This window comes from Bombus vancouverensis, chromosome 17, assembly GCF_051014615.1.
Source record: "Bombus vancouverensis nearcticus chromosome 17, iyBomVanc1_principal, whole genome shotgun sequence".
Taxonomy (NCBI): domain Eukaryota; kingdom Metazoa; phylum Arthropoda; class Insecta; order Hymenoptera; family Apidae; genus Bombus; species Bombus vancouverensis.
The window spans coordinates 1,862,484-2,439,199 of NC_134927.1; the positions used below are offsets into that span (position 1 = coordinate 1,862,484).

At 35.6% G+C, this 576,716-nt stretch overlaps 5 protein-coding genes, 3 long non-coding RNA genes and 1 pseudogene across 14 annotated transcripts; 5 read left to right on the plus strand and 4 right to left on the minus strand.

The window, feature by feature from the left end:
- Positions 1-43,300: 43,300 nt before the first annotated feature.
- Positions 43,301-62,757, minus strand: LOC117161812 (annexin B9). 7 transcript variants are annotated; one of them, XR_004465090.2, is made up of 9 exons: positions 62,558-62,757; positions 61,197-61,342; positions 60,099-60,140; positions 56,767-57,148; positions 53,679-53,758; positions 49,601-49,847; positions 45,007-45,188; positions 44,410-44,603; positions 43,301-43,826 (listed from the first exon to the last, which is right to left on the minus strand). XR_004465090.2 is itself a non-coding variant. In XM_033343549.2 (8 exons), the coding sequence occupies exons 3-8, from the start codon at positions 60,126-60,128 to the stop codon at positions 43,776-43,778; spliced, it is 972 nt and encodes a 323-aa protein (XP_033199440.1). In that variant the 5' UTR covers positions 60,129-60,140; positions 61,197-61,342; positions 62,558-62,757; the 3' UTR covers positions 43,301-43,775. The 7 variants fall into 7 exon arrangements, 5 of the variants coding, with proteins under 5 accessions (XP_033199440.1, XP_033199439.1, XP_076482337.1 ...); XR_004465091.2 differs by lacking the exon at positions 43,301-43,826 and adding an exon at positions 43,884-44,075; XM_033343549.2 differs by lacking the exon at positions 44,410-44,603.
- A 3,858-nt stretch (positions 62,758-66,615) lies between these two features.
- Dbp73D (putative ATP-dependent RNA helicase Dbp73D) lies at positions 66,616-69,506 on the plus strand. The gene is made up of 6 exons (XM_033343546.2): positions 66,616-66,791; positions 66,964-67,697; positions 67,937-68,149; positions 68,235-68,445; positions 68,572-69,006; positions 69,087-69,506. Exons 1-6 carry the CDS (start codon positions 66,769-66,771, stop codon positions 69,451-69,453), a joined length of 1,983 nt encoding a protein of 660 aa, XP_033199437.2. The 5' UTR covers positions 66,616-66,768; the 3' UTR covers positions 69,454-69,506.
- Positions 69,507-91,097: 21,591 nt separating this feature from the next.
- DIP-lambda (Dpr-interacting protein lambda) lies at positions 91,098-476,363 on the minus strand. The gene is made up of 10 exons (XM_033343551.2): positions 476,303-476,363; positions 353,783-353,829; positions 200,567-200,669; positions 153,909-154,024; positions 146,284-146,469; positions 131,722-131,908; positions 130,312-130,443; positions 120,703-120,822; positions 109,115-109,285; positions 91,098-91,597 (listed from the first exon to the last, which is right to left on the minus strand). The coding sequence occupies exons 3-10, from the start codon at positions 200,619-200,621 to the stop codon at positions 91,248-91,250; spliced, it is 1,317 nt and encodes a 438-aa protein (XP_033199442.2). The 5' UTR covers positions 200,622-200,669; positions 353,783-353,829; positions 476,303-476,363; the 3' UTR covers positions 91,098-91,247.
- LOC143303914 (uncharacterized) lies at positions 136,911-137,800 on the plus strand. Its single transcript, XR_013060595.1, has 2 exons — positions 136,911-137,480; positions 137,556-137,800. It is a non-coding gene; the product is annotated as an uncharacterized LOC143303914 (long non-coding RNA).
- LOC143303871 (uncharacterized) lies at positions 179,364-183,462 on the minus strand. The gene is made up of 2 exons (XM_076625966.1): positions 183,361-183,462; positions 179,364-180,179 (listed from the first exon to the last, which is right to left on the minus strand). The coding sequence occupies exons 1-2, from the start codon at positions 183,460-183,462 to the stop codon at positions 179,364-179,366; spliced, it is 918 nt and encodes a 305-aa protein (XP_076482081.1).
- Positions 336,294-348,141, plus strand: LOC143303971 (uncharacterized). The gene is made up of 4 exons (XR_013060638.1): positions 336,294-336,401; positions 343,292-343,421; positions 343,488-343,581; positions 348,009-348,141. It is a non-coding gene; the product is annotated as an uncharacterized LOC143303971 (long non-coding RNA).
- Positions 379,330-379,833, plus strand: LOC117161823 (uncharacterized). Its single transcript, XM_033343560.2, has one exon. The coding sequence runs from the start codon at positions 379,330-379,332 to the stop codon at positions 379,831-379,833; it is 504 nt and encodes a 167-aa protein (XP_033199451.2).
- Positions 476,364-509,265: 32,902 nt separating the features above from the next.
- LOC117161828 (5S ribosomal RNA) lies at positions 509,266-509,385 on the minus strand (annotated as a pseudogene).
- Positions 509,386-529,674: 20,289 nt separating this feature from the next.
- LOC143303911 (uncharacterized) lies at positions 529,675-533,566 on the plus strand. The gene is made up of 3 exons (XR_013060592.1): positions 529,675-529,947; positions 530,029-530,495; positions 533,333-533,566. It is a non-coding gene; the product is annotated as an uncharacterized LOC143303911 (long non-coding RNA).
- Positions 533,567-576,716: the final 43,150 nt, after the last annotated feature.

Consider the following 576,716-nt stretch of genomic DNA (forward strand, 5'->3'; position numbering starts at 1 on the left):
CTGGGTCCAAGTTTCTGAAACTTTATATTTGATGACCTGCTGGTCGAGCTAACGACAAGCGCGATGGAATGCGAACCTATCGCGGATGACATAGTGATCCTAGTCGCTGGAAACGCGAGGATCCAATTACAGAAGAAAGGACAAGATGTAGTTACACGCGTTTCCACGTGGTGCACCAGAAAGAAACGCGTCGCTATCGGCGGAAAAAACGAAAATGCTGCTAGTCAAGGGCAAATTGGACGCGGAGAGACCACCGATCATCAAGATCAATAACAAAAGCCTCAGAATGGGACAAGTGATCAAATACTTGGGAGTGCGCCTTAAAAGAGGCCTAAGAATTAATCGGCATGTATATGAAACAACACAAAAGTACCAGAGACTGTTCGAACCGATAAACACACACGCCGCGGCTGGAGCTACCCGTTTAATGGGATAACGAGGAACATGCTGAGGAGGTTACAGAGGATGGCACTTCTCGAAGTGACGAAGGCCTACAGAACAACGTCAACGGAGGCACTATAGATCATCGCCGGGGTCATTCCCATCAACCTGATAATCGAAGCCAGGGCGCAGGCCTACAAGAAGAAAAGAGGACTGGACGAAGCAACCAACCAAAGAGCCATCGTCAGAGAAGCTATTGAAAAATGGCAAGAACGCTGGCAGACCACACTGAAGGGCAGAACAACGTTCGAATACTTCGACAGCGGCAAGGATAGGCTTTAGAACCGCTGGGTAAGACCCGACCACTACATGACACAGTTCATCAGTGGTCACGGGGATTTCAACAGCAAATTCAGGACATTCCGTCTGAGCGAGGTAGACACGCGCGACTGCGGAGAAATAGAAACCCCTCATCACAACTTAGAGGATTGTCCAATCTTCAACGAAGATAGGCAGAGACTGCGGAACGCAATACAAGAACTAGACTTGCACTGGCCGGAGGAAAAGTGGGAATTCGTATCAACGGACGTATACCCCCACTTCCGCCAGTTCACAAGGAGTGTTCTGCAGACAAAGGAGCAGAAGAGAAGGAGAATTCTACGAGAGATGGGAGGGGAGTACATCGCAACAGGGACGGCCTTCAGAGAGAAGATCGACACAACCGGGTGAGCAGACAAGCCAGCCTTCAAGACGAAGCCCAAGGCTGGCTCGACGGGCATCCGAGCAGAACAGAGAAGAAGAAGATCTACAACACCGAACAACAGAGAGAACAAGAACAGCAACAATAACGACGAAGACGACAACAACTAAGAGAAAAAACACTAAGAAGAAAACTCGGAACAACAGACAACATAGGACTCAAGATAGGACCCTAATTTTGTACTCTTTTCGATTACGTTTCTGTGATGGTATGGGGGTGTATGACAGATAATTATGTGAGAAACCTTATGTTCATCGATGGGATCTTAGATAAAATGAAATATTTAAAAGTATTGCAAAATAATTTGAAAGACAGTGTAGCAAAATTAAATCTAGCAACTAAGTTTTGATTCTGTTGAAGTAATTAAGTACAGTTTAATAAAGGAAAAAAAAGGGAGAAGGTCCATATTATCTTGGCCCTGAATATAAATCTTGTTTGGATTATAAGGTCTAGAAATAAAGAGCTACTGAGTAAATTTTTCTCTTGTAAATTTCAGCTAAAATTACATACCAAGGTGAATCTTTTTTGCTAATGTCCTTTGTTGAGGTTGTTATACCTGTACTTATTCTTATACTTAGTGTCAACGCTGTTTCGATTCACTAGACTTAAAAGTAAACGAACTCCAGATAAAAACATTATCGCTTAGAGTTTAAAATTATGATGAAGCAAGGAGTGACACGACCATCCAGGAGTTCATGACCATCGCCCCTGCATGTCGTACCAAAGAGAGACGACTTTGCGGCAACTACCGTGCGTTGAACGCCCGCACTATAGCCGACAGGTATTCACTGCCGCACATCGAAGACTTTGCGCAACACTTGCACGATAACCGCATTTTTTCTAACACTAACGTTGCCCGAGCTTACCACCAAATTGCGATCGCGCCGGAAGACATCGAGGGAGCCATAATCACAATACCCTTAGGATTTTTCGAAGCAATTAATACAATGTTTGGGCTTCGAAACGCTGCGCATACGTGCCAGCGATTCGTGGACGAAATCACGGGAGGTCTCGATTTCGCCTACACATATATCGGCAATTTCCTAATAGCTTCAAAAAGCAACAAATAACATTGTGAGCATCTGCGAACATTATTCAACCGCTTAAGCACGTGTTGACACGTTCTCGAAGTATGTATACAAATCTGGTATACAATTATGACTACCTTGGCAATGGAAATAGAAACGAGAAAGGAGAAATGAATTTATGTCGAACTTGGCTATATCCCGGACTACTCTATTTTGTTAATTAACGCTAACGAGAAAGGAAAAAATTACGGTTCAGGGGTTTTCGGAGTCCCAAAGCCCCGTCGGTGTTGCGGGTGGTGCCTCCCCAGGCTCGTCCCGACGGTCATCACACGACTGGGGGAAGAACGACTAGAGGAAGGTCGGTCCCAGGGCCGCCTCTCGATCGGTAAAAGCGGCCGGGGACCAGAAGCAAGGAGAGAAAGGTCCGGTAAGAAGAGAGGTAGCCGGACAAGATAGCGAAATGGACGCAGACTTCCAAGCGGAGTAAACGGACCAGAGTAACTATCTGACTCCAGATAAGGAGTCCCTAAGGGGGGAGGGGAAGATAGTTGTAGCGGCACGCGAGCAAGACATTTCAAATCCTGTTGTTGTTTTGTTTCGGAGTATCATGATCGTTAGGTCACAGGTATTGTAAGGAGTAATGAACTCCGAGCAAAACAATGCCGCCGCTACTTTCAACCGTCAAACGCAGTCGAGTTCAAATTTTCCGACTGTCCCCCGACCAGTATAAATAAACAGACGAAATGACGAGCAAGTAGTTCATCGATCGCAGCAGAAGCATTCGGACGCATAAGAAGTATCTACGGAGTTTCTCGAAGATAACGCGTATTTATTTCGTGAGAGTATATCGTACCTGCACTTGTGATTTGTGTTGAATTAATTTCCATATTCGAAATATATGTAACAAATTGCATGCGAAAACAGTTTGTCCATTTTATTTCGCGATATTCGAAAAGACCTATCCTCCACATAGTATTGAAAAGGAGAGGAATCGGTGGAAGAACCAGTAGCGACGGAGTGATGGATGAAGTGTCCTACACGGATGAAAGAGGAGGATGGACGTCTGGAGTAATGGATATCGCGGAACTTATGAAGAACCTGGAGTTCCTCCTACTCAATATGAAAAGGATGATGCAAAGGATTAGCGGCACGAGTAAGGGGGACCAAACGTTATAAATTGAAAGCGGACAATGCAAGAGAAGTTAGAAACGTTAGACGTTGGATCGACTGTAACGTCGAAACGAACAGAAGACGTTACGACAAGAAAACCATGGCCACCAAAATGACCTCTAAGGAGCGGGGGGTTGTACGCGATAGTGGTGCCTCGGTAGCCATCCAGACGGAGGTGTGGCAGTCCGCCAAAAAGAAAGGGATATCTCCGCTCGAGGAGAGGAGAGGAGCTTATCGAAAAGAGCCGAGACAGAATGAGCTGTCGTGCGCGGATGTATGCGACCTGAAAATGAGGAATGTTGATAGCAAGACTGAATAGACCGTCGTGAACAGGCGATGGAAAGGAAGGAAAGGAGGTAGGGAAGAGAGGGAAGAATGACAAACTGGGGAAAGAAATGAAGCGATCCTGGTTAAAGTTGACCAGAACGCAAACTGGATCGAAGTCTACAGAGAAATAGCAGGCAGCCGAAGATGCCTTGAAGGAAACAGGGCACATTCTGATAAAAATTAATAACAAGGTGTCGGCGGACGAGGTCGCGGAAAAATTAAAAGCCGCGATGAGGAAGGAGTTGAAGATCCTACCTCTAGTGAATAGAGAGACACTAGGGTTAAGAAATATTGATCCCATCGCTACTAGGGAAGAACTGATTGAGGACATAGCCACATGTTAAATAGATAGTACATTTATATTGTACGTTTTTGAGTGAGGGAGCGAAGAGCTAGCAGACACATGTATGCATCCCCTCCCTAGAGTGTATGTGAGTGTTGAAGGAAGCAATTTAAAGCAATTAGAAGCGATTAGACGGAAACAAGCAAGCAAACGAGTATGTTGTCGAGTCCTTCAGAGAGTAACTTACATGTAGGGCTAAACTTAGACAATTTGTAAATAAATTTTAAACTTTGTGTTCTCTCCAAATTCTCTCTATACTTTAACATGGTAGCAGAGCGTGGTTAGTAGTTTTGCGAGTTGGCTCGCGTGAGTCTCAGTAAGGAAAGAAACGTAAGAATATTCGGCGAAAATTAACTATTGGTAGTTGAGGTTACAGGCGGTTATGTCGATGATGTGTACAATATAATTTAAAACGATGGAGAAGTTGAGCTTTCCGTGGCTGCGGGAGTGATTGGAATAATATAGAATGCGTGTGAATTTACAATTTTTACATGAGGGATGTGTGTTTTTTGCTAAATTACCGCGGATTTATAATTAACACCCTTCGGGGAATCGTAGGTGTTTAGTGTTTAAATTGAGTGATGGAGGATATTTTTTTGCGTAGGTGGACAGACAGCGGAGTTGTTTGCATAGGGTGTAAGCCTGTAGGGCGGAGTAGTGCGATAAAATGCTCACCATGGTGCTCACCGGTGCTCACGACGCGAGATACATATGCAGCATGTCCTGGCCACCGCGCAGGATAAGAATCCCGAAGCGATAACCCGGATTGCCGACAGCATGCATGAGATTCACCCGGAGGAAGGACGGTTAGCCGCCGTCAGCGAGCAATGAATCACCAGGGACAGCAAACTCAGAATGGTTAGGGTAAGTGAACGACAAAATCACGGCTGGAACGCGATGGAGGGCCGACTAAATTGCGTCGCGGACGTACTGGACGCGCAGCTGAATCAGATTCACTGACGATCACGACCACGATCACCCTCGCGCACGCGATACATAAACGTTATGTACAGAAGATGTCATGCCCAGCCCGAAACCCTAGGGCACATTTTAGAGCTGTGTCAACAAACAAAGGGACTAAGAATCAAGAGGCATGACGAGGTAAAAACTCTCCTCACAATAAAGTTACAGGTCCAAAATGAAATGTTTGTCGAACCTACAATCAAAGTTGGAGATAATCAATACAAACCGGACCTCGTGGTGAAAAACGAGGAACGGATTCTCGTAGTCGACGTGAGTATCCGCTATGAGAACAGAGATTATCTCCAAAAAGCTGCAAAAGAAAAAATCGACAAATACTTCCCATGCCTGAATATGTTAAAGAACAAGTATGGCGTCGATGAGGAAGCCATTTTACCGGCGGTACTAGGAAGCAAAGGGGCCATAACTCCTGAGACCAACGAAAATTTTAAGAAACTCGGTGTTCCAAAAGCGAAACAAAAACAAATATAATGAATGTGTTGCGTAGCTTTATAGACATGTGCAACTTATTTTTAGACGGTTGAGCAATAATATATTTATTTATTTATTTATTTACTGATAATTACTTATATATTTATATATTTATTTTTTAAAAAGGAAAAGGAGTAATTCTCACTTCAAAGCTGGATAGAGACCCTATACTTACATCGGTTTTCCTACCGATCAGCGTGCTTCCAGCACTTGGTAAGGTCTGGAAGCACACGTTCAAAAATCTGATTGAGGAAAGGTTGGGACTAGACCCCTTCCACAAGGATCAGTACGGGTTTCGCAGGGACAAGAGTACGGTCGACGTACTATGCAGGGTTGTGCAATTAGCGGAGAATTGTAAAAGAAGAAACCGGATATGTGTACTGGCAGCGGTGGATATCAAGAACGCGTTCAACACTCTCGGATGAAGTAAGATACTGATGGAGGCCGAAGCGAGAGGGATACCCCGGAAACGATTAACTCTTCTTGGCAACTACCTTGAAGACAGGAAGATAGTAGTCCGGAACATTGGTGAAACGGTAAAGAGGAATGTTTTCGCGGGTGTCCCACAGGGATCCATTTTGGGGCCGTTGGAATCTGGTCTACGACGGACTCCTGAAAAAGTTCCAGGATATTCCACGTATGAGTGCGGTCGCCTTTGCCGACGACTGAGCGTTTGTACGTGATGTAGCCAGTCAAGAGGAGATTGGGGATAGGTTAGGCAGAGCAATGAGTATGGTTAAGCGGTAGTGCGCCGACAACGGGCTGACAATCTCGCACGACAAGGCGGAGGTGATTCTGCTCACAGAAAAACATATCCCCAAGGATATGGAAATTTACATAGTAGGATATCTATTGAGGACGAAGCAGGAAGTAAGATACTTTGTGGTGCAGTTGGACAACTGTGCTTTATGCGTCTCCGGCATGAGTTAAAGCGCTGTTGCGAAAAAAACTACGAACATTTTGAAGAGGGCACAATGAGCAGCACTGGTTAGATCATCGACGGCGTATAGAACTGTGTCCCATGCAGCGCTGTGTGTATTGACAGGCACTGTCCCGATCTACTATAAAGCGGAGCTCCTAGTCGAAAAGCATGAACTTAAAAGGACTTATCAGTAGGAACAGTATGAGACCCGTCCCAGAGCAAGAGATGCCTCAATTTTCGCGAAGAGAATAAGGGTCGTGGAAGAACGCATTGACGACAAGTGGAGAGAGGAATGGAGATTTTATAGAAGTGACAATTGGACGAGGAAATTAATTTCTGGCGCTTGTACTTTTAAAAAATACAAAAAAAAAAAAAAAATACAAAAGGTACATCGATCATTAGACCATGCAAATTTTTACCGGATACGGGATTTTTAATGTGTATCGAAAGACGAGTAGCGGGGAGCATCACTCGAGATGTTGGGATTGCGACGATGCGGAGCATGCGTCGTTCCACTGCTGTAGTTGGATTGACGTGAGGAATGAATTTGGAAGCTACGTTGGCATGTTACTTACGGCGGAAAATTTGATGGAGGCAGTAACCAAGAAAGAGCACAATTGTATTAGGTTCCAAACGTTTTCCAGGAAAATCATGCAAGAAAGACGAGTGCAAGAGATGATTGTTGAGAGGAGGAAAGGACAAGCTAGTAGACTTAATTGCGAAGACTGTGAACTAATGAGCGATACACACTAAGGCCAACCGTGAAGTAATGCCGAAAGGTGGTTCCGAAGTTGGTTCTTGTACCATAAGAGGAGCGGATAAAGGGGGGGGGGTTTAGTGAGTTTAGTGGGCGACTCCATCCGCCGAGTCCCATATAGTCCAGTCTGGCTTGCGTAACAGCATTTTCCCCTCCTCCCGGAAAAAAAGGTTAGACTTTGTTTAAAAATTTATTTACGTACAGTTTAAGCCCTTTCAGAATGCATACAAGAAATAAAAACAAGTATTATTAAAGTTTCTATTGTATAATTTTGTATGCTAGACTAGGTTTGCCGCGTAATAGTGATACACGTATGTAAATCAGTTCTGCCCGAGCAGTCGAGCTATACGGACGTGAGAACTAGTGTCTCAGTAAGTGCGACAAGAGGGAAAGAAAAGTGACGTGCAACAGAACCAATCGCTAAATGATCGAAAACATTCAAAAAGTACCGCCAATAAAAATCCTAAGCAAAGGAGAAACGTATGCCATAAACAGGGCGGTAGTCCAACAGAGCCCAAATAAACAAACAAGCGAAGTACAGGATTACTCAACTACAAACGAAATAGTGATGGAAATTATACAAAAAGACGACGAGAAGAATAATATCAACAACAATCTACTACGCCAGGATGAAAGCTGGAAGACTGTAACTTCCAGCAAAAAAAGAAAAATAACATCAAATACAAATGTTAGGAGGACTATAGAAACAGAAAGGCAACAATGGCTACAAGAAATTCCTACCCAAAACTCCTTCAACGCACTGTCAGAAGAGAAGGAATCAGGCCCAGCTGAAAAACCAATAACACACGTCTCCAAACCACCACCAATCTACATAGATGCTGAAATAATAGACCCCCTCATTGAACTGCTAAACAGCACGGCAGGAAAAGAAAATTACGGCATTAAACAACGAAATTGGATCAGGTAAAAGTACAAACTAATACCCCAGAAATCTATAAGAAATCGACAAAAGCGCTAAAGGAAAAAAACGCTGTGTATCATACTTACCAACCCAAATCTGATAAAAGCTACAAAGCAGTAATCAGAGGTTTACATCCTAAAACAAATACAAACAACATATGCGAGGAATTAGCCAAAATCGGACACCAGGTAAGAACAATCAACAATATAACCAGATATAATACTAAACAACCATTACCGCTATTTTTAATAGAGCTTGAACCTAAAAACAACAACAAAGAAATTTTCGAAATTAAAAAAATCTTAAACACAATAATTACAGTCGAGCCACCCAGACATAAAAAAGACATACCACAATGCATGCGGTGTCAACAATATGGACACACAAAAAACTACTGCAACAGAAACCCGGCGTGTGTCAAATGCGCAGGAAAGCACCTAACAGTAAGCTGCCCACACACGGGAAAGATAAATGACGTAAAATGTCACAATTGAAAATCACCCAGCTAGCTACAAAGGCTGCGTAGTCAGAAAACAACTACAAAACAAACTTTTCCCGCCGACTCGAAACAGGACACACAGCATGTAATGAATAATAACCATAGTAACACCAACACCGTTAGTAGCCGAAGCTACGCGCAAGTAGTCAACCGGTCGTCACCCTTAGCCAATCAAGAACAGAACAATCACAGCAACGACACTACAGAAATCAAAGAGTTAATAAAACACTCCGAAAATAAAAAACACCGAAATACTTACAAAAATGATAAGCGAACAAAACGAACTCCTCAGACAGCAAACACAACAAATAACAGTCATGCTACAACTACTTACAAACATGCTAAGCAAAAGATAAAAATGAGCACGCTTAAAATAGCAGCCTGGAACTCTAATGGCATACAACAGAACTAGAAACTAAAACATTCCTATATAGAAATAATATCGATATCCTACTCGTTTCAGAAACACACTTCATTATAAAAAGTTATATAAAAATACCGTACTACACCATATATGACACCAAGCATCCTTCAGGAAAAGCACACGGAGGGACGGCAGTAGTAACAAAAAACGACATTAAACATCACGTACACAGCCAGGTTAGTAAGGATCATATACAAGCAACCACCGTTACAGTACAAACTAGCAGCAACCAACTACAGTTGTCAGCAGTATATGTACCGCCGCGACACAAAATTACATCGCAAATGTGGGTACTTTCGACACTTAGGTGACAAGTATATTGCAGCTGGAGACTATAACTCAAAGCACACACTATGGGGATCAAGAATCACCACACCTCGAGGCAAAACCTTGGAAAAATACATTAGAAATAATAACCTCAATATATTATCCACAGGAAGACCGACATACTGGCCGACAGACCTGAGCAAAATATCCGACCTACTAGATTTTGCAGTTACAACGGGACTAAACGCAAATAAACTAAACATAGCACACAGCCTCGAGCTTACCTCCGACCATACGCCCATAATAATTACATACAGAAACACACCAATACTTTACAGCAACTCAGAGATGCTATGCAATACAACCACCAAAGGGCAAACATTTAAAGAAATAATTGAGAGCAAAATCAGCTGCAACATCCCACTGAAAACACCTGAACACATCGATCAAGCAGTAACAACATTTACAGAAACTATTCAAGAAGCAGCAAGGGCAACCACTATACCTGAAACAACCAACAGACAAACAAAAATAATTCCATTAGACATCCTCGAAAAAATTAGAGAAAAAAGAAAAGCGAAAGCAAAATGGCAAAAACACAGAACAAAAGAAAACAAAAAACATCTAAACAAACTCGCAAAAGAAATAAAAAACAAAATAAAAGAGCACAACAACAACGAATTTACAAAGTTCATCGAGTCACTATCTACACACGAGAACTACAACTACTCCCTATGGAAAGCCACAAAAAAAAATAAAGAAGACAATAAACATGGTCCCAGCAATCAAAAGAGCAGATAACACATGGGCAAGAAGCAACGAAGAGCAAGCTGAAGAATTTTCCAACCACCTATGCAACACATTTACACCACATAATATCAACAACAGCAACCACAATAGTCATACGGACGAGGAAGCGCTAACCACTAGTACATCAACTGACAAACACTACACCATATCCAAAACAACAGCACAAGAAATCAGAAACATAATTGAGAACACAAAAAATAATAAAGCACCAGGAATCGACCTAATTAACGGCAAAATCTTGAAAAACCTTCACCCAAAACCGATAAGACAAATCACAATAATAGTTAACGCAATACTAAGAATACAATACTTTCCAAAAACTTGGAAACTGGCACAAATCATAATGATACCCAAACCAGGAAAGGACCCACACGAAACCAAATCCTACCGACCAATCTCACTACTTCCAGTGTTCTCTAAGATACTAGAGAAAATAATTTACGACCGTATAAAGCCCACAATAGAGAAGAATCAACAAATACCGGATCACCAATTCGGATTCAGAAACAAACACTCCACAATAGAACAAACGCACAGACTCGCCAATGAAATCTTACAGGCGCTGGAAACAAAACAATACTGCACGGCACTCTTCATGGATATCGAAAAAGCATTCGATAAAATAAACCACACTAGCCTACTTCAATCAATCGGGAAACAGTTCCCGGGGCAGATATACCAATTAATCAAATCATACTTAAGCAGCAGAACCTTCATAGTAAAAATCAAAGACACATACTCTGAAGTTAAAGAAATCAAGGCAGGAGTTCCGCAAGGAAGCGTCCTAGGACCAATTCTATACACATTATACACGGCCAACATACCAACAACTAACAATAGCAAAATGCTGACATTCGCGGATGACACAGCTGTACTAGTCAGGCACACTAACCCTGCAACAGCGGTTACAAGAACATGTCACAAAAATAGAAAAGTGGCTTCAAGCAAAACAAATTAAAGCAAACCCCGATAAATGCAAACACATTACATTCACACTGCGAAAACAGAAACCACCAAACATTGTACTAAACGGCACACACATAATACAAACAAGGCAAGTCAAATACCTAGGACTCCACTTAGATACACGATTCACATGGAAACAGCATATTAAAGCAATAATAGACAAAATACAGATAGCAAGGAGACAAATGTACTGGCTAACAAGTCGAAAATCCAAACTAAGTATAGAAAACAAACTAAAAATATATAAAATGGTCATAAAACCAATCTGGACATACGGAATAGCACTATGGGGAACAGCGGCAATGAGCCATATAACCAAAATAGAAGCAATGCAATCTAAAATACTTAGAACAATAGTAAACGCGCCATGGTACGTTAGAAACGAGGACATTCGGAAAGACCTGGGAATACCAACGGTCAAGGAGGAGATTAACAGATGTGCAAGAAGTTACAGAGAAAGGATAGCAACGCACCCAAACCGGCTGGCAGGGGAAACGATCGGCGCATCAAACATAAAAAGAAGATTAAAAAGGAAACACAAAGGACAGGATCTCACAAAGGACATAACCTAACATACAAACACTCACCACACTAAAGGAATAAATCAATCAAATTCGAAGATGGTATCCCACTGCGGGTAGCCATTCACATGTTATATTATTATACCACTAAGCTATAATATTTTACCAAATGTCCTACTGGACAAATTGTAAAATGTAAATAAATAAACAAAAAAAAGATGTGGTAACGAAACCAGAGCAAGGGAACGCTGGAAAGAGGAGAGAGAAAGAGGATGCAGATTATGCAAAAAAGGAGAGGAGGACTTGAAACACATATTAGAGGAATGTGAGATAACAGGAGAGGCAAGGAACATGGTAGAAACACTATATGAGACTGGAGAAGAACTGGCAGAATTGAAAGCGATAATAGAGAAGAGAAGAGTAGCAGAAGAGAGGGAGGAACGACAGGAGGAGAGCACAGCAAGGAAATAAAAGCCAAAGACGGAAAGAGCACTTAGTTATAAGGTAGTACATAGAGATAGATCAAGTAAGGTGCAATAGTTAAGTATAAGCAGTTGTATATAGTTATAGAAGAGCTAGTGTAACAGATATATAAGTGATGTAATGGAATTATATAAGAGATGTAAACCGAAAGTCGTCCAAAGCCGAAAGGTATGGACTAAGTATAAATAAATAAATAAATAATAATATATTAAAACCTCCTCCACCCTGAGCGTTAATTCATTCAAGGTACGCGATATCGACCGATCGGTTTGACTTGACCGGTTGCTCTTTAGTCAATAATTCGCAACAATCGTTATCTTTCGTTACTACGGGTGATACATTTTTCACGTGAACTTGGGCGCACTGATGGTCGTCTAAGTAAGATAAGAGACATAGCTAATATGCTGCGAAAATCGTCCAGTGACTACCCTTTTCAAGAACCTCGCATTGATGAAAGATTGTTATTATATAAAAGTCGCTTGTCTTTCAAGGAATAGATTCCAACGAAAAGGAACCGCTTCGGCATAAAATCGTATATGCTTTGTGATTGTCAAACAATGTTATGTACAAGACCTTATAGTTTATGCTGGAATGTCAACGATTACAGAAAGTGAAAACGCGAGAATTGGAAAGTGGGGGGAAATAGTTTTGTCACTTTTGAAACCGTAAAGAAACGCTCGGCATACACTCTATGCCGATAATTTTTATTCAAGTCCTGCGTTATTTACCTTTTTACACAACAATTATACCAATGTATGCGAGATCGTGAAAAACGACGAAAAAGGAATGCCAAAGATTCAAGAGAAATTCAGAAAAGGAGGGGCAGGTTTGAAGTTCGGCTCGATACGTTGAAGTGTGCGGACGTGTTGTGGTTCGCTATAATGGTTTGGAATAAAAATTTACAAATTGTGCGAGGCAAGTACCGGTTTCTGTCATGAATTTAAAATATATACCGGCCAAGACAGAATTAATCAAAACGATAGTGCGTCAGAAAACGTTGTGATAGAGTTGTCAAAGTCAATAATAAACAAAGGATATACTTTATTCCTGGATAACTGGTACTCTTCTAAGGGTATGGGTGTAGTTGGTCATCAAGATCAGATGTTAGCCTGTTGTCCCAATAATGAGAAAAGTCATGAAAGGATACCGAAAGCTTTTCTTTTATATATCAGATATGGCTCTGTTCAATACCTACGTTATGCAGAAAACAATTTACAGTCGAAAACAGAAGACTTATGTTGATTACTGTGTAAATATAGCGGAGGCAATTTTACAAATTGTTAAATTACCGGACTACAAAATGCGTGGGAAATCATCAGTTGAAACACCTCTTCGACTCCAAGCTCAATATTGGGCTCATTTCCCCCAAAATATAGATTCGACACCTCGAAATAAGCATCAAACAAGGACGTGCAAAGCCTGCTATAAACATAAAGTTAAAGAAGTTTTATAAACATAAAGAAGTGGGAATATGCGAAATGTAAAATGGCTTTACATCTGCCAGAATGTTTTAAGAGGTATCATACCATGAAGGATTTGTAGAGTTTTACGTATTTTCTTTTTAGATATTCATTCGGCTTTATGATTAAATTTTATATAATTATATAATTTGATATAATTTTAAATAATTTTATAAAAAAATATAATAAATTTATAATATCTATAAAAGTAGAAGCATAAGAGTTTTCTTTCTTAACAGCATTATCGCTAAAATTATCGTAAAATTGACTATACCACAGATATACGCGGGCATCTACATTTCATTTCGTATTGCGACTGTTTACAAGCATCAGTCTGGTCAGTTTAGCGCACGTCGATGTTGTCACGTAAAATAACACAAAAGAACAACAAAAAAATAGAAAAAAAGAAACTTTATTTTTCTTCTAACACAATTCACAATTTTTATTTCCGAGCTCTAGGCGTGACTTTTTAAGACTGACTCTTACAACTCGACTTTTGATCGGATTCGGTTATTTGTCTTTCGTCACCCCTCAATATCCCCACTATCCTTGAGTTTGTTAGGCATCCGTGATCGCCGCTACGCACGCCTTCTCCTCGAATATTCGGCAGAAGGACCGTTGAGATATTGATGGCTCATTAGCACTTCGGCGATATACATTGTCGCCGAGTGCCGCCACATCTTTATCTCCGATTTTAAAGTGAGCCGGTCGTGACAGCGACCTGGTCTCTGATGTGGATTGACGTTACAATGTCTACCGCTTGAGCCCGAGTTTCGTCGAACTAAATAGCACGGGAAGGAACATCGTATTATAACAACAAATATCATGACGTTACGATAGCTTGAGGAGTTATCGAGAGTGAAAATTCACGATAGAACGTTGATTGGACTGTTTATTTGGCTGTAAGGAGATAAAGACTCAACCTTATGATGTGGATGATGTTAATAGACTCTTATAATCACTAATAATTTGTGGAAATGTGAAAGTTCGAATTTGAGGTTATAGTTGGTTATAATACCAAGTGTATATAAGTAAATTATTTGATCAATGACCTTTTTGTGGCTATAAGAACAGATGATGAATAAATAGGCGTGTTAAATTATGTTAAATTATATATGTCGGAGAGGGAAGGACAGCGGGATTTTCCGTCGGGAATGCTGGGAAAACCCCCAATACCATAGTCAAGACTTTTATGATAGCTACGTTTAAGCAATAAAAATAAGAAATAACTTTTAATGTTCCAACCTGGCTTTATGACGATGGGTTCGGGTTTAAGGTGATATAGCGGATCACTAGACGTAGCCACGGTCACGGGAGGGACGTGTACCTGACAGAGGTACGGAATGATTATATGACTCTCCTTAACAACAAGGATTGACCCGAGAAGTGGGGACAGGAATATATAAGGACAGTTTCATTTGGATTGAGGGTTAGAGAGTTTGTTAGTTAGTCGTTGAATGAATTGCTGATTGAGTTATTGAGAAGCTACCCGACTCGAGTATTACGCTGATATTTGTCATCCCGTGGACTGTGGATTCGTCAACAAATCTGAAGTCATCGTCACTAGCGTCACGAGTGTCTAATCGTCATGATCAACTGTCAAGGTTGTAACAACCCCTTTGTTGTAATAAACTACATCTGTGCTGTACCGCCGCAATGGCTAATTCCCGTGAAGACACATCCGACGCCCCCAACCTTACTCCTACTGCGGATCCGACATATATGTAAGCCCATGGCTGAGTTATAATAGTATTATAATTGATTAATTATAGTCTGGAAGTGCTGAGTCAGTAATATCATAAGATTGGTGTATATTTGCAATGGAGTTTTATTACATTTAACTAATTAAGCTGAGACTCTTAATTAGGAGTGTTGGATGTAGTATCTAGTGGTAACGTTGACATTCTTGGACCGTTGTAACTTAGGTGATAGTAACTACTGTATATTTTACATTGTCATTAGATAGGGAATGTTAATTTTACAAACATGGTATGCAGTATTTGCTGATACTAAATTTTGGCTAAAGTTATTATATTTAGTAGGTGTAAATTAGTTATAAGAATATTTGTAATAAGCGTTTAAGCATTGATAATGACTGAGTTTTAGACATAATAATTGACTGAGTGGTAACTGTGAAGGATTTTAGGACGAAGAATGAAGAGAAAATATTAATTCAGATGTAGAGTTATGACTTAATTGGATAGTTAAGTGCATTATGTTACAAGTGCTTTTATTACTTGTATAAAGATCCGTTTAGAATATGGAGTGTCATAATTATAAATATGAAAATAAAAATATTAAATATAAATATGGATGTTAATAGTGTTAAATTATTAATTTAGTATGTAAACCTTCGTGGCTAAGATGAAGTGATAGATAATTATTATTTAATTATAATGTAATCATAAGAGGTATGGATGGATGGTATAGGTTATGTTCCCAGTTAAAGTTTAAATGTATTTTATATGCTATATATTTAGTATTTCTTATAATAATTATGAATTTTTGCCATGTTATGGATGTTATTGCCTGTTGGATTCATCTAGTAGGTGATTCTTCAGGTATTATGTATTTGTTCTTTCTGCAAGTTTTAATTGAAGAACTTAATATTAGACATTATTGGAAATTACAGAAGTTATTGAGTTATGTATGTTATATTATATTTTTAAATATACGACGAGGGACGCTGACATGGATAAATTCATTTTGACGTTTCACAGAAATTATGACAAATTATTTACAGATATTATGGACAACGAGGAGGCGCATGGTGATCGCTTACAGACTATTCTGGAAACGATATGTGTCTCTGAATTAAAGAAGATTTATCCACCGATAGGGAAGAGGAACGCGAATTATTGGTGGAACGACGAAATTGCTGACTCAAGGAAAGAAACGACGAGGAGTAAACCGGACAGAGATCCCACGTTGATGTGACATCAATCCATATCAGAGACCAGGCCACACATCGCGAGCAAGATGTCTACACATCCTTACTGGATACCCTCAATAGTCTGTCAAATAGTTAAAACCCACCATAAATCTGGGCGTTTTCATAGTTAAGGTCCTTCAAACCAAACAAGGATCTTTTATTTCAAGTGTCTTTTACATTTATTGTTTGCCACCTCCTTATTACCTAATCAAAAGCAATGTCTATCGCCTTCACTGTCCTAGCCAAAATTGTCATTAACAAATCAACTCATCTCGTGTCCTTAGACACACCCATCACTAGCTTTCATCAACCACACATTGCCACTAAACTTACTTATTCTCTATCTTTACAGTAGTCAACATCAGTTTACCGAGTTTCTATCCTTAGACCAGTAGCGTACTTAATTAATACATATGCATCAGTGTAAGTCGGTTGCATACAAAGTGGGGAGTGAACTGTGATTTATACTTGTAATTTCAGTGTATATTCAATTGTGAATACTGAATTCATAATAAAGTTTGATAAAAAGAAAGTTAATAATTATGTTACAGCTCAACCTTCTTGTTTTTATCATCTAAGCCTTAAGTTTACGTGACATTGACATTGTCTTTCCGACCGATCAGCATACTTTCAGCACTTAATAAAGTCTGGGAGCACACGTTTAAGAACCTGATCGAAGAAAGCTTGGGACTGGACCCAGGATGACCAGTATGGATCCTGCTAACTGGTCCAAGAGAAAAAATAGGATTTTTGTGTTGACGGCGGTTGACGTGAAGAACGCGTTCAACACTCTCAGCTGGAATAAGATCTTGGAAGAAGCAGAATCTAGAGGGATGCCCAGGAAATTGGTGACTCTCCGCGAGAATTACTTCGAGGAAAGAAAGATTATAGTAAGGACGACAAGAGGAACGTTAAGGTGAAATGTGTATGCGGGTCTCACTCAGGGATCGATACTTGTACCGCTGCTCCGGAATCTGGTGTGCAACGGTCTACTAAAGGAGTTGAAGGCGATTCCGAAAATCGGTCATCTTTCGCATAGAATCCGATACCGAAGTGAATAAAACAGATATAATAAAAAATAGAGACGCCATAGAAAACATAGTAGAATCATATGAACCTTCAAAAACTCAAAAATGTAAAATCTGTAGCGGCACATGAGTCATAGGACGATTCGAATCGAGAGTGACTAATGTTGTTGTTTTGCCTCGGAGTATTAACACCGTTACGAAGTACGAAATGTAATAAACAAACTCCGGACAAACCAATGTCGCCACAAGAGTTTTTCCACTGTCGGTGAATATTGAGCACGATAAACCCCGTGTGATGATGATAGAACAGTATAAGCAAAGAGAAATATGGCGATATAAAATAATTAGAAAATTACTCACAAACGATAGGTTATGTAGCCTCGTGCAGATATGGCGACACATGGTAATATTTCCGTGATTTTCTCACTGCCGATGATAAAACGAGGCGAAACCATTCACACAATAAACGACACCGGAGGGCGCGCTATATAAATGATTACAGTTAAATATCGCTGAAGATTATCGGATATAAAACCATGTGCAGGGTTGGAGACGCGGATAAAATATCCATTGCAACTAACTGGCAGTAACTAAAGACACGCGGCGAAATATCACACATGACGAATACTCGGAAGACGCTATTAACGAGGTATTTTATTTAATAGACTAACGATTCACCTATTTATCACAGTATTTTTGTAAAATAACCTGGAGCACGTGACGACACAAGTAAAACGCAACCATACTGCATTTATTATTTAATGCGGTTTGTTTTATTTACTTATTCATTATTATTGACTGTATGGTATTTATTATTTATTTATTTGTTATTATTATTATTTATTTATTTATTTTTACCTTTATTATTATATATGTAGCGATTACGTACGCATCATCAGGTCTTAAATAGAACGATGGGCGCTTAGACTATATGTAATTATTTATTTATTTATTCATGTGTTTATTAAGATTTATTTTTGGATGGCTTTCGTTGACGACTTGGCGAATTTTATGGTTATGATTGGATACATTTGAACGGTTTTCTGATTTTGGACGATGACGACATTGGTGATGTCCACGGACTTATCTTTTTCTATTATAATCTATGGATATCGAATAAGGGATATAAACTTACGGCGCAGGAGGTTTTGGAGCCCCCGAACCCGTCGGGAAAACGAGTGGCTGTCCAGGCTCGACCCGACAGTCATCTGGCTACTGGCAGAACGGCGGGGGGAGGTAGGCACCCCCAGGCACCCCCTCGTACGGTAAGAGCTACTGGGGAGAAGGAGAAAGAGAAGGAGAAAATCAAGGCAAAAAAGGTGATAGTGGGAGAAGAGAAACCGAGGATGGTTTCTGATATTAAGCTAAGTGATGACGTGACAATCTCGGCTATTCCGAGGAGAGATGGGGGGGGAGGAGGAGATTTCTGCCCCTTCAAACCGAGTAGGAGGCGCGATGGACGCATCTCGCCGCGCCGTTACCAACGGGGGCCACGAGGAGGCGGAGCTACCAGCACGTAGCTCGGTCGCAGCAGGTTGTCTTTTCAGTCGATTATTCCCTGCACCGTCTCGGCATTCATTTGCATGAGTACCGCCTGCACCGACGGTCGCAGGGTTAATCCGACGGTACATCGTCGCTCTCCTATTCAACGGTCATCTTCAGTCGCTTGGATCCTCCAAAGCATTGGCGATGAAATGACTTGCATCCCTCAACCGCCGATTCCAACGCGACAAACACTTTGAAGCCGAATATGGAGCAGTATTACAAGAATACCTGGAACTGGGACACATGACGAAAATCATCACAGGCCCCGCCGACAACAGCAGGTACTATCTACCGTATCACGGCTTGATCAAGACATCGAGCCAAACAACCAAACTCCGTGTCGTATTCGACGGTTCGGCAACGAACACCACCGGACTCTCCTTAAATGATGCACTTTATACAGGGCCCAAGCTGCAGAAAGATTTGTTTTGCACGCTCATTAGATTCCGCTCTTATTAATACGTACTCACTAGCGATATTTAAAAGATGTACCGGCAATTCCTCATATGACCAGAGGACCGAAAATATCAAAGGATATTATGGCACAGCGCGAGTGGAGAAACCGAAACACATCAACTCAACACAGTAACGTTTGGTTTATCCGCAGCCCCGTATCTAGCCATTCGGTGCTTCAAGCAACTGGCAGAAGACGAGGGACATCGATTTCCGCGTGCAGCGCAAGTACTGCAGCGAGATTTCTACGTCGACAATGCTATCACCGGAGCTGAGACGAAGAGCGAAGCTCTTACACTTCGATCTGCGGCGGCACATGAGTCAGAAGACATTTCAAATCATGTCGTTGTTTTGCCTCGAAGTATCGAGACCATTAGATTACAAGTAATGTAAGGAGAAATAAATTCCGGGCAAAACAATGTCATCGCTACATGCAACCGTCGAATGAAGACGAATTTGAATTTTCCGACTCTCCCTCGAACAGTATAAAGAAACAGACGCGATAGCGTGCGACACAGTATCGAACAGTTCATATCGAGTATCAACGAGTATTAACGAGCATTTCCGAGTATCTAAGCGACGAACAATAACGAGTATCAATTCCGAGTTTTGTATTGTATCAACGACTCACTGTAGGCATATTTATTTATTTCGAATATACTTGACGTACTGCGACAGCACTATTTCGCCCTCATTACTTCGCGATAACGATTCACTACTAATCCATCACATTCGTGACCTCGATGTAAAAGAAAACACTAACATGGCGACTACGAAAGACGATGTTAAGGCTACGGGTAGTGTTGCGGTTACAATGCCTCCGCTGCAACCCTCCAACATTACTGTCTGGTTTGCGTTATTGGAAACGCAACTAGACGCGGTGGACGTTACGTCCGATAAGGTAAGGTTCACCACCCTTGCAAAGAGCCTCGACGGTCAGCTCCTCCAGCAGGTAGAGAGCGTCATGACGGACCCGCCAGCCACCACCGAGACAAAATAAGAAATTAAAGAACGAACTTATTCACATCTTACCGACTCGGATAGCGATCGCGTAAAAAGTTGGTGGAGAATGAAGAAATGGGCGATAGGAAACCGTCCCAGTTGTACCACCATCTGAGAAAGCTCGCCAGCTACCCCACACCAGATGAGTTTGTCCGATCGTTGTGGAGAAATCGGCTCCCCACCTGCATCAGGCGCATACTAGCTGCCGTCGACGATTCCGACCTAGACAAACTGATGCCATCAGCGGACCTCATCGCGGAGGAGTTCAAATGAGATACGGGACATACTTCGCAGGTAGGTATGATAACGGACCACCCGGCGCACTCGGAACCATCTGAAGCTCCCTGGCTCACGCTTTTTAATACATTTAACGACCGGATGAACCAATTAAGGGTCGAGGTGAGTGCGATGAATATTAATCATCCTCCGCGTCGGCACTGGCGATCAAGAAGTCGGAGCCGTTCCAGGTCGCGACAAAGGACGCAAGATTCCGGCCTCTGTTATTATCATGAAGTATTCCGCGAATGTGCGAGAAGATGTCGATTCCCGTGTTAGTGGAAACAGAGAAACGCGACCAGCTCTCCGTAAACGCGGCGAACGCTGACGGCTTAAAGACACGCCGCATTTTCGTTAAAGATATACGAACGAAAATCTCGTATTTAGTGCACACCGGTGCTGACACTTGTGTTTATCCGCGCAGCAAGATCCGCGGACACACGAACAAAACCGACGAAATGCGGTATCGTTACAGTTTCCCTCAATTTATCGTTACGCCGCGAAATCAAAAGTCAGCTCTGTTCAAATCCCAAACCATTCCTCGGTTCAAGTTGAGCGGAGCACTCCTCCTCACGTCCCTGATATCGACAGTACAGCAGACCCTATTGCACAACATTACTTGAACTATCCAAAAGATAAACCAATTCCACCATCGTACTCCACTGGATGAACACATCGCATGGAAAGATTCAAAACATTTGTCGCCAACATAGTTTCCGAAATCCAAAAAAAAACCAGTATCCGTGATTGGTGTCATGTTCCCACCAACGACAATCCCGCGGATCTAAGAATGCCCGAAGAGTTTCTACGCCCGACCATTTGGAAGCACGGTCCTGAGTAGCTCCACTGGTCTGAAGACTGCTGCTAGATATACACATCAACACCACAAATCGAATTACCGGAACAGAAGAGGGTCATTTGTCCGTCCGCAACTCCCGCCCATTATAGCTTGTTACAAAGATACTCACCGTGGCCCAAGTTGATACGAATCATCGCTCGTTGCCTCCGTTGGAAACAAAAACAGAACCGAGCGACGCCCTTAACTGTAACCGAATTGAACCTAACACACGATAAGCTAATAAAATTATTACAGAACATCCATTCTTCCGGAAAAATGCGTACACTCTGAAAGGATCGAAACACGGCAGTAAAAGGGAAACTCACGCGACTCAACCCCTTCATAGACAAGGAAGGAATATTGCGATTTGGTGGCCGACTTAGTCAGTGATCTTTACCCAAAAACATCCTATAATATTACCTAAATCATCAGTCACAAAACGCATTATCGAACACGAACACAAGGCCCACGTGCACTCCGACACGCAGGCCACGTTATATGTAGTAGGACAACAATACTGGCCCGTCGACGGCCGAAGTCAAGTCTGGTGTACCATAAGAGGCTGCGTCCGTTGCTGTCACGCTCAACCACCATGGGTGGATTACATAATGGGGGATTTGCCGGAGTAACGGAATCTCGCCCATCCACAAACCTCGGCGTCGATTATTGTGGGCCATTCCACATCAAGGAGAAACGAAATCGTAACCGCCGTCAGATCAAGGTATACGTGGCCATCTTCGTATGCCTAGCAGTTAAGGCGGAGCACATTGAGCTCGTTGGAGATCTCACGAGCGAAACCTTCATCGCTCGGCGAAGGTTTTGCTCGACCATCCACTCCGATAACGGCACAAACCTTATCGGCGCAAACAATGAATTTCCTAATGATTCACTAATGAGTTTGTCTGAGCGAGATTTCAAGAACACTCCATCCAACCGTCTTTCTCGATGGCAACAGAGAGGACAACGTGCTCTCAATGCAGTGGCCTCTGGGTCGAGTTATCAAGATCCAGCCAGGTGCCGATGGTATCATCCGGACAGCTATAGTTTAGACGGCAAAGAGCATTTTGGATCGGAGCGTCAAAAGGCTTGTTCCACTGCCGAATCAACCCGATCTCGAGAAATCCGAATAACAAACGACCGGGACGAAATAGGATGAGAATTCAAATAACACCACACCTCGCTAACTTTGATCGGTACCCTCTCCTCGGGGGAGGATGTTACGTCTAGTGATTCTCTGCATTGACCAGGCCACACACAGCAGGCAAGACGGCAGCCAGATGTCTATACATCCTTACTGCGTACCCTCCCTAAATCTCAGGAATTTTCTAAACAACAATATCCTTTGATAAACAAATATCCTTTTACTTTACAGGAAAGTTGACTTTTCTCGCGTATGATGCTTCCCACTACCAACTTTCTCTCGGGCGCCTTAGTACTCTTCCTCACCCACCAACTTGTCAAATGACCAATTAACAGCAAAATCTATTCCCTCGCTCTAGCAACGAAAACTTGTCCTTAACAAATCAGCTCTTTTCGTGTCCTTAGACCCACCCAAGTTTAGTCCGCAGCATCATCTTCACAGAAAGTCAGTTTTAATACATATCTCGAACCGTTCTCATCTAAGCTTACGTCGCGTACTCCACACTTTGTCTATCAATTGAAATTTAATTATATCTTATCAATTTATATCTCTCTAGTCAAGAAGTTGTTGGTATAAACATTAATTTATACCTGTCAAATCAGTGTAAACTCAATTGAAGCACTCCATATTAACCTAACAGAAATAAGGGGATCGATCAGTTCGTGGCGTCGATTATTTAATCCTAACGGGAATTTACGACTCTCGTTGACGTGCTTTCTCGCAATCGCGTCTCTCCGCGAACGGTCGAAACAGTATTACTTAAGTAAAAATAGCAGTATTACTATTTGATACAGTATTATTTGAAATAGAAATTGATGGAAATATTATTATTTGAAATACTTTTATCTTATATTTCAATGAAACACTCATTTCATAATAATTTGTATGAGTTAATATTGAAATATGTATTTGAAATACCATTTATATACATAATTATTATTTCAAAAAAAAGTTTATTTACCAAATCTTGTGTCTACCAACAGATAAAAGAAAGAAAGAAAAACTAAGTAAAGCTGAATAACTTCTTTTACCACTTATGTATTTGGTACATATTAAACTTCAAAGTTCTATGCACGCGCTTTTCGGTCCTAGAATTGAATTTGTTTGTCGTATATATTAATCTCTTATCAACAAAAAATTTCTCTCAACAGAAAATAGAAACCATCTTATTTAACTTCGGTGTCGATCTGAAATACATAAATAATTTGCTTATAATATACATATGTGCTGTTAGCAAATATTTACCTATTGTTATTTGTTTTATAATATACTTCAATTTCATAAAAAATTTCTTGGTAAACTTAATAATATTGTACGTACGATGTGTGATATTCAAGATTTTATATTTAGTTTAAAGAATCAAAACTGATATTTCCTTTCAAATGCTTCTAAGTAACTTCCTTTCTTGCTTCTACGTACACCTTTCATATTTCTATCAACAGCAGCATGCAATGATTTATCGATGCACTTTTTAAAGCTTTCTACTTCTATTTCACAAGTTAACGTATTTCCCTTATTTGCTTTTAAACAATCTGACACCTTTAATTAGTATATAATATACATGAATATATGATATTTCTTATTATATAAAAGGTCGACGAGAAAAACAAGGTATGTCAATTTCAACAAATTTTGAATTTAACATCTTTTCATATATTTCTGTGTGTGCTCTTTATCACTAGCTATGTCGCGTTAATTCGAATTAAATTATCGTGTACAACGTATTTTTCATTTATTACTGTTTCCTGTATTATATATTACCTAAAATTACAAGTAAAACTGGAAAACGATGCAGAATGAAATGAAGAACGAAATGTCTTATTTTGATAGAATATTTATGAGAAAATATAAAATTGTGACATTACATATTGAAAAATAAATTTTCGTTGTCTGAAAAGTGCTACAACATGACATTGTCCCTTTTTATCCTGGGCCTGTCATACAATTTCATTTAAATTATAATATCAAGTGTTACTTATAAGGGAATATCAACAAGCTATTAGCAAAATCGTTTCCTTTCATGGAAGATCGTAAAATTGAGAAAAACTAGGATTCGAGTCACCTGTTCCTCACTACCGCACCGGTGCTCTAAGTCTATTTAAGCTTGTATGCAGCCGAATCGAAACAGACGCAGCTATTAAAGAAATTCTCCTACTCAGGAGAAGTTATTATCGGACAAAGTTAGCAAATAGCTAAATGACATAGATAATGTACTATACGTTTATATCTACCAATGTGTTCAATTTTGAATTATTGAAAACTTCCATTTATAGATACTACTTCTTGAGGAAAACAGGATTTCCTCAGTAGATGTGTGTGTTTGAGCCCAGTCACATTACACTACAAAATAGCCTTAGCGGGCTAATACGACAGTGAGGAACGGGTAATTCAAATCTCAGCTTTTTCGCAATTTTAGGACCTTCTGTGAAAGCAAACGACTTCATTACCAGCTCGTTGATCTCGTATCGATATGCACTATAGTGTTATCTATACAAAAATACAATATTCCGTTAAAAAAATTAAATTGACTTTGAAATCTCTGCCACCATATTAGACATGAAAAAAATATCTTCACAACATAACATCCTCCTCTATACCAAACAACTTTTGTTACAGCACCTTTTCGTATCATCATTTTCTTAAAAGATATTTCACTTTACTGAGATGAAACAGAAATCCTGTATATATATGTATAACTGATTTTATTTGTATTATGTATATTTACTTCTTGCAGTCAGAGTTTACATAGCGTGCTATTAATGAAGCTGTTAGAAATTATCTTATACTGAGAAATATAATAACACTTTGTACAGAGTGTTCCGCTACAGATGCCAGGAAATTTAAGGGATGATTCTTGTACCCGAAGTAAGACGAAAATTAAGAATAAAAAAATTGTATTTCTTAGTTTTTGACAATGGAAAATCGGAAAAAATACCCTTACACGAACGAAAGGAGGTCAGCATAAGCAACAGGGTGCACAGTGATCCTCAATCCGAATGACACATGGGCAGCAACTTATTTTTTACAGGTCGTACAAAAAATACCATGGTGTTCAGAGACGTAAACTGCTATTGTTCCGTTCACGAGTGTCCACAGAGCGATCACGCACGCATCGCGATTGTCTCGGGCGAATACGGTGCAGTATTCTATCTCCCAGATGTGGGTCGTTCGCTAGATTCAGCAGGTTTTAACGTATCAGTATCCCGCAATCTTTTATCTATTTTGCAAAATATCTTTACTTTACTTTAAATATCATAGTCCTATTGTGATATCTTTCGCCGTATGAACGTAATAGCGCTTTTGTGCTATTGCCGCCGTCGCATCGTAGCAAAAATGTATACATTTTGTAAACAATGGCTGCGATATAAATATTACTACACTGCATACAACGCGCACTGCACACCCAAGTAACAATACGTCCAAGTAACACTTTACTTTAATTTTTTCAGCTCTCTGAAAGTTTCTCGTCGACTGTCGGAATAATTCTGTTCTTTCAACTGCTCTAGCCTCTTGCTTCGAAATATCTAAAATGTGGCAATGTAGCGATAGAGAGTTAGTAACTTCTTCACAATCACCTGACTTAAATTCTATGGAACACGTATGGGCGGCGTAAGTGCCGACAGGCCCAATGGGACATCGATATCCCTACCGGTCCTTCCGCCAAATACTCGGAAGAAGGCATACGTAACCACGTTCGCAGACGTCTAACGAACACATGCGTAGTGGGGATATCGAGAGATGACAAAAGGAAAGAAAGCGGATTGAGAGATGAGTCGTAAGCGAGTGTCACACGCTCAAGAAGACCACCAGCTCAGAAACAGTAATAGGATAAGCTACAGACATCGAAACAATAACCAAATAGTAACGAAATAGGCGCCTCTGAGATACGCCAGACGACAACCTCTCCAGAAGGACTAAAACCACAATATAAAAGCCGTCCAAATTAAACGTTCGAATCAACCTGTTAAAACATTTTGACCCAGTCTTTTGTAACACTTTGAACCGTCACTCGGTTGGACTTGCCTATTGAAAATCCTATTATCATATACAAAGTTCAATTTCTTCATCTTATTCGTGAAACGTTCGAACTGCGACGCGAGGAGATTGTAACGTCGACAAATATCTCCAACCGACTCAGGAAACCTGAACCGCCTTGCACACGACACCGACTCCCAAGATAAAGCAATATAAATTCGACACGTAGGCATAAGATAAACGAACATCTAGAAGGTCTGGATCTTGATCGAAGCTTCAATCTTTCGGTAACAGTCTAATCGCACATTTGTAATCCTATTATAGAATAAAGGTATCTCGAACTCTGGTTCAAGAACCCAACATTTTTTATTATTATTTTCCCATTATTTTTACGTGAAAAGATCACCGGCGATCTATCGATCTCGTGATTTGTTGTGTCTCCGACGTGACACGAGAGTCGTAAGTGAATAGTGGCGATTGCGACAGTTGTCAACAAGAGTTGTGAATAAATAGTCAGAATTAACAAACGCATTGTTAAATATAACGCTGAGTATTTCTTTGCCACCCTACACGTCCATCCGTCGCCTAAGCTTGCGTTGTACATAAGCGTGGAAACTGTGTTTCTGAGCTTATTACTGTACCGATATTATTATATTGTCGTGCAAGTCGCCCTGGCGCAACAACACCTTTTCTTACTATCGAACTTTCTAAACAGAATTAATTGCGATAATCGAGGCTCTACTGTGTTATGATTTCCGCTGTTGTAAGTCTAGTATCGAGTTGAAAAGAGTGTTACGTTCTGAACAATTTTTCTGTTATTCTGCCATTGATCTAAATGCTTTTGGACTACATCTTCGGTGTATTGGGAACTCCATAATCGAAAACAGTCCATGATGTTTATTAGATAATTCACCGTATTAACGGCGCGGATCAGTTGTTTGAAAGGAACATTTTTCGCTGGAAAACAGATTGAACTACTCTCCTCTCCTCTACTACTACAAGGCCTTTTGTATAATTCGATAATACTAAAGCATTCTGGAATATTCCTCATCGGATTCTCACGGAGAGAATTTGGAATCGCATTTAATACTAGACTGAATTTCGTAATAGCGATGTTTCGCGTTCTATCGTCATCACTGCACGTCAGCCAGTCTTTTGTGCTTTTTATAAAAAATTATATAACATAAATTTTATATTACAATAAAATAATAAATTTGTAGCGGTAAATGAGTCATAGGACGAGGCGGATCGAGAGCGTCTCATGTTATTGTTGTGCTTCGGAACACGGATACAACCTTGACGCTTGAATCATATCGATAGACAAAAACAAAGTCACCGTTATGGGCAATCGTCGATCTTAGACAAGTTCAAACTTTCCGATTCCCCCCGACCAGTATAAATATACAGACGCATATACCGAGTGACACACATTAGTCCATCATTACCTACGATTCGGGTTTTCCGCGAGCGAATATATACTATCGTTACGAATACAGTAAATGAGCGTCTTACGACAGTTTGTACTTTATTTATTTAATTATTTAACTTATTCGAAATATATTTGACGGGTTGCGACAGTACACTCGTTACGCATTATATATCCTCGACCAATTCTCCACAAATTATAACAGAATTTATGTTACATAATATAATTTGTAGAAATTTGTATGTATGTAATTGACTTGAAATTGTACATAAGGAAATTCATTAAAATAAAAAGTTCTTTTAGAAAATACCATGGTAACGCATGATGTTGTCATATTGATGTACATGTCAAGTATGAACATTAACGACAATATCAGATATGCCTTTTCCCTGCGTGAATGAAACATTTGATTTCGAATGAGGAATGTTTAATCCAAACTCGTATCAGCATCTACATTCTGCGATACGCGAGAGTCACGTAACGAGAAAATTATAAACTTTTCAGCTATGAAAATTTTACCTTCTGATATACACAGTTACATATATGATCGATTGTTATCGATTGTTAAATAGAACTGTTACATTATTATAACCGTTTAACAAATATAAATAAAATTGAATAATTATCATAGAGGAAATTTTACTGTTAATGCGAGAAATATAGGTTTGTGTGGAAAATTTGTTTGTCATTATGCATACACCAATTTATTAATAATGGCGTTGTAAATTATGAAGTTAATAGATAAATTGTGAGGGTGAATCAATATGTTTGAAGGAAAGGGAAGAAAGGAAAAGACAAGAACACTGCTATAACTTCCCAACCTAACGAATCACGATCCTTCATGCATCGAAGTCGCAGCCTATTTCATTAGGCGCGACAAAAATGTATGTCTCGGAAGCTAAATCCGAACGACGATAACGCTATTGAAAGTTGTTCAGAATTTTGACCTTGACAACATACTTCGTTGAAATCGGTGAGATGGACCGCTTTGTGAGTAATTATTTAGTGATTTTCCCAACGAAGAGACAGCCATTTTTTAAAACATGCTTGAAGAATCAATATTTTTTTACTAAACGTAAAGTATCTTTTACATTGTGCTACGTAGAAAGTAAACCTTTTCTTAGTATAATTGATTCGAATTATACGTAAAGAAGGTTACTCAGAATAGCCCTATTTATTGTATGTAAGAAAATTTTGTAGAAGTAAAAAGTAATCCATTTTTTTACATCGGAGTTATACATTATTATTTTATTATTAATGCTTAATAATATTATTTAATGGATTACTGCATTTTTTTATAAGTTTTAAAACCTTTGTTTCAGCTGTATGAAAGACTTACTTTAACAGAATCAACGGGACAACCGCGTCGAGGTTTTGTGCGTGTATATGTATCAATGTCGTTTAAAAGTCTTTCAATTTCATTTATATGTAAACCAGCTTCTCTGGTATGATCCTTATCAACAGCAACTAATTTATCGAGCCAGCATTTTTCATCAGTTGTACAGATTTCTTCATTGACAATACCTTGAAATTTATTTGTTTTATTGAACATATTCATTTGTTAAATACACTACTGTCTCATTAATTGATCCCTCTCAGTGACGAATTATCGTATTACGGTTCACCATCTCGCTGAACGTAGGGAAAGAAACCGCGAGTGAAGAAACAAAAATTAGAAAGTCGGCTTAATCCAAAATATATCTCGGTAACACAATGCCAAAATAACAATGAAGCCTTTATATTTTTAATTTTCTTTTTCTTTTTTAGTGAGACTTTTACCAATGTAATGAGATTTTTATGATTAAAACAAGACCAAACCACGATACAATCTGCGACATATTCGCTGATTTAATTACATCCGCCTATTTTCTTTCGCCTATTAAATGTGTATTTGAATGTGATCTAAAATATATTCTAATTAAACCACATATTCTAATTTTAACCCAAAAAATTCCATAAATTCGTTAGTAAAAGTTTAATTGAAAAAAGGTTAAAAATAAAAAGTTTCATCATATTATTACTGTCACTCATTGAAATTCAAGTTCAGATTAGGATATTCATACTACTGAGCCAAGCTTCCCAGTGTGTCGTACTAATCTTTGGGGAAGTGGTGAGAGTGACGACCGATCAATTGAATGATATAAGATGACGTTCGATTGATAAGACAATACTGTAATTAATTAGTTAGAGCAATTTCTTCAAAATTTCATTCTAGCTATTTTATGATTATAATCGTTTTCCTTTCATATATTTCAAATTACGCATACAATATACTTGAATTATTTATACATAACATATACAAATATTGTATAAAAAAATAAAATGTAATACACACGTGATGTGATTTATTTCTTTATTCGTACGCGAATAGAAGAAAACAAAGAAAAATAATATATTGATATATTAACTATATTATAATTTATAGTTTGCACTATACATTTTTAAATAATACTAATATAATTATACTATATCTAACATATTATAATGTATAATTAAACTAACAAATAGTTTGTTTCCTTAAATGTGTATATAGCAAACAGCTTGCTATAAATGTACACATTTGATCTCTAATAACAACAATTTTACTAGAAAACAATTATAATAGAACAATTATACTAGAAAAGAATAAAAAGTAACCTTACTCTAAAAATAATATGATAATAATATGATGTTATTATGACATATAAAAAGAGTTCACACGCGCGTACATCTCTCTTCCACATACACACAAACTGAAGTATGAAATGAAATTCTTAAAAATTAAATGAATTATTTATACGTATAATATCAACCATCTACCTGACGTTAATCTCTGAAAAACAGAATTGCTAATTTTAATTGAACTTTCTTTCTCCGATATTTCCCTCTCAATGGCAGAATATTTTTCGGTCATCTTTGAAATTTTCTATTATGTGGAAAGTATAACCTTGTTAGACTATTTTCTCCCAATGTAATATAAATTTTTTTGTGTACTACTTGAACATTATCGCATCCGACGATGAACTTCTCATACTGTCTTTTTTTATACATACATAGTGTAAAATATTCGATTGGTACGTATACATCGATAATTCATTGGAGTGTCGTGTACGCCACGTTTATTCAAATTTCGAAAAGTCAAATTGTAAAATAGAGTAGCCGAAGCAATGAACACAGAGAATTTGTTCAAGTAAATATTTCATGTCTGCCAGATTATTTATCAGTGATAACTATCGTTACTCTTTAATTTGCGTATTTATTTGTAATTGCTGTTTGTAAGAGAATAATTTAGATATTATATTGTCTATTTTACTAAAGATAAACCATTTATTGTAGATTGAAAATATATAAACAATTCCATTCTAACAATAACATTTAATCGTATAACACATTTTAAACAAAAAGTTGTCACATTTTCACGTCACATTAATGTTTGTACACTATGGTATGTTCTGCATTTTAGTAGTTCTTAAAAACCATTCCAAGTCCAAAATAGATTTGTTTACATACAAACCGCTACAATATAATTCTATCTCAGTACAAAGCTATATTGAGAAGTATTAGTGTCTGAATTGTAACATGCCACATAAAGGACAGAATAGTAGTTTCGATAAAAGACATCTTGTTATTTATCATAAAGAAAAAGGTAAAAATTATCGTGAAATCGCACAATTGTTAATAATGGAGAAGAGCACAGTTACGAATATTATTAAAAAATATAAAGAAGAAGACTGTATCAAATTTAAGAAAAAACCACCTCGAATTATTAATGAAAAGGACGAAAGAATAATAATATGGAGAGTTGAAGAAGAGGTTGGCCGTGAAACTAGGAAACAAGTCAGTGTAGAAACAGTACAAGATTTAATGGTCGAATAGAAAGAAGAAAGCCGTATATAAACGAAATAAACAGAGGAAAAAGGATTGACTTTCGCTAAAGAATTCATGAAGAAACTTCAAAATTGGTGGAATGACGTATTCTCCGACGAGAGTAAATAATGCATTTTTGATTCAGATAGAAAAAGAGTATAGTATGGCGAATAGTGAATGTAAGTAGTAAGTTTTGAAGTCCAAAGATTTAAAACCTACCTTAAAACACGGAGGCGGAGGTTCTGTGATTGTATGGGGATGCATTTCGAGTGTCGGTGTGAGTAAACTGGTGCTTATCGAAGATATATAGATAAGAATAAATATTTGGATCAATCGCATACGCTTTGGATAAATTGCAAGATGACAAAACTTATATGGGTGATATTTTTCCATAGATTTTAGATAGACAGAACATAGTTTTCAAAATATCGATGGCGTAGACAATTATACATGTTGAAGTGGTCACCATTTCTAAGAAAACTCTACATCTGGTGTTACGACCGTTCGCGGAGAGACGCGGTCGCGAGGAAAACGCGTCAGCGAGAGGCGTAAATTCTCGCTACGATTCGGTGAATCGACGCCGCGAAGTAGTCGTTCCCCTGTTTCGGTTAAGATAACAGAGGTGGTTAAATGAATATGACACAGTAGTAAGTTATATTTCACCGTTTATTCCAACAACTTATAATGAAGGCAGTTACGCTGGTGCGTATGTACGAGATGAGTGAGTGACTGATCTGCGGGTGTGTATACCCGGTGGAAGGATGTTGACCGTTCGAAGGATGTAAAATCAGTACTTTCTTGGGAGACGATGCTGTGTCGGAGGAAAGCTAAGGATGGGTGTGTCGAGCGCACGGGACCATCGGATTTGTTCGTGACGATTTGAGTTAGGAGAGTGAGGGAGTAGGCTTCGTCGTTAATTGGTTAGACGAAGGGTCTTAACCGCGCTCGAGAGAAAGTGGTTAGTGGGAGGAAAGTTGCAGCGTACGTGAGAAAAACTAACTTCCCTTTTTCGCCGTGGTAGACAATAGTCTCTAGAAATTCCTCGGAAACAGATGTTTGTTTCGTTTGAAGGACCTTTTCTAGGAAATCTATGAGATTTATGGAAGGTACTTAAAACTATGGAGGATACGCTGCGAGTATCCGAAGACATCTGGTTGCCATATTGCCCGCGGTGTGTGGCCTGGGCTAGGTAGAGGGTTACGCGACGTAACATCTGGTCTTTTTAGCTTTCTCAAGCACTGAAGCTATCCAGAGCGTATAGACAATAGACTGGGACGAAGACACACCATAAACAGTAGACAGGCTCAAATTATATTCCTACTTATACTTACACTTCTGTATTAAAATATATTTTCTACCATACAATTTATCTACGCGTTTTATTTTTCTCATTTTTACGAGTTTTTGGAAACCGAAGACTTAGAGAACATCTGATTACACAATTGCGATTGTTAGTCATCCAAGATGGAAATTACGGTGGATTGTAACCAAGATGGAAGATAGACGTAATTATATCAAAGAAATAGTGCTGAAAACTTTAAAAGGTGTATGAAATCAATCCTCTTCACTCTCGCAATGCAAAGTGTAAGATATAGTTGAATTAGACGATTTCTTTTCATTCATGGGAAAACCGAGTGAGTTTTGACAATGATAGTAACACTGTACAATTAGAATCGTTGAAAAACTGAGACTATAACGTCGCATGAATTCAAAATATCACAAAGTGCAAATATACGAAACAATTTCGTCGTCTATCGCAGTTGAAAGATCGCTTAGCTTCGCTGGATTGATTCTGTGCCAGCGAAGGAGTAGCCTAAGTGACGAAAACTTTGAACGATTCACTCTGTTACATGCAAATAGCCACTAAAAGAGGAAACTAAATTTATTTTCAATATTATGGTTTCTTGCATTTTAATATCATTTCTTTCCCCAATCTATTTTTGTCATCAAGAAATATTTGAAATAATATTTAATGCAAAGTTAAAATATTTTATTCTATGTTTTAGATTATTAAAATAACGTAAACGTATGAATAAAGATATTAGTGACGGGTGATGAGATTGCAATAAAGGACCAGGACATTCAACAGTCCTAAGTGAGGTGCGGAAAAGTGACATCGAAAAATCGGGTAGGAGAAACTCTTACACCCCAAAATATTGTTGATAAGAAAATTGCAAAAGCCAGACAAACCCAGAAAATAAAACAGGAAATAATGAGACAATGAGGAAGAGTAAACATACCGTCTTAAAATAATAAAAATAATAATATAATTAAAATAATAAAAACTCACAGGTGATGACTGATAATGTAGGGACGTGTAGAAACGACGACGTTCAGGATGTATCTGATGTGATGTGATGACGAATACGTGCTAACACGAGCAATAAGCGGCTATCTTGGAGAGATTGATCACGAGCATGCGCACGGTGCGATAGAGATGCCGCCGCCATAACGGTGCGCGCTAATTGGCCTGCGGAAATTGATGGAAGGTGACTGATTGATTCGCGGAATAAGTGCGCTGATTGGCCGATCAAGTAGAAAAGGTAGATAGCCAGCAGGAAGATCAACTTGAGGAAAATTTGAACGCATTTTTAAGAATAAAAAGCAGGAAGTAATTACAAAACGAAGAAGAATAGACATACTGACTTAAAATAATCAAAATTCACAGATGAAGACTGGACATATATGACACGAGTAGAGGCGATTGGCTGGTTTAAATAGATAAGTAAGATGGCCGACGAGTAGATCTACTAGAGGGAAATTTGACAACATTCTAAGAAAGGATGATAGTAAAAAGGGAGAAATACTGTTTTTCTCACGCGTTGATTACTAAAGTACGAACAAATAAGGAGACCAATCCTTAAGTAATACCCATGGTGGTTCCGGGGTTGGTCGTCATGTACCTTGTGAAGGCTAGGAAAGGAAGAAAGGTTTTTATTGAGTATGGCGCATACCATCTAACCCAATCTCACTTAACTCAACAGTACAGGCTGTTGGATATGCGTAATGCATTTACCCTCCTCGTGGAATAAAAGCATTATCAAAATTAAAATCCTTTATTTGGCAGAATTTTACTATCTATTTAAGATAGTTTTTATTTAAATTGTAGAACAACGAATATTTAAAACAGTATTTGCAATATTTTTTCTCGAAATTTTTCTAGGTTCTGGCTATCATACAGCCAAAAGCCAGGTAACACAGAATATGCCAGCTTTTAATAGAGAACCGAACCCAGAAGAAAAAGATGATATGATAATGCAGGCACGCTAGCCAAACCTAAAAAGGATCAATATGATAAAGTAACTGGATAAACTTAAATATGTCGATGACAGAATATCACATGCAAAGACAGACAACGGAGATATAACAATTGAAAATAGGTATGAAATAATTAGCAGGAGATAGAAAGCAGGGATACGATACAATACAATACATGTGAATAGGTAAAGAACCTACGCCGAACTCGGGACATTTAGACATCATGAATGTAGACATATAGAGCATCACTAACAAATGGGGAGACAAAAAAAGGTACAGTCATAGAGAAGAAAAAGTCAAAAGAAACATAATGGGAAGAAACAGATCAAAAAATTGTAAGACGCTAGCAAACCTGCAAGGAAAAACAAACCATGAACTATTTGAAGAACTGATCCACCATAATAAAGGAAGGAACCTGGAGAAAAAACTGGGGTGGATTTCAAATTACTCTTAGTCTTCTATTTTGAAACGACATATTTGAAGTTAAAGATTCTAAAAAATTATAAGAATACAAATCGACATCTTAAAATGAGCATCTAATAATGGTATATTTATCTTAATGAAAAGCAACAATCGATACCTGATACTGGCGTATCAAAAACAAAGACTATATATTCTGTTTGAATATTGTTAATTCTGTTATAAAACGTTGTCAGGGCAACAAAAGCGTGAAGCAAGACAAATGAAAAAATTTGTTTATTTTAAACGGTGAGCGAATGAGCTGGTAGAGTGAGCAACTATAGTGGCGCGTCGTAATTGTTGAGATTGACTGATTGAAGAACGAGTAGGTGAACTTGTAATAGAAAAATATATTTATATAAATAAAGGTATAGGTATAAGTATAACGTATAACTTCATACTGATCCAGACCCCCACTCTCCTACTGTTACAATACAATAGAATCGATAAGGAGCACGTTCATGTATTATTTGTAACAAAAGGACATTACCAAAAAAATTAACCTTATAGCTCTAGCTAAAGGCTACAAGAAACATAAATAGAACTCTATTTACTAGTTCCTTTGTTCCTAGATCTTGTAACCCAAAACATAATTTATATTCAAGAGCACAATAATATGGACCTCTCCTTATTTAGAATATTTTTGTTTCGCTAAATTCTATTTTCTACGTAATAGCGGTCTCCACGGATATACATGAATAAAGATGTAGAGTTTTTATTGAAGTAATTACTTCAACAGTAATATAAGATGACATTGACGAAAGCCACTATGGTGGCGCATCGTACCTAAGAGATTAATAGTTGTTGGGAATTTAGCAAATTCAAATTATTCGATGTAACATTAAAAAAAAAAAAAAAATTCAGTTCTGCCCGAGCAGCCGAGCTATACGGACGTGTGAATCAGTGCTTCCGTAAGTGCGACAAGTGGGAAAACAAAATGACTTACAATAGAACCAATCGCTAAATGATGGAAAACATGCAAAAAGTACCACCAATAAAAATATTAAACAAAGGTGAAACATATTCTATAAACAGAGCTGTAGATAAAACAAACCCAAATAAATCAACAAACGAAGATCAGGATTGCTCAGTTATAAATGAAATAGAAATGGAAATTACACAAAATAATGACGAGAAGAATAATATCAACAACGATCTACTACACCAGAATGAAAGCTGGAAGACTGTAACTCTCAGCATAAAACGAAAAATAACATCAAATACAAATGTTAGGAGGGCTATAGAAACAGAAAGGCAACAATGGCTACAAGAAATTCCTCTCCAAAACTCCTTCAGCGCACTTCCAGAAGAGAAGGAATCAGGCCCAGCTGAAAAACCAATAACACACGTTGCCAAACCACCACCAATCTACATAGATGCTAAAATAATAGACCCCCTCATTGAACTGTTAAACAGCACGGCAGGAAAAGAAAATTACGGCATTAAACAACTAAAATTGGATCAGGTAAAAGTACAAACTAATATCCCAGAAATTTTTAGAAAAGTGACAAAAGCACTAAAAGAGAAAAACGCTGGGTATCATACTTACCAGCTCAAAACTGATAAAAGTTACAAAACAGTAATCAAAGGATTACACCCAAAGACAAATACAAGTAACATATGCGAGGAATTAGCCAAAATGGGACACCAGGTAAGAACAATAAATAACATAACCAGATATGATACTGAACAACCATTACCGCTATTTCTAATAGAACTTGAACCTAAAAATAATAACAAGGAAATTTTCGAAATTAAAAAAGTTCTAAACACAATAATTACAGTTGAGCCACCCAGACATAAAAAAGACATACCGCAATGTATGCGGTGTCAACAATACGGACATACAAAAAATTACTGCAACAAAAACTCGGCGTATGTCAAATGCGCAGGAAAGCACATAACAATGAACTGCCCACACACGGGAAAAATAAATGATGTAAAATGCTACAATTGCAGTGGAAACCACCCAGCTAGCTACAAAGATTGTTTAGTCAGAAAACAATTTCAATGTAAACTGTTTCCGCCGCTTCGTAACAGAACATACAATAACTATCACACACAACAGGGCAGCGCAGTAACTGAGACATCAACAAATGTACAGCATGTAATGAACATCAACCACAATAATACCAACACCTTTGGTAGCCGAAGCTACGCGCAAGTAGCCAAACAATCAACACCCTTAGATAACCAAAACCGGAACAATAACATCGACGACGCTACAGAAATAAAAAAACTACTAAAACAATCCATCAAAAACACGGAAATGCTAACAAAAATGATAAGCGAACAAAACGCAATCCTCAGACAGCAAACGTAACAAATCACAGTCATGCTACAACTACTTACAAACATGCTAAGCAAAAAATAAAAATGAGCACGCTTAAAATAGCAGCCTGGAACTCTAACGGCCTACAACAAAGGACCCTAGAAACTAAAACATTCCTGTATAACAATAATATCGATATACTACTTGTTTCAGGAACACAGTTCACCATAAAAACTTATATAAAAATACCGTACTACACCATATATGTTACCAAGCATCCCTCAGGAAAAGCATACGGAGGGACAGCAGTAATAATAAGAAACGGCATTAAACATCATTTACACAACCAAGTTAGTAAGGAATATATCCAAGCAACCACCGTTACAGTACAAACTAGCAGCAACCATTTACAGTTGTAGCAGTATATGTACCACCGCGACACAAAATTACATCGCAAATGTGGGAAGAGTACTTCCAACATTTAGGTGACAAGTATATCGCAGCGGGAGACTACAATTCTAAGCACACACTATGGGGATCAAGAATCACTACACCTCGAGGTAGAACCTTGGAAAAATACATTAGAAACAATAACCTCAATATATTATCCACAGGAAGACCGACATACTGGCCAACAGACCTGAGCAAAATACCTGACCTACTTGATTTTGCAGTTACAAAGGGACTAAACGCAAATAAACTAAATATAGCACCCAGCCTCGAGCTTAGCTCCGATCATACACCCATAATAATTGCATACAGGAACAAACCGATATTTTATAACAATTCACAGACTCTATGTGACTTTAATGGAAAATCTAAGGCATGAGGTGGCACCAAGACCGACAGAAGGGGAAGGATGCTGTCGGAGGTTCTGGATAGGAACCATCCTGCTCCTATTAAGGTCGGTAATCGTGTGCGGCGTTTCGTAAGAAAAATCGTAGATTAAACGTTAAACCTGCCTACTCGTTAAAATCCATCACAGCATATCAAAAACCGCTTCATGGAATTTTGCGAATAGAGAGGATTAATGTTTTCTCCATGTCTTTGCCTCCACAAATAATTAATAAATAATAGTGCACATAAACAATGTTTATACAAATTTCACCATAGTCCCATCCGCGGGTGTACAGAGAAGAATCACACACGCGAGTGTCCAAACTGTTCACAGAAAAATCCCACCCAAAATAGCAATCGTTTTATATTACAGTAAATCTTCGATATAGTCTCTGTTTTCTTGCAAACGAAATACACAATGAATACGACAGATACAAAACGCCCTGTACATGTTACACGCCCAAATTACTTGCGTTGAAATCAAATAAGAAAGATTTAAAAAATAACAAAGAATACAAAGAATTCGCCGATTTACGGGTATACGTATACATCTTGAAGGAACTGTTGAAAACCTGACTTTAAGTTTTCCGGTAAATATTCACTTTTCATCACAAAATGTCAAATTAATATTTTATGTTATTCTACGAATATAGTCACAACGGTTAATTCAAAATAAATAATAAATGCGATAGTTGTGCTCTTTTTTCCGCTCTTAAAACAAGTTACAATCATAAAAACTAAAGTCAATATTCTAATATTTTTATTGCTTTATTGGCTATTATTTAAGACTTGAAGGAACGATATATCTCCGAAACTCATCTGGTAAATAGAAAATGCCCCTTTCCAAGAATCATCTGGTAAATAGGAAATATGAATCAATCTCTAACTATGTAGAGTTTGAAGATTATACAAAATAGGTTTGCGCTTTTTTTAAACACATTTGGTTGCTTATCTATTCGCTTCCTCGATACCATACCTTTACTTTCAAAAGAAACTTTCCAATATTATGACTGTTGGATAATTCCGAGTTATACAAAGAAGGTGAAAGCATTGGCGATGAGTATCGTAAATTTCTCTTTCAAAATGAACTCTCCATCGCTACATTGCCATGTTTTAACTATTTTAAAGGAAGACACTAGAACAGAATCATTCCGATAGTCGAAGAAGAACTTTCCGAGAACCGAAAATACTAAGTTAACACATTGACTGCCACGCGTGTTTTCAAAGAAATCTCCGTCAGGCCACGCGTACAGCAGTACCAAGCGTTCTCTGCTAGGTGCTCCCATCGATATTTTAGTAATGCGAGTCGCTCAAGTGGTGGTTTCAAGAATGATCGTTTCGTTTGTTCGCAACATTAAAGCCACTAGCTGTTGTCGAATATAACGAAGGAAAGTGTGGTATAGATTATTCCGACCAAATGGTTTCTTATGCCACCACAATTAGAAAAGGAATGAGGTGGTACAGAAAACTTGACATTCAATTCCTTCTGGGAATTTCTGTTGTAAACACTTTGATGGTTTACAAAATTGCAACAAGGAAAAATATAAACATTAGAATATTTAGACAATTATTAGTTGCAAAATTATTAGGGTTGTCTGAAAATACAAAAAATCCTTGTCTTCGACGGAGTCAGCATAATATCGCCGTTTGGAAAAATGATTCCGGAAGAAGCGTTAGACGCGCATGCAAACTATGTTATGCAAATAAAAGACGTCGAATGGACCAAACAAAGGCACAAAAGAATTTGAAGAAAACAACAACTTCTTGTCTAAATTGTCCCGACCAACCTCAGCTATGTATAGAATGCTTTAAAGTTTTACATTCTAAATAATTTTTTTAATAAACCATTTTCGTATTTTTATTTTATAACAATTCAACAGTTTTATTATTATGGAATATCTTTTCAAATACCTACGATGATCCTTAGCAAGTAGTCAAATAAGCGACACTGGAATATGGGTTACGTGGCCCGATCAGAAACTTTGCTGACACCCGAATACGAGTATCGTGGCAGTCAACGTGTTAAAGTGTTGCTTGGGTTCATTTTGTATGTGTAATGCGCATTTCTACTAGACACATTTATTACAAAATATATACATTTGAAGGTAAAAGTTAGATTTAGTAATCAATAGTGACACATGTAGAATGCACTGTAGTAGTGCCACTGTAGTGTCTTTTTGCGAATCTCTCGGAAATCAAGATTAGCCACCGGTTATATGTATAGCAAAAAATTGTTTAAAATGTTGAGCTTTCGACATGTTCAAAAATGTACTCAAAAATGTTTAAAAAAAAAACTGTATCTCAGACATTTTCATATCTATTCAATTCCGGCAGAGATATTTACAGTGAGCGTAGAAATTCGTGAAACAATCAATTTGAAACAATACTTCGTGAAATTGTCGTGTATCAACTAATTTTTTATAAACTACGAGTGAGTAAATATTGTAGAAAATATGTAGAATAGATACAATACAAAGAAGAATTAGTTGCTTGTATAACTTGCGAAATTTACGAGAAAAAACAAACAGTGGCAAAAATATGTACGCAATATTTATTCGTACAATTCTTAAATTTTTAACTATTCGTAAAGAAACGCGATTTAAGTGAATTTAATAATGAAAAATCAGTGTAAACAGACAATTAATATTTCCTAGGATATCCTTCCGACTTTATAATTACTGCAATTATTTTAGATATTAAATTAGCAAAATTTGATGTTATGTGTGGCTGGATCTCGTTCCACTTCTTCAAAAGAGCATCCTTTAGCTTTCTTGTGAGGAAATTTCCATTTTTTATGGAGTTTATAATTGGAGATTTTAAATATGCCGGTTATCATACATGAAAACGAAATTACCTTTCATATCCATTTTTTTCTCACTAGAAAAAGATTGCATTTTAAAATGTCAACATAAACCGTAAATTGTAACGAATTAACATCAGTTGCACTCATGCAACCTAAAACAATTACGGAACTTCCACCATGTTTCACTACAGACCGTAAGTTTCTGGTTTTAGTTTTTCATTTTTTTCACCCAAATATTACAGCGTCCATCGGTCGCGAAAATATTAAATTTATTTTTGTCCGTGAAAATTACTTCGTTGCGGTACTTCATTGGCGTACGGATATTATTATTTGCGAATTGTAATCATTTCTTTCCGTTGTTTCTCTTACAAAATATTTTATGCGGGCCACGCGATCGTGAAATCCTCGATTTTGTACAAAACTACGGACAGTACTAACAAATATATCGATATCGAAATTATTTTTAAGGTGCCTAACTATTTCTATCGCACTTACTTTTCGATTTTATCTTATCATTCTAATAATAATTCGGCCAGTATACTGATTAGTTTTTCCACTTCCTCAGTTATTTTCCAGTTTTTTTCCTAGTCCATACCTATCAATTATGCTTTGTATAGTAGATCGAGGTCTGCTTACTATCCGTGAAATTTCTGCTAAACTTTTACGCTGTACGTTATTATGCACATTGATAATAATTTGTCTTTCACCTATCGTAGTTTCTGCACATTTACGTCCCATTTTCCAACGATAATTCTGAATACATCGAAATTGTTAATGCTACTGATGCCGATAACGTCCCCAACATCAATCATGATTACGAAGCAATAATGTCATGTGTTTACTTTATGCATTCTCCGGTGAGCAGTTTGAAATAAGAACTGTAGGAATACTTATTGCTTGTATATTTCTGTTGATATTTTGCTTTTTCTTGCTCATTCCACAAGTTGTACAAGTAACTAATATTTTCTGGATTGTATCTATTCTAGAGGTTTCTCAAAATATGTACATATTCATTGTTCCTAAAAAATGTAGAAAAATTTAGTAAACAACAATTTCACGCAGTCACGTTTGAAATTCATTGGTACACGAATACTTTCTATACCCTGTAGATTATCTTTCTCGTATCTAGTTCTGTGTATTAGATAATTAATCAACTTTTTATATGAATATTATTCTGTCAAACTTTAAACATTTTTAATATAGAGAGTACTATGTAAATAAATTATACTTAATTCCAACTGTTGTAATATATTATAGGGATGTTGTTCATCTTTGTATTATACGCACTATATGTTTGGGAACAATTGCTAGAAAAACGAAGGAATATGTTTCCAAGTCAAAAAATAAAAATGAAGGACAAAACCCATTAGCTACAATTCCGTATAACTAGCATTTGATTACAGGTCTCCGATCCTAATTCAAAATTTATTGATAGGGAAACAAACTGTGGAAGAAGAAATATGGTACTAAACATGGTACTAAAATGGAAACTATCGTTCAGAATGTTGCTCTTGACAACATATTTCAATGTCATTGAAATCGATGGTCGTTTGCTGTGTAAATAATTTCTGCATAATCTTCTTCTTTAAGCGAATTTGTAAGAGTTGAGCAATTGATTTGTCGTTCCTGATCAGTCGTTTGAAATCCTTTACATTCATTCATACCGGGTAATGAGTATTTTAATTGATTTTAAATATTGATAAGTAATGAACGGAAATTGAAACGCAATTCTATTATTCTTTATTTTCGTTTTATTTTTTATACTCCTCAAATCCGACAATTGTCATCGAATACTCTGTTGTAGAGTATTGAGAAATAAATATTGGTTCTATACAATAGGAAAAACATTTAATAAATAAGATACATTGAACGTTATAAAAATTATTTTGTATCACTCACATTTCAGCTGCTCGATTACCATTTTTCCGTTTTTCTTATTATTTCATTATTACCAATCTAACATAATTACTGAATGTTATTCAATAATTCTATTTTACAATCTGTGCGCTATAACATTAATATCCGTTGAAAATTTCGGCTGCATTAAATTCCTTAACTTTTTAATATCATTGGTAATTTATTCCTTAAACTCCAAATTACTTCTCAATCTTATACAATTAATATGTAGTTTGTTGTTTTGTATCGTAATATACGGGTATTGTTTCAACGACTTTTATCGAATAAATCTATTTTTAATTCAACATCGCAATCAGAAGTCTTTTCCACTCAGCAGTACAATCACTCTGGAAAAAAAAGATACTGGTGTTTTCGTTTTACAGTTCACGATAAATAAAAAGTCGTTTGCGAACGTGCAAATTTATTGCAAACGAAACATATATTACAGTTATGTGAGATGCATATTATTAACATTTATGTTAGAGATGCCTATACTTTTCTTTCTTAAATAAAATTAATAAACACATTCCTCTCCATGATTTTCTCTAATTTAAAAGTGCGATCAGAAGCCGCTTAAACTCTTCGCTGCAGTCACTCTGTAAATGCAAACAGAATGTAGGAAGGATTAAAGCAATGTAATAAGTGCAAAATAATATTATATTTATATACAGATTCAATGTACACGTACGCATGCACATTATGAAAGCAGTTTGAAATTAGTAAAATTAGTTAACTGGCATATGAATTACTTTATTAATTAAGGAATTTCGGTATGTAATTTTTAACAATTATAACAGACAATATTTATTTATATTCACTCGATAGGTCTCACAGAGATTAGTATAGTGTATTTCGATGCGAACGAACTAATTTTACGAGCAAACTCATATACGACATCATAAAGTCAAACAAAAACCAGCCATGTAGTACCGTAATCACTGCTAATTATTGATGTAATTTACTACAAATTAAAGTTAAGACATCTATACAGCTTCGCGGAATGTTGCGAAGATATATTCCTGGCGTTAAAGTAAGATTTAAAAATAAAAAGAATTGTTGAACATGAAATGCTTTCATCCAAGTAGAGCAAGCAAGAGTCTCTTGTAGTCTCCTGAACAGTCATCCTGAAATTTATGGAAAATTATGGGCAGCCAAGGTACAGGCAAGGTACTTGTTAAAGAATGAAGTGATTTATGAAAAATTAAGACACGCGTGTGTATAAAATTAAGACGTGTATTTTGTGCATTATTACTTTGATGAGAGTGAGTCCAAGTATAAATGTTTCTGCAAAGAAATCCTTAATTTTCATAATTCTATCAATACGATTCTTTTAGTTGCTATAGCTTAAAATATCTATTTTTATGGGATACTTGATATACGTGCCATTAAATGACATTGTATATATTTCGTAATATGTATTTTAAACAAGTTTTATTGTTAAAAAAAAAAGAAAAGGTAAATATTACAGAAACATTTTTACAAAAACACCAAGTATTTAGATAAAAATATGAAGTATCTCTGACTTACATCGATATCACCTGCAAGCGATTGCCCATACATTTTTTGATAAGTATCCTTAATATCTCCTAAATCAATTTCCGATCGAGCTACGATTATGCGTATCAATGTCGAGTCATCTGTACCTAATCCACGCATTGCTTTGTATAATCTCTCCGCAAAATATGCAGTTTTATCTCGTGCACACCTGACTAAAAGAAACAAATTCAAAATTAATTTGTTAGTCTGTATTTTGCATTGCATTTTCGTAATAAGCACAAAATGAATTTTCACGAAAGGCAATGAAAAACTTATTACAAAGAATTGTACTTGGAATTATGTGATCGCAACGAAACTACAAAACTTTGGTACAATGAATATGCTGTGAAGATTAGTTCAGATTTGAAGAAGATTGTCGGAATCTATGGGACATATTTAGGAGGTTTTAAAAGTAAATATCCGCATTGGATGTCGCGTATTATAGCGTATAACAAAGGACAATCGGAACAGTCTCTTTAAAGCTGGGTTTACACTGATTCGATGTCATGCGAATGTAGTTATTCGGCCTAACACTGCATTGTAACTGGAACCTAACCCCAACCTAACCCTAATCTAGACAGTGTTGTCATCGCGACAAGTAATCCACTGAAACGACTGAGTCGTAGATCTACTTTTTCAATCTAGCATTTCAATGTTCGGTGCTTAGATAACAGTGCTGGCTGAAGTGTACATATATTGTTTTGAGCAAATTCATTATCACTACAGTCTACCACTTTCATCGTCGAAAAAAGACTGGAATAATGTAGATTATCGGCCGATTTCCGATCAAGTCACTAGAATATAATCGCATGATCCAGCGCGACTCGATTAACGTAATCTCAGCTCAAGAGCTTCTTCACATAGCGATATGCGTCTAACAATAAGATACTCGATGCTAATGCGATACAGTATCTGACTAATGTCGTAAATAGATATCATTTATTTGTTTTTCGGTTGGTAACAACTTCTAGTCTGCAAAACAACACACATCTGTTAGCAAAGGCTGTCGCGAGCAAATGCTGAAGTAAAAGATTACCCACTTGGTTTATACAGAAAAGAGCTAGTAAAAAAATGAAAGCAAGTAGGAAATATTGGATTCATCCAACAAGATGAATAGAACAAAGGACTTGTTCAATTAATACGAATTTAGAAGGAAAGAAGAAGAATTTCTCATTCGCTATTTTAACAACTTTGTAGCGACTCTAGTGACACGCCTAAAGCAGAGACTAGGTGTTACTGCCAATTTATTCCGAGAATTCTCTTAATGTGATTTTAGTTTGAACTCCTTTCAAAAATCCTATCTGTCTAGATACTTCGTTTCTTTCTAACGACTCCTCTCTTCACTACTTCTGTCATTCATTTATTATTATATATCATTATTATATAGTATGATACTAATAATGAATCCAAACATTCACATGTATATACACTCATTCATTGATTTATTCTCTTCCAGGTCTCTTCTCTTTGAAGCAATAATTAATACTATTTCTGTTAAACAAACCAAACCATTCAAAATTAAATTTCACCAGTATGTTCTACATACTTTTTACATTCTAATAGAATGCAGAAAAAATAATAAGAGAAAAAACATTATACATACTAACAAAGATTCACAAACGCTTTATAAAAAGAGCTATAAGAAAAATATGGAACCTAAAGAGAATAGGCGAACGTTATCATAAAAGATTGATTAGTCGGGGAGAACACATTGTTTGACCCGCAAGATCACCTGGTCCTGCATCATTAGACTCTTATCTATGGGCAACAACGAAAGAGATTGTGTGGAGAGTCGTGCGAGAGACAATTTACGACAAGAATTAGTAGAAAGGATTAATGGTCATTCACTGAACTAAAACAAGATAAACGTAATAATCGGAGAGTGATAAACTCAAACTTCGTATGATGTTAAGCTTGTACTCGAAACGGGAGACTGCACTTTGAAATAAAAACATAAAGCAATGTTTTTTTCAATGTAATAAAGCATGATTATAAAGCGTTTGCGGGCCTACGTTTATATAACATCTTTTTCTTATTTCTGTTCATAAAACATACTGATCAAGTTTAACTGTTTGAACTTCGAACACCTTATATAACCTAATTCTGATATTCAATCGGACAATTTTAATTTCAGCATTCACACACAAACAAATCACACAAGAATTAATCTTTGGTAAAGGATCCTATATTGGATTATACGCAATTATTATGGGAGGCTGACTTTATTTCTCCTACCACGTTCGATATGGCCGAAGTTTTTAAAATAATCTATATAGTATGGATTTAGCATAAAAGCGATGTTTACAAGAAGAATTTTTGACAACTCGAAAGTTAAGAGCCAAGAATTGCCTTACGGCGGTCGGTTTAACTCCAACTTACCAGGCCCGGTTTCAAAATTTAATTTAAAATTGTACATTCATCGTTATTTCTTTCGTTCATCTAACTTTATGTAAATTCTTATACTATCTGATTAATTAATTTCTCAATTTTTATTAACCTTTTGTACTCGGGTGTCCCACCTGAACTTATTCCACCGCAACTTTTTGAGAAATGCATGTTTCCCCAAAGTTTTCTATTAAAGTGGAACAAGAAAGCACATCAAAATATGGAACAATTACCAAGATATAGAAAAAATATCAGTAGATTTTACATCAGAAGAGAAAGTGAGAACGTGAAAGTGAGAAAGTGAGTTCACAACGATCCCAGCACTTCTCTGCTCCACTTGAAAATAGCGATAAGGACGACTTGTAGAAAAAGATTGGTATAAAAGTATATCTCGCACTGTATGGTGAAATTTGAGGATGTAAATAAACAAGCCTAAAATTAGAGAGAAAGATTTTCAAAGTTGATCTCAGTTGGTCTTGAAGCGTCGAGCGTTACAGATAGGTTCTTGCACCAATAAGTCAGAAAATCAGAAAAATAATATTCTTGTGGCAAATATCATTTTGTAATTTCGTAATTTACCTCAGAAGGAAGAAAAAATAAAGAACCAATGACACGTTACAAGTTTGTCAAAAGTCATATAAATCGGTTGAGAGATGACTTTCGGAAATCTAGAACACGTCCATCCACATCTTCGTCGGACAATAGACTAGACAACAAACTAACATATTCCCAATGTGGAAGAAAGAAAACGGGACTGTATCGTTTGTTCTGATAGGAAAACAGCAGGCGAAAGGCGTAAAACAACTTAAACGTGTATAAACTAGCCTGCAATGCATATTGGGAATTGCTTCAAAATTTATCATACTGCAGAAAATTATAAGAAATAAAATTTTGACTTTTTGGCAAAAAATATGATCCTCAATGTCTACGAATTCACATAAATCAAAAATTACAATACATTTCTTGGCTCCAAAGCTATACTATTTACATTATTTTGACGATTCCTGGGTCCACGTTTTCGCAACAAAGTGGCGCCGAGTTGCTGGTAAGTAACATTCGAGACAGTTCCGGGTGCAAAGGGTCAATATAAGAATTTACATAAAGTTAGACACACAGAAGAAATAACAATGAATGTACAATTTTAAAGTAAATTTTGAAACCGGCTCCGGCAAGGTCGGTGTTGTATCGTAAAAATCAACATTTTGAACAACTTTTTCCTATACATATAATCACCAATCGGCCTTAGTTTTCGAGATATTCCCGAAAGACTGTCGATACCACTACAGTGAATTTTGCCTACAATTTTATTTTATGCGTCAGTATATCACTGTGTGAGGCGGCTGGTACCAATACACTGTCATAGACGAACAGTTATAGACAGAATTCGCTGTAGTGGTACCGGCAAATTTTTGCGAATATCTTGAAAATGAAGGCTGAGTAGCGGTTATATGTACAGGAAAAAGTTGTTCTATTGATATTAACACATATTAAAAAATCATCGAAATCGGTGAGGTGAATGAAACATCCATAATTATCCAGATCTTTAGTGATGTAAAAGTAGAAGTCCTGCTTATTTATTCTGTGTATAAGTATATATGTGCATTTGCATAAATGAGGTACCGGAGTATTGATACTTATTTAGAAAACAACAAGATATGTTTCCCTTGATTTTTCCCAGACTCTACATGATAAACTCTTCACAATCTAATTACATATATGTGCATATGTAATTATATATATAATTATATTATATGGTATATATTAGATAATACGGTATATATTAGATTAGATATATATGTATAGTTATCTAAAGCTTGTCCAATGAGGCGAAGAGGTCGGCATAAACAGAACGTAATTACTGTGGTTACAGCTAATGACTGCCAATCGTGTATCACTTATCGGCGGCCAATGGGTGTAGCTGTAGCTGCAGCAATCACGTTTTCTTTCTGTCTACCTCTGCCTCGTTTTGTTGGACAGACTACAATTAGATGACAAGCTACATGTTTTAGAGTATTCCTGAAAATATAAAAAATGTAAGCATAAATAATATGCATAACATTTGCACCAGTAGTGGATAAAGTACATAAAACTAATTGCATGCTACTTACTGATAAAAAAAGTTAATGACATTTTCTTGTATTATACCAAATAAAAATTGTGCGATTTTACTTCTTTATGAAAGGTAATATATATTTCTTACCAACTGCAAGATAGCCGTCTTCGACTGATCCGGAAAATTCTGTCTTAATAGCTTCTTCTAAGCTGTGACCAGCAAGGCGTTCATATTCCTCAAAAATTTTTCGTAGTTGAGGGAAACTTTTCGTAATGAGAATAGCATTAAAAGTACTTTCGTCTGTTCCCCATTGTTCCTCACCAGCTGCAAGTAATCTTTCGGCATCCTGCATTGCAGCTTGTTCGTCAACTTCAGGATTTTCATCTCTATTGGCCTATAAAATAATTTATACATATTTTACTAAATATATTTTTATTCTCAATAAGAATAATAATAAGAATAGTACTTCTATATTTGTGCGTTTGTTAATTTTGTAGATTGTGATATCAACTGTGCACTGTACATAAAATATCTTATGCGAATAATTAGTTCACAAATTATCGCGTTTAAATATTAAAATACTGTGCGAGATAATGTACGTGTATCGCCTCTTCTTGGAATTTTCGAAACGTTCTGAGAGAACGTAACAACGGTTTAAAATAGTAGCAAAAATAAATTATGAAAAGACAGTGCCGCTTTTATGTGATCATTAGACCACTGAATACGTCTCGATCATGTACACGACATTAAATGTGTGTATTAATGAGTAACTAGAATACAAAATAAGGATGCAATATTGAAAGTGACTTGCTGTGTGCCTCGTTTTAATCGAGTTGCACCACGAAGTATAATAAAGTTAAAAGTTGTTTTTAATCTCTCGTTAGTCATCTCGTACGTGTGACTAAAGTGAATATTTAGTAAACAAAAATGTTTGAATTTATTTGAATGTTCCTTTGAAACACCGTTTCTAGAGCTGTTACATCTTGAACTTCCGAGTCCAACGAGAGAACATATACATTAATTCGCAGAACTTTTATATTTAAAACATACATAAGAAATCCGAAGGTCTCACTAAAAAATCTGATCTATTGTACTTTTTTTATTGATTGTTACGTTACTTACTCCTATAAAACGCATCAACTACGTTTTTTCTTATGCGACTCAAATCAATTACTTCTCGTTCCGTAGATCACACGTTATGTCTACACTATGCTAATCGAACTCGACATTTATCACCAATTTTTTATGAAGATATCCGATAAATTATTATCCAAACATATCCATTAGACACATGACTGACTCATCGTTTTCAAATGACTTTGACATTGAATCTCAAAATTAAATGCTTTATATTGAATCGTATAGTATTCGTCACAGGAACAAAAGTCTCGAAGGAACTATGGGCCGTAAATGAACTGTTCTTTTAAAGAATGACGTTAAAGTTCCATTGGTGTTACTTATAATACGTTTAAATTTTGCAGTCAGATAAGAATTAAACACTGTTATATTAACGAGGAAACTAAAAATTATTCCTTAGTACATGAGATAATCCACTCTCGATAAAACAAAGACCTAACTCTATGACTTCAAACTATTGCAGAATTACTTACGGTACGATAAAATATTTCAAACGAGAATCGAATGGTATTGCAGAGAATGATACGGTTTGATATTATTTTCTTGCAGGTGTACAGGCAGAGACCAGGTGAAAATCAACTACGTTTTCCTTTGGATGGTATCAAAATTCTTATTGTGTTAATCGAACAATTCATTGTTCCATCTGAATACTTAATAATAGTCCATACTAAAAACTGTTAGTTCAGCAGATATTTTAATAGAGATATAACACAAATAACTTGGAAGAGAGAAGTATTATGTTGAAGGGATATTTCAGTAAAAAGTACTTTTGCAATAAAACAAAAATAATAAATCTCCTTCGTATCTGCTTTACGTATTGATTTGCAAAGAAATCAATGACATCGAGTCTTGAGACTTTGAAAATAGATGCTTCGTTCTATAATATTTGGAACAGGAACATTTATCTTATGTGCTAAGGAATAATTCCTCATCTTTCTGTTTCCTCATTAATATGACACTATTTACTTTCTATCTGACTGCGAAATGTAAACAGCGTCTGTTTGTAATTAACGTCAAAGTAAGAGATAATGGAACTCTAATGCTATTTTCCGAAAATACAGCTCATCTGTGACTCGTGATTTCTTCGAGATTTTTCTGTCTCGTAACAAGTACGGTGAAATTTAAGGTTGTCAATTTTGCGGCATCTCTTTTTAAGAGATCTACATCGATCCGCAAGTGTAGAATGAGAATCATTTGTCAAAACCATAACGTATAATTTTTTAACACTATGTAAGTAAGAATCTAATGAGAATAGAATGGCTCTTAGTCATTTACTTTCAATCCTTTTAAAATACGTTGACAATAGCGTGTGAGCTATCAACTTCTATCTTCATCACGCGTTAAATATAGAAAGATAGATTGATATTTGTTTGACGTTGTGCTATTACTCTGAAGCCACAAGTTTTCGTTTTTTCGATAGAGCGCTTTCCGTCTTTGCACTTGTATGAACTTAAATCGTGAACTTAAAACATGAATTTGTCAATATACAATACAAATGGATAAAAGTGGAAGGTACAAATTATGACAACAAAATTTAACAAGTAACTCGAGTAAATTAGTAAATTTTCACTTCATTTTCATTATAATTCCATTACTTTGAACACGTGTTCCAAACATCAGTTTCACCGTTTTCAAATTTCATTCAGTATTGAAACACCTATCCTTGTGCACCGATTTGCAATGTTTACATTTTATTTTTCCCCTATCCGGTCAACGTAGCAGCATCTATATATTTCACGTCATAACCCAAACACGATAGAATTCAGAATTCAGATTGTAATAGTGAAATATACACCACAAAAGTACAGTAAAATGAAAACCCTCTTATGTCATTAACACGGTCGTCACCAGCGTCATATAAGAAGCGAGGCGATAACTGTGATCAATATTTTCGTCCTTTTTAGAGATATGGTGAAACTTTGTTTACAAGTCGTACAATACGGGAGGAACCATGATATAGCAGTAATAATTTTTGCGTAGACGGAGGTTTTTCGGAGATGTCAAGATCACCCGCATTTTTTTAAATTGCTTGCCGTACTTCTTTATTCGGGCAGAATAGAGAGTGTTTAGCTGATTTCAGCAACCCCTAATAGAAGGTCATCAGACAATAAATAAAAAACGTTCAAAGTAGCGCCCGTTTGCATTAGTATAACTTTGAAATCATCGAACTGCCAAAACCCGTGCACTAGTTATCACTTCCGGATTCATAGTAGCACATGCCACACAAAGTCCTTATTTCATATCTTGTAATACTTTTCCTATATTAGTTGTTGGACATAGTTGTACGTAGTAAGAAGTAGAAAAGTACTCGGCGCATGCATGTAAAGTTGTTCAAGTTAAAGTTAAAAAGATCTTCCGGAATCGATGAGAATCAGTTTCCTGACTACCTCGTTCTCCACATTCAACTTCTTTTATTTATTGTTCGATGACTTTCTATGAATGAAATCATCTAAACACCCCCTATATCGCTAGAATAGAAAAGTAGGACAAGCAATCAAAGAAAATCGAGATAATCCTGAAATCTCAGAAAAACCTTCATATTAGGGCATTTTCTGTATCTGGTACGATAGATATCTGGTTGTAATCCATTATGCTGATCAACGTGTTAAGTTGTTACGAAACCGTTCAATGTAAAAAACGTAAAAGTTGTCGCGTTAAAAATCCAATAATTATCATTTATCACGAGTTAAGATCCATTCAATGTATTTGTTATCAAGTGAAAAAAGAAGTTTACTTTTTTCGAGAACGGAGATTCGGAAGAAAAATTTCGTTTCATGTTTCTTATTTATCATTCTGTTATCAGTTTGAGTATGTTATCAATTATTGTATAAGACATCATATGCATCAATTACCCTAGAAACATAAATATGACTGACTAATGCTGTGCTTTTGGAAATGTTTTGTGGTATTACAAAATGTTTAAATATATCGTTTCCTTTTAAAATAACAGTCCCAAATGTTGATCTTCGATAATATCATAATTCAGATAAATTTACAATTTAAACGAATATAAAGATAATAAAAGAGTAGCCTTGGTAAGTTTTAAAAATCATATAAATGTAATTATTATATTACAAAATTTACTTACGCATGAAAGTGAAACTAACAGCCTCTTAAAATAGCCAGAAGTATCGCTTTTCAAATCTTCCTCTAAATCCGTTCCATACACTGCAAATATATATAAAATTTATATCACGATGTAGCATTAAGATATGTTACATTTTTTACAAAGACGTTTCTGAAAAAGAAAACATTACGTTAAAGAATACATATTATAATTAAGAATTAAATGAATTTACAAAGGCTTTAATAAGAAAGAAATTATATCAGTGTACTACTACTATCAAAAATTGTAACATGCCAATTTTAAACAAGTAATTGTTTTCAAATAAAAAACATGCAACGCAAAATGTTTTAGAATCTTATACCTTCATACAAAACATGTGATTTCGTGACAGTTAAAAGATGCAGTGGTTTATGAAAGTATTCTTACACTTATCGACATCTTTTGTGAACATATTACGAAACTGTAACGAGACCCATCTGAAATGATTTTATTAGTAGAATTTTAAACGATTTTGAAAATGTACGTAGAAGCAATCAATCGGTTCATTTTTAACACTTATCATGTGCTTAAAGTCATTATTCAACTATATATTTTTTAATACGTACAGGTTTGTATTAAATATTTTCTACATATATTTTCAAATTAGAAAGAAATTTTGTCAATATAATTATAACAGTCGCCTCTCATTATAACGTTAATGAAATTCCAAAATGTTTTATATAATATGTACAATATATACATAAAAGATTTTTATGGTAAATGCACAAATACTTTCATGAACCACTGCATGAATATATGTAACAAAGTTAAGTATATTATAACTGTAAGTATATTATAACTCGTTAAAAATTAAAAAGAGATTGCCGATTTATTGAAGCAGATCCAGAAATACATACTGAAATAGAAGCTCATCGTATACCTAACTGTTACATAAATGCGTTAAATCTTTTGAAAATCCTTTATTCGATAGAAAAATAATATAGAGGGAAGTACGGCAACGGCTGATTCTGAACATTAAAGTAAGAAGGAAAGTTCCTATAGACGTACATCCGATATGACGTTATTTTCGAGTAACAGCTTACTTTGTGCTGTAACAGTTGCTTACCTGCCTTCACAATATAGATTGTTCAAACAGCTTACAAGGATTTGTGACAGAGTTTCAACGTCGTCAACTGATGCTTTATAAATTAGAGATTTTAAATGCTCCCAATTCAAGTCTGGAGAGTAGGCTAACCAACAAACAAGGACAGGATGATTTATCTATTTGCCAGGAACTCGTCGATCTATCTAATGTTTAGCATCATAAAATAAGCTGCAATTCGAAAGTAAGGTCATATCGGGTATATGTTTATATGAACTGCCGTATAATAATGCCGTACTTCCCACATGTTTTGATTCAGCCTGTATATTTAAAAAATACGATATATTGTGACCGTAAGATAAAATTATAATTTGATTTTCCTGATAGAGAAACACGTAGTACAGTAATGAAGTCCTGAGGTTGACTTTTTATCAAATTTACACATTGTCAATTAAGTCAAGTCAAGTTGACGTAATCAAGTATGAGAATGTTCACACTCTTATTAAAATGAACAATGCTTGCAGTAACTCAAACATTTTTAAGCACATAGAAGATTGTAGAATAATAAAGACATTCTGTTTTAAAAACGTTTCAAATGAAAAATGTACCCAATCGTATTTTCTTTTAATGACTTTAAATCATCCGGACAAATTGCTAATACTATTCATTTCAATTAATATTTAAAACATGCATTGTGTTAAAATATATCTTATGTAAAAGATATACTTAATAGCATGAGAAACATATCAAGGAAGAAGAAACTGGAGGATGTTAGAAAGTGGCCATTTTTTGGCATCGTCTGGAGTTGAAAGATTTATGTAGAATATTTAAGAGTGTCTGCCAGGGAACAAAAAGCATCCTTATCATTTTTCTGAAAAAAAATAATGTGGAAAATGAATCCAAACATGGGAATACGCTAATGATCGAACTCATCTAAGAGTTATATTTCATCTCCTTCTTCGGATACTGAACCGTCTTCACAGTAGTTAGTAAGGAAATTAGCAGGTAAATCAATTGGACAACCAACAACGCGAACGCCAACTTTTCATTCACATGTGAGTACAAGAATAGCTTCCAATCCAACTTTACTTTTGTCTATCAATATGTATACAAAATATTTTAAACTAATGAAATATCAAGAATATAATTTTTCAGCAAAATGCCATTATTTAATTCCATATAAATTTCATACTTTTTATAACCAATGCAACAGAACGTATTTCTTGTTGTGAATTCAATTCTAACTGTAACATGAGATGCTTGGCATAAACATTTCTCTGACTGTAAGAAGATATATTGACCTTATAATGACAGAGTTCACAGCTGCGACTTAAAAGAATTGTAACTGTTCTGATTACTGAAACTATAACAATAATATCTCTTTACTCTGATTTTTTCCGCTACTTATATTCCGATAATTACTTGGAATATCATTAAGTTATTGATTGGTACACATGTTCGTCTCTGAATGCAAAACGGGAAAGAGCGAACGCGTTATTGGTTGTTGTATTCATGTAGCAATGATTTTCTGGTACTTTGGTTTTGCTGGATTCCAAATTTTAACTAATTTCCGACTTGTCAGCTGATTTTTTCATTAATTATTTTGGAAATGGTTTAACATCCGAGAAAAAAGAAGACTAAATATAAGGAATAGGTGAGTTCGATCGCTATCAAATGTTTAGATTCATTTCTAATAACTTCCCCATTGCTTTTTCAGAAAAATGATAAGGATACTTTTTGTTCCTCGGGAGAAACTCTTAAAAGTCCTACATGAATTTTTCAATTCCAGGTGATGTTAAAAATGGCCACTTTCTAACATTTTTCTTTCTTTGTTTAGGTCAAATATGTTATAGTGTGAGCATGAATTTTTTTTTTTTTTTTTAAGAGAATGAATGATGGATCTTCCTTAAAAAGAAGATTATAGTATTTCATTTTAGTAGCTATTGAATTATTTGCAACAATGTTGTCCATATTTCTACTAAATATTTGTATTTATTTAAAAAAGCATTCGAACAAAAACAGGCTTACCTTCTTTATAAACAGCAGATATGGTTTTGATGCCATAGTTGCTAAGAGATGCCAGCACCTCGATTAGAGCACCTTCGTCCGTGCCAATTCCAGACATCGCATTATGAAGTTCTTTAGCGAAATATTCCGGTAACGGTGTCATCAATGCTATAATTGCCTTTTCAAAATTACCACCAAGTTCTGATTTCAACTCAGAAATCAGATCCTTTCCATACATGGTTTTAAATTTGTCAGCTATTTCAAGTCGTTGTACAATTCCACGATGAGCAAGAACATCGATTATGGCCTGTTCATCAGTGCCGAAACCCTTCATGGCAGTTCGTAGAAGAGCTGCATCTTCTTCTGGGTCGAAGGGATCAGCAGAATAGACAGTTGGTGTGCACTAAACGAATAAAATAAAATGCGAAATACATATTACATAGATATATAAAACTTTTCACTATTTATTTCAAAGCAATATGTAATAATAAATATCTAAAAAATGTTTAACGAGTATTTTGCATATGAATATTACAAATAAACAGAAAGCACGACAAATAAACATTTTTTAGCCCCTTTGTTTTACAGGAGAAATACGACTTTATTTTATAATATAATAGTTTTAACATGATATGTACCGCATGCACTATTAGTAAGATTTTGTCATCATGTCTTTTGCAATCCGAATTGATTAACCTTCAAATAATAAAACAAGTATTTTTATTACGTTTTGTCATTGTGTCGTCGATTAACCAGCTTCGTTGAGAGCAAGGCAACGCGGACAAATCAAGACCTACTAACTAATCGGGACCTAACCTAGAATAAGTCACGGAACGTTGACCGAAATTCATAATTCGTCGCTATTTCGCATTCATTCTGCGTCTTCTATTCGTCGCAGAATCAAAACCAATAATTGGGTTCATCTATACTTAATGAGACGATATTATTCTGTGTATATAGATATTACATATAATTTATGTATAATTTATGTGATATTAAATATAATTTATCCATTTATGTAGAAACGTACATATTAAAGTTTAAAGTACAAAAGTTTATTCCGAAGACAACGAGTCTTCACAATTAAAAGCGAGGATCATTTTGGCATTCGAAAAATTAGAAACGGAGATTACGTTAAAAAACGTGCACGAAAATTTGATTTGGATAGCACACTGGTATACAGCACGGTCGCTAAAATTTTCAACGATTTTTGCATTAATGAAGTAAATCTTAAGAATTACATGCTTTATTATTACTCATAAACCTACGGCATATGATTTGTATTATGATCCATTTAACCATGGCATACTCAAGTGCATGCGTCTTATTTTTCATGTGCAATCACTTCCTCTAGGTTGTACCATCAATACTGGATCACCCTGGATAGGGTCCGATTAATTACAACCAGTTCAAACGATGCGGTCTTTTGACCGATTCGATAATTTTGCGGAATCGGTAATAGCCGAAAACAGTGTTCACTTGTTTCTGTATTTCCGCCGCACGTTCAGCTTCCAAACTTACGAATTAATATATTCAGTGCATGCAGTGTGTAATAGCTATTATTATAATAGCTTATCCTTCATTTGCCGAATCAATTACTTGTCAGTTGTAGTAAAACATACTTACGTAGGATTCACATACGTGTGAAATTACCGATTCGGTCGCTTTCGACATTCAGCTTCATAGATATGTATGAAATGGCCCGGTAGTAAAACTGAATCAGTCGGAAAGTATAGAAAACAGATGAAGAATAGAGGAAGAAAGAAATAAGGAATACAAAGCTCTTGAAGCTACTACGATCACAGCAAGCATTTCTAACATGTGAAGAAGGAGAAGACCAAATTTTGAATTGAAATGAATCAGATGCCAAAATGATAAAATTGATAGATCACGAGATAAATTTGCATGACATTGCGAAGAACAAAATCGTAAGAGTTGGATTTTCGGTGTAGATATGAAACAGTATGAACGCCGCTTTCGAATTGGTCAAGAAATCACGTCGTCTGAACTAACCTTTAAAAGTTCATTTATAACCGTGCTGTATCCGTTTCGTGTCTCAGTCGCAGTCTTGCGCCGGACCCCAATTGGTTACCATACTTTTAAATATGTATCCGTATCGTGTTAGTCATCATCCGCAGCGTGGACGTGTTGCATTCACATTTGGTAATCTCCTATATTTCTCCTATTTGCCGATCTGACCGGAGAGGCCAGCCCATCGCATGGGCTTGTATAAACGTATCTGAACATGTCTCGTCCATGTATCACGCTATAAATATGATTTTATCTTAATAAATCTTTTTATCCGTTTGCCATAACGGATGTACAATGAATCGCCTTTTCTTTCTTTGTTGCTTTGTTTCTTCTTCCTCTTCTTCATACAAACGTATCGCTGCTATAGCTAAGTCTTTGGTTGGAAACGGCAGTTTGTTATATACTTGCGAAGTAGAGAAGTTTGACTTCTATGTCTGACTAGCATGTTTGTCTCGGGTATATCCCGGCTGGTAGTATACAAATATTAATGAATAAACGTCCGGTCACTGTTTGGACACGGAACGGATTCGGCACGATTATTTATAAATGGATCACAAGTTATGTATGATATGATATAAATATGATATGTATAATCGTATTCAGGTTAAACAATGCTCTACTGTAATTCTACCGTGTCTGAGAACCTGAATTGTACTATGTTTTAGTTGTGCCCATAAATGTTCAATTTAGCATGTAATTTAGATCCTAATTATCATACAAAATACACACTTTTAAAATGGTGAAATTAATTGTAATTAATGATTTCTAACTATTTTAACTTGTTTGAACGTAATAGAAAGTATTATGTAATGGTGATATATACAAAATAACAAACTTGAACAATAGAAACATGGTAAACAAAATCTTATGGTTTGAGAGATCTCCCCTATTCAAAGAATTGCTGATTTAATGTAATTTAATGTAAAAATTTATCAAAGTATTTTATTTTATTTAATTATTATTTTAGATAAAACACACTTGAGACAGTGGTTAAATAATTGCTTTAAAAAATGTGGATAACTGTTCTAAAGTACCCATCTCTGCACTTAAATTCAATTGAGAATTTGAAGGAAGATAAGATCGCACAAACAAGTTTAAACATTCAAACAAAATTTAACTATGCCTATAATGGAACTTCAAAACTTTATTTTGAAATTAACTGATATGATATGTCATTATTGTTATCGTTTCAAAAGGCGAAGCTACGAAATATTAATATTAATTTACGACATTAAAAGATTTCTCCTCTAAAACGAAATAGGTTTGGGCTTTCATATTGTGCGTGTACCGTATACATAAAGTAGAAAGTAGTTAGTAATTACCTGCACATGATAGTACTGAGTGGCCGACATTATTCGAATCAGCTAAAAAATACAAATTCATATTAAAATCATATTAAATAATAGTATATGTATAATATTCATGCTATAGATATATTTTAGAATTCTTATTTCACGGAAAATTTGCACAATTAAGATCAACCTATCATTAAAATAAATTACTACCTGAAAACAAAATTTATTATATAACATTTCATAAACACTTCATCGAAAGCATTAATTAATCAAACTCATACTCCTATCCTAATGATTAACATTACACATTTGTTTCATTAATAATTGTTCAATGTTCAACATATAAGATGCGATTAAAAATAAAATACAGTTGCAGACGCAATTAATATTAAAATATCGTATAGAATTTGAGGGTGTAATGTCATGAGAAATAAATGAATCTACTAATGACGAGATATTGACAACAAAATGGTAAACTTTAGGTATACCATAATAATAATACGTTTTAATTATCATACATATTTCCTTTCAATGCCTTAAAAATAGGAATTTGCTTAAACGTAATATACAAAACATAGTTGCGTTTAAAAATATCGCTTTAAAAACATAAAATCATTCTATATTAATAACATTTTCATTATAATTCTAACAACATCATCAAAGCCTTGTAATGTAAATGTAGCAACGTTAGTGTTTAAAAACAGGTAACAATTTTAAAGTTTATTGTAATATAATCTTAGTTAATAACAATCTTGATAAATTTGAAATGAAGTCGAAATGCTTAATATTGTATCACAATAAGTTAGTTTTCTATCTTGACAGTCCTATTTTTCCATTCGCGTATCTTATTTGTCTTCCCACCTAACTGTACATAATTTTAAAATGTGAGAAAACATATTATCAGGAAGTGTGTGTTGATGAAAAGTATATACATAAGTATACGGCATTGCGAAATTGAGGTGAATAATGACTTGAGTGGCTGATATAAATATCTTTGAAGACCTGCAGTTAACCTTGTTTGATATATACGCGAAGAAGAATACCAAGAAACTATCGTAGTGAAATTCCAAAGATTGTATTGATCGGTGTCTATGTATAAACAAGTATTTGGGGTGTGGCTCCTACCTTCTTTTGAAGCGGTTACGGGTTCTATTCGCTCTTCTGGTACCGGTTCCGTTCAGTTCTCGTAACCAACTGAAACGAACCTTCGCTCGTCACGGATATTCTTTGCAGGAATGGTGGGAGCAACAAACGGAGAACGTATGCGTCTACTATAGGAAATGAGATTTAACGATGACTTAATGCGCAATTCATACGAAAATTGTGCTATATACAATATAATGTTAAGCGTTGAAAAACTATGTGTAAATGTTGTAAGAATCAAGAAATCCTTGTAATGTAGCCTCTGTTGTTCTACAATTAATGAAAGATATATTAATCTAAAAAATATACATCATGAATATTGAAATCACAATTGTTATCTAGATATACAATTGCTTGAGAATGAGATTCAGGTATCTAGTTTATGCAAAAATATAATGTATTTATATATAGATACACAGAATAAAGTAATTGGAATCGTTAAGAATGTATCAATTTTAATAGTCTATATTTTATTTACATATATATATATATAATAAAGCTTATGTCTATTAAAAATTCTTCGTTTTGTACTGTATATATTGGTAAAACACAGCAATTTTAATATACATAGAAATATATTATACGGAAATACTACTAGCAAAATATAACGTTAAACTATTTAATCAAAGATTGAGTATTTAAAGCTAGGCATCACAAATAAATATATAGAAGACATAGAGACTATATATATATATATATATTTCCGTATAATATATTTCTATGTATATTAAAATTGCTGTGTTTTACCAATATATACAGTACAAAACGAAGAATTTTTAATAGACACAAGCTTTATTATGTAAGTTAAACAAATGTGCATTGTCTAAATTTAATTTTCTTATATCATATTTAATATAGAAATAACATTATTTTCATATTGTTTGAATGAAACTTTGAGAAAGAGAAAGACAAAGAGAGACAGGAAAATTAATGTATTGTAAATAACTAATTGACTATGAAATAAAGTGTTAACTGTTCCTATTTAATTTGTTTCACGCGTATTTGTATATTACACATACAGAATTACTAATTAACTGCACCCGTTGAATTTGTTAAGTACAACAATTTAAAACAAAATAAAAAAAGTAAAACAAATGCAGCAGAAAAATGCAATATATTTCACTTAACAAACAGAGTATTTTAATATTACTATTCTACTATTGGTATATTAGTTGTATACGGATTATATGTATATGATATAATTGACAAGTATTTTTTCTAATTCAAAGATGTACCGTTCCTGTATTATTAATGAAAGAAAATACGTTAAAAATCAATATCAATATTACAAAGTTTCCTGCTTCACTTTGACATTTCATTATCTAATTGAATTATTTACTCACCTTTAGACAATGTTAATTTTAGATTATAACAATTAAAAAGGCTATATAACAGTGCGTTACTTCTCTAGAACACTAAACACAATTTTCGTATCACTATCACCGGTTTTACAAATCGATTAAACGTATGTAATACTTATCGACAAATAAGAAGCGTCTTGATGTAGTTACATGCAGTCGCGCACACTAAATGGTTACAGTATCTGAAAGAAACAATTTCACATTATAATGTAACAAGAGGATCAGTAGAAGAGAGAATTGGTGGGGGAGCGACGTAAAGTCGATGACGTGTCATATAAAGTATGCTGCAGAGTAACGAAGAGAGAGACTATCGTCATAACCGCGACTAGGTCTCCCGTTCACCAAAAGATTCTCAAGAAACAAGGTCAGGTGATTCATCGCATTGTATGTGTATTACGAATATCATATATACGTATCCATTAAGTTCTTTGAACGGTGACGAAACGAGATTCCTTGACTTGTTAGATAAAAGCCTGTAATGATTACAAAACTAAGAAACATAATGACGTTATTTACCCGTTTAGAAATTATCTTTCTTTCTATTTATCTTACTTTACTGATGTAACTTATATATGCATATATATACATACATACATATATATATATATATATATATATATATATATATATATATATATGTGTGAAGTTGTCTACTTAACTTCCATACTTTGAATAAATTTTAAATTATATGTCGCATTTTGTATTGCGTTTTATACTTTTAAAAATGTCAAAGTCTAGTTTTATTAGCAAAAACCTAATAATTACCAAATAGTTACCTATCCATAGTTTTCGGTGAAATCGATATTATGAACAGCAAATTATTGAAAAATAAAGCAAGATATCTTAACAACTATTAGGTTTATCTCCAATAAAACTTAACAGATTTTTGTTAAGAATTAATTGCTTATGAAATCGCACTGCTAACTTTTTAATAATGTTGTTTTACTCATTAATGTCAGAAATAATTTTTCTTAACTTGCATTTTTATATAATATTTGTAAAATAATAAATTTCTCATATATAAACGACTATTATATAAATAATAAATATATTATAAATATTCCATATTTATTTATGTAGAAAAACAAAATTCAATGCAATGAAATTAAAAGAAGTACAACTTTTAATTATATCTTATGACAATGTACACTTTAATTAAATATCCAAACACATTAGTCATATGATATACACGATACACCATTTATATCTGTCGCATGAATCAACATACCTATGACCGAATGTTAATATAAGTGCACATATACATATAAAGTTTATAACAAATCGAAATCGTATTATGTTGGTCACGCGTAATGATACTATCAATCGTAATGTTATAAATCTTACAAATCAATTTTGTAATTACTATTGCGAAAATATAAAATATTGTCGTTACTTTGATATCTAAAACTATGTGCGTGTAGTAAACCAACGCATTCTTTACGCTAGCTTTAAATAAAACGCACTGTTTAAATTGAAGTGAAATATGAAAAATATAGAATATTATTTAATTTCAGATTTTTGAATATTAATAATTTAATTTTTTTAATTTTTTAAGTAAGTATAATTTATGGATAACTATAAATCCTTTCAATACTATTGCAATCTATATACTTATATTATAGATACTTTTGTAATTATTTCAATAATGTTATAGCACACCAGTCACACACTATGTACTATTCTCATATATATGTATATTTAGAATAACTATTAAGTTACAGTAAATATAAAAAATGTAGGAATGTTTTTTATGTAAAATATAATAATATGAAGGAAACATATTTCATTCAGAAGTTTTAAAGCTATTCCAGATTACTTTCATGTCTCTTTGTATTTTTTAGAAAGAATATTATATTTTTGTTTTAATATAATACATAATCCAAGAAAAAGAAGAGTAATTCAAAATATTATTTTGAAATTAATTAGTAGTCCTCCTTAATGCCCAATAGTAGTATATCTTATCACTTACCTTGCGATATTACAAAAGGGTTTACAAATTTTTGCATATTTCTAGTTACACAATTATTACATGCCACCTTATTAATTTGCTCAACTCAACTTACTATAGTTTCATTATTTTAAACATCATACTAATATATATGTTACATAATATATTAGTATAGTATATTAGTATAATATGTAGAATATTGGTATATACTGCACATATTATATAATATGTAGTACATTGTAACTTTGTATGAAATTTTGTGAAAATCAATCCTGTTTTGTCATAAATTACTAGATTTCAAGTACTTTCTTCCTTCATGTAATTGTTGTACTTCAGTTCTATCTCTGATAACATTTATTCATTGCAGTGTATCGATTCATTCAAATTTATCGTTCATTTTTATATAATATTCTATTATTCTTAGACAACAAACCCAAGTCACTTTATCATACAGTTAACTAGATATATAGCTTATATATATATATATATATATTATATAGCTCAGATTTTGTTATTATTATCTTATAGAAAATAACTACAGAAATATAATATAATGAACTGGAAGATCCAACAGATCATTTTTTTTATTCTTATGTTCTACAAGATAAGTTTATATATATGTATGCACTTTTTTTCTTTACCATTTTTATCAATAATAAAGTTAGTAATAGCATTTTTGTTAATCTTTGCCTTTAGTTATATAAATATATATATATATATATATATGTATAGTAGCATTCTGTTTTGGATTGTGATCTTGCATTCGATCTAAATTAAGAAATGATTTAAAGATAGCTCTTTTAGAAGAATGGGAAAATATTTCAAGTAGAATATTTATCAATTTTATAAATTCAGTGCAATTCATATATATATATATATATATATATATATATATATATATATATATATATGAATTTATAAAATTGATAAATATTCTACTTGAAATATTTTCCCATTCTTCTAAAAGAGCTATCTTTAAATCATTTCTTAATTTAGATTGAATGCAAGATCACGATCCAAAACAGAATGCTACTAATGTGCAAACATGGAATTTGTATATGTCCAGAAATGCTTAAAAACACAGAAAATATATGAGATCACTTGAAACGTGAAATATGTAGTTACCAAGAAATGATTTAAAGAGATTACTTTTACAAAAATATTTCAAGCAGGTTATTTATTAATTTGATAAATTCAATGACACAAAGGTTTCAAGCCATGATAAAATCAAAAGGGAATCCCAATAAGCATTAAAATAATTAAAGTTAGTGATTTCTTCTTCTAGATATATGTAAGTCTTATTAGCTTTTTTCATTAAACTATAACTGTACAAATACTTATTATGCATTAATATTTTGACAGAGGATGGAGATATCCTACCTTCTTTATATGACAATTATTCTGCAAACTTGTGAGAATATGCACATATTTTCTATTTGTTAAAATTTTGTTAATAAACGATGTTTTACAATATTTTTGTTGAAATTAATTACTGTACGAATGTCTTTTGTATGTCTTTTTATTAGTTACAAAAGATTATTGAGATGTTTAACAAAATTGATTAATAATTTTTTGTAGACAATAACACGGTTAAAAATTTAACTTATAAAAACGATATCTATTTGAAATTTGTTAAATATAGTCGTTTATCATATTACTATTACCTGCTACTATATACATGTGTAATTTTTGTTGGTTATGTTACCTATGTAAGCAACGTATGTAAGCATGTAACAAATTTAAAATTACAAATTACTTTCGATTACGTTCTTGAGAAGTAGTTTGGCTAATTTAAGCAGACGATTTTAATATTAGTAATATGTAATTTTAATATATATTTCAATCATATTTTTGAAATTAATTGTTTCTAAACATTATATAAATGTACACATGTAATAATGATGAAATATTATTAAGTTTATTCTTACACATAGTAAATACACATAGTTAAAGTTTAATGAAATCAAGTTTAAAATAATCTTTTTTTTAAATTTGCCTTTTTGAAAATGTATATGTATTTATTTATATACGTATGTGCATAAGTAAATAAATATCTATTTAAATAATACCACAAGATGATCGTGATCATGACAGCGTCCACATTCACAGCCGGTTAGTCTAAAGTCGCGTTAGTACACATAGGTTAATATAGGTCACGGACATGTATACAACCGTGGAATAGGTAGTACACGTTAGAATATAACCTATAAAAGGTGTATAACACGTGAGTAAAATCGAAAACTAAATGAGTTTATTTGTGATAAACAGGTATGTCAAAATATCAAAAAATATAATACATATGTATTAATAAACTTAATCACTGAATAATAAATTTAGTCAATTAAACTATATAAATAAATATTCTACTATATTAATCGTATTCGAGTTTTTAGTTCTTCCCGTAGAATATTATTAATATACATATACTATTTGTTGATAGATATGAGGGTGAAAAAGAAGAAACGAAAAATGAAAGGAATCATTTGTCTGAATTATTAAAAAGAATAGAAGAACGTAAAGTAGAAAGAGCTATTAAAACTAATCATCAAATACAAGAAAGTAATTCTCAAAATGCACAAGAATCGAATTATAAAAAGAAAAAGAAAAAAGCAGAAGATCTTAATAAATGTCCAATAGAAAATAGTAATTTGAATGAAAATAGTATATCAAGTGACATTAAAAGAAAGGCAGAAGTACATGTTTCAGAGCATAGAAAGAATAAAAAGAAAAGGAAATATAGCGAAGAAAGTTCTAATGAAACAATTAAAACTGCAGATAAAACATTGCAAAGTGAAAATACAGATAATCAGGATAATGAAATACCTAATAAATCATCAGATCCAAATGAAACACAAGAAAAAATATCAGGACAGAATAGTGATTTCATAATTCTGGGTGTAAAAAATAAGCGACGGAAGCGTGAAGTTAAGAGAATTCTACCAGAATGGTTGGCTAATCCAGAAGTCATATCTATTGATTTAAATAGTGGTCCAACCTTAGAAAATATGAATTCAATTTTAGATTCTAAGCTTATTGAAGCTTTAAGAGCTAATGGCATTAATAAATTATTTCCTGTTCAAGCTAGTATGGTATCTTGGCTATTGAAGTGTAATAAAGATAGGCAACAAAAATGGTGGTTGAGGGATACATGTGTATCTGCTCCTACAGGCAGTGGTACGAATGTACAAGTCATTTATAGCAAACTGAAATATTTACATTCTAGTTTTGATACTTTATTGTTTATAAATAATGTTAAATTCTAATTATAATTAATGTTATTAGTGAATATTATTTCAAATCAGTTGTCTTTATTTAATTAAACATTGCATACAATGAATAGATTAAAGCTCTGTATTTAAAAAATTATTTTCTGTTCTGAAAAGAAATAATTTAAGAAATTATTTTCTCTTTAGGTAAAACTCTAGCGTATGTTCTACCAATTGTCCAAATATTACAGTTTCGATTAGTTCCAAAGGTGCGTTGTTTAGTTGTTGCACCCGTACAAGAATTAGCTATGCAAATTTACAAAGTGATGGTTACATATACTTCGCATACAAATTTAAGAGTTGGTTTACTTTCTGGCGCATCAGCATTTCATGAAGAACAAAGAAATATTCGAAAAGAGAGTATGTGTTTATAAATTTTAAGAAGAAGGTTTTATTTATATTATTTATAAAATACAAAATATTTTTTATAATTTTTATATTTCAGATGATAGAGGAGAATATATCTCTCTAGTGGATATAGTGGTTGCTACACCTGGACGGTTAATAGACCATATATTAAAAACATCAGGATTTTCATTGGATGATATCAGATTTCTTGTAATTGATGAAGCAGATACAGCTGCTGATTGGTTGGAGTATCTTCCCAAGCCTCATTATCAAACACCACGATTAACACTTTCCAACTTACGTTCTAGGTTAGTTTTTAATTACAATTTAGTTACAATTTTTTATATAATAATCATTTACCAAGATCATGTGTATTAATATAAAGTTATATTATCTGATATTAAATTTATAGTAATATATTCATTTTTAAATAGTAAAATTCCAGCTCAAAAATTATTATTCAGTGCAACATTATCACAAGATCCTGAAAAACTTAATCGGCTTGGACTCTTTCACCCAATATTGTTTACGTCTGTTTTGGTGACAGGCAAGGACGATGATGTAAATTTAGATAAAGAAGCGGTTAATTTTATAGGGCGCTATACAAGCCCAGAAGAATTAAAAGAAGAAGCAATAGAATGTGAAGCAGAATATAAACCAGTAGCTTTATATCAGTTATTAATCAGGGATGGTATCACTTCTAAGGCATTAATATTTACAAATTCTGGAGGAACTGCTCATAGATTAACTATTTTACTCCAATCACTCTTATCTAAAAAGAATATAGTAGTTGGAGAACTTTCTGCACAACTTGTATCAAAAGAACGTGAGGATATACTTACGAAATTTACAAGTGGAAACATTCAAATGTACGTTTTGTTTATAATTTCGTTGAAAATTAAGATCAATATTTTCTAAAAATTGTGATATAATTTTATTATACTTCCAGACTTGTATGTTCAGATGCATTAGCAAGAGGTGTAGATATTCCAAATGTACAATTAGTCATATCTTATGATCTTCCTAAACATATTAACGGTTATATTCACAGAGCAGGAAGAACAGGACGTGCAGGTAAATCCGGTACTGCTATATCAATTCTGACACCCAAACAAGTTAAAATATTTAAGCATATGTTGAATAATGCGCATAAAGTAATACCACATGTTGAAAAAATCGAACTAAGTGCTATTATAAATGAAATCGATTATTTGAGTCATATTGATAAATTAAAACATGCTCTTGAAATAGAGAAACAGAATAACTTATTACGTGTAAAAGCTGCTAAACGAAGTTATCCAGTAACTGCAAAATAAAAGTCATTAGTTTTTGTACAAATATTGCTAAATAAAATATAATTTAACTGAAATTTTTTACCTATAACTGAAAAAATTCGTTGTCTAATAAATCAAAACCTTTTTCAAACCTATAGAATCCACTGAGTGATCCTTGTAAAGTATCCTAATTCCAAACACGAGTCCGGATACAGAATTGCTCTAATATCTCTAGTTTTAAATAGTTTAAAGTTTGGTTGATGGCCAATATTTAAAAGTGCTCAAAACGTTAGCAGATTGATTTAGTTTTAAATAGAGATAATTTTTCTAGTATCGATATAAAAAATAGTTAAATGTTATAGTTCCAAGTGATAGTAAATTGTCATCAAAGCTTAAAAAGAGTCCATGTGCGCAATTTCTATGCATTATTTTTGTGAAAAGTTCTTTATCTAAGACAAATTTTTTATACTGTATTCAATTCTATAGACATTTCTGGAGAAGGAACCGCTCAGAAAAGATGTTAGAACTGTTTTTAATTCGTACAGATCGAAAAAAATATGCTGAGAGAATATGTATGATATTTCGTCGCCATGCTACTATTGCTCGTCTGTCTCGTATCATCGCGTTTGGAGCTACTTTCTTCGGAAAAATCTCACTCGTTTATTTCCTGCTCGAAAACGTAGTGATAACTTTTCTTATGCTAGGTTATTGCAAATTCTTGATCCCAAGCACAGATACGAGGAACATTATACTATACATATATAGATTATTAAAAATCACTTACATATAACTACGGCACTGAGAAATTGAAGTTGGCGAGTGATTGGTGTGGTGGCAAAACATTATATACAAGTATGCTTACTCGTATGTACATATATACGTACATGCCCGGCGGATATTTTTCTGATTTGTCTAAATTAAAAATTTTCTTTCTTTTGTAGAAATGTTTACAGAATCTGAAAATATGTAACAAATTTATGCCAAATGAAGAAGTTTTCATACAACCGCAAACATAATTTAAAACGTAATAATTTCTTATATCGACTATTTCTATATACCAATCTATCCAGGCAAATTGGTTCTATCATTCAAGACTGAATTGAATCTTTGAGCGTTATTACTTTTCATCTAACACGCTTATTTTGGTCGAAACAATATGATTTTACGAGAAGTCGTATTCGATAATTGAAGATAATAGTGCAATATTGCGTTCGGATTGTTACGTGGCAAGTCAAGATTTATGCCAAAGAATATTATTAATTAAATACTGAATAATGAGTATACGTAAATAGGGTACAAGACAACTCATAAAGTAACATCGATAATAACATTTTATTGTCTGAAGTTAATATTATCGTACACTCGTATGCTCGTACGCTCGTAATGCTCGTCCTCTATCGCAATTTGTCCTATTGATAGTTGTCACGTTATTCAATTGTATATTAATTACCATTTTTAATTATTATTATTATTGTTGCATTGATAAAGGCAAGTTATTCATATTTTTAATTTATAAAAGATAAATGACCATTTATTGATTAACGACACAAACATATAGTACACTGCTGGAAAGAAATCTCGCGGAACGGCACAAGGGCAAGGGAAGTTGCTCTCTATCGCTCACCTTCGCGCGTTGTTATAATGTTTTGTTTGCATATGCGACTCAGCCAACACGCATGCTTATTTCTAAGATTGTGTCGAACCTGTCAGAAATAACCCGAATAATCCGACCTGCGTTCCTGCCGCGAGACTTCTTTCTATTTAGCAGCGCATATATTATTATTATTGCTGTGCATAACTTTATAACCTCAGACCGTCGGTTACATTTTATATACAATGGAAACGAACAGATTAGTAACTGAAATCTATAAAAGATGCACAAAAAGTGAGAGAGAGGGAGCAAAAATGTTTTTTGCAAATTGTGTACAATTGCTTTCAAATGTATGTAGTTTAGCGATTTCGTGAAATTGTCTAACTTGTTCGCTTTGCGTATGTATGTACGTATCTGTCATCTGTTATACGGAGATAGTCACAGCGTACAATAATATTTTTAATAATACATGTTTATAGATTAGATATAATTTTTACATGTAGTTGTATTTATAGAATATTTAAGGCTATTGGAACATATCTTACAATTTTTAACAAAACATATAGTAATTTATGTCGCAGTATCTGCAAAATATTTATGCAATTAATTATTGTACTATTATACGTTAATAAAACGTGTTATTTCAATATGTCTGATATAAATTAAAATTTGAATTAAAGTATTTAAATAAATGTTTGTTTCTTTTTACGCAGTAATACACAACATAAAGATGTAAAATACATATATTTTGTACATAAGGCAAATAATCTTTTTTCGCTAATTTGTTAGAGATTTGTATGACTTACAAAATAATTAGGCAATTTTTGGTCAGTAATTACAATTGATCGTCAAGATTATTGAGTATACTTTAATTTAATTGGGACATCTTAAAGTGAATTTAAAGAAAAAAACATGTACAGATTACTTTTACATTCAGCTCTTCCGAATTTACAATATTTGAAACAGTTTATAGCGATGGGTATAATTCAGCGAAGGCGTTTAATTGACCAAAAATTATCAAAAGTCCTAAAATTTACAGAATTATTTAACTAGATAACTAATTTAATAAAGAAAGTCAGAAGATTCGTATCAGGTCTGTGGAAGCTTTAAGCACTTAAGAGAAATTATTGATGTTTGAATTTTCGTTGTGAGAGATGCAATGAACAAGTACACATTAACTTACTTGTAATACTACATGTGATAAATATCTAACAAGTGTCTAAACATCCTTTTTTAATCTTAATATGTTACATTCTCTATAAGACCATTTATTAATATTTTATATAAAACGAGGTCTCATTTAATATTATTATTGTATAATTTATTATATTCATACTCTAATCATCTTTTCAAATTTCGTCAACAATGTCATATTTGCTTTCATGTTATGTACATTACATGTTACATATTGTTATATGTGCTTTTATAACTATATGTACATACACAAAACATGGTCCTATATGATTCATATGTGTCGTTGCCGTGTACATGTATGTATATTATACTTAACGTCGATAAATTCACCACACTTATATGATACCATTATGATAAGAGGATATTTGACGCACACTTCCTTGCATATATACGTATCTATATAGGGAATGCACCAAGCAATTTACCTTGTCCTTAAAAACCCACAGGGAAAATCATTTTTTAAATTTATCAATACTCTGTGATATAATATTGGAATGTTCCATGAATATGTCGCCTCATTTAAACGGTTCAAGATGGAAAAAACATCACGAGACAAAATTAAATGTTGTATAGAGCAATATCGTTCTCAGATGGGACACCTGATATCTTTATATATCGTATTGTTGTAGAAAAGAAAGAATTGAATAACAGGTCAACAGATTTAGTGAGATCTCTTTTTATAAACGGGAATGAGGAATATCTAGTTTACTTGTAATTGTGGCTTGAATACTACTTAGTGTTTATGATGTAAATTAGGTAAAGCATTAACTGTTCAGATGTCATATCTGAATATTTAAACCAAACAAGCAGGTAACGGACCTCTGATAACCTCTGTAAGTTGAAGGGTAGGCAACTTTAAGCATCTCAATTTACTATACAAAGTTTGTAGATGCTATATGAATTTTTTTTAATTTTTTCGGAGACCTTTTATCCACCGAAAGACGTGTCAGACATAGATGACCTCTGTTCATGGTGATCGCAAAAACGTTTACACGGTAAGAGTTAATTTATATACGGAATATTCAAGAAAATCCATTTAAGTTTAACATATCATTAAGTATAACAAGTTTAAGTTAAACAAATGTTTTTGATTATAAGAAAAAGTGCTACCGCTTTTCCGATGTTTTGTTGCAACACAAAAGAGAGTATCACAAACATACAGTCAGTCACAAAAGTCTGTTTACAACTCTTAAATATGAAAGTTATTATTATTATTGTTATTATTATTATAGTAAAGGCATTAACTTTACGAATTATGTTAAAATGTAACACAATCCATTCACTCTAAATAAAAATATAAAATACTGTGTTACAAAAATTACATATTCCTGTTATATTTATATGAAATCATAGAAACTGTAAACTTAATATTATTAATATTGTATTATTAATATTAATAGCTTTCAGACACTCCTGTGTAAGCATGTTGGTATCCCTTTGGTGAAAAAGTTTTGAAAAAATGGAAGATTTCGTAATTTTTCCCCAAATTTTTTGTGAATTAAATATTTCAATTATTTTAATTTTTTTAGAAATATATCAATAATAATCGTACATATTAATATGTAGACATAAATAATTTTATGACAAAATGCGTTTTTGGTTCCAGCCAATTTGTCGACGAGTGATGGCCTTTATAGATTTTGACTCTTTTAATTACTTTGTTGTGACGTGTATATCTGTAACGAGATAATAAAAACAGGCGGTTAGACCGCAATAACCTTGACAAAAATAAAACACCGTCACAGTCTACAGTGTGATTTAATCTGCCTTACCCAGTAGAGATCTGTAAAGCGTTGATATTTGTTAACACTACAAACCTTATCGCTATAGTATTGGTTAGGATATATGTATATATGTATACTTTCACGGCTGCCCTTAATCTTCTTCCAAGATTATGTTTGCCAAACTTATCCATATGTTGATAATAATTTTCGAGCAAATAGATCCCAAGGTCGAAATCATTGTATTTTGCCTTTGTTTATCGAGCGCTATCAGAAAATTCCAAAAGAGTTTTAAAGGGATGGTATCCAGGAACGAAGATTAACTTAGGTTAAGGTACATAGCTAAGAAAGGTTTCCTCAATGTCTCTGAGATGTCACACATAGACAGTTTCTTTGTTAAGTCAGATATGCAAAATTTTGTAGGTGTATGTGGACTTTTGTGACTGATTGTAGATATTATTAAATCGTTTCGTTCTTTTTAGTGTAATTAACAAGCCACGTAAGATATAAAGTCGATTGCATCATTTTACATATCTCAGGAATTTTATACGTACAATCATTTTTATGCACTTTTATGCATATAACCAATGCTACATAATGCATATAAATATACATATGTAAATACACTATATGTATACATATATGCTTATTTTTCTATTTTACGTGTTGCATTTTAATTTTGAATATTTCTGAAGTTGTGGCGATCGACTTTGCGGTGACTTTAAAAAATTCACCGAAATTTAACTTCAAATTTTTAAATAAGAATCTACATTTTTCATTACGTACTAGTGTCGCTAATATCGAAATGTTTTCACAATTACTCGCATTCTATGCATCAACCATTTTTGGGATGTGAATTTTCGAAATCACGTCGCTAGCAATCAGCGCTAGCTAATTAATAAAGCAACCCAAAGTATACCTATATGTACATGTATACACCATGTATATGTGTGCGTATGCGTGTCACAGTATTATTTCACTGTTCCAAATCTTACACCAATAAATATTTAAATATTAAAAAATATCGAGGCCGCTTATCTCAAACCGTTTTGTATAACATACTTTAACAATTCTACGTGTTCAGCACGAGGCTGGTTGCACCAAACTAACTGTTGTTAGTAACGTTTTTGCGGTGCACAAATTAATTTGAAGATAAAGATACAATCTAATTGCTCGTTTAATTTTTGCCAATTTATTAAAAGTGTTTCCTTTGCCTCCTTATCACGCTGAGTACAGCAGGTATAACAATATTTCCCCATCTACTGATATTCAACTTTCGAGGAATTTAGATAGAATGCAAGAACAAAAAACGGGTTACGCTAAAGAAGCAAGAAGAAGGATTAACGGCCAAAGAATATGTTGAAGAAATGTGTGAAATATGTACAGAGAAATCGCTAACAATTTGTTTGACAAATTGAAAATAATAACCCTACGAACTGATAAGATCCAAGTAATATCACTTATATCTAGAGCAAAAAGAGTAATACTGTGAAACGTGTGCCTTATTATTCTGTATGACACCGTCGAAAAAATTTTGGAGAAAACTATTGAGAGGAACTCAGGATTAAACTGATGTCTTTTAATGAACTATGATGTTCACGCTTCTTAAGCTTCCGGAGACAAGTCAATTCATCTAGACGATAAATTGAATTACAAATTGAGTATGAAAACACTAGCTACCATGTATTTGTTTCATATGTAAGCAAAAAGAGCAATACTCTTTCGACGAAAACCTGTTAATACGATCCAAGAAGTTGGAACTAACAGAAAGAATAAAGATCAGTTTTCCTATTTTATATATTTCAAACAAAATATCACATATTTCTTATCGTCTTCCTATTATCATCTGAGACCAAAAAGTGCTGCTGACTAGAAATAAGAGACTAATCTTGTCCATTAAAGAATCAATCTTCTTGTCAGATATAGTAGCAGATGAAATATCTGAGTTGGACAAAAGCACTGATTCATAATCCTCACTAGAAAACAACGAAGAATAACAAAAGTGAAGAACGAAGTGATAAAGTTAAAGTCAATCCAAGAGATAGGTTCTTTAAAGAACAAATTCAATAATCTCATTCGATAGTCAGCGAATATTCTACTAATCTATTAAAATAAAAAATGAATAAAGAATATGTTGTCTAATCCCAGTGACAGAAAAGATATTGGAGAAACGTAGTAAAGTTCAGGAGTTTGCTAGATAAAGTTTCCATCATAAATCTCTAGTGCTAAATCATCGAAGAAATTCTAAATAATCCGGAAATGTACCTAGGAAACGCGCGTTTTAATCAAGCGTCAGCAGAAGAGAGTGTAATTGACCTTACAATTGCACCTGTGTCAGTAGTAGGAAACTTTGAATGGGAAGTAGCAGATGAGCTCTATGACAGTGGCCTCTATCTTATCACAGTTTATATTATGTGATAATTCTCTCTAGTGTCCAAACGACACTGCGATCAACAGATTCTGATCGTTGGAACTTTGAAAAAGCGGATTGCATTAAATATTAAGAAAAGATAGAAAACAATATAACAAATATAGAGAAAACTAGCTAAAAAATTCGACCAAGTTCTAAACAACTTTGTTCAACTGATCCAACAATCTCCCAATAATTCTATATCCATAATTAAAATAAAAGCCAAAAGAAAGTTCCATAGTGGAATGTAGATGCGAAGAAGCATTAAAAATCGGGAAACGCGGCGTTTACAGGGAATCCATTTGATGCGACCCACACCGAAGAATTTTTAAGATATAAAAACCAACAATTTGCAGCCCTGGTAAACATTTGGCTCTCAAAAAATGACGATGAATCAGAATATAGAAACATAAATAGGGAAGTCACGTAAATCATTAAAGAACTAGAAGTAACTTTAATTGCAAGCAACGTAAGGATTCAAGTCCAGATCCCGATAGAATTCCTAAAAATAGAATTTCTCTCTTCAAGAAATTTAAAAGGAGTTTAAAAAACTTAGAATTTTCGTGCAAACCTTTAAACGTGATTTGGTTAGGCAAAGTTTATTTCCAACAGTGGTTAGAATAATAATTATTCCAATTCCCAGGCTTTTGCGAAAAGCTACGTCCAAAAGTTTTAACTTGTAATGCATGTAAACTAATGGAGAAAACTAATAACAAAATATTCAAGGCTCGCTCAGAAATACATAAAATATTACCACTTGATCAAAGTGGTTTCGGATAAGATAGTTCGACAGTAGATCACCTTATTACGTTTGAAATATATGTAAATTAATACTAAAGAAAAATGTTCAAATTTATATGCAATTTCCTAAAATATAGGGTTCATTCAAGTTAACATCAGTGGTATCTTTCCGCTTTCTATTGAAATTTCAGACGCCGCAGGGTACCGTTCTACGCGTTAGTTTGTTTCTATTAGCAACAAATAACATTGTCAGATTCAGTGGAATTTGTGTATGAACTCTATTTACATGAAGGAAATTTACTGGTTATCTGAACTTTAGCCGAGTTCCCGTTGTCTGAACTACCGCGTAACGTCAATCCATTTATATCAACGTCCAACTATAAGATGTAAACTAAATAAAATGTAAAAAAAGTGAGGGCATGCGTTATGTGACACACTCTCGTGCTTCACAGTTAGAATTGCCGTTTAAGAAGCCAATAATCTAGGATAGAGAGCATTAAAACAGACTTTTCCGAAGGACACTTGTGATTATTTATTAGGTTAACCACGAAATGTAAGATAGAAACTATATGTTATATATTGTAACCTTATTATACTTCTATAAATTATAGATAGCACTGTGTTTTTACTTAAACTGCTTTTAACGCGTCTGATGCAAACACGAAATTTGAAGATCACCCCTAGAAAAACAAACGCATTGTTTTACGGTATGTACATTAGTATAGGTGCGTCTGACTCCTGCCAGATCATCGCACACATGGCACAGTACATGGATGATCGGTGAAGACTGGCGGTTTGGGCAGCAAGCATCGGCAAACCTGGGTCGCTGTAGAAAATTAGAAAACACCACGACGGATGGCAACTCTAATTGCCGTCGATACCAGTTTGCAGCATTATTACGTATTTAAGAGCAAATGTTTAGTGGAATCCCCCTATATGAACACGAATTCCTCTTAACTGAACGAAAACTCGTAAATGCTGGGAAGAAGTACGCGAGACTCGTTTTATACGAACGACTAGGTTATGTGAATCGACTTATCCGCCGACAGGTTCACATAAACGAAGTTCTATCGCTTATAGGAGAGTTAGTCAAACGTGTACTGTAGACGATTTCTATTTATTTTATGGCGGGAAAAATATTCGAGTTATCCAGGAAACACTTGAAACTTCTGGTGACAAAGTTTACGAATGGAGTCGAGTAACAAATTCAAATTCATAATGTTAAGTGAAAATCGCAAAATTATCAAGAAGATCAACTTCTATACCAACGAGCGCCTCATTAATAAATAAATAAAGTGAGATAAATAAAGAAATGAAAAGTAAATAAATGAAAACGTCTGCGTAGAAGAATCTAATTTTTTAAAGATACTCGCTGTCAATAATTGGAGAACTGGTAGTGTAACATTATTAAACTATAAATCCACCATCGAATCTAACGTTAAGCGAGTGCAGTATCTAAATTACTAAATTCTATCCACTAAATTGTATACGGGCTCCTGCACAGCAATGGGAATATTTTCAACCAATCTCTTAGCAAGTCTTCAAGCAAAAGGTAAATTATTAGCCCCAGAAATTCGAAGAATGAAACTAGAATTCTACTATGTCTGTAAATTGATAGCATCCTTCGTCAGTGCATTACGACAACTTATTCGAAATAACAAACTGCAGGATAATTACGACAAAACGAAGAAACAATATTCTCCAATTGTAGATACGATAGGAGACTTTCTTAAGGAACTGAAACTAAATTTCTCAAGTATAAAAGAAAGTTCGCTCAACCCATTCTTTTAAATACCAGTCGCTTGGTTGAGGATTACTTGATTTCTACATACACATATGCACATTTCTATCAAAGTAGAGAGAGGTAATGCAATTGAAGGTACGGTAATAATAGATAACACAAGGAAAGTAAACTTTCCTAGTTTAATATCAATGAAAACGTACAATGTATACATTATTTTAATTGCATTAGAAGATATAGAAATCGACCACAGAATCGTTATATAGCGTAATTGATATAAGTGATCCAAGTATACTTGACGAAATCTGCAACCCTTGTAATCCTTGATAAACAACCTACGATTTGAACTGTATAAACAAAGTAGTCCAATATAGTATCATACGAGGGGAATTCAGAGTGTAATTTACTTTTAAAACTTAATGTACAATAATAGAATTGGCATCTGGTAATCCTTAGCAAGTAATGGGAAAGTAATAGTTGATCTTACAAATCTGGAAACCCCAATCAACAAGGCACGGAAGATTCTTAAAACAAAGATGTTAGATAAGTAAAGCCAAAGTTGGATGACCAATAATTGTACTAAGCACCATCAAATAGGAGATAATATCTATCTACTCGACTAATCTGGTTCTTTCAGTGGCGAGAAAAGTTCAAATCATCCTAATGAGATTAAGATAAACTATACCAAACTCACCTACCAGTACCTGATTACAAAAACGGAAGAACCCATCTGCAGTAGTTGCAATGCAAAACTGACTATTAGAATGTTCCGTAACTAGAAACTCGAGAGAAGAGATTAATTTACCGTTAATTATTAAAGATTGTCTGAATGACAATAAAATCCATTTTTAAAAGAAATAAAAGTAGTATATGATATAGTATAATAAAAATGGGGAAATAAACCATGACAAGAAAATTACAATGTAAATACTATTATTTGACAAACTTTGTACAATCAGTCTGCTCAGTTCTTTATCTGTAACGCAATTTTCAAGTTAAATTATACCATAAGTAAAATTTCACCAATGTAAATAATAGCGGTCGCTAGTGGCTGTAAGTTTGTGCAACAATAAATAAATGAAAAAAAATCTGTTTTTTAGATGTAGCTAATAATCTTTAACGCTATATCAATCTGAAAGTTTATACATATTTTGAAAATGGTTTGTGTAAATATAGTTACTCACAAAAAAACACGTCCACAAAGAACACGTAGAGAATATACAGGTATCTGTTACGCAATTTTTTTCCCTCCCAAATTTGCTCTAAGCGGGAGGCATTGACCCCGGAAAATCCGGTTGTTTTCCAATTTTGCATTACAACTCGCTATAACATTAATATATTTTTTACCAAATGATAGCCCTAATTTAACGGAGTAATTTTTCTCTGACAACTTCTTTTCTATCTCACATAGTTCGCGAGTTATAACGCAAAATCGGAGATAGTCGTATTTTCAGGGGTCAATCTCAAATTTTGGGTAGCAAAAAAAAGTTGCATAACGTATAATACTGATATATCTCCAAAATTTCATAATTTTCTGAATTTGCGGGTTCGGAATGTTGTCTTGTCAGTATTATCATTAATATCCGAATACAGCACTTGTATTTGTTGCTTTTTATAAGAGGAGATAATCTAAATATCGTGTTGCTTGTTCGTAACAATTTCTTCCTAGCAATAATATTTAATTATACGATAAATTCTAAACAAAAAATTGTCTCTTTTCATGTCGCATTGACACTAAAATTACCATTCTGCAATGTGCATATGTAACACATGTGCTTATAAATGTTCCATTTCGTTATTTAATAAAAAAATACAAAAATAATCTGATGTATAACCACTTACTGTATAAATCAGTATAATTCAACAACGAATGAGCGAATAAGATAAATAGATCGACATAATTATGTCTCTATCTAAATGAAAATCAACAATAATTTTGGTAAAAATACCTGTATGTTTTCAGTAACTATGCAAAAAAAGATTTGAAAACCATCATTTTGACAAATTCGATAGTTTTAGCGTTAATATTCGGTCGCTTGTTTGCGATTTGTATTGTTACAATTCTTATAAACTGTTCGAATTGCACATTTTTTATATAAACTGCTTGAATACAATTCTATCTCAGTATGAAGTAATATTTCCAAGCATTACGTATCATGATTTTGATTTACGTATTTTGATAAAAGACAAAGTGTATCAAAACATATAAAGAAATTGCACAGTTTTTGTAATGAGGAGAAGTATTGTACCCTGGTACGATAATAATATCCGATTATTACCTCTTTTTGGTAGGAAGAAATTGTTTATGTATTTTCAAACTGCAAGAAGCAACACGATATTTACATCACCGCCTCCTATACAAAGCAACAAATACAGACATAGTGCTGTGTACGAATATTAATATTAATTTAAGTAAAAGTATATAAGTAAGTAGTGTTTTGAAAATGTTTTGATACCAGCTATAATATCAGCTAATGACATATAATGAGAAAGCTGGCATTTAAAAATCTCAAATCAATCTTCACTAAGGATTTCAGTTATTCCGAAGTGGAAGTTAAATAGATCCTAACATCTATCCTTTCAGTATATTCATCATATATGTACGAGTATGTTACTGCACATATTACAATTCTCGTCTGAAACGTGTTTCTGCCTTAGGCAAATATCTCGAAAAACATGAAAGATAGAAAAAAATGTTTCAAAATGTATGTAATACGCATTATTTGTGTTATTAAAAAGTATACTCGTGGTTGTGAAATCTTAAGAGATATGACCTTGAGAAATATATTTTGCTGTTAAACGAAGTAGTACTATTCTCTGAATCTTTTCGACAATCAAAGATATTATTTACATAAATTAATTGGTATAGCTTGTATGTCACTTGACATCGTTTAATTTTGCCTTCGAATATGTATTTTCCAACTTTAACTATATTAAACATGCGCAGAATTTGTTTCAGTTGCAAATAACAACTTGTGTATTACTTTCAGAATTTACTGATTACTCTTTTATAATTATCAAGCATTATACGGTAAAGATGCATTACAATTCAGTATCAGAAATAATATTTTTTATTTTCAGCGACAAAGTAAATGAAAGAGGAACAAATTTGACGTACATATATATTTTTAATATATGTAGAAAATAATAGAGAAAAATAGATTTATTTTTATTTCGTAAAACATATTAAAATATTTAGTGTTGAAGTTGTTCAACATCCTTAATGTGTAAAATGTTAAACTGTATTTATACTAATTTTGGTAATTATATAGAAAAGGGTACGCTTCACCGATTTCAATGAACTCGAAATATGATGCCAAGGTCAATATTCTGAACACTTTCTCTTATATTGTACATGTAATCGTCGCTCGGCCTTTGTTTCCAAGATACAGGCAAAAATATTTTCGACGCTGAATATCGTATTTCTAAAGTTGTGTTAGTATTGGATCAAGTTTAGGCTATGCATACATGCTCTCGACCGCATCAGGGACGGTCATCGTCGAGGTTTTAGTTCGTTGGAGTCCGACACTACCACTCCGCTCTCCGCTTTTCACAGAAGCGGCCTGGTGTCCGTGCGGATTTCCTCCACGTAAAAAAAAAGAGGCTATGCATACATGGCCTTAGTTTGCGAGATTTTCGAAAATTCCGATTCCTACATGCTCGTCTGGTCGGAATTAAATTTACCTATTTTATATTCTTATTTATATTAAAAATGATTATCAACAATGAATTAGCTTTAGATTGAACTACATATAAAAATACGACCATCGTGAAGTTAAATTTAAGCAAACCTTTTCATAAACATCTTGGAAATTAAAATAATATAATAATAATAAAATATCTTGGAAACAAAAGCTGAGCGGCGGTTACGTGAATAAAAAAAGGTTATTCAGAATGGCAACCTTGACAACGTATTTCATGCTCATTGAAATCGGTGCGGTATACTCTTTCCTACGGGTATAATTAACCTACTTTTACACTTTTCAGTGGGTCCGAAAAGATTGATACAGAAAAAGCAAATGATATCGTACAGAACTGAAAAAGTGGAAGATTATTATACTAATAACAGATAATAAATGATCAAACAATAAAAGATTATTGTTTTCTATGTAACGTTTATATTATATCCCAGAAGGTTTTTAAGTTTTAGTTTCAATCATATGAAACTTCACTATACTATACTTATTGTCGTGCATTTCATTTCGCAAACTGCTACGTATTATAATTTCCTTCAACTAATGAACTTTTTTACTAAACGACTGAAATAAATTTATAATTAAGTCTATGTATGTATATCTACAAATAAGTTTTTAAGAATAAAACACCTAATCCTCTTCAGTAAATTTTCAAATAAAGGGGCAAGTTAAAAATAATAGTGATCGACCCTTATCTAATCAAAGTTTTAATAACTGTTTAAAGTTCCTTCTTTAAAGTTCAATGTTACCAGCAGCATTAAAAAATATCGTCTTTTAACGTATCATTAAATCTTCGAAATAGGCGAGTAGCATGTAACGTTCAATGATGCTTTTGCTATATAAATATAAGCATAAGATGCATAATGTATGACTAATGTCGGATGGACCAAAAGTGAAAATTTAAAAAGTAAATTAATACATATAATATTTATATTCGTATCTATACGTGTAACTACAATATACTGGAAAGGATTATTTGTTTTAAAATGAAGAACATTTTACAAGATGACATCGTAGATAAGTATAACATAGATCTGAGATATTTTCATTCAAAGAGTTATTTTATACGCAATTTGGTACATATATTATACATTATGCAACTAAGTTTGAAACTGTCATGCTTATTTTCAGTAATATAGTTTTATATGTAAATTTCGTTTAATTAATCTATTAAGGTTTATGAAAAAATAGGTGCAGTAAAAAAGAAATTAGAGGAAATGAATATTATATTTGATTCCTTTGTTAAAAAAGAAAGACAAAAATGAACAATATAAGCTTTGATCTTTTCGGGATAGTATTTCTAGTGAAAAATATTTTCTACATTTAAACTTGTTATGTTCATATATAAATTACACATATTGCTTTTAATGTATATAAATAATTTTCATAATAGGTGCGTATTATTTATGGTTTGAAGATAATCTTATATAACTTTTAAAATAGTTGCATAGTGTATGTTTACAATATTTTCTAAGAACTTAAAAACGTTTGTTATTTTAAGAATATCGGAGAACATTATTGATAAGATGAAATTATACGTATAAGTAAAATCGCAGTACCAATTCCTTTAATTATTATTACCGTACAAGATACAGTAATAATCAACTCGATGATTATACTTAATATCGTTATTTTTATTACTATTATTATTTACTAGGATCTATTTAAACTTGTATTTGCATTTTAGTAACAATATGCATAACTCGCAAAATGTATGTAAACCAAAATGCAGACAGAAGTGTAAGAGATGCAAAAGTAAATCAGTGGTTTCAATTTCAATCTATGCCACTTGAAACATGGCTATTGAAAATTTACTCAAATGCTTCATTCAAGCGTAAGACGTGTTAATTAAATTATACCAGAATGACACGTTTGTGTAATACGAATTTTACATGTCTTTTACTTACCAATTACAGATTTAGAAGTGCGTTGTACGATGTCATTCTCGTTGTTATCAATATAATAGTTTTCTTATGTAAGATTTATATAGCAGAACTATACAGTATTACAATTATTTAAATTGTTCCATGAGTTATAATCACAAAGTAATTCAATTACATTGTATTCGATTACATTGTAATTCGTAATTCAGATCTCTAATTTAATTAAATTACAACGCAATTCGTAGTTGTAATTGAAATATAATTACACAAAATAATTGAATAATCTAACTGAAAAATATAAACATAAGATTGAGTCACGTACGAACGAAAAACGGAAGATAAGTCGCATACATAGATTATGTAAATATTTATCTCGTTTCTTCAGACTTTTCAGCTGTAATTCAGTTACATTGTAATTCAATTACACTTATGATTACAGTAATTAGCAACTGAATTAATTGAAAAGTTTGCATTATGTAACATAATTAAATTACAGTGTGGTTTATGTAGCACAATTGTCATGTATAGATAGTAATTTGGATATCACATAGCCATGTATCCTTAAAAATATAATTTTTATAGAAATTATTTTGTAACTGTAAGGTATCTTCAATGAATATAATTTTTATTTAGGGTTTTTGTGTCTAATTAATGTTAAATGTTATGCTTTGTCATATTTATTTTGTTTCGAAATCAAATATAATAAGAGCAGTATGACAAGGTTTCCTCTTAATAAAAATTAATTAATTAATTAATTAAAAATAATAAATTAATAAATAATTAAAAATAAATTATAGTATTTTCATATAGAAATAGATATATTGTACAGATAAAACTAGATGTTTTATGCGGCTGTTAAAAAGTATATGCACTCTACTTACAGGATTAACCTTAGATATCAAAACAGTGAAGAAATTTCATCTGCAAAAATATCGATTGAGGCTTCTTTTTCGATATATAAAAAATTTAAGTTTATGTTATGTAGTAGAAATGCTTGTACTCGTTCAATCCATGCATCCATACAATCATTATACATTCGGACAAACGGGAAACAATGTTGATGCGACGTATCCCGATGTTAACTGGCAAGCAGGTCAAACGAAAAGTTTCAGATACACACAATACTTACCACCTACGCACGCGACATCTCGTTTCATTTTACGCAGATACGGTCGACTATACCGAAAATATAATACAGTGCGTCACACAAAAAGATATGTATATCGTTACAAAAAGAAAGATATGTATACTGTTATAAAAAAGAGACTTACGGAATTGCAAATTATAACACATGTGCGATATATATAGCAGCAATGTGAAATCAAAGTGTTTTCTCTTTTGGTAATTACGCAGAAGAAGGGGTCCCAATTCCAATTTTATTGAATTTTGGACAGGTTGTAAGTCCTGAGTAACACGCACTTTGTCCGCGGCGTGGGACGATCATCGTTCAAACGTTATGACGAAAAGAAAGTGAAACTTATTAGATTCCATTTACTTCAATAGAAATGGTTAGAGATGAAATTGCATATACGTTTGTATAGGATTGCGATTCTAATAGCGATAAAGTATGGGTCATAGCAATAGTGGTTAGATTAGGTTAGATTAGATTTCATGTATAGCTGGGGAGCCAAGGCCCGCAGACCCGAAAGACCTAACCTAACTTTTGAACCACGATCCTGTCACGCCTCGGACAAAGTGCATATCATCCAGAAGCTTTCCCTCTACAAAACATCTCATGGTCAAGATCAATGGAGTTGAGGCTACCTCTCTTTTTGAATTATATTAATATTTGGATATATGCTAGGCGTGAAATATAGCTATGCTATGACATGATCATACAAATTTATCATTAATTAAGACGTGGATATTAAGACGTGGAAATAATCGAAGGATTATTGCATCGATGCAGCAATCAGAATCCTTAGTTGATGAGCGAGGTCCGATCGGAATGCTAGTTGCAATATGTACAGGGTGACACCGATACCAAATTTAATTTGTAGTAGATTCTCATCATTGTATTTTGTTCCTCAATCTTTGGGCCAATAGTTCATTTAATAGATCTTATTATCCAACAGATGTCGAAGAGTAGAAATATAAGTACGCAAATAATCTCTATAATCACTCGCTGCATTCGTTTTTAACGTCTTTAATAACGTGGAATTGGAAAATCTGTTTCTCTCAGTTAACCATCTTCTCGCCCATTTCTTTTTAGTCATTTTGTTGTAAATCGCAGCTTGGAATCGTACAATGACAATTGTACGTGTCCTGCCTTATATTCCCTTTCAGTCTGGGTTGTGTCGTTGCAGTTATGTAAGTCAGTCTTTTAGTTTTTCACTTTTTATTTTCTATAATCAACCTACTTTGTATTATTGATAATGATACTGGAATTGGAAAATAATCAGACATTTTAAAACACGTGTTCCAATGTTGGCATCGCAGCACAAACTGAGAGGAATCGGTACTGTGTAAGTAAACTGAAACTGATGTAGAGGTCTCAACATGTCTCAACGCGTATAGTGGCCTTAAGCGACACAACCGTTGCGATTCAATAGCGAACGGGATAAATATTTGAGATATAAGAATTCTTACGAAAAATTTTACTTAACGTTGCAATCTCTTCTCGATTGCGATCTTTATTCTTGAACATTTATTTGCATTAGAGAGAATCAGGTATCTTCGATGAATACGTACGTGTGATCGATGTGTGGATATTGAATTTCAGTTGTTTGGTAAGCTTCAGAATGAGAAGTATTGGTATGAGTGAAATACACAAGAAGATTCGTTAGTTGATTCACTGTACAGCATAACTATTCTTATAGTGGTTGGTTCGAATGTAGCCATTTCGAATTATTTTCATGCGAAATACTTCTTGTCTCGTTGATAATCATAATATGCTAATCACAGTGTGTGCAGTTCGTACATGCATTTTTTCATGTGCATAAGGATTATTTACTCATTTACGAAAATTATTAGGCAGATTTATATGCAAAAAAGAAAGAATACATTTACCCTTCCTATTCAAATGTCCTTTGAGGTGGTGTTTGATTAGTCGCTGTGGGTTTCAGTGAATGGGCAGATTATCCGATACTTTACAACGCTAAATGTCATAGAGTTGTCGCACCTTGTATGTACATGATGAGATTTGGAATGATACACGCGCGTCGTATGGATTTTGAATATTCTTCGTTACGAGCCCTGCTTACCGAGTAATATCGTGATATGGCACTGAACGTTCCTTGCTGGCCACTCGAATCTGTACACCAGCGTAAGGTAAGATTGCACGTGAACTGGCATTTTTGACATAGCATTAAAAATAAAATAAGCTTCATTTGACATTTACGCATATGAAAATTTTTCATTGTTTTGATATTTAGTGATTCCATAAGTACACACACCTACACACATTGCACTCCTCATCGTTGAACTTGTGTTAAAATATCTTTGGTACGTAATAGATTGATATTCCTATATTTTCTTTGCAATTAGTGCTCGTGGTTCATAACTCAACACGAATTTTTATATGATTTTAATAATTAATTTACAGCAATTGAGAACTTTTAACTTAATTATATAAAGCGATGAAAATAATGCAAAATACTTTTGGGAGTTATATTAATTGAATTTTTAAATTAAGAATTTGTAATTTGGAAGGAATTATGTATTGAAATAAATTGGATAATTCCCATGGAGTTGTTTACTTTTGCATCTCTTTGTTTCGACACGAAGCTCGAGATATTAGTCACGTTGCAAAACCATTATAACTTTTTACATTTAGGCAGATACTTTAAAAATTATAGTTATACATACATCTTTGAATATATGATACGCGTTCCGTATTGCATTGGATCATAATAGAATTTATACGTTGTACAAACTACGATAAAGACCACGTATCTTATGTTCAAATAATAAAAATATAAAAATTTGTTATGCAGTAAGAATATTTTTCAAAAGTCTTCATACAAAGTCGAGATGTTATGTGCAATTTTTTTGATCAACTTCTATACACAATAGTAGTAGAGCAAACTGTAATGAAATTTTTCATCCTGTATAATAAATAACAACCGAAGATTCAAAACAAACCAGGTTCATGGTACATGTACACGTAGTTTCTTTCTTATGAGCGCGAATGTACTTTTTAATTTAGCGTAAAGTAATTATTAGTATGATATAGAAAAATAATGTATTTAAAAGATTTTTTAAACGCAAATATAAAGCGTAGACACATCGAGTACGCTAAAGCTGGTTGTTTCATGTTTTGAACGTTCTTAGTTTGTATATCAATAATGTTTATTTTGATATGAAGACTTTGTTAACGATTATGTGAAGTTCGTGTATAGTATAATATAATTTGTTGATCTACACGCAGTTGAAGTCTAGCAGATGTGTAAATTGAAATTCATGAACACTACTCATATATTTACAGTACATTGTTCAGAGAAACGCTTTCATGTTGGTCGCGCCACAATAACTATATCTCGTTAGATCTAAATATACATATATGTATATATTCGTCTTTGTTACGTCGAACGCAAGGAAGACCTATATTTTTTTCGTCTCCATAAGAATTTAATTTCCATTGACTGTCCTCTTCTAAAGATCAATTTCATTGTAAACGTTGATGAGTAATCAGTTTTACAAAGCAATTGTCAGTACCATTTAATTAACTTTTCCTGAAACGATCGGGAACATCTGCAAGCTTGTTAAATTAACATATCAAAATACGTCTTGCTTCTTGCATTGGTACATTCTCAAACTAACAAAGTTTCAATACGTTAATACGATTTAAATAATATTGTTTATAAATTTGTTATCTTATGTTAATCATTTATTTTTGTTCAAATACTTGTAGTTGTCCCAACATAATATGTCATAGTAATGTGAGATTTATTAAATATCTGTAATTATTCGCGCTATCTGTAATATTAATTATATTATAATGTTATTTATTTGTGATATTCACTGTAGTTATCTGTAAAAACCAGTAATAAACATGGAACTATGTTAAAATTGATTTACAATTAACCCACTTTAGACTAATTAAATTTAGTTTACCTTGTTCAACTCGATTCATATGATCTTAACATAGTTCCAGTTTTAAAGCTTCACCAGCATATTTCAGAAGTAAAATTAAGAAGAAAATGTTGTGTAAGCATAGGGCTCTTAAATGGTTTAAGAAAGCTATAACAAAACTACGAAATTGCCAAAGGCTGCTTTTTTGTTCGACCACGTTATTAAGAATCATCTTAATGCATCTGCGGAAAATACAATCTATTACGGTACCGATTATTTCTTCATTTTCTTTAATTGCAACAAATACGTCACGGATCTTTTGCATTAACTCCTGACGCGTATTAACTTGTACTTAATGAACTTTTTTGTTCACAGTGAGCACATGTAAAAATCCATTGGCGTGATTTATGGTGATGTGGGAGTTATTCCTTAAGGTAATTGTTATTTAACTGGTTGAGCAAATTAAGTTGACCTTAGCAAGTGAATTAGACTTTGTGCAATCGTGTTAAATAGATATCGACAATCTGTTCTTATGCTGTATCGATAAAACACCAGTCCATTATCGTTTCGTATTTTTGTTATAACCTTTTGAGAAAGAATTTAAGCGACCGCTTACATAACATTTTCGTCTTAATTTTGCTTATACAATATGCTGGTAAAATATTTCGGAACAAAACTAGAATGATATAACTAATACATAATACTAAACATATTTACTCTTGTAAAATGATTCCAGTAAAATAAGAGTAATAACAAAAAGACCTTATGGTATATTATGAAGTACTTATTATTACATATTAAAGGGTAGGGATAATTATTTAGATGTCTATATGAAAGACATCAAAGTTGCTCAATAAGGATTCAATTTATTGTTAAAGAAAATTGATAGAAAAAATTTGACTAGTATTGTTGTAAATATCGTTTGCATTAGCAACAAATTATTGTCTGCGAGACAATATATAGCAAATATTAAGATTATATCTCAATATTATGGTTCTTCTTTTTTGGGTGTGATTTCAAGAAATACGAAAAGCAACAAATAATAAAAAAATAACCATATTAAATAGATTCATTGTAAAAATACTATTTATTAAACAGAATGTGCAAATGGTTAAAGGCTGGAAAAGGATTGTTATAGCAGAAAAGGAGTATATTTATATAACATCCTTGTAATTATTGCACACGTACTTTGTAACTTGTCCCATTATACGTTTACGTAGTATATATATATATATATATATATATATATATATCCATTATTTATTACATAACGTTTTGTATGTTTTATGCGTTAGAAATGTTTATTAGTATTCCAGATTAAGATACAGCACGAATAATTTACAGTTTTCTTTTAATTAATGATTGTTATTTTTTGGATCGTTAAGAAGAAAATTTTTAAAATTTCAATACAGAATTCTAGGTAATTGTTTCAATTTTTGTACCTTTCAGTATAAAATTGTCATATTAAAAATATTAGTTTTCCTAAGAATCAATAATAAAATTTGTCATAGAACTTACTCATTCAGTTCTTATGTTTCTTTTGCTATAATGCTCGGATAAACATAAATTGTACTATCGTTCGAAGTCGGATTATTGTTGTCACGTAACATGAATAAAATTTTATACTTATTATACTTATTATATAAATTGTTTTCTCTCCGTCGCATGTACCAATCGTAAAAAGCAATACCACATTTTTTATTTTAATACAAGCACGTTTTCATAGTCTCGTGCTACGAAGAACGAATCAAATATATTTATTATTCTCTATAGTATTTCCGAATCGTTTCCAATCTTATCTGCATGAATTTCGTTGTCAAACTTTTTTTTTCGTAAGAATGTATATTTTAAGGAACAAATATCATAGTTAAGATGAATAACGGAAAGAATAGCGTGATCGATACTAAATGATGCCTACAATTGGCTGTGTTTATATTCACCCAAGGTGGGGGTAGCGATGGTGATATCAATGGCTTTTCTGTTCTGTGGCCTTCCTGAAGTGTGCTACCGCCCATGATTTGTGTAGTACTGAAATCGTCGTCGTTTCCAGAGGAATCGAAACTGCCCATATGAATTCTTCTGCCGTTGCTGTTGCTGTTCTTCTTTCTCCCTTTTAGTATAGGTTTCTTTCTCGATGGTTTCTGATCGGTGATTTTCACAAAAGGACTGGGAGTTGTTTTCGCAACAAGATGTAGTTCTAGACCAAAAGAACAATTAATTACATATATGACGGTTAGATCTGTTGTATAAATGTGTGTGTCTACAGCATTTACATATTACATATATATTCGTTAACTGCATTTAACGCGTTCACGCCGGCGTGTACCACCGATGGCTCATATTTGAATGTTCCATCGGACGGTGCATACCAACAAAAATGTAGTTCGTTTAGTAATTAGAAAAAATTGCCATATAGTTGAAAATTTAAATAATGGAAATTTAACGTATATTAATTGAAAGAAAGTAGGATTTATTTTATTTCATCTTAATATTACCCACTTCCCATGACGAGAAATACAAATAGCAGTGCCGGCGTGAACGTGTTAACTTAATATGGTTTCAAAGGTATAATTTTACTTTATGGCATACTTCCATAAATAGGTATCTATAGTGTTTGATTTCCGCAGTCGAAATTTACGACCTAATCTTTTTGCGCGTAAAAATAAAAAAAAAACTCGCGGGTCAGAAATCACTTTAGGCTGGATGAGTTGCTACACGCTTCTGGGCGCTTGAATAGTAATAGTCCGGGACATAGTGACTTTGTAGCGTGTAAAAGAACTAGCTGCTTGAAAATTATTTAACTTTGTGATAACAGTCAAAAAATATATAAATTTTTGGTAATTTCAGTGGAGCTTCGTCATCCGATGTAGGTACGGGTCGGATGCCATACTTTCGTTTACTTCATTTTCATCATCAATGCAACAAAGTTAGACGGTTCCCAAGCGGTGAGTTATTATAGTACACGAAGAAGAGCTGTTTTCTCTTGGATTACAAGTCATAGTTCGATAGGTCAGTGAATCGGAGATCAGTGGACACGGAATTTTCTGCTCGGCCTCAGCCGCTCACTCGTTTTGCTGACTTTCGGGGCAGCTTAGTGGCCGAGTGTTGGTGCATTGAGCAAATGTTTTGTCAAATAAAACGTACAGGGTTTCTCATATTTGTCAACAACAGAAGTGGCTGCAGTGGTAGAGTAGTTTTCCATAGTTATCACGAACGATCTGATGAAATAATTTGTTTATTGATAAAAAGACGACTTATATGCATTATATCCGTTATACATCAAACGAATGGATTTTATCTCTTTTACAATTAAAATTTTTTGAAATATTAAGGTGATCTGAAATACCACCCCACATTCTCTTTCCATTCCTATTACCTACAATTTAGTAATAATCGAATCGATAAGACGTGTTGGTTACCATAAGGCTACCTCTCAACGACCTTGAATCTTAAAACGACACCATTATGCGTATAAAATACAATAAGTATTAAAATATAATAAGATTGTCTTAAATGAACGTCAAATCGATTAAAAATGCTTGTTATCGAATCATTCCAACACAAGTCAGTTTTTTTTTCAACGACTGTCAGTATATCAATCATTTTTTAAAATAAGCGCGAGGGTGGAAAGGGGAATGGGTCCCAGATATAAAATTTTAGTTTCGGGTATTTATTAGTTTCTGAGATATCAATAAAAAGCTTTCGGTATTGTACATTGAATTTTGTCTACACAGACGAGTATACGGGGTGGTTGGTAACTGGTGGTACAAGCGGAAAGGGGGTGATCCTACGCGAAAAAAGAAGTCGAAAATGTAGAATAAAAATTCTCTTTAATTTTTTTTTTTAATTTTTCCATCGAGACAACGATCTACAGTGAGATCCGTTATAACGAGACGTGGTAAAGTGCACGCGTACCGAGCGAAAATTCAAAGTCAATTTTCTCGAAAACAAAGCCTGAAACGAAATATTGTTATTCTATATTTTCGACTTCTTTTTTCGCGTAGAATCATCCCCTTTCCGCTTGTACCACCAGTTACCAACCACTCTGTATATCCGTTATAACCTGACTTCCGCCACATAGATCTGTCCCATTAATTTCCTTTATTCTCTATTTTATTGGAATAGTTTCATAAATAATGGTAAGATTAGTACTTTTTAGGAATCGTTTTATTAATGCAACAAATGTTCTCAAAACAGAAAATTCTCAACGTCTGCATGCGGAGAAATTGAGTTTGAAAATTTATCAAGTGTACTCGAATTTAGCTAATTATTAACTAGGTACGAACAAACAATCAGTAAGAGATTAGTGTAAATGCGACAACACGTGAAAAATATGGAATAAAATTGCTTCGCTTTATGTTCAAAAAAGTAGAGTACGAACATGTTTAGCAAAAAATTGGCCTTGTACACGCCTATGACAAAGTTTTCTCAGAAACGAAGCGTCTTGTGAACAAAATTTATTCTACGTTTTTTACTTAATTTCACACGTAGAACAACCTGCTATTGATTATTTACGTTTATCCAGTGCGGAAATAATCGTATTCAAGCATACTTGAATTTCAAATTCGATTTTGTCGAAAATGTATCATTTGTACGGACATATATCGCTCTATATTTTCGATTTATTTTTTCATTTAGATTCTCCTCTTCTCGGCTTGTACCACCAGTTTAGCTACACTCTGTATAACGGCGTATCTGGGGTATCTACGTGTGACGATAAATACTATTTTCCCTGCATTTGACTGTATCCACGTTACAAATAAAATGAGTTGGAAAACTAATGAAATTTTAACACGTTTTTCCAAGAGAATGGTTGAGTTTCGACGCATGCTTCCTTTGAGACTTTTTATCTGCACGGTCAGTGGAGAAATTTCGCCTGGAATTTCGAGGCCAAAGCCAATTTTGCGGTGACCTTTTTTTCATAGATCTCTACTGCTCCAGAGACGTAGAATAACACTATGGTAATCGTGACAAATCATTTTTTAACATAGTGTATAATTTTGACTATATATTATAAATACAAATGGTTAATAATCTTGTATATATTCGATGACACTAATATTTGATGATTACGGCACGGATGATTACGTTTGAAAGGTATTGTAATTCATATTACCATAAATGTAATTCATATTACCATATTGCATAATCAAACATTATGTAAGATCCGCATTTTTGCATAATAAGGGCCAGGCGTGAGATTAATATCTCGTATGATCACGTTTTCTTTGTACTAGAGTGAAGATGTATTTTCTCAAATATTAATATACATATGACCGTCTATCATCGTAGATAGTCTATCATCAATGAAATACAGAATCATTCACGTAACTCGAAACTCGAACGCGCGAGAACTTGGAAAGTGACAACTTTAGTTACATATACGTTTGCTACCACAATCATACATCTACATTCTTCATCTATGAGCTGTTGATAGGACCAGAGTTTGTACAGATTATAAACGAGAACACGGACAGAAAAGTAATTTGTAGAATGTTAATTTCCGTTTTCTTCTTTTTTTTGCAACTTTGTTAGGTATTTTTCATTCTTAACGATTTGAATATCTTCTTTTGTGTTACAATTTAAAATTTGTTAACGATCACCTTTTACAGATTATTGGATGCAGGAATGAGAAACAAGGAAGTAAGTGAGATACAGCAAGAAGCCGTATGAAATTCATATGTAGACAACTTTGTTGTTGAATTTGCAATCCAGGAAGCTGATACGAAAGCACACACCGATTACAACGGGGCCAGGTAAACGAGCAAAAGGGATAACGAGCTCTCCGCGGCAGCTGATCGTTACTTGGTCGCAGCTAATATTCAAAAAACGCTACAAGGAGCTTCGACGATTGCATCAACTACTAGTCCATTAACCTACTCCTGCCCCTAACAGGCAAGTCCCCTGCCTATATTAAACACACATAGAGAAAGTCCGCAACATTAGCACCCAACCTAACGATATTCTGGTCAGTTTCGACAGACAGTCTCTCTTTGTTCGGGATTTTGGGTGATCCTCAGTTTACGACACAAACAATACTTCTGCTCTTTTGGAAAGTTGGAAATTCTCACCTCGCAAGGTGTAAGATTTACAATGCGGACCCCGTCAAGAGGTTAAATGACACCCTAAGTGCTCCTCAATCCTTAATATTATAAACCTCAACACCCAATGAGAACGCGACACTAGACCAGGACGTTGCGTTACGCGCCCTCCAGCATGTACGCACAAGATGCACCACATGAGAGACACCCACGACAGTTCGACAGTTACAGGATTGGATAGAATAAATTCTCACTTCACAGGAAACATTGACAAAAACACACCCCGTGACAGATAGACGGACAGTTAGAATGTAAGCTGGACAGTCATCGCGCGCACTCGCCTAAGTTTAACTCCATTACGTACAGTTCATACTCTTCTGTGTATACTAAATAGTTCAACTAAACTACTAAACACAACCTTAATAGACATCTTTAATCTACTTTCAGCTTCGGCGTTAATAGCGTTCAAGGCTCGCGACGTCAATCGACCAGTTGCAGCCTGACTGATTGCTACCTAGTTGATAATTCACAACGCTGTTCCTCGACTTGCCATTCTCCAATACCATCGTCATCACCAAGGACCATATTTCGAACAACCTGCTCTCCCCCTCATACAGCACTGTCCCGCTTCTACCTATTTTCTCTCCCGAGGAGAATATCTCGAGGAATGAATTTTCAAGGAAGATCCCCTCGAATCATCCAACCGGTCCAGATATGTAGATGATAACTTTGTGACTTGGCCCCATGAAAGTCTGGTGAATTTTCACGACTTCCTTAACTTGCACCATCCAAATGTCAAGTTTATTATGGGAATAGAAGTTAAGCTCCACCTACGATCTTTCCTGGATGTACTTTTGGCCAAGGAACCAGGCAATCCTCTCGGTCACCGAGTTTGCAGGAAACTCACCGATACTGACAAGTACCTTTCATGCATCATCCCGCTACCAACCAACCCAGAAGGACTCGGTTATTTTCTTATTTGTCAACCGCATGATTAATATTTGCAAACAGGGTCTTTTGGAATCAGAACTAGACCATATGAGAACCGCGATAACCTCTAATGACTTCAACCTTACTAGAAATAACTATTTCAGCAATATCATCAATAGTCCAACAATACCAATTGTAGCGGTACAGATTGTAAAACAACCTTATAACAGTAAAGTAAGAAATATAGAAACCTCATTTTTCCTACTTTGATATCTCATCGATAGTTGCGTTATCGTTGATCCAGATCATAGGTTACACTGGAAGCTATTTCGAGCGAAGATATCTCGTATCCACTTAAAAGGACAAATTTGCGCTTACTAGCGTGTGACCAGCGTTGCCATTTCCCAAGATCTCGTGCACGCGCAGGTGCCGAGTTAAGTGGATGATTCTGTATAATTCGTCCATGATTTGCAATAATGCAATTACAATGGAATATCGAAGTATTACTGTCTTCTTACTGTACTCTGTAAATTCTGAGATTCTATTTCCTTCTTCGTAAACTCGCCGTGAGTTCTAAGATCTTCCATTTTTTTTTAATGATCCAAGATCGTGTCTAAATATGTTCAATTTACTTTTGCCTGCAAAAGTTTCACTGTATTTATAAATATTTATAAATATGTCGGATTTGTCGGGTTGGCGCTAGTTTTAGGGGCGCGTTGCGTATCTTCAGTAGGACAAGCCATCGTAGTTATTCATTGAGGTTTATATTTACAATTATGTGTATAAGTGTTGATTTAACAGGGTTTAACAATTTAACGTGTTTATTAGACACTCTTAAAGTAAAGACAATGTTTTTAAATTCAAACGAATCCACGGTCAACGGGATAACTCTTTGTACAATTGAATATGTTTTGAAACTCAAAGTGACGTTAGCTGTGACGCACGGTATCTTTCAAACTGACTGACCTGACGTTACGAGTAAACTCTCCAATGAGATCATAAGAATAAAAGACTGACATGATTACATTTGTCAATTGCGTATTGACCGGGGTTATCGACAAAATTTCAGGCGCCGTTACTAGGCAGACCCGCGTAGAGCGGTGATCAGTTGTGTCACCTCTACCCCAAGCCCACTGTCACAAATCTTGGGTAAATATAATCAGATCGTATCACAACACGACTTCTAAATTCTACCATTTAAGCACAACTACAATAAATAAACCAGATCAAAGTATTGGGATCATTCCAAAATTCCAAAAGAAAGGCACGATGTGCCTACATCTCCGACAAATATAATATTTCGGAAATCCTTCAATCTCCTCTTAATATTTTCTCTGAGCTGTTTGATCGTCATATTTTTGACTTCGCAAAGAATTACATACAATACTTGCGAATGTAATATTTTTCAAATGGTTTGTAGTGTTTTCGAATTGTTCTTAATTAAACAAAACTACAATTATGTTCGTTGATTTTGTATCGTTGTTCATTTCACGCTTTATTTTACAACGTCTTTTATGACATGTCTCTATTAATGCTTCTTTATATTTCTGCCTTTCTATAATATGCGATATTTTAGACGAATCTTGATCTTTTGCTATTAAATGTGTAAATATATCGAAGAAACTATATTTTCTACACTTGTTACAAATACTTACACTTATTGACTACTTTGAGTAGCACTGGAAGTGTTAATTTATGCGATATATATTATTGGCCAACAATACTCGTTACGACGAATTGAATATTAAAGATGCTATTCAGTTAATGAATGGTATAGAGTCATTGTTGATCCCATCAAGACGATAATACGTAACGATCCTGCAATACGTTGTGCGTCAAGCCAACGACCAGCGGCTGATTATTTGGATGGAACAGAGCTGCTAGAAAGCGAAGATGGCAGTGAGTTGATCGAATTTGAAGATAATTACGGGTTGATGACATGCGGGCCGTACACGATAAGAGTTCCTCCGAGGCATGTCTCAGGCATGAACCTCATGACATGAATGAGGCAGAACCTCAGTATCCGTTCTACTTCGAAGTGAAATGACGTTATGAGACGAGGTCTCGTGCGAATCCTATTTATAACGAGTAGTACGGACAGCTTCGAAGCAACGAAATGTCATCGCTGTGCGAAAGAAGTTGCAATTGTTTAGATACAGCGATAGGTATGTGTATTAAAAAGCAAAAACATCACGTAAAACAGGGAAACGGTCTAAAGAATCGGCTGATTGTCAAAAATATAGATTTAGAATTTGGTCTTTATGTCTTCAAATATAGGAAATTTCTAATATACCGAAATGTCGCTGAAAAGCAAGTTTCTTTCGCAACTCATTCCTATTTGCACGCGTTTTTATCGTGGTACGAATTCCATATGTTTACGTGACTATGTAGGTGTGATATATTTTATCTGGCCTTTTTTAATCTCCCATCTTTGACAGGATATGGTGACAGTGCTTGGTTTATATCATCAGTCTTCATCGTCATACCCGGAGCAAATATTATCCCTGTCCCCGTGATTTGATCCCGGCCAGTTGAGCGAGTCGCACATTTGAATAATAATAAAACAAAACGAAGTGAAAAGGTTTCAACAACTAATAAACAAGTCGGAGAGATGGAAGGTAGGGTAACGATATAGTGAGGGTTTTGCGGCGTAATGATGCACAATAAAGAGTACAACTCAACCATTTTTATGATCTTGAAGCACATTATTATGGACAAGATCCTGAACAATTTTCCCTATTCTATGTTTAGTATTGTGTGTATTATATAACAATTCGTTTTAAACAGGCCTTCGTTTTTCAATGAAAGCAGCTATATATATGTCGGAGATGAAAGGAAAACCGGAGCCTTCCCTTTGCAATTTTGAGGAAGCCTTCTAATGCTTTAGCCTAGATTTTATCATAACTGTAATTAAGCAATTGTCATTTGTAATTGTTTGATATTTGTTAAAGCGAAAGTGGGTTCGAGGTGACAACTGGTCGCCGAACGTAGCCACGGTCACGGGATAAACGTTTTACCTGACCAAGGTGTGGATCGGCTGTATTGTTCTCCCTAGAAATCACATAGAATTGTACTTTAGAGATGTCGATATAATGGGACACACGTTGTATTAGGAATCAATCTCCAGACAGAAACTGCCTAGTAACGGCGTTTGGATCTTTCTCGATGCTTCCAAAGAGTATAGAACAAACTTTTGACAGAAATTGCCTAGGAACAACGATTGGAACCTTCTCGATGTCTCCAGCGAGCATATAACAAACAAATGCAGTCGTATAGCGAAAAAGATTTTCATCAGATATTCATTCGTGTAATCGCCTTGGAAAATGATACATCGAGCAATTTACCGAGTGTCTCGGCAATCGCATTTTTGTGTTTAAAATTATTCTACGCATAGTAAAAAATTATCCCGTTGACCGTGGATTCGTTTGAACCCCGGAAACATTGTTAATAGCGTTAATTAAATTCATTATTCGTAAAACCTATCAATCGTTAATCTCATTATTCGTTAAATTTATTATTCGTAAGACATATTATTCATTCCTCTTATTGTTCGTTAAACTTATTATTCTTTAATCTAATTATTAGTTAAACTTATCGTTTGTTAGTCTTATCATTTATTAAACTCATTATTCATAATATTTTGTAAAATCTTGTTTATTCGCGTAAATATATTCTCTGTTTCGTGGAACAATGGCTAATTCAAACGAAGAATCATTACGCGCCTTAAATCCTAATGATAACCCGACATATATTACATTTTTACCAGGTGAAGATCAGCACAAAGTCCAACATTTCAAATATCAGTTGATTCGTTAAAAATTATTTACTATTGCTACTTATTTGTGTACATGTACTATATATCATACGACATGATATGATATGATGTGATGTATGTGATATGTTGTATTCTGTCCATTTTCTGAGTCAGCATACCGTATGTTCTGCCATGTCAAGCCACCGCGTAGCCAGAGTCACATTTACAATCGTTGTTCAAAGACGAACAACCTCGAACCGAAAATACCTGCTGCAACCTCTGGACAAGACGGAGCCCAAACCAGCCCCTCAATCTCTCCTAGTTTTTCCTACCCCAAGGAGTTGCACAAAAACTCCTTCACACATTCATTAAGCATCTCTCTACGTGACAAGTCAACTTTCTTTTTTCAAAGACTCTCCGTCAGCCATACTGATATACGCTAATATATATACAATAAATAATATGTATGTCGGAGATGAAAGGACATCGGGGCTTCCCTTTTGGAATGTTGGGAAAAACCCCAATACCCTAGTCCAGACTTTTACTATAGCTACGCTTAAGTAATAAAACTAAGAAATAGTTTTAATGTTCTAATCCGATTTTATGACGATGGGCTTAGGCTCGAAGTGACATAACGGGTCACTGAACGTAGCCACGGTCACGAGAGGGAGGTGTACCTGACAGAGGTATGGAATAATTATATAGCTCTCCCTAAAAACAAAGGTTGACCCGAGAGGTGGGGGGAAGAATATATAAGGACAGTTCCACTTGAACTGCAGGTCAATTCATTCAGATAAGCTTTACTTGTACGTTGAGTGATAGGTGTATCACATCGCATTCGTCATACCGTTGCCCGTGGATTCGTTATCGAACCTGAATTCGTTGTCATCAACATCTCGACCATCCGATTGCTGCTATTACTTGTAGCCTCCTGTAATAACCGCATTTGTACCAATAAATATCAGCTATAACCGCGATGGTAAATTCGAGTGAAGGTTCATCAAACGCCCAAAATTCCAACCTTAACCCGACATGTATATTTATATATAATATATATGTCGAGTTATCATTGGGGTTAGGGACGTTTAACGAATCTTCATTTGGATTAGCCATTGTTCTTATACAAAATAGATGATATTTAATGGTACAAATATGATTATTACAGAATTTGACAAGTAACCGTGGCGATTAGCTACTCGAGATGCTAATGACAATAATCTTAGATTCAATAACGAATACCCGGTCAACGGGATAGCAAATGCGCTTTCTTCCAAAGTCTAAGTCGAACTGAACTTACTTGTCCATAGTCCAAGTGGAACTGAACATACTTGTCCACAGTCCAAGTGGAACTGCTTCTACTTGTCTACAGTCCAAGTGGGATTCCTCTCATGTACTTCTCTATGCACCTCTCTGTACCCCTTGGGTCAACTCTATTTTTAAGGAGAGCTATACAACTCCGCCATACCTCTGTTAGGTACAAACGTCCATTCCCTGATCGTGGCTACGTTTAGCGACTGGATGTGTCACTTCGAGCCCAAGCCTACTGTTATAAATCTCCGGCAAACTTAATCGGATTAAATCATAAATAACTACTTCTAAGTTTTATTATTTAAGTCTAGCTATAATAAAAAGTCTAGACTAAAGTATTGGGGATTTTCCCAAAAATTCCAAAGGAAAGGCCCTGATGTTCTTTCATCTGCGACATATATATTAGTACTAAAGCTATCGAATATGCAGATAAAGCAACTGATATGCACCAATCTAACCCAACATGTAATTTCTATAATTTTTCTACTTGATATTAAAAATGATTATTGACAATGAGACAAGTTTAGATTTGGTTATATACAGCAAGGAGCAGAATAGAATCAATGTAGAGCATTTGTTGAAAATGATAACTTATTTATACGATACTATATGAGCAGTAGATGATTGGAAACGTTCTAATACGTAGTCAGACAGATCTACAGTTAATAGAATTTTGTTGAGATAAACGTCAGCGATTTTGTATCAGCAAACATAGATCTTTACAGAAGCGACGTGTAAAAGAAACTAAAATTTGGTGGCGGATCCGTTATGCTGCAGCCCACAGCCCTCGAGATGTTCCACAGAATATAGCGTAGGATCATTGAGACGTATTAGTGACAGAATAAGTCAATACACGTATAAAGGAAATTTTAAATATGAAATGACAAGAAAGGGCACAGAATATAAAAATTGACAAAAGGAATATCGCTTTCTATCTCATCCGCTGACGATGCTTGGGGAGGCACAAAGTCTGCCCCTGGCAACCTCATCGGCCCATCAGACCAACAGTTGGCAATAAACCAGTATCGCCACGAATCCAACACCAAACCACCAAGATGGGGGACTTTACTTTCGGGGCTGATCACGGCCACCGTGGTATCAAAGAAAATCATTGGCAAGACTGTCGTAACAGACAGATGATACTGTCACCGTCACTATCAGTCGGTACAACTTGGATAAGTCACCACTCTAGGATCAAACACCATAAATCACGAGAATTAGAAAGGAAAGAGGCGAAAAATAAAGGTATCCAATCTCTCAAGAAGTAAGCACAAATTTGGTTGACAGAATACCAAGACAAATTACAGCCGTTTTAAGTGCAAGGTCATGTACAAAATATTGTAATCGTTTAAAACTTTTATTTCTATTTCTTTTTCGTACGCTCCAAAATGCAATCAAAAGTGTATCTATATACCTAGTTAACTAAATGGAACATAATAAAATTTTTATATGTTTATTAACGAAAAGCAGATGTAAATTAATATACGTGTTCTTTTCATTCCTTATCGTGATTTATAAATAAATTATCATTTTCTACAAAGAGCACTGTATCGGTTGAATTTTGCTCTTTGCTGAAAATATACAGCTGCCTACGCTAGAATGTACTGTAATTCTAACTTTGATTCAACTAAAGTTGTTTGCGAATATCTCGAAAGTTAACGAGTGATGGTTATATGTATGTACAGAAAAAAGATACTCACAATGTTGACTTCCACAATACATTTGAATCCATTTGCCATCGAAATCGGTGACATGTATCGTACTCGGTATAGTTATCAATAGCCGCTTTGTGCGACGATTAACAATTGTTGCTTAGTAATTTTAAAAACGAGAAGGATTTTAATTTTTCGAGGCGAAAGGTAAAGATTTCCTAATTAGAAAAAGTTCTAGATATGGAAACAAAAGAAAATTTTAAATAACGGAAAGTAAATTTCAAGATTAAACAAATTCTTCATTTCATGGACAGAATAACAAATCCGTAAATAATTAAGTAAAAAAAGAGTAAAGTTAAGTGAAAACTTTGATGATGTTGTAAATACTGTCAAGATGACCTTCACATAATGTTTTTATCATCGTTAGATATACACTTTGAAACCATTAAAAACCTTCTTAGTCACTCTTTCTTGCCTTAATCGTAGCGAAAATTAAAAAAAAAAAATGAAACTAATTTGGATGGCCGATTTAAAATTAACATCCTGTACGTACATGTAGATATATGTACTTAGAAAAGAGTTTTTAACATTCGATAGAAACAAAAGATCTTGTGTCATCCATAGGGTTGACCCATAATAACAAATACACAAATCGCTTAAAAAACATAAACTGTATTCTCTTTTTATACGAAACTGTACAGCTACACTTTTTTTACACGAAACTTGTGTCCTTTTCTTTGATAGACCGATTCTTCGAAACATTCTGTCCAACAAAGCATAAAGTGCAATGTGCGATTGTCTACTTCATATAGAAATCTGAGACATCTCACTTTTAAATTTAAAATATCTGTCGAACTGTAGATTTTCTCGATATTGTACCTTAATACATACTTTTTGAAAACAAACTTGACCTTCATATGTCTTCTATGAACCTTTCTACAAAGAAACAAATCGCGTCAAATTATGTCCCTCTCGAAACCATCTAGCTTTTATTTGAAACATTTTTCGTTAAAATCGTTACTTTAAGACTTTAAGACTTAAAAACTTTATCATTGAATGAATCAGTGAAATTTGTTGTAGATTCTGTCGAAAATATCTTGTACGACAAAATATGTTAGAATTTAATCTTGGGATTAAGATTAATAATCTGTGGAAAACACAATGTTTGTGTTTGAAATAATATAATGTGATATTTATTAAACAATTGTTACACGAATTATAAATGTGCGTTCTGGAATGTAGACAGTCGGCTAGTTATTCACATACTAACTGGCTTAGTGACCCATGGCCCTTAAAAAGGTTTAGAGCCCCACTCTCTATGCAGTAATGAGTGTGACCTGTGTGGGTGCCTGTGTGGCATCACATGTGGCACAGAACCTTCTAGTAGCTTCTCGACGTGCCCATCTAGAATGTTCCATCCATATCCTCACGTTTCTTCCGGCGTTTTTTGAAAAAGCATGCACGTGCTAACTGCCGTGGTGCATCTCACGAACGCACGCTAGTGGGGATGGCGCTGGGCAACGAACGGAAGAATCCGTACGATCAATCACCTTATCTGCATGCGATTGATATCGTTGTATTCCAACAAAATATAAACATGTTCTCCAGATAAATGTGGCATTCAACATATTGTACTAATTTAATAACAATAAATACAAATTTAATAACATCTTCAGTGGTTCACTTGTTGAAAATCGAAACGAAATAGAAGCACAATATCGGTAAGAGCTCAGATACGTTAAGAGAACATTCACGGCTTATAAATTAATTTTGTCCGATAAGAAGTACCAACTGATTAGTTAAAACTATGAAAGCAGTTATTGTTACATATCGTAATGTAAATTACCCTAAATAATAAATAACAACTATGGAATTCTCATAAAGGGTATAACCTAACAAACACGAAGATGGTACCTCGCTGGGGGTAGCCACCCACATGATAATCAAACAGCTAAAAAAATTCTACCAAATGTCCAAATTGGACAAATTGTGAATGTGAAATATAAAAAAAAAAAACTATGGAATGATTCCTACGCATCATATATTATGTTTATGATAATGTTTTCTATTATATATTCAACTGTATTTTTTCAGATTACATCCAATCATTTTTCATTGCATTGGATATTTTCATATCAAACTTATAAAGTTCTTCCAGAATATGTGGTTTAGTTAAATCTAATCTAAATCTAATCTAAAATATAAAATGTTGTACAATGTTTTATCATATTAGTATTTTTAATAAATTTTGCATATATTTTACCCAGCTTTTGTATATATTTTGCATGAACTTTGCACATTTTAACATAAATTTTACAAACATCCACCTTCTAGTTACGAAACTCTACTATTATAATTGTGTCGAGCGTTTGAAAGAAATCTGAAAATATAAAAAGGAATTACAAGTGCAATATGTTTCGTAGAAACCACAAAAGTATTTAAACGATCAATTATCCTTTATATTAACAAACCCCTACATTTAATGGCATATAACTACATTTAACACTTATATGCTTAAGATGCTTATTCGCTCTGTATACTAATTGTTTACTAAATATATGTTTGCAATAAATGTTTTATACTCTCTATGTACATATGAATAGTTTGAAATTTTACTAATATAATTACGACAGTTATGTCTCATTACAGAGCTAATGAAATGTTTTAATATTTTATATTGTAATATCGTAGAATAGCTTTGATTGGAGATCGGCTGAAATTAGAAAACACCGTGTACGCCGTCTTTTTGTGGTTTGTTTACATCCAAGAGCGCCTAGTAACAGTGACGCGAGAAAGGATAAGCAGCGTCAAAACAGAGGTACGGTTTCATATTTCAAGGAGTGGCAATCGAGAGGCCAGAGTATGTGAGCCGAAAAGTGTGTGTGTGTGTGTGTGTGTGTGTGTGTGTGTGTGTGTGTGTGTGTGTGTGTGTGTGTGTGTGTGTGTGTGTGTGTGTGTGTGTGTGTGTGTGTGTGTGTGTGTGTGTGTGTGTGTGTGTGTGTGTGTGTGTGTGTGTGTGTGCAGGACCGAGCAGGAATACATTGGCGAGGGTCAGAGTTGATCGAGACGTCGAAGCATAGAGTCGTTAGAATTGAGTTGCGAGTGTTGTCGAGTGTTAGAGTTGCTAGTGAGAGAGAGAGAGAGAGAGAGAGAGAGAGTTACCAAATAGTTGTCAAGTTATTTAATGTAAATACGAGCGTTGCATTTAGTTTTCCTGTTAATCAAACATCGTTTCTCTGTCTAACTAATATCTGTATTTTCAATCCATTATTAATAAATTATAATTAATCGGACAAAATTACACCTTTAATATATTCCGATATTACAATATGATACTTACAATATGGACACGAAAGTTTGTGTATGGTATTATAGAAAAATCACCTACAACTAATATTCATATTGTTATTCTGAATGGAAGTAAGATGTAATTTGTAGGGAGATCTTTGTGGAAAAATTCGTATACGCTGTCTGTAAACTAATGTGCACAAACAGTCACGGGAACGTAATGCAAATGTACGATAGTGTTGCATAACGCCTACACAGTTCGATGAAGCAAAACGTGATAATTTTTCTAGATAATTTTATGATAGATTTTCGTATACACGAGACAGTTTCTGAACCAGGGCAATAAATTAAAAGTTGATGGCTTTTTTAGTTGGCATATGGTTAACAATGATATTTGCTATTTGAATAATATTTTTCAGATTTTCTGTATTCATTGCTACTGAAGATAAGTATTCATTGTTCCTCATAAATCCGAGAAGTTTATTAATAATAAGTAAATGGGCGTTCGGACGATTAATGTTATTGTCAATATTATTGTCAATATATAAGCTTCTCGACATTGTATTGTATTGACAATATACAATATGTGTACATTTATTGATTCATCGTCTAGAGACGCCTTGTGAACCTTAACACGTTGACTGCCACGCGTGTTTTCAAAGAAATCTCTGTCAGGCCACGCGTACAGCAGTACCAAGCGTTCTCTGCTAGGTGCTCCCATCGATATTTTAGTAATGCGAATCGCTCAAGTGGTGGTCTCAAGAATGATTTTTTGTTTCGCTTGTTCGCTACATTAAAACCACTAGCTGTTGTCGAATATAACGAAGGAAAGTGTGGTATAGATTATTCCGACCAAATGGTTTCTTATTCCACCACAATTAGAAAAGGAATCAAATGGTACAGAAAACTTGGCATTCAATTCTTTCTGGGAATTTCTGTTGTACACGCTTTGACGGTTTACAAAATTGCAACAAGAAAAAATATAAATATTAGAATATTTAGACAATTATTAGTTGCCAAATTATTAGGGTTGTCTGAAAATACAAAAAATCCTTATATTTGACGGAGTCAGCACAATATCTCCGTTCGGAAAAATGATTCCGGAAGAAGCGTTAGACGCATATGCAAACTATGTTATGCAAATAAAAGACGTCGAATGGACCGAACAAAGGCACAAAAGAATTTGAAGAAAACAACAACTTATTGTCCAAATTGTCCCGACCAACCTCAGCTATGTATAGAATGCTTTAAAGTTTTACATTCTAAATAACTTTTTTAATAAACCGTTTTCGTATTTTTATTTTATAACAATTCAACTATTATTACAATTAATTATTAATTAACAATTTACTATTGTGGAATATCTTTTCAAATACCTACGACGATCTTTCGCAAGTAGTCAAATAAGCGACACCCGAATATGGGTTACGTGGCGTGACCAGAAACTTTGCTGACACCCGAATACGGGTGTCGTGGCAGTCAACGTGTTAAATATTAACTTAATTAATTAATAAGTATTGAACGGCTGAACGCTCTTTAACGGTTTAGGGACAGACAGAGTAAATTTCGTGACGTTTCGAAGTCTCGTTTGTATAGTTGTATGTATAATTATTCAAATTTTTTCCCCAAAATATGCTAGTTAATTAAATCTCTAAAGAGGCAAGAATCAATATTCACAATCAATTGACCATCGAATCATGGAATTGTCACAATCGATCTAACGATATGGAATTTTTAAGTCCAGATGTTCCTTAATTCTAATGCTGATACTATGTTAATTACTTGAAACTTCTGCTTATGTGAGTCTCGTTCGAATTCGAAGTCCCATTTGAAGGAAAATAAGACAACAAATTTTGCTAGAATTGTATTCTATGTGTTAAAGCACGGTAACTTTAAATTAATTTTTTGTCAGAGATGTAACACATCGACGCTTATGTCACAGGCTCAGAAACAGTAATAGAATAGACAAAACATTCTGCGTGCCACAGCCATCGAAACAGTAACCAAATAGAAACAGGATAGCCACGTCTGATAAACACCCGCCGATAACCCCTCCAGAGGGACAGAACTTTAGTATAAAAACCCTCCCAAATCAGCACTCGACTCTCTTTTGTCATAACACTGTGAATCGCTACTCTATTGAATTCGTACGATAAATTTTACTATCATATCTAAGGTCGGAATTGTTTACCTTGCTTGCGAAACGTTCGAACTACGACGCGAGGAGACCACCGGTGATCTGTTAATTTCGTGATTTCCTGTGTCTTCTACGTGACACTTACGGTATCTGACTCTTATTGTATTTTAAGAATTTACTAAAAACGGTATTTAACTTGGTATTTTATAGAAATATGTAGATACATTATTTATCGCCTATATCTAAATTATGGTAATATTTAACACGTATAATCTTTTGGGATAAAGAGCTGAACTTGAAGAAAATATCTTGATTTCGAATTCTTCTTTATTTTCTACAATCTTATCGTATAATATTTTTAATCCTATAGATTTTTTCAATCGACCGATTGAAACTTATACTAATCCTGTAGATTCAACATCACTTTCAGTATAGTCTTTTCCACTTTTCTTATCAAATATTTACAAGTTTTTCCATAGATAAATTAATACATTTTACTAATAGATTAAAATACTTTACGGCTGTTGTCCTTTAAATCACAGAAACCATCAACTTTTAACTTGTTTCGCTATATTTATGTATGTCATATTCTGTGAAAATTTACCTTGTAAATGAACGATACCATCAGCTTTTCCAAGAGCGTTTACGGACGAGCAAACGTATTCTCCAAAGTCCCTTTTTTCCAGAGAATTGACAGTAAGATTCATCTGCCAAGAGTAATCGTTCAACGCGTATTCTGACATTTTATATTTTTCACTGGGCAGCAGCTTTTCACCTGCGTAAGAAACGACAATATTACACTGTTTTTCATACATGCTTATTTATACAAACAGAACATACGCTTTTTATAAAATTACACAGAACGATAGAGATATGTGCAATATTGCTTACGTGTAATGAGTTTAGCAAAATAGTAAATGGAATAGTAACACATAATCTTCGAGTGTTTCGCGAAAATAAATTTGCGTATTCAATAAACGGTGTGCTGAAATCATTAGCAGTGTCACGGAGCCATAAATTAGCAATAGAAAAACCAGGGGGGGCCTAACGAACATCGTGCAGGGCATCGAAACAGCAACGTAGACCGTGTCCCAGGATCAGAAGACAGTAACAGCATGGCTACCTCTGACCTGCAGCCCGGCGACACCATCGTGACACCCCCTCCATAAGAGCCAAACCCATAGTATATAAACCTTCCCAAAATCAATTCTCCACACTCTGTTCTAACATTCTTAACCGTCACTCTGTTGATTTCACATAATAAACTCTGCCACCATATCTAAAGTCTGAATGTGTCTTACCTTGCTCGTGAAACATTTAAACCTGGACGAAATCATTCGAACGACGCGAAGAAACGATTTCTTAATTTCATCTGTCCCTGTGTCTTCAACGTGACAGCAGCATAAAGACGAGAGATTCAGTTGATTTGCGATTTTCGTACGCTTGCACGTGTTTTTAACCCAGCTTTACTACATATATATGTAATCTAGCTGATCCAAAGTTTGTGTGACTCGTACAGGATCCGGCTGAACAGCACACAGCAATGGGCATGACGCGATTTCTCGTGGAAAAATAAGAAACAGACGTAAAATAACGTTTTTTCATTTTTTGGCTTGGTTTCCGAGAAAATCGAGTTTGAACATTTATCAACTATACTTGAACATGGCTTATTCCAGACTGGGCAGCACTAAATAATCGACAGGAGATCATTCTACGTGTGAAAATGTAGAATAGCAAAGTAATCAAAACATTTTTTCACAAAACGCTTTGTACGTAGAATGATCTCCTGTCGATCATTTAGTGCTGTCCAGTCTGGAATTAACCATGTTCAAGTATACTTGATAAATTGTCAAACTCAATTTTCTCGAAAACTAAGCCGAAAATGCAAAAATGTTATTCCGTATATTTTTCTTATCTTTCTACAGACCGTGTATAGATTTACAAATTTTAAGGTACGAGGCTATACTTTTATCCAAAAAATGACGCCTGTATACTGCTTCCAATTTCTCAATAACGCACGTACAATTTTATAATTGTAACAAGCTATTGAATTTTGTCAAGATCTAGAACTCAAAACATGTGAAGAGAAGAAGAACAGTGCGTTTTAGGAGCGAAATTTATTATTTCGGCTGATTTCAATCAGTTGAAACATAAAGCTGTGACGTAATAATCGGACTGCGAATAGGAAAAAGGGAAAAAGGAATGGCAATGGGAATGAGAAAATAGCTAAACAGATCGAAAATGGAGCAGAATTAAAAAAGTAGAATCGAATTAGCGAGAGAAAACAGCAAAAGAGAGTTTAGAAAAAATAGTGAAACGAAAATGTATCACTTCAAAACACGTGAAAGAAGAAAACAAGTATCGCCAAGTTCCATGTGTGTAACATATTCTGAAATCTTATCGAACGAAGCTAGAAGCTACGACAAACGTTGCAAACTCACTCGTCAACATGTTAGGCATAGCGAGCTTATTGAAAACCACAGCATTCTTTTGAAAAATTACACAACCAGATGAAAAGTCAAAAAATTCAAACGAAGAAGATGACTAGTTGCTCTTCAAATCTCGAAAGTGAAGAAACAGTTTACTATTGCAAATTGATAGAGTTTTGCATTCTAGATATCGGTGCAGAAATTTTGGGTCCTCGAATTGCACAAAAACTTGACGCTATAGCAATTTCGGATAACATCATCCAGAGAATTATTGATATGGCCAAGTATATCGAAAAGCAAATTGCTAAAGGAATAAAAAGATCGACATATTTTGTGATTCAACTTGATAAATCAAGCGACGTACGTGAACGTGCTACTTTACTTTGTTTCATGAGATATTCTGAAGATGAACACTTTAGGGAAGAACCTCTTTATTGCCTTGATTTATCTGGACAGATCACTAGTTCGGAAATATCCAGTGTTCTTAATGAATATCTTTAAAGCCAGGATTCAGAGCGAGGCAAATATCGTATGAGACTCGTGGTAAGAAAATTGGGTCAAACGTAAACAACACTGGTCCGACTCGTTGTTTTAATTTTGCCGATGTCTTTTTGTCTCAGTTACGCGTTATTCTTGACCACATTTGCGCGTTCAAATAAATTTTCTAAACATAGCAAAAAAATATCTCTGAAAAATGTCTTCAAAAAGGAACTTTGGCGTTGACGAGGACAACGAGAATTGTGCTGACATTGCAAATAATGATTTTTTGGATATTTTTAGGAGTGACAGCGACAGCAGCGATATTTTATTTTTTTCCACTAATCACTGCACGAAAAGAAAACGTTGTAAGCGATTGGTTATTGAAGACGATACCGACGATCAAGACCGCATTAATTATCAACTATCGGAGTAATGGATTTGGAAGGAAGAAAATAATTTTATATCAGTTCGGTGCAAACAAAACAGAATTGGATATTTTTAATATAATATTTGATAATATGGTCTGGGAAAATATCGTAACAGAGACGAATCGACGAAACTTGGTTTCCTGTAGATTTTAATGAAATAAAAATCTATTATAATGGCTCAGGTAAAAAAATCACAATCCAAATGAATTGGTCCAAGAGTTATAGAAACTAAAGTTATAGAAACGCCAATATTTAGAGAAACGATGTGATTTAAAAAATTTAAAGAAGCGTATATAATGGAGGAAGACATTGCTATCACCGAATCGCTAATGAAATATGAGAGACGCTTATAAGCAACTTAATCCATCGAAAAGGGCGAAATTCAGCATTCACTTTTCTAAATTACGTGAGTCAGAATCGGGTTATTGTTCTGACTTTAAAATATACACAGGTAGTGATAAAATAAATTCTAATGACAGTGCATCTAATGACAGTCGTCAATGAGGTATCACAGTCAGTGTTACACAAAGGACATACGTTATACTTACATAATTGGTACTCTTCGTCAAAACTACTTCTAACTTTACGTAACGGTAAAACTAATGCCATTGTGACAATACGCCAGAACAGAAAGAATATGCCAAACGATTTTGTTAAAGCAAAATTAAAAAAACAGGGAAAGTAGAATGAGGAACTGTAATGGAACACTGGCATTAAAATGGAAATATAAACGAGACATTTATATTATTTCTGCAAAACACGAAACAGCAAAAATGACTGAACAAGTAAAGATCAATTCAATCCTTCCTTAAAACCAAAACGTGTCATCGAATACAACAAAGGAATTATTGGAATTGATCGGCAAGACCAAATGCTAGTGTGCTTCCCTGTTATCAGAAAATATGCGGAAGGATGCCGAAAACCTTTCTTTTACGCGTTTGGTATTGCACTTCTTAACTCCTACATTTTGTTCAATAAAATGAATAGTAGAAAAAAATATAGTTACGCTAAATATAGAATTGGTATAGTCGAATCATTACGAAAAAATGTACCGTTGCAAGAATATAAAGGACGAGGACGATTATCGAACGGAGATTTGCCACAGAGACTACACGCGCAACATTGCGGTCATCTTTCCAAACACATTGACCCAGCACCATCGAAATCAAAGTCATCAAGAGCGCGTAAAGTTTGTACGAGACGCGAGAAACATAGCGAAACAACGTGGCAGTGCAAAAGATGTAATGTTGCATTGCACGTATCAATATGCTTCAAAAGATATCGTACGACCGAAGATTATCAATTTTCCGTAAATTTTTTCGAAACGTTAGTAATTCAAAATAAAATAAAATGTTGTTAATTTATTATTTACCTCAAGATAATAAACCCGTCTTGTTCACCGATAAATCGCTTGTAATTATTTGTCAAACATCTTACAAAATTAAACCAGTTGCACCTTACACGTGTTTTTACATGCCATAAGACGTGTGCGATTGTCATAACTTCGAACGCTTAGCCGAACCGTGAAATGGCTCGACGTGTGACCGACCTCGTTTATAGCCCGCGCCATCGGAACTTAAATCGCAGAGCAAAGGATTAAGGTTGTTGCGACACTATGTGACACCGTGGATTCGCGACACCAATGTCTCCTTCTGCACGCGGAAGGGCGCTGAGGTGGCTATCGAAAGTGGAGGCTCCTTCGCGCTTCTCTCAACTGAGGAAGCAAGTAGAATAATTTCAAAGAGAGCGATAATCTGTTTTAATAGAACCTTTGCTGGATGGTGAGCTGCGCTTGTATATGTGTCGAACGTATCTAATCCTTTCAGTGAACTTAATATCCTTCTTCAATGTTTTTGCGCAAAAGTATTTTTATAGTAAGAAATCAGACGGACGCGCTTAGAAAGAGGCTGACTCTTTAGATGGTCGCATACAAGAAGGAGATACAGGGAATGTTATCACTATTTCAAGATTTTGACTACTGTAGATGTCAACACGAAATTCATATTTAATATAATAAGTTAACATTTAAGGGCATAAGTTAAAAGCTTTTGCCATTATTAGCCTCAAAATGAGGATCCTCATAAAGGTAACCTCTGGATTAATAAGCCTTTCATGAAAGATATCTCTCATGTGCACTTAATTTTCTTCATGTGCACGTAATTATTGCGCACTTAAAAAAATTTGTTCGAGCTGTCTTCTGACGTTACTTTAATGCCCATACATAGAATGCAACATTGTCAGAATTTTCAGGTATCGCCGGAAGAAAAATATCTGCCTCATAGAATTGTTGAATTGTTAGTTTTATTTTCTAGCTATTTATGTGAGAAATAGTCTCTCAGTCCTATCGTTAGTAAGAACGAAACAAGGAAGCAGAATGAATGTCAATGTACCACCTCGTTTTTCAGAAACAACACTCTAACCACGGTTATCAAATATTCTTGTAAAAAAGTAACATTAGCTTTCGCACTAGTTCTATTCCAATTAAACATCCTCTAAAAATTTCAATTTTATTATATTCTGTTTCAATTTTCAATTCCTTTATTAGCACTTTTTCAATTGCTTGGTTTCTGGTTATTTTAAGAAGTTCTCATTGCATAACATTATATTTAAAAGTAAATAATTAAAATACTATTATACAAATAAAGGTTTTCATCTCTACACTGTGGTTTCTGAAATGATCCTTCTGTTTTCGCTAGTCCTCGGGTATAAGAAACTTAAAAACCACTGTTATAGACTAACTACAATTAAAAGAAATATGATGATACTTTTCAGATTTTTAAGTATACAATTGTTAGTCAAAGAGCTGCAGAATAAAAATTTATTTTTCATCGTATATAGCCGCATTAAATATTTAAAGCGGTCAAAGAGAAATTTGGAATTATTCTCATTGGAGCAGCCGATCTCATCTGCAATACACACTTTTAAAAAGATTCTGTGAAATGTTCAAAATTTTTATAATTTCCGGTTGCATATGATTGACTGGATTGTGAGTAACTAATCGGTGCTTTGATCTTTCACCGATGGATCCTATGAAACTCGAATATCGCTTGTTTACTGTGAAATAAGTACCTATTTGGAGAATACACTTACTACATATGCACATATTTTCTCCATTCTCTTTAACAGAGAAAGTTATTTCATGTGTAATTATCTTGCTCTAAATAAATATCTTCTTAAAAAAGATATCATTATATTCATTGAGATTTAGTTGCGGGTACGTTGTTACTGTGCAATTGTTATTGTACTGTGCAATTGTTATGTTCGAACGCCTAATATTGCGCGCTCGCGATCATAGCGACAGCTTGCGTCGCTCTTGCTAAATTATTAAAACGATTGCGAAGACAGACAGGTGAGTTCCGCGGATTAGGAAAGATGACTTTATTTTTATCCTGTGTGAGATGCGCATGTACCAGATTCGTGTTAATATAGTGTGATAAAAAGTCGGTGTTATTGTTCCTCTTACCCACACATAACACGTACATACAATTCATTAGGCAATTAACGTCAAATTCGAGATTGTAAACAGCCCAGTTATCTTAGCCAAATGCGCGCGCCACAGCGAACTATACGTTTCTCACCGCGCTCGGACAAGCCAACACTACTAAATTGTTGTATTTTATTATATACTGTACTTTGTAAAAGGAGAGAACGTCCGCAATTAATTGAGAACAATTCCAAGTAAACAATAACTGACAATAATAATAATAAAAAAAGAAAACGCGTTACTAAGGTCAGAATAGGAGATCTTCCCGATCGGTTATGTAGTGATTTACTTTAAAGTGGGAACATTTCCTCGATCGGTCATGCAGCGATTTACTTTAAAGTGGGCAGGTCTGCCTATTCGGTTGGCTAAGTGTGAATCAGGGCAAGAATATTCGTCGATGGCCTGGTTAGTTCAATTGGGAAAGCAGCCGTCCAATGAAAGATCCGAGTTCAAGCCCAAGGGGACAGCAAACTCATTTAGCTGAATATTTTCTTCCTTAAGGAACATTTCCTCTTAAGGAACATTTCAGATAAGTGAAGAAAAAAGAAGGATGCGATACTTAAAGGGCTTATAGCGCTTATCGAGTGGATAATCGTGTAACGAACATTGATTTTAAAAGTAACTCTGTCGATATGAAATCAATTTTTATTATGTGCTAGTGTTTCGTATCACGACTCTTTACAGCACATTGAATTTACACGTGTCATAGACACATTTGTAATACAAATCTTCATATCGGCAATCATATATTGACATACATTTTCAGATATCGCTTCCGTTCTACTGTCCAACACGCATTTCTTACTCGTTGTCGTAAGTTCAACGCATTATTTATCAGCGATGACCAGACCAAAGTTTTTAAGCGACCAGAAGAAAATTCAGAGAATTCAAATCAAACGATCCTGCTGGACCTTCTCGTCTTATCCGCCTCTCTCCGAAGGTTTGATTTACATGCTGCCTCGCGTTAGTCAGTTAACTGCGTTCGACACGTATACACGTCAACCTGAAACTTTATTTCGGTGCGGTTGACGCGTATACTCGTCGTGTGAAATAAAAAGTACCATTTAGTGTAAAAAAACAAAATTTTAGTAAGAAGTAATATAAATGGCATTTAGTGGTATGCTTCCTCTATACTTCCAATAAACCTATTGTCTATTTTATAAAAAAAAAGAAAATAGTTTTTAAAAAAAGATTGACTATTTGATTACTCTTTCTGGTATGTCGGTTATGCTCCGTATAACGTATTGGTCTTTGTAAGTTGGGTTGGATATTTTCCCCAATGCATCGGCTATTCCCCGAATTGTTCTGTGTACTTGTTTATTCTATTTTGTTTATTTTTGTTTACTTTATTTCCTTTTGACAACTGTTAGGTTTTTAATAAGAACACCTTTTTTCAACAATGAATTGTTAATTTGTTATCGAATAAAAATATATTTCTTCCTCGTTTGCTTTGTTTTTCCGTAAAATTCATAGTACAAGCATTTACTCTGCGGTCGACATGTATACTCGTCATTGCTTGATTTTACCTGCGCACCCCGTAAGAGATTTTTGAAAGGAAACTCCGTTAATTGATTAGCGTGATTGAGCGTGAAATTACACGCAGAATCACTTTTGATGCGGCACATTATTTAAGATTCCAACCAAGTCATTCGTTAAAAGGTTCCAATAACTTTTGTTCGACATTCTGTTCGGAAGACAGACTGATCCTAAAATTCCGATCCGTACATTCAAAACGAATTTCTCTTCACGACTTGATTCATGATTATTATGAAAATGTGTAAACTCATTTGTCAGCAAAGAGTACGACGAGAAGTAAATTCGGATTTACAGTATATTTTGTCAATAACCATTGACAAAATGTCAATCGTTTCAGGCAGTCGAGACAAAACTTCAAAACTTGTATACATTGAAGGCGGTACGGGTAAAGTAACTGTTTATAAATAGTTTAACGATACCACAATCATTGATAGCCTTTGAGTGCTCGTTTCTGGATTCTCTTCTACCATCTCCAAAACATTCTCTCGTATAAGCGGCAGAAACAGATCGCGGTCACATAAACTTTGAAACGTCGGAAAAGCTTCTTAAACAGTTCGGGAGAAGGAAATTGAGATATATTTAGCGTACGAGCAACGTAATATTACCATTATAACGCAGTGCTCGTCATATCCGCGTGACAATAATCAGTGGAACTAATAAATAATAATGGAATTATTAACATCACGAAAATAACGTTTATCTTACTGGATGAATACTAAAGATTCGTGCTACGTTTGCGTGTGTGAAGTAATGTTTGCTGATATCAGTAATAATCTTGTGTTTACAACCTTGAAATAATACTTCTGATTCCTGCATGTTCGAAATATGATCAAAATACGGAACGCTAATGGACAATACAAGTCGATTTTACACGGAAAGGATTGCTTTTAATACTTATCTACTTATCTATTTATTGTAGTACATATCTGTTCCTCGTGATAAGTGCTATAAGCCTTTCAAGTATCGGACACCTTCTTTTATCAGCTTGTACAAACTGAGGTGCGAGATATTTAATACGTTTCTAAATAAATTGTACTCAGAAGGAATTATATGAAGGAGATCTACACACAGGTCGGCATATACGAAAAAGCTTGCATCGTAGGAGCGTGCGAGATCCTCCCGAATAATGTACAATATGTAGGGACAATCTAACATCGCATCACTTCGGCAAAAATCGGTCGGAATCAGCCCAAGAATGCGATAAGAAGCGTATGGCTGGTAATGCCGACACGCTGTAAAACGTTATTTGATATCGATATCTTCGTTTGTTTCAAGTTTTAGAGGTCCGCTCTAACGGCAGGCGGGCCGATCAACAGCATGGAACTATCGACTAATAAGGATGGACGTGACAATAAATGGAACTTTGTGTCCCGGATCCTTTGTGTCTCGACCTGGAAAAAGATGAGAGTGTTTCTTATGCCCTTTGCGACTTGCTACATCGAACATGGGGCTTATATTACGAATAACTTGTCTGTGATTACATTCAACATCCAACTCAATCGTCAAAATGGTAAAGTCAGCATCATAGAGATGTAAAGATAGAGCACGTGAGCGAGCTGAAAAAACGATATAGGAATAGAACGAGACCTGCATAGAGGCAGGTGTCCTTGTCTAATAACGCAAGCACATTCGGTGCGCATGTCTAACCAGACAGGAACAGAATATTCTGCTATACAGCGTCTTCTTTGTATTCCCATATTCCCATATCGCATCTATTTATGCAGCAACATATGACTCGTGTATTCTATCTTTGTATCTTTATGGTGCGAAATAAATTCGCTGTAACAGCGAAAACATCTCCACTTGTTAAGCTCTCGAGCTGTAACTGACGGTTGACAGCAGTGATAAGCTACGTGCATAAGACGAATCCCCAGCTTGCAATAATTTGTTTTTCTACAACATGTTTGATTTTAACGTACACGCTATTATTTCTTCTTTAAACGATCTTTGTTCTTTAACTACAAAAAATGCAAAAGATTTTCCATATGAATATCGTTTGACTGATTTAAAATTAAATCTCTTTGACTTTGTAAAAAATAGAAACGTTTTGTTAGAAACACATTCTGGTTTTAATAGTAAATTACTCATTATGATATACATATGTATGTGTGTTGTTTCATCGAAATGTTGATTTCGAAGAGAAAAGTATATAGCAGATTGTACGGACTCTTCTTGGCTTCGATGAAAACAGCGAATACATTAGACTCATTTTTCACAATTATTGTTTAATGACTCATTTTTAAATGAATTACGTTCAAAAAGAGTTATACGAAGTAGGTCGCTTTCTTCTCGCTTCTGTCCGTTTCCGATCAGTTTTTGGTCCCTTTTTGCCTGGTTTTCGTCCAGTAAATTTGAAGATCATTTTAAGAAGTGAAGTATCCATGTTGACAAAAAATTTGAATATAATCTGTTTCTCGGAGCGTTGTTCAACTTGACTGGGTGAGAAGCGATCTACTTTTTATAACTCCTTTAGAGCGTAATTTATTTGGAAATAAGTTGTTTAATGCCGCTCACGCCTGCAAAGTTGACGAAATAGTTCAAATAAAATCTCGTTCACTTATCAGAATCATTTCTGAAATTTGACTATCTTCAATGTGTCGTTAATTGGCAAATGTGTCGCATGCAAAATTGTTATATATCCGCAACTAAATCTCAAACAATATCATTTGTAGATTTCTGAAAATGTTTTATTTAGATAACAGTGACAAGATATATGTATATGAATAACTTTTTCTGTTAAAAAAAGGAGAATACAAAGAAATACGCGCATATGTAGTGTCCTCCAGATAAGCAGAGATTTCAAAATAAACAAGTGTATTCGCAATCCAGTTAATCGCTTTGCGGTCGCAAATTATAATTTTTAAACTTTTTGCAGAATCTTTTTACATGTATGTATTGAGGCGCAAGTTTTAATAAAGATGGCCCTGACTTTGTTTCTTTTAGATATTTACAAGAACTGTAGGTGATGAATAATATATTTCTATTTTGCAACGCTTTGACTGTTATACATATTATATTAAGTCACAATGCACAACATTTTCCGTTTTATATTATTTTATCGAATTACATATGATCCATTTTGTTCTATCAAAATAAAGATCACAACATTCGACAGATTAGGTTTCATGTTTGTATATATAAAGATGCGTCGTTGTAAAAGACGTGTCTGTAAAAGAAAGACACTTTTCGGACAACCTAATACTTATAATTTTGAAAAAGTATTGTAAAAGTATTCTTTTAATTCTTTTTAATTTAATTTAATTTAACCTTTATTTTTACTTTTTATCGTACTACTTATATATTAAATTTTTATGAGTTTTGTTTAGAAATTGCTATCGCGTCGTAACTGATTTACTTAAAAAACCGAAATGATCATGGTGATGCGGTCGATAGATGTATTATTCATAAAATTGATTAAAAAGTTGATAGCGTAAGATTTAGTACATTCGTAGGTAGTTGATTCCAGTATCAAATTTCAAGTAAATCGTCATAAATTGATAAGTCACAAAATTAATTTCAAATACCTTTTTTCAATGTCCAAAAACATTTTCGTTAGAAAATTGGGTATAAGATAATCTTTTAGATTTCTCTTTAGTCTCTGATATTACATTACAAGAAAAGAATCGATTTAGTTTGAAATAAATCGTTCTCCAAGTACTTTCAATATTGAAACGAGGTACATATTATACGTATACAAGCACGCATTACACAATAGTTATCGAAATGGATAAGTAAGATCAATATGTCTTTTTGCAAATAATAATTTGTCGGCGATCATTAATATCAAAAGCTGTTTATATATTTGAAATATTTAATTGTGATAAATGTTCATTACCAGTATTTTGGTGCCAAGTATTTAACGCTTGTGGCGAAGCTTCTACCTGGCATTGAAGAACAACGTCACTCTCGACCGGTGCTGCTACTAGTTGATTTGTTACTTTTATAACAGGTGGAACTGAAACAAAAATAGTTTTGTAATTATACCCACATATATAGGACGGGAATACGAAGAAGAAATATCACTTGGATATATTTTATTATCTAAATGCAATTGTACGTAGTGTAACCTAAATTGCAAATTCTTATTTTTACAAATACGTCCAAACAAATGCAACCTCAATAGAGGCTTGTTTCACTCGCTAGTCACTAGATATTATCATTTTGGATATTTTATATATTTATTATGTTATTAATTTACAGATTATGTGAATTCTATACACTTTTGCATCTTTCAATTTTTAATAAACGCATAAACATCTGAAATTTGGCGATAACAAATTTCCTAAAATGATTCAACCAAGACAATGCAATATTATATATATTATTAAAGTTTATTATAGTATTTTATTAGGACCGCCTTCTTATTAGTTTATACGGAGTGTTTATTTGAAAATTTTCACAGTTTCGGAGGGGGGATACAACTATCCTACTTATTTGCTATTTGTCAGGTGTCTTCAAGATTTTCGTTTTCTAAATGGAAATCATATTTTTTCTTTACAGATTCTTATTCCACGGGAAAGAAGAAAAGACTTTTATGTGGAATATTTTTTTATCAGACTTCGTTTTAAAAATGTTTTTCAGTTTTATCGCTCTCAAAATAGAGGATAAAAAATTAAGTAATATGAAAAACAAAACTCCTTTAATGTTTCATTATTAGACGATAAGGTAAAATCAATAACAATTACACTTTTTGCACTTCTATTTTATTACGCAAAGAATTACAATACTTTTGTACAATCTTCATAGGATGTTTTCAAAATTTTGCACTAGGCAATAATACGATCTGTTTCCAAATTCGATTCTTACTTTTCTCAAGGTTTCTTTTATAATATGTTGGCAATCCAAATATTCCACCGACGTCTGTGCGTAAATGCATAGATTGTACCGTGCTATCTTGTTATCTTGATTTAGCATGTCCCTCGACTTTTCTTCGATTGATTTGATTTGATGGTGTGAACTTGCTCGCCGCCTATCTCTCGACTATAGCTGCATAATAATCTACACATATAGCCTGGTATAATATAGTGCAGTGTCTATGTATTCTTCGCTTTCGCTTCTTCCTTTTTCTTTCTTTTTGTTCATACCTTTCGTACTGCCTAACTAACCGCATAAGCTCATCGTTGCGTGTATCGATGTAAAGCTTATCTTCCAATTCTAACATAATGCTTCTCTAATCATTTAATATTCTTTGTTTTAGGTTCTTTATATGTTTTGGTCTTCGTTGAATGACTGTCGACATCTCCTGATTCGCCGATTTCCTTTTACGAGTGCATTTAAAGTCTGTAGTATTCAAGGAATAGCAAAACTGAAATATATTTTTATTTTATGAAATATCTTTTTAAGACAGAGTCTGGATAAAAAATGCTCCATATTAAAGCCTCTTCATTTTTCTGTGTCTACAGCAAAAAGCTACTAAAAAAAGGCTACTACAAAAAAAAGACGCAAATGTATGTTTGAATAATATCTGTATTATGTATGAGTAAGTATCCGTTGATGACATAATATTACATGGTCCAACTTCTTCGATTCAATGACTTTAGGTACAAATAAGAGTACAAACTAAACTTGTATGTATCTTGATCACTACAATTGCAATCGTGACCACTATGCGGTGCTGCACGGTGTCAGGGCGCCATGCTCGTCTGCTCGTGCACAGGTGTTAGCTGCCAAGCTGCAAGCCGCGATGCTGCAGAGCGAGAGGCCGTGAAATACAATGGTCTCTTTCTGCGAGCAAGTAATGCTCTTTTTTAGGAAAAGGAGGCCCCGGAGCGAGATCGGGATCCGGTCCCGATCGCAGGTGACCGCAGGTGTTCGCCGACCATAGCTGACTACTCCTGAGAGTAATCTGCTCCCTCCGATGGCTACGGCCTGCTATGATCTAGGACATAGTTCGGGTAAGGACCCGGACTGCCGGAGACAAGCCACCCCTAAGGAGGGTCCGAAAGAGGCGGCGCATAAGAAGCGTAGAGCAAGTTATGTCCTTAACACGTTGACCGCCAGGACACCCGTATTCGGGTGTCAGCAAAGTTTCTGGTCAGGCCACGTAACCCATATTCGGGTGTCGCTTATTTGACTATTTTGAAATTTGAAAAATATTCCATAATAATAAAACTGTTGAATTGTTATAAAATAAAAATATGAAAATGGTTTATTGTAAAAATTATTTAGTATGTAAAACTTTAAAGCATTCTATACATAGCTGAGGTTGGTCGGGACAATTTGGACAATAAGTTGTTTTCTTCAAATCCTTTCGTGCCTTTGTTCGGTCCATTCGACGTCTTTTATTTGCATAACATAGTTTGCATGCGCGTCTAATGCTTCTTCCGGAATCATTTTTCCGAACGGCGATATTATGCTGACTCCGTCGAAGACAAGGATTTTTTGCATTTTCAGACAACCCTAACAATTTGGCAACTAATAATTGTCTAAATATTCTAATATTTATATTTTTTCTTGTTGCAATTTTGTAAACCGTTAAAGCATTTACAACAGAAATTCCCAGAAAGAATTAAATGCCAAGTTTTCTGTACCATTTGATTCCTTTTCTAATTGTTGGAATTAGCATCAACCGTTAACGAGGCTGGATCGCTCTAGTTTTGGCACGAAGAAGTTAGTCAGAATCGCTCGAGTTTCCGAGACGCTCACGTTTCTTATCATTTGAAGGGAATCCACAATCGTTTCAACCCTCGTACAGAAAAGATCAAAGCCGTTTGATGCTTGGACACTTGTGTTAGATTTATGAATCGTTTTTTTCGTGCTTCTGTAGTTTCGTTCCAACGGTCCAGTCCTTTTGGAAGCTTCACGACATCGTTTTAGCTGTATATTTCGTACGCCTTTTGCGGTTAGTTAATCGATTCGAGACTAGTCCACTTTCTCAATCACTATTAATCTAGCGATTAACAAGTGTAGTGTATCGGTGAATGGATACGGACGCGCGCAACAGAACACAGTTTTTGTATAAAAATGTTGCCCCTAAATAATCACATATATATATTGCAGTATCGTGCAAAGATCGTCTAAGAAATATCGGGTGAACTATAAACAATGTTGCGAGAAAACCAAAGTGCCGACAGGCCGAAAGGATCGGGACATTTCAATGGGTCAAGCAGCCCATGAACGTGTCGTCGGTCCTTTAGTCAAATAATTACGCGGCAGAAGACGTACGTGGTGAGGGTATGAGAAGACGGCAATGGGATGCTTAAGGGAGAAAGACGGATTTATGGGAAGTCGTTAATTGAGAGTCTAGTTGCGTGTCGAGAGTTGAGTTGAGAGAGTTGAGTCGAGAGAAAGTTGTCATAGTTATATCACATTACTATATTATGTTTACGTTAAATAACCATCGTTTCATGTTTAATCTACTGTAAATAAATCCATCTATCAATAAATTTGTCATACAGGAAAGAAATCACTGCAAATTCTAATTTCCGTATTTCTGAATAATGATCCTATAATATATTTTCTTATACCTCTACTAACTCAGAGACGTCAATTTTATCATTTTAATTTTCTGCACATGCCCTCGAGCTTTGTTTATAAAAACCTCAAATATCCTATATAATATGATATAAATCAAAGAAATGTACATTAGTGAAGACAGTTACCAGTAGTGATGGCAAGGAGACAAGCAGAGACTCTGGAGTGTCAACGTTGAGTGCGAAATTCTTCGTCATATTATGATAATTGTATTTGAATAAATTTTTGTTTCTAAATTTTCATTACATGGAACGGAACGATATACGTTCGTTTGTCAAATGTGATATCAGCGTGACCGCTGTTTCGAAAATTCTTTACACGCAGCAACAGAATTTCTAACCATAAATACTCAAACCAGTGGATTGAATGTAACGAATCAATACCCTGGTTAGTTAATAAAAACTGAGACGATGTTTAGCGCACAAAATCAATCATTTCAAAGAACATGAAAGAAAAAATAATCAGATATTATGTAGCTTATTGTATCAACAAAATAGTTCGAAGCTTTATAGAATGCTAAATGCCTACGTTATTGCCACTACTTTGAATGTTTACTCTAATTCAAATAAATTTCACATACTGATGCTTCCATTGGTAGAATCAGCATTTTTTAGTCTAAGGTCATTTCAAGGTTATAATATACAAAGCGGACGAATTCGTCTTGACGTTAGATACAAAGCAATGAGATAAAAAATATTGTTTAAATAAACACTGACAACCTTGAAATTCCGTATAAAACTAACCTTCAGAAATATCTTTTTTCATTATTACATGAGCAGCTTACTTATCAAATCGAACAACTACGCAGAGGAAAAGGTAGAAAAAGTTAATGAAATTATATACATCGTATTTTAAAATCCCTCTTATACTGTAAATCGAAATAAAAATTGTAGAACGTATTATTACAAATGTAGTTTTCACCTAACGACATATAAAATGAACAAATTAGTATATCTTTGGAATAATCGTTATTATCATCACAATGTTCGCATAACTAAAGAAGACAGACGATCTAACCAATGAAAGTAAACAGAAAGTAATTGTGCTTAAATTTTTATGATAATTAATGTTTAATTAGTATGCTAGACGAGTAACAGAGATATTTGTTAATATATTCAGTGACTCATTTTATGTCCAAGTTTCTTTTAAGTACAGTTTGCCTATTAGTATCGTACAGTTTGTTTCTTAGAGATCTCAAAACAGATTTTAAAGGAGAAAAATTCGGAGAACCTAAAAGAAAAAATTGCAACTATATATGCATTAATCATTTAATTTATTTTATTAAACTGATTAAATATCCACTTTGACACGGAGAATATTGTATATAAAGTCGTTGACGCATATAAAGCAGTAACAAAAAAGTGCAGAATAAACAAGTAACAATAAGGAGAAAGAAAAAAGCACAATAATGAAAGGAAATGAACGAAAGCTAAGCTTTAATGAAACAGACAAATTTAACGCAGAGCAGCCACACATCGTTTTCAAGTAGTGCATTATAGAGCGACGTTTTCTGCATACTTACATCTTCCGCGAAAGAATTAATTTTGTCGTTATAGGAGTTAGCAAGAGTACATATTCACATGGAAAAGGGCTCCACAGCATTGAAGAGAAACGAGTAGGACGATAGCCTAAAGACCATTTGGTGTTCTAGAGGGACGTGTTGTTGCATTAAAATTGACAAGTTAAAAAAAGGATGGGACTGATGATTTGTTCGTGAATAACCTTGCGAAAGAAAACAGAGGTTTGCAGGAGTTTTTCGGACTTCAAGTGAGGTAATGCCCAAGGTCCGCATCAGGGTCCAGGCTCGACTTACAGGCCCATATCCTGTATGCGATAAAACGGAACTGAATTCTCTGCAGTTTATGCTGTATTTTCTTTAACTGTAGTCTGTGTTTGATAGTACGAGCCCAAATGATAGATACGTGTTTGAGTACAGGCCGAATGAGGAAGTAATATAAGTAGAGAAAAGCATAAGGATTTCTGATTAGTTGCAACATATGAAAAGGAAATCGATGATATATCGAGTTGTCCCAAAAGTTTCTTTCGTTTTATAAGGAAATAACAGATGCACAACATTTTTTATTTCATATTATTATTGTTGTTCTATTACTACAAAATTGATCATACATAATTCAATAATACAATATAAAAGAAAAAATGTTGTGCATCTATTATTTCTGTAGCGGCGCAGGTGTCAAAGGACGACGCGATCGCGAGCGACACAGAGTATCTCCGAGTACATACCGAATATCTAACAGTATCTACAGTATCTCCGAGTATCTTCGAGTATCTACCGAGTTACGCGACGAGCATTAACGAATATTTATCCGCGATTTTATTTTGCGATTTATAGTTTGTTCTAACGACTCACGTATACAGGCTGTACATTAATTTATTATCTTAAATATATTTGACGGTTTCAACAACGAGCAATCTCGTCCTTTAACCCTTTCGCTTCGGGTGTCGCTTATAGGCGGCGCCGGCTAGATGACCTGTGGGTACGGATGCCGCTTATAGGCGACGACCACGCGACGATCGGTACCCCATGTATCAGGCATACATCAGTGCCATCTGTAGTCAATAATATATTTTTTCGTTACCGGCAGAAGCCTTTTCATATTAAAGATGTAAATTATACTTATCATATTGGAGCAAAGATTGTTTTATTACTGTTTTATTCAGCACAATTGTTATTTAAGACTTAGGAAAACATTTATACAGCAATCACGCCACTGTGCGCATTTGTGGCGCGCGCCTCCGTACAGAGAGAGCACTTAGGCGGACTGGACTGCCGAAGCGAAGGGGTTAAACCTCACGTACTAACTATCCTATACATTTCCTTATAAAACGAAAGAAATTTTTGGGATAACCTGTGTTCTGCCTAACTAGTGTGTAGGAGAAATTGGAAGAGTTTCTGTTTCTAGAGAAGCATACGATATGACACTTGTCAATGATAAATTCCATATACCAATCATCTAATTTGTTAAAGTCCGATTGTACATTTAGAATATCGGGTTTAAATGTTACGATTTTGTAAACCTTGAAGTCGTCCACAAACAGTAAAAATTCGGTATAATGTTGAAACAGAAAGCACGTATGAAACATTACTGAGCGATTTCAATAACACAGTGAGACAAACAGCAATCTTTTTGAGCAACTAACATTAGGAATCGTCACATAAGTGCAAAAGCATGTATTTTCTGTTATCGCTTAGCATTCAAACGCAGATATTAAATAATTGAAAGGGTATGTTGTTAAAATTGTTGAATTTTTTTGTGCGCTGTAGAAAAATATAGAAAGGAAATGTCGCTATTGTTATCTCGTTTGATATAGGTAAGTCGGCAGTGTAGATGGAGTACAGCAGCGGTCCGAGGACACTACCTTGGGGTATGCCGGATTCTATTGAATTGAGGGAATGTTGCGGAAGTGGCGTCTAGGCATTTAACCATGAATTGTCTATTGGTTAGGTAGGATTTTAGGATGGAGTAGTAGAGGTAAGGTAGGATCTTTTTAAGCTTGTATAGTAGTCCTTCGTGCCATACTTTGTCGAATGCCTGTTGGATGTCTAGGAAAACCGCTGAGCAATATTTTTTCTTTTCGAGTGTTTGGCTGATCGTATGAGTTATGCGGTGGATTTGCTCTACTGTTGAATGTTGTTTTCGGAAGCCGAATTGGTGATCTGGGAGTGTTTTCAAGTTCTCTAGGAGTGGAAGGAGTCGGTTCGTGAGCATCTTCTCGAATAGTTTGGACAGGGTAGGTAAAAGACTGATTGGGCGATAGGAGCTGGTTTCGTATATCGGTTTACCGGGTTTAGGGATGAGGGTAATCAATGAGATTTTCCAGGCCTTAGGATAGTGTTCCAGGCGAAGGATAGCATTAAAAATCGATGTGATGAGTGCTATCCCTTTTATGGGAAGTTCCTTGATTGCTTTATTGCCTATTAGGTCGTGTCCTGCTGCTTTCTTGGTCTCTTTCTATAGTCTCTTTCTATATATTTCATTTTCGACGGTTGGGCGACACGTGTTGTTTTCGGACTACACTGGGCACTAGAGACACGTCTGCACGCTTCGGCACTCCACAGCGATCTGGTCTCTGATGTGAATTGACGCTACACGCTCGTCGATACATTCTATACGTTCCGTCGGGCAGATAAGACGATCTTGCTGCGACACTGTAGGACCGCGAGCGACGGTTAGAAAATACAGCCTGTGGTAAGCCTCGTGGCGTAACAACAAATAATACCATCTAATAGGTCACTTTGTATGTATGTAGCGTCTTACACACAAGCGTACTATTAATGTGTATGTTAGAAATTTTTGTGGACAGCTGCAATATACTGTTCGCAATCACTTAGGCATGCGCTCCTTCTCGAAATTCTGACATAAGCCTCATACTACTTTTCATATATACTTCTTGTTATCAGAAGATATCCTTGTTTTCTCCATTTCGCGGCCAACTCTTTTAGGGACAATGTTTCCATATCTTAAGGCAATGCAATCATGAATCACTTGCTAGCCTTACTTTAAACAATTACATGTAACTTCTTGTCATTAGGTCTTGATATCTATCACATATTATTCTAAAATTGAGTAGCACAAGCCAGTTGGCACCTATGTCCTTAAAACTACGATGTCCCTATTTTGTACTTAGCTACTATACTACAACTATAGGCGAAAATTTTCAGAGGTGCAATGTGTTCGTCATGATTAATTAAAAGGATATTATATGAACTTTTCAATGAAATAAATATGGAAAATCCAAGAATTGCTAACTATGCTTGGAAGTTGTGTGTGCAATATGATAGAGTTCGAGACATGTGGAAAGTACGGCTTCCAGGCAAGCAGGAGCTGATTCGGCGCATTAAAATAAGAAGGAAAGTTCGTATAAACGTTTTCGAGTAGACACTTGCTTTGTGTTACAGTGCTTTCTTACCTATCTTTAGAGAAATTGCTCGAATCGACCAGTTCCAGTTTCTATGGAAACTATAGATCGTCAACCTTGTTCGAACAGCTTACACGGATTTGTCGAAAACTTTGATCGTCATGTCAATTAACGTTTTATAAGTAAAAGATTTTAAACGTCCCACGGAACTTTCCAATGGCTCTGGATGCAAAGCGCGACGCCGTCAAAGCGCAACACCGACGTGCCCAATGTACCATCGATATCTTCACGCTCATTCCGCTGAATTCTCGAAAGAGCATACACGTGCTAGCCGCGGCGGCACATCTAATGAATGCACGCTAGTGGGGGATATCGATGGACAACGAAGGGAAAAATCCGTTCGATCCGGAACAAAAGGGCAGTCAGTCTGCCTTACGCCGTTAAATGTATAACTCCTCAGTACCATTGCATAGCAACGCGTCGGGTGAGCTCTTGGTGTCTATTGTTACTTGTTAATCGTACCAGTTATTTGTTAATCGTATCTGTTAATTGTTATTTGTTGACTCTGACTGTTAATTCGTTCTTAATAAACAATTGTTCGTTAAAACATCTGAGTATTCCTTACGCACCTATCACGACACACCACCTCAAATCGAACGGATTCAGATCCGAAGAGCGTATTGGTCCGAAAATAAGGCCAGCACGATTTATCTATTTTCCAGGAAATCGTTCATCTGTGTAATGTTTAGCATCGCAAAATAAGTTATAAGCGGAACGTAAGGTCATATTAGGCATATTATATTATATGCACTTTTCTTCTTATTTCAGTATCTAGAATCAACCTCTGCCATATTTTCCACGTGTTCTGATTCATCTTGCATAATATATAATAATGATAAAAATATATATTTGCAAAATAATATATTTATATAAATAAATGCAAATATATTTATATAATAACTCTAATAATGCAAATATATTTATATAATAACTCTAATTTATATAAATAATGCAAATATATCTATATAATAACTATATTTGCAAATATATTTATATAATAACTCTATGATAAGCGCTTAATAATACATACAGTGAACTTGTACAGAGTAACGTTTGCTGACTGTCGGAGGCACATTGTTGCTGGCTATGCAAAGATAAGTGCCCATTTCTTGTCGAAGAACTCCAGTCAATTCTAGCGTTTCACCCACATAAGTTTTTAACGCTGAAACATGAAAATATATAGTCGTTATTTTTTAGCTTTGCCTCTATTTAATCTTCATCTTATCTGCTTACGCACTTAATAATAGAATTAGGTTTGGTTTACGTAAAAAGTAACTTCTTTTTATTAAGACACATATTTATTAAGATTTAGTAAGATATAATTTATTAAGATATATATAGCGAAAGGCAGCAAGTAGTAACATTTTACGTGAATTTGTATGGATTGAATATGCTGATGTGCTTATGAATAAGAGAGTATTGATCGATAATTATTAAGGCCAATTGTTTGTAACATGGGAATAAGCAAAAGTCATTTTTAAGTTTAAAGATCTTTAGTTTAGTATTGAAATATGTTTAATGTATTTTAGCAAAAGTAGATAAAATAGGAATATTAAAAGCATTAAAAACTTAATATCTAGTTCTCGTGTTGTCCAAAGTTGCGTTTTGAAGATTTGAAGAAAATTTGACAAAAATGATGCATATACAAATGCTATCTGTAGTCAATAATATATTTTTTCGTTATCGGCAGAACATTTTCTCTTGATTTTATTGATATATTGGATTAATCACTTCTTAAAGTTACTCACTGTTGAAGCAACATCAAAATCGTATACTGTTTTATGCTAAAAAATACATCAAAAGACAAATACTATAAAAAGATTTGACGCGCTCTTTGAATACCGCTACTGTCAAGATGTATAAACATAATTAGCCTAGATCGTGTCGAAGTAGTACGTATGTACTTTTGACGAATTTTTAAAGTCAAAATTCTTTTGAAATCACGTTTAAAATACAGTTATTCTTAGAATATGATTTAAAATATAATCTTCTTTTTACTTTTTACGTAATTTATTACGTAAATCATTACTAAAGAAAGTTACTTTCCAGTTGTGTTACAAAGTAATCCACTTTGTACACAGGTATGTAATAAATTACCAGAAATTTTGATGAGAACGAACTTTTTATTTAAAAAAGTGACATCTTTCATATATGATTTCCTCTTCAATTTGCTTGGTAGTAGTATATCAAATATTTTTGAAGTAAAAGTAAGAGAATATAATTCGAATGTCGACACTCGCGTCACATGTATAGCATGTTTTCTGGAACTTTGGTAGTTGGTATAATACATTTTTTAAAAGTGTCTTGAGAACTTAATCTTTTTTATTAATATGTCAAGTACTAACCAAATTATTACATTACTTTCAAGTATTTTATAAACGTACGCCTTTAATTTATAATTTCGAATACTAAAATGATTAATTTATCCAAAATATCTTACAGTGTTTCTGTCCATCTTCGCGAAGAATAATGTTCCGGCCATCTTCTCGTTTCCACGTGACAGTAGGCTGCGGTGAGCCAGTTGCAACACATTTCAATCTTATTTCACCACCTTCGTGAGTTACCATACCCTCGGCAGACTTATCGTCCATTATATCCGGTGGTATTACCACTTCCATGTAACCGTTCTAAAAATAGAACAATTAAAATTTTCATTAAAATTGTAACAGTCGTTATACCAACGTTATCATACAAAATCGTATTTAAGGTAACATTTAAATATTATTATTGGCCACTGCATTATGTCAACATTTTATAATTAGATTAATTACAAGTGAAGCTGTCAGTGCCATGGTTCTTATAATTGAGATTCATTCGTTTTACTTTTGGGACAATAAAGAACTTTTACATTTAGAAGAAATTCGTCAGTCAAGATTTTGAAGGCAACTCTTTCTTCCAAATCTTTAACTTGCTTTCGATCTAAAAAGAATGTTGCAGCGGAATAATATAATCATAAATCCGTCGGGTATGCTAAATTCCATTTCAGGTTGGCAACGGATGCCTTCTGTAGCTGAGGTTCAAATGACTAACGAGTTGTAGAGAACATATTCTGAGAATAAGTATGTCTTGAAGACCCACGTGCTTCGTGACTCTATTATTTGTAAGTAATCGCACGAACCAATCTCGGTCAATCGTTATCTCTGGATGACGGCAGACAGAGGCGGTTAGCTTTCACCTTCAGCAAAATTTCCCTAATCAATTAACATCTTCTTCCGCCACCTACTACTGTGAATCTAATGATCGAAGAATTTGCAAATGCTCCAATCTGCGTATCATTCCCAGCAGCACGTCCATCCTCGAATTTTCGCGAGTCTTGGAAAAAGCAAACTTTACGGAGACATGTCAATCAATCATCTATCGTCAAGCAATCTGTCATCCATAGTTTGTCGTCTAGTACAAAAAGGCCAAATATCAAGTCTATTCAACGAAAATAGATAACGTTTTCACCGCAGCTAACTCTCTTTGTCTCGTGCGCGAATCCAAAGTTTACAATCCAACTAGCCGATAAGTCGGAGTGCGGCGCCCAAACAATGACACTACACAATGATTTGTTGTTTACATTTGCTATGAAATATGTAGTGTTCGGATATATGTATGGCCAACGACCGAGCACACGAAGAAGCTATGTACCCGGAGAGATAACTTTCTAAAATTTGAGTCAAGTTATACGACTCGTGCTCACCCTGCTATACTCTACTGTGCGTGTACCGAAGGTAAGAGAGAAAAGCAGGCAGTGCGAGTGAGACAGAATAGGTAAAGTTTAATAAGAAATCGCGGAGCCAAGTTACTTTTGTCTCTCTTAATCCCGGTCACACATTACCTATCTCTTTAACCCCTTAACCTACAACTACGGGCATAGCCCGTAGTACGATGATCGGACCAAATATAATATATAATATATTATATAATAGCTTGTTTACGTTTTCGGTCCCAAATTCTCGAACGTAAATCGTAGGTTAAGGGGTTAATTTCATTAAAAATTGTTGGTCAAATATAGTCACGTTTGGTATCATTTTGACCAGACGAATCTCAATAGTTCGACTAGGGACATCTCGTAATAATGTGGTAAAAAAGAAAAGAACATTTTTTATTCTGATAATTCGGTACCGTGTAGAATTACATAGATGCGGATCATAGATTACACCGGAGCCTGTCCTGAGCGAGCAGTTTTACGAATTGATGGGGAACTCCCGACCATACTAGCTATATATAGCTATGATTCGTATATCTGAACACTATGGATATACATAATATGCTTTGGCAGAACTTGTATAATGAAATTTATGCTACTAATTATATTAATTACATTGCTTTGTTATATAAATATTCGGTAGGTTTATATGAGGAATGCATAAATAATTGTTATGAGTATTGAAAATGTTACATTTTTCTGTCTAAATCGTTTCGGTTCAATTTGGAAAATCTTATTCTGCGTGTGGAATTAATACCAGCAGCATATCAACTCTAAAGTTTCATATCTCGAAAAGAGTTTATGCAAAAGACAAATAAGAGTTAAGTTTGACATCGAGTAAACAAAACCCAATTTGAAATTGATCTAACAGTGTTTTTCTAAATTATTTCTAGGTATTGTTCAGTTTATTCTTATCTTAATATTGTTGGATTTAATTAACGCAGCGTTATATTTACGCTAATATCTGCATGTTAAGTATAATTTTAATATATAATAACATGATCTATAACTCTTTACAATTTATATTTTATCATGGCATATGTCTTAGAATATTCTCCAGCTTCTTGTAATTTTTATTCATACTTATTCCACGCGTATCATGTTCTCTTTATTAACTTGAAACGTTTTACATGCACAGGTGTACGCGAGTACTATCAATTACACGTACATACAGATCTTACTCAAGCTAATATTATCAACTTTAGAGCTATTAATAAATGTTCTTAAAGGGGATATTTCTTCACAACATGTAGTTAATAGTTTATTAACACGTTGACTGCCACGCGTGTTTTCAAAAAAATCTCCGTCAGGCCACGCGTACAGCAGTACCAAGCGTTCTCTGCTAGGTGCTCCCATCGATATTTTAGTAATGCGAGTCGCTCAAGCGGTGGTCTCAAGAATGATCTTTCGTTTCGTCTGTTCGCAACATTAAAACCACTAGCTGTTGTCGAATATAACGAAGGAAAGTGTGGTATAGATTATTCCGACCAAGTGGTTTCTTATGCCACCACAATTAGAAAAGGAATCAAATGGTAAAGAAAACTTGACATTCAATTCCTTCTGGGAATTTCTGTTGTAAACGCTTTGACGGTTCACAAAATTGCAACAAGGAAAAATATAAATATTAGAACATTTAGACAATTACTAGTTGCAAAATTATTAGAGTTGTCTCAAAATACAAAGAATCCTTGTCTTCGACGGAGTTAGCACAATATCGCCGTTTGGAAAAATGATTCCGGAAGAAGCGTTAGACACGTATGCAAACTATGTTATGCAAATAAAAGACGTCGAATGGACCAAACAAAGGCATAAAAGAATTTGAAGAAAACAACAACTTCTTGTCCAAATTGTCCCGACCAACCTCAGCTATGTATAGAATGCTTTAAAGTTTTACATTCTAAATAATTTTTTTAATAAACCATTTTCGTATTTTTATTTTATAACAATTCAACAGTTTTATTATTATGGAATATCTTTTCAAATACCTACGATGTTTCTTAGCAAGTAGTCAAATAAGCGACACCCGAATATAGGTTACGCGGCCTGACCAGAAACTTTGCTGACACCCGAATGCGGGTGTCGTGGTAGTCAACGTGTTAATAAATGTTCTTCAGTAAATTATTAATTTGAATTAAAATACTGGTAAAACTAATATACCCAATTTTGTTTTCATCATGTATTGTTTATGTTGATAGCTTCCTGAAAAAATTGTGCAGGAACGAATCGCGTAACAAAGCACAGTGCATTCGAGACGTAACATTTCAGTGCAAATAATAAATTATTTTCAAACAAATAATCAAAATTTTTATTTAAATCTTCTCGAGATTTTTATGTATTAGAAGACACTTGTTATTTTATAAACTCAGAAAGATAGTTATATCCACTGTACATATTACGTACATATATGTATAAAATATATGATTTTTTAGGAATATCTCTCTACTTTAAACTGTTACTAGCAAAGATACTTTGCAAGTAGCATTCTTATATGTTGGATTACAAGCTATTTCAATTAGCCTTGTAGTAAATATACTGTACAATATTTGTAATTTTAGTGAATGTCGTGATATTGTTTTGTGAGAGTACCAAAACTTAGTTATCTTTTATTAGCAAATAAAATTCTATTTTTGATGAAATTTGGTAAAAAATATTAAAGTATCCGAGGAACAATTTCTTTTGCCTGCAAGAGTCACTTTGAGCAGGTGAAATCGAATCCTCAAGATTTTGGCGCTTCCGTTTTTTGAGTCTAACTTGTGATGATCCGAGATACAGTAAAACTTTGCATCGCTCCATTGAAAAATATTTGTGCGCTGGGAATAAATCTCGAGTAAATAATGAGTTTGTTATTTTAAAGATAAAACGTGTAACAGGCATTACATGTAAGAAATACAGTGCGGGCAAAATGACAGCCCAATTAACATTTCTGTTAATTTTTAAATACATAGGATTTTTCACCAGATATTAGCGCTTTTATTGGAACAAACAAATGAAAATGAACAATTCCGTGTAACATATTTCGGAGCCATATTGATCTGATATGTCAAACATATACATTGATATTCCGAAAATTAAAAATTATTTTCTAGACCTGACATGTTGTTTTTCAGGTAAGTAAATTTTTAATGTATACTATATCTAATTTATTAAGTGTAATTACCAGTTATTTGCCCCAGTTTTATAATTTTCTTTGTATATTATGTTACGCCGGGCGACTCTCTACCTGGCCCAGGTCACACACCGCGGGCCAGACGGACACCAGATGTCCGCTCTTCCTTACGGCGTACCCTCAATAGCCTTAAGCACCCGTCATAAAACCGAGTAACTTGCCTGCTAAGGTCCTTCAAACCCAACAAATGTCTTTTTCTAAATCAGTTTCTAAAGACTATTGTTTACTACGGCTTGACACGGGAAAGTTAGTTTTTCTCACGTACGATGCTTCCCACTAGCAACTTTCTATCGAGGGCGGTTAAGACCCTTCCTAGTCCACCAACATTCGCTTATCCAATCCGAAGCAATGTATACTGCCCTCACTTCCTGACCTAAAACGGCATGAACAAATCCGATGGTCCCGTGCGCTAGACACACCCATCACTAGCTTTCCTCCGACACAGCATCGTCACTCAACTTCACTTCTTCTACATCGTTGTAAAAGTCAACTACTAAGTCTAATGCTAACGCCTATCGTGGCAGTCTAAGCATAACGCGAGAGTCGGTTCTCGGTATTGTCGAGCATACATCTCCTCTACTAAATATATTATAGTGCTACGTCCACTAATACATTAAATCCAATTATAAGAGCCCTGCTCTAACGTACATATCTATCTTATCTTCGCGCGATAAGTGATTATCTATTTATCTGTGCTCAACAGTGTAATCTAAGTGTTGGAAATATATAATTTATAATTCTGTGAATCACAGTGTTATACAAACTGCCACGATAGGCGTTAGCTTTAGACTTAGTAGTTGACTTTTCCAACGATGTAGAAGAAGTGAAGTTGAGTGACGATGCTGTGTCGGAGGAAAGCTAGTGATGGGTGTGTCTAGCGCACGGGACCATCGGATTTGTTCATGCTGTTTTAGGTCAGGAAGTGAGGGCAGTATACATTGCTTCGGATTGGATAAACGAAGGTTGGTGGACTAGGAAGGGTCTTAACCGCCCTCGATAGAAAGTTGCTAGTGGGAAGCATCGTACGTGAGAAAAACTAACTTTCCCGTGTCAAGCCGTAGTAAACAATAGTCTTTAGAAACTGATTTAGAAATAGACATTTGTTGGGTCTGAAGGACCTTAGCAAGCAAGTTACTCGGGTTTATGACGGGTGCTTAAGGCTACTGAGGGTACTCCGTAAGGAAGAGCGGACATCTGGTGTCCGTCTGGCCCGCGGTGTGTGACCTGGGCCAGGTAGAGAGTCGCGTGGCGTAACATATTATATACATTATAATCTAAAACATTTCAACGTATTTGTAGTCCAATACCGATGATTTAGTCATAGACCGAATTTCTTTTACCTGTAAGTTCAATATTTTGACAACTGAGATTAAATTAGAAGGTGTTCGTTTAATTTTTCTTCTACCTTTTCCCATAGAAAAATGTCTGAAAGTCCAAAACAGAAAAGAGAGAAATGATCAGAGGAGAACATGAATGGGGCATTGAAGCTACTCCTCCAAAAAAATAGCCCAAAGACAGGTCACTGAAGCTTTCAATGTTTCAAAAACGACGAATGTGAAGTCTGGGCATACGTCGAATGCGCAGATCAAGAAAATATTAAGTATTTTCCATACGATATACGTAAAAATCGAATTTGAATAAGAATGTGTATACTGACATCTAGAGGACTTTTTTTTAAACATTATTAACCATTTAGAGCAAAAGATCATATAATTAAATAATTGATCGGTACTGGACGACCGTCGTCCAGTTTTTCGTTTCCTACAAATTCCGACATTACTATTCTTGCAGATTATCAATTCGTATTATTGAATCTCATAAAATTAATTTTCCTACTTTTATCAAGTTCCATTTGTGCTATAAAGTCACTTTGTAAATTTTCATTTTTAGCAACTCTAGCACAAGGTACTGTACGACTCTCCCCTGCATTTTATTTTGTATGTGATTCGAAATCCAAATTATTTGATATTTTTCATATCAAACTAAGATAAAGATTCTTAACAACTTCTGCAAAATTACCTATACTAGCATTTATGACGTTCCTGTCTCACAAGATCAATAACCATGACTTTTCCTCGACTCTTTTTCTCTGATGAAATATTAAATAGTTTCCTTCCTTCTTTCTGTCCGGATGAATTTTATCTTTTTCGCAGGTCATTGAGATCTGGTCGCCTTTTTAAATTACTTTTTCCGTAGTTTTCACGTCACAATAAAGAGATTAAAAAATGCTGGATCAAAATTCTTAATGCTTTTCTCATCCACTCCGTACTGTTATCTTTTTGTTTATGTTCAAAATAGCGAATAGAGGTACATATAGAGGCGAATACTTCTGTGTTTAGTCTATTGACACCCCCTCCCTCTCGCCCCTTGATGAGGTTGACTCGTGTTAGATCACAATGTCAGTTTGCCTAACAATCAAAACTATATGGAATTTTGGGGATATACAGGCTGAGTCTTCAACAGTAAACCACCTGAATAATTCTTTCAATTTTTTGAGATGCAGGGAAATGTTTGAAACAGAAGTTGTTTGGTTTCGAGAAGGCTATTACCCGATGGAAAAAGTTTTTCTCAGATGGACGCGTTTACGAGTTTCAAAGAACACTTTAATAGGCTTCGTTTTTTAAAGTGGAGCCGTGTAGTTTTGAATACCTATTTGTCCCATTGTTGCCCTTTTGAAGACGGATTTAAATATCGCGGTCATTTAAGGTCACTCAAGGTTATAAAACGTAGTAAAATGGTCCAATCGAACGTAATGTTTCAATATTCCGAAACAAAGGAAAATGGATTTATCATTTTCAAGATAAGCGGCCCGTTTATAAAACACCATTAAACTAGGAGACGCAATCAATTGGAGAAAAGATAAATTTTGTGTGACTACTTATCGTACTCGAATTCGACTCTACATCTTCGTTACTTTGTCGAAATTGCTATGTACAATAATTATTAATTATGAATAACGAAAGAAATCCTTAACCGAAAAATACTTCGTTATTCAGTATTCGTTGGTTAATATAATTATAAAACACCAATCAATAATAACACAGGTACTTCACAGTGAGATATTTGAATTATTCATCTAATATAAAGAATAAGAATTTTGGAACAAAAAATTAAACGGTTAGTACAAACATTCGATAATTGCACGAAAAAGTCCTCTACGTAATTGCACAGCCGTCGTGTCCACTTTGAGAAGGGCAGATTTCCCTGCGGTATCGCGGAAGTTTGGCGGTCCATTGCGATCGAGCAGTGTAACATGATCCAATATTATCAGTTATCGCTGAGACAATGTATCCAAGTAATCATTCAAAAGTGAAAATTGTGTAATATCGGAAAATAAGGATAGAAATTTTTTTCCGATTACTTACAATTTATTAATATTAAATTGAATATACAAATATAAATTGGACAGAGAACGATATTTATTTAACGGAAACTAAATGCAATACTCGTATCTATATCAAATAACTTTACAGTTATTTGATCACTCTCGTCACAACGAATCTAACACACACACACTCTCTCTCTAACAACTCTATCAATTCTCACGACTCTACTCTTCGACGACTCGAAACCTCTAACGACTCTACTCTTCGACGACTCGAAACCTCTAACGACTCTACTCTTCGACGACTCGAAACCTCTAACGACTCTACTCTTCGACGACTCAATTAGCTCTGATCTTCGCCAATACACTCCTGCTCGGTCGTGCTCGCTCTTGCTCTCGTCCTCTCACACACACACACACTTTTCGGCTCACATACTCTGGCCTCTCGATTGCCACTCCTTGAAATATGAAACCGTACCTCTGTTTTGACGCTGCTTATCCTTTCTCGCGTCACTGTTACTAGGCGCTCTTGGATGTAAACAAACCACGAAAGACGACGTACACGGTGCTTTCTAATTTCAGCCGATCTCCAATCAAAGCTATTCTACGATATTACAATTGCTTTATTTTAGACTTTTTAAAATTAAATTTCTACTAACGCATTTGCAGGATTTTCCCGGCTAAAGTAAGATCAAACATGTTATATTATGAATAATATTTAATTATCAATTATTAAGTAAGCAAATATGTTCCAAATTTTATCGTGTTTGGTGTCATTTTAACCAGTAAAACGTAAGAAACAAATTGGCAAAAGTTTCATTGAACAAAAATCGCAAATAAGAAAGTCTGATTTTTTAATTAAATCTTTCAACTTATCGCCAGCCTTTAACGAGGCTTTCTTTCTCTTTCACTCGCGTTGTCAATTTTGAGGAATAGAGTCGTTTCTACATCTCCATAATTGTAACGTTTGAGTCCAATTTTTGTGCAATTATCGAATGTAATTATTAAAATTGTATACACGACATATTACAAACATTGAATCGAATCTTTTTCTGCAAAACGTTATCGAACACGAAAGAACGAACACGAATAATCGAATCGAAAATGACCAAACGATCGACTGTTGGATAAGTGTTTACTAAGAATTTGACTAAGTACACTCTCTTAAATGCAAATGACTCATTGAATTTTTTTTGATATTAACTTTTTAATGAACGGCAATCCTCGAATAAAACTTACTCAAATTGCTAACATTAACAAGATATTTAAAAAATGTCAAAATCGGCGGTATCTCCTTTTTTTTGTAAATATTTACCGGCTATTGAATCCAGATTCTCGATTGCCTTATCTGTTTGCTTATGTATATCTTTTATATATACATAGATGGATACACAAATAAGTTTCGTCTATGGCGAGATCAATTTAGCCACCTAAGTAACCAGTTATCTCTTGAATCGACAGATACAATACCGATACAATGATACGACATGCGATGTACATACTCGAAACGTTACAGATTGAATCAATGAATTAATGAATTAATGAAGAGTAGCTAATCATTGGTAGGATACACGCTTGTTAAAGATCGAAGATGTCCGTGAATTAATTAGCTTGGAAATTAAAAGGTTGATATAACTATCACGTTAACACGCAGATTAGGTATGTGGGAGACTTTGCGTTTGTGGAAAATTATTCGAAGATAGCAATATGGTCCTGTTGATGGTACGGGAGTGTAGGGGTAATAGGGTGAATGCAACAAGCAATGTATAATAAACGATTCATAATTGGTAATAATGTATAAATAATTCGTAACGATTAAGAATAGAAGCAGATAATAGTATTTAATTAGAACCCATGTTTTTTATTTCAACTTCCAATTTATATTCCTTTGATAGCAAAAACTAAAATAGAATTGATTATAATAAATTTTGAATATAGGAGATTGAAAATCGAAATGGTTTATCAATTGGTCTGATTTCAAACCAATCTCGTAAAAAAGTTGTAAGGAGGGGAAATATAGCTTTAGGAAATACGCAATTAGTCGAGTGTTTACGGTACGTGCCAATAACAAGACAAGCTTTTGATTTTTGGAGAAGTCGACTGTAACAAAAATTTGCGGTGACCATTGTATACGAAACGAAAGCTTATAGCTATAATTTTAGCGGATACTGTTTATCTATTTCGTTTTGCGTGTATTAACGTTCTCATGGTGTATCGTATAGTAATTAATGCATTAGATTATATATTGGTATTTGTAGGTAACACGTTATACAGAGTGGAGAAGCAACAGCAACTTGTCACGATTGCAAAATAAAATGAGTGAACGGCTGATGAACGAGTAAAATACTCGTACAATAACAAGTGAATGTAAAGGGAGCTCTAAATTCCAAGAAATTCCATTTTATGAGCCGAACAAAATGTATAATCTTATAATGTTTTGAGGATAGTAAGTTAGACAGGCGAAAAAAACAGGTGTTAACGATCAAGTATAACAGATACAGTAGTAAATATTCAACAATTTTTCAACCGTAATGTATTTATACACGAATCTGCGTACTTCGTATCAAAGTTTCTGTTGAAAATGACAACGTGAGTTCGTGCTCGCCATCCATATGCAGATGCGTTAGTTATAAGAAATAGTAACTAGAGGATGATCCTAGTTACAATCGATAGGTTTAAGATGCCTTTTTGTTTTTATCCCTAGTTTTTGTAAGCGCGTGCAATAAAGGATTTTTTGGCTCAGAACGGTGTGATAGATTTATCCATTCAATAAAATAATAACTATTCTGATCTTACCTCTGAGTATAGAAATAACAACAGTTTCGATACACATATTTTTATGTACAGCATGTATAAAAAGTGTTAGAACGTATGTGTCCACTAGCCTGATTCCGGAGGATCGGAGCCTCCGGATCGATTGATTCATGCAAAATTTTGTAAAAATTGACGTTTGCTGGCACAAAATTAACGTGCTACTTAGCACGAGGATCAAATGGAACTTTACTAAGAAAGTATACTTGGGCACCATGATGTGCAAGATATTATTCCTGTATATGTAGGATTTGTACACATTTTGTTCGATCACTCGCGGAGAGACGCGATCGCGGAGAAGCGTATCAACAGAAGTCGTAAATTCCCGTTACGATTGTTCAATCGACGCCACGAGATGATCGATCCCCTATTACGATTAGGCTAATAGAGGTGGTTAATTGAAGAGTACACTGATGTAACAAGTTTCCAGTTGTGTTTTATTATGACACTGTGTATACACGATGAGCTGAGTTAAATAAAACAGTTGTGATGCTTGACTTGGCCAGAATGTACAACGTAAAGTCAGAGGATGAGAGGGCGAGAGCGTAGGAACGAATGGAATGAAACTGACTACGAATGAGTGCGACCTGAGACTTCGCGGTGTTGTGACGACTGACTGTATTCGACTGACTTGAGAGTCCCCGGTCAAGACTATCTTGAGCTCGTATATTTTTTCCGAAGGAAAGCTTGATGCCGATTCGTCTTGACCCAGCTAATAAAGCAGGATATGAGGAAGTCTCCCACCAGCGTGCGTCGGAGGTGACTTCATTCCTGGGGTAAACCAGTCGTTTTCGGTGGACATATGTTGGGTTTTCCCATTCGGTGATTACCTGCTTCTTCCGAGCTTTTTAAGAGCCTAATAAAATCAAGGATGTTTCCTTATCCGGACATAAACCGAAATGCTTCTAGACAACTAGATTGATTGGTAAATATATGGAAACAATTTAGCTAGAAGGTGACGTTTTATGGTGGGTCCTTGAGTTTATTGAGGGTCGGGAAGCAGGTAGGTGGGCCGCTGGCTGCCAGGTAGCGTTGGCTGGGGTGCGGATGCTCCATGCGACGTAACACATTTTAATCAATTTAATCCTCATTTTATCAATAAATCCAATTATTTTGCCATCTATCTCTATTACCGACTATCTCGAATTGTTTGTTGTTCCAAAAATGTGTTGCGCGCAATACTGGGCACTATTAAATAAATTTTCATTTAAATAATTATTTAAATGTTAAAAGACAGAAATAAATTATTTGCAATATCAACAAGTTTAAATATATTATTTAAAATAATGAGATTAATTGTTATTTACAAATTTTACTTTCTATTTATTCTAAAAGAAAGCTAATAACATCAGATCGCGTCTTCTTCGACGTCATCCAATCTTTGTTTGAAATTCTTTTTTCACGCAGTAGATAATTCTGTAATAATGTGAAATCACGCTGATTACTCCATTCTGTTTATCGTGGGCTATCCCATCTGCTAACGAAAACTTGTTGTTTTCTCGTTAATGTCACGTTATTTACTTTCTACGTGACTGCGAAATGTAAACTTATTGCGAATAATCTCGATGTAAGACCCAATGGAATTTCAACGTCATTTCTCCAGGAAACGGTTCAGTTGCGACTCATAGCTTATTTTGAAAAGTTGGCAAGTTGGTCCTCGAGATGAGTAGACGTTTGTAAAATTGTGTCATCCAGTGTTGTAGAATCATGGTGGTCCGGTCAAATAAGTGTATTTTTTACATACCCTGTACATATACAGGCTTTCCAGAATAATTCCATAATGCCAGACAGGATAAGATGTCAAACAAAAAAAACATTTTTCTTTTCTCCAGCTTATTTTTACGCGTAAATTTTTTTTATTTAAAGCTAAAGTTTGAAATAGTTGTCGATACTCTGTCACACTGAACGTATTTCATTGTAAGCTAGCTCAAGCAGAAACAAAGCCATATACAAGAAAACTTCATCCTCTTCCTTTGACTTACTTTTGCATACAGAAAAATCTGCTGCCTAAGTGTGCTATCCTGAGATTCCTTGATTATACATATCTTTTCTAAATTTTTTGTTTCTGTTAACAAAACTTCCATAAATGATAAAGTGCAGGTATTCCTAAAGGAAAAAGTGTAAAGAAACTAAAATTAACGTCCAAACACCCAAAATTCCAACATTAACCCGACATATACATGTTGTTAAATATACTTAAGTGTTTTTTTCCTATCACTATCACGATCTATACCTCACGTATTTCCTAACTATGTCAACATTATACCTTGTTTTACCAAATGTCCGGCTGGACAAATTGTAAATTACAAATTGAATAATAAAAAAAAAAAATTATACCTTGTAAATCCTGTAAGGTATTCTCGCGCTATTGTAGCACATTTATCTTGCTGGAAATATACATGTACACGCTCTTTTCAAATATCATGAGGTAGTCATCTGATCTTTTAAAAATTGTTTGCAAAGAAAATTATATATCTATCTGTTGTTAAGCTTTGTTCATAAAAATATGATTCGATTAAATTGTTATATTCAAAATGTTGCACCAAACATTAACGTTTTTCTTTCCTCGTTGTAAGCAAAACGTAGCCAAATTGTGGTACTTTTAGACTTTGCAATCCATTGGTAACGCGCGAATGCTGAATTGATGTTATTCCAAATGGTTCACATTTATAACTTTTTCGTGATTGTATTATGTTGAAGTGGTCACCACTTATAAGAAAACTCTACATCTGGTCTTTTTAGTTTTCTCAAGCAATGAAGCTGTCACGTAATTTTTGGGGTTGGTTGATGAAAATAAAATAGCTGAGTCGTAACACAACTATTAACTTTGTTTTAATTAAACTTTATTATGAATTCAGCAATCACAATGTAACACACACTGAATTAACATAAATCACAATTCACTCCAACCACGTTATGTAAGACTTAGTTACAACGATACGTTAAGTACGCGACTTATAAGGGTAGAGACCGGTGTAGATATGTTGACTATTCTAAGGATATAGAATAAGTGAAGTTTTACTGACGATACTGTGTCGGAGAAAAGCTAGGGGTGGGTGTGTCTAAGGACAAGGGACTATCGGATTTGTTGATGACAATTTTTGTTAAGGAAGTGAAGGCAGTAGACACCGTCTCCGATTGGATAATAAGACGGTTGGTGGACCAGGAAGGGTTTTAGCCGCCTCGCGAGAAAATTGCTAACGGAACATACCAGATGTGAAGAAAACCAACTTTCTAAGCTAACACGTGGTAGACAATAAACGTAAAGGGAAATCTAAGACAGGAAATACTCGCTTGGTCCGAAGGACCTTAACTATGAAAATGCCAAGGCCCCTGGTGGGTACTTAAGACTATTGAGGGTGCGCACCAAGGATATGCAGACATCTGGGTGCCATCCTGTCCGCGGTGTGTGGCTTGGTTTCTGACGTGAATTGACGTTACAAAGCCATCGACAGCGCGTAGACAAAAGACTGCGACGAAGTCAGACCATAAACAGTAGACGGGCGACGTTGGCTTCGGGGTTTTTAGTTATTGGGTAACACAGCTAGCGTGCGAATCTGGACCAGCTCAAATTGTATATAATTACACTTCTATTTAAATATATTTTCTGCCTTACAATTTATCCACGTGTTTTCTCTGTTTACACATCGAATAACCTTAACATATTAATATTTACAACATATTGAAACGCTCGTAAAATCCTGTATTATTATCAGATCAAAATTTGAAACCTGTGCATGTACATGCTGCTGGAAATGGCTGGAAATAACTAGATTGTAATGTAAAAGATGTCAAAATTATATTATTATTTTGTATTGTATTCGTATTACTACCTTGTACTCTACTGCCAAATACTCGACTGTATAAATTACAAATATACTCTAAACAGTTTATCATATTTATATCATCATATTACGTCAAATAATTATTTAATTTATACCAAATATAATAAAGATTAAAATACATCGTATGGACTGGAATTATTTCAAGTGCTTAAATTTTGACTCACCTGACTTTGCATAGGTTCGGTGTTTATTTGGCACATATAAGCACCGGAATCATTTTTTTGAACATTTGACACATGTAACTTCCACGTATTGTGCCCATTATGTGTAACTGAGAGCCGTGGATTATGCGCTATTAAATGTGTGTGTATCGCCAAGATTGCTCGAGAATCGGATTTCATCCAAGCTACCTGTGGAAAATATTTAAATTGTTGTCGTGAAAAAGTAAAACTACATTTTACATTATATAATGCACTACATGTAATGGTGGCGCTGACGCCACATTTAGTTTTTGATGCATTTATACATACAGAATGTGTGAAGGATTTGACAGTTATCAATAAATTTCAAAGAAATTTCTCAGGAAATGGAATGATTTTAAAATATTAGTTTTTAATTAAGTAAAGTTAAGAAAAACCATTAGGTGACGACTAAAATTTGTTTGGCTACCAGCGATTATTATCAATGACAAAAATTTAATTTTTATTATCAGTAACAAATATGAATGTTTGGAATTTTTTGTTACCGATAACCATTATCGATGATGGAAATTTAATTTTGGTTACTAGTAACCAATATAAATGACCGGAATTTTATTTTGGTTACCGATAACGATTATCGATGGGAAAAATTTTTTTGGCTCCCGCTAATCGATATCGGCGACAAAAATTTTTTCTGCTTGTTCGAATATCGTCGATTGTTATTAACATTACTGACGATTAGTATTTATTGACAACATACAGAAAGCTTAATTATAATACCTACATATCTTATTAAGCGAAAAGGCGGTATGAAAATACCTAAAACAGAGAATAAAATAAAGATATTATAGTACACTTTAATAACACTTATATTAACATTGTACAACATCTTCTATTCTATTCTTTGTTTCATGTATACTGTTCATACTGTTCTTTTGCTTAATAAAATATATGTTTTGTAATTGAATTTTTTTACGTTGTCGATGAATATGTAGTAATTACCATGAATGTTAGTAACAGTTGATAAAACGGATGTAACGAGAACAAATCTTTGCCATCGCTAAGCAAAAAAAGATTCCGGTCATTTATATTAGTTACAGGTAACCAAACTTAAATTTTTGTCAGCAATAATGGTTATTCGTAACGAAATTTTTTAAATGAAACTTCTTTATCTTAAACTCACCTTGTTTATCAGTAGTTGTAATAAATATAGGTAATGCCATCGACATTCAATGTTTAAATTTAAAAAAATCGAACGTAATAATAGGTGCAATCATATTAATCGGAATATTTGCTTCTATTTAAGGATTTGTAAGTTGAATGCATTACTTCTCAAACTTGTGTACAAAACTTATTTATTCTCAATTTCTTCTTATATGTTCGTTTACTACATGTACCTAATTATTACATACAATGACACGTTTTAAAAGAATTAATGATAATGAATGAATTATTAATTAATTATTTAAAAGAGGTAGTTTAGATAACGTGTTGTGGCGATAGAGTGCTGTATGAAATATTAGGTGTAAGTAAGTTAGCTGAAAGGAGTTTTCTTTTGAACTTTCTAGAGACAGTTTTTAACAAGTTTGCTCGTGTGGATTTTTATCCCGTAATGGTTTGCTTCAGAGTGTTTTACCATTTCTCCCCCCACGGTTGAAATTTTCACTATTTTTCGAATATCATCGTTTCTGAAGTTCGACCGTGCATTTAATGTCGTCCTTAGAACAATAAATTGCGAACTTTCTATTTTCTTGACGTTAGATTTGGCTGCTGTGCGCCAGATTTTAATTTCGTATGTTCAGCTGGATTTGATGACAGTTTTATAGATTTGTAGCTTGCATTCAATTTTAAAGTTCCTGCTATAGACCAGTTTATAGATTTTCTGATAGTTTTTGTTTGTTTGACTTTCTATTGGACATGTTTCTTTCAATCTATCTTATTGTCCAGGCGAAAACCGAGATATTTGACAAAATTTGTTTGCAGGATTTCTGAACTTTCAAAGTGGATTTTATGTATTTTATTAAGTGCGAACATTTAGCTCAGTTGATTTTGATTCTGCTTGAAGTTTTAGTGTACTCGTAGCATTTAATCCAGCACGTTGTGTTGCATTTCTATTTGCTGTGCGAAGTTTTATCTCGATATCTAGTGTTATATAAAATTGAGATTTTATGTATTTCCTTATTATTGTTGACTCGTCCTTCTATTAAGGACATTGGTATTGACGTACTCTTTCTTGAGAGATTGATAATGTTGCTTAATTTGTGTCCTTCTATTGTATATCTGTTTTCATATGTTCCTTGTTCGATTATATTTGGATTATACGTCTGATTGACATGTTGGTTGTAATCCTGCTACACCTACTTTAAATTTCCTTTCCCGTTTTGGTCGAAAAGTGTAATCCGCCTATTTACTTTTTGACTACTAATCGGTAAGCAGCTAGATTTTGTGCTGCATTCTATCTTGCTTTCCGTGCAATTGCTTTCAAAGACATCTTCGGAGTCCTACTAATTAATTTTAAGTTTCTATTAATCGTTAGTTGACGTTAGGGGCTCCACAACATGTCAGTTTAGGTATTGGAATATCTGTTTTGTTCTCCTCTTCTAAACTTGAATTTTGCAGGATGCGTACCTGTTTGTCAACTTCGGGTCTTCGAACTATTTTGTCTTTGGTTACTAATTAATTATGTTTATCTCCACTCCTTACTTTTACAAGTTAATTGTTCCTTTTTGTTTCCATCGGTGACTCTTATGTTACTGTAGCAATATCTTCTGGCTGAGTGTCCATGTACTGAGTATCTATCACATATCTTTCATCTTTGGTTGTGCTTTGATTTTTTGTTCCTTGCACTTTGATTTGCATCTACTTGAATGGCGTGCGCCAGCTGTTAGACGGGTTTCAGTTGAAGATGTTGAAATCGTTATACTTATATAGATTTATTTTATTTAACATCCATAATTTGCGATTTATCATTCAGCGAGACAGCAGAACAAATGCATCCCCGATCACTACGATGGCTCGAATGATTAGTAATATCGATTATCAGTGAGAAACAAATATTTGTCAGCATTTCACAGTGTCACTAAGCTATACAGCTAATCCCTGCGGATATTTGCGAGTAGGAAGATCAATCGTAATACAATGATTTACCTACGGTTTTGAATAGTCGTCATATAGCTCTGAATATCATGGAACATAGGATATCACGCAACATGTACGATGCAAATTTCAATGAAACAACGAATTGCATGGATGGATCTTCCGTTTTATAAGGATTTGTGCTATTGGAACTGTTAGTAAATAGATGTGTGTACATGTGTTGTACGCGCGAGGAATGATAAAGAGGAAGACAAAAGGAAATGTGCAATAAAAAAAAATTCACTCCTGTTTGAGATGTATAAGAGAATACTTCAAGTTATTCTGTTACACATAAATTATATATTTAATAAAACATTATATTATCATTTTAACAGGAACAAAATGGATCATAATTCATAAAATAATTTAAAACAAAAAATGTTGCCCGTCTGTTATTTCCTTATAAAACGAAAGAAATTTTTCGGACAACCTAATATCATACCAATACGCATTTCTCTATATACTGCGTTACACATGCATTTCGACATAATCAATGATGCATCTAAAATGATACGAGTACGTAACCTTGAAAACTTTTCCGTCGAGAGGCTTTGTTAGTTAAGTGACACTGTGACGCGGAATTGATTTTTAACGTAAATTAAATTGTTTATAACTTGAAAGATACGTCCTAGCCGATATTTTTGCATAGTAACTTTCGTATTTGTTTATTATTTGCTCGATTCTCCAAAGATGTTCCACTTTATTAACAACATGTACAGCTGTGGGGAAAGATTTTTCTAAAATATGTTCGTATAGGATATTGCGTATTTTTAATTCCGTTACGTCACAACTAATCATCAAAACGAATTCATCCATCCAGAATACCAGTGCATAATTTTTTTAGTGAATTCGGACTTGGAACGCAGGTTTTATCAACAGAAATATGAATGTGTAGAATTTTACTTTGTACGTTACATTTTTGCGAAATACATCGTCGGATATTTTGAATGTGATATCGACACGATGGCTGCTCCATAGCGCTTCCCGCAGAGTAACACAATTACTACGCGATAAATGTGCAAACTCGTGTTCGTTGATCCTACTATATTCGATTTCCTTTTATGGCAAAAGCTAAACGAACAATGTTCGCCACGAGAAACCAATTAAAGTGGCCTTGCATATTTCTTTCGTTAGGAATGATTGACACTTGCATCATTGCTTGGAACATTTAATTTAATTCAGAGCGTTAAGGCGTTAGGAATAGACAGTTTCAAGTTAGGTTGATGACGCGGAGATAACTTCTCTGTTATCTTTTAGTTTTATACTTTCACATGCACTTTTACCATTTAGTTTCGTTTAGTCTTGTTCATAGCCAAGAGAACTAACTATGCAGCATTAACTGAGAATTCGGAGTTTCTTCACTTCAATTGCAATTGACGCATCATAGACGCGCTTAGTCGCAATTTGTATGCGAGTGTCACGTTGGAGATACAATAAATCACGAAACCGATAGATCGCCGGTGATCTCCTCGCGTCGTTGTTCGAACTTTTCACGAATAAGGTGAAGAAATTGAACTTTATATATGATGATAGAATTTATTATGCAAACCCAACAGAGTGACGGTTCAAAGTGTTACAAGAGACTGGGTCAAAATGTTTTTAACGGACTGACTCGAGCGCTTATTTTGGAGGGTTTTTATACTGTGGTTTTAGTCTCTCTGGAAGGGTTGTCGTCTGGCGTATCTCAGAGACGCCTATTCCGTTACTATTTGGTTATTGTTTCGATGGCTGTGGTATGCAGGATGTCTAGCCTATCTTATTACTGTTTCTGAGTGGGTGATCTTCTTGAGCGCGTGACACAAGCAACGGTAGCATCCTCTTCCTAACTTGAGTGACACGTGTATCGAGTGATATGTACAGTGACGAACAAAAGTTTTTTTTTTTATTTAATTCTTTACATTCACAATTTGTCCACTTTGGACATTTGATAGAATTTTTTAGCTGTTTGATTATCATATGGGTGGCTACCATCAGTGGGATACCATCTTCGTGTTTGTTAGGTTGTGTCCTTTGTGAGGTCTGCTGGGTGTTTCCTTTTCAGTCTTCTATCCATGTTTGAGGCGTTGATCGTTTCCACAGCTAGCCGGCTTGGCTGTGTTCCTATTCTTTCTTTATATTTTCCTGCGTGTCTGCTAATTTCCTCTTTGACCGTTGGTTTTCCCAGGTCCTTCCGTATATCCTCGTTTTTAACGTACCATGGGGCGTTTACTATTGTTCTATGAATTTTAGCTTGTACTGTCTCTATTTCGTTTATATGGCTCATTGCTGCTGTCCCCCATAGTGGTATTCCGTACGTCCAGATTGGTTTTATGATCGTTTTGTATATTTTTAATTTATTTTCCATGCTTAATTTGGATTTTCGACTTGTTAGCCAATGCATTTGTCTCCTTGTTGTCTGTATTTTGTCTATTATTGATTTAGTATGCTGTTTCCATGTGAGTTGTGTTTCTAGGTGGAGTCCTAGGTATTTGACTTGCCTGACGAGCAAAAGTGTAAACACACTCCGCTGATTTTATGTAAAAGGCGATAATACGACTAATTTTTCAAGTGATCGGTAAAGATTAGGTAACAGTAACTACAAGCTACGTCTGATTAACGAAATGTAATAGTTCATTTTCATTAACATTAATAATGTACAGAACATCTCAAACCATGTTTACAGTTTTGTACTTTAATTATACTCGTCGAATTAAGATTTCAACCTAGTATTTCGTCCACTTTCCTTTGCTTTTTTTAAATGCTTTTAATCTACGAGGCATACTGTCAATTAAATTTTTAATTATTTGTGGTTCAATATTGTACCATTCCTGTTGTGTTCTTTCCCATAATTCATGAACATCTGAAGGTGCATTATTATATTTTGCCAGCCTTCTTTTCAAAATGGACCACAAAGTTCGATCGGATTCATATCCGGACTTTGGCTGGCCACTTCATCACAGAAAAATTTTGATTTTCTAGCCAGGTTTTAACTATTTTTGCAGTATGCTTAGGATCCCCGTCTTGTTGAAATACTACTTCACGTTTATCATATCCAATAGAATTAACTACGGAAGGTAAATTACTTTGTAGAATGGTCAAATAATGCTCTTTTCGCATTATACCTTCGATTCGAACTAAGGGACCAACACCTCTGTGAATAAAGCAACCCCAACACATAATTGAGCCACTTCCAAACTTCATAGTTCGTTTTATACCACCTGATGATCATTATTCTCGGATGAAGTCCAATACCAGGACCTTCTGTCGGATTCGAATCCGTTAATTTTTGTTTCGTCACTCCATATAACTCTTTTCCAATCTTCGGTCGTCCATTCTTTGTAGGTGTCAACAAATTGTTTTCGTAATTTAATATTTTTGTTTGAAAGAGCTGGTTTACTTTCTTTTTCCTTCGCTCGTAAACCAATTCTCTTTAAAGAGCGAGGAATGGTCCAATCGCTAGCACTTATTTCGATTTCCTGAACAGCAATTTTTGGTGTTTTGTAACTATCCGACGGAATACAGTGTGCAATTTTACGTGCTGCTCTATCCGAAATAAGTCGTGGTCTACCGTTTTGTGAAGAAATTGGTGCACTAACATACTTTTTTCTTATTCTTGCAACTATCGTATGACTGATACCACGTTTCTCTGCAATTTGCCGCAACGACAAACCTTTATCACACAAGCAAATAATGCCGTTCTTTTTATCTTCACTTAGTGGCTTCATCTTGGATTAAGCATATCAAACAGAAAAGTAATCTAACAATGTTGTGGAACAGTGGACAATCAGTGCTTATTGACAGTTTCGTTTCCCTGACATTTACATGCTATCATAAACGTTTCTGACGAAACGTGCAAAACTGTAAACATTGTTTCAAAACGCAATTATTATGAAATATTCTGTACATTATTAATGTTAATGAAAATGAACTATTGCATTTCGTTAATCAGACGCAGCTTGTAGTCACTGTTACTTAATCTTTACCGATCACTTGAAAAATTAGTCGTAGTATCGCCTTTTACATAAAATCAGCGGAGTGTGTTTACACTTTTGCTCGTCACTGTATTAAGAAGTTAACTGATTCTTCTTGCTGAGGGCTCAACCACCTAGCAGAAATAGGATTTAATGCACCTTATTCTTGTGTTATTTAAGCTTTCAAGTTATTAAGTCATTTAAGTGTGTCAAGTTATTTAAACTTTGGAGCAAAACACCTCGCAAATAATTAGCCAACTCGTACTCCCGAAATCGACTCATATTACAGTCTGTTTAAAGTCGCGAACCTTCGAAGATTCTCGACTCGACACAAAGAATCTAATTTCTTGTGTCGACGTTTTCCTCGAGCAAGTCTAAATTTCTAAGTCTAGGGTCACTTCAGGGTCATATTATATTACACTTATGAATCTTATTAAGTTTTGGTACTAGCTTTAACATGAAAAATTAATAAGTAAGATTCCTAAATGTCCTATATATGTATGTTGAATTATTTAATTATAGTATTTAGCAAACAAAACATCAAGAAATTATCAAACAGTATACCTTGTATGAATGTAAATTATTGACGACGCAAGTGAAGAAGACGTCACGGCCCTGGATCACTGTGTGATTCTCCAAAGGAGCTAAAAATTCTGGCAACGGCTCTGGAGTTATCTGACCTGAAAAAGAAATTTATTAGCCTTAAATAATAACTTTATACATGTAGCCAAATTAATGTAATCATTTAATAATGTGAGGCGGATAGGTCGTAATAGGTACTGAAGGAACACTCGAATGTGTTCAACAACCAAGATATTTATTCACACTTATGAGGTGATCGTCCGTAAAGGTGCCCACAAGAAAATACCCTTGCTTTTCAACAATAACGTTTATTAGACTCTTAACGATTAACAACAAATAACGTTTAACCACGATTAACGACTAACAACGGTTAACGTTTAACAACGGTTAACGTTTAACAACGGTTAACGTTTAACAACGATTAAAACTGAACTCTCAAGAGTAGACGACTCGTTTCTCTAATTGTGTTTGTTTCTCTTAACCTTCCGCACTTGGCACTCGGGGCAGAATGAATCTTCTTGATTCAAAAGGAAATTTCCGTGGTCGAGTGCCGCCACAAATGTAAGTTATTAATAGCTTTTATTTTAGCATCAGAATCGTTTGCAATTTTATATTATAATATACAGGATACGTATAACCCTACTTGTAATAATAATTAGTCACCTTTCCTTTTCTCTAGTAGTAGTGGACATAATTTTGATGTTCTACGAGCGAGATACTGTCGATCCGTTCGTAGATTACAATATGAACCGTTTATTTTGAAAGTGGTGCAAGTCCATTTTGGTAAAAAAAATGAAATATCACATAATTTGTGAATAATTTGGTGTAAACTTTTTATTTATAACTAGTTAATATTTAATATCTAAAAAAATGTCAATGTTTTGTTCAATGTAAAAATGACCAAAAGAAATTGCGTGGCGATTGATTATGAAAGTGGTGTAAGTCTAATTTCCATAGATATAGGTTTTGTTCATTTGAAAAATGCTGAATTAGCAGACAAAGCATTACAAGAAGATAAAATTTGAGCATCAAAAAATCCCGATAAATACTTTGCCTTTTTTTTATTTACAAAAAGTCTTAGCCTATTCAAAATGATCTGTTTCAATCGCTTATTATAAGCGAAATATGTATTGTAATAATTATTTAAACGAGGGATTTCATAATTTCCACGACAATAAAATTAATATGTATGTGTGGGACGAAACCACTGCTTCCAGGGAATCACAGGAAATAGCTACTTGCTGTTTGAGACATTTACAAAATGTAATGACTCAAAGTCATGTTATTATGTTCACGATGATGTTCTTCAGTCTTTGGAAAATAACATTGATGTAATTGATCGTAAATTTTTACTCCCCGGGCATTCGTATCTTCCAAACGATGCAGATTTGGGTATTACAGAAATGGCATTATGAAAAAACAATTTCTTGTACACAGCACAGGATTATTATGATGTTATAAAACAATGTAGACAAAATAAAAAAATTATTTTACACGAAATGAAACGAGAAATATAAGGATATGGAGCACTTACTACCTTACATACTTCCTGTGTACCATGAATATTTCAAAACGTTGCCACACAAAGAGCATAAATAAATGATATCAATATCTTATGTTAAGTTTAACAATATATAAATATAATTAATGTTCAAAATAAAAAATACTACTCATATTTTATTTCTCATTATTATTTATAAACGAAATAGGATTAATGCAAAATATATTTTGAGTGATATTTCATTTTTCATTATTGAAATTACTTTTACAATTGAATAATTATGAAAATCGTGCGAGTCCATTTACAGCCCGTAAATATATATTATTTTAGTTAAATTCGCCTAAAAGAAATTTATATAATCAAATTACATATTGATAAATTGGTAGAAACATTGCCAGGCTTGGCATAATTAATTTATGTTTTTGAATTGATCAAGATGCTAACCTTTAATTTTCTCGAAACAACAAAAAAATGGATTTGCACCAAAATAAACTGTCCATACGTTGTATTATAGTTCGGAACAGGTGTTGTCTATTTAATAATTTATTATTAAATATGCATATTGAATTAATCTATTAGTTAAACATTTTATGTACAGAATATTCACAAATTATGTATGATGACCTTGGCAGATGATTCGGTATCTTTTGATGTTACCTTTGACTGCCCAGATTAATCTTTTTCAACGAAACCATAGGTCACAAATGAACCGTTTTCATGGATACGATGTTAAAGTTCCATTGGTGCTTACATTCATATTATTTACGATATGTTTACATTTCATGGTCAGACGGGAAGTAAATAGTGTGATATTAACGAGAAAACAGGAAATTATTTCTTAGTACCTGAGATAGCCTATTCTAGATGGAATAAAACGCTGAACTTGATGATTCCAAACTGTTGCAAAATTTTTTGTGACGTATAATGTAACCGTAAAAGATTCCAAACGAAAATTGAATGGCGTCGAAGGGTACGGTTCGTTTGTTGCTAGTTTTGTAGGTGGAAATGTTATATTTACAAGTTAGGCTCTCGTGATGAGTAGAATACGACGCATGTAAAGAGTATTTCACCTTGAAATTCAAGGTTTTAGCAAATTTTAACCGTATGTAGTCGTCTCATAATATCGCATTTTCAATCAAAATAATTTCTACGCGATTTTATCCATTCTTTTCAGTAATTAATTAATTTCATTATTTCAAGTTTATAAAAATCACCGAACCTAAAGTATAAAAATTCCTCGAACAATTCTTTTACAGAAATAATCTAAATGTTTGAAGAAGAAGAAACAAACATTCAGAAATAAACGGTCGACCTAATAGAGAGGACAGGTAAAGTTTCATATTATAAACTTTGAAGGTTTTTTGCGATTATTTTCAAAGTTTTATGTCACCGTACAATAGGATTTGTTTCCATTTACTTACCAACACAAGTGTCTTTTTTTTTTATTACTTCCACATGAATTTCATTTACCTTTTTGCAATATATTTCTCGCAAATGATCATCAAAGTTTTCACTATCTTCTTCGGTACTTTTTTCATGTGTTTCACATATCTCCTTGTATCATTCTCTTAAATATTTTTAATCTTATAAAATCTACGTATCGTTAAAAATTGCGAGTTATCTGAGAAATAATGAAACAACCATTTAAGCTATCGTATTATACATTCTGCAACTTATGCGAAATCCATTTCTGATTTTCTGGTTTGAATCGAGTGTCGAATAGTGGCTGTAAATTCGACCAATCGCGGGGAGACGTAGTCGCGAGGAGAGACGTCAACGGGAGTCGTAAATTCCCGTTACGATTGTAACAATCGACACCACGAATTGATCGATCCCCTGATTTCCGTTGAGATAATAGGGGTGATTAAGTTTGTATAACACTGTGATTCACAGAATTATAAATTATATATTTCCAACACTTAGATTACACTGTTGAGCACAGATAAATAGATAATCACTTATCGCGCGAAGATAAGATAGATATGTACGTTAGAGCAGGGCTCTTATAATTGGATTTAATGTATTAGTGGACGTAGCACTATAATATATTTAGTAGAGGAGATGTATGCTCGACAATACCGAGAACCGACTCTCGCGTTATGCTTAGACTGCCACGATAGGCGTTAGCATTAGACTTAGTAGTTGACTTTTCCAACGATGTAGAAGAAGTGAAGTTGAGTGACGATGCTGTGTCGGAGGAAAGCTAGTGATGGGTGTGTCTAGCGCACGGGACCATCGGATTTGTTCATGCCGTTTTAGGTCAGGAAGTGAGGGCAGTATACATTGCTTCGGATTGGATAAACGAATGTTGGTGGACTAGGAAGGGTCTTAACCGCCCTCGATAGAAAGTTGCTAGTGGGAAGCATCGTACGTGAGAAAAACTAACTTTCCCGTGTCAAGCCGTAGTAAACAATAGTCTTTAGAAACTGATTTAGAAAAAGACATTTGTTGGGTTTGAAGGACCTTAACAGGCAAGTTACTCGGGTTTATGACGGGGGTGCTTAAGGTTATTGAGGGTACGCCGTACGGAAGAGCGGACATCTGCTGTCCGTCTGGACCGCGGTGTGTGACCTGGGCCAGGCAGAGAGTCGCCCGGCGTAACAGTGGCAGAGTGTTCACTAGCGCAAATCGATTAAAAAATTATGGCTCATCCCATTTCCGCTTATTTTTTAATGCGTTTATTTTTTAATAGAAGATTAGTTTCAACAATTGCATAACACAAGCTAAAACGTTTATTAACATCTTTGCAGTACTTTTCTTAGAGTTTATAGACCTTTTCTTTTTTTATACGTGGGGAAATCTTCATGGACACTCCGTCGCTTTTCCGGGAAGCGGCGGGATAGTGTCGGACTTACCGAGTAAAACCCCACAGTGTTCTACCTGACGCTCAACAGGGGTGCCCCGGGGTCTCTTTCGAATTGCTGCCGGAGCACTCCTGCGTCCGCTCCCATTCTGAGGGAGCCATTCCTCGAGTCCAGTTTGGACATTGAGAGGGGCCATCCCTCTCAACGCTATCCCCTGGGCCGCCGTGCAAGTCCGAGGAGATCCTAGAACCTCCTCGGTGTGACGACCCCTATGAGCACCTAGAGCGGCGCAAGGCCGCCCTTCGGCGCGAAAACTTATAAGGGTGAGATGTTCTCACCCTCTCCCGCTTTGTCCGCTCCTTTGCGAGCATTACTTCTTCGCAGTAGGAGCGGACTGCGAGAAACTCCTGTTGCCCCCTCAGCATCGCTTCCACAACTGACGAGGGGCCCAAACTCTCGTTAATCGCTAGTCGCAGGATACAAAACTCCAGCGTATGCTGAACCGTGTCCTCGCCCTCTCCGCAGTGATGACAGGTGTTTGTTACCTCTCTTCCAATTTTCTGGAGGTATTCTTAGAATACTCCATTCCCGGCAAAAGTTTATTGATCTACACGAATATTAATTGTACAAGGTTGAGCAGGTCATCTGAAGTAAGCCTGAATGATTAAGTTGCTTTTGATGATGGAAATAAACGTGTTCGACCGTTCGCAGGGAGACGCTATCGCGAGGAAGCGTGTCAACGGGAGTCGTAAATTCCCGTTACGATTATACGATAATTGAATGATCGAAAATCGCCACGAAATGATCAATCCCCTATTTCGTTTAGGGTAATAGAGGTAATTGAATGGATTATAACACTGAGTTAACAGGTTACAATTTACACTTTATTCCAAGAACTTGTACACATAGACAGTTACGTTCGGTGCGTATAGATAGAAGTTAAACAAATATAAAGTAGATATAGACAGTGAAGATCGCCATCACATATAATTTGCTTGGTTTCAAGGAAAACAATCAGATATCTTTGCCCTTTTAATGCCTTTTTAATAATTAATAGAAAAGAAAATAGTATGACATACATTTTGTAGGAAAAGTGAATATTTGCCAAAAAATTTAAAGTCGGTTTTTTTAACAGTTCCTACAAAATATCAAATTAATATTTTATATTGTTCCATGAATATAGTCACAATGGTTGCTTCAAAATAAATAATAGATACGATAGTTGTGCTTCTTTTCTAGCTTTTTTTAGAGTTTTGTTAGAGCGTTCATCTTTTTCTTTCCGCGCTTAGAACACGTTACGGTCGTAAAAAACCGAGGACAATATCCCAATATTTGAATTCTTTTGTTGGCTATTATTTAAGGCTTGAAGGAATGAGATATTTCCGAAACCGACTTGACAAACAGAGAGTTCACTTTTCCAATGACCATCTGGTAAATATTAAATATGAATAAATCTGCAGCTACGTAAAATTTGAAGATTGTACAAAATGGGTTTGTGCTCTTTTTAAATACGTTGGTGCACAACCTGTTCGCTTCCCCAATACCATCCCTTCCTTTCAAAAGCACCTTCTCAAATATTATGATTATGTTCCTGGATAATTTCGAGTTATACAAAGAAGGTGAAGGCATTGGCAGATAAATTAAATAAATTTATCGTAAATTTTTCTTTTGAAATGAACTCTCCATCGCTACATTACCGTGTTTTAGCCATTTCGAAGCAAAAGGCTAGAACAATTTTGGAAGAATGGAATGATTCCGACAGTCGACGAGGAACTTTCAGAGAACTGAAAATATTACGTTAGAGTGTTACTTGGGCGTACTGTGCGTGCAGTGCGCGTAGTGAACGTTGTATATAGCGTAACAGTACTGTACGTCGTTTATTACTTATATCGCCATATTTGTTACAAAATGTCGTATACATTTGGCGAACTTTTGGACATGAACTTTGTTACGGTGCGGCGAGCGACAATAGCGCAAAAGCGCAACGTTTATAGAGCGAAAAATATCCTAATAGGAATGTATCCAGTGCAAAGATATTTTGCAAAATAGACCAACGATCGCGGGATACAGGTACGTTAAAATTTGCGGAATCTAGCGGTCGAATTCAGCACGGCGGTCCGGATCTGGGAGATGGAATACTGCACCGCATTTAAGAAAGTTCTAGAAGAAAGAATGTTTGCCAATGGACGAGTCGGAAATTCCAACGCAATTTCAATTTCCCCGCGAGGATATCATCTAATGACGAGGTGCCATTTCATAAATTTAATGCGGAATAACCTCGTTTTTCCTTTGAGCGCGTTTCGTTTCCTCTGCTTTTCCAAAGAATTATTCACTGTGTAGAATGACCAATCGTAATATTTCGTTTTGCATTAACAATATCTTCTTTAAGCAATTAGGCTCCCGTCGAAGACCCAATATTAGCATTTACATTTTTATTTGTCTTCCAATTTGACTTGCAACCACTTGCAGCCATTTCACGCATCTTCTGTCCGAAATGGTAAAATTAACTCTTTACGATTGAGGCGACAACCCCCGTTTATGCTAGATTACAACATCTGCAATTGATTAGAGCGCGGTATTGCAAGATGAGAATTTTCATTTGGGCCATTTGATAGCTTCATTAATATATTTTCAACAGCAAATAGAGGCTATTATAGAAATATTAATTATACATTTCACCCTAGTCCGGCTTATCATCCATCGAATCTTTCTTCCAAACCTTTCACCTTTCAAAGCCACCGTATTTACGTATCAAACGCTCATTTGACTCGTTCAACAAATACAAACTTCAACAAAGGTAAAATGAACAAATCTTTGAAGATTATAATCAACATTTGCCTTAAATGTTTCTTTCAGAATATATGCATGTATATACAGCCTCTATTTGCTAGAAAGGGGATATAAAGAGATATATTAAAGGTATTATCAGATTATAACGCGAAAGATTTCATTTTGCAATTTTTCGTATAATAAAATATACTTACCTGAATATGGTCTTTCAATACTTTCACAATGGCATCACAAACTTCTGGCACAATTTTGCATATTAATCGTTTAGAAGTTTTAGAAAGATACTGAATGTATGAGCTGCCGGTAGCCAAAAAGGTAACGTTATCGCCGATCTAACTTTTTTGTTACCAAATTAACTGTAATAAAAATTCGAAATCACTAGAATGCATTCTTGTAAAGTGTTTGTATAACCTATACATATGTTGAAGCGACGAATCAGCGTCTAAGCTAAATCCATTGTATAGTTCTCTATTTCTATATGTTTGTGACATCCACCAAAGAGATGATTTCCTTTCTTTGGTCTTTGGAATATGATGCATCAAAATACAGGAGGCCGCTACCAACGCAAGAGGTGAACTCATCGTAGTCGCGGGATGAATTGAGACCCTGTTCTTCGCGACTGGTCGTATCCTCAGTTTCTATACGGAACGTAGATACGCATGCAAATGGCGTTGCAGTACGAGAGATCACACGAACTTTTACCCTACCGCCTCAAAGTGTAACTTGCTGCAATCGAGTCTTCTTAATCGTTTGAGTCCCAGAAGTCATTGAAGAAACAGGATCGAAAAATCCCGTACAGCATGGTGGCGCTTCTCTTAGCGATTGTGAAGAGAACCAAGTGACGCAATAGCGCTCGTCGTATTTGTTACTTTATGAAATACATCTATATTATTATACGTTGGAGATGTAGGGATGTTACGCCACGAGGCTTACTACAGGCTGTATTTTCTAACCGTCGCTTGCGGTCCTACAGTGTCGCAGGCAGACCGTCTTATCTGCCCGCCGGATCATATACAATGTATCGACGAGAGCATAGTTGTCGTCAAGCAGCGAGCTCTAGAAACGTCGATTTTTGACCGTTACGCTTTTCACACAAGAAGAGGCATACGTGATCATAGGCGCGAGCGGTGGCGTGATCCGAGCATAGTGGGGGTCATCTTCCAAATGAGACAAAGGAATAATCGAAGGGCGATCAGTTTCTTCTGACGAGTCAAACGTGACACTTCGACAAATCTGACGAACAAACGAATTTATCTAGAGATATCGTAAAGTCGAGTCAAATTTCTGTAACATATTCATCATATTATTGTAAAATATATCATTCTATGTTAACCTGTTAATACAGTGTTACATTCATTAAACCACCTCTGCTATCTTAACCGAAACAGGGGAACGACTATTTCGCGGCGTCGATTAACATAATCGTAGCGAGAATTTACGCCTCTCGCTGACGCGTTTTCCTAGCGACCGCGTCTCTCCGCGAACGGTCGTAACAAAGGACATCGGGCCATTCTTTTGGAATTTTGGGAAGATCCCCAATACTTTGGTCTAAACTATTTATTATAGCTGTACTTAAATAATAGAACTTAGAAGTAGTAGTTGTGATACTATCTGATTATGTTTGCCCGAGATTTGTGACAGTGGGCTTGGGTTCGAGATGACACAACTGGTCGCCGAACGTAGCCACGGTCACGGGATGAACGCTTTTACTTAACAGAAGAAGTACCAATATTGAGAGGTACACGCTGTATTAACAAACAAGCCCTGAGCAGGAGCAATGACGGCTCTACGCGGGTCTGCCTAGTAACGGCGCCTGGAATATTGTTGATACCTCGGTCAATATGCAGTTGACAAATGTTATCGTATCAGTCTTTTATTCTTGTGATCACCTTACAGAGTTTACACACATCGTCTTGTCAATCAGTCAGAAAGATACCGTGCGTCACAGCCAACGTCACTTTGTGTTTCAAAACATATTCAATTGTACAAAGAGTTATACCGTTGACCGCGGATTCATTTGAACCTAACAACATTGTCTTTACTTTAAGAGTGTCTAATAAACACGTTAAATTGTTAAACCCTGTTAAATCAACACTTGTACACATAATTGTAAATATAATCTGCATCGTACAACAACGATGGCTTGTCCTAACGAAGATACGCAACGCGCCCCCAAAACTAGCGACATATATATGCGTACTATTAGTTTATAAATATTTCAAGTTTCGTTCAATAAAAATTATCGAGAAGATAACACTGAAATACAAAATACCGTCAGTCATCTGTAGCGTTCAAATGTACTGGGACCTTTCGACACAAAATCTAAACAGCATGATCGCGGTGCTTGGGATTCAAACGGTTGAAGCGTAAGGACAGTTCGAGAAAGCCAGGATAGGCGTATAGATTTGTAGAAGAAATGCGTGTATACTCGTTCAAGATTTATTACAGACTAATGGTAGAAAAAATAATTAAAGTTAGGATAAGCAATATTTCGAAGAAGGAGAAAATTAAACATCTACAAGATAGTGTCCGATTAACGGTTCGCCGGAAATAACATAATACAGCGGACTGAATTTAAGGAAAGGAAGAAAGTATGTTAATATAAAGTATCCAAAAGATTCTGCGTCGTTGGATTTATCATGGTTATAAATGATCGTTGTTCCTTAACCTTTTTCTAAAAACCCGACGACTTTATAATCGTATTGCTGCGTTGCGACAGGCGGATACACATCTAAAGGGCGTGCCATCAGAGCCGTTTAAATCGATCGATAATGAGAATCGTTTGTCTTCGAGCGAAGAAGGCCAAGGATCGATCGTTCCGTGCCGAAAAGATCAGAGTCAAATTTGAATCATTAGAGCACTTGTACAATTGAAAATTGCCTCACAATCTGCTAGAAGCAATCGTTTCCTGCTTCTACGGTTTGCTTCATCGGTTGAGCCACGAGTTTCGAATTGCATCAACGTTTCATCTCACGATCCGAAGGCGAAATGTGAAATCAGGTCACGGAAATAGGGATGATATAATGACAGTGAAGACTGATGACACAAACAAAACAAACTCACAGTATTCCTTGGAGACGGATGACATATGAACAAAAGGCACTGTTATGGTTTAAATACAGCAACCTTCGACTAGTTTTTCTGGCTTTAATCTTATGCAGCGGAAGAAATTTAATCATATCCTATTCTTGAGTTCAATTGGTAGTAACAAAATACCTTGATAGTTTATAAGCCCCACTTTACGAATGAAAACATCTTGTCTGACTTTTACCTGCCACAAACACTCGGAAAACTAGTTCTTCAATACGTACGAAACTATATATTTTTTTATTAATGTTATGTACAAGTACCTCTTTTAAATAAATAATAGAATTTATATACAAGATATCTGTACATTTTCTAAAGTATGCCATGACTAAAAAAAGTTTGGACACTACTGCTAGAAATTAAGTCTTCTCAGTTTGTCGGAAAACCCCAGAATACATGTATAAAAACTGTTCTTGTCTCGATAATTCAAAGACGTTCGAATGGCATTGAGAACGGGGTATGAAAATTAAAAAATTTTAGTTGACTAAACTGATCGCTGCCGACAATACGAAATCAAGAAACAAGACGTTATGCTGAAAAATTATTTGTCGCAATAGCTATGCCAATATGGCATAAGAAAATTTCAAGTTTTCATAACTTTGTCCGATAGCCAAATAGCTGAGTGCAGTTATCAAGCGTTCTTCGGCAAATATATCTTCTCGCATTACAGTGCCTTTTTTCTGAACGTACGGTTGAATTAAAATGAAAGTAATATTAAATTTTTCTTCATCCATCCGTACATAATTTAAAAATTCTTTTGGTTCGTTTTGCTACAATTCCTTTAATAATGCTACGTGTGAAAATATATCTTCTGCGATCAGCCAATTCCTGACCATTTTTTCTATTTACACGGAATCTCTTCCTCTGCAATGCACATAGCTACCGCAACAGCAATTTTCCTTTCGAAGACAAATTTTTGTAAGGCCATTTCATTTCGATGTCAGAACGGACACCGAATATGAGTAGCAATCACGAGGCTCATAGTCGGTCTCGTGAGATCTAACTTGCATTGTATTAGGCCTCGTCTCGAGATATATTTGCAGGAAAATCTCACCGTAGAAGGCTCGCTGCGAAATCATCCTATCGACGAGACCACTTGACACGAACAACGCAATTGGTTTTCATTACCACTTGAATTTGCGCAGTGTGCATTTCAGGTGAGTGTTTTGCGCCGTAAACATGATCTGCTGTTTAATTACCACTTTAGTGTGATGCACATACTTCACATTTTGTGTGACGTAGTACATTTCTGATTTTTTTTTACGTTTTTTTGTGGCCTGTTTGTTTTAAACTTCCGTTCCGATATTTTTTCCTCTCGGTTTCTATTTATTCCCATATTATTTTCGATTTTTCCCGCTATCGTCATCCCACCCCTTACATTCTCCGCCTCTCTTGTTCACCATTTCTAACCTCCCTCCATGTCCAGCATCTCATCACCTACCTTTCGCTAGTCTCTCTTCTCTTCACCCCATCTTTCCCACATCTACTCCCATGTTTCTTTTTCTCCTCCATACACTCTATTTCCTTTCCTCTTTATCCCCCAGTACTTTCTTGCTTTCACCTCGTTCCTTAACTTGAGGCTTGACACTCTCTTTCAGCTGCTTTCATCCATCACTTTCCCAAGTATTCCGAAATTCCTTCGCCTTTTACCTGTTTATAATATAAACTTGTGCAAAAATCGATTAGTATTTATAACAAAAATTAAGAACGATTTATAATTTTCAATATGGAATTTTTCAAGATATGTTTACACAGTCATGTTCGCTGTTTAAGAACAGAAAACTTGCCCATTGACGCAATTCCATTATCTTTAACGGTAAGGACTGTTTTCATCCTATAAATGTGGACCAATGCCCGGTAAATATAACAAGGATCGGATATTTTTGGCTGCTACATGAACCCGTGAAGATTCATTAAAGTCACAATGCCACGGTCACGCAATTCAATTCAACAGCAACTCAGTCAGCTCAATTCAGCTGTTTGGATTTATCAACGGATGTATGGCATTATGTTTGCGAATTTCTAAATCTTACTGTTTAATCTCTTCTCTCGTCGAAGTAAGAAAGAAGCTGAGAATCATGTTTTAATCGTTGAATCTTGCCTGTATACATATACATACGTTATACGTTAACATATTAAGGATTAATAAGCACCAAATCCCCACTTCAGCCTGATCCGCAACTTCGTTTTGTTGACATGCGAGCCATATTGTTGATAGCAGTATGTTTGTGGGCTGTGTAAAATGTTTCAGGGAGTAAACTGCCCAACGTCCGCAGTAAACTCTTTTAATAAAAACGTAAACACTTATACAGATTGGGGATTTCTAAATAGAAGTTCTTTGTATCGCTCGTTATGGTGCAGATCTTTAAAATAAGATATTTCTTGCATTTCCTTTCAACGTGGTTGTTGCGTGGTTGGTTCCTGTTTTTCTGTTATCCTCGAGTCGTCGACCGTAGCTGGAGCAATTTTAATACTCTCGTCGATGGTACTCCGCGTACTTCTGCAACGGCAGACAGCAATTGTTGTCTATTGCGTGATCGCCTTTGGACTTCAAGATCAAGTTTCGTCGCCGAGACAATGGGTATATGCGCTTCGCACCGTTTCAAGTAAAATAGTTTCAAACCTTCATCTTTTGAATCCTCAATTTTGTATGCGCTCGTAAAGATTTTACTTGGCGCCCAAAGGCGTTTAGTAAATTTGCACTTGTGATACTGTGGGCGCCTTTGTCATTTTTGCGTATCATTAAAAATAACGGTGATATCTTTTTGTAACAGAGTTAGTGAGACACCCTGTATATTTCATTAAGAGTGCTGTCTTAAAGTTTAATATCATATATACACATATATCACACATATACATATATGTCTCTTTTAATATAGCATCTTGGCAGTAATAGCATCTATCTCTATATGTTGTTGTTGCAAAGATTAAGAACGGTTTTCCAGTTACGCATAGTATTTTCTAAAAGATTGTAAGGTGTATTTTACAGTGTTAAAATATAAAATGTGGTATCGAATCGTATGCTTTCTTGCAATCGATATACAAGACATTTCTTTTTCTTTGTTTTTGATAATTGCTCGGTTGAGGCTACCGCAGCGGTAGCTTTTGGTTGTGTGTGTGTCCGCAGATGAGTTTGCTGATACACAAAATTATGTTTTTACAAATCATATTTTGGCTGCATTCTGTACATCTGCTTGGTCACTGGATGACATGTATGTGATTTCTTCTATAATGTAGTATGATAGTGTATCTGGTGCATGTATGAACCTGTTAACGTAGGCTAGTAAAAGTGCATAAGTGCTGATTAACATATTATAACAGTAGTCGTGCATATTATCAGTTGCGTGATTTTGCAGTTGCCATATTCGTATAGCATAATCTCTGTTGATGGCTTCAAGCTCTTGATTTTGCTGTCACTGTGTTCTATCAGATTAGACCATATATTAAGCCAATGCATGTAAGCTTTCTGGTGTTAGTGTCGTAGAATAACTTTCCATTGTTGTTAAATTGCTTGTTTTGAGTCGTTCCAAGGATCGTTTTTACCTGATCACGAGTGTGTTAAGCTTTTGCCTCAATGTACCCAAAACGTGGCAATGATTTTTTCTCTAAAGCTGATGTTGCGAGTGTATTTTGTATTGCTGTTTTATTAAATCTACAAGTTTCTACAGAACCAAACTGCGATTACCATTTATGTATTCTGTTGTTCCATCTATTTCCACTCTAAAGTCTTCTATTCTGTTTCATAACCGTTTTTGTCACACGGGTATATTCAGTCTGTGATTCGTCGTTTGATTTATGTGTGATTTACGCTCCGACCTGCATGACTGCTGTGTACGCAGAGCAGCAAATTATTGTTTGGATATAGCGATAGTATGTAGCTATGGATTATTTTTGTTTGGCTATAAATAATTTAATTGTGTGAAAAAATACCTCTTCTTTGGTTAATATCTGGCTAATAATCTATTCAATTATCGTTAATAATCGTATCTGCTACAATTAGCTCTTGATTACCTAACTGCGTTATCGCGTCTGTATTACTTGTTTGTGTAAACTGTTCGCATGATGTTCGTGATCGTTTGGTGTGTGAGTCTAAGGGGTCAGACACACGTAGTAGCGAACGTATATTAGTGTGTAGTGCACGAATATGTTTGTTGCTGGCTGTGTTAGCTCGTGATATTATTAATTTATATCTCATCCCTATCTTCAATGTTTGTTGTTATCCTAAGTTCATTAATTACTTCATGTTTGACTTTTCCCTATTTCATCTTTGCTAATGAATTTTCTCGTTATGATTGTTCGTCTTTGATTTGTTATTCTCTGCTCATTAATATGAGAAAGGCGTGGAGATGTGCTATTATGTAATATGATCAAATTATTGTTTCGTCGTTCTCGTTTGTCCATTTCATTCTTTGATTAATTTGGAGTTGAGAGGTAAAAGCATTGCCAGGATGTGTTTGGTTTGGGTTGTCGTGTGTTGATTGATTTGATAAATGTGGGTTGTAGTTCGTGATGTATTCCTTTGTATATCCTATCTATTGATCCTCGTGATAAAAGATGGTCTTTTCGTATGACTCTCCGCTGATCTCTTAAACGTTGTCCGATGGTTGTCTTGAGGTGTTAGGTGGTCTAAACTTCAGATGCTTTCATATGTCGCACGTAGCGTAGGTACAAGATTTACAGTGCTCACATCCAGTGCAACGTTTACGAAACTATCGATCACCGACGATGACGACGATGACATCGGTGACGGTCGGTAAGGTGAACTCATCTAACGCTCTTTTCACTGGCAGCTGCCAGCTCAAATATATATATACGTATACATAATACATAAATACAATGTATTGTTCGACGGTATCTCGCCTACTGAACTCTACGTCGCCGATGAAGCGCATGCTGGAAGCCTAGCACCGGCTCCAGATGTGTCCCGGCTATCGTCGTACAACCACCGAATATCATACACTTTTATTATCATTGCTTTGTCATAAACTGCTATAAACTTTAATCGATGCAGATAACTATACTCTATTCAACGAGAAAGGTCAGTAGAGGTAAACAGGACGATCACGTGTTAGACGTCTAACAGATGCAAGGAACATGAGTTATTGACTGGCGGATGTTGAGTCGAGGGGCTGATTTACCTGACTCATTGCTAAAGCTTCTTTAGATCTCTCGGGCTTATGACACGGACTATAACACTGTCAAATGTATCACGAAACACGGAAATAAATCTGCGTTGTTTCCATCATCTGAAAAAGGACTGACTTTAAACAAGGTATATTCGCTCATTTATGAAATACAATATCAAACACAATATCATTTATTGTATTACTTGTTTTACGTACGTATATAACTAGTTAACGCAACAATTTTATTCAATCCTATTCATTTCAGAGAATCAAGAATTTCAAGAATTCTATTCGGAAAATAGTAAAATATTTAAAAGTCTGCGGACTCTTCTCGTTGAACAGAGTTGCATAGCATTGACCTTTGAGCGAAGCTCTATTAATGAATAACATTTTACTTACAGTAGCGCAATCCATAACCCGAGCTATCGATCAAGGTATACACGCGTATTCGATTGATTTTCAAATGCATTTTTCTTGTAAACGAAGCTTTTAACGTAATTCTGCTATTGATTTTCATCTCATTTTCAGCTATAATATATCTTTCATCTTGCTACTACCACGGATTACAATCCACCCTATATATATACAGGATTAAGTTCCCAAATGGTGCCACCTTTATTTTGATCAGTAATACGACCTTTTTATTTCAACACTCCGAGGACATTTGCGCAGGCGCGTACGCGTTTTGCCAACTTTCAAGACGAGAAGAAAACTCCCCACTCATTATGCTCCTGTCTTCTTCTTCTTCTTTCCGGCACGCAATGTGAGGGTGGCGTTAGTCACACACAGGCTGAGATACGTGAAGCAGGCCACTTGAATATCTCGATCGTTATTGGTGACAGAAAAAAATGTGTCACGATAAATTTGCATGGTGTCGGGTAGCACGTAATTTCATGTAAACATTTTTTTAGGTAAACATGTATAGGTCATGTGAAAATCCACTTAATGATATGATAATGATACGAAATGATATGTACCATTTTATGTACCATTTAGTGGAGAATAATTTACTTTACGTGAGCGATCGAATACTTTATTTTATGCAATGGCGATTTGTTAATGTACCAGTACACTGCTGCTTTAAATATCCGAAATGGTAAGCTTGAGCGTCGATGCATGATCTAAAGCGTTATGAGAGGAATATCACGGCATGTCGAATTCGGTTCGGATTAATAGGGGGTTTTTATTTATGGAGAAAATTAAAGCAGCAAGTGTACGATGAGATACCGATAACCAGAGAAGAGATGAAAGAGCGTATAACGAGAGCTTGCCTCGCCCTTAATCGGAACAAAATTCGATATGCCGTGATATCACTCTCGCAACGCTTTAGATTCTTTCTCTTTTTTATCATCAATGACATTCGAGATATTCAGGTGTCCTGTTTTGGGTGTCTCACCCTCTATATAAGGAGTCGGACGAAACAGAGACAACGTGTAGCTCTGAGGTAGGAGAGGATAAAAAAAGTTTCAATGAACGAAATTAAATCGTTCAGAATGATAAATAAGCTAATGTATGTTTTAAGTGTAATTACAAATTTTTTTATGTATATCAGCCTTTTTGTTTCCTACGAAAAAGTATTACGGCACTTGGGTTGAAAATTAATTAATCTAGAAAATATTTTAATTTTGTATAACTTACCGCATAAGAAACAAGGGAACATGTGACGCAGTACTTTTGTTTATGTTGTCCTTGTTTTCCATACAATAAGCTACATAATATTGAAGTCGAAATGTTTTTTAAAAATCATTTTCAGACACAAGTAACGTAATATAATTATTTTAGAGAATTAAAGATAGAGGTGACATTCAGTTTCGCCTAGCAAAGTTTTGTTTTATCTTCTCCTGTGTCGGAGATATACTTGACGTAGAATATCCTGTATATTGTATAGTCGAGAATCCAGATTCAAACGTTGTCAATCGGAATTTTTTAGATGTTCATATTCAAATTCCTCGTAATTACTAATTTTTCCGCATATTGAAAGGCATTCTTAGAAGATCCTTCTCCAATTGTAGATTATGGTTTGTTGTTTCGTCTTCAAAGTAAATAGTTTCCGAAGACAAACAAAATGCAAATGGCTTAATTATATAATTGAATAGCATTTGTCTGTTGTAAGTTAATATTTAGCATCTATCCGTTATATTTCTGTATTATATATTGAAAGAAAGAGATAAAACACTATGGGGGAAAAAATAAGAAATCTTGATTTCAGAGGTAACAAAAATTCCTCTAGGAGAGTTCAGTCTTTCATTTACCGTCTCACGTACAGTGACGTGGATTGACGGGATTTAGGGAGAAAAAAACTGGCATTACGAGACCAGTTCGCGTCTTGGATCTAACTTCTATCTCCTAGTTGGATTTCCCACTTAAGCTAAAATCAATAGCGTGCGTCGATCTGATAAGAACACCAACAAAGATGCTTTCTCCTTCGTTAGCAGTAGAGCTTTTTACGTGTACAATAATACATCTATTTCAATTAGCAATTTAACTAAAGTTTTATTTTAATTCAACGAAAAAATTAATTATGTAACCTAACTCGAATACTTTGAATACCTCACTTGTCGCGAAGGACCAAATATTATGATAAGCAGACAATTTTTCTTAAAATTAGATGTTTCAAAATTCCAAAGTCATCGATTTTCGACGGCACCAAACATTTTTATCATCATAGTATGACAATTAGAGTGAAACTGAATCTGGCACACTATAATACTCGTGACTTTTACGTGACATCGAGTATGAAATATTCGGAAATGCTTGGAATATGCGAACGATAAAATAAGTACTTTAGGGAGATTTACGAAGAGAAATTAATTTTAAAAAGCGTTCAAAAAATTTACTTTAATACATTTTTTGAACGATTCCTTGGCCTTCCTTATAAATTGCTGATTAATATTAATACATACAGTTTTTTTCCTATTTCCCGCTACCATGGAAATATCTGCATGAATCGTTACTTTAATTAAATCCCACACAGAAGAGATTAGAGGCGCAGAATTATCGAACGTACAGAGATACCGAGTATCTGCATCACGATCGATTCAACGTTACGAAAACTTTTGATCCATTACGTGACAGACTATTGATGCATTGTGCATCGGACATTCGTCATTCGAATCCACATTCGCTATTTTTGAAGTTGGACAACTTCTTTTAGCAGCTCTGGAAATTGATCGGTTTCTGCATATTTTCGAACGTACAAGAACTTGTAACGTTTAAACATCCGATAATGTTGTCACCACCATCATCTGTACTTTATGATTGACTGGTTTAAACGATTTCGGGTTTCCAGTAAAATAACGCACGTTGCGTATTTAGTTGTCCATAGTTGTCAAAAGTAAATTCATCGGTAAATAGAGTGTCTAATAAATGAAAATACTTTCATAGAAAATAAATCTCTCTCTTGATAAAAAGTAACAGGATTCTAAAAGTCATTGCTTAATTGATGTTTCACGAACCCTCTCATGTAACTCATCCCATAAATTTTCTATGAAATTCAATTCAGGAAAAATTGATAAAACGTGAATATAAAATTTCTAGACACCCGATTGTTTACATTATTTGAATCTTAAATTCGGTATCGTTATCTTAGTATAACGTAGATATATTTTATATTCGCATTTTACGCGCACTTTTTAGAAAGTTTTCGCCAACTCGAATACTCAAAATGTTCCCGTGCAGAATTACAGAGCTCCGTATTTCAAAATAAGTTGTGATCGTTTAACTTTTAATATTTGGTTTGTTCTCTACCACACTTACTTATACTTCTTTTGTGCGAATTACAAATGCAATATTTATTGTCATTAGAAAAGATTGCTGCCAGTCAACCTCTTTTTTCTGTTTATCTTCACAGTTCTTTATAGCCCTTCTTCGACTTTTTTTTTTAGTCATCATTATTTCTACACGTTTCTCAGCATTTCATTTGTTAATTTTCATTCTACCATACTATACAAAATTCGTTCCGATTTTTTTTTATCAGATAGTAGCACTTTTGTTTAAATAAACAAATTAATATGTCGGAGATAAAAGAACACCGGAGCCTTTGGAATTTTGGATAATTCCGCAACATTGTAATCTAGAGTCTACTATAGCTGTAATTAAACAATTGTAGTTATTCCATCCGATTGTAATTGTTCGCGAGTTGTGATAACGAGCTTGGGCTCGAGGCGACAGCCAGTCGCCGAACGTAGCCGCGGTCACGGGATGAACGCTTTGTCTAACAAAGGTATGGAGTAATACTATAGCTCTCCTTAAAAGAAATATTCGTGGCGGCACGCGACAGTAAACATTCCAACGGTTTCTGTCCCGTGGCTCGCCACACGCAGACCCTATTCTTCGAGCAAATGATTGCCAGATGTCGATGCGTCTCCGCAGTACATGTTCAGCTAGCTTGAGGGCCCGTCATAAATCTTAGGATTTAGTTGACTAAAGTCCTTCAAACAAACAGTCTTTGTCCCAGCTACGGGAAGATAGGAGAGACCTATTTTTCAACGAACGGCGTCTCTCACTAGCAACTTTCCCTCGGGGACGGCTAGCATTTTTTTCTAACCACCGATATGGAGATTGACCAATTAGCAACAACGCCAAATTCCCTCACCTTCTGAACGAACCCCCTTCTATCCTCGACGAATCCGATGATCTCGTGTCCTCAGACACACCCCATCATAGTTTTCCTCTGCAGCATCATCGCGACGGAGAGTCATTCTCTCGTGAGGTCGTATTAGCGAGTTACTTAGTGTCTGTACGCTCGGTGGATATTCCACGTTTTCGCAAAGAGTCCGACTTAGATTTTTGTGAGCACGTACATCTATCATCCCGTTGACCGCGGATTCGTTATTGAACCTAAGACCAACATCACTAGTATCGCGAGTGTCCAACCGCCGCGGTTGATTGTCGAGTCGATAGTATCCATACTCGTATTAACAGACCGTACCTTCGTTATAACACGACGATGGCCAATTCCAATGAAGATTTATCAAACGCCCACAACCCAGTTCCTGACTCTTCTCCGACAAATATAATAACTTCGTGTAACATAGTTCGAAACCATATCGTTCATTCCGCTGTTTTCGCTGTTTTGGCACGTTAAGCGTATACATTGATATTCCGGGTGTTGAACATTATTTTCTAGAGCTGATATTTTGTTTTCCAGGTAAGGAGATGATTTTTTTTCTATTATGTATACTATATCTAGTCTACTAAGTGTAATTAGCAGCCTCAGTTTTGCAATTTTCTTTGTATATTATATACATTGCAATCCAGAAAACATTTCGACATGTTCGTCGTTAAGTAGCGATCAATCAGCTGTCGATCAGTGCAGACAGTAAATTTCTTTTATCTGCAAGTTCAATCTCTTGACAAATCAAATTAGAAGATGTTTTTCTACCTTCTCCCTCGGCAAAATGTCTGAAATTCCAACGCAGAGAAAAATACGGCTTTGAAGCTACTTCTCGAAAATAAAATGACCCAAAGACAAGCCGCTAAGGCTTTCAATATTTCAAAAACGACGAATGCGAAGACAGGTACTCGTCGAATGCACAGATCAAGAAAATATTAATTATTTTACCTGTGATATATGTAAAAATCAAATTTGGATAAGACTGTGTATTCTAACATCTTTTTTTTAACATTGTTAGTCATTTAGAGTAAAAATCTACTAGTTACATAATTGATCGGTACTGGACGGCAATTTTTCGTTTCCTGCGAGTTACAATATTTTTGTATTCTTACAAACGATTAATTCTCATTGTTGAATTTGACGAAATTAATCTCCCTCCTCTTATTACGCTTTATTTGCACTACCAACTCATTTTGTTAATTTTAATTTCTACCGACTCTATCCTAAGATAAAGCGAACAATTTGGAGCGATCGATACTGTTTTTCTCCTGATTACATTATTTACAACCATCGTCATAATCGTTATTATTCACAACCAAGGAAAAACTGCCACACGACCAGCTCGCGTAAATGCAAACTCCAAACCGTCGACTTTGCTTGTATTAGCATTATGTGTTAAATGAAAGATAAAGACTGAGATAATTTATCCAAATCTCAAAAATCTTTTCACTTTCATGAAAAATGAACAAAATTAATTTCAAAGCATTAAAATGTGGCTTGTTTTTCTGGAGAATTCAAAATTCGTAGCTGCTCTCTTTGGTTTTTATATCTACAGGGTCATCCACCTAAAGGTGGATTTATTCGTTCAAACTGACAACAGTTGTGTCATGATTCCGTCTAGACAGACATGGAACGTGCATGTAGCTCGGAACCCACACGCGCCAGACTAAACGAGAATAGCAACAGTGCAACATACACGCAGGGTACTACAATCACGTGCGGACGGCAGTGCAGTTATATACTATGGAGTGAGAAAGTTTCAGAACTTTCCTTTAAGTTACCACAAATAAAGAAATAAAGAACATTTAGATACGTAAAAGATTCTTTCGTGTACAATTCTGTTGATTATTGTTAAGATAAAAATGTCAAATATATCACAGGGTATATAGTTCCCTTTATGGGTAGCAAGTTTTTGTGAAATTTTTTTGCTAGACGCTCGAACGCTCGGCAAACGTTCGGCTTTCGCGTTGAGAACTTGCTATGCTTCCATTCACTTGCCCTTAGAATTGTTGAGACTAGTCGTGTCGAGTGTTTTTCTATCAAATGAAACGTGATAATCGTAAAGTATTAAATGTATCTCATCGTAAATTCCTCCGTATTCCTCAACAATTTCAAGAAAAACATCAAATAATCGTTCGTTAACAAAATGTGAAAGAGTTTTCGGAAACGGTTGACACCATACTAGCTCACAATCAATTCTGTTTTGCTTTCGATGTAGGCTAATTCTCTACTAAAGAGTAGGAGTATAAAGCAAATCATTCTTATTTCTATTCTAAATAGGAAGTTATATTATATACGAATATTAATCGTCGTAGCTTTGTTTATTTTCACAATGGGCGAGTACAGCAAAAAAAATTACAGAAAGAGGGGAGAATGTCAAACTCTATCGCTCTTGCTCTGTTTATACTTTCGCACGTTGCTCTACGACCCTCAGGGCAGACTTCCTCGTCCGCACTCCGCTCCTCGCTTCTGCTGTTCATTCGTCCCGCTCTCATTCCGCGGCCGCCAGACCTTGTTTTCTTTAACCTACTATGTATATGCTAGCACCATCTCGTTCGGTGGTATGAAAGCAGCATCTCGCTCGAGATTCAAATGTCACATAATATTCGTCCTTTGGCAATTCCTCGTCGAAGAAAAGCCAACGCACTACGATCTATCACAGATATGTTATCTTTGAAATATCTACAGTTCATGATATATATATGTACCGTATATATTATACTTATCGTAACACAAAACCAAGTTGCAAAAAGTTTCCGTCGCCAACGTATGTGGATGGTAGGCGAGAACACGGAGCGATTGTAGTTGTCGCCAGGGAAGCTTAAACATAACGCCACTCATAAGAACTAGAAAAATTTACCGAATGTCCAGCTAGACAAATTGTAAAGTACGAATTAAATAGTAATGAAAGAAAAAAAACTCACAAGAGGCACAAGTCGCTGTTCTCCATACAATGAAGAAAAGCGTCTTGACCTAACTCAATTTTATCTTCCTGCAACCTCACGGAGCTACGGTGAAAAATAAGCGCAGCCGCTTCTGTGCACTTTTTCCTGTAAGCTACATTTCGCTACAATGCAATTACAATGCAATTATTTGCATTTTTACAAACGTTACGATCCTTCCTCTATCTCGTTTGGGATTATTTGTTCTTAACGTATTCGACATTTTCTTTTACATCTAACTTAAAAGTTATCAACGATGATTTTCTGCAAATTCACCGGTATTACTCGACTTTGAATCGCTTTGCTGCGTATGTCTCGAGTACGAGGATGAGAAACAGAGAGACATAGCGATACATTTAACAAAATTCATACTTAGACAAACTAATTTTAGAAAATAGAAATCAATTTAAATACAGCCATGTTTGGTATCATTATCATTGTAACAGTAAACTAAAAAATTTAGAAACTTTATTTTTTTGTTGAGACGATTACTGCGCTGAATTAAGTTTTCCTTCGCTTCCAATATGTATAATATCCTAATTGTATACAGGGTGGTCCACTCAACTTGCACACTCCGAATAACTTTTAAAGTATGCGTAGTAGAATAAATGTTTTTATACAAAAGTTGCATAGTTTTGAGCGGCACTTCATAAGGAATATGCACTTTTCTTATACGCGAAGGTGTTTTGGTGACTTCAAGGTCAACTTTATTTTTTTAAGCGGGGTCATATTTTTTAATGCATTAATCGAAGCATCCCAGGATTCTCTATAAAAATAAGAGCATTAACTTATTTATGAAAGACAACGTAAACACAAGAATATCGCTTCTTTCAGACGTCAAATTTGACAAATTAATGTTGAAATATCTGCTAAACTAATAGTCTTTCGACACAAATAGGTCAATCCGTTTTTGTACAAAATGTGCAGCCGGATCGACTTTGTCCAAAACGCGTTCACGTGCGGAAACACTAATCGTGCCAAATTATGTCCCTTTCAAAACCATTCAACCTGTACCTGAAATATCGTTTAATGCTATCGAACGCAAGCGAGATATTTTAGGTGATAACGTTATATAGGACACCCTGTCCTATGTACAACATATGTACAATGTATAAGATGTAAAAAATATGTTTTAATACAAATATACTTTTCTACGCCTTGGAATTAGCGGAGGTTTATAAAAACAGCTTGGTGCAAAAGTGACCTAAACTTTAATATTCAAGATCAGCTTTGTTTATTGCAACGTATTCTATTCGTCAGAAGGGGAAAAAGTCGGTGCGTATAATTTTGTAATAATTTGAAATTATGATGTTAGATGCTTTATTCTGTTCAGGTCGCACTACTTTACGCATTGTTTCCTCGTTAATATCTCATTATTTACATTCTATATGACTTTAAAATGTAAACGTGTAAATAACGTGGTGGTAAGAGCTAGTGGAACTTTAATAGCTTTTTTCAAGAGAACCATCGGGTCGCAACCCACGGCTCCATTGGCAAGTTTGATTCTCGTGACGAGTAAAATATGGCGCAAACAAAAAATTTACCTTCAAATTTTAAGAGCAACCGAGTATGTGGAATCTCGCTGCGATAATCGTGACACCTACTTTCCCAACACCCTGTACATACATGCAACCACGGTTTGGCTTTGGTTTCAGGGATGAATTTGGCCTCGAAATAAGCAAACTCGCCATCCCCTCCTCGTTATTTGAAATCGCTGGCAGAGTGGGAGATTCGAGAACGAGTGGAGTCCATGAAAGCGATGAGACATAAATCTTTATGGTCGAACGAGCAGCGACGACGTTTAGTAGAAGAAGAATAGAATATGTATAATGTTTTCTCACTCCAGCGATGTTACTATATATATGATATTACTATATATATTTATACAGGACTTATATATATTTGAGGACTTCACGATCAGTTACATATCTCGAAAAGTACGTTATATGTCACTCGTTTCTTATTTTTCAGCTGTTTTCCAAGTCATTTGAAGATCAGCTTTGCTGGTTTTAAATGGAAAGTCTACCTTTTCTTCAGAGATTCTTATTCTACTGGAAGAAAGAAGAAACTTTTATAGGAAACATTTTTTTAGTAAACCTTACCTTGAAAAGATATTTATTCGATTAAAAGTTTATTTCAGTTTTTGTTATTTCCAAAGTAACGGAAGGAAAATTATGCAACAGAAAGTAAGTTCCTTTAATTTTTCTGGTCATTATTAGCGATAAGGTAAAATCAATGACAATGTGCTTTTTTACGACATTGCTTTATTTTAAAAACAGTTGAATTTGTAAATGGATCATACTACTGTTTAGAACAAGATGGAAAACATTTGGAAAACATTTTACGATATTTCGATTTTGAGTAACTATCACCCAAGTTAACCGACTTTGATCCGAATCATAATGAAGCATACAGTAATATCCAAATAAGGATTGTCGATTGAAGCTAGATAAACGAAGATTGAGTCTTTAAATTAATGTTTGAGTAAATTTACTTTCCATCTTCCTCTACTTTTGTTTGACAGAAAATAGTCTTTTTAAGTTACGATTACTGAAGGAAGGCTTTCCTTCGTCTATGTCATGTCACTGTATAAAATGTTTATTATTGCTTCTCCCATTATTAACACCGCTTGATTATTATATGCGTATTTCCTTATAATTTTTCTAAGCAAGTTTAAATCTGCCTTCTTTCTTGTTATCAAACTTAATTCCGATTTGTCCGCTTCTGCTGCTTCGTTTTCGTCTTCTTCTCCTTCGTTTATTTCTTCGCTTATCTCTTCTTCTTGCTCATTTTCTGGAATACCTTCATCATCGTCAAACCTTCCTACAGGATCTTCATCATAAATGCCATATTCATCAACTTCCTCCTCATTGTAACTTTCGTTGGAAACATCTCTGATTCTTTCTTCAATTTCCTCTCTTGAAGCTGTTTCTGCTCTACGAACTCGCACTGCGCCGAGTTTATATCGGCTCTTAAATTCGGCTAACCATCTCTTGTCTCCAATAAGCGAACTTCCTTCCTGTTCACCACACAGTTCGATTGCTTTCTCTTGTATTAATGGATCAGTTAATTCTGCCCCTATTGCTTGTTGATCCAGGATCCACGTATACAAACGATCTTCCACTTCTTCGTTCGAAGATCTTCTTCGATTTTTATGTTTTGATGAATGGCCTCTTCGCTTTCTAAGACGTATCAAGTGTTCGTTATCGCGACAAATACTACGTATGACATCTCGCGAAACTCCATACTGACGAGCTAAATATTTCACTGACACCCCTGTCTTCAATTCTTCAACAATCGCGTTCTTGTGTTGCACCGAGAGGAAAGTTCTTCTCTTCCTTCGGTTTTCTGACATGATTAAAGAAAACACGATACTTCGTAACTTGAACTTTCCGCGCCGTTTTAACTGTCTCGTACTGCTCGATCAGTACTTGTCGAGAGACTGCGACCAACCTCAGAATTGTAGGAATTTTGTGCTCCGATTCAGGTAAAAACATTTGTTTTTCCGAAAAAATATTCATGTGACCTCGTCAAAGAACATATCGCTATTTTTACGACAAACACAAACGGCACCTATTCATCATCTAATTATTTGATGTAAATGTATACTACCCGACTGCGATAAACATGGAATTTTTCTTTAAATTTGATAGTCTTAATTATCCGTATCTTTTATTGTTTTATATTTGTATTCACATCGGCAGTTTAGGGAACGTTTTAAACATTTTTGACTAAATATTCCGTGTATTATTTATAACTTGATAACAATATACTAGCAATAATGATAGGCTGCGACAATGACATAACTCAGAATTTGAAGTTTTTCAGTTATTGATATAGAAAAAGTGGATCTTTTTTGTACTTCTTGCTGGTAAAGCCTGATAAGTGAGTTTCCAAAAATAAGTATATGAGGGCAATTGTACCGTTGTCTTTTGTTTACGTTTGATACAATACAAAATATTCAAACTCGGTTTCCCTAAAATCGTGATTCTTCAGTCATGTCATTCTTGTGGCAAATACTCATACTACACTCATACTACAGTAATTATAAAAAAATAAGAGCGTTTCATCCATCGCTTAGATACCAGGACAACAGGTCCTGTGTCTTGTTCTATCCTTTTTCGAACAATAACGCTGGTCGTCCGACCACTTTATGATTCGCCGTTATCTCCAGCTTCTCGTTCTTTCTGCATATTCTCTCTTGTCCCGTTCGAGAACAAAGCCAAGCCAAACAGCATACCTGTATCGACTGTACCTGATTCGTAGTCCGCGATACACCGGTCTCGAGCGCACTGCTTATTTCGAAGTGAAAACTGTACATATATAGTGGCTCATGAAAGCATTCGACTGCCTTTCACAGCAGACTAATTTTTCTAAAGCCGCGCCAAGCGACTTGAGTTTTTTTGGCAAGTTGGAAGGATTAATTGTCCAGACGAAGGGAACAATGCAATCGATTGCAATTGGAAAGAAAAAAATTAGGATCACTCTTTACGATTCTTTTGCCTGAGCTTGTGATGAGAATTTCAACAACACATTTTTAGCAGTTATGTCAGCTATGTGCTGACAATTTCATCGTGGCTAGAAGCAAAACCCGTTGAAAAACAGTCAGGAATGACGAAAATCGCGGTTTTCTGCGATATTTGTCCTGTGATTGCAATAAATCTACACTTTTATCCGTCTTTCGATGCCTGTTGCTTGCTTCCACATCAATCTATTTCGACTCTTTAAAATGTGTTGTTTAAACTTTTATTACAGGGCCGGATAAAAACGTTGTAAAAAGTAACCTCTTCCTTCTTGCTCATCATCTAGTCAACTAGTCCTTTTAGCCCATCAAGAAAGTTCGAGTCGTTTGGTCCAGCTATAAAAAAGTTCTTCCGTTTTGAGGAGTGTTCGGATACCGTCGTGAGCCGCTGTATGTACGTAAACGTATTTTCAATAATATGTGTCATATTGTTTTTTCAGGATCTTTCATACCACAAAATTATAGTCTTCGGGAATCTGCTTCGGTAAATATAATCTAATCATTGATTTTATTTATTTCGTATTATAAACCAACAATAAAAACTAACATATAAAGCTTGCGCTGGAGTAACATGTACATGCGGGCATGAGAAAATTTTCTTATGGAAAAATATGAACAAGAACGTTGCCAATTCCGAACTGATCAAAAGTAAATAAAATAATCGGCGGAAGATTACTCTACGCGTGAAAATTAATCGGAAACGTAGTTTGCTTCCGAGAAAAATAAATTTGGCTAATAAATTAGGCCAATTCTTAGCTAAACACGTGGAAACATTATTTTCTTATTTTTTCGAGTCAACTCTGTATATAATCGATATTTTAATCAAAGTAAAAATAAATCGCGATAATACAAAGATAAATGATAAACTGAATTATTAGATATAACTCTAACCTATGGTTTAATGTAATCTCCATCCTAACACATAGCCTAAACTGATCTATCGTAATTTAATTCAAATCTGGATGGAAGCAAAGTTCTGTAAGAATAATAGAATATAATCTAGCGTGTGAATTATTAGATAGGAATATGCGTGGCAAATAGAATGAAAAGCGCGCATAGATTATGAATAGTTGCAAGGATGAGAAAAGTATGTGAATCGCAGTTGCGACAAATTATATAAGATATCCGCGTAAAAAGCACAAAATTGTAGTAAAATAACACATTGCGTAAACCTTTTTATTGTAGATTCTTAAATTAGCCTAGTTGGTATCAAGTTATATTTAATGTGTATTTAGCAATTATCAGTTCTTTGTTTTCGCAACCACATGTGTTCGCTTTAATTTCACACGATAAAGAGTATCTTCTTATAAACAGTGCACTCACCACAGCTTTTCTAGTATTACTTTGATCAAGAATTATTCAAATTTTCAACATTATCTGACCAATCACAAATATCGCGAAATTGATGTTTATAAGAACAAAGTGTTGGAACAAAATGTCTGTTGGAAAGGTTGTACCGAGGTTGTATATATAGACAAGTCCCTTCGTTCAGGAACGTAGCCTCTGGAAAAAATGTATGTTTACAGAAAGCATTTTATTGGCGATGGGTGAGTTTGCCGCTCGTGATACAATTTCCTTTGCCCGTACTTTGTCTTTTCTCAGTGTAGAACCAAACTTTGCTTTCTAGCATTGGAATTTACGGAATTTTGCCAGTTGTCACAAAGTTTCCGTGATCTGAAAATCGTGATAAGTATAATTTCTTCTCATACAAGCAAAAGTATCTTTTTTTTGCAAACTTTAGACAGTTCTGGTGGCGGAATCTTATAAGAAACTTGTCAAATCTCTCCCCTGGCTCTTGTTTCATTAATTTTCACAGGTATCTCTCGTATATTTGACTTTGCTTAGGAGAATAGTACTAGTCTTCCACTGCAATTTTGTACATGTCGACATCTGTATCTGCATCTGTATCTGTGTATCAGTGTTAAGAGTGTCATGGTAAATTTTCTGGAACAAGTCTGTATGTTGGAAAGTTGTTCTTACTCGTTCTGGCTTATCTATATTCGCCGCGAGAAGATAATTTCTAAATGCTCTTTTCCATTTTTCCTACCGCAAAGAAAAGTTGAACCGCCTTCACACTCAATGGTAACCAGTTGGTCGATCCGAGAAATCTCGGCGATCTGCAAGGATATTGCTTCGGCTTAGGTACCATTTTGCATTAACCAAATTATCTACATATAGTGAGTTATGTTTCTACTCATAGGTACCGTAAGCTTATCATTTCACCTGTACGAGATTCTATGTCGTTTATTTAATACTAACATTTGTAAATTTATCTCTTCCATATTGGTCAATGGGGTTTGTTTGGTGTAATTTCTGTTTTGACGTATCTGGGTATAATTTAAATTTAATAAAATATTACATAAATATATATATTATATAAAAATATAAATAAATTATCTAAATTAGCAAATGAGTGAATGTACTTGATATAGGTGTAAGATATCAAATAAGTACTTGGAGAGTGATTTTGTCACAAATGTCACAACGTCACATTTTCTCACAATTGTCGTAATGATAACTATTTGTGTATAATATTTTATGAGTACATATATATAATTCCTAGATTAATCTAACTACGACTGTTATTTTTGGGTAATTATGTAAATAAACAAGCACTTACTGTTTATTGTTATTATGTCGAGCCTTTTAACTCTAGAAAACAAATTTTCACTCACTTATATGCGTACAACGATAATATACGAAACTACAACGTCCAAATTTTTCTTCCTTTACCGCCATTTATTTTTTTTTTTTTTTCTGTGATAGCAAATCACAATTATGGCAACAGTGGCAAAGCATTGTCTCTTTCTCTGAATCAGTAAACTGCGTATACACGTCAATGCAAAACTTTATTTCGGTGCGGTTGGCGTGCATATTCGTCGTGTAAAACAAAAAAATACTATTTAATATAAAAATGAAAAATTTCTAGTAAGAAGTAATATAAGTGACATTTAGTGGTATGTTCCCTTTATACATCCAGTAAATACATACATTATTTGTCTTTTATAAAAACAAGAGTTTGAGAAAAAGAAGGAAGTTTGATTATTTGGACTATTTTCTTTGCTATATCGGCTATGCTCCGTACAACGTGTATTACTTTTTATAAATTGAATTGATTATTTTCCCAAATGCATCGGCTATTTCTCTAATTATCTTTTGGTAATTTTGAAGTTTTCAATAACGATAGCTTTTTCCAACAACGAATTGTCGATATTTTATCGAATAAAAATGTAATCCTTGCCCGTTTTGCTTTACTCTCTTCGTAAAATTTATAATAGGAGCATTTACCCTGCGGTCGACGTGTTACTCGTCGTTGCTTCGCTTTACCGGCGCACCCCGTAAAGGATTTTTGAAACTGAACTCCGCAGTTAACAGGTTAATTATTATTAGTGGCGTGCACGTACTTTGATCCACATTGGCGCTTGCTGCGTCTCGAGTTACTGCCGTCATCGTCCTTGCAAAAGTTACATTATGCGCTGTCTCCATACCTGACAGCTAATAGAGTGAGTGTACGAACAGAAACGCACACTGCCCCTTTACTTCTCAACCTCGTACATCGAGTCACAAAGTTCTATATATGAACGACACTCTATCATTACTACACTAGGTATACTTAATTACAAAACTGGTAATTTGACGTGCTCAAAAGTTTCTAGTCACTTTGTGTTACGAAAGAATTTCATGCTTTATCTCGTAATATATGTATATGGAAATTGTATAGAATTCAAACTACCCGTCAAGCGACATTTTTACTTTTGTTTTGTTTTACCGGCAGTCATTTGCTGAATAGAATAGATCACGAGAGAAGAACACTAATTTAAGATCGATTCTCAATTTTCCAGGTAAAATTTGTAAAATTTGTAGTAGATTTGTTATTAACTGTTATTGTATTTAATTTCATTATTCTCAAAATAAACTCGATTTTCCAGAATCGATCGTCCGATTTAGCCTAAGCATTCACGTTATTACATATATACGCTAAAATTGAATTTTGTTAATACTTTGCGCCTCTAAAGTTCTGGGGTAAGCGTCGCGCGGTCTCTCACAATCCACTTAACGAAAGCTAACAATCACCGCCTTGCCCTTTCCATGGCCAGATCCTTTAAACAAAGTCTCGATTCTCTATTTTTTATTCTTTGACATTGCAACGTTCAGTATATGTCTCTATGAATTTATCCTTCGTCAAACTGTTTCACGCATCCTCCAAACAGCTCGGCTATCGGCTTTGCAAAAATTCGCTCAAGCAGCCTGCCTTCGGCCCAGTCATACATTATTGCAAGCCCAAATAGCGGCTAACTATCTGCCATTATATCGACACGAAGTTGTCGCTAACATAACAGTGTTATTTTTCATATTTTGTAATAAAATTTTCGTATTAGGAGTACGAAGGCCAGGTATGCAGTTGATTAGATTTGTCTCTTTTATCGTACCTCGTTTGTATCTTCAAATTTATTTACACGCTGTGTTGCCTCTATTGATAGGTGTTCAATGGTTCAATAGGTGTTCAATATTTCGAGTCATTATCGCGTTAAAACACCCAATTTCTCGATATTTCTGTTGCTATTTATTCCAATAAATGTACATGTATCAAAAATATTACATTGTTCATCATTCCATTGGTTTCCATAAGACTGAAAGACTCATCGTGTAAGTGTGTTATTACAATACAGTGACTAGTATGAGTTACTGGCATAATATGTCAACATTTTCACGATAGACTTTCAATTTATAATGCGATCAACTTTACCAATTATTCTTTGCTGTATTCCACTTTGGATCCGGTTTCCAAACTGCACTGTGCCTTGCTATATCGTTAATCGTAAATTGCCCAATTTGTAATAGTAGGTAAATCTCACGAGAAGATTTATTAGTTTGTGACGAATTAATTACTCCCGAATTTCAGCAGAAGCTTTTCGACACACGTTTTATCGCTTTAACCATTTACTAGTAAGTATACATACAATACATTCCATAAATTGTCAAATTTTATTACATTTCATGTATGTTGCGCGTTTTCCATCCCAATTTCCAGATCTACCTTCTATAGGCAATTCATGGGATAAACTTGATTCTAGAATTTATAAAACCTCCAAATAAATACATCGTTAATGAACTGAAGAATAGATTGACAGATAAATGGCATTCCACTAATGTAGAATATTCGAAAAAAATAATTTTAAATAATAAACTAAAAAATAAATAAAACATGTAAAAAAAATAATAATTTTCGATAAATCACCGTGTACTTCTGCCACGAAAAATTGGGGATGATTTCAATTAATTTATACTACAATATAAAAATGTATTGAGCTAATGATATGCACATTAAATAAGTTTCATTTTTAAAAAAGTCAACCTAGGCCTTACGTAATTAATCCAGACATGTTACAATATATACAGGATGTTGCGTAGTGACCGGTGCGAGTCGTGTAAATGTGTGGATGATAGTGTGGCAAGTGTGAAACACGATGATGCATCTGAAAAAACAGAGAATGCATCTGGCCACGCGGCGAAACAAAAATGGTATCCCGAAAGAGAATAAAACTGAATATTTAAAATATCTTCAAAGTTAACACACGAGGTGTGTCTAAAATCGTGGTACAACGGATAATGATTCTGCATGTAAAAATAGACCGAAGGAAAGCACAACATTTTTTGTTTAAAGCTTCGTTTTCAAAGGAAACGAGTTTGAAAAAAAAAAAAATAGATATGAGTTACTCCAATGCTTCATAAAACTGATAGCACGAAACACCATTGCTTGTAGTCTGTTTCGGTAATCGCACAATGATTGGGGTTAGGGTCAATAGAAATAAGAAAAATAATGCATTTGTATTTCTGGCATTACACCGGAAAACATGCGACAAAAGGTTCTACATGGATGTATATCAACTAATATAGAAGTATTTGAAAATGTAGGGTCCAAAAGTGTACTGAAGTTAATGGTGCACATTTTGAATATCTTCTGAAATAAATATTTTCCATTGAAACGTACAAATCTTACTTTTGCCTTTTCTCTATACAAACATGATTTTCTCGTTGCAGGTTACGAGAAGGTCAACGTGTGATCATGCACATGGTTGAATTTGTTTTTATATGAGCTACAAGAGTGTTGTAATAAAAATATACAGCGCCATTTAAAAATGACCTTGAAATCTTTTGAAAAATGTTTTCTCAAGGTCACATTTTTGCCCTTCGTTTGTCCCTTCCACACTAAGATCCATTATAAATGCACCTTGGTATGTCACCAACGAACTAATACATCGCAACCTTAAGATACCCACAGTCAAAGAGGAAATAGCAAAATATAGTGATAGATATAGCAAAAGAGTCAACAAACATCGAAACCCCCTAATTACTGGATTACTCGATACGTCGGACCAGATCCGCAGGCTGAAGAGACACTACCCGTTAGACCTAAACACTAGACTTAATTAGATACTTATATTAAGTAATATTTTTACTTATAACAGTTACTTATAAATTATACCTATCTATAATAAGTATTAACTTATTATAAATAATTAGCCATGTCATTACGCCACGCCAGAAAAAATTATTGAAAATTCTCAATGCGAAAATCGATTGTAAATTTTAATAAATAAATAAAAAAAATTTGTCCCTTCCAAACGAGTATTCTCTTCCTCTGATATTTTTTTCTATCATAAGAAATAACAGAGATGTTTAAGATGGTCAACTTAGGTGAAATGCCCTGTATGACACCATATACCTTCAGAGTATTTTATAGATACATTAAACATGAAATCATTTAGCAGATAGATTATTGAAATCATCATATTCTATTCTACGAGAAACAAGAAATATTTGACATTTACAAGGGGAGCACTCCAACTGACTAACTTTGATTTTAACGAGCTTTTGCGAGTTGTGTCATTTAAAAACGTCAAGACGATCGTGACATCTTATCGAAAAATAACTCTCCGGAAACCTTCTAAGCAGCAGTTTGTAGCCTGCCAAACACTGATCCACTTTTATTTGAAACATTTTTCTTTTGTCGCACCATCAGAAATAGCCAACAAAATCGTGGCGACAGTTATCACTACATCGAATATTTTACGCATAGCATTGAAGACAAATATATTAACAACTCGTAGAATTAAAATCTGCCCAACAAAATCGAAATCGCCCAATTGTGGTCCTTCTCTTGTCAGAACAATACAGCGTGATGTTGTAAGGAAGCAAGGAAGGGAGGAAAAGGGCAGAAAGATATAGAGAGAGCATTTCACCCGAGCCTGCTAGTGGACTCATTGATAAGGCGACTTTGCATGACTGTATCTTAGACGCTGAAATAGTGAAGGTCAGATCAGAGGATCTACATTTAGGAAAGGATAGTAAGACGAGTATTCGGAGGCTGTCTTGAATGAAAATCTTTGCGGTGATAAGTGTAGAGAGGTCGCCGCAAGAGATAACCTTGAAATTTTCAGAACCTCTTCTTCTATAGAAAATTCTGACCACCGTATTAATGGTTCTCCGTATTATACAACTCCTATGAACCTTCATAGTATATCAAAAGATGGTGGAATTAGTTAAAGCGATTATAGTATTATAAAATATTATTGCTAACACTTAGCCAACCGAATAGGGAGATCTCCCCTCTGTGAAGGACATCGCTGCGTGACCGAATTTAGCAGCGCGTTTTTTTCTTTTTTTTTGTTATTATCAGTTATTGTTTCCCAATTAATTGCGTTACATTTTCTGTTTTTATAAAGTACAGTATATAACAAAATACACTAATTTAGTGATGTTAAAATTAATTAACAAATTACAATATCAGTTATGACTAAATAAAGTCATAATAGTATAAGGCGTAAAAAATAAATATTAACAAATAAAGTATAAGGTGCTACATCCTGTGACCTAAGCATATTATAATTCATCCTTCGGCCAAGGTGGTCAGCTATGTAAACATACTTTACTCGGACCAGCAATAAACTTATTAGCTCTCTTGAAATCGAGACGCTCCTTAGGATTATTGCTCATTACGACAAAACATGGGGTAAGCGGGGTTTCTCATGTTCTAAACACACACATCACAAGCTTTCCTCTTCCACGTAACTGTCACCGAGCCTCACTTGCTATCGACTCTTCGGCCAAAACACTTCTACATCTCTACAGTTCTTGAAAATAAATAGTGTTTTATTTTATAAAAAAATACCCTTAAAAATGTCCAGAAGCAACGGTGAAAATGTAAGTGAATTGTTCATGGGCGAACTACCAGACTGTTCTGAAGATAACGACATGCAGGTACGTGATTATGAGTTTAGCGAAGATAATAGTATTCTTATTCCCACACATCAAGAATGCTTTTGAGCGATTCGGAGGATGATATAGTTAGTTTCGGCAATATCGTCGATAGTCGATGATTGGTCAGAAAATGATAATGGAACCTGAGTTAGAAGCATATGATCCAACTCTAATCGTGAACACGATAGTTCATGATCGAGGAAACATATTGGAAATAACTCGGTTGTTCCTTAGCAATGATTTATTTGAGCAACAGAAACAAGTAGATATCGCTCTTAGGTTTTAAACAAATATAAAGGATATAAATCAGTGAGATGGATTGATGTCACAGTGAGAGAAATGACAAAGTCTCTGAGTTTAATTATATTGATGTACAGACATATATGTCAGAGATGAAAGGACACCGGAGCCTTCCCTTTTGGAATTTCGGGAAAATCCGTAAAATTGTAATCTGAAGTCTACCATAGCCATAATTAAACAATTGTCGTCATTCTATTTAATTTTATTTGTTTGGAATTTGTGATAATGAGTTTGGGCTCGAAGCGACAATCAGTCGCCGAACGAGGTCGCGGTCAAGGGATGAACGTTTCTAACGGTCTAACAAAGTTATGGAGTGACAGTATAGCTCCCCTTAAAAAGGAAATAGTTGTAACACTCGACAGACACACCCCACATAGTTTTTCCTCTGTGGCATCATCGGGACGGAAAGTCATTCTCTCTTGCGATCTCATCGACGAAAAGATTTTGTGAGCACGTACATCTATCATCCCTTCGACCGCGAATTCGCTATCGAACTTAAGACCATTGTCACTAGTGTCGCGAGTGCCTAATCGCCGTGGTTGATTGTCAAGTCTGTGGTATCCATACTTGCGTTAATAAACCGCACCTTTGTTATACAATAACGATGGCTAATTCCAATGAGGATTCACCAAACACCCACAACCCTATCCACAACGCCACCCCGACATATATACACAGGTACGTACAGATAATATACATAATTACTGGTCAACTTTTTCATATATAGAAACGCCAAACTTTTCAAAAACAATGAGTCGCATCTAGTTTCAAGAGGAGTCGAATTATTTAGTTTCAGTAAAGATAAAGTTGAAATCGTCGTCATGTATCATAACGCACTCCATTACTGAAAAGAAAGAAGATGACAATTTCCTACACATAAGGAATTATCGGGTAGAACTCGATGCATAGCTGAAGTTTCGAGGAGTTTCATGTCATAAATGCATATTGCATTTTGTTAAACGAATATTATAAACCCTTAAGTGGTATTGAAGAATATCAATCTGAAGACAAAGTAAGGATGAAAGAGTAGTATACGTAAGCGGACATGGATGGATTCCTTGTAAAACAATAAGTCAAAGATATAGAATAACAATTTTTTGTTTGAGGCTTAGTTTTGGAGAAAATTCAGTTCGAAAACTCTTCGCGAGCGCGAGATACTTGTGACACTTAGAGTGCCTCGTTCCTGTCTTTGTGACCATAAACATTAAAAATGTCACGATTGATCTTGGTAATATGATGATTCAACCTGCAAGACTGCAACCGCAGCTCGTTCCGCTGGATCTTTTTCATGGGGTAACATTATTCGTGTACTTCTTGTATTGTAAAGAACGTATATTCGTAACAGTTAGGAAAAAAAACTATACAGATACCTGAACACATATGGACTCAAAATTCATCGACATTAGTTCTCGCTTCAGTGATTCGGCGAGTAACGTTCTGTTTACGACAAGATAAACGATAATTTCTGTAATTTCCGCATTAACACATTCGCGGCCGCTTTGGGAACTGTAGCGTCCAGGCCTTTCCAATCAAATGCCCCTCTGTGAGCCATTGTGCAGGGAATTCATACATCTTCCATTACCACAAGCGAATTTATCTACATCAATGACATGTAAAGGAAGAGTTGGTACTAGTTGCCAGTGGTTTCAAATATTTTAGGAGCAGGTATTGTTATTATTTTCAAGTATTTTTCTTTTAAAACACGGCCAGGAATTTATTTTTACCTATTTTGCCAATATCACAATATGTTATTATAATATCTATATAAGTAAATGAAATAGTTATAATTCCGGGAATAAAATTTGCAAATAAACATGATAAATAAATATATGTAAAGTATAATAATAATAACAACGTTGAAAATAAGGAATTTTTTGGGAACTTCCTATTATTAAATATCAATTGGAATATTTATAATGATATGTCGATACTAAAAGCATAAAATGAGAAAAAATAGTTTCTGCAGTTCAACGCCCGTCAATGACAGCATTAATTAATCAGTATATTTCATAATACTGTCAAAGTTAATTTTTTCGAAAACGAAGCTACGAGAAAAAATCGTTTTTGTATATTTTTGGTTTATCTTTTCATAAGGAATCTACCCATGCCCGTTCGTACTACTTGTACTACCCTGTATATGAAATATACATATATGTAATATTACATATTATACGTATACGAAATTAATATTAGCATATAAACACGTGATGCATATGTGAGAGTTTTGATTTACACACACACACACACCGTGCATTTATTTACAGATTACACCTGGAGCATAAAACATCACGTTTATGATGGCAGTTAATTTTTTACAGTTATTTTGTACATTTTTGGTTTTGGACAGTCTCCGCTTGAGTGATTGTTTAAGAATATATCACAGTAAAATAAGAGTTTTTTAACGTTCAAACCTTTTTAAGCGATTGCTTTCTGTTTAGAAACCATTAGTAAATATTATTTTCTCGAGTGTCTAAATGATGCAGAAACTATTTATTGTTTTCTCTGTTGAAATTGTACAACATTGTACAATTGTTATGGTATAGAGCGGCACACGGATACTTTTTCAAGTGCGTGTATGCGTTTACAATTTGTAAGTGTTTTTTTTTACAGCTCTATGTAGGATAGGAGAATACAAGAAAAATGTTTAAAATGTATCGTTGGCCGCCAACGAGCAGTGGAGTATTTTCTCGAACACGGTAAAAAACATTTTCCGAATAAAATCATGTATTTATTGGCTATTTTTTCATTTTATTCAGTTTGGACGTATATTTGTAGTTTCGCTGATGCGGAATAATCAATAAGACTTATTTTTTAATTGTATTTATAAGTTATTGGGGGATATAATGCAAAATCGGATGTTTATTTGAAATCATACGAATTTTAATACGGTTATAAAATCTTTATTTACATTATTTCAAAACTAATCGACAAACCTATTTTTATTCGTTTTAACAAATATTATCTTATTTCAACTTATTCTTCTAACTTATCTGAACCATTTAAAAGTTGACATTTTTGCTTTTTTTTCAGTCTTATTTCACGAATTAATAACAATTTTACAACTTGTACTAATTCATGTTTATTTTTATTCATTTTTTTTCTTTGTTTAAAAAGTAAAGTCACAAGAGAAAAGCTAATTTCCTTTTTATCGAAGGTAAGACATCGTCCTTTGCAATGCAACAAGAAAGTACTACATTAAGCTGCATAAATTGCTACATAAACAATAAAAATGGGAAATGTTCAGCAAATATTATATAAACATATATACATATATAAATTTAAAAAATATCAAAAGTACTAAAATGCAATACTAGCAATTCAAGTTCGCTTCTGGTAGACTTAGTTACATTAAACAAACAATAATTATAGTTTTCGGGAATTTCGTGGCTGACCTCTTCACAGCTGTGTAGCTAAATCAAAAGCTAACGAATGTCAAGAAATATCATACTACGTTATGCCCCAAACGATCGACTAACCACCAGCAAGGAAATTTTTTATTTCGGACATACTTTTGTAAGAGGAGTTTCTACTGCGTATAAGGGCAAGTGCGTGGCGACCAGGAGGTTCAGAAACTGCAACATGTGGGTGACCAACGAAGTGCATTGAATCAAATAGTTGTATTCACATTGTTTACACAACGAGCAACTTTCTTGCAGACGGAACAGAATTTTGCATATAGTTGGGTATCTTTACGATGCGTACGTAGCTGTTTTGTGCTATTTTTCATATTCTTTTTCAGTGGGCCTGTTGCATTTCCTTCTTAGTTATTTCCAAGCTATTAGCTATTTCTTCGCCAAGAAAACTGCAAACCCTATCTCATATTCGCAGCCATCTTCCTTATCGATAGTTTTATTACGCTCAACATCTCATCGAACGATTTAATCGACATTCTCGTAAAGCTATAAAATTTATTTTCATGTTTGTTAATGTCGTTAAGAAGCATGGCAAACATCTTTTTGTACGGTTTCCCTTTAATAAGAAATGCACTCGGTATTTTCTTCCCTTTTCTTTGAAAGCAACTTTGTGAGTACAACACTTTCCTCGACATTCATTCTGTTCGACAATATTTACGATATTGGCAACTTCGAGTCGCCGAGCTCCGTCGTCGAGTTTGAACTTGGCTTTTGGTCACCGGCGACTGGTCGACATCGAAACAAAACAAAAAACATAAAAAGCGAGTTCCGTATCTATTATGTAACAATATCTTTACGCACTGTTACTTTGTGAATTACTGCAAATTGCATCGATTTTGTAGCAAGTTTGATGCAAAAGTGTTTTTACCTTTTCTCAGAACGAAATTATCAAGTATCAATCTTAACGTGATTAGTGTTGAATAGCTTTTTCTGCTTATTTCAAACAGAGCTAGCGCATCGGTAATTACATTTCGTTGAAAGTCCACTGGATAAATCCTTAAATGTGATTTCTCATAATATAGAGAAATACGTTTACGAGAAGGGCGACGTGGCCGTCATAAATACCGCAACAACAAACTCTATTTATCCATGTGGTACCATAGCTAAGTGGCAGTGGCTCCGTGTGGCGAATAGCCTTTTAACCGTTCCTATCGGTCTAAAAAGCCTGAGGTTCTGTTACTTACTCAAAAGGCTATGTCGTTATTCAGCTCAGAGGTCGTGTGCCCAACTAAATCATGCTGGATTTAAGTGGATTTTACAAACTCCTCTACGCCCAACTATGACGATGCATTGCTGTTGCAGGGTCGTTACGACGCCATTCTACCGCAATATAAAGATTATTTCCATCAAATGCTGCAAGTACATCGACGATGAAATAAGACCATTTGATTTCACAAATTTCATCATATGATATCGTAAATCTGCAATCGCATTACCACGACGACCGCGATACAAATTTAATTTCTGCTCACGGCCCCTTTTTCATGAATTTTTAAACGTTGACAATTATTTCGTATTGACAAGTTTTAGTTATTTAATTGACGCACATGCTGAGGCATCTAAGAGTTGAAGCTGAAACACTTTTGTTGTTATTAAATTTGATGGGAAAATGTTTCAGACAAAAGTTGGATAGCTTCAAGGTTGGGCATATTTTGACGTGACCAATTTTTCTGTAGCCGGGAGCATAAAGGCCGTGTGAAAGTCAACCTTGTTTTTATACAAAATAGAATCATATACTTTTTAATACATTATTCAATGCAGCTCACGATTCTTTATAAAAAGTTATTAACGTACCAATTGCGAAAAACTACCAGTTTAGTAGACATATTATTTTGTATTTTGTTGAACTTACCGTACGACACTACTTTTGCGTTTGTTCTCTTGTTTCGTATTGCGTTGAAGTAATTTTTGGCATATCACTCAGACTGGAATTTTATTGCAGTAATTTTTTGTATGGCCAAATTTTTACCATCTGATACATTGAACGATTTCTTTGTTCGTTCATAGTAGTTGGAATGAGATAATAATGTTTTTTCGATGCCGCAGTTCCTTTTTTGTTTTCTGAAGATCGATAAAAAACAGTGGGGGCTGTTTCTCCGTATCATTTTTAATTATGTTTTTTATCAAACGTATCTTACGATTAAGTTGCGCAAGATGCTTCGTTACAATGAAATAGTAATTTTAAATTAATATGTGCGAAGAATTAGCATTTGGCTACTTGTCTATAATACTATGAGGCGTGAACTTTAGTTTGATTATTACGTAATTGTTTAATGGTATACTCGTTGTTTGCATTGCAAAGTGTCGGAAAAAGTTTACTTCGTAAAACAAATTTATTTATAATAGATATATAATTGACCAAATTATTACATATGAAGACTAGAACAATCATGCAATGTATCTTCTTGGCTTAAATTTCTGGCGCTCTAGAACCCCGTTACCATTTTCGTGTCACAACGTTACCAACAGAGTACGAAAACATTGTTACGCTTACTGTGCTAAGAACAATAAATTCCATTGCGTGTCACTTTAAAATGACAAAAATCTGTGAAATAACTGAAAATCTAAGAATATTTGTCGGGACAGTAGCGAGATACAGGCAAACAGATAAGCAAGTTAAGTGTCGTAAAGTAATTATGAAACTAACTTCCTCGCAGTTCTATCTTCGCAATTAGTTTCATTAAAATCAATCAGTTAATTTGTTTATAATTAATTTGCGAATTCTTTCCCCTTTTCTCGTTTTACTTTACAGCAGTTAGTTAATTTACTCTAGTTTTAGATGTAATGGGTCATCAGAAAGATAAAAAGAAATACACGTGTTATAACAATCACTGAAAAATTTTTTCTAGATAAATGAGTCCAACGTAATACGTGAGATAAACTGCAAATTATGAGCATGTGACCAGTAAATTTTATTTTTTAAAATATGTACATCTATGATGTATTTTTGTGAAAGAATCTTTTAAGGATGTTTTATAACTTTGAAATTATTTTGTTTAATAATAAAAATGTTTGATACTACTCAATTTAATATGTAATCAATTTTTGTTCGTTGAGAGCATGCAACGCCATCGCCATTTTTCTCGATCGCCTATTTCTTTATATACAGGGCGTTTGGTAATTGGCGGTACAAGCGGAGAGGGGGCGATTTTACGCGAAAAGAGAAGTCGAAAATATAGAATAAAAATTTTTTTTTAAATTCTTTTTTTTTAATTTTTCCATCGAGACAACGATCTACAGTGAGATCCGTTATAACGTACCGAGCGAAAGTTCAAAGTCGACTTTCTCGAAAAAAAAGACTCAAACGAAAAATTTTTATTGTATATTTTCGACTTCATTTTTCGCGTAGAATCGCCCCCTTTCCGCTTGTATCACCAGTTACCAACCACCCTTATATATGTTCCTGTAATTCAATATACACATATACATATTACTAAAGTACCCAAGAAATATTCGTGCGACACAAATCGTCACTGCATCGAGTCTGCAATTGCCTTAATCGTACGAATCAAACGTCTCTACTCTCTATAGGTACACGTGCATTTACACATGAATGCTGTTTGGCCCTTGCTAATACTTCTTTAACAAGTACTTTATCAAGTGACTGTCGTTTACGAGTAGAGGACGCTAAAATCAATATCGAATTTCTACGTCGGTATGGTAGTCACGTTGAGCTGCAGAGGCCCATAAGGTAATTTGTCTATACGTATAGCTCGTCTGTGCTATGTGTTGCACAACCGGTACTAAATACCTGCAATACCGATGATTTTATCATTAACGAAATAAAATGCTCTGCCTTAGATTTCGAATTATACGTAGAAGTACGTTTGCTATCATATACAGCCGGTGGTCAAAGACAAATGGTGGATAATGAAAATATATATCAATGAAGTTTCGTTATATATAGCTAGTTTACAAAAAATTGTGAATATTAATTTCAATAGTTTACCAAATAGTCTATGTAGTATAGAAGCACATAATACATAAAACTAAAGAATATAACACTAGTATTAATTCGATTAAACTTTATTCATATCGACTTCCACTGCCTGTCCACTTACTTTTGTCTCCGACTGTATGTCGCGTGAATCTGTCGATGTGTTACCTCCTCATGAATTTTAACGCAACTTTCTTCAATATATATATAGTGGTGTATAAACAATGGAAAAAATAATAAAAATTTCTGCCACTGAATTCCAAATGAAAGAGATAGGCAAGATTAGGATATTTCAAAGGTGGCGGTATAAACGGACGATTTAAAACAAAGATTGCATGTATAAAATATACAAAGAAAGTATATGTACCAATGTAGTTTTATGTTTAAACCAAAAACCAAGTCCGGACACCCGTTATACATGTAGGAAGAAGTGTTCGGAATGGAACTATTCGACAAGTTCATTTTATCTCTAATGTAAGCGTACTAATGTAAGCGTTGACAAATACGTTTGTACAGAGGTAGCGTTATATACGTAAAAAATATGTTTGGTAAATGTATGTCAGTCATGTACGCGCTGAAAATTTCATCAAAATCGGTTAACGTTGCTACGAGCTAGAAACGGTTAAAAATGATGAAAATCGCAGTTTGCCACGATTTTTGGCCTATAACTGTAATAAATCTAAAGACTTTTACGCCTTTCGACGCATGCCGCTTGTTTCTGCATCAACCGATTTCGATAAAATTTTCAACATGTATATAACTCACATAAATCTACAGTACGTATAGTTTAAATTTTCATTACAGGCTTTGATAAAAAAGTTGTACAAATTCTAGTACTTTTTCATTTAGTAAACTAATCCTTTTAATTTGTGAAAAAAGCTCAAGTTTTCTAGTCCTATCGAGTCTCACACACGCCGGATAACGTTATTTTGAACTTTTGTTATTATTTTTTACCAAAGCATTCTTGAGCCTACGTTTGTATGATACTTTTTTCTCATTTTCATGCGTAGAATACCCTGGCAAGGTATTATTATACATTCCTCCCAAATTATTTATTATTTACGATAAAAATTTTTTTTAATTGCGATGTTTGGTGATTGAATGCGCGTGCAAGCTAGTTTTCAGCTGGTTGAATAATAATTGAAAAACAAACAAAAATGTTTTTGAAATGTTGAAAAACATAAATAAGATCGTTAAATGTTGCATTTCTGTCAAATATTAATAACCAAATGCGTCTACCTTTTCAACGTTGTAATATTAAGCGTTTAATGTTAATCCTGTATTTACTGTTTTTTTTTCTCTTTTCTGTTATTCGTCATACGAATAAATTTTGGTTGCAATCGTAATAAGTTTACGAACTGACAACGACAAGCAGAAATTAAAAACAGTAATGTGACGATCGATACGAAGAGTAGGGATACATAACAAAAGGCAACCCTCCTGACAAAGAAACAACTTCTAGGTAGAGATAAAACGATACAACCAATTTAAATGTCCATTCGGCAAGCTTCAGTAACGATCGGTAACTTGCGTGAAAATTCGCTACGAATCTCCACTCATATTAACTTCCCTATGGTGAGATCTGGTAATCGGCAATGCCGAGCCAATAGTTGCAAAATTGTTTAGACTTGAGAATATATCAAATATCTCCGTAAGTTACTTGTAACATATCTATTTGTAATAAATGCTTGTGTAACTTATTTATGAAATATACCTGTGTGATATATTTGGAATATGTCACTTACGAAGCCATAATTACATTATATTTCTTATCTCCTAACTTTTTAATCCTATAAGTTTGATTTAAATAATTTGGAAACCATTATTGGTAATATATAGATAGAGAGTAATTAACAAAGGCATTGTCAATTACTAGAGAGTAAAGCGAAGTAAAGAGACACGTCGAGTTTAGTCATTTCAAATATCCCGCTTGTCTGTAGTCATTGTAACAACCAATTAGGGATAACAGTGTCGCCTCTTGTCGAATCCCCACTCTTTGCTAGGAGAGGGGAGAGAACAGCCCCTGATGGAGCCTTTCGAAAAATTGCTCACGAGGCAATCCTGTGCTAATCTCAGCTAAATGAGTGTTGAACCTGACTTTGATGGAAATGGTTGCATATATTTGTACAGAATGGATTTTTCAAACGGAGAAACAGTTCCGTATAAATAGAATAAATGGAAGCAGATGCTTCCGGGTTGGTCTAACTTGCCGATGAATTGGCTTTAAGTATTCGCAAAGGTCTCGATTGGCGTCAAGCGCTGATGTCAAATACTGGCATCAATTGCTGAGACTTGGAGAGGATCACTTCACCTCCATTGCAGAAGAACGGATTCCTGGGAGAGAGCCGGGAACTCTCGCGGAGATGCTGAGCTAATTAGCAATTTTGAAGATTTTAGATCAGGAGGATGACTCCTGGGTGGGGCGAATGTGACCAGCGTAACAATTTTGATTCTTCGAGTCGGAGTCAGAAGCCAAAAAGCCACCAGTCAGATTAAAAGTAAAAGGACCAAACTTCAGTCGGTTTGGTAAATTTCACCACGTTGTAAAGTTCAGCCAATCTCATCTTGGAGACACAATTAGTATAACGTTCCCAATACGTCGTAATTAGGTGGTCCTTCGGGCATAGACGGCACGGATCGTCTATTATTCAAGGTCAGAATAAATTGCTTAACGACTGTTGGGCGGAGCTCTCTTCTGACGCCATTAGTATACATTAAAACTTAAGCTGATTTCAATAAAAATGCATAAAATGTTCAACTAACGGTACCTATCCTTATACAAATTTTCTATTGCAATATTTACAAATAGTATTTATTATTCAACTTTTGAGGCTACCTCTCCCGTAATTATTCTACTGTCCAATAGTGGCACTAAACGTATTGACTGCTTTAAAAGTCTAATTATGTGCTGTAGTGGTAAAAATATATTTATTTTGATCATTGTTAATAACAACGATGAAATTGAATTCTAATCACTATTCTTTTTAATTATTGTAATTTCTTTCTAGATGTCATTCGAGTAATAAAATTAAACTTGGACTTCTTTTATAAGATATGCATATACATTTCCATACACTACCCGGTACATCTGTCGTTTTCTCCTGAAAATTAATCCGACAGTAATCGATGCAATTGTGTAACGCGAAATTTTAATTTATTCCATACAGCTATTCTCGTTTCTTTCGTACGTTTGCGTGGAGTTTATTTTCAAACGATCAGTGCTTTCTGTTAAATTGCAAATGCGATTTGAGATTTACAGGTACGAACTGGCAATGTGTGATTTTGAATATACTGTAGAAAAATCAGCAATCAGTTATTCGAAGAAAATAAAACTCACTCACATAAGCAAAGATGCAGAACTGCGGTGAAGAGGGCTGCGAGTTTCCGTGCTGCCATGAGAATTAACCACTTTTGCGATGACAGTTTGGCACACTACTTGATGATCTGAAAGTAGACAAAACTCGATTTGTTTTTGTTTTATTTATTTTGTCGTATAGAAAAATTTATATATTTTATATGTCGCATACTTGAACAGCAGAACAACGAAATGGAACTTTGTTATAGATACAAGATTATTATAGACCTTTTCTTATAATATGAGTAAATAAGAATTAAACGCGATACCCGTAAAAGAGTATCAATAAAACAAAGGTAAGCTACCAGTATTACTTTTGACTAAAAATGCTTAACATCTTAAAAATCGCATGCAATTTGTTTCTTATAAGAAGAAAATATTTAGCAATTGTGAAAAACATTTTAGTTAAATATATTAATGAAAGATTTATCAAATATGTTTGTATATAGATGTACCTATTGTGGTCTGTTATACAGACTGGAAAGATAGAGAAGGAGCACATGGCTAAAATAAAATCCTTCTTCCCTTATGGCTCAACGAATCAATCAATCTTAACGTGTGACGTCTCGTTTAATAGATATTTTTAATGCCTACAATTCTCATTCTAAAATTTTTACGACCCGATTACTAGGATCGTTGTCATATGCAAAAAAAATCTGTTTTCCACAAATTTGGAGATTATTTGCACAGACCGGGCAAGAAATTTCGAGTGGTAAACATATAGGATTTGTGATTTTTATAAGTACGCGCAAGAAAATTTCAAGTATCATCTCTTTTTTTTTACTCTCAATTTGCGCTTTACAATCTGTCCAGCTGGATATTTGGTAAACTTTTCCAGTTTTACTACTAAATAATGTCCAGTTTGTCTATTTTATTTCTTCAGCGAGATCGGTGGCATGTTTTCTTCTTTGTTCGTTTCAGCAGCCTTCTTTCTTTGCATTTTTTTGCGGATCCACCGATTTCTTCCTTGACTATTGATATTTTTAAGTCATTGCGTAAATCCTCGTTTCTGACATACCATGGGGTGTTAACTATCGTTCTGAATATCTTTTTACTTTCATTTATGTGGCTTATTGCTGCTGCCCTCCACACTGGTATTCTGCACGTGCAAATTGGTTTTATTATCGTTTTGTAAATTTTTAATTTATTTTCTACGCTGAGTTTAGAATTCCGACTAGTTAGCCAGTACATCTTCTTTTTTTCCGTATTTCATCTATAATTGTTTTAATATGTTGCTTCCACGTACGTTGTGGGTCTAAGCGGAGCCCTAGGTAGTTAATTTGCTTTGTTTGTGCGTGCCATTCAATAGGATATTTGGTGATTTCCGTTTTCGTAGTGTAAATATAGTATGGTTGCATTTACTGGGGGTTGCTTTCATTTGTTTATCTTGCAACCATTTTTCCATTTTTCCGATATGCTCTTGTAGTAATGTGACTGTTGTTTCTGGATCAGTGTGCCTGACTAGCATAGTCAGTATTTTGCTGTAGGTATCATCTTTTGCAGAATTTGGTCCCTTTTGGAGATGCAAACTCTGTCCCTGTGCGTTCTTTATCGCGCGCGATAAAACGAAGGCATTTGGCTGAAAACAAGAAATCGTCGTTCTATAGATTCTCCACTGGATCACCGCAGCAATCCCCTTGCTGCATCTAGCAACCTGCGACGTATCAGCAGGGTCTCAATTCAAACAGCTACTGTATTTCTTTATTTGTGATGTAGCTTAACAGCAAAGCGATTGCAGAAGTTGAGATTTCACAGAGCGTATGCTATGGCTGTTGCCACGATTTTTCGGGGATTTCCGGTAAAAAAATAAAAAAAGAAAAAAAGAGGATTCAAACAAAGATGGATCAGCTTCTAGCCGGCTATAAATTGCAATATAAAAAGTTTCATGTAATTCTAACCATCTTTAAACACATCTGGTGAGCAGCCTGTTCGTTTTCTCAATAGGTAAACCCAACCGTGTTTCTAAAAGAAACACCTCAGTTATCGTAACTGCTTCTGGTTAATTTCATTTTGCAAAGAGAACAAAAGCGTTGGCGAAGAACATCGTAAATGTTTCTTTCCGACTGAACTCTCCACTACCACCCTGTTGCGTAACATGTTTTAGCGATTTTAGAAATTTGGCAAAAGGCTAGAACAATCCTGGAGGGATAGAATCTTTTCGACAATTAAAGGGAAACGTTAGGAGAACTGTATAAACATAAAGTTGGAGTTAGTTGCAGATTTAGTATAAGTTTAACTTATTCCGCTGTAGATTTCTTTGGGCCTTTTCATTTTTAGCTTTGCACTTTTTTATTTCCCCTATTTTTCTATTCCTCGTTATTTTTTAGATCTTTTTTATCTAGTTCCAACGCGAGTGATTTGGGTGTGTAGTGTGTAGTGTGTAATGTGTAGTGTATACACTGCGTATTGTTGTATCGTGCTTATTGTATACTTTGTTTGCAAGAAAACAGAGGCCATGTTCAGCATGTATTGTAATATAAAACGATTGATTTTCCTGTGAACAGTATGGACACTCGCGGTGATTGTGCTACGGACGAGACAATCGCGATGCGTGTGTGAAATTTGTATAAACATTGTTCGTATGTGCTACTATTTAGTAATTATTTATGGAGGCAAAGAATCAGAGGAAACTTTAATCCTCTCTACTCGAAAATTCCATGACGTTGAGTTATGGAGTTTAATGACTAGGCAGGTATAATGTTTAATCTACGATTTCTCTTAAAAGACGCATAGGATGGTTTACGTCTTTAAACGTCATAATCTTCTTTTCTATGATTTGTACAAGTTATTTTCATCTTACTTTGGTTTCAAGAATCATCCCTTAAATCTTTTTACAATTGTTGTCGATCACCCTGTATAACGAAGTGGTATATGTAAATGATATTGTCAGGAGCTATGAGAATAAAACAAATCGATTCAGCGTTTCATCGAAAAATACGTAAAAAAATACATTATACATAATTTGAAGGATATCGTGGGACAAATATGCGATATAATTCTTTACCAAGATTGCTTTTTAGATTTAAACATTAGATTCAGCCAGAATGAAACATGCGATAATCACTTATTATACACGTTATAGTACCACGCCAGAATAATTTACTTATAATTCTCAATGAGAATTGATTGTAAAATTCTCCCACATAAAAGAAAAAAGATTGCTTTTGCACAGTTTAGCAGGTTATCAACGTTTCTCTGCACGCAACGGATTACATTCTTTTCATCTTTTCTATTGGCATCGTGTAGCTGATTATAAAATACGTCCAGATATGTATAATAACGTCACTTTGAGATGATCTTCAGCTTCAAAGACTATAGCTAAATGTGTCTATGTCTGTCGAGATTGGCTGCGGCAAAGACCCAGTGAATGTAAATGAACATGTTTGCACTACAGATGACCACTGCTAATCCATCAGTGTATCGATGTACCGTTCCCAATAAATTACACAAAATGAGAAAGAATTTGGAAGCCTACAAAATTAGGGCAAATCTAATTTTTCCTTCCGCCTACACGCATTTGGTATAGCATGAAACTTTTTAACTGTGTGGCTATATTTTTATTACACAAAATTACAAAATGGCCAAGTGGTACAACATTATCAGACTCCATACCCAGTGGAAACTTGCTCGTTTGCACTCAGCGCCAAATGTAACTAGAACGTAAAAAGTAAGAGATTTTCGTGCGGACTTAAATAAAAATAGATTAGACAAGACGAAAGAGATAAGAGAATGATGGAACAAAAGTATACAAGCATAATACAAGTAGTAGATAGACGCCCATTCAAGTAACAAGCTAAACGATTACTATAGAACAGAATCAAGAAGGCTAAAAAGAAATCGGACGTACTTGTCACAATGGCAAATCAAGGAAGACTTGATAGCTCCAATATCTGTGGCGTATAATTGCACCATAAACCGTTCCAATGAAAGCCTATCAATATACAGTGACTAAATTAACCTCTCAGGTTAAACCTCAGGTTGAATTTTATGCGGAACTGTTTCTCTGTACGGCCGAGTTTGACGCGAATTACGCGTAAACGATACAGCACTGTAACGTGTAACGGATAATGCTGTTCCCTACACAAGCATATTGCAACGAAGTTTTTGATAATTAAATTATAATTTTTCTTAAAGATATGATACATATACTTTAACTTTAATAATTCACTTTAACAATTAATAATACAATTGAGTGTGGTATATTTTAAAACACGGTACGACACATAAACCCACGTCACAATTGTTTTTCAAATTACTCTTCGTTTTCTATTTTAAAGCGACATTTTGATGTTGGAGATTCTAAAAAATTGTAAGGATACGGGTTCGCATGTTAAAAAGAGCATCGAATAATGGTATATTTATTTTAACGAAAAGCAACAATTCGTACCTGATACTGGCGTATCAAAAACAAAGGCTATATATTCTATCTGTATATTGTTAATACTGTTATAAAACGTTGTGAGGGCAAAAGAAGCGTGAAGCAAGACAAATTAAAAAGATCATTTAGTTCAAACGGTGAGTTAATATGTCATTACAGTGAGCCACTATAGTGGTGCGTCGTAATATAAAATGACATCCGCACCTTAGTGGTGCATCGTACCTTATGACGTAACATGTCCCAGATATTATATTTCCGTATATATTTGTTTATAATATTGCGAAAGAATTGATTGTGTTTTTAAATGTGTTAAATCGAATATTATAGTTGATAAGAAACATTTACTTTGTTCATTTTATACACATACTTTTTTAAATAACAAGCGGTAAATTAAATTGTCATTGTAAAAAAGCTGCAATGAGGGTAGTTAAATGGATTTGCCATATGAGTGAGTGAGTTATCGTATGTTATGATTTATTGTACGTGTACATATATCTGAACGAATTTTATCGTATTTTTTCGGCGCGATAGAAAATGTTATGTAAATGTATGTAAAAAAGCAGCCATAGCTTTGTAAACTTATAAAAATTGTGACTCTGGGAACAAAATTGTCTTGCATGATCCTACGATAAAAATTACCAACAAATTACGAATAAAATATTATATTCTTTGCTTCTTCATAAATTCAAGAGATATCTAAATGACATTACTCAAAAGAGCACCCTATATAGAAAGTCATCAAATATTTATTTATACATATTGTAGTATCGTGGACGAGGGGCCTAGGGGGGGAGGGTGTCGTGCGAATTGTAAACGAGCGGTTGCCGAGCGTGTGCATGATGGGACTTAAACAAAAGATATCGGACAAAAGACAAAGGGTTGCTAAGAGACATAAACGAATTAACGGCAGTATGAGTTGAGAAGCCAGAGTGCGAATTGCGTTGTCGAGATAGTGTCGTTAGCGTTGTTGAAGGAGAGTTGAATCTGAGTTGACGAGAGTTGTTAATTAATTATAATACGTTGTTACGATTACTTCATGTTAAATAACCATTGTTTTCTGTTCAATCCATTTATTATTAATAAACTAATTGTTATTACTATATTTACGATACTACAATACTATACAGTAGATATCGTTTCGTCTTTCCTACATTTGTTACTGGAGGAATTTTTTCAAGGACAAATCTTGCAAAAATACTATTGTCCATCCTGCAATTTTATATTCTGATTTTGCCTTTACCATTCAGTACAATTGTTCACGATGACAAGTTAAATGAGTCGTTCACACCGGTACGTTGTGGCGAACATTTCATGGACACTATTCTCAGATGCTTTTGCTGTTCGCAAGCCGAAGTAAATCCAAACGTTCGTCATCCGTTTGCTTGCAGAGTGATCTTTTGGCAAACACTTCGATAACTATAAAATAGAGAGGCACGCCGGATATCATAGTGATCGAGATATTATCACACATGTATATGTTTGTAATAATGTTTATAATAGTAAAAGAATTCATTGCGTTTCTTAGTGTGCTAAAGTGCGTTTTTGTAGGTGACTTTTTGCAGTCCTGTCTACTCGATTCATTTAATGCACATATTTTTTATCTGTTATTTAAAAGAGTATGTGTATAAATATCGAACTACAATGTTCGATTTAACACATTAACAAATACAATCAATTCTTTTGCGCTATTATAAATAAACATATACAGAAATACAATATCTCGGACACGTTATATTGTAAGGTGTCGAATATTAATATAGTCACTGTATATTGAATAGGCCTTTATTGGAACGGTTTATGGTGCGATTATACGCCACAGGTATTTTTGAGTAGTACCTTTTCCGTTAATTTCATATCGTTGATTAATTTGTACAGTTAGAATTTTCAGATTTTCGCGCGTAGTTCTCAAACCCTTAACGGTGGATCATAAACTCGAAATCCAAAAAGTCAGTTTTTAACGTGATTCGACGATTGTTTGTGAGAGAGTCGTTTGGGACGCTGTCTCGAGCGGACGTGCGAGGGAAGAGCGACGTGAAACTTGGACGAAGAACGCGGAAAAAAGAATTCTCCCGTATCTAGTGATATGATTAGTGATAAGTCTAAATTAAGGTTTTAGATTTAGATAATGTAGGAAAAAATAGCGATCATGAGTAGCTAGAAAACAGATAGTGCAGATAAGAAAGCGAGACGGGAGGAGCACGCGTTCGTTACATAGAAATGTTTGAAAGTTTAAAAGTGAAAAATGTCGTTGCAGGAAGAAGGAAAGAGTCGAATGAAAAGATAATAGACGAAATAAAGGCGTTAATAAGAAATAAATATGACGTCTTGATCGAAAACCTGCTGAAAGAGCTAAAGGAAGATAGATCTCCTGTGAAAAATGCTGCTGGAGAAGAGAGAATCCGAAAAGACCTCAAGTAGAGGAAAATACAAATTATTGAAGAGACTAAAGAAAACAAAGGAGAAAAAGATAGAAAACAGAAGAAACGAAGTAGGAAGGCGTCAAGAGACAAGTGGAAGTTGGAATAGCGAAAGTACACGACGCGAAAACGGCCGATTAGCAAAGAAATAATGAGAGGATAAGGCAATTGGAGGAGGAAAAGATATCCGGACGAGACACTAAGGAGAAACAAGGAAAAACGAAGCGACGCCATGAAGAATCGAAGAAGCTCCATCGGCTGAGTCACGGAAAATACGCAATAATCGATAGTAAAAAAAAGCTAACCGATAAAGGCAGAGGTAAAGATGATTAGAGAAAGTAATTAAAAAATGTAGGAGATACAGGCAGGGTTAAAGAAAAAGTATTAGACAAAGAAATGAATAAAGAAGACAAAGCAGATCATATCGAGGATATGCCTAAGATGTACGAAACGAACGTTACTCGGAGAAGAATATATAATTACAATAATCTCGAAAAGCGATTACGTTAGTGTAGTACAGTATCGGGGAAAACCCTGGATAATTCAGAAGGTCTACTTGATCATGGGTCATCCACGTCTGTGGAACATGGGCGTGCCGAGTATACCGGAGCCATAGTATAAGAGGTAGCTGTTAGGCAGTTGAGGGGTAAGTGTTGTCAGCGTTGTCAAGGACGGTCAGGGTGAAAAGGAGCGTTGGAACCGTTGTGACGAGAGTAGCGAGTGACGAATAGTGACTGCGTGGATATAGACTGTCGGAGCATCATACGTGAGCGATATTGAAACAGATCATACCATTACCAAACCTACTAGCACTATACTTTCCCACAGTAGTATCGTGGAAAAATCATAAGAAAAAACTCGCTAGGAGTACTATTGTACAATGCAGTTAGTTGCGAGTTGTCGATTGTTGTGAGTCGTGAATTGTCACTCAGAAATTGAGTAGTTGTACAAATTTAGTTGTTTTACTTGTATTACATTGCTACATTAAGAAATAGCTCTGATTAAATAGCCATAGTTTCTTGTTTCAATCACATAAATCTATCTACTAAAGAAATAAAGTCACTATACTAGTAAAATTATAATAAACATAGGTTCCACCCCGAAAGGAGTGAACATGATTGGTTTTCCCAAGACGGAAATTAGATACAAACGAGGAGAGGAAAACAACGGGGCAATGACAGCAGGAAGGGAAGGAAATAGGAACTTTATAACAGATATCTCTAATAGGAAAAGATTTCCTATTAGAGTGATTCGTGAATTGGATCGATCAGCGAGTTAGAGGAACAGCAATCGTTCAACCAGGAAAATTTATAACGAAATGACTTAAGAAAAAAAGAGTGAAAGATGAGAAAGCGGTCTTGGAAGATTCGAGGGCCATCCTGGTTCGGTTTCAGAGACACTCACATCCAAATCGATTACTGATTAGACACGGAAACATATGACTCAAGGTGGAACCGTTTATAGAGACAGCGAAATGATACTACAACTGCTTGGGGTTTGATCGAATATAAGCGAATAAATTATTTATTTTTATTAATTATTAATTGTTCAGAAACTAATTAGCTTATTTTATCAAATAAATACATCAACGGCAAGGAGGTGTTTTATCTGTGCAAATAAGTTCCATGGAAATTTTTAGTGAAACTGCCGTTTTTTTACTTGGTAAGATATATAACATGTATTATGAAGTATTTTTATATTAACCCCTTAACCTACAACTACGGGTATAGCCCGTAGTACGATGATCGGGCCAAACGTAAAAGTTACGGGCATAGCCCGTTGTACGATGATCTTGTTTACGTTTTCGACCCAAAATTCTCGAACGTAAATCATAGGTTAAGGGGTTAAGTGTAATTAAGAGTATTAGTTATCACTAATATCAGTAACAACCGATGATAGTCGAGCATAACCAGAAAAAATTGTCGCCATCGATAACCGAATAACCAATTTCATTGTCGGTAATCAAAATAAAATTCTAGTCATGGGTAATGATTACTGGTAGGCAAAAGATATTTTATTCAGTCATTCATATTGGTTATTTATAATAAGGTCGCTTAAAAATTAATATCTTTTAAACACTTTATTTTTTGAAAAATTTCTTTGACGAAATTTATTGATAACTCGTTGCTATTTAAATAAAAATTAATTTTTATTCATGACCTTTTCCTAAATAATGCATAAAAGAACTATTATTTTGAATAAAATAATTTTTTAATTTTTCACTGTAATTTTATATATATTAATTTTTTAATAACTTTATTTTATATTATATTCTTATAAGAAGGCATTCTTTTGCTGCAAAAGTAGTAAATCAAGAAAATATTGTAACAAATTATTTTATATTAATACCCTCTATAAGTAGATAACATAAAAACTATCTTTTCGAGATACCACACGAACATAACTCACCATATTACCTTACATGAAATAGTACAACTCAAAGTAATATAAATTTCAGAAAATTATACTACTCGATCAATTTAAATTAAATTCGTTATCAGTTTTAGTACAAATAATTCTAAAATCCAATGTCTGGTTAAACTGAACAAATCGATAAGTTTTACCACATCAGCTTGATTTTAAAAAGCTTTCCAATTTTAAATGTATTAAAAATCGGCGAGAAATAATAATTTGTATGTATTACGTTCATTTTAAAAAACGGATATTGCCAGAATTCTGCACATAAATTTTTAATATGTAATACCAACATACATACAATGCATATTTCCTACATGGTAGAAAATAAAAATCATGTACTGCTAGGCTTAAAATGCGAAATCAAAATTAAATTAGTAATCACCGATTAAAGGAACAGCAGCGTTTCGTACTATCGACGTTACTGAAAAGTACAGTAAAATTTGGAGCTGCAACGAGCACTCGTGTATGAGCAATCAAGCGTAAAATGCAATTAAGAGATAACGATGCATATAGACCTTTATAACGAGACTTTTTTCAAAAGATTCAAAAGATTGACAAGCGAATAAATGAATAGTTGAAGTAATGGGTTGTTGACTGATGTTACCTTCCAAAGTTTCAAGAGCTACTCCATTATTCAATGCCAAATCTTAATCAGTCCACGCTACCCTCAATTTTCAATGATTAATTCGAATCAGTCCATTATATTCTTAATTCGTTCCTGTGAAAGAAGTTATCGTCAATCAGAATCAATGGTGGTTTTGACAGTTTTTTTTTCTTTCTTAATGGTTGCAGTAATAAAGGAGGGTGGTAGGGAATGATCAATTTTTGTGTAACTCAGGCACCAAAAATATTTATAGGACATCATGCTACAGGTTCCAACAAATTGTTAAAGCACAATCTTTTATCGGTAATATGATGGGGAAGTTGTAAAAAAGACAGTTGAAGTATGAAGTGATCAAAGCAAAAATTTGATAATCCTTAAATTCAAACGATCGTAACTTTGTAACAAATGGGATGAAACTTAAAAATTCAAATGCCATTTTATAGATAAAAGTAGATGTTTATATTGTACGACAAAAATAATTGACACAAATATTTTTGAACATTTCTAGAAAGCAGTAAACTATGATAACAAATAGCGGTGCATCTATTCGAAGAAATATGTTTGTAATTGTAGTGTGACCTACCTAGTAAAGCAAAATATAATATTTTACACATAACGAAGAGTTGTTACATTGTGTTTTTTCCTTTACATGACAGTGTACTACTATTTCCTACCATCCTCCTTTGATTGACCCAGATCGTTCGTTTCTCGAAACAAATATTTATGTAAACTATGTATATCTATGATGAAAACTTTTTACAACTTTTTTACAAATTTAATGGAAATTTGTGGGATTGCAGAATGACGAGAGGAAACACAGTACATACAGTATCCTAGTTTATAAAACAAACGTATGCTTTAAAATGAGTAAAAATAATATTTCCATATTTGAAGTAAGTTTAACATACGTATAGGTACGTATTAGACATTCTTCATCTATGTACATAAAGACTGTTTGGTGGACTTGGATATTACCATTATTTTTAATTATGATAGTAAACAATAATAAAAGTTATATATAATTATAAAAAAAATAATAGATCCTTTATAGTAAAGGCGTAGGCGAAAATATTTGTTAATAAAATTGTAAATTTTTGAGTCAATAAGAGTGATCACCTAAAGTAACTCGTTAGATTCGAATGTATTTGAGAAACTTGATCATCAGACGACTAAAAGTTGGTTTTTTAATTCCTTATATTTTTTGAGATATTAAGGTGACATTAGGTTTTTTAAATGGTATCGTATATGTATTTTCAACAGTAGTTGATCCAGTTGGACATTCTTTACAAAAAGGTATTAATATATTTATACCGAAAAACCATTAGTTTACCAGATATTTCAATGTCTCAAATTTAACACATACGAGACAGATGACATAGCATATGTATATACAATATCTGGCCGCAATGACCGACGACAACACATGTATGTCATCACTATTTTCAGTCAATTCCCAAACAACAGTTTCAAGAATATTATAATATTAATATGAAATATTCAAGATTTATGTCACTTTAAACAATTCTTTTTTAACTGTATGTATAAATACCCGATTTCTTACTTCGATTACGATGGAAGTATATTTAGATAAAATCTAACACAGGATTTCGAAGTTTAAACATAGTTATACATTTCATAAAAAACACCTTCAAAAACTGAATATGCGGATGAATGTTAAGTGTACACGGAACGGTGTGGTTCTGCTGTGCGCCTTGTGTGGAGAGCTGAGTGCAAAAGACGAAGAGATGAAAACTTGAGATTGGCGTGTCTAGAACATGGGGCAAGCGGATTTGTCAAGTATTCTCATCTTTGGTTACGGGTGCTTTCCTGAGCGTAAATTTAGCGCTATACCGTACCCGGGCACCCCTAGGGCTATAGGGGTTAGGGTTACGCCCAACTAGCGCACAAGGTACCCAGTACCTTGCTACCTGGATTAGCTAAGCCTGGCAGGGGCTGTCGCTCGTCTCAGGTCGAACGGGGCGCTTTGTAAGCCCTTCCGTCTCTCCAGGACGGTTCCGGAGCAGGTGGGACGCTGCTCACCCGCCGAAGGCCATTCGGAGGAGCCAATACCCCTTAAATCGGCCCACTTGCCAGCATCTTGGCCATCAACCACTGCCACCACGAGTCCAAACCCATAATTGGTCGAGCAGAGGGGTCGCTACTCCCTCCGGGCTTACACTCGACCCCCGTGGTATCATCCTAAGTCATTGGTGGGACTATCGTATGGATGTACGGCCACGTCACTACCGGCCGGCGACCTGCTAACCTGGACTCACGTAAGCGGGGGTCTCAAGGTACAAAGTACCCAGAAACTTATCCCAACAGTCCCATCCTTGGCATCAGGATCGTGGGTGCGCTACTACGCAAGGCCACGTAGAGAGAGTGTAACCGTACTTAAACGCCTTACACTCTCGGCGACCTTCCCTGCGGTGTACATAGAGGACTCACGTAAGCGGGATGCTTGTCCCGACTGGTAACAAAAACTGGTAAACAAAATGAGAACTGATCGTCGCCAAATTGTAGGTCACTCGCAGGTACGGAATGTACCCTCAAAATAAGGGAAAAATAAGGGACTCGATGGCAAATACTAAACCTCATGGCAGATAAATGGAATCAGTGGAAATAACGGCTAGTTTTCGACACGTAGTAACGGCTGCCTGGAGATTATTGCTGGTCTTAATATTTGGCTTAAATTAATATCTATTTTATGCCCTTACCGAAATTATTCGGCAAATCTAAACATTTACCACGGACAACGACCCGCGGTAAATATTACAAGTTTCATGTAGAGACGTAACTATCGCGTTTTCATTTGTTCTGACGTTGACTGACAAGTCGATGAACGAGGTTTTTATTTGAGCAACAAGTTTGCACACGTATGCACGTATTACAAGTCCTTTTGTTTCAACTTACACGTTATCGCTGCTCTTTTCTACTAATATTGAAATAAAATGAGTATAAAGGAAAGATTTTATGAATTACTGTTCGAGACAGTGCAGATTGAAAAGTAACCACGATAACAGGTCTTGACACATATACACCGAAGCATAGAGAAAACCGTTCGAAAATTGAGTCGTCGAAAATCAACATGAAGGACGAAAAGCTTCTTGTTCTGCGCGTGTGTGACGTGCTATGAATGTCTCAGGCAGAGACAACGAGACTTTATTCATCTCTGTCTGTGTCGCAGAACGACAACCCTCTCATCTTTCATGTTGCCCTTTCACTATTTAGCATTCGGACAATTATCCCTAGCCAGTACTAAAATCTGAAATTATACGATCGTAGTCCAAAACAATACATTGTTTTTTAAATTTGCTCACGCGTGAAATTGGCTTCGAGTAGATTCTTTCGAGCGGGCAAGCAACACGTACGTAAGTATACATATGTCGCGTTAATATTGCGCACATATGGATAAAAATAATATTTGTGTAATGTAACGTGGTATAATAAAATTGTCTAATATGAGATTTTTAAAAAATCTCGAATTTTTAAAACCTCTCGAATGAGAGCACCTTTATTAAAAATCACTACACGTTTTAAAAGTAAAATATGTCTTTTCTTGAAACTTACCGAAAAATACAGTTGGAAAATATTCAGTTTCTTCATAACGAAATAAAAATGGTAAAGATGATAAAAAAGCACAAATTAAAAAAGTGGCTTCCTAATATGAAATCCGTATGTCTGTTCGTTTTTTTTCTTTCTTCTTCACACATTGGGCATACAAAATCTACTTTGCAATTTTGGTGGGCTTTATTACGTGCATCTGAAGAGTAGAAACCTGTGCAAATAAAGCATTCTGCATTATAATATTCTTCATAATCACTTTAATCATAATCAGAAAAGAATTTTCCTTCACATTCATCAGTCGTGTTCTTTCTACGCGTCCTCTTTTAGTGAACTTTTTGAAATAATCTTTTGTTTTGGACCATCTCTTTCCCGCTTGTTCCTTCTGTGATTGACGAAGGCTATTACAAATAAACAATTCAAGGAGCATTTGTTGTATATCCGATCTCAGCAAACCAAAATATCTACTATTCATATCAAGACAGCTAGTGTTGATGAGCTTACATAACGTTCGGGAATTTATGGGCATAACAAAATCTATAACCCACAGCATGTTCTCTAACCGCTTAAAACCGCTAACACAACACGCTCACGCCGGCGTGCACCACCGGTGGCTCACATTTGAGTATTCCATCGGACGATGCGTACCACCAAAAGCTTAGTTGGTTTAGTAACTAGAAAAAATTGCTATATAGTTGAAAATTTAAATCATGGAAATTTAACGTATATTAATTGAAAAAAAGTAGGATTTATTTAAAAAATAATTCAATAATATAAACTTATTATAAACATGAATACGAGCGCCGCGTCACGGCGAGAAACACAAATAGCAGCGCCGGTGTGAACGTGTTCAAACAAAATTGGATATAATATTACATCATAATGTTATAATTGTCACATAATGGAAACTTTCGAGTGTCCTATATTCGAAAACAATAACATGATGGCTATTAAATAGCTTCAAGCTTAAGACTTCATTATTTAATAATTAAAAAAGCAGTAAATCTTGAACTTGCATGCACTATACGGCAGTATTTATGAAAATGATCATTCACTTAGCATCTTGAAACTATTTGTAACTTTATTGAATCTTCTGAAGAAGATTTTCTACAACGCATTGCACAATGTACTCTACCAAGACACTTAATTGATTTAAACGACTATGTACGGAGCAAACAACTGGTAAATGGATTATTACGCGACAAAACAGCTTCGCTACAGGACATTCGAGAGTTCTGTACCAAAGATAGCTAGGATCTCATATTAGAGAACCGTATTAGAAAACCTTTACACTCGTTTTATTGCAATAATACATGCGATTTCGTGTCTCTACATAAAACTTCTGATATTGGCTGCAGCTTAGCAGAAAACGTTAAGATTTGCCAATTCATTTCATTAAAAGTACGAAAGAGATATTGATTTCATAGCATTTTGGATTTATATCGACACTGGTTGGTAAATCATAAGATTTACCGGGTAAACCTGACGTGAAAAAACGCGTTTTTCGTGTTATCACTATGAAAATGTTGCAGACACACTCCTCGACAAATTATAGAAATATTATTTATTTGTCTTCACAATTTGGCCGAAAGGGGCTAATTACGTCACTTTTTCTCGTTTATGTGGCACTGTACTGTATCATGCAAATATGCCCTATGACTAGTTATGTGCTGACTAGAAGAGTGATTTTCCAGGGTCAAGAAATAAAGACGTGAGAACTTGAGCCTGTTTTATGAGCATTATTCATCTTGTTCATATATTTCATTTAATTACGTTCAAAAGCCGCTTTTCGCTTCTTGCGCAAAACATACTTCTTCGAATTGCGTTACTTTCCACGCAGTCGTGCGACGTAAAATAAAATAGCGAGTTCTAAACATGAAGGTATTTCTCTTCTACTCCATTTATTTAAAACTCGCGGTTACTGTGATATTCGAATTCCTTGTTATGTTATATTTGATACTTTTAAAGTGGTAAAAAATTAGATAGCAAATAGAACGCTTTGTGAATCTGCATTATTAAATTTTCACTGTGGTTTTATGGTCATAAGACCTTCATTCAGTGATTTTAACATTATCGTTATCAAATCTTGGGTCGAAAAGCAAGTAAGCAACAACATATACTGCGATGGTGATTCAGCTTTGATCGGGATTCAGCTTTGTACGGATTATACATATAAATATACATACGTATATTATTGTTAATACTTTTATATCCAGAATTCGTGGTTCCATCGGATTCGACTATAAAAAGTAAAAGTTTTATTAGAAGAAAGAAGAAAGAAGATTACTTTTTAAGATTTGATTTATATTTCTATAATTATTACGATTTAACTACTAATTTTATTACAATTAGACTTGTAATGATGATTTTTCATATACAGAGTGAAGCATGTAACCACTTTGGTTACTGTGTAATGATTTTAGTGAAAATGTTTTAGGTGAAAGTTAAATAGGTTGCAAACGGTGGCGGGGCAGCCCGTTAAGGCTCCAAACGGAAGATGATGCGCCGCGAGTTCGAATCCTCGCTCTGGATATATTTGCAAAGGATGGAAAACCAAAATCTCCCTTAAAAGTAATATACAACAAGCAAGCAGGTTCCTTTGCATGTTGCGGTTGTACTTTCTGCGAGTGCTTGGTAAGCATATCAAGGCCGACGATATTACTCGCACTGGCCTACCGTCTCGCCCATGGAGGTTTTAGCCGGTAAGAATCCGGCACTACCTTGGCCGCCCTGTTCCCTGCTTGCAGGGCGTGAGTTCAGGTGCCTATAAAGATTTCCTCCACATAAAAAAAAGACTTTTTTGCTAAGAAGGCTACGTGGGATGACCGCCATCAGAATCATAAGGGAATACCGGACGATATCGTATGCGTCGGCGTCCTGGCGGTGTCTCCTCCGTTCGAGCTCCAGGTCTTGGCGCTTCGACGGGTGTATGAAAACCGGGGGGGGGGGGGTCCTAGGCGGAGACTCGCCCGAGACGTTCGGGGGGAAAGCTAGACAAGAGGTGTGGGAGCGGTGGCGCTCCGACCTACTCGCCGAAGATCAGATCCGTGGCCACCGAGCCGTTAGATCGGCCCTCCCAAATTAGGTGGCTTGGCGGGACCGCGGAGGGTTCCAGCTATCCTTCCGGATGACGCAGGTGCTCGTAGGACACGGAGTATTTGGGAAATATCTGCAGAAAATCGGAAGAGAGGCGACGAATACCTGTCACCATTGCGGAGACTGCGAGGACACGGCCCAGCACACGCTGGAGTTTTGTCCGGCGTGTGAGGCCCTCCGTCGTATTCTGCGACTAGCGATTAGCGAGAGTTCAGACCCCTCGTCAGTTGTGAAAGCAATGCTGAGGGGGCAACAAAAGTTGCTCGCAGTCCGCTCCCACTGCGAGGGAGTAATGCTCGTAAAGGATCGGAGAGAGCGGGAGACGGTGAGAACATCCCACCCTTGTAGGATTCCGCTCCGAAGGGCGGCCCTACGCCGCCCTAGGTGGTCATAGGGACTGACACAGCGAGGAGGATCTGGGAACTCCTCAGACTTGCACGACGGCCCAGGGGATAGCGTTGAGAGAGGCGGTCCCTCCCAATGCCCAAACTAACCTAGGAACGACTCCCCCAGAATGAGAGAAGACGGAGGAGTGCTCCGGCAGTAATTCGGAAGAGGTCCCAGGGCATCCCTGTTGAGCATCAGGCGGACTACTGTGGGGTTTAATCGGTAAAGTCCGACACTAAAGTCCGACTTCCCAGTAGCGGCGGGTGTCCATGAGGATTTCCCCACGTATAAAAAAGAAAGGTTTCCAAGGGGAAGATAATTTGACATTTTACATATAGCAATTCTTCTGAACATTCTACGTCAAAAAGTATCAAGGCACAATATTAAAAAACGGTCAAAGATTCCCGAAATATTTCAACTTAAAGAATGAGATACAAAGTTCTAAAATATCTCATAAATTATTGATTTTGCCGGTCGAGAGTGCCACGGAAATTTGATTATACTTCCTAGAGAGACTATTTTAGTTTGTAACATGTTTAAACTTTGCCTATGTAAATTTTTATAAAGTTAAAGAATTAAAGAATTCCGATAAATTAAAATACAACGCGTGGGTATATAAATTAATTAGAAGTATACATACAAACTAGCGTAGAGTGTTTATCAACTATCTAATGAGAAACGAATTAACTTGTTAAGTACAAATACAGCAAGTATTTATCCGGGTTCTATGATCCGAACATAATGTTTCCCAGTAATGGATGTCTTTTTCCATTTCAAATAAGTACATATTTTATTCCTGCAATTTTGGCGTAATAGTGTACATACAATGTATTGTTTCCTTTATTCGATCGAGTGAACTCCAATTATAAGAATTTTGTATGAAACTAATAGCGTTCTAGCTATGGAAACAAAATACGACGTAATTAGAAAACTGGAAAGTGATGCAAGTACAACAGAATTAGCAAAAGTACATGATGCTGGTAAAGCCAGAGTTATACACATCAAAAAGCAGAAACATGTTATTACAAATTATCTAAAGCACGTAGATTGCACAGATGCTGGCAACAGTAGAGAAACCTTAAATACACCTTAATATATATGTCGGAGATGAAAGAACACCGGAGTCTTTGGAATTTTGGTTAATCCCGCAACATTGTAACCTAGAGTCTACTATAGCTGTAATTAAACAATTGTAGTTATTCAATCCGATTGTAATTGTTCGCGAGTTGTGATAATGAGCTTGGGCTCGAGGCGACAGCCAGTCGCCGAACGTAGCCGCGGTCACGGGATGAACGCTTTGTCTAACAAAGGCATGGAATAATTCTATAGCTCTCCTTGAAAAGGAAATAGTTGTAACACTCGACAGTAAACATTCCAACGGTCTCTGTCTCGTAGCTCGCCACACGCAGACCCTATTCTTCGAGTAAGATGATTGCCAGATGTCGATGCGTCTCCGCAGTACATGTTCAGCTAGCCCGAGGGCCTGTTATAAATCTTAAGATTTAGTCAACTAAAGTCCTTCAAACAGACAAACAGTCTTTGTCCCAACTACGGGAAAATAGGGGAGACCTATTTTTCAACGAGCGGCGTCTCCCACTAGCAACTTTCCCTCGAGGGCGGCTAGCATCTCTTTCTAACCACCGGTATGGAGATTGACCAATTAGCAGCAACGCCAATTTCCCTTACTTTCTGAACGAAGGCTTTTCTCGACGAATCCGATGATCTCGTGTCCTTAGACACACCCCATTATAGTTTTCCTCTGTGGCATCATCGGGACGGGAAAGGCATTCCCGCTCGCGATCTCATCGATGAAAAAGAGTAACCCCTTACGACCAGGGAACATTACGCATCCGACTTAGATTTTGTGAGTACGTTCATCTATCATCCCGTCGACCGCGGATTCGTTATTGAACCTAGGATCATTGTCATTAGTTTCTCGAGTACCTAACTACCACGGTTACTTGTCCGGTTCTATAATAATCGTATTTGCACTAGTCAATGTCTTCTCTATTGCATAACGACAATGTGTAACCCAAACGAAGATTCGTTTCACGCCCCTAACCCTAATTCTAATGTAAACCCGACATATATAATAAGAACGATTTCACAAAACTGGAGACAGCAAACGAAAGTGGCAATGTAGAGGTGCCTTGTCATACAAAAAGAATGTAACTGTATGTTTTAGTTACTTATGTTGAAAAAATTATGTGACTCGACAGCCGAAAGGATACGAGATCCATAAATATTTAAGAAATCTGTCGAATAATCTCAATCCGTATTTGAATAAATGAAATGTCATATCGGAAAAGTGATTATTCTATATTAATACCTTGTTAAATTCCATTATCCGAACAGATTTGTCTCTCTATTAGTTCGGGTAAAGAAGGCTCTTTTAAATCATACGTAATTAGGATACGAATGGAATCGCTAGGCATATTTTGAAATTCACGATTTTGTATTCTAGCAGACATTAGCTCTTAGAAAAATAGAAAAATCGCAAGAGAAATAGATGCAAAGAATGGGAGAGGGCGAAAGACGGGGAGTGAGGAATCGGAAAGACGCGATTGATTTATGGTAACAAGAGGCCGCGAAGCGTGGTAAGTGGGCTATTTTTCAATGAACTCAAGGGAGAGAATGAATTCTCTCGGGGAAATGGAATTTTGAGCGGTTCGTGCTCGTTTCAACGGCATATCAAAAGCCACGGCTGGCCGTCATACGTGCCTCAGTCACCCTTCGGTGATTTCGCGGGTATTTCGATACTTCGCAGGCGAAAAAGAGAGGATAGAGGAGAGAACGACACGAACGATGGAGCACCGTAAGTTATGACTTTCGCCTCGGTCCTCCTGCCACAGCACTTTCCACTACCTCTATGAATGTATGCATGAGATACGAACTTTACGCTTTATGCATTGAACGCACTGGTGATAAGGAGTCAGCGATGCTGCCACCACGCCACAGAAACTATATCGCTTAACGCTTGAAGCTGCTGTCATAGATAGATACGTTTTATCATCTAATCGGATACATATTCATACTCTCGACGCTAATATCCGTGTATGCTTTTAACTATTTGAGTTTATTACAATTTTCTAACCTAAATTTCTAAGAATAAACTTCATACACTTAAAATAAAATATCTTACATTATGATTCTGTTTCTATACTGAGCGTACAGCGTTGTATCGTATTTCCTGCAATTTCCGGACACGTAACAAAAAGTCTTTTCAACCGTAATTTAATGCTGTCGAGTGTACTACAAATGACGATAATACTCATAAACGAATACTCTGTTTTAATTAACCCAATACTAGGAGTACAGTACACTTTATTTCAACATCGTTCAAATTGCATATCGCCTTCCTCGAAGAGTGTAATGTTATAACATTACACTCTTTTGCAGAGGTTTGAATGTTATTAAAGTGACTAAATACGGCTCTTGCCTGTGTCTTCAATCAGTCTCAATCACTTCTTTCAGTCTTGATAGTAAGAAAAGCAAAAAGATGCGGAAGAAGTTGGAAAAGGAACATTTGTAGCGTTTATGGTGATGCTGCTATTAGTGAACGTGGCATTTGAAAGTGGAGTGCCCTTAGAGTGCTGAATACTCGCGGCCTATGCGGTCCGTACGGACGGCGCGCGGCCAGCGCTGACGATCGCCGTGGACGGAGTACTTTTTCGCTAGACTGAACTCTGTTGATTGACTATTCAAAGCGCAAATCGTAATAAGTAATCGTATTAATTATTTATTATAAATATTGAAATTTACAATAAACTAGAATTTGGGTAATAAACTAGAAAACAATAAACTAGAAAATTAAATTTAGTAAATATAACACAAGTTAATAATTCAGTTGTGTGTGAAAAATTTCAAAACAATTATCGATACATAATCCGACATCGCATTTTCTGCATTCGTATCGTGTGTCGCTCCTTCTCTTATTTTTCACACAAACAACACATTTTCTTTTTGATAATTGTGTTGTGCCGGCACGATTACGGCATTTTGATGGAAAATGCCTATCAATTAAACGAAATGGTAAATCTTCAGACTTTCTCTTTCCTCCTCCTAACATGCTTCTACGTTGGAAATATTTTCGTAAAATGTCTTATCAACGCTAAATGAAATTCACTAAATTTTTGCTTCGAAGCAGTAGATTTTTGATATAAAATATATTGATATATATAAGGAATGCGTTTATATTTATCTCGCACAAACGTAATAGTATTATTTCTGCGTAGGTGTTCGGAAAAATTGACAAATAGCCAATTCTCGCATATAGGCGTCCTTAGTCCATGCCGAACACTTACAGAAAACGCATATATGTGTCCTTAGTCCACACCGATAGCTTTCGTCAGACGCATATATGCGTCCATAGCACTCTAAGGGTTAAATGGTTTTAAAACAGAGATTTTCGCGTAATCTGAATTCTTTTAACACAAAATGGAAATTCACAAAGCAAAGAAATATATTAAGTTGTCCCAAAAGGTTCTTTCGTTTTATAAGAAAGTAATAGATGCACAACGTTTATTGTTTTATATTATTTCGTTGAATTATGTATTTTGTTCTATTATATAGATTATAGTTATATAGAACAAAAATGTGCATCTATTATTTCCTTATAAAACGAAACTTTTGAAACAACCCAATATAAGTTAGCAAAAAGACGGCAAAAGCTCATTGATCAAATATACTTCGTAAAAGAAATTGGCAGAAAAAGCGGACTTATTACACAACACAATATTCTAACGAAAATCAATTGTGCATATATACAGATTGTCCCGCGTAACCTGATACTATTTGCTTGCCATTACGCGGCATGTAACAATAAATTTTCCGAACCGAGCTTTAATGGTGTACGAATAATGATAACAAAATTCTGCGGAAGCAAGCTCACCTTGGGCAACATAAATAGATCTATCTTCCTTGTGAGATTGTCGAGGACTTTACGGTAAATTCAATAAGCATATTACACGATATTTTTACAAACTCTGTGCCAAGGTTACAGTAAACTTCATTTTGATGTTTGTTCAAATTGCAACCATCATCCGTAATAGCATTCCGCTCTTTTACAGAAGTTCTAGTAATTCTCTTAAAAATTCTTAGTAATTCTCTTTTTCTGAAACGTAAGTACAGTAGTAGTTCATTTATTCGAGCCTTGTTTATACGCACCAATTTTTATTTACCGTCAGTTATACAGAGTGTCCCAGTATTGATGGTTGAACCGTGGAAAGGGTGATTGCACACGAGAAAATAAGTAGAAAATATGGAATAAATCTCTTTCATTGGGGACTGTTTTCGAGAAAATTGACTTTGAATGTCCTCCGATTGCGCATGCACTTGACTTTACTTTATCCATTTATGTAGAAACATGTTAACACGATATTATGTACACTTGTTATTGTGCAAGTTATAGCCTGTTGTCATCGAGTCTGCTTTGTTATTATCTTTTGGTTTCGACTGTTAGTTTCTATTAGTCCGTTATAACGATCAGATACAGTAATCGAGAAACACGTGGATATGCTCTTGCGTTAGATGGTAACGCGTCTGCCGTCGCTTGTTTGCACTGTGAAAAATATCCGACTCGACGTTATCAAGATAGAGGCGTGATTCAAAGAATAGAGCACAGTCTTCTGGAATTTTCTCGTTTCAGTACGATCACGAATTACGTCGGAAACGTATTCGCAGAAGAAACTGCTGAGGTGTAAAGTGTTGTCCCTGATGATTGTAGCTGCTAGCTGAAGATGTCGCTGCTGGGGTACTGCTATTTTTCTTTTAATTTAAATGCGTGGAAGGAAAATAGGACTACGGGCGCCGGGATTCGAACCCGGGTCCCGAACGTTCGTAACCTAAGGCCCTAACCACTGCGCTACCGTCTTCCGGTAGAAGTTAGTGTCGAGTGGCGGTATTTGTTGTCGAGTGCCGCCACAAAACGATTATGAAAAGTGTAGTGCATAATCCTCGGATCAGCACAAGAAACCTGTCTGCACAACATGGTATTAGTAAATCGACAGTCTGTCGCATTTTAAAAGATAGTAAGATGCATCCTTATAATACACCGAGAGCGCAAGAACTAATGTCTCGTGATTTTGACCTAACGGAAACTTTTTGTCATTCAATGCTTGAGCAAAATTATACTGATTCACATTTCTTGTCGCGTGTTTTATGGACAGATGAAGCAAAATTTTCAACGTGCACAATACACGTTGGCGGTCGACTACAAAACCGCACATCATCGCGGAAACACATTTTCAAGAAACATGGAGCGTAAACATCTGGGCAGGGATAATCGAGAATAAAATTGTAGAACCTCGTTTATTCCCAAGTACTTTAAACGGAGCAGAGTATTTAAACTTCTTGCGCGAAGATCTACGTGTTTTGTTAGAAGGCATATGTGTGGCATAAATTTCGTTTTCCAACGCGATGGAGCTCCGCCGCATTTTTCACAAGTCAAAATCCGTTAAATGAATGATACGAATGTCGCATTGGCGGTGATGGTACGGTAACTTGGGCTACGCGATCATTTTAGGATTTGTCACCCTTTGAGTTTTATCTATGGGATCATATTAAAGGAGAAATTTATTCCGAAGGCAACGCAAGTCTTTCGCAATTAAAAGCGAGGATCATTTTAGCGTTCGAAGAACTAAAAACAGAGTGTATGCAGTACGCAGCATTTTCAACAATTTTTGTATTAATAAAGTAAATCATGCTTTATTATTACCCATAGAAAACGAAGCTCCAAATGAAAAAGATGTTAATAATAAAAAATTCAATATTTCCGACGTATTTTCTCGTGTACAATCACCTCCTCCACGGTTGCACCATCAATACTAGGACACCCTGTATAAACTCGTAATTGAGTCTATATTATCCGAACTACGCTGGAACGTACTTTCAGTTATACGAACGCCCTGTGTTTTGTCTAAGCTGACATACAATTTAACACAATTTGCGTCGAAATTGTTGTTCAACCTCAATTATCCGAACGTCAACCTATATTATCGAAACTCATAGCAGCGGATGGTGGGGGTAGCAAGTGAGCCTCTATTTTCCGAAGTCGGTTATTCGAATTATTTTATTGCTCGACTGGTTTGGATAAACGAACTTTTACTGTAATTCTAAAATGTATCAACGAGTGACATATTATTACTTACACTACCATAAACCTAGTATTGACGTACTAGTTCTACCATGTAATATTTTTTGAGTGTTAGTGCATACAGTGCTGTATCGTTGTATGTATCGTGCTGATTGTGTACTTTGTTTACAAGAAAGCAGAGGTTATATCGGACATTTACCATAATATAAAACGACTGCTGTTTTCGTTACAATTTTTCTGTGAACAGACTGGACACTCGCAATGCGTGTGTGATTTTTCTGTAATCACCCGCGAAAGGGATGATCCCAATGCGTGTGTGAAATTTGTTGTCTATGTATGATATTATTTATTAATTATTTATGGAGACAAAGAATTTAAGGGAACATTAACCCTTCCTACTCAAAGTTATATTAAATTATTATATATATACTGACAATGAGGCCAATATCGCTATTGTATGACCATCGACGATGAGTACTGCATCGCACATGGATGTATTAGTAACATATGTATAGGTAGAATTGAATGTAGAGCACTGAGCATTTTTTATTAATTAAAATTTTACTATTTTGCATCCATCCCCTCCCTTCTCTCCACCAACTCTTTCAAATTTCGTGTCAATCGGCCACCCAGACCTTTCGGAACTGTATTCCGATACCATACAACTTTTATACTTTAAGTGTCTTTTATATATCTAAAGCAATCTAGATAATTCAGGTGAAGAACATTTTTGGTTCATATCCTACGTTTAAATATCAGTGACATGTGAGAGAGTCATGTATCGTATATGAAATGAGGTTATTTATACGTACAGAGTGCAGTGGAATTACAGAAAGTTTACAGTACAAGGCATTCCAGGATATTCGTTTCACTAAATCGTTCTCAATAAATGTCTCTTATCAATTAACAAACCTGTTAAATTTACGAATATTGCTCATTGAAACTTTGGTATAAAATGGTTTAGAAGAGATGAAATTTAGTGTAGTGGGTACAATTGCATCGTTTCATACTGCGTAAAACAGAGATAAAAATGTGCTTCATTTGCAGTATTTCTTTTTATCAATTCATTCCGTTTTCCAAACAATGACTATTTCCTAGACAAGGAAATTATAAAATATATATTATTAAAAGCATTGAATTTGCTATATTTGCAAATAGAAAATTATATATTTAAAATAAATTGTGGGTTTCGTAACCTGAGAAATCTTTGAAATTTCCACGGAAGCCTTTAGTGTTTTGGATTTGCAAATAACTTTGTTTTAAATTAAACGATATATAGTATAAAGTTTGATGTAAAATCATTTCGGTTATTTTCAGCGATAGTATCAGGTATTATTTACGAAAACTTTATGGTTATAATGGGAGGAGTATAATAAAAGAACCTTTGCCAGTGCAGTAAAAAAGATTGAAGATGATTAAACTTATTGGTTTCTCGTACACATACATGTGTGTATCTAATTTAATAACGTTTATAAAAAATTTCAGGAAATATAATTATTAGCTAATTCATTCTTGGTTACAAAACTAAGAATATTATTTCGAATGGCACCAGTGATAGATCGGGATTGAATGTGGTGGGCATCATTGAACAAGATAATAGAAATCTTATCTGAAATGTAAAATCTTAGCTTCGAAAAATCATTCGTTCCAAAAATGTAGGTCCCTACTTATTTTTTATTGCCCCGCACGCTAGAACCTAGAAAATGGTAACATTGATCGCATGTACTTACTATTACGTCGATGTCCACCACCTGAACTAGGGTTGTAGAAGCTGTTTCATTCTAATCGACCAACGCACGTATCTTCCAAACTATGCATTATTCGAAAAAATGTTTCAAAAAAGCTTACTTTGTTTCCATGGAAATATTTTTTAATGGTCACATCTTTGCTTTTTTAAACGGAACTATACATTTTTTATATGCCATTCTATGCATTTTTTAATTTTTTAATTCTCTAAAAAAAAGTACTGAGGCAATTAGGTCAAAAAATGATTAATTTAAAAACTATTTTAACATTCATTTTATAAAACTTATTGTATTGTAGGATCTTTACTACAATAAATTAAATATATTAAATATTTTAACATTCATTTTATAAAACTTATTGTATTGTAGGATCTTTACTACAATTAACTTATTTACAATAAACGGATTAAACAGGTGTTGATTAAACAAGAGACGATGGTTATTTAACGCGAACTGTATGCAGTAACGTACTATAATTTAGACAACAAAATAGTTAATTTGCAACTCTCGTCACCACGGATCTGTCATGTGAACTTGAGACTTAGATGATAAAAACAAGAAGGTTGAGCCGTAACACAACTATTAACTTTATTTTTATCAAACTTTATTATAAATTCAATAATCACAATTGAATATATACTGAATTGACACGTATAAATCACAGTTCACACCAAAGACGAAGTTGACATTAAAATATTTTTTGAATTATGCGCTTAAATCAGACACTAGTACCTCGACATCTTTTCTGTAAAGAGTTAAAACTTGTACAGAAATCTCGAAAGGGCCTCCATCTAGACAAATCTGCCGGTCACGATAAAACGTCTCTCCGAAATGCAACAAATTCCACTTGAAACATTCTTTCGAATAATGCGCAGTTTCGCAGATACTTGCATGGATCGATTAAAACGAGATACACTGTATAGGTAATAAGCGAGACCAGGGCGATTTTGTAACGCAAGATGTTTACCCGAAAAGTAATTCTGTGTAATGTTATTATTCGCATTCTTACAAATATCGTAGTTCTTCCTCTACTTGCTTCGATATTTTTCGTTTCCAACATATTTTACTGTATGTTGTCATTTTACTACGAATACGTCAAGTGCAAGAATGAGAAACAAGGAAACAAATAAAATATAGCCGATGTCTCATGAAATTCACGTTTAGAGAATTTTGTGGAGAATCATTTTAATAATTTTTTGAAATACTACAAAATTAACAAGGTTCAAGCAGACCGTACGATACCGTACGATAATTATATGAACATCAGTTCATCGACCTGATTCTGTTTAATTTAACACAAAACTACTAAATTAATTCTGTATGTACTGGGAGGCGCTTTCAACAGTTGTTCAACGACAAGCAGATCAAGGTATACAACATGTTTAAAATAAAATGTATAAATTTCAAAAATTAGGAAAGAATTTTACTTTTTAAATTTAGAAATGTATTAAGAAGAAGAAAATAATCGTCAGAATCGGGTATCATTAATTAATTGAACGTAATAATAATAATGTACCGAAAAATCTGTACATGTTGAGCATACGCGATGATCATACGTCTAATAGAATACCATTCAATCGTGGAACTCATATTAGTAAAAATAAAATCGTGGCGTGCTCATATTAGTGTCAGAATTTCAACACTTTCAAAGACTCTCTATTTGATTAGATAAATATCGGATTCATGACTGAATCAAATGTTCTTCCATTTTTACCTCGTAATCGTTAGAGAATTGCCTACCTTGTCTTCATCAGGAATTTCTTCATCCAAAAAGTTTATCCATTCATTCGTTCGCCGTTGGCCGAATGTAAAATGCGTCGCAACGTTGATGCGATGAGTCCGCCAGGATTTTATTTTTAATAATACAAGTCCAACAATGCGTGATATCCTATTATGCGATCACCGCGTATGCTCAACATATACAGGCTTCCTTGTATATTATTATTGCACTCAATTACTTAATATCTGGCGGAGAAGATTATTTTTCTCCCTTTAGTGCATTTTTCAATAGAAACCATATTTGTTAATTTTTGAAACTTATATATTTTACTTTTAACGTATTTTTAACTGTCATCCGACAACATACATCAAACCTTATTGTGAGATAAAATGATTTTTTCAGATTCCACCTCAGCTAACTAGACAGTTACATATTTCCAATAAGACAAAATGGTAAATTTCTTAAAATTAGATTATATTATCGTAGAAAATGCGCATGTGCTTCAAATTTCAGTTTCTTAGCTGATTGGGGTGTGAGTGAAATTTTACTTACAATAGTTCAACCAGACAGGTAAACAAACAAAAAGTAAGTTACACAAGTATTATATATATATAAAAGTTATTAAAGTAGATAATCGCAGAAGAGCCTCATTTATCGAATGCTGGTGCAGTGAGATGGTCTGGTCGCGATAAAGACGGTAATAATAACGATTTTACAAAAATGGAAAAGATAAATAAAGTACTAGCTGAGCAGGTACCTTTTCAAGCCGAAGCATTCGTAAAGCACTTGAATGGTTCAAAGTACAAAAAGAATGTAACTCTGTGCAATTATCCATATTAAAATTATAATTGGCATAATTATAAAAATTATGCCAATTAGCATCCAAAAAAATGTTGGATCTGTAAACATCTAAAGAATCTGTAAAGAATCTCTCTAAGAATTTCATATGAGAAAAGTGATTGTTTTATTATCCGAAAATTTCATTATCCCAATAGTGTCGTCTGCCTATTAGTTCAGACAAGAAAGGCTCTACTGTAATTTAAATATAGTCATGTTCGATGCCATTTTGATCGTAAGAATCTGGACAGTCCAGTTAAAACAATCTCATAACAATAAAATGAAACATATAGAAACTTTATGTTTGTTGTTACGGCGATTCGTCAATAATTGCACCTGGCTTTTTCCTTTAGCGAATCGGCCCAAAGCTGTCGACATACCCGCAAAGAAGACTAAAAATAAAATAAAAACAAACTGGAAGATGGTATCCCGCTGGGGGTAGCCATCCACATGTTATTTAGCAATAAAGTTAGAAAAATTTATCAAATGTCCTGCTGGGCAAATTGTAAAGCACAAATTAAAATTAAAAGAAAAAAAGGATAGCTCGAAAAGCGTAGCTATTTGAAAACCTATGATCTGTTCCGACAATGACTGAATTATTGAACATTGCGTTTAGTAGCAATAAAGGTCTATTATGCAAGGGACCACGCAATTGTTTCAAGTTATAACTCCATTACCAGAGTAGTTACCGAAAATGTCAGTGGAGAAAAATGAATGCATCAAACAGTATTACATTTGTAGGACCATGTTTTACTTTAGAAGTGCAATGATGCATGTGCAATCAACAATTGTATTACTTTTTTGTGGAAATACATGTTCTTTCGTCATTTTACGTACAAAAAGTACTGGTAAAAGATTTACGAGTTATCGAAATATTAAAAAAAAATATTTATTGAAGATGTGAAGGAGAAGTTATTCAAACGTTTCATGGCAATTTTCTACTTGTCGATATCGATATACGTGGTCGTAACAAAAGCAGATATGTATTCGTTATTTAAAAGATAGGATTTATTCAAACCCTATAAATTCTGTAAAGAATGTAAAGGAACGGTTAATACTACGATGTACAACAATAACCAGAGATTACCTTAACTCAGTTATGAAAACAGTTGAGAAACGTTGTCTGGAAAGTTTACAGTGTAGGGAGATTTACAGTGTTTCAGTATCTTCAATAAAAACATTCCTTTTTAATATCTCTAAATTTTTTACCATTGTAGGTAATATATACCAATATATTTTTACACAAAATGACGAGGAGAATCTATCTATGTAAAAAGAAATGTAAATTTCCATATAAAAAAAAATAATGCAATTGTTGATTCTATATGCGCCATTACAAACAATTCTGAAAAGAACATGGTACTGCGAATATTGCACTCTATCCATAACCATTCATCTTTCTCCCTTGATACTTTTCCCTAACTGCTCTGGTAACGGTGTTATGCCTTGAAATAATTGGACCACCCCGTATATGGGGATCTGCATTTTTCGAGTTTACTATTTCACTCCATAATACCCAACAAGATTCGTCTCGATCAGCCAGTAGTATCTTTCAGAAGTACAACGAAAATTAAGGGGGTATTCTGGTCTAGAAATTTGAAAAAATCGAAAATTTTTTTTTCATATTTCCAAAGTTTAGACATTCAAGAATATGTTCTTAAAAGGATTTTTCAAAATTTCAATTATTTTATGAGTTACATCCATTTTTGTGACGCAGCATCTGCTTCGGTCCGACCCCGAAACAAATGAACAGTAGACGGTAGACGTTGTCCGACTAAACTTGTCTCAAAACTTTAAACGCGTTTTTCCCGAAACTACTTTTTTCGAGTTGGCGTGCACGATATCTCAAGTTCTAATGAACCGATTTATTTTAAATTTGGTCTGAATATTCCTTATATACTCCTCTATCGTCCGGACCACGCTCAGCTCAAAATCTTTAATATTACTATTTTATAAACGTTCGGAATTGTCAAAAAAAAAAAAAAAAAAACGTGCGAAATAAGAATTTTTTTTCAAACGGCCGTCATTTTGTGAAAAAATGTTGTATTGATTTTTCCAAGATTCAGAGCGGCGTCCATAGTAATTAAGAATCTGTTCGCTTTTTTTGTTTCAAATGACCAAAAGGGTTGATATCATACACGCTACGACACCCCATTTTTTTGGCAGCACCCATTTTGCCAGCTCATAATTTTTTAAATATTCAGTTTTTTCAGTGAATTTTTTACGTAATCTCGAAATATCAATAAACAAATGCTAAAAAGGAGGATAGCAAAAATATTTTTTGTTTCGCTTGTACAGAGCTTCAAAAATCGCCCGAAATTCATGCCTCTAGATCAGAATACCCCCTTAATAACACCTTTAACTAATGTACCTTAAACTTGAAACTGTTCAAAATACAGTAGAAACTCGATTATCCGAATCTTTGTTATCCGAATGTTACATTATCCAAATATATTTCACATGAATAAATGATACAAATTCGTAAGAAATTAAATTTAAAGGATTGCTGTTAATTGTGGCATATGCTTGATATTTTTTGATACTTATTTATCTATGTTTTAATAAGCTTTTGAATCAGAACTTCCAAACAATAAATACACAGGTTTGAAGTTCGAAATCATATAAATACAAATAGCTAATAAATATTAAATAGCTATTATAATAAGGAAAAAATTGCCTACCATAAAGTACTACACATATGTTTATGTTTTTCAACCGTACCGAAAAATTTGTTTCCTTGATAGTAGTCGTTTTCCATCATATATACATAGGTTAATAACTTTTTACAAGGAATGCGTTAAAAAGTGTATAGTTCTGCCAAGAAAAATGAAATTGACCTTTGTTTGATTTCCAAAAAATTCTTTACGACGTAAAATTTCCATGTATTTTCACATTTTCTACTTTCGCCTTTCTTCCCTTCAATAGCAATTCCAATGGAAAGTAAAATACTCGTCCGCGGACATGCATTTTTCGAGGCTTTTCCCCAGACGACGCATGTTTGCCGACAATTGTCTGTCAGTGTAGACGTGATTTTTATGTTTGTCAGCGTGAATTTAGTTTCAGAAGTGTGTTGGAAGTCGAAGTGAGAAACAATAACTGCGAGTAAAATAAAGGGGAAAGGCTCGCCGGTCTCACTGACCCAACAAGTAACTTTTATAAATTATAAATAAAATATAAACAAGTAACAGGACGCGTAGCGATTTAGCCAAGCGCGGACTCTGTTAGGCAAGTGAAATTGTAATACGGTTCTGAACGTTTTTGTGACTCGTTTACTTACACAAATTTCTATCAGAGAATTTAATTGCTTCGAAATTGAAAACTAATTGTAATTCTCAACCAACATTTTCACGTATTAAATTTAGCATTTATTCCGGTGTTTAGAATTGGCTGCATATATTGCTTAACACCTTGTATCGAAAGCTGTGATTTCTATCCGTGTGAAGGGGTTCAATATCCGCAAGGTAAATAAATAAATAAGTAATCAGCAGCGTTCTAGAATATATTTTATACCAACTTTTTGCAATGCAATTTCCCGATATAATTAATGTGTCAATAACTATGTACGTTAATGGTGTCGTGTTATTAATTTCATTCAAAAATGAAACAACATAACTTCTGCAAAAGTCAATAAGAAAAATACAAATATTACATAGAAAATGAAATATTAAAAAAAATGTTACGTTGATTTCGTGATACATTACGCGACGGGTTCAGAAATTAGATTAAAGCAGAAAATATCAAGCATAGAAAATTATTATTATTAAGGTTATTAAGGTTGCAATATAATTTACATGAAATCCAATATATAACGTGTCTGAATTTTTTGGGAAAGACAGTAGAGTTTCTACATCTCTGGATTGGTGGAGATTTGCAAAGAAAGTCCGTACAAAATTGCCTTCAACATTGAAAATCGAAGGAGAAATTTGTTAAAATTTCTGACAAACTTGCCAAAAGAACTATGAATTACGTTCTTTTGAAAAATGATGTTGAGGTCCCATTAGCTCTTACATTGATATTATGTAAGATATGTAGTTTACATTCCACAGTAAAAAAAAAAAGTAAATAGTGTGATATTAATGAGGAAGCACGCGAAATAGAGATACGAATTATTATATTATTATTTATATATTATTATCACATATTGTCACTATAGAGATAGGATTTAGTGTTATTAACTTTTTTACAAATGGAGATATGAAGATCATTCGCAGAGGGCATACGAAGGTCAATTATGTCTATTTAAATAGAATCACAATTCTTAATGTATTGGTTGTTGCATCTCATTATTCCATATAGAAAGACATAAAATTGCTTATGCCACAGAATATTTTGATATAAATATTGTAGTATCGTAAATATAAATAATTAGTTTATTAATAATATATGGATTAAACAGAAAACAATGGTTATTTAACATGAACTAATCGTAACAACGTATTATAATTAATTAACAACTCTCGTCAACACAGATTCAACTCTCTCTCAACAACGCTAACAACACTATCTCGACAACGCAATCCGCACTCTCTAGCTTCTCAACTCATACTGCTGTTAATTTGTTTATGTGCCTTAGCAACCCTTTGTCTTTTTTCTTAGCCTCATATCTTTTGTTTAAGCCGCATCATGCACATGCTCAGCAACCGCTCGTTTATAATTCGCACGACCCCCCCCCCCCTCCAGGTCCCTCGTCCACGATACTACAATATTATTAAAATAATTATGATTTAATTAAATCAGAAAATATTAACCATAGAAGATCATTATTATTAAGGTTATGTATTAACCATGAAATATTATATTGGAAGGTATGAAATATTTTTTCCTTTTGGACGTTGTTGTTGAACGATGTAACTATGTGATAGACTTGTTCTATAAAATGATATGAAGCACAGGGTTTTAACCATAGCGTTCCACGTATGTTTTATTACATGCGAAACAATGCAACAGAAGTAATAAATGTCTCTTGGGCCGGATTTTGGCATGAGTGACTTAATACTGTTCGGGCCCTGATTTTTATTTTTTTAAGACTGCAGTTTTTCAAGATAATACAATTTACTTCCATAATTGTTCTCCGCGTTTATTTCGACTATCATAGTAATTAAACGTTCATAGTTTTTCATAATTTAGGAAAAAATAATCTACTAAGGTAACGGATATTTAATAAGGAATACGTAAAGTGTTCCTCTGGCCAAATAAATTGCTTCCGATATCTGCATAGGATGCAGAAATAGGAAGGCGTGACGTCTCTTCCGACACTTTAGGATAGATGATTCATTTTTAATCGGGATAGACGCGACACTGTCTCCGCGGAAGTTAGCTTAACCGAAATGATATTTATAATTTTTAATCAATCTTTATTTATAATCAAATAATTATAATATCTTAAAAACTATTTATTTTCTTACTGAAAGTCTGATAATTTAAACATATTTATGAAGCTTTTGCATCTTTTCACGTTTGTTTTTATTTCATCTCTAAAATGTCGACTGGATACAAATATAAGGGCTGAAATAAAAGACGAGCGTAGTGAAAAAAAGCTATACTTATATTCTGAAAAACAGAAATAACTACATATGCTATTAATATTTAATAATAGTTAGTTAAGTTAATAATACTTTATTGTGAGAGAAGATATCACACATCATTGCAAGATTATTAGCAATAATAGATAAAAAATGTATTTAGGCAAGGTTTATAGGTAATAAATATATATCAAAAGAAGCATCAGATATATAATTACATATAAAAGTAAGCTATTTAATAACTATGAGATATATTTCAGGCTGTGTAATTCTTCCATAAAACAAGAAACGACAGTGACAACCGAAGTCGTATCTGTCAGATACATGAGACAGATCCTTCGGGATAGGCGGGAGTGATCCTTCGAACCGTGAACAGCAGGATATAAGTTCCGTCGCCAGTCATCTATAAGCAATGTATCGACTACGGTCGGACGAATGCAGGTCGTTTGATAAATTTTATGGAACTAAAGAAAAACACAAATATTTTCGCTCAACTACTCCATAGGTACTCTTACTGGGTTTCTATCGTTTGACGTCGATACCTGCTTCTGACAGCTAGCTCGCAGTTATTCAGTCAAGCGGCACAAGAACAAGTTACTCGAACGTGTACATTCTGCCTTCCCCTGGATGTAGCATGTGTATAACGCAAGTTTATGTAACTTAGCTACAGTTAAAAGGGTTTAAGCTTCAAGCGGAGGCAACATAAGCTCGCTATTTTCTTTATTTGTTTCTTGATGATTCTTGGCAAACGACAGATTTTCATTTTTCGCGACGAAGGTTTATGCGTATGCATACGTCTGACTGATTCAATTAGAAATATTTCTCGTTTGATTTGTCATTACATTTATCTATTTGACAGTTCTATATTCCGCACTATGCAATTTATGTAGGAACATAATGAGCGAAATTTTCGAAAACCTGTCACGCCCGATTTGATTAAAATTTTGCAAATAGCTTCATTTTATATAAAAACGATGTTTGCAAGAAGGATTTTTGGTGACTTGAAAATTAAGATCTTATCGCCACGCTTTCTTCGTTAATTACAAAAGTGTAGCTCCGTCGCGTTTATTGTTGGGAAATATTTCCAAGCGATACTCATCTCCTGCACGCTTTATCGTATCTCTCGAACAATAAAAATTAACCCTAAGTACAATTGAAATATATAAAATAAATTTCAAAATAAAAAGAAGTCAACCATCCGAAATAGGACCGATCCCACTGATAAAAGTTGCTTTAACAAGATCTAAACCATATTCAATCTATAAACTACGATATATATATATATATATTATCAAGGATCTATGATTCTACTGGAAATATCTAGGTCTTTAATTTTCGAATCACCAAAATTTCTTCTCACGAAAGTTGTTTCTACCGAAAAGAAACCTGTCTTTAGAATTTCAATCAAATCAAAGCATAGAAGTTTTCAAAATTACAGGCAGTGACGCTGAAATGGTAAACGTCGTTTGCAAAATTTTGGATCTTCACATTTGAGTCGACAAAAATCCTTCTCGCAAACATTGTTTTTATTTAAGATGAAGCTGTTTGCAAAATTTTAGTCGAGCCAGGTGTGATAGTTTTCGGAAATACAACCGAAACATGCACAGAAGTTGAATTTTTTCCTAGTTCCGCCACTAACGTTTCGCTTATTTTGTTGATGCCTCAATCAAAATTTTATAAAATTAAAACCAAACAATATATGTGTGTGTGCTTCAGTTTTATATAAAGCAATTATTCATTAGTTGCAAACACGCGTATTGAACTACGAAGTAAAGTTATTAATTGCTCTATGAATTTCGTGTACGATAATTCTATACGTGCGTTCATGAATAACACGCATTGATAGAATTGTTCAGGTTCATTGAGATCCGGAATAAAAAGGACCGAATTTAATGGTATTATATGATTTCAGTTTGTGGGTTCAATTCCTTATTATTAGCGTTCTCAATACGTTTTGCTGTGCAGATGGGTGTATATGTTAATTAGTTTAAATGGTCTGCTGTGAGTAATTAGAATATTATTAGTTTGAAAGATATCTATATCTCTGTAGAACACAGTGTATGAGATATTTATGCCATACTGGTCTCCTAAACCATACTCTGCCAATTTCTTTAAATAAAATAATAATTTTGATAATACAATTTTGTTACAAATTTTCATATTTTTATCAAAGTATAATTATTGTAAAACATTCTGTATATAGCAAAATACTAAACAGTTAGGTTTATTAAACAATATTTTTTAAAAAGGTGTGTTATACATATTCTTCGAAGTTTTACGAGAACGAAGTTGTTTTATTTAACAAAATAAAAGGTGTAATAAGTATTCGTACCGGTCTTGAGTCAAATGTACTATTAATTTAAGCATCAGTTATTAAAATATCAAAAATGTTTAAAAGTAGTATTTGTGATTAATCTTGGCAATTATAAATCAGTGTTTTGATTCCCCGATTACGATACAATCGAACGATTACGAATTTGATTGTACAATTACAGATAGTCTTCTAAACATAGTCCCAAACAGATAGAAGATCGTATGTATTTTTCTTTCTCCACACTATAAAGCATCCATTAGAGTCAAACATATTAAATTTATTCTCATCTGTAGAAATTGCCCTGTTTCAATTACTTTTGCAAATTCCAATCTCTCCTTCTTATTCGTTTCATTTACGCAACATTCTGCTTTCATTAGTGTAGTATAATACTCTTAACACTGCAAGAAATTGCACATAGTAGTGGTGGATACATTAATGCTAAAATTATTATTAAACTCTTCAACCATCTTTGTTTTTAATTAATCGAATAATATGAAGACCACACAGTAATTTCTCGTACCCGTGCTTGGGTATAATGATCCACTGTTACTCATTGCGTTTCCGTAATTCGAATCTATTAACGATTCCGTGCATCGTAGATCTTGATCTTTTCATAACACGTGATATTTCGAATAAACTTTGGCTAACTCGATTGGGCAAATTGATAATTATCTTTCGCTCTTCTACACTAACTACTTTTCTTTTCCGAGCTGTAATCTTTAATGTCACAACCGAAGACAAAGTTTCGACAAATTATTCACAGCCAATTATGTTACATTTACACAACAAAATTTAAATGGTAGATATCACGCACTATAACGTGTAATATTTATTTATTCCTTTGATATTTCTTTCTGGAAAGGAATTGATATAAAATTGGGCGATGTGGTAGTATCCACATACTATACCGATTTACTATAAAACTTTATGACATTGTGTTTAATCTCATTTTAACCAGGAAAATGTCATCGGTGTGTTAATGACATTTTTATTAACAAAAGATTTAGAATAAAAAAGTTTCGTCGTTGCATTAGTATCGTCTTATCAATACGAAGGTGAAGGCGATCCTACTGTGTGGCCACGCTATGCGATCCTTTCAAGTGCCCGCGATCAGATTGATGTTTATTTTCGCATGAAACGGTCGCTCCTGATTAGGCCTATGAACCTTTCTTTTTCTACGTTGATCTTTTCTACGTTGCATTATCGTGCGACTGACGCACTAGCCTTCTCCAGCTTAGCCGTTACTTTCACTTCGATCCTATTTTATGTCGCTGTGTGACGTGCAACTGACATATATTGACAGTATATATGGGGTGTTACGGTCCCCACGTAGGGACGTGTTGCTATCAATCCCAGTGTGGTGTGCACGAGTCGTATGTATAGTTACGTATGTATAGTATACATATGTAGGTATAGTTACGTTTACTAGAGTACCGTAGAGACAACTAAGGACATATAATGACGTTACAAATCCCTATGCGTAGGGATCATGATCATATAAACAAGTCTCGACACTCATATACCGAAGCACAAGCCAAACTGTCCGCAAATTGAATCCTGACTAGTTGTGAAAAATCAATCAAAGTTACTAGACGATTCCCTATTTATACCCCCACTACTACTCTGTCCTAAGTCGTTTGTGTCACGTGACATGAATTTCGCCTTTCGTCTCTCCTCGTCGCATCGCTACCAGCAAAGTTAGTTGTCCCCCGACCACCATTTGTCCACAGCGACGTGTAGACGCGACGAAGAGAGTAGAATGGCAATGGGGGTAATGTGACGCGAATTGCCTGCATCTGGTAACGCTATGGACACTATCGTATTGTGGTACCACTACGACCGACTGTTCGTCAATTGCAGGCGGCATCGTCCGTCTACGACAATTGCAAGTGACATCGCGGCGGTATCGTGGTGCGACTCTGTAGACGGCTGATGCGATGGCGCTGTGATTTGCCACGTTAATGAACGTAGCTATTTACATATTTCAAAATGACTAAATTGTAATATTATTATCATAAATAGTATCTCTGCGTCATATTATTTGGAATAATAGATTCAAATTATGTGATCTTTTGAATAATATAGCTGACGATTTTGTGGATTTTTATTGGTTCGGTAAACGTTCTGTAGTCCGCGAAACAATACCGATTATTATCACACATCCAAGTCGTGAAGCTTTAGATGCTTCACGCCAAGAAAAGAAAGTTTATACTTTCGACTTTTGCTTTCTTTTGTCATAGGCTAATGTCTCACACATCTAAAATTTACTCGAGAAACATCCTTTAAATTGGTGAAAATCGCAGAAAAGTCCAGCGACTCTCGAGACTAGTTCGATTATACAGATGCTTACTTTATTTTATACTATGTATAGATAAGAATAACGATTTAGATATTCAAAGAGATCAACTTTTTCCTGGAATGAAATCTCCAAACATATCGTTGTTGTGTATTAGCGATAAGCGGACGTTGACTCATAGCTGTTTCGGTTTCGATTTGTATAGTTTCGGTTGATCCAGTGGCGCACTTGACTTATTAACAAATTAGGCTTTTAACACAACGAGCTATACGTTTCTCACCGCGCACGTTTCCAAATATCGAGGACTAATATTCACTACTTGAAAAACAAAGAAGTTTAAAAATTATTTAAGTGGTCAATTATATCTTGCGGTAATGATTTTATTTAACGATTTCATATATTATTTATACAAAACATCAAGTTAAAAGTATATATTAAAAGTATAAAGAAATATAGGTAAAATTAAAAACATTCAAGATGAATAAAGATAAATAACACGATTTGAACGTGAAATTAAAAATTCATAATGTATTTTAACACTAGAACTACCGATAATTAACACGAAGCTATTTCTACCAAAACCAGTGAAAATGACTGGTCTCTAAAAAATACGTAATAATAGAATATTTTAGATAAATAATAGAATAGAATATTTCTTACAGAAGGAATTCCATGTTATGTAGTACATTTGTGGTATTATTAATCCATCTGGGACCATGATCCCTAAACGAGGGTTGACACGTTTATAAAATTGTAGAACCAGTCATTTTGACTGATGTGGTATTTCTAGTGTTAGCATCTAGCGGTCGAACGATCGATCCGGAACTTTCCTGATAACTGATATCATCATATCGAATGATACGCCGTAAAAATTTTAAAAACGTGTGGGAAGTTGTACAAAACGAGGAAACTGGTTAATTGGGGTTCGATAAATAGATTGCAAGACCCTTTTACACTTTGACAAGTAGCAGTCATTTTGACTGGTACTGGTATAAACAACCTTGATACAAAATTATTTTGATTTTGAATGTATAAAAAACAAAGTAAAATTCATTATATTATTCTTTTAGTTATCGTTGTGAAAGTCATTACATCATTGCGGAAAAAATATAACATGAAGTAAGAATTTTAAAATAAAATTGTAAAACCAGTCAACTTGACTGGTATAGTAGTTCTATTGTTAATATTTTTTTACAATGTGGTATCGTTCGATTATATCTTAATCATAATTGATAGTGTAGCTTTTTAATTAATTTTCACACTAAATTGATGTATTTTGTTATATACTGTACTTTATAAAAGCAAAAAATGTAGCGCAATTAATTGGAAATAGTTTCAAGTAAACAATAACTGATAATAATGAGAAAAGAACAAAAAGAAAAAGAAGAAGGAAACGCGTGCAAAGGTCGAAAGGAGTCTCCCTATTCGGTTGGCCAAGTGTTAACAATAAGTTAAATCACGAATAAAACTGACTGAACTAAAACAGATATTAATACTGGCTGATAACGAAAGGAAACGTGCAGGTGCGTCCGGATAAACTGTCTGAGCGGCAGTAAGATAAGGGGTGGCACGCGCTGGCACGTCGCTGCTTTTTTACGTTTTCGCGTGGAGGAGAATGAACAAGGAGCGAAAGAGAAAGAGTAGAAATCTAACACTTGTTCATAATTGGGTCCGCTGAGTCTCGTCACCAAATGTGCAAAGTTGACGATAATCAGATGCGAGCGAATTTAGGCAAAGGAATCGGAGAAAGTATAGATTTAGTCGTGTCAATGTTGGGCATTATCGAATACATTTTCATTTAAATAATTATTTGAATACAGTCATTCGTTATTTGAGAGTTCTAATAAAAAGTAGAAACGAATTGCTTGGTATTTGGGCAGGTCTAAAAATATTATTTAAAATAATGAAATTAATTCTTATTTCGAAATGAAATTTTATTTTTTATTTATTATTTTCATCTGAGCAAAATAAACAAATTTATTTTCGCATACGTGTAACATTTCAGTCCGAGAGATTATTGTAAATTAGTAATAGCAAATAGCAATTTTTAATAATATTTGTTTGTATGAAGAATACGCCAAAATCAAGTAGACCTTCTGAAAGTTTGTTCGAAAAACGAGTACAGTAGAAAGTCGATTATTTGAAACAATAGGAGGACAGACTGAACATAAACAATTTTTTAGTATATTATTGTATATATTTATATATTATATTTATCATATGCAAAAGCAAATGATAAATGTAATCTTGCAATAATCTTACATTAAAGAAAAGATTAAATCTTCTATGGTAAATATTTCAATTCCGCGTAAGAAAATGCAAAGTCCGAACGCCCGGGGCAAATGCCTGTCCGTCGCCTTCAGCTATGGGAAAAAGAAAGCATCGATACTTAAGGACGCCATAAATTAAGCTCTCATCCGCATGCTATGTAGGCCAGCGGTGCCGACGTTTCGCGATTGCGATTGCCTGAGTCCTGTCATCACTGTCATTACTGTCATCATTCGAATGTGTCGAAAGCTGTGCCGTCTTCCTCGCTAGCGAACAGAATAGCGGCTTTTGACCTTCTTCGTGGCTCCGACGCTGAGGGTACTCGAGCATTTTTTGCGCAATTGTCACAGTGGGCGAATGTCAAAGTAAGACCACACGAGTTCGTCATTTTTCGAGTTTACAAAACGTGCTGTAAACGAGACTATCGTGAATTCGCTTTCAGTGCTTCTTACATGCATCTATTTCCTTCTGCATTTCTCCCCACCTTAATACAATATCTAATGCAACTTTAGCTTTGCAATGCAGTGGTACAGCACAGGGTCTTGTTAAGTCAAACAATTTCACGATGACTCGTAATTTGTTATTCGGGATTGTTCTTATTTACATTACATACTATGTATATGTGTAGTATCGGAGGAAAAGCCTGAGTAATTAAGAAGGTCTATTTGACCATGGAACATGTGCATACCAGGAATATAGTGTAATATTGGAAAAACCCCTGGGTAATTAAGAGGGATCTACTTGACCATGGGACGTGTGCAGGCCAGGTATACCGGAGCCAGGGTATAAAAGGTAGCCGTTAGTGAGTTGAGGAGCTTTGGTGTTGCCAGCGAGGGCTTTAGTGTGGCCAGAGTTCTTCAGTGTTGCCAGCGGGCTTGAGTGTTTCCAGAGAGTTCTTTAGTGTTGGCGGCGTTGTCGGGCCCAAGAGTGGGAATTGAGAAGTCAGAGTGTCGTCAGCGTTGTCGAGGAACGTGGTCCGCGTGAAAGAGTGTGTTGGAACCGTGGTGACGAGAGTTGTAAATGAACTATTTATTTGTTTTAGTTATAGCACATTATTGTATTGTTAAATAACCATCGTTTCCTGTTTAATCCATTTTAAATAAATAAAAAAGTCCTTCATATGTAATATCGTAAATCCTTGGGGTAAATCAGACGATCGATTCTGGAAAATCGAGTTTATTTTGGGAATAATGAAATTAAATACAATAACAGTTAATAACAAATCTACTACAAATTTTACCAATTTTACCTGGAAAATCGAGAATCGATTTTCTAAGTTCTAAATTACCGCCCTTCTCTCGTGATCTATTCTATTCAGCAAATGACTGCCGGTGAAACAAAAGAAACATAAAAATGTCGGTTGGCGGGTAGTTTGAATTTTATAGAATTTACATATATGTATACAGTGTATCAAATATCATTCTGATCATAATTTTCAAATCCAAATATATTGCGTGCCAAATTTGCCATGTATTTTATGCCATATGGAGTTACATTGTCATTTATATCGTTATATAACTTATTCTAAGCTCGCCGGAGAGTAGTTGATGGTATATTTTCCCGTGCTTCGCCGAACATGTAGACACAATCTTTCAAACTGATTTATGTATAAAATTGTAAGACTCTCGTGTCATTGGCTGAATAAAAAATGTTACATTAGGTGGTAGGAAAAGAATTTCTACATTTTCTCCCTCAACTTTCAAAAGTTCAATCACGGAAGGATGTGCCGGTGCATTATGTAAGACTAAAAGCATTGATCTTGATCTTTTTGCATTTGCATATTTGCACATCATACCAGTGATGCAACGTTTACTAATTTTATGTCCTGATACTGTACGTTCAAATTTTGATGTAGGCGTTCTACGTTGTAACGTTTTCCAAAAAATACCGGTTTCACCACAATTAAAAATGTGATCCAAATCACGACTTTTCTCCACCATTAGCAAACACTTTAACAAATTGCTTAGCTGCAGAATTATCAACGGATAATTTTTCCTCAACAATTTCCAATTCAGGTATCCCACATTTAGACTTGAAACGTATCAGCCAACCAGTACAGGTTTTAAATTTTGTATTGCCATCTAATTTTGTGTTTAATTCGTTTCTGTGAAATCCACTTATACATGCTTTTAGCGTTAGTTGCAAATTGCAAACTCTTTCGGGAACGATTATTGTCTTTACTTCGAAAATCTAAAAATCGTGATTCTCGATTTTGGATTCCGGAAATCGCGGATATTCCAGTATTATGTTCCTTCGTTAAACTTCTCGCACCTTCATCTTTTTTCAAACGATCGATAATATTTCATTTCTCTTCTAACTTCGACATAACTCTTTTTCTTGCCATATTCGTGATGTACATTCGTAAATAATACGTAAATACTGCTAAAATGCAAACAATATACTAATTGTGTGAATTTGAAGTAAGCAGGATAACGCGTTTTAAGATATAAACTTTGGTACAGATGATACGTGTCTCGTTGTGTAGACACGCCATCAGATTTCGATAATTAATCGATTCTTCGGGTAATCGGTATTCGGATAATTAACTTCTATTGTAACTTTAACGATCTGTCTATTGAAAAATAGCCATATTAATTTCACGATCTTTTCATTGTACAAAATAAAACAGATAAGATAAAACAGAAAACTATTCATTTATATATTATCATTTGTTTTCCAATTACATAAAAATAAAAAATAAAATTTCATTCGCAAGTAAGAGATAATAAATACTTTACTTTTGGCATCGTTTAAACGACATTTATTTTTAATTCTTATTCACAGCTAAAGTATCATTTTTATTTGTTATTTATTATTTAATAGGGAAACAAAATTTTGCCCAATACCGAGGAACGTACGGAAAGAGAAAGTTTGGCAAAAAACGGTTATCTACTTTCTGGTAAGGTTGTAGCGTAAATGCAGCATATAAAGGTCGTATTTTCACTTATCGCTTAATTCGAAGCAGTCGTTCCGTAGAATGTGTATTTGGCGTTCCATCGAATAAATGTAGTTTTCCATAAACCATTAAACGTAAAATTATTTTTCATTGTAGACGTAAAATGCTATTGCACTCTTCGTAATTTTGTTCGTGCGGTACGTCGTAATACAGTATATCGCGATAGTATCTCATATTTTGCGATGCTCACGAATTTCTTCAATAAATAATTCGATATCGAAAGAATCGGGTATATTCACAATTTGTGTATGCCAAGCAATGTTTCCTTATCGACGTGTATCAGCTTTTTGCAAATCGGTAAGTGACGCACACGAACATTGTGACAATCTCTTGTCAGTTACATCGTAGCGGGATCGCACGCTCCTGTGCATTGGACAATTGAAAATAAAAACTTGCCGAATCACACACTGTTACGAGGTCGCAGTGAGATTCCGTCACTCGTGTGTAGCCGGCCTTGCAGTTAATGATTAAACAGTAATTAAACAAGAAATACCAAAAATTACTAAAATTAAGGTATAAGCAATTGCTAAACCTGAGCACTGAAACTGAAACCTGAAACTTTTTAATAATGTAAAGTTATTATAGTATAAGAAAAATTGATAATTTCTCTAGATTATGTTTCAATATGTATATTTTTCGTCAAATTAGAAAACACTTCTATGTGCATTTCTCTCTACTGCGTTGTATATTCAGTATATATAATAAATGATAATAAAAAATTAGGATACACAATGTATATTTTAGATTTTAAACTTCCACCATGATTAGACAATATATTTCTGACACTGCGAATTTCAATCATGCTATGATTCTTACATATATTTTTAAAGTACTAATATAGTTTTGTTCCAGCGCGACGACTTTTCTTAGATACCGGTTTACTGCTAAAAATTTTCAAGCGTGTGATTTTTCAAGCGATTTGCAAAGGGATGCCAGCATATTCATTTTGATAAGTGACATATAATTCCCGAGATAAAATTGGACATGTCGAAAATTTGTTAAAATGATATGTTGCGAAATATATGTACCTTTACCTTAAACTTCAAGATCAAATTTTTAATTGAGCATACCTAGAAGCACTTGTGACAATTAAAACAATTTTATGTATGGAGGAACTTACATAAAAATAGCCTTTCACGCATGACACTAGTTCTTAATTAAAGTTAGTATTTGAATTTTATATAAATTTACTTTATATATATGTATGCGTATAATAATTGGAACAGTAAATTTTATTTAGTTTTGTTTTAGCTATAGGAGTAAAATTGAAATAATTAAAGAATTAGTATATAATATTTAGTTAATGTAATATTAAGTTAATATCAAGTTAATTAAAGATAGAAATCACATTACAACATTTTCCTTTCTTATTCTTTTTTATAGCTTTTGGTAATTTCAGAAAGCTTGTAAGAAGCTTTTTCCCTGTTTTCAAAGCTATCGGGTTCCCTAGTTCATTAGGAAATTCTGAAACAACTGGCTTCCATTATTTCTACTGCTACTGACAGATGTTTCGTGTGGCAAAAACACACATACAGTAAAGCAAACTAATAAAAAAATTTTCTTTTCATTTAACCGCTTCCTACTCCCGTCTGTCGATTCTATTCGCGTTCATTCCACGAAGGAACTTACGCTATAAAGAATTTTTAAATTGTATCGAATACTGCGATTTTTCTGCTGTAATTTTCATACATTGTTAATTCGCCTTTTTTCATAGATTATGAACAGCTCTTTTTAAACTTTTATTAATTAAGATTTCTAATTTCTAAGATATTGTCTTATGTTGTCTGTTACTGAGTTCACATGATTTATGTAACATGTACAATGATAATAAGTAGACTGAGAACATATATGCAAATTCATATCTTTATCGGCATAATTAAACAAGCAGTTTTAGTGGAATATCGTTTTATTTATTAAGTAGTCTGATAAATATTATACTTTGGATATTTTGTGTCTGTGGCTAGGTGTCAGAAGTATCAAATATTTGCACTCAAAGATATGTTAAAGAATTCATATTCAATTTTTGGTACATAAATTTCTGTTGTTTCAAATTTCTTTTCGAGTGCAAAAAAGAGAGAATTAAAACTTATGCTATTTGTGTTTTCTATGTTGACTTTGGTATTTTTTTAGACAAAGTTTATTTTATGAAAATTTTGACATTGATATGTACAAATTGCCACTATAGTCATCTCTACATAGAATTAAAAGTTTCCATTTTGGATATAGGATATAAAATTGTTTACAAATTCAATACCGGGTTTAACTTATTTTTGAAAATAAATAAAATATTGATGCCTCTTGTACCCAGCCACAGAAATATTTATGCATATTCTGTGCATTTTTACATTTTTCCATTTCTCACAAATGCATAGAAATCCACGGTCTGGTAATAAGTATACTTCGTACGTTTTCTTCCGCATTATGCAAAATGTGGCAGTAATTTAATATCGTAAAATATTTCCCTTGCTTTTAGTCATGTTGAAACATATAAGCTGAATATTTTCAGAAGAAGAATGACGTAGAAGACACGTTTTTCCAAGACCATTCTATCTAATAAGTTTCAGAGATCATCATTATTTTTAGCTGGGAAAGTATCTACCTTTCCTTAACGCATTTCGTAACAGATGTTGTTTTTCTGATTATTTCTCACATCATAGTAGCACAAACTTTCTGCTTCTCCATCATTTCTAGAATAGTCGATTACTATCCGGACGCTAAATGTATCATCTTCTGGTTAGATTTTTTTCTCTGAAAAAAGCTGAAAGAAAAAGTGTCTTTTTGGAAGTTGAAGTTTCGTGAGTGTTCTGTGAAACTCTTACTAAGCCGTGACAAATGGTTCTTGATTTTTTGAGTCATTCGACTTTCACGCTTGCATTAGTGCTCGATACCTATACACTTTGAAACTAAAAGAAATGACGTACTATTCAAAATCTGCCAACATCTACCAGCAGTCCTTCAAATCGACAGAGCTTTTTTGGTAATACAGTATGGCATACATATTGCTGTGTTAATTCGGATAAGCGTATCTGGACAAAAGATGGTTTTGAGAAAAATGACTTTTAGTATTTGAGTGATTCTACAGAAGCGGTAATTATTCGGCAGAGATTTTGCCCACATACCTTTTTATTCAATCTATGAATTATAACAAACTTCAGGTATGGCAGAGGACATGCTGTTTTTGCTACAAAATATGCCATAGCCATATATATGCGATAGCCATGTGATTTTGTCGGTATTTTTTAAAAAACTACGAATGGTCGCGAACGGTCTGATTTTGATAAAACTTTACAGGCGCGAGGAACAGTCCATAAACTTACACGCGTGTCTGTCTTTAGCTGCGGCAACTCGAATTTAAGTAGTGAAACCACCTGCTAAAGTAGCCTAAAAGGTTATCTCCGAAACGGTTAGAAATAGGAAAAAATTTCGTGAACAAAAATTGCATGACTTTTGGCGTATTGGGAATAAATGCTGAAGTTCATAAAAAATTTGCAGAATTATTTGAAAAAATTACGTCGTTTATGTTTATTTGAAAAATATGGCAACATTGAATACGACAAAATAAATTGCATTTTTTATTACAAATACAACGATGTATATTTAATATGGTTTCCCCATCGAGTAATGCAAATATTCTATTTTTATTTCGACATTTTATTTTACTTTTTTTTACCCCGGTTGACATTAGCGTCGCTAACGATCAACGATACCAACAGACGATGTCAATAGGTGATTCGACAATAGCAGTGGCCGTCGACTCTACCGTTCCAGAGTGTTTATTAGAACTAATTATCGAGGATTTTATAAATTCATATTTTTACTAATTTGACGACAAGCCATACCATTTTATGTATTTTTGTATATTACACGCATTTTTATTTGTTTGTTCATCTAAATTTTCCATAAATTACATAGGTGTTTGTATAAATAGGGGTGTATATGCATTCGCAATCTCGCAATTATTCTATATAACGTCTACTTTATTAAAAGACATAGCTGAAAGAAATTTACTTTTCCAATGCCAGTACTGACACAGTTTCGTTTCTGGATTCTTGGAGTGGTGATTGCAAAAAGGCGATAAACGAAGCTGTGGTCCACGATAAAAGCGTTGAATACTTTGGCATTTAGAACGGCGCATCATGGAGATTGGAATTTCTATGCTACGAATAATACAATAAAATTACAATCTCTTATCGTAATTTGTGCTCAGCGTTAAGTTTTCGGAATTTCATTAAACATTCGTGGAACAGAAGTGGTTACATAAACAAAAAACTGGCAGCGTTCGGAAATCCTACTGGATACTGTTATTCCTTTGAAACAGAACTAGGCACAGTGACTGTGGCGATGTAGCAATAATTAACTGTGGATGGTGCAAGAAGTCTTTGTGTTTTGAAAATTTCGTCAATGAGTACCACTGTTGTAGAAATTTGTACAGAGTAACTGCAAGATTGCGAATGCATATACGCCTATATATATATATTGGGTAGCTCAGGAAGTTCCTTCCGATTTTTAAGGAATTTGGTCGGCAAAAAGGTCATATTGGAAAGTTCTTCGCCGAAATACCTGAGAGGTTTCGGAAGTATGGAATATTCAAGTTGCGCGAAAGATGGAGTGTGGACGTGGAACAAAATGGTACCTATATAATTCAATAAATGTATATCAAATCGAAATGTAAATCGGAAAGAACTTCCCAAGCGACCTAATACAAATACGTTTGTAATTTGGAAAAATGAAATGAACGATAAAATTAAAAATACTTGTAGTGTACGAAAATACATGTAATGGCTTGTAGTCAAATTAGTAAAAATATGAATATATAAATTAGTTTTCTCAACATTCTCGAACGACAGCATCGATGACCAGTAGTACGGTCAAATTACCTATGAAAATCAGCTACTCGTACCGTTGATTGCTGGCGACACTAAAGTCAGGCGGCATAATTAAAAAAAAAATAAAATGTCGGAATTTAAATAGAATAATTGCATTGACCGATGAGGAAACCATATTACGTACATATCGTTGTATTCGTGATAAAAAATGCAATCTTTTTTATCGTATTCATTGTTGCAGTATTTTTTCAAATAAACATGTCCGACGTAATTTTTTCAAGCAATTGAAAACTTTTCTTTTTATTAATTTTAGCGTTTTCTTTCGTTTCTGTGCTAAATATTATTCAATTTTTATTAACGAAATATTTTTTTACCTCCAATTGTTTCCGAGATGGCCTTTCAGTGGTCCATTATCACATTGCCAATTGTCAGTTAAACTTAAAAACAAAAATCATTGCATTCTTGGAACGAATATTTTTTCTTTATATAAACAAACTAGTGGTCTATCTTGCGTTCTTTATTGCAAACTAAAATAAATAGATTGTACACTTTAATTCCTATTGCTCAGAACTAAATTATAACTTTACCTAAACAATGCGAGACATTCTTTCAAGTATCTATGTAACATAAATACAATCGACACACACATTTGTCGGGCCCTTGGATACTTTTCTCAATCCCCTGTCATATTGTCTGACAGGTAACTGAGACCTGGGGACTGAGAATTTTGATGTTAAATGTTAAAAATTATCAAGCGACTTATTATCGAATTCTGCTATTAGCAAGACAAATGAATGCCAACGTTATATTTACGTTACATTAAACAAAACTCAGTAAAAATAATAAACTTGGAATATGATACGAACCAGGGACCCGAGAAGTTGATTGGGTGCAACAGGTGATTATCAACAAATCTACAATTAAAGTACGCTAACTTCGCTTGATTCCTTTCGACTTACATCGTGTGATTTCTTCCTTAATATTCTAGATATATGTATATATACATGTATATATGTAGATTTTTTCATTATACGGGATACAAATGTAAAAATATTTACTTCCTGAGGGCAAAATAAGATGAAAATCAAGAATAAAAACATAGCGCTTTCGGCTTTAACTTTTAGTTGTTGACAATTAAATATTAGACAAAAATTGACAAATTAGACAAAAATCAAAAATTGTGTTTCCGGTTTTTTTCTTTAGCTACGGACAGTTAAAAATTAGCCGAAATATCCCTGTGCGCGAGCAAACTTCGTTACACGAACAAAAGTAGGTCAACCTAAGCAGCGAGGTGCGTAGGGATCTTCAAATCGAACATGGACAGCAGCTTACCTCGTACAAATCGTAGAGAAGAAGGTCACGATATTCAGAGACGTAAACGATCCCGCGCAACGTTTTACAAGAAAAATGGTGGATTGAACATTAAACCTACTTACTCATGACAATCCATAAGAACATATCGAAAGCCGCCCTATGAAATTTCAGAGTAGAGAGGATTAATGTTTCCTCTGATCCTTTGCCTCCATAATTCATAAATGAAAAATCATATTGTCAATGTTCATAGAAAGTTTACACACACACCGCGATTGTCCACAGAACATACAATAAATTACAGTAGGTGTTCGATATGTCCTCCGTTTTGTCGTAAACAGAGTTTGATCCTGATTTGATTTTGCCGTATTATGCGAAAATTTCACATCGTAGTCTATGCTATTTCTGCTGCAGAGAAAAGAGAGTGTTGCACTTCTACTGCCGTAAACATCGGTGACGCGTACACTAACTTCTTCTCGCGCCCTCAAAGGTAAAGGATAAGGGGATTTAAATTTTGGGATCGAGCAGGTCAAAGAGCAAAATGATACTATCCTTGCAAGACAGTTTTAATCGCTTCAAATCGATAGTTAAACCCGTTTAAAATAGGATTTTAACTGGTTGAAACTTTACGAAGTTAGTGGTCGAAGGCTTTGTTCAGGAAGAAAAATTTCCAACTTTCGTTACCAATGCCTTTGCTTTGTATTTCTGCCTAAAAGCCGAACGGCGCACGATACCGAGGCATTGACATTGAAAAAGTGCATTTTCTGTTTACCAGATGGGTTTCGGAAATATCTTTATCTTTTTCCTACATTCTCCAAGCCTTACACAATAGCCTCTGTTTGTTCACGTCCTAATTTGTTACTAGCAGCGTGTCCACCATATCTTTTCTTTTGTACACGTTTTGTTATAATCGTTTTGCAGCGCTAGGCAGTGTCTATCCAAATTACTCGCTAATTTACAGCTTACTACATTAGATAATTATTTTGACGTTGAAAACTGGAAAAATGATACATCCTGACAATTGCACATAACATATACGCAACATCGTTGTAATCGCGCTGCTCTGCTCGCTGTTGCAACAAATAAAGGGAATCTAAGCGGGGTCTTCAGTTTTCATTGTACCAGCGAAAGGGAGAGGGAGGAAAAGGAACAGACAGAGAGAGAAATTATGTGATAAATTGAAATGTGAGTAAATCTCTAGCTATGTAAAGCTTGAAGATCGTACAAAATAGGTATGGACTTTCATTAAACACATCTGGTTCACAGCCTTTTCGCTTCCTCAACACCATATCTTTGCTTTCAAAAGGAATTTTTCAAATATTCCGATTGTTTCTGGTTAATTGCGAGTCGTACTAAGAAGGTGAAGGCATTGGCAAGAGTATCGCGAATTTTTCTTTCTGAATGAACTCTCCATCGCCAGATTGCCATGTCTTAGCCATTTTGAGGCAAGTGGCTAGAACAGTTTTGGAAGAACAGATTCATCCCGACAGTCCGCGAGAAACATTCAGAGTACTGGAAATATTGAGTTACAGTTATACGTAACTTCAATGTAGATTTAGGATATTAGGATACTTGGCTGTATTGTGTGTGCAATGCACATAGTGCGCGTGCTGTGCGCGTACTGAGCGTTGTACGCAGTGTAGCAGTACCATATACGTCGTTTACTATTTATATTACCATATTTATTACAAAATGTATATACATTTGGAGAACTTTCGGACATGCACTCTTGTTATGGCGCGGCAGAAGGTAACGCTACAAAAGCGCAACGTTTGTACAACGTAAAATATCCTAATAGGATTATACCCAGCACAAGGGTATTTTGTAGAATAGACCAACGATTGCGGAATACAGGTACATTGAAACCTTCGAAATCTGGCGGACGAATTGAGAGAAGCGATCCAGATCTGAAAGATAGGATACTGCACTGTATTCAAGAAAATCCCAGGCTAAGTACGAGGATTACTGGTGCGCAAGAAGGTGTCAGTAACAGCACCGTTAGATTTGTATCGAAGCAAGAAAACCTGCATCAGGGTAGCTTTCAGAAAGTTCAAGAGTTAAGAATACAAGATTTTCAAGAAAGAAAAAATTTCAAAAATTGGATGTCTCGGAAAATTCAACACAACTCCAATTTTCCCGCGAAGATATTTACTGACGAGGCATCGTTTAACAAATATGAACATTTCTGGGCAAGTGAAAATCAACACGCTTTAAGAGAAGCAAATCCGCAAATTCAATTCTGGGTAAATGTCTGAGCCGGAATTTTAAATAACAGAACCATTGGCCCATTCATCTTGCCATCCTGGATAAATAGATCAACATACTTGGAATTTTTAAACACGCACATAGGTGGTTTAATGTGTGGTTTATACAGGATAGTGCACCACCACATTCTACCAACGCAGTGCAAGAACACTCGGCTAGCTGTTTTGGAAGTAGGTGGCCGAAGAGGACCTGTGCCTTGCTCCTGCTCGATCTCCAAATTTAAATCTCCTCGCTCTTTACTTTTGCGGCCGCGAGAAGAAGTTAGTGTACGCGTCACCGATGTTTATGACAATAGAAGTGCAACATCGTCTTTTCTCTGCAGCGGAAGTTGCACAAACTGCGATGGGAAACTTTCGCATAATACGGCGAAATCAAATCAGAATCAAACTCTGTTTACGAGAAAACGGAGGACATATCGAACACCTACTGTAATTTATTGTATGTTCTGTGGACAATCGCGGTGCGTGTGTAAACTTTCTATGAACATTGACAATATGATTTTTCATTTATGAATTATGGAGGCAAGGGATTAGAGGAAACATTAATCCTCTCTACTCGGAAATTTCATAGGGCGGTTTTCGATATGCTCTTATGGATTTCCACGAGTAAGTGGGTTTTACGTTCAATCTACCATTTTTCTTGCAAAACGTCGTGCGGGATCGCTTACGTCTCTGAATATCATAGCCTTCTTCTCTACGACTTGTGCGAGATAAGCTGCTGCCCGCGTTCGATTTGAGGATCTCTATGCACTTCGCTGCTTGAGTTGACCTACTTTCCTTCGTATAAGGAGGATTGCTCGCGTACGAGGATATTTCGGCTAATTTTTAATTGTCTGTAACTAAAAAACAAAACCGGAAACACAATTTTTGACTTTTGATTTTCGTTTTATTTCGGCTTCAAGAATCGCCCCCTAAATTGTTCTACACCTGCAGGTGAACTGTATAGGCAGGGGAAATTAGTAAATAACCAATTTTATTCGCTAATCGTGCGTTGTAAAGTAAATTTTGTAGTTGTGATGTAGCAGGGGACTGAGAATTCCACGCGAAAAAGGTAATTTTTGGTTATAAATAAATTAAATTGATAGTTCTTCATAATTTGCCTATAAATTGCCTCATTCATTGTAGTTATTGCCTATCTTAAAAAGTGAGATGCACAAAAAATTCCCACTTCTGGAAAGTCACCCATTTAACAATCAGATGTCAATTGTCCATAGTTCGAAATGTAAATTGTTATATATTTAGTTTGAATACAGGTGCAGCTTAATATACGTAAAGGTAATCTATTTTTGTGTTACCTGACAGCAACGACTTGATGTAAGCGGAAATTGTACGTATGCCCTTTCTATTTAACACGGCAGCATAGCAGCGCAACGTTAATAGCGAGTGTTAATAATGTGAAAAAGTAACTTTAAAAAAGAACATCAGAAATCTACCTACTCGGATAAATCTATAATGCCATTCTATTAAAACCTATTCTATAGGATTTTCGAGTGTAGAGAATTAATGACTTTCCGAATACAAGAGACGCCCTACCTAAATAAAGTACAGAATATCATGTGTAGTGGCGAATGTATAAATAGATATACAAGTTTCTTACCACGTGTTCGTTGAATATTCATTACAATTTTAGGAATATTTTATTTTACAATATAATAATATCAATTTAAACATACAGTCCATTATAATATCTTCGTAACTTCTGCAAATACAAAGAAAAAAGTATATACGAGAAAAAAGTTCTTTGGTTTCGAACAGCGAACTCCGCGATTCATGTTTTCTTCCCTTCAAGGTCATTTTTTCGAGTTTTCAACGTAATCGACAATTTTTCAATAATGGTAGCATATTTGTATCTTCATGCTATTGTAGCTGATAGAAAAATGGATTTTAAACATGTAACTATGTTGAGCTTGAGATGACCTTGAGCAGAAATTTCTTGATGATTTGGATGGAAGTCAGGAATTGAACATTTTACGATTGTTGCCCAAAATTTGTATTATTTTACAAGAAATGTTCAATGTCACTTCCATTACATTCCAGATTCCAATAAATTGTGTTCTCAAGTGCCAATTTCGTTTGATGACACACTAGGTGTTACCCTATCGAATTACGCAATCATAATCGAGTCATGATGTTAATTCAAGCAACCGAAGATTCTACTGCGTTATTTATTTCATTAATTTCAACATGTACAATCACGAAGAAAAGATTGGAATGGTGCTAATCTATGGAGAAATCAGTAGGAATTACTACCATTGCTCCATGATCGAACGTGCAAGGTTACCATGCATATGTCGTATACGAAAGTGTCTTGCTGAATCAGCAACGACGATACGATGATAAATATATTCCATTGTTATTGGAAAGTCGTCGACAACCTTGAAAATTCGAGAAAAAAAATGGCTTTCAAAAGTAACAAAGATATTAAAGTAGACAAGAGAGCACCCAGTATATAGTTTTGCAGACGTTCACAAAAGAATAGAAATTTGTATATGTTAGACATTTTTATTGTTGGAATACAACGATATTAATCGTATACAGATGAGGGTGATTGATCGAACGGATTCTTCCCTTCGTTGCCCAGCGATATCCCCACTAGCGTGCGTTCGTGAGATATACCGCGGCTGCTGGCGCGTACATGCTCTTCCGAGAATTCGGCGGAAGAAGCGTAAGGATATGGGTGGAACATTGGGCACGTCGGTGTCACGCCTTGACGGCGTAGCGCTTTGTATCGCGAAGCTGCTAGAAGGTTCCGTGGCACGTGACGCCACACAGGCATCTACTCAGGTCACACTCTTTAATGCATAGAGAGTGGGGGTTCAAAATCTTTTCAAGGGCCATGGGTCACTGAGTCAGTCAGTCTGAGAACAACTAGCCAAATGTCAACATTCCACAACACTCACTTATATTTCCTGTAATTTTTGTTTAATAAATATCACATAATATTATTTCAACACAAACATTATGTTTTCCACAGATTATTAATTTTGAGATTAAATTCTAACATTTATAGATGGATATAAAAGTCTGATCGGCTGAATCAGTCAGGCATGCGATTTTTTACGAAATTCTGGGATAAATGCTGTACTACTCCTCACAGTCCTCTTAGCAGAAGCTACCCTTGCCTTTCTCTCTTCGTGTCCAACTTTTCTAGGAACAATGTTTCCATTGTTTGAATGCAATGACTCCCTTCCATCGTTAAATTCTCTCATTCCAAACAATCATCCTCGATACCCGAAGGTTACGTGACATTGTTAGGCACGTGCTCGCTCTCTGCTCACTGGCCATACGTAGTTCGAATATCGGGTTGTTCGAAAAGTTTCTTTCGTTTTATGAGGAAATGATAGATGCACAGCACTTTTCCTTTTATATTGTTTTATTGAACTGTATATGACCCACTTTGTTCTGTTACTACAAAATAGATCATACATAATTCAATAAAATAATATAAAACAAAACATGTGCACCTACTAATTCCGTATAAAAATAAAGAAACTTTCGGGACAACCTGATATAATGAATTATTTAAAAGTTGAATAGCACCAATAGAAATACATCGTCGCTAATATATAATGTCAATTTTACCAATATTTTATAATACCAAAAATACCAAAAAGTCTATACATGTGTATATGCATTATGGTACTATCATGTGATAGTGTGTTGTCCCTTAACGATTGTTGCCTTAACATTAGCTAGCTGATGGGCAATTGGCGTATCTGTTTTTTCTTCCTCTATCCCGATATACTTTTGGCGGTATTTGTTAAGAACGCTTCAGATATTTCAATTAATGGTAAACGTTTACATTTACAAAGAGGGAGGCATTCGATTCGAGATAATGTTCCAACGCGTTGTCAAAATTATTAAACCGAGTAGTGTTGTGAAGGTTGGCGGTCGCCGTTTATTAAAAAGTTATTATCAAGAAACAAACTACCTCTGATTGTGATAATCTTTGAATACGTTGCCAAAATCACCACTCTGAATTGTTTTTGATGATTTTAATGACGCAGGGTAAGTACGTTACTCCTACCCATTAAAAACCCTAACTTCACGCCTCATTTCTATAGAAATTAAAATTAGACGTAGATCAGCTTAAATCTTTAGGGTATGAGAGGTGGAGACCATCCCACGCTCACGCTTTCACTTCACGACACATAAACACATACATAATTCTATGACAACGTCATGAGTCGTGCTTTCTGTCGTAGAAAACCAGTTCTGTAGGAGTCATAAAAAAATATCAATAGCCACATCGATGAAAGGAATAAATATGAGCATTCGATTTACGCTCTGTTAAATATAAATGAAGCCAGGAAAACCATATACTTTTGAGTGAACTTTTCTTGGAGGCGCGGATCGATGAAGATGTGAAAAGATACTGGAAAAAGAAGGGAATGCGAGCTCTGTGAGCGCAAATACGGAAATCTAGAGCACGTGACAAGAGAGTGTGGAGCATTAGAAAGAGGGATTACTATAGACGAGATAGACAACGAGGAAGGAAAAGATGGGACTCTAGATTAGCTGAGAAAGTTGGAGAAGAAGGAGTATCTATCCAGGGTTTCCAGCTAAGTAGGTAAAGATTTATGCAATAGGTGTTGTACATATAATAGTAAGCAGTAGATAAGTGTAGTATCTTAAATGGTCTAGAGTAAGGACAAGAAAGGATGTTCTATTTGAAGTGAAGTTTTGTTCTATTTTAACAATCAATACCCAATGCAATAGCTGACTACAATATCTTCGTACGTCTTATTCTCACACTCGGCTCGCAACTTCTGGCTTCCCAGGTCAAAAAATGCTGACCCTCAACTCTTGCACCCTTCTCCCACTCTTTTACTCATTTAGCTTTGATGTCACCAAGGCATACACTCTTTCTTACACACTCTCTCTCTTTCCCTCTTCCCCAGAACTCTTACGATTCTTAGTTTATACCTTAAATTTACAACTTATACTATCCAGTACTTATACTATCAAGTGTATACCCCCCTTTTCTTTTGATATTACATAAGCAATAGAAAAATATGGGTAGATTATAGTTGTGAAGAATAATGATGTGATGGATAGTTCCTTTTATGACAGCGAGACTAAGATAAGCTTCATGTATCATCACTAATTACTTTTGAGTAAAATTTTTGCTAATAACTTTTCAATTATAGGGAACCACCGATTAAAACCTTCACACCGCTATTCCTGACCTTGATGACCCTGACAACATGTTAAAAAATTATCGAAATCGGCTTGTAAATATTAGTCCAATCAATTTATAGCCGTATATATTAATCAGTTTGAACTTACTGTTAAATTGATAACATTATTGACTACATTAAGTGAAGTTCATATCTGTATACGCGTATAGGCAGAATTGTTTCTATACATATTCAGCTATGACTGGGCACTTATGAGATTCGTGTCTGTATTTGTGAATTAATTACGCGGGTACATCAATGTATTGGAGGAAATATTCATTTCTTCCATTCGCAAATTCTATGAGGATTTATTCTAGAGAGTTTAAATCTCTTCAAACAATCTGCTAAAGTCACAAAGAATAAACTATTGCATTCTCATATTTGCCCGATACAAATATCAGAATTTGTGTTCATAGTATCCATGAAACCAGCTGTACAGCGGTCTGGTTATTAGGACTTTTCGAATGTTAAAGATATTTCCATCAATGGATCTTTCAAATAATTATAAATATTTATAGTTAAAACAGTAAGCCATCTTTGTTGTGTCTACTATTTTGTTTTGGTTGTACAAGAAAAAGATGTCAGCATAATTTACGACAAAGTCAATCACATTTACTTAGAAACAAAGAAACGCAAATTTATTGAAAATAAGAGAACAAGTAGCTCGACAAGCTAAAACTACATCAAAAATATTCGTGTAAACATGACAAATATGAGATAGGATTTATAAGGAAAGTGCATCGAACGACGAAACAAATAAATCACTGGTAGTTCCAAAATTATTCAAGCCCGAGGAATCGAGAATAGCATACTGAACGCGTGACAAAAACGGAAGAATGCATGCATAATGCTGTTTAATGCAAAAGGTTTCTTTGCTTCATTTCGAGAAATTTCTCAGACGTTCGAGCGACCGATGGTATTTGACTGGCAAAACGTGTCTTTGTTCTGCTGGGGTACACTGACTGATACGGGACGCGCGAAAAGGCACATACTACTGTGCGCTTTTGTATTCACAGCATACTTCCGCAACACGTTTCCTCTATCAAGACACCTCCATCATTCTGGCAGGTGACCTCAATGAAATGGACCGTTGGCATGAGAATATTTCATACGAAGTAACATATGGGTCGGTACGCAAGGGTAGTAAAGGTAGCAGCGTTTTAAAGCCACTTTAATCGCCGATAGTCGCGATTCATGTGCCACAAGTAGGTATTAAGAGTAGACGTGAAATCGAAATGTGGCCAACTGTGTCTCAAATACTACGCTTTCGAGAACGCCTGAAATTCTCCAACAAGTTTCTTTCTTTCGTACTTTCACATTTTTCAATTATTATATTAAAAAATTATATTCTTCGAATGAAACTTTAAGTATAAGAAAAACGTAACTCTATAAATTATTTTTAATATTGCTTACAGAGTCTTTTAGTTAAGTTTGTTAAATGAGTTCAAGAAATGGGAGGATTCTTTTCGGTCCCACGATTTTCGAAGCGAATTTTGTGCCGGCCGATGCTTTGTGATAAGGCATTAGTCACCGTCAATTACCAAGTTGAGCTGACAATTAGTTTTCGAGATACGGGAGGTCAAAGAAGCGAAAATCTTCCGATGTACTTTTATGTGAGTTTGATTTAAAAAATTGTTTCCAGAGGTTTTGCCGACTGCGAATAATAAATTTCAGCTTAGATTGATAAACTTTGCAACGACTGATTCAACATGCTGGAAGATATATTTAGGAAACATCTACAATGTTTATTTTTCATGACTTTAATCTTTGGAAATGATGATGGTACATTACATACAACAGGATTGAGTATATTAATCTCACGACATTGATAATATCGAAGGAATCATGCAACTGTTATAACGTGATTGCAACAGCCAACAGTTCGAGCAGCACTTTCGCATATGCAGTAATATTCTGCGATTGATTTTCGTTCGGTTTTAACGTTATCGACAAGTATGAAAATGTGCTGATGCTTTCCACTATAATAAAATAGAAATTATTAAATAAAAGGAATTATTATTAGAACCATAATAAATAATTATTACCAAAATTATTATTTTGATCGTTATTAAAACTATGGATAATCATCATAATTAAAAAATTATTGCTAAAAAAAAATTAAAATCCTACTTTATGTTGCGTTTTCTTTCCGCAACGATGTAATGAAATTTGAAGCGATAACCAAAGGAATAATATAACGAATTTTATTTTATTTTATTTTTTTTTTTTTTTTTTATGTATTCAGAATCAAAATAATTTTGTCTCATGACTACTTGTATCAACATCAGTCAAAATATTGGTAATTGTCAAAGTGTAAAAGGGTCTTATAATCTGTTTATCGAAACCGAATTAATCAGTTTCCTCGTTTTGTACAACTTTGCACACGTTTTTAGAATTTTTACAGCGTATCATTCAATGCGATGGTGCCAATTATCTGAAAAATTCCGGATCGATCACTAAATCGCTAAACTGGTATTTCCATAGATAAATATCGTTGACCGGTAACGAGTCAACTCGTGTTTGCATATATGCGTTTGCATCTCCTTATTCAATTTCTAAATCGATCTAAATCGACCATACTCTATCATGTTATTTAGCCTATGATTCGATAGTAAACCGATACACTTTGCGATACGCTCTCTTATTCCGACCGTAGCTCCTCCTCTGGCTTCTTATTTCGCGTTCATACCTACTGTTTTATTTATTAGTATCGCCAAATCAGTATCTACAGTGCTTCTGTCTTGTCTATTTCTTTTTCTTCTTACAAAATTGGAAAAATTTCAAAAATAATTATTAGCTGGAAAATGTAAATTGTCGGAAGATCTGTATGGGATATTGCACCAACATCAAGGAAAGGATTACGTAAATGTTTCTACTGTAGCTGTCGAACTTGGTGATTTACTACAAATTTAATTAAATGTTCTCACTTTAATATTCCACGAGGAAATAGTGGGCGACACGACATAGTATTAAATAATATTTATGGTACTTTTAAACATAAATTTAAAAGCTAAAATTTAACTTTTTACGTTACGAATACTGCATCAAAATTCTATGGGAATTAGAACATTTTTTGACATATATTGAATCCGCCATTGTGCATGTTGAGAATTCAAGTATAAGTTCGTTGTGAATTGCTAGCAGCCAGAAAAATTCCTGCCAACAATTTCCCAAACGTAAAAATCCGTACGTCGAGGCGTATCAGCTGTCGCGTTAATGGATTTTCAGATTTTTGACATCTCAAAAATTAATTATTGGCTCAACTTGAAAATTTGTAATGTTTGATTTCTCATGATAAGATGTCATTTGGCAGAAAAGTCACATTGATGTACTCTTTAATCGAAACCTAAACTTCCAAGTTGAAGATTATTTTAAGGTCACGATATACTAGGTCAATGAATTTGTCTTGACAGCAGTTATAATGTAACACAGTTAAAAATAGATAGTGCGGTTTGAAATAAGCCGGTGACCTTGGAATCCTACAGAAATGACCTCGAGAAGAAGGTTCTTCTTATATATTGTGCGATTCTTTAAGTAGCGTAATTTCTTCTTTAAAAGATTTTAATGTAATGACACGCGACGAACACATTCAGGAGCCTTGTGTTTCACGACTCACCCTACATATCTGACAAAAGTTGCAATATTACCAACGAGAGAGCACATTGGCGTGTATTTCTAAAATTATAATGAAATATGTATATTCGTGTGACGTATGCGGCATAGTTTTCATAATGTTTTATGCGGTTGAAAAAGTGTGCATATAACACTACACCTACCAGTGCCGGTCAAATTGACCGTTTTCAAACTTCTACACAAATTTAACCATATTTAAACGTTATCATATCGCTTCATAATTCCTGATTTTTCCTAAAACACGCATACAATATTTTGTCGGTATTTACTTTTAATTTGCTTTTTTCTCTTCTAAGAAAAAATTGAATTCTGACTTGCCTACCACTGGTCAAGTTGACCGACCGACAAAATATTTTCGTTATTCTTAAAATAAATGAAATCAGTACAAAGAAAAAGCTATTTCAACGTCAGATGACAAACAAAACCAGTAATAATAAATAATAACAACTGTTACGTCCGTAATCTTATCATAAATCATAATCCATCCCTTGATAGGATGGCCACCAGCTGTCAAGACATATCAACTCAAGTCCATAATAGTCCTATGGAACCGCCATAAAATTTAGCATTTTTTACGGTCCATTGTTACAGACATTTTAAACGTCGAGAACTTTCTTACGGTTATTGCTCATTGCGATAAAACATAATTACATTAAGCATAATTGCGATAAAATTCGGACAGAAAGCATCTCAGAGTGTTTTGTGTGAAGTTGTTATAAAAGAAAAAGTAAAGCATATCAAATTTGACAATAATTTTGTATTTCGTATATAGTGTTATTCTGTGATAAATATTTACCGTAAAAACGTCAAGACTTTCCAAAAAACAATTATTAAAAAAAATAACGGGCACAGAAGAAGACTATTCAGTGTGCGATAAAAAAGAAACTTCAGGAACTGAAAACACCATGGAAACACATGAAAAACTATTTACAACCGAATCAGAGTTAGACAGCAATAGAGAAGAGGAGAATATTATAAATAAGCGTTCGCGTCCAGGGCAAAAGAGAAAAAAATTATCGTTTACAGCAAAGAGTGAGTTTGATGTAGAGAACCCACGTATCAAAATTGGGGCCGATGGAACAGTTCAGAAAGAAATAGATGCAAGTCCTAAACCTGGCAGGACATCAGCTCAGAATATTTTTAGGGATATATCAGGTCCGACAGGATATGCTAAGCGGCATATAATGAAAGAACAAGTAAAAACGGCATTTTATCTTATCATTGATCACCGTATAAAGGATCATATAATAAAATATATGGAAGAAGGAGCATTTAGAGCATTGGGGACTAAGAGGGAGCTAGATGCAACAGAACTACATCAATTTATTGCTGTGATATATCCATGGTGCATATCAGGCAAAGAATTTAGGTATGTCATATTTGTGGAATAAAATTTGGGGACATTTTTTTCAAGAACAATTAACAGGAATGACTTTGCTGAAATTATGAGGTTTATACGCTTTGATAAGAAGAGCGAAAAAAGCCAACATTTACGAACCAATAAATTTGCAATGGTATCTACAGTATGGGGCCGATTTATAGAGAATTCACAAAATTGTTATAAACCTGGTGCATACATTACTGTTGATGAGCAGTTGTTTCCGTCGAAGACTAGGTGTAGATTTACCCAGTATATGCCAAACAAACCAGACAAATTCGGCATAAAATTCTGGTTGGCATGTGACGTCAATAGTAAGTGTATAATAAATGGATTTCCCTATTTGGGAAAGGATGAGAAAAGAGAAAATTCAATTCCACTTGGGAAATTCGTTGTTCTGAAGCTGATGGAACCATTCACAGGATGTGGAAGGAACGTAACGACGGATAATTTTTTTACGAGTGCCACAAAGCTACTTGCAAAAAAAACTACAGTTGTTGGAACAAACAGTGAAAATAAACGGGAATTGCCAAAGATAGAAAAAAATCGAACAGACAAAATGACTCTGTTTTTAAGCAAACTTTATATTTCAAATCAAATTTCCTTTACAGTATACAAATACAAACCAACAAAAAAGTTTTTGTGCCAAGTTCCATGCATAAAGTAATAGAAATTAAAACAAGCAACAAACGTATACTGGAATCGATTAGATTTTATAATGATACAAAATTTGGTGTGGACATAGTGGGCCAGATGTCAAGGAAATACAGCGTGAAATCAAAATCTCGTAGGTGGCCCCTTCAGGTATTTTTCAACATTTTGGATCTAACTGGAATAAATGCCTGGATTTTGTATAAAGAAACAACAGGTGAACATATTTCAAGAGAGAAATTTTTATTCCAATTAGTTACAGAGCTCGTCGCTGAGTATAAAGAATTGCGGGGAAAAGACCATGCAACAAAACTATCAAGTTCAGATTCATTACTACGAAAAACTTGTCAAGTTAAATATTGTAAAGGTTACAAAACTACGAAAATCTGTTCGAGATGCGAGAAAGAATATATTTGATGACAAGATAATTTGTGAAAAGTGCAGCAAACATGAATAAGATATATCTCTGTATAAATAAACGTGTAATTTTATTTAAGTTTATAATTGAAACTAAACAGAAGTAAATTTGGACGAAATTTTCTGAAAGTTCATCATTTTATATACATTCAGTTATAAATTAACCATTATCTACGTTAAATCATAAAAACTATTACTTTTTTAATCACCGATCACTTTGACCGCACACGGTAGAAACAGGTACACACGAAGTGTCCGTAGGTTTAGTGATAATAACGTAAATCCCGGGGGTAAATCAGACGATTGATTCTGGAAAATCGAGTTTATTTTGGGAATAATGAAATTAAATACAATAACAGTTAATAACAAATCTACGACAAATTTGACCAATTTTACCTGGAAAATCGATTCTCGATCTTAAATTACTGTTCTTCTCTCGTGATCTATTCTATTCAGCAAATGACTGCCAGTGAAAGAAAACAAATGGAAAAATGTCGGTTGGCGGGTAGTTTGAATTCTATAACATTTACAAACAATAAGAAACAATAGTTATGAAGGTTCAGAAAAACAGATTTTAATTATTCGTTTTCTCGGTGCTGACTTCTGGTATAATTAAACATTTCTTCCTCAAAGTTAATCGAAAACTTAAAATCAAATAATAAATGTAATGACATTTCCTACTTCACCATCACAGATCGATTTCGGCAAATAGAATTTTTCATCCTTCTCCTATTTTAGTGTCTGCTGCTGGGTTTACACCAGCCACTGCATCAAGAAATTATATTTCAGTGGGTCGACTGGCAATCGATCGATATCTACGTTATTCCAGTTTTATTAAGTAGTTGACAGTGGTAAACTATAGTTGCAATGGATTCACGCAAAAAAAAGAAAAATTACGTTTCAGGCATTGAATCAAGCATTGAACGTTGAGTCGTCTAGACATCTAGACGACCCCAATAAAGCTGCAATGTTGTGTCCTCGATACTAAAGACTGGATTGAAAAAGTCATCTTTCGATCCAGTCATTTTACCGCTTTGCTTCCAGGAATGACGACACTAGAATAAAAACGTTGTATACGTTATACGAGTTACAACCCAGTGTCGGACTGGGTTGCTATTGGACCAATGTGAAATGGTCCCAGCTTAAGCTACGGGTCTGCTAAATATTCTCACTGACGAATCATCTAGCAGACCTCGGACGAAACATACTGTCCCATCCTGTCGCCACCCTCTTCAGTCCAGTCAAATTAGGCCTGGAACGCGACATCTCATAACACAGCTATTTTATCATAGCTCGAAAACTTTTATCGACCATAATTCTAATGCCAATTCAGCAATAACATATTCCGTTAGTCATATATTATTTAAATGTTTATTTTACAATAATTTTTCTTTATATCCTTAAAATGAAAAATTGGTACAGTAAAAAGGTCAGAACAGTACACGCAAACATGAAACAACAAATGATTCATGTTCTGTTTCTGTGGAAACAAGTGATTTCGAGTAAATGAGAATGCGAATGAACAAATAATATTGGTTTGATGCAATAGAACTCAATCTTATAATTATTATGTTTCAATGTACTTTCTCAGAAATGAACGCCTAACAAAAAGATTCTTTCTCCAGTAGCCAAAGGGTTAGTGACGAGGACGTGTTGAATGTAACAAATTATTTTCAATAATGAACAATTGGTGGCAACGTAATCGTAAAATTTGGCCTATTTCTTCGTTTGTCGATATGTATCTTGGAGCAGATCGGACATAGGGGAAAATGTTTAGTTTGAAAGTTATAGATAATTAAATAACTTTTAAAGTAGGATGTGTTTCGTTCATGTTGAACTGAAAATTTGACTTAAAATTAAAATTTTGATTTTTAAGACAAGGGTATCGCTATTATTCGGAAACAAATAGCCCAAAGTTTTGCCTCGCCCGTTAAAAACTTTTTGCATCAATCCGGCGATCACGGTTGGTTCGTTCTTTATATTTAAATTAGTAATTATGAAGTTCATATATATTATAGATATATCTACTATATTTTCTATTAGCTTTCATACATCTACACAATCTTTTAGGAAACAAATTCGACTTCATGAGTTACAGAAATAGAAAATAGAAAATAGAAAACGTAAACTGTAAAGTCGCTGATTTTTGATACTTTGACAAAGTTTTTTGAGAAATTTCGTTTGAAAAATATGAACCGTCTCGATGAAATACCGCGAATTTTAAAAAAAAGTCAATTTTGATTGGGAACTTACTTCCAGAGACAGCAGCCGCTTTCGATTTTATACTCCTTTCTCACTTTTTTCTGGAAGCGCGCGAGGTGGAGAGACGAGCCGCTTTCAGTTTCTGTTTCTACGAGACAATCCACTTAAGATATTTGTAGTGTGACAATATCCGTCAAAGGTAAAACACGCCGAGACTCGAAATTCATATTCCTCGCGCACGTCTGAGATTTACCCTCTAGGAAGATTGGTTGTCTGTACTACGCACGCACACTATCAAACGATTCAGAAACAGACAGAATCACCAACTTCACATTATAATACACGGCATTTTGCACGCCGAAATTACCAATATTGCATACTTCGCGTTACTTTTATTCCAAAATAGCGAGGCATATTTATTTTTTAACAACTTTGTAAAAACCTTCTTTCTGAAATTAATCGAAAAGTCATTTTCGCAGCGGCTCACTGCAGAGATTACGCGTTAAAAATTTCAACCTTGAAGATGAATATGTCCATTTCGGTAAAACTAGGTTCTCCAAAAATTGAATCGTGTGTAGTGAATCGATGCTACAAGTATCTTAATTCATTTCGAACTAAATGTATCATAAACTTTGAACCTTTTGCGGCAATACCTGCAAATTTCGGCTCTCAGTATGGAAACATGAAATAAAAATAAAAGACACGTATCTCAGACTCGCATCAAAGTAAATGCCATTTCCGTCAAATAATCATTTTCAAAGTTACTGCATTTATTTATTTATGAGGTAATAATTTTTCCTAGCGCAATTTTTATTAAATGTTTTTCAATTGTTTATTAATATTCGAGCCATGGAGAAAACGTTAGAACCGGGAGTAACGATGTACCTCCCCTCAGCCTACAGAAAGCATCCAATATTTCACTTAATATCTCGTTAACCTCGTAAAAATTCTTTCAGAGATCGCGGTGTATTTGAGATACACATAAAAAATACCAAGAGTTACTTCAAATCTATGTCCGTAGCTTTTCTTTGTTTTGTATAGGTATTAGTTTGTTTTATATTCCTTTATTGGATTATATGTGATCCATTTTATAGTAATAGAACAAATATAAATATAAATGTTGTGCATCTATTATTTGCTTATAAAACGAAAGCAACTTTTGGACATTAAGCGATTTAAACACACAGAGGTGTGGAGAAATCAAGTACAACAACCTGTCAGGATATCTCACTCAATGGAAACGCAAACATTTCGATATCTCGAAAGAAAGCAAAAGGGACTTGCACCGCTTTCAAAATAAACAGTTCATACAAAAAGAATATGCTATTTAGCCTTAGGTTCTCCTACTTGTGTAAGTCATCTTGGTGGGAATAGCGTATGTTTGTAACGTACGACAGAGGTTTGAAAAGAAACAGAAAAGCAAAGAGAGACGACGGTGCAGTCACGTGTAAAGATGCTTTGAAGAAGGCGAACAGCTTTACTAAAGCAATTGATGCTAATTATTTTCTGGGCCACGCTCGGCTCTAACATAAAAGACGGAGAAACTTTCTCACTATTCTGTTCATTGTTCATCGTAGTGGAAAGCCACGTGCCACAACACGAAGACAAAACTTAATTCTTGTCACCGTCGAGAACGATGTTCCTGTTGCTGACATCTTTGGGTAGCGCGGAGAATGTTGTCCGGGTATTCTTTAACAGGCTTTGAATCTTTCTCGGCAACTTTTCAGTTACCTCTGTCGGAAGGAATCTCGCAAAGTTCGTCAAGCTGCAACCAGGGCATTACCGGTGATAATTCGAGTTAGTAGCAGTGAAATCTTGTTACTTTGCTTTTCCACTACTGTAAATTCTGAAGAAAGTACGACACGGTACGTTCCAACTATCCAACTTTGCTCTGCCCACCTTTGAATGCAATTAGAATCCCAAAACTATTCTTGCAAAAGAAATCGTTATTCGAGATTTATTTCGTTTTAAATAATACGTTTCTTCTTCCATAGCACTTTATTGTAAATAATTCGAAATAAGAATTTTTAATTTTGTGCGCGTATATCCTTACACACCTTTCAACTGAAGAAATAACGCAGAAGAAACGTTTGAAATTTTCCGGCATTTGACAGAAAAATATTGTTACATCGGCCGTTTATTTTAAAATTGATGCAAGTCCATTCTCCTTTGCCTTCAAACGTTGAAGTGTTTACATTTCCATCGACTGAAAGATCCTGAAACGTCTCTATGGCATGTAGCGAACTGTTCAATTCATTAAATGTTGATCAGTTAAAATTTGTACTTTATGCTTTAATCCACTTTCGCGTATAAATATCTACGCGGCGTTTGAAAACAAATGGAATAAAACTAAATAAATTAAAATTGCTGAAATTATTATGTTAGATTGCAGTACACATATCTGTATCACCATCAAATTCTAATGATAATCCGAGTTATTCATAAGGAAAGAAAGCAATCACGACTTTGCCTTAGTTTTCGAGATATTCGCAAAAAACTGTCGTTTCCACTATACTAAAGTCCGTCTGTAATTGTGCGTCCGTGGTAGCGTGTCCGTTGGTATTGGTTGTCGGCCGCCTCCCAAACCTAACTTTTCCTTTGTTCACAGTTTATAAAGGTTTGGGTTTGGCGTCATTTGCAGTCTTTTGCAGATATCTCTCGCAAACTAAGGCCAAGCCGCGATTATATATTGTACATGAACGAAAATTTGTTCAGGATCATTCCCCCAACATGTTCCAAAATTATCGAAATCGGTGAGGTCAATAAGATATCGATAATTACCCACTTGAATTTAGTACTGGCAATTTAAAATTTAATAGACGTAACGATAATTTACCGAATCGCATTTGTACAATTTGTTCACATCCGTACATGCAATGTTATGTCGGATACAGAGATTAAGATTATTTTTGCTATAAATTGTTTTTGATCGTTATTGGTGCCTCGACTGTTTGGTCGGGGTACAGATTACAGGAAATGGACTTGAACCACTTTCAAAATAAATGACTATGCAATTCTATTTATTAATGAAATTTCAATTGATTAAAACAAACAAATATTTTGAGATATGAATCACAAACTGTTTATAAACGTCGATTTTTCGTTGTTTGAATGTTTCAAAAAAATGAGCTTGCTCCACTTTTAAAACAAACTTATATATACTTTATCTGGGAACAATGTACATATTTTCTACACAGTTTGGCTAATATCCTGTAAGACTTTAACCTTTTACAAACTTTGTTAAATTCTAACAAAAACATCGTTCCCTTTTTAAATGAGCAAATTTTCATAGCAGTTTAATAACATTTCACAAACTGTAACAGTTTTATCATAGTTTATTGCTAGAAATTGTAAACAGCGTATTATGTCTTTCAATCTTAGATCGAGTATAACGTTAAAGCAAATTGGATAGTTACCAAGGAGATTATGGTTTTGTGAAATCAAATAAAAGTGATTGAGACAATATTTATGAAAATTTGGAATTTTCGTCGGATATTAAGATCGTGATAATGTGTTTGTTGACGGAGTGAGATCTTTGGCTAGTCGCAGAAATTGATTCTACTTCAACTAGCATATAAAGCAAAAATCTGTGAACCACGTCGCTGGTTAGAAGCTAATATTCTAGTCAGGAACAGATAAGAAAGTTTCTCGTAGAATCGGTACAGTAATAATTATGCAAGGAGTGTCATGGTAGTGATGTCTGGCGCATAACAAGTGGTCTAGTTTTTCTCTGCCGGGGAATGAGCCACCCTCGCTGTAACCTTTTCTTCGAAATGATTCATCCGGGCAAGGAAGTTGCTTCCCTTCTCTCGTTTTTCCTCCAACTACTTCGATGCTCGAGGTCAGACTTGGAAATGGACTTGTGGAAGTAGCTGCTTGCGAACATCGCCGCGAGACATTGACCTGATTGTGAGTTGTAATGGGATGGCCAACTCACTTCAAGTGAAATATCTCTTTTAAAGTGATTCGATTTCTTTTTCGGGATATTAAGAGGTGGACAAGATCGAGTTAGTTGAGTAGGAAGTTAAGAGACTATAGACTTCGATGCCAACGTCTCCCAGTCTCTTTAAAGTTTCCTCGACCGTTTTATTAAACGTAAATGTTACTCACCTAATTAAATTATGTCAGAAACAAATAATCATTCAGATTTTCTCCGAATATTTTTCCATGATTAAAGAATACAATTCTGTAACCTGCGAATAATTAATACAGTTATTCGTGTAGGGGAAAGCATAACTAAAAGAATTTTTGATTTCTGTTTTATTTTTATTCTTCTCGACAAATTTCATTCTATGAGAATCCAAGTGCAAGATGAAGATCGTAGCTCGCAAAATTTGCATATTTCGTTGGTATTTAATTTCTAGCACCTGAGATTTTACAGGATAAACGTATACTATGAGTATATTATTTAAATAGAATGAAATAAAAGTATACCAAAATTATTAAAAGAAATTAATCGTATTAGAAAGTCAGAATTGATGGATTTAGTCGTAAACTCCTAACTAAAAGTTATTATATCGCTGATGAGAAATTAATTTTACAACATTAATTGATACCTTTCACGCGCAATTTAATAAACATTCTATTTGATGTGTACGAATGTGTAACACGTACACATATGTATATGAGTGAATATTCTTGTGACGGTGAAATAAATGGGAGAAAAGAGAGTAGCACAAGGATAGAAAACGAAAGCTATTGAACTTGTTAGACACCACGCCGATAATAGATCACAAGTAGTTTCGGGAATTGCATTTTTGGTATATATTCCTGTATTTGTCAGTGTAAAAGAGTAACTACACTCTGTTAACGAGTAAAGGTGATCAATATTAGACCTAAAGATAGGCTTTCCAAACCATCCATTCGGTATACATAAACCCACATTTCACGTCACGCGTACAGCTAAATAAAGAGGTTTTACTTTAAACGTTACTTTAAAACCTAAAATCTAAATCTAGTCTCAATTTAACACAAATCGCATTAAATTTCGTCAGTTTTATCTTCCGATTCGTCCTCTTATCACCCAACCCCGATCTAATTCTAATTCAAATATTTTTCGTCATACTCTGAAGTCAAAGACATCAAGGCAGGGGTTCCGCAAGGAAGCGTCTTAGGACCAATATTATACACACTACACGCGGCCAACATACCAACAACTACCAATAGCAAAATACTGACATTCGCGGACGACACAGTTGTACTAGTCAGGCACACTAACGCAGAAACAGCAGTCAAATTACTACAAGAACATATCACAAAAATAGAAAAGTGGCTGCAAGATAAACAAATAAAAGCAAACGTCGATAAATGCAACCATATTACATTCACACTGCGAAAACAGACACCACCAAACATCCTACTGAACGGCACGCACATACCGCAAACAAGACAAGTCAAATACCTAGGACTCCACCTAGAATCACAACTCACATGGAAACAGCATACTAAATCAATAATAGATAAATTACAGACAACAAGGAAACAAATGCATTGGCTAACAAGTCGAAAATCCAAATTAAGCGTAGAAAATAAATTAAAAATATACAAAACGATCATAAAACCAATCTGGATGTACGGAATACCACTATGGGGGACAGCAGCAATGAGCCGTATAAACAAAATAGAGACGGTACAAGCTAAAATTCTTAGAACAATAGTAAACACCCCATAGTACCTTAGAAACGAGGATATATGGAAGGACCTGGGAAAACCAACGGTCAAGGAGGAAATTAGCAGACACGCAGGAAAATATAAAGAAAGAATAGGAACACAGCTAAACCGACTAGCTGTGGAAACGATCAACACCTCAAACATGGATAGAGGACTGAGAAGGAAACACCCAACAGACCTCACAAAAGACACAACCTAACAAACACGAAGATGGTATCCCACTGGGGGTAGCCACCCGCAGAATAATCTAACAGCTAAAAAATTCTACCAAATGCCCAAACTGGACAAATTGTGAATGTAATTAATTAAATTAAATAAAAAAATATATTTTTCGTTATTTGTCAATTTGATGAATGAATATTAGATTAAACTTTCTTTTTTCATTTGTTTACCGCTTACCCTCTTTTTTCACTCAATAGCATTCATATAGTAAGGTTGAGCTTTTTAGGCTTAGTTTTAAGATACAGTTAAAAGTACTTGTAATTGTTTGCGACGTTTTTCTGAGATATTTTGATACCAATCAAATTGCTCACTATCACCGTCGTTATTTATTTAAACGTAATTGTTGTATGTTCGTCACACAAATGTGTATTGATTAAATTAACACTCTATAGGTAATTGTTTCGTCGAGAATCTTGTTATTACAAGCTCGAGAAATACTCTTATCTCTCTGTTCGCCCTCACCTCGACGTAACGAGTCGGGAGAACTATTCACGCCTTATCACAATCCGAGTGACCAAACGATGTAGCGCACTAATTACCATTAGAAGTGGGGTACCCGACATACCGATGTTGCATTGTTCTGCCGTTATTTTTCTTTCAAGAAACAAAATTTTCCTCCCTATCAGGGGAATAATCAATTTAATCTTATCCGAAGAGAAACGAAACTACTTAGTAGTTGTCACGACAGAGCCTTTTCTTTTCCGGAACACCTAAACCTATATATAATATACAATTTATTTATTTATTATCATAGCATTGCTTCTTAAAATTATTTGAAAGTAATAGTGCGCAAGTATCGTATGAAGCATTTTGTACGAAAATTGATGTATCTGAAATTGATGTATTTCGTATTTATTAATATCTTTAAATATTTATATTTTAACTGTTTCTTAAAATAACTATTACGCACTTATTACGTCTGTTACTGTTGCCATGTTTTTTAGTAGATCTGGGTAAAAAATAACGGGTGAAAGTATTTACCCGTTAAAAATAACGAGTGAAATATTTTAAAATGTATTACAGTTATGAACGTAAATAGTAGCTATATGATGGAAACATCACCATTAAAATACATACATTCACATTTTGGCAAATTAGATGTGCGATCGATACATACAGCGAACAAAATAACACTTTGATGCCATAAATTTTCTTCTGAAAAGGCAACGTAATTGTTTGTCTAATTTCTGGCTCGACAAGAATAGATAATGAACAGGAGATTATTCTACATGCGGAAGTAAGTCGAACATATGGACTAAACTTTCATTATGTAACAATTACTTTAACACGTAATGTATGCTGGTAATACGGAATGTGCCTTTGATCTTCCACATCAATTTTCAACTTGGAAATAGACTACTTTTCAATTTATCATTATTTAATACGGCAACATCTAAATCAAAGTTTCGGTGAGAGGTGGACAGGACGAGAAAGTGCAGTAGAATGGCCTCCTTGATCACCTGACTGGAATCCTCTGGATCTTTTTTTTTGTGAAGATACTTTGAAAACTTTGATCTACACATCGTCCATAAATAATGTGCCAGATATACGACAACGAACAGAAAATGCACCTTGTATAATACGTGGCACGAAGGACATATTTGAAAACGTATGTCGATCTATGATCCTCAGACGTGAGATGTGTGTAGTAATGGAAGGAGGACATATCGAACATTAATTACAAAGATTTGTAGGACAATATAGTTATGTCTAGTATAGACGTAACTATTTAGTATGGAATGTGTAAATTCAATGTGTTGCGAAAAGACTCACAATCATTTCATACTTTCAGCACTTATGTTTATTAGATACTTTTTATTCTTCTCGCTGGGCACTATAAACCCTTTGAATATCGGACTTTTTTCCTTTATCAGCCTGTATAGTTTCTACTACTATATGATTATTGATCGAATCAAATATACCTTTAAATTGTAAAATAACGTAGTTGTAGTGTACATGGCGTATAAAGTATTTTGCAATTTTACTTTGCGCACATATGTACATCGATAGTTCTTTCAAAACTTCATGCTACAGGGCGTACCGAAAGAATATGTCGTCACTGTTCTAGAAGGACTCTACATTTCTGGTTTGAAGTTTAACACGTATCGATAAATAAGCCGCATTTCATTTCGTTAATTTTTACCATAGAATTGGGTCTAGAGAACGTGCGTTATTTTTGCGCAAGATGAGCTATTTTCCACTAAACATGGTCGTTTTCTGCAAGAATCTTTTCATTTGTTGGCCGATAACATTTACGTAGCATGTAATCATGGGAGATAGTCTGCCAGCAATATTTCTTTAGCGTCTCATACAACCGATGTCATTACTTCCCCAACAGATTTTACAGACATTGCTTTCTTTGATGGAGAGGATCGCGATTTCTCTATTGTTTGGATTGTTCTTTCGTTTCTGGTTCATAACGATGAAGTTAAGCTTTGCTCTTAGTTATAAAACGGAGCGTAAAATCTGATTTCTTTTCTCGAAATATTTCAAACATTCTTGAGAAATTTTCACTTGAATTCGCCTTTGATCAATTATTAAAGGAGACAGCGTCGAGGTACCAACAGCTTTAGTTATTCCACAAACTTTGAATCAGCGATTCTTCAAGACCTTACCACAGAATTCATTCGACAATTTTTTATTTTGTTGCTCATTTTTATTACGTGGACTCTGACTAAGCTCTAAAATTCATTCCATCATACTCGAAAACGAAGAGACCTTTTAAAGCATTTTTACGTAGTTAAATAGATACTTTCTGTCGTCGCTCTTCTCGGGAAAATATTTCATTACTGCACAATACTCAATTTCGCTCGATTTTTAATACGGTAGGGAGACATCTTTGTTCAAAAAATTTGACTATAGAAATTATCCGACGTATAATATACGCAGGTCTTGTTCGATTTCTTATTCTCCAAGGAGGATGCGGAGTACTGCTGGATGTTTAGCGGCTGAAACTTTCACGGTGGTCCACATTGGCGCGTAGGGGAAGTTCAGAAACCATAGATAGGAACTCGCAAGCCTCCCTTCAACGCGAGATATGTTTCTTTACCCACTGCAATGGCCCCATTGGGTTGCGATTTCCCGATTGCGGCTGATTGTGAGTCCTACTAATTTTGATCCTACATTACAGGTTGATAATAGTACACAATTTATAAAGGGCAATTTAGGAAAATCCCATAAACTAAGATTCCACGACACGTTTAAATCCATGAGTGAGATGTACAATTATGATAGAAAGATTGAAAAGCATAACAAACCATGAGCCAGGTATTGATAGCCATTTTTCATTTATTATTTTAGATTATTTGAATTTATTATCAGTAGACGTTAAATTACATTTCTTTCCTAACTGTCGTCTATTTATTTCTTTTCACTTAACTAGTATCGGTACAGTTAGTTTTAAGATTTAAGTTTAACTCTAAAGCCAGATTAACCCCTTCCCGTACTTTAGCGAGTCAGACTCGCGATGAAGATTTTGGCCCAATATCGTGAGTCTGATTCGCGACCAGATTTTTTGGCCAAACGTAAACATAACAAGCCGAGCTCGCGGGCTGTTTTTTGCCCGTTACGATCGTGACTGAATGTTAGTTTCTGTTTACGAGCATCAGTCTGGTCTGTTTCGTCGAACTAAATGGCACGGGAAGGGGTTAAAAGTACTTAGAACTGTTACCTTTTTAAATAGCTCTCTTCGATATATTACAGCTTCAAAGAAATCTAATTGTATACCATTATCGAAGGTGCCGCACAAGTCGGTTACTAACCATAGAGCGCTGCAATCATTAGGCTAGTGCAAACAATACGTGTATTTTCATCGAGTAACTTTTACTTCGACACTTTGGAAACCTGACTCATAGGACTCCTACAGCTTAGCGAACAAATTAAGAAACATTTGCCGCTCTCTGAGAGCTTTGCCCCCACCACGAAAGTTGTCAGAGCTGTGTATACAACCGTGATTGCGAACGCACCCAGCTGTTTGATGCCGAACTCCAAAAACCAATTCCTTCTGAGCCGTACGACTAGGCGGGACCGTGCGACGCGTCGCGTTGTGCCGTTTGTTCGGATATGTTTTTGTGCTACAAAGCGTGAATGCGTCTTTGTGTATCTCGGCGTTGCACCGTGGCACATTCAGAAAAACGACTTTCAGTTTCTAAATATTTGACGTATTTTGTCATACTATTTAATGAACTTGATTCAGAAAGATATATCGCATACCTCTGATCCTCCGTACTAAGCTACTACCAATTTTAAAGTTTGCAGGCCATTATTGTTAAGGAATACTGATATAAAAAAGTCAGTTGATACGTTTAAAGGAAGATGTATATCTCCTATTAGGAGACGAAATTATTAATAAATTGCACCAACTTGTCAGAACGTTACAAAAGATCTTCTTATTAATCTCGTAGGTACGACGCGCCACTATAGTGGCTCACTGTATCGACTCATTAGCTCACCGTTTCAACTAAATGATCTTTTTCATTTGTCTTGTTTCACGCTTTTTTTTTGCCCTCGCAACGTTTTTTAACAGTATTAACAATATACAGACAATATACAGCCTTTGTTTTTGATACGTCAGTGTCGGGTATCAATTGCTGGTTTTCGTTAAAATAAATATACCACTATTAGATGCCCTTTTTAACATGCGTATCCTTATAATTTTTTAAAATCTTCAATCTCAAAATGTCGCTTCAAAATGGAAAACGAAGAGCAATTTGAAAGACACTATCGCGCTATGAGTATAAAATTGTGACGTGGGTCCATATGTCGTTCCCTGCTTGTCACACTCAAATGTATTATTAATTATTAAAGTAAATTATTAAAGTTACAGTTCATGCATCATATTCTTAAGAAAAATTATAATTTAATTATCAAAAATTTCATTGTAATGTGCTTGCGCGGAGAGCAGCATTATCCGCCACACATTGCTGTGCCGTATCGTTTACGCGTAATTCGTGTCGAACTCTGCCATACAGAAAAACAGCTCCGTACAGAATTCAACCAAAATAAGAGATTAAAATACGAGGGTCATCCAGAAAGTACTATCTTACTTATAGAAAATGCTATATATCAGAATATTTAATATTGTTGTTGCATCACGCGCATTGCATTGAAATGAAGATGCGAATTGAAAATCCCGAGGATGACGGTTTTACGCTTTTCGAACGCTGAAAACATTCTTCTAAAAGGAATTCACCACCGGATTACAGCAGTTCACGGTAACAAAGTTATGAAAGAATTCGATTCTGAATCGAAGGAGCTAAAGAACGTGTCTCCGATTTTACTGCAAATAATAGAAGCCAGGTTACCGTCCCTTTTGCAAAACTTGGAGTTCCTTGTGCCAAGAAACGATAAATTTATTATCCATCGTATTTATTGCTTCACAAGAAACGATAAATTAAAGGAATGCGAGAGACGATGGATGTGTAAACTGGCGGAAGTGTATCACAAAGGTATACAAAAACTCGTATAACATTACGATTGGTGTTCAAATCGGGTTGGTGGTTGTATTGAAAAATAACTTTGGATATACACTAAAGTTACAAATAGAGAAAACTTTCTAAAATACATTTCTATTGTTGTTATTGCAAAACAGTTATTACTTTCTGCATGACCCTAGTACTGTCTCTAAAGAAAGATCATGGTACGAAACCAAATAATATTTGAATGTATGTTCGTCGGATTATCCGAGTAACATATTCTAAATTCTTCCATTTCATATGGAATGTGGGTGAGTTTTATGCCAAAGTCTTACCAGAATCAAATTTCAAAGACGACCAAGCTATAAAAACTGAAAGATTCACTTTGCTCCTCAAACGAGGCACCCACTATCGACTAGAAAATATGCGATGAATTCGCACGATAGCGATCACTTGCCTATTTGCATTACGTACAACACTAACTCGTACATATTGCAACAAAGTGGAAGCACAAATTAAAGTAAGTACAGTGCAGTCTTCCCGAGGCAAACTTAATATGCGATATTAGTACAAAATACTATGAATAATGATCGTGAAAGGACAGGCTAAGTACGCTTTCAACAGACAGACAGGAAAGGATCGTTCCCTGGACGATTTAATTTCCTTCGAAAAATGCAGAAACATTTCCACGCGGAGATAGAATCTCATATCCATAGTACTATGGGCGACAGCCATTGTGAACCTGAAGAGTTTGCAAGAAATACTCGCCGACAGTCTGGCTTAATTGGCAAGGCACTCGTCCGACAAGCAAAAGATGCCAGTTTGCTCGAATATTTTCTGCCTGCGCAATATTTTTATTCCCCATTATCGCCTCGAATAGCTGTATCACGTGCCGTTTCTATATTTTGATGGCCGACTGACTCGTGGCGGAAACCTCCGATCTCACATGGGATGGTCGTAATCAGGACCATACCTCCGCCACTCTGAAGGCATTGCAAGGCAGCGTTGCGATTTCATCTCCTATAGACTGAAATAAGCACATTTTTGCATGTGTGCCTCGAATGGCTTAATACATGAGCGTAATGGGGTACACCGAACGCACCGTCGTCCATTCTGTCCTCGCCGCGTCGGTTACGACTGTGGAAATTCGGCGACTTGGTGGTTGCTGCTACACCGTGGACGAAGCTCGACGAGACTTGCAATTTTGGAGAAAGCCAAGGCTAAGCCAGCCAGTGAGGGATGCGAATTCAGATTCGCAAGTAAGACCGTGCAACTCCTCCCGCTTCGAGTTGCTCGCGTTTCGGATAAGTCTCGCACACCTCTGACAGATTTCCGTAGTAAGGCAATAGCCCGGAATCTGCGGTCTTGCGACGAGCTTCCACAAACCTCGACTATGGATTTCGGGTAGTGTGAATGTGAGCGTTCGCAAATTGAATTCGCGAATAGATATTGTAAATCTCTGTCGCGCGATAATATAGCGAGTATATGAGATCGCGTGTGTGAGTGGCATAACGCCAAGCGAGCAGCAACCATTGTTTTTTAACCATTTTGGTTTTAATTATCTCTCTCTCATATCGCCTTTCTCTTTTTCTTCTTAGCGTCGTACGAAATGCACGAGCAGCTACACCTGTCCGTGTCTGTTTGTGGACAAAAAGACACGGACAAGAGTTGTTTGTTATTGTACGTCGTGTGTTTAATAATGCATAGGATAAATTTAATAATTTGATAATTCTGAAAATCTAGTGTCAGTTGTTGCTTGCTTAATAATTCAAACGAACCAGACTTGTTAGACATTCCTGACGTTCGTTGTAGTAACTACAACATAATTATATGTAAACTGTCAGTAACCTCAAATCCACTTTCCATTCCTCAGCAATATACTGGTTATGTTACAATTATAATTGCTTAATTAATTTATCAAAACATAACTTTCATGTCATAGTGGGTAATGTACATTCTTTCAATTCGTTGCAGAAGGTACCTTTTCCCGGAGCAGATTCAAGAGAAGACAATTTGTATCTCGGCATAAGAATAAACTCATTAACTATAACGTGGAATTTCTCGGAGATTTGGATCTTGATCCACAGATCATTACAAAACTACAGGAACTTGTTTCTCAAAATTTTGCAATATATATTAACAATTACTCTTAAGAAAAATGTGTGCTTGTTTATCTAAGTTTCAGTTGATGTTATAAAGTACACAAAGTCCAACTTGTCGTTTGCATAGAAACGATTATCTAAAGTACTTAATCACGTGTTGCTATAAATTTGATTGGAAAGTTTTTAAATATAAAATAACACCGATTTCAATTACACATTGACACATCTATGCAAGTCAAATTTGTTAAATAATTCGTTGACTCGAATATCTTTTGGTCTCGTACTCGTAACATCTATCTTTATGTAAATAGCAATTTCAAACGAGATAAGAGAGATACGAAACTTTTTACACTACATTGTTTAAGTGAATGCGAACATGATCTCCTGAAAGCCTTTTGGAAATAGAGGAAATACTGATTTACTGCAGCGCGTGCTTCACATGAAAGCAACAAGCGCTATAGTAGAACAAAATCGCTAAAAATTAAGCTCAAAAAGCATAAAAATACGTGCTGAGGTTAGGAAGTGCTTAATGCCCATAACTGCAGAGCGTAGTCACGCATACACAAGTAAAAGTGTATAGATATTTACAGCTTACAAATACATTCTTCGGTACAGTATTCAAACTTTAACATAAATTTTATATTTTTCCATTTACGAAGATACATCCAGTGATATTCAAAACTATATTTACACAACAAAATAAGATAGTATTTGCACTTACTATTAATGATAACTGGTTAAATATTTATTTAAAAATTCTTCCTCCCGGCCTGGAAAAATTCTCTAAATCGACATTATTCGTAGAATCAAAAACTTGCTGCATAAAATAGCATAAATTTTGATAATAAAATCGAATTAGACGAGACTGTACTTTTAGATGTGAGAAACAATATCTGCCATCTCAGAAATAAAAAAATAAAACTTTCTACACTAAGTGAATGCATTCGGTTTTGATACTGAATAATTCTTGACGCGCAATACAATTTATTAGTATAAAAAGCTGAACAACAAAGTCTTATTATTTAACTATATAACAAAATACTCGAAAATTGGTGCCGCAAGAAGATAGCACACTTCCTAAACTTCCTTCTTTCGGTTGAATTCAACCATCAAAATGTTTAAATTAACCATTATTAGACGTCTTGTACTTGCTATTGCATTTATCGCGTCGTATTTTTTTAACATTCCAATATAAAACGTGGAAAACCCTCGACATACGAACAATTTTAACACAAAAGAAGAAAACTCAGTGTTGGCGATTTCATGCATCTTGCATCAGAATCGAAAAATTATTCAAAATCTACTACAAAACTCAGAGATAGAGTAAAAAGGGGATAGATGACCAAGAGCAACAAGTTGCTATTATAAACGTATAATTTTAGGATTTTTTCAATAACTTCAATTCTTTGTCAGATATTCTGCTAAGGATCATTTTATGAATGCAGAGACTGTATCTCTGTAGGTCGTGTCAGCTGCTAGTGCTTTGCCCTTGTAAGTACATATACTCGATAGTCATAGCGACAGACGTATCATAAATCCTTAAAACATGATACACAGGCAATCTGTCGGGCAGAGGAGGATCTCCGGTGTACTACATATCCACTTTGTTAACAATCAGGTCCATAAGGTAAGCGAAGTTTCGTGTTCCTCTAACAAGGGAACATATCATCAAACTCACATGCGTTTTCCTCTATGGAAACATTTAATATGTGTTTACCTCTACATATCTATGTCAGTTTATCGGTAATCGTCCAGATTGAAGAGCTAAAGCTCGCGCAATTTCAAGATAAAAACGTGTTTTTGTCATATTTTAGAAAAATCTTCTTTTCTCAAATCGCGTGTCATTGAAGTGAACCACTCAATTCGAAACATTTACTTTCTATCAAAAATTTAAAATCCTATGATAACACTTTTCGCTAAATGTTAGTCAATTTGCGTTTATTTCTATATTATTTGTATTTGTTTCCTGTCACGTATTCATCGATTTTGGAATGCATAATTTGCTCCTAGTATGTGCAAAATGTAGTATTCCGACATATTGTTGTAAAAAATATCATAAACGTGTTCAATGTACTCTACGGTAATTGTCATTTCAACAATCAGAACGAAACCTGCAAGCGGGGCAGAGAGAAATATAGAAATCTGGCGTGGTGCTAATTAATGTCATAAAAAGCACAAAAGACTTTTATGGACCACGTTGCATTCGACTGATTTACAATGGTAAAAGTTTGAGCAAGAATAAGGTAGTCAAGTAAGGAGAGTCCGGATAATTGAACTTGAAGTTTTATCATATCGTAAAGTGTATGATAACTGTAGAAAGAATTGTCTGGGAGGAAATAAATTATTTTAGAGAATGTTAGTTAATTATTGTATTGCTGTAAAGCGGCTAGCGTAAAATATATTATTCCGCTTTGTTTATAAGCGAATTCTATTCTATACGCTATTTATCTCTCAGTATTATGATTGAAGTTCTCTGTTCTACGATGTGCATTCGATACTTTACCGATCCAACTGATTTCGAGATAATTAATTAATCCTCGTTGGATTAATCGAAACGGTCACGTTGCTTGTTCCACACGTTCATCAGACTTGAACACATTAAATATTTTCCCGCGGGAAACATCGAAAGATATTGTCTATCAGTATGCGTCTGTTGTTCCAAAAAAGTGCAATAACACGTTAAAACAGTTTGTGGCCAAAATTACGCGATTCATTCCAGCAGCGTGTTTTTGAAAAAATGTATATTGAAAGGAACATTGAAAATAAATAACGCAGTCACAATCCAGAAACATTCGTTTCATTTTCAAAGATGACTAAAGGTCATTTAATTATGCTTCGTTCTATTCGTCTTCCTAGCGACTATAACCAAGGAAAATTAATTTCTATTTTTCAAACCTGTTTCGTACTAGTTTTCGCGAGCTGTTCGTCGTTGGAGAAGCGTCGACGATACCTCGCACATCAAATTAACCTTGTGCGAATAGGCTCAGTTAAATTAAGCAGGATTAGGTTCATGGACCGACGGTTGATACAGTCTCCCGAGATTTTTTATAGTGTTTTTGGAGATTTGCTTCGATCGAGTAACGATCAGCTACCGTAAGGAATAATACGTTGCTGCCCATTTCGCTCGTTTACCTCGTACCGTTGCGATCGCTATTTATGGCCGCGCTACGATACCGAGGTCTAGGCACATAAAACGCTATCACCTGAGCTAACTGAACGATCCTCGACAAAACTGTATAAACGTTAATTCTACGAGGCGTCTTGTGTCTTATTTGCTGCCTTGTTTCTCATCCCCGCACTTGACATATTCGTCAATTTGTAAAAAGTGAGCGTTAGCAAATTTCAAGTTACAATGTAATTTACGGAAAGTGCTGTATAAAGTACAAAAAGAGCCACGGTGTTTGTAAGAATGAGAATAACAACGTTGTGCATAATTATTTTTGAGATAAGCAGCAGCTTGCGCCACAGAGAGCGGCTACCAAGATCGCTCTGTGCTCTTTTACAACTTGTACAACTTTGATTCTAGCAACAGCTCATAATTGGCGTACATATAATTGTAGTAGTAGGTGTATATGTGACCAAATGTTGCCATTTTCCAAGTTCTCGTGCACACTTTTAAATTAAATGGATGACTTTGTATACACATATACAGGATAACCCATTTCAAGTCATAAATATAAAAAAATACAATTTAGAAAAACAAAAAATTATGTATAAGACTTGAAGCGTTTTTGATATGGTTTTATTCAAATAGGCCCTTTAGTTGCAATAGCGCGTCCCATAACCAACAACGAACGTCGAGCCATTTTACGGTTTGACTGAGCATTCAAAGTTGTGCAAATCGCACGTGTCTTTTGATGTGCAAGGTACAACTAATTTTATGTTGCAAGATGTTTCATAAATAATTACCACCAACTGATGACTGAACGAGAAAGATTTATGATCTCGAAGTGAATAATAAATCAGTAACATTTTTATTAGAATTTCTAAATAAGCACATATTTTAAATTATTAACGTCTTGATAAGGTTTACAAAAATTTAATAATCTTGAATCGTGTGGTACATTTCGAAGCATATTGGTGCATGTAATGCAACTTTACATCTTTTGCATTCCCACGTTGTTTCGCTACTAATCAAATATCGTAGATGATTGTGAGATACAAGTTAGTGTATTGTCTGTATTGTCGACATATCATTGTCGGTTGATCTTTATGCTGTACGCCAATATCGTAATCGACATGTAAATGTACCGTTTTATAAATTCACGGGAGACACGAAATACTGACTAGACTAGGCAGTTTATGACATTAAGGGATGGAAGGATAAAATTTTGGGAAACACGATAAAGATGATACAGTCAGAAAGCCTCGGAGATCAGAAGTGATTGAAACGTATATATGTTTTTTTAGTTTTTTAGTTTACAAGGGAGTTTATTGAGTCCAGAAAATACAGATTTTAAGTACATTATTCACAATAAACATGAATTTTTGTAATGGTATGTTAGGCAAAGGTACCGATATGCGGCGGTGTATTATGTGTCGGCGCTTTACATTTTTGAAACGTATATATGTAATGCGTGTAATACGTAAAAAATTATAATGTTTTACATAGAATGCAATTAAAATTAAAAATGCAGTTAGTTCAGATAATTGAGCTTGTACATTCTGTTATGGACGAAGAATATCATTCTCCATCGCACTCCTGAAATTCCTTTTATTGAAACATCTCTTACGCAAGCAATGCGAGAAGCAGCCGTGGTCGAGCTGAATATCCGAGAAATGGATCGAGCTGGATGACCGAGAAATTTCCGGGGTATTGTTTCTCGGAAACTTTATTATTTTTTCCATCTGTAAACGCGTATAGTGGACGATAAAGTCGGTGAAGTAGAATCCTCGAGTCGGTACAAATTCTCTTGGCCATTACTTCGAAGCTACTCTTACAATCAGCATTGGCATTTGACCGCATCAAAGCCAAGCATGTTATGTTCATTTATCCGCGACACATATACACTTGTATTAACCTCTTGATCGTAATTTCCTCATTTGTATTTTTTCGATTTGTTTGATTTGTATTTTCGTATAAATTCGAGTCTAATTATTTCGGACCTAATATTCAAGATAGCGTTCCTTCACAAACATAGTTGCACGTGCACATAGGACAGCGTTCGAGACTGTCGATTACCTACAACTTTCTGAATTCGCATCAAGTTCGTCTCCATTATCTGCAACCTGCCAACAGCTCGCCGGCTTCGTGTCGGATTCATTTGTGTAATAGCACCAGCGTTTCCAGATTGAGGGAATTAAGGGAACAAATCCTTCTAATAGCAAGAGAAGTAGTATAGTTGGTGGACCAGTGACGTCGTGATTCACACTGTAGGCGGTGGAGGGACAACTTTGCAGACGCAACGCTCCAAGTCATGGGACGAAATTCATATCGCGTGACATTAGGCACGTAGCTGTAGAATGGCAGTGGGGATACTGTGACGTCATGTTATCACTGAATTAATGGAATCATCTGGCAATCGCACTAACTTCCTAGTTAACTGCCCGATTTCGCACCGAGTTCGTCTGTGACGTTTTTCCTAGTGACCCCCAATTTCGCATAGGGTTCGTTCACCACGTTTCAATCTCTCGCGGCTCCTTACTTTGAGCGAGGCTCGTTCGCGCGTGACTCCATTTCAGAGACCCCTGAATTGGCATTTAGTTTCTCCTCGCAAACCGTAATCCCAGCAGCTTCTTGACGTCGCGTCAGGCTCGTTCATCCACTTGCTAACACATTTGCATAAAATACCCTCGTCGGTCTCTCGCGTTGCTCGCAGTCTCGACTCGTAACAAAAGATTTATTATCATCAACAGTAATCATTTTATACAGACGCACTATTTTTGGGAATAAATCAATTCGTAAGATTCATTTTTATAGTTATTTTATTATATATTATTATTTATTTTACATTATATTTATTTACATTTATTATACATTATATATAGTAATTATATAATAAAAATATAGATCTAGCTTTCAGTTGTGAATGCAATTCTTCACCTTTAACATTATCAACGTCACTCCTTACATAAATTCCCCATATTTTCTACAATTTATCTAAAGATTTATTTATCTAAAAGATCTATTTTAACATGATTCGACTTCTCAAATACTCTTCGTTAATCCAACATAGTGATTGTAAGAATTCGATCGTCGGTCACTAATTTCGATAACGTATCTACTTATATAATTGAAATAACCTGAAACACTCGATAAGCAGATATTTTGCAGGTGTTGGGAAGCGGTGAGATGTGTTCAATCGCAATACTTCTCATAAATCACAAAATCCATTCAATCTAATTCCTTTTTATTTCGGTTATCCTTTGAAAATATTTTTATATTAATCTTGTTCGTACCAAAGCAAGAGCCACGATTTGTGTCATTTTCGCTGCGTTGAACACGCCAAAAGAACAAGCCTATTCAGCAGTAACTAAACCGTGTTATTTCATGTATCTAACAAAAGTCTACAAGTTACATTAAGTTGTGGGAATAAAAACACCATGTGTGTATATGTGTGTGTGTGTTCAGGCTCATAAATATTCAAAAGAAGGTACGAAATTCACCGGACAAAGCGAAAGTGTCAAATCTAAATATCGGAAAAGTAACAAGTATGCAAACAGGCGAAGAGATTGGAGATGTATAACATGAACATCGAATAGGCATCATGCTACGCAAGTAACTAACAAAATCAATTGGTAACAGCGTAAAATATCGAAGCGAAAGATTAGTTATATTCGAATGAGTTTCACTTGGAAATTACCGTTGAATGCAGCTGTTTGTTGTGTTTAGAAGAGTATAAAAATTTTTTAGAATAAGCGTATAAAAATGTTAAAAAATATTACTTTTGCATAATTTATCGTTAAACATGTTTGTTTTTGAATTGGTTGTTCTCAAAATAAATTCGCTGTTAAATTTACTTTCTTCTTAGTATAATTATTATTTATTTGTCGAAATATGTATGCGTCAAACGTGGAATACGTTGAGTATACGCATTATGGATCATATCAATGATGCAGCAACTGATGACGATGTAAATTATATTTATTTTGTGGTGGCAATTACAAAAGAAACAATAATAGCGAAAAATGGATCCAATGTATTCGCTGTTTTCTTTGGGACCATAAAGATAATAAAATAATAATATAATAATGTAAGTTTAAAAACTGGAAGATATCTGTTTGTATGTCCTTCTATTTGAATAAATACTTTTTGTTCAGAGTAAGACTTTTGACATTTCTTTACAAATTTCCTAAACTCACCGCACTTGATTATTTTTGTGTTTTCTGTCGTTACTTTCACATGTTTAAACTTTTGTATAACTATCATACGAATATCTATCAATTTTCTCGTGTTTTAGCGTCGTGTTTTAAAATCCAGGTATGTCACGTTTGGTGCAATTACCCTGAACATAAGAATAAAGCGGAAAGTAAAAGTTATACGGTGTCAAGTGTATGAAAGAAGCTGAGAGAGTGTGAGATTTGAAACATAGAAACAGAATGAAAGTTAAAATAGAGAACAGAAAGGAAAAGTAAAAAGAGAATAAATAGAACGGAAGAAGCAAAAATGTGAAAGATTTCAAGTAAATACTTATCGCTTAACCGTTCAACTTGTTGAATAACGAATATCTTCGATTGTGTGGAAGATTCATCTGTGTGTACTTTCGCAGACATCGAGTATTCTATGGCGTGAGAGAAGAGGGTGAAAAGGGGACTGAGTGTATGAATTTCTACTTGTTAAATGCTAAAACGGCACTGGCAGGTTTAATAAATTCTGGTGATTGGCTTTTTTTCCGCTATCGCGGTCGCTCAACTTTCCAAAAGCAACGAATAACCGAAATTGAGTACCAAACTGATTTCAACTTATGTATATTTTAATTCACTGTTAAGGAATACTAATGCATATTTCTGTTTGTAACAAGTATACAAATGTGCTAGTAAAGTCATATTTTCTTCAAATTCTAAAAGGATTAAATATTTTCTTTCGTACAATATTTTAAATTCGTTTAGTCGTAGCGAACAAACATTTTGTACACATTTATTTACTAATCAATTTTCACAAAATAACTAATTTGAACATATTTTCGAAAATCTTTGATATGCGGTTCGTGAAAGAAGATGAAGTTCCCTTTGTTATAATGTTATATATATGCAGATAAATATGCACATATTAGCGGAAATACGTACAGATTTCACGTCTCTTTTTTTCCGTCTGTAATACTTTCGATTTTATGATTCTCTTAAACCTTCATGAAATTAAACTTATGAATCTATTTGTTAATTTAGTATTTGCAATTTTTATCCACTTTCCCGAATATTTTCTAAATAGAATGAGATTGGATTCTTCGCTTCACATAATCCCATAAATATTATATCTCATTTATGGCTAGCGTTTGTTAGAGTACATATACTCGTATTACGAGCATGGTATTATGGGTCATTGTTTTAGGTAAGAACAAAATTATGTTTTATACCTATTGTATCTCTATTATGTCGTTTGAAGGTGGTTGCATAAATTGGATAATGTACATCCAGTGGCCCATGATATCGATGGAGCAAATCCAATACCAGTCTAGTCGAATTCGTGCTTCGCCAAATTTAATCTAGTTCTCCGTTATATTTTACAATGGACGTAATTTTTCCCTCTCGCGTTTCATATTCTTTTTCTTTTAGGATATAGAATATAAGACATCTCAAATATAACGATTTTAACAGATATAACAAATCAAATGTAACAAATTATATTATATATCGTCTATTATATTGTATAAGATTTTGTACGTACGTCACACGTCTAAAAAGAAAAAAGACGTGGATTAATTTCTAAAAAATATATACGGTCCCATTTAAATAAATATAGATAATCTTGAAGTCTTGTAAAATAATCACATCAAGAAAAAAAATTCTTTCCGATTTTTTTTGTATATACGTTTTAAACGTCACATCAACTACACCTATGTGATTATTAGAGACGACAATGTAGGCAGAGAGAGATTTACTTGCTAGATTTTGCCAAATAACGATATGCTTTTCAGAAAGGAGTTGGTTTAGCATTTGCTGCGAGAGCAATTTAGGAGGGTGTGCTTGACACTAATTTGACAATCGTAGATGTCGCAGATTGGTGGGTTAGATTTTCAGATTAGATATGCAACTGTGAATCTGATGTGACCAACTTTATGTGTGTTTAGTACAACTTGGTCTCGACAATCAAGATTCCTGTTAAGTAGGTCCTTGTTAAAAATTTCATCCTGGATCTCTAATGCAGGTTTAGCTGGTGGTTTGAGTGCGTGGTTTTTTGTTTTCGAGAAATTAATAAGCGTTCCCATACTTTATAAATTCTTGTAACATTAATATCGTGTTTTCTGTCGACATTAAACTTTTACAATTGATTTTAGTAAATTTTTGATCATTTTATTTATCACGTACCGAGAACATAATTTCTCGATTAATTTCTCGAAAACAAAGAACTATGCATTCAAATCCTTTTTCATCGTTTTGTCGTCGACCGAAAGCATCGCACATACAGTCAATTCATTCGAAGTTTCGCGGTTCTTACCGTCTCCTTGTGAACTAGAGATTTTCCTTGGAAAGATTTGAAAGATATTTCGATGATCCCATTTATCTGTTCCACTTTACACAGACATTTAATATACAAGAATTTTCCTTGGTAAAAATTCTTTTGGCGGAGAGTGTACGAGGAGAGTAGGAATACGAAAGATTTGCCATAGTTTTACTGAGATATAGCATTGCTCGGAAAAATTATTCAGAAAAATTAGTTACTTTTAGTGGATGGTTCTAGAAAATCGTAATACGATCGGAAGCTTGACTCAAATTTATATTACACAAATATATAAAAATAAAATGCTATTTTCTTAATTTTCTGACACTATCCGTTTTATTGACCTATGTATTTCATAAACATTCTAAATAATTACTTTTGCAATGGCAATTAACATTAATTACTATTGATTCGAGCATGTGCTTAGCCAATCTTTACAGATCGTTGTCACGAATACGCTCATTAATCTAATATAATTTCCATATAACGAGAACACAACTATGTTTTTGAATGTGGCAATTTATTAATACGTCGAAATGTAATTTTGACGACTGTGTCATGATGGCGCGGATTCGATCCATTCGACGGGTGCAGTTATTCGGAGGGATTACGTATATACTATGTACGTACGTCCGTAAGTACATACACACGGCATAAAGTCGTGTGAACCTATATGTTCGTAATATAGATCTCATATACTGTGACTCAAAAGTATGTGGACACTTCGATTTTTATGGTTTCGTGGCATCTAGGGTGTTTCGCTCACCTTGTTCACTTCAATATCTTCGTTACTTTCGCAGATATAAAAAGGTATACGAGGGAAAGGTCCTTTAGTTTGCAATGATGAGTTCTGTAATTCATGTTTTGTTTCTCCTCAAGGTCATTTTTTCGAGTTTTCAATATTATTCCACCGATGATTTTCCAATATTAATGTCATACGTTTATCGTCGTGTAATCGTAGCTAATAAAAAGTTTCATTTTTTAAACAATCTCGAGTAGAAATTTTATGATGATTTGAAGGAAAGTAAAAAATTGACCCTCTTATTTTTGCCCCAGACTTATTATTTTACAAGAAATATTCCATATGACGTCTATTATTTTCAAGACATTTTCGTGTACGACACTTTGCATTAGTGACGACCTTGCACTATGTTCCATCATAATTGGAGCAATAGTAAAAAGGACAGATTCGTTTAAAGGGATAAATTGCTTGCTAGGTGTGTTCGACCTCGAGCCCGACAACTTCGGACCGACGCGACGTGACAGAAGAAGAAGAAGAAGAAAAAGAAGAAGAAGAAGAAGAGAGAGAGAGAGAGAAGGGGAGATTTCCGAACTGGACCAAAACTATCGGGCTATCTGAAAAGCACCAGACTACCCGTAAAGTATCGGACCGCCCGAATTTTTCCAAGCTCGTCCGATAACGTAATTTCGTGTACCCACACGCCTAGTAAGCACGAATTTGTCCTTTTAACAAGTTCATTATCGTATGGAGCACATAGGTCTCGTAACGAACCTTCCTCCTGGGCGACCACTTTTCCATCGCACTTGCCCCATTTGCGAAGCTAATAATTCTCAACGAAATAAACACTAATTGAGTCTTTGCAGAGTAAAATAACATAAATTAGAGAAAAACTCTGCGGAGCTTAATTGTCTCGTACTGCTAACAATGGAACATGCTCCTCGTTATCAACGGATGGTCACTCTATACTACATCTATTATTGAATCGAAATAAACGTCATATATTTCACTACAGTTTAATACACTTGATAAATCTTTCAAATACGAAAGTACAATACGTAACATGTATCGAAATGAAACGAAATGAGTACGGGCAATGAATTAAAATTGCTACGGGACATTGTTGTCCCGCACTGCAAGTAGCCAAGTCCTTGAAAAAACTGCCGCAGTGAACGTGTTGGGCGATCTTGTCTCTTTAAATGGACACGAGCTACCCCCACTTCTACATGAAACTGCTCGCTCGAAACAGTTTCCGGTCTTACTTATGATCTGTTTCGGCAATGACACACGAATAAAAATGAGAAAAATAAAGTTTCCATATTTTTTACTTTATCGTCATAAAAATGTTTTCAGTAGGTTATTGAGATCCTCGCGATGTAATTGCTACTTTTTGAACTTGTTACGTATCGTGATCTGTTCATCGTTGAACAAGTGTCAGCGGTACCTCGTACAATTTTGTGCAAGCAGTTTTAGTTAAATTAGATAAGATTAGGTCGGTGGATCGATGGTTCATGCAATTATCGGATTATTAATCACAAACTTGAACACTTGGAAGCCTGAATTATTGAGTGACACATTCTGTTTCTTTTCTTTTAATTAAAGTAAAGCTTTTGCAAAGGATTGTTCGCTTGGAATACTGTTCCACTATACGAATTCATCCACTCATTATATTTAGATTAACTTTTACTTTTTAAACTTGTTGCACGCCGTTATCTGTTCGGTGTTGAACAAATGTCGTCGGTACGTCATATGCCGAATTAACCGGATAGTTTTAGTTAAATTAAACAGGATTACGATACCAAGCTGATGATTGATACAAATATCGCAGTTCCTTATGGGGTTTCTGAAAATTAGCTTTGATCCAGCAACGACCAGTTATTGTGATAAGTAGCATGTAATTGTTTCTTCCTAACGAGGCCCAAGCACGTCGATCCTATCGCACGAGCTACCGGAATAGCAAATTTCGTAGATCATTTGCTTCTTTGTGTTCCATTCTTACGCTCAAAGTATTTGAAATCAGATAGTAGCGGTCAATTCATGGCAAATGATCGTTAATAAATTTTAATACGTTCAAACCATCGTGACTCACCGGTGGACCACAATCTGCACTTCTATCCGGCGTAACCCATCGGTCATTTACGCCATTTATGTTTCCAATTTTTATTTATAAAGACGTAATTTAACGAAAATTGGAATAAAATGCAAATGTTATCGAAGAAAGTGCGCATGAAAAAGCGTGCCGGCTTGAACGTGTTAAATTATAACATAGAAGAAATGCCATGACGTTTGTCAGAATGCAAATAGTAACATTGCACAGAATTACTTTTCAGCTTAGCATCTGTGCCACAGGTGGTGACGATCAAAAAGCGCTTGTATTGCTGGGATACGACTCTAGCAGAAGAAGGCGTACATGTGCCATTTCCCAAGTTCTCGCGCGCATTTCGAATTAACTGTAATATATACATATGCAAAAAAGTATTTGAAAAAATATAAAATAAAACTCATTTGGTTTCAAACAGGATATCTTGTGATGGTCGCGAGTCTTATCTAGGTGTACGTGTCTTGCAGATTTTAAGTTGATCTCTGCTTTTTTAAATGATACTACATACTTTTGTCCAGACTACATATTTGTGGTTCATTCCGTGACGAATTCGTATAACATGTTGGTATTCCAGAGTCGTTAAAGATCATTTATTGTCGTTAAAGATTTACTTCGTTAATTCGTTGAGCGTTCGGAAACTATTCCTCATTTTCTGTATTCAAAAGGCGACCATGAACGTCCACCACCTACAATTATTTACTCAATCCCTAAATGATAGCTCCATTTCCTTGAAAGTGACAGAACCAATTCTCCAAAATTCCTCACATTCTCCCAGAGTCACAAGCATATCGACAATTTCATTAGGCGTATAATGAGCGATCGTAGATTAATTCGTTACCGAATGGAAGCGCACCTAATGCTGTTTGTAATAACACTGATTCCTTCCAGGCAACTGTAGCACAAATTCAGGATATCTGTCTACGTATCAGCGAATTATCTTCCCTTTGTAAGTAAGAACAACGATAAATCACATCATTAGTCTGATTTCGATTCACGTTTATATCCGAATCAACGTAATTGTTATTGCGATAGATCAAATATTGAAGACGCCTTTCAGAATAAAAATATTCACCTCCATTTAGCAAATAAAAATCACTTTGAAGTCTCGGAGGTACCTGCAACTAGACGAAATTTTTGCTTGTTATAAAATGCCCCCTTCCCACAAATAAAACAAGTTCTATGTGAAACATTTTTTTGAATAATGAGTAGTGCCGGAAAATTGAAACGTGACATCCTGTACATATGTTGGTTTATATGTACTCGTATATATATACAGGGTGGTTGGTAACTGGTGGTACAAGCGGAGAGGCGGTGATTCTACGCGAAAAAAGAAGTCGAAAATATGGAATAAAAATTTTTCGTTTGAGGCTTTGTTTTCGAGAAAATCGACTTTGAATTTTCGCTCGGCACGCGTGCGATACGTTATAACAGATCTTACTGTAGATCGTTGTCTCGATAGAAAAATTAAAAAAAAAATTTTTTTTATTCTATATTTTCGACTTCTTTTTTCGCATAGAATCATCCTCTTTCCGCTTGTACCACCAGTTACCAACCACCCTGTATATAATACATATTTAATGCACGTATAGTCTATAATTTTATAGCTCAAAGAGTTAAAGTGACGATATTTTAAATGTTACTGTCTTATTAACATTATTACTTTAACGTTGCTCGTTTAGTAATAAACTACGTCGAAACTTTTCTGCCAATATCTTGTTATTGTAGTCGTAGTCAACACTTTAATAGAAGATGAAAACACCGTTCAGCTACACATTTTGTTATATCTATTGTGTATTACAACAGCCTCGTGTACATCTATCTATCGATTTTTATACATCTATCAAAGTTATAGTACTATATCGATTATCACAAAATATATCCGAATAGCAATCCTAATAGCAATTCATGCAAAAGGTTGCATAACACACTGCGCAGAAATATCGATGTCCATATTATTGTATTATTATTAAACAATGATATAATATGTATAAGCTTCTCTTAAAGAATAACTCAGGCGCTTCTGTCTAGGACAATGAGCAGCACGGCGATATGGCCCAACATACAAATATTTTTTGAAGAAATATGGTTATTCCTGTTAGGAATACCGATCATGAGAACGAATTTTATGCGTTATCAAAGAGTTGCAAGAGAATGAAACTTTGTGAACGTAACGGACGCGAGATCAAGATGCTGCTGGAATGAAAATTTGCGGGTATCAGCGCGTAGTGAAGGAGCTGTTAAGGCATTGAAATATACATAAAAGAATCCGATGCAAGTCAAGAAGCTGCTTCAAAGTTGGAAATGTAGCGTCGATCCTGACATACATATGTATATGCACCGATGCAGTATCGATTGACATACAAACTGACCAAAGTTAGTTCTGGCTTTTTTCATCAGATATCAGCACTTTTCTTTGAATAAATAAATGAATGTAACAATACCTCTATCGTTTACAATGTTTATTCATTTTCAATTTATGTATTTATGTATTTATGCTATATGTATTCGTTTTCAACTGTTTATTCCATTGTCGTCGCTACACTGACACGTTATGCGTTGATATTTTAACGAGCGTTAAAAGTTATTTTCTAAACTTGGTATTTTGTTTTTCAGGTAATTAAGTGATTCTTTTTCTATGATGTATAGTATATCTAGTCTATCAAATGCAATTATCAGCCTCAGTTTTGCAATTTTCTTTGTATATTAAATACATTATAATCTGAAATGTTTTTACATGTTTGTCGTCCATTACCTTAAGAAACTTTGATCTGTTTAATCTTTCTTCTACTTTTTTCCCGCAGAAAAATGTATGAATTTCCAAAGCAGGAAAAAGGAGCGTAAAGAAAATAAGAACTCGACAGAGGAGAAAATGAATGTGGTTTTAAAGCTACGTTTTGACAACAGAACGACAAAGAGATAAGCCGCTGAGACTGGCCACATGTCGAATGCACAGACTAAGGAAATATTAATTATTTCACTGGTGCTATATTTAAAAATACAACTTGGATAGAATTACGTGTTCTAACATCTAAATGTCTCCTTTTCAACATTATTAATCATTTAAGTCGAGAAATCTACTAATTAATACTAATAAATAATTGACCTGTACCGAACGGCAATTTTCGTTTCTTATGAATTACAACATTTCTATCCTTGCAAAGTACCAGATCTTATTATTGTATTTCGCAAAATTAATTTCCCTCCTCCTATTAAATTCCGTTTGTACTGTAAACGCATCCTGAAAATGTTCATTTTTACCGATTCTAGCCTAAGATATAAGAAGGAAACTTCAAGCAGTCGGTACTATTCTCCCGTGTATTAGGAATCCGAAAGAAGCGGACAAATCTGTTTTAACAGCAATAGGACGTGTAAAAGAGTTTAGTATAAGATCAAGAGGTCACTAAGTTTGGAAGAGTTGTATCTCTAACTCTGAAAGTTAATATAATTCGAACATTAAAATTCCATATCTCGTGTAAAAATGTTCAATTATAATAATTATAAGGATTGTCGATCGAATTATACTTTTGTTTCCAATTGTTATCCAGTTGATCGATGTTAAGCTTCCTACGTTATAAGAAGAAAGATAAATAGTAGGATTCTAAGACGCTTCTAGTTTTTCATATTAATTCAAGAAACTTTTATTCGTGGTAGAAAAATATTCCTTGTATGTAACGTGAATAATAATGCTGAAAAACTATTCTTAAGAATTCAATTTTTTAAACAACATTATCCACACACAGCTTATACATATTATATATCGTATTACATTTACTGCATTAAAATTATATTTGCTTTAACGTATTACACTACGTCTAATTTAACGTATAATTGATTCTATTACTTTTAGCCGTTTACGAAAGTATTCGATCATTTAATAAGTGAAATATAATATCACGTGTGAAACTTAACTGTTTAAAACATTATTCATATCAAGGGGAAAACAACTTAATAACATATGATATTTGCAATAAATTGCAATAAATAACTGCCGCAATTACATATAATAAAGAAATAGACTCCACGATGTCTCATAGTTGAGCTTAAGTGACTTTGTCATTATTATATCATCATATTTGCTGTGAAGATCCATTATATGACTATATATGCCATTTGTCTCTATGCATTCTAATGTTTTTCTGCGTGTATGTTAATACAAAGCAATGAATCAGCATTTCTAATTATTATGATACGGTCTTGAAACTCGTCGAATCTTTTTATCATGGATATCATCGTATCGTTTTGAAAACTTTAATTTAATATACGCGTTTTACTTGTCAAAAGTTGTAAATGTTTAAATATATTCGCAAATTGTTGCGTATGTGGCGATATATACAATAACTACTAAAATAATTGTTCCAACATAAATTATGTTATCAGACGTTATAAATACTTTGAATTAAGATTAGCAAGTACGCGAGGAAGTTTAAAGGAACTTTATTGTAAAAGAGATATGCAAAGAAATTATCGATGCACTTTTCCTTTATCTTAATGACGCCTTGTCATTAGTCTACCAATTGGTCGATGTCATATTCGAGAAATTTAGTAGAGTTTTAGTTTGCAAACTACTCTAATTAAGTAACAAATCGTCCTCTTCCTCACGAAGGAGAAATATCGAAGGAATTCAAACAATAAGAAAGAACTTTTTATCATTAAGGTGATTCTAAAGTAAAACTACATTTAAACGGCTTGGTTGGCCTGAATACAAATTTACCGTGATAGTCCAATTTAGTAGAAGGAATTCCCACTGAAGATTTATCATAATATTTTGCTGTAGGTATGATAATTCTTCCGATATATAATGCTATTCTTTTCTTCGTGAAAAAATATCATCCCATAAAATGCAGTTGTCATTCTTGATAACAGGTTTATCTAGAAACGAGTGGATTCTTTGGCTAGATAACAAAGATGCAGTAGCGACTACTGAAAGAGGATGGAAAGGCGTAGGTTTGACGAATTCTCGTAAGCAAGATTGATATTGGATGCAGCAGAATTTCGCGGTATATTTATGTGAACGTACTGCGTGTGTAATAGGTCCGAGGGATATAGAGTAGAACGTAACTCAGCATCAGAGCTGACCGGCGAAGCCGAAGCTGAAGCCGTAGCCAAAGCCGGAGCCAGCTTCGCTTGCCGTTCCTGTATTTCAGTAATCCCGGGCAACACGAACTCACCGAATACCCCTATAGATATCCCATACGGAGCTGCGCCACAGCCGTTCCACTTGCTAGTTACTTTGAGGTTGAACAACCCGACCTCCTCCCTCTTCGGCTTCGCATCGTTCTCCTGTCCGCTCGGATGCGATAGCATCTTAATCGTGCTAATTCGCGCCCACCCATCACCGGCTGACATTCGCTGTACCGTGAGCTGTAGTTGGTAAACGGAGCTTCCCAGGCTTATGTACCCGAGACGGCGTGCTCACATTTAATAAAGTCACTTAATAACGAATTTATCGATTACCTTGTTCTTCAACCGGCTTCGAGTTCGTTCTTCTTATAAAACGTTAAGAAAATGTTATGTTTCCGTATCTCTACTATACTATGTATAACTATTGGTATTCTATATATTTGTATTTCTTCGAGCATTTCAACAATCTTTGTGCGCATTTCTGTAAAATTTTACACTCGGTTGACAAGTTAATTAATTATAAAATGACCAACATTAAATAAATACATGGTAGTTCAGATAAGCACTACTGAATGATCATTTTCATTTTTTTATAACTTTGGCACCATAATGATGAGGGAAGAAGAAGAAAAAAATGTACGAGGGCAAGAGAGAGAGAGAGAGAGAGAGAGAGAGAGACAGACAGATAGGCAGACAGAGATAGACAAAGAAAGAAAGAAAGGAAAGGAAAATAAATTCATTGCTAAAACTTTCCTACCAGGCTTAATAGTTAAGATCAGACTCACATAATAGTTAAGAACAAGCCTAAAGGAATGTCTGTGTAACAGAAGTGGTTAGTATTTTCAAGAAATTGTATTTTTGTATATACCTGCAAGAGATGATTATCACGAACAAAAGTCATATCGCAAAAACTACATCTTTTTTTCAAAATATTTGCTTTCCTTACTTGTTCATAATAGTCAGTACGTAATAAATAGCGATTATGCAGCAAACTGTACTTTTATGTTTAATCTTAAAGATTATGAACGATAATATCAATTGTTACAAGTTAAATCGGCATATTTGTTAGTGACTTTTATAAAACAGCAATTTTATAGAACAGATATATTTGTCGTACAATCCCATTAAAAAACAACTGAACGTCATAGACAAATTTGCACTTAAGGGATGGATTTAATAGGCACAAATCCCTCAACTTTTATTCCACTGAGAAATCCAAACCAGTGATACGTAAAATTTTGTTCTTAAACTCATTTCCTTTCTGTATGCATAGAAACTTTCATTTCATACAAGATTCAGACTTAAGAATAGAGAACTTACTGAAGCAATAGAAACTTTCTGCGCTAAGAAAACATTTGGAGAATAGTATAATTGGTTGATAAAATAAAAAAGTACCAACCAAATACTAATCACTAATCTAGCTAATATCACTTAAAATTAAAGAAATAAATCTTATATTCAATCGTTTGTACGATATCCTCCTGGTTTTTTACCTTTTATATAAAGTGTCAAACCAAATATCTTATTACTATCGTTACTTTTACATTTTCCTATTAAACATAGTACACAAAGTGTTCGTAGCAACGATTGCCACAATTTTTTGGACATTTCTATCAACATGCATACTATGGATTGTGAACAAAAATTAGTTGACTCTCGATCGGTAAGAAACTTACTAAAACATTTTTTTTCCATAAAAAATCGAGGTAGCTGTACAGAGAAAAGCATACCTCGCCCATTTCAACGACCTTGAACTCACTCGACTTAGTTCTTCACTCAGGAGCGGGTGCATTTTTATATAGTCCAACCTAAACTTGGCTCATTTATCAGAGAGATAAGTATTTTTAATATTGTATAAATATACAAGGAAAATGAATGAGTTGTGGATTGAATTGCAGTAGTAGCACCCGACTAACGTTAAGCTAGCGTGAAATAATTTTGCACTATATCTAATTTGTCTGTTCGTCGCGTACATACTAATAATCAGAGTCAGCAGTTTACATACGTAATCTGATAATAACCACACACGGTCTTAGCTTTAGAGTTATACGCAAAAGTATATTTACTACAATAGTAAGTATATATGTACAGATGGTAATAAATGGTAATAGTCGAATTTACGATACACTTACAAAATCGCATGAAATACTAGGTTAAACAGACAGTTAAACAATGGCTATTCACCTGAATTTAATTGGTCTAACCTGATATTGTTGATTAGTTAACAGCCAACTGTAGACTGTAAAGCAAACATTTTTGGTAGTACATACTTGTTTTTTGTTGGCCTGGTACAACTTCGAGTATGATTCGCCAAGATTATAATGTAAAACCACTCGTGTCAATCGTCACACGACGAACATTGCTGCAACTTGGATGGGATGTTCTATCCCGTTTGCCATATCCTGTCGATCTAACACGCCCAGACTATCGCTTATTCTCCTCGTTAGAAAACTAATAAGAACCTGCCTTCTTTGGAAGACTGCAAAAAACGAATTGGCGTGTTTCTTGTTCTTGGAAGACTAAGCAATTCTACGCCTAATTCTAAGCAATTCTAAGTTTAATTGAAGAATAATGATCGTGACAACGTATTTCAAGCTTTACAGTTTTTTACAATCAATATATTATCTTAAGTGCATATCATTTTTTTACACTTGAAATTTTTTCAAGAAACAAAGTCAGCTTTCAGTTCTTTTAATCGAATGCTGTACGTTTTTTTATATCTAAAATTTAGAAATTTTTTTGGTTACATTGTCAATTGCTATTAACATTATTGATAATTAGTACACATTCGTTGACAACATAAAAAATTAATTATAAAACTTTTTCTTATAACTAAAATTATTTCTTACATATTTTCATACCGTTCTTTTGCTTAATAAATAAGTTTTATAATGAAGTTTTTTTTATATTATCTATGAATACTAATTATCTGGTAATAATGTTAATTAATAATTTACAATATTCCAATGTTACCTGACAAAATTTTTGTCGTCGATGTTAGCTGCTGGTAACCAAATAAATTTTTCTAATAGTTATCGATGACCAAAATGAAACTCGGGCCATCGATAATGGTTTCGAGTGAACAGAAAATATTGCAGTCATTTATATTAATTACTAGTAATCAGAATGGAATTTTCGTCGTCGAGAGTGGTTACTAGTAGCCAAAAAAATAATTCATAATAGTTATTCGCAAACAAATCAACTAAAAACTAATATTTCTTAACCATTTCATTTTCTGAGAAATTTCATTGAGATTTATTGATAACTGGTTCTCATTTAAATAAAAATTGACTTTTTTTAACATCATCCAAGTATTTTCAGTTCGATGATAGAAATCCTACATTTACTTAAAAAAGTAATTTTCGTCCTCGATCATGCGACGAATCTTATTTAACGATTAAATTTCTTATTTAACAAACGTAATCATGTTAGCTTGTAAAAGTTGCCGTGAAACACCAAAATGCTGCGTTTCGATACCCATTTAGACAATTACCATGTTGATATCAGATCATCGCATCCTGTTATTGTATTTTCCAGCATCACACAGTTTATCGTGATTCTCGTGACCTTATCTACTGTTTATTTTACTGCTACTAACTAGGTTAATGTAGTTAGGCAATCGGGGTTAAACAACTAAATTTACGGGTCAGTTAGTACTTTGCTTCACAGCACATCGAGACGCAATTATCCGATAAGACTTGGATAAAACTCAATTGGAGCAACGACTTTCGTTGAAACCTGAGAATATGCTGCTGATTTGAAAGAATATACACATGCATGAAATTCCATCTCTTCTTTCAAATTATACCAAGTTTAAAAAACATTGCAACATAATTTTATAAAATTTGTTTGAAAACTAACAGTCACATTATGCAGTATATAACTTAACGCTGAACCCATTCTCTAATCAGAGTGAAAAGGAAATGCAAAGAATTTTGTTCGTTCACCTAATTGTACGAAGGTATAAATATAAGAATGGTAATTATAATTAATTACGTATTTTTTTTAGTAATTTATAATTTTAGTTGTAGACAGCAAGATAAAATTATTGTATGACTTACTAGAATTAAACTTAGAGTAACTTTTAAACTAATTGTTTTCAGACGTTTAATGTCTTTTATAAAAAATAGAAAGAGCATAATGAATGGCGTAGAGGAAAAATATGTAGCACGATTTAAAAAAATGAAGGTAATCTTAGAACATTTCTCACTTTCAGGGTAGATATACTATTATCTCGCGAAATCATTTAGTTTTCCTAATGAAATTTTCGTCTATCTGGCTATTTTAAAGCTGTCGTCAGAAACCCCGTATGTACAAAATTAGGAGAAATTTCAACTAATCAATGTTGATTCCACACAAATATTACAAAAAAATAATTCGAAAAATATTCCAGCGGACATATGATGATAGAAAGATAAACACCCTGCAACGTAGGCTGCACCAGTTGACCATTACGAATGATTTTATTTTTCTAAACTATATTTTGTTACCCACTGTGTACAGTCTATTAAATATAATTTTTATTTGACACTCTGTGCTCTTTTCACATCCTCTTCCATGTAAAAAGTTAATTAAATTAAAAATTAAATTAAAATTTAATTAAATTAATCTAGAAAATAGGAAATCTACAATCGATTATTCTTCTAAGAACTATATTCAACACACCGTGGTATGTAAGAAGCAACGATATAAAAAGGATACTAAAAATCCCAATAGTAGAAGAGGAAATTAAAAGATATTCCAAAGTACATCAACACAGGATAAAAATCCGCAAGAACTGACTTGCTTAAATTTCTTTTTTATCATACAAAAGGAACCGTCATTTAGATCTACTTACGCCTCATAATCGACGCATGGTTTGATACAATTACGACATTAGCTTTTCCTCTAGCAATTATCGATAAATGTATAGAAATCCGCACGTTATCTTAAAATATACTCCTCGTCAAAGAGATAGCCCATGTGAGCTATCTTTAATTTCTCAATGACGCGTGTAACGTATAATATCAAAACATTATGAACTATGATATTTTTATACAACCAAGAAAAACTATTCCAAACGAAGGTCGAAATGATAGCACACTGTATTAATATGTTTAGAAATTGCCCCGTAGTTCATGATCCATTAACGAGAAAAGATTACAGTATTACAGTATTACAGTAAATTTGTAAGTATGGGACGCGAAAAACGATTAAACGAGTCTGAAAAAAAGCAAATTCTAAAACTAAAACAGCAATAGTTATCAGTAGCACAATTATTACGGACAACACTTACACCTCACGTCTTTCTGCAATTAATCGAAAAGTTATTTTCGCAGCGGCTCACTGCAGAGATTACTCGTTAAAACTTTTAACCTTGAAGATGAATATGCCCATTTCAGTAAGACTAGGCTCTTCAAAAATTGAATCGTGTGTAGTGAATCGATGCTACAAGTATCTCAATTCATTTCAAACCAAGTGTATCATAAACTTTGAACCTTTCGGCGGGGCAGCCAGCTACGCTCGTTAAAGCCCAGAACTGAAGACAACGCGTCGCGAGTTTGAATCCTCTGAATAAGAGAACTATTATACACTATATTTACAAAGGGTGGTAAAACCAAAATTTCTCTTAAAAGTAAATATACAATAGACAAGCGACCAGCCCCTCCCTTGCGTCTGTTGTGGGGTATACTTTATGGGAGTGCTTGGTAAAGGTGCATGATGTTAAGCACCCAGGGGCCCGACGATCACTCGCACTGGTTTACCGTCCCGCCCGTGGAGGTTTTAACCGGTAAGAATCCGGCACTACCTTCTGCCGCTCCCACAGGGTGGCAAGGTGTCTATGAAGATTTCCTTCACGTAAAAAAAAAAAAAGAATTTGTTTTGCCATGTTGAGGGAGTAACAGGAGTACATCGCCGTCCTCTCCTACTGCGAGCAAGTCATACTCGCAAAGGAGTGCGCCGAGAGAGAAAGGGTGAGAGGACAACACCCATCGAGAGTGCCGTCACGCCGAAGAGAGGGTCTGGTCTCTCTTTCGGATTTTGCACGACGGCCCACGCAGCTTGGCGTCAGGACGATCACTGTAGAGGTTTTAGCCGGTACGAATCCGGCACTACCCGGCGCCCTCTCCCCGGAGGGCGCGGGGCGCGTATGAAGGTTGCCTCCACGAAAAAAAAAGTTATCAGTAGCAAAAATATCGAAAGTAATAATAAGAAGTCGTAAAGTAATATACAATTTCTTAAAAAATGTTGAAGATTATGGTAATCGTTAACAGACTTTAGGTTACAACACGGGAGGAAATGTTCAAATGCTTAATCTCCCAGGTACGATGCGCCACTATACTGGCTCACTCTAGTGACTCATTCGCTCACTGTTTAAACTAAACGATCTTTTTCATTTGTCTTGATTCGCACAATGTTTTACAACAGCGTTAACGATATACAGACAGAATATATAGTCTTCGTTTTTGATACGCCAGTGTCAGGTATCAGTTATTGCTATTCGTTAAAATAAATATGCCATTATTGTCTATGTGTCGTACCGTGCTTTAAAATATATCATACTCAAATGTATTATTAATTATTAAGGTAAGTTATTAAAGTTACGATTCATGCATCATATTCTTAAGAAGAATTATAATTTAATTATCAAAAATTTCATTGCTTGCGTAGAGAACAGCATTATCCACCACACATTGCAGTGCCGTATCGTTTACGCGTAATTCCCGCCAAACTCTGCCATACAAAGAAACAACCTCGCACAAAATTCAACTGTACCTAAAAGATTAAGAGTAAAAGATACCGAAGAAAGTAGAAAAAGGCGATAATGTTTGCAAGAATGCGAACAGTAACGTTATGGAGAATTACTTTTCAGGTAAGCGTCTTGCACCACAGGCGGCAGCGATCAAAATCGTTCCGTGTTCTCGTTTATGACCTGCACAACGCCAGTTCTAGCGACTGCTCGTGGATGGCGGTGTCGATGTATGATCGTTGTAGTAAACGTACATGTGAATAGCATGGCTATTTTCCGTTCTCGCGCGCGCCGGTTCTGAGTTAAGTGGATGACTCTGTATTCGGAATTAACCTTAATCGTGATTCTATGGAGTAACAGTTAATTCCATCGTATACTACGCGCTGATTAATTAATGTTCATCCATTAGTATGTATCATATTAACGAACCGTGCATCTACAGCAATGTGAATGTAGCAGATTCGGTAGAAATTGATTTATTGTTTTCCGTTTTGTCTATATACAACTAAGTATCTCGAAGAATATACAAAATACGAAAAGATGATTCAGATAAAGATTGTAGCATATGCTGGTATTTCTATGACCTTGAAACGGCCCTGAAAAATCCTGTGAACATTAGGTTTGGATTTTTAAACGGATCTTTACATTTTTCATCGCGTATTCTTGTGGCTGATGTCAAAACATTTTGAAACACGAAACGACAAATCCGTCATGTTGCCGGCATTAGTGTAACTCAATGTACATTGTTCGGTCGCACGTTGTACATCAAAAAAGTGACGTCAAAAAGTTGCGAGTTTATGTGTGGAATGTAATTTCGTGCAAAACAGCGCAGCATGATCATCCACGGATGAGCGAGATTCGCGTTAATGCGACCCTTTATCCTCCGGCTTTCCCTTCAATGTGTTTGCTTCCGAAAAAGTACGCTTCTCTATTCCTTTCGAAAGCTATTTTTCAACGTTTTGGAACATTGTTGTCGTAATTTCCGTGAATCCTACTCACTCGTGGTTCGTCACGCTGCGCTATTTTGCATTACATTACGTTACACGCGTAAAATCGGCCCTTTTTAGCAGCACCATGATTTGCAAAGTCCAACCGAACAACTAGCTTGCGGTGTGCAATAGGTAAAATGCCGACGACACGGCATGACAACTTTGTCGTTTCATATCTCGAAATTATTTTGAGTAAGATTCATACGCATTGACGTCTTGACTTCAAATACGAAAATATATAAGAAAAAGTATAGAGATATATTTAAAAACTTGAAGGTAATGTTCACAGGGCATTTCAAGGTCATATAAATGCCAACACGATATGTATCTTCCGGTATGCTACAACTTTTATCTGGATCATTTTTTTTTTTCCTATTTTGTATATTTTCGCAAGTATTTAACCGTGTAGAGATAAAATGGGCACACTGTATATATATATACCACGCGCTTCTAACGCATTTAAAAGTACTGCATCTTTCTATCTTCCTTCGTCTTTACAGACAATCATAGCAACACTCGATTTTTCCTCCTTTTCTTTCCTCTTCATTGAACTTTATTCTTATGTTATTCTCCTTTCACCAGTCGTGCTTACTTTTGGACGTTCCCTGATTTCTTTCCTCGCTCGCATATTCTTTGTTCTGTTCCTTCATTTTTCTACTTGTTGTTCACCCTTTTTCATCGCCTTGCTCTTTGTCCGCGCAGTTTTGAGCAATCTTGCATTTTCACCTATTGTTTCGGGATGTCATCGTTTCTCCGCTCAGATTTTCTTGCATCGTACGATAAAACGCGTATTTGCATAGAAATCGTAGATACGTTCCAATATTTTTGCCAACATGAAATCCACGAGACAAGTGTTCTTGTAGCGCATTTCATAAAATATTCATTATCCTAAAAGTACGAAATACAGCTTCAAAAAATATCAATTTTTTAAAGGTGGTGTCATTTTGTGTTAATTAAATAATTATTTCTCGTCGTTCGCTATAACGTTTGCAATAATAAATAATTTGTATTTCGTCAAAGCGTGTACATGTATTTATATTTTAAATATACTTTGTACTTTTCATACATGTAGAAGTTGGATCCAATTTATCGATAAATATTAACAGCATAGTCTGCAAATGCCAACTTAGATTGCAAAAATCCTATCGTTCTACTATATTTCAAAATAATAATAATATATGCATCGCATGCACGTACAATGTTCAATGATGCGTGAAAATAATAGGTGATGAAAAATCTTGACACAAAGGTATGTATACTTCTCCATAATATCCTTTTCCTCTTTGAAACAGCGCTTTGTCATACGTAGCTATCTGAAATATAAAATTACGTAACCTGTGTGCCACTTGCGCTGCAGTATTACACGGTTTGCCCATGGAGCTGAAGTAAGGAGACTTATTATTCTTAAGCGTTACTCATACCACATGTAAAATGTAAAATTACTTCCAGATAGAATTTGGCACTTCGATTTTAGAAATAATAAAACATTTCTCTTTCAATTCCTGCATTGACTATTGCTTCCCTGCATTTTTAACATAGTAGTGCATTTACTAGTAAAGATGCTGTGTAGGGGACTCGCCTCCAATGACCACGACAACATACATCAAGGTCACCCTCTTGAAAGATCTTCAGAATATTCAGCCATCTCTCGTTATTTGTAGAGCGTATTTTTCCGACGCTGAGCGCACATATAAGTAGCCAATACGTACATGTTGCGCGCAAATATTTCTACACTTATCATTCTGTTTATATTTGGGTTAAATTTAATTACCCCAAGCCTCTTCCGTATCAGAGAAAGAAAGGTGCAAGATCCGAAGAATTGCGGGAAAAATACGGAAGCAAGTCGACAAATATTCGGCAGAAACATTAACGTGGATAAATTCAAGAAAAATCATAATCAAGTTTTGGTTTGGTTTGACCATTTTTATCTCGTCAACCCTAATCCTAACACTAATCCCAATCCACGTGAAATAAAATAATTACAGATTCAGCATTTTTACCTTCCCCTTAAAACTAACAAGCCACGACTAAAAGGTTTCCAAGGGACTGTCACCTTGCCCATTCAGGAGAGTAACTTGGACAACATATGTCAAAGTCAAGATCATTGGAGGTGGGTCCCCTAAGCAGCGTTTCTACCCATTTATTTTGTAAACTACACTGAAAAATTCACATAAAAATATCTTCGTTATGTTGCTGATAATTCAACTCAAGTTTAGAAAATAAGCTTAAAGTCTTCAAATCATACGCGAAGTCAAAGATATTTCATTATTTTGATCTTATATGTATGCATCTTTATGAATTTCCATTTTACATCATAAGCTATATTTTTCTAAAATCTAAAATTCTATCATATCATATCATTATTTTTCTTCGCGCTAAAAAGTAAAGTCACTATGAAACACGGGGGATCTTATTATAAATTGTCATTGAAGTTTCATGTATTTTAAAACATACAGGATATCAAATATTAAATCAGAAGGTAAACATACGAATATGGCGACGAATACCTGTATTTATATTTTTATTAAATTATATTTCTTGTCGTTCAAATACTTATATGTCTGTAGTTATTAGGGAATTAAATTCACATTCTTTAACAGGATAACAGTTTCTCCACATTCGGAGAATGCTATATATAAAATACCATAAAGCTGTAGATGGATAGTTGCTAGAAGCGGTCTATATATAATTTATATATAATTGTACTGAGGCGAACAGCTTAGGTTTAAGTTAGTTTAAAATAGAATAAGGTAGAATAAGGCAATATAAGTTAGTGTACGAGATAACGTAGTTAACGTAGTTTGTAGGAGAAGGTATGTAATTGGAAGTTTTAATCGATAAATTTACTACTAAAAAGCTATATTTAAATCAATTTATTAAATTTATTTAAAAATGACGTATCGTGGATAGTTATTTTGTGATAATGCAAAGGGTTGAGTGATTTGTATAGATGGTCACGAACGGAAGTATTAGCACAGCTTGGTTTTAATTACGGAGCTACGAATAAATCAAACAAAGAACTCAATATTCAGTTAATTTTTATATAAATAGTAATTGTAATGTTTATATATTTTTAGAAGATTATACGTACTACGCTTTAATCATTTACAACTGAAAAGAACTTTTGAAGCTGAAAGAACTTTTAAAGAACTACTAACTGTGCAAGAGTTATGCAATTTAGCAATTTAGAAATATTGAGAGAAAGATAACTAAAACATAGTAAAACGTAAGTTCGAGTATCCAATCATTCTGAATACAATTAATATTCGAGATTCTGCTGTATTAACTTTTCAAATAATTTATTTCGATATATGCACATTGTACAGAATTATTTGTCGTACCTTTGGGAGGTGATTCTACAGCTCCGAATCAATGGAGATTTGTTAAAGCAGTGGACGCGATAAAAAAATTGTATATTGTCATTTGCTTTCCAAATAATAAAATCCAAATCTAAATAAAAAAGACTATTCCAGTTGCAAATAAGAGATGAGAAATAAATAATTTTTGGCATCGTTTAAACGATTTTTATATAACAAAGTTTAATTTTTATTTCCAGTGAAAATATTATTTTGATTTCCTATTTATTGTTTAATAGGTAAATAAAAATTTGCCCAACATTGCCAGTTCTCATACGTACTGCTTGGCAACCAATTGCGATTACGAGGAGTAACTTCCCTATTGTTATGGTACTGTTATTCCTTTATTCGAAATTGTACGTTTCCTATGTGTAGTAGATCTGAAATTCCAATGAAACACGATGCTCTTACAGCAGTTCTATCTAAACTTGGATCGATGTTGATAGTCGTCGTCTCGCATATTCGCGTATAACTACTGGAAGGGAGTTAACGATAAACGGAATAGTTGGATGTTCTACTCTGTGTTATGATATCTTGCATCTTTGTATCTATATTATCAAAATAATATAGCGACTGAAATTAACCTGTCTATAGCAGTTTTATTTTTACTTTTATTTTTCGCGCTAAAGTATAAGCACCATATAATTAGAAAGACGACTGAATTGCTCAGTTATAAATAAATAAACAAGAAATATATTCGCAGAGATCTAAGTCGCTCATTTCCTCGAATGTTGTGAACAAAATATTATTTCATTTAAAGATATAGTGTTAGCGATACCAGTAATACCTACAAGATTCATACCGAATAGAATCTTTTAATTAGACTTGGATTTATTTTATCATGTCGTCTTCAAGTAACTGCTAACAGTTAAATTACATTAAACCGCGGACAATTTGTCGATGCATATCTTTTTTCAGATATTGTTATCTACGACAGAAAATAGATATGTTCTCGGAAATATTTGAAATAATGGTGTTATCTCGCCAAACGTGCAAAATGATAAAATAACTGCCCATAATTCTACGATGACTTAAACCACGATCACTGACTCCGTTTACATTGGACAACTTTTGGTCGGACGATCAAAGTGTGAACACAATGTCAACCAAGTTGAAACGACCCGAAGTAGTCGTAGTTATCAAGATTCTTTAATTTAATAAATTTCCATTGCTATTTCGATTTTTGTTCATTAACGTCGATATGTTGGAAAAGCTTTACGTTTGAAAAATTATTTTTATCTTCGTTTTCTCTAATTGTATGCCACTGTGCCATTTATCGCGATTCTTATAATAATAATCGAACGATTACTGTAATAAATTATTTTACATAATAACTATTCAACTTTCGAAACCTGACTTAAATCACGTTGTCGTACTTGTTTTTCACACTCGAAAAATGCATAGACAGTTGCCACACACAAGCTTCTTGTACATGGGAGAGTCGAGCAGTACCGGTCAACATGTAGTATCTATTAAAAATATTCACTTTCATTTGAATAAACAAATAAATATACAGTAGCGGATAAAAGTTTAAGACGATGATTCGTAAACCGGATTACAAACATCTTATACGCATATTGTTCTTCTATTCGGTTTGTTTCTTTGGAATAACATAGCTGTATGTTTGACCTTCGTAACCTCAGACCGTCAGTTGTTAAATACAAACAATGTAGGAGTTACAATAGTTAGTTACCGCTTACAACAGTTAGTTAACGGTGGACATTAGTTTAAGATGATCTGTGTAAAACGTGCGTATGAGTACAGTTTTTGAACATTTTGATTCTGGAATGTCAAAATCATTGTTTAGTGTACCTTTTATTGACTAAAATTCATTTAGGTAGGAACAGACTATGGGTAAATCAAAGAATTTACTTGAAAACGAAAGGGAACAAATCGTAAGGCTGCGGAAGCAAAGCAAAATCTTCATCGAAATAGCAAATATAGTGAACAGGTCAGAAACGGCTTGTAAGCAATCTTTGTATAAATTTTTAAAGGCAGGCATGTATTGCGATCAACCGAAAAACGGAAGACCACGGAAAACAACACCGAAAATGGATCGCCGAATTTATCGATTGAGCGAAAAGAATCGTTTTCGTAGTGCAAATAATAATATTGCTGCGGAGATAAACTATGATAACGATACACAAATTAGTGGTAGAACTGTTAGGAGAAGATTAGAAGACTTTAACTTTTTTTTTATTTATTTATTAATATTTACAATCAATTCTCGCATTGAGAATTTTCAGTAATTTTTTCTGGCGTGGCGCAATGACATGGCTAATTATTTATAATAAGTTAATACTTATTATAGATAATATAATTTATAAGTAAGTGTTATAAGAATTTAACTTAAGAGGACGAAAACTCCAAAAGAAACCACTGCTGAGTTCTAGGAATCGAAAAAGACGACTTGCATTTGCTAAAGCTCATAAGCACTGAACAAGTGAAGATTGGCAAAAGCTATTGATTTCAGACAAATCGAAATTCAATCGCGTCTCTTCTGACGTGATACAGTAAGTTAGATGTCGAATTGGTGAAAGTTTGAAAACACAGAGCGATTTAAAAACTCTCAAACATGGTGGTGGAAACGTTATGGCGTGGGCGTGTTTTTCTCGAAGCGGCCCTGGTCCGATATGTCGTATCAATGGAATTATGCACCGTTTTCAGTACACGGACATACTCAAGAACACAATGTTGCCTTTTGCACGCAACAATATGAGCGATGATTTTATTTTTTAAAATGATAATGACCCGAAGCACACGGCTCGGGTTGTGAAACAGTTTTTTGAAGAAGAAAATATTACTGTACTGCCGTGGCCGTCGCAATCACCAGACGTTAATCCAATCGAGAATTTGTGGAGCACCATAAAAAACGCAGTACAAGGTTATAAACCGAAAAATTTTAATGAACTTTATTCTATAATTGAAACAGCTTGGAGTAATATTACGGTAGATCAATGTAAAAAATTAACAGATTCTATGCCAAGATGTACCGAAGTGATAAGAAATAACGGATATTGGATAAAATATTGAATTTAAACAAAAATTGTCTATATTTTTTTACCAAAAATTAATATTTTTTGTGTAGTCTTAAACTTTTGACCGACGAAATATACAGATTTCGTTCCTTCTTTATAACTTAACTACTGAGCAAAATATCAAAATGAAATTTTTTTTGTAAGTGTACAAACAAATGTCTAATTAGTTGATATCAAAAGTAGACTGTATTTATATTTTTTATGGAAAGTAAATCAATTATTTATTTCTTCTACTTCGTCTTAAACTTTTGTTCACTACTGTAACAATTCTGTGTAACAGAATTTTGGAGCCATCATTTCTTTTTCTAACTTTTACACGTCCCGATACGTCAAACGTATATGTTGGTATTCCGAGTATTAAAAGTTATTTCCTACAGCTTATATTTTGTTCCTCTGGTAAGCAAATAATCATGTATACTATATCTAGTCTGTCAAGTGTAATCACCAGGCCCAATTTTGCAATTTTCTTCGTACATTATATACCAATTATATAATAATTATTGTCTATTGCTATTCTATATCTATATATCTATTGCGAATTTTTTCATTAGGTGGTAAACCTGATAAAACGTTTCTACGTGTTTGTCGTCCAGTATCTATCTATGATTATTATTTTATTACATTATTATCTATGGCTTCAATGTTTTTGCAATTCAAATTAGATTAGAAAATGTTCGTTGGACTTTTATTCTTCTTTCTTCCACGGAAAAATATCTGAAATTCCAAAGCAGGAGAAAGGAGAATGGACAGAGAACATGAATATGGTTTTCAAGTTACTTCTTGGAAATAAAATGATATAGAAACAGACCGCTGGTCTCTGCTGGAGCAACATCGAACAAGATTTTGTCGCGATTCCACGTTTCTTGAGGAAATCGCCGCATACTGCCGAATTTTCCTTCAAGTATTTACAATTTACAGTTACATATCCTCCTACGTTTTTAGCCCACCACGAATAAAATTTCATTTATATCTTTCATTGTTTAATACACAGCGGCGAGCATATAAATAGAGAAATTCCATAAATAGAGAAAATTCATATCGGCTGGTCGAGAGGACAATGGTCAAAAGTTATTTATTCCGATGAATGAAAATTTAATTATTTCGATTCTGATGGAAGATCGCATGTTCGTCGACGAATTGCACATGAATTTAACGATAAGTGTATACAATTTAGCATTGAAGGAAGTAGTTTCGTGATTACTTGGAGGAATGATTGTAAACGAACCTGATCAAATTTGTCGCATTGATCGTGACTCAACGTGTTTATGTCGATATTTTAGACGACTATTTACTGCCTTATACGAATGATCATTTAGCTCAGGATTGGATTTTTCAAGCAGACGATGATGCTGAATAACCCACAACGTTAACGCTAAGCAATGATCAGCTCTGTCGTCGGGTCTAAGTCCTCTTGAGGGATTATGGAATGACGTGAAAAACAGTGAAGAGAAAACACATCAAATTTAACATTGTGAAAGAAGCGTGGAAAGAATATTAATAAATCGCAGTGTAAGATTAACTGAGTCCACAGCACGTAGATGTGCGGAAGTTATTAAAAAGGCAGACGGATCAACAAAATACTAAAAATTTGTTGTGAAATATTAAAATCAATTACTTTTAAGAATTATCTTGTTAATAATATATAATAAAATTGAAGAAAAAACATTTCCGCTATTTATATGATGGCAAAAATCTTATATAGTTTCAAATACTATCCATTTGAAAAACCAATTTAAATTAATATCTGTACTATCGTATTACATTGAAGTGACACGAAAATTTTGTATTTCTCCCCATTTACATACATATACCCTCACCTGTAGTTGCAAATAAAGATATTGGCGTATTTCGATGATTTTGAACTACGTTGTCGAGTTCAATATTCTGAACAATATTTTCCAATAAATTTAACAGCTGCTCGGCCTTGGTTTCCAAACTACTTGTAAAAAATCTCCAGTTAAATATAGGTTATGAATGCATTTTATTCTAAAGTCGGCAGCCGCAGTTTGATATAACCGATTCTAAACTTAACTTATAGATGAGAGAGCGAGCTATCTATAATATCGCGCAAACAAAAACTAAAAATCAATGGGTTATAGGTTGAGCTAGATTAATATCCGGCAGCCTTTAGGCGATGGGCAACGCTTGCGTGAAATAATTTTCGAAAAATCGATCGGTGCGTGGAATATTGCACTTTATTCCGATGCTCGATTGGTCAAAAATGTAACAAAGATACCTGTCGTCATTAAAATCATTAAATAGTACATATAGTTTCAAACATTGATTGTTTTATAACTTGAAAAATGAACGATGATTTCAAAGTCATTGGAATCGGTGAAAAATACCCTGATCGATATTATTATTTATTATTATTTATTTTACTCCATTGCACGCTTGTTTCTACTTATTTTATAATTTGTATTAGTGGAATATACATCATTTGGTTTTTATTAACTGCTCCCTGATCTAGCGTGTAATTGGTGCTTAATCAAAGATTTGATCATAATCTAGCTTATATGTATGTGCGATGTTTAACGTGTACTTGTAGTGCTAATGTGTACTTCAGGCAATTTTTTTAGTTAACTAGTATACAATAAAAGTATACTTTTTGCGATTCTCGCCTTTCGCCTTATTCCTAGTCCCCTAAGCAGAAGGATCTCGGTTTTATGTTGCTTTTAATGAAATTTATCAAGTCCCAGATTTATCTCAGTATCTGTTGCTAGGATCCGTGTCATTTCGTCATTTTCCAACCATTTTGGTTATAGTTCTTTGTAATGTACGACATTTAGTTACGACACAACTTCTAGTTTCCATCTCTTTCCTATCGCAAGTTCTACATTCCGTGCTTTCGTCTATTTTGTATTTAAAACCCTTTTCGGTTACCGCTAGCCAGCCTAGTTTCCTAGCAATAAGTTAGCCTTATCTATGCATTAATTCGTTTTATTTTAATATTTTGAAAGTAATATTTTCTAAGTAATATTTTGTAATCCAGGTAGAAGCTCGATTATCCGAATTAATTGTATTCAGGATAATCGGATAATCAAATTTTTCGAATAATCTCACGTTTCTGCTTTTTCCTGAGGCGCTAAATTGCATATATATTTTGAAGTTAGTAGTTCTTTAAAAGTACTTTCTTACTTCGTGTTTAAACCACGTTATATCTATCAGACTATCTCTGATTCCGTGGGATCTCCTTCGGAACGCATGAAAGTATCATTTGTGGAAATCTTTCTTCAGAATTTCAGAGAAATGTAAATTAATAAGACCATTTTTATAGGTGAACACTACATTTCATTGTTTAGCCTTCTCCAATAACATTTGCGTTTTACTGTAATTTTTGTTAAATTACATTTTTATAAATTAAAATTGGAAACGTAAATGATGTGAATCACCGGTGGGTCGCGTTGCCCGATGGTGCAAGATTTACATATCACTTCAGATGCACATACTGTACATTGCTATTGTTTTAACTATTACGTCAAATAGCTTCCCTGGCGGAGGACATTCGTTAGATCTTGTAATTATTAGCGATTTCCAAATCGTATCCGATGCTACTGTTGCTTAGTCATGAAGAACTTTGCCATTTCGTTAAACAATCCTTTTTGGTCAAAGAGAACACCCAGATGTGTACATTCCTGAACCTCTTTGGTTATCCAGTATATTATTTCCATTGTATATTATTTTTGTCCTCGCCTTCTTTCTCTTAGCTTTCTTGCACAGCATTAGTTTCGTCGGCGTTAACTTCCAGATCGTTTTCAAAATAGTACCTTTGCATTATGTGCTTGCTTCGTCTTGAAGATTTGCTGCGTTACTTGCTAGGATTGTCACATCGTCTGCGAATAATAATAGCCCCATTTCTTCAGTTAGTTTCTTCTGCCCGTTTCGTTTCAAGTATTCCTCTATATCGTAAATTGTTAGTATGAAAAAAGTTGGTCTTAAACTGTCTGCTTACAGCACTCCCTAACTCTAAAATCTTGTACTGTTTATAGTCGTACCGTTTCTTCGTTTTACCGTATTCATTATATTTATACTTTTTGGTATAAGTGGAAGATCATAGTTGGCAGGATCATTTCTGTAATAGATCCTTCTCTGTCTCAGGTCAATAGTTTAGTCGATTCCCTCAATAATACAAATAAAAATATAAATTTATTGAACACGGTGGTCTGTCGTAAACATAAGGTATTTAATATATAAATATACCAGATAAAACCTGATTAAACACTTTTTATTGAAATTTAAAAATAAGTGAAAGTATTGTAATTTAATTTCTTGGAAAATTTAATTTCTTTGCTCTATATATAAAATTATTTTAATTATGCGTGAAAAAGAATTTTGCGGCTGAAGTATTTTCGATCACTAATGATTGCTTTGATTTGATTAATGTAGTTGTTATCGAATTATAAACTTCTTATGGTGCGTTTAAATCACCCAAGCGAATGCTTGTTCTCCCCTGACTCTAGTAAAATTAAAAAATGCACTTAAATGCTCATTCTTAGTTAAATAGTTACTTAGCGATATAAGGTAGGTATAGATGTATGTATTTGATGTTAATGTTTATTTATGATAAATGCTAATTGTAAGTTCCGAAAAAAACAATGCTTATTTTGCGAGAACTCGTCAATTTCACCGAAATAATTTATACAAAAATTCATAATTTTGTAATCATTTAGGATATAAAATAATACATTTTCCTTATAAAATTGTATAATAAAATAATTAAATAAATTTTCAATTAGTAACGCCAATAGACGGTAATTTACACTGAATGATCCAACTTTCTATAATACATTGCTATCATGGATATTATAATGAATATTAACAATAGATTAATGATAATCGAATACTTGACAACTATGCAAAAGCTTACAGTATATTTATAATAAAACTTACAGTATACAAATCTTGGATAATCTTATCAGCTTAATTAGAATTTTGGGCAATATTATTTAAAAGTATTATTTAGAAAAATTACAAAAGTCACTTTGTCGCTGTGTTATATATAGAGGAGCCCTCCTTACCCTAACCCATTTCCGAATACCTTAATATTCGAATATATTTAGTAGTAACGGATGGCTATTTTTGTTAAAAATATGTATATATTTCATTAATGTTCATATACAATGTATTGTTCTCTTCATTCGATTGACCGAATCTTGATTAAAAGAATTTAGTACGAAAGTAATACTGTTCTAACTATGGAAAAAATACAACATAATCAAAAAGCTTGTAAGTGCACTAGAATTAGCAAAAGTTGGAAAAGCTACAATCACAGACGTTAAAAAACGAAAATATGATACTGAAAGTTACCTTAAGCACGTAGATTCCTTATACACTGGCGCTGGTAGAAAAAGCTTAATTATACCGATGTAATGAAATGGTTTCATTGCGGTAAAGACGATAACAATGACGATATTACACGAATAGAAACAGCAAATGAAAGTAATAACGGAGAGGTCTCGTGACGACATATTCGTGGCATTCGAAAGAAGGTTTCAAGTACGAAAAGGATGTAACTCTATGTAGGTTTTTATGTTGGAAAAGTTATGTGACTCAGTAGTCAAAGAGAGATGGAATCCATAAATATTTTGAACAAACTATCAATTAATCCTAATCTGTATTTGAATAAATGAAAGAAGAGTAATGCGCTTTTTGCCCATTTTTCATCTGTCGATTTAAGAAATGAATTTGATATCGAATAATAGCTGATGATGAGGCATCAATTACGGCAAATTTTCAAGTTGAGTCAACAGTTAATTTCTGAGATATAAGGGGTCGAACACGTCTACACTTGGACCTTTATGTTGGTCGAATAATTCACAAAACTTTTTCTCAGCAGTATGGTTGACTGTTAATATTTAATTTAAACTCAGATTTTCAAAATTGACAATGAAAATTTAACTCAATATTTGTCAATTCGTTCAAGTATATATGTTATACTGATATGTACAATAATTGTCGAATTACGGTTTGAATTCTGTTTCTTTTACGTTTGATGGAAAGAACTTGGTCCCAAATGTTTTTGAAATTTGAAGAAAAAGGGGATGAAGATGATAAAAAGGACAGAGTCAGCGTTAGGATGGACTGAGAAAAAGTGGCGAACTGTTGGTTGCTGAAGCCACGTTATGACACGTCTTCGGTTCTTCACATACCGTTAATATTACGGGTCATATGTATTCAATGCTAATATTGTAACAGTAAATGAGATAAAAAAGATAAGAGTTAGTACGTAGATGTTTTAAACATACCGTACATTTCATTGAATCAGACATTTCGAATCTTGAAAATCCAAGTTCAAACCAGCAGTCAGCAAAACCCCCGAGAAAAATTTCCTGAATCATTCGACCATTATAAAGGTCCGCACATCGGAACGTACTATATTTTGGTAACAAATTCAGTTCAAAAATCAAAAGACCAAAAATAGGCGACGTCCTCGGCCACCCTTTTCATATGAGAAAAGTGATTGTTTTATTATCCGAAAATTCCATTGTCAAGGAAGGCTCTACTATAATTCAAAGCGGCCTTAAAAATTTATTTCGCATTTAACGAACATTAAGCCTAAGAAGTTAATACTATTCAACTTTTCATGAAAAGGTAAAAGTTACTGCTCGTGCAGATTTTTTCTTTGTCTCTTATCGACCTTCTTTATCTTTCTTGCTGTATATTCCTCTCTTCTCTTTGCTCTGCTTCGCTTTTTCTGATCTATCGGTAGGTAGACAGTACCACTTCTCTGTCTGAGAAGGTAAAGCGGATTCCACAGCTAAGCAGATGGAGATTCAGACGATACGAGCACGGTAATGCACCTCTCTGCATCATATATGGAAGAGGAGGCACACGAAGAGACGAGGAAATCAGAGAAACGAAGTGGCAGAAGAAACGAAATAAGCGAGCGAGCGAAAAAGCTAGTAAAAATGAAAGAATTTCAGGTTGCATGAATGAAGAGATAAAAGAGATGATAGAATTTATCAAATAAAAATGAATCAAACAAAATATCAAACTTCAGTAACATATGGAAAGAAAGAAGGAAAAGAAATACGAAAGGAAGACTATGAATTTTATCAAAGAAGTATTAAATTACATTCTTTTACAAGAAAAGTTATACTTAGATACTTGTAAATCAATCTTCGCTTGGCTTTAGAAGAAATAGGAATATTTTTTCCCATGTAAGCACGACGAGGTATAATTTGTAAAATTATAAAAATTTCTGCAAAAGAATTATGTACGGGAACAGTTATAAAGCGATGATAATCTTCTTCCTTAGAAGGTCCCTCAGGCCTGTCGGAAAAACGTCTAAATGCAATTGTAGGAACGTCAAAGCTCGTCGTCCTTTTTGATAAGCGAACCCTTTTAAATTTTCCTCTTAAGACACTTATATAATGGTATGATTATTGTTAGAATTTAATCTTGGAATTAAGATTAATAATCTGTGGGAGACACAATGTTTGTGTTGAAATAATACAATGTGATATTTATTAAACAATTATTACAAGAATTATAAATGTGCGTTCTGGAATATAGACAGTTGGCTAGTTATTCACATACTAACTGGCTTAGTGACCCATGGCCCTTGAAAAGGTTTAGAGCCCCACTCTCTATGCAGTAATGAGTGTGACCTGTGTGGGTGTCTGTGTGGCGTCACATGTGGCACAGAACCTTCTAGTAGCTTCTCGACGTGCCCATCTAGAATGTTCCGTCCATATCCTCACGCTTCTTCCGGCGAATTTTTCGAAAGAGCATGCACGTGCTAGCCGCCGTGGTGCATCTCACGAACGCACGCTGGTGGGGATGGCGCTGGGCAACGAAGGGAAGAATCCGTACGATCAATTACCTTATCTGCATGAGATTGATATCGTTGTATTCCAACAATTATGATGTAAAATCACTTAAGATGATAAAAAAATTAATTACAAGGAAACTATTTTCGATAAAATCTCTACAAGTATTCGCTTACGTTATGCACGAAATAAGTAATAAATAAATGGAATAGAATCTACAATTTTATAGTAAATTTATCGATATATACAAATATATTTTAATAATAACGAATTCTAGAGTCCAAAAATTTTTACAATTTACGAATTTCAAAAAAGATTAATTTATGTCTTACAGCATATGAAATCAGAATTCAATTTGTCTTTATATGTATGGAAAATTATGACTAATCGATAAATGCCGACATGTTTGTTTTAAAGAACAGTTCATGGGATCCCTTAGAATTTTTGATACCCAATGCCATCGTTTATTCACAAAAATTAAGTAAATCTTAGTTAAAAAATTTGTTAGTTCAAATATTCACATAGCTAATTTGCTACAACAATGACAAATATCAATATCTATAAAATTTTAAATCATCATCACCAGATGACCAAGACGACGGTAGAAGGTAAATAATTCTCTTTCTTTCTAACGATTCTCCAGCATTCCATGTATTCAAAATCGTTGTTTCTTCTTGTTCCTATTGGATATTTTCTCCTCAGCCAAAATTAGCGCAATTTTCATTAAAGTATACTTGCAAAACGACTTTGTTTCTTCTTCGAGCGAACGAATAGCGTAAATCAGGTTCCAAATTCCATTTTTTTTAAATCGAAGCGTTATATTTCCGACTTCCAACATTATTACTACTGCAAGTTACTGTTAAATAGTATACATTGCTCAGAAGAAAGTCCTCGGAAACAACAAACGAGGATCTGATTGAATATGTGGTAGGCTACTTTTTTTTTATTGTAAAAGTATAACAAATGAAATAATCACGTTCAAGTCACGCAGAAGTCAAACCCTCCAGCTATCCTTTCATTAAGATAATTCATTTGGTTTCCGAGTGATTAAGCTTTAGTCGTCTCGTCTGGCATTAAAATTTAGAAAATTGAAGTGAAAAATGGAATAATTCATTTTGACTTCTAAATGACCCATTTATTTATAATGGGAATATATATCTTAATAATTAATGTGATTAACATAAAAATCTTCTTGTTCCTTTCTGTTTAGAAGTTAAAAAGAAGCAACAGTTAACACATTCGCTCATGTCATTTAAAATTTTGTTGCTGTTCACCGTTGACGTGTATTCGTTGTATCAATGTGTAGTCATTTCGAAAATTCGTTTTGGTGGCTGTTAGGTTATCATATTTAACAGTTTTGAGCATATTGTTTGCCTGAAAATAAATTGTCAGGCAATAGGAATTGGAATAATTTTATAATACAATTTCACATTTCAATTATAGTCATTGTCCTGTGTAGTCGATCAAAAAATGTAATTTAATTATTTTTTGTGTTTAATTTGCCACACAATATGTTGTGTAGCTTCAACGTGCTTTTTATTGCAATACAACGTTACGTACACATAGCCAGTAAATGAAACGGGAAACTCATCTACACCTTTTTGACCACAGGCCCAGAAGAATCGAGCGCTGAAGATAAAACAAGAGACAGATAGTTCGCAGTTACCACGACTGCCTGAAAGAAGCGGTATTTTTCTCAACGGGAGCTTGGCGGCCAAAGTAAGTCGTAATAAATATGATCAGGTAAGGGGAAACTTTCAAGTTCACTGCCACTTTAACAGCAGAACCTTGCGGTAATCAGCTGTAAACTTATGGAAATTGTAGGCGGCACCCAGCTGAGGCTCCGCGTCAGAACCGTCGGCTGCGAATGTGTTAATATGCTCAGAGTTGCGAACTGAGACTTGGAGCAGTGTTTTACGGAATATGGTTGCAGTGTGTTAGCAGGTGTGCGGACGAACTCGAGAAGGGGCGATCCGAGATCAGGGAACCGCTAGGATTACTATTTGCCAGGCCGAACCTGATGCGTAATCAGAGAGCTCGCAGTCACTTACGAACGAAGCTGGCGCGAGATCAGAAGCAGCCGCAGAAGGTTGCGTAAACGAACTCGATACGAAATCGAGGACTCACTGAGAAAGGCAGTGCAGGCGATGCAAAATCGAGCGGCTGCTAGGAGGTTGGAAAATAGCACAGACTAATCTGACACAAAGCCGGGGAGCTGTTAAGAGGTTCGAGGAAATATAGATGAGCTAGATGCGCAATCAGGGAACCACAGGCGGGTATAGTTCTCGCGAACAAACTCAACGCGATATCGGCAAGTTACTCGGTTAGAAAGATTTCCTTCTGGATTGAGACGTGCCAACGAATTTCATACGAAATGAGGGGTTGCAGGAAATGTTAGTACAAGCCTTGTAACTTTGATTAACACACGAATAGTGGTGCTTGTGCCCGTTTGGATCAGTGGTGACTTTACACGTAGCGTGTAACACGCTCCGATGTTTAAATAATAAAACAAACGACAGCGACATGAAAAATCGAAAAGAAAAAGCTGTTTCCTAAGTATAAGGTAAAATGCGATATTTTCGATATTTGTACACATAGGAAATCTCACGTGTTATGTACACGGTGTGCAGAAGAATAAACGATATTTCCTTACATTAGTCTAGTATTCTCCGAAATTGACCATTTTCATTCATGATAATATTTATAGAAAAAGATTGTACACGAGTAGCGCCACTCAGTTTTCCGACTGTTAATAAAAGTCGACATCACTCAAACGATAAATTCGTATCGTCTGGGTATGTTCAACTATGTTGCATTATATTATTATTACTATACGACTGTATATACGGCTATACGTTCAAATATGTTGTAGACTTCGAATAATTAGATTCAAATCATGCCAGTTCACAGTTATACATATACAAGTGTATCACGTAACTGCATTCATTTGTTGGCTACTTCGACTACAAAAAAATGTCCCAAATAAGAAACAAGCAGTGTTTCACCAGCTACAAAGATTCTCAAAAAGTGCAATAAATTTAACATCTGATTTTACACGTGATTTCCTTGCAAAACTAATAATTCTAGCTCATACTCGTTTGCTCGTCCACCAGAGCAATATTCCCAACTTATTTTTTTCACATAGAATCACTTTCATATTGAGTGTACTATTGCCACTGGGACACCTTGTACATATACTTTGTACCAAACTTCGAATTAATACTCCAAATTATTTATTATTTTGAAATTATTTAGAAATGATTTAAATTTAATAAAATAGAACAAAATCACTTTTTACATTATATTTAAAGTAATAATAACAAAGTATTTGGAATAACTTATTCGACTTCAGATCTGATTTATTTGCAAAGTGATAATTTTGATTACGATTTCGACTCGGATATTGCTCCGATATTGTAATATTATTCTTGTTTCTCTTTCCTTCAATTCTTTTTTAAAAGAGAAGTTCGTTTCGCCTACCATCTTAACAATTCTTTCTATTATTAATCGACTATGTGCCGAATTAATAAGTTCAATTGATCGATTCCAAGGATGCTGAAGAACAAATATGTTTGTACACTTACTGTGAATGGATTCGTTTCAAAATGAAATTTCCATCTTTGCATTGGTACAATGGGCGGCAAACATATTCTCTGTATACTCTAGAAACTAGTCACGCGATATTTAAATTAACTACGAGGAAACATCAAACGTAGCTTCTGTTGCTTATTGCAAAAGCAGATTATAATATTATTTCTCCTGATATACGATATAAAATGAAAAAACAATTATAATGAAATTAAAAAAATGAACTTTAATTCAACTTATAATTAATGGAATTACATAAGCAAAACTAAACGATATGAAACTTTCAATTTGTTGTAATATCTCTGACCTTCTTGTTGATTCTATGCAAATAATAGGTTTATGTTGTTTGATACAATATTAATAAATGGTACACACACATACTTATTTATCATATAATTGAAATTATGTATTTTACAAACATTTGGTGTTATTAATTTGTTGCCAATTATGACGGCTCGGTGATATTAATTCCACTTCGCAAGTGTTATTTCGCATATTGTGAGTGATATGAAATATTTGTGATCAATAACTTAAGCTACAAATACCTTAAGATTTAAAACATTCCCGCAATGGATACTATTTTTGTAATATAACGTTCTTCTGAATATAGAATATGATAGTTGTTTGATGTCACGATGCATATTCGTAGGTAAAATTATAGAACAAAAGTATCATTAAAGATAATTATAAGTAATAAACGTTAATTTTCTAAGTACTGTATATTAATGGTTACTAACACTGTATATTTATCATATCAGAATATCAGAATATCATATCGTATCAGAAATAATTTCTGCGCGTTCATACGCCATGATAAACCGTTAGTTTAATAAACTCAAAAATTTCTTATAAATTCTCTCTTTACAATTGGTTATTTTGTCCATTAACTGCAGGCTCATACCTACACGTAACACCAATTGTTAGCGATCACTGCTATGGTCGTAGTTATAGTGGATAATGAAACATCCAAAGACTCCAATGTATACACTCGTAAAAATCTATATACGTACGTACTTGATTACACGGATGTACTGAGTTTGTCAGAAGAATTCGTTTGAATACGCATACACTGTAGACATAGGTTAACATAGTTTACACCATGGCTGTGGTATCTGGAGTTACTTTGAAATTCGTTGATACGCATAGCCGTGCCATAAAATAAGTCTTTGCGAACGGTTTCGACTGGCGTCGAGAAGGAAATGTCGCAAAGTTTTGGGCAAGTTTGGGCCACCTGCGATGATTCTTGAAATCATTTCGGCTCTGCTGCGGAAAGGACGAATTCCTAGAGGAATCGCGAGCTTCCGGTAATGGTAACAACCAAGCGTTCTTCAACACTGACAGGGTTCGAAACAAAATTCCTCCACCAAAGTATAATTTTTGGACGCACCAACTCTAATATTCTGTTAAATGTTGCAGTACACGATCTATTATAATGCTCAAATTTTTTCAGGATATTGTCTTCATTATCAATAGACTGACTCTCTTCTGATCCTGTTTTTTAAATGACCCGGTACATAATATTTAATTACAACATTTCGACACAGACATCTCACACGGAAGAAAAATCTGTCAATAGTTTTGAGCATTGGTTAACACGCTGGTTAATTTACTGACAAAATGACGGGTTTGAAGAGATAGTAAACGTGTTAATGGCAATGAAATTGTGGCACCTTTAAAGGTAAATACAACTCCATTTATATAAATCTGTCGGCGGGCAAGTTGGTTTATGGAACCGAGCCATTAATACATAGAATAGGAATTCGTGTATTTCTGCTCACCGCCTGTGATTTTTCGTTCAGTTAACTACGTAACAATGTTGGAAACTTGTATCAACTGCGAAACACGAGAGTGTGTCGCATAACGCGTACTCCTACCGTTTACATTTTATTGTTAGACGTTGATACAAGTGGATTGACGCTCGGCGCCAGTTCAGATAATAGGAGCTCAACTAAACTCCTAAATGTTCGTTCATATAAACAGAGTTCGAGATATGACTGCTCGATGTTGTCGCTTCTTGATACATAATGCTACTTCAATTAATCGCGATGGTATAGTAGAACTTCACTTATTTGAACTTGTCAGAGAACAAACAATTTACATAATTGGAGTTTATATAACAGGAACTCACCAATTATCCCCACTACCGACTATTTTCCGTTGCTATAATAGGAGCTCAAGTTCAGATAAACGAAATCAACTAGCAAAAGTTCAGTTCATCAGGCATTAACTAAATTTTCCTTCAGATGAATCCACTTCTACAGTACAGTATTATCTTGCGTTATTACCTGGGATTTTATCTTGCATTGTGACTGACGTTATCCCTATCAGTTCTTGGAACTGTTTTCGCGAAGCTGAGCTTCAACAATACGCATTTGACATAAACAAACGTGCCGAATATCGCTATCTCTATCTGTATATTCATTTCATGCCAAGCCAAGATTCCCGATTTAGATCCTCCTTTGCATTTTGATCAGATTCGATCCTGATTCGCGATCAAAATGCAAGAAGACACTTGTACATATGTATACCGGTATTTATGGGAAATTTGGAGAAGCACAAAATATACATAATGCGCAAAATATATAATCTATCCAAAGTGTAGCATTCTAACGGTTCTTTCCTAAGTTCCATCTTTTAAGTTATATTCTTCAAAACATAATTTCCATGAATATCTGCTGTCTACTCACAATTTATATTACGAACAACGTAGAAATAAACAATTTTTAATTAATATAATTCACCAACTCTATAATGTTTAGAAACGAACGTTCTACAAATAAAATACAAATTACTGTATCTCCTGGTGTCTATAACCTTATGATTAAATTACGTCCTGTCAACAATATAACATTACCTTCTATGTATTTGTATGTAACATTTAAGAAAATTTTCCCAAAACATTTTACCAAAACTGGTAAGACACCCTAAATGTATGCAACTAACGGTCCGCAATTTACCATATAATCAAGAAATGTTTGACGTTTATAATCGTATATTACATATGATTAAATATACACCTGCCGCTCGCTGAACATTTTGGTCAGTTTGCATTTGTGGTGCAAGAATGTTTGCAAAATGTATAAATTACTATATTAGCGACAACGCATCTTTGTGACGATATAATGGCAGGGAGCGCTGCCACTTAGCCTCACCATAATTTACGATTGGCCGAGGGTCTTGTGGATCCGACGAATCTGGACCAGGTATTTGGAGAATATATGGAAACTTCATGAGGTGTCGATGACTGTTTATAGGATACGTGGAACAGTTTACTAACGGCGAATGACCTGGCGTCGCATTGCCAAAAAATAGAGACTGTGTTTCTGCAGGATATGGCCGAACTGGATGGTTTAAAGGATATACGCGAACTTATTCCAAAGAGGAACTTATTCCAAAATCACCTTGAGAAATTTCTAACAAAGAAATCTAAAAGACTAATCTAATTTCCTCACGGAATTAACAGATACATTGTTTATGTACGACACTGTTAACTTGTTGTCTTATTTGCTTTAACTTATTCACTTGTAAAGTTACCTAATTCGTTTCGAAGAATACGCTGTATCGATAACATTCCACTCGTCAGTTATTATGCGTTGAAACGCCCAAAAAGATCTAAAAACATTTTTACACTCGTCCTTGCAGATATTCAAGATTCAATAGTGGAATAATTGTGCGTGCCATCAGAATTTGCGAGTGCGTAAAGACTCCTTGCATAGTGGTGTTGTAGTGCATAGTGGATTGCAAGTATGTTAATTTGATCAAAAAGGAAGACCTTGTGATCCAGTAACAATGGAGTGGAAAATGAGAGCTTATACAAATGGGGAATCGCGAGTTTAATCACACCATTTAACACCAGAAGCGGGCTACCATAGCGCATCCTTTTCCAGTACAGCAACAACTTTGAGTGTCGGTTTCGCTCAATTGGCACAAGCCCTGTTAGGTATGACGCAGCCAAGTTCCAGACGACCAAGTCAGTTTTAAACTGATAAATTTTTACCAGAGTTTGATCCAGCGTGAAGTAAATTTCCTGCAAACAATTGGTCAGAAAAGATAGTACGATGAGCTAGCAAATCCTCCGTTGACTTGGGAAATCTCTTTGCAATTGCTTATTAAACAATCGATGGCAAGTAAATTGTTCCGTTCTCAAAAATATGTTCTTAAAAATATGTTTTATGAAAGCAGAAAAAGTAGAAAGGAGACAAAATCAAATTTACCAGGAGATGAATTATTAGATTTCGTCGGAGAGGAGATCCTCTGCGGTAACATACGCACCACCATTCTGGCACCTCGATGCAAATAACTTGTTAAAAATATGTATTTGGTACATCAGACAGCAAAATTAAAGATTGGAAAGTTTTGAAATGATTTATGCAGCGAGAATATGCGAGTAACAAGCATAGTGATCAGGAGAAATCCAATAGTTGTCGTGACTGCGGCAAGGCGAGACACTTGAGACGAAGCTACTTCGAACGGTTAAAATATGGCAGGAAGGAAGGAAATAAGGAAAAAAGATGGAAATAGAGTAGCTTGCGGATACTGTCATAAAAGCGATCGTACGGAAGAGCGCTAGAGGAATGCGTACACTGCACTAGCAACGGTTTAAAGCTCTCTGCAAGGGACAAGGTATTAAGCATACTTTGAACGGTGTGCAGTGAATAAATAGTTTACACGTGTGCATGTGATCGAAGAACATGGGATTCTAATGTCAAGAGAGTGAAAAATGCGACAAACGGTTCTGTAGATCATACAGCACGATGAAGTTCGGCGCAAATGCTTGTATATACGGTTCGTCAATAAATATCGACAACACATATAGATCCCTTTAGTCGAAAAGGTTAAAATATTGACAATTAAAGGCAAATTCGGCGCGGGAAATTCAGAATGCTCGCTTCATTGTTTGAAAATTGAAAATGTCAACCTATAATTTGGAAGATGTAATCACGGCGGCTAGAAAACCAGCGGTAACAGGACAAAGCAGAAACTGTTAGTCAAGCCGAAAGAAAATTCGGGAGATGCAAAAGAGTATTGCGGCGGTGGATAGCATCCAAAAGTAGATTACTTGCGATGCTCTACAATATCACTGTATAAGTGAATTGGCACATTGTTGTTTGATTAGTTGTTTCAGGGAGAATAGCTAGTATGTACAGGGTGGTCATAAAATCACAACTGGAAACTAAGAAGTGAGAAGCTCATCTCCCAAACCAGTCAGGGAAATGACTCAACTGAGAGCAGGTCCGATTGTGAGCTGATCCAAGATGTCACAATGAATCTGGACTCTTGACCCAAGGTATGACAGCTACATAAACATGCCTGATGGCGGGGAGCAGCCATCCGGAGTTGATTATTGAAGATACTGGGCGCCTGTTTTATTCAGTCGCTTAGACGCGGGTATTGTGGCCAGGATTATGTGGATGGAGATCTGGTGGCAATGTTGGGACCTGTGGACATTTATCAATGTTATTATGGTAGAATTTGGTCGTACTCCAAGGTATTCAGGTACAGCTTGTCAGCTACCAGCTGAAATGGATATCACGAGCTTTTACTGCTGATGACAGAATTGATCTCTCTGTTAGTGCGAAAATTCCAGGCACACGGTTAACTATCTATGAGGGTTGCAAGAGGTAATATACTAATCCTTGAATATTATCTGTGTAATTTTAGGTCTAGTAGTAAGCATAGTCGAGGGCGATCTAACTTTCAGGAAGGCCGAGTGTAAGGCCATGGGCATTCCAGCGCATTATAATTAATGAACAGGATATTATACAAGAGTGGCAGAGGGCGACGGCAGAGTCTGCGCCATCTACGAATCGAAGAGGCGCTTGCATTTTGCAGCAGGGTCAATCCTTACCGAAACGTTAAATGCGTCGATTTGAAGTCCGATTAACTGAGCGCCTCATTGTATACATACATATATTATTACATTATTACAATTTATCAACTTGTATTAAAATTAAATACACGGTAAGGTGTTAATATCATTACCAAAATATCTTCTTTATCACACTTGTAGCTTGACAACAAAATGAAGATAATGAGTTCCTTAAATAACAAAACTACCTCATAACGTATGACAACTAACAGAAACCAACATTTTTATTATATATTAATTTTTTTATTTTAAAGCCACATTTCATCACGTAATAATATTTCGCGATAATAAAATCATACGGAATTTTGTAATCAAAGTATTTTCTATTAAGGGTAAGCAAGAATCCGCATGTTTCCGAAAGCCAGCAAAATGTTAATCTGCTGCTATTGACATAATCAATACGAGTAAATATGACAATTCATAAGGATAATTAAATAAAATAAAGTAATGGTTTTCATTGAATTTTAAATAATGGTTATTATGTAAAATATAAATCATTATAAAATGAACGATAGAAAATGAATAATAGAAGCAGAAATTATTTCTTCCCTGGTAGCAAGTGTCGTATACATCAACATCAGATTTCTATTTTGTAAGTAAATATCGAAAACGGATATTTCAACAGGTAAAATTACAAGCGTAAAAGAAATGAAGTTTCGATCAGTTGTAATTAACATTTCTAATAACGCTTTTGCAGTTAGATTGGTACTCTCGTGTACATTCAAAAACAATGAACCAAATTATGTCTCTTTCTAGTACATTATTTTGATTACAGTACTAATTCTCGAGAAATTCCCTAGCGATATGTCGTACCAACAGTTATCCCATCGGGAAATTTCTATACTAATATTTATGACCCAAGCCATTATTTCCGGACGACTCCACAAAATTGTGTGCACAAATCAATTGCTACGTAATTTATGATTTCGAATGGAATTATGGACACGTGAATTGTACATTAGAGAGATATAGGTCTGTAATTATGTGCTCATCGTATGCGCTCAGTGTAATGAGCGGACACACGTGTATCTTTTTGATAAATGTGTCATCAACGTTTTAACAAATAATATTGCTATGAAATAGAAATTTAACTTTTTCATAGAAATTATACATACATACCGTATAGAAATTATTAAGTATATTGAAATAAATTAATGTTCTTGATATTCTTCCCATAATGCACGCTTGAAACTTGCAAAGCTTGAAAGTTGTCATGTATGTCCTATTTAATTAGAAACGTCCAAATATCTAAAAAAAACATAAGCAATACGGAAAAATATGTCAGATAAAAGTTGTATGGTATCGAGGAGAACATACTGTGCTTTTATCTACTTGACCTTGCGACGACATTGAAACGTCCTGTAAAGGAGACATAAAATTCTTTTAATGGATATCAACAATTCTTATTACCAATTACCATTACAATTCTTATATTTTCAAAGTACTATGATGTCGAGATATAATTGATTTGAAAAATAAATATCTATTCTCTGTTTGATACCGATAGCAATAAATTACCAACAAGGAATGTCAATAGTTGGATATGCAGCATAAGACATAAAAAGCGAGCCACTTGAGTAACTTTTTCTATTTTTTGAATACAAAAACAGAGTTGTTTGTTTCCCAGGGGGCTATTGCGCGATGGTGATCGTTTTTTTAAAACGGAACTACGTACTTTTGGATAGCTAGGATTGTAGCCTCAAGATAAATTCAAATAACACGGTCATTTAAGGCCATTCACCATCACCGACGTGATAACGGCGAAAAATAAAGATTTGTTGTGAATTCCTCTGGAAAAGTGTATTCTTGGTTTTATTAACAAAGATTAACAAAGATCTCAAAAAGGGATAATATGAGCAATTTTTCAATTAACCGTTTAGGGTTATTTTCATTAATATCAACGATATACGGAATATTTTTTAAAAATAGGGATTTGGAACAATGTTTATAGTTTTGCACGTTTCGTCAAAAACCGATAGGATAGCGAATAAATGTTTGAGAATTGAAACTGTCAACAAAAGCTGTTCAACACTTGCTTAGTTATTCTTCACTTTGCAAATTGTTTGACACGCTTAATCCACGGTAAAGCCACTTAAGCAAGACAAAAAGAAGAATATCGTTTCGTTGTGCGATAAAGGTTTATCGCTGCGGCAAATTGCAGAGAAATATGGTGTCGGTCGTACGATAGTTGGGAGAATAAAAAGGACCTACGATATTGCATCAGTTTGTTCAAGAAACGGTAAACCACTACTTATATAGAGCGGCACGTGAAATTGCACATCGTATTCGGTCTGAAAGTTGCAAAACGCTAAAAATCGCTGCTTTAAAAGTCGGAGTAAGTGCTAGTGAATGGACCATTCGTCGCTCTGTAAAGAAAATTGGTTTAAAGGCGGAAGAAAAGAGAAACGTAAACCAGCTCTTTTAAATAAAAATATTAAATTGCGAAAAAATTTTGCTGACACGTACAAAGAATTGACGACAGAAGATTCAAAAGAGCTGTATGGTCCGAGGAAACAAAAATTAACAGTTTCGAGTCCGACTAGAGGTCCTGGTACTGAACTTTTCTTCGAAAATAATGATCAAACAAATGGTATAAAACAAATTATGAAGTTTGAGGGTGAACCAATTAGGTGTTGGTCCCTTAATTCGAATCGAAGCTTTAACGTGCAAAGAACATTATTTAAATATTTTGCAAAATAATTTACCTTTTCTTGTTAATTCTATTGGTTTTGGTAAACACAAAGTAATATTTCAACAAGACGGGGACCCTAGGCATATTGGAAAAGTAGTAAAAACCTGGTTAGAAAATCAAAAGCTTTCTGTAATAAAGTGGCCGGCCAAAGTCCGGGTATGAATCTGATCGAGAATTTGTGGTCCATTGTGAAAAGAACTGGCAACGTATGATAATCCAACCTTTGGGGTTCATGAATTGTGGAAGAGGAACACAACAGAAATGGTACAATATCGGACCAGAAATTATTAAAAATGTAATAGACACTATGCCACTTAGATTCGAAGCAATACGAAAAAATGAAGGAGAGTGGACAAAATATTAATTTAGAAACCTTAATTTGACAAAATCTATATTTTTGTAAAATATTCCGTACATCCGACGAATTAAAAAATTACCCGTACTATCGCCTTTTATACAAAATTAGAGGAGTGTGTTTACGCATTTGATCGTCACTGTACGTACGTACTCCGTTCAACGACAGAAGTCAGTAGACGTAAACAAAACACTCACGTGCTAGGCACGTGATCGAGGCAAGTAGCTCCAATTATTGACCGACCGTGAATTGGTGAGGAATTAGAAGGATCTCGATGTCACGAAGTATCTCTTTTGCCAATAAAGCCGAGTAGACTCTTTTTCAGAAGCATTCGCAACAAATTTTTATTTTTTACTTATTATTGCGTTCGTGACCTGAATAACCGTGTGTCCGTGGTATTTGCATTCGTTTTGAGAAGGGCTGCAGTCGTAGGTGTTCAAAATATAAACTTGTGACTTGCAAAACTCACGAACATTTGACAAAAATCTTAAAAATTGAAAGAGTTATCTAGGTGGCACGCTTTTAGTCACTCATCTTGTATATGCATTATACGAAAAAGTTTTGTAATCTTGATAAATATCATCAACATTTCAAGTCCCCGTGCTAACAAAAAGATTAGAGCGAAAGTGACGATAAAAGGCCTAAATAAAAAATAAAAAAAAGTATTTTGAAATGTTTATAGTGTCAGAAAAGGAACTTGGAAGGTTTGAAGCACGAACGATATAATTCAATGTAGTAAAATAGGAGTAGAATCCATAAATAATTTAAAAAATATTATATTTACATTGTATGGTATTTTTTTATAATCGTTCTTATATTATTGGTTTTGAAATATTGAATAGTAATTGCGAAAAGAGACACGAGTTCTATTATGCGAAAATTCTCTTATCCAAACAGTTATGTCCCGTCATTATTTCGGATGCTGGAGGTTCCACTGCATTTGATTATTTTGTCATTGCGTTATTATTTATATTTATATATTATTTATATTATTAATATTTATAAGTATAAACGAAACTGTATACATTATAATTTATGTTAGTAACGATATAGAAAATGAGATCATTTTGGTGCACTCTCCGCTTCAGTTAATGATATGTACACTAAGAAAGTCAACAAGTAGCGTTTTCAGTGAAGTGTTTGTTTAGATAAAGCGAGAGCGCTTCGTATTATCTATATCAAACATTCCCGATTCTGCTTTGGAACACCAAAACGCATATCGTAAAAAAAACGCATTATATATTATCATCAAATAACGTATTATGATTATTCTTATGAATTCTTTATTTTCATTTAATATATTATTAATATATTTTTAATCGCAAGTTTTCAATGCCACGAAAAGATTTATTAATTGCATCGAAGTTAAGTATTTTCTGGCACCATTCGTTAGATTTACAATTCTATAACCAACAGTTAGCTGCTTTAATGAAATTAAATGACAATTTAATTTTTTCGTTGGACTTTTCTTGCAGAGAAATATTATTTCATTAAGGTTGCTGCTGTATCTCCTCGTGCTTATGCGGTTTCGCAACAGGAATTTTAATATCTCGTTTATTAAAACCTACAATACCACTATGATTTAAATTATATTAAACCGTTCTGTATACCAGTAATGAAATGTATGTGTACATACATAATTAACATGTACACATTTATGTATAATTGCTATATGTAGCATATATCCCAATTATCAGCACATACAACTTGGAAGGATAAAACTTTTGGGTTGACTTTTAAAATGGGGAAATATTGAATTTTATGCTGGAAGAAAGTAAAAAGGTGAATACTTTTTGTTGAAAAACTATTAGTTTCGTAGATATTTCAACTAATATTTTGTAAAAACCTATCGTGTGAAAGACAGGGAAAGCAAACGCAAGAGTCGAGCTTCGATCAGAATAAAAATGTTCCTTTCGTCCCATTCTCCTGTAGACACGTTTCACTGACCCTGAATAAAAAATTTATTCGTCCGTAGAAATCAATGTTTATACATATTTCAACACAGATTTCGATACCATTTTTCAACATAAAAGTTGTGTGTATTAAATTTTTCAATTATAAATTTTCGAGCAACAATTTCGGAAAGTGTTTCAAAATAAAACATAGATTTCTCATAAGTTACATCACACAGCATAGCAATATTATTTTAACACATAATAAACAGTTAAAGATTCTATCAAAGTGACGAAACATTTGTCTGTATTTATATTTCATATGTTCATATCGCCGATTGGCATTGATAGTGGGACAATTGAAAAAATGTAATGTTTAAAGAGGAGGCTTTTTCAAATTTACAAAGAAACATTCGTGAGTCATTACAAGATATTATACGAACACAAGAAGACACGTGCCATTTGCAACGTCATAAAACACCTGACAATGAGAAATGTTATAAAACTAAAGCCAGGTCGACAAGTAATAACTTTGCTCTTTGACGGAAAACCGATGCAATTGCAAATGTACCATTTTACACGATAAAGATGGAAACACAATGTATGATAAAAGTAAATCGGAAATTATTCAAGTTGCGTCGCTATCGATGCCATTGTATGTAATACTCGGTTAAAGAAAATATTCATCAAACACATATACGGTAGAGCGTAATAAGGAAAGTTTACTATTTGAATTTGACGTTGTAGAAGAAAATTTGTTCACATGGATCGTTTTTTAAGAAGTTATTTGGACGATGGTGTTAATATTGAGAAAAATGCATTCGGCAAGAAGCTTGAAAGTTGTTTTCAGCCGCAAGAGCGAACACGCATAATTACTGGCTCGTCTTACTTGCCACACGAGTTGGCTTTACAGTCTCGCTAAAGGAGGAAACGAACGCGAAGGAAAAACAGAGAAGCATCCGAGGGAAGAACGGGTTATTAAAACGTTTTGAAAGTCTCTCTCGGTAGCAGCTTGGTTCGTTGAAACAATAGCCACGCTAGCTGCCGATTGTCACAGACTTTGCGAATCTGCTCTCCCCCTCGGATCTCGTTCGCTCGAATTCTGAATCACCGTGGTGTCACAGATCCTGAATGGCAGCCGTAGAGGCGACGACTCGATGCTGCAGGAAGCTCATTAGGCACCGCTTCGGGCATTTTCTGGCCCTTGCCTCCTAGACTTCGTCAATTTTTACCCTACCCTTCCGCGTCTACCCCCAACCTCGGCCCCACTTCGAGAAAACCTCTGCCTGTACATATGTAAATATCCAGTACATAGAGTCTATGGGCTTGGAGAATAGGTATCAGCGTTCGATCCGCGCGGACAATTTCCCTTAAATGTTTAATTAACCTTATCAGAATCGCTAAGGAATCAGACGCTGACACTTCTCTAATTGACTATGTCGACAACCATTTTCTGCCGACTTTTTAGAACTTCTATAGAGAATGAAATCCCATTTTATCTATGATAGAATGTAATTATCCTTACGGAGGAATTTCATGATCGGCGATTACCGACTGCGAGAGAATAAGACGATAAAACTTACAGGGGTACATCTCCAATCTGCAAAAATTATGACACTTTGGGGATATGTAGGCAATAACTGCAACAAATCGGCAATACCTGTTTAATTAAATATTTTAAAAGCTTTCCGAAAAGAGAAACGTGCTTTCTCTCAACAAAACTAACGTTTAAACACGATAAAATTAATAAGTATTCGTATGTTAGAAGAAAATACCTGTAATGAAAAGGAAATTGATAATTAAGTTACATTCAGTTTTTGAAAGAAAGTTTTACAAGACGATATTAAATGTTTGATATAGAATTAATAACAATAAGAAAGAATTTCAAGTCTTTTTTTGTATCATGATAACAAATTCCCGATTAACACGAGTAATTCAATGTTTATTGTAGAACAAATTAAGAGTGTAAGTTTCATTTGTTTGATAACGTGAATTTTATAGCGTAAAATTGTTGATAGCATACGTCATTCTTTTCTATGGTATAAAAATTGAGATGTGGGAAAGATTGCAAAAGGCAAAACATACGCATGTAAGAGTCGGGGATTAGTACGCAACGCACACCGGTCACAAAGTGAATTTTCCGTGTTACAGAAAATTACAGCGGCATTCTTATTGTGGCAGCAAGCGTGTTCCAGTGAGTTCAAATGCAAATACGAGACTGGCATCTCAACTTGGTCGTTCCGTCCGCATGTCGCGAACTGGAAGTTTGATAAGCGAGACTACGTTGATTGGAGACCAGCTGGGGTTCAAACGACACGTTCCGTATGGGTTCTGCAAAGGTCTCGCAGTTATTCCAATGAAATATAACTCCAAATTAGGACAGACCGATAGAACATTTGAAATCGCCAGTCTTGTAATATAGATTTTGTTATGATATGTACCAGTGTATGTGTAGGTATATATATTGTCACTCGAAAAAGTCCATATATATATATATATATATATTTTTGTAAAGATGTAATTTAATTATGAAATTAATTATAGAAAAGGTAATATTTTACAATCTAGCCCCTTCGTCCGTATAATTTAGTCCTTATCTCAGGATCTTTTTAAACCTCGATATATTGAAAAGAGCTACTTGGAAAGGTGAGATATGATTTAAAAACGTGTCGCAAACAACTCAAAGTACTTTTAATTCGATATTAAAGCTAAACCTAAAATTATCTATATACAAAGGCAAATCAAGTGACTGAAAGTAAATAGTAGACAGTGAAGAAAGGAGTTTAATTTAATGTTTATTAGTAATAAATTTAAATAACAAAGAATAAATAGAAAAATGGAACTTGGTAGTGATCTGGCTCGCTATCAGTCTCTTTAAAGAGAGAAAACTTGTTAGACACTCTTTACACTGACAATTTATCGGTGTAAAGAGATATATCAGTGCTGATTCTTGTTTTCATGTTAACACTTTACTGGCCGCTAGCGGTTCAACAACATACGCACGTTCGACCGACAGCTCAGGCGCAGATTCTCCCTGGCGCCGGCTCTGTTTCGGTTTAGTCTCTCCAATACCACTCTTTTCGTTCATCGCAAACAGTAAGTTTTTCAAATTCGTATAAAATTGTGGGAGCTTACAAAGCAACGCAACTGACGCAACTGAGCAAGGTACCTTAGTACTAAAAAACAAATTACTGCTCAAATAATGGAAAAGATTGTCGGCGATAAAAAACCGATTAATCGGCTATCGGTCGGTAAAGTGTTAACCAAATTGCCAAATAAAAATGACGAAATCGAACATGAGTTTTAGCTTGGCTTTATGTTAAATTTTAATACAAAATGAAAGATACCTTCAATTGTGTGCAACATTTCTTAAAATGATATTGTACTTTTTGAAATATCGATACCAGCACTTGCTTGGACGGTAAACAAATTTCTAAACAAAAATGGCAAATTCAACGTGAGGTTTGGTTTTAACATAAAATGAAAAGTACTTAGAATTGTTTACGACATTTTTTCAAAGTTATATTGAATTTTGAAAAATATCGGATAAGAACAAGCTAAATTTTGAACGACAATAAGTAACGTTCAATGATCTGTTATTGGTCGATGTATATACGCCTGCCTAAATAAAAATGAAAAAATTTTACTTGGAACATTCTTTTGCATAACGAGTAGCTTCGAAGATAAGTGTGTGTATAGCTTGAAATGGGCCTGTTTATGTTCTCCAATAGAAATATGTACATGCATGATAAATCTAAATCATAAGAGACTCTTACATGCCAAAATTGCCTACTAAAAACCTACTAAGTGGGGATTTCTATATGGTTGATGTTCGCGATACTGCTACTTTGATTCCATGAATGTGTATGGATATTTATATACAGGGTATGACCGATTAACAGGTACAAGAGGGCACGAGGCGATTCCTTATGAAAATAAGTCGAAAGCGCGGAATAAAGTTTTTCTCAAGACGCTTTGTTTCCGAGAAATATAAACGTGAAAATTTATCATACGCGTGTACTAGGTCGGTTCTTAACTAAACATGTTCGAACTTTATTTCCTTGCAAATGAAGCCCAAAACGGACAAATTTTATTCTACACTTTCGACTTGTCTTTGCACGTAGAACAACATCCTGCCGATTATTTAGCCATGTTCAAGTATACTTGATAAATTTTCAAACTCGATTTTCTCGAAAACTACCTTAAATGGAAAAATTTTATTGCAGATTTTTATGCGGAGTATTTATTGCGATTCTTAAAAAACGCGCACGACCTTGAAGAAGACATTAAACGTTTCTGCCGCCTGATTCATCTGTTGACATAATTTAAATTACATAAAAAGTATTTCTTATATCATCGAAAACAACGAAAATATTTAGCTAGCCTGTTTTAAAACGCCTTCTATACATAGATACATGATAGTTTTGTATATATATTTTACGGACTTGTATTAAACTTTACGCGTGTAGGTACTCATTCCAAGATAATGTCGGTATTCCCTAACGAGTAATAATATACAGCATGTCCCAAACTTAAACGAGCAAGCCGCGAGGGCTTTGCCTACAGACAAAAGCAGAAAAAAATGTTATACCGAGTTTGTCCATAAATGCTTCCTACAGACTAAGAAACAAATATCGTATGCATGAAATGGATAATAATGCGGTTATTGAAACTCGGCAAAATTTTGAAAAGCTGAGTAGTGCTATTAATTTCATTGGTGCTCGATATTAGGTTTGTGCCAAGTGCAAGGACAGTACTTTGAAATAACGAATTAAAAACACTAGATAATTGCGTTTCATGGTACTATCATGTATCACGATTATTAACGACACGGAGTTGTTACCACGCGATAAAGACCATGTAACTATGCTACGACACAATAATACAGTCAGTTACTGCTATAATGGAAAATGCGTCGTTAGCTATTTCATGCACACGATATTTATTTATAACACTGTTGTTACGCCACGAGGCTTAGCACAGGCTGTATTTCTAACCGTTGCTCGCGGTCCTACAGTGTCGCAGGCAGATCGTCTTATCTGCCCGACGGAACATATACAATGTATTGACGAGCGCATAGTTGTCACCAAGCAGCGAGATCTAGAAACGTCGATTTTGGTCCGTTACTTTTTCCACACAAGAAGGCGGCATACGTGATCATAGGCGCGAACGGTGGCGTGACCCGAGCATAGTCCCAGGGAGACAAAGAAATGATCGAAAGGCAATCAGTCCCCTCTGACGAGACAAACGTGATACATCGAGAGGTCTGACGATTAAAATTAAAAACGCATAGTCTAACGGATTCATTGCGAGATATCGTAAAGTCGGGTCAACTTTCTGTAATATATTTACTATATTCATTGTTAAACAGTCTGTGGCGTGTTCATCATATTATTGTCAAATATACTATTTTATGTTAACCTATTAATACAGTGTTACATTCATTGAACCACCTCTGTTATCTTAATCGAAACAGGGGAACGACTATTTCGCCGCGTCGATTAACGGAATCGTAGCGAGAATTTACGCCTCTCACTGACGCGTTTTCCTCGCGACCGCGTCTCTCCGCGAACGGTCGTACCAACTGTAACAAAGCGTTTATTGACAAATTTAATATCTTTCTCCATAACCTCCATAAATTTGCGATACCCTTCCTTTGTATTTGTGTGCGTTATTCAAAAATATTTCGCTATTAGACACTTTTTTACTGTATTAGACTTTTACAAACAATGTAATTCTTTCCCTGCTTACAACGAGTTGTAAGAACCGTCGACTACAAAATACTTAAGATGGTTAACAATCAAACTATGTATGTACACTTTAACAAAATAAGTTTCCATAAATGAGCTTTACATATTTACAAGAAGATCATATTTAAAATCTGCAAATTTAACGATATTATGTGGAAAACGATATATCGATGTAAAAACTATAAAAACAAGCTTTACGTTCTAAGAATGCAAAATGATGTCGTAAAGCTATCAAATAGTACGTAGCTGGGTAATGGACTTACACCCGCGTCCATAAATCACCGAGTAATTACTCATTTTGACCAAAATCGTTATTAGAACAATACAACGCGAATACAATTTTCCGGCTTGATTTCATTGTTTAATTTTGTGATATATGGGTGATTCTACAGAAATGGGAACTTTTTGTAGCACTCACTCTTTAACACTGTTAAAAACGTTAAATTGTATTACGTTTGAAGATAATGAGGAAGATAGTAAACGTAACTTTATAGGCAAGTTACGAAGAACCATCAGTTTAATTTATTTCTATTTAAAAATCACCTGTTGTACATGATGTATGTAATATATTATACATGATATAATTAGCATTTACGTCTTATGTACAAAATGTACTCTACGACTTGTGCTCGGTGAATGAATTTGAACTTGTTTTCTAATTTTCCCTTTTTATATATATTTTTACTATTTTATTATTTTATATATTGTACATTTATTTCCACCTTAATCGACATCTTATTGACAAAAACATACACAATCTTTGTCACCATTTTTACGTGTCAATCCCCTGCCTATGAAATTTTCCAAAAAAGTGATATCTACTTAGCTCTTGCATTTTATAACAAGCGACCACTTATGATTAGCTAAAATTGTAGATTCGTTGACAATCTCTTGCAGCCAATCATCCTTCCAATGCCCCATTTCGCAATGTATTCCAAGTTTATTATTGTCACCAAGTTTCATTTGATGTAACATGGATATAACATTGACATTCAACTTTTTTTTAAATACCAGAATTTTGAACGTTTAGCATCAAAATTCTCAGTCCATAGGTCTCACTTAATCTGTCAGACGGTATGACAGGGGACTGAGACGAGTATCCAAGGACCTGATAAATCTGTGTGTCGATTATACTTATATTATATAGATGTCTAAAGAATGAGTAATAAAGTGTATGATCAATTACTTTTTAAATTTAATTATTTTTGTTTCCACTTTCTAGTTTAATTGACAACTATCAAGACTGGCAGTTAGTTTACGATCTAGGCGATTACAGATTGCTACTGATGTTTGATGTTGGATGCGATAATCTGGTGGGAATGAAATGAATTCTTTGTGATAAAAGGTATGCAGATTGTTTGTTTCTTCGAGTAAGAAGTTTCGAATCCGATTGATCATACGAGATTTTTATTAAAATCTCAGTTTCCTGCAGATAAGTATTAAAGGAATACACATATAGTTATTTATTGATATGCCCACCTTGTAGCAATACCAACATGTCCTCTGCCAAACCCGAAGTTTGTTACTAAATTAAATAAAAAAATGTGTGGATAAAATTACTGCTAAATAATTCCCACTTCAGTAGGATCACCCACATAACCAATATCAGTTTGCGATAATATCCGAATGTAAACATATGGATGCATAGCTTAAGGTAACATTTGCACGCACGACGTCAAAACAAACTTTATAATTAAGCTAAATTTGTAGTTTCCAAAATTGAAAAGGGACGATGGGGAATAATTTCTTACGATTGAATAAAGTAAAGGAGATTTTTTGAGGATATAATTTCTCGCTTTCAATCGCAACGGAAGCTCGGTTCTTCGAAGGACGATGAATTCTGAAACGAATGATGAATCGCGCCCGACGAGAAGGACTCCGACAATAACTGAAAAACGGATGAATAAGAATGCACTCGAGTCGAGTGGCCAACTGGTCGCTGAAGGGAAAAGAAATCCTGCTAACGAACATCCTGCCATGAGATGCGCGATAGTAATTCCTGACTGAGAGTTCCGTCGCTCCGGAAAACCCGTTTTCAGGATGACGGCAGAGGGAGAAAACCGCATCTCCTTCGAAACGTCTCCTCCGATTGCTACGGATTTCATTCCATTTTTAGCTTGGCTTAACGAAAACTTTACTCCTCCGCTTTATTACTCGGCAGAGTTATAATAATTGGATGAAATTCCTCGCCATAGCTCGTCTTCGCTGACAGATTATAGATTCAGTGAAATGTCCCTTCAGAACATAGCTTTCATCGTACAAATAAAAACCGATCTTACACAACCGAAAAGAAACGATGTAAACGTTTCTATTCGATAACTTTAATTTCCCCATTCTGTTTATATTCGATGCAAGAGTTGCGCTTTATTCGAATATTTATACAAGTTGTTTAAATAAATTTGTGCTTTAAACGAATATTTCGTTCGAATAATAGTTATGTAGCGGCACATGAGTACAGGAGAATTCAAATCATGTTGTTGTTTTGCTTCGGAGTATCAAGATCGTCAGGACACATGTAATGTAATAATAAACAAACTTCGGGCAAAACAATGTCGCCGCTACCTGCAACCGTCGAACAAAGACGAATTTGGATTTTCCGACTTGGCCCGACCAGTACAAATAAACGGACGCAACCGAAAAGTTCAGTATCGACGAGTTATCAAGAGTTATCTATCGAGTTATCAACGAATTATCAGCGATCTAATTAACGAGTCATTAGCCATCTTATTTTACGGCTTATACACTGTCTTAGCGAATCCGTTAGTAGGATCATCTCAGCGAATATTGTCTGTATATTAATTTGTTTATATCATCTAAAATATACTCGACGGTTTCAACAACGAACTATCTCGTCATCAAACCTCACCGACCAACCATCCTCTACACGTAAACCTCTACAGTTACATATATTATTTCTAACATATTGTTCTATTTATTCCTGAATAACTTGTATATCTATTTGTGTTTCTATTTAACTTTATTCAGGTAACTGTTTAAAGGCTATTCTAGTAGTTTTATTTACTGCCTTGCGTATGTTTGGCTACTTTTACAACGCAACGATGCTATTAATCTTTTCAGAATTTAAAAAACAATTCTCTCCTGTGAGATATATTTGTCTCCTTGTACTAAATTGACAAGTTCAGAATACATTTATTGCGACGAATAGATCGAATTCATGACAAGTATGTTTCCTGTTTCTATTCCATTAAAATGAATTACTGGATACTTTCACGTTTCATTTCTGTACAGGGTGCATAAACAGTAAATGTAAAAATCACTATGGTCAACTTGTACACCTTTGGACCAGTGAACATCTGTAAGAAAAGAAATTTGATTGTGAAATTTAAGGCCAAATTTTTATTACGTCGTATTGTAATCATCGTAAGAGCAAAAAGTCTCAAACGAATTTCATTAACTCTCATAGATATACATCGGAGAATCGCTTTGGCGGTGGATTTTGCACATGAAAACAATAAAAAAATTCATTTAAATATACACTCTGGTTGACCTAGTTTTCGAGATACAGCGAGTTTCTTCTTGAGCAAACTGTATTGCATTCGGACACAAGACGAGTCTGGAGACTTTTTGTCACTGACTGTTTTACTCTCTTCATTCTTCTAGATGCTGTTCGTTGAATATCGAGTTCTGTTCGTCAATAGGTAGATAGAATTATTCCAATATAAACTTATTCCAATAAACTCATAAACCAGGTGAAATAGGGCATATGTTTGTATCAATTTTTGTATTTGTGTCATATTCATCATGCAGGTACATATACCGGCATTCATCCGATTTTTAATCTATAAATTACGAATTACCCGTTATATAAAGAATGATTCAGATACGAATTGAATAACTTCGACTGGCTGATAATCCGATGTGATTAGTTTTCTTGTAAATGGAAGCGACATACGTTTTCTTAAATCGAAATCATATAATTTTCAATGCACTAATCGATGCGCCTTGACATTCTCTACAAAAAATTATTATTCTTATTCGTGTCTATCGTGTAAAATACAAGAAAACAGATACAAAAGTCATACGTTTTCCCCCTGCATTTGCTACGACAGTTTTCACAAAATAAAAGTTAAAGTATCTGCTAGGCTAATGGCTTTTCAACCTAAAGATCAATTGGTGTATTAAAAGCTATATGATTTTGATTTAAGAAAACGTATACCATCTTTATATGAGAGGTACGTCATGTGCAAGTAATTTACTAATAAATCGCATTTGTAGATTTTCAGATCAAACTCGGACACCCTGTATATCAGTTTCATAATATCCAAATAATGATTTAAGACTTTGCGCGTTGAAAGATTTAAACAAGACGTTCTCAATAGTTCCCGATAGTATTCAAATTTGACAGGTATGTTGGTTAATTTATGTAAATGTGGAATATGTTCAGATGAAAAGTAATCTTTCACAATTTCAGGGCTATAAATCGCAATACTGCTCTGCTGAAAAATGAGGTGAACGCCTGCAATATGTGTCGCATGCCTCCTACTTTGTTCTTGTGTTAAATCACGGTAAATGACGCCATTTATTCGACTTTGAACGAATACAATGCCAGTATTTCCATTCTATCCAATATCTGTCCCAATCACGATATTCGCGCTACTCATTTCACACTGCGCTTTCTTCAATTCCTTTTTTGGTACGTGGTACAAATCCTCTGAATCATCGACATGGAATTCTTTTTCGTTTGCAAGTACTTCTAACTCTTTGCCATCTTCTCTTCGATTATACATATAGTTTTGCAAAGTTTAATTCTCTTTGTCCTATAGTTGATGAAAGCTTGAGGTACAGTCTTATCGGTTTCGAATAATATTACGCGACGAATGTTTTTGAAATTAGTTTCAACTTCGTCTTTGCGAGAATTTGGTGTGATGCGAGACACAAGTTCGATGCCTGATGTTTGATGATGAAGATTTGATGTTTCGACCATTGCTCTTCTTTGTACCATGATTACTCGCATCTTACTCTTTGTATACATCGTAATTTCGAAAACTAGTAAATTTTGTTTCTTAAACTCTAAAATAATTTGAATTTTTCCTTCTCGTACCTCGTTGTTTTGCGAATATCTGTCTTGGTTCTAATAACAAGACTACTTGCGTGTCATCTCAATTTAACCTCTCAATCCAAACAGATTGTAAAGCCATCTATAATCTATTATTTGTCAATCATCCTCACTGCTACAAACAATAATCACACCCCCACTAACAAAAACCTTAACGTACATAGAGTGGGTCGTGCAAAAAAGCTTTGCTTCAAAGACACGCCCTCTAGAACAGAGAGACAGGAAAGTAAACAAACTACAAAAGATCGTCTACTGAGCATACAACTAAGCCATTTTCAAACCCAAAGTCTATTCCCACACGGATCTTCACATCAGACGACATACTCCTAGGATTCATTAAAAACAGAATCAAACATACGAACATACAAAATACGAACTGTCAAGAAACACCACTATATACTCCACTTAGGACAAGCACAATGGCAGCAAAAACTTCACACTCTCAACTTTGCAGGTAACTCACTGTGCAAGGTATACAAAGCCCTACGAAGCAAATCTTCGACAATCCCTGCTTCGAAAACCGAAGCAGAATCTGCTTTTCCGAACGAAGAAAAGGTAGAACTCGTAACACACGCCTTATTCAATATTCACAATTCTACAAACTACATAATTTCACTTTGGGAAATTCTCTCTCCAAATTCACATCCACAACACCGTGTTCGCAACAACATCAAATGTACAAAGCCAGCCACAACCACTTTACAAAAATTCTAAGACCATTAATCGACCCTGCCAACTCAACAACTCCTAACGGAACACCATGTAATATACGAGAAATTTGGATTTAAAACAAGTCAGTCGACAATATGACAAGTACTCAGATTCACCGAACACTTCGCATTCGAAGTTAATGAAAGCAGATCCACAGTTTATCCAAGTTCTTAACTACCTCACGAGAAGCTAATCATAAATATCGATAGGACGGTGGAATTTTACTTAACGCGTTCATGTGGTGTTTTTTAAAGATTTCCTATTTGGCAATACGAGGTAACAGTGTCCCGTAGGAATTTTAATCGAATGACCGTATTGTACTTTCCTGTTTGGCTGTGTGGGCCTATCGTACTCATTTCGACATATGTTTCATATTGCACTTTCATGTTTGAAAGATTTATAAAGTATATGGCGCTTATTTCAATCTACGTTTGTTTCACTTCAATAATAAATGTAACATAAAACGACGGTCTGTTGATAACGAGGAGCATTCTTCCATTCTTAGTATGGGACAAATGGGGCCAGTAGGATTTTTTGCTAAATTGTGTTTGTTTCGACCACTCGCGGAGAGATGCGATCGCGAGGATCGCACACCAACGGGAGTCGTAAATTCCCGTTACGATTAGATAATCGACGCCACGAAATGATCGATCCCCTATTTCGGTTAGAATAATAGAGGTAGTTTAATTGAATAAGGCACTGATATAACAAGTTATAAATCACAGTTTATTCCAACAAATTTGTAAAGAAGATAGTTACGCTGATGCGTATGTATAAGATAAATAAGTGACTGATGTACGGGTGTAAACCCGGTCAAAAGGATGTTGACTGTTTGCAAAATGGAAAATCAGTGAAGTTCGGTGATGATGCTGTGGCGGAGGAAAGCTAAGGATGGCTGTGTCTAGCGCACGGGACCATCGGATTTGTTGATGACGATTTCGGTTAAGAGAGTGAGGGAAATAGGCTTCGTTGTTAATTGGTTATTTGCTATGGTGGTGGGTGAGGAAGGATGCTAACCGCTCTCGAGATAAAGTTGCTAGTGGGAGGCCTTATACGCGAGGAAAGGCAACTTTTCCGTGTCAACCCGTGGTGGACAATAAACTTCAGGAAACAATTCAGCGAAAGAATATCTGTTCGGTCTGAAAGACCTTGACTAGGAAGTTCCTGAGATTTATGGAAGGTACTTGAGACTATTGAGGGTACGCAGTAAGGATCTGAAGACCGCGGTGTGTAGTCTGGTTTAGGTAGAGTGTCGCCCGACGTAACAGTGTTACTTTATTCTGCAAAGACTCGATTAGTGTTTATTTCGTTGAGAAACGCGGCAAAATGACGGAAACATCAGCTTCGGAAATAGGGTAGGTTCGATGAAAAAGGCACCGTACACGAGGAAGATTCATAATGGCACCTATATATTCCATATAGCAGTAAACGTGTTAACAGATACTAACAGACCAACCTGGTGGCATACGCTGCACCAAGAAATAGGTTGGAAAAATAGTGAAATACGTCAGAATAAATAGGAACGATTAGAATCTTATATCCATTAAGTGGAAAAGGCAGCTCATTATCGACGAGCCATAAGATCTACCTCTATAAAACATGGTTATTGATATACAAGGTGCAGTCCTAGGTTCCAGCGGAAAAAACGATTATTCGAACAGCACAAAAAGACACAAAGTAGATTTTTATCCCTTTGCCATACCATTTAACTCGGAAGAATCCGGGCCCAAACGTTGCGCCCGAATGAATGGTCGGGAAAGGAGCCGAAGTGGCGGAGACAAAGTGTCTAAACTTGAACCATGAGATCGTGCGACTGAGTGCGTCGATAGCTGCGCCCGTGTTTAGGAAAAAGGCACTATTCAATACATTTACATCGGGCCCGAGATTAATACCACAAATGGGACTCGTGATGTTCACGTTTGACATGAAATTAGACCACGAGCCTGACTCGTGATATTCAAGTTTGGCTCAAAATTCTCATCACGACTCAGACGCGTAAAAGTATGACAAGGGGTTAGGAATCATCATGCACGTAAATGAATCTCAGCTGAGAGACTTTCAACAAACCACACTACGATCAGTAATCAAAAAAATACTCGATTGCACGAAGTTCTACTCAAAAAAGAAAAGAAACATCTGAAAACTTCCTAAAGTCCTAATTTTATGTCTGCAGGTATTTGAAACGTCTTCCTGCACAACTCGTAACAAATTTAAGAATTCAATTTGTCGATAAAATCGATCCACTTTTAGCGACATTAAGCGTGTACGGCAAAACTGCTGTTTAGAGAACCGATCTTCGGTGACCTCAATTTCGACATATGTTGTCGAAACATATGTTTCGACATATGTTTCCAAAATGTTTTAACTGTCGATTGTTTGTTAGAACGTTATTAGCGCTTTGTACGGAGTACAAGGGAGATACAAATACTTGGTGCGCGATTGTTTTGTTGCATATGGGTTAGAGTTCGGGTTAGGTCCCGTTAGCCAGGTAAAGCAATGAACAAACTAACCCAAACTGAACGAAAATCAAAACAGAATGGTAAATGTGGAAATATTTGTATACAACGCGTATATACTCCGCCCAGCGTGTTGACTCCTTAAATGTGTACCCAGTGTCGAAAAAGTACATTTTACTTACATAAGCCGTTTTGTTAGTCGTTTGTCTTTGTAATAGACAACGAACGACGACTAAAAGCTTCTGAAAGTCATTCGGGATGGTGCTCTTCATAGCACGCGCAAAGATTAACCTCTTAACCTACAATATGTTGGTACAGTTAGTGAGAAACGTGGTACGTCAATGTTATTGATTTATTATTTACTTCAAGATAATAAATCTTTCTTGTCCAATGATCAATTGGTTGTAATTATTTATCAAACATCTTGCAAAATAAAATTAGTTATATCTTGCACGTGCATTTATATATCAAAAAGCATGTGCAATTTGCACAACTTTAAGCACCTAGTCAAACCGTGAAATAGCTCGACCGACCATGTTTTTTGTTGCTTATTGACTATTATTGCTTATGGCACGCGCTATTGGAACTTACATCGTAAGGCAAGGGGTTAAGGTCGTTGGAAATCATTGGGTGACCGAAACAGCAGCTTTACGTACGTACTACTCTGTATACCATAGTGAGTACTATTAAGATGCTGTAACCGTCTCAGACACCGCGCTAAACACTCTTCGGGGAAACGTCAAAGAGCAAACAATAAGTAGAAAATTCGGAAGGAACGCCGAGGCGTGTCGTTTGCGGGTTTAATTCGTAATAAAGAAGCTGCTCCAGCAAAATCTCCATTGATGTCTTGTTGTATGCACGGTACATTTCCTATTTTAATACTATGTGTAAACGTACATGTGTTTGCATACTTGCTTCTATAGAATTTCTGTTAACCACAGACGTAATTACGAACGAAGACGTAAATAAAATTCGTGTAAGGTTAAATTTAAAGAACCGCGATAATACGGTGAGAAATGCCTGGTTGAACGTGAAAAACAAAGCACCGAAGAGAGCACGAGGTAAACTTTTGCTTCGTGGGACAATAGAAGAAAAAGAGAAATTAGACTCAAGCGCAAATGACATAGATGAAGTCATTGCAATATTACATGGAATACCAGGATGCAACGTTTATAAGTCCGGCGTAACAGAGCGATTTGATAAAACGCACAATAATCGAGCACATTCTTCCAGACGTTACTTTGTAAAATCTGTCAAAAGATAACTAAGAAATGAATAGGCAACATGCAATCAGTGATAGCTGTAGCGAAGATGTACCGCTTTATTTCGAGCTATTCACAAGTGTGAAAGCAGAGCTTAGATGATTCGAAGCCTAGAGGAAATGTCATTTAACTGGCAAGAAAATTTTGGATCCATAGGTTTAATTTCTTTAATTTCGTAAAGCAGTGATTTACAAATAAATTGTATTCATTTTAATTCATCTTACCTTAAATGTTAAATCAAATTGTGTGCTAATCGCTTGTTATGTGAAAATTTTTATTATGTCATTTTAGAATCACTCTAAGTTGTCTGAAAGGTTTTCAGGCTTGGACGAGCAGGTTATGAATTAGTCTGTAAATGGTCTGGATTTAGAATAGGAGAGTGTGCAAAATCTACAAAAATGTGTCTGCCAGATAAGATTTGTATTTATTATAACAGTTTCAAATATAGTACTATCGGAAATTTTAACATTATACTGAATAAATTGCAAGTTACATTACATATTCATTGTTAGCATTCAATTTTCATTACATTATTCTAAATTAAATGAAGTGGACGTTTCTAGACAAATATTCAAACGTCGAATGAAATATATTGCCGCCTGCAGGTACTTTATTTCAAATCCGGAATGTTTTATAATTATTAAATGCTCTTATTAAAATTTCTTTATTAAATATCCTTATTAAAATAATTTTCAATATCAGTATATATATTAAAATTGCTGAATTGAGATTTGTTATATGTCTTGAATAAAAAGTTTGTTTTGCGAATAAGAAAATGAGGACTATAAAACAGCAAAGCTAGACCTATTAAATAAATGAAATGTCATAAAGACATACACATCGACAAAGACAAAAACATACATTCAAATCACCCTGTAACGTAAAATAAAATGATAATAATAAAATTTCCATTTAATAAATTATATTAACATTTTAAAATCTCTGTAAATATCCCATACTAAATATTGAAGTTTCGTCCATGAAATTAAATAACTTTTATATAAAATACTTTTTCACGTGTACAAAAGTTAGGAAAATAATAGCGTATATGGTACAGTTAAATCGAACACACTATATATCTAGATTAATAAAACGTCATATAGTCTACGTTAATGAATAACTCCTTTTACTTTAGTTGCTATAAATTAATGAGGTCAAGTAGGCCAAAACTTTAATATAAACTTGTGTCTGAAAATGATTTATCAAAAAGTTATAGCGTCCGAAAATTTGTATCAATTCTTTTGATAATTAGAACAAATATTCGAAATTTCTTCTTGCAGTAATAGTAGTAAACGCATTTTGGATACATTCCTAACGAGTGATAGAGATATTGATGCTTTAGGCTGTATCAACAATAACTGTCAATGAGAATTCTCAATTTCTTGTTACCTACTTAATTCCACTAAAACGTAGTATAAATTTGGACCTTTTCGAGCACCCTGTATAGTTTTTCTCAATTTATTCTCATCTTCTCTTCAAATATTATATCTCTGTCAGCGTTTCAAAGCAAATACAACGTTCATACACTGTATAACCTTTGCGTGTGTATTTCAGAATGTCTCATAACCTCAACAGTCCAAACCCATTATCGTTACACATATGTACATGCATATACGATTTTGCAGCCGTAGGCTTCTTGGTTATGTGCCTATTTGCAGCTACGCTTCATTATTTTTTACATGTACCGATGCGTGTACGTTTGAACAAATTAAAAATACAGTAAAAGTAAGCGAGGAAAGAATTATACATGCGTTTAAGAAATGTGTAAGAGATATACACACACAAAAGTACGATGTATCCAAGTTGCATTTATTTAGAATGTTCTGAATATCTTCGTTATTGTGGATGAAAGAAGTTGCATTTTCAACTCTTAATGAAACTTTGTTGTATGTGTAGAACTTCCATCGTCGATACAGAAGATGTATTACAAATTTATTCAATTCGTTGATTTGTAAATACTTGATAATAAACATTATCGAATTGCTTTGACGATAGGAACGATATAATATGCGAATTTATCATAATGTAATTACAATGTAAATGGAGGTTTCTCATTTACCTTTAGAAATGAGAAACAATAAGAATACATTGTCTAATTCTTTATCATGTGGTATGCATTGGATCATAAGAAAATGGACATTAATACAATTAACGTTGATAAACGTTCTACATCTTTGATAATATTTCATTACTAATTTTACTTGTACATATGGCTCATTTGCTGCGACAACGATATAACTCAAAAACCACAATCTTAGGGAAAACAAGTTTGAATGTTCTAAGCTGTTACACTTTCGTGGTAATGCAACATGCTCTGGCGCGATGAAATTTTAAAACACGCTTATAGAACCCCACCAGTAAAAAGTACAGGGAACAACTGTTTTCTCGGTACCAATAACCAAATAACTGTGAATTTTGAGCTCTGTTATTATTGCAGCGAATGTGCGATACGTACCAATGAAAATACAACGAGTTATAAATGTAATATATAGAAAATAGATAAATAAAGAGAAGCGAGGAGGAAAGAAGAAGGAAAGCAAACGTATACGGGAAAAGAAAGGAAAGCTCGGATCTTATCAGCATGGGATAAGCTGAGTCCTAGCTCTAATTTTAGATTCCTACGTAAAGGTAAGTAGAACTGAACGCCCCAATGCTTTTGATGGCCTTGTTAAGCGGTGGATTGACTTTCTCCAACTAGTTGTCCAACTCTCAATGAGATACAGTCTTTTGAACTAATTCCGTGGCGGTATGGCAGTACTCGGGAATACGGTATAAGTGAAAACAATTAACGTTAAAAGCAGGATTTTTCTATCTTTAGCGGATAGTTGAAGATTTTGTAAATGGAAAATTTTGTAAATAAATGACTCGTGTCAAGAATTTCTAATAAAGCTTCGAACTAAAATTCAGAGGAATTCTTTATATGGAGTTTCTGTTTTGAAAGAAATTATATTCACAAGTCTGTTTCTTTGATATTTTTTTTTTGTATTTGGTAATATTTACAATCAATTCTCGCATTGAGAACTTTCAGTAATTTTTTCTGGCGTGGCGCAGTGACATGGCTAAATATTTATAATAAGTTAATACTTAGTATAATTTATAAGTAAGTGTTGTAAATAAGTAAATATTACTTAATATGAATGTCTAATTAAATCTAGCGTTTAGGTCTAACGGGTAGTGTTTCTTTGATATCAGCAATAATAATTACATATAATAATTATTCATTGTAAGACAAAGATATTTCGAAATTCGCATTTTCTGATGTTATTAGGTTTTCTGTAGGTGGGCGCCTAAAGCTCATAGAATTATATATCTTTTAATACACTGGTCGACGTAGATCGAGATTCTGTATAAAAAATTATTAACCTACTTGCGTAACCTAACTAACTTTTATATTGTAAAACTCATCGTATGAAAGAAAAGGGAAATAAACACAAAAAAGGTGTCCTACGTCTTCCCTCGTATTTCATACGACAGGTTCTACAAAATAAAAGTTGAAATATCTACTAAACTAATGGTTTTCCAATATTAGTAGGTTAATAATCCCATTTAAAACAACATCGATGTCTCTGAGATCTCGAAAGATACGACGTGGTGAAAATTGTTTGTTTGCCGTAATATTTGCTTTCTTCAAAGCGAACAATTTGTTCTTTTAGCATTTTTATTATTAAAGGCATCGGAGATATCGCCCTGTAACAGTGTTAGTGGGACACCCCGTCTACTTATTTTCATATTAAGATAGCTTAACTCGAACGTGACAAGAATTATTTACAAAGTTACGGGAAATTTAAAGAAAAAGCCGCTTCTTAATTAGTTTGGAAAGAATTACTTTCGTTATAGTTTAACATACGATGGTACCTATATTTAAATACAGTGTTAAGAAGAGATTAGTTAAAGCACGGGACATAATAAAAAGTCGACAGAAAGGTAACAATAACGATTTCAAATGCTAAAATATAAACTATTGTGATTTCATAGGAATAAACAAGTTTGATTCGGAGTAGATAGTAATCGAGAAATTGAGAAACGTAACTGTACATGTACTTATGCTTCACTCTCCAGTACACCTGTGTTGGTTGTGTTACAAAATGGTGTATCATGCTATTATGTCTTGGTTTTCCGTATTAGTCAATTCAATTACGGAATATCACGTAAATAGCCTGTTCGTTGAGTGGGTTTGCCATATTCCACGATTAATCAACTCGTTCAGTCGATGCGGTTACATGTCGGATAACATTCAATCGATTCAAATAATTCTCTTTGATGTTGCTGACATACGAGGTGATATTCGCCGAGTGAATTATACCACAGTCGAGTGAATTAAATTGTAAGTGTTATGTCCGTTTATACCGATGCATTGATTGTCGATAAGCGATACATATCGAAACTGGAACAACTGATTTCACCAGAGTCTATCGGTCTTCACTTATGATCCTACAGATACTATATTTTAATAACACAGTTCTCTAATCGTCTATTTCTGACACGTTTTTCATTCCCTCTTTGGAGCAATCATAGTTCCTAATGCTGCTGTCACACGTTTACCTTTTTCTACATTTCATAGTCATTTATTTCTGTAAATGCATCGCTGAATCTGTTTTATTTGAAACTTAATTTATCACAATTATTAGTATATAGTAATATACTTAGTTATTTCAAGTAAAATAGGTTATCTAACAGAGATATTAGGATATATACTATTTAAAAATATTAGGTTGTCCGAAAAGTTTCTTTCGTTTTATGAGGAAATAATAGGCGCACAACGTTTCTTGTTTTATATTATTTTGTCGAATTACGTACGGTCCATTTCGTTCTGTTGAGATCAACACCGCGACATTTCACAAACTTGGTTTCACGTTTGTATGAAGGTGCACTGTTCTACAAAACACGTTTGCGAAAGAAAGATACTTTTCGAACAACCTAATATTTATAATGAATTTTAATCAGCGCGTTATATGGCTACTTTACAAACCACATCATGTGTATGGTATTTTACGTACAGCCTTACGACCGCGTCATGGAAAATATAGAAATCAATTTCTTTAAATAATATTTAATAAATTATACATAAGCATTTGAGCTGATTGCATTTCATAAAGTATTGAAATTCAAGTGGAGATTTTCAAGCCACTAATACCTACGAAGCGCACCTACTACAATAAAAACTACAACTAAAATGGGAAATGTTTCATTGCTTCGTTCGGTATTCGATTTATTTACTAACCTGTACACTTTCATTAAAAGGGGAAGCGTAGACCGCCGGCAGCTTTTCTGTAAGTAAATTAAACGTGCGTAAATAATAACATATTCAATATCAGATATAACATAGGAAAACTTGAAAATATTTATATTTTACCAGCACAAGTATTCAGCATGTAAACCTATATAAAAATTAAATATACTTATTTGTACAAGACCTAAAGTAACAGTTATGTGTACTCGACATTTGCTTCGATTTAGAGCTTCGCGGCCAACTCAAGTTCGCCTTTTTTATAAAGCGTTGAATTCGTCTTTCCATCGGCTAGCAGAAAAAGGTACACTATTTTTGAAAAAACTCTGGTGTTCGACCGTTCGCGAAGAAACGCGATCGCGAGGTAGCGCGTCAACGTGAGTCGTAGATTCCCATTACGATTATACAATCGACGCCACGAAACTATTTCGTTTAGGATGATAGAGGTGGTTGAATTGATTACAACACTGAGTTAACAGGTTACAATGTGCAAACGCACGTTTCCCCACTTTTTACCTGATGGAGTAATAACCATAAGGAACGTCTCGTCTTGATTATATTTTATAACGGCACAGTTTCTTAGGATTATTGCGGTCCGACTAATTATATTTGCACAGCTAGTGTCGCTTTGACCCAGGGATGGATTCCGGGTTACGCACAGAGACACCGGTCGTAACATCTTTTCGCCGTTGAGAGTGTTGTCCGGACTCGTCTGGATCGGCTTGACAAAGTAGAGGGACCAACCGTTTGACGTCACGACCCAAGATACTCGTTGCCGTCTGCACATTAGCTGTCCGGATGATTCCATCTGCTCCTTCATCTTAATGACGCAGCACAAGGACTAATGTATTGATGGAATGTTATCTTCTCAGAGTATTACGATAGCGCCTTCCGAAATTCCATGACTGCCTTTGCTCCACTCGTTACAGCTGGTCAACTCGGTTAAGTATTCCCGGTACCAACGGCTCCAGAAATGCTGTTTGAATCGATTGATGAGCTGCCAGTATGATAACCGGCTTGGTGCAGTCGCTCTGAAATCTCGTTTCCGGAAACTCGTTAGTGTATCGCCAATTAGGAAGTGGCCGGGAGTGAGTACAAGGAGATTATTGGGATTTGAAGATATTGGAGTCAGTTGACAAAAGTTTAGAATACCTTCGATCTCAACGATGAGGATATTAAGGTGTTCGAAGGTTAGTAGTTCCTTGCCGACGACGCGTGTGAGGTGGCGTTTGAACGATTTCACCACGGCTTCCCATAAGCCATCAAAGTATAGTGAATGAGGGGACTAAAATCCCTTCCTCCTTGCCGGATTTAAAGCGGTACTCGAGGTTCCAACCCGGCACAATCATTCGATAATACATTAGGTTAGTCTCTACATAAACGTAACCTAAACCTCTGTATCTACTTCACGTAGCTCTTCTTCTTCTTTTCACTTTTTCACTCCGCACCTTCATGTTCCTCTCCTTGAGCTGACTTAATCAATCTAGTACAGAATGTGATGAAACTCTGCCATAATTGATCCTCAGCTGCCATCCTTACGACAATATCGTTGTCCAGCTTGATTTCAATCCCCATCTCGGATTCAAGCGCAGTCCTCTCCCACCACCCATCTGGAGCACTTAAATAACACGTGCTCGGCATCATCCAGGTCATTCCCACAATCCCAGCAACTGGTATGCGTCTCCTTACCGATCCTGTTCCGGTAATGGTTGCAGATACCGTGCTCGGTAAGGATTTGCATCATATAATAATTTATCTTCTTTTTTCTCCTAATGAAGTACAAGGGACCCTGATCAGTCTTCTAGTCCAATTGCATGGATTGTGGAACGTCCATTCAAAAATCCACTTGTCCTCGGCCTCTTGCTTCAGGTTCTTCAATTCCTTCATCAAATCATGAACCTCCCCAAGTAGATTTTCGCTAAAGCACTTCTTAGCCTCGTACTCCTTCCACCGGAGCCTGGCCTTGATATGTACGGACATGCTGCCGGTTGCGCACTTATCAGGATCCTCTTGTTCTTCTCTATGCTGAGGGCAGATACCCATATCGGCGCGGCGTACAAGAACACCGATTCCCAGACACCGTAATATAGTTTCCTCACGGTGTCAATGCGTTCGTTAACATTCGGCAACAAGCTGCTAATGGCTCCCACAAACGTCTATGCCTTGTCACACACTTGCTCCAGGTGGGGGGAATACCTCCTGGCATTGTCCAAAAGCACTCCCAAATATCTTATCGTGTTTTTGGTGATGATCTTCCCACCCACGTCAATCTTCAAAATCTCCGAGACTCGCTTCCCGATAAGTATGATGAAGGTTCGTATCGTTACACCAGTCCGTGATCATTTTAATAGCTTCACGGACCCTGTCGCCGATGTCCTGCGACTTACGCATAATGATCACCAGTGCCAAATCACCTGCAAACGCAATCGCATCTAATTCCCTAACCGGGTCCAACATCTTTAAGAGCCCATCATACACTAGGTTCCGCAACAGTGCACCTATTACCGACTATCACGGCAGTGCGCCACAATTTTCCTCTTCGAGAGGTAGTGACTCAATCCGTTGTGCGCAGATCTTGTTCCTTTTCTTCATGCGTCTGCGGGATCTGAGACCAATGTACTTCGTCTCCCTGCTCCACTCGTCTGGCGATGAAAGGATCCTCCAGAATTCTCGCCATTCTGTCCTTACAGAGACCATCCGGCGGTGTATTTCGAGCCATTTTAACTCTTACAGCTCGATATGATCTACTCCAAGGATATTGATCCATAGTTGCACAAAACTCCTACCACTTTTCCTCCTTGTTGCGTTCGATCGCTCTTCTTAGCCTTCTCCTTGCTTCCTTGAATTCAGTTACCAACTGGCGAGCGTTGTCCCTACTAGCTGCCACAGCCCGCTGCACTCTTCTTCTGAAACTGAGTGTTGTTGGCTAGAAAAACCTGCACCCATTCTTTGTGGTCATCGGATTGCAAGAGAATCCAAAGTTTCTTGAGTTCATTGTTGGCCCCGACGAAGTTGGTGCCATTCTCCGAGTGAATTGTCGCGCAATATCCTCGCTGAGAGATGAATCGGCGTAGAGTGGCAATGAAGGCGTCGGTTGTGAGATCGGAGACTAGCTCGATATACGCCGCTTTGGTTGCCAGACATACGAATATGGCTACGTAGATCTTGACCTTTCGACGATTGCGATCCCTTCTTTCTTTGATGTAAAATGGGCCAGAATAGTCGATCCCGACGTTGGTGAAGGGACACGACTCGATAATACGCGCCTCTGGCAAATCTCCCATCAAGTACTCTACTAGTGGTGGGTTGGTCCTGCAGCAACGGACCCAATTTTTCATAGTGCACCATACTTGGCTACGGTCGGAAATTCACACCCAGTCCCATATTTAGTCCTCTACGACAGAGGAAACAATGACGGCGAAAATCGACAACTTCAAAAGGGACCGAATCACCAGTTATGTCTCCATCTGACCCACTGCATCACGATCTGTTAGTCACAACGCATTTTAAATAACAAGACGCAACTAACCAGATGTAGAGCTTTGCTAGACACCGGCTTTAACATGAACTTCATAACAGAAAAGTTCGCTAAATCACTTGGAATAAAGCAAGAGAAATGTTCGGTCCCAATCGGATCCCTCGACATCTTAACGACGACCTCGAAACGCTACATCACGGCCACGATTTTTTGATCATATCGACAATAACGACATTGGTCCCAGATGAACCCGTAAATCGTTTAACTATACAAATACCTAGGAATCTCCAACTAGCTAGATCACCGGGGGAAGCCCAGTCTCTCAATCAACATTACGCGCATTTAGCGCCACCACAACGGATCTACAAGCGGATCTCGCCCGTTTTTGGAAAATCGACGAGGGACCGCTCACCACGTACCTTTCGGAAGCGAAACAACAATGTGAGAAGCACTTCCGAAATCACGTCCGACGCACCAGAAAAGGGCGATACATCGTCGCTCTGTCATTCAGCGAGAAGCTTCCTTCACTTGGATCGTCGAAATCCATTGCGATGAACAGACTCGCTTCTCTTCACCACCGATTTCAACGCGACAAACAAATTGAAACCGCATATAGTACGGTGATTCAAGAATACTTAGACATGGACCACATGACTAAGATCACCACTGATCACCCCACAAGCAACGAGTATTATCTACCACATCACGACGTGATCAAGGATCATCTTAATATTTCAGAAAATGTAAGATATAAAAATGTCGGTTATATCAAATAAATGTTTGCCATTATTGTGAATGCGGAATTACGTCTGCGAAAAACTTAATTTATGCTTATTAAACTTTTTCTTCACAGTCGCGCACAAGTAAACATCTGTTGGCGTGATAGCTGGTGATCTCGTTTTTAACCATCCATACGTTGGTTGACCAAATCAACCATCTTGGCAAGTAAATATCAAAATTTGTGGAAACATATGAAATAGATATCTGCAATGTCTTCTTATGCTGTGTCGACGAAATACCAGCCCATTATCAGTTCGTATATTTCTTATAGCTTTTTAATAAAGCATTTAAACGCTTACGTTTATACGACATTCTTTTCTTAATTTTACCTAGGGAATACGTTGATAAAGTATAGCAGAAAATATTGGAGCATCCTGTATATCTCCACTTTTTAAATTTATTCAAATATTCTTTGGTACTTTAAATATCGTTTTAGTACTGACCATAAGGTAATTGCATATCGAATTATGTTTATAATTATATTGAACACAAAATTTGCTAAAATTACGAAGATAAATAAATTATGGTAATAGGTATAATATATATTTGAGGAGAAATATTTGTATACATTATCTTTGTTTCGCTCTTCCTCTCTTAACATTCTTTATAGAATTTGAAATGAAATTAGTAACAAAACTTTTGTTGATTGCTGAATATTTCTGTTAGATTTGTTGCTATAAGAAAACGTTAGAAAGTTTGTTGGTCAAATAGTACAAACTATTACCTTCGTTTTAGAGAACGTAATTTCTTCTTTTCTCCTTTTGGAAACATTTTTATAATTCACTTCTTTCTTAAATATTCGATCGAATATTTATGACAGTCAATGTATACGTATTGGTACCATAGACGACATAGTATGCAAAGAGTAAAAATGATAATTAGACAGAAAAGAGGGCCTCAATTCTAATTCATCCCTCCCCCGCTCCCTCGCTCTTCGACCGGGTGTCCCTACTTTCGTCCGCCAGTCGATTCTACGAGTGAAAGCAAGAAAAAAATGTCCATTCAAAAGTATCGTCTGTTCTTAACAACACACGCTTGACATCTATCAAAAATTGATTTCCTTTCATTTCACTGAATGCGTCACAAATTCTTTGCCAACTAATACGTTGTCATTTCGGTTTATTCTTATCATTGCTTAACAAAGCATTTTATGTTCATACATCTTTTCAATTGGTTTGGTTTCATCTTTTCAATCATTCAATTTGGTGAAAGCGTCGGCCAAAGCAATGACGTACTACTTTGAGTCACTCTTCCCGCCTAACTTGTCCGTTATGTCCATGTGCACTGTATGCCAAGATATGCTAGTCTTGGGTATGGAATGCAGTTCAGCTTGTATTTCGCCTTTAAAACTCGACCAGTAGCACTCGTACAGTTTCTCGGGCGTTTTATCCCATCCCAGGTGCATAATTGACTGGCGGCACCATGGGGCACGCAATGGTGGTGGTGAGTGGAGTGCCTAGTAACGAGAGAGAAAGAAGACTGAGAACTGGGCTAACGATAGCCTCCGTAAGGCAGTTGGCTAATGTTCGGCGTTGTTACAGGTGCCACATGTTGGGGCATGTGGCGGCAAGGTGTACTGTTGCATGTCCTGGCAGAGAGTTGTGTAGGAGGTGCGGCAGCGCTGAGCATAGTATGAAAGATTGTGATAGAGAGCCGAGATGCGCCATGTGTCTGAAACATGGTGGTATAAATGCAAGGTATGTAACGGGTTCGTTGGTGTGCCCTATGGTGCGCTTAGGTGTTAGGAATAGACAGGGGCCCAATTAGGGTCTTACAAATAAGTCTAAACAGATGCAGGCTTGCGCAAGACCTGATGATGCAGTGTGTATGTGAAAGCAGGGTGGACATAGTGGTCATCTCCGAGCCCTATAGGCAGTTGCCTTATTGGTTTAATGACGAGGGTGGGGATGCATCGGTATGGGTCACCCTGTTTAATGGAAAACATGCGGCGAGCGAGACTCTGAAAGAAATGTAGGAATTGTAGAGGTTAGGGTTGGTGATGTCTTTTGCGTCAGTGGGTATTGTTCCCCCAGTAAGGGTAAGGACCAGTTCAACGGTTATTTGAAGGAACTGGAAGGGGTCATAAAGGAGCGGAGGAAAAGAGCACCGGCGATTATGGTTGCCGGTGATTTTAATGCGAAATCCTCGGTGTGGGGAGGCTCTAACACGGAACGTAGGGGAACATGCCTACTTGATGTTATAACGAGGAATGAGCTTATACCTATTAGGACGACGGGAAGCTACTCCTTCCTGAGAAATGGAGGGACTAGCTTCCCGGATATATTTAGTGTTAATAGACGAATGAGGCTGAGTTGGAGAGGGAGTAGGGTCCTAGATTGGTACTCAGCCTCTGACCATTTTTATATTGAACATAAATTTAGGGATAATATTAAGCGGGTGGAGGGTCTGGCGCTTTTAGATACTTGATGAAAGAGATGGATGTAGAGGGTTTTTTAAATAAATTTGACGGAGTATATAACGGAAATGGTTTTAAATTTGGCGAGACGACATGCGGCGAACGACTGCAGAAGAGTTTGGAGCATACGTGTGCCGTGGACCTGAGGTACCCAGTGGGTGCGAAGAGGAGCGCCAACTATTGGTGGAGCGATGAGCTCGCTATGTTAAGGAGCGAAACCCTAAGAGCTAGAAGAAGAGCTCAGCGTGCGGTGGCGGCCCGCAAGGATGATGCCGAGGTCCTGGTGGCCGAATTCAAGGATGCTAGGAGGCGACTGAAAAGGTCGATCGGGCGTAGCATGGAGGAGAGTTGGAAGGGGTTCTGCGCCATCTTGGATCAGGATCAATGGGGCAGGCCGTATCGTGTAGTGAGGAAGAAAATGATGCGGTTGGCGCCAATGGAGCTCCTTGGAAGAGATAGAGTGAAGGGAATCCTGGACGACCTCTTTGTCACCTGGCAGGAACTGCGACCACCTACACAGGAAGAGACATCGATCCTACCTGGCGAAGAAGGAGGGTTTGGCATCAGGGACGGCTACAGGAGTTGTTAGCGGACTATCTGACTGAGAGGAGAATATTGGTACACTGTCGGGACGCTGTCGTAAGGAGGAACGTCTACGCAGGGGTCGCGCAGGGGTCGGTCTTAGGACCGTTACTGTGGAATTTAGTATATGATGGGGTGCTGGAGGCACTGGATCGGAAGAAGGATACCAGTAGAAGCAGTAGCGTTCGCCGACGATCTGGCGGTTCTACTCAAGGTCAGAGGGTCCCACGGCATCAATGAAAGGATAAAGGCGGGCATAGCCTTGGCCACTGGGTGGTGCTGCGAGACTGGATTGCACCTGGCCAGGGAGAAGACGGAGGTTATCCTCTTAACAAGGAAGAGGATTCCGAAGATTTTTAATGTTGACGTGGGGAATGGGGGGGGGGGGATTTCCACTAGCCGTGTTGTGAAGTACCTAGGGGTAGTGTTGGATAGTGCTAAGGGATTCTCTCCCCACCTCAAAGCAGTTTATGATAAAGCGGAACGGTTTAGTCAGGAGACTGTATTATGGTGTCTGGGAGTCTGTGGTATTATATGGCGCACCGATATGGGCCTCCTCTCTGGGAAAAGAAACAAATAGGACGATCCTGAGAAGGGCGCAAAGCGTTGATCCGTACGTCTACCGCCTACCGTACGGTGTCACATGGGGCTCTGTGTGTGCTTACCGGTAGCATGCCGATTTACATCAAGACATGGTTGCGGTGGAAGCAGTATGGAGTGAAGAGGCGGATCAATGAGAGCCCTGAAGAAATGGCACATGTTGGGCAGGAAGGAATGAAGGTTTTGGAGACAGAGGCAGAGGACAGGTGGAGATTGGAGTGGCGTTCCACAACCCCTACAATTGGACTAGGAGACTGGTAGAAGATCCGCTGATCTTCTACAAAAGAAGGAGGAGGATCAACTACCATACGATGCAGATCCTTACGGGACACGGTATCTTTAACTGTTACCGTCATAGGATCGGCAAAGAGTCGCACACCAGCTGTTGGGATTGTGGTGCGGTGATGGATGACGCCGAGCATGTGCTCTTTTGGTCGTTGGAGATCGAGATCGGTGAAGATTTTAAATTGGAGAACCGGGTCGTTGAGAAGATGGCCACAGAGGAGCGGTTGTGGAACATGTTACGCCGGGCGACTCTCTGCCTGGCCCAGGTCACACACCGCGGGCCAGACGGACACCAGATGTCCGCTTTTCCGTACGGCGTACCCTCAATAGCCTTAAGCACCCGTCATAAACCCGAGTCACTTGCCTGCTAAGGTCCTTCAAAACAAACAAACATCTGTGTCCGAAGAATTTCTAAAGACTATTGTCTACCACGGCGGGACAAGGGAAAGTTAGTTTTTTTCACGTACGCTGCAACTTTCCTCCCACTAACCTGTGGCGGCACGGGCCACGGAACTTTTCAACGGCTCCAGATACAAAGCGCGACGCCACCAAAGCGCAACACCGATGTGCCCAATCTGTCATCGATATCCTCACACTCTTTCCGCCGAATTCTCGGAAGAGCATACTCGTGCCAGCACAGGCGACACATCTTATGAATGCACGCGAGTGGGGATATCGATGGGCTACGAAGGGAAGGTCTGCGCGAAGAAAAACAAAAAAGCAGAGTCAGTCTGGCTTGCGTCATTAGAAGTGTAACTCCTCGGTCCCTTTTCGATAGCGACGCGACGAACGACATCTCGGTGTCTATCGTTATTTGTTAGTTGTTACCTGTTGTCCGTTAAATGTTATTGTTGACCGTTAATTGTTAACTCTGATTGTTGATTAGTTCTAATAAACTGTTATTCGTTAAAAACACCAAGAGTAGTTCCTTACGCACCTATCACTATTCCACCTCAAATTGGTGACTACCGACGTGATTTGACGTAATATTTAGTGAAAGAGGTGACAGTGATAGTGCTATCGTTTTAACCACCGATTTTGAGTGCACCGCGACAATGGAAGGTACAACGGGCAAGCAGAGGGTTCTGCCTCTCCTTCGTATATTACGGTACAGAGTGCCGGATTCTAGTTCTTAAGTGTTCGCGATATCGTCCGCAAGCTCATCGTTCCGCAACTTATTGACGATTTCTGTAATTTGGGGATCACGGCGTTGTTCCGCTAATAGCCAATCTTCGGAGATTTCGGCCAGATTGATTTCTTTTTGTACAATTTTGCAGATCGTACGGTGACCCAAGTCTACGGGGTTCCGCCGATGGACTATTCGACGAAGGTACTGGTCTCTTCTTCACTTGAGAGAAAACTCGCATTACCTTAACAAATTGATCTCGAGTCCGAATATCGTCCGTGAATGCTATCCTTTCGAAACGTTGGTCATGCCAGAGCAGTCGCAGAAAGACGGCGGCGTTGATCAGTTCGACGTTGGTTAGTTGACAGATCGACGATCAGTTGACAGTCTTTCCAGCTGCCTTTTCCGACTCGTCAACGGCTGCAAGCGTTCGCGGAGATAGAATCGTCTCATCAGTCGAAACAACCAGGCAACAGTCTCACGCGGGTCTTTCAATTACAAGTTGCATCGACACGCGTTCATAACGTTTAGTACATCGCATCGCAACAGTCGTTTCACAACAGGTAAAATCAAAAGAGAAAATTCCTCATTAACATTAAGGAGCAGAACAATCTGTGAGATATTTTATTGATATTGTACTGTGATATTTTATTATTATACATCATGTCCCAAAGAATCGATTCACAATAATACGTATACAGATCGCTTAGCGAATATGAGCTTTCCTTTATATAAAACTGAACGAATGCACTTTTCTTATACGAAACGTCTGCTGCTTTCTTTAGTAAGTCGATAAATAGCATAAAGGTAAAATGTCAATAAAATCAGTACTTCGTGAGATATTTCAGATCTTTATGCACGTTTTAATTTAAAATATCTCACAAATTGTTGATTTTTTCAACATCGTGCCTTAATACTTTTTGACGCGGAGTGTTTCAAAGGATTTATTTACGAAAGATGTTTCAAACAAAAAACGACATTTAAATCACATTGAAAGAAAGAAACCTGACTTTCCTATGTCCTTTGCGCATCTTCCTACAGAAAAACTAATCACATCAGTCAAATCACATCCCTCCGGAAGGCATCTTTTATTTGACTCTTATTTCCCTCTTGAAACCAACTTTTGATTGAAACAATGTGCACATTAAAATAAGTACTTGCTCAGTAATCATATTTTCCAGTTACGTGACCCACTCTGTATACATATACAGGGTGTTCCAGCTACATGGAATCACCTAAGTATCTGCTATATCTACGATAGCGTGAAAACTTTTCCAGGCAAAGTTATACTACGTTAAGGGACACATGGATCAGTGGAAAGAACAAGAATCCTCGGTATACTTTTAAACCAAGATATCAGAAATAATTTAAAAGATATTTTGACGTTAATTTCTTAAAATGTATTCTTGTATTCATGTTTTCATTGTCTTTTAGATACCACGTTTATTAAAATTTCCATCTTACAACACAGGTACCTTAATACTTTTGCAGAGAGGACAAAAAATATCCAGCAAAGCGACCTTCGACGCTAATTCCCTAATGTCGGCAGCCTCATCTTTGGATGCCTGAGCCAGGGACTGAGCAATATGCGGTGCATTGACGGTTTAGCCATACAGCAGCGGAGCCTTTCCCGGGTTGATAACACCCGGAACAGAGGGCGCCGGCTTTGTTGCCGCCTCGATGAGGGCGTTGCCCGCAGCTGTGAATTCAAGTCCTCCACTAGTGTAACGAGCGTCCCAGGATACCGCTACCCACTTCAATCTCCTTGCTATACGGAAGCACACTTCCATAGCAGGGCCCTTCTCCAGGCAGGTGGCCGGGACGGCCAGAGGTACGGATTCATCTAAGTTCAAAGTGTTCCGCCTTTGGTCATTCCTGATCTGTAACGCTGTCTTGATCTTGCTGAAGGCCGTGCGCATAGCATTGCGTGTATTAGCAGCCCGTTCGACCTTCTTCTTACTCTTATCACTCCCTATCTCTGCCTCGGCACCCCCGAGGGCTTGTTTAATCTCCCGAGTCATCTGGTCATCAGACTGAATTATCCGTAGAGTGATATTGCTAGGCCCCGCTCCGTCATCTCGTCCGTGGAGTCCCGGGACCCGTGAGATGCGCGGGGAACCGACACCTCCCCCATCTGTATCTGCACCACTGCTGGATGCAGTATCTCCGTCCGTACCTCCACCTGCTGGGTCAGGCCCGCCTCTTGCCTCCACCTCTAGAGTGTCTACCATGTCGCTCATCTTGTCTCCTTTACCCACTAATTGATACATAGTGCCTACATTGGTTAGCACGCCGTGGAAACTGTCGGCGCTCGTAGAGAAATAGTTACGAGCGAACGATTCAATGGCACGCCTCATCAGATTCTCGGGACTATGATTCTTGTCTATCTGGATACCCTTCTCATCCCAGAAAGCTATACTTTACAAGCTATGCAAGGACGGTTTGAAGCTTCCGCCCCCAGTGCGCCTGATATGCGGAAAGGATCGTCAATTATCTTCTGCGCGAACTTACGGGCCGCGCTAGTCATGTCTCGAGTCCGCTCATGCTTGGTTACAGTAGTTCGTTGAGTTCTATCACCGGAATCTGTGCTTAGGACGCGTCCTGTGACCCTATCTCTCCTCTTGAATTCAAGTCTATCCCTACCTCGCGAGTCAGGAACAACAGTCGCGTCTTCCCAGGGAGTGGGTTCCCTTCTGTTGAACATCGAACCGGCGGCAGGGTGGACAGCATTCAACGATGCCCATAGGTGACCCCGGTCGTACTCAGCGGTTACATCCTCCGTCCTGTCCGCGCATGCCGATGCCCACAGAGCTGTTTCCATATCCGCGACATCACCATCAAAGAACCGCGCCCGGCCCATCCCTCCTACGACGGGCTCTGGGGAACTATCGGGCGTTGCAAGGTCGCAATTCGAACTTATAGTCACGGGAGGGAGAGGCTTCTCCGCCGATGCCGCATGTGGTGTAGCCCAAGACGAAGATGACGCTGGGCAAATGAATTCCGTATCACTTGAATCCGACCGGGCCATCCTGCATCTTCTTGCTAGGATCCGTTTTGGAGCCGTTTTGGAAGAACCAAGCTTGCTGGGACCGCCCTCCTTAGGAGCCGTTTTGGCGGCACACTCAGCAGGGCCAAGATTCATACGGGAGACCTCATCGTCCTCGTCTCCTGAATCCGGCCTCTGTTCGGCATTTGTAGCCAACATCTGCTTAAACATACTGATAATCCCTCGGTGCTCCATTTTGAGAAAAACAAAAGATCTCTTACGGAAAAAGTTTTTTCTGGCGTCAGCAAAGTGCTGTGCCTGGGATGCGCTTACGTAGGTGTCTCACATACTCGCCACGCAGCTTCAAGACCAAAGGATATTGATTTGTGAATCCTTCCTAAACAAAAATTGTACGAAAGCCAGGGAATTCAACACTGGATTGCCGGACTACCTAGCACGGCGGTTCCGGTGACGAGGCACGGTGTGACATGGCCGCACATCGCTCCATTAGAGGACGTATTGAGCGCGGAGGGGGGGGGGGTCGTTCACACCTGTTCCCGGGCCTCTCTCGATTGCAGCCGGGACGGTCATCGTGGAGGTTTTAATCGGTTGGAGTCCGGCATTACCACGCCGCTTTTCCTCAGAAGCGACCTGGTGTCCGTGCGGATTACCTCCACGTTAATAAAAAAAAAGAGAGAGAACAAAAAATACAGAATACAAAAAAAGGAAAAGATACAAAAATATACATATAGGGTTCTGTTTAAAAGATACCGATGTGCTTGAAATCTTCTAAAAAGTATGAAATTGAGAAAAAATTTGTTCCACCGTTATGTGTGTCCATCAAAATAGTCTTGCTTTGCCTTGAGAAGTTTCTTCGAACAAAAATGCATAAGGCAGATTTTTAGGTGATCCCGTTCAATTAAAATACCCTATATATGCCTGTGACAAGGTGCTCGATGCGAAATAAATTTTCCAATCGATTGATTTTACGCTATGCTGAATCCGTAAATTTATGAGTTCAGTATGGCAGACACGGATTTCACAGAACATGTTATTACGACTTGAGTAGTGAAAGGGTTAATTTCCTTGGTGAAACAAATGTGACGTTATAGTGGCGTTTAGCTTTTATAACCTCCAGGATGATGTTTTCATGCGAGTGACATATTTGTAAAGGCAATAATTAAGGAAACGAAACGGGTGGTTGAATCATTAACTTATAAGCATCAATTTTTATCGCACTTTTAGCGTGGTGAAGGTTCTCATCAGAGGCAAGAGAATATTGTAAGCGACACGTAAAGAGTTCGTCTGCCCTAATAGTTTGAGCTTAAATTCGATTAGTAGTTGATAAGTCTATTTTTGATTAATTCATTATAATTGTGGATCTTGTCTGTACTTTTTGTCACAGATCTTATTTATTTGCTCATTTGTATATTTATTTAATAATAACACGTTACTGTCTAACAATTATAACAGTCTATTTCAGTCACTTCCTATCTTTCTCTAGCTTTTAACCTGGCTCTTCTTTTACTTATCACATTTCTTATTCTGTCCTAAATTATTTTTAAACTTTTATTCTACATCCCAGTATCAGTAGACTGGGGATTTTTATGCAAATTCATATTCTTGAAAATATATTTAAGAAAGCACAGACTCTGTAGAAAATTGTTTCACGCAACAGGCATTATGGAAAGCATTAGATTTTAAATATTTTATATGCTTTTTCATATTATATTTTCATTCTGTGCAATTTTGCACTTTCAAATTTTCTATAAATACAAAATAATTAATAAATAATTAATAATACAAAATAAATAAAAAATAATTAGGGAGTCCCATCCTTTTCATCAGGATCGTGGGTGCGCAGTAGCAGTAGTAGTTGGGTAATACCAAGGCCACGTAGAGAGAGTGTAACCGTACATAAACGTCTTACACTTCCGGCGACCTTCCCCGCGGTGTACATTGAGGACTCACGTAAGCGGGACGCTTGTCCCGACGGTCCTCCCTGGCTGCGGAAACGTGGGTTTGCCAGCTCCCATAGACTTACATAAGCAAGTCCTCCCTGCGGGATGACACAAGGAACAGACAAAAAAGAAGGAGATCAATCAATCGCGAACCTATGTGTATAAAGATTTTACTGTGCTACGAGCCACACTGCAGTAAAAAATACGCGATACAATACAACAATGTATTACCACTTTTGTTTGCTGTTCCTATTTCTATAAAACCATCGTTATCATCGTCTTTATCGCGATGGGACCATCATATCAATATACAGGGTGCTCGGCTACAGGTGTACAAAAGGTAAGAGTTGATTCTTGAAGCTACAATAAGATGTGCATTAAGAAGAGAAAAATCGCTCTTCCGATTCTGTTTTTCAGTTATTGGTAATTAAAAGTTAACTGAAATATTTGTGTGCGGGATTAGGTTGAGTCAGACTCGCGATATTCATGTTTGGGCCAAAATCTTCATCGCGAGTCTGACTCGATAAAGTACAGGAAGGGGTAAAGCAGCGAGATGCATAAGGAATTGAACGATAATTGTACGACTTCCTCAAATTGAACGACAAATGGGCAGCAACTTACTACCTCGTACAAGTCGTAGAAAAGGTTATGACACTCGAAGACGTAAACCATCTGCACGGCGTTTTTTTACGAAAAATCGTAGATTAAACATTATACTTAGCTCTCATTGAAATGCTTCTCAAGATACATATCGAAAACCCCCTAGTAGTAAAGAGGATTAATGTTCTTTCACGTAACTTTCGTTCCTGTAGGGAGGTTTGCTTGTGCAAATATTTAGGGATATTTAGGGATTATTTAATATTTTGGGATTTAGGGATATTTCGCGTTGAGATTATAAGTATAAGTAATCCAGATCTGCACTCTGGCAGCGTTACATTACAATTGAAGGTGGTAGGGAACACGTTGATACATCCACAGCAAGGGACATTACAAAAAGAATTAACGTTGGTATATGACTCTAACTGAAAGTTACAAGAGACGGCAATTAAAATCTGTAGCGGCACGTGAACGTAGAAAAAGTGAACGGAAAGTTTGAACCTGGCAGAGACTTATATTATTCTGCCTTTAAACACTAATATACATACACTGAATGATTGTTTTCGTGTACAAGGTCTAGAGTGAAATCAACAAGTGAAATCGAACAGATATTTATTGCCGTTTCTTGTAATCTTCAGCCGGAGTTACATAAGAACTTTAACTTTTAACTTTTTGTGGTAACGTCCGTCGATAGATTGTAAATGTATGAACGTGCTCTCTAGGATGCCTTTCTTCGATCGGCATAATAGGATTCAGTGGCGACGATTATATATTACGAGTTCATGCACATATTCATCCTCAGAGAGCCTTCGACGCCGCGCAAGAAAGTGCCGAGCCCCTTGCAGCTGGAACCAGAGGAAACGAGACCAGCCGTCCATAAACCCGGCGTGCGACGACGGCTTGGTATCCCGCCGCATGTTCGTCACAGACAGGAATTCGAGGATCTCCTTCCTTGTGAACACCGGTGCCGATATATGCGTATGCGTGCGCAACAAACTACGCGGACCCGCGAACAAAGGTACATACGAGCTGTTCGCGGCCAACGGGTATACGCATCGCGACTTACGGCACCATCCTAGTGTCCCTCGACCTATCGTTGCGACGAACACTGAAATGGCGTTTTACAGTAGCGGACGTTAACACGCCTACCACCGGCTTGGACTTCTTTGGTTACTACGGATTGTTGGTGGACTCAAGGAATAACGAGTGTTAACGAACTACGAGAAACAACTAACCGAAGCTGCGAGTCAATTCGAAGCCATCCAACTCGAGTTAGAAGTATTAAACGAGGAGGAGCAAGCGCGCGGGTTCGAAATAAGGGATCAGTATATCGCGGTAGACATAAAGTTACAACATCTTCTAAGGAACGCACAAGCAGCATCGCCGTCGACATAGATAAACCTTCCAACCGGTGTATCATCCGCAATCTCGAGTCCGATAGCGATCGAATTACCAGATCTTCGGCTCCCTACCTTTGACAGAAGCTTAGATAAATGGAGCACATTCTATGACACTTTTTGGTCCACAATATATCAAAAACCCAGTCTCACGGACATACAGAAATTCCATTACCTGCAGTCCGCCCTGCAGAGAGAAGCGGCGGATTGTTTGAACGCGTTACCCTTTAACAATATAAACTACAGTCAGGCTATAGCCGTTCTCAAGGAGAGTTTCGAATGTCCACGATACACCGCATTCAGCCACTGCATGTCAATAATCGATTATGCAAAATTAACCAAATAATCACCAACGGAATTAAAGCGCTTAGTCCACACATTTAAACAGCATATATATGCTTCGAACAAATTAGGAGAATCCCACCCCGATACCAGTACTATGCTTAACTGCGTCATTTTTTCGAAAATACCATTAAGTACCCAAAAACAATGGGAAATGACGCTGCCTAATAACGAAGTGCCTCCGTACAGTCATTTATTGAACTTCCTCGAGGGATTAGCACGAAGCTCCAGACCGATCACCACGGCCCAACAAACAAGAGCTTCAGAACAAACCAATCTGGTCCGTCAACGCGCACCACGAGGGCATGTATTTACAACGACACAGGTTACTCCGCCATGCCCCACCTGCCAAGGACCACATTCCATTTGGAGGTGTGACACCTTCCAAACCAAATCCCTTCGCGAACGCATCCGGGAGGTCAAACGAGTATCCGTATGCATCAATTGCCTCCGGAAGGGACATACAGTGCGTGAATGCCACTCCGGGTCATGTCGGGCGTGCGGCGAGCGACATCATACGATGTTGCACAGGGCAAAACATCACTCAGGGTCTCGTTCTAGCACGTCTAGTCGAAAATCCTCTCCTTCAAACCATTTACATATTTCAATCCATTTCTAGACAAGGCAGGAATATTGCGCGTAGGGGGCCAACTGAGTCAAGCACCGATGATGGCCTTCACACAAAAACATCCGATCATTCTGCCCAAATTTCCTACCACATCACGGACAATCGAAAACCAGCATAAGGTCAGTATGCATGCAGGTACACAAGCTACTTTATACGCAGTGAGACAGCGATACTGGCCCATCGGTGGCAGAAGTCAAGTATGGCGTACGATCAAAAATTGCGTCCGCTGCGTTCGTGCTCATCCACCAAAAGTAGACTACATTATGGGTAATCTGCCAAAGGCTCGAGTAACTGAATCTCGACCATTAACCATTAACCATCGACCACTCGAGCAATTCAATACACTTGTCATCGAACGCGAACGTGCGGAAACAGAGTGGCCGCCTGGTAATTACCGCGACGCCTTATATGAATCAGATACGATACTCGGGCAGGACGACCGTCAAGGGTCTACGCGACCCTAGTGCGAACCCATCATAAACAGTGGGTGTATTGTACAGTCAAGGTACTTTAGGACCCCACGGAAAAATCCCATAAAGCACGTAATTCCTTTATTTTATGATACATCTCAGGAAGACCGGAAACGCGGGTTTTCCCCCTAGTGCAAAATCACCCGCGCGCGGACCTTCATTAGGGCGGTCAGTCCATCCTTAAACATACGTCTTTACCCAATGATCAGTTAGAAACAGACTTGAGACACACTCACCGCGAACTTTCCTCTACGACAGCAAAATCACGAAGACTCACTCTTACACCAGTATTGTAAGAGTCAACATATAAAAGTATTCAGTCAGTGATAATTATATTTAACAGGATAGCCAGTGAACTAAAAGACAGCTGTATTCAGAGTATTGAGTGGAATAAATAAGGTGAACTAAACCTTGCTCTTCACATTTCTTATAATCCCCCACCTTGGACGCGAATAACGTTCAAGGCTCGCGATACCAACCGATCAGTTGTGTCTGACTGGTCGCTAGTTAGTTGAGTGTCGCAACACTCGTATCGTCATTTAATATCCACTACAGATCTTTCTCTGTAACTGATTTACAAAAAAATTACCTTGATAATAAATTACAATAATTAAAATATATATGTACGATATGATAAAATATAAGGATATGATGCAATTATTTCCTTACGTATCTCGCATATATCATGCATATTTCAAAACACTTCCACATAACGATCTGAAATGAAAAATGTATAGAATGTACGTAATATTAAACATGGAAGCATAGTGTTACAGTAATTAAGTAAATTATATTGATACGAAATAACAGTATTCGATTGTTCTTGTTCTTACTTATAAACAAAAGTGAACTAAAGCGTAAAGCATAAATGTTAAATAATGAACATTTAATGAAATGCGTAATTTACAAATTTTAAAAGTGGTGGAAATTCATTCTCAGAGAAAATAGTGAGTAGTGAAAAATAGTGCATAGTGAGATTGCATATATTTAAACACATGGAAACGTGGACAAACCAAGTAGACCTTGTCAGAATTTTTCAATCGATGCAAATACAAACAGTTGCTCAAAACAAGGGAAAATAGACTTATACCACTTTCAAAAGATGCGGTCCAATTCTCAATATCATGTTTTTTTTTTTATTTCTGTGATCATGGCTTTCAAACACCATGTATTTTTTCTAATTCTCTGGCAGTTACACCACTTTCGAGTTTTCTAATTATGTTATATATTTAAGGGGACCTCTCCTGTATTTTTTAAACAAATGATAATTTATGTACGTAACTACATTCGTCGATTAAAAACACAAAATTCGTTTGTTGACACCATTTTTCCATTTCCAATAGTTTCCTATCGACAATGCTAGATATACATGTCGGAGTCAGGTTGGAATTTTGGGGGCGTTCAATGAACTTTACCATCGCGGGTGTAGTTAATGTATATTGGTACAAATGTGGACACTTGTGACTCTCGTCTGAGACTCGATAACGCATCCGCGGGTTAGTAGGGTTGTTTCTTCGTCCAAGTCTAAGTTGTAATGGTTACCCAGCAAGACGTTAGTTAACTCGTACAAGAGCGCGTACCGGCGAAAAAAGTGACCTTCCGTCACGGTGACGCTGTCGAGGAAAACTATGATGGGTGTGTCTAAGAGCACGACATTCTCGGATTCGTGGAGAGATGTCTTCATTTGAAACGTGAGGGAAATTGACGCTGCTGTTAATTGGTCAATTTGGGACAAAGACTGCTTGTCCGTTTGAAGAACCTTAGTTAACAAAATCCTAAGTTTTATAACGGGTCTTCAGGCTAGCTGAACTTATGCATCGACATCTGGTAATCATTTTGCCCGAGGGAACCGTTGGAACCTTTTTTTACTGTTGAGTATCTCTACGGGTATTTCTTTTAATGAGGGCTATGTTATTACTCCATTCTTTTGTTAGACGGAGCGTTCGTCCCGTTGACCGCGGCTACGTTCGGCAACTGACTGTCGCCTTGAGCCCAAGCTCATTATCACAAATCTCAAATAAATACAATTGGGTAGAATAACGGCAAATTGTTTAATTACAATTTTTATGGATTTTCCCGAAGTTTCGGAGGGGAGGCCCCGGTGTCCTCTCATCTCCGACATACATATATAGTTTTACTTTCTAAATTTGCACGATTGATGAATGATGAACTCTATGAATCTACGAACCATAATCGGCGTCACACGGCTGACGTTCCCTGTTGGTGATAGTAATAAAAAAAGAAAAAAAGAAAAGAGAGAAAAGCCCTAGTCCAGCGATGAAAGTCAGCCGGAGCTCTCCTTTTTCAAACGAGCAATGCTACTCGTATCTTCCAATTTCACTGTTGTCCGTTATCTACCGGTTATCCACGAACGTGTGTCTGTATTTTTTTCTAAGGATTATCTGATATCGAAGAGGATCGTGTACCAAGGGACATAGCCAAAGCAAAGAAACCCGCTGTCGAACAAATAATAATAAACTGCGGAATAGGTTCTGCTAGTGAATATAGGATTGTTGACAATATGTTCTTTCGATCATGGTGTTCCTTTTCACTACTCTTCTGTTTCGCCTTTTTACTTTACATTTTTCTAGTTTGTAACAAAATGTTTCTCAAGTTCAGGGATTGCTACGGATTAACGTTCTAAATGAATAGACAATCATTAGTGTCATTTGCACAGGTTAATCGAAGAAGTGTTTCAAATAAAACTTACTTTGTTTCAGGGGATATCCGGTGATATTTTTATTTCTATAGCCTGTGAGATTTTGAAGAGACCTGTGCTTTTCTAAACGGAGCTATACATTCGCTTATACACCATTCGATGCATCTTTTAATTCTCTACAAAAAGTATCGAGGTATTTGGGTCAAAAAGTGTATAGTTTAAAAGATATTTTAACTTTAATCTTGTAAGACTCATCGTATGACAGACGCGGTGCTTTCATGTTTACGTTTTCCTCGTCTTTCGTACACCTGATTTTATAAAATTGGCATCGAAATAGTTCCATTTAAAGAAACAGAGATCACATTGGGATGTGGAAAATGCATCACCTAGATGGTCTGGTCAAGACGTGTTTCATTTAAACATGTTACATTAAACTCAAATGAGTTTCATTTAAAACACTTTCTGGAATAATATATAGTAAGAGATTTTTACGTGGATCGATTAAAACGAGATATATATACAGTATGTTTGCGCCATTATTTTCTAGCGTTTCCTAAACGACAAGTATGAGCAGAAGATATGAAAAAGGAAAAAGATGAATGGCTGAAAGTGAACTACATGTTCACGGTAATATGTTTTTCACAAGTGACAAAATGCATGTGTCTTTTGCAACTACACTATTTTTTGAGATGGAAACCTTCTTCTGCATACATCGAATCCTTTCTCCATTCCAGGGAAAAAGTGATGATATTTTGATTTTAATCTTTTATAATATCACATGAAAGTCGAGAGAAGACATAACACGGTACTGTGTTTTTTATAAATATTATAAATTCTACAAAATTAAGCTAAAAGTATCTTTTAAGCTAATCAGATTTCGACTATGTTGTCCTAATACCTCTTTTCGCACGGTAATCGGAGGATTCGATGTATACGAAAAAGGAATATCTCTTTAAAAAATTAGAAACTGGACGCGCATTTTCACATTTTTCTCGTACTTATCGTTTACGAAAAAAAATGCTGGAAACTAATAGCGTGAACACGTTGTATATTATATTGTTATAAGTTAAATTAACAAAACAACGAATAAAAAGAGTAATATAATTGAGTTTAAGTTTCTCTTTTTTCTTTTTTATTAAGACTACAAGATGATTGTTTCTCGCCGCATCGTTGTATAAAATTTGAATATGGATAGCTCGAAGAGAGTCTAGTCTATTTGAAGATTATCTCACAGTCATTGATCGCGATGTTCTACCATTCACCTGTTTTTTGGCGATGTGTAAAAATATTTTACAAACAAAACTACAAGCATATGCTGCAATTGCCTCCGAAAGGATATTCAGAATTAGGAAATGTTTTATCATCGTTATACAGTATGTCCCCGATTTAAATGTCAAAACTTCGGAAGCGTGTAGGGACCGAGTTACTAAAGCCTCGTCTACACTGGCAGACATTGTCCGCATATATCGTCCGCCGCCAGTCGCCAAAAGATTTATCCAGACTGTCTGCAGGCTATGTCTGTTGTCCAATAACAGCGTGCCGATAAGTCGAGGATGTGACGAAGATGGAGCACACGCCTTGTTGAAATCTGTCTTTGAAGAAACGCGACTAAAAGTCATTAATTGCTTTCAAAATAATTCTTGTTTCGAATCGAACTGAAAAACTACTGGGCAAACTACCGTTTGGACGTGGGAGCAAGATCAGCTTATTCGAATGTTGAAACGAGGGAGAAGGAGCGAGGTGTAGACGTAGAAATACATACATTTGAAGTTTCGGTTATAGTAGTCAGCGTATATGGAGTAAAAAGAGAAGATAGAAGCGATAGGCGAGGTGTTAAAAATTTCATATAAAAAGGAAGAAATGGGTATAGTGCCCCAGATGGATATTAAATTAAGTGTACGGTTGAAAGTGCGGAGTAGAGATCGCGCAAATGTATTTATAGAGGGGCGCGCTACTAATTAACGGTACCTCTTAATCCTTCGGTATACAACTTCCTGAAGCCGAAACTGTGATGTTCCCAAAACGTTACTGTTAACTCATTTAGGTTATTAAGTCGTATGTATAAATTATCGCAAAATGAAAATATTAACTCAGCAGTTCGTTGTAAGGTTTGTATATACAAAAGAGAGAGGGATGATATACATATATAAATGAAATTCCTTATAAAACATTGCTGCCAGATATAACTTTAACGCAATGACATTGCACATTAAAAGAGAGTTATTAATTTATACCCTGTTAAGAATTTAGTACAGCATAATCTGCATAGAAAGTTAGAAATTATTTTCTTGAAGACTATCGGAGGCAATTTGAAAAGTCTGTTTCAGGGTTTTAACGATTCACTATACCCTTTATCCCGCTTCGTAGAAGAAATGAGATGATACAGTTACACCCCTTTTCAGCAAGGGAGAGACGCTTATTCGGCAAATGGAGTGGACATGTAAATTTTCGCGTTTTACGATAGTTTGTTTAGGGACCAGCAACGTTTGTTTTATAAAATTTGTCCACTTCTAGACAATTGAAATAAGTAGCAAACACGAGATCGTATATATGTAATAAAGAAGTTAAAAAATCCCACGATTCTACATTAGTTGTTTATTTATACGTACTGGAGGGAACAATAGGAGAGCTGAGACTTTAATTTAATTACTAATGTCTGACTTCACGAAGCATGAATCGAAGTAAGAAGGGACTCTAGCAGGCCACCTGGGAACTTTGCCTCCAGCTTATGTATGTCTACGACAGGATCTCTGATAGGATATTCCCTATCCTCAAAATGTTGTATAAAGGGACCTCGCTAAAACCACATAAAAAGATGTCACGATATTGGCTTTTCGGGAACACTCGCGTAGTTGTCGCACTTGTACTTTGCTCCAACCCAACTAGTAACATGATATTCCCTCAAGTTTGAAATTTAAAGCACTAAAAAGATGTTTGTCGATATGTATAAAAAAGATTTGAAATGTTAAGTTATCATCTTTGCGATGCCTGCATCTTGAATTTTGCATTCGATTGTTGAAGCGTTAATTACGTTGTATCCGTTCATCTGTTATGATTTTATTATAATATATTTTGTTCCGGTGAATAAAATACAGAGTTCAGAAACTCAAATATCCATCAATGGATTTCGTTAGATACGTCCACTCGCGAAGGCTTTAAAAATGCTACATACATAGTGCAATATGTACAGATTAAGAGATTATAATCTTAAGAAACTTCCCTGTTGTTATTCATGACGTTGATAGAGCAATGACTTGCTCGATTGTGATGGACTTGGCATCCATCATACTCTAGTGATAATTATTTTAATGACAAAGTTTAAAGATTTAGAGATTAATAAACACGTGCGGCTTTAACTTCTTCGAAGCTCCGCGTGGCGAACAGTTCGATAACGCGGATGCCTTCGTGAGTTTTGTTTCCTGCAATTGTACCCTGCACGCGACTTCCTTGGATTGGCCACGCCAAACCAAATCCATTACTACTATTTTATTTGCTATATTAATAACTCTGCTTTGTATGCAATCAGTAATAAAGAAACTTAAGGTTTTCAAATTGGCCAGAATATTCTGTATATAACATCCATGTAAATAGAAAATGTGTGCGTGGAGTAACCGAGAGTGATAATGAGAACAAACGATTTTGCATCGTGGAGCCATTTTGCTAAACCATTTCTTGTTGTCCGAGTATATGCGATAAGAAACTATTTTAACGAATCTATTTATATTTTATCTTGAATTAGATGAAATTTTATTCTAAAAGTTTCTATATTCTTTGCTTGCGTATCGATGGAATAGTTAAATAAAAATGACTACATTAATGGATTAAAAAATTTTACGCTGCGTTTACTTCTTGCTCCAATTCGTACTTTACATTTATCAATATTGTAGCATAAAAATTATGTCGTTAATTGTAACAAGAATGAAAAAATGAATACATTTTGAAAAATGATTTGAATCAATTTTTAAGTGTTGTATAACTAAATTTCTTCTACACAATTTTTACGTATAAATTATTTCTGTATATCTTATAGTTGCTACGATACTTTTATTTCTTACATGTTAATAAGCAGGTTGACTACCTTAAATATACATTTCTAGAAGATAAACGTTGACTATAAAGTGTTACCAATATCTTCGCAGTTGTATTTAAGTGTTCTACACACTTAGTTACTTGTTGTCTCGTGCATCTGCCTTTAGTTTCACTTCAAATGTTATAACTTATAACTTGAATCAACTTATAATAAATAAATATAATCAACTTATAATTTGAAATAAATTTTGGAAAATTGTCGCAATATTTGAAATTATAAAACTCGCAAACTCGTATAAAATTTCCTCCTCTTTCTCTTTACACGTTTAAAGTGTTAGCCGAAAAAATTCGAGTCTCGTAAAATAGCATGAGTTGAAACACGGAAGTTGTTATCTGTGGACCAACACATCCGGCGCAAATGGAATTCGAGCCAAATTCTAGAATTTTAAACTTAAAATCATTTCGTTATAACCTTAGGTATTATTTGCTACCCGTACGCTGTAAATGTTAACAATAATATGACATTAGTATACTTTTCATCGAAAATTAAATGTAATTATATCTAGACAACGTTTAAGCGTCTATACCTGTAGCAATTGTCAAGAAATTATGTGTCGCAAAATCTAAATAGAATGCAGCTGCAACGTCGATCGTGATTGTAAAATATTACAAAATTACTTACTCTCTAAAAAACGTTCCCAACAAGAGCTAAGTGACTTCATATTATTAGTTTCTTCGTAGGTAGATATGGAAGGATATACAAAAATTGAAAACGCTACGTTTCTTTTAAGTAGAATCACATTTCTTTGTGCGTTGATCGACGCAATTCGTTATTCCACATAGGTCAGTAGATTTCAGGTGAGTGTTTTAAATAAAAAGTCTTTTTTTAAATTATCACTAAAAAAATAACAATAACATTAACACTAGGTTTACGGGAGCCGCCAATTTGACGAACTTCGAAATGAAATATCTCAAAAACCATAGCATTAATTTTAACCATTTTGCATCGTAAATTGATCATTTCCCGTCAAATTGACGGGCTTAACCTTTCATAAACAAACCGTTTTTCAAAGACTGTGCAAAAGTTTCAGTTATTGTAGACATTTCCCATTATTGTCTCCGCTTATTGCAAATATTTACAATAGGATAATTGAATTTGGGCACAGTATTTTCTTTTTCTAATCAGTCCCCCTTTTCTAGCAATTATGAGTAAATCCAGGAGATATAATAAGATATTGCACATAATTGTCAACATCAATGAAGATTGTTCTGAGTATACCTTCGAAGAAGATCAATATGAATTAGGCCAAAAAGAAGGTGATAGTGAAAGTCCTCATTACACTGAAAGTGGAGAGATAGAAGGACCTTCGGATAGTGAAGAGGAAAACTTCTTGAAAGTGTGTCATAACAAGAAAAGGATGCGGATTTTTTCTAGTTCTAACTTCGAGGCTGAAAGGACGAGTATTCCAGGCACATCCCAAAATGTAATGGGTGAAATTGAAATTGCAATTGACGGGATACAGTGGATAAAACTGAAAGCAGGCGGATCTAGGGGTAGGACGCCCGTTCTTATGATATTCAAAGATATCGCAGGGCTTACTGGCTATGCTAAGAGAAATATTATGTCGGGTTGTGTAACTAGTGCTTTCGAATTGATAATTGACAGACACATAATGGAACACATAAAAGGTTGCACTGAAGTTACGTAGTTTTTTAAGAATTCTATATGCCCGGGGCGCGTATGAAGCGAGATCATTGAAAGCCTCCGAAAGATTACAAACAGATAAATTTGCGCTGATATCCGAAATATAGAACAGATTTATAAGTAATAGCCAGGCTTGTTACAAGTCATATGAAAATATCTCAATAGATAAACAATTATTTCCAACGAAAGCCCGATGCAGGTTTATATATATGCTGGATAAGCCTCATAAATTTGGCATTAAGTTTTGGTTTGCAGTTGACGTCAAAACAAAATATATTTTGAATGTGGGGAAAGATGAAACTCTATGCCCAGGGGGAAAAAGAACAAGATGACTTTGTTTTCTTCAAATTTATATAAATCAGAAAACTGCACGCTTGCTGTGTATAAAAGTAAGCCTAACGTAAAAGTCCTCCTTCTAAGCACCAAACATACAGGTGTACAAATAGAAGATAATTATAAACGTGTTCCAGAAATCATTGCTCTTTACAATAAAACAAAGTTTGGCCTGAACGTCGTTGACCAAATGGCACGCAAATATAGTGTGAAAGCAGGGAGTTTCCGATGGTCCCTTCAAGTCTTTTTCAATATTTTGGATTTGGCAGCGATAAACGCGTGGATATTATGTAAAGAGTGCACCAGATCGAAAATATCCAGAAAGGAATTCATATTTTGTTTAGCCGAGGAATTAACTGGAGAAAACCAGGAGAAAATTTGCCAAAGAACAGACGCTTCATTTCTGTCACCTTCAACGTCAGAAGTGCGAAAAAGTTGCCAAGTGGGTTATTACAAAAAAATAGAAGTAGTAATTATTGCATATATTACAAAAAGATCGTATGCGGAAAATGCACAAACAACAGTCAGTATATTTGCGAAAAATGTGCTCAGTAGATATAATTACCCTGTACCGTTAATGTTATTGTTATTTTTTTAGTGATAATTTAAAAAAAGACTTTTTATTTATTAATAATTTATTTAAATGTGAAGCCTAATATTATTCCTTTCAGACCTAATTTGAATAAATCGATTTAAAAAAAAAACGCGTATTTTCGTTTATCCGTCAATTTGACGGATCCCGTAGAGATAGGTATACTACATACAGATTTGAAAAATTAGAAAGGCTAGGAAAAAATAATTTTGTATATAGATTCTTTAGATGAAATGATTAATTTACGATGCAAAATGGATAAAATTGGTGCTATGGTTTTTGAGATATTTCATTTCAAAGTTCGAAATCCGTGAAATTGACGGGTCCCGTAAACCTAGTGTTAACAATGTTTGTCTTAATGTCGTGTCTGCGTCGTTTTAAATCGTAACGGATGCACGTCGAGCTCGAACGATGATGATACAGAAGTGATACAAAATTACTATGACTATCTGTCCGATGGACTAATGGTGTAACTACCGGCGATTACCGTGAACTGCTATCGCCTATTGACTATGACGGGCTAAGATCAACTATCGATTCCATAAAAGGGAACCTAATAATGTCTTATACGTGGAATATTATGAAATCAAAAAGTTAGTTAGCTTCATTCTATGTAGGGTCGATCGTTTTATGTGCTAAAAAATAGTTCCCGTTTGTTTATTACTATCACGCTATTTACCTTCCACTTAACTGCGAAATATGATCATATCGTAAATAGTGTCAATGTCAAAGCCAATGGAACTTTAATCCCAGAATAACTATAGAGTTAGTGCGACCTGATTGAAATTTAATCGCCTTAATTTATACAATTGCAGCTACAGACAAATTTTTCCTATGCTTTTGTCATTTTTGTAGGTTTCGAGATTGCCGATGACCCAGCAGTGCTTTAATGCTGGCAGAACGGACCGGTGATTGATGGTGGAGAGGGAGCTAGGGCGGAACCGTGGGCGCGATCGAAATCTCCGGGAAAACTAGACAATTCGTACAAGGAAGTTAATTAGAGTGCAGAACTGGTGCTTGTGAAAAAAGTGGGTGTAAGAACTGCCGAAATTCGGTCTGGAAAAACATGACAGGCAAAATAAAACCGCGTATGAGGTTATGACGATGAGGGAGGGACTCGTGACAACAGCGCCGCTGCACGAGCTACCCGGGAAACTACACGGACGCAGCCATATTAGCACGCGCGCCGAAAGCGCGTCGCGCGGGCCATTTGAAAGAGGCAGTAACTAGTGGCAGTGACAAGTGCGGGCGTAAGTGGCCATTTTGCGCGCCCAATGGGGAAAAAGGACACAACTGCGGGGAAGAGGTGGATAAAACCATGAGAGGAAGGGGTGAAACGAAGTTGGCTGCTGAGTCGGCACACGTTAAAACCAGAAGTATGACGAAGGCGGTCCCGCTTAAGGAGGGGTTCTTCTGCTCCGCATTGAACACGCGGAACCTACGGATGGAGGAAACGACGGAGGAAGAGGAGACCCCCGCAGTCGAAGCGCCCTGCGCGAAGAAAAGGAAGGCCCGCGGATCTTCCGAGCTGCCAACGCACCTGGTCGAAGAAATGAGAACATCTACTACGGCGGACATAGGAGCGAAGCTGATCCGTCGAGCTTCTGAGGTGACCAAGGTTGCTGGGACATCCCGTAATCTCAAGGGCACGCATGTAAAGATGCTGAAATGATCTCCTTTTCCCTTCTTCTTTCTACATTTTGGAGGCGTTCTTCCATCAGCTGGATCAACGGGGGGCCTAGTTCCTCTATCTTGCGTTCGATCGCGGCAAGACAGCGCGTCTCGAACTAGGCCCCCCGTTGATCCAGTTGATGGAAGAACGCCTCCAAAATGTAGAAAGAAGAAAGGAAAAGGAGATCGTCCTCGCCGAGACCACGAGAAGGGTGGAGCCTGGAGTTCTAAACACTTCAGCGACCAAGGGAGGGCAAGCGGCTGCCATGAAAAGCAGATACAAAGAAGAAACAACCGGCGAAGCTAACTCCCGCGACAGGGGCGATGAGCCCGAGGAACGCCCCAGAGGGAGGATCGGAGAACGTAACGATCACGCTAGGATCACGAAGGATAGATCGGGCCAATCCTACGCGGAGGTGTTGGCCACGGACAAGGACAGCGTCCCTCTGGCCGAGGTCGGCATCAACGCGGTAAGGATGCGTAGAACTATGAGAAGAGGGAGAAGACCGCTGCGCTCGCAGCACGACTGACCCGGATCCTGGATCCGAGCAAGGTCCGCGTGGCGACACCCTTCCGAGCTGCGGAAGCAAGGGTGACCAGAACAGATATTTTGGTCAACAAGGATGAAATCAGCTAGCGGTGGTGGCCGAACCATACAGATTTCTGGATGTTCCGGACTGGACCGGAGATACGGACAAAATGATTGCTGTCACCTGGACATCAACGCCGGGGGCGTTGGAGCGCAGCAACGGATACGTAGCGGTCGAGTGGGCAGGGATGGTGGTAGTGGGCGTATACGTGTCACCCAACAGTGGATGGGCAGCGTTCGAGGAGTTCCTGGACGGAGTCCGCGGCTGCGTCAGGCGGCGCCCTCCCCAGCAGGTGCTTGTCCTGGGAGACTTCAACGCACACTCCACAGAATGGGGAAACCCTAGGACCAACGCACGCGGCCGCGCGTTGTCAGACTGGGCTGCGGGACTTGGACTCCTGTTGGTGAACAGGGGCTCGGCCAGCACCTGCGTGGCGTGAATGGAGAGCTCTGTCGTTGATGTCACATGAACCTCCACGATGCACTCAGGCGGATTTCAGGCTGGAGAGTGGCCGAGCGGGTCGAAACACTCTCGCACCACCTGTACATATTCATGGAGGTGAAAGACACACTTGGACCTGGAACGGTGACCGCGGGCGATGGTCGCGGCCCGCCGAGGAGAGGACGCGCGGCCATCATCAAGGTGGAGGATCAAGGAAAGGGACGACGATCTGCTTCAAGCGGCCGCAGTAGTAGCTGCCTGGAACTGGGAGGCCTCGACGGCGTCGACGGAAACAAGTGTGGAGAAGGAGGCCGAGAACCTCTGCCGAGGCATGACGGCAATATGCGACAAGCCCATGCCGCGAACCACGTTGGACACCGCGCAAGGCAGAGCCGTGTATTGGTGAACTCCCGACATCGCGGAGCTGAGGGCGAGGTGTGTGACACGAAAACTTCGCGCGAAGGAACCCCTGGTAACGACGGAACCTGCGCTGCTGCTGCAGATAATCGGGACGCCCCCCGCCGCTAGAAGACAGTGCGGCAAAACAGTCGCGGCAAACAACATAAACGGTAAAATGGACAGATGACTGGGAAGTCACGGAGGAAAAGCTGTGGGAGACGACTAGAAGAATGGCCTACGCGACGCGGCGCCAGGCCCGGATGGAATCCTGGGCCGGATCTGGGGGAAGTGATGGGGGCCATGACTCCCAAACTTCGTGTAGTAGTGAAGCGTGCCTAGCCTATATGTATCGCATGCTTGAGATAGCTAGTCATGTCGATATAGAAAAAGATGTAAAAGTTGAATACATTATAGACGGGATAATAGACGAGGAAGCAAATAAGCCTATGTTGTACGACGTTGCATCCATTAATGAGTTAAGAAAGAGGTTGATCGCGTACGAGGAGCAGAAGGGTCGTAGAGTAAAGTCGATTGCGAAACCGACCAAAATCAAGAAGAACATGAAGCCCAGTCGATCTGGAGATGTGAAGAAGACGCGATGTTATAACTGCGGCGACAAGGAACACGTCTGTGCAGAGTGTCCGAACAGGTCAAGAGGGCCGAAATGTTTTAAGTGTAGAGGGCGGCAACATTCAACCATCGGAATGCAAAACCAGGGCCATCGCTAATTTTCCGGAGCCTCGGTCCGCTGGAGATGTTCAGAGTTTCCTTGGCTTAACGGGATATTTTAGGAAGTTTGTGACCCGATATTCTGTCATTGCGAGACCATTATCAGATTTATTAAGAAAAGATGTCCCGTTCAGATTCGAATCGCGCGAGCGAGAAACGTTTGGAAGGCCAAAAGCAGCGTTAAGTGAGAAGCCAGTGCTGAAATTGTATCATGCTGGAGCGGAGACTCAGTTTCATATGGATGCGTGTAGCGTGGGATATTGTGCGATTTTGCTGCAGCGCGACAGTCAAGACAATGCTTTTCACCCCGTATATTATTCGAGCGGAAATACCTCACCGGCTTAAGAGAAATACACCAGTTACGATCTTGAAGTTCTGGCCATCGTGAAAGCATTCAAGAAATTCCGTGGCTACCTGCTCGGTATTCCGTTCAAGATCGTTACAGATTGTCAGGTATGGCCGAATGTAGTATCGTGAAAAAAAGGCCTAATTAGAAATCGATCGAATCATAAAAAAAGTGTCGTCTGCCCTTCAGTTGTTAGTTTACATCGAAGAAAGCCTATGTGACTAAGGTCACCTAGTTCTTGCAGAGCACGGGCATGATGAAATAAAAGAAAAAAAGAGCGTTGATATAGAGTCAAAGTTAGTCGAGAAGTCGAGGAGTAGAATTGTTAGCGTCGTTGAGTTGCGAGAGATGTTTGAGATAATGTGCGATTTCTGTATTTAGTCCCAGTTAAACAACCATCGTTTTCTGTCTAATTAATATCTATACAGTCAATTTATTGTATATAAATTGTAAATGGTCGGAGAAAAATTTATACCTAAATTTCCCCCATACTACAAGACTCTCCTGCGAAGTCGGAGGTCATCTGGTTCTACGACAAGAACAGGTGAGGAACTCCTCCTCTCGGTCTGAGCATAAGTATCGCAGGCGAAACCGTCGGGGTGGGATCGCGGATGAAAAATACCTGGATCTCGTCATCGACAGCCAGGGGACGTTCGACCCGCACTTCGACTCCCTGATTCCGAAGATGCCAATATTGGCGGCTGCCAATGCCTTGTGCTGCCTGCTGCCGAACATCGACGGGGCGGGAATCGCGGTGCGCCGACAATACGAGGGCGTCGTTCGATCCCGAGTGATGTACGGGGCACCGGTATGGGCGGACGATCTGATAGCGAGTCGGCGCAGCATCCTGCTTCAAAGGAGGCTGCATAGGGTAACCACCATCAGAATCATCAGGGGATACCGAACGGCGTCCCACGCGTCGGCGACCGTTCTGGCCGCGTCTCCCACGTGGGAACACATTCGAGAAGCGTGATTGTTAACTGTTGGAAATTAACCCTAGATTGTTAATTGTCGGGCTCCAATACGTCGCTGGGACTTAGAATCTGCACGCGTAAAGCGAAACGCCGCTGGGACTTAGCGTCCGCAGGCGTTAAGCGACACGCTGCTAGGACTTAGTCCCTGCGACCGCAAAACGATACGCCGTTGGGGCCTCGCCCCCGCAACAGGAAAATCGATTTGAAGCCAAACAGGGAAATGGCATCACGAGGGCAGACACCACCAGCCACTAAGGCACGAGTGGTCCTGCAACCCCTAAAAGTGCAAAAACCGGAGTCTGCACAACACATTGTGTATGCGTGCAGATAAGCGACGGAGAATTCGAACTCTACGTGGTAAGCCAGTACCTGCCACCGACCGAAGATATCGAAGTCGGCATAGAACAGCTGGAGAAGGTACTGAGGAGTCTCAGAGGCAGGAGGACCATCATCGGCCTAGACTCCAATGCGAAGTCACCGCTATGGAACAGTAGGAGTACAGACGACAGAGGAGAAGCCCTAGAGGCTGTCATAGCCCAATTCGGCCTCTATGTCCTTAACCAACCAGGACAGGCATACACCTTCGAGACAACTTGAGGACGCTCAAATATTGATATAACCCTGGCGAGCCCGGAGGCAATACCGCTCGTACAGGAATGGAGAGTCCAAGAAGACGGAACCACCAGCGATCACAGGGTGCTAGAGACACGCCTGGTTCTCGGGCCAAGAAGTACCGAGCCGCAGCTCCAGGAGAGGAGATACAACACACGGAAAGCCGACTGGGAGACGTTCCAGAGAGTCGTCACAGAGGGGGGACGGACACTCCGAGAGACCACCCTCCAGCAAGCCGAAGACGTGGAACGAATGGCTGAGCAAATGCAGGCTGTCTTTATAAGAGCCTGCGATGCGGCCATCCCGAAGAAGAAATGGCACTACAGGTCGGTACCATAGTGGACGCCCGAGCTCACTAGAGCAAAAAGGGACACCTACCGAGCAAGGAGAAGGTACCAGGGGGCTAAGGACCCCGCAACGAGGGAAGAAGAGAAGCTGCGGTACAGGGAAACTAGAAGGGAATACACAAGGAAGATAACGAAAGCCAAGATCCAGAGCTGGCAGAACTTTGTCTCAAAAGAAGGCAACAAAGAGCCCTGGGGAATCGCTTACAGAACGGTCATGGGAAAACATAGGGGAGAAGTGGCAGTGTCAACCCAGCGGACGCCACAAGGAGACACCTCCAACTGGCGAACGACAGCGGCGGCGATGCTGTCCGCCCTCCTACCCGATGACCAAGAAGACTCGGACACCCTGGAGCAGACAGAGATCAGGAGGAGCACGACAACCCCACCAAGCGAAGAAGACACACCAGAGTTACAGTTTCATGAACTCGGATGCGCAGTGATGCGACTGCGGAGGGGCAAATGCCCCGGCCCCGACTTGATCGAAGTGGAGATAATACAACGTGCCTGGGGGGGGGGGAATCCACCAAGAGCTCCTCAGGCTCATGAACGGCTGCCTCACCTGGGGGGTCTTCCTAAGAATCTGGAAACTGGGAAACGTCATCACCATCTCGAAAGGACCAGATCCAGACAGAAGTAGTCCGAAGTCCTACAGACCGATCTGCCTACTATCTATGGTGGGCAAATTGCTCGAAAGGATGATGGCTACAAGAATGGCGACCATGTTCAACAATCATGAGATGTCCTCGGATCGACAATACGGCTTTCGCCCCGGAATATCAACGGTGGACGCAATCACGAAATTGAGAGAAAAAGTCAAGCAAATGAGCGACAGGAAGTATGTCCTCGCAATAGCACTCGACATAACAGGAGCCTTTGATAACGTTTGGTGGCCGAACGTAATGCACGAGCTGAAGAGAAGAGGCTGCCCCAACAACCTGTATCGGCTGACGAGGAGCTACTTCTCGGACAGAGGCGTGCAAATCATCGGCAAGAACGAAACAGTCAACAAGCCCGTCACGAAAGGATGCCTGCAGGGATCAGTACTAGGCCCGAGTTTTTGGAATCTAGTATTCGACGACCTGCTGGCAGAACTAACGACAAGCGAGACAGAATGCGAACCTATCGCGTACGCCGACGACCTAATCATCCTAGTCGCCGGAAATGCAAGGACGGAGCTACAGAAGAGCGGACAGGAAGTAGTCACACGCGTTTCTACCTGGTGCGCCAGGAAGAAACTGTCTGCGGAGAAAACTGAGATGTTACTTGTCAAAGGCAAGCTGGACACCGAAAGACCACCGATCATCAAGATCGAGGGCAAGAGCATCAAGATGGGACAGGTGACCAAGTACCTGGGAGTGCACTTTGAAAGAGGCCTGAAGATCAATCGGCATGTGCACGAAACAAAGCAGAAGTGCCAAAGACTAATTAACAGCCTCGCAAGAGTGGCTAAAACGAATTGGGGACTCGGACACGCGGCCATGAGTATTTTATACAAAGGGCTGTTCGAGCTGATAACCACCTACGCCGCAGCCGGCTGGAGCGACCTGTTAAATAAGAGAACGACAGGCATGTTGATAAGGTCACAAAGAATGGCACTCCTCCAAGTGACGAAGGCCTACAGGACTCCATCAACAGAGGCACTACAGGTCATCGCAGGTGCGATACCCATCGACCTGCTAATCGAGATCAGAGCAAGAGCCCACAGAATGAAACGAGGATTGGACGAAGCAACTAATCACAGAGCCATCGTCAGGGAAGCCATCGAAAAATGGCAAGAGCGATGGCAGATCGCACCAAAGGGAAGGACCACATACGAGTACTTTGACAATGTCAAGGATAGGATCGAGTGCCGTTGGCTAAGACCGAACCACTACATGACACAGTTCATAAGTGGTCACGGGGATTTCAACGGTAAACTCAAGACATTCCGATTGAGCGAGGTGGACACGTGTGACTGCGGGGGGATAGAAACCCCTCATCACATCTTGGAGGACTGTCCGATCTTCACCGAAGACAGACAGAGACTGCGAGACGCAATAGGAGAACTGGCCTGATGCTTAGACTATTTGTCGGGCTCCATCATCGACATTACATGTCCCGTACAAGTACAAGTGGGCTACAAGTGGCCGTATTGAACCTGCGCTGCTGCTGCGGATCATCGGGACGCTTTTCCCCCGCAAGAAGACAGTGCGGCAGAACAGTCGCGGGAAACGTCACGGCCGATAGAATGGAGAGATGACTGGAAAGTCACGGAGGAAGAGATGTGGAAGGCGATCAGAAGAATGGCCTCCCGCGACGTGGCGCCGGGCCCGGGCGGAATCTCGAGCCGGATTTGGGGGAGGGGTGAGGGGGGGTCAAGGCCCCCAAACTTCGGCGCCTCTACACAAGATGCCTGAGAGAGGGAGTTTACCCCCGGGCATGGTGGACAGCGAGGCTGGTCTTGCTCCGTAAAGAGGGCGGACCGACGACTTCGCCGTCGGCGTACCGGCCGATATGCCTGCTACACAAGGCCGGCAAACTCCTCGAAAGAATGGTCGCCACCCGCTTGGCGGCTTTCGGAAGTCAACGCCCGTTAGCCGCACTGGAAACACACTTAAATGGACAGACCGCAGGTTAAATGGACAGACCGCAGACACTAGATGGAGATACAACATGGCCCTCCCTCTGAAAGACACAAAAGTCAGGCACAGAAAAAACACAAAAAAATATTGGTGGATACCGAATTCATAATAAAATAAGAGAGAAAACCATTAAACCGACAGAACTCAATTCTGCCCCCGTATAACACAGGTGTAAACTGTAAATACTGTAAATACTTGTAAATAAACCCATTTGACATCCCCCTCCCCCGCCCCCTCCCTCTCATCCCACCCCTCCCCAAAGTTACACACCACCCCAAAAAGCAGACTACCGAAGCGTCCTGTTTTGCGACCAAGTTTTCAGGACAGAAAAAAAAATACATAAAAAAATTGTATTATACAACGAAAAATGTAAAACGCCGACACATAATACAGCATGGCTACGTCGTACCGCCGCGTATCGGTACCTTTGCCTAACATGCCATTACAAAAATTCACCGTTTATTGCTGACTGTTAATTGTTTAATAAACATTTTTTTTGAAAGTGGGGAGTATTTCTTGGGGCACTCACATCCAACACCACCTCAAATTAATATATTAACATGTTCTGGTTACAGACGACCTCTTTCCGTCGTAACAATATTTCCCGTACATGAGAAGCATCGTTTCAACATAACCGGCATTGCTGGTATCATTAAATATCCTTTAGCATGTTCTGAAATTGCTGAGTATTAGGTTACCCTTGCCTTTCCCCATTTATATGGGTTCAAATTCAACATTTGCCTTTGCATCATTAGCGTCATTACTTTCGTTGTATAGAAATTCGAAAGCACTCTTCTTGGTCGATTTTGCTGCACTTGCTATACGCACGGCAGAATTTCCGAGCAAATGTTTCACTTTCCAGCGAATCATCTCTCTGATATTCAACATTTTACGTTCCAAATCTTTGTATCGTGGATGAGAAAGCAGAATATATGGCTCGGTGACATAACGCCATGTTCGTTCTGTTTTGAATTTGAAGCGTTTCGTAATTTCTGAAATTAATGTCTGCTTGCGAAATTAACGTGCATGAAAAATTGTGTCTTCTATATGTCTGAGAATTATTATGTCCTTACAATTTCAATTTATGTCCTTGTCATTTCCACCCTCTTTCAGTTATTTTAAGACGTTGTGCCACGGATTGGTCTGCTATGACGTTTCATATTGGACTTCCACTTAAGCGGCGTGAAATATAGAGTTCAATCCTTTCAATGTAAAATTAATTTTTATCGTTTACGAATATTTGATATCGTTTATTAATATTCCTTCGGGATGTCTCAAAATGAGTTTCTGCATCTATTATCCTACCTCGATTCTGACTGGTATCATACAGTCCCGTTAAATTCCATTACGGGGTCCTTTCTCTGCAAGTTAACCCAATTAGAAGGTAGTAAAGCCGAATATTCTAACTTGGGAAAAAAGATGGCACAGATTTTACGATATGTAGCTCATAAGGATAGACAAACAGATACCAGCTGAAATGCTTCGAGATTTATCGATTTCGACGTTATAAAATATTGAATTTTATTCCCTTCCGTGGCAAATATTGAAAACATTCGTTGTTCGTCTCGATACGTTTATATTCTTGTATTGTTTCGTTTCAAAATAAAATTCATTTTTATGTATAATAACGTATCGATGAAAATGCAACGCGAGCAAAAACTCCTTTGTCGACCGTAAACGTGTCCATCGACGGATAAAAAAGTTAATCTCTTTGTCTAAACTTTGTGAATTATTATAGACAGGAATTACTAACCAACGGAAAATTCGAGTCTGGCAGTGACTCGTGTTATTGTACCAACGTTGTTTTAGTTTACAAGATCTAGAGTCAAACCAACTCGATACAGATTGTTATTGTCGTTCCTGGTAATCTTCAACCGAAGTTATGTAACTAAGTTCATATTACGACCGGCATGCACTATTTCTATACCTACACTAATTTTAATATAACTGACTATTGCAATTTTATCACTCGTTCCTTTACGATGTTTCATAAAGGAACCATCGTAATTTCGTGAACACGCGTTTAAGTATCGATTTTCAGACGTCTTCTTCAGGCTGTATACTTGCCAATTCATCTAGACAAGTAGCTTATTTGGAAGTAACACTTAAAAAGAAAGAAAAGGCAACTAGATATTGATTTAAAGAAGGAAAATTGCGCGTCTTCGTGAGCAATAAATTGTTAATATATAATATACCATAATACCGATATGGTCATACGGAATACGATGGCGGGCACCGTGTCATGTCACAAATGAAACGTTACACAACGTTGCAAAACGTTGCACTTGTCTAAAATCGTATATCATAAGTATCACCTTCGTTAACAAAGTATCTTCATCACAAACAATGGCAAACGAAACAGAAATCACCTCCTTGCGTCGGGAGCGAAGCAATTTAAGCGACCAATTCCAGTCCATATGGAGGATTACTCGACGAATACGAGTCTGGTCAGCACAACAAAGCCACCTTAATAACCTATCAAAAACAAGTTGACGACATTTGGAAACGGTTCAACATTGTCAATGACCAATTACTTGAGCTCGACGACGTCGCACCTGTAGACTTATTTGATGCCTATTTAGACCTGGTAGTACGACTGAGCAATCTCATCGAAATTAATTCTTCCTCAACGAATGCCTCCAAGACAGTGGCGAATCCAAAACCTCTGGAATGCAGCAGCAACACTCCTAGTAGTTTCCGGAGACGTAAGAATAATTTCAATAATAACAGTAACAATGATCATACTCCGCCGATGGAGAATATCGTATTGAATCTAACTCCGATCCCGTTGTATGACACACGAAGCTCATTGCATAATACTAGCAGCTCGTCGCCTACACACGACTTGACGACAACCAAGTTCGCGTCCTCATTATCTGAACAATCTGATTCAACGCAACCAAACGCCGTGAATCAGACAACCTTTCACACTTGCACTCATCGCCAACACGCGACTTGACGACAACGAAGTTCATTCAATTCAACGAAGTTCATCATTATCTCAACAATCGGATTCAACGCTACCAAACGCCTTGAATCAGAATACTCTTCACATTCGCAACTCATCGCCTACACGTGACTTGAGGGGGGAGCCCAGCCTCCCAATCAACTACAAAACTCCGCGTCGTGTTGGACGAATCAGCACCAAGCAACACCGGAGTTCCGTTCAACGATGCCTCTTGGACCGAGCTGGTCCACTACATTTCCAGGACCGTAACGGTCCACGATCTTCCAAGGACCGGAACATTTAACGACACTTTTTGGGCCGAGAACTACAACTGAAAATTTCTAGGCAACGACGAGGACCACGGCGATCAAAACTACAAGGATTTTCCGAACAGGACATAGACAACAAACATGTCAAACTATTATAACTCTGCTATTTTTCAGATGAAATTCGTACTCTCTCAATGAAATCTCGCCCATTTATCAACCTCGGAGTCAACTATTGAAGACCATTTTACATCAAAGAGCGAAAGAATCGTAACCGCCGCAAAATTCAGGTATTTGTATCTAACTTGTATGTGGTGCAGTTAAGGCAGTCCACACCGAGCCGGTCAGCGATCTCATAAGCGAGGCCTTCATTGCTGCTCTGTGAAGATTCATCGCTCGTCGAAGATTCAGTCTGTTCATAACTCCCTTGTCCCTACTCACGGTGACTTCCTCATCAGAGACTCGCTAACAAGTTTTCGAACGAGAACGAGATTTCAGGGACGCTGTATCCAATCGTCTGTCCAACTGGCATCGAGAGTATCCACACGAATTGAATATCCAAAACAAATGGGACAAGGGCAGTCACGGCATACGAGAAGGCACCATCGTCATCCTCAGAGAGGACAACGTTCCCCCAATGCAATGGCCATTGGGCAGAATCATCAAGATCCAATCCGGCGCAGACGGCATCATACGGACGATTACCGTTCGAACAGCAACGAGCACCCTGGATCGGAGCATCAAGCGGATGGTACCACTACCGAGCAGATCGACTCCAGATGACTCCGAAACAATCAGCAACAGCAACGAATTCTGAAAGGAGATTCACCTCACAGTATCACACCATATTACTTGATCGGTACCCTCTCAACGGGGGGAGTATCTTACGCCACGGGGCTTACCACAGGCTGTATTTCTAACCGTCGCTCGCGGTCCTACAGTGTCGCAGACGAATCGTCTTATCTGCCCGACGGAAAATATACAATATATCGACGAGCGCATAGTTGTCATCAAGCAGCGAGTTCTGGAAACGTCGATTTCCGTCCGTTATGTCATACACATAAAGAAAGTGACATACGTGATCATAGGCGCGAACAGTGGCGTGACCCGAGCGTAGTAGGGGTCGTCTCCCAGAAAAGACAAAGGAATGATCGAAGGGCAATCAGTCCCTTTTGAAGAGTCAAACGTTATACGTCGAAAATCCAGATCACTTAGTTTAACGCATACATCGAGAGATATCGTAAATATGGGTCGAATTTTTGTAACATATTAACTGTATTCGTCGCTAAATAATTTGTAACGTTTATATTATACATTCATTATTGTTAAATATACAAGCTATATTAACCTGTTAATACGGTGTTAAATTCATTGAACTACCTCTGTTATCTTAATCGAAACAGGGGAACGACTATTTCGCGGTGTCGATTAGCAGAATCGTGGCGAGAATTTACGCCTCTCGCTGACGCGTTTTCCTCGCGACCGCGTCTCTCCGCGAACGGTCGTAACACTACGATTGATAATCAATTATACACAGCATGATAATTAAGGATAAGATAAATAATAAAGTGTAAAATAAATCACGAGAATATCATTGTGCAACACTAAATTCTAATAATAACGACAAACGAGAAAAAGAGCAAACAATTTCGTTTTTATCTTATATCCTCAAATAACGTTGCATAAGAAAATAATATTACCAATCGTTCTTTTTTAACCCTAAATTAAAAAACATACCTTTGTAGATGCTATAACTGCCGAGATAATACGATTTTTTCTATGAGCTTCAATTTTTGCGCGGTCGAGCCAGAAATGGCGCGCAGAGCTCCCAGTGGGCTCGTTCGCTGCACTGAAGCTTTCTAATCGCCCGCTATGAAAATGGAACACCTTTATAAACGTTTTTTTATTTTTTATGAGCATCCAATCAATACGAAAAAAATACACATATAATACACGTAATAAACTATAAAACGACGCCTGTCGCACCGCTCAATCTTTTCATAGTTTAACGCTGGTGAGTTGTTCAGAAGCCAATTCCTCCTAAAGGAATATTTTTTTAAGATAATTAAGTTTGGCACGACTGGAGAAACCGACAGAAACAAGTCCCAGCACGGTAGGACGTAACGTGCGAAAGTTATTGCATTTTACAACTAACTGGAAGCGATTATCGTTGTATTTTAGCTGAGCGTTCAGACGAAAAAGACTTTTACTCCTGCCTATCAAAATACAGGTCTTGTAGAAAACGTAAAGAGCTCGGAGTATAAACTCAGATAAGTTTGTATTTGTATTGCAAATTTGACATTTTCTGCATCGCAAAACAACAAATTGATCGTACGAAAACTAACACACGAATCGATTGTATGATATTTTTACATGTCACAGGGACTCGTAATCGTATGGCAATTTTAACTAAAATTATGGGCGATTTGAGAAAATTGGATATCTTTCCACTTTCTATTAATTTGCAACTTAAAAAATTGGGGTCATCGTAAGTCTCATTTTACAGATATTTTAATTATCTACAACATTCTACTGAAGCTTCTTCACGTACGATAAATGATTTTTTAAAGATGAGGTATAGTAGTAGTTATGATAGTGTAGAGGCCGCGATAGTGTACCTCTACTTTTCTTCTGATTTTTGTGTCGCGGAAGAAAAATCGGATCACGGGCACCGGGATCTGAACCCGGGTCCCGAACGTTCGTAACCAAAGGCGCTAACCACTGCGCTTTTCTTTTCTTTTTTTATAACGTTTATTGTCCAAGTAGATGAGTATTACAATGTATATTATTCACAATAAACAATGAAACGCTAACCACTGCGCTGCCGCCGTTCGGTGTTAGTTGCTATCAAGTGCCGCCACAAAGATATAAAACGAAATGTAAAAATAGTTGCGCTTTTTCGTTTAATCGAAATTTTGCTTACAAAGCACCGGAGGGAAATTGTTTCAAAATCGCTTCTTTTGTTCTAAATATCGTTGCAAATCATATTATGCAAAGATGTTTCTACCATCAAGTCAACTGTAAACATTTAATCCTCAACCAGAGGCATAATCGTTTATTCATTTATTGTTTGTTGTTAAACAAACAAAAGTGCAATTTCTTTATACTCCTCCATACATGGACATACATTGTACCTGAATAACATACAATTATTCAGTGCACATCGTTCGTGTGGACGTTAAAGAATTGACACGTCAAAGACAGACATGTGCGTACAGACATGTTCGCGACCTGATGGAAACATTAATCCTCTTCATTTGAGAATTATAAGATAGCTTTTGACATGAATCGGCAGATTTTACGTTAGCGACAAAATGCACAATTGTTTATAATATCATCAGTTTTTCTTGTGACTTACACGTCACACGATAAATTGGCGAATATGTGTCGTCGAGTTTAAAACTGAAACTGCTAATATTCGTCCATGTAAACCATTTTACCGAGATCCTTACTTATTTAACAGATTTATTTATAATGGTGAAACAGGAAACTATGACTGTTCTACGATATTACAATATTTTGGTTACCACTTAGATACCAACAGCTAATTATCAGTTCACAAACAAAGCTTAAAACGCAATTTTTGCTAATTGTAAAAAGAGAGATACACTTCAGCGATCGTACTATCTTCGATATACATACATGAGGCGTAGTCTCACTGGGAATATTCGGATGTACCGAAATGTCATAAGAACGGACCTAAGGCGTGGCGCAGGAGGATCAGTGTGATGTATATCTTGTAGGTTTTAGTAGGTGAAAATCCGATACTATCCTACGTCCTTCTTTCAAAAAAAAAAAACACTGTTTATGAAGATGTCTTCCGCGTAAAAAACAAGTACGAGTCAAACGATAAAGAAGTAACTATAATTTATGTGAAGTTTTATGGCAGTAACATAGGAAGGAGCACGCCTCATCGATTTCATTGAGCGTGCAAGAAACATTACGCCGGATATATATACATATAGTACAATCTTTGTTTCACTCGTAATATATCTACGACAGCCTTATGATTGTAATTTTTTTTTACATTATAATGCGTTAGCCTTTTCTATTTTCCCACTCTTCTTTTACTTTCTTAATAATCTAGGGCCGTCTACATCGAGGAACAAATATATTTTTAGCATTACACAATTTTATTTATATATTGCTCCGTTTATATTAATATATATGATTAATTGTGCCGATTTAGTTGCAATTGTATTACATTACTACACTCTGAAGTAACTCTAGTTAAATAACCATAGCTTCCCGTTAGATAACTACAAATAAATCTGTTAAATAAAGTAAGTCACTATATAGCTTAAAAGATACTTTTATCTTGTTAGGCTTATCGTATCAGAGACAGGGACAAATAATATGGTGCCTTTATGTTTACGTTTCCCTTGTCGTTCATACACTCGATTTTATAAAATTAACATCGAAGTATCTTTTAAATTAATCATTTTCAGATAAAAGTACTTTAATAGCTTCTCGACGAGAATTAGAAAATACATTAAATGGTGGATAAAATAATGTATAGTTGTACCTAAAAAAAAAAAAAAACACACAGGTCGCCTTGAGATCTCGAAAACATCTCCACCCAGAGAAATCTGATGACAAGACAGACATTAGGCAAAACAGAATGAATTGTAGTTGGAGCATTTTTTATGATAACGTATACTTTGGGAAAGAATTACGTGGGAAGATTGAAATGGCATATCCAGTATAATCTAAATGAAAAACGCTAATTTCATCGTATTTGTAGACTATAGTGGCAAAAATATCAATAGGGAAAGAGTGTTATGAATATATTGTATAATCCTTATCCTACTCTTCTAGATCGATAAAGATCTGTAAAGACGGTAGTCGCAAAATTGATCTTGACTTTAGTAAATTTCTAGATGGTTCTAAATGAATGGTACAGTTTATGACACTATTACTCAATTTCTAACCTACGAACGCTTAATGAAAAGAAATGTTGCATAGAATATTTTTTTACCACAAAAGCATTCCTGTCGTTAACTTTTGAAACCATATAACATAAATTGCGAGAAAAGGAACAGAATCATAACAACCGGAACACGGAGAACTTTAAAATTAGAATTCTATAGAGATGGTAATTGCGTGCATCAACGAGGAACAGCGCTCGTAGGAAACTTTTAATTTGGTCATTGAATTAAATGAGAATGGCACGTTTATGCGCATATGCCCCGGTTCTGTGTACACGTACACGTGGAAATGTCGACGTTCACTCACCAAATAAACAGCCCTCTATGATATTGGACGAGAAATTACACTTTTGATCGTTCAACCATTCCTTCAAATGGCTTTCAAACTCGAAAAAAACGTGTTTTCATTGAACGAAAAAAGGAAAGCCGTTACTATCGTGGTTAAAACGGAAACACTCTAAAATACGCATTCTGTGGAAAAGGCAATTGCGCATATAAACGAACACAGTTTCTCTTGGGAAACTTTTAATTTGGTCGTTCAATTGAATGCGAATTGCATCTTCACATGTATATTTACACGCTCGTCCACACGTATGCACATATTCGTGTATACGTACGTATAAATTTTCTCAAATGGTTCTGGATATTGCTAACCGAAGAAGTAGAATCGCGGATAGCAAAAGGAAATAATCTGGATAGGAATAGTTGGGAAGAAATTTACGTTCTTTGTATCCTCAAGCAATTGCAAGGACTGTTGCTCGATAAATGATATATTCGTTTCTCAAGCGCTATTCTTCGGTGGACAACGTTTCGTTTTAAGACGTTAATCGTTAAGAAGGAGCGAAAGAGTTTTAAGAGATTTAAGAAAATAATCTGTTGTTTCTATTAAATCGCATAAAGGAGAGCAAACGGTATAAGTTACCAGCACAGCAAATGAAAAGGAGTACAATCATAAGACATACGGCAAAAAGAGCGTATTGCGACAAAAAGAGTAATGAAAATCGCGTTAAGGATAGATACGTGCGTATGCTTTAGATACTAATCTGTTAAATTAACAAATGCGTAAAATTAACAGTGGCAAAAGTATCAATGGGAAAATAGTTTTATGAAAATATTGTATGATGCGTACAAGGTGTTCGAAAATGATCTTATGATGAATTCTATCTTGACCTTAGAATTTAAGGTCAAATTCGCTTTTATTACAACGTATCCTATTGATCACGAGGATCAAAGATCTCGAAGGAACCACGCATCGGAACACAACCGCTCTTATCAAACTTTATCATCGCGTATAGTGCGTCGTACGATTTTTGACAGAAGTGCGTCGGTGCAGACGCAATATGCAATTGAATTCTGCTTCTTAATGGAATCCAACGATCTTTTTGCACTAATTGATTGCTGAACAAAAAGAGTATTATTGAGCATTGGGGGTAATATGACGTCATGTGAGGTATTTCTCTTTGCCAACGTCATTCAGACTTACGTACAGTTATTCATAAAAAGATTCGCACACAGTTCAATTTTAATTTCTAAGCTCTACGGTAGCGGACAAAAGATTAAGCCGAAATGGAAAAAATAAATAATTTTCAGCAAATGTACATGGACCAACAAAAATGGATTAAGTTATGTTACACTACACTATATAGATATCAATAGAAAAAATTTTTTTTGTTATTAATACGAGATTTCATCATCTTTTTACAAAATACTGTAATAGCGAGGGGAAAGTTTAAAACTACCATAGCTGATGACAACGCAAAACACAAATCGTGAATGCGATCGTTTCAGTAATAAGCCATCAAGTGCGTTTTTTTCTCATCGCGAATTTTTATATTCATTTTCATAGTCATTTAAGCAGATTTGTGTAACATTGAAAGCAAGTTATTTGAGCAGCTTATTAGTTCCGAGCCTTAGTGTTGTCAACTAATTATTTTCTACATAAGACATTAACAAATCGCTCTCGGATTAGTTTAACTTGTGTTTTCGAACCCAAGATATTCCCAATATGAATCTGACGAGGAAATTATTTTAAGGGCAAAGCGGGTGTACAATGTGTCCAATGTATCAAGTGCCAGAGATGGGTTCATAAATATTATGGGACTATTGATGCTACTTTTATGTGCCTAGGCTGTCTTACAAGGGCAAAAGAATAAATGACTTTTTAATTTTGGATCATAATTTTAATTTTTAATCTTAACATTGAACAAGCTCTCACATCAGGAGTACTTTTTTAAAACCATTGATTTTCTACTTTTTTATATTTTCTCTGTCTTTGTAATAAATAATAATATCCATGAAACTAATATTTTTCTTAAATATGTATAAATAAATGACGAATGCAGAAGCATGACAATTTGTAACTTTTTCTCTTTCTGTTACTCGATATTTAATCAAATATAAGTGGTGTCGGTAATTGTATGCTTATGGCGATAAGTACAGGAAAAGATTTACCTGACTACCATAAATAAACCAATATAAATATCTTTGCAACATCATCGTCATGTTTTTACACGTCACAGTTGCTTTAAACATTACGACGTTATAGCCGACATCGCAATAAATTCAACGATTTATGTCTTCCAAGAATAAAATATTAATTTTCGACTTTTGACTAAAATTAATCAGTGGTAATATTCGCACCTCGTATGTCAGTCAATTTCATTGCTAGTCGATTCATTGGGAAGCTATTATCTTTAATTGGAACTTCTTACTTTCCATTATCTTTAATTGAAACTTCTTACTTCCTATTATCTGTAATTGGAACTTCTTACTTTGTTTACTTACTAGCTATTATCTTTAATTGGAACTTCTCCCCTTCTTTATTGAAATCTGTTGGCCTACAATTCTTTAATTTATGGAATCTTACAATCTGAAATTCAAACGTTCTTTGTTGAACTGTAACATGTTTAACGGTTACGAAATTTATTTCCGAAAGTTGTACAACCTATGTAACTCTGTTACTCTTAATTATTCTCTTATTTGTCACGATACAAGAAACTGTTTCGAGAGAAAGTTATTGTATTTCAGGCGAAAAATTAGTCTACGAGAGTGCGAATCATTCAAAGTCATATCTTTGGAAACTCGACTAATAGTAACGTTTTTTTAACTCTCCGTTTGCAAGCTTATTTACGTATTCACGTCGCCTGGTGTACATAATAGGTCGTTTAAGTGTGTGCAATTTTTTTTTAGATCTCTGTTTTAAAAAATTCCTCGATTTTTGAATACTTTTCCAAATTTTTAGAGTATCATCTAGTAGTTTCTATTTCTACGTGTCAGTTTAATTGTTTTAAGCAGAGCGAAAAAATTAGTTTGAATTGCTGATGAAAAATGGTCCAATATGCAAACGGAAGGTTAAAATGTACAGTCTATTCTTTTAATTACCACAAAAGAGGTGACTTTTCCGAGAACCTCGGCACCCTATAAAAATGGAAACGAGGAAAAGCTCGGAATAGTCCATCAGAGTCCTTCATAGTCGTCCTTGGTAGTTTACGGTAGTCGCTGGTAGACGCACGGTTAGTCAAAGTAATTCGTACAGAAGTTTGTACCTACTCAGTATCAAGTTTGCATTACTTCTGCATCGTCATCGCTTGAGTTTGACGTGCGTCACGTTACGATAAAAGGACGCACACTCGACATCGAAATAAATCTTGTTGAAGTTAAACACCGGAATACTTTACTAACACCCAACACGTCCTTACCATCTCATGACACTAAAACGCATCCAATCATGTTCTGTGTCATGAAAATTTTGCAAGTAAACGATCGAATCACGAAAATGCTGTTCTATCGTTCATTTATCGCGTATGAGGTGGCTTTTCCAGCGAGATTCTAAATATCAGCCATTCACGTATCATCTGTCAAATTAATTTTGCGCCATTGATTTAAAAAGTAAACTAGCACGAAGCGATTAATCCAGCTCAGGTACGAAATACGTGGTCGAAACGATGTCGTGAAGCTTCGAAACTCGTAGTTCGATCAATGAAGCGAAACTGTAGAAGCACGAACGACACAAGTGCCCTTTTCGACGATCGGAACGATTCCAAGTTCTTCTCCGTACGAAGACTCAGGCGAATCTGACTGCTTAACGATTCTGATCTTGCGAGACCCGCGCGCAAAGTTGCTATAGTATTCTATAGTACCCTAGAAAGCGTAACTATACCTATACAGGATGATTCACCGAAAGCGAGCTACGTAAATCTTCCAATTTTCAATTCTTTCAATTTGTGAGATACAGAGAAATGTTTGAAACAAAAGCTTTAAAGTTGGAAAGTTCACTAGGATTTTTCATAGTGGCTTACAAGGAACGAGCGAACAATGTCCGTATCATTTCCCCGAAAAATGATGGGAAAATTGTTAAAAATAAATTTTTCAACTCCAAGCGATACTAAAAATGACAATTTTTTTACATTCTTCTTTCTGATCATCATGCTCCTAAGACATTGCGAACATTATTTCATGCAGAGTGTAATTTATTGCTAATCGGAGGGGATGAGTGATACCTAAGCGACGTATAATTGCTTGGATGGTATAATTTGGCAAGATTGCGAAATTTTCTTTTACGCGTAACTTTCAACTGTATGATACGTTTTGTACTGATAACTTCTTTTCCCCAAAAACTTTTTTGACAATTGCTAACGAAAATTCTAACGTTTTTCAAAAGCAAAGCCTTGCTCGTTCACATATACTTGAAATGGATTTTCTAATCTTTGCCATATTAGTTATTTTATTATACAAGAAAACGCTTATAAATATTCTGAAATATCTTGTGATTATACGTAGAGATTTGACAAACAATAATCTCATTTATCACTTTTATAGCAGGTTTTCTTCCGATGTATTTTTCACATTCTGAACTGAGATATATTGATGATAAGTGTTTTTGTGATCATATTTCTACATTTAGGACTATTTATTTTAAAAGTGTTGCAAGTCCACTTTCCTCCGTTTTAAGATATTCAAGCGATTGCGTTTCCATCAATTGAAAAATCTTGATAACATTTGCTTAGTTTATCCCTGTCTCTGTGTGTTCAAATAGATGGATTTCACGATACAAATATTTTCTCTGAGAACTAACTAGGCTAGGAAGAAACTGGTGAATTGTACAATTCATGAAATTTTAATTATTTAAAATCTTGCGCTTTAATCCACGTTTGTTTATAAATATATGTATGTTTATAAATAAGAGCAGGGAAAACAAAATACTGTTGTTTCGCTTTAATATCTATTTGTTTACTGTAACAATATGCTTGTTAAAACACTTGTAAAATTAATATTAGGTACTTTCTATTTTTCATTTCTGATCGTTGTGTACAAGTGTTCTGAAATTCTTATGATACACGGGACGTATGACTTAATCATATCCTTATATTCTAATATAATGTAATAGCTTCATCATATCCTTATATTTTTTGAATGTAATTGGCCTAACGTTTTTATACAAAGATATTAATGTGATGTCTTCCGGTTAGTGATAAATCTAGTTTCTGCAGATTATGAATAATACAAGATTACAGATTATTTCTTAGATTACAGGGAACGGACATACATCCCTGAAAATTAAATTCATTAAAATAAATGCATATTTTGGTATTTAAATTATGAATAGCTTATAAAGACGTTAAATTTAATGTAATGTCGTTTCCTCAATTTTTTCAAAAAATAGTCTTACAATATTTTCAAAATAAATGGTCCATTTATTCAGTGAAATATCGTTACTTTGAATCTGACGAGATGGCTGTCGAATTGATATAATAACTACATATTGGAATTAATGAGAGATAATTGCAACAATGGAATGCGGTAGAGCTACTCTTATTCGGATACTGTGTTGATATCCTGTGATTTGAATACTTCATTATAGAATGTAATATTTCTAGTATGGGATGCCCTTTCCCGTTTCAAATACACTCGACCGAATATATTTTGATTATAAGAATTTAGTATGAAAGTAATAACGTTCTAACTATCGAAACTGTCGTAAATACGACGCAATTAAAAAGCTCGAAAGTGGTGTAAGTGTAACAGAACTAGTAAAAATGAAATGAAAATGTTGGAAAGGCCGTCGTGATGGGCATCACAAACGAAAACAGAATATTGAAAATTATCCAAAGCGTATAGATTTCTTTACTGCTGACAACAGCAGAAGAAACCTAAATAAACTATTGCAATGAAATAGTTTCAGTGCTAGAATGAGTAGATTACTAGAAAGAACAGATGATAATTTCATAGAAACGGAAACAGCAAACAAAAGCGATAATGGAGAAGTGTCTTTTTGTCACTCGAAAAACCGCTTCGTCGGTTCAAAGTGCAAAGACAAAGTAACTCTATGAGGTTATATCTCTTGAAAGAATTATGACAGGTGGCAGTCAAAACGATATGAAACTCATAAATATTTAAGGAATCTGTCAATTAATCTAAATCTTACGATCACAAATTCCATTATAGCTTTTTGTTAAACTTGAAATAATATATTCTACAGATTATAGGGTTCTCACTATGCCATTTTTCTTACAAAATACAAATATTATAATTCGAGTATTTAAAGAGGAAAGAAACGGAAGAAATGAATTTGATCTCCGATACGTGTGTTATAATATGTAATATGAATAGAGTATCGATTGTGAAATTATATTTTTCCAAATGGCAAACAACGAACCTCGACTTTCTGAAGGTTGAAGTATCTGATACTGTTTATTCATAAAATATTCAAGAAACATTTTAAGATCAATACCTTCTATACGTTTATGTTAATCTAATAAACAGACATGTTTGATGTTGCTGAGTAGAGGAATCAAATTTCCGTTATTTCGATCCGGAGTTTCCTTGATCCCATCACTTTGCTAGTATTGGATGTAGACTTGTGCTGCATAGATACGCTGAACTTGTACCAGCTTTCATACGATATAACATTATAAGTTTCGCTGCTAAACTAGGATGCCAATGGTGAGAAAGCTTACGCGCAAACGTTGAGATTCAGCGAATCGTACAAATAAAAACACCAAGTTAAACTTGGGCTTAATTGTTACAGAGTTTATAGAAACATTAACGTTCTGATACGTCAGGTTACGTTCCATTTATAAAATAGGTCACCTTCAAAAGCAGCAAATGATGCATTTTTTGAATTTAATTTCACCGTGTCGGAAATATTTATAAACGAGTCGTTTTCAAATAATTGAAAAAGTGCGAAAAGGTTAAGACATACTCGCGTCTTCCTTTCGATATGGAACAGGTGTCCTGCCATATTCTGTATCCAGGTCACGTCACGTAATTGAGTAACCTTGAAACGTATTCTCCTTGAAAAGAAGCAGAACAAAGCCTTCTATAGCGATATATAATATTTTGTGACATCTTTTTTTTTTAAAGATGTTTATTAAACCCAAGATACAAAATTTTAAATACCTTTTAGTGTTCACAATAAACGGTGAATTTTTGTAGTGATGTTTTAGGCAAAAGTACCGATACGCGAGGGTACGACGTAGCCATGCTATAATATGTGTCGGCGCTTTACATTTTTCGTGTTTAATATGATTTTTAGGTTTAAGCCGCTGGGGAGCGGAGCTTCTATGTGATTTTGTTTTTGTTTGTTTTTTCTGTCCTGAAAACTTGGTTGCAAAACAGGACGCTTCGGTAGCTTGCTTTTTGGGTGCTGTGTGACTTTGGGGGGGGGGATGGGGAGGGGGGTGTCAAATAGGATTATTTACAAGTGTTTACAATATTTACAAATATTTACAATATTTACACCTGTGTTATGCGGTGTCAGAGTTGTGTTCTGTTAGTTTAATGTTTTCTCTTATTTTGCTATGGGTTCTGTATCCACCAGTATTTTTTGTGTTTTGTCTTTGGTGTCTTTCCGGGGGAGGGCCATGTTGTATCTCCATCTGGGGTCTGCGGTCTGTCCATTTATGTTTTCTTCATAAAGTATGGTTTTGATCCCTGTTTTTCTTTTTATGTGATATATTATTGGGATGTTGTTTTGATCCTGGAGGTAGTTTTTTTCGTCTAGGTATAGGAAGGCTTCTGGGGCGATGTGGCCTGTTGTCAGAGTGTTTTTGTAATATGCGTTGTTAGGAAATAGGCAGCTGAAAACTAAGCTGTTTTCTTTTATTTTTTCCGCTTGCGCGAAGTGGTTTCTTATTAGCTTTAGGATATGGCAGTCGATGCGGTGAACGTTGGCTAGTTCGTATATTGTTTTGTTGTTTACATATTTTTTGAATCCGCTGTGTTCGGATCTGTATGTGCTCAGGCAAGCTCTGATGCATTTTCTTTCGAATATGCGGATTTTTTCCATCTGGGAGGCTGATATGTTGTACCAGATTGGGCAGCCGTAGGTAATGATTGGTCTGATTAGTGCCTGGTAGCATAGTATTTTTACTTTGCTGTCGAGGTGTTTGGAGTAGAATAGTCCTTTTATTCTCCAGAATGCTTTATTGGCCTTAGCAAGTTGGGTTTCCGTGTGTTGCTTGTAGTTTAATTTGTCGTCTATGTTTATTCCTAGGTTTTTGTGTGATATGAGTGCCCCTTTGTTTGGTTTTTCTCTTACTTGGAATTCTCTGCAGTGTTCTCTTTCTGTTGGGCCGATTTCACCTAACTTGGATCTGAACAGTATGGTTTCGCATTTACTTGTGTTGATTTTTAGTTTCCATGCGTGGTAATAGTCGTTTATTCTTTCGAAAAGTTCTTGCAGTTCAGTTTTTATTGTCTTCGTTTTGCGGCCTGTTATTTAGATGATTAGGTCATCTGCGAAGGCTATGGAGCGTTTGTGGGTGGATGTATTGAGATTAAAGAGGTTCAGTAAATCACTGTTGTAAATACTGAAAGGTAGCGGGGAATTTACTGTACCTTGTTGCAGACCGTTTGTTATGGAAAATTCTTTACTTGATGTGTTTGCACCTTCGGTCATTACGAATGTTCTGCTTGTGATCATGTCCCAGACTATTTTAATTAGGTGTTTAGGAAGGTTTATCTTGATCAATTTGTATATGAGACCTGGGATCCAGACTGTGTCAAAAGCTTTTTCGAGGTCTATTAAGCAGGCGGCTACTCTTTGTTTTGCGTTTAGGGCCCAACAGATGCCCGACGTAAGTTTGTTTATTGCGTGGATTGTGGAGTGTTTGTGCCTGAAGCCAAATTGATTTTCTGGAATTATATCATTTTTTGTGCAGAAGGAGGTTAGGGGGTTGTTTATGATTATTTCATATACTTTGCTTATGTTGGGGAGAAGACTTATAGGTCGTAGGTTTGCGGGCGATGAGCCGTCTTTATCCTTTTTTGTTATAGCTATCAGTTTGGCTTTTTTCCATTTTCTGGGGAAGTATGTGTTGTTTAGAGCATTGTTGAAGAGTAATGTGTAGTACCATTTTATTTTGTTCGGTAGGCGCTTGAGTAAGATGTTTGGGATGCCGTCGAAGCCGGAGGATTTTTTGTTGTTTAGTTTGGAGAAAATTGTGTTTAGTTGATTGTAATTTGTGAAGTAGTTTATTTCTGGATCTGGTTGTTTGGGGTTGTCTGCGGTGTTTTCGTTTGAGAATGTGCAGACTGTTTTGTTTAGCGTTTTGTCTTGTTCCATTTCATTTTTGAGTTTGTTTGTTTCGGCGATGATAATTCTGTTTAGTTGTTCTCGGCCCATGTGTTCGTTTTGCGTATGTATTTTGGAAAAGTGGGTGCCGATGATGTCTAGTTTTTCTATTGTTTTAGGTATTATGAAGTTACCCTCGGTGTCTTTGATGGTGTTGTGTATCGTTATACCTGCTTCTTGGATGAGGGAGGCATTTTCTGGGGGCAATTTGAGAGGTGGGATGGGGTTTTGTTCTTTTGGTCTAAAGATTTGATTTATTTGTGGAAACATGTTGGCTGAGTCGTTTTTGGAGATGTTTTTTATTTTGTTTGTCCAGTAATGGTTTATAGAAATTGCGAATTCTTGTTTCAGTTGCGCTTTTATTTTGTATAGTAGGTACTTTGGTAATTCTAATTCTTCTCTTTTGTCGTAAGAATAGTTAAGTTTTATGTTGTTTATCTTGGAGATTATGTAGTTTTTGTCTCGATGTAGCTCTTTTATTTTGTTGTTGATATAGGGTTCGCATGAGTTTTTTTGTTTTATGTTTGGCACAGATTTTTGAAGAGCGGTTTGTGTATGTTTTTCTATTTCGTCTATGAATGCGTCGATTTGTCTGTTTGTTAGGTTGACGTTGTTGCAGATCTTTAGGTCGCAGTTTTGTTCGAGTATGTTTTGGAACTTTTTCCAGTCTGTCTTTTTGTAATTGTACCTGGGTATCTCGGTCTGTGTTTCGAGTGTTAGGAGGTCAGATGTGTTCTTGCTTACGTGAAATATTAGGGCGTTATGGCCACTGTCATAGGCTAAGGTTTTGAGGGTGTTATTTGGACGTAGGTTTTGAAATTTTAGTCGTGAATCTGCTAGGCATATACCCAGGTATGAGCATCCTTTTGGGTAAGAGGGTAGCTCGGAACTGTATAAGGTTGTTTTGTAGTGAATGCTTTTATTGTCTAGCCAGTTTCGAATGAAGGTGCCTCTCGTGTTGTTTGTTTTATTTTGTGACATCTATGCGACATCTTGTGATCATTTAGAACGAAAATCGATTTCGCTAGAAATTATCATCCGAGTTGCGTATGAGCAAAACATCGCTGAACGCGCACGGAGGCGCGAGGAGTGTACTGGTTAAGAATTTCTTATCTTTGATAAGAACTGACAGAAATATTTCTAAGGTAGGAAGAAGCGCTGCCTGAACTCTGATAAGCAAGACAATTTTCAGACTGCTTTCTTCGAAATTGTCACTTAATAAATAAAGCTTAGTTTTCGAGAAAACGTTATATTGCGTGTCACAACGCAATGTATCAAAAGTTTCGATTGGCGATATTTATGCCACGGACAAAGAGTAGCGCAATTTTATAGGAATAGAATTTTAGAGCTACGACTATATGCGTAGCAAAACTCAGTTGGAGTAATTTAAAGGAGTTGCAATATGCATGCACATTTAACCTCTTTGAAACACTTTCTCATACCTGAATAATCGAAATCCAGTCGTAAACCTAGGAATTTCCATACGATCATATCAACTACGGTAATCAATCTAACGGTTCCAGCGACATAACTCGCCAAAAATTTCTTCCAAATAAACAACGTACAATGAAAGGGAGTATACGAGGTATTAAAAATGCTGAAACATTGCATTTTTGGAGGAATTCCGATTACACCTCAAGAAAAATCAAGTTAAACTCCTGTTAAATCGCTTCACGCACTGCGAAACCGTTTAAGTACCGTGACAGTGTCGCCTTCACTACACATACATATACATACACATACGTACATAGTTGTACGTGAATATATTCAGAAATAACAGTCAACTAATTGTAATCAATCTACCTCCTCCAATCACACATCACGAGAGCCAACAAAATTGGATACACTCAAACTTAAACAATTTTGCTCAATTTCACAACACGTAAACTTGGTTACTTCACCAATGGAGACGAGTGAACAATCGGAAATTAGCCTTTATATGTATTTGGCAAGTTATCAGGTTTGATCTCATCAAAACCAAGGTCACAAATGAGAAAACTATATTCTACATCTTCGACGTATGCTTGTATGTAAAATAATCTTCTATCTGGCTATATCACGCGTCTTACCATAATCTGCATACAGACTGAAGCAGGTTATAATACTTAAAAATGTCGCAGTATTACATCAGCAGCGGATGTGGAACAATTCTAGCACAAATTTACCGCATTCCCAAATCATTTTTTGAAATCAAAGGCAGAATTGTTGAACTTGTACTAAGCTTCTGTACGATAAAACTGTAAATAGTCGATTTGGAAATGCAAGTTTATGAACACGTTTCATGTTTTCATTGGAGTGCGAGGTAGAAGATCGACTCTCGCGAATTATCATCTTTCGCACCTTCTTTTTCCTCTTGAAACCATTCCAGCTTTTGTGAATGTTTGCCGGCGTCATAGTATTCATCCCACGCTGCAATGCTTTCTATGCTTCTTTTAGCGTATGGACCATTTCAGTTCCTTTTTTCGAATTTAACGAGAAATTTTGCATTGATGCGTTATTCTTCAGTAACAAGATAACGAGACATTTTTAAGTTGTGTGACGGCTGAAGGCACATCGCCATAATAAAGAAGTTGCTGCAAGCAATGGCTTATCGCAGACTCGCGAAATTTGGTCTGTTTATGGATAAGGCCATAGATTGTATTCTCTTCGCCCGATCAAACTGCCGCAATGTTGCTGCGATGACAGTAGAAAAAATTATTCTACCAGCTTTTTGCTAAATGTTTGCCGGCGTCATGATATTGTTTCCACGCGCCTATGCCTTCTATGCCTCTTTTAGCGTATGAACCACTTCAGTCCTCTTTTTTCGAATTTAACGAGAAATTTTGCATTGATGCGTTATTCTTTAGTAAAACAATCACCAGACATTTTTAAGTTATGTGACGGCCGAAGGCACATGGACATACTACAAGCAGCGGTTTACTATAAACTCGTGAAATTCGATCTGTTTATGTATAAGACGGTACACTGTATTCTTCGCCCGATCAAATTGCCGCAATGTTATTAAAATAACAGTAGAAAAAGCTATTCTACCACCTTTTTGGTAAATATTTGCCGGTGCTATAGTATTGTTTCCACGCTTCTATGCCTTCTATGCTTCTTTTAACGTATGAATCACCTCAGTCCCTTTTTTTCCAATTTAATAAGAAATTTCGCATTGATGTGTTATTCTTTAGTAAAACGATCGCTAGACATTTCTAAGTCGTGTGACGACCGAAGGCACATCGACATATTAAAGAAGTTGTTATATGACAAAAATAGGAAAGAGGTGTTCGCACTTTCGGACGGCTGGCCCAGATCCTGGACCCGGGCGTGGTAAGGATTGTTCAACTCGTAAAGGTTTCAGAGTTCCGAGTGATTGGAATCGGTATTTCGATCACAAAGGAGGAGCTCCAAAATGCTTCGGCATTGGCCGGGGGGGGGGGGGGTGCAGCACCCATCCAAGTCGGAGTGTCATAAAAAAGATTTTGAATTGAAACTTATTGTGTACAAGATTTCAAGGGAACCTTTGTTTTCTTAAATGAAACAATACATATTTTTATACATCTTTTGATGCACTGTGAAGTGCTGGCAGGCTGAAAAGGATGGGAAATCCCAATGGGTCATGTGGCCCATCGATATGTCCTACTGCTGTAGAGGATGGCGTTTAAGTAAAGCGTAGGTGATCATCTTTGGTCATCGACTGCTGCGAAAACCACCCCTTCCCTTTGCCCGAACCCTCAATCTCACAAAAACAAAAAATAAGTTACCGATCTGTCCAGTTTTATCACCAAATTTTCAGGACAAAAGAAAAAATAAAGCGAATATTGTATAAAAGTACCGCTTATGAGCTGCTTAAATACAATCAATTACCGTGATGTAAAAGATGTGTACATACTACACCAAATTATTTGTTATTTGGTTATTATAAACTCGCGAAATTCGATTTATTTATGGATAAGGTTGTAAACCGCATTCTTCGACCGATCAAATTGTCGCAATGTTGCTGCGATGGCAGCAAAAAAAATTATTCCATCACCTTTTTGAACAGAGTATCTCGATGGTATAGCTAAGGTGGCTAAATGTAGCAATGTTTCGCTAGGACGTCTTTCATGCACTCATTCACCTCTTTCATAAGTACAACAAGGCCAACGATAACTATCAACAATATCGACGGCGATTATAAACAACACACGATCGTAGCGAAGAACGCTGTTACGTTACGAATACAAGCAGTAAACTCTCTGCATAGAGATATAAAGATAGAGTGCATGAGCGAGCTGAAAAATGCGATATTGGAATAGAAAGAGAATGCTGCATAGGGGCGCCTTGTGTTCTTGTCTAATAAATATCCAATGGTATATTTACCCACGGTAAATATAAAATAAACCATGGTGTGCCAAGGAAAAATTCCGTTTATCAGTAAACAGAATTAATACTAATTTGTAGCAATAAATTTTAGATTTTTGGGAGCGATGGTCGTAAATCTGCATGGAGAAAAAAATACGGGCTTGAATCCAAAGAATCTATATCAAATCCCAAAAATATAAAGTCCCAAAATAAAATATGGCCGTGAATCGGTGATAGCGTGGGCCAGCGAGTGGTGTTGGAAATCATATTTTCACGGATATGTTTTTAGATAAGACGAAATATTAGACAATTTTGAAGAGCAATTTGAAAGATGATATAAATTAATTAAATTTGCCAGGAATTGATTGCTTCCAACAAGACAACGGTCCGAAACATTCGGGAAAAATTCTATTATCGTATAATAGCAAAACAAATTAGCATATTCTCCAGAAAGTCCTGACCTCAATCCCATTTCTTATTGAGCATTTATGGGGCGAGCTGTAAAGGAGATTAAGAACTACGAAAGAACTGAAGTACAAAACTCGTGAAATATTGCAGTCTATCGATGTAAATATTACACCAAAGATAGTCTCTTCAATGGAGAATCTTCATTGAGAAGCAATAAAAGCGAAGGGTAAATCGACACTCTGCTAAACATTTAACTAGGGATACTTTTCTGAGCCATGATTCACTTCAATTCTAATAATATCATTCTATCTCAGATGTGTGTTTCTCTGGTTATTCCATATTATTCCATATTTGATACAGTTTCTGTCCTTTTAATATCAGTTCAATATTTAAAATTGTTCAGAAATGTAAAAGTGGCCTTAGCTTCGGCGTAAATGCATGATTGAATATCCATAAAAATCCTCTCTTGTTGTAATCAATGTTGTAAGAATGTCATTCAAACAAGTAAAACGGTATTTCGTTATTATTTCGCTGCGTCTAGTGTTTCGCGCACCTGAATTTTATTCGAGAAATGCTTCATTAAATAGTGAAAACGGCATCAAAATAGATCCAGCGGTTCTCGAGATTAGCCTCAACATGCAGACACTTACCAAGAACTTTACTTTATACTATGTGCAGATATAGATGCATATAGAAGTTACGAGCCCTAGCATACTAACATTGCAACCTGACCGGCCTCTCGCGCGGCTCGAAGCTCGACTCTTAACAATATCCTTCGCCATTTAGTGTGTTATTTGTGAAGAAATGCAAACCAACGGTAGCATGTATATCTAAAATACCGCACCAGACATTAGTACTAAAACGTATTTGGTTACTCGTATGCATTTCTTCGAAACTGTGGGTTTTCTGTAATCCGCGTGTTATGCCTATTGAATATCTCATTATTTATAAATGTACATTCATCTGTCCATACAATTTCTCGAGGCAAATTTGACGAAATCCCGTGCGCCGAAGTTCATTTCCTGGATATAAGATATGCATGTCTATTGGGAAAACGGTACGCGCGAAAATTTTGACATTTTGAAATTCTTTGGACAAAACTTTTTCTAGTATCATATTCTTCCGTTTCTTCTCTTGTTGAACCTTGCGGATTAAGCTCAGTCGTAGTTGGTACGCATAATTATACTTCTCTTAGGTTCTAAAGAAGCTTCGTATTCCCATAAATTATGTTCAGACTTTTAATAATACGTTTGCGATAGCTGAATACGATAGGGATACGCGTTACCGTATATTCTAACACCGTCCACAATATTTTTGTTACAAAACAGGAAACAAGTGGAATACCGCTTCACCGATTTAGATGATTTTTTAATATGTCGTAAAAATCAAAATTCTCAGCTATTTTTTCCTAAACATATAATGGTATTTATATAATAAAATTATATGTTGTAAGTGAGTTGTAAAAAATAACAAATAAACAAAACGAAGGGATTAAAGAATCAAAAAAATCAAACTTAAAAATGGACTGGAAATGTTAGAACAAAATACAAGAAAGGTACATTATAGAAACATTCAAGAATTTCAAAAATTTGAATACGTGAATTATTCATATTGACTGGAACATGTTAAATATATATTCGCAAAATATGTACAACTTGCAAATGCAATTAATAATTAGACCATGTTATGCAAAGACCTACCAGCCCTCAATGATTTAAATTTGTATACATTTAATTTGAAGATTTTTATTTTTAAAAGAAGATAGCTTTATTTCTATTGAGCAGATTTCCTTTCTCCTTGTTTTAGAATGTTTTTAATAGCTTAATTAGTATAATAACTCTATAGTTTTTGTGGGTTGGTGTTCTTCGGCAATTTCAATTTCAGTACCACATCCTAGTAAAAAGTTCTACAATGAAGTCGTCTTATCTTTAACAATTCCATTGTTACATTGTTTGTCATTTCGTCATAATATTGGTAGATCCATAAAAGTATCCATAATATTAAAATATTTGACACGAGTAACTTTCTTTAGATTTATTATTTCAGGAAAATTGAGAAAAAATCATTTTGCCCCTAACCATAAGGAGGTTTTTTCCTTCCCGTGCTTATTGATTTCATTTTTAGGCAAGTGATTTGGAAGTACAAACCTAAAATGAGATTATTGCTTGGTAGTTTTAATAACTTTACAATGTAACAGTTTTATGGGTTGGCAATCTTTTACGAAATAAAGATCACACAACATTATGGGATCCATGCAATGTTTAATTAATTTTTTATCCTTTAGGAGTTTACTAGGTCCCTGCATAACAGAACTTTTATTTATATGTATAAGAAAGAACAATATGATTACAAATAATAAATGTCCTTGTACTTTTGCATATCAAATTACAATCGTACGCTTTAACTCATATTTGAAAGATTGTTCAAGCCTAAAGTTCGATTCACCTTCCTTTAATAAATCCCACTTTCATTCTGTAACGCTGTTAACTCTGAATCACGAAAATCATACCATTAAACATGATTGATCGTCATTAACGAAAGCTGATACAATGGAATCTTTAACTTGAATTTTGTATCTGGAAAACAAAGTTTCGCTGATCTAAAAAGACGACACCAACGAAGAGGAATCGCAACGAATTAGCAATAAGAAAACAAAAAAGACTATAAGATCAGGAGAAGCAAGGATAGAGGTATGCAGAAGGATACACGAGAATTACCGTGCTTCTGCAACAGCCAGCCGCGGAATGACGCGGACAGAGTGTAGCAATTTCGTGCAATACCGCTGGAATACCGGGCGTTTCGGGAATGCGGATCAGCATTTCCCTGGTCGCCCGCCTTGCTTAGCTACAACTCGGTCCCCTTTTAACAGAAGATGAAGAAGGAAGAAACACAGATGGAAAGAGACAAAAATGATAACAGAACATACAGTGCTGTGAATAATTAGAAAATCAAATACATTTCTTGCTTTATTTCTTCGATATATTCAAGAAAGCACTGACCATGCCTGGATATGCTAAGTGAAATCGTTTTCGTAAAGATCGGATTGAACGCTGTAGGATATCGGGAAATATTCTATGAATTATATGCTTTGGTAACTGAAGTACAGGACAAGAAGACAAATTTTGAACAAGACAACGGCCACTAAAAATATCTGGTTTCAAGATTTCGGAATAGAAATTTGTTACCATGGCAAGCATTGAATTCTGATCCGAACTCGATCGAGAACCTTCTAGGATTCTAGAGAGAGACAAGAGAATAAAATGCGCGTGGGCGGATATACGAAACGAAACTTTAAATAAGTTGACAGATGTGTAAAATAAAGAAAAATCAAAATTAACATTGAATATTTTCTTCACAGCGAAAAGCTTTTTTTCAAGAGAAAATTAAATTTTTTTTAAACTTTAAGAGAAGAAAATCGTTGTTTGTGTTATCTTTAGTTTTGTGGCATATATAAAAGTATATATACATTACGCATATATATGTCGGAGATGAAATGAAAACCGGAGCCTTCCCTATGCAATTTTGAGGAGGCCTTTTAATGCTTTAGCCTAGATTTTATCATAACTATAATTAAGTAATTGTCATCTGTAATTGTTTGACATTTGTGAAAAGCGAAAGTGGGTTCGAGGTGACAACTGGTCGCTGAACGTAGCCACGGTCACGGGATAAACGTTTTGCTTGATGAAGACAGAAATTGCCTAGTATCGGCAATAATTAAGACATCATCCAAATAAACGACAACATAAGAATAAGCAAGATCACCTAAGGCATTGAAAATGGCCCTCTGAAAAACAGACGGTGCATTCTTCAATTCAAACGGCATCGTCATGTATTCATATTGACCATCGGGAGTAACGAACGCGGTATATTCAGTTGAATTCGGGTGAATAGGAATTTGATGAAACCCGCTGGCCATATCCAGGCTTATAAAGTATTTCGCCCCTCTCAGTCTCGCGATCTGGTCAGCTATGAGAGGAAGAGGGTACCGATCTGCGACGGTGTTTTTATTTAATGCTCGGTAATCTACACATAATCTATCTGAACCGTTCTTTTTTTTAACAAGTAATATAGGGCTTGCGAATGGTGAATTACTCGGTCTTATGATTTTTGCTCGGATCAGTTCACCTATCCTCTCTCGAACTATTCTCCGCTCCTCCTCACTGAGTCTATAAGGACTTCGTTGCACAGTAACGTTGGGATCAATTAAACGAATTTCTAATTGACCCGTATTTACACGATTCCGCGGAAAACCCGTAATAAATGACTCTTTGTATTTCTCGAGAACAGAAATCAATCGATCGTTATCGTTAGCAACTACATCAGTGTCGACCTCATTAATGTTGATCACATCTTCCGCGACTCTGCTACAAGCGTTAACTATTTTTGTCTTACAAATATCGACACTGTTTCGTGTAACATTCACGTCAAAACCTTGGCTCAAAATTTCACGACCAATCATGATATCGTATTTTAAGTAATTATCAGCAAGGGCATGAAAAGTTATGTCCAATGTAAACCCGTTAATACATACAGTGGATAAAATCTAAGATGTACTGTTAACACAAGTATTCCCTATGCCTCGCATTATTACTACATCAGTCGTTCGTTTGCCAGAAAATTTCGAAGCTACGGATTCTTTGATTAATGAGCATTCGGCTCCGGAATCGAAATAAAATGGGAACGACTCACCCAGATGACTTAATTTACCAGCTGGAGGCTCTACCACGCTGGAGTCGACTCGACGTTCGTTCTTGAAGCCGGGTTTTCTGTTCTGCAGTTGCGGACAATCAGGTGCGATATGACCCTCCGCGCGACACTTGAAGCAAACCACCTTGGACGATGTGGCTGGGTGGTTTTCTTTCCTGGTGTCGTGTATCCTTCCGCTGTTCGCTATGCATCCTGGTGGCCCGATAGCTTGCACCGTTTGGCTTCGAGTTCCGTCGGTGAATTTCCTGGCGAAGATGTCAGCGTAAGCTCCTGGGGATTCAGTCTCCGACGGTCGTTCTTTGGATAGCCTTATTAACGCCGAGGCGGCTATCCCTTTGCCAGCACAACGCGAAAGGAATTGTTCTGTCTTGTATCGAGTGGCCTCGGTGTTTGCTCCTTAGGCTGAGTTATCCGGTCCACGATATTCATGAGTTGTTCCAAGGTGACACATGGGCTTGATCCCACTTCTGATGTCGGGTTAACATTAAGATTTAAGGCGCGTAACGATTCTTCGTTTGAGTTAGCCATCGTTTTACGAGACAGAGATTATATTTACGCGAATATACAAGATTTTACAAAATATTATGAATATTGAGTTTAATGAATGATAAGATTAACAGACGATAAGTTTAACTAATAATTAGATTATAGAATAATAAGTTTAACGAACAATAAGAGGTACGAATAATATGTCTTACGAATAATAAATTTAACGAATAATGAGATTAACGATTGATAGGTTTAACGAATAATGAATTTAATTAACGCTATTAACAATGTTTCCGGGGTTCAAACGAATCCACGGTCAACGGGATAACTTTAAATAATTTTATAACACAAAAATACGTTTGCTGAATCACTCGGTAAATTACTTGATGTATCACTTTCCAAGGCGATCACACGAATGAATCTCTGATTAAAATCTTTTTCGTAATACGACTGCATTTGTTTGTTATATTCTCGCTGGAAACATCGAGAAGGTTCCAATCGTTGTTGCTAGGCAATATCTGTCAAAAGTTTGTTATATACTCCTTGGAAACATCGAGAAAGATCCAAACGCCGATACTAGGCAATTTCTGTCTTCATCAAGCAAAACGTTTATCCCGTGACCGTTCAGCGACCAGTTGTCACCTCGAACCCACTTTCGCTTTTCACAAATGTCAAACAATTACAGATGACAATTACTTAATTACAGTTATGATAAAATCTAGGCTAAAGCATTAAAAGGCCTCCTCAAAATTGCATAGGGAAGGCTCCGGTTTTCATTTCATCTCCGACATATACAATATCAGCATACCTGTATACAGATACAGTTCTATTATTATATGTGTAACTTGGTGAGTATATTTGTATGACAAAGTTAAAATTACTCGATAATTATTTGCTTCTCCATCATCCAACCCTAATACTAATAATTTCTAATATACATACATCTATGTATAATATGAATTTCTGTATTTCATATCCAAATTACATACCATGCCAAGCCATGACGTGCATCTGCTTCTGCAATTATTATTCTATGTATATCTGGGAACCAATAATACAAAAACAATTGCAAAAATGTTACGTAATATTCGTTAAATTATTTATGGTTCTACATCCCTTTTATTGCCAAATCAAATTTTTGAATACATTGAACTACGTTAAATTATAACAAACTAACGTCCTCTTTATAATACCATCAACATTTCAAAATAAGAAGACGTCTCTTCGTCACCTTCATTATAATTTTCCTTTTTAACATCTTGGTGGTCACAAATAAACTAGTGTTTTTATGCGCGAACGACGTTGACTGGTAGCGGGTTAATTCGTATTTGCATATTTGCATTTGCACTTTCCTATCCAATCTTTAAATATCGGAAAGAATTTTGCATCGTGTTCGACAGTACTCTGTCGTATTATATAATCTACGATTCTATAGTAAACCGATATGCTTTATGGCCTGCGACTCGCACGTGAGATATGCTAAGTAAGCCGATACGCTTTGCGATCCGCTCTTTTATCCCGGCCGTACATCCTCCTTTGTCTTCTTATTTCGCGTTCATTTCTATTGTTCTATTTATTAGTATCGGCAAATCAATATCTACAGTGCTTCTGTCTCGTCTATTTCTTTTTCTTCTTACAAAATTAGACAAATTTCAAAACTGATGCGTCGCGACGACGAGGAATTTTTTAAAGAATTATATGCAGACAATTTGTCTATTTGTCCGAGTGGTTTTGAAATGTGTAGTGGTCGGCTGGAAAATGGAAATTTACCGGAAGATAGTTCAGAGTTGGATATTAGACCGCGACCAAGGAAATACAAAAACGTGTTAATATTTGATAGCGATAATGACTCCGACGAAGAATGAGATTTCCCCGACCTTGGAAGATTACGCAAATATTTCTGGTGTAAGTGTCGAATTCAGTGATCTACTATAAACGTAATTAGATTTTTCCACTTAAAGAAAATAGCCGGTGACCCGGAATAGTATTCGTTCGAAAGAGTCGATTTACAAAATGTTGGTATTTAATTATTATACTGGCACTACAATTATACATATATTAACATAATATATGGCATACAACTGCTAAACAATCTGTTTATATAGTTACAATATAATACGTTAAATCATAAGCTGCAATTTCATTGTTTCCACGGTAAGGAAATAAATGATTAGAAAATTTGCGGAAACTACAAAAAGGTAGGGTAGGTGTCGAACACCGCGTGCCACGGTAGTTCTATGCCGACATCCATCTTGCAGTGACAAAGCACTAATCTCTTGCTTTACTATATTCTTAAGCCATTACTCTCTTATCCTCTTATCCTTGCAAGTCCTCCTTCTGTGTTGTTTGATCTTTTTTCGCTGTCTATGCTATTAAGCCTGATTCCTTATAAAAATGTACGTATATATACATATATTTATATATTTAACAATATCCATACTTATATTGCATGCGCAATGTATGTTTGTATTTTACAGGTTGCGATCAAATAACACGCACAAGCAAGCACGAAGCGATTCCTTATGAAAAATACAAAGAAAATATACAATAACATTTTTCTATACGACGCTTCGTTGTCGAGGAAATGGAGTTTTAAAATTTATCAAGTATATTTGAACATGGCTAATTACGGACTGAATAATCAACAGGACGTTTTACTCTACATGCGAAAATAAATCGAAAATGTAGAATAAAATTTTTCCACAAGACGCTCTGTTTCTGAGAAAAATACACTTGAAAATTTATCAGACACGTATATTAGGCCAATTCTTGACTGAACCTGTTAAGAGTTTTTTTTTTCTCGAAAATAAAGCCTTAAGCGGAAATTTTATTCGACATTTTAGAATTATTTCTGCGTGTACGATAATCTCCTGCTGATTGTCTACTCACAAATGTTGTCTACTTGGCAAATTTTCAAATTTGATTTTCTCGAAAACGAAACGTTATATGGAAAGATGTTATTGCATACTTTCTTCTTATTTTTTCGTAAACGATCGCCTCATACCCGCTTGTATATGTGTGTATATATATATGTATATACGACGATAAAAAACAACTGGCCAACCTTGATATGGCATTCTATTGTTTCGGAAGAAGAAAAGGTCGCATAATAGTAAAAATAGGTCCGAAAATTTTCCTTTTTCGAGATATAGACACTCTGTTTACAACGCGTCGAAGAAATTGCAGAACTAAGCGCAAGAGAGCATTAAAAAGGCAAAACGTTTCTTGTGGAAGAATACGGCAAATATTACGCGAAAATCTGTTGTATCCTTATCACATCTAGCGAGTACAAGAACTTTTGCCACCGGTTTATCAATACCTTCTCTCGGACCAGGCAAAATTTTAAAATCCACATGCTGTTAATCAATCTCGAGGGCAGTATAAAGTATATTTAAAACATGATATACTTATAAAGGAAATCGACATAGTAAGACAGTTACAGGATAGTAGCCATTTTGAAATTTCTGTATGTATATATTGTATAATATGCGTGTTACCTGCGTATGTGCCCCATATCGATGATACCACGCTGTAACATGTTACCCACCGAATTATTCTTGAATAATTTATTCACAAAGTAGAAGAGCAACAACGACGCCAAAAGTTGAACTTCTTTGGACGACGAGAAGGTTTCGAATTGTTTCCAACGTCCGAGGCAAGATTTACAAATGTTTATTCTTCACATCTCACGTCTCAGGACTTTTCTTTCCGAATGCCAAGTGATTGCAAAGAGATTCAACTAATCGTTTCTAATGACCAGACTGACTCGTGGTTTGAAGTTGAACGGTAAATGACTCGAACGAGACTGACGATACCATGTTAGACTTGACCGAGCGCCTATCGAGGTCCGAAAAGGGGGTTCCGAAATACGCAAGAAAATAACCAATCGGCACACTCGCTAGCAACGCGTCATTCTCTGTTTTTGTGTGCGCTCGAAGCGCGGAGAATCCTTTGTGGGCAGTGCGTGAACTTTGCTATTAACACTGAACGTATCGATACATGTACATATTCTTTTCTATTTTTTTTTCTAAAGAAATTGTGAATTTATTGCAAGAAATAATGCACAACATAACTTTCAGATAATAATAAAATAATCAATCATATATTTTCATTTGTATATGTAATATAAACAAGAGAAGATAGTCGAATCATCCTCATCTTCAATTTGCTCTCTTTCAGACTTTGAATTTCGTCCGTCTGAACACTCCTCGCTTATATTTTGTATGTTTCTCACTGGACGTGTAGACATATTCAGGAATGAAACACAATACGAAACCAATGTACCGAATATTATGACATTCGCTCCTTGTCGTATTTGATTTCTCGTAGGTTTCGATCTGTACATTGCGATTAAACCTCGTTCTAGACGACCAAAGAAGTTAACGAAAAAGGAGAAAGAACAACAATTCGCGGAATTCAGAGAAATGTATTATCCTCCAAGTATCGTTTCTCTATCCATTATAAATATATCATTTTTAAATAAATTGGTTCGTTGACCAATATATATGACCTGAGATTATTGGAGACTTTCTTTGATAGTATCGAACGTTTCTAAAAAATTCACCATAAGCGAGAAAGGTCTATATCTCGGAAAAGTAGTTTTTTCAGACCTACGCTTATACGACCTTTTTTCGTTCTTAAGGACGGTAAAATATGATACCAAAATTTGACCACCTATGTTCTTATCGCTATACTGTATATACATTATATAGGGTGGTTGGTAACTGATGGTACAAGCGGAAAGGGGGTGATTCTACGCGAAAAAAGAAGTCGAAAATATGGAATAAAAATTTTTTTTTTTGTTTTTTCATTTTTCTACAGATCTACAGCGAGATCCGTTATAACGAGACGTGATAAAGTGCACGCGTACCGAGCGAAAATTCAAAGTCGATTTTCTCGAAAACAAAGCCTCAAACGAAAAATTTTTATTCTATATTTTCGACTTCTTTTTTCACGTAGAATCACCCCCTTTCCGCTTGTACCATCAGTTACCAACCACCCTGTATATACTGTACAAAAGATGTACAGCGCGGAGGATGCCCTAATGTGGTAGTAACAATATTTCGTGGGTGAAAAGATTTCAAAGATTTTAAAGTCGTTTGCATTTTTGCTAATTACTTGCCCTACTTTTTTATGTCTAGTATATCAGAGCGTGTTGGGACGATTTCAACGACACCTAATACAAGGTCGTTCGAGGGTAAATAAAAATGTAGGCAACAAATTTTACGTCGTAATAAACATCCGAAATAGAAGAAATAGGTTTCTGTTTATATCGATGGAACATTGGAATCGGCAGGTCACTGAAGTCTGTATATTTTTATCACCTTGGATTGCTTGTAGCGCGTGTTGGTAGGAGACATAGTAGAAAATGTAAATAACGATTGACATTGCTAAAACATTTTACTATGAAAGTGAAATTTTCATTTACTGAGCAAGTATGTAGATATGCTGCATGTGTATGGAAAGACTCAGCAGAATCTAGTAACGTCACAAGCACTGTATGCTGAACCCTATCCAGATTGCACCCACCCTTCATGTTGTATGTGTCAGCGGATATGTAAAAAATTAAGAAACACTGAAAGCTTAAATACACGAAATCCTAGACGTCGTGCCGCACAGTGCTCGATGTTTATAAAATTAGAACAAAAATGAGAAAGAAAATTACTTTTTAAATTGAACATTGTTGTGTAATTCGATTCGTTGACGTCTAATGCGTACGAATGATAAGTTTTCTCCATTTGATCTTATTTAAATTTTAATAATCATTCTTCTCTTCCGCCAAAATGATCATGTTCCAAGTTGTTTGAAATACTAAAAATGTCACATTAAAATAATCGACTAATTATTTAGATAACAGGTACAATTTGTGATACTTCGAATGTTGGTACGTAACTTTTTTGGAATATGTTAAAAAGAATCTTTTCTTGCTGCGTGTAATATAATATACATTTCTGCAATTATAGAATCTAAAAGTAGCTGCGACTTCTCGCGATTTGCTCAGTTTTATGGACCGAAAGTCATAAAGACTCTTGAGTCACAAGACAGTGATAGTGTCAAGTGGTCATAAGACAGAGCAAAATTATATGTAAAACATTTTGCGTGGTATTTCATGCCTGAACGTAAACTATTAGTCCATGGTGGCGAAATTATAAGATCGTTCTTAGTTACTAGTGGACAACTTTCCAGACAAATCCTGGATGCAACGCGTAAGGATATTGAAAGCTTTCGAGAAAATTTTTTATCTGTTTGATTATCATGTGGGTGGCTACCCCCAATGGGGTACCATCTTCGTGTTTGTTAAGATATATCCTTTGTGAGATCTGCTGGGTGTTTCCTTTTTAGTCTTCTTTCTATGGTTGTGTTGATCGTTTCCGCTGCCAGCCGGTTCGGGTGCGTTGCTATTCTTTCTCTGTACCTTCTTGCAAATCTGCTAATCTCTTCCTTGACCGTTGGTATTCCAAGGTCTTTCCGTATGTCCTCGTTTCTAACATACCACGGGGCGTTTACAATTGATCTAAGAATTTTAGCTTGGATTGTCTCTGTTTTGCTTATATGGCTCATTGCTGCTGTTCCCCAAAGTGGTATTCCGTACGTCCAAATTGGTTTTATGATCATTTTGTATATTTTTAGTTTGTTTTCTATGCTTAGTTTGGATTTTCGACTTGTTAACCAATACATTTGTCTCCTTGCTAATTGTATTTTGTCTATTATAGATTTAGTATGCTGTTTCCATGTGAATCGTGTATCTAAGTGAAATCCTAAGTATTTGACTTGTCTTGTTTGTATTATGTGCGTGCCGTTCAGTATAATGTTTGGAGGTATCTGTTTTCGCAAAGTGAATGTAATGTGGTTGCATTTATCGGGATTTGCTTTAATTTGTTTAACTTGTAGCCACTTTTCTATTTTTGTGATATGTTCTTGTAGTGATGTGACTGCTGTTGCAGGGTGAGATACTCAAGGTGATCAGAGTTATTGTCAAACACTGTATATACTGTATATACAGGGCTACCCACTTAACTCGGAACCAGCGCTCGCGGGAACATTGAGAATAGCAACAGCGTAATATGTATTCTTACCACTACAACATGTCGCGCGCCATATATGAGCCGTTGCCAGAGCTATAATCATTATATGATGATCGAGAACAGCGATAGCGGCTTGGCTGTCAAAAATTTTAAATTTGACGTCACAATAGCATAATAATAATATGTTCTCTATGCGATAAGAAGAATCGAACCTTACGGTTTTGCTCTGATTTCGAGTCCGCATCGTTTAACCGACACAGAATTGACAGAGATTGTTTTCACCATGACTCAGCGACGCTAGACTTTATCGACAACAACTTTGATCGACAACAACAACCGATAATATTTACACAGGGACTACCGGGCATAGCCTTACTGACGAGTCCACCGGTAGTCCTAGGACGAAACGCATAACTCTCTTTTTATCCGCCACAGAGATATCAGATTAAAGTTGTGATCTAATTTTTCCAAGTCGAGATCATGCTAATTTAAAAAGTATACATAATAATATGCATATCTAAATATACAGAATCGTTATGATAACCGACGGTTAACTAAACTATCGGTCAAGAATCTATTTTATGAAATTTTAATTATTTTGCCTTCGACAGTTAATCAGTTAGCTAATCGGTCTAACCGTCAGCTAATCGATTAAGTTAGCACACTGCAATTGATTCCAGTTTAATCCTATCGATACGTTTGAAACTTGACGCTTTTTCTCATTAAAATTATGTAATGACCCAGTTATTGACCTTTACGTCTCAATTCATGCAAAATACATCGTGTCATAAGTAGATCCTATTTTTGAGAAACAATTTTGTTTCGACCAGGTATCAGCTTCCTGTTTTTAGATTACTATATTATTATCCTTGCACTATTATCCTAACATTTAAAGTGAAACGTAAAGTACGATAAATTCCTCTTACGTCAATACTGTTTCGCCGGGAGGAACAAAAATTCTGAAAATTTTCGTAGGTCGTTTTATGACACGTACGTTCAAACACAAGATGTTACCTTTCACGCCAAAATCTTGCCATTCCGAATGATTTCTTTCAACAATCGAACAGTTATCTGCAATATCGTTTTGAGATATTCAAAATTAGAATTTCTTTTCGTTTATAGAATCGCGATATTTATGAGAATGCTATAAAACCGATGCTACACAAACTTCATTTTTAATATAGAATAAAATGACACCGAAAAGAAGGATTATTTTATTTCCATTAAAAGCGGACAATGCTTTAAAAAAGTGATAGTGGATGCTCTTTTTCCAAATATCGGGTTTCCCCATTGCATTATAATGATTACAGCAATGAAAGTAATTATGTACGGTTACTCTCATTAATATTCCGTCACACTTTAAAACAGAATAACTTTTTTAAAATTAGACCAAACGATTCAAGCTTTTTTTTTGTTAAAATAGTAAAAGTCGCTTTTTATAATTTTTTTTATCCGAACCTGTAATGAAAATTTCGCGTTTCTCGAGAAATGTCCTTTTTTCGTTTACCTTTTTTATATCTAACAAGGGAAGTTCGACGACTCAAAAATTAAAAAAAAATTTGAAACTTTGCACAGACGTAGTTCATGCAATGTTAATAACGGAACAATGTTTTTCCAGGTGAAGGACTATCCTAGGGGTTAAACCACTTGCCGAAAGAAATCTTTACTTTTCATATCACCGTGAATATTTCAGAAAGTATATAAGATAGCGGAGAAAAGTTAAATTAAAAGTTATAACGTTTTTTATAGTCTACGTTCTAGATATGAAAAATTAAAAAGAAATTTCTAAAGTTTTACATTTTGCTGTCGCACGCATAAATGGTGTTTGAAGAACTCTACAAATATATAACTGAGTTGGGGCTCAAAAATTGTTAGTCGCATAAATATTCGTGCCTTAAACGCCTTCTTCGCGAAATATCTCGAGAAACGTTGGTAATCCGAAAAGCTCCTCAATTGTAGTACTGCTCTTTTATTTTCTATGGTCACCGTGTTGTCAATAGTAGGGCGTGCCGTAAACGCGATCACTTCCCAGGGGTCATTAGCGACACGTAACGGTCCAATCGGTCAAGAACGACCCGGAGGAATTTCTGCTACCATTAGCTAATCGTTTCGAGGCCTGGGATTCATCTAGAGATCGCACTCGATCTTCCGCCAAAGGCGCTCTTGGGATACGTAGGAGGCTATGAGTAATATCGTTACTATTATTCATGGACACAAACCAATGATATATCTTATCATCAAATATATTATATATACTATTATATAATTATATATTATAGTATATTATATATTAATATACTTATATTATATATTATATATATGAAATTGAAGCTTGCGCTTAAAACAAATTGGAGAATCGGCACGAAAATCGAAAATATCGTCATAAGAATTGCCTAGCTTCATAATTCTACCCATGAAATGTCGCTGGCCATGGTTCATTTTAAAAAGTAAGGTATCAAATAAATATCTCTTTCTGATACGCTTTGGTGCTGCACAAAATCCAATTTGACTGAGAAAATTGACAATAATCTTGTAAAAGTAAGATAAACTGAATAATTTCCCCAATGTTTTCGTACCAAGTCGTTCAGAAATCGAATGGTAATTGTGATCATAACGTGACATACTCGGGTCCAGCTTATTACCTGCGAATGTTAGAAATTTGCGTTACACATTTGCTAGTAACTATTAATATGATGCGTAAATTGTTTTTGTTAAGGTTTTTATATATCTCGGAATAGAGAGAGCAAACGAGTTAATGAATTTATTATAGAAATTCTTTATTCAGAAATGTTAGAAATTAGGATTTCCAATGGTTTCCATTCTATACGATAATATATCGATAGATGGATTTATTACAGTAGGTTAAACAGAAAATGATAATTATTTAACGTGAACTTAATGCAGCAGTGTGATATGACAACTTTCGATTAACGACTCTTCACTCTTGGCTCTTCGGTGGTTAACTGAACATCAACTGGTGCGGTGCCGAAATATATTAATGGCCGTGAGGCCTATTGAAGTTTTCCGACCCTTTCGGCTTGTCAGCATTTGCGCTTTATCGTCGACATTGTCTGTATGTTGGCGATCTTTCCGCGGTACTATAACAGAGTCCAAAGAAGCCGCTTTAAAGAGAATCCTTGTGCTAAAAACTAAACACTAGAGAAGATGTAGAGTTTTCCTAGAAGTGAGACCCACTTCAACAGTTTTAATAGTTTTAATAGTTGGAAACATTCTTTGAATACCGTTTAAACAAATTAAGAGATTTCAAAACTTTGTTAGTAATAAATTGATAATGATTAGTAAAGTCAAATTTAATTTCACAGCTAACGAATTTCATCAACGAGCAACAAGCCACTGGACCCTAGTTCGTGTGAGCTTAAAATATGATTTGGTCTGGCAGTAAATCTCATTGCAAAGCATTTACTTAAATTCAGCTCAAGTGTATTCGCTGCAGGCCGATATTAATATACGACGTGTCTAATGGAAATGCTCAATATCTAATGCTGATTGGATTTTTCTCGCGTTCGATGAAAAGCAATGCATGCACATTTTTCAGACCACCTACACTTACACCTTGTTGGACACCCTCTTTGAGCATTGCAACGATCGGTCGTCAAGAGTCGTACGATGTCTCCAATCGTAAACATCCTCTCATCGGTTGTAAAGAATCAGGATCGTACGAATCGTCTCAACAGTCGCAGACAATACGCATCCTGCCATTCGGAGAGGTTTCCCACGTTAGCCGTTTGATAGTCCAGCAATCGAGACGCCACTACAAAGTGCAGATCGCCATCGCAGCAGACAAAAATATGATGTTTAAAAAATCTTTTAAAATGTTTTTTAAACAGCAGATCTTATAAAACATACATTGAGATTGCTAATGACGAAGACAACACAAACCATTAAAATAGAATGACAATCTATCGTAGTTAGGGAAATCACACTGCCAAAATTCTAAACGGTCTCACTCGCAACAGAATAGAAATCCGCGGCTGATCTTTTCCCATCAAGAGGAAAATTTTCTTTTTATCATTGATTCAATGATCATTCGTCGTATCATTAAAAATGCCTATATTCAACTGAGACGACAATATTTAACAGAATTATTTTATAATATGCTCGTTTATAGTCTTGAATCGGAGAAAATGACAAGTTTTAAATGTCACCGTAGAAAATTATTTTATTACTTACTTTGGCATTATAATTTTAATACGTGATAAGTCCATTTTCATTAACGTGTCCTGTCATGACGTATAATGTCTCATTCAAATCCAGCCACCCGTAAAAGGGACATTTTGTTATTCAGAAATTATTTAAAAATCTAACATTTCGTTATTTTCTCTTATCATTGATAAGTTTGTAATCTATTTTTATTCCAGACTAGTCAGCATATTTTCTATTAATGAATTTACGTTTTAAATATCTATAACGATATTATGAGAAATGGACGTTAGAAAAAATTGCTCGCTTCTTCTAGAGCATCTGCGCCCTATTTGTCAAGTACGTTGCGTGACTGTGCTGTGTATCGTCTGGATGGACCACGTCGGGAATATTTAATGCATTTAAATACGAGGCGATATCTAGGGGAACCTTACAGTATAAATTTCGCAGATGTTGCTCGTTTTGTACAGTAGTGTTTCGTTTCAAGATTAAGTATATAGTTAGGTATACAAGCTGTTCGTGTCACGCTCAGTCGTGTTCAAAGTACTCACCATTTTTCTGGCATTATCAATAATCTAATAAAAGGATGTTTGAGATGAAAATTAATCAGCCTCGACTTGGCTACAAACAGCAATAAAGATCTTCCTCGTAAATTTAAAGAGTCAATAAATAAAGAGTCAAAGTCACGCTGGTTTTCGAAAATGGCGTTATGTGCTTTTTATTTGATGGGGTTATAGCTGACGCCAAGTTATGTCTCAATGATTAGAAAAGTTACCGTGGAAAATCATTTTATTTGAACCGAATTACATATTCATGAGTACTGTTCAACTAATAAGTTCATTAAACGAATAGCAAACAAATTCAACGATAATTATACAATACTTTAGACAATATTTACTATTTTCAGTAGATCGGTGGTGAATGCTCAGGAGTGAAATCTAAACAAACAATTCCAGTGTGAACGCAAGATGTAACATAACTTACGATAGATTTCATTTATTTCGTTTATGTGTAATAAATTTATCAGTTGGACTTATTAATTCGATTCAAGTAAAATAATTTTCCATATTAACATCTCTAATTCTTGAGCCTAGATCACAGTGTAACAGGTAGAATTCGTCTTAGCATCAGCTAGAACCTTATCAAGCTAAAAATACACAGTGGAGAAATCGAGGTGACCCTGCATTTTCATTGAGAAAGCAAACATTTGAGAAATTTTTTGTAGCTGTTTGTATTCGGAGCTAATTAATTTTTGTATTAAACATCTTTTTGTTAGATTATCGGAAATCCCACAAAAATGCTGAGTACTCTTAGATTGGACACCCTGTATAATTAAGCGTCCAAGTGCAAGCTGTTTTGTTGATTATCGGAAGGTGACTCGATCTTTGAATCGAGGAAAAAAGAAATATTTGGCCACAGATTGCGTAAAAGATTAATTGATGATTGCCCTCTTTTTCCTTTCTCTTTTTATACCCTTTTTATATCCTTTGTAAATGTTCCTTATCGTTTAGTACAATCAATCACATTTTTTCAATTGGATTTTATCGAACCTGTTGATTTCCATATATTTATCCACAATCGCTAGATTGGATCAGCCTTCTGTATGTTTACGCGTATTATTGACGCAGCGTGAGCAAATTAGTCGGGTGCTTTCGTCTAAGTCTTTTGGGGATGTCTGAGTAGCAGCTTTTAGTTAATGAGTTCGTATAATTCTTTATTCCGTTTAGGTGAACATTGGCATGGTCTGTAATTTCCTCTGAAACTGTCGGTATTTCGAATGTTTTTCACGTGTCACCGTTTCTCACGAACTATGACGCGTTTAGAATTGATCTCAAAATGACAGATTGGAGAATTTCAATTCTTTTGACATCCGATTTGGCAGACAATTTGTTGTTTTTGCTTAGTTTCGAACGTCTGGCTGCGAGCCAGTGTGTAGATTTTCTCGTAATTTTTATTTCCTTGATTATTTACTTTTTCCTGAATATATTTTTTCCAATTTAACTAATTACTTAGATGAAGTTCGAGACATTTAACGGTGCTTGATCATGGGATTTTTGATTATGGAAGCTCACTCTGAAAGTTTGTCTTCTATTGAGAACGAGAATGATATGCGAACATTTGTTCGAATGGAAATTATTTTAATTTTGTTGGACTCCGCCCAGCTTTGTATCTTGTAAGTAAATGATCTTGCAGATTTATCGCTGCAGTGCCCCTTAATCCTTCGATTCACAGCTCCGTCAGACCAGTATTGTTTGATTTCAATATTATTCGAGTTAGAGAAGATGCAATTTAGAACGCTAATATACAACGAACAGATGAAAAATAGCCTCTTTTGAAATATAATTAATTTAGTTAACTAATGTTTATAGAAAAGGAGAATCATAGTACGGTAAAAATGTGATTTTCTCGCTAATAACAAGGACGAATACGTATGCATATCATATGCCTATATAGCATATGAAATACCTTGATGAAGTACATTTTTCATACTTAAAGAAACAGAATCGTTACTCTTACTTAACAAGACATTGCAATTTAATGTAGAACGTATATTCAACCTACTTGTACCAATTTAATTTTTATCCCCCGTCTGCTTTATGTCTACTGACGCGATCTGCATATTTAGTCGCTTAAGTCCATTTTCAGGTTTTTATGTTTTAAAAAATTCTCCAAAATTCTCCAACTCTTATAAGTTTCTAAAATATCATCCGATAGTTTTATTGGCTTAATTTCGTTAAACAAAGCAAGATTTAAACAACAGCAAAATGAAGGAGAATGAATGGAGAAAATGAAAAATTACTTAAAATTACTGGTCGGCAATGACCCACTATGCAGATGAAGGATTAAGTGCTTTTTAAGTGCGTATTCGCTTTTAATACTAATATAAAAATAATAAAAGAGAAACGTTATTTATTCCTAAGCGAAAAATGTAGTAAGAGAATAATTTTCTCGCGGTTGAAAATTTCAAGTCCATTGATATTTTCTCTATAACATTTTTATTATCACGACGGTGTATCTGAAGTTTTGACCAATCCAATGATTTTTATTGTTAGAAATATCTTGAATACGGAGAATTAAGAAATGTATAGTGAAGGATGTAAATAATGAGAATTAATTATGACGGAGGAATCAATATGAATATTCAAAATGTCGCGCAACGACTACTAAACTATTTAATTGACACTAGTCTTACCAGGCCTAGTCAAATGACTGGTTTAAAGATCTAATTTAAAATTGTACATTTATCGTTATTTCTTTTGTTCATCCAGCTTTACATGAATTCTTATATTCTCCGATTAATTGATTTCTCAACTTTTAAAATCAGTTATTTGACCGGGCCTGGTGAGATTAGTGTCAAAAGCCAGCCTGAAATTTTCTTCAATTTCTGATCTTCGGCTGATTTTTAATATTTTGCTTTCGAATTTTCACCGGCAATTAGATTTGAGAAACGAAATGCAATGTAAGACCTGCCAACGTTTAGGCCACGTTGCTTCTAACTGCAAGAGACTGCCGCAGCGTTAAATTCAACGATAAATTACGATCCAGATGAACGTATTGACCTAGATTCTTGTACCGAAGAAAGCGAGGATAACACAAATCAACCTTGTTGCGTTTCGTGTAAAAGTTTTGGTCATCCTGCTCACATCAAGATTGCTCTCTCAACGCTTATTGTCAGTGTTAAAAAGGCAATGGCAAAAGAGAATTTGGAATATTTACGAAGAGCGAAACAAATAAATACGATTCGTTCGTGAAACAAGTGACTCAAAAATTACTTGCAGTCAAATTCTATCGAATAATAAGCTGGATAATTTCTTAAATAATTGATATTCTTTAACCGAAGCTGTGATTCAAGAAAAGATTGTAAAGAAACTTGATATCGAACAGTTTATAATATTTGCAGATACTTCAACAAAGTATAACGCTCGTTCGCATAATACGTTAGATTTACACAATTTAAAAATGATACAAATCAATATTAATTCGATTGTTTCAATTGATAGGAAACATGATTTGCAAGATATGCTGCGCGGTAGAAAATCAATAAACAGTAGCTACTTTGTTAAACTTAAAAATTACAAATTTGTTCGCGAAAATAGACATAATGCTAAACAGGACGGAGTAAAACGAATTAAAATAAAGTTCGCAATAGTTAGAATCAGAATCGCCAAGAATCCCTAGTTTCTTTATTATTTCTGTTTATGCAACTGGTTCAGCAAAGACCGAGAATTAGACGTACTTTTATAAGTCATATATATTATTATAGATATTATTTCTATTAATATATATATATTATATATCTTTTTAAATAATTGTTATTTTATTGCAGGAGATCTCAATTTCGAACATATGGAATTTGGCAATTTGCGTAATAATAATCGTAGAGTTTTTTTATTTAATTCTGTTGTTCTCCTCGGTTCTATATGAACCGAAACGGATGTTGTATTTCGAGATATTATTATAATATACACAGCTTTTCTATTTTTTTATATGTGGCTTTTTCTATCCGATTGAGTTTCTGTTCCTTTCGTGTATCCTACGACATTTAGCTTTTTATGAGTGAAACTGTTCGAAAGAAGAAGATATCTGAAGAGATACAAACGTGAAGAAATGGGGAGGATGGTAGAGTCAACTAATGAATGCATGACAGCCAGAAACAGTTGCAACTTCAACTTCATAGATCCTATATCTCATCTTGTTTCAAAACCACATCATTCATAGATCTTGTTATTATTGATTATTCAAGAATGAATATTTTAGATTTAGTAGATAATAGCTTTGTTAGTATCTCTAGATAAAACAGTGATCATCTGGCGCTGTGATGCAGGATTTCCTTTAATGCAGGTTATAATATTCTCCTTGATAATGAATCTGTTGATTCTAACACGAGATATAATTTTCATAAATCCAATTCAGAAATTCTTTCGAGAGTTTATCTATCGAAACAAAAACTGTTTATACCAAACAGGCGACATTTATCTCTCGATGATATGTGTACATCAGGAAATCTGTCCTGGAATTGAAAAGTTACTTCCAAGATTTTTAATAATACGAATCAAACAGATAGATACATCGATTCCTATACATTGTATCCTAAAAGTTAAAAAGTAATTGTTCTATAATAATATTTGCACTAGTCAATGTCTTCTCTATTGCATAACGACAACGTGTAACCCAAACGAAGATTCGTTTCACGCCCCTAACCCTAATTCTAATGTAAACCCGACATATATTTATCTATGTTCAGTACTGACTGGTTGGAAAGCCATAAGAAGTCAAATAAGGAATCATAAGAGAAATCAATCGAATAGATTTCAGTAAGAAAGGCAAGCAGGAGCGAATATAGATAACCATGCATAATTAACGATAACATATGGCGGTAAGTACAGTTGACCCCCCCCCCCTTATCCGGACACCCATTATCCGAATACACTAATATCCGAACGTTCTATTATCTGCAATGCTCTATTATCCGAACACATTTCCCAGTAACAATGTATTTTTTTCCTTCCTTCCTTCGATTAAGTGAATTTTTATTATGAGAATGCAGTATAAAACTGATAGCGTTCCAACTATCGAAACAAAATAGATATAATTAAAAGACTGGAAAGTGATATAAGTGCAACAGAATTAGCAAAAGCACACGATGCTGGAAAAGCCACGATCACAGACATTAGAAAACAAATACACGATATAGAAAATGCACAAATGCTGACAACAATGGGAAATTCTTAAACATACTGATGTAATGAAATGGTTCGACCGTGATAAACATGATAATAATGACGATTCTACGCAAATGGAAAAATTGTCATGGCGAAGCACTCGTGACATTCGAAAAAGAACATCGATGATGTAAAGTACAAAAACAATGCAATGTGGTATCCATAAATATTTAAAGAAACTATCGATTAATCTTAATCTCTATTCGAACAGAGGAAATCTCATACAAGCAAAGTGATTGTTCTGTTAGGTTCGTGGAATTCGAAAATTCCATTATCTGAACAGTTTTGTCTTGCTATTAATTGGGACTAATCCGTACAAAGAAGGCTCTACCGTAATAATTATCGGTAAAAGACAATGTCGGTGAAATGATTGTCGAGGATTTAAAAATAACCTTGTGTGTGGCCGTTCCTTTGATTGATTACGCAATCTTATATAATCTTATAACTAAAAATTTCCCATCTTGTTAATATAATATGCAACATGGTTAATAACAAAAGCTATTTTGTGACATCTAGGCTGAATAAGTCATCGAATTGAAAATTACAAGTGGTTTACAACAGGGCACTGTTTAGTACAATTTTTAGTCATACGTTAAATTTATTTTCTTTTCTCTTTTGTTCTTTGCGCAGTCTTCGCACGCGTTTGGCCAGATGCGCGCAAAATCTGGCTAATACTTTCCCATCTTTTTGGAGCCTTCTTTCAATTTTTTCAGCTTCTTACTTCTCATGCCTCTAATCTTTTTTTAAGGGCTTGTTGGAATCTAATCAGTGAAAGAGAGGGCCAGACTTTCACCACATTTGACATTGACTTTCATTGCTTTTTTCCGCTACCTCCGAGTTTTCTTACTTCTTGTCTGTTGCTGTCTATCGATTGGCAGTTTCTTCCTGATCTATATTTTTTCTTATCTTATCTATCCTTTATAAAGACCTAGCCTTTCAGGCCGACTTATCTATCTGCATGTAAGTAGATATATATTTGTCTTGTTTAATTCACAGGTAGATGCAGAAATGACTGCGTTAAATTTCAGATAAATAAAGATACGTTATTCCTAAAAAGAAACAATTACTGATACCTTATAATTTAATACCCCCATGAATCTGATATTCTCCTATAGCCGGATGGTGACTGGTCAACGTCTTCGGCCCCCGCCAGTTTGCCGATCCGGTGCGGAGAACCTCGGAGAAGTTGGTGGGCCCGTATCTGCCAAGACCACTCACCTCACCTTCTTGTGGGGCTCTCCGTCACCCTGCACCAGCCTTAACCGGGGCAGGGTGCGAAAGAGTGAATGGCACCAGGATGGATACCCTTGTTGACGACCTCGGCGACTTCAGAATCACAATGGACAGAAAAACGAATCAAAAAATCGTTTACGGTGTAGGGGAGGGATACTCCAGTATCGGCGCAGCCACGGGTTGTAAAGCGGGCCCCGCTGCGTCATCATCGAGCAACCGTGGCCGTCCGCGGGTGGGCCGCCAGGCCCCCGGACACGCTCATGCGTCTGGCGAAGGGAACACACGAACTGGAGGATCTCGGAGAGGGTTGGAGGAACCCGACGTTATGACCGTCGGCCCGGGACTCTCGCGGGATGGGATGTCGTCATGCTCTTCCTATTCGACCGTTGCGGGCACGCTCGGCAAGCGGCCGTACCGCAGGATTACTGAGTCCACAGAAAGTACCGCCTCCGCCGCCAACGGTTGCGGACGTCGCACACGGCGGGGGACGCGCCCGCGGGGGGTCCGGACTCCGCACTACTGCCGGCTCCCAGTAAAAGGAAGAAGAGGAGCGCGAGGCGCGGAATGGATACTGACACCGACACCGACGCCGAGGCAGCCACCGTGGCCGCCACCGCCTCTACCATCCGCGGCGGTGCCGACGTCAGCGACGACATGCGGAGGGACGAAATAAGGATCGGACTGGTCGACAAGCAAGCGTCCGCGAAGGACGCGGATCCAACCTACGATCAGGAACCTGCGAAGGAGGGTGCGCTTTCTGGGGAGAGAGGTCAGTCGTCTACAAGAGACGGTGGAACGGCTGACCAAGGAACACACGGAGAAAGCAGCCAAAGTTGATAATAACAACGACGAAGGAGAAGAGGCGGGGATCACCTCTAAACGTGGGACGAAAGAAAACGCTCCCCGGGCCCTAACGGGAACGGTTATGGATCCCCCTCCCCCACCTCTGACCCCACCTGACCCCTGGTGGGCGGGCCCGACATCGGAGTGCGCCGGCTGTACGCCGGCGTGGTGCGATCGAAGCTCTTCTACGGAGCTCCGATCTGGGCAGAGGACCTGATGACCAACCGTCGCAGTCTCCTAGCGATCAGGAGGCTGCACAGGACGGTGGCCATCAGGGTAGTGAGGGGCTACCGCACCATTTAGGCGACGGCAGCGACGGTGCTTGCCGGGTTTCCCCCGTTCGAATTGCAGGCCCTGAGGTGTCGCGAGATTTACCTCCACACTCGGGGTGTGTCGGGCGGGGTGGGCCCGGCGGGCGCCGACGTCAGGGTTGGGACAGATGGCGCGCCAGCCTCGACACGAGAGCGGGTGCACCGGGGATAATGGTACTCGGGGCCGTCCTTCCAAACTGGGACGGTTGGTTGGACGGCGGCGGGCCTCCCCTGACCTACAGGGTGACGCAGGTGCTCACCGGACACGGCTGCTTCGGTGAGTATCTGCACCGAATCGGGAAGGAGGCGACCGCGCGCTGCCACCACTGCGATGCCAACGTGGATTCAGCGTAGCACACACTGGAATACTGCCCGGCGTGGAAATCATCGCGGAAATCGGATGGGACCTCTAGCCACCGACGATCCTCGAGACATTGTTGGTAAGCGAGAGAGGGAGGAGGGCCGTGACCTCCTTCTGTGAGCAAGTTATGCTTCGAAAAGAGGCCACGGGAGGGTGAGGGTGCGGTACTCTCACCCTGAGAGGATTCACCGGCGAGGGCGCAGCACAGGTCATGGACGCGCTTCGGTGAGGCGCGCTAGGTCTGCCGCGCCCCCCGGTGGGCTGCAAACTTAGGCGCTGGCAGCTCAGCGCCGCGGGGCCACAAACAGCCCGGTAGCGGAACCGGGCTGCTTGGCACGGCGGCTCCGGCGACGAGGCGAGATGTGACAATGGCCACACACCGCTCCATCAAGCGGTGGTATTAGGCGCGCGGGGGGCCCGGTGTATCGCTCACACCGGTTCTCGGGCTCCTCTCGATCGCAGCCGGGACGGTCATCGTGGAGGTTTTAGTCGGTTGGAGTCCGGCACTACCACGCCGCTTTTCGCCAGAAGCGACCTGATGTCCGTGCGGACTTCCTCCACGTTAATAAAAAAAAAAAAGAATAATATTCGAATGCGTAATTAACTATGTACTACTATAATTTGAATGAACATTCACGAATGAATTGCATCCATAAATGTCTATTTGAGAAATTGTGGGACGAATTATAACAGATGGAATAATAGGGCAAAAATGTCCTAAGTGGAAAAAACAGTAATGACGCTGTTGGAAGTTGAAGTTGAAAGGTAATTGCAGTGGGTATATTAACAAAAATATCCAAAACAACATGTCACAATTTCAAGCGGTGATATTCGCACGTGGAGATTAAAAAAGTATATTAGTTATTTTGTTAAGATTTTTTATATACAATTTGAGTTAACGAAAGTTAATAACGAGAGAGCAACGTAACCCAAAGGGAAGAATGAAAAAGCGTTTGGACTACAATGAAAGATCGTTGGAACATTCGTTATAGCGTAAGTATTCCATAGCATTTCTTGATTCCTTTCGTTTTATATTAATTAAAATTATTATATTATTTTATTGGATTATAATTAATGATTATAATTCACTTAATTATAATTCAGTAAAGTAATGTAAAACAAAAAATGTCATGCATCTACTATTTCCTCATAAAACGAAAGAAACTTTTGTAACAACCTAATAATTTAGCTAACTTTTAACTGTTATAACTTTTGAGCTGAGATGTTTAGGGCAGGACTTCCTAAACTATGGTAACATAATGTTGTTATATTTATATTTAGAGGTAGGATCGCGTTAGTTATTACTTTATTATTCGGATGAAAAACATCACACTTCTCGAAAGACCTTTATAGCACACACTTGGAAGGGACACGAACGAATGAACGAAAAGGAAGTCTTAAACTATCGATCTGGTCTATCGACCGTGTCTAGTAACATCTTCTAGTTACTCCCTTTTGTAACTAGCCGTCAGCATATAGATGGCGAGCGAGAACCGTGAAAATTTTTGCGATTGTCACACGTCAGTGAAACAAAAAATGTCAATCATCTGTCATTAAAGAATCAGAAAGAACTGAAAATTATGTTTGGTATCATACATGTCGCGCGAAGCTGTCAATGTGTTATAAACATTGGAAGAAGTAACAAAAATTACAATCACTGAATTCCAAGGAATCCCAGGAATGGAGTAGGTAAGATTAGGCTAGTTAAGCGATGGTGGTACAAATAGGCGATTATAATCCAGTAACATTAAAAAAAAAAAAAGGAAAAATACTAAGCTACACGAATAAGTATTTAATCAGTAAATTTGTTATATCTAATGTACGATTAATGTATTGTGTAATGTTAATGTACAATTTTGTAGAAAACATAGAAAGAAAATTCATATACACTATCAAACATACGTTTGTGTATAACTCGAAAACTAAAACGGAGCCCATTATATGTATAAGAAAAAGTTGTTCAGAATGACGATCTTGACAACATATTTCTTGGTCATGGAAACAGGAAGCTAGCTTTTCGATAGGTCCACCATATTTGTTGATGTTTCGAGTTTTCGACCAAGCAACTTGTTTGTGATAACAAACTTTTAGGCGATAAGCCATATTGAAATAAAAATTACGATAAGTATAGTGGCGGAAGACAAAGACAGACGATATAACGCGTGGTACATGCTCGATATAGCTTAAATTGTTCCATGTTTACGAAGAAAGTTCTGACTGAGGTCGGTCTGATGGAATACGCGGATAGACGACATAGTGGAGATTCCAAGGAAGTAGCATCGTTCATCCAAGGCGGATGCTGCCATTGGAAACGAAAGAAGACGAAGACAATCTACCAGGAGAAGCTGAGAAGAACGATCGGCTCCACTGATTCGCCATCCGCGAAGCAAAGCGCTCAACGAATGTTGAACTTACGAGAACGAGTGATGCGGGGCGCGCTTGAAACGGCAGCAAACACCGTTCTCGATCCTCATGCCTTGAAACGCGATAGAAGGAAGAACGAGGTTTACGACGGAAGGAATCTGTGGAAACGATCGACCTTCGATAGTCCTCGAACGAAAATAGTGTCGGGAATTAACTGTCGTCAAATACACTCCGCGAAACTTTTCACGGTGATCAATTTTACGCGACCGCATCTGATTTCCCTCAAACTTTTTTTATTCGTGCTTTTTATTTAGATTACTTTCCGTCTATCTGTCCGAGTGGGATTTTGCAAGCGAAATTTCACTCACTTGCCCATCCCGCTAGAAAACTGAAATTTGGAAATTGAAACACATGCTCACTCACCACGATAATACGATGCAATTCCAACAAATTGACAATTTTTTTATGAAGATGGAAATGCCTAGTTGAAAAAATCCTTTTATCTCGTAATGCGGTTTAATATAAATTGTTCATAAATTGTTGTTAATATAATAAGTATCGTTGGATGACGGTTAAAGATTGGAAAGTGACAGGTATAATATGCAAATTAAAGAAATTAGTAATAATGATTTTTATCGAAAAATGTACAAAAAAGAAGAAAATTATTTTCTGCGTCAAATAAGCAGTCAAATGTTCCGGCACAAGAAAGTAGCACAGATATGATATCGTTAATTCTGATGTACACAATTGGAATTCCTGAAATATGCTTTCTAAATGGCTGAAATAATTTATGGAGAAGGGAACAGTAAAATGTTAACATAAAGTAAAAATGAACAAAATTGGGAACAAAAATGAAACGTTAGATTACAAAAATTGACAATTTTTTGTGGAAAATGGAAATGGGTGGCTGAAAAGATATTTTTACCTGCAATGGGGTTTAATGTACATTGTCGGATGACAGTTAAAGAATAAAAAGTGACAAGTAAAGTATCTAAATTAAAGAAATTAAAGAATGAAAACCTGGCGAGCTCATATTTGCTTAGTTGTACAGTTTTCAGATTTTTAACACCTTCAGAGGCTCTCCATCTGATTACGTAAATCTCGAACTCGCGGCTTGAGTCAAATATTCTTTCATTTTTACCTTGTAATCATCAGAGAATTGTTTTCCGTGCCTTTATTAGAAATTTCTTCACCCAAAAAGTTCATCCAAGAGAAGAGCCAAAACCGAATAGAGCGGAGGTTACTCAAAGTTTTCTTTCGCTTAGTTTGCATTTTTTACAAGTTTTTAAGATCATGTCCAGGTGGCGAGATAGAATTCTATAATTTTGTTTTGCCTATTTTCCGATCAATACAATGACGAATCTGGAGCGTTTCGTAAAATATCATTTAGACCAAAGTCACTGTAAAATCAGGTATTTTATTAGAAGAACGTTACGTTCTCATAAGGCACATTCATCCCTGGAATACTAATGTAGTATTATAGACGCGCAAGACAAATTCTTCTGATGTATTATAATGTTCTCTCAGTACTAGCATCGCCTTTAGGTGCTCGTCTTCTCTTTTTAGCAATTTACAGCTACTGAGAAATACTCTCTATGTAATTACTGATTTTTAATATACCATATCTTATATTTATGATAATTAAACGTGCTATGCGTTTATTATAATTCATGAAAAGTAGTTCTTACCTTAATATATCTGTGCCTCTAAGCACAAAAGCATGGATTTTACGTTTAAGCGGCTCACAAACAGAATTCAAAGATCATCTAATAAAATTAGAAAATACAACTTTCTACTTAATCAAATTCTAACACGAAAGAAAATATTTGAATCTACATATTAATATACCATGTAAGATTGATACTTATTGCATTTATTTAAATTCATTTAATTAATAACATTCTATTGATAAATTGAACTTTATATTTCAGTGGAATAACTTTTCTCCCCCTATTAAAATTATTAATTATTAGTATTTTTTATGAGCATAGCTAACACAAACTGTTCGCAGAAATAAAAAGTAAGAAGCGATTCAAGTAATTTGCTAAAAGAGTTTCTGTCGTTAAAACTATCAAACGAAGCAACAAAAGTAAAGAAAGGACTTACAACTGGATGCTATTGCTTAACCTTGTTGCGATCTTCAGGTTTTTGTCCTTACTCCTTTTTTTCTACTTTACTGACTTTAACTTGCTTTGAAAGTATCTAACAACACTGTTACGCATATGCTTGTTTGCGTTCTCTTAGCATTACACTTTCGACAAAAGACTATCGAAATATTTACATATAAAGTCTTTGGTTCTTTTTTATCCAGAAATGTTAAGACACAAGTTAACGATGGAAATCAATCATAGAAGGGAAATATTTCGAAACCTTGACTGACAGCAAAGTCGAATAGAAAGATAAATAAATATAAAATTACGCTATGACAGTTTTGTTCTTGTTCGAAATTATAATAATTAGCTAATAAGGTTTCTGAAACATGCTGGGCATATCGGCAGTGGATGCTTATGGTCTACATTCCAAAATTTAGGGACGCGTTGATATAAAATTATATTACACGATGTGTACACTAGATGTTACATATGTAAATAAAAGAGAAAATAACAGTTCGCAAAAGTTTGTTTGCAAAAGACACTATCGCCATATATGCACAATTTGTTATAAATAAATAACTTTAATAGAATGTACCGGATATTTGGACTAACAGACGCTACAAAAGATGTAACAACATATTATTACATTTCCTTCCTTCTTTGGTGGGAAAATAAAATTTAAAAACGAAATTTACACACGAACCATTCAGAAGCCAAACTGATCAACTTCACTTTTTGTAAATTTCTAAATTTTATCGTTTGTTAACTACAAACAAATGGTTTATTTCCATAAATTTGTAAGAAATGGATTTCCGAATAATTATTGATAAAAAAGAAATTTCATGAAACGAAAATTTAAATGCAGAGTTAGTATTCGTTCTGAAGCCTATTTTGGAGCCATTCCAGATAGTATGACAAAAATACAAAATAGAAAAGTATTTCCAATTGCGTAGGTAGCAGTAATTGCTAAAATACTGAAAACATGGCAAACAATGGATTTTTTATGAGAAATTACAGAAAAAATTTAAAGAAAATTGCAGAAGTTTTATAAAAGATTGAGAGACGTTCCGACACAATATCGAAGCAAATTTACATATATTGCAATTAAAGTTGTAATATTGAACGATGTTTTTCGAGTAACAAACGAATTGTTTCGGATATACAATGTGAAGTCACGACATGAAGTGGAAAATCCTGGAAAGACCATTGCTATGCATTGTAATGCAAATTATGACACGTAAAAACTCGTATAGAACAAAATTACCGATATTTTGTCAACGTACGTGTAATATGTATGTAATGTGTGCGTACATCATACATAATTTAACATACAGTCCATATAAATATATCTTGCATACTTGTTTCAGCTGCAAAAATACTCCGTCTATTTCATTATTTCTTTTTCATTCGAATAAAACGATTTCCTTCATTTGTAAATATTCGTACATGTATTGTATACGTAATGACGAAAAGAAAAGACGGGAAAAAGGAAAGCACAAGATGTTGGAGCCTGAACTGGCGTTTAAAAAAATTAGTTGTTGATTTTCGTATCACAAGCGAGCATTAGCGACACGGCCTTTTCAATTAACAATTTTTTCTTCTTGTCATGAGACAAACTTTCCAGATTGTAATTTCGCTTTTGATAATTAGTAAATTATCCAGTTGACATTTTCTTTTTTAAGAACAAAAAGAACAGGCATCAGTTGTATGTAAATCGTTATAAACTCGAGGAAAGAGCAAAAGAATCTATCGAGGCTGTACAACTACAAGTGAAAAATTATAGCCGTTTACCAGTCCTAAACATAATAATAATAAAGTCCATCACGTCTCATATGTTTGATAACCGATTTACCATAGCCTACTCCAAGAAACTCAAGTATCCTGCCACTCTACCACAGGATGTACCATAGCTAGCCACTACTACAACATGGAGATACTTCAATATATCTGCTTGGACCGTTTAATATCCCAAAATCAACATAGAACTGTCAGATGTAATAAAAGCACAAACCATCTCCGTCGAATACAGAACTGCCTTCCATCAACCCAATAATGAGGATGCGGAAACAGCCTAACTATACTGACGTATCTGAAATAGAAGCAGTTACAATGGTCATTCCCAAAACACCCTCAAACATATTTGAGATGTACAAGCCTGAACTGCTACAGAAGAACAGTATCAGAAAGCCGTTACATCTAACGACTGAAAAACCGCGATATCAGCCACGCAACAACCATCTGATAACATCCCTGTTGTAAGAAACATACTCGAATTCTACACAGATCTATACAACACCGGTTTACAAATTATTAGAAATATAGCGACTAAGAGATTATCTGGTCGTCTCTGGCAATTACGCTGTTCGACACGTATCTAATTTTGCAACTTTCAATAGGCGACTCATATTTACTTTTGCGAGCTAAAATGTACTTTGCGAGAAAAAATCATTTCTGAAGAAGATTACAAATTCTCAACTTTGCTTGTTTTTATGCTTTTACAACAGCAGCCATCGAGTTGCTGTTGAGGTGAAGAAATTCTGTCTACCCTTCCGAATAAAACGATATGTATTGCTATTGCATTATAAACATTTAAACGTGTTTAAACAATGATCAAAGCGAAAATTGCACCTACAAAGCGTCATTTTCTGCTTACAATTATCAGTTTATTTCAGAAACTGAAGGTCTAGGAGACAATTTAACTATAATACGCGATAGACCGGGCATTTTTATTAACAGAAGCATCAAGAAAAGCTAGAAAATCACGTTTTGATTTCAAGAAAAAAGCAAAACAGTTTGACAACACACTCGATGACGGCAGTGTTGCTCAATATTCGCGGATGTCTTGCCTGACGTTTGGCATAACGAAATCGCTAAATGCGCGCGGCCGTTACCTGTGTTTTGCCAAACTTTTTCGCTTTTACATACGTATTGCGAAACATGAGACGCGTAATTTTATTCTCAGTTCTTTTCACAAGTCATATTTTCTCTTCCTATCTCATGTCAACTGTTCGAGAAGGATTATTTTCTTGTTCTATGTACAATGATGTTCTTCTTTATTCGTCTACCACGAAAATATCACACGTTGTTCCTGTGTGGCGAGAAAAGAAAAAGCGATGCCGTTTCTGGAGCAAAAAGAAAACCGGAAATTGTTGAATGTCACAACCAAACAAAATCTTGTATACTACTAATACTAAAACCAAACAAAAACACTTATAAAATTTTACATTACACACCTATCGTAGAATGACGTCTTCGTCATGAACGATCGTACAATCAAAATACCAATTTACTGTGAAAAAGGTCGAGCACGCTCTGTAACATCAAACACTTATCCAAAATTTCATTCTTTGAGGATTCTTTTTTAAGGATTTGTCTCAATAAGAAGTACTGTACAATTTGGCGAGAATCCTCGATTTTTTAAAACTGTAATATAGGGAAAAGGGTAAAGTATCACAGAAAGGCGTCGCAGACAATTCCAAGTACTGTTAATTTTACTTTAGAACAAGATTTGAGCCGAACTCAAAACCAACTATAAACACAAGCTTTATTGATAATGAATTCAAACAACCGAAAGCACAAATATACAATGAACAGAAAGAAATGGTTCGTAGCTCGTGCTCGCTAACTCTTCAATTTCTCTATCATGATTGTGAATCTCACTTGTGGCTTCGAATGTGTTGTGGATTTTTATTTTGTGGATTTCATGGTTTTCTTTGAACAAAAATTCATCCAGATGGCCTGGATTGGGATTAGATTTAATTCTAAAATAAAATTAAAAGTACTTATAATTGTCTGCGATACGTTTTAGTACAAGATATAAGACTGTCTAAAGCTAAACTTGTTTGATTTATCACCGATTAATGTTTTGATTGTATATTTATTTTCTACCTCATATTACTGGGGTCGCGTAAAATGTTTTCGAGCGAAATGGGGTCTCGAATGGAAAAAGTTTAAGAAGCGCTGTTATTGGCTTTTAATAAACTCTACAACTCGTATTAAACTGATTTGTGTTATTTCAGTCAAGTGATAAATAATGACGAATGCTTTACATTTATTTGAAATGTTATTTCTCCGACTGCGAGTAGTACATTATTTTCAATAAATAATCTCTTGAAACATTATTGTAGACCAATTTTTCTGACACTTCACTCGATTTATTTTCCAAAGAAAAATCGCAATAAAAACTATCATTTAATAATACAACAATGTTACGTTAATATTCGTACGCTAATATTCTCCATATGCTGAGTTGAAACTTAAGCGAGAAACTTGTACAAATATCTAATTATTCGTGACTGTTAATAAAATGAATTTCTAATATTTCTATTCGTTATAATTTTCGTTATATTTATAATATTCATTATAACTCGTATCTGATGTACGTACCTGCAGTGAATTTCCTCTCGTTTAATGTACTTACATATATATAACAATAAATGACAAGATAAAATGTAATACGATATACTAGCTTGTGAAATTCAAATTCTAGAGAAACATTTCATATCCACTGACTTATCGCTAAAATATACAATTAAAGTACGTTTGTATTGCCCCACATGTTCGTTCTGAATTGTCTTATACGCATATAATATATTAAGTAATATATATCGCTAGTGACGAACTATTTTTCACTTTAGAACTTGTGGTAAATCCAAATAAACTTCAGCTTTTTGACTCATACTTTGCTATCTTTTTCTGTTTTGTATGGAATCAAAACGTAAACTAGTCGCGATCGTCCGAACAAATAACAAAACTCATTGAAAAGCTTTTTTGCAGTAGGGAAGGTTTCGTGCAGTAAATGTTCTTTTTTTATTAGTATACTGTATCTAGTTTATTAATTGTAATTATCAGTCCCAGTTTTCGGTTACCGACCAGTGCAGATCAAATTGCTTCCATCTGTAAGTTTAATCTATCGACAATTGAAATTAAATTAGAAAATGTTCGTGTAATCTTTTCTCCAGTTTTGCCTACAGAAAAATGTCTGAAATTCCAAAGCAGAGAAGAGGAAATAGAACGACTTTCAATGTTACAAAAAACGAATATCGACGCTGAATTCACGTTGAATGCGGAGATCAAGAAAATTTTAATTGCCTTACCTGTGATATACGTAAAACTAAAATTTGAATAAAGAAACATCTAAATGTCTCTTCTTTAACATTAGTGGTCATTTAAACCGAACAATCTACTAATTAAGTAATTGGTCCGTATTGGAAAACAATTTTTCGTTTTCTACAAATTACAACATTTTTATTCTTGCAAATAGTCAATGCTTATTACTGACCTTTAGAAAATTAATTTATGTTTAAGTAGTTCTTACTGTTAAAGTAGACCTAACTGTTCTTTTTTATAGATGAACGACATATTGCTTTTCTATTGTCGTAAATATGGATGATTATTATTTAAAAGAAAGAAGATTATATATATCGTTTAAGTGGAAACTTTACAGTCCATTGTGTTCACATTCATAGTAAACGCATCGGTTTCTGCGAAATGGCAAACTTCGTATAGAGTCCGAAAATCAGTTCAGTCGCCGAGGAAATTACACGCGTGAGTGACAAATACAAAACTATATTTGGCAATCATCCTAATAACGACTTAGCAAAGAAACTCTATACAGTGAATCTACCCAGAAGACTGCGCAGAACACATCCTAATGACCCTCTGCTACGATAATAAAACGACACTTTTACATTAACAAATCCACTACATTTAAAATTGTTTCACGTACAGATTCTCTCTAATGAGAAAACATTTGCGTGTTATATTTAGAATTACACGTTGAAAAGATTCGCCAAACGTCCTTGTTGGATAAATTGTCAAGCTCATTAGAGTAAAAAAAGAATTCCAAATATTCTTCTATCCTGCACGTTTCGTAAGTGTATCGCATAAAACCGCATTACGTAGTTTGAATAATGTGAACCGTTTAAAGGTATAACAATAGAGGCGTTGCTGCGTTAAAAACGTGTCGCATGGTACATTTCACTCTCTAAAAACCGCGAGGGTCGTATACGGTTTGAATGAAAATGTACTAAACGGGTCGCGGTTGTTTATCGGTGGCTAATGACGTGCTGTTTAGTTTGGGCCGGTGAAAACTGGCCTTTACTCATTTTCGGCACGCCACCATCTGCCTGTATACTCTCGGCCGTGTACACCCGTTTCTGTTTGTCACCACTAGACGGGAATTTTCGTGTCACTACACTCTTGCGGTCAATCGAAACGCTATTGAATTACTGCTCGTGTACTTTGATTGCTACGATTCAAACGCACCGTTAGTTAATTTTGTTCATACCAGATGTATATCGACGTCTCTTTAAAATATCAATCGCTCGACCAAAGCAATTTTTATTATAGCGATTTGAAATTCTGTCAGAACCGTATAGAGCGAAGCAATAAAAATAATTTTGAGAGTATCGATTCGAGTTATGTTGATTTAACACGGTTCAGAAGAGAATCCAATTTTTTGCTCGCACGATTTAATTCGATGTAATACGGCTCAAGCGGCGCCATTTCAGGAATATCCAATGAACTCAACTTTACGTTAAAAGCTTCTTGTGCTACTTTTACATTATGTTTCAGGCGATGAAAGTGATTTAATTTTAATTTTATACATACGCATCTACATGCATACGTCTGTCACCAGAAACATTCTTTATTCTTAAATCAATGATGTATTGTTTTGCTTTTAGAGAATAATCCAATTTAGACATCTAATTATTATTTCAACTACATAAAGTAAAAAATATGTTCAAAACGTATCAATATGTCGATGTGATGTTCGATGCGATACGATATGTTTCAAAGAACTTGTTATTTGTATCAGGTTTTTCATCCGAAACAAAGCTTTTATTATTATGTAATATACGTTGTATTTGCGTTACACAACAATCTATCTCTCTCGTAAAATCACATACATTATCACACGTATCGTTTCAATGTCAAATTCAAGTCTGATCTAGTCTTATTTTCTAGCTCGAACTTGTAGTACTGCCATGCGTGGCCCAGAGGAGTCACTGACTCATATCGCAGTATCATCGTCGACACATTTCTAACTTGGTTTGAAAGCGCTGCCTTAAGTAGGATTCCGCTGAGTTAGCAAAACTCCACATCTGTTGCTAGCCGCTGTCTCAAAACACACACCAAAGACCGATATAAAGAGTATCGCGTGACCGCCGGAAAGATTTCACTCATAAATCATGAAACACGTTACGAATGGAGAACGTCCGACCTCCAGCTGTACTTTTTCAATGCTTTGTAGCGGAAACAGCAACGCCTTTATTCTAAAACACGTATCTAAACAACGAGACATAGCCTGATAAACATCTGAAAGGTACCGTTCTCGAAAATCTTGGAGGGTTTCCTATGCGTACGATAAATTCCTTGATCCAACTCCATCATAGAATTTCGAGATTTTCAAAGTATACAAGGAGCAGAAGAATTACGTTGCTGCGTCGTATTGCTTCGCGTTCCTTAACAGCTAATATAGCGAGATCGGGTTAAAGTTCCCTTTCGATCAACGTTAACGCTTCAAAATCCGCGAGTTGGTCTAAATTCTGTTCGGCGTTTCTAGAAGCTGCTCCTAGTCTTCGGATTGTCAGTGCAGCAAAATACCGAGATAACACACAATCACAGTCATTTGTTCCTCCAACACGCTCTCTTGATTGCAATATATATTTGTGTGTATATAAATGTACATGTACATGTACATAAATTCGAGCGTAATTGTCAAAGTCTAACGTTGAATCCTGCAATTCTGTACGATACAGCTGAACGTATCCGCGCGATACGACTTTACGGTTCCAGTTGTCCCGACTTTTATCAGTCAAAGATACGAGGTCTTACTATTATTTGCTACGACTCCTCGATTTAGCATCAGGTTCGTTGCTACATCTCGATCCAGAAGAAGTCTTTTGAATCCAGTGACTCGTCGATTTTGCGCCGGATTCGTCCACGAAAACCAAACTTCTCCTGCCACTCCCTGGTTTCTCCAGCCCCAAATAACCTAGCTAGCAACCTGTACACCTTACATTCACCTCAAGGATTGCAGAAAGCACGTCCAGATGACTCGACCACTACACAATAATGTAATTTTGCTAGCAACAAACTCAAACCCAGGCGCACTACGATGGAACGATATCTACGTACTTCGACCAAACGGATACAATAATTTACCGAATGTTTGTACAAACGAATTGTAAGTTTATTGTGGGATAAAGAAATATTAACAAGCACTACACGACAAAGGCAAACGTAATACAAATCTTCATAATTCATCTGCAGTACGTTTTATATTATATTAACGTTGTTTTACATCTACCGGAGATGGGTCTATGAATATTATGGGGCTGTTAATCCTGCCTCTGTTCGTGTGTGCAAATTGCCTTAAAAGGGCAAGAAAATGCGTGACTTTCCACATTACGATTTTAGATTTCAGTCTCAATTTCAAACAGGATCTCATATTAGTAGCTCTTTTCGGAAATTATTAACTTTTACTTTTATATTTTTTCTATTTTCATAATCAACAATAACATCTACGAGATTAATATATTTCTTAAGTACATAAAAAAAAGTACGAACATATAAGCGCAAAAACTTTCAACTTTTTCTTTTTTTATTATCCGATATTAACCAAATAGAAGCTAAAACAAACATTTTTTAAAACAAACATTGCTTCTTCCTGAGGAAACTATCGTAAAACGTGAAAATTTACATGTCCACTTCATTCACAAAAAAAAGCATCCCCTTTTGTTCCGAAGACGAGGATAACAGTATTATCCCGTTTATATTACGAAGCGGGCCAAAGGGTATAGCGAATCATTAAAAGTCTGAAACGGTCTTTTGAAGTTGCCTCCGATAGTTTTCCAGAAAATAATTTCTAACTTTTCATGCAGATCACGTTACACTACATTCTTGCTACCGTATAAATTAATAATTCTCTTTTAATATGCAATGTCATTTCTTTAAAGTTATATCTCGCAGTAGTGTTTTATAACAAATTTAATTTATATGTATATGTATACCCAAACCTTAGTACGAACTGTTCAGTTCTGCTTTTGCGATAATATATACATATGAATTAATAACTTGAACGAATTATACGGTAACGTTTCGGCAACTTCACAATTCTGACTTGAAGAAGCTGCGTACCATAGGATTAAGAGGTACCGTTAATTAGTTGCGCGTATCCTCTATAAATACACTTGCGCGATCTCTACCCCGGTCTCTTTTCATCTGTACATTTAATTTAATATCCATCTGGGACACTATACTCATTGCTCCCTTTTTATATGAAATCTTTAACACCTCGCCTTATCACTATTATTTATTATTATTATTCTCCTTTTCCACCATATTCTCTGATTACTATAATAACCGAGAGTGTCGTATCTATTTCTAAATCTACGCCTCGCTTTTTTTCCAAGAATAAGACATTTCAACATTCAAACAAACTAACCTGATTCCAAAACCCAAACGATTCAGTTCGATACAAAAGAAGAATTATATCGAAAACAATTAGTGACTTTAGAATAATATCCGGATTGCAAATTTTATATCGTTGAATGCGACGTAGTACATCATTTTATTATGTTCCCTGATGTTAGCCGTTAGTTTCGTTGCCTCGTCTACTTGTTCGTTTCCCTGAATACGAAATATGGGATGGTATCCAGCATACTTTTATATTTTTCCCTTCTATTAGTTACGATATCGCCACTTTGCAAAACTAAGTACGACCTTATTTGGTAAAATGTTCGTAAGGCCGAATTTTTAAACCGAGAAAATTTTTGGCTTCAACGACTTAAGATGCCCCCGAAAAAACACATTCAGATCAAAAGATTCGTAACCGGAGTGATATAGTTTATCCCAGGTGATTTAGTTAATTAATACTAGAACTACCATACCAGTCAAAATGACTGGTACGTGTCAAAGTGTATGGCTGGTTCTACAATTTTGTAAATGTGCAAACCTTCGTTTAGGGATCATGGTCCCAGGTGTATTAATAATACCAAAAATGTACTACATAACATGGAATTCCTTCTGTAAGAAAATAATAAATTAATAAATATACAAATATTCTATTATTACGTATTTTTTAAAGACCAGTCATTTTCACTGGTTTTGGTAGAAATAGCTTCGTGTTAACTATCGTGTTAACTATCGTGTAAATTTACGTAAATCAAATTTCTTGTTGGGTTGCGATCTTGCAACATAACACAAAGGAGTACAATGATTGCGCCATAAAATTCCAAACTATAAAATTATGTTGGTAATTTGTCAATCAAGAAAATTCCGTGTTTATGGCCTATACAGTATGTGAAGGAGTTCGACCGAAAGAAAATGAAAAGTTTTCTTTCTTCTCGGAAAGCAGCGACTCGACTCTCACGGAATTTCCAGGCTGCGAGAAACTTTTCCTAGATTCGAAATAATTGTCAGTGCTAAGCGCGTCGATTATTCGTGAACTATGCGAACAGGAGGGTCGATCAATGGCTTCCTGTGAGACCATTGTTTGGAGAAATATCCGATATATATCCATCGATTCTTCGAGCGACTTTAGGAATCCATGATAATTTTGGAGTTGGACGAACGCCCAAAGCGACCACCTACTTTACGTCGTGATATTAAACAAATAGCCATATGTAATACATTACATTGCATAAACGTACTATTTGTCAATGGCGCGGAGCTGCTTAATTCAGCATCGTTCATTAAAAATATTGAATTTACCATTTACACGATTATTTATTAGCACAAAAACAATACAAATGGTTCGTTCTATCTAATCTTGTTTAAAAATCATAACCACTTTAGTATTTCGATAGATAGTAGTCGATCTGTATGTAAGCTTCCGGTCGTATCAAAGAATTTCGCAATTTTTCAACAATCCCAGGTATTTATTGAATCTGTTGGTAAACTTATTGTGTGCGTGCACAAAGTACATGCTTTAAACCTAGCAATGGACATCGAATGCAGAATTGTTTTCAAGTGACACTAAAAATAAAGGTCGAATGGATTTAAATGCGGGAAACGAGGAGGCCAGGCAATAGATCGTGCACGACTTACACATTTAAAAGGAAACAGCGAAAGTAAGCAGTTGCGGACCATCGGCACACAAAAATAGCTATAACTTGGAAGCAAGGTCAAACAGGATACGTTTTCGTATCAACCTTTTTCATCCTTTTCTCTCCATTTTCCTATGATTAATACAACTTACTAAAATAGATTAATGCTACAAACTTATTTAAAGAAAATGTCGATTACTTCGCTTTTGCTGCGATGCTTCGACAATCTTACTACGAGTAAAACTGACATTATCTCATTACATAATGACGATTATACTTTTAAGATACATTTTCATATAGTTTACTTACGAGATCATTATTCATATCTATTGCTGATTTTATCGTGAGCAATAATTGCAAATATTTATCGTAGACATTTGCATATGTACATTACCTTTTTAAGTGCACATATGCTATCGCATACATATGTATGTGCGTATAAATTAATACGCAACTAAAACACTCATTCTTAATACAAATTTTGATTCAATTTATATTCTTTCCTTATATTTTGCAGTCACTTGGAAATTTTAATACACATTTACTCTGTAGTCTGTATTCACAAATTAAATTAGTGTTTTAAAAGAATTAAATATGGAAGAAATAGTATTCTAATAATGCATCAAATTCATAGAGCCTCTTAAACTGATCTTCAGAGAATGTTCCTTTGATAACAATATCTCTTCGCAAATATTTCAAATATTCTATAGCAGTTTGATTCTATGCCGCTTTTTACGAAGCAGAATAATATACTTTGTTTCTTGAGATATTTGGTAATCTCAAAGGAATTTGCGAAGGAGCAAAACATCGACTGTTCGAGCGCTTTCAGGAATTTTGTCTAGCTTCATCGAAGATGCTTCGAGATGATCGAAGCCGGTGGCTTTCAAGTCGAAAGTTGAGTTTCGTAGAAACTAGCAAAATATTCCAGTAGAATATCAGTATCTATTATTACGTATTATTTTAAGTAGTTAGTACAGTGTAAAGAAATAATACGTAAAATAGATATATGTTTGTAAAAGAAAACAGGATGTTAAAAATGGCAATTTTTGTACCTCCTTACGAAGGAAAAATTTTTCTAGCACGTTTAAGAGCACCTCTCGGGGAATAAAAAAATGTTATTAGCATTTATCCGAAATATGAAGAAGTGGCAGTGACCGAACAAACGCGTTACACTGTCCATGAAGCATTGGTTCGATATAATATCATCGTGATATGTTTTCTCTCATTAGCCAGATCTACGCATTCGGTAAACAGAAAATCCACGCGGGGACAAACCATCTACTGAATGCGAAGACACAGGGGCGAAACAATACCATTGCAAAAGTCAAAGAAAAGCTGTTATGAATAAACATGGAACAAGACGTCGTCAAATACATCGAAGGGTGTCAGAATTTCTAATGCAACGAGTTAACGCGACTACCAGCTCGAGAACGCAGCATGACGAGACGCAGAAAACGATCAACCATACGACGAATTGCCACCAGAACGATGAGTGGACACTAATCATCATCGTCAATATTCCACGAAAACATCTAAACGGAGTGTGTTATATAAAACTACTGAATTGTGTGATGACACTTGTAACGTTAAGCTAGAATTATATTACATCAACGAATACAGCAAGCCGCAAATAGATTAAACGCACAAACGATCACCGCGTAGACATAAACGAGGACTGTTTAATTCTATCGGAACAGTGCCGAAATCGCTCTTCCAAACACTTAACATAGATGATCTCAAGCTTATTAATTGTTTAACGAACAAGATATGTTAGCGACTAATATCCAAACCAAACGAAAATATTAGGTTGTCCGAAAAGTTTCTTTCGTTTTATGAAGAAATAATAGGCGCAAAACGTTTTTTGTTTTATATTATTTCGTCGAGTTACGTACGATCCATTTTGTTCTGTTGAAATAAACACCGTGACATTTCACAAACTTGATTTCGCGTTTGTATGAAGGTGCACTGTTGTAAAAAACACGTTTACGAAAGAAAGATACTTTTCGGACAACCTAATAATACGTATACGTAGTAGAATTTATTAAAATTCGTAACGGGAATGAAGAACAATATACGAATTTAAGATACAAAGATACAGAAACGCGAGATATTCATATGGTGACGCAACTAGTAGGAAACGATATACATGAAAATGTAGAGATACTTCTAACCTATGGTTAGCAAAACAGGAACGCACTTCTCCAGATCTTTTAAATTCGTTTGAATAACGCATTTACGCGATCTTGAGAAACATATTCGTAGAACTATAGGATTCGAACTTGGTGAAAATAACTGCCAAGCGATTGTAGATACCAGCGTTAAATTGTCACAGCGTAGATATTATCTGCACGATAAAGACACTCGTACTCGAACCAGAAAAATGGATGAAAGAACACGTCTATCGCATGCCGTATAAAACGGAAAAACTCTTTATCGCGTAGTTATGACTACGGCATAGCGTTCAGACGAGGTCTTAAATATATATCAATGACACGTTACGCGATAGATAAATGTAAGCAATCGCTAGCAGCACATCGCTACTTCGAGTCTCTGATATTACTCCGATATCGCAGTACCTTGTTGTGCTTACTTACTGTGAAATTCGATTAGAAAGGAGAACGCGAAAAACTCACCAGTACCGGAGTAATAGTGTTAGAAAACAATCGTATCTTATCCACCGCCGTTACGACTATGCCAGCGAATAGTTCATCCGTTACCTATGAAACACGCTTCCATAACTTAACTTACCATTACAACATGGAAGAGGAGCGACTAATCCAGAGACTATTCCCGCAACTTCCCAACTGCTTTACACTGGACACCTTTAAAGGGCTACTACAGCAGAGACCTGGATCAAATTAACGGCTCTCTCGCTAGACTGAAAACCAACTACCGAGCCAAAACCTGGCTGGAGATTGGATAGATAACTATGCACATTGCGGGCTATATCGCCATTGCAGTTGTAATAGCCATAATTCTTTCTAAACGCGGTATTTTCAAAATCTTTTGTACCTCTCACGCCCTTCTCCTATTAGAGAAGATATACGACGAAATAATTCGTATATGGGTTTTCTGCGTTGGAACGCCGATCAAACGAATTACGATTTAGGCTCAACGACAGCGATTAGTTGCATTAGTTATTAGTTATAAATTTTGGAGGACTACGTTCGCTTTAAGGAGAGGGATGTAACGATTACTCACCGCGTATTAACGGACATTCCATTTCCCCCTACCACTCTACAACTTCATAATGTATAATCAATCGATTCGCAATACAGGTGTTTAATTCGGTTCGGACTAAATCAATCGTAGTTCGTTATTCTCTTTATGCTTCTCGTCGCCGTGTAACGTCGCATGTTGTAAACGTTCCTAATATCTACAACTTTTATTCCAAACAACAAAATGTAGGTTTGTGCACTATTTCTTCGTATATGTTAACCTGTTAAGCGTGAAGTTTAGCTTCAAAAATTCCTTGCGGGCTGCGCTGGTAAAATCAAACAATGACGAGTATGCACGTCGAACGCAGGACAAAAGCAAAACGAGGAAGGATTACATTTTTGTTCGATAAAAAATTAACAATTCATTGAATTTGATGAAAAAGGTATCGTTATTAAAAAGTTGAAAATTGGCAAAAAATAAAATTCATAAGCAAGACAAATTTAAGAAATTCAGTTGATTTCAATGTATTTTACAAAGCAAGGTACACAAAGTGGCACTTCACATCTTCAGACACATCTTCGAAGTGGATTTGCTTTTGCTGACGCAGCTGACACGAAGTTCTACAAGCTGGTATAAAGCACAAAACAACTCGGACAATAGGCGATATACGCATCAAGGAGAATAATCAAATAATCAAACCTTTTTGTATAAAATACACGATAGATTTACTACAAGTATAAAGGAAACACTAAATATCATTTATATTACTTTTTATTAAAATGTTGAGTTCCTACCGTAAATGGTAACCTAGTATACGCGTCAATCGCTCCGAAATAAAGTTTTGGATTGACGTGTCTACACTGATTAAAATCTTTTTTCACGCGAAGCCCAGGGACGACAGTGAGGGACTTGCAACGGTGTCTCCACCACGCGTCACGCAGTTCGGTTCGTGTTCAGAGAAGTGTCTTTCCTGTCCCTCAAGACACGTCCTGCGGCGTTCCGTGATCGTACGACCCCAATCCAGATCGCGGTCTCTCGGACAGCCCCGGTCCCATCCAGAGCTGTTTGCGGCCCTACGCAGTAGGGACCGAGTGACGTCATTACATGTCCTTTCATGTCTCTACCGTACTCCAGCAAGTCGCTTGGCTCACAAGTCTAACCACACCACAAGAGCCAGCGTCTATGTGTTTACAGTTACTATGCCAACGCCAATCGACGTTACTCCACGGTTTGTCCACTGCTACTCCATAACTCTCTACCATGTCATAACACGTCCCTACGTAGGGACCGTCTGGCAACTCCGACTCTATCCGAGCTACCCGCGATTACAACAGGTCGCAGGCATTGGAAGGAGAGAGACAACCGCCGACTGCGGCCAATGGAACATAAATCTATCTCAAAGTTAATCCACGGCGAAGTAAAAAGTGTCAAAAATATTTTTCCGAATAATCTCTAAAACTGAATATATTATATGTACAAGTAAAATTACTTCAAATCATAACAACGTACTTGAAATGGATCAGGTCCTGATCCATGTAATTACTAAAATTTCGCAATCAAAGTCGTTTCCAGTAAGATACACTAACTAATCTACAACATATGCATACGCGACGATTCATTTCTATCATTAAGAATTCAATTTACAAAATATAAAATGATTCTTCTGGTCCATAAATGAAGTACGCACTATTATACATTCACGTTTTAATCTGCGTTCCATTTTATTACTTTTTGACATGAAGTATTAGCGAAATCGGATATTATGGATGTCGTGAATATGTAATTATATCAGATAACAGAAGCAAAGTCGATGAAGTAGATACTTTTGAAGCGGACGCAAGTATTACGATAGAGAAAATCTCCCTAACAATTTTTTATGTATATAACCTTCAACTAATTTTTTGACATATGTGCGTCTTAAAGACTAAATGGATAATACACCTTTCTGTTCTTATAATTATGCATTCGTCTGTAATTTATTTAATCATATGTAAATGGAAGTTATTTAAAAAATTAGAACAAACATTTATCAACTTGTACGTTAGTAAATTCATAAATATATGTAAACCAAATAAGACATTTAATTACACATACATGTTATAAATATTCCGTGTTGCATACCACATGCGCCTGAAATCAAATGCATAGAACAGAACACAACTTGACCGTAACACGACGCACGGTTTTGTATTCATGCTTCTGGATATTGCATTTTAATCGATTATAATTATTTTCAACGAATTAACTTGATGCACACCGATGACTACCCGCATATAGCTCTTTATTTCAACGTCGTACCTTAATAATTATTCTAACATATTCAATAATTATAAATGCATGCATCTAAAGTATTCAATATTAAATAACATTAAAAGTGTAAAATATGAAATTAAATAAATTTATATTCGTTTGAATAATGAATGATACGAATAATGTCTGGGACAAAGTAACGAGAAAAAAGAGAATAGTGGTGAAGGATTCACACGTGGAAATTTGAAATTTTAATTTATAAATCTGAGGTGATTCGGTGTAGGACGCGTAGAGTGCCAAAGAAATACTCGGCGGCGTTCAACAGTACATTTATTAACAATTCTCGCTTTCGATTCTTTACGTACAACTCACGATTTTAACTGATGATTCTCATTTCTCGGTTACAACTCAACTGTTTTCTTGATCCGTGTTGGAATACAACGATATTAATCTCATACAGATCAGGTAATCGATCGAACGAATTCTTCCCTTCGTTCCCCAGCGATATCCCCACTGGCGTGCGTTCATTAGATGTATCGCGGCGGCTGGCGCGTGTATGCTCTTCCGAGAATTCGGCGGAAAAAGCGTAAGGATATGAATGGAATATTGGGCACGTCGATGTCGCGCTTTGACGGCGTAGCGCTTTGTATCGCGAAGCCGCTGGAAGGTTCCGTGGCATGTACCGCCACACAGACATCTACACAGGTCGCACTCATTACTGCATAGAGAGTGGGGTTTAAAATCTTTTCAGGGGCCATGGGTCACTAAGTCAGTCAGTCTGAGAATAACCAGCCAACTGTCAACATTCCACAACACTCACTTATATTTCCTGTAATTTTTGTTTAATAAATATCACATAATATTATTTCAACATAAACATTGTGTCTTCCACAGATTATTAATCTTAATTTCGAGATTAAATTCTAACAATCCGATTCGTTCCTTTTTGTCGTCCCTCAATATCCCCACTATGCGTTCGTTAGGTGTCCGCGACCGTAGCCACGTACGCGTTCTTCCAAATATTCGGTGAAAGGACCGTAGGGATATCGATGGCTCATTAGACCTGTCGGCACTTACGTTTCGGTGATATACTTGTACCGACGAAACCAGTTGGAAAGTTTTGTTGTCTAGCGCCGTTACGTATCTAATGGAATACTTGGGCACATTACGAATTCACACGTTAAATACTTGCTTCCCATTTCCTGAAGTTTCAAATATCTTAATAAGTTATATCTACACTGTTTCGCCAACTAATCCGTTTAACGTATTCAATATATATGTCGGAGAAGCGTCAGGAGTAGGGTTGTGGACGTTTGATAAATCTTCATTGGAATTGGCCATCGTTGGGTTATAACGAAGGTACGGTCTGTTAATACGAGTATGGATACTACCGACTCGACAATCAACCGCGGCGGTTAGACACTCGCGATATTAGTGACGTTGGTCTTAGGTTCAATAACGAATCCGCGGTCAACGGGATGATAGATGTACGTGCTCACAAAAATCTAAGTAGGACTCTTTACGAAAACGTGGAATACCCACCGAGCGCACAGACACTAAGTAACTCGCTAATACGACCTCACGAGAGAATGACTCTCCGTCGCGATGATGCTGCAGAGGAAAACTATGATGGGGTGTATCTGAGGACACGAAATCATCGGATTCGCCGAGGATAGCCTTCGTTCAGAAGGCGAGGGAATTTGGCGTTGCTGCTAATTGGTCAATCTCCATATTGATGATTAGAAAAAGATTCTAGCCGCCCTCGAGGGAAAGTTGCTAGTGGGAGACGCCGTTCGTTGAAAAATAGGTCTCTCCTATCTTCCCGTAGCTGGGATAAAGACTGTTTGTTTGAAGGACTTTAGTCAACTAATCCTAAGATTTATGATGGGCCCTCAGGCTAGCTGAACATGTACTGCGGAGACGCATCGACATCTGGCCATCATCTTGCTCGAAGAATAGGGTCTGCGTGTGGCGAGCCACGGGACAGAAACCGTTGGAATGTTTACTGTCGCGTGCCGCCACAAATATTTCTTTTAAGGAGAGCTATAGAATTACTCCATTACCTTTGTTAGACAAAGCGTTCATCCCGTGACCGCGGCTACGTTCGGCGACTGGCTGTCGCCTCGAGCTCAAGCTCATTATCACAACTCGCGAACAATTACAATCGGATTGAATAACTACAATTGTTTAATTACAGCTATAGTAGACTCTAGATTACAATGTTGCTAGATTATCCAAAATTCCAAAGGCTCCGGTGTTCTTTCATCTCCGACATATATTATTTAATTCGTTTAGCGATTAAATCCAGAATTTAGATACTCAATCCAGCTTTTCTTATACAAAGATATATTTTAAATGTTTTAAATAAATATTTGAATTTTGACAAATTAGATAAATTTTTTATTTTTTATATATGTTATATAAAAATGAAACTCCTTCGATGTTTAATATTCTTAATTTAATGTAAGGACAGTAAAATGCTTCATATAATTATTTAACGATGTAACGACATTACATACGTAACGATTTTTAATATTGTATAGCTAAGTTGTTATAAACGTAACTTTAAGAAAAATGAAGAAAAAAACTGTAAACGGAAGCCTTGATTTAAATTAATTCACATTTTACATAGTGAACATTATAACCGATATAAAAAGCCATCTCGCCTTGGCTGAGAAGCAACGTGGCTCCTTACGTAGCTCGTTGTACGGTTTTATGCCGACGTTTCTCAACATTGTGTTCCTCTGTCTAGTCTGGGTACTAAACGTAAAGCGAGCCAGACCGGTACAACCGATCCTGGTATGTGTAGCGCACATGCTGCACGTGTTACATGCGCTCGCATAAGCAAGCGCGGTGAGTTGGCTGGTTCATTCGGACCGTCTACAAGTAAGATAAAATCTCCCAGAAGCCACATTAGCTCTCGTACAAGTACGTTGCCAATAAACGTTTACAACAACACGAAATTCGAGGATACGCTAACCCTCGGTAACTATCGACTTAAGCTTCATCGGGCCTTCGTTAGGGGGTATTGTTACATCCCCGAATTACAATTAAACCGCCAGTACCATCTAGTCATTTGACGTCTAACTTTATACGATGACATTTTAAATTCCAGGTAGATGCTAGCATTTCCGTTAAGTACCTTCTTATTACGTTTAAGATCCCGCTTATACAAATAGCGAGAGCTTCTATAATTGTAGAAATGTATTCTGTATTCTTTTTTATTTGTTTCTTCTCATTACATTGTAGAAACATATAGATACATGCCCTGTATTTTTTATAGGAATGTTCTGATATCGTTAACGATTTTTTTACCGTTAACACGATTTGTGCCACAGTTGCGATGTTTAGACTCTGTTGACGATTTGGACTGAAGACATAGAAAAGTCGCTTCTTTCTTCACCAAACACAGCTATCTTACGAATCAGACATTTCGAAGGTCTCCACCGACGTTATATACTGGCATCGATTGTCCGGACTCGAAGGAAACTTCGATGATTTCTGGAATCATTTCACCTCCGCTGCAGAAGGGATGGATTCCTGGGAGAGAGTCGTGAAATCTTTGATTGGTTGTTTGGTTTGTAAAGAAGCAGGCCGATAGTTGACGCAACTTGGAGTAAAATTCAGATAATCGGTTCGGCAAACTTTGTTACAGTTTAAAGTTGAACGAGTCTCGCTCGGTAGACTCAATTATCACAATGTTCTCAATAACGTCGGACATTAAGCGATCCTTCAGGTAGGAGTGGCACGTGTAGTGTACGATACAAGGTCAGAAGAAATTGTTAAAGAAAGTGTCGAGCCGAGCTGCCTTCTGGCCCCAACAAATATCACATGTACGCGCGTTTGTGTTCTCCTCTCCTCTCCTCTCCACTCCTCCTGTTATACACCTAGTCGATTTTAAGCAAGTGATTTACTAGCGAGAGTAATGAGTGTTCCGACTGATGAACTGTCAATGACACGAAGGAGCGTTCCTCCGAGCGAGAAGTTTTCGAATGCTGAGACGATACGAACGAATACTTATATCAACTATACTGGGTCAAATGATGGGATTCTTTGTTTACGATTGAAAAGCTCGAGCAAGACTCGACTGATCGATTCGATCGCACAAAATGATATTCTTTGCTCCTCCAGCCGTGAGATGCGTATTCTTGTGTGTGTCTGAGCGTAGACTCTAACGAGACTGTTTTCGCCGATTACTGAGAAATGCTTACGAAGCTCTTGATGAGACTGTCTTGCTAGAGTGGGATGAGCGTTCAACAAGGTTCAAGCACAAGTTCCAAACGGTACGCGTGCTTATTGGCTTTCAGCGCAAGTTCCAAAGGTACGCGTACTTATTGGCTTTCAGCGCACGCAAGAAAAATCCAATCAGCATGCTCGTTAGCATTACTCACGCACTTCCGTGCGCCTCAAGAGCGTCCTTGGCGAAAAGGGGCTAAGCGATGTGCGGGCAAACACGAGGCTTCCAATCAATTAGGTAAGGGTCGCGGAAATTGCTGTGGGTGGCTCTTGATTACGCGTCGCTAATGACCCTTCAGAGGTCACTGTGTTTATGACACGCTCAGCGACTGAGAACAGCATCAATGCTGAAAAGCATCTTTACAAATACTGAAAGAAATCGTCCTGAATGCTAATTTTGCAGCTCAAAAATAGCTTCTTGTCTGCGAAAGCGTGTCATAAACTTACCTACGAAAATCTTCACGTCTCCTGTTGCTGAAGGCGGAACAAATACTTTATTGCATGTGTGTGAATATCTAATATATTTATTTAGGATTCTGTACTTTCTTTCTAAATTGTGAGCAAATCTTCAAAGTCTGTCGAATTATCGATATATCAGATATTTATGTATATATGTAACGTGGTGAAATATTCAAAGGAAAGAAGTTAGTCCAAATATGATGGTATTGTGGTGCCACGTGTTATCGTACATGGTCAAGTTTATTTGCGCGCTTAATGTCAGAATTGTTCTACAGGTGGTTGAGGCCGGTGTATGTTTAGTTGACCTACGCTATTTCTTCTTTTTCCTCTACACCTTGTTTCTGGAGAATTTGTGTCTTTTTCCCAAGATGTGCGGACTATGGGGAGCTTTTTATTGCACTTTTTACTGCACTGCTCGTTCGATTGATCGCTCAGTGCCAAGTTGGGTCAAACAGAGCCCCGCATTTACATGATTAGGGCTCACTTAATCCTCATTTTACGTTTGTTTGTGTGTGCCACAGTTCTTTCTTGTCTTTCTTAAAATTTCGAAATGATTGATATTTTGAAAATAGGAGGTTATATTTTTTTTCTGTATTCTTCTAAAAGATAAAAAGACGGATTCAACGGTGCTAATATAATTATTTTAATAGTGCTAGTAATTCTCCAACTATCCAATCTGAGAATATTTAAATCTAAAAGTTATTAAAATTGCATATTAATTCGTGTACTTGTATTTGCATGTTAAAACTTCTTCTTAAAATATTCTCCATTTTCATAATTCTCCATTGTAGCGTGTTGAACAAAATAATATTCTTATTGTTGGCTCTGCTATATTATTCTCAACAAAATATGAGAAGAAACAAATACATACCATGGTTCTACAGGGTGTCCCGCATAACGTGGGCATCCGACTAGGTGCTGATACCACATACAAGAACAAGTCGAATATGTGAAATAAAGCTTTTTAGCTTAAGGTTCCGTTTTGAAAAAAATACAGTTTGAACATGTTCGTTTGGCAATTGGCTTAAGACACGCGTATGATAAATTTTCAATTTTATGTTTCTCTGAAACAAAGCGTTGTGTGAAAAAATTGTATTCCATATTTTGTTGTTATCTACGACTTAATTAAAAATTGATTGTAATAATAATTTGTTAACAAATTACTTGAAATATGTTATCATGATATATATCCTGTGGAATTGACAAAACATACCTTTATGACTTTATAAATCGATATGAGTAACAATAAATTTAAATTTGACGAATCAAAAAATTAAATATTTTAATTCTTATTTTATTATTCTAAAACAAAGTAGTCTACAAATATTTTTAACACTTCTACCTTACGTGTCACACGTTATTAAAGTATACCATTGATCTATGAATGTTTATGAAAATGTGAGTCAATTCATGTTTCGTAGAATGTCACGTACTTATATACGTTCGTTAAAAATATAAATTGGTACAAATCATTAGAAATACAATGTTCCAACTTGGTATTTTTCTTCGAAGAAGGAGAATTCCAAATGTTTTATTCACATTTGTATTACTACATAATTATAGTTATATACTAATATATAATACGCGAGATATTGAACAGAAATAATAGAACCTTTCATTTGCAGTCACACAGCCCTGTTATGTTTGTCTGACCAAATATGTATTGGTCATGTGCAGAAATTACTGACGTCAAACTAATATTTCTATGCTGTTGTGATTCATTAGGTAATTAATTGCTTAGTCGAATCAGTTTGCCAAAGCCAACCATTGGAATAAGTAATTAGTTTTGTTGATTAAGAGCAAATTTAATTCGTATATTTACTCATTTTTGCACCATGTTACTGTTTTTATTCACAATATAAAACTGTTATTCTATCGCATTGTTATTGCTACAATGTGGTTTCGTCATTTCGTTCTGTTCATATTCATTTGAATAGCGAGAATTTTCAGAGATAAATACAGACATATAAACAATAACACAGATTACAGCAATAAAAATTGAATATCATGGGATTTATGGAAACGAAAGAAATGTTTTTCGCATGCAAAATTATATTATTATATATATGGTAACTTTTATGTTATCATAAATATGACTGTTCTAGAAATATGAACTCTGTCTTTATTTCTGTCACGACATATGTACAGTGTTTATTTGTGTATTAACTATTCCGATAAATAAAAAGATTTATTACATGATTTTACAAAATTTGTTAAAATTGATTAAGAAGTCACTTTCAAGAAGTAATATTTACATAATTGTAAATTGAACCCTATGTTTAACAATATTAGGCATTCTTAAGTATTTGTTATTGTAAATTACTATTATGCTTCGCCAAGTGTGACTGGCGATTTCTGGAACACAGCGTTCATCGATGTCTTCAATGAAAGAATTTAAGTTTAATAACCTAACTTATCGACGAAATAAATCCCTGGCCTCCGGGTAGCGTGTTAGGAAGTTTCTACGGTAATTGTTTTAAAAGCAATTAACGAGTGATCTGTTCGCGAATTATTGTATTGTATTATATATTATGTGACATCATGATATCATAAGGAATACAAGTCATTATAATTTTTTCGTACTATTTCACTGATTGAGTGTGCAAATTTGACTTTACAATGAACAAAGTCAAACGTGACAATGACAAAATTGTATGTGGCAAAACTGGATACCTCAATGTTACACAGTGTGTCAAGAAAGTGTTTGTCATCTTATGGCTTTGGGAGGTAATTCTACACCTTCTGATTTGCGAAGATATGTTGAAAAAGAGGATCACAAGATTGACCTCGAGCATTCTATTGCACGTATTGCGTGTTTGTGCGCGTATTTATCCATCGATGTATTGCAAAGAACAGTTTGTCGAGTAGGGGTTTCACACGAAGCAGTGGGAAAAATAATACGCGAAGGAGGTGTACGTCATAAGGTTCGTCGTGTGCGAAATTATGTCGTTTGACGAATATTCGATGGTTGGCCGCTAAAAAAATTAGAACGCAATCCTTGGAGATATCTTGTTCACGGATGAAAGCGATTCTTCCGGTAGCAATATTCTCGATCGTCAGACTGCCGAGATTTAGGCGTATGAAAGTTATCACATTATGATACAGAGATTCAAGCAGGCTCAAGCAAGTTTGATTTATTCCACAGCTCGCTTTAACGTGTAGATAAAATCAATTTGAAAATGGAGTGGATATCATATGTTCGCGAGCAGCCAGTTAACTACACTGACTTTATTTCGTATCGCATCTGACTTTAAAAATGAACATAAAATGTAAATAAACGGTTTTTCATACAAAAATGCATACTTGTCACGACGCATCGTGATTAGCAGAGTAACGCATACGTTCGTATATTAGAGCATGAGCGCATTAATGAATAACGATGAATATCTCAAAACATAAACTGCCGCCTATAAGAAGAAATGCATCAGTTAACTGCCTGGAAAGTAATTGTAGCGATTCTGTTCGATTTATTAAGTAATTCTTAATGGTTTTCATAAATTATGTGTATGCAATTAATGCGTTACCATTTCATGAATTTTGCAATAACTGTAGTCAATTATATAAAATTACAAGAAATGAGACTTTGAACGTGTAAAGTAGCGCGACAACTTTATACAGAATAATACCACTCGTTACGTACGCATCTTCCATAAAGTGGCAACGCGATGCTTGGTCTAATGTAGCTGTCGGATAGGGTTGACCATGATCCATCCCAACATACTGTACTAGGTCATAAGATCATAGCAAGCCTCGCTACCTAAAAGTATGCAATTTTAGAATACGTATGTAAGAAACTGAACGTCCAATCTTCTTGGGTAGTTTTAATTGAATGTCGGAACGTAACTCTGTCAGTGAGTGAAATCGGGTTAATTTCCCTTTTGGAGCAATTATGCTTTATAGCCTGACAGTTGCAGGACTGTGTTCGAGTCGCATTCGAGCGTAGTATCCAATCAATGTATTCGTCACCTCGAACGTATCTAAACGAATTTGCTCGCTCGAGTCTTATTAAATCTAATCGTTCGACAGATCGAGTCCCTCATTTATAATTTAATTAAGATTGTTCCAAGCTGCTTTCTATAGGTATATCTTTATCACATTAAAATATACTTTATAATACTTTATATACTTTAAATATAAGTAGTTTGAGAAGGTTTGCTCATGCCTAGCATTCCGTTGCAAACGACACTTTACGATTATTCCGTAATTGCCTTCGTCATTCGAGCTGTAGTATTTGACAGCGAATTGCAAGACCGACACGTTTCCTAAAATGTCGCGTCGGTTCTTCCAGCCCTTTTCTTCGATAACTCTCGATACAGTCGGTTCGTTCACGAAAGTTTACTCGTTACTTTACTAACCACGCGTCAGTTATGCCCTTCTTTGATTCGCGTTTGTCCAATGCTAACTAAAATTCCATCTAATAACTCAAGTCCACGCTTGTGCTTTTGACCGATGTTTCGATTCTCGTAGCTGTAACATAAAAAGTAGGTGTGGAAACCGTAAAATTTGACCTCCAGCGTGATTTTCTAAGTCAACATTTTTTGATTCAACATATCCCTCTCATCACAAGGAACAAAAGTCTCACAGAAACCACGGGTCGCAAACGATCCCTTCTCCCGGAAAAGTACTAAAATGTTAATAATTTTCAAATTGAGTTTGTTCACAATGCGTTTACATTCTGCATTCAGATGCAGGAAAATGGCACCTACTGCTGCACGCAGGTACCTTAAATTCACTATTATATATCCCGTATCTTTCTTTCTTTCTTTCTTTCTAAACAGCCCCAAACTCGAGTCTCTACGAGTTTCTCACTAAGATTACGTATCGATTTTGAGGGATAAAAACCGCATTCGATCGGACGTTGTAACTGTTTAACGAACGCAATCTGTTTGATCGAACTGTAGATTTCTTCTTTCAAAGCAAAATATTCAACGCCATCAAATTTCACAAGCAACGAGGCCGCGCGTTAGGAGCAGGTCTGTATCCTATCCAAACTTTTCGTTCAATAACTGGCTGAAATTGTCGGCGACTTTGTCAACATTCACAAAATAAATGCAGCGACGCCTCTGCCGTCGCATAATTTCACGTAATTCGATTAGGAGACGCGAGCTCAAAAATCGCAAATATGTTGCACTTTTTATCGATGTAGGCAAAAACATAGGAACAGTAATACAATTTCTAACGATACCTGTCCATACGTTTATGGTGGATCGTCCTTAGTCAAATCTTTCATCCATCGCATCTGGACTTCTGTAAGTTCAAATCCTGGCAATTTGTCGATCGAGAATGCTACAACTTGGGAAACTGCTTTCATTCATAAATAACACACGCTCGAAAAAGTGTGAGTTGCGCTGCAAGTTACGTAGCGTTCAATGGTGAAAACTTTGTCGAGTAACACAATCATTTGGTTGGAGTGCTTGAACGCGGCGAATTTTGTAAAGTCGTAAGCTTTTCTCTCGAGTTATTTGTCACACCGTCATGTGATTGATTCTCACTCGACCAGTTTATGCAAGCCCAGTAATGGATAAGCACGAGCAAGAGCGATAATTAATCTGTTCTTCTCCTTTCCGCCTGTTAATGCAGGGTAGATCTGCATTCAGATGTCGTAGTATTAATTCTTGATCACCAAGCGGTTAACATAATCTTCTGCACGCAGAGATTTGCGAATATTCCTGTAATCTGTATTTCTCGTTGTTCCATAAATAGTAAGCTACCTCCTCGTTAAATGCGAACGTAATTGTAAACTGTAAAACTGCGAATGAAGCTAGTGCGAGAATTATTAACACTTTGACTTCTTTCCGGGAGCAGAGACCATGCGCTACCGGTGATTCTTTTGAGAATTTTGTTCCTCGTGACAAGTAGAATACGTTGCAATAAAAAATTTGAGCTTGAAAATCATGTTCGAGGTAAACTTTACACGTTTCTTTTACAAATCTCCTGTATCGTCGTACACAGTGTTCAAAAATTATATATCATGACTACCGTATCTGAATTTTAAAGTTCATCTTGAACTTGAATGTTGTTGTCAAATTTTTTGCCGGCATCGTACTCTACTCGTAACAAGAACCAAACTTGTCAAAGGAACTACGGCTCGCAACTCAACTATTCTTTTAGAAAGTAATGTCAAGGTTTCATTGGCTCTTACACTGACATTATTTACAATTATAGCAATCCACGATATGCTTACATATCGCGGTCAAATAGAAAGTAAATAACGTGACATTAACATTATTAACAAGAAATTATTCTTAATACGCGAGACAGTAAATTCTGAATAGAATGAAAGCAATCAACTTCATGGTTTCGAGTCGCACAATGCAAATAGAGGTCACAGGGTCGGAAAACTTCAATTTAAGGTCTGCTGCGAAAAAGTAGGCTCCAAAATCTAGGAAACGTTGAACTATTACGAAAAGCTAAGAAAAGTTGAACAACGAAAGTCATCGAAGAGAAGGCGAGTTGATTTGGTGCGCGGTTACCTCCGAAGTACATGTTGATTGAACCTTTTTGTATTCGATAAAATCCAATTAATATGCATCTTCCCTGGGCCATCCGAGTTTGGGGATTGCTGAACTCTCGGTCGAGTCAAGCACGATTCGATCGTCGTAAGAATTGTTTTAGTCTTTGCGTGGAATAGACAGAATCGCTCGAACTACATACGTCAGGAGCTCGTTAATGTGCCCGTAGCTGTCACGAAACCTCATCAGACACGGCCACAGCTACACGACTACAGCTATCTTTATCGGATCCAGTTCCAGGTCGGACAGGGTCCCTCTGCAAGTCCCAAATATCGTACAGCAGGCAGACTTCGGAGCGGTTACTCTTGCGTCTGGCAACTTCCGCCAGAGCCGATGACGTCGACCCATACAGATATACCCATGGAGGAAGCATATCGTTTGCGGTCGACAATCCTTATGGATCGTCTAACCAACATTTGGCCACAGGTCGCTGCTCCCACGAGACCGACGTTAAGCAGTCGGGAATCGGATCCCGATTCTGGTCCCCGTGGAACCAATCAAAGTCATTGGTGGGACTAGTGACACCACGAGTCGAGATCCGTGCAATCTCTGTCACTGGCAATAACTTTCTCGCGGTCGCATAAACAGGTCTCGACACTCGCTAGGGAGAGCCGTCCGAGAATCGAATCCTAAAAAATCAACATGGAAAACAAGAAGAGTTTCGATCTGCGAGGTAGACAGAGATGAACAGAATGCCTCTGTCTCTGTTTAAGAAATGCATAGTATCAGATACTATGTATATCATGTCTATGTATATCTATACACTCTTCCTGCGTTCCATGTTGATTTTTCAAGACTCAATTTTCAAACGATTCCTTCTCTGTTTTCGGTATAAGAGTGTCCAGATCTGTTTATACGACCGTGGACTCGCGTAAGCAGGGATTAGCTACGGTATTAACCGTAGCCTTTACTCCGTAGTTTGCTTCCGTGAGATGAACACAGCCAAAGGAACTGGCGCAAGCGAGACACAGCCGCAAAAATGCGGACTGTGCTTCGGCAGTCCCTCCAACCCCTGCGGAAATCTCGATGAATTATGGGAAAGAGTTGAAGAACAAAGGTATGCGATCCCTCAAGAAGTATGCACAAATTTGATTACAAGTATGCCAAAACGAACTGCAACCGTTTTAAGTACAAACAAGTTACGTACGAAATATTGGTATTTATATTAATACTATTCATTCCTTACTATTACGATAATATTATAATAAAATATTAATATTTATATCGCCTCTTTTTCGCGAGGTACCAAACGCGCCAAAGCATATCTTTCTAAATAGCGAACCAAAATTATCATTTTCTACAAAAAGCATTACACTGGTCAATTTTTCTCCTTACTATATGTGTATATGTTATACAGGGTGGTTGGTAACTGGTGGTACAAGCGGAAAGGGGGTGATTCTACGCGAAGAAAGAAGTCAAAAATATAGAATAACAATTTTTTTAAAATTTTTTTTTATTTTTTCCATTGAACAACGATCTACAGTGAGATCCGTTATAACGTACCGCACGCGTACCGAGCGAAAATTCAAAGTCGATTTTCTCGAAAACAAAGCCTCAAACGAAAAATTTTTATTCTATATTTTCGACTTCTTTTTTCGCGTAGAATCACCCCCTTTCCGCTTGTACCACCAGTCATCAACCACCCTGTATATATACAAGTACATATAAACATATATAAGTGTGTATATACGTACATACATTTTTTATTATTCGCATTACACACTTCTGGTCGTTTGCATTTATTCCCAAACATTTCTGAACTTTTCGTACGCAAGTCATGCATCCTAATGATTTCATTATATAATAGATCACTCGCCACAGATATAACGTCATGACGATAAAAGTACATAATCTCATTTAAGAAAACATTCGTGATTTTGTAATGCCGGAAAATATAATTTCGAGATAAATTTCCCGTTTGTCATCATATTTTTCTAATTAAATAATGTTTTCTTCTGACACTTTTCCGAATAACAATAAGTGAAATATTTGAGGTTTTCAAGGTGCTAGGTGGATCACCGCGTATATGATTGAATATTCACTAAAATTATACTTGCTCCTTCTCGATGGAGATATTAATATCGTTTCACCGTGAGAATAATTAGCTTTTAATGCTTCTTTGATGGGACAGAAATCTGTTGATCGCAAGAACTTTAATTACGATAGTTACGTTACGATGGTAGTATCATTGGTTTGAACAGTTTAATCAAAAATTAATTTTAGTTCTCGGACAACTTGATATTAAGAGAAGTTTAATGTTTGAATTTCATTGAAAATTAAACATCGAATTCGAGATGTCGGTACCAAGAGCTAATCAGCTAAGTATTTAATCGTGGCAAGCATATTTAATAATGTTGGCACTTTTAGAGAAATTGATTGGTCCTTGTTCCCTATCGAAAGTTCACGCGTTAACGTACATCCAAGCACAAATCATCGATGTATGATTATAGATAATAAGTTTAACGGCTGATTCGCAGCCCATTTGTGAAGGATAAAACGTTGTTACAGCAAAATATTGCATCGCATTAACGTTCTCGTTACGAGTAAAGATAAAAGCAGGTCTTGATATTGGTGTGTCCACCTTCGCCACCTATCCGTTGTTAAACCGGCGTATATTAGTGTGCTCGTTACGTACGTTTTAAGCGGCTTTATTAAAATTACGATTCTGTGTTACTAACAAGTTAACATTTTTTACGTCACTATTGTCCTATCGCAACCGGAAGCTTATAACAGTCTTAGGACTTTCGTTTATTTCGTAACAGCATAGTCGAAACCTGCATTAATGCTTTTAAGAAAAAATAATCATCAGCTGCGACGAGAACGAAGGATGTTATAAAATGACTATTTTCGGCATCGCTTGGAGTTGAAAAATTCACACAACACCTATAAGCGTGTCTTCCAAAAAACAAAAAGTGTCATTACCACCTTCCCGAAAAACGATAAAAAACTTGCTAAAAATAAATCTAAATACGTGAATACCATCATTTGTTACGAAATTCGGTTCTAAAATCGAGTGACTAGAAAATGGACGATTTTTTCGGTTGTTCTTTGGTTCGTCATTACGAGATTCTAAAAACATAGTAGCTATTTTGCGTTTTTCGTATATCGCATGTATTTTGCTTAAGTGCATATTTCTTGCATAAATACATAGATTCTGAATATGTATATATTTAGTTGACAATTTATTAAGCGAGGATAAGCGAGAAAGATTAAGTAATCTGTTATTTTACAGTAAAACTCCATTTATCCGACACTGCCGTGTTGGATAACTGGATCAGTCGGATAATACGAGTCTACTAGTTCTCCCATCCTTCCTTGTTTATCATTCCCATAATAGGAGTTAATTTTCATATAACTGGACTTAACTAAGCTGAAATTTGTAAATGCTAAGGTAAAATCCTTACAGCCTGAATTCGGATAATAAGAGCTTAGGAACGTATCTGATAAATGTCATCAATTCGGATAAATAAAGTTCTACTCTGGTACAATTATCTATCGGTAATTTCATCGAGCAGCATCGCTCCTACTTTCCGTGCCGCTTCAATTACTTCATCTTTGTTTTGTACCGTGTTCTCCTGGTTAGCGAATTGTCTTACAGTTCGGTATTATACCGCAAGAGATTTGAATAATTCAGTTACACGAGCCATTCGATAGTGTTAATAGTGAAACACTCACGACTGAGAATTTAAATATTGAGAAGATGCCCAAGTCAGAAGATTGCAAACGTGTAACGGTGTCTAACTGAATTACTGCACTGGCAAATAATTGTATTACTGCGCAGGGAGAAGACGCTTATTGCAAAATGTGTGACAAGCAGATTGCACGCGATAGAAAATTACAAATGAAACAACACCGTGATACAGGTGTGCGCAGGAAAAATGTTACACAGCGTGATAAACGTACTGCTATTACTTTAAACAACGATCCAAAATATGAGGCGAGTTCGTCGAGAAGAAAAAATAATTTTGCCTTGGAAACGTCTCAATAGTAAAGCGTTCGGAAAAATATTGGTCACAATTATATCTGAATGTTTGTGGATGAAATGAAACCGGTCGGTCTATCGCAAATTCGATTGTAGGGGAGCTTTGTAAAAATGAGAAAATGCAGTCTCGTTTGTTGGCCTGAATACAATTATCCGAAACGAATTATGCAAGTACTGCACGTTCTTTAAATTCGTTTTCCAATTTCCGAAAAAAAGATGTTACTGCCTGGTACGGATACCGCAAAACATGTGTTAAAAGTTGAAATATGTTGGTAGAATAGCAGAGGAGGCCCGACTACAATCACCGGCAACGCATAAGTCGATATTAAGCACGAAAAAGGTTTTTTAAAACTTCCTTTACGCGCAAAAAGCTATAATCGATAATTGAAAAAAAACTACTGCAACGTACTATAGTTTAAATTGCAACACAAATTTCGTTGCATATATTTTGCATACATTTTGCATGTATTTTGCATATTTCGATATATTACATCCGTATAAAGATCCGCTGTCTACCGATGAGTTTGTTTGTATCAATCATGGACGACTGAATAGACATAATATGCATTATTGGCATACTGAAAATCCGAAATAGCTTCGTCAAGCCGTACATCAGCGCCCACAAAGCGTAAATATACGATATGGTACCTTTGGTGATCGTATTATTCGACCATTTTTTATCGATGTCACTTCGAGTGATGAACAATGTGTAAGTTTTTTCAGCTATCAGCGAGTCGATCTATTAGAGAACATTTCCACACCATGAAGATATCGAACGTAGTTTCAACATGACGGATATTCGGCTCCAAATGTATCAGTAGATCGTCAAACCCGATAATTCCTGCAACGTCGGATCGGTCGTAGCGCAGATATTCAACAGCCTGTTCCGACTTTACTAGATCTTACGCGTTTCTTTCTTTGGAAACGCTGGAAATACGAAGGAACGTATTAAAACTGCACGTGCTAATACCAGTGAGAAAATTACAAGAAAAGTCAGAAAATCGTTTAATTCGAGCACATGCTAAAGTAAATTTTCCTCCGTTAATCTTTTCATCATAGTTATTTCAGTATTTCCAGCAATTGTCCTACTTTTGTGAATTTTTCGTACTCAAGATCACGTGAAAGTCACTTTAAGTCGTTGAAGGTTGGAAAATACGTAGTTGTATGTAAAAAATCTGTCACGAGACAAACTTTTGCATATAACATTTGCTTCTTTCAGTCAGATATTGTTTTCCACTGATATTTAAGATGCTCAAGTTAAGCAGGACACCCTACATATTAATGAAACGAAATTTGTAATAATAAAATTCAGAATTGTAGCACCATTTTGGATTAATTCAAGCTAAGTACGCACACGCTTGAATCAGAGAAACCGAAGGTCCGACTTATATCAATTGCTAGAATTAAAAGTGCAATAAATTCTTAGTATACACAGATTATCTATGTCATGAATTCTATGAAACAGTTCCACGTATTTTCTAATAATAGAATTCTTCAAACTCTATTAACGAGCAGATGATTTATTAATTCTGCATTTTTTAACATCGTTTGTATTTATTGACAAAAATATATAGCTCTAACTATTATTATCTGTTACTTTGAAGCTTTGGTCGTACCTATTACATCAGTTCTGGTAATTAATGATATTGTGGTTAAATAGAAAAGCTTTTATTCTAGCATAAACAAAAGTATCATACAAAGTAAGAAAGGTATTGCACTGCAAGCATAAAAGTATTGAATTTATCAAATGCACTGCATAAAAGGTAAGGAAAAGCGGAATAAATGTACTATTTCTCCTTTTCTATGTATGTCTTTCCTTGTTCAACTGGATCGACTAATCGTATGAAAAATACAAAGTGCCGTTTAAAACATTCAATAGTCGCCTTAATAAGCATCTCAAAAAATATAAGGTATTGAAAAGTCGTAAGGTACTCGTTCGACGAACCTCCTTAAATATTTTACGATAAATTTCACTTGAAACATTTTTGAATAAGATCAATAGATAACGGGTTATTTCAGGTGATAGCTTATACTGACTCGGTCTGTATTTCTACCGATAATCTTAAATGATAATATTTAAATATATTAATTTAAAAGTATTGTTACGTGGCTATTGTCTAATGCGCGTGTAGACGCGAAAGGCAGAAACCGTCTGCGGCACAGGAAATTGTATTTCCAAACTACTAAGGATCGCTATTGGAATTTATCAAAATATCGGGCGTCATTAATCTAAATTCAGAGAAATTCTACGCTCTGGGATTTTTATGTAACCGGTATCTATGGACCGGCACGGGTATTACCGCGGATTTCGTCAATGGTGCAACCTTCCCCTATAAATCTCCGAACCATCCACTCGTGCCAGAATGAATCTAGACTATATTCAAACGAAGTTCAGTGGAAGAGAGCAGCTGAATATATCAGCACATACCGCGCGCTGATACGCACACATGTAACTATGTGCTCCAAGTGTGAGCTAGAACATCAAGCGTTTCGCTGGAAATGAATTTAACGAACTCAATGAAAATTAAGTGGTCGCCTAAAAAGATAAACGAGCGGAAACTTTTGCAGACATTAAACAGTAAAGCGACCAATCTGCACGTACAACATTTACACTGCAATATGTCATAAACGAACATCACAGAAAGTCTACATAATTTCGTCTATTGCATAACTGATTACAAACTTTGTTATCGCACAGATGTATACTTTTTGATTTATTCAAAATTATTTCTTCGTAGGATAGAATATGATGCAGAGTGCTACTAACAGTTTGTCTCGGATAAATATTTTCCAAATAATATTGGACGTTATTCGATAAATTTTCATTGAAATAATTGTTCAAATAAAGGGGCATTTGTTATTGGAGAATTCAAATAAAAAATAGATTATTTATTATTTAGACAAGTCTAAATACATTACTTAAAATTATGAAATTAATTTTATTTTTCATTCATCATTTATCGGTAGTTGGATAAATGTATTTTTACCCAAACATATCGGTTTAATCACAAAACATTACTGTGAATTACAATTTATAATTTTGTGCGTCAAAATCAAATAGGCTTTCGGGCAACTTGCTAGATAAACGAATAGATAAGGCAAAACTAAAAGTTATTTGTTCATACGTTGTCATTTGTTTTCCAATCAAATCCAAATAAAAAATAAAATTTCGCTTGCAAATAAGAAATAGAAAATAAATAATTTTTGATATCGTTTAAATGACTTTTATTTAAATACGAAATTTAATTCCCATTCACAAACAAAATATTATTTTAACTTGTTTTTTATTATCTAAGAGGTACGGAAAATATTGCCCAATACTGTTTACAAATATGCAATATATTTATAATTTCAAAAATATTAATGAAACGACTTTATATAATGCAAAAGGTTCAATTTTTACTCACCACTGATATTAGCTAGCGTTGGCACCTTGAATGGCTCAAATTTATGGTTTCATCGTTAATCTGAAAAACGACAGTGTTAGTAACGATGCAATAAATGTAATTGATTTAAAAATCAAGTGATTTAGCAATAAATATTTAGTATTATATTTCGTACAACTGCATTTTAAATATTTTAAACTGGACCTAAACGAATGTAAACTATATCGTAATACGATTATAATGCATTAAAAGTAAAAGGTTCTCAAAATATTGTAACGAGTTGACGCTTTCTTCCAAGTTAGCAGATTAATATTTCGAAACATATTTTAAACAGACGTGTTTGTTGATACAAAGAAATTGGACGATACTATACGTTTAACAGCTTTGTCTTTTTCAGGAATGAATGAAGTCTAGCGGTTTCTCGAAAAACGTACGTTGCGTATTTTTATCTATTCTACAACTAATTATGTACATTAATTTCCAAAACTACGACTTGATCTTTTATAATGAATGTGTGTGCATTTTCATTGACAAGTTTACGATATTGTATTAAAAAAGGCTCTGTACCAATACTTTTGTGTATAACTGAAAAAATAAAACCGTGGGTACCATTAGGTTACGTGCGGAGGTCATGTGACTCAATTTTTAAATAATTACATACTAATAATTAGAATCACATGTCATATTAATATGCTAAGAAATAATTCTCTGTCTCCTGATTAATATCACGTTATTTACTTTCTATCTGACTGCGAAATATAAACATATTATAAATAACATCGGTGCAAGAGCCAATGGAACTTTAACGTCGTTTCTTTTTCAATTTTAACACCGTGACGAGTACAATACAGTTGAATTTCATGGTGATGGTGAATTTTGGTGCTACTTCTTTTAATAAATCTTCACCGTCCCGGAGCTATAGAATCACGCTGTGGTGATCCTGACACCTACTTTCGTACACTCTGTACATTGTACATACGAGTCATGTTACTTCTACATAGAATGCTAATTTAACCTTAGAGAGGTAGAATTATGTATTTCGGTCAGGTAGAATTACTTGTGCACCACATTATTGCTTCTTGTGGCAATATCGCCGTATTGTTCCTATGAAATTGTCTAATTTATATCTTCCTGTCGTGCGATATTGCTCAGAGAACATGGCAATGAACAGCACTGTATTACAGACAGTAAGAGACCTACATAAAGTTTGTACGTATTTTACAGCAAATAAATATCTTGTAGAAGTAAATTGATCTTTTCCTTCGTGTTCAGACTACCTCTTGCGCCAACTTCTTTTTATGAAATGTACAATCGGACATGATCAATTTTATAACGAAGCTAATTTACTCGAAGATATAAACTATAATTACTAATATTGTATGCATTGTATAAGCATCTTATTAAAAAATTATTCGAATAAAAATGTTTACTTAAGGAAAGCTTAACTATTATTATTATTTTAACATAACGGAATTAATCCGCTTCATTCTGAATTTCACTATAAAAATATCACGGGACCTTGAATTTTGCACCCTATTACTATAAATCCAAGGATTGACAATGAGAGGAGAAGAGAAAGATATATATAGGGTATTCATTGTTACCATAACCATCATCATTAACTGACGGTCGACACGCCGCTACTGTTAAGTTGACTCTACCAATTCCCCCAACAGATCTTCTGTATGTGTATTACTGTACGTGTTAAGTGTGTTTGATGTGTAACGTTCGAATGTTTGAAGATGTATACCATATGGATGTTTAAGGATGTCTGATGTTTGAGGGTTGAATAATGTCAACACTTGGTAAACTGGAGAGAGGAGTCTAATGTTTTGAACGTTGTAGAACGTGTGTATTTTACCCGGAAAGTTCAAGTATTTTTTTAGTATGCTCGGAATACATATTGATCGATTGCTTTCAAAAAATTGATATTCTAATGCATGGTACTCTGGTATCGCGATTACTATACGCCCTTTGCGCACCTCTTCGCGCTAAAGGTGTAGCATTACCTGCATTGACGCGAAATGTCCGCTTTTTCAGAAGAATCATGGTATTCCTTCAGGTTAAAAATCTTGGCACCTGGTACGTGTTCCTACATTACCCTTCGGAAATATCGAGTTTTTAAAACATCCCTATAAGTAGGGAGGAAGTTCTAAGGAGATAATACTTTAAAAGATTTAAACTCAAAAATAACCTTCCTTCACAATCGCGCTACAAGCTTCACCGACCGAGACACCGCGTCATTATTTTATGCTTTCCAGACGGAACAAATCATTTCCAAACTATTAACAAACGAATTTCACCACTAGATGTATAGATATCACCGATCGGCAAATTATATTATAAACTGTCTGTCTTGAATTAAGTCGTTGTTAACGAACGTAAAAAACGAAAGCTATTTAAAAAAAGAATCACGACATGAAACCAGGTCGTCTATCATACAATCCGAAAAACGTTTCCCACAACGTTACAACATCCATAACAAGTCTTTTTTCACTGATTTTTGGTCACGTGATTTTGGAACTGAATTTTGGGTCAAATGACACGTCACGATGTGAGCTCAATCAGCAGAAATTTTCGAATGAAACTGGAAATTGGTTTCCCAGATAAAGGAGAATAAAGATACAACATAATTCCTCTTCTATGTACGATATTTAAATGAAAATACGCATATAGAGAAATATCTTGAACCCTATGTTTGGAATAGCGAGAACAATCGATTTAGTGAGGTCCTTCGTCTTCGCTAAGACTCTAATTGAGGATGAAAGGATTTTCGATGTAAAATTTCTTACGTAGGAACTTGCTGAAAAATCACAGAATATAAAATTGTTTGAAGGTCGTAATTTCTATCGGACACACGAAAGTAATCTATCTAATGGATCGGAGAAAAACAAAGCTAAGCAACATACCAAGCGACATGCCCTTCCCCTCTTCGATGAGTCGCTTATTTGGTGGCAAATTTCTTCTTCAGCAATATGAATCTTTCGGGTGTTGTTGTTACAACCGAGTGAAATTGGTCTGCCTGCTTTTACCAAATCTGCTTAAAATGATTTTGGGAGCAGAACACGAACGAAAGGAAACGAATGTTGAAATTTGGCTATCTACTGAGAGTGACATGTGCTTCTGAAAATATACCTAATAAGACTTTAAGAGTGCCATGAGACTGAATACGTGTTTCACGGCTATCGAATCATTATCTTCCAAACTACTAGATAAAAACATACGTACAATTATGATATAGCGAAGACAGCTTCTTTTACCGTACTCTTTCACCTCAGCAATGAACACGAAAACTTATTTTTCAGACTTATATAAATACTTTAATGCTTAAACTTGTAATATTAAAATATTTCTAATACTGTACTCAAAGTCTTACACATTACAGACGTCCAATTGAAAGGCTCGACGTGAGCGAGAACAGAGTACTGTTCGGCCCAGAAATTTTTAAACTTTTCAACATTATCTTTTACCCTTGACCACAAATTGTCTGTTTATGGATATGTTCAGTTGTCGTATCGATAACTGATATTACTGCATTACCCCACCGAGGTTTAATCCTGTCTGCTGATATATATATAAATGAAACACTGGTATACTCTTTTAATCTGTGCCATAGTTTATAGAATTGCGGAAAGAAACGTTTTTTACGCATTCATGATTTTGTAGGTTTTGGCTCTGTCAAATAGACCTCCTCCCCAAACAATTCACAATAATGTTTCCATTTCCATGTTCTTTCCTTAAATGAAAATCATCAATTCTTAAGGTGTCTAAAAAATAACAGAAAAAGAATGTTACAAAAATGTTCAATAATGTTAAAAATACGTAGATTTCCGGGGTTGAGAATAAAATCATTCGTATTCAGCAGGAAATAGAATCAATATATCCAAAGTAAATGAAATATTTGAATCCTCAAAAATAGCAAAAACTTTCGTACGTGTCGCAAATGTCGTTTAGGACGATCAACTATTCTAAATAAATGACGATTACATTTTTATGAAGCTATCATAGATATATCACGATGAGACAATACCATACGAATCATGTCTAGTTGTATAAATTCGAACTATTATTTTCTTCGCTTAGCATCCTGTTACCTTAGTGACTATACAAAGTTGTCTTGAAATTCATTTCAGTTGAGAGAAGATAAATAGATTGAATAGTAACACTTCCGTAACGATAAATGAAAATACCTGTATAAACTTCAATTTTCAGCAGTGCATAACTCATCAGGGAACTGAAAGTTAGTCTTCTCGTCTAAAGTGAGATTTAGGTACACTCCCTACTCTGCCACCTGAAGTCTACGACACTTTCCCACAGGCGGTCGTCCCATCTACTTGTTCCCATAAATACAATTTTCAATATGACCTTTTCTATCCTGATATCTAAAGCACGATTATATAAACAGGTCGCGACGCTCACTATGGAAAACTGTCTGAAGATTGGATCCTAAAAGATCAACATAAAAGATAGCAAAATTCTCTAAATAGACAAATAGCCTTACTGATGTCTTTCAGTAGGTCCCGGACGAAATACTTTTTTCCTTCCTTCTTACAGCCCTTTCCAACCTCCTAATTGTAAGTTACAGTCCTACAGATTAAATAGAAAAAGTAACACACTCTGTGTCGTCAACTTGTAATTAAAATATATGTAGAAAAGAAATGTATATATATGTAGAAAACCAGAAATGTAAATAAATTTAGAGAATTAATTTGTTTTTAAGCCGCAAACTGATCAAGAAAATGAACTGGAAATATAATTTTATGGTAAAGAATGGCGTTGCCACGTTAGTGACAATACTTATCTAAAAAGAATTCAAACAAATATAAGCCTAGTTAAACATACCAATTATATCTTTAATATGCCAATCTATTTTCAAGAAATGAGGAGTGGAGGAATTTGTTCCTCCCTCTCCCTCTTTACAAATTTTATTATGCGATTAATCTATTGTCTCATTTACACTCTTTATCTGCGTTTATTTATTTTCTTTTACTTTATTTTCGCCTTTATTTTCGTTTACACTCTTTATCTGCGCAGCAATTTCGAAAATGATTATCCACTTCTCATTACTACATGAAAATTTTAGGTTATCTTTCATTTTTAATAAAATAGTTAATTGCTTGGTGTAAATTGCGAATTTGAATGAAACCGTTAATATATTAGTAGCGTATGATTTCTTTATCATGGAAATGCCATTTCATTATGTCTTTACTGTGTACTCAATTTATTCCAATTTTAATGCTAATTGTTCTTGAACTAATTCTCGCAACAATATTTAATTCAGTGTAATTTGTCATTGTTGAATAGATTATAGGCTTAAAAGGAAATCATTACAGGGACTATATATTTTAAGACTTACTTTGCAGTACTTTAAAGATTCATATTTCGTATGATAAAAATTCTGAGAGCTAAACAAAATACCGAAGCAAATTATGTTTGTAATGAGAATGTATATTTTTTCCAAATATAATTTTATATATTGGTTCACTATTAATTTAATAAATAATATACAGTGTGACCCCCTATAACGCGGATTAAAAATTGCACCACTGCCTCCGTGTTGATAAATTTACGTTCCTATTGTTTTAAAATGAAATAACATGCATATTAATTTGTCACATTAAAAAAGGACGACATATTTATTTAGTTATAGTTTTCTGCTTGCTTCTTACTGTATACATTTATTACTTCAATACCATTTTTTGTTTGAGTTTGGATTAGATTTAAACCAAATTGCAATTAGTTTTAAGTCATATTTGCTTAAATTTGCCAATACATTTTATGGTAAATATTGGTAAAGGGGAGGCCAGTTTCGATGATCTTGATTTTGGCATAGAGTTTTGACGTGCAGTTGTTAGCCGTCGTTCGTTATTTCTTCAAAAATTATTAACAAAAATATATTACTACTATGCGTAACGTATGCACTTACTATGCGTAAATATATGTAACCGTGAACACCGACGTGTCCGTTGGTTTACTATTAATGTAATTACATAATATATATATATATTTACTTATTATTTTGATAGCATTTTATAGAAATGTTTGCAATCACACATATCGTATTACATCATGTACAATTAGTTGCAATATCATCCATGTTACTTATATTTCAATGCTGTATATACATATTTGAATAAATCTCATTGTTAGTATAACGTTCCATATAATTGAAAAACAATCGGATATCGTATAATCGACGTAACGTTCGAAACAATATTATAAGAACGTAGTTGCAAAAATTGACGACGAACTAGTGCGATATGCGTAGCTCGTAAACTGTCGGTGAATGGTGTGGTAGCTACCGCACACGTAAGTTAACACACACAGCAGCAAACTGCACTAGCTAGGTTGCAATAACCCTCTAGGTTTCCTCCACTGCCATCCATAATTACACTCTCAACATAGTAACTGCATCTCCAGTGCTCGAGATCGTCGCGTCTATTGTGAATGCACCGGTGCTGCGAAAGTGACGACTGAAAAGCAAACCACACACCGCGCAATCTTGCCAAGATGACAAGTATGACTTAGTATCACCATCATCGTCCTTTCGAAAGTACGCTTGCAAGCTGAACTTGTTACACGATAAACGTAATATGATTATAACTTTTTACTCGTCAGCTATCTTACGCAACATTACGCTGTAATACGTTTCGGAGTTCCCTCCTGGACAATTGCGCGATTCGTTTCTGTGAGAAAAGTGAAAAGAATCTTAAATTAAGTAACATTAATGTATGCATTATCCAGTGTAGACTATTTTTTATTTTCTTAAAATTTAAACTCTACAGTAAAATTATTTATTATACTACGAGTGAGGAAACTAACATTTTGATTATTCTTCCAATAACCAGAATTTTTAAAATAACAATCGATCTTTCTCGTCGCATCGTCTATGCATTACATTGCTAAAAACTTATAGAATCACATGCAATAACTGTCAAATCTCCATCCTTGACACATAAAAAAAAATAATATATTTAAGAAATAGTACGCCATTCCGCCCAACGTTCTCCTACGTAAATTTTCATCGCCGATGCAGATTCTACATTATAAAATTCATTCCTCGTCGTCTCCTGGAACAACATTGATCATTTTTATAATGTCCTTTAAAGTTTATACCTGCTCTAATTTTGATGAAGCCGGCATCCATCTTCAGGTATATAGACGAAGTCGGCGAAGTATACACATATTCTCTTTTCCTGAGAAAGTTTATATTGCTTGGTTTAAAGCGCCTAGGATATTTTTGACGAAGTAGGTGGAAGCATAAAATATCAAATAAGAAAATTAGGTTAATTTCTTATTACGTAACGCCTACAAAATTGTTCAAACAAGTTACTTCATAAATGTTAAGTAACACTGACGCGAATAAACTTGATGCGTAAACCGTTATTTGAAGATGCAGCATAAGTTTCGTAAAAGAGTTACTTGATAAATTCCAGTTTCAAATTATTCTTCGAAAGTATAACAAAATAATAAACACAAAATGTACATAATATAAACAGTACAGGAAAGAAAACAATGGCAGACGGTATTGAGAATTAACATCTTGGAAGATACCTTACATCAGCTGTACTATGTGGAGGTGATAGAAGACGTTTAACCTCTTAGGTAGGGCTGAATTTTGCGCGCAGCTGTTTCTCTCTACGGCAGAGTTTGACGCGAATTACGTGTAAACGATACGCCACTGCAATATGTGACGGGTAGTGTTCTCTGCGCAAGCACATTGGTATCAAGTTTTTAATAACTAAACTGCAATTTTTCTTGAAAATATGATGCATATACTTTAAGTTTCATAATTCACTCTAATAATTAATAATACAACTGTGTGTGACATATTTTAAAGCACGGTACGACACATAGACCCACGTCACGATTTTCACACTCATAGCGCGATAGTGTTTTCCAAATTGCTCTTCGTTTTCCATTTTGAAGCGACATTTTGAGATTGAAGATTCTAAAAAATTATAAGGATACGGGTCGGCATGTTAAAAAGAGCATCTAATAATGGTATATTTATTTTAACAAAAGCAAAACACTGGCGTATCAAAAACAAAGACTATATATTCTATCTGTATATTGTTAACACTGTTATAAAACATTGCGCGAAGTAAGACAAATGAAAAAGACCATTTAGTTGAAACGGTGAACGAATGAGTCAGTAGAGTGAGCCACTATAGTGGCGCGTCGTAATATAAGATGACATCCGCGAAAGCCACTATAGTGGCGCATCGTACCTAAGAGATTAACAACGTGCAATTAAAAGATCATGCGTGAAATACTTACGAGCTAACAAATTTGCACGTTTAAAACCTCAAACTAATAACAAATCTGTCTTCTAAAAACAAACTAGATTTCAGTGTAATGATTGTTCATTCTTTCAACTAATTTTCAAAACTGATCTTACACAAATATTTAAGAACACGATCACATTGAATATGTGTTTATGTGAACTCTTTAAATTACATTCGTGTTCTGGGTACACCTCTGTTGCAAGCACTTTTTAGCAACCCTACTGTAGTATCGGGAATAAAATATTATTATTATTGATGATTTATTTACAATAAATGGATTGTACACATGTTGATTAAACAGAAGAACGATGGTTCTAGACAACTCAATAGTTAACTCGCAACTCTCGTAACAACAGATCCAACGCTCTTTCTCTCTCTCACGCGGACGACACTCTCACACAACGCTAGCAACACTATATCGACAACGCAACTCGCACTTTCTGACTTCTCGATTCACACTCTCTGACTTCTCCACTGACACTGACTGTCCTAGCATCCCTTTGTCTTTTCTTAGGCCCACCACGCACGTGTTCCGTAAACACTCGTGACCAAGGTCATGTAGGCCTTTTCTACGAAACTATTCAATTGAAGGACCGACGACACATTGATGGACCCGACGACGCCTCGGCTCTCGCGGCATTGTTTATGGTTTACTCGATATCTCTTTGGCCTTTTTGTCCACGATACTACACTACGGATTAATATTCTATTTTTGTTGTGCTGTGTAAGTACATACATACGATAGTACATGCAGGGTATACCGAAAATCGTGGTGTAAGCCAAAAGGATGTGATTCCTCGTACAAAAGTAAGTCGAAAATGTAAAATAATAACTTTTGATATTAATCTGGCATCATAAAATTTCTGCATACCAAGAGACGTTATTTTTTTCAGTTTTAAAACGTGTGCCAGTTTCTTTGTACGTGTATGAAAGAATGATACAACGTATGGTGACAGTCGTGTAATGCTAAAAATATATTTCTCCTTCCCTGGATACGATCATAGATTATTCAGAAAAGTAAAAAAGATTGGAAAAGCAAAAAAGGGCAACACCACACGGGGTTCTCAAGCGGTCACCCGTCTAAGTACTATCCGCGCCCAGCGTTGCTTAAACTTTCGTGATCGGACGAGAGCGAGTGCATTTAATGATGTTTATTTAACCCAAGATACAATTTCAAATACATTTTGGTATTCACAATAAACTGTGAATTTTGGTAATGATGTGTTAAGCAAAGGTACCGATACGCGGCGGTACGACGTAGCCATACTATATTATGTGTCGGCGCTTTACATTTTTTGTGTTTAATACAATTTTTGGGTTTAAGCCGCTGGGGAGCGGAGCTTTTATATGATTTTGTTTTTTTTTTTTTATTTTTTCTGTCCTGAAAACTTGGTCGCAAAACAGGACGCTTCGGTAATTTACTTTTAACGAAAACGAATGCATTAAGCGCGGTATGTGCGTTGACTGAAGCAATCGGTTTTGTTATTTGATATTGTCGAATAGAAAAATATTTAAAAAAACACAGAAATATGTACGAGAATAAACGGTATCTTTATACATGCACCCAGATCTGTAAAATTTTGTCTGGCTTCGTTTCCCAGGCAATGGACTGTGAAGTTCCGTGATGTAGGTACGCGTGCACTTGAAAAGTAACAAGAGTCAAATGGACGGAACTTTGTAATTGATTTTCTCGAAAACTAAGCCTCGCATCGAAAATTATCATTCTAAGTTTCCAACTTGATTTGAAGAGGGAACAACAGCCCTTTCCGATCTGTACCACTTGACAGGGTGCGTAAGAGTGAAGAAACCTGTCTAACCTGTTCGTTATCTCTCAAGTGCACGAGTGCTTGACAAATTGTCGAAAATTGACGTTTTCGACTTGCTTTTACACGAGGAATCACCCTCTTTCGGCTTGTATCATGATTTTCGGCACACCCTCTATATATCATTCTATCGAATCATCGATAGAATGTAAACTTTCAAGTTTTATAAAGGCCTTGTGCACCTCCATACCCATACCATGTTTTATTATAGACATGAAATTTCTACAATTAAATTTCAGCTGGTTTTCCTTTGTATCACCGAAACGAAGAATTTGTTCTACATCTTCGACTTAATTTCATACGTAGAATAACCTCTTACTGATTACTCAAGTATACTTGATTTCCAAACTCGATTTTTTCGAAAATTGAACTCTATACGAAATCGGTTTGGTGATACTCTACGTATCTTGTCGAAATGAAAACTATACGTATCTTAATATGATTATAGAACGTTACTTTCAACTATCTAATATAACACGCAAAATTAAATCGAAAGGATTTCAAAATTATGTCAGGAGTTTGAATTCTTTCCCAACTGTACGTCAGAGTTCCTTCCGAGCAGTCGTGCACATTTCTATGTGTTGCATATTGAAAGAAATTTCCAAATATTTAGTATTTTTATCATGCTGTTCGCTAAAGCTAGTTCAGGAAAGTATATCTGAACCTTTGGGTACAGGAGTCTCGAGGTAAGCAAAGAATACCCGATAATATCCGCCAATATGCTTAACGTGTATCCTAGCAGAGAAGCAGTAATCATTGCCGGTAGTATTGAAGGAGCTTTTGGTGGCCAGCCGTTTCATTCCTCGAATTTCTAACGACCGTGTGTGGATATATCTGGACAGTAAACGAACAGAGCATCAACTTCTCTCTAAACAGTCTTCAATTGTTTCCAGGGATACCAATGTCGCAATAAGACCTTTAATCGGGTTTTCACAGAGAATTATACTTTTAAATGTTACGTCATGCATCTGGAACGAATATATCGAAAACCTTTTTGCATAAAGAAACATCAAAATTACCTCTAAGCTTACTTGCTTAACAGCAGCTATACAGGAACCTAGCTTCAGTCACGTTTTAACACTTTGACGGCAGCGTCGCGTAAACGTGATGTTGTGTTGTTGGCCGCCATCGTGTCTACGTGAAATTATTCTTTCTTTTTTCTTTTTAATTTAATCAAGCGAAACGATCTATAAATGCACTGAAAAGACCGGCACTTTGTGAGTCTAATGATCCAGGGAAAGTGATTGGTCAGCAAATGATTGTAACCCCGATTTCTTTATTCCTATAACGCGTAAGTGTAGAAAATAAATAAAAATAGCATGATAAAGATTCAGTAACGATGATAATTAATTCAATCATGATGGTAATTATGCGATAATAGACTGAGTGAAAAGCGTTCGCGATTGGCCGTAATGGCGAAATATGCGGCTGTTAGAGCGTTAAGTTTTAAGCCACGCGATATATGTCAATCTAGGAGACGTATGAAAAATCCCAGAATTTTTACATACATGCATACAATACAAACGTGTATACAATACATACAATATCGTATACACGTTTACATCTACGGACAAAGTTCTCTTCGTAAAAGAAAAATCACGTAGCAAGATAATGTACTACTAACAACAGGTTTCGAGATATAGCTGTCGACAATCTTATTGCTTCATATGACAATGTTTCAGCCTCCAACTCCGTCATTAACAATAACAGTAACAATAATATTAACGACAAACGGCGTCACAAACACTCCCGTGGTTTTTCGGAACCTGCGACAACCGGACAACTGGAGCACGTTGCAACAAAAGACTCTTATCTGTATCTTCTGAGATCTCTGCAGACAATGTTGATAGCGAAGACCAGATGTTCTCTGATACTAAGTTTGAAACTGCTACAGAAAGCAGAGATCATCCTTATGTCGAAGCAACGAGGAGCCGAAACAGAATTTTGACAAACTACGTTCGACTAAATTGTATCATTGTTACTAACGAATACACTGCTCTTACAAAGGCCTTTGTGAATATCAAAAATAAATATCACCTACTCAAAGACAGAAACACCAAAAATAGATTACACCAACTTATTGAAAAAGTAGAAAATATCTAGCTGGGCCCCTACGTTGGTTTATTTTTGCTAATCTGGGAATGACACGTATAATCAAAAACCGGAAAACGCGGATAGGAAGTTTAATGCAATTGAAGAGATTAGCTCCGCCGATGAAAAATTATGACTAACCGTAATATATCTTTCCAATTACTTTCCATTCTCATCGATATTAATAACATTAAGGAGTTGAAAAAAGATACAACATTCAGCAATAAGCGCTGTTCTTAATGATCGTATCAGTGCACCAACAAACATTCTGTTAAAGCCAAAACTTTCACTTATCAGGGATCGTACTACATATTTGTGTAATAGCTTCCTGACCAAAGCCCTCTAACACTACTACGAAAATTAATCGTACAGCAAAACACTTTTAACCATCTAAAAATAAGGAAAGTGAACTTAAAAAGAAGGCTCATGAAACAATGTATCAATAAAGGGAATATTACACAATCGTAATCACTTAAATATCTATTTTTCTGATCATAACACTGTCATTGCCTCGATTCGTATAAATATTGAAATTGGAAACATGCACAAAATGTGCAATTTTTTATTAAATGATGACTTACATATAACATATACCGATGGAAGCAAAACTACAAGACCAATTTCTGTAAAATCAGCCTACATCTGCAAAGAATTAACAGTCTCGAGGAAAAGAAGCATTCCAAATACATTTTACGTATTTTCTGCAGAATGCATTAATATTATATATCATAAATGGTGGAATCGTAACATTAAAATTTCTACTGATTAGCGTTCTTCTCTTCCCGCATAATTCAAAAATAGATACAAAGACTATCGTAACTTCTGTATTCTCGAAATTAAAAGAAAATATAACGAATTTAAGGAAAAATGCGTAAATAATTTTTGGATTCCATCACAAATGGATATACTGTGTAATCAAATTAATTAAAACATGATTTTCGTGAATCACTTAAGCACGAATGTAATTTGAATATTGTATATTATTTTAAAGACAATAATAAACCACGATTCGCAAATAAAGGTTAAACTCACGAGAGTTTGTCCTTTGAACGCTACCACTTTTCTGAAAAAGCAGGATTTAAATCAAATAGTCTGGAAGAGTCCCTTGCAATTCTTTAATTCTCATAGAGCTGGCCTAACGAAGAATTTGAGAAAACACAATCTGTACCCGCCACTGGACACGGAACCCTTACTTTACGAACCAGATATTGAAACGCGTTTATTTTCTTAAAAAGTGCACAGTAATTTGCACGTTTAAATTTTCTTCTAACTTAAATTAAACTGTCGTTTAAAATCTCATGCGCCCGGAAAAATAGTAACTGGGGAAAGCTAACGTACCCCTTATGGTACATAATTCTTTATAAGGGGCTTTTTTTGGACTCGATAAAAAAAGAGAGCTGTATGTAAATTATTTAAGAAAGCGGGATAATCTCTAAATCTAAAGTTTCCAATATAATTCATTCTTTGCTCAAACTACTGGAAAATTTCGTCCGTTGTATGCATATGCGACAACACGTCCTTGCGTGTAACGAATTTGCATGTTTCATCAATCAATGGAATTTTCATACCACTTGATTGAAGAACTGCTCGCTCGACGGATTTCTGACATGTTTCAGATGCATCGTATTCACCGGAGGTTATAAAATCATGAGGTTGTATATTAAGATAGGAATTTGTTTTATTTCCGTCGAGCATTTCCATTCGCGTATTTATTAAAATATATTCATCGCAAGAACAAAAGGTTAAAATTCCATTAAACTTTTCGTTCATTTTAATCTCATTTCTTCGCTATTAATTTGTTTATAGATTGCTTGTAGATTGACAAGATATATTCACATATTACGTGTATTCGATTTTATATATTTCAAGAGAATCAATCAAGTGATTTTTTCGGATTCACGTTAATTACGTCACTCGCATTATCTAACGATCTATCATCGCTATCATTATTAACAGTATACAAGGTGTAACAGGACACGTGAGATACATTTTGGGAGTTGATTGTACACCCAAAAAGAATGAAGAAGGCTCATATAAACACATGCTCTATTTGTTTTCGCTTATGAGATACATCGAATTTTGCAAGCAGAGCAAACCTATTAAAAATGTTGAAATACTAAGGTTCAAAATAGGACAAGATTATAAAGAAATTCGGCGAACACCAGGAATTGTTCGAGTGTCAACCGGGTCCATAAAAAGACGTCTACAGGTTGGCCTTGAAATGAAAGGTGGTCATTTTGAGCATCTTCGCGAAATGAAAACGGAAAATTCGTTATACCTTCCAAACGAACACAGATACAGCATGTGTTTATGTGAATCTTTTTCATTGCTTTTAAGAGTACCATCGTCTCTCGAAGTGGATCTCACGTGTGTCTCGCGCATTGCACATATGTCTGACAACGTACTTATGTACACACCTTTCTTCGTTATTCGTTTTATACGTTTTTTACGATATTCAAGTTATCTTAACAGTAGAAACAGAAAGTCATTGTAAACTTTGTAAATATTTGCAAAGCATCACGCTTTTAGTAATTGTTTGAGAGGAATAAAAGCTATAGAAATATTTTAACAGATAAAAATCAAGTCTGCGGTCTTAAATCACTTGCATAATAACGTTAAAAATTGGATATGTATGACATGTATAGGGTGTGAAGGAAGTAAGTGTAAATAAGATAGTATGATTCTACAGTACCGGATGGGTGGAGAAAAACGCTTCTAAAAAAACCATAGGCTGCAAATGATTCCTTCTCCCGGTCAACAACGTCAAAGTTTTAATAATTCGTTAACTGGCTTTATTGGCATAAAAATATTTATTTGCATTTACTTTTCGTGGGAAAATAACGCGCTATCGACGAAGCAGTAGGAAATTACAGATATATCAGAATACTGAAATAATGGAAGACCTTTACGTGCAGAAAAGGTTGCGTGATAATATGATTTTCAGCGACTAAATTAGTAATTTCGTGATCAAGAATTAATATTGCGACATTTAAATCCATATCAAAGATTAAATCGGCCCCACATTCCTAAAGAAGATTAATTATTGCCATTCCTCGTGCGCATTTACTAATGAATTTACATAGAATAGGTGACATCGAATCCATCATACGACAATGTGGCGAATACGAGAGCGAACTTACATTTTTACAACATTCGCCGCGTTTAAACACTCCAAATAGATATGTCACTCGGCGGGATTTTTCCCGTTGAATGATACTTATGCTGCAACTATGCTTTTTCGACCGTGTTACGAATGCAGTAGCATCCTCGATCAACAAACGCCAGAATTTCATTTCGTGCTCGCGGTAAAGCGTACGCAATAATTCGAGGCATTTAATCAAGAATGGGTAGCAATTATGTGCCTACATCGATAACAAGTGCGTATATTTGCGACTTTTAGATTCGTGACTCTATAGCAAATTACACCAAGTTAAAGCACACGTGTCTACTCTATCTATTCCACGCATGATTGCTCACACTCCGACTCATAGTCGATCGGTTCGCCAATTTTTCAATGAAACGTTTATATTATCGTGAACAGGATGAATCGCTTCCCATGGACCACCTCGCTTTGCAGATTCGGCACTGCTCCACTTCTTTCTTCGCAGAGTGAAAGATATCGTTCAGTAGCTTAAAATTTAGTTAAAACAGTAGTGTCAAATTTAATATACTTTTTGTCGCCTACGAGCAAAAATAAATATGCGTTTCTTTTACGATTACAGATATCTATGAGAATAATCGTTGATGGAAAAGAAGCCTGAGCGAAGAATTATATGTAAATTTGCAAACAAAAAATTTAATTCATTAATTCATTAATGTTGATTCATTGTGAATTAAAAATCAGTTTGAAAATTACTAAAACTTTAACATCGTTGACCGGCAGAAGGGATCATTTGCGACCCATGGTGCCTTTCAGACTGTTGTTTCTCGCGATGAGCACAGTATGCTATAATAAAAAAGATTAAACTTTGATTTTGAAATGAATTGAATTTGATGTAGGATCCTCTTTAAACTTACTTTCTTCGCACCCTGTGCATGACACGTCGGTAGATAATGGCCGGTAGAGTGAAGTTACGTCCACGCAACAGCAATCACCAAAGTATAACTTATACCACATTAATATAGATTTATAGGGAGTAGCGTTATGTGAGAAATGAGAACAGCGCGTAATTGCAGGAGTGTGAATATGAAAAGGCGATTAAGTGTTAGAAATAGACAAGAGAAGCTCTGAAGCTGGTTCAAAGACAGACGGGAGAAATTCTAGACAGGGGGAGACAAAGACACGGAGTAGCGAAATGAGAGAGGACAGGTGGAAGGTAGAAAGACACCTAGTAGAAGCTAAAAGACAAAGGGATTTGAGGTTAGAGCGAAAACTCGGATCTACTGGATGACGATCGTGTGGGTCACAGGAAGCAGCGACACCTGTCGAGGGAAAACAGGGCTGCTGGATCGCGGTTCATCGTATCAGTACCCTTCGACACTTGATGGACACGCAAGAAATCAAAGAACCAAAAGCAACAGAAAGCGCTAGGTGAGAGCAGAAGGACTAATGAGCAAAATAAAAGATTCAAAAAGGAGAGGAAGATCGACCTCGACGGAACAGGATAGGACGGTACAGTGTCAAAGGCGAATGCTCATTAATTGAAGCCTTTAAAGGAAAAGGGAAAGAGGACGAAGACCGGGAAAGAGACAAAGCAGGAAAAGAGAACTTGAAAAAACCGCAAATGACAAGAAAGAAAGACAGATCACCACCAATGAAAAAACAGGAAAAGGGAGGGGGCGGAAAGCAAAAACGGCGGAAAACAAAGGCAGGAACCAGGGAAATTTGGAAATGGAGAAATTGGGCAAATTAAGGGGAATCATTTTAACGATAGAAACGGATGTAGAAGAATAGACATTTACACAAGCGACCAACCACATCGACGTTTTAAATTCAATGGCACTCTGAAGTAGAAGCCTCTGTACTAGCGCGAGAGTCAAACAAGGAATCTGTTTCACTTTTGCAAAGCACACACTAGGGACTTGGTAGTCGTCCGGGTTCGAACCAATTTCCTCTTTCAGATAATCGCACGTGTCGTTTAAAGAACGCAGCGATTCGAATTGTAGGTTAAGATTAAGTTTCATTCAGATTATTTATGAGCCTCGTCATTTTTCGACTGCTAAATCAAACAATTTTTTCAACGTAATAATAGAGTTGCACCCTTTTTGTGTTTCGAACTATCGAAGTTTTTTTCCGAATGCCACGATTGCTTCGCCATAAAAAACCACCTCTCTATTACCACTTTTGTTCGCTGTTTTCATTTGCATAATATCGTCATTGTTATCGTCTTTGTCGCAATGAAGCCATTTCATTACATTAGCATATTGAAGGTTTTTCTAGTGTTGCCAGCATCTACGGAATCTACGTGCTTTGGACAATTTTCAATATCATGTTTTTGTTTCTTAATATCTGTAAAAATGTGTGTTTTTGCTAATTCTATTGCACTTACAACACTTTCTAATTATGTCACGTTTGGTTTCGATGGTTAGAACGCTATTAGTTTCATACTAAATTCTTACAATCAGAATTCACTCAATCGAATGAAGGGGAGAATCTATCAATTCATTATTAATGATCAACTCATGACTTACAGTTGGGATCTAAAAATGTCACAATTGGAACTTTGTCTACTCGTTTGAATAGCCTCAACGGTCACTGTCCACATCCTAATGTTTAAATAATTAAGGTTGAAACAAATATTTAAATAAATAAATGTTGAATGCGATTTTTGAAAATATGCACTTTCATCCAACATATATAAAATACGTACAAACGTATTGGATAAAAGTCCAGAACTTTTTAGTAAGAAAGAGCAAGACCAGATTTAGAATTGGTCATACTAACCTGACACGCTCTCGTCTTATAACTGAAAATGAACCACACAAGTGTAAACACTGTAGCTGTATTTTGTCTGCAGATCATCTTCATAAATCGTAGTAACTTTCCCCAACACAAAACAAAGTTTGATCTTCCAGATGATATTCAAACATGCCTAACTAAATCTCCTTCACTTTCTCAAGGATATTAGTTTGTATCAGCAATTATGACATTGTAGGCTATTAACTTAATTGTAACATACACTATATCCTATTAATTTAAGTTTAGGTTAATTGTACTGCATCTTGCTGTCATTGTATATCGTTGTACTGTATGTGATTTATGTTCAAAATGTATTGATATATACTATTAAGTGAGTTTGTAACTTGTTTTATTATATTTTACATTTTGTTCTTTTTTTGTATATTCTTGTTATGAATTTTATTAATTATGCGACCCTAAATAAAATAAATAACAAGACATCCGTTACTGGAAAATATCATGTTCCGATAATAAAACGTTCGGATATTAATGTTTGGACGAGGGCGCTCTACTGCAGTTTGAACAATTTTTAAATGTACATAATTCGTGTACATTACCTAGTGTTTTTTTCATGAAACTTAATGGTAAAGCTGATAGATAAAAATATTTTCATCGTTTTCAATACTACAAAATGCGTTTAAATGTGATATTTTATTCGAAGGAGTAAATATCGTAATATAAAAGATCCGTTACTTAAAATTATATTTGCGCAATTTTAAACATAAATAAAATTTATATTAAAAATTCCATTACAGTCTATTGATATAATTTTAACTGTTTTACTCGATGCACGAAAAATTGGCATTTTCATTAACAGAGTATAAATAAGGATACCAATGGCTTAATATGAAATAGCAAATGTTTTAATACCGAGTCGGTTATAAAACTGACTTTAATTCTTTACTATTAATAATAATAAATAATAAAACTGATCCAAAACATTGATAATACGAGAGAATAGTAAAAATAGATGTACTGAAATTGAAAGCTGCGCTTAACTTTATGCAACATATCTGCAGGCATTTATCGAGCTTAAAGTGTGCGAAATACACGAGTTTTTTATGCGTATTAACGTATTACAAGTATTATTTGCCAATGTCGATCAACTATTAATCTGCTTAAAATTGGACATCTTTATAAGGAGAATAATTTGTGTACAAAACGTTGATGAAACTTTATTTTTCTAGTTATAAATAATTGAATTTTTCCATGGAAATACTATCGATGAACCAGCTGATGAATTTTGCTCTCTGTTTCACCCATGTTTCGTGTTTCTAACTCTGAAGATACAGAACAAAGGACGATAGTAATTCACTGACTTAGGGCAACTATTCGCCACATGTATTTCTAGTGTAAAATGATGTTTACAATTTGAAAAATGATGTTTAAATAATATCTTTTTACATAAACTTTCTTCGTTGTTTCGATGTCTCGAATCGATTCTAGAAATGTCTTTTCACATATTTTGTGACATCCTGTAGTGTCAACTGCAAACGTGCAAACAGCAAGCTGACATATTACTGCTGGGGAATGACACGAAGATTTATGCGATGGAAAGTGTAATGAAGAGGGTGATGTTGAATGTTCTGTATAGCTAAAGTACTATTCATACTCAGAGATATGTATGTAAAAGAATCCTTATTCATCTATTTGACCAAGAGAGTAGAAATATTTTAATAATTGAATCACATAACTCAATATTTTTACATGTAGAATGCACTTTGCAACTGCATCAATGCATAAGAATACATACAAGCCACGCAGAAATCTACAACATACAACGTAACGGTTAATTGCGCGAGACACGCTGTATGTGTATATTACAACAATTCATAGTTTATTCGTAAATTTGTAGATACGGCAGTAACAGCTGACATTGATTGTAGTGTCTCTTATGTTATTCATCATTTGTTATTAAAAGTAATTAAATTGGGTTTGCGTAAATGTGATAATAGAGTGAATTCAGGTTGGCAAATTGTAACCAGCAATTGTGTGTAATTACGTGTACGAGGGGACAAGGATTCTAATGCGAAAACAGGACGATTACAGTAAATACCAAGTGTAACTGCAGCTAAATGAATCAGTATGTGCGTGTGTATCATGCTATAATTATTTACAATATTTCAATTTTGTAAAATATGAAACTTCTTCTCTTGGCAAATATTCCTATAAAATTAATATAAATTCGTCAAATTCGATAATGTACATATTTAAAAGCGATACTTTGCGAATCATAGTGATGCAAGTAAAAATTTTCAGAGTATCATGTTCATATTCATCATTCAGAGTTTCAACTTTTAATAGTATCAGCCCTTTAACGTTATGGCCAACTGACAATAAGTTGTAACCTCACTCCTTGTAACGGTAAAAGCAAAACAGCATTTTATTTCAACTTATTATATGTGCGAACACATTTTGAAAAATTGTAAGGTGGTTTTTAGCCATTTATGTTAGTCGATTGAAGTTTGTTAGTAAACATGGTGCGATACTATGGGAGTAATAATAACAATAATCAGTGGTAATATAAATAATTGCAATACAAAAATAGAATATTAAAGTGACAGACATAGTTAAGCGAAGTGACAGACCTGACAGTTTCGCCGCTATTCGCAGCGTTCTGTTTAATGTAAATTATAAAGTAAAGTATCAGTACAAAGAAAATATCAGAACGGATATACAAATTCATTTAACAAATGTTATAGTGTCAAGTAGACTGTACTTTATAAATTGCATAACAGTATCACTGTGAAAAATATGGTAGTAAAATTTTATACAAAACATGTAATGTCGTTGAAAAATTTAATAAAGCTGCGACATTTTATTTCTAGAATTAACAATTATAAAATGAAATGCGTCAAATGTGAAAAAATTATTTAGCAAAAATAAATACATTAAAATTAGAATTCTTCATATATTCCATAACCAACTATTTCCTTTTTACAAAATTAACTTTAATTAAAGAAATTGTGCGATGTCGTATACGTGCCACGTCGGTTGCTCCATGTAGATTGTGAAAAATTTGCAGGTAAACCTATTCGTTCATTTGCGTTTAAGAAAAAATTAAGTGGACAGCTTAACAGAGATTAATAAATTCGATATTGATGACATTTCGATATAATTTTGTGGCCATTTGCTATAGTTTTCCTGTTTCAAAAGACAACAATTATCCAGCGACTATATGATCAATCGATCGCAGATTTTACACAACGATTTTTTGTACTCCATGTTACTAGTCGCCGCTGACGTGAATTCACACCATTTCGCAAATTTTATTCAGTTGCCGCTTAGTTATCATTCAACGGTTTCGAGAATATTGTTTGCTGAAAATAAACAGTCAGGCAATGGGAATTGATATAATTTTATAATATAATTGCACAATACTGTTAATATCCTATTGATCAAAGAATACAAGTTGTTCGTTAATTTGTTGGATTCAGTTCGCTACGAAATATGTTGTATAGCTTCCAGTGTTTCAATACTTTGAGCTTCTTTTCTTGGGATATAAAGTTATATACACATAGAAAGTGTATGAGTGGGAAAACTCATCTGCAGTTTCTTGACCACGGATTCAGAAGAATCGAAGGCAGAAGATGCGACGGGAGGCAGATAGTTTTCAGTTGCCGCGGCTGTATAGAAGAAACGAATATTTTTCGCAACGGAAATTCGTCGGATAGGACAAGTGGTTATAAACATGGTATGGCAGAGCGATACTTTTAAATTCACTCTCGTTTTAATAGCAGAACCTCGCGGCAATCAGCCATGGACTTATGGAAATCGTAGACGGCACCAGCTGAGGTTCTCGCGTCAGAACCGTCGACAGCGAATGTGTTAATGTAATTAGAATTGTAAATTTATTTGCACAGCGTAGAAATTTGTGAACTTTTTGTTCTCGGAGCAGCTTTCAAACATTGATATTATGCAAATTCTCTGACCTTCAACAAGTCCAGATTTCTAATACGTTCTAGAAAAATGAAGCAACGTAACAAGGAGCATAAAGTGTTTGCGTTGATTCACAACGCTATCCTATTACCAATGATTTGATTCTAATAAAGGCGCGTCTGCAAGGTGGAAAGCACGTATTTAAGTAAAGCGTAGCAGTGTGACGCGGCAGGTCGGCCAGAAGCGGGAATGTAAACGCTTAAAACGCGTTAAACGGCAAGGGGAAAGAGACTAAAGGATAAAGGGAACGAGCTCTTTCGCACTGCGTTAGCGACACTCTCTTACACAACGTGCGCTCAAAAGCTCTTTCATTCTTATACATGTATGAGCATTGTGCGTCATTACAAAACATTCGCTGATGTATTCATAACCAGTGCTTTCGCTCATATACGACGTATGAAACGCCAAATGCCAGCTGGCGCATCGATTGCATACAAGAAATGACATATTACACTCCTCTTGAGAAATACCATCATCTTCTCCGTTTTTCAATTCTATCAAGCTTTCCTTCATTGTTTGGATGGACAAATAACGAAACACCATTCAAAATATAATATAATCGCTTCGACTTCTACATGCACGACAACTGACGAGTTTCAAGAAAAACCAAATTTCATATCGCTTAGAAGAAGCATAGTAGCCATAAGACTCTCTTGACCCGCTCGTGAGAATAGCTGTCGGAAAGTAACGCAAATTGAGAAATTAAATTTCGTTGGCGGATACTCGGTAGATGATCCGAATCGCGTTATGATACGTATGAACCGTTTATTTTGCAAGTGGCGTGAGTCCATCTTTTGAAAAAATTGAAAACACGCACATATATATATATATATATACTACACGATACGGCTATTGCCTGACATGCGCGTGTGTCATAAGTAGAATGCCGATCTTTATGCAACTGCATATTTTTGAGAGCGCAATTTAAAAAATTTTAAATGTATTATAAAAAGTATTATATATTGCCCATTCTATATATTTTTTCGTATCACGTGCATTGTGTACAATTTTGCACTTTGAAATTTCTTACAACTGCATGAAAATCGGCAAATGAAATATTTATGTACACACTGTTACAGTAAACAAATAATTATCGAAATGAAATAATAGTATTTTATTCTGGCTGCGCTAATAATAAAAAATAGAATTCTATTTGTAAATAACAATTAATTTCACTATATTAAGTAGTGTGTTTATACTTGCCAAATAACAAACAATTTACTTTGGTTTTTCATTTCAACTCTTAAATAACAAATGACTCTCTAAATAATTATTTGAACAAAAATTTATCAAGTGTGAACGTTATCTAATAGAAAGTTAATAATATCGTGCCAGGAAAATGATCGATTGCTGGCCGTGGAGAAAGACATATGCATTCTTTTAATCGATATTGCATATTGAATCTTTTAACATTAATCGTATTTCGATGATATTCGCGCTAATTACCAACTTTAATGTACAATTATTGTGTGATGTATAGTCATAAACCGCGAAGTATTAAAACTTTATTTCGACGTGTTCATTTCGTTTGCAGACGGTTAATAAATGTATGAGCCAATTATTGCCACTAAATCAATGACATGCAATTTCTGTTCTTGACTGTAGAAAGCTCTTCTTACGTAGGAATGTATTTACGGCAATTTCCATTTTATAATTGTCTTATGTTTTACACGAAGGTTTATTTCCCAACCGCTATCTTGTTTACTCATGAAAAAGCCATTTATCAAACGACTTCGCCTCTCAGTTACTCGTGTATTATCCATTATTCTTGGCCAGTGTAAATTCCCGATTTACTTCATGAAGCCCGTCCGAATTTCCGCTCGGCGAAAAGCCATTGCTACTACTTTCAGAAGTAGACTATTCGGTATAATACCGTAGCTTCCTTGAATTGTTATTGCAATCGTCCAAGTTTTCAAAATCGCAATGGCCCTGAAGCAACCTTCTTCCACACAGCTCTGCAGCACTTTCTAACCCACTAATGGCACTTTTGGAGAAACTGCGATCGATGGTTCTGCCCAGCAGAACGGCCATACGGTAAAACTACATACGGAATGGCCTACAGTTTCTTCGAAAGTATGCTCTGTTCGAGACGTGATCACGTATAATTAATTTCGCGATTAAATGTTATAAGAATGTCATGAATATCAATTAGATCTATCCTTATTCTTTTAGTCTGAACGTTTGGAAACTTTGCTACCTAATGCTCATATTTTATTTTGCTTCAAGTATTTGTAGCGTAGATCAACTTTCTTACACCTTGACGCTTTAAAAATTAACGTGCTGAAATTAACTATAACAACTAAGAAATAGTACGAATAATGTTAAATAACGAAAAAATTATGAGTGCCTATGACGATAAAAAGGCTTGATCCAAAAGAGTCAATTATTTTAAACATTTTCATAATTGGAAAACGCGACCATAGTATGCGGGCCAAAATTCACAATGTCAAATTGCTGTAATGCTGTATGTGCTGTAATAATATCCTATATTTGATGAGTAAAGCAATAGATTAATTAAAAATCTACAAACTGAAATTCCTTTCTTCCATTATTATTTAGTTTAATACAGCGTGATCGGTATCTCCAATTTTTCCAAACTTCAATAGCGTAGAAGTTCGTAGAAGACAAAATATTTTCCACAACTCATATGTTTAGATAATAGAGGCTACTCCCCACTAGCTACTGCTATGAGACTCTATGATAGAAATTAACACAGGATAATTAAGGTGAAGCAATAATTTCGACGCAGATTCTCTAAAATTTCTGTATAATTTCAGAATATACATTCGTATAACGGAAAATAATTAAGTTAAGTGAACGTAATTTGGATAATAGAAACTCAGCTATCGACGGTAAACAAAAACTAGTTCGTATAAAGGAGTTTCCGATAAGCGAGCATGTACTTTATATAGAAACGAGCTATTTAAATAAACAAAATATCGCGAAAAAAGAGTAGCAAATAACTACGAGTACTTTTAATTCCACTTTAAAACTAGCTGAACCAAACAATGGAGCTAAATGTAAATCTAACCATGCCACATGCTGAATTTGTTTAGTGTTGTGATTATGCAGAAAAGAGCAGATTTTGACAATCTTGAAATATATTGTCAACAGTGTGAACGATTTTTTCCTACACCGCCACTCGGTCTTAGCACCTAAGATATTCGCAAAAAGCTTCGATACAATTTGTGTTACGATTGCACTACATTGGGAAACCGGCGGTAGCGCATTAAAAACTTTAAGGGAGGATATAATCCAACCTAAAACCATTTTTAACAATCTGTAAATAAAACAAAAAATGCACGAATGGCCTTAGTTTTTGAGTTATACACAGAATATGTTTGGTGGTACAGTAGTTTCGTACTCATATAGAACACATAGTCTCGAATTTGAAGATATAATGAGAAAATACTTAAGAAAAATAAAATACGTTCCACTTTTTATAATATCGTGACGAGATGGCCTTAGTCGGATTATCGAGGTTCAAACGATCAAAATGATATCAAACATGACTATATTTGACCCACAATTTTTAATTGAGCTACACACATATGTAATAAGTGATTGAGAATAAGAAATGACCTAATTCTACAGTATCTTATTACATTCTATCTATTCTGTCTCGCTCGCACTGCCTACTTGTCGCTCTTGCCCTTGATGCACCCACGGCACAGTGAACAGCAGTCGGATAACGTGGGCCAATTCTCGAAAAGTCGCATTTCCGGATATACGACCAAGCACGCCCCCGATTGGCGGCCATATATCCGGACACTACGTACGCCCGTGAATGTATGTAAAGATGATTAACATTACTGAGCCAAGTTTAGATCGATCGCTATATAAAAATGTGGCCACCTATCTACCAGAACAAAGCGAAAATGGAAACTAAATTTAATTCGAGTGACAAAGTGTCCTCTTTTCTATACAATTAACGAAATAAGTTTTTCTTATTAAATGGTCCGTGTGAATTTCAGTAATTTAAAAATATTTCATACACAGAAACCGAAAATGTTAACCGAAAATAAAATAATCAGAATGACACCACGTTATGGTGGTTTTTATTTAATTTAATTGAATTTGGAAAATAACGCTAAGGAATAATTTGTTTAATTGCTTTTAGATTATTTAACTAGTAGCTTGGATTCACTGGATATCACTCATAAGAGTAAAGTGAATTACATATGTAGAATAGCACCCGCCAGTATGCTCTCTGCAAAGTTAATACGATTACCGCGTGAAAAATTGCTTAATAAATTTAATGTAATTTGAGAAAGAATTTCGGACTGTGTAGAAAGGTTTCACATGTATATGTATAATGCATAGTATAAAAACTAATATCAAGGTGCAGATGTTATACCGTAATCATTTGTTTCTGACATACAGGGTCGCTTCAAAGTAATTGAATTTTCGATCCACGTTTGGTAAAGCTGTTTATACAGGTTGATCGATACTTGTCGTTTAGTAATGCTTTTTTAAATATCTTCTATATTTGTAGGTTCTACAATTTGTAGGTATTTGTAGGATAAATATTTTAAGACCCATCTGCATACAGGGTCATTTTCAAAACCAGTAATTTTAAGTAATTTTCCCAAACATTTAGATTTAAACGCTCTAGTATGCAGACGACATCAGTAAAAATAAGATTGCAGCCCTTCGTCTTGAGGTTAATATTAGAAAATGCACTATTTTGAAGTAGTCGCACGAACTTGCGAGGGAGAAGATTTTTCCTCCAGCCAGTATCGTGCAGTATAATATCGAAAATTGTACAGGGTAACGAGACTACTCTTACCCAGGTCATTGGGTAAACTGTTTAATGTCCCTGCCGTGCGAGCTACTTACTGCAATGTACATATATACATATACTTATAATAAGATTCACTGCGATAGTTTCATCACGATTAAATAATTATTAATCATTATGATTCCATGAAACTTCAAAAATAATATATAGAAATACATTATAAAATCTTTGTTATCATTTGTGCTTTATATTAAAATCTACACGAAACAACGTAAATATAGCTCAAGATGGATGCTTTCGTGATGGATAGTTTAAGAGAATTGTTATAAATTAAAAAAAAAAAGTAAAGCAGATGTTGCAAATAAATACATTGTGAATAGTAGCTTTGCTGGAAACCTAGCCTAAATGAAATGAAGATATACTATGGTCCATTAATGGTGCTTTTGAGAGAACTCAAGCTACGGTTCTCGTAATGGGGCTTTCGAAAATGCTTTCACGGTAAACCCATGAAACAGTGTTTCGCTATTCGTCCATTAAGTACATTGCATTTGAAGTACATATACGTGTATACCTTCTTCGATCGCATCTTTCCCAAATTTTCATAAATCGTTTAAAGAAACGATTTAATCTTACAAGACCATTGTGCATATCGTATTCTCGCATTTAGAAACAAACGTAGCATATTTTTCAACTAGTAGCAAATTTTAATAATTCGTCAAAAAATATAACTAGCTATTAACGTTCTGTCTATAGATCGTTATATGAATAACAAAATTTCATACAACAGTTGAAATAATCGTAAAATTGTTAAAAATGCGTATTGATATTTTAGAATATCTAATAATGTTATACCAGCTCGAAAGAAAATTTAATATTCGAAAAGTTCTAGTACAAGTAAAATATTTTACTACTGATATTCTACATAGGTTTGCTACTGCATCGTAATATTCAAAATTACTACCGGCTATCTAAAAAAAGTGATAGAGGATTTCTTGAATCGAATATATCAATTTCTATAGACGCTGAACGTTGTACTATGCATATGCGCCGGATTTTACACAGGATGTTCATTTGGAAAATTTACGTCCAACTATCTCGAAAACCACGCAGTTTAGGAAAAAAATGTTTGAGACAAAAGTTTCGAGGAGGAAGCGCAACCGTGCTGCTCGTTATTAATTTTTTAGCCTTTTTAAAGTCATTCAAGGGTCAACTTGGTCTTTTAAAATGGAGATCATATTTTTCCTTTACAGCCTCTTACTCTGCGAGAGAAGAGAAAAAACTCGTATAGAAAACATTTCTTTATCGCACTTCATCTTAAAAGGGTATTTGTTCAGATAAACATTTATTTCAGTTTTTGTTATTTCCAAAGCAGCGGAAGAGATTAAAGTGTACAATCACTAACAATTCGACTTTTTCACGAGACCTTTTAAATACACAAATAACGAAGCATTATAAAATGTTTTCAAAATCTTGGTAATTTTAGGAAAAGTGAGGACATTCTAAACACATTTATTCCGATGTTTTGTGTATAAAAAAAGTTGTACAGATAAAAGTTAAACAAATATCATTTTAGGACAAAGTCCGATAAAGGTCTTTCTTATAAAACTTTTTATTTTTTCCCGAAGAATGAGAAAAAAGTGTGGTTTCCTACCTTACAAATTACCTTGAAATGGGCTGAAAAGTGAGAGACAAGTTGCATTGTTTTTATTTTAAAAATTTTTTTTTTAAATGCGTAGTTCTCGAGATAATTGGACATTTTCAAATGAACACCCTGTATACAAATGTTTACCAGAATATGAAGTAGTTTCCAATCTAATAGTAGATTATAACGATAGATTATTATCTGCTTGATTTGCGGCCAATTGTCACGCGCGTGACGTAATTTGTTGTGAATTGTATTTCATTGGAAGAATCTATGATAGACATCTATAAATAATCCTTGATAATAATTTCGTGGAAATGAAAATATAATATTTTGATTAACGAATGATCCATCAAATGCCTTAGATAAAATCAGTTTCTGTCAAGTATCTAATTCGGTTTCACAAAATAATATAGAAATATTACAATAAAATTGTCTCTCATTACTATAACGTAACTACACTCGAAGGCCTGATTTTTGCGTGTATTTATACATCGAATTATATTTCGCTTCGTACATTGTACTATTTGAAAATTTAGTTTTCTTCCAAAACGGATACTTAAATAAAAAGAGTTTGTTGCATAGTTTCGATCATTGTCAAACAATTTTTCTTTCGTATCATGTAGAAATATATATACATATGTGCATTTCTATACTAATATTTCGTACCAGTCATCGATTGTTTCTCAATTATCAAATTATCCAGCAATTTCTTAATCTTTGACTTATAACTTTTGTTTAACGTTATACGGGTGCAAAATGAGACTACAGTTCCGCTAAAGTCGGTCTTTTAAAAAAATTGCCCTATTTGATAAATATATACCATGCAGCATATGATACAATACCAGTATTGACATAATCGCCGCAGTAAGCGCACTTTGGCATGCAATGACATCGCTATTTTCCGGTTTTGGCCCATTAAACCCCATTGACGGTGCGCGTTTGAATTTTCATACGGTCCATATCGTCATGCGAATTAACCATATTACACGGGTCAATCACACAGCTATTTTCATAGTCGCTGAATTAATGTATCCCCAAACACGTTTGATGTATTGTGATATGTCGCAAATAGACCCATTTACCGCTTAGGTGGCTGAATCGTTGCAACTGATCGTGCTAATCAATTGGAACCAATTGATTTCCATGGAATAATTAGTACAAACGAATAGTTTCGATGAATCATTCTCTCTAAGAATCCTATTACTTTGTTATTAACTACCAACAATGAAACAGTAATTACCCAGTAACAATCATCATTGTGTATTACGTACGTAAAAATACGCACAAGCATCTTCATACAAACCAGATAATTTGCATATTTGAATTTTTAATCTTTCTTTTAATTCGTAATTTGTAATCTTCGTCGATATGGGTATTTTCAGCTACTAAAACTGTCAAAGAATGCAACGCGGTGTCTTTATGATACAGCGAAGCAGACACCTGGTAAAGATTCGTCTTGTCAGACATCGATCATTGTTCATTTGCTTGCTAGAAAAGTATTATAAAGTCATATCCCGAAGGATCTTTGAGCTGGCGGGACCGCCCTGTTGTCAAACCACTGCCCACTCTGAGACTAACTTCTTTACCGCCGCACAAGGGGAATACGTCGCCATAGACCCGCTGGACGAAGGTCACCGCAAAGTTGGTCGACTGCACATGTCGATGTTAGCAAGACAGATAAGATGGCAGAACTTTCGACCGATTATCTTGATTAATATCTTGAGTCGATTGTGCGTGTGTTTCCATTCGTATGCTGTTTATAATCTTTATAAACGAAGCGTCATCAAACGAACTTAAGAACACAATTTATTAAAATCTCGAAAGTAGTGGGCATTGCTTGCAAAATGACAATAATTTTGGGCAAAAGAGTGGGAAATGCTTAATTTCTCATGTCGTTACAAATTATCATGAATTTTTTACTTTAGGTTATTTCAATGACATGTCTGAAATCCATGTTTTATTAGCTACAATAGTACGATGATAAAAATACGTTACTGCTATTGGAAAATCGTCGACGACCTTGAAAATTCGGAAAAAAAAATGGCTCTGAGGGTAGAACACGAATCACAATAATATGTATTAATCCAAATAACTTTTGACTCGTACATTTTTCTGTATCTGCAGAAGTAACGAAGATATTAAACGCGGACACGATAAACGAAACGCCTGTATATAGATGTGGTTCGAATCGAAATTACGAGTGGCACGTGATTCGATTCATTTCATTACTCTTACCCATCATTTCGTCGAGGAGAAACGACCATATTATTTCCAAAAACTGGGATAACTAGGTGCATTCGTGCTATTTTTAATCTGTTACTCCATCTGAACCAATAACTTTTTAATGTGTATAAAATATTCCCATAACGAATAATGAACTGCACCGTTTAATACAATAATATTATATTTTTATTTTTTGTAGTATTTAATAATAAATTAACAATAAATTGTACAAATCCATTGAAAGAAACGCAAGTGTTCCTCACCTAATCTCAACGCCCCTATCTACTAACGTCTTGTCTACGTTTTATAATTGCTATACGAAATATTTTCATTATTAGTGGATTTATCAGAATTTGTTCTAGTGCTTGTCATAAATGATGTTATTTCTAAGAACCTGCAAACTAACGATGTTTGATATTTTCTATCTTTTATTAAAGTAGATTTTCCGCCGTATTTTCAACTTTTGCGTGTATGACTACATAATAACAGGAAAATGAGAACATTTACGCGAACAGCAACTGTGCTCAAACTGAAAGATATGCGCTATTCCTTTTAATGTTACATCTTCGTAAATTTTCTCGTGTTACTGTACGGTCGTTGTACCTCGTGGAATGTTTGTAAACATTTATTATTGATACCTCTACCCCATTCAGAGAGTACACAAGATATTAATATTCCCGTGTTATCTTCTGCATAACGTGCACGTGGACAATGCACGAAGAATAACACGTAGCATCATGAGTTAGAGTAACGAGGAAAAGTTTGAAATGCTCTTGATTTACGCTGTAACCGTGTTCTATAATACAACGGCTAGTGAATCGTAGTCGATATTATTGGCATTTTTATTCGAAAAGAATAGCGCATTTTACCGATTTCAATGAACTTGAAATATGTTATCGAAATATGTTAACGTCCTGAGAAAACTTCGATCAAATTTCATTTATTTGATTTAACAATTAACTTTTAGCTTTTTAGCGTGTGTAAAATATTCGGTACGCACAACTAATATACGGAACAATTTTTAAGCAGATGAGTTTCTATGAATGAAATAGCTACATATTCTTTGTACTAAAAGTTAAATTATTTTCCGCAGTAAGAAATATTAAATTAGAAGAAGATTCGATTTCAGAACAAACACGACATAAACAATAACCATCGTTGCTCGACGATCAAACATTGGAGCGGATACAATTCAAATGCAAGGCTGTTTCTCAGCTTCTACAAAACGGGTCGAGATGAAACATATCCAATTTTCTTTCCAAGACACTACGCTATATAACGGAGAAACCCCGATCGAAATTTGTTCAGTAGTTTTTACGTGATGCGAGTACGAACAGACAAACAAGCAGAGAGGCAACATTTTTTTAAGTTAAAATTAGTTTTTTGGATTCCATAGCTGATGAGTTGTTCCTGGATATCCGCTTTATTTCTTGTTTATTCGATGTACAGATACAATCATTCTACTCTTTCTATAATTCTGGCACACAAGTGACTGTATTTTTTACCTAAATTTAACTCATGCTAGTCATCTTTAATATAAATAAAAAAAAAAAAAATAAATGGGTCAAATCCGTAGATTGGATTAGATTAATGGGTTAGATGTATGTCTACTGATTTTAATTATTACTATGTATGTGACGAACATACGGATAAGACAGTGCAACATTTCATACGTCAATAGATTGCTTGAAAATTTAGTTTCGGCCGGCTGCTACTCTAGCCCAACCTATAATCCGTTCATGTTTCTTTTTTATTCATGTTGAAGTTATTCTCACTTCTAGGAAAACTCTACATCACTAGTGTTAGCTTTCTTAGTCCTCGAAGCCATTCGAATTCTTGCAGTATATAGGTGGTAAGGATTCGCGAATTCAACTTATCAGGAAGTTCGTACTTCTATTTATATACATTAAAAACAAGTATTTTCAAACTGGAGTGTACCAAAAATCATGGTACAAGCCGAAAGTAGAAGATTCTCGTGCAAAAGTAAATCGAAAATGTGGATTGACAATTTTTGATACAAGGCTACGTTTTCAAGAAAATCGACGTTGAAATTGTATCAAGTACGGATACACTCGAGAGGTAACGACAGTCGATCGAGCCGATTCCTTTGTGCTCGGGTACTTTGTTCGGTGGTACTCGATTCTCGGTGCAACAGAAGTCAAAAATTAGACTGACAGTTTCGTATACCAATCTGATACCATAAAATTTCAGCATATCAAGAAACGTGACTTCTTAGTTTGAAAACGTGTGCTAATTTATTTGTACGTGTGTGAGAGAATGACACAATGTATGGTGACAGTCGTGTTAAAAATATATTTTTTTCCAAAATAAAAAATGCTAACACCACACGGAGTTCCCAAGCGGTCACACGTCCAAGTACTATCCGTGCCCAGCGCTGCTTAAACTTTCGTGATCGGACGAGAACGAGTACATTCAACGCGGTATGAGCGTTAGCTGAGGTATTTTGTTTTATTATTTCATATTATCGCATAAAAAAATATTTACAAAACATACAAATATGTATGAATATAAAAAAGATATGCAAAATCTTGCCTGGCTTCGTTTTCAAAAAAATGGACTGTAAAATCAAGTAAAGGGAATTTCATGATTGATTTTCGCGAAAACAAAGAGTAAAACATGTCATTTTACATTTTCAACTTCTTTTCCGCTGCGCGCAGGAAATCATCACACATGTATTTTTGTATTCTTTCAAACACCATATATACGTATAATACTTCTATATTGACTTTATTTCATAGATTTATTTATAACGATTGAAGCAGGAAAGCGATGATTATTTAATTAGAGCTTAATGTTGTAATGTAATACAACTGAAATAACTAAATTTGTACAATTATTCAACTTCTGAGTGACAACTCACAACTCACTACAATCGACAACTCGCAACTAACCCGCAACTAATGAACAACGACTAACTGACTTTCTCCACCAAGCATCCCCTTATCACAATTTTCGTACTCCCACCACACGCAGCTCCGTCGTGTTCCGCAGCTGTCCATGACCAGAGATGGTCACGTGCGCCTTTTCCAAGTAACTACTTTTCCGAAGGACCACATGGCCCATTGTAAATTCCACTTTCTATCTACATCGTAATTCGTACTCCTAGCGAGCTTCTTCTTACGATTATTCCGCGATGCTACACTATTTACAATACAAAGATAGAATATTTTATTTTATACATCACATTGTGAAAATAAAGATATTTTATTTTTTTATAATACTACTTCATATTTAAAATATTTTTCCTATAAATTTGACCTAGCACTGATCTAACGCAGTGGGGGTGTAGAGCGAAATCGTACTGTCAAAATTAACATATTCATAAAAAAATTAAAAAATACAAATGAGTTTTAATTATATAAATATCTAACTCATTAGTTTCATCAGTTTCCTGTAAAATACTACTTCGAATCAATTTAAAGTCTCTCACATAAGTAGCAAATGTTTCATGAGTTTAACCACAATTAAGGAAACGTCTTAATCAATATTGAAGTAGACGAGTAATAATAATTTTTCAATGTTTCAAAAGTCATATACATTAAGTAAGAAGATACTTATTTGCTGATAATATTGACACAATTTAAGGAAATAACAATACGTGTCCGATATCGATGATACCGCGCTTTTCAACTTTATTAATTTACCCTGAGTAACAAATTTACGAGGAAGAGTAATGACTCAATGCGCAAAGAACAAGCAATGAGAAAATTTCGACTTGTCTTCGACGATTAAATCGAGATTACGAAACGACTGAACAAATGCGACCAACTATCGTACGACGATACGAACGGTCAACGATACATACGTCCACGAACGTGTCACGTAATTTTTAGGGTTGGTTGGTGAAAATAAAATATAGTTGAGTCGTAACACAACAATTAACTTTGTTTTAATCAACCTCTATTGTGAATTCACCAATCACAATGTAACACGCACTGAATTAGCATAAATCACAATTCACTCTAACCACGTTATGTAAGACTTAGTTACAACAATATATTAAGTACGCGACTTATAAGGGTAGAGACCGATATAGATATGTTGACTATTCTAAGGATACAGAATAAGTGAAGTTTTACTGACGATACTGTGTCTGAGGAAAGCTAGGGGTGGGTGTGTCTAAGGACATGGGACTATCGGATTTGTTGATGACAATTTTGCTTAAGGAAGTGAGGGCAGTAGACACCGTCTCCGATTGGATAATAAGACGGTTGGTGGACCAGGAAGGGTTTTAGCCGCCCTCGCGAGAAAGTTGCTAACGGAACATACCAGATGTGGAGAAAACCAACTTTCTAAGGTAACACGTGGTAGACAATAAACGTAAAGGGAAATCTAAGACAGGAAATACTCGCTTGGTCCGAAGGACCTTAACTATGAAAATGCCAAGGCCTCTGGTGGGCACTTAAGACTATTGAGGGTGCGCGCCAAGGATATGCAGACATCTGGGTGCCATCCTGTCCGTGGTGTGTGGCCTGGTCTCTGATGTGAATTGACGTTACAAACGCGTGTCGATGCTGCTCGCATTTGAAGGACCCGCACTGAGACTGTTTACCAATCGTTCGCTCGTTAAGACGATACTTTCCTCCACGTGTGCTTGGAGATATTGTTCACAGCTGAAGATTTCGCACACGACTGTCCACTGACCGTTACGCCTGATGGAACGACTCTGTCTCCACCAACACTTGCAGCCATGTCCACGCACGCTTGAAGATGTTGACGAACCAAAGAAGGCAGCTGAGAAGACCATCAACCGATCGTTACGACTGACGAAACGATTTTATCTGCACGAGCGCTTGAAGGGCTCTGAGAGATTGAAACGGTTTTTTACTTCACGCTTAACGATTTGAAGGCACGCAGACTGACTCTCTGATCGATGTTCACGATTGAACGACTCGAACGAGACTGCCGATGTCGTGTGAGACTCGAGCGGGCGTCCGACAAGGCCCAAAGCGGAGATTCGCACGCCGATTGCTTTTCAAAAAAATCGCCAATCGGCATATTCGCTCGCAAGGCGTCGTTTACTGCGTGAATGCGCTTCAAGTGTGGTAGATCCTTAGCGGGAAGCGCGTGATCGATACCTGGACGAGTCAGAGGCTTCGGACCGTCAAAATTCGTCAATTATCCTTCCAAGAAACTCACGTTTACATCACTCTCGTCTGTTGGAACTAGAATGAGGCATAGAAAATTAAAAATAATGCTACGAATCGTTTTAGCTGTTAAAGTACCGTTCTAAAATAACGCATCGACTGCGAAAGGGAGCATTGTAAGTCATCCACGAAACTCCTCGCGCTTTCGTTCCTTTGGACGAAACGATATGTATATCGTTAATGTAGGTGAAATTGTTTATCATCTAGGAACACAGAAGGTAAACATTTGGAAGCGCAAGGTTTGTTGTCTTTGAATTTTCAGCTATAAATATCAACATTACATGAATGGAAGGGACCCTGCTGCCTAGAAATCGATAGTTGGAATATTATATTTAATTGCTAAGGTCTAAGTTAAAAATAATAACTAACCAGAAATAATTTTTAAAAATAGAGTTTCAGTCGATAATATCTACCATATAAGCTATTTTTACAAGTTTTTAAATAGTAGTAAATGTTTTACACAAAAATAAATGTTTTTTTTTTTGCTTTAGAAACATACATTCTTATGTAAGGGATACAAGTAAGCGATTATATTGTAAATGTCACTAATAAAATTGTAATTTTCATGAAACCATCCATATTCGGTTGCATTACGCATAATTAGCCATATTGAACAGGAATTAAAGCGACGCCTATTTTGACAGTTAATTAATTGCGCTGGAAAGCTCCGATACGGCATGGATTAATACGCTCGTTGGTCAGCAAATTTTGTAAAACTAGTCTTCATTAATTGGATCAATAGGAATTAGAGGATTTCTGAAGATACCGAGTGGACCGTAATTTGTGGTACGAGTGGGATAAGGAAGAGTCATTCCATGGCCGAAGATAAATCGAAACGATAAAGTATCTTTCACGACACAAAAATCAATTTTTTAGACAATTTGTTAGAAAATTGATTTTCAGAATTGATCGAGTATCCGTGCATTTAATTAATACTTTGCATGGCAACTTTAATTATAAGACCGTTGCTATTATAGATATGATAATAATCCAAAACAAATATATACATAACTGAATTTTTTTTAACAAAGAAACTTGCGGTTGATCTTCAAAGTTCAGTTCTTTATCTTTAGATTTCTCGTTCATTTCTGAAAGATAATTGAAAAAGATATATTTATTTATTTATTTAGAAACTTACAAGCACGTGCAATGTCCATTGTCGCAAACAAAAAAAAATATAATTTGGAAGGAGTCAGATAATAAGAGTACAACAAAAGAATAGGGCAGCAATTACAAATTTAGGTTGTAAGGCAGTACAGAGACGATCTATAAAAACGCGTTCGAAATTGGTGACTTTGAACAAAAATCTCTCGAATGACAGAGAGCTTTTTTGCATTTATTACGAAAAATAAGTAAAACTAATGTAGGAACAAGAAAATAAATATTAGATAATTTTTATTTAAGAATGCGTATTGGTATGTGTGGAACTCAAATCAATTAACATCGACCTATGGAGAAGTAAAATATATAAACTAAAAAAATTGAAGAAAATGATTTTCATTTAAGAATTTACTGAAAACAAGGAAATAATTTTTCCAATGAGGTATCGTTAAGGTAATCGAATGTAACAGCAATATATAGCGAGAACTGTACATGTTCAGCACACGCGACAATCATATAAAATAAAAAGCTGGCGGACTCATATTAACGTAGTCGCAAAGTTTTTAGGATTTCAACATTTTCAGAGACTCTCTATTTGGTTAGATCAATGGATTCATGATTTCAGCCGAACATTCTTCCACTTTTACTTTGTAGATACTAGGGAATTGTGTTCTTTAAAAATTAATATCTTTAGTATTCTAACAGAAAATAAGCGCGTGTACAAGGTTCCTGATTGGTCGAGAAGCGAGGAAAATTTCGCTTACAAAATTTCACTCAGACAGACGGACAAACAGAAAAGTAAGCTAAATGAAAGCCATTAAAATGGTTTGGGACAGACAGTCCGACGTCTTGCACGTCGCGTTCACCTTGTTTAAATCTCCTTGATATTTTCTCGTAAAGCTTTTTTTACAAAAAAGAACTAAAAGAAACTACTTAAGTACTTATTGTAAGTGGTGAATAAATGAACAACGTAACGTAAAATGTGAGAAAATGTTAGAACGTAGTGATTAAGTGCTGGAGCTCTTGTCGACATTCAAAGAAAAGTTACATATTTCGAAAATTATCGAGTTTTTAGTGATTTTATCCTAATATTTTTTATCCTTCTTGCCCACAATCGAACAATTGGGTTCCATTAAAAAAAGTATATCGCTATACTTCTGTAAAAGAAAAAAGAAAAACGCACAGAACGATAATGATAAACAATGCAAAATTTTCCTTTAGTTCTTTTTTTTTATCCGCAACAGGAACAGAGTTATCGTTCGGCCCAGTTTCTGGACTCGCCCTGAATAATAGATTGAAATTGGGGTTACGATTGCAGGATCTTTGCTATTTTGTTAATATCGGGCAGCATTGAAAGATCACTAATCAAATTTATCGTTTAAAATTCGCTTTCAAAGCAAGATACTTCAGTGGTTAATATGATTTAAAACGCGTTAGGCGAAAACGAGGATGCGCAAGAGTGACGGAGACACAGACACGCTACTAGGAATAGTCTGCATTCGAGATGGCTCGACGTCCATTAAACTTGCAGTCTTTTTATCGAGTCTGACCCCTCTCTGATACGGCCCAGGCAGGGACGGCTCCTCTTTTCTCTTTTCTCTGGTAACTTTCAAATGGTTCGCGATCGTCGTGTCAAACGGCGCCGAATGGCGAGCAGTCGAATAAAGGAGAGAAAGGAAAACGAGGAAAGAGCGGTAGCTACATGAATAGAAAAACAGTGATACACCTAGACAGGTAAATAGAAAGTGGTAGCGAGAGGGAGAAAGAGGGCGTAGAAGGGGAGGCAGGGGGCAGAAAGGGCATAGTGGGGAAACTAGGAAACTTAAAAAGACGGCAAAGCTATTGCATCAAAGGGACGAGAGAGTCAGATCAGCGTACAAAGACGATACGTCGACGCAGCTCTGTTATGTGAACGCCACTGACTCGATTGGAAAGGCTGGATGCGAAGCTGAAGCTGCACCTGAGAAATGCGGTATTTTCATTGAGAATGTTCCGATGGCTATTCCAATGCCTTTTAAAACAAAGTATTTTCTTCTTTCAATTCTCCAATGACGATCATTCGCAATTTCAAACGCGTCTTTAAAGTTTTAATATGAACCTATCGATTTCCTGTTTAATACTCTTACTGGACAGCTTGGGTATTCCAAGTGTACCTAATCTATATATCAGTGATCAACAAGTTTCGTAGGTATGTACGCACCTGGCATACACGAACGTCGTGATTTTCTTGACAAAGATAGAAAGCGGGACAAAGGAGCAGGGAATTTTTTCTCTGTAGGCCAAAGATATGTATTTGTATGAGAGAGCAGGTAATTAGAATGTCCGTAATGCACGCGATATGTCAAAATCCGACCGTGAATATATGAGCTGACGCGGCATACACGGTCATAAATTCTTGCGTTGGCAGGCAGTGAACTGGCGTCAATGGTGCTTCGTCGATGACCAAGTGGAAACGAGAGAGACGATGTTGACAGAGCAAAGCAGAAAATCAAGTAGCTAGAGAGACGAACAGAGATGGGTGAACGCGATCGGGCGGCCGAGAAGGGTAAGGGTGATATGTGTCTGGATGCGAGAGGACGAACACGGATACAGAGAATGAGATCTATATATTATATAGGATGTCGGGAAGCGTATAGGATCGTGTGTACGCCAGAAGGAAGAGAAGAGAAGAGAAGAGAAGAGAAGAGGATCAGCTCGCGCGTCGCTATACCGAGATTCGCGAACGTATGAGCGACTGCGTGTACGCACACAAGAGACACGGTTCGAGTGTAAGTAAAGCCGTGTACACAAGGGTGTCGGGGTTAGTGAAGCGGTCCTCTGTAGTCGAATATATGCATATTCAGGACTTGTTATGTAGCTGGCGATATGGCTGCAGGCCGGTCGCTGTGACGCGGTGGACCACGCCGGAGATACTGGGGGATAGTCGGTGACGGACTGCCGGACATCCGACCTGTTACCCCCTCGAGCGTCCTCCACATCAGCCGCCTCCTCTCGCGCCTCCTCTTCCCCAACTTCCTACCCCCTTTCGACTGGTAGCGAGCGGAACGTTGCCCGACAACGTTCTCTCTACTCGCGTCCCTTCATCTCCAATAGCTGATTCCTGGTTGGTACGCCGTAACTGCGTGTGCTCCAGTTGATCGGTCAATCGAATCGCTACGATCTATCTGCGGACGATCACGGCCCTTCAGTCTGGTTACGTCGATGTTTCGACTAGTCAGGATGTCAGATAAATTGTACAAATGATTTTGGAATCAGCTTATGTCTCGCGTGCACACGTGCTTCTGCGATATCAACTATCCCTTCAAACTTAATACAATGCCAAACTCACTGAATCCTGAAATTAATTTTCCCCCGTGAGATTCGTTGCCATTTTCCTTTCAAACGTGCCGTTTCTTCTCGACAGTTTCCTCTTAACATTCTTAGCCACGCCTTACACATTTATGCTTTCTTTATAGATTTGTAAAGTGTCTACTTCATCTTGGAATTTTTCGTTAAATTGCCGAATATGCGGCATACGAGCAGAAGAGCAGGCACGGAACAGCTATTTTAATTAATATCGTAAACATTGTTGATTAATATTTTTTTAAATATCGTACATTTCGTGTTTTATGGTATACATATTTTTACTTTCGGTCTGTCTATAAATCCTACACGTAGTTGCGAAGAAGAACGAATGTACGTACGCGACCCCTTAATAAATAATAGAACTTTACGTCTCGAAGGTGAAACTTGTCGTTTCAGCACTCGAGTAGCTTTTAAATAGTTGCTGATCTATCGAACAAAGTCTTTTAGCAACTTAATTACCCAACTCACCGTTGTAAAATACGCAGCTAGACAAGTGAAACTTTTAAACGCGGAAACTTGTATTGCTTAATCAGGGCTTAGGGAAGAAATAATATCAGGATTATTGAAAAACTTTGAGAGATATACTTTAAAAATTGCAATACATGTTGTAATTATTTAGGCAAATTTAAAGAAAAAATGATTAAAAAAATTCGCGAGTTTTTAGTACTTAAGGACAAAATATAATCTCCTTAGAAAAGAAGATTTACGTTATTTTCCATCCTTTTATTTTTCCTTTTTTCTTTTATGCGTTTACAGTGCAGCTATCGTGCCTGAAAAATCAAGAAAAAAGTCACGAAAAGTATTTATAACTGGGATTCGAGTTGGCGTGAAACTTTTTGGACGATCCTGTGTCAGCATTCTCATATATTTCCCACGGTAAGCTTCAGGCAATGATCAGGTACCAAGCTACGTGCTCGACATCTTCAACGCTTTCTCGAAAGACGAAGGATTTCGCTTCTACTCTGAATAAGCTTCGCACATTCTCCTGGGTGCCTGTGCCATTCACTTAACTCCTTTTTCTTCCTGGTATTTCTGTATGGAGCTGTTTCCGGAGCACATGGACTTTATCTCGCTCAAGTTTTCTACACGAATACTCGTCCGTATGTGACGATTAAAAATGCATCGAATCGATTCCTTCGCTACGCATTTTCGACATTCTTAAACGATGGATTTACGCGAATACCTCTTTCAATTTTCGAAATACGGAAAAATGTTTGAGACAAAAGTCGTATACGTTTTGAATTCACCTGAGGTGATCGTCGGTGAAGGGGCCCGCAACAACGTTTATTAAACTCTTAACAATTAACAACAAATAACGATTAACAACGGTTAACAATTAACAACGATTAAATAACTATTAACACTGAACTATCAAGAGTCAATAACCCGTTTCTCTAATTATGTTTGCTTCGCTTAACCTTTCGCACTTCGCAGCTCGGGGCAGAATGAATGTTTTGGTTCCAAACCAAGCAGATTCTTTTCTTTGTTGCCCCTCGATATTCCCACTACGCGCGCGTTTATTAGAAGTGCGCGACGATTGCCGCGTATGCATTCTTCCGAATACTCGGCGAAAGAAGGGATATCGTATGGTATCGATGGTACATTAGGCCTATGGCCTTGCGCTTTGAAGGTATAACGCTTCGTGTCGCGAAGCCGTTGGAAATTTCCGTGGTCGAGTGCCGCCACACACCGAATGAGATCCTGCCGATGAAACTGTGAATATCGTGTTTTAAGAGCATATATTGTGACTTTTTATTTTTCATTCGTTAGAACTACATCGTAGCCCAAAAGATCTATATTGTCATAGATAACCTTCAAATCTTGCAAGCACATTCGCGAGTTCTGTCCACCGTGTAATAGCTCCCTAGGAACTACACAACTCGCTGTAAACATTTCTCCTCATCTCCAAAATTAAAGAAGTTGTTAACGTGGCTCGACCTAGGTGACTGTATGATCCTGTGTTATATATTATTTATTTATTTTAGTTTACTATATGTACGTAGGGCGGTACACATAAAGTGATATGAGAGAACTGATTACTTGAGGAACAAGAGATTCTTCTGGCATAGCTTTCATCTCTTTTTTAATAGTATGCCATGTTCATTCCTGTTCATTTAGATAACTCTTCTGAACATTTACTTAATGTATTCTTCGTTATTTTGCGTAATTAATACATTGACCGCCATGACGGTCACCGGTAACTGTCACTGTGCTTCCCATTTACGCAATGTGCCCCACTGGTAACCGACGCGTGAAAAATATTTTAAAATACATGCAATATGTAATTACTTACGTATACCCAACGCTATGATTATTCGTTAACAGTTGTAAAAGAGCGTAACAAACAAGATGTATTGGTAGAAAGTGTGATACATTTATTTACGAAAAAGATTACATGGGCATATTACGATGAGCCGCAATAAAGTATAGCAAGCGATAGTAAAGATTGCTAGTACAGATTCCATAGAATTAGGTTACTTTTTTTGTAGGATCTTTTGCAAATTCTCAACTGAATTTTTTCTCATTTACTCTATAGCATCTGTTCGTTAAATCCAATAAATTATAAGATGTAATAATTCTCGTTAGAATAATTATTTCATTAAATTAATTTCTATCCGAGGAAGGCACGTCTATATTTCTGATTTATTCTTCAAAAACTGACCGTTACTAACGAAAGAAAGAAAAACATTAATATGTTGATTAAACTTTCGCAGTTACACACGCACTCACTTCCCGCACTAATCCAACAGCATCTTTCGCATTATCGTCTTATTTCGCATTATATTTCTAGGTGTTCGTAAAAAGTAGGTGTTAGCGGAAACACGCTTGAGTTCTGTGAAAATACACCTGGGCGATGAACGTGCTAAAGAGCTACGACGAATGAAAGGTCTAAAGGAAGACTACGGGAGGCTTCAAAGGGTAATTAAAATAGACGTACTGTCAGGTAAAATTCTTTTATTAAATCGTTTCATTAAACGTTCAAAACGGTGATCGTTCACTTTCAAACATTTGTCCTCTCGTGTTCTCCAATAATCATTAAATCTCTCATTCCTCAAATATCAGTCCTCCTGTATCATTAAAATTAAAAGAAATCAAAAAAGGCACTTTATGCGGCCGATCCTGTATAATTTCTTCAAATGTATTTTTGGGAAAAGCTTTTAATTTACAAATACAAAGTACCATAAATCGATTAACGTAACATTTATTTACCTATTATTTATAGTATCGTTAAATATTATCCACGAGTTTACATAAAAGTACACAGAATTTAATTATTTACGTCTAAATAATATTTTAGACACTAGACAACGCATGTAACATATTCCATTTCCGGAAACTGTAAAGAGCAGTATAACAAACAGGCATAAAGAAATTTTTAAATCGATTAAATAATATGCTTTATAAGAATTTAAATGCTTTCCACTTTTGACTTTGCATTATTTACATCAGTAGTTACTAATTCAAGATATTCTTTCATATCCAGAGTTTTCCATATTTTACTTGCGGAGAAACGATAGCCAATGAAAATTCAATTAAAACGAAAGAATTTATCACGTACAGTAGAATGTGTAATTAAAATACAGTTAGAGTATCAGTAGCCCGAAAGTTTATATTGTTTAAGTTTCCAATATATAGAGAAGATAGTATAACAATGGAATGTGAAAAATTCCACTAAAGCCATTTAAGCGTTATTGCTATTTTTCTATCAATTTCCAAAGATATGCATTCGACTATACGTACATTTTAATTAAAAATATAAATATAAGTGTAACTATAAATCTCGACACGATAAAACGTAACATTATCCTTTTTTCCTCCTTTATATGATCGTCTCATGTTTTTACTTTTTTTCGTCTTTACCAAAATTAATTTTCTATATCGTTTGAAACTTTTATACGAATTAAAATTGCAGGAAGAAATATTTCTTTCGACTATTTGGGGGAACTATTTGACTATATAGAAAAGAGCACACCTCACCGATTTTAACGAGTTTTTATACATGTCATCGTCGCTTGGCGTTTCCGACATGTTTACAAAATTTCAATTAAATTTAATTTTCATCACACTTTTACATAGCCCAACGTAAACTTAAGTCATTGATGCTAATCATCTTTAATATAAACAAACAGAGATAAATTAACGGGTTATAGGTTGGGTTAGATTAATATTCGCCAGCATCAACCGAACCAACTGAATCTTTATTTCATACAACTTTTTAATATATCGTAAATTCGATTACTACCATTTATTATTATTTACACATACTACCAAACATACTTTTATGCATAAACACATAATGTTATTTAACATCGTGAGAAACTAAGAAATAAAAAATGTAATTTGCAAATGGAATTAAATTAAACGATCGAAGGCAAAAGGTACTGCAGTAACGTGTCTATACCGGAACGTTTGTCAATCATATTACTGCTAGCGTATGTACAACTACAGGTTATAAGCGTGTACATGGCTATAATAAACTATGTCTAAAATTTATTCAACATTTTACGACAAAAATGTGACTTTTTGTCACAAGAACGATATTTAGGAATGTTATAAAGGACGCGATATCCCGATGCAAATGTCAAATTCAATCGATGAATTACATTCATAGTGAAGCGTTAAAACTTCTTTGCTTTTATTCGTTTGCCGTTAACGTTGAAAATTTCATTCGAACCGACAAAATTCATGTTACAAAAGTGCGACAAAAACGCTACACGGATTCCGACATACCTCGTTAAACTTTCAGTAGCGAGTGAACCTGGTAACCGGGTGCAGAGATGCCAGGAATTCCATTATAAAAAACGCCTAGTACGTGCATGCTGAATGTACTTCGACTTACGATTTTTCCCATGTTCCTTTTGCGCGTTCCTTTTACAACATGCTTTATGAATGTTTTTAACCGTACAGAGAAGAAATCTTTTGCAATAGTTCGATAATTGCCGCTATTATATAGTTACAGAACAATGGATCGTTCTATATTAAATTCCTGCTAAATACTTATGTGTAAAATATGTACTACAGCTTTCACAGTTTATTATAAAATCCTTCCTTCTATGAAAAGTATTTCTATTAAAAATATATTTTAAAGATTCATAATTTAAACTTTCGAGTTTATCAGTGACATTCGCCTTTATCGCTCATACTTTAATGACTGATCTAAATATGCTTACTACAAACATTTTTCAGATAACATTCTAACAAGCAGATGCGAACAACTGCAAAACTCGAAAAAAGTGACTGTATGTGCATTGGATGCTTTAGATTGGTGGTAAAACAGCTCCGAAAAGATTTGAACGCATGGTCCTTTGTATCGGAGAAACAAATGAGTCTTTTTATATCTTCCTTTATAAATTCTTTCGATATTTAATTTTCACAATTTATTTCGATACATTTTCAGTCATTTTCATTTATTATAGTATAGTATCGTGGACGAGAGGTCTGGGGGGGGGGTGTCGTGCGAATTATAAGCAAGCGGTTGCTGAGCATGTGCATGATGGGGCTTAAACAAAAGATATAAGACAAAAGACAAAGGGTTGCTAAAGGACATAAACGAATTAACGGCGGTATGAGTTGAGAAGCCAGAGAGTGCGGATTGCGTTCTCGAGATAGTGTTGTTAGCGTTGTTGAGAGAGAGTTGAATCTATGTTGACGAGAGTTGTTAATTAATTACGATTAGTTCATGAAAAATAACCATTGTTTTCTGTTAATCCATTTATTATTAATAAACTAATTATTATATTTACGATACTACAATAGAACTTTTGCATATTTTTGCAAGTTTGTGAATGGAAATTGTAATAGAAACGTTTAAAACATAAATCGCTGTACCAAGATTCCCTCATTTCTGTCTAGGGTTTGTCTTGTTGGATAGTCGGTAAGTTCTTGCAATTGTAAATTATCACGTGGATCACTATCTCCAGAAGGATATCATCTTACAGTATCTCATGAGAGTCAGCAGGATTTTTAGCCTTCATTTAATCCATCATTGTACGTCGGTAGGGCTGGTTGATTGGATATTGCGTAACCCTTTCCTTACGTTTCCTTGCATCTCTCTGTATTTGGATAGTTGCTATTTTTCATATACACAGCGGGCATCTCACGGAGCACTGACAGCTGTTCTGAGGATAATTGACCGCAGTGTTGAAGTTTGGCGACGTGGCTCTTTGCTGTTATATTTTCAATTGCTTTTTTCGTGCTTTTTTGAGTCGCAGATGCAGACTTAGATGTTTTATTCGTTTAGTTTCCGGGATAGCCACGTCGTTCATCATATGCAGTAAATGTCGCGAATGCGTTAGTTAACGTTCCTTTGAGCACTCAAAAAAAGTCTTTATCAAACTACACGTTTAAATGTACAATTAGATCGAAATTAAGAGGAATGACAAGTTTATCTCCAATTCTTTTGTAACAAGACCAATGTAACTACCGTATTAAAAATGTTAAATTGATTAATTAATTAAGTATTGCAATTGAAATAAACTGGCCATAAATATATCTATCATGCGTTCTTTCGAAATGCTTATATTTTACACTTCTACTTGAAAATATTTTATTTCTAAGAAATCTCGTTTGTGTATATCAGGAATTATTAGAAGAACATCTTGAGTGAAGAAACAATGCAATATCTAGGGAGGTAACTAACAAAATCAATCGGCAACAATGTAAAACTTTTCGTTAAGCGCAAAAGATAAAAGAATGCTGGAAATCTGTCGTTGACCGCAGCTGATTGTTGCGTTCGACAACGCATCAAAATTTTCGAGGGATGAATTTTCGACGTCGTGTCGTTCATCTTGTTTCCTTCTTGGTACAATTATTACTTTACTGTCGAAATGCGTACGTACCCAATGTGGGACACGTTGAGAGTGTAATATTTATTTTTGTAGCGACAATTTCAAAAGACTGTAATAACGAAACATGGGTCCAATATATTCGTTGTTTTCATTGGGATGGCGAGGAATGTGCATCAGACGCGTCATTCGCGTGTTTAACGTGTAGAAGCAAACAAAAAAAAAAGGAAATATTAAACCTTAAACTGTAAAAGTATTTCATGTCCGGGTTACTTCGACCGGGTTAAGTTTCTCGCAAGTAAATAGAAAAACTTTTTTCGCCCCACCTGCAAAAGGTTATGTGGCAAAAGTTTTAAAATGGTCTTAATTTAGAACGTTTGAACATGCTATATGAATTTTTTGGCACTTTAACAAGTGTTACCTACTGAAAAATGCATTGAATATGAAAGTCTCACGTTTACACCTTGAGGGCACCGTAAACACGTTTACAGTCTAAGAGTTGATATAATATAGTGTAAGTTAAAAAAATTCTATTTAATTCTATTTAAATAAATGTTCCTTTCTCAGAGAAATTTCTTTTCTAATTCACCGCATTTGGCTTTTTCTACATTCTTTAATGATAAAAGAGCAATGGCTATACTTAAACTTTTGCATAGTTAACTATTAGTATACGAACATTAGTTGTAAAATGTCAAAAAAATGCAAAAATGTAGAGATTTGTCGAGGCTATGTAAAGCTATTTCGCTGATCGCGTGTCTGCGCGTGTCTCCAACGCGAAGCAAATAAAAAATGAAACGCGAAAGACGGTAGAAATTTCAAATGAAATCGTTAGAAATCAATGCCTGGCGGAGTAACAGTTTCGTTTTTGAAGAATGAAACTCGCTGTTTCGGTGGGTATCGTTCCGCAATTTCAACGATGCGTAAAAACGATTCGTGGCATTAATTTTAACGAAACGCAACTCGTTGCAGCGCGCGAATACCTTCAATCTTGCAAACGTTGTACGATTCGATGCTTTATTGGTTAACTTTATTCATTGAAACGTTAGCAGCGAAGCGGAACGTAGCACGGCGCAATCAATGCCTCAGTCGCGGTTGCATAGTTTGCGGATCTCAATTTCCGTATCAGTTTAGTTGCCTATTTATACTAGCGGCTAGCCTGTAAGCTGCGCGGCTTTACAACGAAATGTTTGCGTCGTCCAAAAATTAGACGGACTGTCTCTAATTTTTTTTACCACGAGATTCGTGACTTTACGTGCGGAGCAAAGCTTTTTCTACCACGGCCAACTTTCAGTCAGCTATCACAAAGCATTGGCATCGTGCGAAATCAATTGCAGCAGGACCTCCGTTAAATGAACGCTCCGTTTCATTCTATGAACGTTCTGTTGTTTTCACGTTCTGTTACAGCAACGTGTTCTTCTTTGAACGTTTTATTATGCGAACGTCCATTTATTTGATATCTTGAACATTTCATTATACGAACAGTATATTTATCATTCAACTACTATTAAACGTACAGCGTGTTTACGTAGATGCGCGTGTAGGCTTTCTGCTAACCACAGGCATAATTAAGAACGAACATGTAATTAAAGTCCATAAAACGTTAAATTTAAAAGAGTGCGATAATATGGTGGGAAATTCTTGGTTGAACGTAGAGAACAAAAGACCATAGTCACTTTCGTTGCATGAAATAATGGAAGAAACCGAGGAATTAGATCCAAGCGGAAATGACGTATTACATCGAATACCAGGATGCAACGACCGAGATAGGCCGAGCGTAACAGGGTGACAACGATTCGATAAAAGTTACAATAATCGAGCACATCCTCCCCGCGGAGTTGCTTTGCAAAATGTTTTAAACAATGGCGAAGAAGCGAACAGTCCAGGTGAAATCTATGACAGCAGAGACGAAGATGTACTACTGTTCCGAGATGTTTCGAGCTTAAATGGTTTCAAGCCCGAAGAGAATGTGATTTAGCTGGCAAGAAAATGTGGGATAAGTTTGTTTCCTTTGATTTCATTGAAAAGAAGGAGGACTGAACAATAGCACCTTTTTCATTTTGTATTCAATTGTATTTAAATTGTACTTAATTGTATTCAATGTTACCTGCTGTACAAGTTGTACTTATTTCATTTCAGTTTGTCCGCAATCTTAAATCGGACGAGTGCTAAACGCTCGTTCTGTTATGTGAAAATCCTCTTATGCGAACACTTTTGTCCAGCAATTAGTTCGTATAATGGAAGTTCTACTGCACTTGAAAATCCATTTACAGACATGCCGCTACCATTTCAAATAAATATTAACTGAAATAATATCCTCTTTTACGATATCTAAAGGATTAACACTATACGAGCATCGATATTGCGAGAATATTATTAAATTGCTTACTTAAACGAAAAGAGGCCACGTTTTCTAAAGGTAACGTTATGATTATAACATTGCGCAGGAATTTCCATCAACAAGTAACAGTTACCTTCTTCCGTAATACATAATAACTCAGCTTCAAGTTATTTTAATCGTTATTACATGCAAATCAATGTCGAAGATAAAGTTTCTTCCACAAGCGTTAGTTTAAAAATGAGAAACGAATTGTTGTTAGTCGTCTAAACGAGAAAAATGTTCCGCCAAATCTTAAAGCTACCTAGTTGACGAATAAACGAGTTTAAACAAGAATAAATTATGCAAGTAAATTGCAATTTAAACGAGAAATGAATACGTTGCGTTCAAGATTTAGTAGTGCGAGCAAATTCCTTTTATAATAATATTTTTAGTGTCGATATTTGAAATTTCAAAGTACACCGAAGCTGCCTACTTATGTATGTCAATATGAATAAAACGATTAATATTTGATTTAAAAACCATAGTGATATGTTTCGTTTCGAAATCTTTCTCTAGTGTTGGTGCGAGAGATTTCACAAATTTGTGACTTCTGTCGTCTGGCCAATTTTTGGACACGATGGAACTGAAAAACTGAAAAACTGAAAAACTGAAAAACTGTAAGTTTCAGGGCTGAAACGAAACCGTGAAAGATGGGATGAGAGATGATAGAAGAGAAAGGGATAGAGAGAGATACGAGTTGTTGGGTAACGGGCAGATGAAATTGAAAGCATAACGTCGATTTGATATGCGAAACAAATGTGATAACAAACGCGCTGCACGTTGCATAGAAATTCTATAGCAACACGTTCGAACGCAATGTAACAAATTATTCGAAAATCTGATTTTGTGCCCGTGTTGAGAGTACGAAACAATTTCACTCGCCATAGAAAGTATTCACGCAATAATCAGCTTAAAACGAAACTTTATGTAACTGCGTTATTTATCGATTGTAGCGAAAAAATTACTTGCAGATATTCTTCCATTTTTCTAGAATAAATTTTCTACAAAATAAGATTCGAGTATTCTCGAAGGAAAATATTGACGAACAGACGTAAATCGATTTATTCCTTATTACATTGCGTTTATTTCGGCGCTGTTCTCGTGGTTTTAAAAGTTCGTTGCTACTCGCTTTGGGACATTAGAGTTCTAGCGCTTAGTGTCGATAACAGAGGTCTTAGAGCACCAGAGCTCTTAGCAAAAAGTAGAATAACACGCGCATTGTTTCAACCAAGACAACAGTCGATAATAACTCCCGCAGCCAAGTGAAACTCCAAATGAAAAAAAGAGAAAGTTGAAAATGTTTCGAAACAAATTCATACTAACCAACGCAAGATAGATATATGCTTACTACAGGAAACACATAAAACGGTGCTCAGCTATTTCAAATAAATCAGGAGAGGGCCAACAATTCTAGTACGCAAAGGAATAAAACGCTATCCCATGCGGGGAATAAAAGAAACATATGCACAGACTGCAGCAATAAAAATATACTTGGGAACAACAAACTAGCCAAAGGACATCTGCAAACAGATCCATAACACAAACAATGATATAGTATAGACGATATAAACAGTGCGATCTCCGAAGGAATTTAGGACGAACTGAAAAGAAATCAGAACACTAATGAAGAATCTCAGCGTAGAAAGAACTGGTTACGTTTCGATCCTGGGGAAAATTCTGAAAAACGTAACGCCAAGAAACAATACTGTTCAACGAGGCACATAATACAATAACGATACAATACCTGCCATCGCAATGGAGATCGCAATAGATCTCATTACTTCCAATACTTTGCAAAATTTTAAAAAACGTTCTACTAGGGCACCTGATGAAACTCGTCATAAATCGCGAACTTGTTCCACCCCAGCAAACCCTCCTAAAGAAATGAGGAATTTAATGCTGATATTTGCAGACGATTCCATAGTCTACGATATCGGAGACAATTCTACTACAACAGGACATTTAACGCACAAACTAGAACTACTACATTGATGGATAGTACAAAAGAAAATTACAATCAGCCCACACAGAAGTCGAAATATTTGCTTCGCATTAAATCGGCAAGAACAAAAAGCGGTATTTATAAACTAAACAATCGTACCGCGGACAACGGAAACGAAATATTTAGGAATTATACTAGATAAAAGATTAACGTGGGACTGTCGCATAAAACACATAACAAAGAAGATAGCATCCACCACGAAACAACCGTATTGGCTAATCAGGAGGAAATGGAAACTGAAGATAATAGATAAAAGGACACTATACACTACAATGATTAAACCAATACGCGCGTATGGGCCATCTCTCTGTAGCACAGCTACAAAAGGCAACCGAAAGAAAATGAAAATTGCACGATCGAAATTATTGAGAACGAGATGCCCGTATACCATGGTGCGCGAGGGACGATAATAACGATAATAAAAAACAGACATTCCCATCGGTCGAACAAACTCCTAAAGCCATCAACGAAAGACACTGCATTAGAAGCAACACGCGCCAAAATCCGACGGTTGAAACACTGTGTGATACTATTACCAAGAGACTACGTAGATCGCACCCAGTGGACAAATGCCTAGTACCTTCGCTGCGATACTGACGAAAGCAAGGCAGACAAAAGAATAGGCGGAATGAATGGATGGATAGAGTGAATGATAGTAAAATAAGTTTTTCAAATCAGTAAAAATTTTACAGACGAAGTAACTGATTTATAGAAGAAGGAGATTTAGAAAAAAATACTAAGTGTTGGTTCATCAAGTTGCCGAATAAAAGAAGCAGATGGCAACGAAACAAGTTGTAATATTTAGAAAATTACGATTAGTTTCCAACGCGAGTTTCAAGGATACTGAAACTCGGAAAAAGAAGGGGAAAATATTGGCCTTCTATATCTTCTTTCACGCGAACAGCACAAAAAGTTTTCAAACATTGTTCGTACTATAAATACCGAGCTCCGCTAATTAAAGTATTATCGGTACCAACTACCGCACGAGGTGTGTGGCAGCGTATTGCAAGAACGTGCAAAGAAGTTACGCCGGGCTGACTCGAGGCAAACTGCCAAACATTCCGATGCCTTTTGGAAGAAACTAGAAAGGCAGACGCCAAACGCTCTAAACTAAAACATTGAAAGTAAATGACAGACATTTACCATTTAGTAAGCATAGTGTTTACTAGAGATATCGCTTCTACTCGCTAAGAAATACAAAAGAACATGCACCTTAAAGGCACACGGTGTTATAGATCATTGGACTTTTCTTGACCTTCGTTACAACGTCATGATGACAACAAAATATTATCCCATTAAAAGAACATCGGTGAGTTTGAAATCTTGCAAAGTGCGATATTGAGAATATTTTATCGAAAGATAAAGAACGAGGTAAAGGACGAGTAAGCTACTTCGATAAAGATCACTTTGGCCGGTGAATCTGAAATAAATAGATAAGAAATACAAATAAATGGCTTTGAGAATAATTTCACGATTACCAGCATATTTGTCTCTGGAAATCAAGTAACGTTTCCCCTCTGACACTTTTTCGTATCATCGATAATAAGAGGTATTTGAGATGCTCAAGTTAGGTGGGACGGCTCGTATAGCTTGCAACCAGCTTCAGTGTCCTGCTATCGAACGTAAAACAATTAATAAACAACCTCGCTAAGCCTTTCATTCTTCCAGTAGATTTCAATGACTACGGTGAATTATGGGACTGAGAAAATACTAATGCAAGAAGCGAAGAAGATATATCGAAACAACTCGACGATATTGTCTTGTTAAATAACAACCAAATGACAACGCAATGTACAACGGAAAAAGAAAGCGCTATAGGTTTAATTATAGCCTCGTCGAGCATCACGGAAATTCTAGATCGGAAAGTAGCCGAAGAATTACAATCCGAAAAAGACTATTATATCAGAATTATATTACTACCCTAGTTCTTCCAACCATATTCAACAATAACCCTAAACTTCGGCCAAAAGCTATTTCATGGAACTTTGAAACAGCTAATTGCCAACTTTATTAATTCGAAGAAAAGATCAGCTTGACAGAAGTAAACTGAACAACCACGACATTAACTCAACCAGCTAATAAAGCAATTCCCACAATTGAAATTAACGCCAATAGAAAATGAGTTGCTTGATAGAACGGTGAATGTTCTACTGTCCGAAGCAAATAATTAAAATAGCAATACAATTCTGAACTAAATAAAAATATTCTTCTGTTAAAAATATACGATAAGTTAAGAAGGGTTAGTAGCCGATATAATATATCCAAATCTTTAATCTCTATTAATAATAATTCATCAGTGATATAGTCTACACGGTTGCAGCAAATTGAAACGATGATGAATACGACGAAGAGTTTAAACAATGGAAAATAAAACGCCAAGAAGACACTTTCAGTATCAACGAGATGACAGACACTACATTCAACAGTGACATCTCGTCCGACGAGATTAAAGCCATTCTTCAACAGTGGAAAAACTGAAGCCCTAGTCCAACCAAAATCCTCAACACAATTACTAATCCTCAAAAAATTACAAGCAAAGTTTCGAATTTATCACACGTTTATTTCACGAAATATAGAAGAAAGGTATATTTCCTAACGTCTGGAAAGGAGCTAAAACCATAGCTATCCCTGAACCAGGAAAAGACAAAAATTTGTAGAATTAATAAAAATTCTTAAAAGAACAGAACATAATCGCTTTCCAGCAAGTGTATGCCACTAAAACGGATCAACGTCTTTCTTGAAAGATTTATTACCAACGCACTCATATCTAAAATTGATCTAAAAAAGGTATGTATGAACTGATCTGATGTAAAAGAATAGCTACCGTACTATACCAACTGGGAATAAGACGGAAAATACTCGCCTTTTTTTTAATTTTTCAAGATAAAGGTCTATCCGAATCAAATTAGCGGTCTTCTAACTGACAAAATTGCAACATAAAACGTAGAAAGGGACTCTCTTTTGGGGGTTATCTTGTTTGTAACCGTAATTGACAATATGGTCAGTTATGTCAAATCACTAATGTACAGTAACCCCTTTGCTCGCGATTCCACGATCTTCTGTAATGGAATAAATCTAAATGACCTTTACAGTTGGACATCGAAACCGGAGTTAAATTCTCTCCGATGAAAACCGAGTGCATAATCTTGACCAGGAATAAAATACAAACAATCTGAAACTCGTATTGAATAACACACCAATTACAAAAGCTACCGGAACGAAAATAGTTGTATTAACCTTCGATCAAAAGATCAATTGGAAAAAAGATATCGGGATACCAGAGAAAGACTGCGTCAAAAGAATGAAAATATTTGCAGCCAAATACTGGGATACAGATATAAAAATTTTCACAAATACGTACAATCATTAATTATGTCAATCACACGTGTAATCATTAATTATGTCTGAACTTGACTACGGATCGATTGTTAATGGTTCAAGCAAAGAAACTACTCGCCCAAATTCTATTCATCACTCTGGTCCCCGAATCTGATTAGCTGCTTGTCGATCGAGCTCAATAAACAGTCTATTAGTGGAAACTAGTATATAAACTAGTATATCAACTTTCAAATATAGGAAAGTCAGTCGTGTGCCAATTACGCGTGTAAAATAGCTGCTGCTCCGAAAAACCTCTTTTCGAAAGTTTATTCGAAACGTCAAATGACAAGAATCTAAAAGCAAATAACCTCAAATTTCCAAAAGTCCTAGTTTGAGACATTTCACGCAAGAAGATGATAGCAACCCCAGTGATAATAAGAAATATATGTACACTTTTTGATCCAAAAGAAAAGGATAGCATCGTCTTGACATATGATAAATCATAAAAAATTAAATCTAAAATATCTTGTAAACTAACCGGTTTAGACTATGTCGCCATAATATTTTTTTTCGTAGAATGGCGACAGGTTTCGAGGCATGCAAAAGAAAGGAAGGTTTCCATATCAAAATGTACTGCAACTACAAAATGCACATGCATTTTTGCACTTGCGAAAAAGATATTATCGTATGTAGTTCACTTGGAACTACTCGTTCTTTCTCTCTTCCATTTTTTCGAATATTTATCGTTTACGGAAAAAACGCTGGAAACTGACAGCGTGCTCGCCTAGTACGCGTTGTCTTATAGATGGAAAAAATCTGTTTCTGTATCGACACATTGCAACAATTGTAAGAAACAATTGTCCTGTATTTACAAAATTTCAAAAGGGGGGAAATAACCGCGATCTTATCGGATTTGAAACTAGCAATGAGTTTGACGTTCCAATCAATTGAATTGGAGGAATTTGTATTGGAGAGAAACGTTTGCAGATGATAATGTTTTTGTATTGGCGGTATCAACGTAATGACATTAGAAATGATTTGTAATAATCGATATGTAACAAGTGAGGGTAACAATGAATTAACAAATTTCTAACTTTGACTTCTATTTTGCTTATATATGCTTTGAGCAATCGAGTAAACACAGCATTTTATTCTGGGTATCTGCTCTGATGTAAAACAAAGATTTTTCTTTTAAATCCTCGTGTTGAAGAAAATAAAGTTCGAACATGTTTCGTTAAGAATTGGCCTGGTACACGTGCACGATACTTTCGAATGTATTTTTCTTAAAAAGAAAGCACCTTGTAAAAAAATTTTACTCTACGTATTTGACTTATTTTCATATGTATTTTAACCTCCTGCCGGTTATTTACCCACGTTCAGCCCGGAATTAGCCAAGTTTAAGTTTACTTGATAAATATTCAACTTTGATTTTCTCGGAAACGGAACGTCGTATGAAAAAATTTTATTCTACATTTTCGTCTCGTCTTTTCTCGTAGAATCAGCCTGTACTCAACTTTACTACCAGTTATGTGCCACTTTTTATAAAGATTTTTTTTCGCAAAGTAATAACAGCAAAAGAATAGAACGGAAATAAACATAAACGTAAATAATAACAAGTGGGGTTTCGTGAAATCGCATCGAAATATGATCACAATTTATTAAATTATCGAGTCTTTGAATGACTATATATCTGCTAAATCCCTTTATATAGCAAGTGAAACTATCTTTACTTTCAATCAATTTCACGTGTACTCGCAATGCCCTCCGGGAACGGCTCGTTATTGCAGGTGAGTAAACTTCCATTTCAGGTGTATGAGCTTCTCAGCAAATATCCCCTCTACACGCGGCTATTCTTCCTCGTTTACATTCACTGGATAGATAATTTAATATCACTGAGGTGAAATTGACATAGAAATCGGTTTAATCATAGATTAGTGTTATTCTTCTCAAGAAAAAAAGATAAACGTTGCAACTAATAATATTCGACACTGTAGTTTTTCATAGAAAATTCTTCCTCGTTTTATTTTTCAATGCAAATTGATAACAAAATTTGTTTTAAAAATACCTAACAGAACTTTGTTACTTTCTTCTTTGGCAAGGATTTATTTTTAATTCTGTTAAGAATTGCATTGCGTCGAATTGAAACATTTACGTAGGACCTTTAAAAATATCTCTCAAGCAACAAAATATACCATTATCACTCTCTCAAAAAATAATGGCAAAGCAGTAAAAAATGAATGCAAATATGCGAATACGACAGCGATCGAACTAACCTAAGCTTTACATTTCTTCTTCTTTTTCTTCAGATATTGAACCGTCTTGGAAGTAGGTAATGAAGAAATCAGCAGATGAATCAGCTGAAGCCTGGAATCGAGCAAAACCAAAATACCATAACGTCATTGCTACATGCGAACACCACCTTTGCACCCACATTGTATGCAAGAATGGTTTCCAATCCGATTTTACTGTTGTCCAGCAGTATCTGTATAAAATATTTCATACTATTCGAGTGTGGAAAATGTAATTTTGTTTTCAGCAAAAATGCTACTGTATTATTTGATTTGACGTGAATTTGATATTTTTGAATTCGATAATATGTCATATTAATAAAATTCTACAAAACTTTGTATCAATTTTATTATTTTTATTACATTTTATTACAGACACCTCTACATCATACGTTTTTCAAAATTTTGTGAAATGTGCCGTAGTATAGTATTAGATGGTTCTAAGAAAAATTGTAAACGATTTTCGGAGGTGGTCGTATATCCGGAAAGGCAACTTTCCAAAAACTGGGCCAAATTATCCGACTCGTACTCACTCTACCGTACGTACAATAAGGTACTGCAGTCAGGTCATTTCTTCTCTCAGTTTCTTTAGTTAAGTTAAACAAACTGTTGGTCAAATATAGTCGTGTTTGGTATCATTTTCACCGCACGAATTTTAATAATCCGACCAAGACCATCCCGTAACAATGTAGTAAAAAATAAGAAACGAGTAACTGCTGGCCATATATTCGGACAGTATTGTATTTACCTTTCAGTATCGCCAGAAACATCAAATATGCTTATGCAGCTTCTTAATATTTTTCAACAACAAATATGATTTTCGTTTTCATATCTGTTAAAAATGCATGTTTTTTTTGCAAGTATTATAATAATTAGAAATATTGGCATATTATACTTTTCTTGGATAACGAAGGTGATGTACAGTCATAACTTTTTAAAGAAATAAAGATACGGAGCGTAGATACCCTATAATTTATTTTTATTACGATATCGATCTTGGTCACTTTTTAACATGATTCATATTCTTTAGAATCAAAACATAAATTATATTACACATAGGATTCCGGTGAAGAAACAATGTGTTCCTGCTTGAAAAGTTTCGAATCACATTAGTAGTTGAACAGTTACGAAACATAGACGCGGAACTATATACATCTCTCTTTCTACAGAATAATTTTTCTGTGTTTTCTGGTTGACACAAATTTGAGAAACAATGTTTACCAAATATTAAAACTCATTGTAATGTATTCCAGTTATAAAGAAAAAAGGAAAAAGGAAGAGATTGCTCGAAGGAAGAACCAGAATGCAGGATGAGAAATTCTGTGAAATTTGGCGATCTATGAGCCGCAAAATGAAGTCTGGTTAAGAAGAAGGATCCGTGAAGGGCGATAGATTGAAGAGGCGGAGGCAAATGAGAGCGGGTTGGATAACGCCGCGGAGGAAAGTTTTAAATTGTGTTGGGAAAGGCGAGCGATTAGTGGATTATAAACATACTGAAAACTTCTGATGGGATTAGCTTTCCTCAGAAGAGGGGTCAAAAGAGGTTTGGCTGGCTTTCGGTCGGTTCGAATAACCTCGAAAAAGTACTTGACTTTCTTTCCGATTTTCCTGCTGCGTAAAATGGAGAATACCGAACCTGCATCATCGTTTTATAACAAACTGTAACGATCAATGTTAATTTTTCGAATAAATATTTTACGAAAGAATCAGAATTTCCTAATTTCATAACGCACTAGAGCACCCCTCCCCCTTATTATCTAAACATTATTCGAATATCTTTTTATATTAATAATTAATATAAAGCTTCTATCATTCGAATGTAATATTTCCCAGCAGCGGACGCCTTCTTATTATTATTTATTTTATTTGAAATCGCGTTAACCATTTTGTATGGTCAATAGCGACAGTGATTAGTAAAATAAATAATATACGAAAATATACGAAAAGCAAAGTGTAAAATGTAATAATAAAAGAAGTTACAAACTGGTTTAATACTATACGTCAATACAATTTGAACATAAATCATATATAACGATGTACAATTACAGCAGGACACAGTACAATTAACCCAAACTTAAATTAATAGGATACAATGTATGTTTCAACTAAATTAATAGTTGGTAATATCGTAATTTTTCGTACAAATTTTGTTTTGGATTGGGAAACGTAATTCTAAATCTGGCGATAGTAGCTTGCCTCTTCCTGTTAAAAAAATTGCTGGACTTTTACCAAATATATTTATAGTACTTTGAGAATTAACTAGATGTTTTTTCTCAGAGTCAGTAGACATTTGAAAAAAAATAAAACCAAAATAAATATCATTATGTTAGACCGCATTACTAGCAGATTTTTATGTTAATGCAAGGTCGAAAAATTGAGAAAAGAAAGCAAGATGGCACCAATGTTGTAATATTTTTCTCGATTTTCGATATGAAAGTAATTAATTTCATAATACTCTAAACGTAATAGTAACCACATTTAATTATATCAAGTTAATCCAATAATAGCAATTTACGAGTATATTGTTGAATCGCATTTAAACAACTTGTTCACGTCCGTACATGCAATATTATGTCAGATACAGAGGTTAGAATTACAATCGCTATTATTTTTTTTTTTTTTTGATTATTGATTCTTCGATCGTTTGGTCAAGTAACTACAGGAAATGGCTTTCTATCACTTTCAAAATCGATAATTATGCAATTTCATTTATTAACGTAATTTCAATGGATCAAGACAAACAAATGCTTTAAGATTTCAATTACAAATTGTTTATAAACAGAAAGTTCACATTAAAGTATACGCGTATTTTACATTTTCACGATTTTTTCAGGAAATGGACATGCACCACTTTCAAAATGAACGGTCCATGTGTAGATGTGTTCCGATGTATCTGTACGTTCATAATATATTATTTACTATGAATAGTAAAGCAGGATAATAAGAATAGCTTTCCATATTACGTGTCCTCCGTTCGTTTTCCGCAATCCATTACAATGGAACATGTCAGTTGCAATTTGACATCAATATGCAGATGTTTCACTTGAAAGCGATACGGGCACGTTCTACGCGCACTGAATATCAAATTATCAATGAATTATGATTTCTAGTCGTATGCACAACTTATGAATTACAAACAAGATTTATGCGCAAATGCTATACCTCGATCTTATAATTTTTTTTATAAAAAAGGTAATATCGTCTGTTAAGTCAGTAGCTACATACATACGACAAACAATTTATATGTTAAATTATGTGTCAACGATAGATTAGACATTTAAAAAAAAACACGCTTCTGACGTTGAACGGTTAAGAAAAATGTATACAAGTAATCATTTACAAAGCAACCTCGCCGATTTCTATCGATATAGGAAATGTTGCATTACGTCTTATCTGTCTGTCCATCATGTACCTACTAATGGCGAAGGTCAGCAGATATGTAGACATATCCACGCACAACCTAGTAATAGTGCAATGGATAACAATGTGCAATCTTAGTTTCTAAGTTATACACAAAAGTATGTTTGGTAGCATAAAGAAATAATACAAAATCGTGGGGATTAGCATCAATGAGTGAAATTTAGGTAGATGAAATCTATATGCCACAATGAAGTGTAGTGGAAACTATATTTAACAAAAGCATGTGGATATCTCGGAAACTAAGGCAAAATGGTGGTAATGTGCACGCGGAAAAAACTGTTTAGAATGATGACATCGACCACGATCGTGCAAACAGGTCCGGACACTCATATGCCGAAAGTATAGAAGAAACCATGCGAAAGTTGAGTTGCGAAAAATCAAGATGGAAGACAAGAAGTTATTGTCTTCCACGTTGATTTTTCAGGACGCAATTGCCGCACGATCTTCCCTAGCGAGTGTAGAGATCTGCTTATATAGCCGCAACCTTTGTAACATACAGGGTGGTTGGTAACTGGTGGAATAAAAAATTTTGTTTTTAATTTTTCCATCGAGACAACGATCCACAGTGAGATCCGTTATAACGTACCGGAATGGCTTTGCCAAGTCGTACGACGCGAAGTCGTTGATGACAAATCTATCGAACCATTTTCTATCAATGGTATTCGAGATTGTCAAAAATTTGCAAATTTTATAATGGATCGCCGTCTCTGAATTTAATGTAAAAATTACAATATGGCAAAACGAAAAGCTAAGGACCATTACGAATGCAGAGCGGTATATTCCGAACCGCCAAATCTACAAGGAAACTGGCATTCTCGGGTCTCGCGGCGAATCTCCTGGACACCTTGGAGGAAAAAGAAGAGCCAAAAAGACACCACTTTCGCCAACTGCCCTTCAGATTTAGCGACGCAGGCTATCAAACGATGTGGTACACCTGTAGGTGTATTCGCTTTCAAGGGGCATATAAACCACCATAACCAGTGTTAAATATCCTATTTGACAGAATCTACGTAAGCATTTAGTAGATAAAAAAAAAGTATGGAGAAGGATTAGTCGCCAAGAATATACGGATGTTGTTATTTTTCTTTCATTGACGCAGTACGTTCATAATGCTCCTTAGACCTGTTAAATAAAAGTTAAACTTGGTAAGCAGGTTTGCAGTGGTTTCACTGGAATTTACAATGAAAAGTCACTTGATCATACGAAATAGGGAATTGAACGTACGCAGAGAGAAGCAGATGCGTGAAAAAAACGTGTGGTCCCCTTTGCCAGTTTGCATTCTTCTTCTTCTTTTGTAATGCAGGAGTAGTCCTCGAAACGAAATCCATTGTTTCCAGCCGTTGAGCACGAAGAAGTACCAGCACCAGAACTACCTACTCTAACACTCGAGTGCCCTTGAACGGCCGACCTGACGATTAAGCCGGAAAGTGTCTTGAAACTGCTCAAACAGGACGCAAATGACGGATCGAGAACCTCTCAGGACCAGTTTTGTCCCGCGTTTTGTGTATCGAAATAGTTGAACCTTATCGAATCCCCTGTCTGATGCGGCTAAGCGCAGACTCAACGACGATTTTTACGCTTTCCGCTCGCACTTTGCGTATCGAATCCTAGAAAAGAGGGTGACAGATTCGGCGGTAAATATGCTCTGTATAATATGCATATACGGGGTGCCCGAAAAACTCGAGGCAAACCTTATATTACGCGCTGACGAGAGAAACAGGCAATTATGAATCTATTTTGAAGACATAGATTCTTAGTCGAAGGTTATCGGTAGATTGCATATTTTGATGCATTTAAAGGAATTTCTAAAGGACAAAATTAAACAGGATGCATACAAAACGAAAAGGTATATAAAATATGCATAGCACGATGTTTTCTATAATACTTGGCTGGTAAAGCAATTTTCATAAATATGTATTCGCGTAAAAATCCGTAATCTAATTATTATCTTTCTTACAGAAGGAAGCTTAGAAGATGGCTCTGGATGGAGGAATTTTTTAAGGATACTGAAAACGATTTCGAGGTTGTATTATAAAAAGTTGATCCGAAGATAGAAAGAACCACGAGAATCCATTTCAATGGAAAACTATTTCCATATTCTAAAACTATATTTCCAGATTCTCCCCAGATAATGCAGATTAACTGTACTAAACGTGGTTTTCATCTGCGGGCTTCAATTTTGTCTCCTATTGTCAGTGAATTTTTTTACGAAAGACAGATGTTGATCTAGGTAAAACTAAGATCTAGGTGAAGCAATAGCTCGTTCGCTCTGCTAATTCGTAACAATATGTATTGTAAGGATTTCGATAATATTTTACAAAAGATCGACTCAACAAGTATTGACACATTATATTACATGTAAGAGATATATTTTTCCCGGTGTAAGTACAGGGAACGTTCGATAATTGCACAGTCACCATCCTCACTAGGAAGAAGAAGAAAAGGAGAGAGGTTTCCTTGATCCACCGCGAAACTAGATACCAATTACAAAATAAAGCTTCTTTTATTCGCTACTTTTTCTAAATTAAACGTTTGCAAATATATTTGTGTGATCCGATTAGAATGAGACCAAACACGATATAATTTGAATTATATTTGCTTATTGATATCATTTATTAAGTAAGCAACTATGCTCCAAACTATAACGAGTTTAATGTCATTTTGGTGAAAGTTTCATTCATCAGGAATCAAAAATTAAAAAATTCGATTTTTGAATGAAAGGTCTCAGTTTATCGCGGACCTTTAATATTCGTCCGATGCTCCTTTCATTAACGCTGTTCTTTTCCACGTTCCACATCTAAAATCCTAGTTTCAAGGAAAAGAATCGTTTCTGCCTCTGTTTAATTGCAACTCTTGAATCCCGATTTTTACGCGACTATCGAATGTTTCAAAATTCGTAAAACATAATGTTTTTTTTTATTTAGTTGTTTACATTCACAATTTGTCCGATTTGGACATTTGGTAGAATTTTTTGGCTGTTTGATTATCATGTGGGTGGCTACCCCCAGCGGGGTACCATCTTCGTGTTTGTTAGGTTATATCCTTTATGAGATCTGTTAGGTGAAAACATAATATAATACATAAATAAAAATTTCCTGTTTAAAGATTCGTTACATTCTTCTAAGTATCTCTTCTAAGTATCACACGTAATAGTTCTTTGCATGAAAAAGATGACGTGCCTTTTACATTTGGTAATATTCTTGATGACACGAAACGATTTTTATTGTCAAAGTTCGCCCGACATTTTGCACCAAAAACATGAAACTATACAGCAGTACTTTAGAGTACTGCTCTGTTATCCGGGCACCTTACCATCGTTATCACATAAATAATCTTGGAAGCTATGCAAATACAGATTCCTACGTTTAGCGACACTCTTTCGTCGTCTACGTCCGCTGCTCAACCTACTCTTTGCACGTAAAATACCGAACGACTTAATAAATTGTCTCGAAATCTCAAGGCACTTCAGTCTCCGGATCTCTCGGTCTTCTATTAGACATTGTCCCAAGAATTTCATCGAACCCGTTACGGTCCACATAATTGCATCGATCTTCGAGCATAGTTCTCTCTGTTTCCGCGCTCACCTCTTCTTTTATCGTATCAATCTTTATTATATATAATATATATATATAATATATAATATATAATATATATATATATATATATATATATATATATATATATACATATATAAAGTGTACGGCCTGCAAACAAATAAATACTACTAATAAAAGCAAATATACATCTTTAGGAAACCGCGTATAAAGCATCGACTGGATTTAAGATTGTCGTCGTTAGTGCGCAGAGACGTCGATAAGGACTGGATTTCTATCTCATTGCTTTACTCGCTAAACGACAGCATTAGTTCAAGGATCTTTGCTACATCAACGAAACGTCGAACATAATTATCCGGGAATCCATCGGTGAACTTGGATTACCATAGAATCCGGAGCAACAGTGGCTTGGCAGCAAGCCCGCAGCGTTTCGGTTGCCGCCTTTTGAATCTTAATAAATTATCCGTCGACCATGGACGATCGGAGAAGGGTGCGAGAGGCCAGTCGAGCGCGCATCTATCGGCATGCTCATTAATCACCCGATATATATATATATATATATATATATATATATATATATATATATATCCCGGTATATATATATATAGCCAGGTTCGTCGCCACCGATAATCGGCCGCGCCACAGCCGACCAGGGAATTTGAATTTCGAGAACGGGCATACGGTTCTGGCTCGAATATTATCGGTATATCGATTTCACACACACACTCCTCCTCTGGCCCTTCCCCTTCTCCTATGCCTTGCTTCGCCCACTTGAAATCCTCCTGTCAACCAGTTCAAAAAGATTTCCTCAATGCCCTGTCGTTTATACTCGTACCATAAATTCGATAAGCTTTATTGCTCTAATGGCTGCTAATTCGATAATAATTCAAACCGACTATGTATTAAAATATCTAGCACGGCGTGGGCCAGACACGGGGGGTTTCTCGCCTGTTTTTGATCCAACGATTTCGGAACTGAATTTCGTGCCAACCGATATCTTTTGGCGAGACATCGATCACAATAAATTTTCAAGTTCAGCAATTAGTTTCTGAAATATGAGAAATCGAAGAATTCAAAATTCGTTAACGCGTCAGCCCATACACTACGACGTACGGACTTTATGTCAATTCGATAATTTAAAAAGTCCGAACTTGGATTTTCAAAATTTACAATAGCAAATTCAATATACCGATCCGTATGTTAAAAAATGTTTCAATTTTCATAACATTTTCATTTAATACCTGCAACTTAAAAAGTTACAACTATAAAACGTATCTATCTTTTACTCTTCCCGTCGCTCATAGCGTTGTAAATTGTTCGGAATCAACTCGGATTTCAATGTTAGAAAATACAAAATTCGAAACATTTTTTTTCAATATCCAATGATAAATTCTTCTTCATTGTGAACGATAACAAAAGTAGTAGAATCGTAAACAGCAAGTAATAGCAGTAGAGCAAATTCGTCAACGATTTTTCGTAGTTTTGCGGCAAGAAAATCGATATGCATTATCAAGCAGCAAATCTACAAGGTGTTCGGCCAAATGGGGTTCACGATTTTTCAAGCATTTTCGGACAAAGGTCGATCAGTTTCGAATCGGCAAATTGCAATATTCAAAATTGCCAAAAGGACTTGTTTCGATAGAAAGTGACGATCACCTTGACTTTCTTAAATAGCATAATCTATTTTTGATTTCGCAGCTTTGTAACAGATGTCGAAACGAGTTCAACGAGCTGCAATGCTATGACCTTCAAATGGCCACGAGTTCAAAAATCTTAAATTCAACGCGCCAATTAAGCGTACAAAAGTAAAAGCCTACCAATTTATTTGACGAATACAAATGACACGATGAACACGAATAATTTCCGGATCCTGATCTCTGATTTCGAGGAGAGAAAAGACGAAACAAGGGAGATCCAACAATATAACTCATCAGCGCAGCAACAAGATTCGTTAATTAACTCGCAATCGAAAATAGAAGCTGGTTGAAATAAATTCTAAAGTGAAAGATCGCAAGGATCTTGTCGCAAAAAAAAATATTTGGAATATTTTTAGCGTATTTTGTTGCGCCGGGTATTGATCAGGTTCCTGCGTGTTTAATAAACTTTACAAACTCTTCCGTTTTATTTAAACTTTATGATATAGATGCTCTCGATGCAATATATATCGCACAGACTTTTCTGAAGTAGAAAGTTGTTCAACTAAGGAGTGATTTAACAAGAACCTATTAAATTATAATAAATATTACCTTATTTTTTAAATTCTTTACTTCTTTTATTTAATAGTTGCACAATTTTAAAGAGAATTATATTTATTTCCATAAAGTTTATATTATCTCTCCACAGTAAATTTCGAAGTAAGTTTCGCCTGAAAATTGAGAGTCCCAATGGTACTTTTAATAAACTAGCCTCTATATTCCCATAATGTATATCAGTTGTTAAAACGTTAGATTGTGTGGTAATTTATAGACTTACAGAAAAAGTGATCACAACGACGTTTGCAGATGTACCGTAATTCTTGCATCCTGCGACACTTCATCGGCAGCCATAAAAAAACTGACAAGACCGATTAGACAGTACAGCTAACTGGCTGGAGAACTGTAACGGAACGAAAACAAATCCATTCGCGTCAATTTTACCTTAGGTAAGAAGGCGTGTCCGTCAGTCAGGCTAAATAGCAGTAATTTCGCAAAGCGAATCAGTAAAACATCTAAAATCGGCAAACTATTAGTTTGCTAATTAAAACGTAAGTTGAGGTTGATATATAAAAACATCATAAAACAACTGTGGACGCATGGCATACGGATGGAAGTGCCCCAAAGATAACAAAGTGTAGCAAACGTTATATAAAACAGTTGCCCGAATCAACCAAACATACAGATTAAAAAAATACACGCTGGTAAATCTGATAATCAGATTCAACAACTGATATACATATAATCCTATATCTATCGTATTCAAGGTACATTGCAACTAACAAAACTGTCTTCAGGCCATTAAACAAAGTCATCAAATTTTTTTATAACTCGAAATGTGGAATTGGCTACAAGGAACCTTGGCGTAGTTGGAAAACAGCGGTGATTTAATTATTCGCAATTGCTTCTTTTCTCGCAAAATTACACTTCAATTTTCCGCCACGTTCTCTCGCGCACCTACATTCGAGGTGTCTGCTTGGAAAATTACGAGAGGCTGTTGGTGTTTTATCAAGCAACTTCTATTGTCCGGCAAAATAGAAATATAGAAAAGGAGAGAAGTTGGTATGTACGCGTGAACGCCAGTAGACGAACGTATATCGAGTATCCTGAAAGCATTTTTAGCTACTAAAAGCATCCAGAAGAAAGCTTGTTGTTCTGTCTCTATAGAAAATGTTCTTATGCGTTTGTAAAGGATACAATGCCGTCATCGGCTGATATAATTTTTCTTACGAAAAGCAGCGTTCGAGAAGAATGTACTAATCAGAGTCTAAAGCTACGAAGAGTTTAAAGTAATATCTAACAAATTTTTCAGCTGTCTGTATTTTTCATCGTGTCATAAAAACCAGAAAAGCAAATCAGAAATGATATATTTTTATTTATTTTCAGTAAACAGACATTCCGAACTTTTCTATCAGAATGAAAATCAATTTAACGAATGCTTGACTGTAATAGAAGAGAGACTTGATCAATATACCCTGAGAATATCACCCTGAGAATTTCGTTTAAATAAAGTTTCGTTACACTGTACTTGTTACATTGAAACGCAACCTTTCTTTGTATGTATTTATGTTACATCACCGTTCGTTTCGAAAATGGTGTAGGTCCATTTCTTGAAAACATTGCGAGAACGAAAAACACACATATACTTGAGTTTAAACTTTTTATTTATAAACAATTTATAATTAAAGTCTGAAAATATTCCGTTGCTTTAATCAATTGAAATTTCGTTAATAAATGAAATTGTTTAACCGTTTATTTTTAAAGCGTAAATCCGTTTCCTACAATTGGTGTAATTTCTGGCCCGTCCAAACAGTCGAGGCAGCAATAAATCAAAAATAAATGATATTGAAATTAAATAACAGTATTTCATTTGTTCTGCTTTTAATTATAAATAAACGCGTATTAAAACTTAAAACGTGAATTTTTAACAATTTTTAAAAATTGAACGAATCGTACAATTCTTTAACGGCGAGATTAGTGTAAGTGCAATCATGACCCCGAAAAGAGATATCGATCGACTCTTAAAAAGAGCTATTTGTATAATGAATTTACACCTCCTTAGACATATAGAGACGTGACCAAACCAAGCAGACCTTATCAGGACTTTCCAACCGAGAGAAACGCAATCACTTCGATACGTCAAAAGAAAGGAAAATGGAAGTAGACCGCTTTCAAAATAAGCGGCGCATTTCATGCCACGTAAGTATTTCGCGAAAATAAATCCAACAATAAAGCTATTTGTTGGGAAATGTACTAACTGGATTGCAACGATTCCGCTATTTCTTGGAAATATCTTTCACTTACAGTCAACAATGTTCGAGATTATCAACAGCTTCCACACGAATTTTCCAAACATTTAATTGTTTTTTCAACAACGCTTAGTGTACGCAAAAATATTTTAAATAACCTTTCCGTAAAATAACAGCTATCCCGATTATCTGAATCTGTGAAACTACGTTGGTGCGGAAAAAGACGAAGGAGAATGTACATATAAAACAGAGCGTCCTGAAAGCATTTTGCCCGTTAAAAGCATCGAAGAGAAAATTCGTTCCATTTTCTATGGAAAAGGGGCACGACGCTGTGAAGCGTGCTCAATCGTATCCATCAGGTATAATCGTTCCTGAAAAAAGACGATTAGCACACGACTTAACTCGATGGAAATTGGAAGAAACTGTTTCCCTTTGTTTAAGGTAGGTACTACCTATTAATGTGAAAAGCGAGCAGATTAAATGAAAGACTCGATCGACTTTTTAACACTTTATTGCCACATCTGCAATTATTTACTCTTCTCGTACAACGATATTGTGTCGGTGAAGATACCTTTTGTACAACCAATGCTCGCGCAATCCTTCTTAATAATCGTGTAAGGATACAAATGCTTTGTTCGAAAGGTACGTGCAAAGATATGGAGCAATCAACAACAAGAATCGGACAAGGATTCTTCTTTGCGTCAAACACCTACATTAGACGCACACGTACGCTTCTTTGGAACAAATGACAGAATTTAAGGACCAATTTGAAAATTTCAAAAACAAACCTGACGCGAACTACTAGCGAGACAAGCTGATCGCATAATGGAATTTTCGGATAAAAAAGCAGCGAATTTCTTGGTATGAAATTTCATCTATTTAAATACAGATTAAGATTAGAATCGTCGAAGCCCTTTCACCATTACTTCGACATGACAAGACACCCCTCTATTACCACCTTCGTTTACTGTTTCCATTTCCATAAAATCGCCATTGTTATCGCATTTGTAGCAATGAAAGCGTTTCATTAGATCAGCATATTTAAGGCTCTTCGTGACCAGTATCTGACGAATCTACGTGCTTTACATAATTTTCAACAATACGTTTTTGCTTCTTAACGTCTGTGATTGTGACTTTTTCAGTTTCTATACTTTGCTAATTCTGCTCCACTTACACCACTTTCAAATTTTTTAATTATGTCGTACTTTGTTTCGGTAATTAGAACGTTGCTTGTTTCACAGTAAATTCTTATAATCAGCATTCACTCGATCGAATAAGGGAAAGAATGCATTGTGTATGATGGAAAAAGGTATCCATTACTGGAATTTCTTTAATTCGCATAACTTATAATCATTTTTCTTCTGGCGCGTGGCACGAGTTCGAGCGTGCAACCTTCTCGCGGTGTTCCTTGGATTATGCTAATGCCGGCGGCACATTTTTCATTCAAAATTTAATAAGACGACGGCAAAAAATCGTACATCAAGTTTTAGGAGGTGATTGTTAAGAGCGGGCTTCAATCTTCGAGTCCATATTGATGCTAATCGTGAGAAAAAGTTTTCAATGTCCGTAGAGACGTTTGAATTTGCAAAATTTTCCAAAAGGAAAAATATCCTCACTTTCCTACCTGTTACGCTATGTAAAAATATCTTTGGAAAGAAAATGAGCACGGAACTCTGGAAGAGAAAACTTTGCGCTTTAAAATGAGGCCAGATAAATTGCTGCACGACTTATTTTTACAAAGTTGTAACAGTGCAAATATCAACAATTCTTCGTTGAAAATTTAACGATCTTTTAATTTTGCATGCCACTGTAGTTGTAAAAGTGTCCTTACAAACCACCGTACTCTTCTTCTTTCAGTTAGTAAAAGTATAAGATGATTTAAAATAAATATGATGAAAATGGCGTAAAAGGAGACAGAGATAATTTTACAAGTTCTGTAGAAAATATTATTGTTTAGTGGATACAAGTATGGGTACAAGTATACAGTACAGACTTATGGTAATTGCATAGAAGAAACAGATCGATTTTTATGACCTCGAAATATGTTGTCAAGGTCAACATTCTAAACGACATTTTTCTATACGTGTTACCATTGCACAGCTTTAGCTTCCGACATATTCGCGAAAAACCTCGGTTCAATTTCCGTTACGATTACGCTTCATTCTGACATAGACCGACAGCTTATAGCATTCGCGCTTTTATATAATCCAACGAAGCTCATTTTCGATAGACATTTTCAATTTACGTAAGAACGAAAAATCAATGGGTCAGGTTTGCGTCAGATAATTATAACTTTACTGTGAAATAATTTTAAGCATCAAATAATAAGAGAGATTCGATTCATATGTTAAGTCTGGTATTGTATCATCGTTATTCGAAATTGGAAACACTTGGGCAATGACGATTATCAAAATCATACTGTCGTCGAAACAGAAACTTTTGCGAATACCTCGAAGAGTAAAGCCGAGCGATGGTAACGTGTATAGAGAAAAATTGTCCAGGATGTTGCTTTTGAGAATATATTTCCCGATGATCGAAATCGGTGAGATGATTACCTTTGTGAATAATTACCGGAAAATGGTGGTTACCATGATAGACCATAGCTTGAGCTATCCAACCGCCATTAGGCGTAAAGTAATTTTCAATGATTCTATCGTTATAGGAAATCTCACGCTGTGTCTCGTTTGTCTCCTTGTCACGTACATGCTAACAATAGTAGATTAGAGTGAGCAAACATGTATATACGCCCCGTAACCTAGTGGTAACGCGAAACGCACGGCCTTCATTTTTGAGTTATACGCAAAGATGCGTTTGGTTGTGCGTAAATAATGATAAATAGCAAACGATTATGATCAAATTAACGATACTTGCAAAATCTGTCGTTGGTCGTTAATTGTAATCCATAGATTTCTTGATCTCTTTTTACTTACATTAAAGATGATTAGCACCATGATATGATAAGATGATGGCAGCATGATCAGCAGTGAGTTAAGTTCAGGTTGTGCTATAGAAAAATACGGTCCCTCGTACCAGAATGAAATTACTTGTTGTTTGTCATTCGCTGACTCGTTGTCCGACGTGGGAAAATTAATTTCTTTTTTATTGGTTTACAAACGTTTGTGAGCTTCTTATTGTTAGTAATGTTACTGGAAGAATGTCGTGCGCACGAACGCCTACGTGATACCGGTGCTTCAAACGAAATACATTGTTCTTGTGCACTGAGTGAGGATGAATGACTATATTCTTTCCAAGAACAATATCGATCCAACGACAGTTGAGCTATTAATGACCAGCAACGCGCGATGCTGAAATCAAATTGTCAAAGAAATCAAAGTTCTCTAAAAAACTTGTGAGACATTTAACTAGTTGCATGAAATTGTTGCACGCAGGTACATTCCAATACAATCCTATTTTTTCAACTAATGAAATATGACACGTACGAACTTGTACACAGTTTTTCGAAATAACTTCCCAATTATTAAAGATTCACACTATATGACAGAGTTTGAAACACTTATTCTTACATTTAAACCTAAACAATTTTACAAACGGAAATTATAATTTCTGGAACCAAATTTCTTTTTGTCACTTACATTTATTTAAAAATGATTTGACATAATAATCACGTCTAATTACTTAACAAAACGAATTTGAGATATGTTTTCAGAGTTAATGATCGAAAACGTATAAAAGTATAATATTGGTATATACATATCTTTGGCATATATTTTTATCGAAATTTTTAATGTTTAAAAAAAACTGCTTAATATTTACCGTACCATTATTCACACGTATGCAAACCATTACCGCGTATGCATTTCATTCCTGAAAAATCATTCTGACATATTAAAATTTCGTATCAATCTCTATGCATATGTATGGCTGTTCATTGTATCGAAACGAATAAAATAAGTGTACGATAAAATTCATATCATGATTCGAGTAACTGGTAACGAAATCGATTATAAAATCGATAACGTAACTTTTCATAGATCGTAAAGAAGAAAATATTTCCTATGACTTATAAACAGTAATTAAGATACAGCGAAGTGAATGCATATAAAGACGCAAATTACTCAGTTGGAAAGTTTACAAGGCGCTAGAGCCGTTCGATAATAGTTTCGAGAAAAAAATATATTAAAAATGTTTAAGGACATATAATATATTATATAAATATGTTTCAAGTTTTATTCTGCGTTTCGTTCCTATTTTTTCACAAGGAATTGCCTCGCGCTTGCTTGTACATTCGACTTGCACTCTGTGTATGTATGTGCGTACAGACTATAAACGCTAATCTTGGAAATGTTTGAGAGAAAAAGAACGCGAACAAGAGCGTATAGTCAAAGAAGGACAAGGAGAGAAGATGGAAAGTGATGACAGGAGGAGAGGAGGAAGTGGTTTTTGTACGCGGAACGATAAATTTGGTGGTGCAGCATTTTGCCCCCGAAAACCTATCGCAATAAATACGTGGTACGTCCGGTACGCGGTTGAGCCGCCGCGTTATACTCTAATGCAGTGCATATGGAACAATTTATAACGTTTCAGCGCGGGTTCACCAGCGTTTTTCTCGCCGCTCGTTCGTTCAGCTCATGCCGCATACGCTTTTCACCACCCATTGTTTCTCTATTGCTGAATTATTATTTCGTAATTTGCCTTTTGTCCTTGGAGATGACTATATGTAGCTACTAGGTACAATTGACTCAGATCTCTTGGAAACAACTCGCCGTGTAATTAGCACTTGTGAGCAGTATTGCAACGGTATGATTATGTCAACAAACTCAGCCATTTTGTTGTTCTTCAATGAGAGCTATAGTGTCGAAGCTTACCATGTCCATTTTTGGTTCTCCGTCATTCTGGATTTTACTACGCCAACGGCTAGTTTGAACTTTAGTTGATTTCCCAAAGAATATAGATTGAAAATCGGATTTATTATAAAGAATCGCCATGTCTATTTCATATCAAAACTTGCCTTATGCTGCAGTAGCGCTAATGCAGTACTCGAAACATAATTTCAAAAGTTGCTTCACACTGCGTTATGTGTAAATTTGATTTATGCGAGTCAGTAAAACTGACACGCATACAGCGTGTTTCCGAAGTCATGCTGGAAGTGGTCGAGTGGTGATCCTACATGCAAAAATAAAGCGAAAGAAGAAGGATAACATTTTTTAATCGTTGATCATAATTTAATTAGACGAGTAGAGCTGTGTATGCAGCAGCGCGGTCAACAGTTTGAACACTTGTTACGTTAATAAAATGATGTTCAAAAATAATACTCTTATCCTTGGTTATAAAACCATTCCCAATGCGAACACTGTGAAAATAAGGCAACAGTATTGATGGAAAACAAATCGTGACGTTGTCAATTTTTATAAATATCAACCCGAGCGGAAAGAGAAGTCAGACACCTCGCAACTTACAATTAGCACTTGACGAATCTCTAAATATATCTTTCTCGGAAACGAAGTCCGAAACGGAAAGATGTTATTCCTTTCTTTCCATTCATATTCATGCGTAGAACCAGACCACTGATACATACAGTTAAGAATGAAAAATTATCCAATGTTGACCAGTTTTTGACAGGCATTATGATAACGACTTTCGAAATATTAATGATTTGTTACAAGATATAAAAATCTATTTAATAGTGCAGCTATAAATTTGGTTCACAATTTGGTTCACAAGGCGAGTAAAATCCAACTGTTCTAAACTCCTGTCTAAACATCTTCTTACTTTGTATTTGTACTTTGCGTTATCTAATTTTTATATCCATTTTAATATTTTTATATCTCAGCTTAAATATACGAATAAAGATTTCACTTTAGTAATTAAATCTTATCATCAATTATTCATCAATATTTGAAAAATTATAAAAATAATCATTTTTATTTTTTGTATAATAATTTCAATTAACGGTGAAGTTATGTTTTGCACACAATAGGTCCAAATTTTCAGTTTAAATGTTAAAAAATTTAAATTTATAAGTATCCATAAAAACCCATAAAACTCCATTGATTTAAAATGGACATAGTTTTGAAATTACGTTCGCCAAACGTAGTAACAAATTTTTACTTTTGCTAAATGTTCATTTATGCTCTCTAACAACGAATAACTAAATTTCCTAATAGAGTGCTTACTGAATTTCAATATTTATCGATAGCCTTGAATAAATTTCTGTGTAAATTTTTGCAACTGACCGAATTACACGAATCGTGATTAACGTTGCAATTGAAAATTGTCTAACTGAAAATTTGATTTTTAGGAACATATGTTTGTTAAATACAGAATTAGATTTGCAGAATTAGTGCATGTAATATTCGTTATTCGTTGTTCGATCAAATAATAATAAGTTGAATATATAATTACATTAATGAATCACTATTGAGACATCACTTCACCTTATATATGATGCAAAATCTATACGTCAAAAAATGATCTAATACACTTTACGCTATTGTTGAAAGATTAAAAATAACCGATCTTTTTGAATTTTGAAATGAAAATACATTGGATATCTATAGCTATATTAATATATGTAATAATAAATTAATAAAGTGATTAGAAATATGGAATACAATTTTTTCATATGATGCATCGTTTTCCATAGAATCTAAAAATTTATCACAGTTACTCGCATTAATATTCGGACCTAATACCATCTCTGTAATTGTTGTTTTGTGTAAGTAGCAATGATTTATAAATATGTATACATATATCGTGTTGTCTATTTTCTGAGAATACGAACTACTTGTTGTAGTTTGAAAATACGCAAGCAACTTCTCCCTGACAGTAATGTTTAATTGTACAATAGATTTCTAATAAAAGATCGTCTTATTTATATATATATTTATATGTATGTGTATGTGTATATTACATAATCACGAAGTAGGTTCACGCTGCAAAAGTCACGTAGTACGATTAGCGAATTCTGCAAAGGCAGCATTAAATTATCCTGCTCTTGCGCGTTAACAAAATCTCAATTTATCTATCTTTGGCATTTTCTCGTTACAAGGAATGCTTCTCTGGTCAGATTATCGGCCTGTAAAGCTTCGTCAACTTTTATATTTCATCTTGGACAGCTAAAAATGTAAATGTGAGTCGGCGTGTATCTACACGAGCGATGAAAACAGAGCAGACCGTTGATTGTAACAGTTGAAATAATGGTAACTTTTACTCAACATTGCAAACCAGATAATATTCATATCAGAATCTTTCAATTTTAATTTTAGTAAAGCTATTTTTTTTCTCGTTTTTTATATGACTGTATTATAAATTCATTGAAATATCTCGTAATTCTCTGACTACGTCTATCGAATTTTGTAAAACAATCGGCGAGAATAACATCCAGGTTTCCAATTAGAAATACCAAGTGCGATACGTTATTTCGAGATTTACCGATTCTATTCGGAGAATTCTAGAAATATCTTTAAATATTTTAGTATGTATTTTTTGTGGAAATTGTATATTATTGCGTATTCTTATTTCGCCAAATCCACGCACTTTCAAACACTACATTTTCAATATTTATTGTATCAGTTTATGAAACTACAGCTCACATCGAGCCATCAAACTGCTCGGATATATTTATTTCATTAATCGTGAGTGCCAAACCACATCGAGCGACACACATTATGGCAACGAACTACTTACACGAGTGAATATTAGTGTTAGCGTTAGTATTGGTGCGACCATCGTGCCTGAGGGCTCGCGGTATGACTGACCGTACCATCAAATGAATCCAAGCCAGGAAACAATGGCAGAGACCTTTGAGTACACGAGTCTCGAAAGTAGCCTCACTAGTAACATAGCGAATCCTGAAAAGCCTAAACCCGTACTATCGTCCTCTGCTCTAGTAACCATAAGCAACGTACAACCTGGTAAAGAAGCAGCAACTTTGGCCAACAGTGTCGAAGGAGCAACCATAATTTACTACATGCTGTTGTTCAATGCTATTGGAAAACTAAAGAGTATATCTAGATTGCAAACAAACAGCTTACCAACTCCTGTCAAATCACGACTCGCTTACTGTCAAGGGTATCAGTGTTGTAATCAGGCTGTGTATCTCCCGGTCTAGAAAAATGATGCTATCGAACATGCCTTCATGTACTTTCAACGAATATATAGAAAAATTCTTTACTTAAAAATAGCTTTAAAGTTTACTCGAAACTGGCCTACCTAAGACCACCGATGAGTATCGGAAAACAACTGTATGTAAGCTCAGAAAATATATTTAACGTTGCAGAATACTATGACAGCAGTCAAGGTCGTATATTTACAAGCATACAGATGCTACTTCTTACGGCTACTTCTTACGTAAGCAGGAAGGACATGTAGCCGTGCAATGTAGTATCAATAGAAAAGTTTCAGATATAGCTATTACCAAACCAGAAAGAAAACAAGTCACGAATACACCCAGCAAATCCAAAAATACCTCTCACCAGCCTGCAACTTCGATCGTAAATCACACAATATATTAGTAAACCCAAAGCCATAGGTAACAGAAGAACACACTGCACATTTACACGCGGATTTAAACAAATGACAACTTTATCATACAAGCAATCACAACTGACTCAATTAATATAAATAGTGAAACAAAGATACAAGGAAAGGAAAAGGAGCGAAATTCATTCGATCATTTCTTGATTTTCAGTCAGTGAAACTAGACACGATTAGCCAGCCTCCTAGAAAACGTAATTGGAGTAATTGGAGATCAAAATGCTGACCAAAATCTGACTCCATCTAAATGAAAGATGTATGAAGAACAGAATCCACGGATAAGTTAAAAAATTAAAAAGCAAGCCAATCGAGAGATCATAAACCACAGACTTTGGTGGACACCCGAAACTAACAACATAATAACCGCTTACCAAAGTGGCCTCAGACCCTTTCACTCTACAATGGACCAACTAATCGATATAGAAACGCAAATTGACGACAGCTTCATAAATAACCAACATTCACAAATTACCAATGCTAATACCAATGGACTTCGAAAAAGCATATGACAATATGCAGGAAGGGAACCATCAATATTCTAAAAAAGTTAGGCTCCTATGAAAATACATTAATATTTATTGAAAACCTTTTAAAAATAAGACGCACGAAAGTGAAAATAAATAACAGCTTGCTCATTTACCCTATTTCTAATTTCGATCAACGATATCCTATATCCCGAAATTTTTGACTGAGACAGAAACAGTTGAGGTTCAGTTAATACTGTTCCAATAATAGAACATTTGGACAGCGGAACGTTAGGATATTCGGAAAATAGATCTTCGGATACCGGAGGGTCGACTGTATATTCATATTTAAGAAAATAGTTATCGATTTATTTAATTCATGCTCCTCGCAAATTTAGATTGCCATCTAGTACGAGTAAGTATTAAATAATTTTAGTTACTTGAGAAACACTTAATGAATAAAAGCAAGACGTTATTGACTAATTTGGAGGAAGCTGTTCACTACGCAAGACCAACCGGTATGTGAAACACGAAGAAGGAATTCAGAAGTTCAGCATTCCAATATACATTAAAGTGTTCATGTGTACTATATATCAGAAATTGTGGAATTTTAATTTAGTAACTTTCGCCATATAATAATTTAGAAAATTTAAAAATCCTATTATGCATAATATTCCGCGAACAAACTAAAAACATTTTCTAGGATATTCAGAAGGTTATTTTAAGTCTTTCCTTTCAGTATATGAAAAATGCATTTTTGTTTCATCGTTTACTTCAGATTGTACTTTTGATATCTTTCACTGATATTCTTATTATTCAAAATTATTTGTGCGCACAAAAGTAAACAAAGCATAGTGCTTTATAGTTATCGCGGAAACGGAAAATTCATTTAATTCGATCCATTAATGAAACCATTATTTTTATATTTTCCATTTACAGTGACACTCCGAAAATGCTAGTTTTCTTGCGGCACACCGTACGTGTGGTTTTAATAACATTAAAAAATATGAGCAAAGACACAATACAATAAAAAGAGCATATTGTACAGATGTACATACGATTTACTTCGATTGAAGTTCACTTAATTTGTCCACGTCTCTAAGTGTTTAAATAGATGTAAATTCATTATACAAACAGTTTTTTGACAATTAACTAGACTTGCACTATTTCCATTATTAGCGCATTGTATAATTCATTAAATTTTAATTATATGAAATTTATGTTTTATGGTTTGATCCACTTTTGTTTATAAATAAGAGCAGAGGAAACAAAGTACTGTTGCTTCTAATTTACTAAAAATATTTATTTATTTACTACAACAATGTGCCTATAAGATTAATATTACATTATATTTTTCATTTTGGATCGTGGCGCGAAACTGTTTTGAATTAACTATGATACACGAATAATTGCATCATATGTTTATATTTTTCGCATGTAATTGGTTTAACACTTTTATGCAAAGGTATTTATATAATGTTTTCAAATTGTTACGGTCTCTCTCGTCCGGTTGATGATAAATTTAGAGTTTCATATTTGAGTTGCTCCATTTTATACAAAATTGTACATGGGGCGTTCCTGCGGATTACAGGAAATGGGCTTACAGCACTTTCAGAATACACGATTATGCAATTCCATTTATTAATGATATTTCAATTGATTAAACGGATATAATATTGAAATTGTGAATTGTTTATAAATAAAAACGTAAATTTTTCACCTTCTCAATTTTTAAAGTAAGTTGGTATTTGTCGTTTATCTAATGTTGACTATTAGGTGGTGTATTCAGTTTGATATTAGCTATCATACATTAACTTTTATACATCAATTTGAGGATAATAAGATAATATATAAATATTGAATAATAAATATAGTAGGGATAAAAACATCATAAACATTGTAGTAAAATACCACAGTTCACATGTCCTGTTTATGTATTCTATTTATAACGTTATGCGTAAATTAATGCAAATGTATTGTCTGATAGCAATTCTTTAGCACAAATATTAAAAAAGATTTTAATCCAGTATTCCCTACATTGACGAATGAAATAATTCTTATCGGAGCCGTGATTGTTTCTTGACAGTACTATGATTGACACGTAGTATGAAAACCGATAACAGTGACCGTGACTCTAACGATAGAGAATCGTGAATGTATTGTTCTGCCAAGCTGTTAGCGCAAATCGAGCTTTACCACAGTAAATGGTATCGAACATAAATAACATGCTACACGTAACTATTAACAAGCTGCGTGAGAAGAAAAGACATCGTTTAGGTTTATTTACGCATATCTGAGTCGTCATGCTTCAAGTTCGTATGAGACTAGACCAAAAAGAAGAGAAACAAGCAGAAGCTACTTTCAGTTACAGAGCGAAACATTTTGGCTTTAATATAATAATATTAATGACAGAAAGTATGTAAAGTATGTGAGCATTTGAACGTGTATTTCCATGATGGTGATGCACAATTGCACGTCTAAAGTCATCAATATATAAAATGAATACAACGGACTGAAACAAATTGATTAAAATGTGTTCAAAGAAGGACGAAACTTTACAACGAATATTGTTGCTTAATGGTATTACATAACATTATGAATGAACACACTGTAAATAAATGTATAAATAAATAAATTTTATCGTGTAAATCGATTAAATAAGTACAGACAATGGTGAAAATAAACGCTTGTCAATTTATAAATTATAAATAAAGAGGTTGTCATATTAATTCAAATACATAACACAGTTATAAAACTTTGATATTTTCCAACTCAATGGAAATTCGCATATTTTAATTTTCCAGGAAAATCACTAAATGAAACGTCCTTACACATGCCAATTTCTCCACTCGTAATATTATCAAAAATATTAGAAAACCTTCTATTAAAACGATTGAAATGATGATGTCTCATTCGACATCGTAAAATTTGGAGAACAACATCCTATAATGAAGCAAATACATCGGATAGTGAACGAAATAGTGTTGAAGAAAACAGGCTACGTTTATCTGCCTCTATAGACATTAGCCGAGCTTTTGATCGCGTTTGGCACGAGGGACTATATAAACTCAAACATCTGCCGCGCAATTACTATCTGCCACTATCTCTATTACCTGAAAGATATTCCCGTGTGAACTACAATGGCAGTTTTTGCAAACTATACCCCATACGAGCTGCTATGCCCCAAGGCAGCGTCTTGGGACTTGCGTTGTACCAAATTTTTATAGCACATCTCGCTACGACCAGCGATGCACTAGTAGTTAAGTATGCTGACGACAATTCTAGCATCACATGAGAAATTAGACAAAGCAACAAAAACTTTAAAAATGTCCATAAAGGAGATTTGAGGTAGGACCGAAAATCAAATTAAATGCTTTCAAATCTACGTACACTATATTTACGACGAAACATATAACAGAAACAGAAATAAGATTAAATAACGAAGCATTACTTGCAAAGGAGCACGTTAAATAGCCAAGTAATAAGACTTATAAGTGACTTACGTGGAAGCAACACTTAAAACCAAACAGAGCAACTAGATATTGAACTGGAGAGGCGTAGGTCACTGTTTTCGCTGAACAATAAATTGCTAATATATAAATCTCGATATGATCATATGGAATTCAATTATAGCTCTGAGAGTGCTAGCAATTTTCAATGCAAAATTTCAGATAAAACGGGTTCGAATTCATTCGAAATCAAGCGAAATTGCACAAAAATGATTACAAAAGCAGCCAAATTCATTAGTCAGCAATTTGATCAACAACCCACTAGGATACAGGCGGCTGAAAACTACAAAGCCCGCGAATCTCGTGTAAACTAATTAATGAATCACAATAAGTCTGTTTCTGAAGGTTTATTAATGGGTGATAAAAAAAAAAAGAATTATAAATCTGTCGTGCGCCTTGATATTTCTGTTGCTTCTTACTCATAGTCAAACGACAGTATATTTCTCTTTAGACATTTTAAGAGTTTATTATATTTGAAAATTCGATCCATGGCTGTTAATAAATAGCGCGATAAAATTGTAAAAAACATTCTGGTAATGCGATATTGTACATGCATTTCAGCTAAATTTACTATTTAATCGATTAAAACTGTGATTAATTGCCTTGATAGTACTTGACTATTTACACTTTCGTACCCTTTGTGTTAAACTTTTGAAAGAAATGAAGTTATAGTAAAGTTTGCTAATACTTTAGAATTTGGTCGGTACCTCTCATTTCTTTCAAACTTCAATATATTGGAGGGGATTATGTAAAAGAGTAAAACATCATTTGAAAAAAGCGTCGCAAACAACTCCAAGTTACTAAGGATCTCGTATTAAAACTAAACTTAAAATTAGCCTAAAACTCACGCTGAATTTTGTCATTTTTATTTAGAAATTTGTTTAGTGTGGAAACAAGTGCTAGTATCGATATTTCAAAAGGTACAATATCGTTAAAAGAAACGGTACAAGCAACGAACTAGATACCGAAAGCGATCCATTAAGTTCCATTTCTTTCGTTTATTTGTTAGTTTTGTTATTTGAATTTATTAACGACAAACTTCTTCAGCTGTTTACTGTTCACTTTAATTTGCATTTTTACAGGGTGTCTTAGATTTTAACAGCCATACGTTGCCAGTATATTCGGCCTACATTTATATAACATTTTCCTATTTAGACCCGTAGGAGATACTGACAGGTTTAGTTTTAATATAAAATTAAAAATTTACCTTTAATATAATAACGTTTAAGGTATATTTCATCTCTTTAAGCACTCCTCTTCTATATACTGAAGTTTGGAAACAATCGGAGATATCGGGCAAATTGCTAAGAATTGCGTAAAGTTCAAAGCATGTCGAACAATACGAAAGTTGGGTTAAACGTTGTATTTGATATCGTAAGGTTTTCAGAAATTTCGGACGAACGAAGGATAGTAATCTTAAGAAGATAAACGTCAACCGAAAATTAATCAATTGTTCTAGCTCGTAAATAAAGCGGTGTATATACAATCCACAAAATACAGTAAAATCATGGACTATGAGAAAGGTAGATCTAATGTGATGTTTTGAGAAATCTTACATTTCTCGTCGATACTACGCGCATTGTCGATGCTTTTAACGAAAGAACATCGTACATGCATGCCACGACATTGCATTGTATCCACGAGTTGTCGTATTATCTTCGTGGTACCTCCCCCGCTTCGCGAACGTATCAAGCGCCCGAAGGATTCCGCTTTTAAAAGCATTTCTCGCGTAAAGAGTTTCCTCGCGATCTTTCCGACGTTGGCCCGCTTCTGCGTTTAATACAATCGCATTCCAGTGCAAATGCAACACAGACTCGAATGGCGAACGCATTGGCAAGATTTACCGATGCGCCGTTTCGATGATTTTAATGCATCGCCGATTATCGCCTGCCGGAAATCCGTGTCGTCTTGGATATCTGGCGATTTCGAAACAGGCTCTTCCTTTCTTTCTGCTGCATTAGAGACGATGTAATAGTCGCAGCTGTTGTAACAATTTTCCAAGTAACGCAACGCGACGGTCACATGAAATTCATCGATGCGACACGGATGGTCGAGCTCGTATCGAAAACCAATTAATTAAATTTCATCAACCTCGCTCATCGCGCGAACCTTTATTCTTCTTTATTTATTTTTTATCATAGTCATACGTTGCCCTTCGTTGTCATTTGCCGCTCCTAAAATTCTTGCTACGCGTCAACGATCTAGTAAAACTTTCAAATTCCTGTCTCGATGAAAAGTATTAATTAAAATATCTCAAATATTGCAATTTTTCACGTTTAATTTAAATTTTGCATCGATTTTACTTTAAAAAATTTCACTCGAATATATCAACGATATAATTTTAGAGAAGTTTTGTACATATTTCGCCGGAAAACTTTTCATATTATACACAGCGCTTGGTTTAAATTTAGCATGTTGGATATTTGTAATGTTTTCCGTTATTACAAACGCAGATATATACGCGAAACATTTCAACAAATCGATTCTGTCGAATAACCTTTCACTCGCTTACATTTTTCCGTTAATACAAATTTTGTACAAGATAACGGAAAAAAGGAAATAATTTATATATCATGAATTTGTTTTTCATACTCTAGCAGAGCAACTTATGTTATTTCCTATTTCAAACTTTTGCTTTCTCCTTCAGGCTTTACATCCAACTGGGATCAAGCGTATTAAGTGCATTTGTAGCAATTCACTTTACATTAGTATACTTAATCGCACAACGTCTACGTTAACTGCACACTTGCTTATACTTATTAAACGGATATTAAAATATTCATCTTTCTTCGCTCTTTGACATAACTAACAAAATTATTTATGTCTAACGTTCTTTGTTTTACAAGAGACGATTGAACCTTTTAGTCCTCTTTCTTTCCTTACGCACGAATCTCGAAAGAACGCTACAATCTAGTCGTTATACTCTGTGTAAATTTTCGTTCATTCATTATTGTTGAGGTTGAGGTTGACCGATTGATGAACGAGTGAATGAATTTGTAATAGAAAAGTATCTTGAAATAATTAAAGGTATAAGTATAAGGATGAGTACAACGTATAAATTTATGCCGCTTCAAATCCTTACTCTCTTAGTGTTACTAGACAATGGAATGATAGGGAGCAAAAGGACATTACAAAATTGAAATCTGTTTATTAGTTCCCTTGTTCCTAGACCTTACAACCCATAATATAATGTATATTTAAGGGTACAATAATATGCACCTCTCCTTATTTAGAATATTTTTGCGTAATAGCAGTCTCCAGATATACATATTCTTGAAGTAGTTACTTCAACAATTATATACAGAATTATATGCTTGCATTAACAACGTGATGTTTTCTATCACTTTCTATTGCTTTCTTTCGTCAGACAATCTTTTCGATGTATGGTTGGTAAATCTTTTTAAAAGTCTGTCAGTCACCTACGAATTGATACCTTTTAGGAAATGAAAAGTAGGTTTGAATAACTCTTTGGGGAATAAAATTTCGGATAAACTGTCTCTTGCAATTTTGAAGCACGTGCAATAAAAGGATCAACATATAAAAGTTAGCAGATGCCGAGCAGCATAGAACGTAGTAAAACATACTTGAGATTTTAAAGGCTATCGCTGTTCTAATAATTTTGCATGAATTTCCTTCTTTCGCGAACGAGTTCCTTAAGAAGTTCACCTTACAGAGATCTACTTAATAAGCTACTTAATGCTTAAGAAGTAGTCGAACTCGGGTAGTGCTAATTGCCAGTCGTGAATAGATGATTCTTAACCTATAAAAGTTATTCGCCTGCACCGTTGATCTCGAATGAAATCTTCTTTAAGTTGGAAACTGTGAGGCTTGTATTCCACTACTTCATCCTCGCTAACAGAGAAAGTATTAAAGGCGAGAAAAGCTTTTTTCCTAAGTAGGTAAACATAAATTTATGCAGGCTGTTTCGTTTACCTTGAATCGCTAAAGTCGTGTGAAAAAATTATATAAATGTGAGATGGTGTGACGTCAGGGAAGGACGTGGCTGATTGTTTATAAACGTTGTCAAGATATGTTAATGTTGTCAAGAAGTGTTGTGAGCGTTACCAAGGTTTGTTAAGGGAAAAATGAGCGTGGTAATGCTGTCAGAGTTGAATTAATCGTGGTCGAGAGAAGTTCATCGTGTTGTTGTGACGTAGAATTAGTGAGAAACGAATTCGTGAAACGCGATATTTTATTCGATTTTGTGAGACTGCAACGATATTGTGTTTATCATACTGTTTTTTCTGTTAATTTATAATAACATTCCTACATAAATAATTTTATAAACTTGTCAGTATTGTATTATTATTACATGTTAGCCTATACATTAATTATGGTTTGTATTTTTGTTTGAATTATTTCAATTAACAAATACGCAGCCAAAGTAAAACACTTGATAAACGAGACATCAAATACAATGTTTATAGATTTCTATAGTTGTACTTTTCTTTCTTAAGTACAAGGTACATACCTATGGCTAGATGCATATAAATAACATTTATCTGATTTTATCCAGTTTCTCGTTCTTGAAAGAAAACACCAAAAAGTACGAAATCAGTCGCTGTTTTCGCACGTTCGCAGGGAGACACGATCTCGAAGAAGCGCGCCAACGGGAGTCGTAAATTCCTGTTACGATTTGCTAATCGACGCCGCGAATCATTCGATCCCTTATTTCTTTTGGGATAATAAGGGTAGTTGAATTAAAGATAACGCTGCTACTAACAGGTTATTATATATTCTCACAAACCAACAACTTCGGTGTAACACAAAATGAATATAACACTGTATAGTAAGTATAAATCACCGTTTATTCTAACAACTTGTAGAGAAGATAGTTACGCTGGTGCGTGTGTATAAAATGAGTGGGTGACTGATCTTCGGGTGTAAACCCGATCGAAGGATGTTGACTGTTCGAAGGATAGAAAATCAGTGATGTTCGGAGACGATGCTGTGGCGGAGGAAAGCTAAGGATGGGTGTGTTTAGCGCACGGGACCATCGGATTTGTTGGTGACGATTTTGGCTAAGAGAGTGAGGGAAATAGGCCTCGTTGTTATTTGGTTAAACGAAGGTTAGTGGACTAGGAAGGGTCTTAGCCGCCCTCGATAGAAAGTGGTTAGTAGGAGAAAAGTTGCATCGTACGTTAGAAAAACTAACTTTCCCTTGTCAAGCCGTAGTAGACAATGGTCTTTGGAAATGATTCGGAAAACAGATGTTTGTTCGGTTTGAAGGACCTCGACTAGGAAATTCCTGAGATTTATGGAGGGTACTTGAGACTATTGAGGGTACGCAGTAAGCATCCGAAGACAACTGGTTGCCATCTTGCCCGCGGTGTGTGGCCTGGTCTAGGTAGAGTGTTACGCGACACTCACAAACAGTCGCAAAACCAAGAAACGACCGTTGCGGACGAAAAATAATAATAAATTTATTTAGAAATGGAGATTCATATTTCATTATTGGGAATGCAATGAAAAGAAGTCGTTTCATCGTTAGAGGTGTAATTAAACGATTTTCTAACGCGTGAAATGTAATAAATACTTCGCGACTTGGTCGTTCAGAAAAGTTGACCAAGCGAGAAGAGAGGAAAATCATTGATAGAGTGAAAACTGACCATGCTACATTTTCCTCGGAGATCGTGGTAACAATTAACGAAGATTTTAATAAGAACGTTTATTAAGAATAAAAATGTATTTGTCGCGTGTCGTAATATGTCGGATATCGATGCCGAATTGCAAGGCGAAAGCGAAATTAATCAGCAGAGAAAATTAAAGTTTTCCAGAGATTATGTTGCTAAGGGAAAAAGTTTTTTCAAACTGATTTTAAAGTGCAGATTCAAATATAATACGGAATTAGATCTGAAGAACGTATAAGGCGCTTCTATTCAGGATATAATGGATAAACACATTTATTTAAATATTTTAAAGGAAATGATTTCAAAAAGTGTACAAAATGAGAACTCGGGGAGAACCTTGTATCTCAAAAAAACAACAAGCCTAAGCACAATACAGTCTACAACGTAGATTGTAGATTTACCTAGATTTAAATCCCATCGAACATCTTTGGGCAAAATTGGAAAAACGTGTAAAAATGCACCACGTCATAAATAAAAACAAACTTAAACAATTTCTATTAACAGAATGGATTAAAATAAAATTAAAAGTCAGTATATTCAAGCAAAAGTAAAGAGTAAAGAACGACATACAAAATATCAGACTATAAAAGTAGCTGTTATTGTACATTTTATTAGTATCCTTTGTTACGTAAGCAATTAAGATCCAATACGTATAATCTTGACGCGCTAGACGCAATTTTAGAAAGAAAGGAAAAGTTCTCTAATTTGGTAGTTATTAAACCAAGTGTAAATACTATTCACCGTTTGGCTATATTTTTGCTCCGTTGCTTGTACATTTACGAATTCCCCGTCGTTTTTCTTTCCGCCTGTTGACCAGAGACAACGATAAATTACACTATCTGTGCTTTATCTTCTTCTTGGCCGTTTACACGTTTATTCGTTGAATCTGCAGGTTTACGTTTAAAGCGGAAATAATAGTTGCGAGCAGCCAGAGAGTAGATAGAAATGGTTAGAAAACCGTAAGTAAGTTTCAGACTGCGTGACCGGCTGAACCATTCTGGACGATCCAGGGAAGGAATGCAGCCGGTGCTATTCTTCCTGTCGTTTATTGAAATGCTCTGCATGCTCTCACGCGGTATTCTTCGGCTACCTCGCTCTCCGCTCTGACAACGACCGGCTGAAGGGAAGAGAACGATGAAAACTGAGTCGAGAAAGTCGAATGGAATGGAATCGGAGGAGGAACTGTCGGGAACAGATGTAAAAGTTCAACGATTTGGTGTCTGTTAACGGACGGAATAGCTGAGCAAGAGCAAAAATATGCTTATCGCTAGATATTCATGCATGTTCTATCAAATTGTTACAATATTTTCAGTGGAAATAGTTCCGCTATTCGTTTTTCCGTGGTAAACATACCATCGTTGATTTTATATTAATTACGACAATCATTACTTAATTATATTTTCATCCGATCTTCAAAAAGTACTTGCCTTACAAAATTGCTTTTAGGAACTTTGTAATAGTTATTACTGCTTTTTGAACAAATTACTTTCATCTCTCGTGCATTAATTAATGGGCCGTTTATTTTTAAAGTGGTGTAAGTCCATTTCTTGAAAAAATTAAGAAAACGAAACGTTTACATATACCTTAGCGTAAACTTTTTATTTATACGCAATCCATAATTTATATATTTAAAATATTGCCTCGTTTTAATCGATATAAATTTCGTTGATGAATGGTATCGCATAATCATTTATTTTAAAAGCGACGTAAGCTCATTTTGCATAATCTGTACCCTGACCAAACAGTCGAGGCACGAATAATCAAAAACAAATGATAGTTGTTAAAATGCGATTCAGTAATACATTTATTAAATTATTATTATTTACTTAAATCGTTTAAATATCGATTAGTAAATAAATAACGTTACTTTCTTTTCACGGTGTATAACTTCGCATTGATATCAGTATCTGATAGCGATACAAGTATGTTTACTGCAATCTAACGCGATAATCTTATAATAATTTTGATTTATTTCGTTTTATTCTATTTATTTTCAACTATATAAAACATCAATTTTAAACGACTAAAATTTAATGAATTGTACAACTGATTAGTTTTAGGAAAAAGATATCGATCTAGTTGAATGTAGTCAAATCAAGTAGACCTTGTTAGGATCTTTCAATCGATGGGAGCGCAAACACTTTGATATTTCGAAACAAAGGGAAATGAACATACTTCAGTTTTCAAATAAATGCTTACTAGTTTATGCATTTCGTGCTTACTAGTATATAAAAATAGAAATGTTAATGACAAGTTAGTGTGATATTTGATATCATTTTCCGATAAACTAAACCACAGTCGTATACACAGGACTGTAAACTGCCTGATTCTGGAAACTGATCGATCGTTCCGTCAAGCATTTGAAAAATTTATTTGGTAAATTAGATGATAAATCAATGGAAGATTGAAATGGAACAAAACCAATCATTATAAAACCGTCAGATCAAATTTCCACTTGCGACTAGTCGCGCGACTACGAAATCGATTGTCGAATTTGCTACAATTTCTATTCGCATGCGACTACAAAGTACATGGAATATGTAGGTGCTATACCCACGTGCAGAACGATCGTACGCGACTGAACGTCAGTTTGCTGGTAGAACGTGTGAGGAGTTCCAACTGAGGACGTTTTAATTTATAATACTATTAACTTATAGTGCTGTATAATGCTACAGAGAACGCGGTAACTAGCCAAATTCACATATATCAAACAAATTTCCACAGTTGGTTTTCTCGAAAACTAAGCCTTCTAAAGGATCACCTGCTACCCGCTTGAAATTGATAATTTAGAATAATATTATAATAATATATGATGCTATTAGAATACCTTTAATATAAATAACTGTTATTAAATGTAGATTTGGGGTTGATATTTAATAAATTCACACAAATTGAATTTTACTTTCTATATTTCACCACCTCGTACAAAACGTCTGAACACACCGGATACACTTAGATAATTAACACGTGGTCGACTCCTAAGACAAAAGAGCGTCGTTAGGAGTCGTACCAATTTAGCTTGCAGCAACTAGCGATCATACCAACTTAACGTTTCTCAACAATAACTAATGTTGAAACGATGAACAATTTTCTACCACAATACTACACGCATGACTGCTTGTTAATTAAATTTTAATAATTTCAATAACTTGGTTAATTAAACTTTTCATAAAGGATGCCATGACAGACCGATTAATCTGTTAAAAATATATGGTTCCTTTAAAAAAAATAAAATTTATCTTTGTTCGATTCCCGAACATTTCTCACAACACGTTGACGAAGATTCAAAGTGTCACGAGGTTCACGACAAAGCCAGATGGTTGGCTATTTTTGCGAAATAGCTTTAATTTTCTACCATCTGCATAGCAATATGCGGCTTCGCAGTAATTTCGACAAATTGCATGCATTTTCAAATTTTCTGCTTTCGCCTTTATTTGCTTCAATAACAAATAGCGTGTCGTAAATCTCACTATCGCGCAAACACGGTAAAACTCCATTTGTAAAAGTATTTCCATAAAAATTTTGCAGATGGATAACTGAATATTTGGATCGTAATGTAGTGTGATCTTTTTCCACATTCGTTACTTTTGTCTTTGATGCTACAGGACTTTAAGGAGTTCAAACTCGGAATTCTGAAAATGTAGATTTATTATAATTTTGTCGTTTGCTCAACGTAGCCTGTATATAATCTGCGATGAGATTAAACGTGCCAAGTGTATATTTGAATTGCGGCGAATTTCACTTTGATACTTTTGATAATTTTAGAATTGTAGCTTACTGAATATACACCTTGTTTGCACAGGAGTTAGACAAAATAATGAAAACACCGTTTACATGACATATATATGATGTATAAGAGTCGTCCCCGTTATTTTGTACAACACCTGTATATTCCTCGATAATTTATTTATAACATTATATTACCATATTTTGCAGCTTAGTAATACAAATTTCATCGATCACTCTGCACCAGTAATGGCGCGAACATATGCCTAATTTGCTGAAGCGAAAAAGTAAAGATTGTTATTAACGATGTCAGATATTGACGTTAGATTGATATTACTTCCGACAGGAAATACTTTTTACCCCGCTTGGAACGCACTTTTCGCGTCCACAATGATGATACTAATAGTCCGTTAGAAACTTTGGCGTCGGATATTTTTCCATTTTCCATGCATCTTACAATAACAAACGTTATCGGCATCTTATATTGCCCTCAGATTAGTAATATCTTTAAAATTTTTAACAAATAATACTTGACTAATATTTGACCACCTGAACGATTAATATCTAATACCTGCATTGATGCTTGAAAGACTACCAATAATAATAATAGTAATAATAGCATGTATTTTCTTATTTTTATGACGAGCGACATGTTCGATTATTTTTCTAAATTTGAATATATTTTCGAAAGCGTAGTATCTAATACACAATGCAATTCAAATTGCAGCAGAAACAAAAGCTATGCGGAAAAACGGCAGAAATGTGTAGAATAATGGAGATATTTAGATTGCTTCGCATATACATATATTGCAGAGTTAAAATGCTAAATTTTTTACAGCAGTAAAGCAGTAGTTTGCATTCACTTACCCCTGGTAATTTAATGTTCTCAAGCCCCGGGAAAATAGAAACCAGAAAAGCAGGTTTTGAACTTGAAACTCGATTTCAAGACTCGAGGAAACTCTGCTTCATTCCCTTTGATCGTTACACCAGTGATTTTCTAAATAAATTAGGTCTTCCGGTTCAGTTATAATGAGCTTACTCTTCTATGATAACCCTGCCGGTTACATGCAGAAATAAATGATAAAGTTGTGAACAATGTGTCCTTGAACCGCCCAAACTTTACAGAAATTTCAGTGGATTCTTTTTTATTCTTCAACTTGCGTGGTTGCCTTCGATTCTCGCAGAAGACTAAGGAGTACTTTCTGCATGGGTGGAACTAATTTGTTCCAAAAAATATGCACATATCGTTTATGTTTGCTAGAGGCTCGTGGAGGGAGTTTGTTCCGCGTAACTTTCCCGCTATGTGGGAGACCGGCAACTCCGAGCTTGAATACGACATTTTCCTGCTTTGCAAAATTGTGTACGTGCCTCGCTATTGACCCTCTTGGGCCCAAACGGCTGACGCCAGTGCTTCACTCGAAAAGCAAACATTTTCCTCTAAAAACGGAACAGATAAATTATGAATAAACTATGAACTCATGCTGAAAGATGAGTATACCGCGGAATTATAAAACAGCCTTTAATATTAACGTATGTTCGGATATAATGAGATGAAAAGAGAATTACACATCGCATTGTTTTTAACTTACACTTGGCATTCATACATTTAACACTATTCTGTCTATCTTCAAACTAACGAATACGTATATGTTTTTGTTATGACCACACACATCAACGTCGACAACGACCAACTTGCCACACAGCGTTTGTGCATCTTCTTCAATAAAAGATATTTCTGAAAAGTATTTCGACAACTAATCATTCTTTTACCATTGTACCACAATGCTTTATCACGTAGAACGACGACAGGAATCCATGTATGTAAAAGAAGATGCATCTCTATTAAAAAATAATGCAATTGTTGTTGCACATGCAGCATTGCACTTCTAGAGAAAATATGGTCCTACGAATGTAGTAGCCATTCATCTTGCTCTTTTGACATTTTTGTGTAACTGTATTGGTAACGGAGTTATAACCTGAAGCAATTGCGTAGTTATTTTATTGTGTTAAATATCGTGACTTGCAAATAAAAGAAAATCCATTATAACGTATGTAGTTAATGCAATTAAAAATATTAATATTTCTTTAGTGCTATGTAAGTAGAAGATAATCCTACATATTTTTATTTTTCTAACAAATATGATACAGGATGCTTTTCGTTATTGTTATGTAGTTAAAGTAACTTTAACCGTAAAATTTTCTTTATTATTTGTGTACTCTCCCGACCTAGCTCCATCGGATTTTCATCTTTCCCGGTCGATACAGTACACGTTTGAAGGAACACACTGTCCAAGTGTCGAAAAAGTGGAAAAATTTGTTGACAGGTGAATTATTTTCAAAGATATATCATTTTATTATCGCGGTATCCATTTCTTACCAGAGCAATGGTCGTGGAAAATTAAGAAAACTATTTTGATTCAGGTAAGATTCAGTAAGCATGAGTTTTACACCGAAAAGTCTCTCGAAACTAATTCATACTCGTAATAACTGTCAGTAACGCGTTGTAGATGACGGTTAGAAGGGTAATGGATTTCTTTGCAGGTTCCTTTAGAATTCTCCCGGTTATTAAATCAAGGTCAGGAGGTTGCTTGGGGTTGAGGGATTTGCATATTATCTGTTTTACTTCAGCAACGGTAAACAGCTTGATACGAGTCGAGAGTTCAAGCAGTGTCTCCGGCTCTTCCTTCGATTGTTCGACTATGGATGTGTCCGCACCGTTTATCGGACGGAAGACCCTTTCGAGATACTTGGCAAATGTTGCTGCGTTTTCTTTGTTCGTCCTAGTCCATTCTGCATTTTCCGCTCTAATCGGTAGAACTGATCTCGTTGATTGCCCTACTTTTCTAATGACTCGCTAAAGTGAGTAATCTGCGTCTTCAAACGGTGTCAAGTTTTCCGGACATTCTTTCATGAAACGTTCACTTCTTTCCTTAGAAGCTCTTTCTGATGCAAGTTTGCATATGCCTGTCGGCACTAGAGTATTAAATTGTTCTACCGTGTCATCTATATCTTTCTCTGTTTGTGGCCAAATATTCAGTTGAATTGATACGTCGGCGATCTCGCGCAACTTATTTCACAGTCTGTTTTAGCGTTGCAAGGTGTAGGTGGTCTTTTGTCGGTGCCCAGAATGCGTTAATCGTTGTAGGATGGTTGGAAATCGTGCGTGAAATCGGAATGTTACTACAGTGAAAATCTGCAAACGAACTTGATGCGTGGTAAGTAGCTGCTACTCGATCCTGTTCGAGAATCGGTCGGACCTGGCAGTGAATCAGAGTTTTCCTAGATGTACCTGACGTAGAATCGAGTACTTTCTGGGTTTGTAGATGGGAGATCAAGCTATTTGAACGAAGGTTACGAGAAGACGCTATTTTCGAGTTAAGAATTTAGCTCGACATTCTATGCGTGCCATAAAGCAGAGTTGTTGGGGGAAAATTTAGAAAACGGAAGCAAAACGAAAGAAAGAAGAATGCTGATGATATGCTACGAAACTGATGATTAGTCAAGGGTATCGAAAACGATTCGTCAATTATACTTATCAAACCATATCTCCAACGGAACGTCAATTTGAAAAGCTTTGTTTCTAATCAGATGTCAAAGTGTAAAAAACGCTGACTTCAAGTACCTACGTACGATCTATTATTGTCATTGTATTACTCGGACAATGTGTCAGTTTATCGATGTAAAATACGTACGTGTATAGTCCAAGTCGCGTCAATTGCTTCTATATACAGCGTGTCCCATTTTAACCTACTACTATAAATATTACGTAAAATAAACTAAGCAGGGGGAAATATTTTTAGCGACTTGCGAAAATTCGAAAATAACGTACAGATAAAAGTTTGTTGGGTGCAGTTGTTCAAGTTCAAGGTATTTGCAACGCTACAATATCTCTGAAAAGTAAAACACGTTGAGACTCGAAAGTCATATTCTTCACGCATGTTTGACAGGCTCTCTCTAGAAAGAAATTTCTTGGCCGTCTGTACCTTTTATACGCGCACACTAACAAACAATTGAAAAGTATCGTATCAAAATTCGTCTTGTCCATTTTCGACAAATCTTGAGACACATATTGCAATTTGCTTCCTTGGCACTTCTGATTTTGCTGTATCAAAGACCAGTCTGGAAACTAATTTAAACGTTGCTTTAATTAAACCATATTTAAAAATTTTTTTAAATCCTACTTTAAAGTAAAACTAGCTAAATATTAAGGTGAATCCTCTCAGTTTATATTAATGTCGAACATTAACTGATATTTAGTGTCGAAAAGGAATATGTGTTTTTGTCGACTTTTTAAATTGTTTATATGTTATTTATTATTTGAGTTTTTGTTTGTTTCAATTTAGATAGATTGATAATGATTTAGTAATTAATTCTTCTTTGTCAATTATTTTCAGAATTCAGAATATTCATTTTTTCGGAATTATTTTACTATTAAAACTGCGTCGCGTCCAAGAGTCAAAAGTTTCCCCATACAACAACGTACCATTAATATTTAAAAAACTGTAAAAATAATATTTTCCAAACTTTAGTATAATATCTTCAAATACTGTTAGTATTCTGGTTTGCTAACAATATATCCAAATTTTTACTTTTAATATTCAAAAACTAAAATCCACAAATATCTCTAACTAGTTTAGATTGGACATGGCCAGTTTTTAAACTACTCCCCTCGATTCAGAAATAGATGCTTCAGAGATAGACACTTCGGACGCCGAAATTACCGATATTATATATTTTACATTACTGTTATTTAAAAACGATGAAATGAGAGGTAAAAAGATTCTTCTAGCCATTTTACAGAACATTAGTTTTTTAACAAGTTTGTAAAAACGATTTTGCTGTAATTAATCAAAAGGCCATTTTTGCAGCGGCTTACTACGAGGATTACGTGTTAAAACTTTCAACTATGAAGGTGAATATCTTCATTTTGTCGTGTATAGTGTAGATATATACCAAATAACGTATCGTCAAAGTTTCAAAGAAATTGTGAGAGAGTCAATATACAAATACCTTAACAGAAAGTCATGAAAGTAATTACATTATTTGATTAACATACCACGCCATGTGTATAAAATATTCGCAACTGCATTTTTATAAATTACCGAAATGGCTAATTTGTATTTGTATATTGTAAAAGATTGATATCGATAAATGAAACTAATTCAAGCATTTGAAACATTGTATAAGAAAAAGATTTTCCCGAGCAATATAAATATAATATGTCTTTTTATATTCTTTTTTATATTCTTTTATATACAGCGCTCAGTTTAAAAATAACTTAAAGAAAAAAACAACGGAAATAATCAAGCCATTGGTACGGTTTTTTCAAAGTTATCAATGGTATTTCGTATTTTCTATTTTGAGTTTTGTATTCTTATCACAAGTTTCACAGAATCTGAGAAAATCGAACGGAATAAAATCCAAGGCAAATGTAAAGTTCAGCAATTCCATATAACGGATAGAATCGTGGAATAGGAACAAAATCGATCTTCGTATGGAACGATAGCATACATCCGGCGACAAATTGTACATATTGAAACGAATTTCGAAGCTTTCCAACCGATACTCCTATTCAATACGAGAGTAAAATTCAGGAAATTTCAAAGCTATTAAATATATAAACTTTGCATCAAATAACAAATAACATTATATTTGTCAGAGCGTAATTACATAATAAAATAAAACAAAAAAGGAAGAACATGCCAAGCAAATTGTTCCTTTTTCATTTATTCCAAACATTCAAAGATAACGCATCTCTATATTAAGCATCGAATTGATTAATCGAGGAACTGTTTAAAAAGCATCCACGTCTAAATATAAAATTTCATATTCTAAAGTACTTTACGATAACATTGCACAGTACATTGCAAATGCACACAAACGCACAAAGTAACGTAAAGTATATTGTTTCAAGATACAATGGCAGTAAAAAAGAAGTATTGAATTTCTTACGTAGAACGCTAAGAAAGAAATTAATATATACTACCTAATGAACATTTGCGCTTTTTAATTTTAAGGCTTATTTGATTGCAATAAAATGCTGTACGATAACGAGCTATTTGAAAATTTATAATACAATAGAATCCGTGTTACGTGAATGTGCTGTATATTCCCTATTACAATACTCTATGTAAATGTAGTGTCCAGTTACTCGCTTTATAGGATTTATGACATAATTACGAGCAGAAACGTACTTAGAATTAATAAAAAAATTAAATTCAGGAGGCTGCAGTAATTTGATAAGTCTGATTGAACATGAAAAACGAAACACTAGAGAGAACATGGGGTAAATTTTTGCCGCATGAAGCAACAGAAGAAAATGAGAAACTAGGATCAAGCGGAAACGACGTGGATCAAGTCATTGCAATATTACAAAGAATACCAGGGTGCAACGATTGCGATTGCGATTGCGATTGCGATAAGATAATCGAGCACATTCTTCCGGCAAAGTTACTTTACAAAATCTCCAAAACAACGGTCAAGAAGTGAGTAGTCAACGTGCAACCAGTGATAACAGTGGCGAAGATGTGCCATCTCGTTCCGAGGCGTTTAAAGCTTTGGAAAGGGAAGAAAAGATGGCTTAGATAGTTTGAGACATAAAAGAAACGCGATTTGGAGCTGTCAAAACAATTTAAAATCATAGGTTTGACTTTCTTAATTTTGTTAAAAAGAAGAAGCAAACATCGGACGATATTGTCTTTTTGATTTTCTATCCTACGAATAAAATTATTTAGAAACAAATTATATCAATCTTATTTCGTTTTGTCTGAAATATTACATCAAATGAAGTGCTAACCGCTTGTCGTTCCGTTATGTGAAAATCCTCTTGCGTTAACCGCTTTTGTCGCATTGGTTCATATGGTTCTACTGCAGTTCCTTTCGACGTGTGTACGACACCTGACTGTCAATAAAAAATATTGAAAACGTTACAAGTATCGACGATATACCGAACAAATAAAATACTATTTCGGGTAGTCAAACGATACACATAATCGTCGGTTCACCTAGTTTTTTTTATATATTAACACATCCGCTCCGATCGATATATATATATATATATATATATATATATATATATATATATCCCGCAACGAATCTTCTTTCTGGCCACCCCTTTTTTCGCGAAATTCCGCTATTTGCAGAGCTGATATTTCGTTTTGCCACATTTCTCAATAAAATAAACACTAATCGAGTATTTGTAGAGCAAGGTAACGTAATATAGAGAAAAGTTCTACGGTGTTGATATAAACAAACTTTATTATATTGTAATATACTTTATAAATCTTTCAAACATGCAAGTAAAGTGCGGAATAAACATCGAAATGAGTACGAGGATAGTATCGTACCGGTAAATTCGTAGAGAAATACAATATGGCCATTGAATCAAAATTGCTACGGGACATTGTTGCCCCGTGCCGCAAAGTCTGAATGTCGTTTGAAAAAACAACCGCAGTGTACGTGTTAATAATTACGGATAACTTAACTTTAAATTTTCATTTCATAACGCTGCAATATCTCGGGAAATAACTGGCAAAATCAGCCAGCGACAGTGTAAAACATTTCGTTAAATGAAACAGACAATTATATTCGTATGAGCTTCAATTGGAAATATATCGTCGAGTATGATTGAATGCTGTGTTTTTGCGAAGCGAGTTAAATGGTAAAATTTTGTACCGCAAACAAGTTAAAAAATATTATTTTCGCATGATCTTGAACGTTAAACATATTTATTTTCGAGTGTTCAGAAGAAATTTATTTTTTCTTTGTACCACTATTATTCTTTTTGTTGAAATACGTATGTATCGAACGGAATTATACTTATTTTGTGACTGCAACTACGAAAGAGACAATGATAGTGAAAAATGGGTCCGATGATATTCTTTCTTCTTATTGGAATAACGAAGAAGGTGCGTTTCAAGTGCGTTATTCGTGTATTCAACGCGTAGAAGACAAATTAACGTAATATAAGTTTAAAAAATTTGTCTTTTTTATTGAAATAAATATCATATTTTATAGCGAAAATAAAGTTTTTTGAAACTTCTTTACGAATTTAAACGTTTGCATAATCAACTATTAACATATGAATATCTATTAACTTTATCGTATTTTATCGTTACGTTCATTGGAGTAAGAATCGTTTGCTTTTCTGGAAAAAAATGGCACTAAATTAAGCGCAGTTACCCTACTTACCCAAAAATGTTTTGTTATTTCTTGGAAATTTGGAAAAGATCAATTAAGCAATTAATCGAACGAAAGAAAACTACGCTGAAGAGGATGTGCTGTATCTTTCACCAGAGATACAGCTGGGTAGTAGGCATTTTGTTTCAGAACAAAAGTAAGAAATGTTTGCAAATGTATGCAAATAGTAGAAGCAGCAGGTGTCAGAAGAAATCAGAAACAAGACCGTTATTAAAGATGCGCACAGAGGACGTAAAAAAGCTCGTTTACAGTTTTCACAACAACGCACTCATTAAGGGAAAAAATGGCGACAGGTATTTTTGTACGTGCAAAGAGATTTAATCCAGACGGGCTTGGTGACTTTTCACATTATTTTCACAATTTTAGGAAAGCAAAACAGACAAATGGGCGGAGAAAGCATTATGGTTTCTGCCAGAGTTGAATACCGCGGAAAACGCGGAAAAGATTTATGAACAAATGACCGACTAGTAACAAGTAACATTCGTTTAATTGACGTATAAAAAAAAATTCGCAACAACGATAACTAGAAAAACGTTATATTTCAATAAAATAACGCAAATAATCGAAGAGAAGATGCTTTAAAGTGGTGGCTAATTTCAACATACCGCATCGTACTATATGGAATTTCCAATATCCGAATTAATGGAGAAACATAACTGCTCGGATGCGAGAATTTTCGCGTCTCTTTTTATAATTATTATTCCATATTTCAAAATCAATAATACAAGTATAATTACAAAAAATGCGATATAACTGTAATATTTTTTCAATTATTTATGGACTCTACAACGTTTTTACTGCTAAATCGAACTCCGTTTGTCTCTGAAACCATCTAAAGTCCAAGTCCTCTTTCTAATGCCATAAACGTTTCAAAATAAGAAGGCGTTTCATCTTTTTTCCTGCATCCGAACTTGAAATGTTAATAATGTCATTTATTCAAATTTCAATATCAATTTCAATATTTCTGGCGTCATTAATTACAGGTCTTCTAACGTTGTAGATTTTTGCAATTTTTACAACACTTCCACGTCTTTTAAAAATTTGTCAAGCATCTTTTCTCTCCTGCCAACACCTCATACAACACATTTTCTCTTTGACGTAATTAGACACAGGATATTAACTTCGTGCTAAAGTAATAGGAAAGCAATATGTAATTATAAAAAGGGCATGTAATGCTAAAGAGCATGAGCGAAAGGTATTGTTCCGTTAATATAACAGAACTTTCGGATAATGAAATGTTCGGGTAGTAAAATTTTCGGATAATAGATCACTGAATACTGCAGGTTCCTATAAGAAAGGAAGGCAATTTGAGAGCGCTATAGATATGAAAATTTATGTTAAACACAGATGTGTTTAAATTTGATACAAGCGTACTGTAATATTACGTAAAACGTTTCCAAAAAGTGCATAAACGTTTTATCTAAACAAGATACAGACGCTTACACAAGACCAGTAGACGATATTTTTCATGGGATGATCTAATGCTTTAAAGCTTTATTGAAACGGAGTTATACAGTGCAGAGCGATATAATAACTGATCGCCTTTAATATATCCGTTATTTTTAAAGGAGAGAAACTGTCCTTGCAAAAGTTGTATGGTATGGAGAGGACCGTGACGTGGCGATAATCATCTTTCTACAGATGAAGCATTCTCGGAGATTTTAAGATCACTTTTATTTTTCTAAGTGGCTTACTGTACTTTTTATCTTCGGTATAATGTAAACAATGTTTAAACGTCGATTTCCACGGCCTCTCATATAAAGCCGCTCGATAACAAATAAGGACACAAAAAGCGAGCTTGACGTCTGACGTTACAAGAGATATTCAAAGTGGTGTCTGTTTGCGTCGGTGTAACATTGGAATTATTGGATAACTGGTCTGTGTGTTTCCGGATTCAATGTACGAGTGATACGATATCAACACGATACGATGGTCCGACCGATGCAAAACATTCATTCCTATA

What these genes read in the sequence shown, in the direction of transcription:
- LOC117161812 (XM_033343549.2), bottom strand. Translation starts at nt 60,128, where the DNA reads ATGTCGGCCACTCAGTACTATCATGTGCAG. An exon ending in CTCAGTACTATCATGTGCAG is followed by an intron (nt 57,149 to 60,098) that starts GTAATTACTAAC and finishes TTATTCGTTTAG; the next exon opens with TGCACACCAACTGTCTATTC. An exon ending in ATCTGCTGTTTATAAAGAAG is followed by an intron (nt 53,759 to 56,766) that starts GTAAGCCTGTTT and finishes ATATATTTGCAG; the next exon opens with TGTATGGAACGGATTTAGAG.
- Dbp73D (XM_033343546.2), top strand. Translation starts at nt 66,769, where the DNA reads ATGAGTTTATTTGTGATAAACAG. An exon ending in ATCTGCTCCTACAGGCAGTG is followed by an intron (nt 67,698 to 67,936) that starts GTACGAATGTAC and finishes TTTTCTCTTTAG; the next exon opens with GTAAAACTCTAGCGTATGTT. An exon ending in AAGAAATATTCGAAAAGAGA is followed by an intron (nt 68,150 to 68,234) that starts GTATGTGTTTAT and finishes TTTATATTTCAG; the next exon opens with ATGATAGAGGAGAATATATC.
- LOC143303871 (XM_076625966.1), bottom strand. Translation starts at nt 183,462, where the DNA reads ATGGTACCTAAGCCGAAGCAATATCCTTGCAGATCGCCGAGATTTCTC. An exon ending in CGGTTCAACTTTTCTTTGCG is followed by an intron (nt 180,180 to 183,360) that starts GTAGGAAAAATG and finishes CGGCGCGGAAAG; the next exon opens with TTCAAGTTACGAAGTATCGT.
- DIP-lambda (XM_033343551.2), bottom strand. Translation starts at nt 200,621, where the DNA reads ATGGCAGCACGGAAACTCGCAGCCCTCTTCACCGCAGTTCTGCATCTT. An exon ending in CCGAACCTATGCAAAGTCAG is followed by an intron (nt 131,909 to 146,283) that starts GTGAGTCAAAAT and finishes TTCTATTTTTAG; the next exon opens with AACGGTTACATGGAAGTGGT. An exon ending in TTACTCTGTACAAGTTCACT is followed by an intron (nt 120,823 to 130,311) that starts GTATGTATTATT and finishes TTTTTGTTTCAG; the next exon opens with TTCCACCTGTTATAAAAGTA.
- LOC117161823 (XM_033343560.2), top strand. Translation starts at nt 379,330, where the DNA reads ATGAGTAAATCCAGGAGATATAATAAGATATTGCACATAATTGTCAAC.